General features: G+C 43.5%; 11 protein-coding genes, 2 long non-coding RNA genes and 1 pseudogene across 29 annotated transcripts; 6 read left to right on the forward strand and 8 right to left on the reverse strand.

Annotated features, from left to right (window-relative positions):
• The first annotated feature begins 9613 nt into the window (after positions 1–9613).
• LOC110539668 (olfactory receptor 10S1) lies at positions 9614–10573 on the forward strand. Its single transcript, XM_021626505.1, has one exon. The coding sequence runs from the start codon at positions 9620–9622 to the stop codon at positions 10571–10573; it is 954 nt and encodes a 317-aa protein (XP_021482180.1). The 5' UTR covers positions 9614–9619.
• A 2721-nt stretch (positions 10574–13294) lies between these two features.
• On the reverse strand, positions 13295–14157 carry LOC110539664 (large ribosomal subunit protein uL30-like). The gene has a single exon (XM_060371890.1). It carries the CDS (start codon positions 14128–14130, stop codon positions 13384–13386), a length of 747 nt encoding a protein of 248 aa, XP_060227873.1. The 5' UTR covers positions 14131–14157; the 3' UTR covers positions 13295–13383.
• A 7970-nt stretch (positions 14158–22127) lies between these two features.
• On the reverse strand, positions 22128–23075 carry LOC110539660 (olfactory receptor 8B8-like). Its single transcript, XM_021626499.1, has one exon. The coding sequence runs from the start codon at positions 23073–23075 to the stop codon at positions 22128–22130; it is 948 nt and encodes a 315-aa protein (XP_021482174.1).
• Positions 23076–35179: 12104 nt separating this feature from the next.
• On the reverse strand, positions 35180–36124 carry LOC110539665 (olfactory receptor 4D5). The gene has a single exon (XM_021626502.1). The coding sequence runs from the start codon at positions 36122–36124 to the stop codon at positions 35180–35182; it is 945 nt and encodes a 314-aa protein (XP_021482177.1).
• A 25128-nt stretch (positions 36125–61252) lies between these two features.
• On the reverse strand, positions 61253–62366 carry LOC110539661 (olfactory receptor 8D4). The gene has a single exon (XM_021626500.2). It carries the CDS (start codon positions 62281–62283, stop codon positions 61348–61350), a length of 936 nt encoding a protein of 311 aa, XP_021482175.1. The 5' UTR covers positions 62284–62366; the 3' UTR covers positions 61253–61347.
• A 23851-nt stretch (positions 62367–86217) lies between these two features.
• On the forward strand, positions 86218–88618 carry Tmem225 (transmembrane protein 225). 2 transcript variants are annotated; one of them, XM_021626498.1, is made up of 4 exons: positions 86218–86398; positions 87142–87288; positions 87540–87674; positions 88389–88618. In XM_021626498.1, the coding sequence occupies exons 1-4, from the start codon at positions 86218–86220 to the stop codon at positions 88616–88618; spliced, it is 693 nt and encodes a 230-aa protein (XP_021482173.1). The 2 variants fall into 2 exon arrangements, with proteins under 2 accessions (XP_021482173.1, XP_060233480.1); XM_060377497.1 differs by lacking the exon at positions 87540–87674.
• A 36111-nt stretch (positions 88619–124729) lies between these two features.
• Positions 124730–125733, forward strand: LOC110558074 (olfactory receptor 6X1). Its single transcript, XM_021652809.2, has one exon. It carries the CDS (start codon positions 124768–124770, stop codon positions 125704–125706), a length of 939 nt encoding a protein of 312 aa, XP_021508484.1. The 5' UTR covers positions 124730–124767; the 3' UTR covers positions 125707–125733.
• A 2961-nt stretch (positions 125734–128694) lies between these two features.
• On the forward strand, positions 128695–153951 carry Znf202 (zinc finger protein 202). 2 transcript variants are annotated; one of them, XM_021652817.2, is made up of 8 exons: positions 128695–128860; positions 137132–137227; positions 143120–143615; positions 144228–144438; positions 144812–144900; positions 145688–145817; positions 146378–146494; positions 146866–153951. In XM_021652817.2, the coding sequence occupies exons 3-8, from the start codon at positions 143214–143216 to the stop codon at positions 147822–147824; spliced, it is 1908 nt and encodes a 635-aa protein (XP_021508492.1). In that variant the 5' UTR covers positions 128695–128860; positions 137132–137227; positions 143120–143213; the 3' UTR covers positions 147825–153951. The 2 variants fall into 2 exon arrangements, with proteins under 2 accessions (XP_021508492.1, XP_060227880.1); XM_060371897.1 differs by lacking the exon at positions 137132–137227 and having other exon boundaries at positions 128734–128860.
• A 2903-nt stretch (positions 153952–156854) lies between these two features.
• Positions 156855–157323, reverse strand: LOC110558073 (large ribosomal subunit protein uL15-like). The gene has a single exon (XM_060377509.1). It carries the CDS (start codon positions 157321–157323, stop codon positions 156880–156882), a length of 444 nt encoding a protein of 147 aa, XP_060233492.1. The 3' UTR covers positions 156855–156879.
• Positions 157324–211666: 54343 nt separating this feature from the next.
• Scn3b (sodium voltage-gated channel beta subunit 3) lies at positions 211667–233991 on the forward strand. Its single transcript, XM_021652816.2, has 7 exons — positions 211667–212069; positions 212438–212509; positions 219743–219906; positions 222075–222300; positions 226020–226158; positions 229137–229216; positions 229551–233991. Exons 2-6 carry the CDS (start codon positions 212455–212457, stop codon positions 229198–229200), a joined length of 648 nt encoding a protein of 215 aa, XP_021508491.1. The 5' UTR covers positions 211667–212069; positions 212438–212454; the 3' UTR covers positions 229201–229216; positions 229551–233991.
• Positions 233992–234797: 806 nt separating this feature from the next.
• On the reverse strand, positions 234798–463118 carry Gramd1b (GRAM domain containing 1B). 15 transcript variants are annotated; one of them, XM_060371900.1, is made up of 22 exons: positions 462625–463118; positions 393239–394102; positions 352468–352557; positions 274390–274600; positions 273436–273456; positions 268557–268577; positions 258357–258441; positions 257691–257794; positions 256490–256585; positions 255766–255846; positions 252665–252780; positions 251247–251403; positions 250017–250206; positions 249573–249716; positions 248491–248609; positions 248090–248232; positions 246695–246798; positions 245931–246134; positions 245067–245157; positions 241191–241298; positions 240785–240902; positions 234798–239676 (listed from the first exon to the last, which is right to left on the reverse strand). In XM_060371900.1, exons 2-22 carry the CDS (start codon positions 393613–393615, stop codon positions 239587–239589), a joined length of 2670 nt encoding a protein of 889 aa, XP_060227883.1. In that variant the 5' UTR covers positions 393616–394102; positions 462625–463118; the 3' UTR covers positions 234798–239586. The 15 variants fall into 15 exon arrangements, with proteins under 15 accessions (XP_060227883.1, XP_060227890.1, XP_060227887.1 ...); XM_060371907.1 differs by lacking the exon at positions 462625–463118 and having other exon boundaries at positions 234798–235979; positions 239583–239676; positions 393239–394144; XM_060371904.1 differs by lacking the exon at positions 462625–463118 and having other exon boundaries at positions 234798–235979; positions 239543–239676; positions 393239–394143.
• Positions 332504–342567, reverse strand: LOC132649053 (large ribosomal subunit protein uL10-like; annotated as a pseudogene).
• Positions 463119–498721: 35603 nt separating the features above from the next.
• LOC132652354 (uncharacterized) lies at positions 498722–509376 on the reverse strand. The gene is made up of 3 exons (XR_009589862.1): positions 509239–509376; positions 500934–500992; positions 498722–498817 (listed from the first exon to the last, which is right to left on the reverse strand). It is a non-coding gene; the product is annotated as an uncharacterized LOC132652354 (long non-coding RNA).
• On the forward strand, positions 503468–505716 carry LOC132652353 (uncharacterized). Its single transcript, XR_009589861.1, has 2 exons — positions 503468–503640; positions 505589–505716. It is a non-coding gene; the product is annotated as an uncharacterized LOC132652353 (long non-coding RNA).
• Positions 509377–576716: the final 67340 nt, after the last annotated feature.

Consider the following 576716-nt stretch of genomic DNA (forward strand, 5'->3'; position numbering starts at 1 on the left):
TTTGGCTAAGGGTTTGTTTATCTTTTTGTTTTTCTTAAAGAACCAGCTTTTAGTTTTGTTGATTCTTTGTGTTATTCTCTTTGAGTCTAAGTTATTGATAATTTTAATAATTATTGATTAATTAATTAATAAGTTATTGATAAGTTTAATAATTTTCTGCTGTCTACTCCTCTTGGGTGTGTTTTCTCCTTTATGTTCTAGAGCTTTCAGATGTGCTGTCAAGTTGTTAGTATGCCATCACTTCAATTTTTTTTATGAAGCACTTAGTGCTACATACATTCCTCTTAGCACTGCTTTCATTGTGTCCCATAAGTTTGGGTATGCTGTGCTTTCATTTTTCATTAAATTCTAGAACGTCTTTAATTTCTTTCATTATTTCTTTCCTGACCCAGTGGTCATTGAGTAGAGAGTTGATCAGTTTCCATTAGTTTGTAGGCTTTCTGATGTTTCTGTTGTTGATGAGTTTCAGCTTTAGTCCAGGAGGTCTGATAAAATACAAAGGCTTATTTCAATCTTTTTGTGTCTGTTGAGACTTGCTTTGTGACTGAGTATATGGTCAATTTTGGAGAAGGCTCCATGTGATTCTGGGAAGAAGGTATATTTTTTTGTGTTTGGGTGAAATGTTCTGTAGATATCTGTTAGGTCCATTTGATTCATAACATCCGTTAGGTTGATCATTTCTCTGTATAGTTTTTGTCTTGTTGACCTGTCCATTGATGATAGTGGTGTATTGAAGTCTTCCACTATTAATGTGTGAGGTTCAATATGTGGTTTAACTTTTAGTAATGTTTCTTTTACAAATGTGGAAGTTCTTGCATTTGGAGCAGAGATTTTTCAGAATTGAGATGTCATCTTGGTGAATTCTTCCTTTGATGAGTATGAAGTATTCTTCCCCATCTCTTTTCATTACTTTTGCTTGAAAGTCTATTTTATTAGATATTAGGACAGCTACTCTTATTTATTTCTTGGGTCCATTTGCTTGGAAAACCTTTTTCAAACCCTTTACCCTGAGGTAATGTCTATCTTTGTTGTATTTCTTATATGCAGCAGAATGATAGGTCCTGTTTTTACATCCACTCTGTCAGCCTGTATCTTTTTACTGGGGAATTGATTCCATTGATGTTGAGAGATATTAATGACCAATGATTGTTTATTCCTTTAATTTTGATATTGGTGGTAGTATTATGACTGTGTGTGCTTCCCTTCTTTTGTTTTTGTTGGTGTGAAATTACTTATTTCCTCTGTTTTCTTGGGCATCGTTACCCTTCTTGTATTGAAACTTTCCTTCTAGTATCCTCTGTAGGGCTGGGATAGTGGAAAGGTAGTGTTTAAATTTGGTTTTGTCGTGGGATATCTTGTTTTCTCCACCTATGGTGATTGAAAATTTTGCTGTGTATAGTAGTCTGGGCTGGCCTCTGTGGTCTCTTAGGGTCTGCAAGACATCTGCATAACCCCTTCTGGCTTTTAAATTCTCTGTCTAGATATCTAGTGTAATTCTCATTTGTCTTCCTTTTTATCTTACTTGGCTCTTATCCTTGTAGTTTTTAATATTCTTTCTTTGTTCTATCCATTTAATGTTTTGATGATTATGTGGCAAGTGGATTTTCCTTTTTGGTCCAATCTATTTTATGCTGTGTAGGCTTCTTCTATGTTTACATGCCTCTCTTTTTTTAGGTTGGAGATATTTCCTCCTATAATTTTGTTGAAGATATTTTCTGGACCTTTGAAGTGGGAATCCTCTTCTTCTATTCCCATTATTCTTAGGTTTAGTCTTTCCATGGTGTCCTAAATTTCCTGAACTTTTTGTGTTATCTTCTATACCTAAGATTCTCTCTTTCATTTCTTGTAGTCTGTTTGTGATGCTTGCATCCTTAGTTTCTGTTCTCTTTCCTAGGTTTTCCATCTCCAGCATGGCTTCAGTTTATTATTATTATTATTGCTTTTATTTCCCTTTTCACATCGTGAACAGTTTTATTCATTTTCTTCTCCTTTTTTTTTTTTTTGTTTGTTTGTATTCTTCTGTATTTCTTTAAGGGAATTATTCATTTTCTTCACCTGTTTGATTGTATTTTCCTGTATTTCTTTGAAAGATTTATTTATTTTCTGTTTGAAGGCCCCTATCATCTTCATAAGCTTACATTTAAAGTCATTTTCCTATGCCTCAGGTGTGTTGAGATATCCAGGGCTTGCTGTGGTATAATAGCTGGGTTCTGGCAGTGTCTTATTGCCCTGGGTTTTGTTGAGTGTGTTCTTATGTTGTCCTTTAGCTATCTAGTTGTCCCTGGTGTTGACAGGCTTGGAGGTCCCCGTAGCCCCTGATGGCTGCCTGCTCTGGAATTGCAGGTAAAGTTGGAGCATGGGAAATAGTGCACAGAGGGCACAGAGCAAACCTCACTACTGCTGGCACTCCTTGTTGTCTGCTGCCTTTGGTAGTTCCTAATGAATGCAGCCTCTGCAATTGCCGACAGAGCTGAGACCTTGGATCTGGCTGGCAGAGGGTGTGGGGCAAACCTTTCCACTGTGGATAGTCCCCAGTGGCTGCTGTCTCTGGGCAAAATATAGATTTTTTTTTAAGCTAAAAAGGAAGTCTGTATTGATGGTCAGTGTCTACATGGGGAACTTGTCTAACTCATGCAGCCCCAATCCTCATAGTTCTTTATCTTTCATACTGAAAACAGCATCCATTTGCTTCAGTTACCAAAAAGCAGAACTACAAAGCCTAAAAATCAAGTTTAGCATATTTAGGGACTTTCCTAGAACCTGGAATAATGGACCCAGTTCTTTGTTAGATTGGGTCTTTGTTCTTGTTTTCGGCAGGTTGTGGCCTCTGTGCTGGATTTTAAGTTTAGAATGGTGCCTCTAACATGATGTCAGTTGTGCTAAAGTCTGTGGACATGTTACCATGGAAACACCCAGAAAGCTGCAGGGAGGCTCAGGGATAATTTTCCAATATCAGAGACCCCAGTACTCCAAAATTGATTATTAACAGTCAAGTGACTATATATAATAATAGATCAGGCAGTGTTTTCTTCACACGTATTAAATTATTTAAGTTAATAAACTTAGAATAATAATTTAACATTAATTTAATCATCTAAAGATAAGAACATGGAAGTGAGAAAAAATACTACATTAGTAAATGACAAAACAGAATTTAACCCTATAAATCCTAGGCAGAGTCCTCACTCTTCACTACTGCACTGTGAGAACAGGAAGAGGTTAGGGATGGGAGGTGTAACTAAAACAGAGGAGCAGCAGTTGAGCCAGTCAGGAATATGGTAGGTGCACAGGTTTGAAAATCACAGGACTGCAGAAATTAAGTTGGAAGGTACCCAGAGGGAAATATGGCAATCTTCAGGTTGTCAAAGCCACAAAATATATAAGGAATTCAAGAAACCAGATATTTAAAAAAAATAATAATAATCCATTTAAATAATGGGGTGCAGATCTAAACAGAAAATTCTCCATAGAGGAAACTAAAATGGCTGAGAAACAATTAAAGGATATTCAATAATCTTAGCCATCAGGAAAATGCAAATGAAAACTACTTTGAGGTTTCATTTTACACCTATCAGAATGGCTAAGATCAACAAAACAAATGACAGCTCATACTGGCAAGGATGTGGAATAAGAGAAACATTTATATGTTGTTGGTGGGCATACAAACTTGTGAAGCCACTATGGATATCAGTGTGACAGTTCGTCAGGAAGATAAAAATCAATCTACCTTAAGATCCATATATACCACTCTTGGGCATATATCCAAAGGGTGTTTTATCTTCCCAAAGAGACACTCTCTCAGACACATTCATTGCTGCTCTTTTTCTAATAGTCAGAAATTGGAAAAGACATAGATGTCCCTCAGCAATAAAACAGATAAAGAAAACATGGTGCATTTACACAACAGAGTATTAGCCATTAACATCTATATTTTATTGGCTATATACAAGAATAAAATAATAAACTGAAACTGAACTAAATACATAAATATAAAACTTAAGACTATTCAAGTACCAAAAGAAAACAAGGTATCATTCTTCTATTGTGTAATTTTATGATTCAAAACACATAAGAGACTTAAGAAAATATTTGAATGTGTGAATAAATATTTACCTAATAAAAGCTGTTTGCTGTGGTTAGTGCTCTGTCAGCTTGATACAAGCTGAGGTTATTTGAGAAGAAGGAACCTGAATTGAGGAAATCCCTCCATCAAATTAGACCATGGTCGAGACTATGGGGAACTTCCTTGACTGCAGTTTTATGTTAGAGATCCCAGCCTACTGTGAGCAGTGCTGTCGCTATTGGAGGTGACTCCCAGAGCACATAAGAAGGCACTGAGCTTCCATGGGCTACATCTGTGCAGGGGTTCTAGGTGATCTCCATGAATGGTCCTTGGCTGGAGTATCAGTCTCAGAAAACACCCCTATGTCCGGATATTTTGGTTCTGTTGCTCTCCTTGTGGAGCTCCTGTCCCCTCCAGGTATTTCTATCTCCCCCTTCTTTCATAAGAATCCCTGCACTCAAAGTTTGGCTATGAGTCTCAGCCTCTGCTTTGATACCCTGCCAGGTAGTCTTTCAGGGACCCTCTGTGATAGGCTCCTGTCCTGTTCCCTGTTTTCTCCCTCTTCTGATGTCCATCCTCTTTGCCTTTCGGAACAAGGATTGAGCATCTTACCCAGAGTCCTCCTTCTTGATTTGCTTCTTCAGGTGCACAGATTTTAATATGTTTATCCTATATTATATAGCTAATATCCACTTATAAGTGAGTATATACCATGCGTGTCTTTCTGATTCTAGGTTAGCTCACTCAGGATGATCTTTTCTAGTTCCCACCATTTGCCTGAAAATTTCATGATTTCCTTGTTTTTAATTGCTGAGTAATATTCCTTTGTGTAAATGTACTACAATTTCTGTATCCATTCCTCTGTTGAGGGACAACTGGGTTGTTTCCAGGTTCTGGCTATTACAAATAAAGCTGCTACAAACATAGTTGAGCAAATGCCCTTGTTGTATATACTTGAGCATAGTTTGGATATATGTCTAGGAGTTGTATAGATGGATCTTGACGTAGCACTATTCCTAATATTCTGAGAAAGCATCAGATTGATTTCCAAAGCGGTTGTACAGTTTCCTTAGTAATGGGAACAGAGACTGTCTCTGACATGAACTGATTGGCCTGCTCTTTGATCACCTCCCCCTGATGGGGAAGCAACCGTACCAGACCACAGAAGACAATGCACTCACCCTGTTGAGACTGATAGACTAGGATCAGATGGAAGGGGAGGAGGACCTGTCAGTGGACTAGGGGCGTGGATGAAGAAGAGGGAGGGAGGGAGGGGTTGGGAGGGAATGATGAAGGGAGCTATAGGTGGAATACAAAGTGAATAAACTATAACTAATAAAAATAAAAATAAACTTATCAGTGGACTTGGAAAAGGGCAGGGAGATGAGGAAGGAAGGGTGGGATTAGGAGGGACTGAGGGAGGGGGCTATGGCTGGGATACAAAGTAAATAACCTGTGATTAAAATAAAAAAATAAAAATTATAAATAAAAAAAATATTAAAAAAAAAAAGAAAGAAAGCTGACCAAGCCATGGAGAACAGCCAGTAAATAGAGTTCCTACATGGTATCTACTTCATGTTCTTGCCTTGAACTCTGGCTTTGACTTCCTTTGAGAATGGACTGTAATATGGAAGTGTAAGATGAAATAAGCCCTTTCTTCTCCAAGTTACTCATGGTCATGGTATTTTTATCTCAACAATAAAAACCCTAGGACAAGAGCCACATGTCTTCATATTGAATAAGCAAACAGACGTTATTGAATTAGGTGTGGAAGTACAAGCATAAATGCACAGACTTTTATCATATATACTGATAGATACAGAAATAAAAATAAATAAGAACATTTCGATGGCTTGTTATTTATACATGTATTTCCTGTTTTCACAGAGAAAATACTTAGGAATACAAGCTCCTAGTAACAAGTAGAGTACACCTAGAATTTTTACCTTTGTTTTATGATAGTGTTTTCACTTGAAAGAGCTTTTTATTGAAAATTGATTCTTCTTTCATATAATGTATCCCAACCACAGTTTTCCCCCCTCCACTCATCCCACATCCTACCTCTCCTCTTCCCCATATCCACTCCCACTCCACTTTCCTTCAGAAAAGAGCACGCCTCCAACAGACAACAACCAAACTTGAGAAAGCAAGATACAATTAAGACAAAGCAAAAACCCTCATGTGAGAGTTGGTGATATACCTGTAATCTCCGCACTCAGCACTCAGGAGGTAGAGGCAGGCAGACTGCTGAGAGTTCGAGGCCAGCCTGGTCTATAAAGTGAATCTAGAATAGCCAAGCTATGCAGACAAACCCTGTCTCAAAAAAAAAAAAAAAAAAAAAAAAAAAACTTAGATCTGAAGCAGTTACAAACAATCAAACAATTACTGAGCACTTTCCATGTGCTTGCTAGCCATTGAGACTAGAGATTAACCACTGGACTAACGATGGACTGAAGGAAGTTTCAGGGCTTTAGGGGTAAGAAGAGAGACAATTAAAAACAAAAAACAAAATAAACACAACAATAATGAAATCACAACCTGCTTGAAAAGAGGTAAGCTTGGAACTTAAAATAGTAGAAGTAATGAGTAGGCTTTCAAAGAAAAAGTACAAATTGGGTAAGTCATACTTTTTTTCTTCATTTATCTGAGTTCTGTTTTATGCCCCTAAGCATCTTCTAAAGAGCTGCTTAAACTATTCTTTTTTAATTTTTTTACTTTATTTTTATTTTTTATTAATTACACTGTATTCACTTTGTATCCCCCATAAGCTCCTTCCTCCCTCCCAATCCCACCCTCCCTCCCCTTTCTTCATTCATGCCCCTCCCCAAGTCCACTGATAGGGGAGGTCCTCCTCTCCTTCCTTCTGATCTTAGTCTATCAGATCACATCAGGAGTGGCTGCATTGTCATCTTCTGTGGCCTGGTAAGGCTGCTCCCCCTCAGGAGGAGGTCATCAAAGAGCAGGTCAATCAGATTATGTCAGAGGCAGTCCCTCTTCCCATTACTATGCAACCCACTTTATATCTAATAAAACCCCTCTGCTTACAAGGTAAAATTGACATGCTATCTACTTATTGCCACAATTACATTTTAGAACATTTCTATCACTTGAAAAAAACATTTACGGCCATTTTTACTGCTATCCTCGTTTCAGGCATCTACTACTGTGTGGTTTTTCATTGTTGTTCTAAACTGATTATTTCGGCATATTTCATAAACATGGAAAATGCAAATAGGATTTGCATTTCTGGCTCAATAATTTTCTGTTGCTAATACTTAGTTACGATATGTGCTGTGTTTATTTGTTCACTATTTGATGTGCGCGACAAACTTATTTCTAGGATTTGGCTATATCAAATAACTGCCATGAACATTTTTCTGCAGGGAAAAAAGTGTTTGCAGAGACATACGTTTTATTGCACAGATTCCTGGGTTTAAAAAAATATCTGTGTTAAGTAGAGTTGGTTTACTTTTAACCAAGAAAGAGCCAGGCCATTTTATACATCTGGCTGTCCCAATCCCAGTGTGTGTGTGTGTGTTTCAGTTTCTCCATATCTTAAACGCTTGTTACTCCTTAACTGATTTTTAAATTTTATTACATTCATTTATTTACTTGCTTTGTGTATAAGTATGGAAGGAGTGCATGTGTGCCATGGTACCTGTGTGGAGGTCAGAGGACAACTTGAACAAGAGTTGGTCTTACTTTCTACCATAGGTTCTAGCACTCAAACCCCAGTTGCCAGATTCGCCAGCAGGCATCTTGACTTTGGGGCCATCTTGCTGGCCCTTTATCTTGTTTTTAATCATACTCATTCGAGTGATTGTTGAACAAGGAAATCAAAATTTCATTGGTTAAAACACAAAACATGTAAATAAAACCGAATTCCAGGATACCCAACACTGGACTTGGAACTCTCCTGATACAGAGATCGCTTTCCTCAGCTTAGCCACGCAGAGGGGTTTTAGCTCTTTATCAAAAACATCAGGGCAATTACCAATGCATTCGATATGAAGAACTTAAGATCCTATGCTACATGCTTCACTCAGTTGTAAAAATTAAGTAGTCACTGGGAATATCCATATTTTTAACACAAGGAAAGAAAAATAAACACAGCAGAGAGATCTATTGTCACCATCTGTGTCATTCAGATGATAAGTGGTCAACAGGGACTTCAAACTGAAGTTCGTGCAAGTCTTAAAACTGTGTGCTTCCTTATTTCAAACGTTTTGTCTCCAACTATCAGGGAGAAAGTAGACAAGGTATAAGCCTCTTCCCTGTGTTCGCCTTGAGACTAGATGACACTAACACAGATTCATCAAACCACCCAAGGCAGAGCATTTTGGGGAATTCATAGTTTCCACTGGGTTTCAGGAATATCTAAATCAGTATAAAGAAAAATGTGTATAAGTGAATCTCTGGAGAATTAAAGTTTAACATTAGCCCTGCAGAATAGGTGAATATTGAAGGGGTTTTGTTCATTTTCGGAAAGAATGCTGTGATTGTGTCAAAGAGAATTATAGCAGAAAAGAAGATAAGTGGCACATATGGATGGGAGGACTGAAGAAGATGATTTTCTCATCACAACGGAAAGATATATCAGTACTTTGACTGTCACAAAATGATGCAGTCATAGTAAAGGTCACAGTTAAGACGTTTTCGGGAAGCTGAGACGAACAGTGTGTAACCATGGGAACACCAGGAAGTAAGAGATCGTACATGAGATTCCAGTCCAGGAAAATCCTTGAGGCAAGTGTGTGGGAACTGAAAACATTGTAGGTAAAATTCAAGGAGAGAGATTTTCACATAATACAAGAGCTAATGGAGGAGACAGAACTTATCAAAGAGAACTCTGATGCTCCAGTTCTGAACTAGTAGAATGGAGCACCAAGAAAGTCATGGGAAAACAACTCCCAAAAGTGTAAGAAAAAGTAAAATAGGGGGAACCTAAACTGTACTGAAGAAATAGTTTGGGTAATTACATAGTCTGTTCTCAGGGGCTTCATTGTCGTACTCTTGAGGGTTGTGGGTAGCTAACATTCCAAAGAACTCCCTCTGAGTGAGGCAGGGGTGGGAGGTTGTGTTCCTGGCTGATGTAATAGCCCTCTGACTCTAGGCAAGTCCAGGGATGGATGCAATTCCCAGATGGTAAACAGCAATTAAGTGTGTAGCTGGATGCACGTAAAGCACAGCAGAGGAAAGTAGGAGGCAGGAGCATCACTATTTTGAAGCATATGCCAAAATCACTTTCTCAATGACAGCAGGATATATACTCTTTATGTAATTAATTTAGAAACTGCATTTCTGCAGACAATCCTTCAATCTGTTATATACCCAAGACTGCAGATCACACTTCCAAAACTTTATTTTTGCAAGAAAGAGTTATGTGGAAAAGCGAGCATAGAAGGAAGTTGAATTGAACCTGTTCATCTTTTCAGCTTTTGAGACAAGGCCAAAATGGGCTGCATCAAATAATAAATATATTTGAAGAAAGAGGGCAGCTGTTTACTCTCCCATGGTCAGCTTTACTGAACAGGGGGTGCGAAGCTGGCTGAGAAGATGGAGTATCTCAACCAGACTACAGTGAGCCACTTCTTCCTGGAGGGTCTGATGTACACGGCTGAGCACCCTGGCCTCTTCTTCCTCCTCTTTCTCCTCATCTACAGCATCACTGTGACTGGCAATCTCCTCATTCTCTTTACAGTGGGCTCTGATCCTCATCTCCGCTCCCCCATGTACCACTTCCTGGGCCACCTCTCCTTCCTGGATGCATGTCTGTCTACAGTAACAGTGCCCAAGGTCATGGCAGGCCTGCTGACTCTGGATGGGAAAGTGATCTCCTTCCAAGGCTGTGCTATTCAACTATATTGCTTTCACTTCCTAGCCAGCACTGAGTGCTTTCTATATACAGTCATGGCCTATGACCGTTACCTGGCTATCTGTCAGCCCCTGCATTACCCAGTGGCCATGAACAGGAGGGTGTGTGCAGGCATGGCTGGGAGCACTTGGGCCATAGGTGCTGTGCACTCTGCAATTCATACTTCCCTGACCTTCCTCCTGTCCTACTGTGGACCTCACCATATTGCCTACTTCTTCTGTGACATCCCTCCAGTACTGAAGTTAGCCTGTGCAGACACCACCATCAACGAGCTCGTCATGCTCGCAAACATTGGTGTGGTGGCTGCAGGTTGCCTCATCCTCATCATCATCTCCTATGTCTTCATTGTGGCCGCCGTGCTTCGCATACGCTCAGCAGAGGGAAGGCAGCGGGCCTTCTCCACTTGCACAGCACATCTCACAGTGGTGCTCCTGTATTACATGCCCCCGGTCTGCATCTACCTACAGCCAAGCTCCCCCGGCGCAGGGGCGGGAGCTCCAGCGGTTTTCTACACCATAGTCACTCCAATGCTCAATCCTTTCATTTACACACTGAGGAACAAGGAAGTCAAGCGGGCTCTGCGAAGGCTGGTATGTAGCTCGCCAGAGTCTCCAGCAGGCAGCCCAGCTCCCTAACCTGAGCCTGCAGCTGTGTTCTATGCCTGCCAGGAAGACAACCACTCAAGTCCTACTCTAAGGAGGAAAGTGATGAGTGTCAACTGGGTCGCATGTTCTTCTCTTTGGCCTTCAACAGCAATTCCATTACAAACTCTTCATCAATAAAATGCAGAATACAGAGGTGTCTTTTTCTAGTATTTTCAAGACTTAAGCTTAAGGGTATTTTAAAATATTATTCAAATGCTTATTGTTTTGTGTACTTTTTGTAAAGTAATTGTATTGACTCTATATCCATTATGAATTCTTAAAGCAAAAGTACAAGGTCCAAATTACTGTGGTTTACCTCCTGGTTTAAGAGAAGAGAGTAGGTTTTATCATGATAAACATAAAACCCCAGCAAGAACTGTGGCTTGCCCAGCATCACTTAGAAAGTCATGACCTTATCTCTTCCAATTCCAGGTTCTGATACCTAAAACCATACTCACGGTAAGACAACCAACTTGGAGTTGAGACATACCCATGTCCCAAACGCTGAATCTTCTAGTCAAAATAGATAGAAAATTTTGTAAAATCGTATAGTTGTAACTTCAGTTTAAGAAAAAAGTTAAAAATAATTCTCATGTAGAATTGTATTAGGTTTAAATGAGATAATTGACAAGGTTTTGGTATTTCCATTGGTGAACAACCACAAGAACAAAATTTTCGATAATGAGGTGACAAATCCATCATGATTCTATTTAAAGTAATTTGCGATAGGGTGGAGGGAAGGAACTCTGATGCCTTTCACGACAAGTGACTGATCCTAACCTTTGGATAAATGTGCTTTCACTGCAGAGCTAAACACATTATATCCACAGCACTTTTTCACTTTAATTGTACTGTTCTTCTGTAGGAATAGCCACAGCTAAACAAATTACTCCTTATGCTATGTCCTATAGCAAACGAAAACAACTTATAGAATGATCAGTTCATAAACTAATACAATACAATAAACATAAAAGGATGGAATTTGTATTAATGGACACAGGTCTTAGAAATTCAAAGATGTTGTTACAGGTTTATTTATGAAAGAAAATAATTGAATGTGTATTAGAATTAGAATAGCAACTGTAATGGATAATCGTGGTCATCAACTTAACTGGGTCTGGAGAAAACTAAACCAAACAATGACAGGCACACCTTTGAGGGATTTTATTGATCATATTATATGAAGTGGAAGGCTTCACTCTTGAGCAGCATTTTTGGTGGTAACCCAGATGAAAGAACACAGAAACGGGGAGCCTGCTTGGCTTCACACTTGCTAACAAGCTCGTCACCTCTGTAGTTACAAATGCTACCTGCCTTAGCTGATATCAGAACTAGACTCTTCGGGATTCCAAAGGAGACTGAAGATCAGCATCTCTCTAAGAAACTTCCAGACCTACAGAGACAGACTGGGATTGCTGAGACCTCCAGCCTCATGAACTGAGCATCTACAGAGTTCTTTACCTTCCCAAGTTTGAGTCAGCCATTGTTGAACTTCAGAAAATATACCGTGGGAGCTAATCTAATAAACCCATTTTAATATGCATTCATTCTATCTGTTCTCTTTCTTCCAGAAAACCCTGAATAATACAGTAATTGTAACCCACCATCAAATGCATTTCCTCAAGGCAGTGTGATGATTGCATTACCTATATTATTGCTCATCAGCAATATTTTTTTCCCTTTTTGCTGCTTTCCCAAGACAGGGTTTCTCTCTGTAGCCTTTGTTGTCCTGAACTCGCTTTGTACACCAGGCTAGCCTCGAACTCACAGAGATCTGCCTGCTTCTGCCTCCCTATGTACTGGGATTAAAGGCGTGCACCACCATGCCCATAAGGAGTATATTTCAATAGACATTTTTATTTTCCTTTCTACCTGCAGATGGGGAAATCATGACCTACAGAGGCAAAGAAGCTTTCTCAGGACCGTGCAATTTTAATAGCTGAAGCTAGAACTTCAGTTCTAATTTGCAGGAAAGGTTTTCCTGTAAGAGTGACTAAAGATTCTTCACATGAGCTATCCAAAGCCATGAAAAGAAGTTAAATAACACTGATTGAAAGAAAGATTGATTGATATCCTGCCTCGTGTTCAATAGCTCATATTCACAATTTTACAATACTCTGGAAGGCAGAGCATGTGAAAAAAATCATGATTGTAGTAATTGAGTAGCAGCAATTACCCCAATGATGAAAATGCCAATGGTCATTGTTTTCAAGCCATTCTTAAAATAATATGCTCTGTGTTCCTGCTCTTAACTTGCTTCACTGTGAATAAATAAAGTACCATTTCTTTGAAAAATATTCTTTTACATAGAATTTTGGGTCAAGTTTACATTAGTTTGCTTTTATGTCAGTTCTGATTCAGGTACTCATGCAGATGCTAGCCTATACATACACATGGATATATGTAACAGCTGAGAGTGTAGGCGTGGCATAATATTTTTATTTATTGTTTATTAAATTTTATTCACTTTGTATCCTGGCTGTAGCCCCCTCCCTCATTTCCTCCCAGTCCCACCCACCCTTCCTCTTTTTCCCCTATGCCCCTCCCTTAGTCCACTGATGAAAGGGGAGGTCCTCCTCCCCTACAGAAATTGTGGTACATTTACACAATGGAATACTACTCAGCAATTAAAATTTGTTTATATTCTTGTTCTTGCATCCTTGTTTTGTTCATTCTAAAGACAAAGAGATGTTCTGACGAGCTGCATAAGTCTTTTTTTTTTTTTTCTTGCCAAGCTGTGACGGTTTTATTAACTGACCAGATTACAAAAAAAATGTCATAGATAACTCCTGGGCAGCACCTTAGTTCATCCGTCTAATAAGCCTGTTTATCTGGTCTTCCCTGTTGCCAGCATCTCCACCTTCCACAAAGTGAGTTGTCTTTTTCTTCATTCCACCTCGTGGAGAAGACAGTTTGAAGGGCCACAGGAAGTTATTTGCTTCCTTGAAGTGTTTTCCAACTGTATATAACTCATGAATTAGATCCTCCATGCAGATGATGCCGAATTTACCAAGAGATCGAGCAATCAAGGAATTTTCTGTCAAGGCAATTCGCTTCTTATTGATCTTGCCATAGCCACGCTTGTAGATGAGCTCATTCACAGACTTCAGGTTGGGGTACCCCCATGCAATGTACGGCTCCACACTCCTCAGCATGTTAATCGAAGCCTTGTTGAGCTTGACAAAGGTGCCATTGAAGATCTGCCGAAGGCGAAGAAGCTGCAACACCTTGCGAACCTTTGGGCTTACACCATTGATACCTCGGATTCTGATGACAAACGCCAGTTTTGGTTCTGCAGGGACGTAAACATTTCCAGCTTTCCTTGCCATCCTGGCCATGCGAATCTCTGTCCGGTACATCTGCCTGTACTCCTTGTGATAGCGCTTGGCCTTCTCATAGATGAGCTTCCTCCTTGCCTTTCGCAGCGTCTTCAGGGCAAATTTCTTCCGCAGGAGCTTCACCTTCAACTCTGTGAAATTCCTTCGCTTCTTCTGAAGAGTTTCTGGCACGGCAGGAACCTTCTTTTTCTTCTCTGGTACAGCCTCCATGGTGGCAACCAGTAAAAAAAAAAAAAAAAAAAAAAAAAAAAAAAAAAAAAAAGGAGCTGCATAAGTCTTAATCCTCTGTTTACTTTTGATTTATATTTGAGGTCTGTTGCTGTTTTCATTTTTTAAAAATATTGTCCTTTATTTGCCTTTGAATTCAGCATTCATTTACTGTGTTATATCAATAACGTCTAAACCTATTCAAGAACTTTTAAATTTCATTTGTTTTAAATTCTAGGTATATAAATTTTTATTAGTTTTCTACAAATAAAATTTAAAAATAAAATTTAAAAAAATCTTTTTGTTTTTAAAGTTTTAAGGTTAGTTAAAAACATGAGATTTGCAGGCAAATGGATAGAACTAGAAAAGCTCATCCTGAGTGAGGTAACCCAGAAACAGAAAGACACTCATGGAATATATTCACTTACAAATGAATAATAGCTATGTAATATAGAATATATTTTTACTTTTAATTTATTTATTTTCTTTAAATCAAGTCCACTCCAATTGTTTATTCATCTTTGCTACACCCACGCCAGTGTCACCATAGTAGCATAAGCTACAGGGCAGGAGATATGATTTCTCCAGAAATAAGCCCCCTGGAAGGTCCCTGGCAAACTCATCCCACTTAGAAAAGAGGCATGTTCTGAGATTTCTACACTTCTTCAGTTGTGGCTCTGGGGCTGGAATAATGAATTCTTTGATCTTTCTCTGTGACACCTGAAACAGCACAACTAACTTTATAAAGAAATTTATTATTAGTAGATTGTTAAAGGCTTTAATAAAAATAATAAGTTTAAGGAAAGTAATGAATTAGATTTAGTATTAATAGGCATTAAGAATAGTAAAATAATAATAGACTCCTTCTTAAGAAATAATAGCATGAGAGGTGCAGCTGACAGGAGTTTCCCCCTCCCTTCAGTGCCTTGTTCCTAGAGATCATAAATCTTGGGCAGGACATATGGGAGGAGGGTTAACAAAGGTGTAGTTAGATTTTGATATAGAGAGGGACTTTGGCAGGTATCTGACTTAGCTCCTGACTTTCCTCTTCACTGGTTAGCAATAATGAAACTATATTTGAGGTTTCTTTTCCTTTGTTTGCTCTGATCAAAAAGTTTTTAGGTCAAGATTACTTGTGGGTACTGCTTTATGTTTGACTGCATTTTGAGTTAAAATGTAAACTTTGTGTTCTTGGTAAAAGTCTGAATGTTCTGGGAAGTATGCCAATTTTAAGGTGCCTTTTGTGAAATCATTATAAAAATACTAGTTTGATTTCAGTAAAGTTGCAGCAGAGTCAAAACCATCAAGGTGTCTCTGTCTATCAATTCTTCACCGAAACCATGTCTGCCTGTCCAAAGCCTTGTTCTCCCACGGACGACGGGAGCCTGACTGGGCCGGTCCATGGCACATCTTCCCATCACTGACCTCCCATATTTCATGTTTTCTTTTTTTCTTCATTTAATATATTCAGCACATCTAATATGTATATGCATTACAGAGACATCAGTGAAATGTGGATAGTCTCTCAGGAGCAAAATTCTTGAATAAAGCTGTCTTCCCTCGAGAGCCATCAATTGTCAATAGCTCTTCAGCTAGGGTAGAACTTCATGTTCCTCCCCCCAAAAAAATTGTCCATGCTAGGATATTTCTGGCTTATAAGTCCTGTGCATTTTGACATGACCAATATCAGGTCATGAGTGCAGCAGCCCTGCTGTGTCCTAAAAACACTGGTTGACTGTACTCATCCATTACCTCTGGCTTTTACGATATCTCTATTCACTCTTCCATGATGATCCCTAAGACTTGGGGGGGCGGGAGTATGATGTAGAAGAACCATTTAGAGTTGAGTACTCTGCAGTTTCCAAATATCTATATGCTGGTCAATTATCAGTTTCTGTGTTCATCCCTAGTGCTAAAAAAAGCATTGATGATGAGGTTTGAAGATTGAACTAACATATGAGTATAATAATAATTCATTAAAAGTCAGTTTAATACTGTGTACATTTGGCAAAGTTGTAGTAATATCATCCTCCACAGTGGAAGACTTAGCCAGCCACAGGTTCTTAGCTCTGAAAACAGTGTCAAGCACAAGGCCCTTCTTGTGGAAAAGGCCCTAATCAATCGGGAAATGACTGGTTTCTCCTATAATACTCATGCCACTATTGCACCATTACTATAGTTCACAGTGTATAGTTGGGTAGTACTGATGACGAACTTTCTCCTCCAATACTATGTGTAGTACCTTCCAGCATTATAAAAACTAACCAGTGGAGACAAAGCTCCCAGCTCTGAACCATCCTGATTTCTCCATGTTTAATGTTTTAAGTATGTGGTGTCTTCAGCAATAGGGTCTGTCATCAGATTCTAGACAGTAGCCAAGAGCAATGGCAGTAGAGTGAAATATTTGGTGTTCTACAGTATATGTGGTGCTCCACAACACCAGTATACCGGCAACCCCAAAAGAGGTAGTCCATTCCAGCACTGTGCTATTCCACAGCCTATAATGATGAAGAGGAGCATTGGTTTCCAATTAGAGAGTTACTTAAATTATTTTTGTATATGTGCGAAATGGTATAGCTACATTATTTTTACATATGTGTGTAATGGTATATGATAGATTGATACTGATTGCTCTCGTATCTGCATGACTTTTCACTCCCTCGATGACTGTGTGTTCCTTTTCTTCTCACATCCACATCACCATTTGTTGTCATTGCTTTTGTTTCTCATGTTAGACATTCTGACTGAGGTAATGTAAAATCCCAAAGTAGTTTTAGTTTACATTTTAATGACAGATTTTGAAATGCTGATCATTTAAAAAAATATTTCTCAGCCATTTTATTTCATATTTTGCTTTGTTTCATTACTTTTTCTAATTTTAACTGATTGTTTTTGTATTAGTTACTTTTCAGTCACTGAGAAGGGGCACCATGACCAAGGCAAGTGTTAGAGGAAAGTTTTCATTGGGGATTTATAGTTTCCGAGGATGCGACCATGACCACCATGGTGGGGAACATTGCAGTAGTCAGGCAAGCATGGTACTGAGGTAGTGGGTGTGAGCTCACATCTTGATCCACAAAACAGAGCCTTTAGAGCCTCAAAGCTCACCCCAGCAGCACCCCTCATCCAACAAGACTATACCTCCTAATCCTCCCCAAGTAGTTCTACCAACTAGAGACCAAGCAATCAAATATATGAACCTATGGAGACAATTCTTATTCTAATCACCAAAGTACTTTTGACCTCTAGATTTTAATATCTTTTTATATCCAAGATGTAGTATGTTTTTTGGGTATATTTTGTTCCCATTTGGTAAACAGCCTCTTCACTCAAGTGATTACGTCCTGTTCTATACGGAAGCTTTTTCGTTTCATGAATACTGTTTATTAACCAATGTTAATAAACTCTGTACTACTAGAGTCCTGATCAGTACAGAAAGCTCTTTCTGGAGCTTACAAGCTCCAGTATCTTCCTAACTTTCTCCCCTGTCAGATTCAGGGTATCAGGTCTTAAGTTGAGATCCTTGATCCATTTGGAGCTGAGTTTTGTGGCAGATGGGAGACAAAGATCTGTTTGAATATTTGTTGATGATTATAGTAATAATTATTTTGGTGGGAATTTGCTATGCCCTCCTTTGCTTATAAATAACTATTAATGGTTTCTACCCTATTTAAGACCATTTAGTTCCTGAATAAAAGACACAAAGATCTTTTAGCTGCATAATAAGCCTTAAAGCATTAGAGCTGGACAGATATCAACCCTCTAAGCTATTTTGCTGTTTTCCAGTTTTGTACCCCAATATTACTTGCCATAATTGTTCCTGCCTGGGCTACTTCTATTCCTTCAGGCCAGCCCTTGTGGCCATGTGATCATGGACTGTTTGCCCCATGATGACTTTCTTCTTCGTAGGCTTCCTCTCTTGCTTCTCTCTCTCTCTCTCTCTCTCTCTCTCTCTCTCTCTCTCTCTCTTCTCTCTCTCTCCTCCCAGACTCATGGTTCCTACCTCAGACCCCAAGCCCAAGAACCAAAACTTTACCTACCTCTCTTCTGCCCAGTTACAGGCTGTCAGCAACTTTATTTAACCTATAGAGATATCTGGAGAGCAAGTTTACACAACATCATTTGGGGTACATGAGAATGCCCTCATCCAGCCTACAACAGATCTTGGTGACTAGAAATTAGCATTTGAATATACAGCACCAAACCAATCCCCAACAGATGGTAGGTTTATTTTTTCCTCCAACATGTGTTGTTACCTTCTCTCTCAACAAATGGGGTAGTTGCCGATAGGTGAACTTATGCATGGTCCTCAGTTCTATTACATTTATTAACATGTCTGTTCTGTTTTTATGCCAATGACATGCTGGTTTTTGTTCTGTACCTCTGTGGAATACCTTGGAATCAGGTAGCATAATGCTTCCAACACTGTTTTTATTATTCAGAGTTACTTTGGCCATTCTGTGTCTTTGTGTTTCCATATAAAATTTAAGATTAGTTTATTTCTAATTTTGAAAGGGATTGCACTGAATTGTAGATTTCTTGAGTAGGATGGCCATTTTCACAATATTAATTGTAACAAATCATAAACATGCATGGGCTTTCCATTTCCTAGAATCTTCATCACTTTCTTCAGTGTCTTAACATTTCCTTGCACAAGTATTTGTCTTCTTTGGTTGGATTTATTACAAGATATTTCTAAGGCTGTTGTGTATGAGATTATTATCCTGATTTCTTTCTACGTATGTTTGTTGTTAGACTATAGAAAGGCTACTTATTTTATGTTAAATTTATATCCTGCTATTTTGTTCAATGTATTTATCAGCTGTAAGTGGTTTTTGATTGAGTCTTTAGTTTTTAGTCTCTTATGCGTGAGATAATTTCATCTACAAATACAAATTTTTTGATTACTTGTTTTCTATTTGTCTCTCTTTGTTCTTCTGCAACTGTCTTATTGCTCTAGCTAAGACTTCAAGTACTGTATTGAGCAGGGTTAGAGAGTGTGTATATATTTATCTTGTTTATGGTTCTCCTGGAAATGCTTTTGAGTTGTTCTTTTCATGTGTACTATGTACATATAGACTATAATGCCAAGTTTCTCATAGGTTTAGCAGGTTCAAACTCAGGTCTTCACACCTGTCCAGCAATCCCTTACTCATGGAGCCATGTCTCCAGACCCCGTTTTCTATCCTTAAAAGAACAGCAGTCAGTTTAAATCAGGACCCAGGCTAAAGACCTCACATTATCTTATCACCTGCATAGAGGCCTATCTCTAAACACTCTCCTATGAAGAAAGGCTTAGTCAACCCAAGTCCTAGACCAGAGTTGTGATTCTGGACACTCAGTATGACTGGTCTAGTTGGTCACCGCACGAAAGCAAGTGAAACCAACCATTAAAAGGCAGGGAAATAGGTCAATTAGAATGAATGTTTGGAAAAATGGAAATTAGGTATTTCGGCCTTCTTTGAGATAGCGACATGAAGTTAGGTTTAGCTAGAGAAAGAAAATGTTCAAAAGTGAATTTGCATAATTAAGCAATGCTGGGTCAAAATGTGGACTAACCAATCATGACCTTAGCTCTGGTTCTGAAAGATAGACCTGGAAGTTTTCTTAGCACCTTCAGGAGTAATGTAATTCCCATGATCACCTCTAGTTGGAGGTGACCTCATCATGGAGGATGTGTCTGTTAATCCCAAAATCCATTGTTACTATAAATTTAGGGCCAAATGACTAAAGATATGTTTTGGAAGTCTGGAATGGGACACTGAAAGTTGGCAGAAAGATACTTCAGTTATTCTTATCTCTGGGCCTTCAGCCTTGAAGGGAGTTAAGACAGATTAAGTAAAGAAAATTACTAGGAGGGCAGGAACAAACAACCAAATAATTAATATGCCTACATGCAGAGGAAATCAGGAAGTAAACTCAAAGAAAAGGAGACAGAAACAAATGAAGGCAGATGTCTATACTTTTATTCTGCTTTTAATTACTTTGTGAACCCATGGAAGAAAATGGTACTTTTCAAAAAGAAAAAAAAAAAAAAAAAAAAAAGGCTTCCTGAATACCTGTCCACTGTGGGATTACAGGTTTTCCCTGTGTACAGTTTCATGAAAGCAACTACTGTTAGTTTAATATGAAAATGTCAATACTAAGAGAACACCAATAATAAAACTTGCAAGACCTTGGCTCAAAACCAGACCACGTGGGTCCAAATCCAGCAGTTTCTCCAAGTGTAGACTCTTATATAGAGAAAGCAAAAAGCACCAGATTAAAACTATTTCCACCTATCTTGTTCTCCAGTTTAGCTGACACTCATCTTCTCTCATGCAGAACTAGCCAAAGAAACATCACCCCTCCTGTGGGCCATGGCAATTCCATGTTCCTTACAGTATGTTGCTTCATGGCTTAAAAACAAGCTGCTCCTGAAATGCCCTGGATTGTTTATAAATAAACACTCACGCACAGTGTTTCTGCACAGAGGAGGGAGATTTCATTCTGGCCACTTAGGGGGTTGATACACTAGAGTTGCTTAAGCTCAGTAGTTCAAGGCCATCCTGAGCAATAGATAAGCCTGAGCCAAAAAATAAATAAAATCAAAGCAAATAAGAGCTGATTCCTTTGTGTGACTAGTAGCACCTGGATTTTTACTACTTTTAAATGTCAGGGTTTCAGAATGTAGTAAGACATTGTTTAGCATTTGAAAGCATTTCAGATCAATCCTTAGCACTTCCATGAATAAATGAAAATAAACAAATGAAGATTTTTCCCTTCGAAGCCCAAATACATGAACCATATCCCTTAATTATTTTCCTCTACACCACATACTTCTGTGCTTACCTCTCTTCTACTAATCAGACTCACAATCATCTGTTTCTCATGCCTCAAAAGCATTAAAATCATTCCTGCATCTGGGAGAATTCCAGTTTTCAGTCTTCCTGTAATGCTCTACTGACTGGCTTGTCTGAAAACTCTGATTGCACACACACTCCTCAGAACAGCCTGTCCTGACCAGGCAACAGGAAGTAAACACATTGTAAGTGTCTGTACCTTCTCTATTAAGGAAGGGTGTCCACAGTACTCCTCAAGTATATTCAGATATATCTTTGTCTAATAATTCTTTATCTGCTGCATCTTCTCACTCACCTGGATCTGGTGTCCACCTTAGTGTAATCAATTAGATTTTGGAGACCACAGATAATTAGTATCTTCCTCACCAACTCATTTTTATTTTTAAAATTATCCTAGCAGGATAATCAGGATAAATATTCTGATTATATTCCTTGATTAATAAATCATCATTATCACCACTTAAAAATTCTGAGGCAGAGAAAGAATAAAACTTAATAATGAAGGAAAAATGCAGAGTACTAATGAATTAGATCGACCACAATTCCTCTAGAGGTAACTGACAAACAGTTGTGGTTCAACTTTTTCCCAACAAAGACCTCATTTGAGCTCACATTCATGTTTGTGTGCTTACTTCTACGATAAAAAAAAAAAAAAAAACCTGGAAAAATCCTTGGCCTTCCTTAAGAATAAAGTAAGAAGAGACCAGAAAGATAGATGAGAAGATCATGCTACATGTTTCTGCCCTTTTCAAAACCAGAAAATCAGCCCCTAAACCATCTCCATTACTTAACAGAAATAGATTCAATGAATATGTAAGTGGTTGGCTGAAAGTCAGTTATCTCCATGACAGCTACACAAGAATTCTAGAAAAATTCAACTCTAGAATTTGACCAGCTTGACTTTTCTGGGGTATTACCTCCTTTTCTTCCTTGAATTCATGTAATTTCTGCAAATAACATAGCGAATAAACTTCTTCCCTTCTCTCTCTTACTTGCTTTAACTGTACTTAATTTTACTTACTTTCATATGTACTTACTTTCATTTTCTCTATCATTTGATTATTTGCATTTTATTACAATGGTGGAGTCTTTCCTCCATACCTTTATGTATCATGTATGTTCCCATCTAAGGATTCATCATGTATATCAATTCATTTTCTATTTAAATGAACACCTTTTCTTCAAAGTCTTACTCAATGCAATTTTAACATCTTTATTCCTCAAACTGTAGATGAAGGGGTTCATCATGGGAACCACAACAGTATAAAACACTGTAGATATCTTATCTTGATCCACTGATCCAACAGGAGAAGACTTAAAGTATATGAATGACGATGATCCGAAGAAGAGAGAGACAGCAATCATGTGGGAGCTGCAGGTGCTGAGGGCCTTGGACCTGCCCTTTGAAGAATGGATGCGGAGAATGTTGGAGAGGATCAAGGTATAAGAAATAAAGATGGTGAGACTCGGAACCATCACACTGACACCCACTACGATGAAAACAACCAGCTCATTGATGGCAGTGCTTGTGCAGGAGAGTGTCAGCAGAGGGGGTATGTCACACATATAGTGATTGATGATGTTTCCATCGCAGAAGGTGAGTCTCAGCATACATACTGTATGGGCCAGGGCACCCACAAACCCCATTGTATACCCACCCACCATCAATACAAAGCAGACCTCATGGGACATGGTCACCTTATAAAGCAGGGGCTTACAGATGGCAGCGTATCTGTCATAGGCCATCGCTGTCAAAATACAACATTCATCAATAACAAAGAAGGCAAAGAAAAAGAGCTGAGTCATGCACTCAGCATGAGAGATGATGTTCTGCTTCACAAAACTCACCAGCATTTTGGGGGTTATGACAGAGGAGTAGCAGAGATCTGTGAAGGAAAGATTGAACAGGAAGTAGTACATGGGGGTGTGCAGGTGAGGATTCAAAACAATCAGAACAATCAAGCCCAGGTTCCCCACCATGGAGACCACATAGATTCCCAAGAAGAGGAAGAAGAGAGGCAGCTGGAGCTCTGGCTGCTGTGTCAGGCCCAGCAAGATAAACTCCTTCACAGAAGAATTATTTTCTGAGGCCATTTCTCGAGTCATAGCTATGAGAATGGGAAAAGGAGGGGCATTAAGATAATATCCAGGCTTTTACAAGTAAACCCATATGATGAGACTGAAAGCCAGAATGGAGAGATGAATGCTAGCCCTACATTTTTTGGCCCTTCTGTTTGTCTAAATTTCATGTAATTGAGAGCACATAATTATACAGCATGAATATGAAAGCTCAGAAGTCAATTTTATTCAGCGTGCTAATGACCACTCTCTTGATTTTCAGAATGTCTGTTCCACTCTCCCTGCCCCATTCATGCCTTGCCAGTCTAACTCCCCTCTGAGCTCAGTGAGATCTCAAGGAGACAGGAGAGGAAGCCCATGAAAGCCCCTCTGGCTGTCTTAGATGAGGTTTCTAAAAGCAAAGTACCTTACATACAATTGAAGATTAACCATTTTACATCCCCTTCAAGAAAGAAAAAGGTAACTCTTCTGCCCTATTCTCATGCAGGGCAAATAGCTTCAACTAATTTTAGGAAGTGACCATGCAGGGCAAAAAACAGGTCTGTTCAATTGTTGTTTTTCCTACTCCAGCCCTATTCCTTCAAGCTCTGAAAAACTATGAGCTGCAGATTGTGGATTCAAGGGTGGCTTTGCCCAGAGTGTCTTCACCAACCCTACTAAAATCAAAAGAGCCACATGATAATATGGCCCAAGGGGCTTAATGAGCTGGATAATCCTTGGGACCTGATTAAAAGTTGGAAGGCCTGTGATTCCCCAAGGTTTTCTCTGAAGATCAGGCTTTGAAATTAAGCAAAATTCGGTACCCTGCATGTACAGCCTCGTCAATAATGACAACGCCTTACTAGAATGGCACAATTTTATGTATATTTGGGCATATCACAAGTCATAAAAAAAGTCAAGATGACTGTTTCTTTATATTCACTATCTTCTATAAAATCTCTTCAGTACTATAAAATGTTTTGTTTGTTGGCATTATTTTTGCTCATCCCTGATTCTTTTTTTAATTTATCAAAGCCCAACATGTTGTAATATAGAGATGTTGGTGGAAATTTAAGCTTTATATTATTCTATATCATCATAGAATGATGAAAAAGAAAATTGTGTTTAGCAGGATGGATCTTGTTTGTTTTCCAAAAACAATTTTTTCTAACTTTTTTTGAGATGATAATAAAATTATATTTCTTCCTTCTTTTTCCTTCCTCCCAACCCTCCCATACATCCTTCCCTGTTCTCCTTCAAATTCATACATCTTTTTTTACTAAAAATTTTTATTGTATGCATAGATGTATGTTGTATATATACATATATATTTCAAAATATAACCTGCTCTATTTGAATAATGTTATTTATATGTGTGTTTTCAGTGCTAACTAATCTGCAACAAATGCCTAGAAAATTTACAACTATAAAAATATACATATATATATACACACACATACATATATACATACAGACATACATACATATGTGGGAGCTGCTGACCAGTTCTCAGTGGCTGGCTGGGCACTCCAGTCTTCAGTAGGACACTGTTAGATAGGTAGAGAGGGCACCTGTACACCCTCAGACCAGTCTGCCACCTCTGCTGAAGAGTGGTGAACTCAGGAGCTGGCACAGTCCATTCGCCCTGGAACTCCTCCTTGGTCACGGCCTTCTCAGCAGCAGCCTGCCCCTCTTTTTCAGTCTCCTCTGGGTCTCTGTAGAAGTAAGGATCAGGGATAACCTCTCATGGGTGCTCACGGGAGATAGTGCCACGCATGCGGAGTACTTCCCGGGCCAGCATCCACCACATCAGACCCACTGAGTGAGCTCCCTTGTTGTTGCATGGGATGGCAATGTCCACATAGCACAGAGAAGAATCTGTGTTGCACAGAGCAATGGTGGGAAGGCTGACATAAGAGGCCTCTGTGAGGGGATGCTGGTCAGCCCTGGGATCAGTCACCACACGGCTCCGTGAAGGCTGCTTGGATCCGGTTAGTGAAGGTCCCAGGCGTCAAGCAGCCAGCCACTGATTGGCTCCAGTGGCAGCAGCAAACTTCAGTACAGCTCGCTGGCCAGTGTTCCTGGAGGAGATGACGCTGACATCAGCAGGGTACTCAACGGCAACAACAGCCCAAGCTCCAAGAAACAGCTTCTCCCAGGTCCTCTTCAGATTTATGATGTAGATTCCATCACTCTTCCTTTTGTAGATGTATTATTGCTCTATCTGAAAGTCAAAATTGGTGCCACCTAAGTGAATTCCTGTGGCAAGGAATTTGAGGACATCCTCCTCCTTCATCTGCAGGACATCAAGGGCTCCAGACATTTAAGTTATATATACCAGGAATCAAGAACAACAGCATTTGGACCATCCCCGGGGAAGCATGGAAAGCTGTGGCACACAACTTTAATCCCAGCACTCAGGAAGGTAGAGGCACGCAGAGGCATGCAGATCACTGTGAGTTCAAGGCCAGCCTGGTCTACAAAGCAAGTCCAGGACAGCCCGAGAAGCCCTGCCTCTAAAAACCCAAGTATAAATATTAATTTAAATATGCAAGACAAGTATATTAAAAATAAATAAACAATAAATTGTGTTTTAACTAAATTAAAATGTTAAATTATGCAAATGAATACTACCAAGTGTTTATTAAAAAACGGATGATTAATGTTTATTCAAGCCCCCGAACATTTCCATAATCACAGCAGTACCTTATGCTGCATTCAATAATAATGCCTTTGTTGCTTCTGTCCCTACTCCTCCCTTGCCACAGGTAACCACTAATGTGCTCTCCATTTCTATAGACAGTCGCTCAGGAAAGTTACACAAATGGAGGCACGATGTGAACTGTTCTATGGATGTTACCTCTTAGGACTGTTTAACTTATTTCTACGCTGTGCTGTTTGTGTTCCATAAGGCAATGCCCGAAGTTGTCGGTGTTGCGTGTCTTCTCCCAAACCAAAATTGTCACTCTTATTGCTATAGGTGCCACCTAGGTGAGCACGTATGTGTAGGCTTTGCACATCCATACATATGACTATGAACGGGCATGGAATTGCAAGTCACAAGGATGCTCACTCGCTAGCTTGGAGAAAGCATAGGCAAGGTGAATCTATGGTGCCCTCCTGGTGTCCATGGATGAGCCAGCAAGACTGTGTCATCCTGTTGAGTTCTCTGCTCTGGTGTCTGTGAGCCTCTGCTTTCTCCCTCTTTCCTAGCTACTACAGGACTGTTGGTCTCCTCAGTGGCACTTACTACTGGCACTTTTGGTCTCCTTAGTGTTCTGGTAGGAATGAGATTAAAGTGGTCCCCCTGGGAATCATCCTGGAAGGTTAGAGGAGCAAGAAGCTCAATTTGATGTGACGTGCTCACGTGGGGAAATCCAGAAACAGAGCACTGGGGAAGGTGTGATACTGATAAAGTGAACCTCTCTCTTCTCTATATTCATCCTTGTATGTTTTACTCCAGGATTCCCACGCAGTGATTCACGTCTACAAGTTTTCTAGAATCAGTCATTCTAAGAGGGATGAGGATTTTCTCTCTGGTATCATTGTCTTTGTTATTCAAGTTTACAGCTGCTTAAATCATCAATCTGATCTCGCCAGCCTTTGACATGCTCTCTTACTTATGTTTTAGATGTTAGTGTTTGTGTGCTTGCTGTAGCACACATATATCTGTTCGTGTATCTTACTGAAACAAACAATAAAGATAAATCTGGGTACCAGAGGGAAAGAAAAGCAAGAATAGAGGAAGCAGAGTTCACTTGCAGTGTCCACTTAACACTCTGGGGGCGTGCTTCCTTGAATTCCTGAAAACTGGAGAAAGCCTGGCTCATCACTAACTCCCTTTCCCACTGTTAGCAGAGAGCTATTCTGGCGTTCATCATTCAAGTTTATTGAAGCGGCAATGTTTAGAGATCCAAGAATGTTTAAAAAATAAAAATGATTGGCTACAAATACAAGTTACAGTATACACACTGGCATGATTTATGTTTTCTGACTCAAGGTTAGTCGTTCTAGCTTCATTCATTGTTGGATCTTGTCAATAGCCTTTTCCTCATCTTTAGAGGTCATCATATAAGTTCTGAACTTGCATCATCTATTAACAAAATATATTACATTTATTGAGTTGTGTATGTTAACCCATCCTTGCATTTCTGGAGTGAACATGGTAAATAAAATACATGATAGATCTTCTCCTAAACTCTGATTATCTTGTCTTACTTGTCACTTCTATTGATATAGCTCTTCACTGAGATTTTATTTGACTTTATGAGCTTTTTATTCGACAATTTTAATTTTTCCTTATTTATGTCTTAAAAATATATATTTCATTACTTTTAGTGTATTTTAATTAGTTCTTTGATAATTTCACACATGTATACAATGTATCTTGATAATATTCAGTCAGTCATCCCCTAAGGGCCATCCAAACACCCCCTCCTAATTTTCAGGGTTTTTTTATTTTCATGGCGCACCAGGTCTGATTTGTGATGCCCATAGACTCATGAATATGGGGCCATCTACTAGACCATGGTGCAACTACCAGGAGCCACACCCTTAAAGAAAATTTACTCTTTTCCCAAAAAGCCATCAACTCTCAGTTGCTCTTAAGTTAGGAAAGAGAACCTGTGTTCCCCTCCAACACCCATGTTATTACATTGACTGGTTTGGACCTTTCTCAGATCAAACCACAGCTACTGAGAGTTAACAGGCATAGCTGTCCTGCCATGTCAAGAAGGCACTGCTTTGCCCCAGTCCTCTCCAACCTCTGGTTATCATCCTCTTTCTACTCCCTCTTCCTACATCGTCCCTGAGTGTTTGGGAGAAGGTGTATGTCTGAGCACTACACAGAAACCTGTTCTCTACGTTTTGATGAGTTGTAAGTTTCTGTAGTAAATGCTTCCCATTGTAAAATTAAACTTCTCCAGTGAAGTCTAAGAATATATTTAGAAGGCAGTTTGCTACTATGTCCATGTAGGAGAATAGTATTCATAGATTCTTCTCTAGGGTTTGTACCATTCCCAGCCATGGGTTTTGGGAGAGGTGTATAGTACCAGGCATTTGCCTTAAATCCAATCAGAAAAACAATTGTTTGCCCCCATAGCACCCATGCCACTATTACACCAACAAGCATATATTGACCCGTCAGTCATTGTTGAAGTTCACATTGTTCCCAGCTGGGTAAGAGTGTAAATGACTTTTCCCCCAGAAGCTGCATACCATCTTTCAGTACCATGAAAAGCCAGGAGGAATGAAGTATCCTGTTCAGTTCCAAATTCATTCCTCCATGTCCTGTAACCAGTATATGTGGCATGTGTAATAATTCTGGTGGTCAACAAAAAGCAATTACAAAAGTTTACTTTGACAGTCTCCAGGACACTTTTTACAAAAACTTAAGGAAAATATACCACCTCTGGCACTGAGGTAGCAATTTATGGCCTCTAGGATGAGCAATATTTCCTCTGTAGAATAACTCTAATGCACATACATATATGGATATGCATAAATAGAAATAAATATATTATATACGTGTAGCTAAAAAAAAAAAAAAAAACAGTAAGTTCCACAGGGGGTTCTCAAACAATCTTAAGTATAATAGGGCCCATGACCTATCTAGAGTCAGGGTCTTGATCTCATTGACAGTGTCAGATACAGGCTCCATCTCATGGAGCAGGCCTTAAATTCATCTTTAAATTTTGATAGATTGCATGCATGCCACTCTTGTACAAGCATCTTTCAGGCATCTCCTTACTGTGGATCACTGGATTAATACTTGGGAGAACAGATGATTACTTTTTTCCTCGGAAAAAGTGTATAACATCTTTAGGAACTGTGAACGCTAGCCAGTGGGCACGAAGCTCCCAGTTCAGTGCCAACAAGATCTCTCCGTGTTCTATGTAACATAAATATGCCACACCTTCAGCAAAGACATCTTACCCTCAAGTTGTGGAGAACAACCACTAACTAGCAACACCATTGTCCTTGGGATGAATAACTAAAGAGGATGTAACCCATTTCTAGTACTAGAAACTTTGTTTGGTAGTATAAGATATCTAGTTGGGATATATCCCATTACATGGTAGCTCCATTTAAACCCATTTTCTATATACAGCCATAAGCTCCTACGTGGCTATTTCAAAAGGCCTTCAGTTTCAGTTGTCTCTCTCCGTATCCCCTTTTCTACCCTGCCTTCCCATAGCCCTCCCATTTAATCTTTCACCTCTAGTTTTCCTTTTATCTCTTCATAACACTATATTCTATTTTCCCTTCCTTGAAAGACCTCCTCCTCACCACCTCTGGTCCCATACTAATTTCCCAACATCTGTAGGTATTCTAAATTAAACACACATGTCTAAATCACAAATGCTAACATCTATTTAGAAGAGAAAATGCACAGTGTTTGTCTTTATGAGTTTTGGTTACTTTGCTCAGGATAATTGTTTCTGGCTCCATCCATTTGCAAACAGATCTCAATTTTAATAAGAGATGAATAATATTCCAGTATGTGAATGTATCAGATTTTTAATAACAATTTGTCAGTTTATGAACATCTAGACTCTTTCCAATTTGTTGCTGTTATGAAGAAAGAAGCAACGAACTTGGGTGAACAAGTATCTCTGCCATAAGATGTAGAGTTGTGTTTTTTTTTGGGGGGGGGGGGTTTATACCCAAGAATGGTATAGCTAGATCTTGTGGTAAATCGGTATTTGGCTTTTTAAGAGCTTTCACACTGATGTCCAAGGTGGATGTACCAGTTTGTACTCCCAGAAGCAATGAATAAGTGTTACCCTTTCCATTCATCCTTGTCAACATGTTATTAATCTCAGCCAATGCTTGAAATAAGTCTCAAGGGTCATTAACATCAGTTATTTCTTTTTCTCTCCCTTCTCTACTGACTTCCTTATTCCACTAGCTGTTCTGTGTTCTTCTTGATTTTATTTCTGAGTTTAATCATGTTACTCTAATAATTATTTTGACTTTGGGGTTGGATTTTCATCTTTTTCACTCTCACTGGTGTCCGTTACTGCAGAATTAGTAGTTTTGGGCGACATCATCTTGCCTTACATATTTATGGTTGTATTTCTGAATTTGGATTTGCACAAATGGAACTAAGTTGTTGGTTGGTATTTTTTAATCAACCATAGTATATCAACGAAAACATTTATAATGTGTAAGTGATACTAGCTCATAGTAGGGTTGAAGTGTTTTTTTCTTCCCACTGAATGGACGACATAGATAAGCAGTTAACATTTCAAATCGCATCCTCAGGGCGATTCAACTTCTCTCTTCAACTTTGCTCTGAAGAGTATAATATTAAATGCGGAAGCAGCCACAATCAATATACATATTCTCTATGAAAATACAGTAATAACCAGTATATTTTTGCCCTTTTGACTCCAATATTTTTGGAAGTAAACCAAGAGGGATAGCAGCAGGTTATTAGTTACTAGGAATAAAGAGGAAATAAGCAGAGCAAGACCAGTGGAGTAGTATTGACACTCTGAACTGACAATGTGAAGGCCCTGATGTACAATTATGTTTGCTTCCATCTGATTCTAGCCTCTTAACCAGCTGCGTTTGTCTGGGTTCTTTGTTCTGCCATTATCTTGGTCACTCTACCTCATTTGTGACCTCAATAGTGTTGATTACTTTGGGCTAGAGAGAAGGTTCAGAAGTCAGAGCACTGGTTGCTCTTCCAGAGGACCTGGGTTTAATTCTTAGCACCCACAGGGCACCTCATAACCTTCTGTAACTCCAGTTGCAGAGAATAAAATGCCCTCCTTTGGTCTCCATTGCTACCAGGTACACATGTAGACAAAATACTCATACACATGAAATAAAATTTAAAAATAAAACTTGAGAAAATTATTGACTACATTATGTTTTAAATGGCCCTTGCTGAGTCTCTTTTGCTGGACCATCTACCAGTAGAGCCGATGAATATTGTGCTATTGGTGTCACTTGTCCTCTGGCCTTGACCTCACTATCCTGCGTCTGCCTGCATCCTGGTCTCAAGTCCTCACAATGGCTGAACAAAGAAAAGCATTCTCCATTCGTGCCTCGGAACATTCAGTGGTGTTCATGGTCTATGGTCAACCTTTTTTATTTTACATCTATATATCAAAGGGTCATCTCTTGCTTCTCAACAGAGATGTCTCTGCCCTTAATTATATCATCACACCTCTCCTGAACCGCTCACCTTCAAGCTCTATGGAAGAAAAAGTGATTTAAGCTCACTGCTGTGAAGAAATAATGTATGTCACAAATCAAAGCAAGTACTCTCATGAGACTGTTATACTGAATGTTTTTGGAATTTGTTTAAATGTGTTAGAAGTGTGGAGTATTAGAATAATGCCCTGAACTAGAAGAGATAAGTCTTTATATATCTAACATGCATGTTAGATTATCCTCCCCTCCCCATGTTTCAGTCTTCTCACTGTCTCTAAATGTGTCAGGATACATTTTTCTCTGAAGTACAGTTGTGGGTTTGAAAGCATGAATGCATATGTGGCCTGCTTCCTTGTGATTCTGAGAAAAATTTATCTCATTAGTGCATTGAGCACATTCAGGACTATGAAAACCTATAAGGCAAAGCAAGGTAGATTTTTGGGTGAAAAGGTAGGCAAGAGCCAGTTAATGACCCTCGGTTGTTCATTGTATTATCATTTAGTGAGAATGGTAAAACTGTTTTATCGTCCTTGAACATAAGCCAATTTTTTTTTAATTTTGTAAGTTTCCTTATGTTTAAAACAGATTGAGGGTATGAAGATAGTCCAACAGCAGGTAAAGGTGCTTGCTCCCAACCTGAAGACCTTGAGTTTGATCCGCAGGCCATACACAGAACACACAGTATTAGGATAGAACCAATTGTTCTAAATTGTTCTCTGACTTCCCTAGACATGCCAGCATGCATGTCCCCCAGCATGTACACACGCACACACACACACACACACACACACACACATACGTGCATGCATGGTGTGGAAAGAGAGAAAGAGAAATGTAAAACAAGATTGAGTTGAGTGGCTTTTAATATTGGGGATAAGTTTATATCTCTTTGTAAATGTCATAGAATGCAATAACACCTTTGTTCAAATTTTGTAACATATGGCACCAATTTCACAAAGGAATCCAGGTTATTTACAGAGCACACAATCCTTAAAGCACATGATAGTGAGTCTTTCTATTCTTTTTTAAATTGTTGTTTGCTGCTATTTGTATAGCTTATTTATTATTTTTATTTTTAAAATCAGAATACAACATTGTTTTGTTTTGTTTGCAAGAGAGTCATCTATGTAGCCCAGTCTGACCTTGAACTCTCAGTCTTCATTGAACCTCATGAGTTCTGAGATGACAAGTATACACCATCATACTTGGCTAGTTAACAAAAATGATTTGGAGCTCTAGCAATGATAGATTCCAAAAGACATATAAACTATACCTAGGTCTGATCAAAATACTTCTCTAATAGATGATCATAGCAAGTACCATCACTGAAATTATTGCAGGAGTAAAATAGGTGGTAGTTATACATAGCAGAGAGAGAGAGATGATAGATAGATAGATAGATAGATAGATAGATAGATAGATAGATAGATAGATTGAGAGAGACATAGAAGCAGATAGTAGGGCACAACAGTATGTACATTAAGCTTCCATATTTCAGAAACAGCAGCTAGGCTGCTTTATATTGTAAGCAAGCCAAATAACTTTTATCCTGCCTCATGAAAGTCATTTTCAAAAACAAGAAAACAGTCTATACGTAGACGGTCCCTAAGTCGCACATGCCAAATGGCAATGAACAATCATCATACTGTTATTAACTCCAACCACTCACAATATACGCTGGGGTACTTAATCCGTATTGATCTAATTTTTTTTAATGGTAGCAATGATTTCAATAGGAAAAAATCGAAAGAAGGCATCAGTATTTTGGCAATTGTTTTATCATTTTGCCGTGTCAATTAAAACACATTAAATTTCTGAATAAACTGCATTGAAAAAAAAACACATTAAAATAGATTTCCTACCTAGAATAAAAAAATAAACGTTTGATTAGTAATTTACTCTGAATTGAAAAATTCCATCTTGGAATTTTAATGAGCTTCAAATAAGGGAAGCTCATTAAAACTCAGAAATCTGTGAAGGTAGACCCATTAAGACTTAGAAGTGAAAAATTCACTAGTCTCAGGAAATTCCTGAAACTTAAAAGATTAACAAGGTTGATCTCTCCTGGAAGTTAGATAGCAATGAAAATTGCTAAGTAGAGGAAATTCTTCAACTTGTCAAGCTGCGTGCAAGTCATGCAGAGAGTTCTGGGTTCCCAGCTTTCTTCAATCATCGCTCATGTTTGAAAAGGCCTTTGAGTTGTCCACACTTCTGTAAGGAATCCAATAAATGCCACATAAATTGGACATCAATGGTATCATTGCTTTGGCCTGTCATAAGTTCCTCCCTGAGGAAAGTAAGTGTTCATTTACATCTCCCCAGGAAAACTGTCACACAATATAACACCATTCTGCCAAGCAATCGTAAAACCTTACAATGTCTAAGATTGTAAGTCTGTTTAGATTCCTCAGCCTCATAAATTTTATTTTAGATTTGTAGCTGAATTAAGTTAAAAAAAAAAAGTCATTTAATTCCAATCATCTGTGTTACACCAGTCTACTCAAATACATTAGTTTTATAGTCTACAGGAATTAATTTGTAGTTCACAGGGCAAATACTCTGAGAACAATAAATTGAAATGTTTAAATAGCCTTCTCAAAACATGCACCTATTGTGCCTTCTACTTTAAATATTTATTGTGGGGTTGAGAAAGGCAGGCACAAATGATATTTACCAATCTAAGTCTTGTAATCATTATATCAAGGTGATATTATGAGCCAGGTGTACACATTTACAGTCTCAAAATTTAGCGGGCTGAGGCAGAGACACCACAAGTTTAAGAACAACCTGGACCATAGAGAAAGGCTTTGTCTCAGAAATAATGTCATGAAAGTTCATTGTACTATTCCCAAGTAGATGACATACATATACATATGTACATACATATACATACATACATACACATACAGGCAACACTGATTGGACTCAGCAGGTTACAAAAACAAAATAGAGATTGGGAGGGAGAAATGTTTGGTGGATCTCAAGACAATTTGCAGGGTCTGGTCTATGATTATGATACATTGTGTAACTGTGTGAAATTGTTCAAGGAAATGGTTTATAGCTAGTTTACAAACCGAAGTATCTGTTCTTCTCTTTCATGTATCAGTGTCTTGGCCCAAGTAAGTCAGGAGAGCACAGCAAAGAAAACCCAAAGCTTCTGAAGTTGAAGTGCAGCTCCTAATAACATATATGGATCTTCTTTTCAAGAACCAGAGAATGAAGCATCATTGCAGCAGTCAGTCTCAGCTCTGGACAGCCTGACAGACAGCTGAATTTGAAAGACTGAAGTATTCAGGGTGTGTGCGGTGCGGAAGAAAAGTATCCATATATACTAGTTGCCTTAATTAATTTTCTATTGCTGTGACGAAACACCACTGCCAAGGCCACTTAAAAAAGAAAGCATTTAATTGGGGGTGTACAGTTCTAGATGGCCAATGATCATCATGGCAGGGACCATGACAGCAAGGAACAAGCATGACTTTGGAGGGTATTGATGACAGTAGCAATGGTGATAATGACAACAACTATAAGGGTGAAGCTAACCTTCCCAAAATAATTAGCTTTCTTCACAAATGGTCATTCAGCCTCCTGAAGTACCCATGGGATAGTACATTTATTTACTCACCAGACCCCATCTGCCTCCATGAAATTGAAAAAAAAAATCTATCATTTGTGTTCAAAAAGAATCAGGAAAGGGTCACCAGCTTCATCACTTGTGGGTACATTACAGATCAAACTGGAACATTCTTAGCATGGTCAGCACCACACTCATTCTGGAATGTGCTCTCTAAACTACATAACAGTTTGCTAGAAGGTGCCTAGCAGATCTGGAATATTCTACCCATGTTCTCGACACCAGAAGTTAACTATGATTAAAAACGATTTTAAGGCATAAGAAACAACTGTAACAGGCATGGAGTTTTATCTGCTCTGTGGGTCTTCTGAATCATTTCTCAGGTTTTCAGATCCTGTCTTCTGCTACGTAGTCAATGCTGTGAGGGACCAAGAAAATCCTTCTGCCTCCTCCACAGCTTCTTCATGGCTGCAATCACTTCTTTGTTTCTTAGGGTATAAATGGCAGGATTCAGCATGGGGGTGACCATTGTGTACAACACAGAAACTGCCTTGTCCATGGGGAATGTCCTAAAAGGCCTTGCATAGATGTAGATGCAAGGAACAAAAATTATAGTCACCACAGCAATGTGGGAGGCACAGGTAGACAGGGCCTTGCTGCGACCCTCCCTCGAGTGGCTTCGGAGCATCACGAGCAGGGCTGTGTAGGAGCCCAGCAGCACCAGAAAACACATGAGGGTGACCAAGCCATTGTTAGACACCATCAGAAGCTCTAAAACAAAGGTATCCGTGCAGGCCAGTTTGATCAGCTGTGGCACGTCACAATAGAAATTGTCCAGCCTGTCAGGACCACAAAATGGTAGATGGATAGTCAGTCCAATTTGTACAATGGAGTGGATAAAACCCCCAACCCATGAGGCTGCCATGAAGAGCCCACAGACTGTCTGATTCATAATCAGCGTGAAGCGTAGGGGCTGGGAAATAGCAATGTAACGGTCGTATGCCATGACAGTCAGCAGGAAGATCTTGATACCTCCAATAAAGTGGAAAAAGAACAGCTGAGTCAGACAAGCACCAAAAGAAATAGTGGGACTATGCGAGAGCAAGTCAACCAGCATCCTGGGGGCAGTGATGGAGGAATAGCAGAAGTCCAAGAATGAAAGGTTGCCTAAGAGAAAATACATAGTTGTGTGCAAACGTGGGTCAGAGGTCACTATGGCCACAATAAGAAGATTGCCAGTAACAGTCAGAAGATACACTGCTGAGAAGACAGTGAAGAATAAGAACCGAAGCTCCCATACCTGGGAGAGCCCCAGGAGGACGAATGCTGCCACCTGGGAATGGTTTGATGGATTCATCTGCCTGGTCTGACCTGGTAAATGAGCCTGCCAAGGAAAATGGACAGATTCATTAAAAGAGCTACAAATTTCTCCGAAATAATTTTCTTTGCCCCTTCTGTACAAACGTCTACTATTTTATCTAACATAGAATATTATAAACTTAGTCATGAAGATACTTCCCACCAATCATGATGACTTGAGTTCAGTTTCCAAAATTCACATAGTGGGGGTGGGGAGAGGACTTCCGGAAATTGCCCACATGTGCACAGTGGAATGTGGGCACCCCCACTCATATGCAAACATCCCTAACATACACACACAATCATCCAATATACGTTTAAATTTAAGAAAATAGTATTAGAATTGGTTCACTAGAACACCAAGCACACCATCATTATACATCTCTGTTCAAACTCCAAGGGATTAAATTCAGGACAGCACTGACAAGCTTCCTAGCTTTGTAGAACTGAAAATAGCATAGTTTTGATTTGGAAAACCTGGTGAATCCTCATGTGTTAATCAATGTCTATGGCATGACACAGCCATCATTTGTATTCACAAACAACAACAACAAAAACTAAAGTTGCCACCATGGCCAGAAATAAACATTTGGTTGCCTTCTATGTATTTATGTTTAGTTCAGACACCTTACCACAGAAAAGCATAATAGGAAACCATTTCCTGACTTGAATGTTCCTCTTTAAATGTGATTTTTTTTTCTTTTCAATTATTTAAAATATATAGGCTTTTTTTATCTTAAAGATGATGTAGCTTGAAATCTGGATGAAAGGCAATAAGTCTAAGAACAATGAAATCATTCATGACTAAAACATTTAAGACACCCATCTTGGAAACCTCAGTCTTTTGTTTGAAACATTTAATTATACAAAAAGTTCCACAGGACATGGGGCTAGAGAGATGGCTTTGGCTTAAGAATGTTGATTTTCATGCAGAAGATGCAGGTTTGATTCCTAGCACCAATATGGCAGCTTACAACCCTCCCTAACTCCAGTTCCAGGGGAATCAACACCCTCTTCTGATTTCCTCAGGAATCAGGTTTATATGTGGTGCATAGGCACACATGCAGGAAAAAAAATTGATATGAATAAAATAAAATAAATAAATATAAATTTTAAGTTCTACAAGTCCAAACACTTAGAGGAAAATGAATATTTGGTCCAAAGGGAGGAAATAATTAATATTTAAAGGATTTTATTTTCTATTTTGCAATTTTATAAGCATGAGAAAAGCATAAAAAGCAGAATTTTAATGTGAAAGCATCTTTGCTATAATCATTTGTTTTATCGGCGTTGTTAGGTTAGTGTGTGTTCAGAGTCCATCTTGAACACCTTTCCTCAAATAGCTTCTATTTTTATCATGAACTCTTATTAATCAACTGTAGGTTTTTAAAATAAACTCTTGCAACTTAATGGAAAAACATAAGATAAAATAAAAGAATGCTAAAGTTTTCAGTAATGTAACAAGATAGAAAACAACACTCTTCCACTTCATAAAGTCAGCAAAGAACTACTGTTTTCTCTATAATTAGATTTTTCTTTTAAGTGTGAAAGAAGAAAGTTTCTTATCTTATGGCTCTGGAAAGCCCAGAGAAATTACAGGCCTTGGGAAAATACAAGGAAATGTTACTAGAATATTAAATCCACTCCAAGAAGTTTGAGAATGCATGTTAATTTCAAGGCTATTACTTAAGGAGTAACTTTCACTCATATAAAATACAGGAAGAGAAGATTGTAATTGTAACTTTAGAATCATCATCTAAATGCCAAACTACCCCAACATTTGGAAACTTTTAAAACAGTAGGAGTGTTCCTGTATACTTAAGTATTTTTAAAGGAACTAGGATGTCGAACATTTAAATTACATTCGGATTTAATTTCCTTATATCACTTAACAGAAACATGAAGTGTCATTTCAGCCTAATTTTAATTGTAAATGTAACTTTTCGGCGATGTATTTCCTTATGCTTTATTCATTTATTTGTATATATTAAGTACCTTCTACTTATGAAACTTTGTACTAAATGCTAAGAATTTAGAAACAAAAAGAATCAAATGGCTTGCTAATCTGGGTGTCTTAGTCACTGTTCTATTGCTGTGAAGAGACAGCATGCATGTCCAGGCAACTTATTTCTAAAAAGCATTTAATAGGAGGCTTGCTTACAGTTTCCGAGGTTAGTCCATTATCATCATGGCAGGCATATATAGCACTGGAGCAATAACTAAGAGCTACATCTTTATCTGCCAGCAGTAGGCAGAGAACAAGGCTCCCAGCATGAGCATGGGCTTTTGAAACCTCAAAGCCCACTCCCAGAGACACACCTCCTCCCACAAGGCCACGCCTCCTGATCCTTCTAAACCAGTCCACTCCCTGGTGACTCAGCACACCAACCTTCTTGAGCTCGCAGAACTTGACACATTCTATCCTAGATTTGTTTCCTGTTTTTTTTTATTAAACTATGCATCTTTGGTTTAACTTGATGGAATGCTTTATGTATACAAATAATTTGGGATTTCTAATATAAGACTTGACACTCTAGGAGCTTGAAAGTCAACGTTCTATTCAAGAAAAAATTTGGTAAACTGAAAGTCAGTAATCAGTCAAAAATTGAGGCTGTAGGGCAAACAACCCACCAAATATTTGGAGAGAAATTTAACAAGTATGCATAATATCTATGTGAGGAAAACTACAAGTTCATAATTTTCTTTAAATTCAAAAAAATAAATGAATAAAGTCTATAGAATTCTGCATTCATAATAAACCTTGACATTATCAAAACTTCAGTTCTTCCCAATTTGATCTGTAGGTTCGATGCAATCCCAATCAATATCCCAACATGCTGTTATATAGACATCAACAAACTGATCCTATGATTTCTATGGAGAAGCAAGTCATGCTGAATATCTGACAATTTGTAAGGAGAACAAAACCAGAAGACAAACACTGCCCCACGTTAGGTCGCACCATGAAGCCGTGGTGTTCAGAATGCAGTCACACTGACAAAGAAGGACGGGTAAGTCAATAGACCAGGAACGATAGAACAACATGACGCATATTCTCCTCCCGCTGACCGCAAATGTTCTCTAAGCTGGACCATGTTCAATTAACAAGTCTAGAAGCAGAGAAGCAGCTCTGTGTGGTTTTACGCTACAATGAATTAATGAATTAACCTACAATGAATTAATAAATTAATCTAGAATGAATTAATCTACAATGAATTAATCTTATCTAATTAAGTCAATCATGAAAAAAAATCCTATTCCCAAATATTTAAAAGCTAAACGATATTTCTCAGTGACACATGCTTTAAAGAAGACACAAAAGAATTCTAATTTTAAGAAGCATATCTTTGAAGATAAATATAATTTGTCAAAATGTGTTCATTTAAGGCAATGTTCAGAAATAAATTGAAGCATTAAATAAATAGATGAGAAAATAAGAAAATTTCAGGTCAATAAGCTAAATTTCCAACTCGATTTAAAAATAAAGGGTTGAAATGTAAGCCTAAATAAACAGGTGAAATAAATATTATGTATTTAATATAAATCAGTGTAATTAAAATGTAAAAACCAGCAAGAGAAAATAAGTGAAATTCAAACTGGTTCTTTGAAAAGACAAATCACTGATTTAAAAAAAAAAAAAAAGAAAATAAATAAATAAATACCATTGAAATTACCAGTTTTTACTTACTAGATAAAGCAATTATAAGCCAAAACACACCAAAAAACGAGTAATTGTTCCACCGGACCTCAAACTAACCCTCCAGCGCTGAGTCAGCACCAGTATGGTGAGGTGCTGGCATGCTGAGCGGGACAGAGAAGACTAGAAGGAAGCCCACACGTGGAAACTCGAGTGCCTCTCACAGCAGCACCCTGGGGCCTTGGATAAAGACGGTCCTTCTGAAGGAAAAAGGGAGCACGCCAAGCTTTGACATTAATTAAATACAGTTGACAAACTTCCTTGGGAAATAGTAATTTACATAGGAATTAGAACAAGAAGTAGAAGTTGGAGTTTCTGTGCTGCATGGTTAAGATCCCACTGTTAAGCTGAGGACTCTGGGTCTGTGAGCCTGGCTTCCTCTGTTTTGAAAAGCAGGTCTGCCAGTGACCACCGCTGCGTAGAGGAGAGTTCTGTTTGCCTGACGGTGAAAGTGCTCTAACTGGAAACCTGCAATTGCAGCTTCTGTGGAATTTGCTTAGTTCCGGAGAAAACCTCTTTCAAAGCAGCTGAAAGGCTTGGAGCCTGGCATGGTGGCACACGCCTTTCATCCCAGCCGTCAGGAAGGCAGAGGCAGGAGGGTCTCTGCGAGTTTGCGGCCACAATACCACCTGTGATATGTCAACCACACCAGGTTTCTACTAACGAGCGAACCTCCGAGAGCAGAAGCCTGATTTTCTGCCCTCATTACAGAGCTTTTCCTCTTATTCCGAGTGCCGTTTTAGTTTTTGTTGGGGAAGAGTTAAAACCCTTAACTCTTAACCCAAAACCCTTCACATTTTTACTAAATTGTCACAGGAAACTCCACATGCAGAATAACAGCAGCTCCTTGTCTCTTCCCAGTTAAAAATATCAAATCAAAACAGACTAAAGACTAACACATAGGACTTGAAACTCTAAACCTACTACAGGAAAACACCACAAAACAATGAGCTAGGCAACGACTTTGTGTGGAAATGATGCCAAAACCGCGAGACAAATGAGATTACACCGAACGAAGAGCTTCCCGGCAATGGAATGGAAACAAGAAACAGTCTCAGACATAGGGGAATACAACTGACAAGCAAGGGTTTACTGTGTAGACTATACAAGGAATTCTGAAATCTAGTGATGAAAATAAATAATAACCTAAATAAAAACAAACAATGGCAGGGCATGGAGAGTCGCATCTCTAACCGACTACTTCAGAGAATAGTGCAGGGGAATTACTGTCGTTCAAAGCCCAATTGAATTACATAGTGAGTCCCGGGGTAGCCTGGACAGAGTGAGTCACGAACATAAGTAAACAGACAGTCCTCGAAAGAAGACACAACTATGCAGAGAAATGCATGGGAAATACTCAATATCATTAATTATCAGGAAAATGCAAACCAAAACCTCAATGAGATACCAACCTCAGACCAGTAAGAATAAGGGAGGAACAGGAGTAAACAGGACATCATATATGATATATGAGTGAAAAGTCATATGAAAAGCCATCATTTTGTACCATTAATATACTTCAATAAAATACATTTAAAATAAAAATGGATGCTTACTATCTGAGAAGTTAACGCATCATAAAACTGAGGCCTCAAATTTACTGTCAAAAATTTATAAACTCTTTAAAAAAGGTTTCTAGCAAATCTATTTTTAAGGAAAAAGTCACATGAAAAGTAAATTTCAATTGGATTAAATGTTTTAGTTTAAATGATATATAAAATAAATGTTCTAGAAGGAAGTGGAGGACTCAGTAAGGCATTGAAGTATGAAGGGATTTCTAAGCAACACATAAAAGTCAAAAGTCAGGTGAAATGACAGAAAATGTTTTGTCCAGTTCAGAATTTACAAAGTCATACATTATGAGGAGCAAGACATCAATAGAAGCTACAAACATGTGAGAAAAGACCTCCTCAGGGTACTGAGTCATTTAAAAAAAAAAATGGGATTAAAACCAATAAAAACCAAAGCACGAAGGAGAACACGCATGTAAAGATAACTTACAGAGTCTCCAGTAAACACGAAGCCCGTTCAACTCCAAAAGTAGCCCAGTATATCTAGAATTTGAAACAATGAGGAGCTTTTATTTTTTAAGGTTAGTGATTGTTAAAAGAAATGCAGAGGTGGGGAAGGGGGGACACAAGGATGAATGACATACTACTTAAATGTAAACCACTGTCACCTCTCAGAAAGTAGTTGACCAGCTTTTCCTCAAGACTCAAGTGAGCATACACTTTGAATTTGAATACATTTGGAATTCACAACTCCACTTCTTGGTGTTTAACATACAGAAGGCTTAAGAAGTTTGGAGAGCCAAGTTGAGCGATTTGCCATAGGGTATCAATTTGCTCCTGCAAGAGGTCAATCCTCTGATTGAACACCATCAAGTCTCCTTTTAGTTGAGCATTAATTCCTTTTTGTACCTCTAAAGCATGAGCTACATTGGCTAAAAGATTATTTAGGGTCTGAGCAGTCTGCATAGTATGACTCATGGCTAATGCCGTGGTGGTAGCTCCAACAGCCACCAATGAGATGGCAGTAACAATGGTGGCTGTAATTCCAAGATCCCTTTTCTGTCTGAAGAGAGTCATAGCGTGAGGGGCATCAACGGGCACAGGCACCCAGCAAGGCATGCGAGTAACCAGGGCATACCTAAAATCACTAGCATTCCGGCATTGGGCAAAAAAGCGAGTATCATTACCACAATTACTTGGCTCTATCTGGCTAACAATGAATAAAAATGGGGGTTATAAACAAACAGGTGTGGACTTATAGGAAATATTATGAGAAGATGGAGCTGGTTTCTGCCTTCCACCTTCCCGATGGTGAGTGCTCTCTGTCACAAACAACTCCATATTTGGCTAAGGCTGAGGATCTGGCTTGCTTCCATGTATGTGGACCTATCTGCATTGCCCACGAGGCACACTGGGGTTGGCTACCGAGAGGCTATTTTAAGCTGTGGGCTGGCTTTCCCCAGGGTCAGAAGATTGTTCAAGGTTCCTGAATAAACTGCATTGAGAAGAACAAAAAAAAAAAAGATCAGAAAGAAGGAGAGGAGGACCTCCCCTATCAGTGGACCTGGGGAGGGGCATGCATGCAGAAAGGGGGGGAGAGTGGGAGCAGGAAGGGAGGAGGGAGGGGCTTATGGGGGGATACAAAAGGAATAAAGTGTAATTAATAAAAGTTAAATAAAAAATTAAAAAAAAAGCATTAGGTAAAAAAAAAAGTTTGGAGAGAAATCAAGATACTAGGAGAAGTACAACCTTGTTAGCAGAAAAGTAGGAATAACTAAGCTCTTGTAAAGACACTTTTAAATAAGTTAGAAGAAGGTTGAGGACAGTATACAAAAATGAAGTGCATAATGGGGTCTCCTTTCCAGTTACTGAAAGCTTTGGGCTTTTGAAGTTAGAATAGAACGCAAATGCACGCAATTATTGTGAAGCATTCAGAATGGATAACCTTCATTAGCTCTACACAGGAGCTAATGACATTCGAAAGATGATGAAGCAGGCAATGTCTACATTTTCATTCCATCACGTGAGCTTGTTTTGATTCTGCATAATTGGATTCACTTACTGCTTGTGTAATTAAAAGCCCAGAGTATAATTAATCAAACAAGGCCTTCCCATCCCCTTCCCTGTGACCCCATACCTTATGCAGTGTAACTCTCCTCCGTCGTCTTCTGGCTAAGTGAGAAATGCAATCACACTGGCTTCGTGTAGACTCGCTAGTTAGTGGGGATCTAACAACCCAAAAGAAACTAAGAGCATCTGCCATTGGGGCTGTTTTAAAAATATATGAGTTTCCAAGTCCAGCATTTTAGTGAGCTAAGTATGCATCACTTTGCCACATTATACCTGAAAATGGGTTTCTACCGTGAATGCTCTGACAATACATTGCCAAGTGTGTCCAGTATAGAGGGTAGAAGAGCATACATTTTTCTGTACCACATTTTACCGCTTGCCTCTTTCTGGGGTGAAATGATCTGCTAATCTCTCTAGGAGTTTCCTTTCCCTCTGCTCACACTCTTCTGTGCCACATTGAGATCTAATCTCCTCAGTTTGCTGCCGATGCCCATCTCACGTTCCCACGCAATGAGTCCTCCATTCCTAAACACTTATGCTAATGAAGGTCTTCTCTGCCTTGGGCTAGGCGAACTACAGACCTTTCTAGTATGACTTTTTCTGACGCCGAGAAATTGCTTTTCTTGGCTAAATATGTCACTCTTAAAATCGGGGAATTAAGTACAGTCAGCATACATAAAACGTCAAGAAATAACATTGTATTTCATTTACTGCATATACTTAACCAACGACAAAATTCATAGCAGTTGGATTTCAAGCTGATGGACAAATGGTGTCACTTAATGCATAATGTAAGTTTTAAGAAATCCATAGTCTCAAATATCATCAAACCCTGAATGTTTGCATCCCACCAGCCTACAACATCTTAAGTGCAGACTGTTATTTTCAAAACAGAAGAACCTACATGACACATAAAAAGACATCAAAAGTGTTAACTGAAGGAATGGGTTTGTGGTAGAATGCTCAGCATTGATGGCTAGCAAGTAGGTTCTCTTCCTGTGACCCCCTAGGATCATGTCATCCTTCACACAGTGTGTCTCATGTCATCACTTTGGAGATGAATCACCAAAGTACAAACGGTGACCAAAACTAATGTGTATTTACAGTTGTATCTTATACTAATAAACTGTTAAATGAAATTCATCCTTGCTCACTTGAAAACGCCTGCATGCCCAGAAGAGCAGATTTGACTTTGGAAGCTTTGGCTACATAGATGTCTGTTCTGGAATTGTTACAAGATGAAAAGGTAAAATTGTCACCTGCTTGGTTTCTCTTCAACCCCAGCTCTGCTCTTCAATAAAGGGCTTCCATTTTATCAATGTGCACTTCCATTTGTATCCTGGGCCTTTTTGTTCTGCACTAGCATCCTGAAAACAGCAGTTTCTGCTGTGTTATATCTTAGGCACAAAAGGACACATACTATGCCACCTTTCAGCCTTGGAAACAAAGCCCTGAAAAAATTCCTGGGAGTAGCATCAGGGACACTAGAAGACCCCTTAGCTGGAGGATATACAAGTGAACTTTGAGGACATGTTGTGAAACCTTGTCTCAGGAGCAGAGAAGGTTAGAGAAGTACCCTGAGTAGAGCTCTGAGTAGCATACAACACCAGGGACATAAGTGCCTCCCTTATGTAAAACTGTGTGGTTGTTATTATATTTCCAGTGCAAGTAGTCTACCACTCTACCAGAGGAAATATTTAAAGGAATATTAAAAGAATAAAGAATAATAAAATGACAGAAGAATGCAGTCGAATGGTAATTAAAAATCTCGGACAACTACTTGTGAATGACAATGAGGATGTACTGAGGTTCTTTCTGTGCAACAGAACAGCCCTTAGCCACATATCAGAATACACAGTGGTAAAAAATGCACTCTCTTCAATAAAAGGTAATAGAAAAATTAGATACTGAGAAGCACAAAATGAAAGCCAATTGTGTCATTGGTAAGTAATTTTCTTAAAGAAAATAACTATGTTATTTAAAACTAGAATATCATCAAATATGATGAAACTACTTTAAGAAAGTGAAATTATGCATGGCATTGGTCTGACCAATGAATTTTTGCATTTGACCACAAAAGTTAAAGAAACAAAAGTGAAAGCATAGGAATAAAATCTTATCAAACTAACAAGCCCCTTCACAGCAAAGGAAACAATGAGCCAAGCAAAAAGACAGCCAGCAAAATGAGAGAAAATACCCATAAGCCATCATTTGGTAAGGGATTGCCATTAAAAATATGTAAGAATTTGATTACTTGTATATTATGTTACAACATTATGTTACATTGATTGAATCTCTCAATAGCAATAAAATAATAACCTTTTTAAAAAACTGGCAAAAGACTACCATAAAGATTTCTCAAAACAGATGCTGAGACGCACAGACAAACATTGGGTGATGCCTAAGGAGTCTTGTGGGAAAGTAGGAGGAAACAGAAAAGGACCTGGAGGTGACAGGAGCTCCACAAGAAGACCAACAGAGCCAACCAGCCAGAGCCCAGAGGGGCTTGCTGAGACTGAAGCATCAACCAAGGACCATGCATGAACTGGACATAGGCCCCCTACAAAGATGTAGCAGATAGTCGGCTTTGGTCTCATGTGGGTCCTCTAGTAAGAAAAGCTGGAACTGCATTGGACATGGACTCACTTGCTAGCTTTTTTATCACTTCCCTCTGGCAGGACTGCCTGACCAGGCCACAGGGAAAAAGGGCATGCTCAGTCTTGATGCAACTTGATGAGCTGGGGTAGATGAGAAGGGGTGCTCCCCTTTTCAGAGGAATAGGTGAGGGGGGAGGGAGAGGGAAAAGGGGAAGGGTGAGACTGGGAGGAGAGGAGAGATGAGGCTACAACCAGGATGTAAAGTGAATAAAAAATAAATTAATAAATAAAACTCTCAAAAGAAGACATGCAGCTTGCCACTAGACACATGAATAAAATGCTGACATCATTAATCATTAAAGAATGGCAAATTCCTGTGACAGTGAGATATTGCCTCACACAGGTAGGTCAGAATGGCTATTATCCAAAATAAAAACAAATGTCAGCAAGAATGTAAAGAAAAGAAGTTATTGTATGCTTTTGGAAGAAATCTACATTAGTAAATCTATTATGGAAAAACTGTGTTGCTTTCATCAAATAGAAAGAAACAAACAAACAAACAAAGAAATAAAAGAGAGAAACAAAGAATTAGAACAAAAATGCTAGTCGAAGAATAAGCTCATATCCTGTAAAGAAACAACATGTCAGATTGCCTGGCAGGAAAGAATGGAGTCTACAATGATGTGTCAAAAATGATGGGCAGGAGAACTCCATGGCTAGAACTGCTTAGCTGTGCATAACTCTGGTTCTCTTCTTAAACCTGATCCTCATGCCAGAGCCTAGAGATTGGCTTGTGGGGTCACAGAACTTCCTCTTCCCAGTGTGACCATGTTGAATAAATACACATTTTCTGCTTTTCATGGTGTGAAAAGATAGACTCACCATAATAACTAGCAGTTGGACATCTAGATAGTGATCCAGAGGACTCAAAATTAGTTTGTTGAAGAGATGCCTGCATTCCTGTATTCACTGCAGCAATATCTGGGAGAGCCAAGTTACAGAAACAGCATCTACCAGTAGGTCATGAATAAGAAAAATGTGGCACATACTCACAAAGAAACACTAAAAAACCTCCAAAACAAAGAAATGCTGTCATTTACTCCAACATGCATTAATCTAAAGGAAGATATTATATAATACAGAGTAAACCTAACATAGACAAACACAAAGTGCCTTCACTTCTATATGGAATCAATAGCCATTGAACACATAGATAGTGGAAAGATGGTAACGAGAAATCAGAGTGTGGAGGACTGAAGAGAGATGGTCATAGTTTACAAAGTTTCGTTTGACAGGAAGAATAAATTTGTGAGATCCACTGCACAGCATTACAGCTATCCTGAACTAGTATCACAGCGTAACTATTACCCCACATATAATCGTGTTCATACTTTGTCAGTTTACATAAAAGCATTCACTAAATAAAATTTGAAATGGGTTTTCTTAACATTGTTCCAGCCATATTTCAAGAGTCTCAATGGACTCGCAAGGCTAGGGCACAATTGTGCTAATCAGTGCAAATATGAGACATCTCCATCATGACAGGAAGTGCTTCTGAAGTGAACACACGGCGCATTCTCACACTCTACCACCACCACAGTCTTCCAGGTCAGTCGGGTCACAGTGGTGGCACATCACACTTATTCCTCATCACTCTCTTGTTCACACTGAACAAAAAACATAGGCAAGAGCTGTGGGTGACTTTGTGCCTGATGAGAGACATTTGTGAAATCAGCCACAAAGCCTTGCAAACAAGTCACGGGACAAGATTGTCTGGGGTACCAGAGAAGGCACATTCACAATCAACAGCCTCTGCTTATGGAAACCCTATCACAAAACCTGAAATCTAGTTCTGCCCTTGCACCAAAATGTTTGTGTCCCCAGAAAATTTACTTCATCTCTGTCTCTTTTATCTTTCCTGTATGTGAAATAATAACCATGGCAAATTATTCAGTTTGCCTCACCGAGATGTTTTAAGTATGAAATAATGCCAAATATGTAAAATGTAAAGATACTGTGTTTTTCTAACCTCTGCCTACCAGGAGTATTTAACCTTTGAAAACTGTGGCATGATATGATGGTTGACAAATAACAAATATAAATATGCTGAGCTACACTTATAGCTGTCCCAGACACGGTAAAAACATAAATTTATATTTACATAAACATACAGTCTGAGGGATGAACAGCCTGAAAAGAAAAAATGCAGCAAAGCAACTCACTGTTACATTTAAGACTAAAATAAGACAGGAAGAACATACTGTTTCATTGTGCCTGAATCCTTCCCTGGACTCGATAGAACTTCACTGTCTTATTTTTAGAAACGTGAATGTATACTTTGGGTTTGAACTGACTTGTCTTTAGCATATGTTTCTATGTGGAATCCTGTACACACATGTGTGAATTATCTTTCAGTTCCGTGAGCATTCCCTTCTCTCAATACTTTGTGTAAAGAGTACTAGCCATCAAAGGAGTAATGCACACCTGTCACCCATCAAGAGCAAGCCTGAGATGCGGGGGCAAAGGGGGGGTCGGGGGGAAGTGTCTCAAGATCCCTCAAGGCTGTCCACTAACCTTAACATACCCTGTATTAAAGTAATAATAATAATTCCTCCACATTCTTTCCCTTCTTAGATGATACTTCAGGTAAAAAGGTAAGGAGGTGCAATCGCTTTTGTAAATAAGTTTAAAATTGAGAACAAATGTAATAATTAATAAATATCTGCACAAGGTTATAAATACAGCGTTACCAGGGAAGAAGTGACCTGTACCTGATCACAAGAGACTTCATGTTTCCTTTACCTCAGGTCCTCCATACCTGTCAGCCTTGGATTCTGAAGAACAGTAACGGGGCATTGGCTAACGCCTAAAGGTAGGTTTCACAGACGCAATCACACCACCTTGCAGACTCTGCAACGTGTGGACACTGAAGTCCACCCACAGTTTTCAAAACCGTAAAGTGAAAATAGCATTTGTTCTGCAGGGGTTAGTCAGGAAATTAAGCACTATGGAAAAAGCATTTAACCTGTGGCCTAGAAGAAGGTGAGCCACCGATATCTTGAATATAAGCATTTGCATGGTTAAACCTTGTAATGTGGCGAGGCTAGTTAGTTGTCAAAAGCAGGACAGGGCAGGGCTGGTGAGTTTCAATTTCAAAGAGAGGAGAGATTAAGAAAATATGTCACCGTGGAGAATATGCATGAGTACAGCCGAAACATCTGACTCGCCATGGAAAGCGGGACAAGAGACTGTGGAGATAAGCAGATGAAGGGCAGATTGAGTTCCAGCTGACCGTTAGGTTCAGGAGTCCCTAAGACTAGAGACCAGAGAAGCACAATGACCTACTCTTCAAGGTCACTTAGTAGCCCAGCCTGAACTGAATGCAGCACTGTGCTACTCCAGTGGATAATCACGGGTTCAAACCCTCCAAGTGAGGAAATCCCTGACGCCGCTGTGATCCCCTTACCTGCGGCTTCCCATATGAAATCACTGTAGAAAACGGTGATGCATAAATCTGATCAAAAGATTGCGGAAGGCCCTCAAGGGGGCTTCAGGACTTGAAGGTCTATTGTGAAGGGATTATTGGCAAAGCAGAGGTAAATGCCAGCTGTGGGGCGTGAAAACCTCCCGTGCTATCTTCGGTAAGGGTCACTAGGGACCAGGAACAAGGGCAGAGAAGAGCAGTGACCCACATGAACCATCCCTAAAGAATAAATTAGCTACTCTCCATCATCTCCATATCTCAGCTCCATAATTCAAAGACCAAAATTTACATTTTTTTTTTCCAAAATTCTCTACTTCATTTCTCTCATGTTTGATTTTTAACCCCACCAGCTAACCGGTTTGATACAAACAAATAAATAAAAAGAAAGGAAAGAAAAAAAGAAATCTACTTTCCTACTACAAATATACCTAAATCTGTCTTTATCTCCTGCTTGCTGTGGGTGAAGCCATGTCCTCACACATGGTCAGCAGGTGTTCTACCGTTAAACTCCACTCTAAATTCTGTACCATTTTTTTGCACCATTATTCCTGCTGAAGATTTTAAAAATCATCTAGATAACTGGTTGAACTTGGTACATGAATTCTCTTCTGCAGGAAACAAACAAGCATGTTGATGTCTTAAAAACATCTCTCAGAAATAGACGAAATCAGTAGCATGCTTGTTAAATATTGAGTGACACTGCATTTTATCATAAGTTATCAATTTTACATGGTTTTTAGTTGCTTTCTAAAGTTCTACTTTTAATATGCACTTTAATTGTTGTTAAAGATAAAAGTTCCTTTTGACTTTGATTTTTTTCAATGACTTTCAGGTTGCTATTGTGTTATTCATTAATATGTGGGTGATATATTATATCTGATATTCTGAAAGCCAGGCACAGTGATACACAGCTGTAATCCCAACACTTAGATGCAGAGGCAGAAGTTAAAATCCACTCCAGGTTGCATATGTTGAGAGCCAGGTCAGCCATGTTTACATACCAAAACTCTTTCCCAAAATGTCAATAAAAGAAAGAAAATTTAAAAACAGTAATGCTGGCTACATATAAATAAGCACACTATTGCTTGTACTATCATGGTTTGAATATGACATGGCCCCCACAGGCTCATTTTGAGTGCTTGGTCCCAGACTGATGATGGTAATGGAGATTACTTGAAGACGTTATAGAAATTTTAGGTCAGACTTACCTAGAAGAAGTAGATAATTGAGGCATGGTTTTTGTGGACTTTATCTTGTCCTGGCCTCATCTCTTCTTCTCCTCCCTCTCTCCTCCTTCGGTTTTTCTCTGCCCACCACTGATGTGAAGAACATCTTCTATCATATTCTTCAGCTCACGTGATGTTTTTCCCAAGCCCTCCTGAGCCAAAAATAAATAACTTCTCCTTGTAAATTGTTTCTTCCTAAGTATTTTACTTATAGCTAGGCAAAGGTAACACATTCACTTAAACATACTCTTATATATACAGATCTATGTATACATAAGTAGTATGTATATTTATAACTTACACAAATTTTTATTCTAAGTTTGTCTTTGTGTTTAGAAAAGTCTCCCTAGGTGGTGGTGGTACATGCCTTTAATCTCAGCACCCAGAAGGCAGAGACAGGCAGATCTCTGAATTCGAGGCCAGCCTGGTCTACAAAGTGAGTTTCAGGGCTACACAGAGAAACGTTGTCTTAAAAAAATGAAGAAGAAGAAGAAGAAGAAGAAGAAAAAGAAGAAGAAGAAGAAGAAGAAGAAGAAGAAGAAGAAGAAGAAGAAGAAGAAGAAGAAGAAGAAGAAGAAGAAGAAGAATTCTCAGCCATTCCAACAGTCATTTATAACCTAACTTTTCCTGGATGGGATGTCTTCTTTAAAATATTTTTTCCTAATAATTTTAAATATGTGCATAATGCATTTTGATCATATTCAACTCTCACCCAGTTCTCTGGTACCCTTCTACTTCCCAAGTCCCTCTTGTACTTTCATGTGCCCTTTTTGACCCACTGGGCTTAATTAGGTTGGTTGTCTGGGTACAGGTATGGAGTTCTTCACAGAGTGCAGGCAGCTTGCCAGTGGCTACCCAACTAAAGAAAAACTTAATTCCCCACCTCCAACAGCCATAAACTGTTCTTGAGCTAGGGGTAAGATCTCATGAGTCATTCCCCATTTATGTTGGAATGTCGTCTGGCTTAGTCTTAGGCCCCAGCTGCTGTGAGTTGCTGAGTTTAATGGCCATGTTATATATCAAGAAGAGAGCATTTCTTAACACTCTTTCCCAACGTTTGGATCTTACATTTTTTTTCTGCACACTTTTCCATCCTGTTTCCTAAGCCTTAGTGGGGGGCAATAGATTTCCCATTTAATGAGGAACTCTCAACAATCTTATTCTCAACACTTTAGCCTGTTTTGAGTCTCTACGTTCATGACTGCCCACTGAAAAACAAGTTTCTCTTACCAAGATTGGAAGCAATACTAACCCACTGGTTGTTGTGGATATAAACATGTTTTTGTTTTAATCCAAGGGGTGGGATGTGGGACTGATTCAGATGGTCCACAGCAGCAGGCTATTTGCCTCATGAGGGCTCTGAGAAGAGCTCCTTGCCAGATGCAGATAGTTTAAATCTGAGGACTCTGGAGAGAGAATAAATGCCAGGGTCCAGAAAGTGTTGGGGAGCTCCAAGAAAGGGCTAGGCTGCTGCTTTCCCACTGCAGCACCTGGTTGCTATTGATGCAGTGAGGCAAGAAGTTGGAGATCTGCTGAAAAGAGGATTGGACTGGCTCCAAGGAGCCCAATGACCCTAACCAGCAGGAAGCAGCTAAGAGAGCTGTGCCCCCTCTCACACGAACCCTTTTCTCTTCCTACCTGGTGTTGGGGTGTTGGAAGGGATTGGGGTGGAGTGGGGAGAAAGAGATATAAAAACTGTAAATAAAGGTTTTTGAAAGTATGCTAACAACTACTATGAACATACATCTTTAGAAGGCAGTTTGACAACATGTCCGTGTAGTAAAACAACAGCAGTGGTTTCCCTGCTTGGGACCTGTGAGCTCCTGACCTATATAGGCGTTTGGCCAAGTTTACTAAACCCTGGATGAATTTCCTTTTTGGAAGCAAACTACAAATCAAATATGAAAGCTGTTGGTTATTCCCAAAGAGTCATGCCACGACTGCATAAGTGGGTACATCCCGCCTCAAAGATCAGGATTGTAGCGTGCAGGGTCCAGGGCTGGAGAAGACTGCTGATGACTTTTCTTCCCCAGCAGCTTACTGGCACCTCCCAGAACTATGAAAATTAAACATTAGAGAAGAATTTCCAGTTCTGACCAACTTTGTCTTGTAGGTGTTTATTTCCCAGTTAAATCTAACAAGAGTTGAGTTGTTGGGTTGTTTTTTTTTTAACTTAAAAAGCTAAATATTCTTCTTTAAAAAAAAATTTAATTTTTTTGAAACTAAATTTCCAAACTTTTTTTTTCAGTCTCAGCACTTTGAGTTTATCTTATTGTATCTATAATAGTGATTTGATTGCATTAAAGATTTATTACAATTTATTCAATTTGTATCCCAGCTGTGGCCCCCTCCCTTGTCTCTCCCCAATCCCACCCTTTCTCCCTCTTTTCCCCCATGTCCCTCCCCTAGTCCACTGATAGGGGAGGTCCTCCTCCCATTCTGTTTGACCCTAGCCTATCAGGTTTCATCAGGAATGGTTGCATTGTCTTCCCCTGTGGACTGGCAAGGCTGCTCCCCTGAGGGGGAGGTGATCAGAGAGCCTGTCACTGAGTTCATGCCAGAGACCTGCTCCTCTACTAGGGACCACACTTGGAGACTGAGTCTATGGGCTACATCTGAGCTGGGGTTTTAGGTCGTCTTCATGTATTATCCTTGGATGGGGTATCATTCTCCTCAGGGCCCCCAGGACTCTTTTTTTTGGCTCAGGTGGTCTCCTTTTGGCACTCCTGTCTCCTCAAGGTCTTTCTATTCCCCCTTCTTTCATAAGATTCCCTGTACTCTGCCCAAAGTTTGGCTATGAGTCTCAGCCTCTGCTTCGATACTTCGACCAGTAGAGTCTTTCAGAGGCAATCTGTGGTAGGCTCCTGTCCTGTTCCCTGTTTTCTTCTGCTTCTGATGTCTATCACATTTGTCCTTCTGAATAAGGATTAAGCATCTTCCCTAGGGTCTTCCTTGTTGTTTAGTTTCTTTAGGAGTAGAGATGTTAGTATGATTATCCTGTATTATATGTCTAATATCCACTTATGAGTGAGGATATACCATGTGTGTCTCTCTGCTTCTGGGATACCTCACTCAAGATGCTCTTTTCTAGTTCCTACTGTTCTTTGCCTGCAAATTTCATGATTTCCTTGTTTTTAATAGCTGAATAGTATTCCATTGTATAAATTACCGTAATTTCTCTATCCATTCCTCCATTGAGGGACATCTAAGTTGTTTCCAACTTCTGGCTATTACAAATAGAGCTGCAAGGAACATGGTTGAGCAAATGTCCTTGTATACTTGAGCATATTTTGGATATATGCCTAGGAGTGGTATAGATGGGTCTTGAGGTAGCACTCTTCCTAATTGTCTGAGAAAGCGCCAGATTGATTTCCAAAGTGGTTGTACAAGTTTACATTCCCATCAGCAATGGAGCAGGGTTTTCCTTTCTCCACATCCTCACCAGCATGTGTTGTGACTTGAGTTTTTTTTTTTTATCTTAGTCATTCTAATGGGTATAAGGTGAAATCTCAGAGTTGTTTTGATTTGCATCACCCTGATGACTAAGGACAGTGAGCATTTCTTTAAGTGTTTCTCTGCCATTCGATATTCCTCTATCGGGAATTCTCTGTTAAGCTCTGTACCCCATTTTTTAATTGGATTCCTTGGTTTGTTGGTGTTTAACTCCTTAAGTTCTTTATATTTTATTCTGATATTCACTATTAGTTTGATTTTATTGCAGTTGGAAAATACACTTTAAATTAATTTGAATTAATTTTATTAAGATTTGTTTGTGACTTAGCATATGGTCTATCCTGGAGAACCGTCTATGTGTACTTGAGAAAAAATATATTCTCTGTGGTAGGGGTGTTGTTTAGAGATGACATATTGTCTACCATGTTTAAGTTGTTTTATCCATTATTTAAATTGTGGCGTATAGTCTTCAGATACTATTACAAAACTCTGCCGCTCTTAATTTGTATATGCTGGGACTCTGTTGTTTGGTATGTGTCTGTCTATAGTTCTTGTAGGTGCTTGACAAGTTTCACCTTTGGTCAACATATGATAGCCTTCCGTATCTCCTGAAACAGTTTGGATTCAAGGTCTATGTTGTCTCACATAACTGTAGCCACTCTTGCTATCTCTTGGTTTTTATTTTTAATAAGTTACTTTTCTAGTCTTTGTCTTCCAACCTATTTGTCAGATCAACCTTGTGGAAACTATATAGTTAGACTATGGTCTTTCTTCATCCACTATACTGGCACTGCTTCTTCATTTGGCAATTCAACTTACATTTAAAATGATTACTAATGTGAAAGGTCTTCTGGGATTCTTCTGTTTTATTTCAGTAAGTTTTGGAGTTTTTATGCCTCTTGTTCCTGTGATTGGTGCTTCTTTGTGCGTTTAGTTGATTAAATGCAGTACTACCGTGTAAACTAAACAAAAGTACCATTTTTAAAGGCTTGGCTTCTGGTATTGAGCAGCACTGCAATATCTGTTGGGTGGAATCAAGCAGAAAGAAGGCAAATCATTAGAGGAGATGCCTTAATGGAATGTTGGGACCTCAGCCCCTTCCTCCACCTTTGCTTCTTGGTAAGCATGATTTAGCAGCTTTTCTTCACTGCACTGTCCAACCCTGGTGTACTGCCACATCATAATCCCAAGAACAATGCAGAAGCTAAGCATGGGCTGCAACCTCAGAGATCAGGAGCCAAAATGAACCCTTCCCCATAAGCTGTCTGCAGGGCTTTATCCTGACAAAGGAAAGTTAACACAGGTGCTCCTCGTGTTCTTTCCTCATTTCCTTTTACATAAAAATGTTGTATATTCACCTAATGATTACCATGAGATGATAAATAATATCCCAAATGCACAACATATTGGCTAAAGGAACATAAATTGCACTGTCAGAAACATGAAAACTATATTCCTATATAATTAGATCTTTTCCTTTTAAACAAAGCTTTCACAAATTATATCCTTTTATCTTCTGTGCCCAGTAGGGTATATTTATACTCCTTTTAAGGCATGTCTTTAAATCTTTTACGTAATAAAAGGTGTGTTTATAAAATACTACAAAACTGTACTTTGTAGTTACCTAGAGAGCTACCTCCCTGGAAATCTGTGCTCATCACTGAGCTTTGAGTTAACATCTAATCTCTTTTTGTGTCATACTACCCTTTCTCAGGGGGTAGGTGAGTCTTGGCAGCAAAATCCTCAGCTCTTGATTGTCTGGAAATGCTCAAATCAATTTGGTTGCTTGGTTTTCAGCTTCTATTTTGCTGAAGGTTTCCTTGACTGCATAGAAGCAAAGAGAGAGAGAGAGAGAGAGAGAGAGAGAGAGACTAAAAATGAAGAGAGAGGGGAGGAGGTGGTGGTAGAGAAGAAGTTGGAGGACGGGTGAGAGGAAAGAAAACATGGTTTCTAAAACAGCAGAAATCTCCATCCTTGCAGACTGATTCTGCCCCAGGCACTGACATTCTCTCTCAGGCACACTTCCTGCTGGCACTGATCCTAGAGACCAGTAAGAGATGAAAAGCAGAGTCTTCTTTTGTCTTCTCTTGCCTTTGAATGGCTCTCAAAGTCCCTGCTACTGGACTAAGAGATGGCTCAGCGATTAGGAGCTCTTGTTCTCACAGAATGCATGTGTTCAGTTCCCAGCACCCACACACTGGCTCACAGCCATCCACTACTCCAGTTCCAGAACATTCCCTTTCCTGATCTCAAGAATCAGGTACACTCATGCTGCACCAACATACATGCACATAAAATTAATGGATTTCTGATATATACATACTACTTATGAATATTTTAATTTCCCAAGAGATTTTTCTTTTCAGATTTAACTGCTAGGCTTCCAGTGTCCTGGCATTTGCCACACTATTTTAGTGTGTGTGTGTGTGTGTGTGTGTGTGTGTGTGTATGTATGTACATGTGTGTACAAACATGTGATGCCTATACAGGTGTATGTCAGTTTAGCACTCACACTATGACACACCTCTAAAGATCAAAGAATAATCTACCTGGGCCAGGCAAAAAATTACGTATACAAATCTCAAATTTTATCTTACCTTGTATAGTGAAATTTGTTACTTTTAGCAAAGAGGAAGAAAACATTGTATCCACTGTTATCCACCTTCAGGAGGCTTCCAGAGAGGAGGTCACACAAGCACAATTCTTTTAAGTGAAAATTGAATCTGCTCCTTCCATCCATGTCAGAGGACTAGGAGCCCACAGTGGGACCACAGACTTATGCCTCTGCATCTATCAGAAAGCCTGGGGAATGCTGGCAAGGAAGCCTGGGGCTTAGCATGTGTGAGGCAAGTGCCGAACTGCCAAGCTACTGCCACATCTGCCTACCACGTACGTGGCCACTACAGATCAAATTCTAGCACAGCTGAGCCTGACAGTGTGGAGGACTCTTCAGTGGTCGTGTGGAGGGATGGGTCCTTGTACGCTGGGTCAGCTGACATCACTCCTTTTTTTACATGTGTAACGCTGTTTATTTTATCCTCTGCAAATTTGTTTTTTTAATCTTGTATTATTTTTATCATAGCCATTTAAAGGCTTTTCTCTTCACTCCATCACTTCTGTGGCTTCTGTTTGCTTTCTATTAACTCACTCTCACTTAGGAGACAAGATCTGCTGCTCCTCGCATGCAAGGGCATCCTAATCTCTCCACAAATTGCTAACATCACACAGGCGCATATTCAGACTTTCTCGTCTTACTGTATTATTGTGTGCTACATTTATTTCAAATCCATGTTAGTAACTTCAACACTCTGAGGTGGAGGCTGGAGCATCTCTAGTTCTAGGCCAGCTTAAGCTACATAGCATGACCCTAGAGAAAGAGAGGGCATAGACTTCAGCTTCCTTTCTTTTTTGGCTGTTATTTATTATTAAGGTGAGCCATTGGGAGCTTTAAATACATTTTTTTTTCCCCACAGGTCTACTCTGGCATTAGTTCAGAGGAAATTTAGCTGTACCATTATAATGTTTCTGATTTCTGGTTATGCTCATTGTTCAAATTAACCTCTGTCCTATTCCTTGGATGGATGGATCTGGCACAGCTAGCAGATCATTGCAGAAGATCTCCCACCCCCTCCGAGTTTCCCAGCAGTTACTGGTCTCATAGTCTGTGGAGTTTTGCCCTGCTCACTCGTATTTGGTCACACCTTGGGAAGGGGGATGAAGCTCTTTCTCTGTTTAATCTTTCTCCTCTCTAATGTTATGCACCAAATATTGAAAGAGCCTTCACTTTCTCAACCTCTGAAATCTGCTTCCTCAAAGCAACTAAACTACTACTCTGTTCTTGGGCTTTTCTTCTCTGAGTTGTATTCTGGAAGATGTGTATAAGTAGAAAGCCAGGATACTTTTAAGTCTCACCTTATTTGTTTGGAATAAGAAAAAAAAAATATTGGGGCCATCTTAACTCATCAGTAACAGGAGGGGGTATCCCTTGAGAGAGAAACATGCCAAAAAAGAATAAATACTAGCTAAATGATAGACAAACACACAAATAGGTGATATAGATACATAGATAGATAGATAGAAAGATTGATAGATAGATTGATTGTAGGTAGATAGATAGACAGATGATAGATCTATAGATAGATGATAGGTAAATAAATAGATGATAGAGATAGATAGACAAACAGACAGAAACAGACAGACAGAGACTAAGAGGTGGCTGCACACATATTCTGATATATTCAGACGTACCTGTATGAATGTGTAGACTTATTTTTCTCTCTTACCAAAAGCTCTATCTGCTAACATGTTTTAGGAAGCACCATATAAATTTATTTGTTTTCATCCATTTGTGGCAGAGGGAAAGAGTTAGAGATAGTTATTACCCCCTGCTAAAGAGCTGTTGTCAACTGATTTCTACTTAGCTGAGGACAGTTTTCCTTAAGGGTGTCACCCTCAGGTGCGTCAACTACACTTCATCGGAAAGCCACACATCCAAGAGTAGAGGGGAAGCATACACTGTAACTGTTGGTTTTTAAAAGTTGGGTGGATAAGGAAGAAGGTAGATCTGGAAGGAGGTTACAGATGGGGTGAATATGATCAAAATACAGTGGACACAGTTCTTGTCTCAAAGAATTAATTTTTAAAGATCTTAAAAAGACTAAAAATTGTGTGAAAAAAACACTTTGTTTACTATAAATAATTGGAACACTTTGTCATAATTATGAGTATTCTATAGAATCATTACAGGTCCTTTGTCTTCTTGAAGGATGAATTCAGTCGAGACATTGAAGAGCATGTTTACTTGGCACAGCAGCAGAAACAAAGATAAGCACAGTGAGCTGTCCCGAGATCAAAGTGGGCTCAAGAAGCACAGCCTTATGGGAAAACTAGGACGGGAGCCAGAGATTGAAGTGAGCTGCCCCGGGGCAAGAAGCACAGCCTTGTGGGTAGACTACGCAAATCCAGCAGCTCATGGAGTGGATGGAGTTATCTGCTGCAAGCAGCAGGAGTGGCTTCTGTGTGTGGATTTTAAAGAAGTATTTAATGAATTTTTTTGAGGAAAGAAGCATTCAAGGGATGAGTTGACACATTTCATGTCACAAATCTTATTGGCCCAGATGATAGTTTTATAGCATTTTCCATGAGCTCCACAAAAGGGTAATTGTGTCAAAAACAAAATGTCGCATGTTCTTGAAGTTTAAAACCCTTCGTTAGTGCACACGTGTGTGTGGGAATGTCCTATTGTTCTAAACATTGTTCTGAAACAACCCAACTGCAGCTTCAAGGATTTCTATCCACGGAGGGGAGTTTTGTCCCTCAGCAGGCACGGCCACCAAGACATAACTGTGGTTTTTCTTGGTTCCATCATTATTTTCCTGTTTGCCCGGTCCACTCCCTGGACTAGGAGGAGACCTTTTTAGGTGGAAACCATTCTTACCATTTTCATTTAGTCCGTTGCAGATAGGTATAGTAGAATGCGTGGGAGACAGCAGCGCGCATGTGTTCCTCTGTTGGAAGCACTCTTCCGAGCCTGGAAGTCTGCCAAGACCAGCTTTATTGTCTTCCCTCTGATCTGGCCAGTGTGACTGTCTCACACTCATCAAGCCCTCTCATTTACTTTCCTCAGTATTCCCAACCCCACCATTATAACCCTAACATTTTTTAATTGAAAATAGTATATTTTTTAATGCAATACATTCTAACCTCGGCTTCCTCTCCTCCCATATCCTCTCCTCCCTACCCAAATCCACACACGTTCTTTCTCTTGACTGATCATGAGTTTAAAGACATGAAAAAAGAGGGGTCTGCAAACCCCAGATGAGCCTTAGAGATGTGGTTTTCAGAGAGCAGCCATGCGCTCCTGGATTTCGAACTTTCAGGGTCAGGTTAATTTTAACCTCTAAACTCAGCTCTTTGCAGACACACTGACGCTGTTAAAGTAATAAATAACTTGGAGAATGTTTTGCTTAGCTTATCACAATTCTTACCTGGAATGCATGACATCAATGAATGACCTCTAGAAAGAATCTGGTGCTCTTTTTCACAGCCAACACAGTTGCAACCATCTCTTTGCAGCGACCCTTTTGGGATTTTTTTCTTTTCTTTCGCCATTTCAGTGCGCTTAACCCTGGGCCAGCCTCACTTTGGCTCAGATGAGCTCTGTTTACATTCAGTCTGCCTCATTTCGCTTTTCACATCGACAAGCACATACTTGATATTGCTTAATATAACTTTTTGTCCAAATCATACTGTAAGCTGAAAATTAAAGATACTTAAAGCATAGAGGGGAAAAAAAAAAGTCGATGGAGCCAGCCTTGATGAGACCTGATAAGCCAGGATCAGATAGAAGGGGAGGGGATTCTCCCCTATGAGGGCACTAGGGAAAGAGCATAGGGGGAGAAGAGAGAGGTAGGGTGGAACTGGGAGGAGATGAGGGAGGGGGCTACAGTTGGGATACAAAGTGAATAAATAGTTATATATATATTTATTATATATAATAAATAAATATATAAATAAAAATTTAAAAAAAAAAGAAAAAAGTCATCTCACAGGAACCGAACAGATAATAGTAAGTAAAGCACTGCACACATATTGGTCAAGACGGAGAGGGGAAAAAAAGACATTTTAAATATTTCCTAATATGGATATGCTATGTCTTCTGCTTAGATGGCCAGATGCCAAGCATTCTCGCTGAGGTCGGATTAGCTTGATTCTTTGTTTAACCTTCATCTTAGAATTGCCCTCAAATAGAGGAGTAGATTTTAATGAGCACTTTAGAATAAACATGTAAAAAAAATTCCTCCAAATTTGCTATAAAATTTTGTTGTCATGAATTCTGTCACATTATGTGTTATTGTTTGGTTTTATTGTCCTTAAATGATTATGCAGTACACTGGAGTTGGTTGTTTTGTTTTGTTTTCTCTTGGGACTAGATTTAGAAAAAAAAAAAACATAAAATTCTGGTAGTGATACAAAACTTTAAATTTAAAAATATATGCTACTGCTTGCTTTCATACTTATGATGTTAAGAATAGGTGTATATAATCGGTAATCTGAACAAGTACAATATAGTTACATTGATGATCTCAGCTCGGCTCAGATTGCTTCGAAGGAGTCGGGGTATAAACACACACATAAACATGATTAGCAGCACAGAAATGGGTCTCAGTAAAAAGCATGTTTATTAGGAAGGTATTTTTCTTCTTACAAGCTTCGCCAGTGCGTTTTTTACTTCTTTGTTCCTCAGACTGTATATCAGTGGGTTTAACATGGGGATCACTGTGGTATAAAACACTGAGGTCACTTTTTCGTGGATGAGCGAGCCATTAGAAGTGGGTTTCAGATACATGGACATGAGAGACCCGTAAAATATAAGAACAGCTGTCAGGTGGGAGCTGCAGGTGCTAAAGGCTTTGGACCTGCCCTCTTTAGAGTGAATGCGGAGAATGCTAGTTAGGATAAACCCATATGAAACGATAATTGTCAGGCTGGTGGCTACCATGTTAAATCCACCAATGACAAAAATCAAAATTTCATCAATGTAAGTGCTGGAGCAGGAGAGTTGAATAAGAGGGACAATGTCACAGAAATAATGTTTAATGATGTTGGATTTGCAGAAAGATAACCTTAATACACAGCCCCCATGAATCACAGCATCAGTAAAGCCCACTGAGAAGACAGCAGCCACCAGTAGAGAACAGACCCGAGGGGACATGATGACAGCATAGAGCAGTGGTCTGCAGATGGCCACATAACGATCATAGGCCATGGCTGCCAACATGTAGCATTCAGAAATGACAAAAACACAGAAGAAGAATAGCTGAGCCATACAATCGGAATAAGAGATGGTTTTATCCCTGCTTACAAACTCTACCAGCATTTCGGGGGTAACAACAGAAGAGTAGCAGAAATCTAAAAAGGAGAGACTGCTGAGGAAATAGTACATGGGGGTGTGAAGTTGAGAATTCAGTGTGATGACTGCAATCATGCCAAGATTCCCCACCACAGTGACTATGTAAATCCCCAAGAAGAGGCAGAAAAGGGGCAGCTGAAGAGCTGGTTCCTCTGTTAACCCCAACAGGAGAAACTCAGTCACTGCAGAGTCATTTCTTATGCTCATTCTCTTCTGAGAAATTTGCGGGTGACGAAAAAAAAATTTTGTCAAATGAGAGAGAATCCAGTTGGTATCAGGTCTTCCAGAGCCTGGGTATTTCTAGCTGTGAAAGCAAAGACTTTGTGTCATAACATTCAAAAGGTAAGCATATACATTGGGAAGTCCATACACATCTCCCTAACATTAATTTTATGAATCACTCATACACTCCCCATCTCCTCATGTGCCTCCTCCTGGTAAAGGAAAAAACATTCCAACCCCAAAATTTGGGACAGGAGTGATACTGGGGAATGTGAAGTAGTTCTACAGAAGCAAGTCAGCTGAAGTGCAGAACCAAGAGCCTGGGGCCAAGACACATCTGAAACACATATGTGCCTGTGCCTCACTCTGCTTATCTCACACAGAAGTTGCTCTTGCCACTATCAAGTTAGGTTGGGTTTTTTTGTTTGTTTGGTTGGTTGGTTGGTTGGTTGTTGCTTTGGTTTGGTTTGGTTTGGTTCTTAGCGTTGCTAGCAGAATACTAACTAGGTGAAAGCATTAAGAAGCAGGGCATGAAATAAGTGCTGAAGCATCAGCTATCAGATACCTGCTGGCTTACACAGATGGTTCCTCAGTTCTGTGGTCTATGTAGCATAAAATATTCCCAATGATAAGCCACTTGGAAACTTTTATATATTTGTACATACTTTACAGCAACAGTGTGACTCAGGAAACAAGATTTCACGTGTGTATTTGCAGTATTTTAAAGCTGACTTGAAACGGTTACCCAGGGTAGAAACTTTATTCTCCTCGTGCTACATGGATGGTGATAGAATACTGACCTCGCAGAGCCCTTGCAGCTTTCTTGATCTCAGCTACTGTCTGGGTTAAGAATTCCTTTGTAAGCGGTAATGACTCCTTCTGCTACTGGAACATCAACAACACAGAGAGCAGCATCTCTGCCTGGAGGCTTTCAAACGGCACTTCTTCTCTATTCCTGTGCTCTCCTGAAGAGCTAAGATGGAACCATTCTGGAATGGCCTGCCCTCAGGCCAAGCAAGGCCTGGTCTCTGAGGTCTGACTACTTTTTCCTTGGTTTTGTGCTAATCACAGAGCTCTGTGTGGACTCTCACTCCATGTGGGGTCCCTCTCAGGCTTGTGTCTATCACCTTCTCAGCCTGTGCTTTTCCGGGTCTGCCGCTCTCCATGGCTCTTCAAGAAACAATTCTCTTTTGGTTTCCAATCATTTACTAATAATAAGGACATGACACTTTATTTGGCCAACTGAACTTCCAAAGATGCAAGAAAGTCTTATTTCCCAGAAGCCTCTCTCTAAAGGGACCTTAATGATAGTCAACCAGTGCTCTCTTAGTGGGGCTAAACTCTATGAAGCACGCATCTTCTGTATCGTGAGGAAATATGTGTACCCAGTTGCCCTTGGCCTGTTCCTTTTCCATCATCCTTTACCAGTTAGGACATGTGTGTGCAGAGTACGCATAGTGACTGTGTAGAAAGACAAGTGAAAGGACTGTTTAACAAGATTCACATTCTTGGGTTTTATTTTTGCCTTTAATTTCATGGATGTTTCCAAGCCTGTTTTAACCTGTCTTGAGTATCGCAAACACACCATTTTCAAAACAAATCTAATATGTCCACACAAACCCCTAGTCTTACTGGTCTTTCTATGAAAGTACAATGTCTTCCATATTACCTGTTTCTTCTTTTGGTCTAGTGTCTTGCATATTTCTGCCTTCTGTTCAAGCCAGTTAATTCTCTTTATTTTTCCTAATTCCCATGAAAATTCTAGGTTTATATTCTTTCTATTCAAAATGGTCCATTGCCCATCAACCTTATCACTTGGGAATCTACTAGGGAAAATCTTGAAAAACATAGTATATTTCATACTTTCAGGCCATATCAAATCAAAGTGCTCAGTAGCCACTTATAGATAGAGGCTATCATGTTGTAAATACATTTTTTTTCCTAAATCTGAAGTCTCATTATGAATGCAGAGTAATAGAAAGCACACTCTTAGAGTTCTGACCACATATCTAAGAGTTACAGGGAAGCCACTGACTCGCAATGTAGTCTTTGTGAACTTTCTATCTGTAAAACTTAGAAATATTGCAAAGCACATGAGGAGATGGTGAGTGTTTAGCTAAATAAGACCAAGACCATGAACAGATTCTAACATTACGGGGTCTGCAAAGTGAGTTTTGAAGCTCAATATAACAGCATCTTCTCTCTACTGACTCATTGGGACACAAATATGCCAAGACTTTAGAGATCATTGGGACAATCACAAGTGGATTTTGGAGCATGTTATACTCAGATAATATGAGCACCATAGTCCCGAAACTCACCTTCTTCCTCCTGGCTGTTTTAGGTGAGAATCTCTTCTCTTTTCCTTCTTCTCTAAGAAGTAAAGATGGATTAATTAAGCCTTCTTCCTTAACTGTTTAAAGAGCAACAGAAGACAAGATGCTAAGAGTTTTACTCTTCGTTCAATAGTGTTTTAAATATAGAAATATAAAGACAGGTCATCCCTGGGGTCTCTGTCTCCTGGGGTTCAGCACCCTGTGTGTTTGTAAGGACTGGTCCCAAGCTGCACTCTGCAGAATTTCATGAATCCTTCATAGATTAAGCACACCGAGCAAGGCTTCCAGACCCTCCCTTAGAGCTTTTGCAACCCACTGGATTTGACAGGCTGCCCAAAACATACCCTACTGGGACACACTGTTGAATAATGAAACATCCTAGGAAGCACTTATGTGTTCCTGGGTGTCGTTTGGCCTCAGAAATGGAAAACCTCATTACTGTAGAGTATAGTAGATTACAAATTATACCTTTAAAAGTACGGTGAATTTACTTAAGCTGAAGGGATGCAATATAATAATTGGGATCTAGATAAGGATATGAACAAGGAAACTAAGACACAGAAAACATAAGAATGTGTAAAGGGCATAAGGAAATTTTAGTTCTTCCTGGATAAGGAACTGGTTCCGTGTTTCCCCATCTGATAATCATGAAAACAACTTGTCCCAAGGGGACAGTCATGGCCTTCGGTTTCCAGTCATGGTTCGCTGGGATGTCTGATAGAATGTTTCATGACCTTTGAGTAAGCCTTTTCTTTTGGTGACCTTAAAAAGGTACATGTAGTACTTGAAACTTGTGAAATTTCAGGGAAAAACAAGTAGATCTGGCTTTGTGAACATTTATGACATAATTAGTTGCAAAGTGTCTGCTGCATAAAAACAAGAATCTCTAGGATGTGAAGAAAAAAAATAAATACACTGTGGCCCTTCTTTATATATTTCTATATTTCTATATCTTTATATTTGACGTTAAACTGTGCCCTGAAATCAACCTACATTCTTCGGAAACATGCCTTTGGGGTCATCCATATCCCTTTAACTATCTATGTTTACTCTTTGAGGTGCGTTCATTGTAGAACTTCTTCCAATACACACACACACATGCCCACACACACACATCTAGATTCCACGTATGAAAGAAAACATGCACTGTTTAGCCTTCTGAGTCTGGCTCATTTTGCTTAACAATAACTTCCGTTGTATCAGTTTTCCTACAAATACCATTTCATTTTTCCACAGCTGAGAAAGCATTGCATTTTTTCTGTACCTTATTCTCTTCATCCACTTATCTCTTGATGGCCACCTAGGCTGGTTCTTGATCTTAACTATTATAAAGAGTGCTGCAATAAACAGTAGTGTACATGTTCTTTGTATTGTGTCAAATACACCCAGCAGTAATACAGCTGAGTCATTTGGTATTCCAGTTTTTGTTCCCTTGGGAACCTCCACACTAACGTTCATCGTGACCACAACAGTTCATACTCCTCCGAGAAGTCCATAACTGTTTCTCTCATCCCAAATGCTTGTCAGCATTTTCCATTGGCTTTCCTACTAATAGCCATTAAAATGGGGAAATGGTCTCTAAACTCAGTTTTAACCTGTGTTTTCCTGGGTGACTAAAGATGCTCATCACCTCTTCAAATGCTTGTGTGCTATTTGTATTTCTTCATTTGAAAACCGTCTATTCCCTGATCGTCATTTAGAGCTGTCAGTTTGTTACTTGTTGACTGGAGGATACAGGGATTTTTAGTGTTTAGTTTTTGCAGTTCTTTATATGTTCTGAATCTCTTACCTAACATGTAACTGGAAACATTTTTTTTTTCCTATTCTGTAGGCTGTCATTCACTCTGGTGATGTTTGTTTTTTTGGGGTTTTTTTGTTTTTGTTTTTTGCTATACAGAAGTGTTTGTTTGTTTTAACTTATTTGTCAATTTTTGTGATCCCATAAATTCTGGGATTATTTCCTGAGCAACTGATGTACTTTTCAGAAAGTTCTTGGCTCTGTGTGTGTCTGAAAATGCTTTCCTCTAGCAGTTTTGGTGTTTCTGGTTTTATAGTGAGGTCTTTGTCCCACTTTGAATTGATTTTTAAATGAAGAGAATAACATTAGGTTAGATTTATTCTTCTTCATTGAATATACCTAGTTTTCCCAGCCCATTTGTTGAGGAAGCTCTTTATTTCCAAGGTCTTTTATGATTTCACAAAAAAACAGCTGTTTGTGGCTATGAGAATTTATTCCTGGGTTCTCTTCTCTACTCCATTGGTCTACATGTGTGTTTTTGTATTCTTCACTATGGCACTGTGTGTGGTATAAGGTGAGATCAGATATTATGATACTTCTAGAATTGTGGTTTCTGCTTAGGGTTACTTTAGTTGTTCAAGGTCCATATGAATTTTAAGACTTTTATTCTAGTTCTGTGAATAAGGTCAAAGGAATTTTGATGAGAATTGTATTGAGTCAGTAGAATGTTTTCAGTAATACAGCCATTTGTATAGCATTAAACTATCCATAAGGAAGGATAGTCTTCAATGTCTTCTTCAATTTCTGTCTCTGTCTCTGTCTCTCTCTCTCTCTCTCTCTGTCTCTCTCTGCTTGTCAGGTTTATGCGTAGGTGTCTTTCAAACTCCAGTAAATGAGATCTTTTTCTTGATTTCTTTTTCAGTAAGTCCTGATTGGCATATTCTCTTGCTTTTCATTTGATTTTGCATCCTCCTAGCTTAATGAGAGTATTATCAGGTCTGAGAGTCTTTTGGTCATGTCTTTCGGGTCTTCTAAGTAAAGATATATAAAAAGAGTAATCTTTTGACTTCTTTCTTATTTGTATTCTCTTTACTCTTTCTCTTCTCTCACTGCTCAGGCTAAGACAAGCACTGATGGGACAAGAGCAGAAAGAATGAGCACCATGTTTCCCTTCTTATTTTACAAGAAGGTGATGGCAATAAGCTTATCAAATAAACACCTTGTGTTAAAATCTGCTATATTTTCAAGTTCTCTTTTTAATTTCCTAATGACTTTCTACAGTTCCTAAGTTGATATTTTTGATGGCCCTTTCTAAGATCACAGTGGACCACTTAGGTCATTCACTGCTATCATGGCCTTAGTGTTTGTTTTATGAAATTTGAAACTCTAACATTTGGAGTCTATGTATTTGCAGTTCTTATAAATTCTTGAGGAATTGCTTTCTCTGCTATGATGTAGTAGTGGCTTTTGTATCTTCTAGATTTAGTTAGAAGACTACCTTATCAGATATCATGACAGCTTTGCTTTTTGCCACCAGCTCCCATTGCCAATAGATTCACATTGGCCTTAGACATTTTTCTCCACTTTTATTTATGTGTATCTATGTGAGCCTGTGTGAGTTTGTGTGTACCACCTAAGTACAGATGTCAGAAAACTGAAAGCCACCTCATGTGAGTGCTGGAAACCAAACTCAGGTCCTCTGCAAAAGCAGTAAATGTTCTTAACTGCTGAGCCATCCCTTCAATATCCAGCCCCTGACTCTTAATCTACAGGTGACTTTGTGAGGTATCTTCTTGGAGACAACAGACAGTTGGTATTGTTTTTTTAATCCAGTCAGTCTGCATTTCTTTATTGATTAGGTGAAGCCATTTTATTTAAACATATTATTGAGACATGTTATTAATTTTTTAATTCTGTTTTTTTCTTATTGTTTGAATAATTGTTCTTTTCTTTCTTTTCTATTAATGAAAAAGAAAATAAAATTAAATAATAAAAGAAAAATGATTGAGGCAAATTTTGTGGTGTGAAAAAGAGTGAGACATTATAAGAAAAGGTCAAAAAATGGAGAAAAATAAAAATAATAATAATTTGTCAATAATGAAATTGGATAAAGATAAGAGATGCCTTACAAAATAAAACAAACTTTTTTCAAAATAATCAAAATGTTAGACTCAAAATGTCACTAAAAGCATAACAGAAAGGAGAGACATGGAGCAAAAAGAAAAATGAGAAAAACGTGATGAAAACAGAGTACCAAATATTGAACAAAATACTGAGCAGTGTGTGAACAAAATCAAATGAGTATGTGAAGGAGAATGAAAAATAGACATACGCAACAAAGGAAAACTGCCATATGGTGTGGCGAAAAGAGAAATGAAAGTCACAGGAGCGGGGAAAAAAGAAAGGAAGGAAGGAAAAATGTGTTGGTGTAGTCTCCTCTTGGGTCTTTGGAACTCGGAGAGTGACACCAAATTACATGCATGGGTGAGGGGAGGGTATCAGTTGAACTTGGAAATCCCTGCTGTTTTTATGGCTTCTGCCGCATCTGTGCCTTCATTGGACAACTGTCTGATGTTCTCCAGAGCTGTGACCGCGTTAGTCACCTCCTTTCCTTGCGCACCAGGACTTTGGACGGCCATAATTGGCTCTGCAGTCTGTGTGCTGGGCAGGTTCTGCCACACACCAGCCAGTTTCCCCAGGCCAGACTACCTGGAGTCAGTCAGAACCTAGCAGGAAAGCATCTTCCAGTGGGAACATGGGGAGCAGCCAGAGCACTGAGTCTGTACTTGTGGAGCATCTTTCCTCGTATCGTCAAGCATCCTGAGGTGATGAGGCATTAATCACCCTGCTGGAGCAGTGTGTTTCAGTGGTCCTGGGCTCTCTGTCGCGACTGGCTACTAACAATATCATTCCCAGCCAATGAGAACAGCTCCGGGCCGCTGAAGGCAGAATTGTGCACTTCAGTGCCTGGACTGAGCCCCTTGGAGTCCGCATGCTTCATCATGTCGGTGTCCGGCTCTCCTGCTCTCCTCAGCTGCCTCCTAGGGCTGTCTCTCACCCGGGAACTGTACATCTTAAATTCTAGCTTCCTGGCTTGTGTCTGTTCCTTGTTCCAAGGCCCCCAGGGATCTTAGTTTTAACAAAAGATTCCATCATCTCGTAATGTGCTCTGACTCACAGGGTGACATCCTGGAATTGCTCTCCACTGACTTGCCATCTGAAGGAAGCACTGTTTAATCGACTTGGTTTGAGGTTTGTGAGCTTCTTCCATACCGAAGACTGCCAGACTCTCTTCACCAGGACACCTGGCTGTTTGCCTGAGGCTTCTGCATCCCTTCCCTGACCGTGGAGCTGCACAACTTAGCTTCCTTCTTTCTGATGAGTCTTTCATCTTCTTCTCAGCCATTACAGTTTTGTGGCACTGCTTTTGTAAATCTCTGGAAGCTCTTCCTCTATCTTCCTTTGGAACAGTTTTTTTGTTTCTTATACTACTGTTCTCATTAATTGGATACAAGAAGAAACTTCTAGTCTTGTTACCATTTATTTAAAATTTTTCCATACAACATGTTATTAGTCAGTATTCTCTAGGAGAGAATATGTATATATATATATATATATTAGAACATTTATTAGAATATTCATATATGTACTTATATTATATGCAATATAATATATGTATATTAGAATTGCTTACAGGCTATGGCCCAACTAATCTGACAATTGCTCTCCACCAATGGAAAACCGATAATCCAATAATAGTTTGGTTCACAAGGCTGGATTTCTCAGGTGGTCTTCAGTATACACTGGAATCCTGAAGAAATGGGCTCTAACGCCAATGAAGGAATGACTTTGCTAGTGAGAACAAGAGCAAGCAAGCAAAAAGAGCGAGTTGCAAGCTTCCTTCTTCCATGTCCTTTATGTAGACTGCCAGCAGAAGATCTGACCCAGATTAAGGGTGGCTCTTCCTACCTCAAAAAAGATCTGGATTAAAAGTGATCTCTCAACTTCAAATTATTTAATTAAGAAAAAAATAAATAAAAAGCCCTCACAGGTGTACCCAGCCACTAGGTTTTAGTTAATTCCAGATTTAGTCAAGTTGGCAAAAAAGAGTAGCTACCATATAGCTTCCCTCCCCCTAACTCACAGATTGATTCTACTTCCCTATCCACCCAACTGCATGTCTCTCTCTCTCTCTCCATCTCCCTCTCCTCCTTACCTCTCCCTCTCCTTATTTCTCCCTCTTCAAAAACAGTGAAAATTGAAATAAAACATTATGAAACATTATAAGACAAAAAAAAAAGTGCAAAAAATCTTGGAGTCCATTTTCTGTGGCCAACTCCTCCTAGGCATGAAGCCACCATGGAGTGTGGTTTATATACCCCAGTGACACTCCATTAGAATAAAGTAGTTTTCCCTTTCCCAGCAGGTGTCAACTGCAAATAGCTTCTTGGTTAGGGCTGGGACCTCGTGTCCATGTCCCCTTCCCCTTTCCCACTGGGATTTTTGTCTGGTCTTTGAGAACCTGTGCTGGTCTTGTGCATACTCACAGCTTCTCTGCGACTTCATTCATGAACCAGTCCTGTTGTTTCTGGGAGACATTGTTTCTTCAGAGTTGTCCTGCACCTCTCACTCTCGCACCAGCATGAGATGTCATTTGTTTTCTTGATATTGGCCATTCTGACTGGGAGAGAATGAGACCTCAAAGAAGTTTTAATTTGCATTCCCCTTATAGCTATGGATGTTGAATGTGTTTAAGTGTTTTCTGTCATTTATGTTTCATCTCTTGAGAACTCTCTGCTAAATCTTGTACTGAATTGGGTTGTTTGTTTTCTTTATATTCACCATTTTGGTTGTGGCGGGGGCATTGGCTTTGTTTGTTTGTTTGTTTGGGGGTTTTGGCTTTGTGTTTTGTTTTTTGTGTTTTATGGGGGTGTTGTTTGTTTTTTGTTGTTTTTTTCCCATTCAGTGGGCTACTGCAATGGCTTAATGATGGTATCCTTTGCTGTACAGAAGGTTTTTTTTAGTTTCATATGGTCTCATTTATAAATTTTTGGTGTTCATGTCACTGTTATTGGTATCCTGTTCAGAAAGTTCTTTCCTGTGTCAAAGAAGATTTCACAAAATCAAGTTTGTTAATGTAAACAAACTGATGGCTTATTGGCATATTTAAAATACAGTCAGGAGTATGTTGAGTTATTCGATTTTGAAAAAAGTATCAAATAAAACCTCAGACTCATAGTTGTGTATAATGTTCAGCTAAATATGGAAGCTTCCTCCTCCTGGTCATCTCTACTACCTCCAAAAGCTAGCTACCAGGTGATCCAAGTAAAAGCAAAACTTGTGCTGTAAATTGTCTAATCCCACATCAAGATAACCAAAGCTCTAGCTCCAGCAGTCATGTTCTCATATGAACTTCTTCTAGAGAATAGCTAGGACTCAGAAGAGGAACAAATAATCCAGTCATGTGAGAATGCAAGGAAAAGTTATCTAAAGAGAAATAGAGTTCCTCAATGGCTGGCTCTTTGACCTCCCCCTACCCCCAAGGGAGGAGCAGTCCTGCTAGGCCTCAGAGGAGGACATAGCAGCCAGCCCTGAAGAGACCTGATAAGCTAGGGTCAGATAGAAGGGGAGGAGGTTCTCCCCTATCAGTGGACTTGGAGAGGGGCAGGGGGGAGAAAAGGGGGGGGTGGGATTGGGAGGGAATGAGGGAGGGGGCTACAGCAGGGATACAAAATAAACTGTAACTAATAGAAAAAATAAAATAAAAGAGTAATAGAGTTCCTAAGGAATTCAAAGAATGATTAAACATACTTTGTTAGTCCATGGACTCAAATAGGAAACAGCAATGCTGAGAAACAGCAGAGAAAAAAATCCATATCTGTACTTAAAATAAAATCAGATAGGAATGATAAGGTTTATTGTAGAGGACAAAAAGGCTTTGGCACACAGATAAGCACTGAAGAAGCCAAGAAAGCCAAACACACATTTTTACCTCTTCAATGGAATGAGGTTCCAAGAATGCTGCTCTTCCTGGAATGCCAGGAATGTTTTATGACATGATGTTCCTTCACTCTCTGATGAGACAGATTCTGTCAGTATCTCCCAGACCCTTTCCCCCTAAATCTTGAGCACAGCTTCTAGACCAAAAAAAGCCCCATTCTTATAAGTAATATCATTTGTGCTTTGCAACAGCGTAAGTGACCTCTGTGTTATCTTAGGGCCAGGCCGATGCCGACACCCGCAGGCATTATGTTTACCTCAGTCAAGCTCCCTAGACCCTACGTCTGGGGCACTATCTGTGAGTCAACAGTATCCATTCTTGTGAAAGAAACCAAATGTGCTTTGTAAAGAATCTCAACGTAAACATATCTAAAATTGTTGTGCATTTGAGACTGTTAATTGTTCTGACTACTTTTTCGCAAAATTGTGCTGTGCTTAAATATGGCTAAGAAAAAATGATGTGGGCCAGACTCTAGACGTCCTGGTCTAGCATAGGTTACAATAAAATCAGGCTGAGCTGAGTGTCTTTCATACCTGATCGTTTTGTTTGTTTGTTTGTTTGTTTGTTTCCCTGCCTGCTGTAAAGCCTGCAGAGGAATCACCACAGTTTATGGTATGAGAATGGGACAGTGTTATGGCCAGATAATATTGATCTTTAAAATGAAATACCTTAAGTAATCACCTATTCCACTTCCATTTGTCCCTCGGCACATTGCACAGAGATTGTTCTAGATTTTTAGCCAAGGAATTCTACATGCTATAAATAATGTTCAATAAAAGAATTTTCATCTAAACCTATCATGATTATACACACATGTTCTTTCATTATGCAAGAAGTTGATTTGTGAGATAAAAAAATTATTTGTGAGTTGCTGTACAATGTCATATAGAAGGTAGCTAATTTGGAAGAATAAGCCAAATCAAAGGCATAAATATTCACTGAATTACAGAATCAGGAAATCTTACAGCATAGCAAAGTCCATCACCAATTCTGCACATGAGGAAGTCCTAGTATAAAGGACCTTTTTCCCATCTCAGGAACATTCTTCAATAGACAAGAATTCAGAGACCAAGCAGTATAAAATGTGTCTGATTGCAAGTGTGTACATGCTCCATAAACACGTGCAGCGTGGATACTATTCACTCATTAACACTTTCTTCACTTAGACCCAGCAGGCAGAGGAGAAGGTCCTTCATGTAAGTCCCCCATGACTCATGTTGAATCTTTGTGACTTTTTTTTTCATATATCAGAATTTTCAGCTACAGGAAATCTCGCAAAAATCACCTTGGATACATACTCTTCAAGCAGGAGTCAGACTATCCAGGCATCAGGTAGAGAAGAGTACTGCTTTAGGACTTCTTGTTACCAGGCCAAAATGCATTTATCATTGAGCTAATGAAGACAGACAACACCCTTCCACTTTAAGGTGAAAGAAAAGAATACCTGAACGAGAATCCCACAAACAATCTTGTAGGTAAAAACTCACCTACAAGATCCCAGAGTTACAAAAGTCCAGTAGTTTATTGTAACTTACTAGGCCTTAAGATCTTAGCAATTAGCACTGGATTACAGGGGCATCTACACAGCTCAGTAAGAACAGAGATACTAATTTAGATTAGTAATCATTTCATTTTTCGTATGGTCTCTAGAGCTAGTGTTATTTGGAAAGTCTTAATTGTCTCAGTGGGAACATATCCAATTATTTGAAGGTGAATCCTACAATCATTAATGTCATGCTAATATCACTTCTTTTTTCTGAGATTACTGTGGGATGAAAACACTTTGGTGTGTGGGTATAATTAGAAATGGATTCTCATTTTAAAACCTAACCTCCAACCTTTCGTGGGTTTCTTAGAGGTTTTTTTTGTTTTTGTTTTTGTTTGTTTGTTTGTTTGTTTTCTGTGACAAAATACCATGTTTGAAAGCAACTTGGAGAAAAAAATAATTTATTTTATCTTATCCTTCCAGGTAACCCATCACTGAGCTAAGCCAGGACAGAAATTTAGAGACAAGAAATAAAGCAGCCAGCCCCTTGCTGGCTACAGCACTCAAGAAAGCTGGCCCTGCTCCTCACCTGGGCAATGAGGGAGAGCCAGCTCTGGTAGCATGGGCTCAGGGGAGTTAGCAGACTGACCAATTCAGACTGACCACCCAAACCCAGATCCAGGACTTTGAGCAGGCGCAGCCTAACATCTACCCCGTCTGTAAGCTTCTGGTGCATGTGATGGGCTAGTCCTGCAGAACAAAAGCTGCAATATCGCTATGACTCAAAGCAACAGCAGGATATCCAAGGGGAGACTCTCGGTGAGGGCCCAGTGTTGACGGTGTAGCAGAAGCTGGAAGCAGACCAATGACTCCTCTCAATGAACATTTGCAAGTAAAGCTATTCAGGCAAAAGGGTATGCTATGTGGCATTCTGTGACACACAGCAGCTTCCATGGAGAGATTCATGTCTGTCTGTTTGTTGTTTTTATTTGTATTTTATTTTCATTTCCTTCTGCAGGGGAGGTTACAAGGGTGGAGGGTAGATATGGAAGGAATGAGAAATGAGTGGGATGGGTTGCAAGATATGAAAGTCACAAAGAATCAATAAAATTTTTTGTTTAAAAAAATGAAGTGAAATGAAGCAGAAGCCATGGGGGAACATTGCTTATTGACTACACATGGCTTGCTCAGTCTTCTTCCTTCCAGGACCATCAGCCCAGGGTGGCATAACCCCCAAAAGGCTGGGCCCTCCAAAATCTATCACTAATTAAGAAATAGGCTTATTTCCTAATAAGCCTATTAATAAGCTTATTTCTTAGTAGCCAGCCAGGTCTTACCGAGACATTTTCTTAACTGAGATTCTCTTCGCTCAGACAACTCTAGCTTGTGTCATAAACTGATAATAAACTAGCCAGCATGGTGGATTTTGATCATAAGGATATGATTCTATTATTCATGGAGTGTTTCTCTTATGAACCTTAATAATCTTGACATCTAAATAACTGGAAAAAGAACATTGAGAGAGGAGAGAAGCATGGAAGAACGGGATAGAGAGAAATGACAGAGAATACATGTGCAGACATTTTCATGATTTTTCACTTCTCAATATCTTGAGCTCTGCGTTTTTTCAGTAAAAATGGGTTTTTGTGAGCATTCTTGCCCACTAGAGTTTAATTTATTGTTTGAGGATTTCATAAGTCAGTAGTGTACTTAACATTAATTTTTACTGCTCCCTCCCCACTCCAATTTATCTTACTCCCCCTTCCTCTCAAATTCATGACCTCTTCTTCTAGAATTACTGTTATCTCTCATCTCTCTCACATACACACTCACATAAATATATAGATACATATTCAACCTAATGAGGCCATTTGATATTGCTCATATGTGTATGTGTTGAGAGCTGACAATTTAAGATTAGATACTTATCTGAGGGTTCATGCCTGGAGAAGGTTGTTAAGCCTCTCTCAGCAGCCATTGTTTGCCTGTAGCTCTTCATCTACAGCAGTGGTCCTCAAACCTCTATCTCTAAAAATATTTATATTATGATTCATAACAGTAGCAAAATTACAATTATGAAGCATCAACATAAATAGTTTTGTGGCTGGGGTCACCACAACATGAGGAACTGTATTAAAGAGTCACAGCATTAAGAAGGTTGAGAACCACTGATCTAGCAACAGGGCCTTGTAAGGTTTGCCCCATCCACACTGCTATGTCATTATGAAAGTCTTGTGTTTAGGTAATCATATTGCTGAGAGCCCATGGGTACAGCTTCTCTGTCATACATAGAAGACACTGTCTCACAGCAGACTTTTTGGTCCTCTAGCTCATATGAGCTTCCTGTCACATTTTCCATGATGTTCCCTGAGCCTTAGGTGTAGTGGTTGGTTTTGTTGTAGATGTATCAACTTGGGTTGAGCATTTTATGATCAGTTGTTCTCTGCATTTTGGTCAGTTGTAATTTCTGTAATGGTCTCCATCTGCTAAATAAAATAAAATCAACAAGCTTCTTTGATGAGGGATAAAAACTACATGGATCCTTGAGCATAAGAATAAATATTTAGAATATTGTTACACATGCACTGGTTAGAAAAGTGTCAGTACTAGGTTCTCTTTACAGACCCTGACCTCACCAAACACAGGAAGTGAGCTAGTTTTATAGTATCATCCATGAATTTCTTCCTATCGAGTGGACTTTTAAGTTCAATTAGACAGTTGTTACCCTCAGGTAGACGTGCCACCATTTTATGTTGGAGAATATATTGCCATGTTGCTCATTGTTGTTGTCCACAGATTTTATAGTGAAGTAGGACTGATGATTGCTTTACTCTCTTGTCCATTTGAATAATACCTTCAGACACTATGAGGGCTAGTTCTCGAGATAGAAGCTTCCATAATATTTTTTAATGAAATGTCATTGTAAGCTGTGATCAAAAATTATTTTATCTACTGAGTTTTATCCTATATTTCTTCTGGTACAATAGCCTAGAAAATAATGTTGTCATTAAAACCAAGAATAAAGTAGAGGACCACACTAAAAGAATGAAGAAGAAAGTAAAATAATGAGTAATAAAAATGAAAATATTCAAAGTGTAAACAGCCAATAAATAATGAAAAATAATTCAATAAAATGTTTGACATTCTTAGCCATGAAGGAAGTCAAATCAAAACTACACAGAGGTTTCATTTCACCACCATCAGAATGGCTATCCAGTAAACAATAAACACTGGCAAGAGCACAGGGAAGAAGTGTGGAAAGATGACTCAGCATTTAAGATAGCTCAGGGACCTAGAGTAAAACCAAATACTCCTGTTTTAAAATTGGGGGAGGTGGAGTGCTCCTGATGACATTCTGTTGTACTCATAGATCAATGCCTTCCATCATTAGAGAAGCTGTCTCCTGCAACAGAGGAGAACAAATACAGACACCCACAGCCAGATAATGTGCAGAGAGTGAGAGACATTGAAGCACTCAGCCCTAATTGAGATACCTCTATCTAATCTCTCCCCTCAGGTCTCAGGAACCCCTACAGAAGAGAACGTGAAAAGCGTGTAGGAGCCTGCAGGAATAAAGGACACCAAGGAAATAAGACCTAAATGAATGGTTCCAGGCACGTATGAACTCACAGAGGCAGCATGCACAGGGCCTTCACAGGTCTGCAGCAGATGGGATCCTACAGTTGAAAGGAGAATAAGACGCACGCTCCATCCCTACCCCAGGAGCAATCGCCAATCAATAACCACTTGCAAATGAAAATTTAGTTTCCTCCAAGGGAGTCTCACTGGGGAAACAAACTACTCTTAAGGGTAGACTTCATGCCCAGCAGTAGATACAGTCAACAGAAGATGAACTCAGAGGTATCCCTGGAGGTTACTTGTCTCATAATGTCATGTCAGGAACTTCCCTTTTTTAAATTTAATTATATAAATTAAATTTATAAATCTCTCTTATTATAAATATATAAATGTATAAATTTATATATTTATAAATTTATAAATATATAAATCTCTCTTTTTACCCTACAGGTCCTTTGCATATGAATTATGACTTCAGTTCAGAGTTTTTACGGGATTCCAGAATACGGGAAGAAGTAAGTCTCTGAGTCTGTATCTGTTTCTTGTACCTTTTCTTGGGCTCTTTTTCTTCTGTTTGCTTGTTTTGTCCTATTCCAGTGTATTCATTTTTATTTATTTTATTTTATTTTATTTTAATTATCCGTTAGAAGCCTGTCTGTTTTCTAATGAAAGAAAGAAAGGGGGTAGATCTGGATGGGAGGGGAGATAGGGAGAAAATGGGAATAATGGAGGGGAAACCATAATCAGGATATATTGTGTGAGAAAAAAAGTCTATTTTCAATAAAAGAGAGGGAGAGGAAAGAAAAAGTATTACAGAGCATTAAAAAAAATAGTTGTTGCTTGTTGCTTTTACAAAAGACCTGGGTTGATGGCAACTCACAAGCCTCTAACTTCAGTTCCAGAGAATCTGATGTCCTGTTCTCGAGTCTGTGAACACTCCCCACATAGTATACAATATGAAAACAAAACTACTCATATACATAAAATTAAAATAGATATATAAATCATTCTTAAAATAATTCAGAAGTATTCTTATTCAATGACGACAGTAACTCAAGCACTGTAAATCACTGTAAAGGCTCCTACTTATGACCCAGTCATCCCCGCACAGGTTATATGCCTAAAACAACAGGTACCTACTACAGAGTCCCTGCACTCCTGTTTACTATGGCACTGTGCACAATTGCCAAACTATATAATCAGCTTAGGAGTCCATCAACAGTAAATGGATAAAGGAAATGTAAAATATCTACATTTTACTCAGCCATGGAAAAGAATAAACTTGTGTCATCTGTAGGAAATGAATGGCTGGAAATGGAGATTACCATATTAAAGTGAAATAGTCCAAATTCAAAAATATCACATTTTCTCTGATATGTGGAAGCTAGAGAGAAAAAAAACAACAACATGAAACTGGGAGGGTAGAAACTAGGAAATGGAAAGACGTACAGGAAAGTAGGGATAGTGGTAATAAAGAATAATAAAAGAAGCGAATATGATCAAAGTAATCAAACACATAAGATGTTGCATAAGAAAACCCCTTACTCGTTTAAACTAATATATATTATTCCAAAAAATAAGCACAGAAGAGTTGAAATTAAGAAAATATTACAGTTATTACTGCTATTAATTTAAAAGTACTGGCTGACTGAATTAAGAAAACTGAGAAAGGTGGATGAATAGCGAGGTACCAAAGTCAAAATTAGAGCAAAGTAAATTTACCTGTCTAAGAAATCTCCAGCGTGTGGCAAATTGTCTCTGGTACTAAAACTACAACTATCCGGGAGAGACACTTTCAGTGAGTTTGTGGCCTAAACTCACCACAACTACAAAGTAAAGATTTTAACATTCGCAACGACTTCAAAGGCACAAATGAATAAATCTCAGCAAAGGAAGTGAAACAACATTCTAAACTTAAGTCTCTCATTGTAAATTTTAAATGCTTGCTATAATCTTTTGCCTTAAACCTCAATGATAAATAACCCCTTCTTGAGTATGTATACATTATTTTCAAAAGGTGGCTATCACTGTTTATTAAAATTAAAGATAATTTCAATATTTCTAAACAGCAGACACAGTTCTCTTATCTACAGTGCAATTACCATCAACATCCTCAAAGACTATTAAGTAAGAAAAATATCTCTTAAATGAACAATTTGTAACTTTAAAAAACTTACTTGCACATACTTACATAATTATCCTACTCCGGGATCAGCTGCAATTAACTTCTTGCTGTTCTTAATTCACAAATTAAACTTCAAGATCTGTATGCATAGGAAGAAAACAGGGAGTATCCTCACACCTGGTCACAATCACACAGTCTTCCACACACACAAAAAGGAAGGAAGGAAAGAAGAGCCTGGGAGAAGGAGGGACAGAGGGCCAGGGGATCTCGGTCTCCTGAAGCAACCTCCAACTTTCAATGACACATGTTAGAGACGCACTACGCTTGAGGGTAATTTCAGAGTAATTCAGGATGAATGGGGTTTTTTTTCTTCCTTTTTTTTTTTCAATTGAAAATACAATACACCCTATCCACCACTCCTCCCAGATCCCTCTCTCCTCCCCTCTCCCCTGGATCCACTTCTTCTCTCTCTTTCTTCAGAAAAGTGCAGACATCAAGAGATCACAACCAAACACAACAAAACAAATTACAACAAGACAAGGCAAAAACCTTCACATGTAAACTGGACAAGGAAACCCCACAGGAGGAAAAGAGTCCCAGAAAAAGGCAAAAAAAGAAGAAGAAAAGAAATTAAAAACAAAGTCACTCCCACTGTTAGGATTCCCACTACCAGCCACAACGTACACAGAAGGCCTGGTACAGACCCCTGCTGGCCCATGCTTGCCACTTTGGTCTCCATGAACCCATATGTGCCCTGCTTAGTTGATTCTGTGGACCATGTTCTCCTATTGTCTTCCCTCCCTTATGGCTACTAGAATCCTTCAGCCCCTCTTCCCCACCCCCATCTCCAAAGGGAAAGACCCAATAGAGACCTCCAATTTAGACTCTCTCTCTGTGTATCATGTCTGCCTGTGGATCTCTGCATCTACTCATGTCTGCTATCTGAGGAAGCCTCTCTGATGATAACAAACAAGTGGCACTGGTCTGTGTGTATGGCAGAATATCATTAGGAATCATTTTCTTGTTTTATTGTTCTGTTTTGTTTTGTTTGGCCAGTGGTATTAGGCTCTACCCTAGGCTCTAGGCTACTCAATCTCTGGTTCCTGGCCATCTAGGCAATATGGGACATGGGTTTCCTCTAGGGAAGTAGGCCTCAAGTTAAATCAGACATTGGTTGGCCACTCCCACAAGTTCTGTGCCACCATTGACACAGCACATCTTGCAGACAGGACAGATTGAAGGTCAAAGGATTTGTGGCTGGGTTGGTGTCTGAGTTTCTCTTCTAATATCCTGTAAAGTGCATTCCTTCACCAAAGAGAACAGAATGCAGATTTGAAGACTCCTTGAAGGCACCAGCTCAACATCTCTACATTCAATAAGCTGTGCATGTGTTGTCCTTGGCAATGGCCCTCAACCTCTGCCCACTGTCAGTTTGTGGAGGGAAACCCTTTGTCATAGCATCAGGCTGGGTTATTTAGGGAATCTCCACAGGAGCCCCTCCACCAACAATCCAACTGAATGCAACCTGATCCCACCACTGGAAGCTTGCCTGACTATAAGAGATAGACAGTTCTTATCTGAGTTCTATCCCTTTTATCAAAATTAGTCTTCCTTTTACCTCCCCATCTCCCAGGGGAGGAGCAGCCTAGCTAGGCCACAGAGGAGGACATTGCAGCCAGTGCTGGTGAGACCTGATAAGCTAGGGTCAGATGGAAGGGGAGGAGGACCACCCCTATCAGTAGACTTAGAGACGGCAGGGAGGAGATAAGGGAGGGTGGGATTCGGAGGGAATGAGGAAAGGGGATACAGCTGGGATACAAAGTAAATAAACTGTAATTAATATAACAAAAATAAAAATTTAATTTAAAAAAGTTAGTCTTCCCTCACAGTTTCCTTTTTTTTTCTTTATGACTATTTATTGTATACGGTGCTTGTTTAAACAAAAAGTGCCTCAACTTAGACCTCCATTTTCTCCATAATTCTACTTAAAATGCTGTCAAAAATCATCACTGACATTTCAATTACTAAATTCAGTGATCTGCATTCAGCTTTTACTTCATATGGTCATTTTCCTGTGACAATTTAAAATACTGCTTAATCCCTGTAGCTTCACAAAATAAAAAGAAGAGTGGAGTCCAAAGATTCCCAGCATGAAGAAGTAATGAAACTGAAAAGCCAAGCATCTCAGCTGGATATTACACATTGCATGCATATGGCAAATTATGACTCAGTTCTGCTGTAAATATCTGTAATTGTATAGCAATTAAAATCTAAAAAAAAATAGATTAAACTGTAGCCTCTTTTTAATTCCTCAACAATATATTATCTCTTTATACATCTTTGGCCATTCTCTCTAGTCAGTTTTTCATTAATGCTGTGCTACTGGTCACATTCTTTATATTATTGTGTATGACACACACTCATCAGTTTTAAAAGGTATCCAGAGGCTGAACTGATTCTTCTTGTCAATCATTTGCCTATAGGCACTGTATTAGTTACTTTTCACTGTTGTGACCAAATGCAACTTATGGAAGAAAGAGTTTAATTTTAAGTTGTGGTACCAGAGGGAGAGATCGTAATAGCGGACATGGCATGGCAGCATGTAGCAAGATCTAGAAGCCGAGAGACCACGTCTCTAACCACACAGAGAAAGTAGAGAGACAACCAGAAGTGAGGCAAGGCTGTCAACTCTCAAATCTGAGCCTCCTAAAATATCCCTTAACCTCCCAATGTGGGGCAGGTGAGCCACACAACTGGAGGAGCTGGCCCAGAGCAAGAGTGAGGTTGAGTTGTGTCCAAACCCCAAAACCTCATCTTGAGACCTGCAGGAGCAAGAACTGCTCCCTCCCTCTTCTGGGCCTGCATGCCCCAGTGCATGGGGCCTTGTAACCCCCACCTCTGCCATCATGTAGCCTGGCAGCCAGGTTTCAGGTTAAAACGTCCTATTTCCTTATAAGTACACATCCAGATAGCTCCTGGAATTCCTCTTCATGCAAATTAAGCATTCCCAGCACCTCAGCCCCAGCCAATTATGTACACTCATCCCAAAAAACAAACAAACAAACAAACAACAACAACAACAAAACCAACAAACTACCCGCTTCCCCAAGAGGGTATAGCCCTTAGGGCCCCCAATAAAGGAGAGCTGTTTCACTGAAAACCATCTCTGTGAAGGAAGGCTGTTTCTCCCACACTCAATGACAGATGAGACCCTGCTAACCCACCCATCCATCTAAGCTTCATTCCTTCCAGGCTAGCCTGGTGCAACGGTGTCTGGATACCCCAGCCTGGACCAACATCCCTAACAGCACAACAACCTGGGGACCTACTGTTTAAATACATGTGCCAATGGGAATATTTTTTCATTCAAACGACCACATCCCACTCCCTGGTGCCCAAAGGCGGATGGCCACTCCATGATGCCAAATGCATGTAGCCCAACTCTACCAATGATTTTTAACAGTTCCATCGCTGTTTAAAAATCCAAAGTCTCTTTTGAGACTCAAGGCAGTTTCTTAACTGAGACTCTTCTACCAATATCTTTTTAATTATATACTTCCAACATAAAAGGTTACAGAATGAGAATTCCTATTCCGAAATAGATGAATGACGGTATTGTGAGGAAATATTGGACCAAAGCAAAACTGAAACCCAGGATAACAAACAAAATGACCTGTTGCTCCATGTCCAGGGTCTAGCACATTGGTTTTATAGGTTGGATGGCCCCATTTCTCCAGCTTTGCTGCCTGCAAATTTGCTGCCTCCATTTATCTTGGGCTCCCTGTACGCAGCTCTCCCTAGCAGATATCTCATACCTCCTGAATCTCCTGTGCCTTGGGGTCTCTACCACAGACAGGCTTCACTTTCACAGTTTCAAGCAGTGGCCTTCCAGGACCTTCTGGCAGTGATTCCAGAACTGAAGCATATTGCCTGGCCTCCGTAGCCCTGAAACCATGGAGGAAGAACCCGTGTCTTCTTCACTCTTGAATCTTCCATGCTTTAAAAGGCAATACATAAATGATGCTGCCAAGTTCAGCTGCCAACTGTAAACGGGCCCTCACCCACTTGGCTCACATTAGCAGCTATTTTGTATGTAGTTGCTTTCTGGGAAGAGAAAGATCCTTAGTTAGGCGATCCTTCACACGTTGCAAGCTCAGCTAGATGAGGATCTTGACCTAAGGACACTCTTTCTATTATTCTGGTATAGAACAAGAGGCCTCTCCTTAATGGCTCAAATAATTTTAACAATAGATACTCTTTCAGCACTCTCCTTGTCTGTAACATTAAATTTCTTTAATTCTCTTTTTCTCTCCAAACTGTACATTTTATAGTCTTCTGTGCCCTACATGTTGTTTTTCATTATGACCTGCCTGCTCTTTGATCTCTTACCAGGCCACAGAAGAAGAGGATCCAGGCAGTCCTGATGAGACTTGATAAGCTAAAGGCAGATGGCAAAGGAGAACTCCCCCTTTCAGTGGATTAGGGGAAGGGGATGGAGGGAAAAGGAAGGGAGGGTGAGATGGGGAGGAGTTGAGGAAGGGAACTACAATAAGGATATAAAATGAATAAATTGTGAAAAAATAAAAATTAAAAGAAAAAAGAATTATAAATAATAAACATCCCACATATTCAAAATTACACAGTGTTAAAATGTCTTTCACCAAAGAAATTAGTGTATTGATTTTTAATTTAGACTAAGGTAAATTCTCAGGACACAGGCATAAGGTTTCCAGGTTCTAAGCCAAAATATTACCTCTAGCCCAGTTGCTAATAAATGTTATTCCTCACTGAAGTCTCTTGTACCAGGCCTCCATAATCTAGATTACTCTAAGCACGGTCTTAGAACAGAAAGGCAAATTAAATTGTGTTTACAGAATTCCTGGAGCCCTAAGTTTCTTCCATTGCAATGGCATTTCCATCTATTTCTACTCAGACCCACTACCCTTACCCATCAACATAGGCAGTTCCCTGATGTACTTCCCAGTAAACTGCCTTCATGAAGATTTACCCAGAATTCCTGTCTGAAAGACCCAAGGGAACGTAGTGGCAATCGCTCAGATGCCAGTTACCATTTGCCACAGAAGAGGAGGCTCCAGGCAGTCTTTCCTCCAGTGCTCTACATCTGAAGTCTTTGCTGATGTAGAGCGGTTTTTACACAATCCCCATGTCATAAAAAGCATTACCACTAAGACTGCATCATTACTGAGTGGTAGGGCCGAGATTTAAACTTAAGATGCTAAGTCTGTTCTCTTAACCATAAAGCCTTACTTTTAAGATTAACTCTAATCTTGAGCATTGTCTTCTCAAAATTAGAAGTATAAGAGAAATACATTAGTATCAAATAATACAGACAGTTCTGGGGTGAAGAGAATGTATTTGAGGCAAACAGAGAAGCCCTTTCAGATTTGAGGAAAGCATCCTATGGTAAAAATCAAAAAAACGTAGAAGGAAAGTTGTGTGGGTTGACCTACACGGTCTACACCAGGTCCTCTGTGTATATGACTCAGCTATTGACTTTGTGTTTTTATGGGCCTCCTTACTGTGAAGATGAGTGCATCTCTTTCTCCTGTGTCTTCTCTTAGTACTATTTTTCTCCTGATGGGTTGCCATTTTCTAACTTCGATATGAACATTTTTGCTTCATCTTATTAGCTTTTATTTCGTCGTGTTTGGTCATTATCTCTTTTAAAAGACTGTTCTTTTCTAATGAGAGACAGAAAGAGAGTGGATTCTGGGTGGAGGGAGGTGGAGAGGAACTGGGAGGAGTAGGAAAGGGAAAACTATAATCAGGATGTTGTTTATGAGAAAAGAGTATTTGCAATAAAAGGAAAAAATTTTAAAAATAGAAGGAAAGAAGAATTTGAAGATAGTTTTCTGAGCTCAGCAAAAAGCATTTAAGGAGTTTTAGAATATCCCTCTGGATACAACCTAGTAAATACCATGGTTCTCTCTTCAAGGACTCCATAAAATGTTTCTCTACCAAGAAAGATACAAAGGCAATTCTGACAAAAAAAAAAAAAAATTCTTATGCTTCAAAGGAGTTTCAGAGCTTGAGTTTCTTTAAAAATCTAATTAAATAGGCTTCTGTGAGAAACCACATTGAAGACCTAAGGTCCTACAACAAATCCAAAATTTCTAATGGGCATTCTCTTCTATGGTTCCAACTAACTGAGCACTTGTCCAAAAGACCTTAGGATTCTCCTCTTCACAGACTTTACCCAGTGTCAACTAACCCCAGCACCAGCATTCTGACTACTATATGGGACTTCTTTAGTTATGCCTGTCAAAAGTCTTTGAAGCCTGTTTCTGATATCTCTGCGATATCAGACCTCACCACATTATAGCTCTCTCAAAGAACCTTTGCGAAGTTTGGGTGTTCCAATGCCTCAGGTTCCAAGGTCAAGGGTCAAACCAACAAACAGAGGATTCCATGGCAGTTTGTTGCTTTGACAACAGTCTGCCCTTTATATAAAAATGGTAAAGGGAGGATGTTATCTTTTCTGCTCTACAGGTTACTTCAGCTTCTGCCACTACTGATGTCTCTGCCAACTCCTCTGCAGTCAGTGAACATCCAGATTTCGTCCATCTTCTGACTGACCAAATCAAAGACTTGAGAAACATTGGTGGTAGTCTCTGACAGAAATTTTTATCTACAATGGTACACAGCTCAAACAGAAGTATCCAGGCTGCCAACATATTCTTCTCCTCTGGGGCCATAGTTCTCTTGGTAGTAGGACTCACCATGGAAAACTGGGTGGAATTAGTTCCCAAAGTGAAAAAGGATAAGATGAACCACAGTCCATGGATGGGATGCTGTCCTCCTTTCTGGCCTGAAGGTCAGAACTATACTATGGAAAGGAGTGGGTGGAAGGGAAGTTTTCAGGGTTTCTTGACTTTAATCATCTGAACAACTTATCCATTATTTCTGGGAGCAACATTCTCAGTTAAGTATAAGCCATTTACTCTAAAATTTCACCAATTTAGCTATTTGAGAGAAAAGATTAGAGTCTCACTGGTTTAAGCACTGAATGTTGTTTGTTTTGTTCTGTTCTGTTTTGTTTTGTTTTGTTTTTTCCATCTTTTTGAGACAGGGTTTTTCTGGGTAGCTGTAGCTCTGGCTGTCTTGCAATTCATTCTGTAGACCAGTTTGGCCTCCAACACACAGAGACCCGATTGTTTCTGCCTCCCAAGTGCTAGGACTAAAGGTGTGTGCCACCACCACCCAGCTTATGCACTGAACTTTTGATAAACCTGGACAGTAGCAGTATGGTAGCCAGCACAAATAGACATGAGGGGTATGAAGAAAATGACTGGTCAAAGGAAAATGGATTTTAGCACCCTAGGAGTGGATGGGGTGGATTGAGGTACTTATCAAGCTGTGAGTTATAAAGAAGCTTATAAAGACACTGAGCTTCTGGGACAGTTGTCTCAAATACACTGCCTCTTTATTCTTTACTCCTTTTTTCTCCTCTGTATTCTGATTTTGTTAAGACCCTCATGAAAGTTTGACATAGACAATTGTGGAAAAGAGTCTGGAGGAAATATCTGTCCTCTCAATACAGCTTCTGTTTCCCAACAGATGACCTGATTATGATCCAACGCTTGATGAGGGTGACTCTCAACATGTCCATCTATATAAACTTGATCATAGGTCTGCAGTTCACCTTTATGATTCCTCAAAATAAGTGTATACACCTCTTTGTTGGCTTCCTGAGTTTCTTCACAGGTAACTTCCTAGCTCCACTGATAGAGTTGGAAGTCACAATGAGCTTACGGGTTTCCAGCCTGCAATCTTTAAATAGCTAGCCTTTTCAATTCTCTGATTCAGGGGTACATTCTGCTTTTGAATTAGATCTATCACTAACAGGATCACTCTATTGGTGACTATTGGTGCTGGTGAAAGGGGGGTGAAGACTTGAATAATGGGTTTAAACTTCCTGAGGGAGGAAAAACTTTTCTCTTCCTTTTGAACACTAGGTTGCATTTTGTTCTATGCAGTCACTATATATCATCACAAGCTTAGAAAAGGTCAACATGTGTACTTCACTAATTACAAGATCAAATGGATGACTTTCACTGTCTACTTAACCATTGCCCTGTTTCTTTCCTGTGGTGAGTATCTCCCGGGCCCTTGAAAAAAGGCAGTTAATCCTCCCCCCACCCCCCAAAGAGAGGAGTCTGCAATAATGAAAATAGAGAGTCGAAGAGAAGATACCGAAGCTCATACTTTAAAAGGTGAAAAATCACCTGAACTATCTAAATGCAGTTCTTAGAAGCAGAAAGCTGAAATTTGACGTGCTAGGTTATGTCTACCTCTGAGAGCATTCCTCATCTCCTTTTCAGTATTTTTAGTACCTTTCCAACTTTAAGGCAGAGATAAGCCATGAAAGTCACCACTAAGAACAATGGCTAAGAACAGTGTTCAATTATGTTAGAGGACCAGCGATCCATGGAGAACAGTTTTCAGGTACAAAATAGCCAGCAGCAGTAGCTGATACCAGAAGGACCCACCAAGACAAGAGGTTCCCTTCTTCTCTTGGGAAATCTCAGAACTGCATTAGAATTGCACGCACACACACCCAAAGAACCCAGACAGAAGCACATCTTCATTCAGAATGAGCCCTCCTCAGGGAGCTGAGAATCATGGAAGTTACTTGGCTAAAATTCTACCTCCTCTAACTAAATCATTCTTCTCCTGGATGATTCCAGATATCTGGGAAGTGTTCACAAAGCTCAGTGGTCAGAGTCTTCTAAGTGTTTATAAGGAAGTGGTCCTACACCTCCGCATGTTACACTAATCCTGCTTCCTTGCTTCTCTGCCCCTAGGTATCTTCTGTTTCATCCAGTGCACAAATAGTTGTGCCTGCTTAAAATTCTGCATACACCCAGAAGGAAGTAATGGCAAAAAACTGTCTGGAAGTTCAATCCAAGTTATTTCACTTCCAGAGCGCACCGTAATGCCTCGGAGCATCGTCCATGTGCACTCTGTGACCTCAAAGGATGGTAACATAGTAAAACCACATGTCCAAGGACGTCGTGTAACCTGGGCTCTATGACTTGACAATACGTACCTTTCAGTCCTACCTGCCCATTGCTATGGAATTAGGTGTGTGTGTGTGTGTGTGTGTGTGTGTGTGCGCATGTGTGCGTGTGTGTCTGTATGTGTGTATGCCATCATTTCATCTGTGTTTAGCATTATGAATATTTATGAATGCATTGAGATCAATGAAAAGATTCAGAAAATGTCACTTTTTAAATCTTAGTCTGATAAACAATTTTCTGTATATTTGTTATTAATACAAAAACTTTAAATACATAGTATTTGCTGCACTGTTTTCTCTGTAACAGTATAGAATATGTTTTTATTTTACTGTACAATATTTTGAACATATTAATGGGAAGACAAAGCAATATGGTAAATACCTGTAACTATCACTCCACTTTCTCAAGTTTTAAATTTATGTCCTTTCTTATTATTTACACTATTTCTATTGGAAGATTTTTAATTAAAATCAAAAATCTAATGTTAATATTAATTAAAATTAAACTGATATTCCTCTAGACATTTTCCTAATCTCATCTTTGTTTCCCATAATAAAACATTTTTCAGGATAGCTTGCCGATAATTTTACATCATGTTCTCATTTCTACTTTAATACCTCTGCATAAATGATGTCTAACTTTCAAAAAAATGGCATAAAACACAGTGGCAAACATAAGCTAGGATGGGACCATAAGGGAAAACTCGAGAAAGTTTATCACCTCTGTGAAACAAGTGTTTCTATTCAGCTTTCCTATGCGGCAAGATCAGACAATAAATTAGTAATGCAGCATTTCCTGTTAGAGTAGACATGTAAACACAAACTAAACTTTAGAAAAGTTTAGAAAGATTCTTCATTTGTATTAAAGGCAGGCTTTATCCAGATAACTAGAGCACCACGTTATGTTTGTGGAGATGCATGATGTTTTAAGATAAGTGTTAAACTATTTGGGGCTATTTTACACTCTGTTAATCACTGTTTACATCAGGGTTTGTATCAAGCCTAACCTTTTTCTGAGACCTCAAGACAGATCTCACACAATGAATTCACTAAGTTGCTTATAGAACAAACATGTCCATGATATACAATGCATAACTTGAATGGTCTATCATATTATGTGTGTGTATATATATAACAAGTTTATATGTTTAAATATATACACGTACATACATGTATATAATACATACATGAACATTTTTTAACTCTTGAGCACTCTTGCAGGGGAGGCACTGGTGCTCTGTGGCATTCCATCTGTGGCAGCAATCAATTGGCTAAACACCCCCACCCTGTTACCCAACTGGCTCATTCAGGGTCTCACAAAGAAATCCCATACTTTCTACTCTCTCTAGCCATTCAAAAGGCAGGCTTTCCGCGGTGGGAGTGGATGCTGACAGGCACATTTGAAACAAGTTGCTTTAACCTCTAAACATTGCTCGTTGTTGTTTGTTGTGTTCTACTGTGTAGCTACATATCGTGGTGCATTGCTTTCTGGCTGTTCTTTGCTGCATTGTTTTATGGCTGGTCTTTTACTACTTAAGATGACCAATTTGTGAAACTTGACCTAAGGATATTTTTGTGTTCAAGTCTACCCAGTCCCTCTTTAAGGTCATTTTCCACAGGCTTGTTATCTAGGAAGTAGATTTTTCAGCAGCAGTTTTCATTAGTATTTAATATAATCACTATTTTAAGTATCAACTATATAGTTTAAGTGTATGTTAGACATCATACCGAGCTTTAGGTGTTAGAGCTACATCATTGAAAAACCAAATGTACCCTGCTCTGCAGAAGTCCATAGGCTGCTCAGTTTCCAAGAGGGTTCTCTAGTAGTGGGAACAGAGACTAGACTGTCTCTGATGTGAACTCAGTGGCCAGCTCTTTGATCACCTCCCCCTGAGGGGTGCAGCCTTACCAGGCCTCAGAGACAGATGATGCAGCCAGCCCTGATGAGACCTGATAAGCTAGGGTCAGATAGAAGGGGAAGAGGTCCTTCCCTATCAGGGGACTAGGGAAAGGGCATAGGGGGAGAAGAGGGAGGGAGGATGGGCCTGGGAGGAGATGAGGAGGGGCTACAGCATGGATACAAAGTGAATAAATTGTACTTAATTAATTAATTGAAAAAGAAAAAACAAATGTAACAAAATAATAGTTGCCAGCCTGGTGAGAACAGGATATAATCAATTGGTACAATTTACTTTCAGGGCCAAGAAAGACTGCACAGACAAAAAGGAAAGGTTATCTTAAATATTAAGGATGATTTGAAATTAACAAGTTTGTGGATGAAACAATGGGACAGATAACAGGCAACTATATGAATACATTACTTGGCCTCTCTGGTTTTAGTGTTACTGGTCAAGGAAGAAGAAGGAAATAAATGTGAATTCTAAAGCAGTTGTCCCATCTATAATGTAGAGTATCTGTTTGTGCAGAGTAAGTCATTTGGAAATTTATTATTTGGGCATGAAAACATTGGAAGGGGAGACAATATTCAAATATTTGTGATGAACAAATTTTATTAGCACCTAAACCTTATTTCAATAGTTAGGGCCCTTTGGGTTTTCTGATAACTTAAAATTCTGAACCCTCCACTTTCTAACACACTTGAAGATTACTATAAATAAATGGGAAAATGTATCATATGACTGCAAATTCCTCAATCGTCCTAGACTTTCTCCTCCTCATTACTATACCACTTGTTTTTACATGGTCAAATTGCTGAAATCTAAAACTGGCAGGCAAATTTAAACATAATCAAGGAAACATAATGAAATACATGATTTCTCTTCAGAAATCCTAGAGATCAAAAACTGAATGAGTTTTTGAATGAGATGACATGAGAGTATTTCAAGGTTAGGAGACCGTTTTCCTGGTAGGGCACATCTTAATGCCTACTGAGATCGGTCCTGGCAGGAAAAAAAAGCCAGCACTTGCTGATGAAGCAAAGGCTCCAGACACCAAGCTGGAAAGCACCACAGAACATGGTGTAAAGAGAAGCGGGTGACTAGTGGAAGGTGTTAGTGGGGTGGTGGTTCAGGTCCTCATCTACCCACAGTCCCCAAAAGCTGTATGTCTCTAACTTTGCCCACTGCACTGGGGGAACAGAGATTAAACTCATGTAAAATCAGAACAGAAGAAACAGAAGACTTGGGAATACCATACACAGTGAGGACTTGTGAAGCTTAAAAGGGAAGCTCATTTAAAATATTTTGTCTCCTCTTACATACAGCATGAACAGGCAACAACACACCCCCATATTCATAACCTCCACTGGACTGAAAAAAACAAAACAAAACAAAAAAAACACAACTGACCAGTGAAATAGCAGAACTGAAATTAAGAGATTTTCTACAAACTGAATAAAACTAGAAATAATTAGGTGAACTATAAATAAGGTACCACATTATCACTCATATATGGGATCTAAAAAAGTCAGTTTCATAGAACTTGAGTCTAGAATGCTGGTTACCAGAGGCCAGATAAGAAGGCATCATGGCCAGGAGATAGCAGAACAATGGATACTAGCTTACAGTTAGAAGTTCAGTCAGATAAAATGAATAAATTCAAGAAATGTGTTGTATCACATAATGAATATAAATAATATATTTACTATACTCTGAAAAAATATTAAAGTAATAAAAGTATTCTGACTCTCCTTTGCCAGAAAAAAACCAAGGTGTCTGTGAGTTAGTGCATATGTTCATTAGCTGGACTTAGTAATTTTCCAATGTGTATATGCACATATATGTCAAAATAATATATTGTACATATATGATAAATACAATTTATGTCAAATTTTAAACTTTTTGTAAGAAATATTTGGAATTAGCTTATTTTGGTGCTTCTGATGTAAAAAAAAAAAATAAAGTAATTGGAATTTAAGAAGGCTAGGAAAAAGACTCGGGAAATAAAGGCACTGTCCACAAAGCTTGATGAGCCCTGAGTTCAGTTCCCAGCATTCACGTGGCATGAGATGAGAACGGACTCCCACAGGCTTCTCAGCCTCTCCATATATGCTGGAGTATCCAACAGGGGTGGGGGGAGAGGGAAAAAGAGAGGGACAAGGAGAGAGAGAGGAAGAGAAAGAGAATAAATAGTTAAATGTTTTAAAAGTCTTTTTAACAGCTGGACTATCAGAGAAATATAACCAAAACCTCAATGGTAGAAGGTCCTTATTATAGGCTAGAGGCTCTTGATTTGGGGTGTAAATGCTCTCTTTCCTGGCGAAGCACCCCCTTTGCTTCTTTATGCCATCAGAATAGTAAGATTTCAAGGAGCCATGAAACAAATATGACTCCAAGTTGCCTCCAGTCACGGAAGTACTTCCCCTAACATGCTCCACAGGACTCAGATTATCCAACTCATCACAGAATGACACTGAGGTCAGACTTCAAGTTCAATAATAAGCAATATTGTTTCTCTGTCCACGTCTTTCGTAGATTCAAGAGACAGACTACACCTGCTGTAGACAGCTGGTCACAGAATGAAGAATTGAGCTTCACGGTTCCCAGCCACCCTCTCTTGGTTTCTGCCTTAGGGACAAAATTCAAAAATTTGAGAGAAATGTGTTGTACATAAATAAGTAGTTCTACTTTTATTATTTATAGGTTATTTTCTTGATGAAATAAATTCATTGAGGACTTTTGAAAGAAGCTGCCATTTGCAAACTTTAAGAACTAAGGAGCTATTTATTTGCCAACTTTTAAACTGGAAAGTCATCACTTGTGAGCAGATTCAAGTTCACACAACAGAAGGCCAAAATTTCATGTAGCAAAGAACAGCTTTCCATAAAATGGGGGCAAAGAAATCCCCTTGGTGTGGAAACAGTGAATGAATGACACAGTTCTCTAAGTCATATACAAGTATTCTTGTATCCATAAATATTAAGATGGCATAAATGATATAAATTTGTAATTAACATCTAAGTTCTGTGGCATGCTGAAGGAATGTGTTATTGGACTCATTATTCCTCATGCATGGAAACATACTACAAGCACACAAAGCCAGAAGACTCTGGCAGGGGGAGCACACAGCTGTTTCCTAGATAGTAGTCACATAACCATTGACAGAAACAAGAGCAGCTGATGAAAACAGCTGTGGATAATGCAAATTGCTACAGATTAAAGAAGTAAAATCTAGACAAAGACTCTTTCTGGGAAACCTGGGCATCAGGGGATTTGATTTGGGTGAGACCTAGTTTTTGCATAGAATCATATACTTTGGATTGCCATCATGCTCCACTTTGTTATTAAATTCAGGGGTCACAACTTGTGCACTAAGTCAGGTCCAACCACCAGTGCAATATTAAAAAATCCAAATTAAAAAATATTCAAGTGGAGAGCATAAAATGAAGATTTAGTCGTGTCCACATTGGTAAGATGGATTCCAAGGAATATTCTCCAACTCTTGCTTCACCCCTTCCACTTTTACCCCTGCCCACCTTTGACCCCACTGTGTGGGCTTTGGTCTCCTCCTGTGACATGATCTGACAACTTGGTAGAACTGTGTGAAATCTTTATCTGGGAGACGAATTCCCCCTCTGGTCAGTGTTTTTGCCTTTTCCCAGCATGAATTTCCTGGGGGGAAATTTCCATTTCTTTGAGGCCCGCTGTTTCAATAGTCTGATAGTCAGATGGAGAGACTCAAGTGTCTCTTTAGAATATCTCCATTTCTCCCAGCCGTGTTCCACCGCAAACTACAGCAGACTCTAGCAAGGCAATTTATTTCGAATTTGTCATTTGTCTAAATTATATAAAATAAGGTGACTGTGTTGCTGGGTGAGAGGACAGGAAGACTTGAGGTAGTAGGTGCAGTGAGTCCACAGAGACTTCAGTTGTCAAGTGAGTGTAAATACTTAAGAAAAAACACTTACCTCAGCCCAGAGAATCCTGAACAGCCTGATGAACGCAACACCCTTGAAATCACCCATGTTGATGACGAAGCTCTAGGTTCCCCTTTTCTCTTTTCTTCCCTTCTTTCTCCCCACATCTCAACAGGAAGAGATAATCGTGAAAGTTGTCTGAGTCAAATGCAGTCACATGTGTCAAACTCTACAAACGTGTGTGCAGGTGGACAGCTGGAAGCCATGAAGGAAGCATGCCTTTGTGCACCCATGAATATATGAAGGATTACAATGCCCTTCTGGAGGACTTTTACAAGCAGACACCCATAACAACAACTTTCCCTAAGAGGCTTGCCCATGAGTCAGGGAATAACTATCCAGACATACAAAAATACTTATCTAACACACTGTAAATGTTCTATTCATGAGTGGATGATGAACTCCTGCTATAGGACATTGTCTCCAGCCCTGTCTTATTTAAAAAAAAAAAAAAAATTTAACTCCTCTCTCTCTCTCTGTCTCTTGCATTTTAAATGTTTCCCCTTGTCTCAGCCTCCCTAGATATGGTTATCGAGGTATACAAATCTTACATTGTAATGTTTCTTATTGTTTTGGAGGAAACTCTCTTTATCTCTCTTCCCACATTGTTATATAGATTAACAAAATAAAATATCAGTATCTACTCCCTAATGCCTTGCCCTGCCTCCTCTGGAAGGCAGCCCTCACTTACATCATGAGGTCTTATAGCATGTACATTGTTGTTTATCGCTCGCTGAAGACAGCCTTAACTTTCTAATCAACTCAACAGAACTTTGAACAAACATAGCAGTGATCCAGAGCAGCAGCACGGTTACTGAGGAGGCAATATTCTTGGAAGCAGAATAGAAAGACAGATAGATAGGCAAAGTTAAGAGAATCTGTGAGGGAAAGAGACCCTTAACCCAAGAGTCTAGTTAAAGTCTCTCAACAGATGACAGTAGAACACCTTGTCACAACTAACAAAGCCCACTGTGGAGATTTCCTACATAAAAATGTTTCTTTTCATATGGAGATATTTTCAAATTAGTATGTTAAAATAACAGTGGGGACTGGGGAGATGGTTCATAAAGTGAGTCTCCTGTAAAAATATGATTGATTAGAGTTCAAATAATTTAGAAAGTATAGTAAGTTATAGGGTTATTGTGGACAAAGAAGCAGTGGATGGCGAATCACACCAAAGGCTCCTCACAAGTTTATGGGAAAAAAATTACAGCAGAGTGTGGCAGAATGGAAAGGCAGGAAAAAATTAAGAGGACACAGAAAGGGAGAGAAGCCTTTCACCCAGGGACTGAAGTCCAGGATTGCCTGCAGAGATAATGCTTGTATTTCTAAAGCTATTTCAGTGAAGATGTTCAAAACCAGGGGATCATGTTTGCTTACAGCTAGAATGTTTGTAATGCTGAGTTCAGCCTATCAGCATTCCTATCTCAGCCCTAAATCTAAACAATACACCACATAAAACTGTCCTATAATTTCATTTACAAAAGAAAATTGTGGTAAATAAGTAAACCAACTCATAAATCTACTTAATTTTTAAAAATTAAACTTTGGTTAATTTGAAGGTATATTGTAAAACTATATACTTTGAGCAAAGTAACTTACAAAGCCATAGATACACATATTCACACACACACACACACACACACACACACACACATGAGTGTTAAATATTCAGCCAAAAGTGAATTCTTTATGTCTAAATAAAAGTGCATCCACCCCAATAGGCACATTTGTTTTTCATCATCACTGCATCATAAAATTATATGTACACCAAAGAATTGTTTTAAACTGAGTTTAGCTGTACTTAGCTGTCCTGCACCCATTTTGTTATATTTTTCATTCAGTTCCAAGTGTTTCCTAATAGCATCTGTTATGATTTTTATTTTATCCAAAAAAGATGTTTGTGTTTTTTTTTAAATTTCTAAGAAGAAAGGTATGCCTACTTACATGTTGTTTCTTTTAGCCATTTCTGTCTTGTTTAATTTTATTGATAGTCTTAGAACCCACAGTATCCTGGTTGCATATTACTCCTTGCTGTGGTCCGCATGAATACAGTTGATGAACAGGTGTTCTTATTTGAAGGCGAAGGGCTTTGTTCATGTCTACTAGATCTGTGCTTTTTAAACACCACAAGTCCTTTTTCTCCTGGAAATTTGTATGTGACTCTGGAATACAAGCATAAAAAAAATGGGTATAACTCTCAAACATCTATGCTACTACATCATTAAAAAAAACAGTATAAAACAATTCTTTAGTTTACATATAAGTTTACAACTCAGTGATGATGAAAACAGATGTGCATAGTAAGGTGCTTTTATTTAGACATGAAGAAGTCAGTCTCTGCTGAATATTAGACACTGCAGAATATAAAAACTTCACATGTTTTCCGTAGTTGATCAAGGTTTTAATTTCATAGTCACCAGTGCTGAGAATGCTGCTCTGCATAAGTAGACACAGTAAAAACAGAAATGATATGTTTAGTGCCCTGTTAAAAATTGTTGGAAATGCTTTTCTAATCCCAAACTAAGATTTAAATAACAACTACTAGCTATGAGACTCAAGTCAGCAACTCAAACAGCAAGTTTTAAAGTCAAACATCCTAAGAAATGGTCAGTAAAAGCCCTTGTTTTCTGTAAGTAAATGACTATGCTTCAATAAAGCAGGGAACTTTGTATACATAGAAAAGCATTCATCAGAGCCTCGGTCTGAGTAAGGTGGTTCAAGCAGCATGTTTTGGTGCTGCCTTGTGTGTCGATACATGCACTGCAAAGCATGCCTTTTGCATGTTCAGAACCAAGGCAAAGTAAAGGTAGAGTGATGCTGGGATGGGGAGATGGCTCAAGGGGCAAAGCCTTTACCAGACACGCACACAGTGCTGAGTTCAAATTCCCAGAACCCAGGTAAAACTGGGCATGGTAGCACATGCCTGAAGTCTTCTGCAGCAAGGTTGGCAGCAAAGACAGAAGAATTGCTGGAAACTCAAAAAGTTTAACCTGGCACCTGCAGATGTGAAACGTCCTGTTTCAGACAAGATGGAAAGGAAAGACAAACAACCGTGGTTGTCCAGTGACCTCCACATATACACACATCAACACACACATGTGAACACACCACACCACACGTACACCCAAAAAGCTTGTGCTACAACTAGACAAGAGCTGCCCCAAACACCATGGATACATTAAATGTTTGATTCTAGATTGTGGAAACCTTTATTGTTGTTAAGCCTCTTGGAACCCTTATATTGGGCAACAACCACAGTTTAAATGAGCAACTTAGTACACTGTTATTTTGTACCTATTTGGGACCTACAAAATATTGAGAGAGACCTGTTCAAGGTCCACACAAGCATGATTAGCTTGTCGATATCTCTCTGCACTTTTTCAACTTTGTTTACATAGTTTGGAGCTTGAAAGACAGTTGATCCCAACGAGCGGGCTTCTGGTGAATTCAACACAACATTATCACACAGTGCCGCTCTTCATCAAGAGTAATACATTTTGCTATAAATTTCATCTTATCTGATACTGTCACCGGAGTCCACAAAGTCTGTTTTGCATGTCCTTGGCCTCCTAGATAAAGAATTTTTTTTAATGGACCCAGCAAGGAATTCAAAGAACATTTACTAGGCTCAGGGAGTGAAAGAGCGCCCAGAATATCAAGGCAGATAATCATGAAGTCTCTGCAGATACCCAGAGAAGGGAGGTATTTAAAAAGGAGGCCAAGGCTGCCTTAATGTGGGGACTTCTTATTGATTCATCCCATTTTGCATATAATAAAGGAATAGGTCTATTATTGTGCAACAAAAAAAGAGGCCAAGGAGAGTTATGCTCTCTGAGCCAGAAGTTGGAAGCTGGAAGCTACCGTCTGGCAGGCTGAGCCTGAAAACTCACGTGTGCTAGCTCACTAAAGGTCTGCAGATGTGCCAGATGTCTTTAAACGTTTTGGTTCAGGTAGGTCTTTGTCAGGTTGTAACTTCATTTCTAATATGATAGGGATTTTTGCTCCAAAGAGGGTCCTGTCTCATCTGGACATGGAAGCGCCTGGTAATTACATGTAAAAGGGTGTTACCAACCATAAAACATGCCGTTTGTGCCAGAAGATACCCCTGTGTTGATATACACGTGTTCCATGTGGTGCCCAAGAAGCAGCTGGCAGCCAAGAGCTGCCTCAGTAAAAATGGCGCTATGCCTGCTCTCCTTGGGTTCACCTCAGTTAATGTTTTCACTTTTATATATATAGGTGTGCCTCCCGGAAGTGGCAGATAGTATGAATGTCTGTTTTCCAGACACCCTCTGGCTTTCAATCTCTACACTGAACAAATCCACCCATTTCCATTTCTTCAACCTACTAACAGGTTTCTTTTCTTTTTTAACATCTTTTAGTTTCCCTTTGTTCCCTTGTTTGCTTTTATTTTTTCTTTTCTTTCTTTGCTGAGTTCTGAATTTTTACTCAGTTTGCAAGTTGCTATCCCTGATATCTATTTCTTTACAGGGGTTCCTGAAGTTTTGAGAAGCTGAATTTAAAATGTTCAGACAACCCCTTTCCCCTCACCGTAACAATGACACAGAATCCCTGGAATGCTTTGTCTTTAGCAACTCCTAGTTCAGGGGCCATTGTTGTCCCAATAGCTTTAGCATCTTTTTTTCAATTTTTTTATATTAATTACAGTTTATTTACCTTGTATTCCAGCTGTAGCCCCTTTCTTCATTCCCTCCCTCCCTCAATCTCCTCCCTCCCTCATCTCTTCCCTCCCTCATCTCCTCCCTCCCTCATCTCCTCCCTCCCTCATCTCCTCCCTCCCTCATCTCCTCCCTCCCTCATCTCCTCCCTCCCTCATCTCCTCCCTCCCTGTCTCCAAGTCCACTGATAGGGGAGGTCCTCCTCCGCCTCCACCTGACCCTAGCTTATCAGGTCTCACCAGGACTGGCTTCAGTGTCCTCCTCTGAGGCCCAGCAAGGCTGCCACTCCCTCGGGGGGGAGGGGAGGCATCTTTAAGACATTGGTTTGATCTCGTTGGTTTTCAGGCTCTCCTTTAATGGTACCCTGTGGCTAGAAACACGGTCAGTTTCTGTTCCTTTGAAAATACATTCAATTTTTTTCAAAGTTTTCTAGCTGTGAACCTCTAGAATGACAGTACTTTCTCTTCTGCTCTCTGGCCTCCTTTGTGCAGTGCATAGTCAGGGTAGCTGTTGCTCCTTCATGTATAACGTGTCATCTGGCTCATGCTTTGCTTCTATGTCATTGCTGCTCTACCACCTAAATTTGAATCATTGATTTCTTTTTGTGTATTCCACTTGGGATTCACCACAATTTCTGAATCTCTGAATCACTGTCCTCTCAAACTTATTTCTTTTTTTTTTTTTCCTTTGTCTCTGCATTGTGACTAATTCCCTCCTGTCGTCCAAGTCACTAATCTATTCAGGCTGCATAAAACCCTCTCATTTAAATAAACCATTACATTAAATTTGTAAATTTTAACATAGTTTCATTTTTCAAAGTCTCATAAATGTCTTTTTCAAATTTACTTGCCTATTTTTCACATATGGTTTTTGGCTCTTTACTTATTTTAATGCTTTTTATTTTTGTAATTATTTTTCTATTTTTGAGATTATAATATGATTACATCATTCATCCCTTTCCTTTCCTCCTTCCAATCCTTCCTAGGTACCCTGCCTGATATCTTTCAAACTCAAGCCCTTTTTTTTTTCATTAATTGTTGTTACATGAATATATATACATATCTTTCTTACATATATATACATACAATATACATATTATACATGTAACACATACATGTATGTATGTAATACATGTAACATATATGTGCATCCATATATATGTGTTACATGTACATGTGTTACATTTATATATTCCTAAATAAAACCTGCTTAGTCCGTATAATGCTATTTATATGTACATATGACCATTTGATATTGGATAACCAACTGGTGTGCTTGTCACGTCGAGCATTCCTTACTGGTTTCTAATTTTTATGGACATAGAGGCCCCATGGGTTTTCCCCATCCCCACTTTAGCATTTGTATTACTGTTTTTCATTTTTTTAGTGAATTAAGCACATGATACAGTAAAACTCAGTCATAATACCTGGCTCTGGGTCCAAACACCTACCACCATTAATAGAAAATGACACAATAAATATAAAAGTGACAATAATAAATTAACTGATAATTTTAACAACTGCAGAGAGAGAAAGTGTCAATCTATTCCTGCCGAATGCAGCTTACCAGAGTAGAGATGTACAGATGAAACTAAGACCAAGATAGGTCTGGAAGACCTCTGCATGGGGTGTACTTGATGTGCGCACATGAGGAGCAAGTTCAGTCCTCCAGACCTGCACGAAAATCCACACGTCCGTGCATACTTTCAGTCACAGTGGTGTTGAGGGAAAACGCAGTCCTTGCTCTAAAGAACAAAGAAATAGCTTCTTCTGAATCGAATAGGAGTGACTCCGGCATAGAAGGACAGACTGCAGATGCCCTTAAGGACATCTCCCAATATGGAAGTGATTACAGGAGTCACAGGAAAACAAAAAAGACTGTCATGAAGCAATGCATTTGTAAGTACTTCCGTGGAGACAACAGGTAAAAAGGGGAAAAATATAGATTTTACATGCTATGTACAAAAAAAATGCTATTTTGAGGTTGCTGGAAGAAAGTGATCTCCTAAGGTAATACATATCAAAAGTTTTACCTAATGGTCAGGGGGATGCTGCATCTGAAGCAGGCATGTATGATAAAATCGCTCTTCAGGGGATAAATGTAACCTGTGGCAACTTGAATGAGAAACGGCCCCTCAGGTCTGTGTATTTAAACGCTTTATCCCCAGTTGTTGGTACTGTTTATGGAAGTTCTGACATCTTTCGGGGATATAGGTTTGCTGGAGGAAGGACATCACGGAAGGCAGACTTGGAGGGTTTATAAATTGCCCTGACTTCCTTGTCACTCTCTCTGCTGACACTAAGGCAGCAGTTCTCAACCTCTGAGTCATAGTCAAGGGGTTACATATCTGATAACCTGCATGTCAGATATTTATATTATATAATTCATAACAGTAGCATTATCACAGCTATGAAGTAGCAACAAAATAATTTTATGGCTGGGGGGGTCACCACAACATGAGGAGCTATGTTAAAAGGTTGCAGCATTAGAAAGGTTGACAACCGCTGCTCTATATGGGTGGGAAGATGTAATTAACCTGCTTCCTGCCCCTGCTGCCAGCCATGTCATTCCTCCCCTTATAAACTCCAGGCGTCTTGGATTGCTCTCCTAACTAAACTCTTTTTCCTTAAGTTGCTTTTGGTCATGGTATTTTATCAGAGCGACAGAAAGTAACTAGTATAGGACACCATGTAATTTTGGCTCTGGTCCTGCAGCACTGTGACCTCCCCACAGCGGTCAAGATCCAGCGACCCTGCGGAATCTTCAACACGGGTGTGGCTTTTCCAGGGAACCTCTGCTCACAACAGATCGTACAAAGGATTGATCTTTATCATCAAACTATTTCGTAGCAGAGAAATTAGAGATCAGCCTGTTTGAGGATATTTTATTTTATGTGATCAGTTGTCTCTGTTTTTAATGTTTGCAAGGCATGTGTCCTTCTGAGCTGATGTTATTTAAAAACTAACACTTGTTCTCAGGAGACATATGACAAAGTTGGAAGACCGTGAAATTTTGGAAACATGGACTTTGGGGGGTTTGATTAGGATTTGTGTATGCCTGCACCCACGGTTTTTCTTCCTGTTTTCATAGAGGGGTTAAGGACTAATGAGCACAGGGTTGCAGACAGAGCCCGGTATAACTTGTCACAGATTACCATAAAAATGGATTCAAGGGTTGACCAGATTGCAAATTCCATAAGAACTATAGTTTTAAAACTGATTTCTATTTTCTTCACTCCAAATTGCCCATTTATGTGAACAAAGCCCGTCACACAGGTATGAAGTAATCTTTACAGAATAACTGAACATTTTAACCGTGTGACTCTAATAAATATGGTGTTTCAACTCTACAAGCTAAGTGGATACTTTAATAAACAAGCCTGGAACGGCTGCACACTCTGCCCAATGTACACACTAAAGACGACATTCAAGATACAGAGATAAAGTAAAACTAGAAAAATACTTCTAAATGTTGATAAGAAAAATGTCAGCCATCATAACAGTGGAAAGAACACAAGTTAAAATTGTTGGAAGGAAGACCAGTTAGTAGTAGAATCATTCGTGTAAAATATTCTGAGATTATCTACTAAAAACACCCATTAAGGCACAACAAGCTTTTAAATCTGATCGTTAAAAACCAAAGATAATTAAGATAATAAATATAGCAATAATTTAATAACCATAGAAAAAATAGCACTAAGCAAATATCGGGTAAATACACACTGCTCCATCCCACATATTGGAATGTAAAGCCAGGGAGATTTTAGAATAACAAGCTGCACTGTGAATGGGCTACACTGTGAATGGGTTTCAAAAGGGCAGAGAGATTTGGTAAAGTCAAATATATTATTTCTTATTAATTACAGCTTATTCACTTTGTATCTTTTATATTAATTAAAGTTTATTCATTTCGTATCCCAGCTGTAGCCCCCTCCCTCATTCCCTCCCAATCCCACCTTTGCTCTCTCATCTCCTCCCATGCCCCTCCTGCAGTCCACTGATAGGGGAGGTCCTCCTCCCCCTCCTTCTGACCCTAGCTTATCAGGTCTCATCAGGACTGGCTGCATTGTCCTCCTCTGTAGCCTGTTAAGGCTGTTCCCCTCTGAGGGGGAGGTGATCAAAGAGCCAGCCACTGAGTTCATGTCAGAGACAGTCCTTGTTCTTCTTACTAAAGAACCCACTTGGAGACTGAGCTGCCATGCGCTATATCTGTGCGTGGGTTCTAGGTTTTCTGCATGCATGCTCCTTGGTTGGAGTATCAGTCTCAGGAAAGATCCCTGGGCCCAGATTTCTTGATTCTGTCACTCTCCTTGTGGAGCTACTGTCCCCTCCAGGTCTTTCTATCTCCCACCTAATTTCATAAGATTCTCTGCATTCTGCCCAAAGTTTAGCTATGAGTTTCAGTATCTGCTTTGATACACTGCTGGGTATCAAAGTCTTTCAGAGGCCCTCTGTGTTAGGCTCCTGTCCTGTTCCTGGGTTTCTCCCTCTTCCAATGTCTGACCTGCTTGTCTTTCTGAATGAGGATTGATCATCTTACCCAGGGTCCTCCTTCTTGATTAGCTTCCTTAGGGGTACATATTTTGGTGTGTTTATCCTATATTGTATGTCTAGTATCCACTTATAAGTGAGTGTATACCATGTGTGTCTGTCTGTTTCTGGGATACCTCACTCAGGATGATCTTTTCAAGTCCCCACCATTTGCCTGCAAATTTCATGATTTCCTTGTTTTTAATTGCTGAGTAGTATTACATTGTGTAAATGTACCACAATTTCAGTATCCATTCCTCAGTTGAGGGACATCTGGGTTGTTTCCAAGTTCTGGCTATTACGAATAAAGCTGCTACAAACATGGTTGAACAAATGTCCTTGTTGTGTACTTGAGTGTATTTTGGATATGTGCCTAGGAGGGTATAGCTGGATCTTGAGGTAGCACTATTCCTAATTGCCTGAGAAAGCTCCAGATTGATTTCCAAAGTGGTTGTACAATTTTACATTACCATCAGCAATGGAATATCAGCATCTCCACATCCTCTCCAGCATGTATTGTCACTTGAGTTTTTTATCTTGGCCATTCTCATGGGTGTAAGGTGAAATCTCAGAGTTGTTTTGATTTGCATTTCCTGATGACTAAGGATGTTGAGCATTTCTTTAAGTGTTTCTCTGCCATTCGATATTCCTCTACAGAGAATTCTCTATTTAGCTCTTTACCCCATTATTTAATTGGATTATTTGTTTTGTTGCTTTTTAATTTCTTTAGTTCTTTATTTATTCTGGATATTAGCCCTCTGTCAGATATAGAGTTGGTGAAGATCCTTTCCCAATCTGTAGGCTATCGTTTTGCTCTGATGACAGTGTCCTTTGCTTTACAGAAGCTTTTCAGTTTCATGAGGTCCCATTTATTGATTGTTAATCTTTGAGCCTGTGCTGTTGGTGTTCTGTTCATGAAGTTATCTTCTGTGCCAAGGAGATCAAGGCTCTTCCCCACTTTTTCTTCTAACAGATTTAGTGTGTCTGATTTTATGTTGAGGACTTTGGTCCACTTGGACTCCATTTTGTGCAGGGTGATAAATATGGATCTATTCGCATTTTTCTGCATGTAGACATCCAGTTAAAACAGCACCATTTGTTGAAGATGCTATCTTTTTTCCATTGTGTGGTTTTGGCTTCTTTGTCAAAAATCAAGTATGCATGGGTGTGTGGTTTTATTTCTGGGTCTTCTATTCGATTCCATTGATCCACCATTTTTTTCTATGCCAGTACCATGCAGTTTTTATTACTATTGCTCTGTACTACAGCTTGAAATCAGGGATGGAGATACTTTCAGATGATCTGTTGTTATACAGGATAATTTTAGCAATTGTGGGTTTTTTGTTTTTCCATATGAAGTTGAGAATTGTTCTTTCAAGGTCTGTAAAGATTTGTGTTGGTATTTTGATAGGAATTGCATTGAAACTGTAGATTGTTTTTGGCAGGATGGCCATTTTCATTATGTTAATCATACCGGTCCATGAGCACAGGAGATCTTTCCATCTTCTGATATCTTCTTCAATTTCGTTCTTCAGAGACTTGAAGTTTTTTTTCAAACAGGTCTTTCACTTGCTTGGTTAGAGTCTCACCAAGGTACTTTGTTATTAGTGGCTATTTTGAAGGCTGTGGTTTCACTAATTTCTTCCTCAGTCCTTTTATCTTTTGTATATAAGAGGGATATTGATTTTTTTTTTTTGAGTTAATTTTGTATTCAGCCACTTTTCTGAAGGTGTTTATCAGCTGAAGGAGTTCTCTGGTTGAATTTTTGGATCACTCATGTATACTATCATATCATCTGCAAATAGTGATACTTTGACTTCTTCCTTTCTGATTTGTATCCTCTTGATCTCCTTTAGTTGTCTTATTGCTCTAGAAAGGACTTCAAGTACTATGTTAAAGAGATATGGAGAGAGTAGGTAGCCTTGCCTTGTCCCTGATTTCAGTGGGATTGATTTAAGTTTCTCTCCATTTAGTTTGATGTTGGCTATAGGCTTACTGTATATTTTCTTTACTATGTTTAGGTATGTGCCTTGTATCCCTGATATCTCCAAGACTTTAAACATGAATGGGTGTTGAATTTTGTCAAATGCTTTTTTGGCATCTAAGGAGATAATTGTGTGTTTTTTCTCCTTCAGTTTGTTTATGTGGTAGATTATATTGATGGATTTCCATATATTGAACCACCCCTGCATACCTGGGATGAAGCCTATTTGGTCATGGTGGATGATATCTTTTATATGTTCTTGGATTCAGTTTGCGAGTATTTTATTGAGTATTTTTGCATCAATGTTCATAAGAGAGATAGATCTAAAGTTCTCTTTTTCTGGTTGGGTTTTTGTGTGGTTTAGGTATCAAGGTGACTGTAGCTTTATAGAATGAGTTTGGTAATGTTCCTTCTGTTTCTATTTTGCTGAATAGTTTGAAGAGAATTGGAGTTAGCTCTTCCTTGAAGGTCTGGTAGAATTCTGTGCTGAAACCATCTGGCGCTGGGCTTTTTTTGGAAGGGAAACTTTTGATGACTGCTTCTATTTCTTTGAGGGATACAGGACTATTCAATCTATTTACCTGATCTTGATTTATCTTTGGTAGATGGAATCTATCAAGAAAATTGTCCACTTCATTTAGATTTTCAAATTTTGCGGCGTATAGGCTTTTGTAGTAAAACCTAATGATTGTTTGCATTTCCTCAGTATCTGTTATTATGTCCCTCTTTTTGTTTCTGATTTTGCTGGTTTGAGTAGTTTTTCTCTGCCTTTTAGTTAATTTGGCTAAGAGTTTGTCTATCTTGTTGATTTTCTCAAAGAACCAGCTCTTGGTTTCACTGATTCTTTGAATTGTTTTATTTGTTTCTAATTTTTTTTTATTACAGCCCTGAGTTTGATTATTTCCAGCCATCTGCTCCTCTTGGGTGTGTCTGCTTCTTTTTTTTCTTGGGTTTTTAGGTGAGCCATTAAATTGCTTGAATGAGATGTTTCAATTTCTTCTTGAAGGCACTTAGTGCTATGAACTTTCCTCTTAGTACTGCTTTTACTGTGTCCCATAAGTTTGGGTAAGTTGTACCTTCATTTTCATTGAATTCTAGGAAATCTTTAATTTCTTTCTTTATTTCTTCCCTGACCCAGCTGTCATTGAGTAGTGGGTTGTTCAGTTTCCATGTGTGTGTAAGCTTTTTGCTATTTCTGTTGTTGTTAAGGTCCAGCTATAATCTATTGTGGTCAGATAGGATACAAGAGATTATTTCATTCTTCTTGTATCTGTTGAGGTTTGCTTTGTGGCCAAATATATGATCTATTTTGGAGAAGGTTCCATGAGGTGCTGAAAAGAAGGTATGCTCTTTTGGGTTTGGATGAAAAGTTCTATAGATATCTATTAGGTTCATTTGATTTAAGACCTCTGTAAGTGCCATTATTTCCCTATTTACCTTCTGTCTGGATGATCTGTCCCTTAGTGAGAGTGGAGTGTTGAAGTCTCCCACTATTAAGGTGTTGGGATTGATGTGTAATTTAAGCTTTAATAATGTTTCATTTACAAATGTAGGTGCTCTTGTATTTGGGGCATAGATGTTCAAAATTGTGATGTCCTCCTGGTGGATTTTTCTTTTAATGAGAATGTAGTGCTCCTCTTCATCTGTTTTAATTAATTTTGGTTGAAAGTCTATTTTATTAGATATTAGGATAGCTGCCCCAGCTTGTTTTCTGGGTCTATTTGCTTGAAAAACATTTTTCCAGTCCCTTACTCTGAGTTAGTGTTTATCTTTGTTGCAGAGTTGTGTTTCTTGGATGCAGCAGAATGTTGGATCCTATTTCTGCAACCACTCTGTTAGTGGTTTTTATTGGAGAGTTGAGTCCATTGATGTTGATAAATAAGAGTGACCAATGAATGTTAATTCCTTTTATTGTGGAGTTGGTGGTGTTACTGTGTTTCAGTGTTTGTTTTCTTTTGTTGTATAATATAATACAATGTAAAAGTGTAAAGTATAAAAATATCAGTGATATTTTCTTCCAAATTTTGTAAGTGAATTATGTATAACCAAATCTTAGAACTTACTTTGGACCAGAGAAAAACTGGATAAGAAAATAAAACAGACAACTTTTCTATACGTTTATATGACTATTTGAATAGCAATAGAAATCAATTGCTGAAAAGAGAAATTATATGAGTTTTAGATAAAAGGATGTATTTCTAATCAGTTTGAGGAATCTCAGAGATTTACAGAAAATGTTTGATAAACTTGACATGCTTATACTAATGGTTGTTGATTGGAAAGGATCTAAAATTACCTTAGAAAGAAACTTCTAGGAACAATAGTGAGAGGTTTTCCTAGGTTATATTAACTGAACTAAGAAGACCCAGTATGTTAGAGTAAACAAAAAGATAAGAATAGCATTCACCCCTTCTCTTTCTCTTTCTCTTTCTCTTTCTCTTTCTCTTTCTCTTTCTCTTTCTCTTTCTCTTTCTCTTTCTCTTTCTCTGCGTGTGTGTGCTTGTGTGTGTGGGCATGTGTGTGTGTGTGTGTGTGTGTGTGTGTGTGTGTGTGTTTTGGGGAACTGAACTGAAGTCACATACTAAACAAATTCTCTACCCCTTTGCTTCAGCTCCACTACCTGCTTCATTTTCCTTTCTTTTGTTTTTTTCATTTTTGTGATTAAAATATAATTACATTTCTCTGTTGCCTTTCCTCCCTCCAAATGCTCCCATATACCCCTTCCCTCTCTCCTTCAAATTTGTGACCTTTTTTTCACAAATTGTTATTGCACGCATAGATGCATAGAACCTGTTCAATCTGTATAATGTTACCTGTATGTATGTTTTCTGGGCTGACCAATGGACACTAGACAGTCATCCGGTATGCTCTTCCCTGGGAATACAACTTCTCCTGCTCTCAGTTTTCCTCAGTTGACTATAGTTCCTTGCATAGGCTGAGGCCTCTTAGGCTTTCCCTACCCAGTTTGGCATGGCCATTGGTGTCATCCTTATTCACCTCACATTTAGGCAGCCATGTTGCTGCGACTTTATGGTGTAGCTTCTGATACAACTAAAAAACAAAACCTCACAGCAAACGCCTTGATCCTTTGGCTCTTACAATCTTTCTGTCCCATCTTCAGACAAATTTCCTAAGCTTTCAGCACAGAAGTGGTTAATAGGTGTATCCATTGAAACTGGTTCCCACAACTCTGCATTTTGATGGATTGTGGGTTTCTGTCCCTCTCTCTGTTTCTTCATTGCAGACACAGTGCGACCAGTATCCTCAAGCCCCCGACATCATGGCTTCCCACCCTGACCCAAAATAAACCTTTCCTTCCTTAAGGTTTTTGTTGGGGAGGAGGTGGGGGTGGGGAGGGTTGTTGTTTGGTTTGGATCAGGTGTTTTGGTATTCTTAGTATCATAACAATATAAAACTTCTTATCATCATAAAAATACAAAAGTTCCATATAGTAAAAGACATAAAAATATGAACTAGTTCCCACAGGGGGATCCAGAGCTGAAATGTTACAAATCAAAAGACAAGTTATCACAGGTTGACATTAGCTCCATATACACACACACACACACACACACACACACACACACATACACATATCCTTATATGGTGTCTGACCTAACATCTCTGCAACTACTGGCAATTTTTTTTTATTCTGTGCCCATTAACTTCCACTAATACAATCCATAAAAATGTAGTTAGACAGTTCACATAGAATATAACCACCCTTCCTGATATTCCACCAATGTATTTGAAAAATGTTCTGATTTATGGCTTTCATTTATTTGGCAAATATAAAGACTTCATGAAGCCATTTACACACTAGAATGTGGTATTTGGGTGATCCATATGTGTTCCCAAATCATGGTCACTAATATTTGATTCAAGAATAAACTGTGTCTTGTTTCCTTTAAAGTGGAAGCTATGTTTTATAACAATGAGAATCAAAGTCAAAATACAAGCTAAAAAGAAAGGAAAGTATTTCCAGCATTCCTTTAAAAGTTTTAAAGCATTTACATATCAACTCAAAGATAAAGATAATTTAGTAGAAAATACAGCAGGTGTATAAACCTGCAAGTTTCAGAAGAGAATCTGGAAACAACCAACAGAGATATGCAAAGATAAACATATCTATTATTAATCAGAGAAAGATCAACTTGAGCAATGTCTTTGCACATCTAATTGACAACATTTCAAAAGATAGATGAACACTCAGGACTAAAATTGATGTGGGAAAATTACACACCACTCACAAAAAAATCTAGCAGTAACACCTGGCACCATCCCCAAATCTTTATGTGAGTTGCCCAAAGTTGGCATCTGACTTCTGATCTGTGCGTGCAGGTGCAAGGCAAGGAGCCCAGCAGAAGGAATACCTAAAAGGGGAGTGTCTTAATTAGGGTTCTACTGCTGGGAAGAGATGCCATAACCGTGGCAACTCATTTAACTGGGGCTGGCTTACATTTTTAGAGGTTTAATCCATTATCATCATGGCAGGATATGGCAGTTTGCAGGCAGACTGGTGCTGAAGAAGGAGCTGACAGTTTTACATCTTGATCCACTGGCAGCAGCAGAAGACTGTGTGCCACACTGGGCATAGCTTGAGCATATGAGTCCCCAAAGCCCACCCCCATAGTGACACATTTCCTCCAATATACAATATGCATGACAGCACATGCAGAACTCACCAAGTACATGCATAATATGGCAGTAACAGGAACACTAGTGATGAAAATTAACTCAGGAAGATGATATTAGCAACAACTTTAAAATAGACATTATGTACATAGCAAACATGCAACTTTAACACAATAAAAAGTGCATATGGTCTTGGTGAATGAAAGGATGAGGCAATTGCTTATGAAAACAAATATTAAGAAATACAAAAATGTCTTGAATGAGCCTGGAACCCTAGCCAGTACTGTAATCATGCTTAATGACACTCATGTTTTATGACAGGGATTAAAAAAAAAAACCCTACAGAGACAATCATGTAAAAACATTCCTAATTTTATTTGAACACCAGTATAAATGAACACTAATTACAAAAGGTCAAACTATTTTTAGTCATGAGATGTTGTTTAGACAATTACACTACTAATTATGTCTTTTGTTATAAGAACTAAGAAATATATTTCCAAAGAGAATGTCACATTGTTACCACAAATAAGTTTATGTAAATATGCATGTATACATGAGTGTATGTATATTTTTCCTACAGTAATAAGAAAACTGCCTACAAGCTTAGCTCCCCTTTCATTTGTTCCTTCTTTTGGGCTGTTAAACAAATGCCTGACTGATTTTTATGGTTCACATAAATGAATATAAATTCAGTAAATCAGTTTGGTTCAAAATGAGGAAGTGTTTACAGTGGGCCAAGGGAGCCATGGAGGAGTTGAAGCTAACGCCTACCTAAGAGCTAACCAATGCCCTCATTGACAACCCACCAAAAAAGTCCTTTCTTCCATCCCACTCTACTTTTTTTTCTCCCCTTTAATACCTTTCCTCTGGAATGTCCTAGAGCTCTCTCTGTAAACACAACACACACATACATGGGAGATGGGGGAGACAGAGAGGGAGGGAGGGAGGAAAAGGGAGAGGAAGAGATAGAGAAAGAATCAAAAGCAAATAGAAGAGATCCTCGGTAAAAGCATGTAATTAGTCATAATACGTTATGTCCTCTGGTGTCTCATGCTTCTCCAGCAAATGTTGTGGAATTCCCTTTCTCCCAGCCCCTGAAGAACCTTCTTCCACCTTTACTGAGTTGTCTATGCTGTTCTTTGGATACAATATTTACATTCTATATCTTAACAGGCTCTTCTGAGGAATGTAATTATTTACTCTTACTTCCTAGGGAATGCTAATCAAGAACATTTTGTTTCTCAAGGCAAAATCTGAAGCTACTCTAAGATTTAGATTTGAAAAAAAAAATGGACACAAAACAGCTCCAGGAACATCATTACACACAATGTGCAGGAAGAGAAGCCAGTTGGCTAAGTAAGGCATGTCTGCCTGCAGCTGTAGGATGGCCATTTCCAGTAGTTTCTAGCATTGGAGCATTGTCCTGCCAAGTTTTTAGGATGTGATTCCTGCCAAAACAGAAATATTCTCAAAACACCCTCTCTCACTGATTTCACTCATGACCACTTTCCTGAAATTTCACCCATGACCTACCCTTTTTGAATTTTCTAAATTCCTCTCTTTTAATGGTTAACCAAGTTTCTTTTCTTTTTAATTTGTTTCTTCTTCTGCTACCAGCTTTTTTTCTAAGTGAAAAACTAATGTAAAGTTTTTATAAAGTAACTGCAAAATAAAAAATATGTATTTATAAACACTTATCCCCTTTTGCCAAAATACACGATTTTAATATTTTGCTAAATGATTCATTTTGGTTTCATATCTACTAGAAAACATAGTATTCATAATTACATAAATATATTTAATAGGTCAGTGTCCTAGTTTGCTTTCCTCTTGCTTTGATACAACACAAACCAAAAGCAACTTGAGGGAGGAAAGGGTTTGTCTGGCTTACACTTCTGAATTACAGTCCATCTTTGAGGGAAGTCGGGACAAGAACCCCAGCAGAAACATAAAGAGAAGCCATGGAGGAATGCTGCTTATTGGCTTGCTTGCCATTGCTTGCTCAGCCTGCTTTTTTATACACCCCAGGACCACCTGTCCAGGGTAACAATATCCACAAGGACTGGGCCTTTTCACATCAATCAAGAAAATGTATCAGAGACTTGGCCGACAGGCCATTCAGAAACGGGGAATTTCCCACCTTAGTTTTCTGTTGTTCCGGAGCTGAGTCTGCTTCTTCCCTTGGGGCGTCCAGACATTGATGCATACAAGCTCTGGGCTCAAAGGAATGAAGCTTAGCTTGTGTTTGCAGGATCCCAGTTCACTTGGAGGAGGAGTTACCATCACTGCGGCCGCTCTTTCAGAGCTCTTTCGGTGATAAAGCCCTTTTAGTGGCACTGCTCTTCCAATGATACAGCTCTCTTTATGGGGGCGGGAGGAGGGGAGAAGTAAAGGCTATATAAACCTTGGGAAAATGGGTACGGTTTTTCTGGTGAGCGAACATCACTGGCCCGGGCTGAGGTGCTGGGAATGCTTCCTTTCCGTGGGGAGGAATTCCAGGTACTAGGCTACATCATTACCTCAAGAATTGCGAAGATGGGCCTCCCAAGTCTACCTGCGTGCGTGCGTGCGTGTGTGCATGCATGTGTGCGTGCACTGGGGCATGCTGGCACAGAACAGGGAGGGGGTGACCCTTACTCCTGATGGTCTCACGACTAAGGTTTTCAGGGTTTGGACACATCTCAAGCTCACTCTAGCTCCAGGCCAACTTCCTGAGTCGCATAGTCCCTGTTTTATTCTTCCAAGATGTTGCTAATTTTTGTCAAGTCCACAAAAGGTGGCCAGCACAACCAACAACAAAGACTTTGTACCCTGTGTGCAAAGACCTGTGCTAAATATTAATGAAAGGAATAGGGGATGATAATGCTTGCCCTCACGTCTATGCCTGAAAACCACCAGTGCATTCCTGAAGCTGTGGTGAGGACCAAAGCATATGGTGTCCCCAGGCATGTACAATGGACAATGTTGAATTATAAATTAGGCATAGTAAGAGGTTAACAATAGCTCACCATAGACGCTAGCAACCTTTACATATAATTGCTTTCCACTTTTCTTCCTAAGTCAAGAATTTTCATGTTTTTATTTATTTTCATGTTTTATTTATTTCATGTTTTATTTGGAGGAAATGCTGTTCAGACTCTCTTTGGTATCTTTGAATTTCAGCACCGTGGCTCTTTTACCATGGAGCTATTATTAATAAAAATAGGATTACTTGAACATAATCACTGAGATACCACAACTGTGGATTTGATAAACAAGATGCAAACAGGTACCATACACAATTTGGATAAGATACATCAAGGATACTCCTAACCCAAGAACACTAAGCTTAGTGACATAATACTTCATCATGACAATCAGAATAATGTACAATTTCAAGTTGTTCAACTATTTATTGTTGTAATTTTCCATTCAATACACTCAGATCACTGTTGGCCATGGGTAACTAAACCACTGAAGTCAAAACTGGAGATAAAGCGCTGGGGAGACCTCAAGGAGACTTAATATTTTTGTTTAAGTTGGAAAGGCATGTTGGCCTTCCTGTAATCCAGCATTTGGGAGACAGGGGATACCCATGGCAGGCTGGCTAGATAGACTACAAGAATCATTGATCTCCATGTTCAGAAGACCCCCAAATCAATAGATAAAATAGAGAGCAATTGGGAAAACACCCACACTTAACTTTAAGCCTTGTATACAGGCACACACATGCATACATATCTATACGCACATATAGCTAGATGCATGCAAACATGAACACACACACAATCCATGTGAAGAGGAGATACTGCTTTTAGAAAAAAACTCTGGAAGGCTCTAAGAAACCAGGTTTTGTCTATATGTACCACTACCTCATTGCTTGACATTGACTAAACCACCCTCTCTTCCAGAAACCACTTTCCTTATCTACATAACAGAGGTTTGGAACTGGTCAACTTTAGATTTATGACTACCCTGCATTTTTATTTATTCTATTTTTGCTAAATCTCCATATGCACTTGAATTTATTCCGCTTGTGTTTTATTGCGATCATTTGTTTGAATTTGCAACGCACTATTATTGTAGTACATTAATCTTACATTTTGCGTGTGCCCAACTGCATTACACAGCAATTACTATGAGCATCAAAAAAAGAAGAGATGAAAAAAAGACATTTATGATTATTTGGGATGATTTTTATTTTGTTGAAGAAAGGTCCTACAGGGTTTGGGACATAAAATGGATACACTTGAAAACACAATAGGCATTTCAAGGAAAAAGTGGCCAATATTACGATTTTAACAGTTAATCTCTTCATAGTAGTAAATGAGCAACTTTCTTAATGAATTGTTATGTCTATCGAAGTGGTCACATATCTTAACACAGGGGCAAAGTGGTTTTGTTTTTCAGACTTAGGAATTTATTTTAAAATTGCTCTAAATTTCACTTATTTTAGGCATAGGAAATAGACAGGTCACTCAATTGTCTACTTGCCTATTATATGCAATGTCAAAGCTTCAATCAAGCACTACAAGAGATGGTTATTCTATGGAATGATATAAAATTCTGTCCCAATGGGAAGAGCATGAGGAGAGCTAGTCATGCATGTGGAAGCTACAGAATACTCCTGCCAAGGGAAACGCTGTTCCTTGTGCTTTCAAGCATGCACATCTTCATACTTCTAGGCTGTTCTGGCAGACTTCATCTTTATTTTATTATTTTATATTGTTGAAACAACTCTGAGTACTCAGGCTGAACTCATTTTGGCCACTCTATAAAAATGAAGTTTTTCTTTCATACCTTGAAGCCAAGAATGGTGGTACAACACATTTGTTGTTCTAAAAACTGCTTCAAAGGATTTGGAGGAATGCTCAAGTGCCTGTGGAGCAGATGTTCCCCGAAACAAACAGTGCTTTCTTCTTAAAACCATTACTGTAACTCTTGTTTTTTAAGGACTGCAATCAGTTAGAGTGCTTGACTTAAAATGCCTGTTTATTCAGTCATGAAGGATAATGTACAGAGGCTTCAGCCTGGAAATGTTTGTGAAGAAAATGATCATTGAATCTTCAAGTTAGAAAACACAGCAAACTAGAACCACATACGTCATGATAAAACAGATATCTCCAGTAGGATATGCTTATCAAGTACCAGAGGAAGGGAAAGTGCAAAAATAAACCTTACATATGTAGTGAGATTGATAGTAATAATATTTCAATCTTGAGTCTGGAAAGAGAAAAGATATTTACCTGCTTGGGTCTTGACTCTCTAGTAGACATGCAGTACCCAAAACAGAGTAACCAGTAATTGTTGCCAAATTTTTTGCTTCAAATTATTTTTAAGAACTACCTATTTCCTTTCATTTTCAGCACCCACTTCATTCTCCTGGTTCATTCTTTACCAATTCCACTTACCTATATTTATTAGCAAATTGTTAATATCCACATTAATATGGTTGCTAAGAATGATGCTTAGTGTCACCCTAGCATTTACATGTTTGTATTTCAAAGAACTATTGAAGACTCAGAAGAATTCAAGACCAAAAGAATGTATTCTCCAATGATGGTCTTTAAGGTACATAATCCTGGTAGAAACGAGATGAGTTGGGACATGTGGCCATCTTGTTACCCTGGTGACGGTCTCTGGTCTGCATTTACATGATAGATTCCCTCGGTTTTGCTACCCAGCAAAGACTAGTGATGATCCTAAGCTTTGGCCATTAAGCTTCTTAAATACAAATTTTCGTAGAATCCAAAAATTTTTGAGTATCCACATATCATGGGTAGAAATTTCCATGCCTGACTCATGTCAAAATGCAGATACACTGAAAATGTTACTCAAAATTACTTTCAGCCTATCCATATAAAGTATAACTGAAACATAAGTGAACCGTTGTGTGGGCTCTCATCCCCAGGATATCTCAATATATATAATATCATTATATATATATATATGTGTGTGTGTGTGTGTGTGTGTGTGTGTGTATGAATACCCCCAACTCTGAAGCAAAATCTAAAATCCACTCCTCTGTTGCTACATTTTCATCATTTGTAGGATTATAGATCTGGACACTTTCCATTTACCTTACAGTTGACAATGATCACTGCACCCATGCCCAAAGCAGTTAAACAATGAGAACTGATGACTCAGTACAAAGGTCCCCTGTGTGTCACACTTATATATCATAGCATTACAATTACTTTTGGACATACTCACTTGGACCATGTGTATCTGATGTCATCACAAAATGAACCAGGGTTATGTAATTCAGAAAGCAAAAAAATGAAAATCAGTATACAAGCAAGAACACTCTGGAGTTTGTATGCATGTGGTAACACTAGGCTATTTTACTAGAGCGTGTTCTTCATACGCCTCTGCCAAACTGCAAATAGCAGATACAGTTGGTGGCTATTTACTGGAGAAAGACAGACTAGGAGGAACATGAAGTTGTCAGTAAACATAACTGCAATGGACTAAATACTTACATTCTCCCCCAAATTCATATGTTGGCATCCTAACCTTGAAGGTGGTGGTAGCAAAAGCTAGGAACTTGGTGAGATTATTGGGCCCTCAAGGCTCTACCTTCACTGGGATTACAGAAGCCCCAGGCAGCTAGCTTCTCTCTTCCCATGTGAAGATTAAAAAAAAAAAAATAGCAGTCATCAATAAACTGAGAAGTGGGTTCTCACTAACTTAGCATCTACAATCACCTTCTCTTGGACTGTCCAGCCACTAGAACTGAAAAAAAAAATGTATTTGTGTTTTTTACAAGCTAGCCTACTTATAATAGTTTGTTAGAGTACGCCAAACAGATGAAAATAATATCCTCTGATGTTGATGGAACAAAATGAAACTGCAATGGAGCCCAACAGGCATGACAGAGAATTGGAGCCACATGATAATCAGGAGCCAGGACAGATGGGCAATAGGCATCTAGGAAGGAAACCAACCAACAGGGAAGACCCTGCCCACCCTGTAGAATAGAAGATGGATCCCTAAGAGAGAATATTGGAGAAGCCCATGTGTTACAGCTCTTGCCTGAACTACATTATTTAGGAAGTTGAATATTTTTTTGCTGCAAGTCAGGTATGGCTATGGAAAGGAGATGAAGAAATTTTCCTCTAAAAATGTAATGGTTTTAAAAATTTTTCTCACTTTGATTTTTCTTAAAAATATGACTATCATTTGGGATAAAAAATAATAAAAGTTTGGTATAAAATGTATATTAAGTTGGGTGCGATGGCTCATGCCTTCAATCCCAGCAGATTGGGGATCTGGGAGGCAGAGACAGGCACATCTCTGTGAGTTTGAGGCCAACCTGGTTTACAAAGTGAGTCCAGGACAGCCACGGTTACACTGAGAAATCCTGTCTCACAAAAAAACAAACAAACCAAAAAATATATTAAAAATATAGTAGTAAAAAGAAAGAAAATTGTAATGTACATGATAAAGGAGAAATCCAAGAGTTTTGTAAGATATCAAGAATTTAGATCTGTTATGATGAAATATGATATTATGACATATCCTATGTAAAATAAACATTATACTAACTAGTTACAAAAGAAAGAAATACTAAAAATTGAATGCATATGAGATATTCAGCTAATATGAAAGGAACAAATCTTATATTTTAAAAGGTGTATTTTACTTTATGCAAATTGGATTTAATAGTTATTTTTATATATTTTGTTGACAATAATTTTTCACATAATATATTCTGATTATGGTTCCCCTTCCCCGGTTCCTCCAAGATCCTACCCACCACCCTATGTACAATTCTATACCTTCTTTCCCTCTCTTTAGAAATAAGCAAACAAACAAAACAAACCAAAAAGAAAGCAAGAAAGGAAGGAAGGAAAGAAGAAAACACAAAAAACATACAGAGAGACACAGTCACATAAAAACAAAATCCATAAAACACAAAATTGGAAACCAATACAAGCGAAAGACCAGTAAGACAAAAATTTTTTGCCTAAGCAAAGCAATATGAGACAAAAAGTCTATAAAAAGTTTCATTGCGTTCATCTTGCGTTGGCTATCTACTCCTGGGGATGAAGTCCTAAAGTATGCTTAATATACCCAATGAGGCTCCATTGGAGAAAACTAATTGTTCCTTTGCAAGCAGGTGTCAACCGGAGATAGTTTCTTGGCTAGGGCTAGCAGCAACTTACAATTCCAAACCAATCTTCCTATTTCACAGAAAGCCTTCTCCAAGATGAGTTATTTATGTTCCCTCTATTAGCTCTCTAAATAGCCTTAAAGATGTCAGTCTTTGATTTTTTCATTAGTTACTTTGAGACAGTTCATACAAAACCCAAATACAACTCTGTTCCATTCGCTCTCAAATTCCCATGTACTTGACTAGTTGTTCTATCATTAATAGTTTCCTACCCATGATTCATATGGAGTTCCTTACTTAACCACTCAGATGCCATTAACTTCCACTCTTAGTGAAACTGAGAAATTGAACATTCAGTAAGTTAAAGTGTGAGTTCTCAGATGTAGATTAATTAATTACCTTAAGAATACCAGGATGAGAGATACCAATTAGGACTCAGAAACTGAGTTCTGAAGCTTTGACTTATGAATAAACTTTTAGTGAGAACTTCCTTTTCTCCCAGGACTAGCTGAAGCTCATCCATGGGGACTGGTGTCTCAGAGGAAACTAGGAAAGTGTCCCACTGACAAATCATTATTGTCAGAGAAGAAAACGCGGACTGGCATGAACTTGTCCACTAATCACAGGCAATGCAATTCTTCTAAACACTGAGGAATTTTCTGGTTTCTTAATATTTATGAAGAGAATTCAATGATGCAGAAAGGCATCTTAGAACCTTCAGTTCTAAGAAAGGGTTCATTTTCCTTTTCAGGAGGTAGAAGAAGCATTTTGTTTGGATGATACTGTCTGTCTAACAAGACCCCTTTTCTCCTAGTAGAACCGTGAGCAGAGGCACACTTCTGAACCAGAACTGCTTTCCTGGGCATCCTCTGTGCTGTGAGTATCTCTTGGCTTCAGAGAGGAAAAGATTATTGCTTAAGATAAGGTTTTGTTTTTCTCTAGAATGAATAAATAAGATAGTTTCGATGCATAGATATCTTTAAGCAGATTCTAACAAATGAATTTTAATCTCACACAGAAAAATCTCAACAATGCCCTCAACTTCCTTCAGGGTAAATGACATTTATCTCAGGCACCTTACCAGAATGCTTAGTCTTTGAATGTATTTTCAAACTGGCTGTTTATTCAAATTCTACTGTAGTAACACCCTCAAGTAGTGATTCTTGTCAGTTTCCCCTTAGGGAATGTATGCTACATAGTGTCTGTGCTTTAACACTCTATCATGTTGAGAATTTTCAAACTGACTCCATGACCAAAATCTGCAAAACTTGAATTTGTGTCAACGATTAAATAATTAAAATAAACACACTTAGGACACTTTTAAATTCAGCTCAAATCCAAAAATAAAAAAAAAATTAAAAATACATCAATTCTCCTCCTCTTCTTCTTCTTCTTCTTCTTCTTCTTCTTCTTCTTCTTCTTTTTCTTCTTCTTCTTCTCTGATTATGAAGAATATTAAAAGGGCAAAGTCCTTTATTGTAACAAAAGAGCCTAAAAAAACAAAATAACACAATCTAAAGATAGCATTAAGTGACTATCATTAAGTGAGGTAAGAAAGAAATGTGTACTCAGGCAATCTGGAAATGCTGGAAGAAAAACAGAACACAAAACCAGCATCTCCTGTTTAGGGGACGGTAGAGCAGGGAGATTCACGAGCCGCGAAACCTGAATAAGGAGAATCCAGGAGCAACAGCAGACTTGGAAGACAGATTATGTAGAACAGTGTCCCCGTTACGATGTAACCCAGGTGTCTAAAATACAAGTGCACACCGCATATAAACGCGTGCATCGATCAGTCTACATCAACATCCGTATGACTGGGGGCATACTGCCAACAAGCTGTGCATTTAGCTAATCATCTAGGAACGGCCGTTCGAGGGTTTGCTTCACTCCGTTCTATGCACAGGTACTGCGGACACTAACGAACTCTCCCAAGAGCTTAGCATCTATGGATAAAGCCAAAAAAGATAATTCAGTCTTTAAGTGTTCAGATATAGAAATGCCCAGGGCTTGTTGGAAAGATGCAGATACAGCTCCTTAGCTGGCCTGAATGCAGAAAGTTGGGGAAGAACTCCTAAGCTGAGATCTAGAAGTCTAGGAGTACTTAAGTCTAAAGGGAAGACAGCGGGGAAGGGCATTGAACTGAGGCAAGCCCGTCGTGCAATAATTGAAAAGCTAAGGGAAGAATGGCTCTCTTGGGGAACTAGAACAGGGTGAGCAAATTGTGTCTGCAAAGGGCCAGATAAGGAATGTTTTAGGCACACTGGTCTCTGTTGCAACTGCTCACGTCTACCATTTAGCACAAAAGCAGGCAGGCAATACCAAAGCAATTGGGTATAGCCGTGCTACACCCAATTTTGGTAACAAAATCCTAACAAAAATTTTTGCTAACAAAATTGAGCAAAAAAGTTTTGGTAAACTTTATTTACCAAAACAGGGCAGTGATTTGCCAGACTTGCACACTCATGAGAGTTTAAAAACATGGACTCAAAACGCCAATATGTGATACAACAAAGGGGACACAGTGGAGAATAGGGAGCTAACTAATTGATCTCTGGAAAAGCAGAGGACTGTCTCTACACTTCACAGCACTTCTAACGCAGAATTAAAACGTCTATAGAATATTACACCAAATTTTGATAAGCATATAGATCCAAGTTTTTAATCCAGTCTTTTAACTCTGAAGCCTTAGCTTCCTAAAGTTATTTTTTGTTGTTTGTTTGATTGATTGACTGATTTTGTTTGAGTGTTGTTGTCACTTGTGTGTATGAGATAGCCAGCTTCCTTCAGAAATATCACTGAAGAGCTGGGCGCAGTGGCACACGCCTGTGATCCCAGCACTCAGGTAGGCAGAGGCAAGCAGATTTCTGTGAGCTGGAGGCCAGCCTGGTCTACAAAGTGAGTCTAGAACAGCCAAGGCTACACAGAAAAAAAAAAAAAAAACCTGTCTTGAAAAATGAAAAGAAAAATAAAGAAAAAGAGAGAGAGAGAGAGAAAAGAAAGAAAGAAAGAAAGAAAGAAAGAAAGAAAGAAAGAAAGAAAGAAAGAAAGAAAAGAGAAAGAAAGAAAAAAGGAAGGAAGGAAATATCGCAGACATTCACAGGGTGCTCTAAATCTTTTCGGTACAGCTGTCTGGGGAGCTGCCACTTATTTCCTGATGCTTCTATCAGCTCCACAGTCTTTCTGTTGGGCACAGCTGCACCTGCAATTCCTGTTAAGGCTACTCCTCTCAGCAGGTTCCGTTCCTCCATTAGCATCTTTTCTACTGCCTCTCCAAGATCCTCATTACGCCTGTGCCAAGCCAGAGCCTTCACAGGAGGAGGGATGAAATGACTCTCTCTTGTCTGCACCCTGTGTTGTTACCCGGATACCATGGTGCTGCTAAGGAACAGGCTCTCAAAAGAACTCATGCAGGTACCCCCTATAGACTACTCCATACAACTCAACCCCGCTTGCGCACGTGTTAGGGTTGAAGGCTGGCGCACACTGCCTACCTGTACATCTCTCCATATGAGGAAGGCTTAATACCCTCCCCTACAAAAGCCTTATGACTCTATCTTCGGGAAAAGCCTGACTCCCAGCTCCAACTCAGATGGAATTCAATGTTCTGGCTGCGGTTCACAAGCATTGGATCTTTGCCCCCTTCCTGTACTCATCTTCTCAACCCTAAGACAGTTTAGGCTTCATTTTCTCTGAGCAACCTTTATTCTTCGCCCATGAGGCTTTGGACAAAGTATCCCCAAAGAAAACTGTGTGTGACTCTACTACGTGATTTTTCACCCACTGGATCATGTTGTAGTTATCATTCAGGGAATGTATGTATCCCGGTTACGCGACAAGCTCCTCAGTAACCTACAGAACTTAAAACATAATAAGCTTTTGACAAGTGCTTGTGGAATTCATCTAATTCTCCAAATGCTGGAGTATTTAGCTCTAAGAGATTTTATATTAAGCTGGAGGGGCTGCCACTCCCCTCTACATAGGGGATAAAGTTGATTCCATGTCCACCCTAGATAAAAAGCCCAGGCAGTGTCCTCCTTTGTGGCCTAGCAAGTCTGCTCCTCCCAGACCTGATGAAACCTGATAAACTAGGGTCAGATGGAAGGGGAGGAGGGCCTCCCCTATCAGTGGACTTAGAGAAGGGCAGGGAGGAGATGAGGGAGGAAGGGTAGGATTGGGAGGGAGTGAAGGAGGGGGCTACAGGAGGATAAAAAGTAAATAACTTGTAATTAACATAAAAAAATAAAAACTTTAAAAAAGGCAGAACCTCGAAACAAAAGAAAAAAAAAAAAAGAGCCGAAGCAGAAAAAAAAAAAAAAGACAGTTACATAGGCCATTAATGCAAAGTCAAAAGTTCCTCCCTTTCTCCTTACCATTTCATGAAAAGTACTAAAGCTTAGGATATTACAGAAAATAACTTTGTCTTGGTCTAGAAAATAGATGATAGGAAAGAGGAATTTTTCTCCCTTAACCACTCAGTGTTCGTTCACTTTAGGAAGAAATTAAGCAACCTAACAATAAGGTAAAATCTTCCTCTTCACTCAGTTTTTGGTGTACTTGAAAACTGTCCAGTTCATCTCACAGGAATTTATCTCTTACACAGTTCAAAGGAAAATTATGAACGATATTCTCATTAACACAGTGCCATTTTACTGTTTCCTAGTGAACTTTAGTAGAACCAAAGGAAAAATTCTGTCTTTGAATTTGCACATGCAAATGGGCATGCTTTATTTACCAATGAAAAGTAATTAATTAGTCACAATAGAAAGTTTTTATAGAAATGAGCTTTTCCAGGAGTTTCAGTTTGGTATCAGCAATTGCTTATCTTTTTTATCACTTTATTTTTTGGTTTAATGTTTACAGTTCTTTATCCAATATGCATGCACTATGTTTCCACATACCAAGCAACCTAGATATTTTAAGGACATTTTTCTACTTCCTCAAGAGTCTTGTTTATTCAATTTATATCATTTTATTTAGTCCCCTTAAAAAGAAAGGACCTTACTTAGAATGTGGACTCATTAATAAACATGTGTTCTAAAACTAAGCATATAGTACATAATTATAAACATTCAGGAGACAGAGGCAAGAGGATGTGAAAAGTACCATTTTCAAGTTAACATAATACTTTCAAACTGTATTAAGAGCTGGTTTGGGGCCAGCCTGGGAAAAATAGTGACATCCAAGCTAGCCAAGGCTAAGAAATTTGTTTTTCAATCACTTTCCCCCCAACAACAAAAGAAGAAGAAAGAATAAGAAAAGTAGAAAAAAAAATTAAAGCATAAGGCATCTCTTCTAATTTGTATCCCACCCACCTGTCTAACAGCAGTAATTTTTAGTTACTCTTATAAACACATGTAACATGGGCTTCCTTCACTGTGTCTGTACTAGTATGTAGGGTCTGGGTACATAGCACAGCGGTAGAGCACCTGTCTAAAAATATACCAGGCCCTAGGTTCAAACCTCAGCACAGAAAAAGACTTTTTTTTTTTTTTCAGAATATAATATGGGTATAAGAATTAATTTTAACTCACAGTTATGTTATGTGCTTTATCATATGCATTATGCACAATTCACTTTAAGTTATTATATGGCTTGTTGACAGACAAGCTATTACATTTTAAATTATTATTTCGTAAGTATATAAAGGCAAAAAAAAAGTACCACTTTCAAGTTTACATAATACTTTCAAATTCTATTAAGAGTTGGTTTAAGGCCAGCAAGGTGGTTTAGCAAGTAGAGGTGCTCTGCCAAACCTGACAGCCTGAGTTCAAGCTGCAGAATCCACACGAAAGGAGAAAACCAATTCCACAAGCTGTCCTCTAACTTTTGCATGTGTGCCATGACACACGTGTGCATGTGCTCATACATAAATAAATGGAATTTTAAGAATTTAAAGTTGGTTTAGGTGCCCAAAGTGCTGGCCAAATCATCAAGCAGTAAGGAAGTCGTGCCTACTGACATGTATATGTGGAGGAGGAGGAGGGACATGGAACACAGCCATGTCCCGAAGGATCATAGATACAATCTCTTGCCATTGTTAGTCTAACCCTCCTCTACTGCACTCTCAAATTCTAGGGAGCAGGCTGGAACCATGGCTCCATGGTTTGTCTAGCATCCATAAAGCCCTGGATTATATTACCAGCACTTCTGAATGAAGAAACAAATGAAAAAAAATAGCAGTAAATAGCAAACTATTTTTACAACCCATTTTTTTGTTTTCATAAGAGAGGCATCTGAAATATAAGGTAGAAAGGTAAACAGTAAACAACCAATCTCTTTACTAAAATTTATTACTGTTGTTGTTGTTACATAATTCTAAGAACTCCATCCTTACTGTCTTCCTAGGAGATCGAAGGACATGAGAAATGGCACTGCAATCACAGAGTTCATCCTCCTAGGCTTCCCTGGCATCCAAGGCTTACAAGCCCTTCTCTTCACAGTGATCTTTCTTATCTACATATTAACCCTTTCAGGCAATGGGCTCATTATTGTCATTGTCTGGGTTGAGCCCAGGCTTCAAACTCCAATGTACTTCTTTCTTTGCAATTTAGCCTTCCTGGAGATCTGGTATACCACCACCGTTATCCCCAAATTGCTAGAAACCTTTGTGGTATCAAAAACAGTCATCTGCACTGCCTGCTGCCTGCTGCAGGCTTTCTTCCACTTCTTCCTGGGTACCACTGAGTTCTTGATTTTGGGCACCATGTCTTTTGACCGGTACCTGGCCATCTGTAAGCCCCTCCGTTACCCCACCATTATGACCAGCAGTCTCTGTCTACAGCTGGCCCTCAGCTCCTGGCTAGCAGGCTTCACCATTGTCTTCTGTCAAACAATGTTGCTTGTCCAGTTGCCCTTCTGTGGCAACAATGTTATAAACCATTTCTATTGTGATGTGGGTCCCATCTTGAAAGCCGCCTGTGCAGACACCAGCATTTTGGAACTGCTCGGTCTCCTGGCAACCATCCTTGTGATCCCAGGATCACTTCTCTTTACCGTCATTTCTTACATCTACATCTTATCCACCATCTTACGGATTCCTTCAGCCACTGGCCGCCAAAAGGCTTTTTCTACTTGTGCCTCTCACCTGACAGTAGTCTCTCTGCTCTATGGAGCTGTCTTATTCATGTATCTGAGACCCACAGCACACGCCTCCTTTAAGCTGAATAAGGTGGTGTCCATGCTAAACACTATCCTTACACCCCTTCTTAATCCCTTTATTTATACCATTAGAAACAAGGAGGTGAAGGGGGCCCTTAAAAAGGCCATTGCTTGTGCAAGCAGTCGTCATGTAAAGTAAAGCCTTCAAAATGAGCCTAATGCAGATATTAATATAAGAACTGATAGTAAACAAACTTGAAGAAAAGTTTGACAAAACTATCCCCCTAAATATCAGAAATTCTAGACAGAGATACAAAAAAAAAAAAAAACCAACCTATGGTGACTAGGGTCTCCATTAAATTATATAAAATGAACTTACGTTTGTTATACATAAATAAACTGGCATTTCTCCTTAAAGGAGTAAAGTCTTCTAAATTTTCACCCCAAACGTCTTAGGATTCCCTAAGACGCATGAGGCAGAACTCAGGAGTTTCTTAATTACAAGCGAAAAAAGCAAAGTCAGACACAAATGTCAATGAGTTTAAAAGTGTGTGAAGAATCCTGTTTCCCTCTCTTACTGATAACTGTTAGATTTCTGAGGGAGCAGAAAGAGACAGAAGGCAGAAAAGAGACAGGAAGTCTGACCCTCAGTAGACAAGGCTGTGTTTATTAACACACACAGTGAGGGGCAGCCTCTCTCCCCAGGGAAACTGAGGAGTCTGTGAAGGAAAAAAAAGCTGGCTTTGACCCTTTATACAGGCAGGGTAAAGAGCTTAGGAATGAAGAAATTGTTGTAGCCATAGGGGGCTACATGCTTCTCCTTCAAGGAGTTCAAGGGAGATAAACTACATTGGGAGACTGTCTCTACAGACATTCCTTTCTGTACTGAGCCCTAAAAAGATTCATTCCGAAGGAGCACAAAATCTTTGAGGAAATCTTGTGAAAAGTTCCAACTTTTATCTTGTGGATTATTTCAGTTTGTAGGATTTAGTCTCAGTAAAAACAGACACAAACAAGAGATGTCTCAGAGCTACCATCACCAAGGGCTTTGTGAAGTTCATGACTTTGAAGGCTCATTTGCAGATTTAGCATTCAGAGTCCCTAGAAGCAAGCACACACTTGGGCAAGATATCTGTCAATATTCTAATAATGATACAGAGAGTCAGTTTGTGGTAATGAGTACTACATATGCCCTTTTCCTAACAATGAAGACTATCATTTAAAACCCATTAAAACTTATATTTGTACATCCCTTCTGGTATAAATTGAACACCCAAAACAAGGTGTGATGAGATTAAGGTATTATCTCAATCGCTACACCTTATTTTCTCCAACAAAACCAGCCACAGTGGAATTGACCAGGGCAAATGGTCATCTGAAGGTAAAGTGAGAGCTTAATCTCATGCCATCTAGAAAAGAGTTGAAATTGCCTGGAATAAGAAAGTTGAGTCATATCAAACAGTCTCCAAAGAATAAAGGAACAGTGAAGAAAGGAAGAGAAGAAAGAAGCAAACATGATAGAGGAAAAATCTATGTCTATGTCACCAGGCCAGGGGATGCTCAAAAAACTGGACAAAATCTGTGTGCCCTTTCACCCACTTGCCATGTGTGTGAGTGTGAAAGTTCTTAGCACTTGAATCTGTGGGTCCCAGGCAATCCACTGAGGGCCAAAGAGAAGAAAAGGGCAAGGGAGAGCAAAACAGTTTCTTTTGAGCCAAGACATCCATTCCTTCCTGATGCATCAAGCAACTATTCTACCTGCTGATGCCAGGGTTCACAGCAGCACCCTGTCTTCATCTTTCTGTGCTCAGGCCGAATTATAGCACCATTTTCTCAGTTCTCCATGCTGCAGTCCACACACAGCCTGCACGATCTCAGCCTCCATATTGCAAGAGCAAATTCTCTTACTAAATCTCCATTAGTTGCTCCCCTTCCCAGGGTACTTAGCCTCATTAAAAACAGAACTTAAGAACAAACTAAGAAGAAAGCTCAAAGACAGTTTTATTAGACTATAAACCTGCGTCCACCCCCAAGCAGGCAAACTGTACATTTCAGCACCTGCCTCGAGAAAAGGCCCAAAGTAACAGGAAAAAGTATACTTTGGCTCTGGCCAGTGTCCTAAGAAAAAGATAAAAAAAAGAAGGGGAAAAATTAAACCTGAGTCAGGACTCAGAAGGCAGACAAACCTGCAGAGCTAGCATTGACTCTGCCTGAACTGAACGGATTCCGGTGTCTGAAAAAAGCACATTATCTCATTAAAGGAATACCATGGTATTAATTGAAGGTACATTCTGGAGGGGTGATCTCCTAGTCAGGTGATTGGCTGATCATAACCGGATTAACTCTCATCTAAGCCTGGAATGTTAGGTCTCCACCCTGGCCAGAGGTATTTACACTCCTTTGACTGTGGGGACCTCAGCAGAGCCCTGAACAAGGGTACTGCGATGTTATCAATTTCCTCCTCTGCAGAACCCTAACCGCCTCTCTAGCAAAAGAAATTGACAACTACAGTTCAGAGTATGTTAAGCAGTCTCCAGCAGTGTGTCCCAGGGACGGAAATGGTTTTCAAGACATGGCTGAAAAGTGAGGGTTTGCGCATGTCACCACGTGACATTTGGGGCAAAACTGACTAGACAAATGTCAGTGACAAAGACAAAAATGAGCAACTCAGACCAGGGAAGACAGTCGTAAAGCAAAGAGCACCAAAACAGCACGCAAAGGGCTGATAGAGAACACCACCATTTTCTTACTGAGCTTCCAGCTACATTCCAGCTTTTAGTTCTAAGACCAACAGTTTGCCTTTTTGACAAGATGGACAGAGTTGACAGGCAGCTGTTCTGGCGGCCCCGCAACAGCTGACTGTGCATGCAAAAGCCAGCATTCAAACACAAAGCTTCCTTTTCTATTCTCCCATGCTTGGAGGAAAAGAAAGCTGCTAGGGAAGGACGGGTGCTCTCATGGAAGTGCACATAGCAAAATCGACGTGAAAGATGAAAACAAAACCCGGTGGGAGGTAGGCATTGGATCCCAAGCTCAGGGGGTTGATTGATTGGCCGCAAAGGGGGCTGGCCTTAGAGGGCAGGTCCAGGAGAAGCTTCTCCAGCGTGGGTCTTACAGAAGACCCTGGCCTCAACCCACAAAAACACAACGAGTGGACCAAACCTCCCACAGCCTAGACAGGCTCCAGCTCGGCCTGGAGGCGGGGCGAGCGGTCGCTTCCGGTTCCGGGCGCAGAGGCCCCACGTGTTCCGACCCGCTGGGCCCCGCGCGACTCGGATCCCGCTCCGCTCTTTCGGCCGGGAGTGGGTGGGGGAGCACCGGGCAGGGGAGGAGCCGCTGGAGCCGCGGGAGACGTGAGTGTCGGGGGCCCGGCCGGCGAGCGGGCAGCGCAGCGGGCGGGTAGGGAGGCCGGGCGGGGCGGGAGTGTGGGGAGGGGCCGCAGACCCCGCCCCCCCGGCGCCGGGGGACAGCGCCTGCCGGGGAAGGGGTGGCGGCGGAGTCCCCGCGGCTTGGGCGTTGTAGCTCTGTCACCTCTCCGCGGCCGGAGCCGGGACGTCCGGAGACAGGGGTGGCGCTCTGGGCTTCTTCTCTGCCCAGCCACCTCTTTCCGCCCCCTCCCGGGGCCTGCGGACACGCACTGTGCCCCTCGGATTGCGTCCATGCCAACTGCTCCCGGAGCCCTAGAAGCCAGTGGGGAGTGGTCTAGGCCCCTTAACACCCACCTTCCCTCTTCACCGGACTTTTCACTCAGCGTATCACCTTGCTCGAGAACGCTCCCAGCGGGCTTTCCCTTCTCTGCTTCCCAGTCAACCCCGCCCCCTTCGCAGGCGATCCTTATCACCTGTGATCTTTGCCAGGCTTGGAAGCTGTCTAGCGTGTGGCTCTCACCTGCTTTAGTGACAGTACTCAGAACTTCCCTTTAGCTCTAGAGGCTACTCTCTGCACTTGCAACTTCCCTCTTGCTACCCCTAATAGCCAGTTCAGGGACGACTTCTCCACCTCACTGCACTGCCTCTGGACTTGTCATAGTCCACTGAAAGTTTGCTAGTTTCTATTCCATGGCTGTGCTGGTCCTCTCACACACTCCGTTACCCCTGAGCCGTGGCTGTCTTGTATCTTACACGTGGATTGTTAAGTTCTCTGTACTGAACTCCCCAAAGGGATGCATAAAGGCCTAGCTGATCTTGAACTGCTTGATCCAGGACAGGCTGGGTCAAGCTGACAGGCTACCCTTAGCAATGGAACTTGTTCCCTGTCCACACTCCGCAGGTAAAAGCCAGGAAAGTTACACCGAGGTCACAAAGCATCTCTCTTTGCAGCTTTTTTTTTTTTTTCAAGCAGCCTCAGAGATCTTGATCCAGAAAACTATTTCAAAGAAATGTCATGATGGCCCTGGGAGGTTTATTGAGAAAAGCAAGTGACAGTGCAGTAGTTAGTTTGTGCCATCGGTCTTGAGTAACTTTCTTCCATTACTGCCTAACGTAAAAGTCTGGACAGGGTTGGGGGAAGTGGAACATTTTCTTTCCTAGGAACCAAACAATGATCTTTCCTAGTCTCTCCTAGATACATACCCTTTTGCACTCTGTATTCTTGCAGGGGACAGTCATTTTAAGGCCACTGCAAGATTTGTATCACTATGAGAGACTCTTGTCATGTCAGAATATATAGGTGACTGTACTATTTGATACAGACATGAAATGGCTCTAGACTTTTTGCTTCTATTGTCCTCGTCTAGCCTGAATGTGGACATCATTGGATAAAGCTTGTTCCTTTCTGCATGAAACCACAAATTTACTTCCTTTGCCTAAGTAGTGGGTATCAAGTTTAATACCCAAGAAATGCTTGTTAAACACAGAATGCTGGGCCTTCATCCCCCTGAATCTGCATGTAAGGCTGAAGGGGGGCTGTGTGTTCTGGATTGATCGCTTTGAGAACCAGTGTCTTTGGCCAGACACCATGGCACCTACCTTACAGAGGCTTGAGGCCAAAGACTTGCAAATGCCAGTAGTGTTGATTTTTGATGGGCGAGTTTACCGTTCAAACCTGAGTTACTTGTGAGATTAAATGCCTTGAAGACAGCCAAATGCTTCAGCGTCTTTTATGGCAAGTTAAGATGAGATACTGAAGAGGGTTTTTTTTTTTTTTTTTGGCTTGGTTTGGTTTTTCTGTTGTTTTCTTTCTTTTCTTCTTCTTTTTTTTTTTTTTTTTTTTTTGAGACAAAGTCTCCCTATGTAGCCCTGGCTATCCTGGAACTCACTATATAGACTACTCTAGCCTAGAACTCACAGAGGCCCACCTGTCTCTGCCTCTTAGTGCCGAGAGTAAAGACATGTACCCAGCTCCCCTGATTTTCTTGATAAAGAGTTTCCCACTCTGATGACACAGATCACACCTATAGCCTAGGTTTTTGCTGTGGATTATTAGTATTGCAAAGGTCCCTGTTATTTCCTGATTGGCTGTTAAGTTCTTCAAGGTCGGAGCCCTTGGTTTCCTCCCGTTTCTGCTCAGCACCTAGAATATTATGAGATATAAAATTGATGTTTAGTTTATGAACTCTGTACTTTTCCCCTCCATTGATATGAAAGCAGTCTTTCTCTCTTGAACAGTAAAACAGGATAGACTAGTGATGAACCACCTGACTCCGTGAAGAGCTTGACATGCTTAATATCAAATTCCTAGAGCTGTCCCCATGAAGGGCTTATTGGCAGGAAGCAATAAGGATCTCTAAATCCAAGTTGTGGCATGTATTTATCAAGTTCCTTTTCTACAAACTGCCTGGGAGAAGGGTAGGCCCAGGAGCATATCCTTGCTTAGGGGACCCAGCTTACCAAGGAAAACAGACACTGCCCACACCAAGAATGACTGCTGGGATTCCTTCTCAGATTCTTCTTGGTCAAACCACAGCGATCCCAACCTTTGTCATCACATCTATTTCAGAAAGCCTCAGACTAAGCCAGAAGGTTGTCACCTAGCATGGAGTTGAATTAATTGTACAGGCGTAGAAAGTAACGTGTCCTACATCCACCCCTGGGATCCCGCTACATTCCTGTTTCCATTAAGTGATAGTTTCTCTGTTGTGAGATTGTTGTTGAACGTATTTGTTGTGAGAATTTCAATGCATCTGCTTAACTTTGGCTGCCAAATAATAAACGCTTTTTCTTCCGGATGGGTGTCAAGTGTGACGTCCTTTACTTTTTCAGCTTCAGGTTAATTTGTGACATTTTATGTTAAATTTGTATGTAAAGACTGACCCTCATTATTTAAGTCACTAACATATTTGGTACTATCCATTAAATGTAGGAAGAGTCTCTTCCTGTTGGAGGTTAACGAACTGGGTCATAATGGACAGATAAGCAGTTCTGCTCTCTTAAAATATGTATTTAAATCCAGCCTGTCTCAGTTCTTGAATAAACCTTTTCATCGCTCACTGATCCATTGTAAACCAAACAATGAACAAAGCACTTGTCTTTGTTCCTCTTTATCATCCTAAAATCTGGAAAGCTCAAAGGATGATCCACTCTTCTTTGCTTTTAGATTTAAAAAAAAAAAAAAAATCCTATCTTTCAAAATGAGTTGCTAAAAGCGGTCCAGGATGCCACACCTTTGCAAGGTAGAGCAGGTTGTAGAGTGTCAGTCTTCTGTCTCTATTGCTATCTGTGTGTATGAGAAACATTTTATTAGAAGTGGAATTGCTGTGGCTTTTGTATTTTCAATTTACCATACTCTTAATGACATCTTCATCCACCTTAAACCTTAGTGCTGATTACAAAGGCAGTCAGATTTCAAAGCGATAGCTAATTAAGCTTCTGCTCACACTGACCATCCTGTTCCAGCCACTCCATATTTTGCCTCTCCTATTTCTTCCTTTCTTCTGCTTTTCCATTCCTCGTTCTGTTTCATAAAATCTATTGTAATAATCTTTGAGCCATTCTTGCTACTCAAATATGACTTTTATGAAGGAAAAAGTGGGAACAAAAGTTCCCAAGGTGCAGGTGTAGCTTATTGGCAGATCATGTGCCTTAATATGCAGAGTTCTGGATTCCATCCCAACACTTCCAAATAAAACCAGTTTTTCAGCATGGCATAAGGCACACTGATCATAACATGTTTGAAGGCCAAAAGGGAATGCGTTGCTTTCACTTTCTTTGCCTTCTGGGTTGAGCTTTCATTGGACTTGGGCTATCCACACTAGATATGAATCCCATTGCCTCCTGCCAACTGCAGAAAGAGAAGGGTCTTTGCTTTTGGTAAGTAGAAGCTTTGCTGATTCCATCTTTAATTAAAGATCTTATCATCAAGGTTCTATCGTATCTTCATTCAACAACTTATTTAATTTAGTTTATGGTGCCTCTAAAGCAAGGACTGTTTGCTTTTTGGGTTGAGTTTAGCACTTCACTTGTGGTAAGACAGTAAACAGACCAATCTTTTCCCTGTGTATTCTAATTATTTTTGTAATTTTAAAGAAATGAAACGGACTGTTTGCTTATTATTTAAATCTTGATCTCTCCAAAGAAGTTAAAAGAGCTTGAAGCAGAAAATAGTGTACCGTATTAGGTATCTACCCGATGCCAGATTCTATGCCAAGAAATTCCTTATAAATTAATTCACTTCTTCCATAAAATAAGCTGTGAGATAGGCATGGTAAGCACATTTCAAGGATAAGGCTGAGAGTTAGAGACTTATGAGAGCAGAGATACATACCCAAGATTCCAGAGCCATGTTACCATTAGATGGGAAGCTGGAAGGTGCATATGTATACAGAACAGTTGAAATAAGGGTGAGAATTTGGCTAGTGGAAGGACCATATTGTTACATTCTTTAATTTTGTGGAGAGGCAGGATTGGAAGAGAACAGTGAAAAGTCTAGGTTGTTTTTTGTTGTTGTTTTGTTTGGTTGGTTTTTTTTGTTGTTGTTGTTGTGTTGTTTGTTTGGTTGTTGTTGTTGTTTTAACTCTAGAACAGCCTGAAGGCCTTACTGAGCCCCAGTAAGCAGTTTTATTCACAGTCCCCAATTATGGGGCTACATTTGTCATTTGTGTTCTGTGGCTTTAACTGGAGAGTTGTGAACAGATACCCACCAGATAAGACCTAAATGACAGATCAAAGAAACTCTTTTACTCATGGCTTGATAAGCCATTGAGTTCATTAGTAACCACTTGATTAAGGGGTTACTCATAGGCACGAGGTGCTTGCAACACCGAAAAGTTCACCCCAACATGGACAACTCTGGTAGCTGCGTGCCCTTAGCTCCCTGATCAATGTGAAGGTGGCTCCACCAGAGTCTTCCACCAGCTGCTTCTTGTTTGTATCATCTTGGAGGGGGAAGGAGCCTCCTCAAGAATCTTGTAACTAAATGAGCTTCCTGGGCCTGTTTCAGTAGCTTCATAAGGCTTATGAACCATATGCCACTGCCTCTCCAAAATGGGATGTTTTATTTGCGAGGAAATGGCTTCATGGCATTTACTCCTCCCCGGGACTCTTTCGTTCTTTACACTCTTTATCTTCCAAGATGTTCCTGAGCCTTGAAAGAGGCGAAAAAGAGGCCGATTATTTTCTTTCATTTCTGGCTGAGCATAGGGGCCATAGTGCCATAGGAACAGTCACTTATTCTCACAGCTTGACAGATTGTTTCAGTCTCTGCAGTACCCACTTTTTTGGGAGGGAAAGCTTCCTTTTCTTTTACATTAGAGGCTTCTGACAGCAGTAATCTTTGAGTATAAACAACTGTTTTAAAGCAGTTAGATATATCACGTTTATGTACTAAAAAACAGTACTTTCTTCACCCCTGGCCCTCCTGATCTCCCTAGCCAAAAGCATTTGCTTTTGCTTAACAAAAAAAGTAGGTATCAGTCCCTCCTGTAGAACAGCCATTGAATCTAAGAAGAAAGAATTGGTTGCACATGTAACAGTTGTGCCATTATTGCAACAACTGGCATATTATTTCTAGCATGTTCATAGTGTAGTACATAGAATTTATATCTGAGTAGGACTATTGGTGACATTTCTGCCACAGTAGACTGCATACCTTCTTCTGGCACTGTGAAAACCATCCAGCAGGTAAGAAGCTTTCAGCTCATTTCCAGATTGATTTCTCATGTCCCATAGTCTATGTGAAACCAACAGCAGAGGCACTAGTTTATATGAAACAGGTAGGAGGTGAGCAGGGAACTCAGGTCTCCTTGGTCCATACGTAACCAACACCTAATACTGGGATTTTCATTCAACAACCTTATGATTCCTGGGAGTGCCCACTCACATAAGGTGACTTCTTGCTGACACTTTATTTAATTGCTGTTTTTACTGTCCTTGCAGATTTTTTTCTAAGTATGCAAGACATTCAACGGGTTAACATTATAGGATGGTAACTTTTTACAATGAAGGTAGGATCTCTGAAGGCCTACCATCAATTTCAAAATTTCAAGTAAATACAAATGGATCTTAGGCAACAAAGAGGGGAAAAAACTGTTATTAAGGCCAAATACTGCATGAAAAGATCCTATCATTTGAATCAGTTGGCTTTATCAAAATAAATAAATAAAGCTAGGAACAGTTATTTTAGATGATAGGCACTCCCTTATTTTGCAGTCTCTAATCAGTCATTCTCCCTAGCCCTCCACTCCATGCTAAAAACCTACTCTTATTTGGCTAGTGGAAGGACCATATTGTTACATTCTTTAATTTTGTGGAGAGGCAGGCTCCCTCCACAAATGCAGCTCCCCATTCCCTCCTTGGGTTCTGTGGGAACTACCTTGCACTGATGGGCTAGATCGGCTGAGGGTAAGCGGGGTCCTTATCTTCCATACTGCACTTGCCAGTAGAGCTAGCTCTGAGTCTAACAAGCTGCATATCATTGCCATCCCTCTCCACCACACATGGCTGCTAAAAGGGCCCTGGTCTAAGTGACCGCAGTATACCTTCCACGTTGGAGGCTGACGGCGGCAGTAGTCTATGGGCGTAAGCGTCAGTATTCCTTGCAGAGAAACATTTACAGCATACTCTGGAGGACAGCAGCCTGCTCCTAGGAAAACCAGTCTTTTCACTTACAATGCTTTGTCATTCCTGATCTGTTTCACCAGTTTATGGAACTGGTCAGGCTTTAAAGCTTTTGAGAATCTCAAAAACACACATTTGGCCTTTATCAACCCCTCTCCCAACAACTCCAGCTCACCCTAAGTCTTGTCACATTTACTTTCGAGTGACCCAGAAAGACTCCTAAATACACTTTTCTGATCTCATTTTTGATTGCTTTTAGTAGCATTCTAAAAGTCCAACATACATGCTGTTCTGAGTATTCAGATCCACCAGCACCTCTTCTACTCAATAAAGATCATGCCCTACCATGGGCTCAGGAAAGTTACTAAAGCCCTATACCAGTCCCAAAGTCCCTATTGAGTTACCCTTTTAAATTTTCTGGGGTAACCTTATCTAGTCCAGTCTAGTGGGGGCTGTCAACCACCACTTATCACGTGTCCAGTTTCTTCAGTAATGCTTCCTCTCTTGTTTTCCAGTTCCTGATAATCATGAAAAAAATCTGCACCAATGATAGCCAAGTATTCCTAATGGCTTATATGAGTTATACTTCAGAGACTATTTTTCCTCATATTGTTTCAGGTTATAGGAAATCTGTCCCAAAAAGGGGTGAATATGATTCTGTTTTTCCAATTTGATACTTGGACTGATCCCATCTGCACTCATGTCTCATAGCCTCATGAACCAGTCTATGAGGGCTTCTCATTTTTTTTAACACCTGTTCAGTTAAAACTTTTCATGTGTAGAACATTCACTTTGTTGTTTTGGGCCAATAGTCACTCTCTACCTCCTGCTGTATCACTAATTTTCCCATCGTATTAAAGGAATTGGAATTTAGGGGTATCTTCTTTTACTTCTGCCTCACTTTTGCCCTCTTCACTGACTTGTTTGCTTATGGGATCTCTTTTTAATAGGTGTTGGGGTGGAGTGCTTTTTAGCAGGGATCTAGTTTGTACTGCCTCCCTTGTACTTGCCAAATGCAGGAAATGACAACCCAACAGCCCCATCTCATCTTACTGGTTTTTGCACCTTCTGCCAAGTCAAAGGGTAGCATTCACATATCTTTTTCACATCAGAATTTCTCTCTTACACAGGCAGGTTTTTTTTTTCTGGACAGACATCTGACCTCAGTTGTATGACTTTTTACTGACCACAATGGCCATAATTGCTGCTGTAGACCATACGTTTTACTTTCAGGGTTTGTATATATTCTCAAGTTTATCAGCTTTGTTTGGAAATGTTCCAAAGGTACATGGTAGGCCCAATTCAGTAGGGAAGCATGGCACCTCATACCACGTAAGATGGTGAACTTGATGTTCCCTCAAAGGGCACTCTATTCTCATGACTTCACCTTGATGGCATGTCTTATCACCCATCACAGGAAACATAAAGTTGCCACTACAGAAAGGAAGCATCTATCTCTTACCACATGCAGGCAGGTAGTCACCTTGGAATTGTGTCTGTGGATGTTCTGGTCTGAGATCATTCTTAGTTGCATGCCTTAATCTGTCACAGTGACCTTGCTGCTGCTCCCCCCAACTCATCTTTGTTTCTTCAAACATTGATTACTTGCCTGTTGTGCTGCCTGTCTTTTAGGGAAAGATATGAACAAATGGCTCTTCACCCCCAAGTAAAGTATTGATGACAAACCAAAAAGGAAATAATTCCACCCGAATGGAGTTCGGTGATCTGGTGAGTTTATTAGGGTTACAAGAGCATGGGTGAATCAAAGGCACTGGCATCACAGAAAAGGTTCATCCCAGTATGAGTGACAAATAAGAACAATGAGCCAGGATCTCCCTACTTAAAGGCAGTGCCACCAAGGTGTTTGCCTTCCACAGCACTCGCTTATTGCATATATAACCTTAGAGAGTGGACATCCTAAGCCTTATTTTATTAGCTCCCTAAGCTTTTTGAGTTTCACTCTTCCCTCAGGAATGTTTCAGTTTGAAGGAAATGGCTATACACAGGATATCTCGATCTATCTATTAAATATAATCATTTAAGTCCAAAGACTAGTTAATTGTCTGAAGACTATTTTCTAGTAAAAAGGCTGGTCACCCTTTTTGCTATAACTAGAAAAGATGTCTTTTAGAGTAGAAAATTGAGTATTCCTTTATGTCCTATGGTTCTGTGCTCAAGACAGCTGAGTTAGAGCTACTTCTGTCATGTGACACCTTCAGATAAGGGACAATGAAAGCTGAGCCAAGAATGGTAGAATGGTTTAGTTTCCCCATGCTACCTTCCTAGTCCTTCCAGTAGCAATGCAGACTGAAGAGGCCACGTCACAAGGCTGCCCCATCTTATGAAGTATCTTTGCAGACATGTGTCTTAGTGACTCTTCAAAACAAATCATTTACTATTCCTGACCTAGTTATGGACTTCCACATGAGGTGCCCAAGAGCCACGGCCCACTTCAGGATGGCTGCTATGGGGGCTCAAGTGATAGGGAGTGAGCATTGGGTAAAGGGCCAAAGAGCCCAGATCCCAGAAATTTGCTGCAGAGCCACCAGGTTTGGTGCCAGGATTTTATCTTGCTGTGGAACTCTTCCAAGGACACCCAAGAAAGTTAATGGAATTGGAAGGCCAACAAATTGTAACACATTATGCATGTAACCCTGCACATCCAATGAACTATAGAGGGGGTTGAAAACCATGTCTTCCCTGCTGTCTCCATCATTGCTTGACATTTGCACAGCATATATTAACTCATGGCACTCTGCTGCCTTACAGTAGTTACCTGCAGAGGACTTCACCTTTTACAGGGGCTCTGTTGTGTGTGACTCTAAAGCTGGAGCATGCTTCTTTGGGTGCCTGAGCTATAGCTTTACCCAACTGCCATGCCTATGCCATCCCCATTTCCAACCAGTGCAAGGGTTCCTTCCCCTTTTCATTTCTACTATTTGCTGACCTCTTTCCCTCTGTCTTATTTTTTGAGACTGCTAAAGTAAATACAAAGCAATCAGGAGGAGTATTAACTGTGGAGCATTTAGAAACCCTGGTAGGTTTCATGTGGAATCTCTATGGCTGTTTTTTTGTTATTGTTGTTTTGTGAGTAAAGCTACTCAAAGCAAAATCCCTTTTGTCAGTACATACAGTGTATGCAATCTTTTGGACCTGATATTCCTTGTAGACCAAGGGAATTTCTAGATTACTTAGCTGATCATTGGTTCTCAGGCCTTTAAAGTAATAGAGATCTTTTTATTAAATTAGGTCACCTTGAATAGCAGCTCTGTTTATCTGACTTACAGGAGTGACTGTTAGGGATAAAGGACTATATATTGGAAAGCTTTAGCTTCGTAAATAATGAATAATGATATTACATTAAATTACTTAATGTCTGGTTCTTGCTTACTAAAGGTGATTGAAAGCCCAAAAAATTAATTTTTTTAAATTTTATGTTTTATGTAATGTACATTTGGATTATCCCCAGTGTGAAGATTACTTACGGCTTTATCACACTTGAAACCACCAAGAATGTCTTGTGTATACACAATGCAAACTATAAATTTTTCTTTATTCACTTGTCCAACACACATTTTGCTGGACTAAGTAATCACTAATATGCCACAATAGCTGTCCTTCCCAGAGACAGAAACTCAGTAAATGTTCTCTGTCCTCATCAATTATGAAGCAAGTACCTACTGTTCGCCAGAATTTGGGCAGGGTACAGCATGTCCCTCACTTTAGACCCTTATAGTGTCATGAGTTAGCCTGCCACCAGAGGAACAATTTTTATAACACAATATATACCGTAATGTGGAGTGATCCAAGTTCTTATTATTCATCATCAGGGAAGGGAAACTCAGAAAATAGATTGGAAGGAAGAGTGGAATTTCGCAAGTATAGGCTTAAGAAAGGTATTTCAGGAAGAAGCTCAGAAAATCTTGGTAAAGAGAAACAAGAAATGCAAAAATGTAATTTGAGCAATGGCTCTCATGGAAGTACCACTCATGGTAGAAAAGTGAGGCCCCAAGAGATCTGGTCTTGAACTTTTGAGTATCAAAGGGATTTTCTCGGGGGACTGGAGAGGCAGTTCAGTGGATATGGGCTCTTATTTCTCTCAGAGGACTGCAGTTCTACACCCACATGGCAGCTCACAACTGTCTGTAACTCCAGTTCCAGAGCATCTGACACCCTCACACAGACATACATTCAGGCAGAACACCAATGTACATAAAATAATAATAAAAAAAAAAGTAGAGAAACAGCACAAGATGACATAGGAATAGTCAAACTAGGCAAGGTGATTTAACCGGCAAAGGTGCTTACTGCTAAGTTTAATGACCTGATTCATAGAACCCAATTGATAGACAGAACCAGCTTGTTCAAGTTGTCCTCTGACCTCCAGTGTGTATACCCTGGCATGCCCACATCCACACACAATTTTTAAAATTAACTGTAGAACTATTTCAAAAAATGGAAGCTGTATTGCAAATGATTGAGGACAATAAAATGAAATAACTTGGCTGAAGAGAAATTTGGGAACTATGTGATCATTGGTGATGGGTCAAATAAAGTGCAGCAGCAGTCAAAGGACAGCTAGTGAGAGTCAAACGGTAACCTCGAGGGTAGATTGCAAGGAACTGCAGTGCACAACAAAATGACTGACAAGGAAGGGATGGATATCATTCTTGCCTGGAGGAGGACAGAGCCAAGAGCAGTTGTAAAACTTGACCTAGGTCACTCAGCACATAGTGCCTGACACAGGTCCTTGCTTTTCCAGGTTAAGACTGTAGTCATTCAGATACAGTAGGCTGTAGTAGCAACTAGGGAACTTTATGCCTGCCGGCGAAGACATGATGAATTTGAATGGCATTCGTTAGACAGAAATAACAAGACAATGAACTACCAATGTATGAGGATAGATAGGGAAAGATGGGCTTTGACTACTAAGATAGGAAGATATGAGAGTGAAGAATCATAGATTTCAAATGTATTTGTTGTGTTCTTTGTAATAGGTTTTAGAGAGTAAAAATCACAGTTGCTAACATCAAGAAGTTTCACAAAGAAAATAAGCCATGGCTGTGTAGTAAGACATAGATAATGACAGAGGTGGACCCAGGTTTTGACTCACTTTGGTGATTTCTAGTGGTGTGTAAGGATAGAGAAAACAGAATTGAAGAAAATACCTTAGAAGACACAAAGCATAAGCTGTCTTAAAAGATAAGCAAAGCCTTACCAAAAGGTCATGGGCAGAAAGAGTAGTATATGATTTTCCTCCAAACCAGCCAGCTGCCATCTTGGAGCATTCAGCTGTGCCCCCTTGCAAAAGATCCCAGCTGTGCTTGTTTATAGTTCCCAGCCAACCCAGGTATCCAGCTGCTCCCTACCAACTGGCAACCCTGCACATTCCCTGCAGGAGGGCCCAGAATACACAGAGACCATCAGAGAAGACTAGAGCAGGGCCTCTTCCTATGCAGCTATGGGGAAGCCTTCCATCCCTACTGGGTAAAGCTTCCTAGGTGTGTCTCTGCAGGAGGAGCAAGCTCACCTCTGTAAGTAACTCCTCACCTATGCCCAAGAAACTCTTTCATTTACCAGAGTGAAGTTTGGTGGAGTCATGCCTTTGTTTACTGGGAACTTGGTACAAAGGGTAGATATTGCTTGGGTTTCCTCTGGGAAGAAATTTTAACCACCCCTATTCAAAAGCTAAAGTCCATGGGATACTGTATACACTCAGTTCAGGAATGGGGCTATCGTTGTAAAGGATAGCAGAGGGAATAACAAAATTAAGACCAATTAGTGTGTGATATACTGTGTAAGAGACAAAAGTGTCTGAGAACGTTATTCACTTAGGAGAAAAGCTGGAATGACTGAATAATCTTCACTAGGAGAAGAACATCACCAGATTTACTGGGACAGCTAACACTGGTAACGCTATAAATCAGAATGTCCAAATTTTTGAAGTTGCAAAATAATGTTGTCTACAAATGTGTTGGACTGTATCCATAGCTATCCTGAGAAATGTGTGGCCCACAGGCTGCAGGTAGACATAAAGGACGGGCACTTGAAGAGAGCAGCTCCAGAGGCAGCTGTGCTTCTGTAGATGAGAACTGGTTAGAACATCAGCAGAGCAAGGAAGTGAGAAAGGGAAAACTGCTAGGAAATAGCCACAGAGCTTGTAGCCATAGGAAGGGGACAGAGTAGAGAATGTGTGCAACAGGCCCATTCCTCAGAAGGCGGGAGGCCGAAGAAGCCATGCTGCTGGCTCTCAGCGCGGCCACTGTAGCGGCTGGAACAGAGCGTGGGTAAGATGGGCTGCAAAGCCCTTTGCGTGCTCTGCACTGGATTTGAAACGACCTTACATTTAAAACAGTACTTTATAATACTGAGTAAAGTCATTGGAAGAATACCTTAGAAAGTTAGTGGTTAATATTGAAGTTCCATCTCCCTCCTGAACATAGCAAACAGTGAGACATTTCGTCTCAAATTTACACTAAGAATGTTATCATCTCTATTCTCTTGGTGAGAAAAGTCATTTACAGAGAAAACTTCCCATTGGGCCACACTCCTGTCCCATACCTACTAAATGATAGCAGGCAAATGTAAGCACTCTTAACCCCTCTTACTTCCCAACTTACTTTCCCTTACTTCCCAGTTCATTAGAATGACAAGTAGCATTTCTAAAGTTGCAACTGTCTAGACATACTGAATCAGAATGCTTTTTGGAGAAAATCGCACAGCCAAAGCTTCACAACTGGTTTATTATATTTTACTCATGGTTGAGTACTGCATGGAAGACAAACAGGAAATCATAGCTTGAGTTCAGGCAAGGTGGTGAGGACCACACTGAAGCAGCAAGGAGTAAGAGGAGTAAAATGTAGAAGTTTAAAAGGTAGGGTTGGTTTAATAAAATTTAAATAGTGAGAAAGGATCATAAAATTGAATCTATGAATTACTAAACTGAGTGTTTTCTTAACATTGGTCCAAATGTCCAATGTTCTTTGGACATTTTGGGGTTGGTAAGTCATCCAGTTAAAGATGTTTTAGGAAGATAAAGGCAGCCTTTTGGAGCACTACCCACTGTTAGTATCTGTCTTCACTGTTATTTCCTGGAGTTTTCAAATCTCCAGCAGTTCTCATTTTACAGAGGTTCATACATGTAATGCAGCCTGCACCCACCCTGTTGGTGTCTCAGGATATACATATTATGTGCCTGTGAGGCAAACCAGGGCCACTGGGGTATTTGTTAGTAGGGATTATGAACATCATTTCTGCCAGCCATATAAGTACTATGGGGAGCTCAGAATGTGCTAGCTGTAGTCCAGACAGAAAATGATGGAGCCCAACTAAAGAAGTCAGCAGGAGGGAAGTAGAAGAACATTAGGAGGTAGAACTCCAGTATTACAGATCTAGCAGGGTACAGCTTTCCTCTGGGCTAGGAACCGTGTAGGAAGTTGGAGGACCTTGTGAGGTCATGGATATCCTATGCCAACTGGATTTCATTGCAACATATATTTATGGAGACTGGGGGAAACGGGAAGTCAGTTAAGGAGTGGGCAGAGGATTACAAAGTCAGAACTGTTGTTTTTACATAACTTCAGGCTTCTGTTCTCTTTCATCTTTACTTCTCTGCCCTAGGTCCCATAGGAGGAACCCCTTGAGGTACCCAGTCTGAAATACGTTAATGCCAGTGTGAGGGCTAAATGGTGTGATAACACCCAAGAGCCAGGAAATGGCAACAACCTTGGAGCCAGAGGACCAAGATCTTTGGGCAGAAGAAGGAGTCCTGACGGTGAAACTGGAGGATGATTTCACCTGCGGGCCAGAGTCTGCCTTGCAGGGGGATGACCCTGTGCTGGAGACCTCTCACCAGAACTTCCGACGGTTTCGCTACCAGGAAGCATCCAGCCCTCGAGAAGCCCTCAGCAGACTTCGAGAGCTTTGCCATCAGTGGCTGCGGCCAGAGAGGAGAACAAAGGAGCAGATCCTTGAGCTGCTCGTGCTGGAACAGTTCCTCACCGTCCTGCCTGGAGAACTGCAGAGCTGGGTTCGAGGCCAACGGCCAGAGAGTGGCGAGGAGGCAGTAACACTGGTGGAGGGTTTGCAGAAACAACCCAGGAGACCAAGGCGGTGGGTGAGGAGGGGGAGTCCTGATCTGTGTGATGTGGAGGGGGCCTGTTTCCTGAAAGACTGGATGTGGGGAGAACATGAGGGTCCCGTGAATTATCCTTTACATTTTACTGGTTCTGCTTTTGGGTTACATTTAGATACATTAGCCCCAGTGGGGCAGGGATGTATGTGTGTATGAGTGTGGTGTTCTAAGGTTTAAATCACCTACCTGTGCTGCCTGAAGACTGGATTTTTTAATTTCTTTGGATGTTGAACCTTTCTGAGGGATCTTCAGAAAGCAACTATTATGACCTCCTCAAAGTTCGCCCAGACCCTTAATCCCAAGAGCCCTTTCCTAGGATGGTAATCTGGGAAAGCAAACAGTAAGAAGACTTAAAGGAAGGATGGAAACTCAGGGCCCCAAGTGACTGGAGTAAATTCTGAGAGAAGTAGAAAAGTAGGACAGTTCTAGTGCCTTGTCTTTGTAAAGATAACCGGTTTGTCATGTGCCTTTGCAACTTGAATTTCCCCTTCTCATCTGATTCCCTCTGTGAGTGTTCCTCCTAAAGTAACCCCTGATGACAACCAGAAGCTTCCTTCTGACTCCATGGTGACTGGAAGTTAAAATTATTCCCAGGTAACCGTCCACGTTCAGGGCCAGGAAGTCCTGTCAGAGGAGACATTACACCTAGGGGTGGAGCCGGAGTCCTCCAGTGAGCAACAAGATCCAACACTGATCTTGACCCCTGAGCAGCCCCACGAGGAAGCCCTCCACAGCACAGATCTGGGGACACCGGAACAGGAGAGCTTGCAGCTTGAAGGGGAGCACCAGCTTCTGCAGGAGAGTGGTAGGAAAAAGCCTCATCAGCAGCAGAGATTGTGGCAAAGTGAAGTCAGAATGGGGGGTTATGCTATACCACACGGGCTGGACAAGTTCTAATAGAAAGCAAGCACCAGATCTTGATATTGAGATCAGAAAGAACCAACTATAACCTGCCTCCAAATGGGGCCAAGTTTAAATAATGATATTCATAAGTGCTCCCAGCGTTCCAGTTGGGTTACAGACATTGGTAGTTAGGATTATTCTGTTCTCCTTAGACAAGTTTCTTGAGTCTCTTAGCAGAGAATTTAAGTCCACTTTTTGTTCATTCTAATTCTCTCTCTCTTATCTATCTATCTCTATCTATTGATCTATCTCCTTCTCTCTCCTTTTTTTCTTAGAGGTTCCAGTGTCCCAGGACCTAGACCTTCCTACAGAACAAGGGTCTGGACACTCAGATATGGTTGCTCTTCTCACTGCTCTGTCTCAGGTAAATCCTAATTCAAAATACATATTTTGTTGGGTATTAGCCATATGCTGAACAATTAGAGATATAAGTATGCACGGTTAGAGTATAAGTTTTCAGTTCTGCGGATATGTGGCACAGGGAAGAAACTGTAAAATTTAACAGCTGTTTTTAGCTCCAGGCTTCATAGTTTCTTTATTTGGCAGGGGTACTAACTAAAGGCACTAAGTGGGATTATTTTGCAGTATTCAGTACAACTTTGAAGTTGTTAAGTGAGTAGGGTGTGGGGTTTTTTATCATTTGTAAGAATGCCTGGCAAAACTGCTGTTATGTTTATGACCTGTCCCTCTTGATCTGAAATTATGTGGCTGAGGAAGGGGGGTAGAATTCACTCATGGTTTGGAGTTGTAGTCTAGCTGCAGGAAAAAATATCTTCCTTGTTCTGGCTGTAGATGGTAGTAAATGGAGTCATTTGGGAACAATTCATAGAAAAGATAGTTTTCACTGAGACCTCCCCTTAAAACACCAAATAAAGAGTTGAATGATTTAAGGTGTGTCTTGGGTTTTAAACAATATTTTGAGGAAGAATATAGTGTGACCTGAAGAAACACAGTGGATGGGAGGAGCAGAAGCAGTGCCAGTGCTTTCCTCAAGTGCCGAAGGTTCAGAAGCAGCACCTTTGGGAAGCAGGCTTCCCAGAGGAAATCCTTCAGCCTGTTCGCATTCCTGCTGTCTTTGGATGGACCCTACCCCAAAACACAATAGGCTACCAGAAGCATCACATCCTGATTGGATCCTTGTGTCATTGCAGGGACTGGTCACATTCAAGGATGTGGCTCTGTGCTTCTCCCAGGATCAGTGGAGCGATCTGGATCCAACACAGAAAGAGTTCTATGGAGAATATGTCTTGGAAGAGGACTGTGGAATTGTGGTGTCTCTGTGTAAGGAGTTGCATGTATCAACCAGGGCAGTCTAGCCACAAACATCTTTTTCCTATTGGAATATAGGAATCAAAGACCATGGACTACATGTACTAAACTTTCCCTAATGCATGCCTACCCCACAATGAGATTAAAGATCAGTTAGCTGAAGAAGATGATACCCTTCTAACTGAAAGGAAGAAAAAAAAAGATGCTTGGAAACAAATGAATGGAAAACATTAACGAGAGAAGTAACAAGTTATAAGTTTTTAAGTTTAATATTTAACTTTTGAAGTAAGCATGTGAGTTTTGAAGCAGTCAAAACAAAGATAATCTGATTTCTTCAACAAGAGGGGAAGGAGCAAGGATCACAGTAAGTAGTCTAGTTACTGGATCTCAGGTGAAGGCACAAGAAATGCACAAGATGGACAGCAGTTAGAGATGCCAAGCTAAAGAGTAGCAATAGCTGACCAGTTAACGTTCACATTTGCTCTGCTGCCTACCAGTCCATAAAGTTCTGCTCTTAACTCGGAGAAGTATTGAGCCAGTCATGATGTCCTTTCTTCCCCTCTCTTGAGCAGCATTTCCAATTCCCAGACTAGATGATACCTCCCAGATTAGAGAAGAGCCTCAGGTCCCAGATGTCCATGAGTCTCAAGAGCCTGCAGAACCAGAAATCCTGAGTTTTACCTATACAGGTAAGGAGTATCAGTCAAGCCTGATCTCTGCAATTGCGGGATTCCCTCTAGTCAGTGCACTTCTTTCCTCCCAGGACCTTCCTCATTGGTTCTTTTTCATCATTTTGTCTTTTACTTTTTGTCATTTTGTAGTCCAAGGCTTGAACTCAAAATCTTGCCTCAGCCACTGACATGGCCAAACCCCATACCCCAACTCACTGACTCTTCTAATTTGCCATCCATCGCTAGTAACTTCTAAAAGCCAGACCCGCCTGCCAGTACCGTCTCCTACACCTTTCCTATCATTTGTTAGAAAAATGTTTCAAATCCTCTCATTGTATAAATGGTATTACTGTTAGTATAACTTATATCTGTTCTTGCCCTTTCTGTAGGAGATATGAGTGAAGATAAGGAAGAAAGTGTTGAACATGAAAATACACATAAGTCTATTTTGGCAGACCCAGAAGTTCACCAGACTCCAGATTGGGAAATAGTTTTTGAGGATGATACAAGTAGACCTACTGAAAGATTTGGTACAAATGTTCCTCAAGTTAATAGTGTCACAAATATTAAGGAAACTATGCCTGTCCACTCCCTGGTAGCGAGGCAGCATCACTGCCCTCTATGTGGAAAAAGCTTTACATGTAATTCTCACCTTATTAGACACTTGAGAACTCACACAGGAGAAAAACCCTATAAGTGTATGGAGTGTGGGAAAAGTTACACACGGAGCTCACATCTTGCCAGGCACCAGAAAGTCCATAAGATGAACACTCCTCATAAAGATCCTCCAAACCGGAAGACTGTGGATGTCCAGTCTGAGGTCGCTACCCGAGTGGAAAAACCATATAGCTGTGATGATTGTGGAAAACATTTCCGTTGGACTTCAGACCTGGTCAGGCATCAGCGGACACATACAGGAGAAAAACCTTTTTTCTGTACTATTTGTGGCAAAAGCTTCAGCCAGAAATCTGTGTTAACAACACACCAAAGAATCCATGCTGGAGGCAAGCCCTACTCATGTAGGGACTGTGGCGAGGACTTCAGTGACCACAGACAATATCTGATACACCGGAAGACACACGTGTCTGATGAGCTCTATCTCTGCAGTGAATGTGGGCGCTCCTTCAGCCACAGTGCAGCATTTGCCAAGCACCTAAAAGGCCATGCTTCAGTGAGGAACTGCCGGTGCGATGAATGTGGTAAAAGCTTTAGCAGGAGGGATCACCTCGTCAGACATCAACGGACACACACTGGGGAAAAGCCTTTTACCTGCACTACCTGTGGGAAAAGCTTCAGCAGAGGGTATCATTTAATCAGGCATCAGAGAACCCACACAGTAAAGACCTAGCTAGGGGCCATGTGTGGAGAGCTTAACTCAGCCATCAACTGGGATGGGATGGGTTCTGTGGTCAACCTGAGAAGACCTTTTCTGAGGTATCTCTTTGATCTGCCCATACCTTATGTCACCTCTTCCAACTACCAAACAAAAGCCCCATCCAGAACTTCTCATCTTTTCTCAGTTGAGGCTTCTACTTCACTGGCACGGTTCTGCCTGTACCTCATGGGTGTGAAGTAAGAGATTTGGGACTTTAAGAAATTTGGGTTGTTACATTTTGAGAAACCTAGGCTGTTCTAGATCTTGAAGACTACTTACCAGCCTCAACTTCAGTGTGGTCAAGGATAAGTCCTTAGATCTGATAAGAGACCAACCTAAAGGGGTCTGTCCTTACTGGGCTCAAACCTTAAAGCACACAGCCCTACACGCAAAAGGTTTGTGTCCTGACAGATATGCCACACTCTGATGGAATACCTACAGCTTCCTCACTAACTCGCCTCTGCACTGTACACTTTCTTTTGATGCTGGAGACAAAGGGGAAGAGTGTTAAAGGACAAATCCTTAAAGCTGCTTCACAAGGATTTTGGCAGGCTGCCCCCTTCCCAATTGTCAGAATGATACCAAGTGCCACACACTGCTACAAAAACGGGCTTAAGAAAAAGCCTCTTGGGGTGCACCACCCCTGTCTAAATACTCCTGTCTTTAGCTTTTCTACTATTCAGCCACTATCAGTTTGTCCCTTACATGCCTACTGAAAGAGAGATGTAGTCCTAGAGGGCTGAAGAATTCAGTAAAGCAAAATTAAGTCATGGTGAAATCCATTACATTCCCACATGAGGCTTAAGCCTGTCCTTCATTTGGCTTGTGAGAGGGACTCTGAAGCTTTGTCAATGTAGAAAGGCACTGTAGCCAGTGCAGAATCGAAATTGACTGGGTCACTTCATTTACATGAGGGGAACTAGAGAAGATATAAAACCACTTCGGAAGAATATGAAACAGCTGTTGCCACTGGCTAAGACTATTAGGATTATTCTGACATCTAGTCCTTTGTATCCCTGCCTGGAACCGTAGTACTTGGAACTCTGAGAGGTCATCAGAAGTAAATGGATTTTTATGTGTCTGTGTTATTTGGTTTTTCATACGTAATTTCATTGTCATATAACTGTGAACTAAAAAGTATCTCCTGGTGACCCAAGGGTCCTTAACCTGTTTGAGGTTCCCAGGAGGCTGAAAATTTACAAACCTCACATGTCTGATCATCTGGAAAGGACTGGGGACAGATACTCCGTAAGCAGAGCACAGGATGTGGGATTAAAGCATGCGAAGGCAGACAGACATCTGTGCCTGGTCTCTTCTGCTTTTTCACAATCGCAGAGGAATATGGTGGATTAGCAGCGCATCTTCCCAGCCCTAGCCTCCCATAGGAAAATTCTCTCCTGATGGACTAGTTGAGTTTTAATGCCAGTCAGTCATTGTCATGAAGTTATATAAGAAGTAAATAAAGTGATAATGTGTAGCCAAGTGCCCCAATTTACATTTTGCCCATTTACTTTCTAGAACTTCGGGTTTCTAATTCCTCTGAACGATATTCCTGCTATAACTAAATAGATTGGAAGAACAAAGTTTTTTCCACAAGAGTGAAGGCTTGGAGTGGTTGGCATAGCTCTGGGTAGAATGTATCCACAAATGGCCAGGCCTGGAATTTGTACAAGAGACTAATTCTAGCATTTTTCAGCCATGTATTTAAAGTGTAAGCAGAATTTGTCCTGTGAGAAAGCTAGTCTAGCTCATACTAATCTCTTGAGCATAGAATACTCTAGAAAAGGAATTGGCTTTTCTCTAATTTGTTTGCTTGATTTGGAAGTGAAAATCTGTCAAGACAATTCTCCAGAAGAAAACTTTGAAACTGATGTAGTTAGGTGAAATGGCATTTCTATTGCTATTCCTGCAGTTTTCTATGCTGACAATCTGCCACTGGTCCCTTTTGTAAATTACTGTGTTTTCTAAGAATCCTACAAAGATGCCCAAGCTCCCAAGTCTGAACACAGGTGGAGCATCAGGGCTAGTTATGGTACCTCAGATGAGGAAACAGCATTTCCACTGACCCTAGGACCAAGCATAGAGTGTTTATTCCCCAAGGCCTGCTTCTACGAATAGTGAAGTCCTGGTGTCCTTTGTAAGGATAAAATGCATGTTTTTAACATGTGGAGGGTGCTCTAGTCTACTAAACTAAACAATGTGCAAATTGTTGGAGAATATGTGTAGATTAGAAATAATCAAGAATCATTCAACTTTGCCACCAGAAAGTACCAAGAGTGCAAATAAAGTATGCTCCAAATTAGAAGCTCAGGAATTCATATGAATTCCATGGAAATTTTTGAAAATTGTGTTAGCATCAAGTTAGTAGAGCCAAAACCTACATTAAAGAGTTGCTGCCTCCAGACACCAAGTCAGGTGGTAGATTTAATAAAATGTGTTTTATTTCCACTAAGTGAAAAAACACAGCATGTTCCAACCATGTCTGACATGGCAGACATCGGTTGCAGGCCTTTCTGCTGGGCCTCTAGATTACCCCACTGCAAGAGAAAGTGGGATATTTATTAGATGTATTTTAGAGAATATTTTCATTAACCAGGCTTCCAGAAATGACAATCCACATGAAAGTAAATAGAGGCCCATGATGGCTTTGTGGAACAAAAGCAAGGCAGAAATAGCGACTGGTGGCCTGCTTTGCAGATTAGTTAATTCTGCAGCCTTCCACACCAGTGTTTTATTAGCACATAAACATACTGAACCGTTCACTATGACATCATTTGCGTAGATGATGTATTTTGATCACAATGATGTTCTGTCCCACTCCTGCTAAACCCTGTCTTTTCTCAGCCCCCATCTCACTTTCATGACTGGGAGTGGGGCATCCCCAATGAATTTGATCAGAGTGGTTTTAGGAACATGCATACCTTAGCAGTGTCTCTGCTCCATCACCCACTAAATATAGATTTTTACTTAGGAAGCAGCAGAAGCCCAAAAGTCCCTCTCCATTCCGTGACAGAGTATTGGCAGGCCAAGCTTGTGCAAGTAATCACATGCTGTGAGTTTAAGAGTGCAACAGGCACTCATTCCAGTAGGTCAGTTGGCCAAACTACTACCACCAGTCCTTGGCACATACATTTATTCTGCCTCTTTTGTGATGTGCTGAGTCGTGGAAGCAAGGTGTAGCTGAATCATTTATGCATGGCATTCAACAGTTATTGAATTTTCCATACTTTTGATCAAGTATGAGTTGGTAAAGCTCTGAAAAAAAAAACTTGAAAGTAGCACTAACATATGAACATAAGCTTTATTAGAAGGCAATTTGGCAGGCACATCATATACTTTTAGAAAACAAAACAAAAACAGCGAACGCTTCCCCAATAGGGCCTATGACCTCATCAGACACTTTTGATTGAGTATCTAATACCAGACTTGAATTCTTTGAATTCTTTCCTGTGGAATAGGCATCAAGTCCACTCAAAAAGTGTTCAGGTACTATGCTCCAGTAGGTTCATCCTACCCAGTGAATATTATTGTACCAGGTCCATGGATGAGTAAGACTGTTAATGACAGTTCGCCCCCAGTAGCTTGTGTGACATCCGGTGCTATAAGGAGAGCCAGCAGAAAGGACGTTTTCAGCCTGGTGGGCAACCAACAGCAGTGTATTGTTTTGAGGGAGCTACAGGGACCTTCGCAACAACACATAGAAAGACACTTTATACCTCACAGATTTTCATATAATCTATGGCTTGTGTCTGGAGAGATGGCCTTGCCTTTGAGAGCACTGGTTGCTCTTCCAGAGAACCTGGCCTTGTGTTCCAAACCTATTGCTCCAGTTCCAGGGGATCTGATGCTCTCTTCTGGCCTCTGTGGGCACATGCAGTACACAGCCATACCTGCAGGCAAAACACTCCTACACAAAAATCTATGGCTTTTAGGAACAACTTTACCTTCAAATTCCTTTGGATTTTTATATTTTCGTTTAACTATCAGGTTCTCAGATTTCCTCGTGACTTTTTCATACATGGTTAGTTTTTACCTAGTTTCCCTACTCACCTTCTCCCCCTACCTTCCCTATGTCAACCTTTCCTGTCCAGCCCCACTCTCTCTCACTTTAAAAAGTCTTTTCTGCTCTTTCTACTTTCCTGGTTTCTACACACTTTTATTTTCATATAAAAAATATACACACAAAAGAAAAAATGCAGTATTTATCTTTCTAAGCATGTATTATCTCAATATTTTAGAATTCTATTTTCTGCAAATATCACTTTTTCTTACAACAATAGAATTCCTTATGTCAATGTATGATTTTTCACTTTCTATTCATCATTTGATTGGCATCTAGAATGGCTCCATGCCTTTGTTATTTTGACTAGAGCAAGCAATGAGCTGCTGCTGGGCATGTATTGTTTAGTAGGATATCAAGTCCTTTGGGCATATGCTCAGGAGTGGTAGGTAGAGCTGGATCATGTAAAAGTTGTACATTTTTACAGCTTTTTTCATTTTTGAGAAACCTCAACAATGATTTCCATAGAAGCTGTTCCAGTTTACACTCCACCAACAGTGTACACATCCCGAGTGTACACACCCTTTCTTCATATCCTCACTGACATCTGTCATTTGTTTTCTAGGTGATAACCATTTTGACTGGGATGAGACAGAATTTCAAAGTAGTTCACTTAAGACGTGTGTGTGTGTGTGTGTGTGTGTGTGTGTGTGTGTGAAGTGCCTGCAGTGACCTAAAGAGGGCATTTGATCCCCTAGGTCTGGTGTTCATGGGGGGTTGTAGGCTGGGTGACATAGGTTCTGGGAACCAAACTGAAGTTCTGCAAGAGTAGCAAGTACTCTGAACCACAGAGCCATCTCTCCAGGCCCCCTCAATATAGTTTAATTTGCATTTCCCTGATAGCTAAAGACAACAAGCACATTTTAAGACATTTATTAGCCATTTGTATTGAGAACCCTGTTCGGTTCCTTAGCCCATTCTGGTTAGCTGATTTTCTTCCTGTTTCATATTTTGCATTATTTGTATGTTCTGTGTATTAATACTCTGTCAGAAGTAAAAGATTTCCTCCCATTCTGTAGGACATCTGTCCAGTGAACAGTCTTGATTGCTGTATAGAAGCTTGTGGTTAAATAATTGTCAATGCATTTCAGTCGTTGGCTGTATTTCCTGAGCGATTACAGCCCTATTCTGAAAGTTTCTACCTGTCTATGTCTTGAAGTGGTCTCATTACTCATTGCTCTAGCAGTTTTTAGAGTATCAGTTGTCTTCTATTACCATTGTTAATAAACTTGGGGTTTATTTTTTTAAGGGTGAGAGCTGAGAATCCATTTTTATTCTTCTACATGTAGATGTCAGTTTTCCCAGCACCATTTGTTTAAGGTGCTGGCTTTTCTCACATGCATATTTATGGTCAAAAAAAAATCAGGCAGCTGAAGCTGCCCAGCCTTACACTTGGGACCTCTACTCTATTCCACTGATCTACATACCTGTTTTAGTGTTAGTATCATGCTGTTTTTATTACTATTGCACTGTAGAATGGCATTAAATGGTGCATGGTGATACAATATTCCTTTTGTTCGGGTTTTTTCCTATTCTTGGTTTTGTTGTTGTTTGTCTTTTGGTTTTGGGGTGTGTGTGTGTGTGTGTGTGTTTGTGATTACCGTGTGAATTTTAAGGTTATTTTTCTGTTTCTGTAAACATTGGGTATTTGATGGGAATTTCACAGAATCTGTAGACCAGTTTTTCTAAGATCTTTCCGAGTAATTATTCCAACCCACGAGCATGGGAGGTCTTTCCATCTTCTGGTGTCTTTATCAGTTTCCTTCCTTAGTATCTTAAAGTTGTCAATATAGAAGTCTTTAACTTCCTTGCTTAGGTTTATTCCAAGGTACTTTTTGAGGCTACTGTGAATGAGATTGTTTTCCCTGATTTCCTTTTCAAGTGTATTTCTGGGCAAACAGGAAAACTACAGATTTTTGTGTGCTCTTTTTATAGCCTGCCACACTGATGAAAATATTTACTAGCTCTAAGAATTTAACTAGTGCTGTTTTAGGAAGTGTTGTGTATAAAGTCATATCATATAGAAATAAAGATATTATGTTTTGTCCTATTTGTATCCCTTTTATTTCTGTCTCTTGCTTTATTGTTCTAGCTAAGACTTCAAGCCCTATATTGAATAGAAGCAGAGAGAATGCATGCACTTGTCTTATTCCCTATGTAATGAAAATGCTCTCAGTTTTTCTCTACTTAGCATGATACCGACTATAGGCTTGTCATATATAACCTTTATTATGTTTAGATACATGCCCTTCATTCATAACATTTCAGAATTTGTATCATGAAGACATGTTGGATTCTGTTAAAGCCTTTTCAACATCTATTTAATTTCAGTCCTTGAGTCTTATTTGTGTGATGTATGTAGTAACTTGCCTATGTTAAACCATTCCTAAAGATACAGAATGAAACCAGCCTGATCATGAATAATGATGTTTTGACATGTTTGCAAGATATTGAGATTTTTAAAAAAATGTTTATCAGTTAGAGGATTTCATACAATGTATTTTATTAAATTCAAACTCCTCCCAGACCCATTCTTACCTTTTTTACACATAAAAATTTGTTATTTTTTCTTTAAGTTTAACAAGTCCAATTTGTAGAGTACCCACATGCTTGGATGTGTGGCCAGAGACTTAAATGGCATTGAACTCCCAGGGCCATGTCCTTAAAGACTCTCTCCCAGACACTATCAGTGCCAGTAACTCCTCAGCTGGGGACATCATGCCCACCTTCCCTCTCTACACAGGGTCTTTGTCTGGCTAGAGCTGTTGCAAGTCCTGTGCATGCCGTCTGAAAGATTCAAAGCTAACATTCAACATTTTCTTTCATATGTCGGTTCATATGTGAAAATTGCCTGCTGAGTCTAGGAAACACTGTTTTCTTGTTGTCCATTTCTTCCAGATTTCATACTATTTCCATGCCCTCTTCTGCAAGGATCCCTGACACCTGGGAAGAGAGTTGTCATAAAGATGTTCCATGCTCCCTAATTCCACATGTTGACCAACTATAATTATATGTGCTAATAACCATCTACAGCAAAAAAGAAGCTTCTCTGGCCAGGGTCGAGCAATATACTAATCTGGGGGATATAAGTCATAAGGAGTTAGTTTAATACTATGTGCATTTAGCAGAATAATAGTGAGTTCTCCCCTAGGGCCTGTGACCTGTCCAGCTTCAAGTTCTTGATCCCAATAAAGATGGAGGCAAAAATGGGTTTCATCTTGTAGAGCTGGGCTCACTTCAAATCAGAAAGTTCTTAATTACCCCTGTGATGTCCAAACTATTACACCAGTAGGCATGTCTTTCCATGCCATTTATTATTGTAACTCTCAGGGTTCAAAGCAGGGTAAGACTGGTGATATTTTTTTTCTGTAGGATGCATATAATCTTCTAGCACTATGAAAACTAGCCAGTAGAGATGAAGTTTCCACATTAGTACTAAACCGATTTCTCCTTGTTCTTTGATTCAAGTATATTGTGTCTTCAGCATTCATGTCTACTGTTAAGTTCAGCAGGGAAACCAAGAGCATTGAAAATAATCTGTAAGACTTAAGGTCTACAGGACCCCACTGGCCAACAACTACAAAGGAGGTAACCTATTCCTAGCACTGGACTCACCTGTAGTAAAACCAGTATGACCCATTATAGAGTGACCCCTTTAAACTATTTCTAAATATGTGTGTGTACATATTTTAGGAAGCATTTATAGAAGCAGTTTTTAATATGACTTTTTTTGGAAAAGCTTTTTTAGTATTATTCATGTCTCCCAGTTTCCCTCTTGAACACTGTTCTCACATCCACCACCCCACTGAATCCCCCCTCATTCATCCCCCCTAACCCCTGGATACACCCCACTGAATCCCCCCCCTCATTCATCCCCCCTAACCCCTGGATACTACCATGCCCTATCCCCACCTTTACTTAAAAGTCTCATTGTTCCTCATTAGAGCCTTGCTAATTTTTTTACTTCTATGGGTACACAAAATGAAATGTACATCTCTGAAGATTCAAAGCCGACATTCACAAATGAAAGAAAATACGTTTATTTTTCTGGGTCTAGACTTTCTCACTCAGAATGGTTGTTTTCAGCTCCATCCATTTACCTATGTTCTTTGGGAGAAGAAAATGTAAAAGTAAAGGGTAAGGGTACAGAGCCAGCAAGTTGATTCAGTGGTTAAAAGCACCCACCACCAAGCCTGATGACCTGAGTTCAATTCCCAAGGCCTGTATGATGAAAGGAGAAAACTGACTTCTACAAGTTTTCTCCTGACCTTAGTCACCCAGAGAAAAGAATACGATCTACCATAACAACAACACTAAGTCAAGCCAGATATAGAAATATAATAAAGATCAGTTAAAGACACTCACTGTAGCACCCACAGAAGAAAAGTAAAAAAGTGTAGTGTAGGCTCTGAGGTTAAAAAATCTTCCTATCATAATAGTAATGATAATAACTGAAGTAAATGAATTAATGATAAAAGAAAAAGGATTAAATAAAAATACAAAGACAGAAAAAATGTAAAAGAAAAAAGCAAGATGTCAAATGTGATTCTTCAATAAAGAAAAATATGAACGTAAAGTAGATAAAGATAAGAATAATAAAAATAAATTAATCAATACTAAAAATACAGTAAGTAGGGGGAAATAGGGTAAAATAGTCAAAAAAAGTGACAAAGAAATGAAGGAAACCAGGCCATGCCACACTTGGTGCTTTCAGATCCCACCAAACACTCAGCCGTCCCTAAACAAAGAGATTTTTAAAATCGGGGATGTCATGGACCTGCAATCAGTCCCTAGTTCTTCTCCCCTGGCTGCATTAGGGAGGCAGGCCCAGAGGCCAGACCACGTGCTGGTCATGCAGGCATTAATAATTTCACTACCTCATTATTTCCCTTTTATTAACTTGCCACTTGTACTTTTTTTTTTTTTTCGTGGAAACTGTTAGCATTTAATTAACCTCCCTGGCTGGCTTTATGCCACCAGGACACAGGCACCTCCCACACCCTTAATCTTCTCTTCATCTCTTGCGCTGAAGAATTTGGCCTTCACGATGATAGGCTGCTTAGAGAGCTTGCCCTTCCCCAGAACTCTGTAGTAGCCCGATTGCACATCGATGATGGGAGCAGCCCCAGTCTTGTTTTTTGCAGCATTGACCCGTGTCTGCTCACTGTCCAGTGTCCACAGTTTATACAGGTTGACGGTTGGGCAGAAGCTCTGATTCCTCTTTAAGTGGTAATGCCTCATACCAACTTTCCCAAAGTAACCTGGATGATACTTGTCGAAGCTGATCCTGTGGTGATGCATGCCTCCAGCATTCCCGAGGCCTTCTGGGTGTTTGTGGTGCTTACCGATGCAGCCATGACCCTGGCTTACCTGGCCCCGGAGTTTCCGCGTCTTCCTCAATCTGGACCGCATGGCGGCAGCAGAAAGGAAAGAGGGAGGAACGCGCAAATTCTCGCGAGGTAGCAGGCCACCAGTCCTTTTAAAGCACTCTTTTCATGGTTATCCTGCACATCACAATATTCACCCCTGATTCCTATTCCCCAAAACCAGAATAGTCCTTACTACTTCTTCAATAATGCCTAAGCTGCAAGCACTGAACTCCATCTACTCTATCCATCTCAAGTGTTATGGCTGCCACGTGTTTTCATGACACATTATCTTTGCTTTGTAGAATCAATGCTGATGTAATTATCAATATGTTTACCTGTTCTGTGGCCCGGTGCTCACCGTGGTTCACATTGTGGTCAGTATTAACAGATGGTTTAGTAATCCTTTCAAAGAACCAACTGTTTTGGTTTGTTAACATGCTTTCTTTTTGTCATCACTTTTTATATTTAGTTTATTGTTATTTAAATTTATTGAGCCAACATTTTGGCTCATCAAATAGGTAAGTTTTTTCCCTACTCTCTAAGCTCCCTCAGCACTGTCTTCAGTGCTACAAATTCTCATAGGTGGCATTTACATCTCACTGCAGTTGTAGTACCAAAATTTTATTACTATTGCTTTTTAATGCAAGGATTATTTACAAGGGAATTAAAAAATCTCCAAACATATGACAATGTCTTTTTTTATTTCCACATAAAATGTTAAAGGCCATATTATACTCATCCTTTGATACCTCAAGACTTTCTTGCTCCATAGAGTAGCCACAATTTTAAATGATCTCCTTTTCCCTGTCACTTTGAACGTGGTCTGAAATTCACTTTGTAACCAAGGCTGACCTCAAACTCACAGCAATTCTACTGCCTCTGCTTCATGAGGGCTGGGCTGTATGCTTGCACTACTGTGCTTGGCTTATCTTAACTGTTCCATGTCTGTATGGGAGTGGTTCATATTATAGAATCCAAAGAAATGGATGTTTATTTCCATAAGTTATTACATTTTGTTATGTAACTATTCGCCTTCTTTACTTTTCATTTGATCTGTCAAAAATGGTACATTTAAATTGCTTGCTGAAATAATAGGGACACTATTAGTTTCCCTATATGGTTTTATTGTGATTTCTGGTTATGCAGTTTATAGCAGGTAAGAATTAATAGGAACATCAAAGAACAGGAGACATTTGGAACTTAATTGATATACTCATAGGAGAACTTCACCACATTACATTATGGTTGAAGTGCCAAGACACTTGCCAAGACAGTAGAACAAAGAGACCATATGAAAAGTTGTAGGAGGAAAATGTCAACTTGTGTGCAAAGGCCAAACCATCAGAATAATTTCAAACAACCTGGGCAAAAGTAACAGCTAGGAAAATAGGGAGTAGTATACTTCAAGCCTTGGGAGTAAACAGTTATTAGCCAAAATTAATATAATCAGCAAAGTTATCTTTTAAAGTTGGTGAGGAAATAACATTTGCAAGATAAGTACAAACTTAGCAATTTATGCATACTAAATTATAAGCACGGCAGGCAATGCCTGAAGGAATTCTAGACAAAGAAAAAGAGTCACAAACACAAGAGGTCAGGTGTTAGGAAATGTGCAAATGTGAGGGTTACATGCGGGTCCACGTGGGAGGTTTATTAGGGGAAGGGGGTTACAGAGAGGGAGATAGAGGGAGGGAGAGAGAGAGAGACAGAGAGAGGGACAGAGCCAGAGAGAGGAAGAGGAAGAAGAGAGAGAGAGAGAAAGGGGAGGGCCCCAGTTCTCTTATAGGGTGACCCAGGGACATGCGCAGGTGGCTTTAGGTGTCTTCACAACTGCCTGATAACCGGTCTATCAGGTCCCTTGGGGCTGGCCATAGAAGTGCCTGCTTACTGATCCCAACATCAGGAAAGAAGTTGAGAGACAGAAAGAGAAAATAAGAACTAGGAAAAAATCAGACATGTCCAATTCAGTGACCTAGTAAATCGAGAAGTTGAAAAAGTTTTTTAAAAGAGAAGAGATTTCTCAATATTTAAACAAACCAGAAAAATAATTCCTAAAGTTATACCAATCAGCAAAATTTTCAGTTAATGGCTATAGAATAAAAAAGGTTTCCTCTGACGCCCATGCTCCAGTGAGTGGCACTGCGCCCATGTGCACACAGGAAGGACAAATTGCATTCGGTGGGTTAGAAAAAGAGGACGTTGAAAGACATGGTGGAGCAATTGGGAAGGAGTTTAAGGGGATCAGTGAGAAATGGATCGGATCAGACTACAGTGTACACATGTATGAAATGTCAAAAGAAGATGTAAAAAGGCTTTTAAAAAAGAATTAACTTCCAGAATGTCATAGCATACCAAATACAGGTTTGCGCTAGGACATCTTCATTCATGCGTACCACTGTACTTTCTCATATTCACCCCAATCTGAGACCCCCACAACTACTTCCAGTGGTCACTCCCTGCCTCTGAGTAGCTCTCTTCTGCTTGATTCTGCATGTAATAAAAAGCGTGTAACATTTGTCTCTCTCCCCACTACTACCCGCTATCACCTCTGGATCCCTCACCATCCCCCTCCCTTTATGATCTTGCCTTCTGTCTGTGAAGTGTCATTTTTAATCTAGGTCATGCATTTGAAAGAAGACATAGGATGTTTGTCTTCCTGAGCCTGACCTGTTTTTATTTAACATGTCTCCCAGATCCATTTCCATGAAAATGACATGAAATTCCATTATTTTTATGTCTGAATGAAAAGAGAGAAATCATGAATTTGAGAGAGAGCCAAGGTGTACCTGGAAGGAAAGGGCTGGAAGGAGGACAGGGAAGAGGAAAATAATAATGTTGGTAGATTAAGTGCAGAGCGATCACCCAGTGAAGACAGAGAGCCACTACAAGATGAATTCAGTCTTCTTAGCAACAGGGCAGAAAGCCTCTGTGGGAGTGAGCCCTGACAACCTTCTAAAAGCTCTATTTATTGTTATACAAAATCAAAAGGCACTTTTAGCAAGTATACTAAAACTTCTTATCTGACCTAGGGGCTATCTTCAAAGACCCATCACTTAAGCAATTCTTAGCCTTGGGAGACTTCCTGGTCTGTCTCCAGGCTAAAATGGAGGAAGACTGTGAGACCCCTTCAAAGGAACAACCTCATAAAATCCCAGATAACAATCACTGACACGCTTCTCTGTCTAGAGGATGTCCTCTTCAGTATGAGGAGTCTCAGCTAGAGTCACCCCCTTTTCCTCCCAGGAGCCCACCCTGTTGTAGGTCTCCAGCTTGTCTTTGAGAAGCACCCCCTCCCCATGGCTTCTCTTCTCTAGGTCCTCCTGCCCCTGCTCTCCCCACATCTGATCTCCACCCTCATTTCTCTCTGCATTCCCTCCGCTACCCTGTTCCCTCTCTTCAACTGCTTCTGCTGCCTATTCTGTTTGCTCTCCTAAGTGAGATTTAAGCATCTGAAAGCCTAACATAGCTGTCCTCTGAGAGGCTCCACCCAGCAGCAGATTGAAACAGACTCACAGCCAAACCTTAGGCAGAGCTCAGGAAGTCTTGTGGAGGAGTAGGGGAAAGGGTAGAAGGACAGGGAAGGATAGAAGGACTGGGAGGGGACAGGAGCTCCACAAGAACAGCAACAAAGCCAACTATTTTGGCTGGGGCGGAGGTGGGGGGGTACAGGGTAGGGAGAGGGCTTGCGGACACTGAAGCACCAATCAAGGACCATGCATGGAGTGGACCATCGGCCCCCTACACATATGTAGCCAGTGGGCAGCTTGGGCTTCACGTGGGTTTCCCTAGTGAGAGGTGCAAGGGCTGTTTCTGACAGGGACTCTGTTTTCTGCTTTTCAATCACTTCCCCCTGGTGGGGCTGCCTTGCCCAGCCTCAGTGAAAAGGAACATGTTCACTCCTGATGAGACTTGACATGCTGGGTGGGTGGATGGTGGGGTGCTCCCCTTTTCTGAGGAGTAGGCAAGGGGGGATAGAGGAAAGAGGAAGGGAGAGTGGGACCTGGAGGACAGGAGGGAGGGAGCTATGATCAGGATGTAAAGAGAATAAATTAAAAAGATAATAATTTAAAAAATTTCACTGTGTATTAAAACCTATATAAATATACCAATAACTAAGTCATGTAACCAGTAAATAATGTATAGTGGAAACCCCTGGATGGAAGATGGAGAAGCTAAAACAAAGGCTAAATGCCAAGCTCTACCACAGCAGAAGGAAACAACCTAACGTCCTCCAACTGACAGGTGGATAATGAAGTGTGGTACATACACACTACCGAGTACTATTAGACTGTAAAAAAAAAAATGAAATCGTGAAATCTTCAGATAAATGAGTGTAACTAGAAAAGATTATACTGAGTGAGGTAACCCAGACCTAGAAAGACAAACGTTGCATCTTCTTTCTCATCTGTGCTTCCTAGCTCCAAGTCCTCAAGTGTAAAGATAAAACCTGGAGTAAGACAAAAGGCAGGAAAGTGAAAAGAGACCATGAAGTGTGGGAGTGGCTAGAGAGGAAAACAGCAAGATGGAACTGATATTAAGAGGGAAATGGAAAAGAAGGAGGAGGAGGCAAGTTTTAATTGGGAAGGGAAGATAATACCAAATGGAAGGGATGGAGGAGGAATTAAATAACACTAAAGAAGTTTGAAAATGTTTTAAGGAAAATTTTTATACCTAAAATTATATATAATACATGTAAATAATATATATATATATCTTTAATGATGTTATACTATTTAGGCTGACAATTCTCTTCCTCAAGAGCCTCAGGCTATCTAATAAAAAACCCAGCACTAAGCACGAGAAACCTCCTTTCAAGTTGTTGGTCAAAAAATCCAAGAGACTTCCCCCAAAATATAGGCTATTTCTGCTTCCCTTAGATACCTCTGGAGGTTGAAGGTCAGTCCCTATTGCTGAAGACACCATTTACTTTGGCCACGGGATTAGGAAGATTAATCTGGATCTGACCTGAAAGCCTTTGCTCTAGACTAGACTTCATAGCATCAGAAGGTATTATATAAGCATCCAATTAAGGGAAGCAATCAATAGTCTCACCCAGCTGTGATGGCTATGAAACACAACAATGACTAGCCCTGCGTGATTCTTCCAAAGGTGCAATAGTGGCACTCATATCTTGGTGCCACTAAGTTGGAGTTAACTCCTGCACCACAGTAGAGGAAAGATGCTTCTTACTGAAAACATAACCAAGTACTTGGGCTAAGGAGGTCATGGCTCTTAAAGGAGAACCTACCAGTGGGGAGGCAGGGCAAGATGGCGGTGCCGGGAGGACTCTCATTCTGATCAGCAGCACAGCAGGATCGGCACAGTGACCAGCAATCAGAACTCTCGGCCATAAAACACAAGTGATTGTGTTTCCCAGGTGAAAGGATACCCCACGGTGGGGGATTCAATCAGCTTTAACTCACCCGGCTAAACTGAGGAAGAGATCCCGGTTCCGCCAGGCTCTTGGCTGCCAGCCCAGAGCCACAGGCCAGTGTGATCTGGTCACTGTCCCAGACTGAACCACAATATCAGAGACTGGAATTTTCAGTTGAGAGATGACCCCACGGAGCAGAAAACGATTGGGACCGACCTTAGGTCACCCAGACATTCCCTGGAAAAGACTCTGGTTCCGAGGGTGCCCCAGGAGCCAGCCCAGAGCCAGAGCTGGGGACCCAGGCTCCAGCACAGAGCCCTGCCTGCACGCCTGATTCACCGCCTCAGATAGAACTGTGGCCCCAGGGCACCACTGTTGGGTGCAAACCCACAGGGAGGGAAACTGCTGGTCTAATCTCAGAGCACTCAGCTGATACCACCACCCTGAAAAAGTCTCAGGAAAATTACCCAGTTTAGGCAGACACCCAGGCTCCCAAAGGCCGGAAAGACAGACACAGGTAGTTTCTACGCGCCAGCCAGCTGGTGGAGACTGAGCGGTGCGCCCTAGGGCAAAAAAGAGACTGGGAGTCCCTGTCTCCAGAGAATCCACAGAGAAGGAAGGAAACTGTATGGACTTAAATCACCCAGTCCTTCCCTGGAAAAAGTCTCGTAGACCGGCGGGGACCGAGCCGCCATCAGTGAGGTGTGCTCCAGACACAGGCACAAACAGTTGCTGCTCGCCAAATGTCCAACTGTGTCACAGCAGCTGATCCTTAAATTTACAGCAAGAAACCCAAAAACAGGGCAGCTGTCTTCAGGACTTCCCTGGGTGAGAGGAGAACCTTCTCGACTAACAAAGACCACAGTTACCACTCAGGTCTATATCCCTGAGGTGAACAGCAGCAACTCCTGAAAAAACGCCAGCCATCCAGGAACTATACCCAAAAAGCTGAGAAGACATCCTTCAGGAAAAACCAGCTTTCTGCCAAAAAGATTCTCTCCACCACAGGATCCCCAGAAACCACCAGAAAATAACCCCAAACACCTAAGATAGCCCAATAGGTAGAGACCAGCGTAAAAGCTCAAGCAACAAAAGACAGAGCAATATGGCATCTCCAGAACCCAGTTACCCAGGGGCAAGTAGCCCTGGACACCCCAGCATAACTGAAATCCAAGAAGATGACCTAACAAGTATGCTCATGAAGATGATAACAGAGGAAACAAATAAGATATGTAAAGACATAGAGGAAGATAAACTCAAACAGAATATTGCCATCCATAAAGAAATAGAGGAAGTTGCAGCCAAACAGTTTGTGGCCTTTAGAAAGGAAATGCTTAAAGCACTGAATGAAATAAAAGAAACAGAGGTTGGTTCAAACAAACAGCTGAAAGAAGTGATGGAAAAACAGGAAACTACAGTCAGACAGGTGAAGGAAATCAACAAAATGGCTCAAGATCTGAAGATAGAATTGGAAAAATTAAAGAAAACACAAATGGAGGAAATTGCAGAGAGAAAGAACTTAGGGAAGAAAACAGGACTACAAGAGATGGAAGAAAGAATCTCAGGTATAGAAGATACAATGAAAGAAATCAATGTATCTGTCAAAGAAAATGTTAAATCCAAAAAATTCTTGACACAGACCGTCCAAGAAATCCAAAACAATATGAAAAGACAAAACCTAAGAATAATAGGTATAGAGGAAAAAGAAGACTCCCTTCATCAAGGCCCAGAAAATATTTTCAACAAAATCATTGAAGAAAATTTCCCCAAGTTAAAGGAGAGGCCAATAAGAATACATGAGGCCTACAGAACACCCAACAAATTTGACCAGAAAAGAAAATCCTCCCGCCACAAAATAATCAAAACAGTAAGTATACAGAACAAAGAAAAATACTAAAAGCTGCAAGGGAAAAAGGCCAAGTAACATATAATGGCAAACCCATTAGAATCACACCTGACTTCTCAACAGAGACTATGAAAGCCAGAAGTGCCTGGACGGTTATCATGCAGACCCTAAGAGAGCACAGATGTCAGCCCAGGCTACTATACCCTGCAAAACTCTCAGTCCTCATAGATGGAGAAAACAAGATATTCAATGACAAAAACAAATTTCAACAATACCTACACACAAATCCAGCATTACAGAAGACACTGGAAGGGAAAATACAACCCAAAAGAAAATTAGCTTCTTTCAAGAAAACACAGGAAATAATTAACCTTACTACAGTAAAACAAAAAGCAACCAAGTACACAACCTTATGACCACAGCCAACATCAAAATCAAAGAATCTAACAGCCACTGGTCATTAATCTCTCTCAACATCAATGGACTCAATTCTCCAATAAAAAGACACAGATTAACAGAATGGATATGTAAACAAAACCCAGAAATCTGTTGCATACAAGAAACACACTTAAGGAACAAAGTTAGACATTACCTGAGAGTAAAGAGTTGGAAGACGGCTTTCCAAGCAAATGGACCCAAGAAGCAAGCAGGAGTAGCTGTTCTAATATCTGATAAAATAGACTTTTAACCAAAATTAATAAAAAGAGATAGGGAAGGACACTTCATACTCATCAAAGAAAAATTCCACCAGGAAGACATCGCAATCCTGAACATCTATGCCCCAAATACAAGAGCACTCACATTTGTTAAAGAAACATTGATAAAATTTAAACCACATATAGATCCCCACACATAAACAGTGGGAGACTTCAACACCCCACCCTCAACAAAGGACAGGTCAACAAAACAGAAATTAAACAAAGAAACAATGTCTCTAACAGAGGTCATGAATCAAATGGACCTAACAGACATTTACAGAACTTTACACCCAAACACAAAAGAATTTACCTTCTTCTCAGCACCTCATGGAACCTTCTCCAAAATAAACCATATAGTTGGTCACAAGCCTCAACAGATACAAGAAGATTGAAATAATCCCTTGTATCTTGTCTGATCACCATGGAATAAAGCTGGACCTCAACAACAACGGAAATAGCAAAAAGCCTACACACACATGGAAACTGAACAACTTGTTACTAAATGACAGCTGGGTCAGGGAAGAAATAAAGAAAGAAATTAAAGTCTTCCTAGAACTCAATGAAAATGAAGACACAACATACTCAAACTTGTGGGACACAATGAAAGCAGTGCTGAGAGGAAAGTTCATAGCACTAATAGCCTTCAAGAAGAAATTCGAGACAGCGCATTCAAGCAACTTAATGGCTCACTTAAAAACCCTAGAAAAAGAAGAAGCAGACACACCAAAAAGGAGTAGACGGCTGGAAATAATCAAACTCAAGGCTGAAATCACTCAATTAGAAACAAATAAAACAATTCAAAGAATCAATGAAACCAAGAGCTGGTTCTTTGAGAAAATCAACAAGATAGACAAACTCTTAGCCAAGCTAACTAAAAGGCAGAGAGAAACAACCCAAATCAACAAAATCAGAAATGAAAAGGGGGATATAACTACAGACACTGAGGAAATCCAAACAATCATTAGGACTTACTTCAAAAGTCTATATGCCACAAAATTTGAAAATCTAAATGAAATGGACAATTTTCTTGAGCGATTTTACTTACCAAAGCTGAATAAGGACCAGGTAAATCAACTAAATAGTCCTACATCCCCCAAAGAAATAGAAGCAGTCATCAAAAGTCTCCCATCCAAAAAAAGCCCAGAACCACATGGCTTCAGCTCAGAATTCTACCAGACCTTCAAAGAAGAGCTAACTCCAATTCTCTTCAAACTATTCCACAAAATAGAAAGAGAAGGAACATTACCAAACTCATTCTATGAAGCCACAGTCACCTTGGTACCTAAACCTCACAAAGACTCAACAAAGAAAGAGAATTTCAGGCCAATCTCCCTTATGAACATTGATGCAAAAATACTTAACAAAATACTTGCAAACCAAATCCAAGAACATATCAAAGATATTATCTACTATGACCAATTAGGCTTCATCCCAGGTATGCAGGGGTGATTCAATGTAATCCACCAATGTAAATCCATCAATGTAATCCACCATATTAACAAACTGAAAGAAAAAAACCACATGATAATCTCCCTAGATGCTGAAAAAGCATTTGACAAAATCCAACATCCATTCATGTTTAAAGTATTGGAGAGATCAGAGATACAAGACACATATCTAAACATAATAAAGGCTATATACAGCAAGCCTATAGCCAACATCAAACTGAACAGAGAGAAACTTAAAGCAATCCCACTGAAATCAGGGACAAGACAAGGCTGCCCACTCTCTCCATATCTCTTCAACATAGTGCTGGAAGTCCTTGCTAGAGCAATAAGACAGTAGAAGGAGTTCAAGGGGATACATATTGGAAAGGAAGAAGTCAAACTATCACTATTTGCAGATGATATGATAGTATATATGACTGACCCCAAAAACTCTACCAGGGAACTCCTACAGCTGATAAACACCTTCAGCAAAGTGGCCGGATACAAAATTAACTAAAAAAAAAAAAAAAAAAAATCAGTAGCACTCCTGTATACAAAAGACAAAAGGGCTGAGAAAGAAATTAGGGAAACAACACCCTTCACAATAGCCACAAATGACATAAAGTACCTTGGTGTAACCCTAACCAAGCAAGTCAAAGACTTGTATGAAAAAAATTTCAAGTCTCTGAAGAAAGAATTAGAAGAAGATATGAGAAGATGGAAAGATCTCCCATGCTCATGGCTTGGCAGGATTAACATAATAAAAATGGCCATCTTACCAAAAGCAATCTACAGATTTAATGCAATTCCCATCAAATTGCCAACACAATTCTTTACAGACCTGGAAAGAAAAATTCTCAACTTCATATGGAATAACAAGAAACCCAGAATTGCTAAAACAATCCTCTACAATAAAAAATCTTCTGGAGGTATCTCCATCCCTGATCTCAAGCTGTACTATAGAGCAACAGTTATAAAAACTGCATGGTACTGGCATAGAAACAGAATGGTGGATCAATGGAACTGAACAGAAGACCCAGAAATAAACTCACACACTTATGGACACCTGATCTTTGACAAAAATGCCAAAACCATACAATGGAAAAAAGATAGCATCTTCAACAAATGGTGCTGGTCCAACTGGATGTCTACATGTAGAAAAATGAAAATAGATCCGTACCTATCACCCTGCACAAAACTGAAGTCCAAATGAATCAAAGACCTCAACATAAAACCAGACACATTAAATCTGCTAGAAAAAAAGTGTGGAATACCCTAGAACTCATTGGTACAGGAGAAAACTTCCTGAACAGAACACCAACAGCACAGGCTCTAAGAGCAACAATCAATAAATGGGACCTCATGAAACTGAAAAGCTCCTGTAAAGCAAAACAAAGCGACTGCCTACAGATTGGGAAAGAATCTTCACCAACCCTTTATCTGACAGAGGACTCATATCCAGTATATATAAAGAACTAAAGAAGCTGAAAAGCAGCAAACCAAGTAATCCACTTAAAAAATGGGGAACAGAGCTAAACAGAGAACTCTCTGTAGAGGAATATCGAATGGCAGAGAAGCATTTAAAGAAATGCTCAACCTCATTAGTCATTAGGGAAATGCAAATTAAAACAACCCTGAGATTTCACCTTACACCCATGAGAATGGCCAAGATCAAAAACTCAATTGACAACACATGCTAGAGAGGTTGTGGAGAAAGGGGAACCTTCCTCCACTACTGGTGGGAATGTAAACTTGTACAACCACTCTGGAAATCAATCTGGCACTTTCTCAGACAACTAGGAATAGTGCTTCCTCAAGATCCAGCCATACCACTCCTAGGCATATATCCAAAAGAGGCTCAAGTACACAAAAAGGACATTTCCTCAGCCATGTTTGTAGCAGCTTTATTTGTAATAGCCAGAAGCTGGAAACAGCCCAGATGCCCCTCAACTGAAGAATGGATGCAGAAATTGCGGTACATCTATACAATGGAGTATTACTCAGCAATGAAAAATAAGGAAATCATGAAATTTGCAGGTAAATGGTGGGACCTGGAAAGGATCATCCTGAGTGAGTTGTCCCAGAAGCAAAAAGACACACACGGTATATACTCACTCATATAAACATACAACATAGGATAAACCCGCTAAAATCTGTACATCTAAACAAACTAAGCAAAAGAGAGGACCCTAACTAAAATGCTCAATCCCCATCCTGAAAGGCAAAGTGGATGGACATCAGAAGAAGGAGAAAACAGGAAACAAACTAGGAACCTGCCAAAGAGGGCCTCTGAAAGCCTCTGCCCTGCAGACTATCAAAGCAGATGCTTATCCTGATGGCCAACTGTCGGGCAGAGTGAATGGAATTTTAGGTAAGAAGTGGGAAATAGCAAGAGCTGGAGAGGACAGGAACTCCACAAGGAGAGCAACAGAACAAGAAAATTTGAACACAGGGAACTTCCCAGAGACTCATACTCCAACCAAGGACTATTCATGGAGATAACCTAGAACCCCTGCACAGATGTAGCCCATGGCAGTTCAGTGTCCAAGTGGGTTACATAGTAATGGGAAGAGGGACTGCCTCTGGCATAAGCTGATTGACCTGCTCTTTGATCACCTCCCCCTGAGGGGGGAGCAGCCTTACCAGGCCACAGAAGATGGCAATGCAGCCACTTCTGATGAGAACAGATAGACTAAGATCAGAAAAAAGGAGAGGAATTGCTCCCCTATCAGTGGACTTGGGGAGGGGCATGCATGCAGAAAGGGGAGGGAGGGTAGGATCAGGATGGGAGGAGGGAGGGGCTTATGGCGGAATACAAAATGAATGAAGTGTAATTAATAAAAGTTAGATAAAAATTTTTAAAAAATATATAAGGTTGAGGAGAGCAACAGAACAAGAAAATTTGAACACAGGTAACTTCCCAGAGACTCATACTCCAACCAAGGACTATTCATGGAGATAACCTAGAACCCTGACAATGCAGCCACTTCTGATGAGAACTGATAGACTAAGATCAGAAAGAAGGAGAGGAGGACCTCCCCTATCAGTGTACTTGGGGAGGGGCATGCATGCAGAAAGGGGGGGAGGGTGGGACCGGGAGGAGAGGAGGGGGGACTTATGGGGGGATACAAAATGAATAAAGTGTAAATAATAAAAGTTAAATAAAAAATTTTTAACAAAAGGAGAACCTACTACCATCTTTTATCTAGACCAGCATAATTCCAAACTGTGTTGTAAATATTGATCCTCCCACCCATGGATAAGTGAAGTCCTCACCCCACATCAAAGAAGCTTCTCCTTGCAACAGGCAGAGATTTAAAAACAAACAAACAAACAAAAATACAAATGGTCAAAATTCAGAGAACAACTGATCTCATGGGGTGTCCAGCCCCAGTGGACACCTCTTCAAAACAGCTCCTGCATCTAAAGCTTAGAGGACATCATGGAAGAGAAGACAGATAGATTTTAAGAGTCAGATGTCTAGAAAGTCAACTGTGGGATTGTCTCCTAGAAATGACATGGAAGGAACACCCATGGAAACGCAACAATACAGCTAAACAAGTCCTGAACAATGACAGTATTAATAGAAATACCAATGTGGAAGGAGGAACTCTGATGGGGCCTTACCCCTAGACAAAGAACTATAGGCAACTAAGGACTGCAACACTAAACAGACCCAGTGGGCTAAGTTACACAGAAAAGAGCTTGTCAGCTTTTCCTGGAGAGATTTGGTTCACAAGACAGGCAGATAAAGCCATGTATGGTGGCACACGCCTTTAATCCCAGCACTAAGGAGGCAGGGGCTGGTGAATCTCTGTGAGTTCAAGGCCAGCCTGATCTACAAAATGAGTCCAGGACAGCCAAGGCTACACAGAGAAATCCTGTCTTGAAAAAATAAAACAAAAGGTATAAGTTAATCTGCTCTCAAATAAATACAATTGGGGTATTAATAACACCTTACAAAGCCAACAAGTTTTAATGAGCTCTGACCAGGGACTGAACTCTGAGCATCCTTTCTCCTAGAAAGTGAGAGCTCACCTGCTCCCTTGCAGTTCTAGTTGCAATTTGCAATGCTACCACTAGAGGGCAGCTTCCAAAGCAGAAGGTTTACTCAGCCATCAGAGACTCCAGATCAGCAAAATCTTGCTTTAGGATTAGGAAAAAGTCTGGGAACCTAAATATTCGAAAAGGTCCTACTGCCATCTCAGAGTTTCAAGAGACACACATCCAAAGTCTGGCTGCTTATGACCAACTAGATCTCTAGACCCAAACCCCTCATATGCAACTAAGCTGTTAGGTATCATCTTTCTGTGTGGCATTCCTACCTGACAAAAATCTAAATAGGTGAGTCAAGGTGGTCGGAGTGCTGCAGGACTCCAGCAGGTAGCACAGCAGCACACCCAACACAGGAACTCCTTCTGTCCTCCTTAGGAGCACCAAGAAATTAGAAGGACTGCATCCTCCCTGAGCCCCCAGTCTGTTCCTGAGCATTTCTAGCTGCCATCTTCCTAAGGCAAGGCTATGACAGCTCCTTCTTCCCCCCCCCCATCTATGAGTATCTGTCCATGGTCCTAATTTTGAAATATTCATGAAGACCCACACCTATGCCGGTCTCCCCGCTCGTCGCCACCATGTGAATGGTCACAAAGGTATTTCAACAGCCTTGCCTGCGCCCAGAGGAACCACGTTATAACTCACTCATTACGTGATTGTTAAATACTGAACTGTGTCCTATTACTTTTCAGGATACAAGTGCTCAGTGGCTCTGCAGCGTGCTTGGGATGGGATATGGATACCTTGCCTTTGCTCGCAGGATCTTCCCTAGGGCAGCATCGTTGTCTATCCCCTGCTCTTACCCACATTTGCTTGCCAGTTCCTTTCTATTTTTAATATTCAGTTCCTTCCTCACTTCCCCCAAGAAGCAATCCTTCACATTCCCTTCAAGTACTTCCTTTATACATCATAACCATCTGTTACCTTTTCTCATAGAGAGAAAGCAACTGTCGTTCATTTTTCCAGTAGAATTTTATTTCATATTTTTAAAAAAGCATTCATGTTTGTTAAATAGTAATTTTATGTCTAAAAATTTCCAGGATTCTGTATGATTATCATTTGATGGCGACAGGCACTATTTGTAAGATGTTATAATGGAAGATAGGAATAAGACACTCCTTACTCTTCAGTTGAATGAAGTATTTGGGAGAAGACAGGAAATATTTCCTCTGAACTCATCACACATGAGCTGGGGGTGGGGGCTGGAAACTTGGATTGGTGGTGAAGGGTGCTTGATGCTCGTCCAGTGTACCTGGGTTTGTTTGGTTCCCAGTACACACATCAGGTGGCTCACAACTCCAGCTCCAAGGAATCTGATGCCATCTGGACCCACAGGTACTTGCATGAACTTGGTGCACACGACTTCATACACACACACACACACATACACATTTTTTAAACAAATTTTTGAGAGAAAGTAAAACAGTTGAGACATTGGCCCAGCACTGACGACAGAACTTGGTCTAGATTACCACAACATGCTGCTCTGATTCTCCCACCCAAATCTAAGGCCAAGCTCTTACCACTCTGCTGTGGAAGACTCAGAATACACATGCTCCTGACAGCTACAAGAGATGTGATTGGTTATACAGCCCAGTACTCAGATCATAGCAGATATAAGGCCTCTGCCAGTGTTCTTTGACTATGTCCACACCCATGTGACCATTCACATGGTCGAAGGCTCACATGATCTCCAAACCTGATCAGTCCAGTGTTGCCTTTCATCCTGATGGTGTGTTGATGAGTGAGTAGGAGGGAGAAAGAATTGAGAGCATTGGTGAAGTTTGTCACTTCCCTTCCACCTTCACTTCCTGGGGGAGAATTTTTGTCGATGACCATCTGGTTCTTTCTATCTGAAACTGGAGGTGAATCTGGGCCTCCCATGGCAAGGGAGCGTGGCGTTTCCTTCCAGTTACAACATTCCTTTCAAATTGAAACATTTGCCCCAGGAATGATGAGGAGGCTCATGACACTCAGGAAATAAATGGGAGGTGGAAACAGGAATTTGACTCTTGGGGACCTCTCAGCAATAAATAAATAAATAAATAAATAAATAAATAAATAAATAGAAGAAACTTGCTGAGTATGGAGACTCTGAGCTGCCAAACTGAGGAAGGAGATCCTGGGCTGGTGAATGCAGTTTTCATGTCTGGTGGGCCTTCTGGTGAAGCGGCTGCTTTTGAGTTATTCCTGCTTCTTCTAGTACATTTAAATCCAGTATAAGTCAAACACCAGGTCAATGCACGTGACAAAAAATGTATTGTAATCAAACCGCTACTGATTGATCCGAGCCTCAGAACAGACTCGGGAGCTGAACTGCTTTGCTGAAGGGACACTGTGCAGCATATTGAAAAGATGAAACAAGAAATCAGGGGGAGCAGGGTGGGCTGCAGAGCTGCCTGACCGTATTTTGACATAAGGGGTTGAGCAAGGGGGTTTCCATCAATCAGGACAGGAGTAGGTTCCTGGGCCTGGGAACACGAACTCATCTGACCCTGCCAGCAAGATGGAGAAGCTGCCTTTGAAATGGCTGGACTCAGACAATTGCCTCCTTACAACTTGTCCCTGAGATGTCTGGACTCAGACAACTGTCTCCTTACAATAGAAGCTGTTCAGGGAGGTCCCCAGCTCCCCTAGGACTTGGACCTTGAACTTAATTTCTCCCTATAATAAAATGGAGCCTGAAAACGAAATGGTTGTTCCCAACAAATGTTCACCAAATTGGACATCTGTGCAATTGTTACTTTGCTCCATTGTGGACTCCCTTTCTGGTATGAGTAGACTCATGTGTTGTGTTTCCCCAGGGGAAAGCCTGTCACACATCAGGATCACACTGCTGGAATTCAAAGTCAGGCAAAATTCCACCTCAGGCCTATATTTAGGGCAAACAAATTTATTGTTAAGGTAGGTTTCCTTGGAGCAGCCAGGGTTTAGAGTACACACTTCTGGAGTTTAAACACATCTTGTAGTGTCTGGCACATAGCAAATGCTCAACAGTGTAGGTTGAATCATGGACTGATAAATTAGTTAGTAAACACGGGTTTTTGGCATTTTTGCTATAATGGTTTGTCCTAATTTTTGAATGACTCTGCTTTTTAGCATCTGAGAATAGACCTCAGAGTGTATCCAGCATCGGTGACACGGTTAGAATACAATGAACACCGATTGGCTGCTTCACCTAAGAACGAAACCGTCAACTTCTAAAAAATGTTAACAACGGCTCAAATAGTGAAAGTCACACAGACTTAAACTTCAAATGGATTCGACAAAATGAAAATGAGTGTAAAATTTTAAAGAAAACAGTAAGTGAGACTTTTTCTCAAAACACACATACACTCACTCACACACACACACACACACACACACACACGCAGAAAGGAGTTTAAGGAATAAGCCAATTTACTGTGCATCCTCCTGCCTCACTCACCCTAAACACCACCAGGTGGCGACATTTTATCATCATGGACTAGGTCCCAGACATCCGTTATTTTTAAGTCAATAAACATACAGTGGGAGGCATGGATATCCACGAGGAAACCATAAATGAATAGTGCATAGAACTTTGGGATAAAGAGCTTATGGTCTTCGAGGTTGGAGAACTATGCCAGTAAGTACAATGACACAAAAGCATACATAGCATCTTCTGGGAACAAAGATCCAAACAGACAGGTTGCATGTGAGGATGTGCAAATGGGCACAAAGCAGAAGGAAAGAGGTGCTCCTGCTGACAGTTAGCAGGAAAATTTTAAACTTTCAGGCCAGGGAGATGCTACTACTCCCCAGCAGACGAACTACAGTGAGAAGAACTCAGAACCTCAGAGACAGTGCATCTGGGGACCTGCTGGACTCTCTCCCACTCCTGGGAATGGGGACTGATGCAACCACTTGGGGATTCTTTGTAGTGGCTGTTAAAAGCAAATTACTAATACTTGTACCAGGAAAGAACCCAGGAGTTCTTTTCTGCTTGGTTATCAGTAGAAATAATGTTCCTATGCATCAGAAACCCGCTTAAACATGTCTATGGGAAATCATACATAAAGCAAAATATTGGGAGCACTTAACTATTTATCAATAATGCAGTGTGTGGAAAAAAAATTAGAGCCATAATCTGTAGCCCAGGCTAGCTTCAAACTCATCATTCTTCCGTGTGCCTCAGTTCTCTGAGTGTGGGGGATTATAGGTATGTGCTATCACTCCAGGTTAGGCTCCTTTTTCTTAAAGAAACAGAAACCACAATGAGATTATAGGAAGTTCAGGAAAATAGCTATTTTAAGATCAGAGAACACTGCTGTTTGAATAGGGTAAGTGGCTATGCAAAGAGTAAGTGAAGATCATTACAAACAAGGAGGCTTGTACCCTCAGCCGCAGGCTGTAACAACACAGGGAAGAAGGATGAGGTGGGATGAGGTGAATGGGCAGGGGAGGCAGCCAGGGGGACTGACATTCACCACATTGAATCAGCCCAAATGAGAACAAATTGGGTAGCTAATTGGGAATTGACAGTCAATAAAAGTCAACCTTTTTTGAACAGGAAAAAAACAAAACAAAACAAACAAAAGCCCCAAACCAAAAACCAGCATTGGAAACCCGCCTAATTTAAACCAAGAGATCGTTTCAGGGCTTTGGAATTTGACGTGGAAAAAGAAAAGCATGGTTTCAGCAAAGTCCAATTAAAGCATGAAAAATTCAATTTGTATCGAATTGGTAGGCCTGTCTCAGCACTGGGGTAAAAGGCTTATCTGGTCCAGGCGCCATCTCCCAGAGACATCTAACTCCGCCTATCTGCCTCTCCTTCTTCCCCAGTAGATATAGATAAACCTCCTAGGCTCTCCTGCAACCTGTGCTGTCCTAGTCCACTTGTCAATTTTCCGTTCCATCTGTCAGTTGTCTAATGTGCTGATTCTTTTTATCATGACACCTGCCCTGGTTCCATCTTGCCTTGTATTTGTATGAGTTATTACAGCAGCTGCAATAACTTTCAGGAATCTGAGGGCTTTAAACATCCGAAATTTCCTTTCTAGTAGTTCTGGAGACTCAGTGCTCCAAAATGGTTTCACTGAAGTCCAGGGGTTGGTATGGCAACACTTCCTCTAGGAAACTGGAAACAAACAAACAAACTATTCCTAGCACCTTCCAGGTTGGGGATTGCTTGCCCGCTCTCAGTCAGGCTATTACAAGTTCCCCTGCCTCCTTACAATTGATGTGGTTGGGGAGATCATTTAAACACCATTCTCATTCGGTCACCTCACTTCCCAAGCATGCAATGGCTTTTCTTCACATTTAAGACGAGTAAGACAAACGTGATGGATGTTTGTTTCTGTGACTTCCTTATCCTTCCAGGCTTGTTCCCGGCCCTCCAGGAATGCTGGGTTCCCACTGCTCACTCAGTTCCTGTCTCCCAACCTGGCACCATCTCTTCTCTCTCCTGGCCTCACTTCTCCAGAAGTTTTCTTAGATTGTCCTTCAACCTTCTGAAAGTGCCAGTATGACAGTCACTTAATCAGAGAGACTTCTTCCTGACACATCACTTAAAATAGTCTTTTTTGTCACTCTCTAAAGACATTAATACCCAACACTGGGTTGTGTATTATATGTCAAAATGACATTTCTGAGTAATTCTCCCCACTATACTATTCATTTTCCGAGAACAGGAGCAGTGCCTTTTTGCTCAGCCCATGCCTAACACAGAACAGGAACATGTTACATATTTTTGAATGGATAAATGAATGAAGAGTGAGTGACAGATCCCAGGTGTGGGTGGTGAGGATTTAAAAGAAAAACTCTTGGGGGGGGGGGGCTTTCTCTATTCTCCCAATCACAATCCCAAATAAAAATAGCTGTACTTTCTTTCTCAGCTTGAACACTCCCACCTGCTCTAACCCAATGTTAGATCTGCAGAGGCAGGGACGCAGCCACCCCCACCTCAGCTTTCTGATCAGCCCCCAGGGGGTGTGGGCAGGGTGGCCACCAAGCAGAGAACTCTAAGAGAGCAGAGCCAGCAACTGGGGGATGGGGGCGCATCATTCTGTCATGCAATGTTAGACATTAAATTGAAAAAAACAACTGTTCTCAGTTAGGAGTCTCTGGAAGTTTTTAGCAGAAAGGCTGCATTTGATAGGCACCTGGAGCAGCTGACCTTCCACAGAGTACAAGCTCAGATGGCATCTTCCACTTTAGACACTTCACCACCCTCCAAAGAGATCAGCATTTGCTCTGTGGTCAGTTAAAAAAAAAAAACATATGCAGAAATGGTGTAATATGAATAAGCAACTGGAATTTCAGAGAAAATGTCAACTTATATTTCAAATGAATATTTCTATCTTCTTCGTTGGTCACTTTTCCTTGCTCTGACATAATGCCGGAGAAAAACCAAATTAAAGGAAGAAAGGGTTATTTTGGTTCATGGTTTCAAAGGTTTCAATCCATAGCTGCTGGCTCCCCTGCTAATGGGCTTGCGGTGAGGCAGCGCATGGGTGATGGGAGGATGTGACAAAGGAGGTTGCTCACCTCACACCAGATAGGAACCTGAGAGAGCAACAGAACAGGCAGGGGACCAGGTACAATCTTCAAAGTCATGTCCTTAGTGACCTCTCAGGCCCCACCTCCTAGTTTCTACCATGTCCAAGAAAGCCATCAAATTATGAATCCATCAATCACAAATTCATTGATTACATCAGAGCCCTCACTACTCATTTCCCCAACCCTTCTTTTGGATCATTGTATTAAGGACTAAGACTTCAAGACATGGAGTTTTGAGGGGGCATTTCATGCCTAAACTGTAACAGTCAGCTACTGGGTATCCATTTTCTTCTCCACAGAATCAGAAGAGACTAAGCTAGATGGCACATGCCTGTAGCCCTGCCACCCAAGAAGTGGAAGGACCATGAGGTCAAGGCCAAATGACGGAAGTCTGTGTCAACAAGACAAAAGGAGAATGAGTGCTATAGCTCAGTAGTACAGTGCTTTCCTAGTGTGGGGGAACACTCCACTCAATCCCTAGTTGTGGCTACAGAAATAGATAGACAGTGAGTATATCCTAGGGATGCAATAAGAATTAATGTTCTAGCCCACCGCAGGACAGTTCTAGTATAATGTCCTTAGTCGACCTACATAATGAAATGGGGAGGGCAGGCAAGAGGGCATTCTCCAGCAGGACAGGCACTGCAGGGTGACCAATTTGTTTTAGAAGGTTCTGAGTGAGGTAACAACAGCAGCAGCAGGTTGCACTCCACGGGGAAAGAAACTGAGCCTAAAAGAGGTGAGCTGATTCAACCAGCATCACAGTTTGTCTGTGGCGGAACCAGAGCTGGAAACCAGATCCCGGACTTCTGGGCTTGTACTCTTACTGCACAGCTGATTCGGGGTGACTCTGGAGGCCTGGTTGCCTTGCAAGGCCTCCCCACTTCTTCCACAGCTCCTGGCAAGCCAGAAAACTACAATCCTGTAGACAGAAGCTCCCAGAGCACAGAGCAGACCTGTTAACTCTCTAAGCTTCACTCTTCTCCTTGGTCAAATGGATTTAACCACAGGTACCATTGCTGGAAGGATTAATCTAAGCACCATCGCACAGTGGTGATCTTATTCCTTGATGGCTTTGGGGGGGGGGGTATAGTGGTTAGAGTTACTGAAAGAAATTATTGATTTTTACTAAGCAAAAGCTTCAGTACAGCTGGATGGTGGTGGCGCACGCCTTTGCTCCCAGCACTTGGGAGGCAGAGGCAGGCAGATCTCTGTGTGTTCAAGGCCTGGTGTACAGAGCAAGCTCTAAGAAGGCAACAAAACAAAACAAAAAAGGTTCAAATACCAGCAATTTCATATAATAGCTCAGCCTTAGTAACAGTGATTTTGTGAAAAGCAAGAATAATAGCTAGTATTCGTTGAATGCCTCTCTACATGCTAGCAACATAGATTCATTAACTATTTCATGTAATAGTCACACCCCTATGTGTGTCAGCCTCCTCCTCATCTTTACCCAGCAAGTGAAGAAAACAAAGCCTCTGGAAGTTTGGTAGATATTCACAGGTAGCACAGAAAATAATGGGATACAAAAACCTAGGCATTTCATTCCAGAACCCCCCACATACACCTAACACACCCCTCCTCAGAGGCTTTCAGAATCCAAATCCCTGATACAGATTCCAGCCTTCAGTCCTTAGGGCTCCTGTTGTGAGGGCAGACATGTCCAATTCTGTGTTTTCTCTGCTTCAGTCCTTACTATGACTTACTGGGGTGTCTCCATTGCTGTGTGATACCTGCCTAAGGAAGGCCTACCTCTTGTTTTTTATTGGAGTTCCTCACTGAAAAGTGAATTAGTACATAGCTGTCCATAGAATGTGCTGTCTTGTTATGCATACGCCACTCTTTTAAAAGTTTTTGTTTGTTTGTTTTTTGAAACAGGGTTTCTCTGTGTAGCCTTGCCTGTCCTGGACTTGCTTAGTAGACCAGGCTGACCTCAAACTCATGAGACCTACCTGCCTCTGCCTCCCCGAGTGCTGGGATTACAGGCCTGTGCCATCACACCCAGACCATACACCACTTTCTACTTCAGTTAATCTGATCCCTCAGTCCCCCACCCCCCACCCCGCAGTTCTACAGGGAATCTCAGGCTGCACTCTTGCCTATATTTTCTGTCCTCTTCTGCTCTTGTGCAGCCCACACCTAGCCTTGCCAAGTACAGCTGACATTTGTGAGGAGAGCGTGGGAGAGGCAGAGAGCACAAGACCAGGTACCTGGATGCAAAAAAGGTCACAACCTGATTGGTGAATAGAACATAGAAAAAGGGATACAAGGAAGTGCATTTGCAGCAATGACAGAGTTGCATCATTTATTACACAATAAAAGCCAGCCACGTGGCCTGGCACTGATGAGAAAACAAAGAGTAATAACCAGCATATAATCTAAACAGTTTCTACTTATCATCTGCTTCAAGGCCGATATCCCAGTGCTAAAGGGAGCCCTGCAAAGAGACAAATTGACCTCATCAATTGCAAGCCCCGGTGCACCCCACAAGGTCAAAGGAGCTCCATCCTGTTTCTGCCACTCCCTACACAGCACCCAAAGCCATTTACCACAAATCAGGAGTCAAGTGACAAGAGTTAAAGTTCTCTCCCGTGTCTGGGTCACAGTAAATTGCATCCCTAAGAGCCACATATTTTTATTTTCCTTAGACTCAGACAGATAGTGCATCTTCAGGTAATTCTTTTTCAGCCTCCCTTCTACAAGCTAAGCCTCATGTATTTGCGGCCATTAAGCCTGTGCATAGGCACATGAGGCATGACCAGGAAATCAATATAAGCCAGTGAAACACGATATTTCCTCCCTCCCTTTGCTCATCTAAATGGGGAAAGTTTCCAGGGGTGAACAGAGAACAGGGCGCTTCATAGCGCCATTTCTCCCTCCACACGCACGAAGCAAAGGGATTGTTTTCCTCTAAGAATGTAGGCAATGCTGCTTATGATAAAGCCTCCCTCAAATCTCCTGCAGGTCTTAAAGTCATTTACAGAATCTGTTCCTGGTGGGCGGGAAGAAGAGCTAAGAAACTGGGTGAAATCCCCAGTTTTCTCATTCCAGAGAGGATGGTTTGGTAATCACTCACATTAAGCTGCAAGTGTTCTCAGGAACGTCTCTCCTCCAGCCCCAGTCCTAACACTCATCGCTGCCTCCTGCTCTACTTAGTCCTGCTTTTATTCATCTAAAATCATTTATTATTGATGGCGGCCTTTTATCCTGGTCCTCTGCTGCTCAGACTTAGAACCTGGCAGGTTTGTGACTAAGTGGCAGGTGCCATGTGTCATCCCCTTGGTAGATGAAGGCACTGGACAAGTTTGAGGGAGAAAGTCCTGGTGAAGTCACGGGCCTTGGCTAATCATAAAATAGTAACAAATTAAGTGTCTGGTAAAACCTGGAGTGTGTTCTCTTGCTGTTTTTGAATCTAGAAACACAAAATTGAGGTGCCAATATGGCTGGCTTCTGGTAAGAGCTTTTTTTTTTGGGGGGGGGGTCATGTGGTCGCCCTCGTGGTGTGCTCATATGATGTGTGTATGTGTGTGTGCACACGTGTGCACGCAGAGAGTGCAATCTCCTACCTGTCTCTTTTTACAAAGCCACTAAATCCATTGTGAGTCTCTCAACTTAGTTATCTCCCAGCTTCCCCAGCAACGATATCACGTGGGGAGTTACAGCTTCAACATACAGATGGGGGGACCCACCTCAGGCCTCAGCAGTATTTTGCAATGACTGCTCTCTGTGTCTGTGTGAATATATTGTGATAGAAACGGGTGGCTCCCTTGGGCAAGGCGGCTCATGCTTGTGCTGTGGCTTCTCTGTGTTTTTTTTGCCAGAGCAGTGGCTGGTAAAATACAGTATGGTACCTGTGTTGTCATACCCAGAGCTGCTGTCAGAAGAGGAAGACTTCAAATGTCACTCACTGCCTGCTGGAATGACTATGAGCAAAGACCACAACAACAACAGGAGGGTAAGGAGAAGTTGAGCCCTTTCCCTCTGCAGATAGGAAGGTAGACTGAGGCTGGTCTAGTGGAAAGAGTACAGTAATTTCTTAAAAGGTATTCGCGAGGCACGGTGGTGCATGCCTATAATCCTAGCACTTTGGAGGCTGGTCCAGGAGGATTCTGAGTCCAAGGCAACCTGAGCTACATAGTGCATCCCGTGCCAGCCTGTGCTATAGAGTGAGACCCTGTCTCAAAAACAGAAAAATTAGCTATGACTACACTTCTGGTTACAGATCTGAGAGGATTGAAATTGAACCCCAAGGGAGTGGTTTTGGTTGTATTGTTTGTAACATTCTACACAATTATCAGAAAGTGGTAACAACCCAAATACTCATTAGCTGATTTAAGAGTGAATAAGATGTGGCAATATGTACAATGCAATAGTATTTGGCCTTTAAAAAAATAGAAAATCCTGGGTTCGTGAGATGGCTCAGTCTGTAAAAGCACTTGCCCCACAAACCCAAAGATCTGAGTTTGATCTCAAGAAATCCATGTAAAGGTGGAAGGGAGGAACCAACTACCCAAAGTGGTTCTCCGACCACACACATGTGGGCTAGTGTGCTCTCTCACCCACTCCCTCACTCTCACATACACCACACACACACACACTCGAGTGTAACTCCACTCACACGAACTCTTCAACACAGTCAAATTTATAAAAACAAGAAGGAGAATGTGTGCATCGGGATGAGGAGAAGGGAAAGCTGAGGAGTTTGTCTAATGGGTGTGGAGTTTCGGTTTTATAAGAGCATAGAAATCTGTTGTGTGCTACACAAACACACTTAATTCTAGAACTGGTTAGGGTGCTAAATTTTATGTTTCTTTAACAACAACAATAATAATAATACAGAAGCATGATTGCCAGGTCCAGCCTTGCACAATTGTAAATGATAAGAGTGTTAGGCAAGCTGTCTCAATTTTGCCTTAACTTGTAAGATAGAGGGCAGCAACCTTTGTATCTCAAGAGCTGTGTGATCCGGGGCTGGGAACATGGCTCAAAACTGCCTGACCAGTACACAGAAAGCCTGGGCTTCTGCCTCCAACAGCACTTAGAAATCAGGTGAGCTCGCACAGGCAGGTGGTCACATTTATTGGGAATTGAAGGCAAGAGGATCAAAAGTTCAAGATCATCCTCGGATGCGTGGTGAATTTTAAGCCAGCCTGGGCTACAAAAAACCCAGTCTCGCAACAACAACAGAAGTTGTAGTGAAATCTAGGTGAGATAAAATATAGCACAGGAAAGAACCTTCATCAGTCTTGGCCATTGCTTTATTCCCCACAAGTGATGCTTTCTAATGAGCAAGTGATATTTCTAAATAAGGACTCATACAAGCTTACACTGCTGATCAGAGCAGAGCTCACCAGCTTCTTGTGTGTGGCCGTTTGAAGGCAGCATCCCCCATGTTTGCAGATACGTGAAGCTTTAGTCTCCAGTTGGTGGCTATTTGGGTAGGCTTAGGGGGTGTAGCCTCCTTAGGAAGTATGGAGGGGTATGAAGTTTCGAGTATATATTTTAAGTGTACTTTCTCTGCTTCCGGCTTGTGGAATTGTGATGTGATGTGTCAGCTGCTCTTCCCAGTGTCATGCCTGCCTGCCGCCATGCTCCCCAACATCAAGGTGACGCACTCTTATCCCTCTGGAACCTGAAGCCCAAATCCAGCCTTCTCTGAGTTGCCTTCTTTTTTAAAAAAAAAATTTTTTTATTAATTACACTTTATTTACTTTGTATCCCCCTGTAATTCTCTCCGTCCTCCCCTCCCAATCCTTTCCTTCCTCCTCCTTCTCCATGCATGCTCCTCCCCAAGTCCACTGGTAGGGGAGGTCTTCTTTTCCTTCCTTCTGATCCTAGTCTGTTAGGTCTCATCGGGAGTGTCCACATTGTCTTCCTCTGTGGCCTGGTAATGCTGCTCCCCCCTCAGGGGGAGGGGAGCAAAGAGCAGGCCAATCAGTTCATGTCAGAGGCAGTCCCTGTTCCCATTGCTATGGAACCCACTTGGAGACTGAACTGCCATGGGCTACATCTGTGCAGGGGTTCTGGGTTATCTCCATGCATGGTCCTTGGTTGGAGTATCAGTCTCTGAAAAGACCCCGGTGCTCAGATTTTTTGGTTCTGTAGCTCTCCTTGTGGAGCTCCTGTCTTCTCCAGATCTTACTGTTTCCCACTTCTTACATAAGATTCCATGCAATCTGCCTAAAGGTTGGCCATAAGTCTCAGCATCTGCTTTGATAGTCTGCAGGGCAGAGTCTTTCAGAGGCCTTTCTTAATGGTGCTTTATCACAGCAACAGAGAACTAACTAAAGTTAGTTAGGGAAACACATGGACCTATTGGTACTAAAAATGATTAATTTTATAGAGATTGTGTCTAAAAGTTACACGGTCCATCAGAGTGTCACATCCAGACCACTAAGAATACAGTGGATTTAGGGAAACTATAAAAGCAACTATCAGAGCTTTGCTCTCATCAGCTGTGTAAGTTTGTATGAGTCCTTATTTAGAAATATCACTTGCTCAATAAAAAGCATCACTTGTGGGGAATAAAGCAATGGCCAAGACTGATGAAGGTTCTTTACTGTGTTATATTAATAAATATATCAATAAATGTAATCACCTGCCTGTGCGGCCTCACCTGAAACTGTTAAAGCAAAAGTATTAATATGATACTTTGAACACCAGAAAAACATCAAAAATCTTAAAAAGCAACCATCTTATTGTTATAGTAAAGCAAAGATTGAGATTTAAAAAAAAAAAAAGAAACGGTTATGTATGGAAAGTAAAAGGACCTCTAGATAGGTATCCCACAGACAAGCTGGACATGTAATAGGGAAAACATGGACCCTGCGGGGACAAGGTCAGCATTTGCCCCCGACAGACAGATAGCAGACACACTACTGTCCCTTCATATAGTCTTGCCATTTGCAGCTGCAGGAGAATTGTAAGAGTGGATGACTTCTAAAAACCTCCAGTGATTTCAGGGAAGAAATACCACACTGCCCTACGAAAAGGAATTAGATGTGAGGTAACCAACAAAGACTACAACTCCATTGCAGTAGCTTTGATAAGAGTTTGTTCCATGGCAAAAATTACAACCTGATCATGTAAGCATGAGAGAGAGAGAGAGAGAGAGAAAGAGAGAGAGAGTCTAATGAACAATTAGCCAATCCTGCCAAGGTCAAGACCCACAGCACTTGGGAGGACCACATGACTAGCAATGGTGACCTGGGATAACAGCCAGTAGATGGTCAAGGTTATCCGTTAACCAAGAAGTGAGACATAGACAAAATGGAGCTTCAACCACCTCACAACCGGGTAAACAGCCTGTGATCATCTCTCCCTGGATGGCCTAGAATAACAGTATGCACAGAGCATGGGCCCTCTAATTAGCCAACTAGTAAAATTACTTCATCTTTCTTCAGTTTTTGCCATAAGTTCTGTAAAAAGATCCTAAACTTGCAACTCGGTGGCAAATATACTTTTGAGGCCCTTCAAAAAGGGGAGGCCCGGGAAATGCCTCTTTCTTCCACCTTCCATCACCCCAAATGGGAGCTCTGGTTGCTGACTTCCTAATCAATATGAATCCTTCTTAAGCTTGCCCTCTATGGTCAAACCTCCTGTGTCTGTGAAATTCACTATTCAGTTTTGAGATAGAAAAGCCCAGAACCAATAACTCTTGAGTTATATAAACCTGGGAGGAGAAACTGTTCTCTTCACTAAGAATCCCCTATGTAATCATGATGGTAGATATCCTATCACAAGGTCATAGGGCACAACTAAACTGAGGCTTACTACTTTCTTTCTTAGACTGTTTTAAGAGACTGTGCCATAGTGAGCTTGGTGGCTTAGATATTAATTTTTAACCTTGTAAGTCTACAAATTACATTGTTAGATTTTGTTTAGCATATTCAAGCGCCAAAACAAAAAACTTTTCAGATCATCTTTATACGTACTGTATCTTTATTTGTATCTATGCAAACATCGGTAAAGATGAAAGTCCTAAAGTCTGAAAAGCCTGAGAAATCATAAAATTAATAATTTCCTTTTACCTCCACAACTTGCCCTCTATTTCTCATGTCCACTCCCTGAGATCTCTTTTTTAGTAGGACTAACAAGTGGAGACAAAGTAGAACTGAAATAATGTCATGGGTAACTGAAATTAGGATTCTGAGTATGTTCTCCCCTGGTGATTTAAAGTCCTTGTGGTGATTCTGATTAAAACAGACAAACAAATAAACAGATTAGAAAAATGAATAAAAGTTGGAGCAAATAGCAACAGTTTCCAGAACATCATTACCTGAATCTAGGTATGGACGTTTTGCAGACACACCAATGAGAATGTGGCTGCATGCATAATGTTATAAGAGTCACCAATCTTTGAAGTTAATTACTCAGAGTTATTAACATAAGCACACAGACACACCCTGCTCTGATTTGAATGGTTTGGATCTCCAAAATTCAGGAGCTTCCAATGTCTTAATATAAGAAGTGGAATCTTTAAGCGGTGAATAGGTCAAAGGCTTCTCCCTTAGTACTCAAGTAAAAGAGCTTTACACAACATCTGGCTTGCTTGGCCTTCACCTGTCTCTCCAAAAGAACACTGCTCTCCTCTGGAGGATGCAGCTCAGGATATAGTCTTGGAAACAGACCAGCTTTCACCAAACAATGAAACACCTTGACCTTGTACTTCCCAGCTTCCAGAGCTGTGAGAAATAGATGTGCACTCTTCATAAATTGCCCTACTCTTGTAGCACAAATGAACTAAGGCACCACCACACTATTGATCTGCAATCCTGGCCACACATCAAAAGCACCTGTCACTTGCTGTGACCACTCAAGAGACTCTGGCTATCAGAGCAGCGGTAGAGAGCAGGCACAGAGTGTTTCAGAGCTACTAAAATGGTTTTTATATCGTGAGAACTGAGAACCACTGGGTTTCCACGGATGAAGCTCTTTCATCTTGAGCATTGACAGCAACTTATAAGTGTCATTTTAAGGACTTTGAGTTAAATGTAGTGAATTAAAAGTGAGTTCATCTACATTCCCTATAAAAATGGGGGACGAAACGATAACTTCATGAGGACAAATAGGGCAGACAGGAAGGAGCAGCAGGCCAGACTGTATCTGGAAGAAGAGAAAGCACTTCCCATTATATTTTATGAGTCATGTGCACCTAAATATGAAACTAGGCAAGCATTATCAAAATTAAAACTGGATACCGGTATTTTTCATAAACTTAAAAGCGGAAGTTCTAACAGGGTGGTGCTAGACAATCAAATTCAGAGACACCTGAGGAATTATCTATCATACCTAGGGGCATAAAAGTAGGAACGAAGCAAGGGGCCATTCAGCATTTGATGTGAATCAACAAAAAAGTGGTTTACCTAACTTCAACATTCATAAAGAGAGAGAGCCTTTTACAGACTCAGAAATACAGTGAAACATTTTCAACTTCCTGAAGAACATGTATAAAAATCTGTAACTGGGTCTGTGGGATGATCCTCAGAACCTGAAAGTTGTCTTCTGACCTCCATGTGCATTCTATATATAGCACACACAATGACCATAATAAATATGATGCAGAATTTAAATCTAGAGCTGGCATCATGGTTAACTGTTGCTGAAAGCTCCCCTCCTAAGTTTAGAAACTTTACAAGGACGCCCATTCTCAGAACTCTTATTTCACAGAGTAAAGGAAGTCCCAACCAGAGCAAGCAAGCAAGAAAACTTTAGGAAAGGAAAGGACACATTGTTTGAGTTTAGTAATGACACTATCTTCATAAGAAACTCCAACAGAAAGGTTCACAGAACCAGTTAATAAGACACAATACCAGCACACAAAAATCAATGCATACCATATACTAGCAACAATGGAAACATGTAGAAAACAAAGTTATAAATGATGCCATTTGCAATTACACTTCCACAGTGAAGTACCTAGTTGTAAGTCTAACAAAACATACAGAGCCAATATTCACAAACATACAAACTTGACGGTGGAGATGTCAAGATCCAAGCACAGAGAAAAGTATGAAAAGCTCATGATTGCAAGATTCAATAAAGCAAAGGTATCAAAAAACCCATTACAAAACTTATATGAACAGGTGGAGGAGGGGCTGGAGAGATGGCTCAGGTAGTAAAAGGTTTGCTATACAAGCATGAGGACCTGAGTTCACATTCTCAGTACCATGTAAACATGCAGGTATGTGCCTGTAATTAAAACACTGGAAAAGCAGAAACAGGAGGATTCCGGGAGCTGGCCTAGCCAGCCAGTCTAACCAACTAGTGAGCTCCAGGGTCAGTGAGAGAATTTACCTCAAAAAAACAAGTTGGAAAGTGATTGAGAAAGACACCGCAAAGCTGGCCTTTGGCATTTTCACATACATGCATGGACAAGTGCACGATGCACACACACACACACACACACACACATAGAGAGAGAGAGAGAGAGAACACTTATGAAATCTGCAGAAGAGATTATCAGGCACTCTATCAAGAAGGACGTTTAGATGGAAGAACACGCCATTAGCCATTAGCAAATTAAGCCACGGCAAAGTTTCACCACGTGTTCTTCAGAGCAGCCAAAATGAAAGACGGTACCAACACCAAAAGCTGAGAAGAGAAGGGAGCTAACTCTGTCTGCTAGCTATAAAAATCGAACAGCGCTCCTGAAAACGGTGTGGGTGTGACAGTTTCTCATGAAAGTTAATGTGTAATTACCATCCGCCCCACCTGTTTCACTCGTGGATATTTACCGCAGAGAAGAAATAGTGTACGTTGTTCTCACAACAACAGATAGTCAGATGCTCACAGCATCTTTGTTCTTACCAGCAAGGCACTGGGAAGCCTTCCCACAAAACCTTCTTTGCATGAACAGTTGAATGTGGTCCTGGACATCCACACAATAGAGCACTACTCATCAATCAACAAGGAACAACCTGTTGATACAGGCTACAGCTTGAGGGGACATGAAGGGCATTGTTCTTGATGAACATGGCTATCTCATGAGGCTGTGTAATGCCATCAATAGGCCAGACTATAAATAATAAAATTACAGAGCAGGAGCACAGATAGTTACAAGAGAACAAGAGTAGACAGGGCGGGGAGGTATAGCTGAGTAGGTGTAAGCACACCTACAGGATGTGACATGGAGCGGTTCTGTTGTGCTGATGAGTGTTCTGGGCCTTAATGTCTGGGATGGTTACACAAATCCATCCATGTGACAAAGCTGCACAGAGCCGTGCTGAAATGCATAATGGACTCAGCTTGGGGCTGAAGAGGGATCTATCCCAGTGTACACTGCTTGTCTAACATGGCCGAGCACCTAGGTTCATTTCTCAGCAGCGGAAGAAGAAATGAAGAAAAGTTAATGAGGTCTGAAGTGCAGTTCACACCGGTACCAAGGGCAATCTTCTCAGTCTGCAAGATGATCATGCCGGGAGTCAGGTGAAGACAGACTCAATATTCTTATAAAGTCCTGTGAACTTATGATTGTTTTTAAAAGTTAGGGAAATTAAATGCCAAATTAAGAGAGATTTAAATCATCGTCATTATTATTATTGTGTGTGAATGGTGTGTGTGTATGAACATCACAGTGTGTGTGGAAGTCAGAGGACAACTTTTAAGAGCTATATACTCACTTGTAAGTGGATATTAGACATATAATATAGGATAAACATACTAAGACCTGTATACCTAAAGAAGCTAAGCAAGAAGGAGGACCCTGGGTAAGATGATCAATCCTCACTCAGAAAGACAAACAGGATGGACAACGGAAGAAGGAGAAAACAGGGAACAGGACAGGAGCCAACCACAGAGGGCCCCTGAAAGACTCTACCCAGCAAGGTATCAAAGCAGATGCTAAGACTCATAGACAAACTTTGGGCAGAGTGCAGGGAATCTTAGAAAGAAGGGGGAGATAGTAACACCTGGAGGGCACAGGAGCTCCACAAGGAGAGCAACAGAAACAAAAACAAAAACAAAAACAAAAAAGACCCAGGGGTCTTTTCTGAGACTGTATCTCCAACCAAGGACCATGCATGGATATAACCTAGAACCCCTGCTCAGATGTAGCCCATGGCAGCTCAATATCCAAGTGTGTTTCCTAGTAAAGGGAACAGGGACTATCTCTGACAGGAACTCAGTGGCTGGCTCTTTGATCACCTCCCCCTGAGGGAGGAGACGCCTTGCCAGGCCACAGAGGATGACATTGCAGTCAGTCCTGATGAGACCTGATAAGCTAGGGTCAGATGGAAGGGAAGGAGGACCTCCCCTATCAGTGGACTTGGACAAGGGCATGGGAGGAGCTGAAGGAAGGAGTGTAGAATTGGGAGGAAATGAGGAGGGGGCTACAGCTGGGATACAAAGTGAACAAACTGTAATTAAGATAAAAAAAATTTAAAAAGTTGATTTTCAGCCAGGTGCAGTGGCGCAAGCCAGTTATCCCAGCACTCAGGGAGTCAGAAGCAGCCTTATCTCTGTGAATTCAAGGCCAACCTGGTCTACAAAGTGAGTCCAGGACAGCCAAGGCTACACAGAGAAACCCTGTCGCGAAAAACAAACAAACAAGAGAAAGTATTGATTTTCTCCTTCCATCACAGGCTACTGGGACTGAACTCGGGTGGTCAGGCTTTCCCTGCAAGCTTTTGCCTGCCGAACCATCTCTCCAGATAAAAAATTTAAACTAAGGTGTCCCCAAGATATTAAGACTTCTTAGTGAGGGTTAGTGACGGTCAAGGGCCTTTGTAGTGTCCTGAGGTTGGTTGAGTGAGAGCAAGGAATACATGCCCCATAAAAGCAGCCGCTATAGCAGCAGCGGGAAGCTGAGCACAACCCGGACCCTGCAGTGGGAAAGTAACAATGCCTCAGAAAGAAAGGAAACCTCAGAGCTAAGGAGCAACGAAGTGATGTCCTTGCAGGTGCACAGGCTCAGCACCAGGCCGCAGCAGCAGCAGCGAGGCTGGGGCAGATCTGAGCCTGCCAAGTGGGAAGTAGGGAACGCATCTGTGAGGGTGGGTGGAGCGAAGAGGAAAATTATGCTGGATTGCAGGCAGAAAGAGTCTGCACTTCCGGTGGTGGTGCGGGTAGGAGTTCTGCCTTGTGAACACCGCTGGTTTGGGAGCCATCCCTTTCCTGATGGAGAACGGCAGCCCCTCCCACCCGGAAGAGCCCTGCTGCCTGTTCCCATGCATCCTCCCTTAGCTGGCTCAAGGCACATTAATCATAGTCATCATCGCAGCGTTCATTTGCGCAGAAGTTTCTCCACCCCCCCACACAAAAATGTTCCATATTTATAACCTCGTTTAAGCCTCGCTGTTCACTTGTTAGTTCATCAGGGAAGGTAGATTTTTTAAGTTAAAATATATAGAGAGAACTGTGAAGGTGTTGTGAAGTGAGTGGCTAAATGTTAATTTCAGCTTGTGAGGGTATGCCAGTCGTCTCTGAACTACCAATTGTATTCCATGTTTTCCGATCCAGCCATGGTGGCTCTCAAGCCATAGGATCTTTTACAATATGAAGGGCAGGGGCAAGATCTTCAGAGAGAAAAGTTAACAGCAAAATCCAGCCTCGCTTCTCAGAAGCTGGGTTGAAGGCGGCACCAGCCCTTTCACTGGTGGCTGTGTGTCTCCTGAGAAAAGCAAGAAAATATCAGAATTCACCCTGGCTGGTTCGACTTTTTTCAGGTAATTCCTATCTTAGCCATACATGGGTCCTGGATTAATGAGACTATATTTTTATCCCTCAACCTTTGAGCTGAAGCTTGGAGAGCTGTTCTTTGCCTGCTGGGTGAGGTTGCCATGGAAACTCTTTCAGGAGAAGTCCCAGCCCCCCTTGCAATGTTGTGACTACAAGCAGGGACTAAAACAGACCGGCCACCCCATGATGAGAATGGGGGTGAGGTGCACAGACCAAACGAAGCGTCACCTCTCCCCTCTTCCAAGGTTTCCTGTACCCCACAAATACGAAGTGTTTCCCCAAACAGATTTATGTCCGAATACACAAAATGAGATCTCTTTTGACGCCCAAATCCTGATCTTCACGGACGCTTCTTTGGGCCTGGCCTGGAAGCTCAGTTATAGCTTAGCGGCAACAATGTGTGATGTGTCCGAGCTGGCTTGAACTGCTTCATGAGAACAGTATGTGCATTTCTTCCCAAGTCCGCGTTTAGAGATGGCATACTGTGCATTGCCCCCGTGGCACGCCTGGGTTGGCTACCCAGAGGCTATTTAAGCTGTGGGCTGGCTTTCCCCAGGGTCCGAGGATTGTTCAAGGTTCCTGAATAAGCTGCATTGAAAAAAAAAAAAAAAAAAGAAAAGGAGCCCTGCTGGGAACATTTTCACCAAACACACACACACACACACACACACACACAGATGATTGGTAGGTAGATAGACAGATATATCCTACAGATTAAAGCTTTGGGGGGAGCAGGTCACTTTTGAGATAATTTCTTTTTCTCCGGAATTCATGATCTGATTTGGAATACGTTGTCTTTCAGATATTCTTAGGTTGTACACATCTTTAAATACAAAGGAAATGGAAGAACTCAGATTTACAATCGAGACTCAAACACAGGAGCGTTTGTAACCTGTACAGCACCTGTAATGTTTACATCCTTAAGACTGTGAAGGATTTGGAGCATGCATAACACCCTCATTAGGGTGTGTCTCAGATCAGCCTGGCCCTCTCCTAGCCTAACCTCGATGAAGAGCTACAGGCAACTAATGGCTGCTGAGACAGAGAAAAAATTACTCTTCTTCAGGGACAAGACTCCTGATAGGTTATCCAGTCCCACATGGCCATCTCTAAACACACACATGCACACCACCAAATAGATTCAGCAGGATTTTTTAAATAAAATATATATGTGATATAAATATACTAACAATTAAAAAGAAGAGGTCTTGGGGGTGATATGGCAGTAGTTGGAGGGGGAGAGGATAGAGGGGAAATGACAGAAATACAGTACTCATGCATGAAATTCGCAAAAACTAATAATAATAAACATTCTCTTCAGAAAAGAATATGTTCAGAAAAATAGAGCTTAGAGTGCGCGTGAGCAAGAGTGCATGCTCAGTGTGTGTGTAGCCTTGAATTCAATTCTTGAGAGAGTGAAGGGGGAAGGAGAAAGAGGGAAAGTAAAGAGCAGGAGGAAAGGAGAAAGGGAGAGAAGGAACGGGGGGAGACAGGAAAGTCACTTGAATAGTGTCATACAGAGCTAGGCACTGGGGTAAATGAGAAGATGATCCGAAGGGTCCAGACTTTCTCTATGAAATGAATAGGTCCTGAAGATCTAATACACAAATCCAATATATTGATGATAGAAGTCATGTCCATTTGATTATGCTGATCATCAGATCCATGAATTGAGCTAGCTTAATAGATAATACTTTAAAAGATAAAACCTAGGAGGTCAGAAGGTAGTTTAAAAATTAAAAGGGAAAAAGGGCCACTAAAGAGGGGAGCTAGCCCAGGGGGTCAACATGCTAGCAAAGGAGAACAAAGCTTGCAGGGAATTCTGGGAAACAATTGTGTCCAGATGAAAGCAGAGCCCCAGGAGAGACTTATGAAGTGGTACTGCAACAGCTACTGCAGGGGGCTGCTGCTGTTAAACAGAACCAGTAGTCTAAAAATAGACTGGAAACAGGTCAGTCAGAGGTGAGGAAGAACCAGTTGAGATCCCAAGGCACCTTCCTTTTCACCTAGCTAACATTTCTGTGATGCTTTTCTTAGTGCAACGGCTGTTCCTTCACTTGATCTCCTGCATTTTATACACGTGCTTTTGGACAAACCTAATTCCCACACAGGGTAGGGAATGCTGGAAAATAGAGTTCCCAGACTAAGCACTGTCTAACATATCTTCTAGCTGTGAATGTTACATTCAAACCCACAGAAGAGCGTGGAGCTACAGAGAGGACCAGAAGACCTGCTCAGAGACAAGGAAATAAACAAAACCTGACATGTCATTTGTACTGTGATCAGCTGTGGCCTGATGCTGAGGGATGTGTAAAACTAGGAACTGAGGAAAAGAGAGCCATCACTTTCTTGCCTTTTTATTTTCACAAACTATTAGTCAAGCTGTTTCCCTGCACTGTGTTTTAGATATTTATTCATCAAAAAATAAGGAAAATAAAAAGTCATGATTCAGCTGATCGCCGAAGAACCTTCTCCCATATAATTATTAACTTCATCAGTCTTTGTCATCTGTGAAAACTCATGGATGTTTTTACTGCAAAGTCATTTAATATTAAAACATTTTTAGTTAAAGTGTTTTCTTAGCTCTGCCTTTCTGGGTTTTTGAGTAGCTCTTCCTAAAATGATAGCATCGGGGAGATGAAATTGTCGCTGTCCCTTCCATGTCTTACTCTATGATGTCACTCGAGGCATGGAGCATCTTCACTGCTGTTTCTTCATGCGGTGCGGGCTGGGTGTTTCTTCCTACAGATTTATGCAGGGTGATTTTACGAGATACCCTCAAAACAATCGTAATATTTGCTTCTGTAAAGGATTTTGAAGTTTATAAAGCACGTTCAGATGGGCTTTCATACTTGAGTCTTAAGCAAAGCAGATGTCATTATTACTATGTTCGTGGAGGCAGGAATGTAGTCTCTGGGGTTTATAACAGTGCGATGTCCCCAGGGATCTTCCAGCTCATCAAGTATGACGTAACAGAAAAATATGCAGCCCACTGTAGCTTCTGGGTCAGAGGCTGACTTTCCCAGAACTCACGACAGCTTGCTACACCTTATCCAGACTTTATTACCTGGCAGTTTCTGTGAGCAGGACACACATCTTGAGGTACTGTTAAAAAGAGGATCTATTTTAGAAAAGTAAGAGTTGGATTTGAGGAAGCCTTCCTCTATAACTCTGCGGCTACAGGAACCATATTTAATCTATCTAAAATTTATAGTGCTCCCAATTTTTTAAAAGTAGAACCATTTTTGCAAGATTTCAAGGTTGCAGACATTGCATTATGCAGTGCACATCCCTAGAATGCCTGGAGGGAAGCCAGGTAAATAACAAGCGCTCACTGGATGGCTTGTTTCATCTATAAATCCTATTTCTCATGGCTGGAGACAGTTCCACATAAATCCTTCCCTAACCTCTCTTTCTCCCCCCCTTTTTTTTCTAGTCTTACTCCAACAAAATCTACCCAGAGGCCAATACACTGTTCTCAAATGGTTTCATATTTCAGTCTTTTTCATTCAATTCCCTATATACTTAGTAACTAAAAACTGTGTTTTATGTACTACACTACACATCCTATGAAAAATTATGAGCCGTTGCATTCCTTATCTCCTAGAGCTCACAGTCATGTAGGCAGTAGACCACATGTTCTGAAACACAGAGACAGTTGCAGAGTTATAAATGATAGTACGTGCCAAGAATGCAAAGCCAGGATGCGATGTGGAAGACAGAGTCTCAGTGGGGTAGTGAAAGATAATCTCTTTGGAGTGACATTTAAGCATGAGCATGCAAGAGAAGAAAGTGCTAATCCTATGCAGAAGAAAAAAATAGCTCTCACAGAGAACAACAGGACTAGAGCCTAATGAGCAAGAGGAGCATGGTGTGATTTGAAGTTGGGGAGCTTGGCACTATCTAGACACTATGGGCCATGTGATGTGCTTTGGGTTTCCCCCCAAACAAATCCTGTAACCAGTTTGAGCACCCATAATTTATATAGATATAGTGGAGTAAATGAAGCCAATAGGGTGTATGTTGAACAGGTCACCTCTAGGGTACTTGCTTCTCAATCTCCATGGAGACTCTGGTACATAATACAAATAGAGCAGGCACCCAGGAGACTAGGAAGCCAGGCTCCTCATTATTAACTCCCTTCGCTCTCAGTAATTGTCCAGAACTTCCAGATTGCCCCGTGCAGGATCACCGCACTCATGGATAGAAGAACAAGGTGAGAGGCTGTGGAGATCATTCAGTCAGTGATGGACTTGCCTCGCAAAGCAGGGTGGCCTGAGTTTGATACTCAGAACCCCACAGCTTAAAGAAACGAGCATGATCTCTCAGGCAGGCAGAGATAGGCAAATCTTTGGCCTGCTGGTCAGTCTGACTATCCTACTTGGCAAGTCTCAGGACAGTGCCTATTTCAAACATACACACACACACACACAAGAAAGAATGAGGGAGTGGAGATAGATTAATCATAATGAGGGTGTATGAAACAAAGCCTTATGCAAACCTATTGCTTTTTAAGCTAACTTAAAAATATAACTAAACAGAAAGATAAAGACGTAGCAGTAGTATTTTGAATGGAGGTGCCTTCATGACTAGACAGTACTTCTCCAGGCAGACATGGACAGTTAAATAAAAATCTCAGTTCCAGGAGTATGCTACCTCCTTATGAGTTGTCGGTCAGAGACGCCCAGAGGGCTGCAAAACAATAAGAGCTATTTCCATTGCCCTTGGCTGCCCAGAATAGTTAAACAGTAAGGCCCTACTGCTGAAGACACAACACGCTTTGGTTTCAGGAAATAGAAAAATCAAACTAAACTAATCTGCTGAACCTCCTCCCTGCTGGCTAGCTTCCAAAGTGCTGGAAGGTGCTCTCCAGTGGCTCTCTGCCTTCCTAACACTGCAACCCTTTAATACAGTTCCTCATGTTGTGGTGACCACAACCATAAAATTATTTTTATGAATCGTAATGAATTGTACCCTGATATGCAGGTTATCTAATATGTGACCCCCTGAAGGGGTCATGACCCATAGGTTGAGAACTGCTGTCCATACAGTCTGCTAGGGACATATGAAAATTTTGAATCAGATGAGCAAAGTCATCAGTTTCCAACAGCATGAAGGTAGAAGCAGCATTTCAAAAGCTCTTCCTATGTCTGTAGTAGACTGCAGACTGGCTTGACCTTATTCAGGTCTTGTGCATATCACCATAGCTGCTGTTAGGTCATGAATGCAATGGTACCACCCCTAGCTTAAGGGGTCATTTTCACTCAGGCATGTCTTGCTGGTAGGCTACTTGTGTTCCCACAACCATGTGCATTCAGGCATCACTAATAGGATTTAAGGGGTCATAAAATTTTTGAAACCAGAAGAGGGCATGAAGGTGGGAGGTGAGAATGTTCAAGACTTATTGAATGCATATATGAAGTTGTCAATGAATAAATTAGAAATCGTCTTTTAAAAGTTTATATAACTCTTTCACTAGCCATGGTAACAGCCAGTCCTGTTTATATCCTGACAACTGAATCAATGTGGTTAGTGACTGTCACAAAGCTGGGCAGTGGTGGCACACACCTTGAATCTCAGCACTCAGGAGGCAGAGGCAGGTGGATCTCTGAGTTCAAGGCCAGCCTGGTCTACCGAGCAAGTTCCAGGACAGCCTAGGGCTACACAGAGAAACCCTGTCTCAAAAAAACAAAAATAAAAATTGAGTCATAAAAGATTGATGTAAAATTTTTATCTGTGAAATGTTCACTTTTGCTTTGTATTAACTCATTGAATTGGCCTAATGGTGCATGGCTGCTTATTCAGAACTTTAACTCAAAACTATATATAGGAATATTTTTTGAAAACAATGCAACCATCTAAGGAAGTGTCAAGCATCCTTTATTCCTGAGGAGAATAAATATCACAGGAAGTAATGAAGAGATTGAAAGCATGGGCTGTAAAAATCCACATTCATCAGGCAGGGACTTGGCTTTGGGTCTTAGTAACTGTGAGACAAGGAACAATGTATACAAGCCTATAAGTCCTCAGCTTCTTCATCTGAAAAATGGGCACATCAGTGACCTCAGAAGACTCATATAAAAGTTAAATAAGGTCATTATCACTGGCCAGAACATAATTAGCATTTGGTAAATGTTACTATAATGCTTAATATTGTGATTTTTATTCTGATTGTCTGGAATACATAAAAAGATTTTTTTTTTCTTAAGTTTAGTCTAGATATACCACAGGAGGACCTTATTGTCCTTGTCTCTTCAAGCTTACGCTTCACAGGGACTAAAAGCTTCTTTCCCCAACACACAGTTCTGACATGGACTTCCCCAGGAACTTGAAGAGTGAAGAGAAATGTGCAGGATGTCACAGCATGGTGCCATACCTTCTGTGACAGTTAACACCAATTGCCAACTTGACAGAATGTAGGGTCACTAAGGAGACAAACCTGTAGGCCTGTCTGTGAAAGATTTTTCAAGACTGGATTAATGAGAAAAGGGGCACCATCCCACTAAAACTAGAAAATAGAGCTGAAGAGATGGCTCATCAGGTAAGAACCTTTACTGTGCTTGCAAAGGAACTGAGTTCTGTTCCTATGAACAGTGTTAACTGGTTCATAAATGCTTGTAACTTTACCTCCAAAGGATCTGATGCCCTCTGCTGGCCCCTTCAGGCACTCACACACATGTAGCATACACTGACACAGATACACATGCATACAAAACACATAATAAATAAATAAATAAAAATTTTTAAGAGAGAGTGTGTCTTAGTTAGGGTTTTATTGCTGTAAAGAGACAACATGACCATGGCAACTCTTATGAAGAAAAACTTTTAATTGGAGCTGGCTTACAGTTTTGGAGGTCTAATTCATTATCAATGGCAGCAGGCAGACAGGTGCTGGAAAAGGAGCCAAGTATCCTACATCTGGGTCCTCAGGCAGCAGAAGAATAATGTGTGCTATGCTGGCTGTAGCTTGAGCATAGATGACTTCAAGGGCTGCCCCCACAGTGACATACTTCCTCCAACAAAAACACACCTACTCTGACGAGGCCACACCTCCTAACAGTGCCACTCCCTGCAGACCAAGCATTCAAATCCATGAGTCTAAGGGGGCTGTAACTATTCAAAACACCAGAGGGGAAGAAGAAGAGGGGGGAGAAGAGAGAGACATTGAAAGACAGAGAGAGAGAATGCTAGCTGAGCATGCGCACTCATCTCTCTGCTTCCTGGCTGTGGATGCTTCGTAACCAGTTGCCTCATTCCCATGCCTTCCCCACCAAGATGAAGTACATCCTTGAACTGTGAGCTGAAATAAGCTCTTCTTTCCTTAAGGTTTTTTTTTTTTTTTTGTCATATATTTTTCACAGAAAAGAGGAAATTAATTAACATACATTTTCTTCCTCCTCAGCTCTTTGATCTTATCACACCTGCTGCCTGGAGAGCTGAAGCTTAGTTCTTCAGCACATTTAGAGTGTAACTTGTCAGGCTGCCGAGAGCTTGGGTGCTCCTTAATTTTCTCTGCCGACATATATATTTTTTTCTAATTTCATGATATATGCTTTCTTTGTATGGAAAAAAAATGTGTTTTCATTTCAATTTTTAAAAAATCGGGAAGACAAAACTTCTTGAACCTTGCCCTATAGGATCTTGGTTTCATTCACTCAAGATGCATTAAGCTGAACTTTGGAAAATTCTCTCAGTCCCAAATGCTTCCCCATTGCATCTGACCCGAAAACTTGCTTACAGTCTGCCATCCATTTCCTCTTTTGCTTTGATGCATATAAAAGCAAAACTTTGGTGGTCAACTGTCCTGCCTCTGAATGTAACAGTTACCTTCCACCCTTGACTCTTTCACATCCCAGATGCTGGAAAGAGGTGCCTCCCAGTATGGCTGTTAACACAGACAATGCCCAGCTCAGGATCAAGATGGCATCATGGAGGAGGATGTTATGGAACATATGAACCTAGAGATGATGGAAATCAAACAGCAGGTGTCCAGGTCTGGTGAGGTGTTGTCAAGAGCCACCTAGGGAGCATTCACGCTGGAGGCTGGGATGCTGGGGTCTTGTCACTAGAGTTACAGGTTGGGAAAAAAAAAGGTAGCTTCAATCGCTGGCTCTGGTTCCAAATCTCAAGCAGAATATGCCAGCCTGGAGCCCTGTCTTGTTAACACAAGACAGGTCATATGAATTGAAAGCAGAGAGAGAGACAACCTAAATAAATCCCTCCAACTTGGCAGTTGCTCATCTTACCTCACTGCACTGGAATGAGCGTCAGGCTGCCCTGACAGGAAACTCCAGAAAAGCTGTGGGTTTCCAGGCAGCTAAGCTAGGCTGTGGAGAAGTGGAAGCCAGGGCTTATCACCAACAGGCCTCAAGGCAGGATAAATAGATTACATCACTTGGAATAGATTTCTAGCTGTTTTTCTACCTCCTTTCTGTCAGCAAGGAAGAAGGAGGAGTAGGAGGAAGGGGAGGAGCCAAAGAAGAGAGTGAGGGAGGGAGAGAAAAGGAGGGAGGAAAAGAGGACAGAAAGGAAGAAAAGAGAAGATCAAATGCCACACAGAAAGAGTTCTCTCTATACATGCTGTAACTGTAATGTAATTTATTAAGAGCAAACACTTAGACGTATCTTTGCACCTGGCCCGGTAATAGAACTTTTGTTTTTAGATGTGTTTCTCTTGTATTTATTTGACATTCAGGCAGTCTTGGCCGTGGTATCTGTGTGGAGGACAGAGGATAGCTTGTAGGAGTCAGTGCTCTCCTTCCACTATGGAGATCCCAAGGAGTGAACTCAAGTTAACTGCCTAGGTAGCAAGCGCCTTTGCCCACTAAGCCACCTCCCAGCCTTGTAATAGAACTTTTAAGTCCAGAGGAAGAATTAATCTTTAGTCATATTCTCGTTTGCTTGAGACAGAGCCTTCTGTAACCCAGGCTGGCTTTGAACCTTGCCATGTATCCAGGGATGCCCTTGGCTTTGTAGCTTTCTTACTTGCATCTCCTCGCACTGAGATCACAGATGTGCACCACCGCACCCTTTAGTTGCCTTTTTAAAACCGCTCTGTCTTTATATTTGTGCATCCACAGTTTTCATGTCTGTGTATACACAGGTTAGTGTACACACAGTTTGGTTTGGTTTTAGTCACCTCCTAATCATGGGAAGTAGAACTGAAAGGGATCTGAGATCTAGGGTCCGCTTACTTAAAGCATCCTGCCAGTGGTAGGAACACTGTGTCATGTTCTTGTTTCCAACAGCTCACAGCCTACAGTGGAGCGGAGCTGCTGGCCTCCATGCTGCCTTCCTTCTGGTTTCCATGTTGGCTGCTCAAGCAGGGTTCAGGTCTGCCTCTTTTCTCCTCCATGTTTATTTGGGTAATACATACCATAAATGCCAGTTGCTGTCTTGATGCTGGTAGCATTCAGCCTTGTCCTACAAATAAACTCCCCCAATTTTAACATTTCTGTCTTTTGTTTCTCTGCGCTAAATCTCTGTTCTAGCTCCTTTTTTAAATGCTTTATTTATTTTATTTTATGTATGGGTATTTTGCATGCATGAATTCATATATGCTCTGACTAGAGTTACAGTTATGAGCTGTCACGTGGGTGCTAGAAATTGGGTTCTCTAGAGGAGCAGCCAGTGCTCCCAACCGACGAGCCATCTCTCCAGCCCCCTTTGGCCCAGTTCTGAACAACACCAAACTCCTCTTAATGCTCTGAACTGAAGCTGTAGGCTCTGCTTCCTCATTCTCCCTAAGAAGGCAAGCACCATTGCCCACTGCCATGTTCTGACCATGTGTCCACATGACAGGGCTTGCTCTGCCCTACAGAATTCACACGTTTGTCACTGTTTCAGCATCTTCTCCAAAGCTCCCTAGCAGTTTCCTTACATCCTCCTGTCTTTTCTCCTGCCTGTCTCTACATCCCCACTGTCAGCCACAGAAACTCTATCGGAGATAATCTGACCTCCTCGTCTCCCCAGCTGATTCTGAGACCTGCCAGAAACCCATCAGCTTCCTCTGTACTCCAGCAAAGCATGCACTGAGCCCCTCGAACAACTGTTGACTAACTGGAAATATGAGACTCATCTCTCTCTTTTGACCTTTCAAATACCACAGCTTTTTTTTTATTTTGTTCTTGTATTGTTTTGTTCTTTTTTTTTAATTTTGGTTGTTTATTTGTTTGGTTGGTTTGGTTTTCTTGTGACAAGGTCTTGCTCTGTGGCCCAGGCTGGTTTTGTAGTTCACTGTAGAGCACAAGCTCACGTCTATACATATGCATCTGTACAAGTGTGCATGTGTGTGAGTGTGCATTGTGTAGATGTACATTGTACAAGCACGCGTGTGTGTAAATGTTCGTGATCGTGAACGTGCATGTGATCGGGTGTACATGTGTGTCCATATTTGTCTATGAATGTGTGAGTGTGCATGTGAGTGAGCATTATGTGTGCAAGTGTGCATGTGTAGGAGTGTGAGTTTGTGTAAGTGTCATGTGTGTGCCTATAAGTGCTCAAGGAGGTCAGAGAATAAACAGCCTCAGATATTAGGCCCCAGGAGCTTTTTTTTATAGATAATATTTCATTGGTCTGGAACTTGCCTAGGAGGCTAGGCTGGCTCGCCAGCAACCTCAAGATTCTGCCTGTCTCTGCCCATCACTGACTGAGCTTTCTCCCCAGCCTGGAAATGTGTTGATTTTTGGTATCCAACACTAAAATGGACAGCCCTGAAAACATACATTCGAGTAACCTTGTACAGATGGAGCAGGTGGCATTCCTGTGTTTAGGAATACGTGGGGGGAGGGCAATAAACATGAGCATACTCACACATGCACATGTAACAACCATTACTGAGAAAACTAGGCTATACATTTGAAATAGAGTAAGGATGGATATATGGGAAGGTTTGGAGGGAGGAAAGGGAAGGGAGAGATGATGTAGTTATGTTATAATTTCCAGAAACAGAAAAATAAAAATAAAAATTCAGATTCCCCAAGGCTCATTGGCCAGCTAATCTAGCCAAAATGGTGAACTCTGAGTTCAGTGAGAGACTCTATGTCAAAAAGTGAGGCAGAGAAGTGACTGAGAGAGACACCCCGCTTGGACCTGTGGCCTCTGCGTGCACTTGCATTGGTGAGCAAGTTCACTGTGGACATACAGGTTCCTTATGGAAGCTTTGCTGTCCTTGCTCCACATATTTGCTTACATAACTGCGAGAGAGGGAGGTGTCTTCTTCCATCTATTACTCTCCACTGTCAAGTCCGGAAATCTCTGAAGGAGGACCTCAGACTCAGGGAATATGCAGACGCAAGGATTATTTCTTCAGCAGAAAATTTCCAGCATGCAGGGGCCACCGTTCCGTAGAATGGCGAACACGAGCTGAGCACGCAAGCTCAATGTAAAGGCAGTTAGGAGGGGTTTCCAGAAGGAGTGAGGTCACCTCTCATTTGATTGGTTAGTGGTGACTCAGGAGGCATGGGGAGGGAGATTTAGGATTGGATAAGCATTTAGAAACTTTGCGGAGTTGCTAAGGACTTTTCCTCAGGTTTGCTGAATCATTATGCTTAGCTCAAACCCATGTGTTAACCTTTAAGCTGATTGGCTACGTGCGAATTATGGTTTTTCCAGGAATTGTTTTTCCTGTGTTCTGAGAGACAGAAACTCAGGCCTAGTCAGGCAAAGTTGAAAATGAAGCCAATCATGGAGTCAGATTAGCCAAACATATTGGGACCTTCTGGGGGGGTCTCTCAGGAACTTTGGAGTTGTTAGACCTTTCACCACTTTACCATCATCGTTATCATCATCATCATCGTCATCAATCATTTATTTTGAAGCAGAATCTCTCACTGAATCTGGAGTCCGCCAGCTTGCAAAAATGCCTAGCCAGTGAGCCACCGAGATCCCTCTGCCCACTCCTCCCACTGCTAGGGTTGCAGGCATGAGTCACCACATCCAGGTTCCCATGTAGATGTTGGGGTCTGGACTCAGGCCCTCATGACGGCACAGTAAGTGCTTGACGCACCGAGCCATGTAATAAACCCTTCTCTACCATCTCTGTGGAGCTGGATACCATGAGTTACTTCACAAATATAGTTTCTAAAACCCTGGGTGATGTCAACACTTTGAAGGCCTCCAGGGGGTGGAGCCTGAGTGTTGGTGATAAACCCCTGGAGCCATTTGTCTAGATTAATCAAAAGCCCATTTTTTGCTGAGTCTGCTGATACTCATATCTGCCTTCATTTGCCTCTAGTCAATTTATCTTCCTACCTCCCTGAGATGTTCCCATCTTATTCTCATTCTCCTCAAGTTCTGCCCTGCTTCCCACTCTTGACAGATGATTTTATTAGCTGTTCCACTGATGTATTTTCTCTGTCATTTGAGCAACTTCAGGCTCTTCTTTTCCCACGTTGGTATATTATTCTTCTTCCTCCTGACTCTCCTTCACCCCTAATTCTGAGCCTGACCCCCTATTTTGCACTCTTGATTCTAGTCCCTTTCTCGGTACTATGCCCCTCTAACAACTCTCCTTGAATCTTCCATCTCTCCCTCTCTGTCTCAGTTTTTCCCCCATACTTTTTCCCCTCTACTTTTCCTGAAATCTAATCAGCTCCTTGTCCTTTTTTTCATTCTCACTGACAAATGTTTTGAACACGGAGCCGTTTGTACCCACTAGCTCTGTCCCAGCACTTCTTATTTAACTTCTATTGTGTGCCTCTTTCCTGCTGCTCCTACTCAGCTTTTCCTAGGGTCACAGCCAACTTGTTTACAAATTGCCACTTGCTACAGTACTTTCTACGGACAGGGAACCTCCCCTGAATTTACTCCTTGATGCCATACTGCTTTGATCTCCAATCACTTTAATCAATCTAATATCTGCTCCATCTCTTCTTCTACCCCACTAAATTTAGATCTGCTCTAATTGTTTCTCTTTCATAAATGCTACTTCAATTAACTCAGTTATCACAGGGTCAGCATCTCAAACCTAAACCATGTCAAAAAATACCCAAAACCTATTGTATTTCTCCATAAACCTCGCTCCAGCTATTATCTTGATACGGCCCAAGTATATGATGGAATGATGTCCTCTGTGGTCAGTATAGAAAGTTTTCCGCACTTAGCATAATGAGAGAGATTCTTCCTTCTTTACTGCACATCTTGTCAATGATCTTATTCAAAGAATGATAGCCTCACAATCCCTCCAAAATCAAATTTCTTCAGCTTCCTGTACCCTCCACCAGCCCCCAACTTCCCACTCACTATTGCTACTGCAATCATTTCCACTTTTCCTGTTATGCTTTTCCTATTTCTCCAGATTAGCTCTATACTTAACCATATCATCCTACTATCCCCAGCTATTCATTGAGCATGCTCCAAACTCCTTAAAATGGGCATTGATGGCCAGTTACTTTACCAACACCACCAACCTTTATTTCACTCATTGTATACAGTGTGTACAGTGTTAAGATAAATCCCTCACTCTCTCCATCTCAGACCCAATGTCCCTGCCATGCAATTCTTATGCTATTTTTCTGCATGCAGCATTACATGCACTTCCTGTTGAAATCCTGCCTTTGTTTTAGGATCTGTTTTGAATGTAACTCTTTATGCATCTTTTCCTGTTTGGGGTGTAACCTGTCTGTTCCCTGACCCCATGTATCTTCTGTTTAATCTCTTTGGCTTCCCAATTGTTGATGAATATTACATCTGCTCCCAGTTGATGTCTTATCCTCAGTGTAGACTATGAGCATCTTTAATTCTTCTTTTCCCACGTATTTTACTAAGATCTACAGATTAAAAGATGAATAAGCCAGGCTCAGGGGATCCCAGCACTCAGGGAGGCAGAGGCAAGTGGATCTCTGTGAGTTGGAGGCCAGCCTGGGCTACAAACTGAGTCCGGGACAGCCAAGGCTACACAGAGAAACCCAGTCTCAAAAAAACAAAAAAGAATGAAAATTGTCTCCCCCCCCCCCCTTTTTTTTGGTTGGTTTTTGTTTTTCAGTGCTTCCTCGTCCAGACAAAAACAGTAGTTAAATTACGCACTGCTGTTCTCTTGTGCAGTTCCCACCCCTAACTGAGGAGCCGTTGGTAACTGAGGAGCTAGTGGGGAAGGGAGGGACAGCTTTATTGGAGGATGAAGTTCCTGAGAATCTGCACCTGTGCACATATGGGTAGCACCTAGTAGACACAGTGGGATTTTTTCTTTTTTAAGAGTATGTGAAGACGGGAATTCTTGAGCCCATCCCCAATCAATACTAAAAGTTTGGCAGCCTTGATCTTGGGCAGGCCTTCTGCATGGGATCACATTGTCACACTGTGCGTTCATGTATCCAGCAGCCCTGTCTTGTCCAGAAAATACTGTTCTGTTACAGACATTTGCTACCTTTGTCTCTTACAATCTTTTCTCCCTGTTCTGCAATGACCCCTTGCTCATAGGGTCGGAGAATGTGATAATGGCTTTCCCATCTAGAGATGAGCTCTCCCCAGGGTCTGCACACTGACCAGATGTGGGTCTCTGTATTGATCAACATTTGCTGTTTAGAAAATGTCTCTGTAATAAGGGTTGAGAGATGCACTACTCTGTGGGCTTAAAGACCAGAACTTAGGGGCTGTTTGTTACTGTGCCCATTTAGCAGAATAATAGTATTAGCTTCTCCCTAGGAGAAGATTATAGGGACTATGATTTTTTTTTTTGAGGTAGACTCTCTCAGTAGGACCCAGGACTTGCTGATTCAGCTAGACTTATGGCCAGAAAGTCCAGAAATCCTTCTGTCTCCATTTCCTCAGCGCTGGGAATGCAGCTCCGTGGCACGATGGCCAGGTCTCACATGGATGCTATAGACCTAATTTAGGTCCTTCTGCTTTCATGACAAGAACTTTACTGACTCAACTATTTCCTCAGCCCCTCAGAGCTATTCTAACTCTTAGAGGGCATCTTCCAAAGACCCCTGCCTCCATCCCCACACGCCAGCCAAGTCAACCAGGCCAGACTGCCTATGTAAGCAGTACCATTAGCTGGGGAGCCAATGTCCAGATATGTGAAGAACAGTTCAGATTCACAGCATAGTGGTCATTCTCTGCAAAGTTCTTTGAGTTAAGAACCACAAGAATGGTAACTGTACCCACAGGTCACCGATCTGACATTCTTTGTCTGGGAAATTCTATTACTTCTGTTTTCATGTATCACCTTTTTCAGGACATTTCTCAAAACTTTTTCTCCATGGCTCCATTTTCTAACACTGACCACATTATCTCAGCGTCTGTGAAAGACAGTGGAACAGAAACTGAAGAAAGTTTCACGAGTGATGAATAAGGTGTAGCGCAAGAATCCATTAACCACCCAGACACCCGGGTTTTTTTTTTCCATATTTAAACTAGTATCTCATATCTTATGGGTACATTGTGGAGCTCGTGAAATAACATTATACATCTTAAACTAATGCTAATTCATTAGATCAGTCCAAGCAGATGTTCCTCTCATGAAAAAAAAAAAGATCAGTGGGAGAAAAATATATTAGTCAGACTTTGTCTTTGAATGAAGTTCAATGCATTTCAACAGGCATGCTTGGTGCCATCTTATCCATCAGGCTCTGAGCCACGTGCAAATCCGGGAAGGCACTGAGTGTTCTAATCATAAGCCACTGCTTCCTGCTCTAATCCCACACTTCCTTGGCTGATGACAATTCTCCACAGCTGGCTAGCAGGATGAGGGAATGATTTGGGAGCCTGGTATCTCCAAGTCTCATGTGTGCTCTGCGACCACAGTTTAAAATAAACATGCTTCTTCCTTCTCTTTGTCCCAGAGGGTCTATTTCAAATTTTACTTAGAATAGCAGAAACAGGTTACTTGGCTTCCCTAGAACGGACTGATTCCTGTATCAAAACTCTTAGTCAGGTACATTCTGATCATAAATGGTTCTCCTAGCATCCTCTTATGTTTGGAGGCAGGGCAGGAATTCAGACCATCTCCCCAAGCATGTGTTTTCCTGTGCCTCTCCACCACTATATTCTAGGGATCGTTTAGAGTCCTGTTTTCCCCAAATCAATATGTGAGTCTTAATGTCCCATTTTTTTTTCTATTACTGGTATACTGCTATCTCTAACCAACACACCCACCCCTGGGAACCTTGGTGAAAAGATAAATAAGAAGACTCACTTCTCCCTGTATATCACATGGGCCATTCCCTCTTTAATAGCACCCATTTGTCTCCATTGTCCAAAGAACCTCCAGGTCCTTGCAAACCTCTTCCTTGATCTCTGTGTCCCTACCTTTGGCCATCAAGGCACTGCACCTCACTGGATCTTCTCCTGTTTTTCTTGACGAGTCTTTTCCCGTTCCCAGTATTGCTTCTGGCTTCATCCATTCCCCTTCCGTGCTACTTTTAATCTCTCATCAATTCATTATTTTTGTTTGTTTGAGTCCTCTATGTAGAGGACCAGTGTCTGCCTGACCAGTCTATCCCAGGAGCACAGCAAGGAACAGAACAAAGAAAGCTGCTCTTATGGAGAAGCATCCCGGTGGGAGGAGTCAGAACATAAGCAAGTACATCAACTGAAATCAAGTAATTTGGTTGAGTGAGGGAAGAAATGGAAATGAAGTAGAGAATCTTCAAGCAAAGGAGGTGGGCAGGAGCTGGATTAGAAGAGGGACCAGGGAATGCCACTCTAAAGTGAGTGCATTTGATGCAATTCTGAAATGATAAGAAACCATCCACAAAATGGGAAACACTTCAGGATGAGGGCATGTTATGTTGGGTATGAGAGTTGTAATTAATAATAATAATATAATAATAATAACAACAATAGGGATGCTTGGTGAGTTTGGAGGTCATTTTTTTCTAATTATGTATAGCTGAAACATTGTGGACAAGGCTGAGAGTTGTCAACATCTACGAGAAGACAGCCAAGGCTTAGGGACAACTAGAACGGACTGATTCCTGTATCACAATCCTTAGTTCAGGTACATTCTGATCATAAATCCACCACGGGGAGGATCCTAGACTGTGTTTAAGAACAGTAAGATGATATGAGAAGGCTTTTTTAAAATATTTTTTTATTTTTAAATAATTTTATACATTCGCTTGTATCCCAGCTATAGCCCTCTCCCTCTTTCCCTCCCAATCCTTCCCTCCCTCCTTCATCTCCTCCCTGCCCCCTTCCGAGTCCACTGAGAGGGGGTGTCCTCCTCTCCTTCCACCTGGCCCTAGCTTATCAGGTATATTCAGGATGGTTGCAAAGTCCTTATCTGTAGCCTAGCAAGGCTGCTCCTCCCTCCGGGGGAAGGGGAAGCTCATGAGATCATGTCAGAAACAATTCCTGTCCCCCTTACTAGGGAACCCACTTGGATACTGAGCTACCATGGGCTATGTCTGAACAGGGGTTGTAGGTTATATCCATGCATCATGGTCCTTGGTTGGATAAACAGTCTCATAAAAGACCCCTGTGCTCAGATATATTTGGACCTTGTGGGGCTCCCTGTCCCCTCTAGGATATACTAATTTCTCCTTCCTTCATATGATTTCCTATACTCTGCCGAAGGTTTGGTTATGGGTCTCAGCATCTGCTTTGATACACTGCTAGGTAGAGTCTTTCAGGTGCCTTCTGTGGTAGGCTACTGTCCTGTTACTTGTTTTCTTCTATTTCCAATGTCCATCCCCTTTGTCTTTCTAGATGAGAAATTGATCATCTTACCCCTGGACCTCTTTCTTGTTTATCTTCTTTAGGTGTACAGATTTTAGTAAGTGAGGATATACCATGTGTGTCTTTCTGTTTTTGGGATACCTCACTCAGGATGATTTTTTTTCTAGATCCCACCATTTGCCTGCAAAATTCATGATTCCTTTGTTTTTAATTGCTGGGTAGTATTCCATTGTGTTAAAAGTACCACAATTTCTGTTTCCATTCCTCCGTTGATGGACATTGGGGTTGTTTCCAGGTTCTGGCTATTACGAATAAAGCTGCTACAAACATGGTTGAGCAAATGTCCTTGTTGTGTACTTGAACATCTTTTGGATATATGCCTAGGAGTGGTATAGTTGGATCTTGAGGTAGCACTATTCCTAATTGTCTGAGAAAGCACCAGATTGATTTCCAAAATGGTTGTTCAAGTTTACATTCCCACCAGCAATGGAGGAGGGTTCCCCTTTCTCCACAGCCTCTCCAGCATGTGTTATCTCTTGAGTTTTTGATCTTACCATTCTGGTGGGTGCAAGGTGAAATCTCTGGGTCGTTTTGATTTGCATCTCTCTGATGGCTAGGGATGTTGAACATCTCCTTATGTGTTTCTCTGCCATTCTATATTCTTCTACAGAGAATTCTCTGTTTAGCTCCATACCTCATTTTTTAATTGGGTTACTTGAATTATTGCCTTTTAACTCTTTTAGTTCTTTATATATTCCAGATATCAGCCCTCTGTCAGATGTTGGGTTGGCGAAGATCCTTTCCCAATCTGTAGGCTGTCGTTTTGTTCTAACGACAGTGTCTTTTGCTTTACAGAAGCTTTTCAGTTTCATGAGATCCCATTTATTGATTGTTGCTCTTAGGGCCTGTGCTGATGGTGTTCTGTTCAGGAAGATATGGGAAAGCTTTAAGTGAGCAAACTGTAATCATGTATCTATAGGCTCTAAATGAATGGATTCCTCCAGACACAGGTGGAACATATTCAGGAAAAAACTGTGTATTTAATGAAATGTACTGTTTCTTTTATTTTAGTTACTTTATTCACTACTTACTTGCTTAAAATGTTGCTGGTGAATCCTCAGAATAGGGCTGGTGAGATGCTTGTGGAGTAAAGGTCCTTCCAAGCCTGATGACCTGAGTTCCATGCACAGGATCGACACGATGAAAGGAGAGAACCAACTTCCACAAATTGTCTTCTAACCTCCATACACATGCTAGGACACACATCCTGCCCCCCCCCTCCAAAAACAAGTAAATAAATTATAATCACATTTTAATAGGAAGCATTGATTCTGCATTATGTATTTAATTACTTTCATTATCTGCCTTTCATTCTAACTTTTCAAAACTATATATGTTATATATGTGCAGGTAGGAAAATGTGTTTGGTCTCTATGACTGAGCTACTTTACTTTTTAAAGATCCATTTAAGCTTGAGTGAGGCCTTAGGAGTATGTCAGTAGACCTGCTCTTTGTTTTGTTTTTATCTGTTCATTTATTAAAAACTCTGTGTGTAGATTAACTGATTTTCATGCTTACAAATGAAATCAAACCTAAGCAGAAAGATATAGTCCATGACTGAACTGAAATTCAATAAAACTATTAACAGAATATGATGCTTGGAACTAATAACAGTGAGTGCAAAGTTCCAAAATTCTATGCACACATACAAAATGGCTCCACAACAAGTAGTGTAAAAATACTTCATATTTTAACTGAATACAAGCCCCCTATGAAGGACATAATGTTCATATGTGTTTGAACACAATCTCCCTCCTAAGCAATTGTGTTCTAATTCCACCAGATTTGTTCTGCTCAGACCACACAGAAAGCACTAGCTCCTATCCATGATGTCAGAGAATCATGCTGATAAATTAAAAATCCTACTGAGAAAGTAACGAGGATGGCCTAAGGTTGGAATTGACTAGAAAATTTTGTACACTAAGGAAGCTTAGTCCCAAGCAAAAAGGTCCCTTTCTTGTGATGGGGCTTGAAGGAAATAACTTCCTCATTAGGAAAAATTATCAAGAGCATTTAGCACAGTTTGGAGAGGAAGAAGAACAGGATTCAAATGAGTACAAAGGATTTCCTTAAACATCAGAAGGGGTTAAGTTGTGAAGCAAGGGTCAACTGTCACAACAGGAGTCCACACACACTCATCAGGAACGCTCCTCACTGAGTTGGAAAAGATGTTGTTGAAGTCACACAAGATGGCGTTTACGACCTTCTGTGACTCTGTGTGTGACATGTTTGCAGGGAGCATTTCCTGTGTACAGTTCATTTACAGTCAGCTGTTACTCTCCGCATTCCCTTTAGGAATATCAGCTCCCCTCTTTCAGCTAGAGAGCAGGAGAAGAGGGTCGGGGCTGGAGCCAGGCTTTTGAACCAGCCTTTCACCATTAAGCCTTCCCTTCCATTCCAGGCATGCCGAATCCGTTAGGTCAACTCGACTTTATATCTGAGTGTAAAGGTTCAGGTTTCCCTTCCAGAAATAGGGCGGGGATGCTCAGCAGCTGCTAGGACTAGGCAGTGGCTAAGAGTTGGAAAACGCCTCAACACTATCTATCTACCTTTTACAAATGGTTATTATGGAAGGGGACCTCGAAAAACTTGCGAAGCGAAAAAGCTTATCCTAAGGCTGCATTTGGATCTGGACTGAGGGATGAGGTGGGGACAGGTGTGCCACACCCTAACCCACTTGCCGTATTCAGAAACTGTATTGCCGCGTCCCGTTCCTTGTGTTGGGAACCCATTAATCAAGGCGAGACAAAGGCTAGGCACGCAAGACCGGAGGGTATGTGGTGGAAGGCAGAAGCCAGCCAGGAGCCAGTCCAGTGCTGTGAACATTACAGATGACATCATTGCTTCAAAAGAGATGTGTCCTTCCCTTCTCTAGAGCTGTAGACAAGCATATTGGGAGGCAGCAGGAGTGTGTGTGGAAGCTGCGTGTCCATAACCCAGAGAGAAGCCCAGACAGTAGAAAACCCGGGGTGACAGCCAGCTAGCCAGACGAGAAGCCACCTCGGCTGGAGGTGTTTGCGACTCGCTGGGCTCCTCCCCCTCTTCTCAGGGCCAGCCCTGGGAGGGGCACGCTGGTTTAGGGGTGGGGAATGTGTCTAAGGGGGAGGGTCCATAGCGATGGAAACCGCGGAAAGCTGCCTGCGCATGTCAAGACTAGCAACACACTCAGCCAGGGGGCGGCCCTGGAGAGGGGCGGCTCGATCACCCAATCACCTAGCGTCGAGGCTCCGCAGGCTCCAGGGGCGCGCTCCACGGAAGGGGTTCCCTCCCTCTGCACACCCTCCACCTCTGAGATAGCCGGCCCTACCGGAGCTCCCGCCTCTTTTCCTACCCCTTGAGGACCTCCCCTGGCACCGGGGCCCCTGTGTACAAGACTGAAGTGGAACGAATTCTGTAGCCTAGACGACGGCTGAAGTCGGGGCACGCCCAGCTGTAGAAGCCTGCCCCGCCGAAGGAGACTGAGCTCCTAAGTCTCGGGAGATTGAAATCGGAGTGTCGCCGTCCCTAGGAGAGGTGAGAAGTGAATCAACACTTCGACAGCCCAGCATCCCCTCTCCCGGCTGCGCGCCTCCCTTCCCTGCCCACTTTGCTTTGGCTGCAAACGCAAGAAGCAGGGCAGAGATTGGAATTCCAAGTTGAGGGTGGGCGGGAAGGCTACTGTCCGTGGTGCTGAGCCGAGCCCGGAGACCCGCTCCTGCGAGAGGTGGCCTGAGCTGACACCCTCGCTGGGCTCCAGATCCCGCAGACCCCCGAGGCAGGGAGCTTGACCTTTTCTTCTTCCTCCCACTCAGAAGGTCGCTTCCTAGGGGGCAATTGATCCCTGAGGGTTTCCTCGAAAGAATCAGAGTGCTCAGTCCTTGAGCGAGATTCTCTCTGTTTAGCTTCAGAAACCGGAAAGATGCCTGCCTTCAACAGATTGCTTCCCCTTGCTTCTCTCGTGCTCATCTACTGGGGTAAGTGCAAGCACCCTGCCCTGCGATGTGCAAATATCAAGCATCGTGGCTATAACAACACTTCAGTGATGTCGCTGGTGACAAAAAGGAGCTCTCTTGGCTCTCTTCTGTGCATGTCTGCCAGACATGGAGATCCACATGCGCTCCCAGAGATCCGGATTTGGAGGTTTTCAAAGGCACCTCCCCGCTCCCTGTGGCTTGATATCCCCCCCCCCCCCTTAGCCTTCTTTAGGGCTTCTCCCAGCCTCCCTCATTTCCTAATTATTTCTTTTTTCCCCTTTGCTGAAAAGAAATGAATCTCGTCGGTTATTTTAAAATCTTGCTCGCACTTGCATTTGCATTGCTCAGTGAAGAGTCGGTTCTGAACATCTCAATGGTTGGCGGAGGGGGGGGGCTCATTTCTCTCTATGTTAAAAATTTTTTAAAAAAGCACAAAAGCTGGATTCGTGGATTTTGAGAGGAAAAAAAAAACTATAGTTCATCATTCTGTTCAATTTTTACAAGGGATGGATGGATTAGCAGCTCCAGCCATTTGCTGGTGTGCCTTGGTGGACAGAGGGGTAGTGCATGTAGTTTTCAGGAACCTTTGGAGCTGAGGGGCTTTGGTATTTGGTGAGCTGAGTTGTGTTTTTTTTGTTTGTTTGTTTGTTTGTTTTGTTTTTTGTTTGTTTTTTTGTTTTTTTCTGGCTTTGTTTGCTTGTTGGTTGGTTGGTTTGTTTGTTTCTCTTGGTTGTCAGTGGTGAGAGATTGAGATGACATTGCCCCCCCAAATAAGGACTTGTGACAATAGTGCTGGGCTAAACAGCTTACAACAGGATACCTGACTGTGTGCTGAGTGAATTGGGCATCTCAGTGCTAATATGCGAGTGTGTGATACGGTATTTTACTGTTTGTTAACATACGTCTTGGTTCATGAGTATGTGTGCTAGCATGCATCAGAGCATGTTAGTATGAGTATCTGAATGAACTAGTGAGACTCAGCAATGTGTGTGTGTGCGTTTCTGACATTCTTGCATTCATGTCTCTGACTCAGCCCTTGGAACAGGTACAGGTGCTCTTTAGTTGATAAATCAGTTTATGTGGGCTTAGCTACCTTCCTCCAAACTCAAGTCAACAAGAACATAATGGATTGTGCCCACCCTTACAGAATGTAGGCTCATGGGATTATGTTCCTGTTCTGGGCTTGGTTCCCATTCTGCCTGTGCAGTGGCAGCCATGCCTCTTTGTTTTAGTATGACTTTGTCAAGCCTTGGATACTAACTATAGCTGCGCGTATTATTTGGATTTTGCATGTGACCAGAGGAAGAGCCCAGTTTCCTGTTGCACAAAATGCCTAATGAAACAAGAAAAGGAAGAAAATAAAGCCAACCCCAAGGGCAGACTCACTGCAACCCATTCCCTGTAGCCTAAAGCAGACTTGGCCATGAAGCTGGCCTAATGGGCTGTCGGTGAGCTCACCTGTCTTGAAGATCAAGGCTGGTATTTGCTCCAGGGAAAAGCTAGGGCTGTGGTGCTTAGGAGAGGTTAGTCTGGCAGAAGAAGAGAAGGTGCTTAGGAGAGGTTAGTCTGGCAGAAGAAGAGACGGTTTTAGATGAAGCTCAAGTTGTAGAGAAGGGCTGAATGACAACTGCAGAGTTTTTTCAAAACTGAATTCTTATGGTTCCTTCCTGAATTCCAGTGGAGGGGGAGAACAGTCTCAACATTTTTTCGCTAGGACCCACAAAGCTCTGGTTTGTGTCTCAGTACTATCTCAGTTCTACCACTTCATTTTGATTAGGTAACATCCTCCAAATGTCTGATAAATGTGTTTGGAAGTTGTCACAGATCATGTGTTAAGACCCCTTTCAGCTGACAACTCAACCGTAAGGAAATATTTAGAGAATATTACTAGAATATGCAGAAGGCACATCTGCCTTACTGCCTCAAAAATCTTTAAGGCAAGTAACTATACACAGGTCACATCTATCCTTGCTCGTTCCAAGATTTTGTAACCCAAACATTGGTTCACCCAAAGTGTTTCAGAATGCCTGGCTGTTTGTGTAGGGGAAAGAGCCTCACTCACAAGTGCAATTTTATTTTATTTTATTTGCATGTAATTCCAATATTTGTTACTTCTTTTGGTCAGCATGCCTGGTAGAGCGACATGAGAGTTACTTCCACTTTAGGCGTGAGAATGTGAATTTATAAAGAGCACAGGGCCTGCTAGGGAGCTGCTACGTACCCAGTCTTGGTCTTCCAGCATCTGCTGTAGACACATGTAATGATGTGTGCAATTGTCAGGTGGACATTAGTCCTGGAATTTCCCATCTGAGCTTTCCTCTCATCCCCCAACACCACCACTTTTTCTAGGGCTTCATCCATTTCTTAGTTCCCAGTGCTTTCTCTACTTTGGCTCTCCAAGGATCCCTTATACATATGGGGGGGGGGGGATTGTCTTCTTCCCTTGGCTGCCCTTCCTGGATTTCATTCCTCCAAGGCCCTGCTAATCTGATAGACCAAATTGTTTCAGGATGTTAACATCTAAAAATAACTGTATTCATGATCCCCCCCCACACACACACATTGTTTACATTCTAATTAAAGCCCTCATTATCTTACTGTAGAGGAAGCGTTCTAAGGAGAGCTCAGGAAGGACAAAAAGGAAAGAGCTGGAAAAAAAAAGCCAGAGGAGTTGGTTCTTTGATTAGTCTGTCATCCTTAATTCATCTCTTCTTTTTCCCATGATTGTCTTCATTGCTACTATAGGAACAAAGGGGCATTCCAAGGTCAGCTATGTAGCTTACATCATCCCAGGAGACTGTGGTTTTGAGCCGGTGATGTGGGTTGACCTCTTTCGTGTGTACCACCTTTCGTGGGTCCTGAGATGTCACAGACAGAAAGGCAATTGCGTGATGGAGAAACCGACTTCTCTGTTGATGGAAGGAGCAGGAGGCCCTATTGTAGAGTGCAAGCAAATGAGGTTGGAGAACATTTTGGCCATTTTGCAATGGGCTATCCAGGGCTGCAGGAACAGGATTCTCTTGCCTGGACATTGGACTTTGGCCAGAAGAAAGTTCACAGTAGGCATGTTCTCCAATGAGGGCAACTCTTTACACTACCACCCAAATCCACCACCCTGACTCCTTCACTACAAATGAATGATGGTGCTCTTCCTCTACATCCCAGTTCACGAGAGCATGGCCACCTACCTCCTCCACATTGTTAAGCCAGCACTGCTATCACCTAGTCAAAAGAACCTCTCAATCTCACCAATGTACAGCTTTAAATGATTATTTATTATTATTATTATTATTATTATTATATGTGTGGTGAGTGTGTATATCTTGTGTAGAGGTATGTACATGTGTGGGGGTACCCCAGAAGCTAGATGTGGTTGTCAGATCCCCTGGAGCTGAGTTGCAGATGGTTGTGAGGTACCTGACATGGGTGCTGAGAACCAAATTCAGGTCTTAAGCAGGTACAGAAAACCGCTGAGGTATCTCTTCAGCTGCCTGAAAAAGAATTCTACTGCATTTGTTTTTTTCTGGGAGAAGGGGAAAGTACGTGCCACTGTGGACATGTAGAGGTCAGAAGACAACCTGTGTGGGCCAGTTCTTCCTTTCTGTCATGCAGGCCCCACAGGACCGGATTCAGGTTCTTCAACTCGGCTGCAAGCGGCCTGATCTGCTGCCATCTTGCTGCCCCCTGTGCCAGTCTCTCAATCCTTCTTCTGCTCTCACCTTCCAGTCTGCTTCACCTACCAATTTTTTCTCCCCTTGGCATGCTGACCATGTAACATAGCAGGAATCAGATCATTCAACTCAGAGCTCTCCAAGGTTCCCTAATTAGTGCTGTGTAGAACTCAAACTGTGGATATAGGACCTGCCATGATAGGGCCCTGACCTCCCTCACCTCTCATCTCTCTGTTCTCTATGTTTGCTGGTTTCCCACACTGGACTTTGTCGTTCCTGGACTATGGCAGCGCATTTATTTGAACCCTGGAGTGGCTATTTTCTCTTGCTTGTTCTGACTTCATACAAACGTGCCTGTGGCTTCTTCTCTTTTTATTCTTTCATTAGCTTCCCAGTGTCAGAGCTCCCTTCTTCATGAAGCCCAGTCCTTGTTCCCACTCCTTTCTTCTCCTTTCCCCTCCCTTCCTCTCCTCCTCTCTACCCTCCTCTCTTCTCCTCTACTCCTCTCATCCCTTCTCCTCTCCTGTTTCCCTGCCTCCTCTCTGCTCCACCTAGTCTCCTCTTTCCCTCCCCTCTCCCCTCCTCTCCTCTCTCTTGTCTTTTCTTCTCTTCCTTCCCTTTTCCCTCCTCTGCTGTTTTATTTTGCTCTGTAATCTACTTGTACCACCACCCCCTATTGGAATTCAGACTCCAAGAGGATTGGGATGATTGTTTGATTTTTTTCTTTTTTTATTATTATTTATTATAATTTATTCACTTTGTATCCAGTCCCCCATCTCCTTCCAGCCCCCCCATCTCCTTCCAGTCCCACCCTCCCTCCTTATTCTTCCTCTATTCCCCTCCCCTAGTCCACTCCCTTTCTATTTGACCCTAGCCTGTCAGGTCTCATCAGGACTGGCTGCATCATCTTCCTCTGTGGCCTGGCAAGGCTGTACCCTCCAGGGAGAGGTGATCAAAGAGCTGACCCCTTAGTTCATATAAGAGACAGCCCCTGACCCCCTTACTAGGGAACCCACTTGGAAACTGAGCAGCCATGGGCTCCCTCTGATTCTTGGTACCTAGAACAGTACTGACTTCACAGTGGGTACTCAATACATCTGCCAAATAAATGGAAGATAAATAACATTATTAATAACATTTATCCAAAGTACAATCATGTAAATTAATCCATAGGATTCTTATGACCTATGTGGGTATTTTATTTAAAAAAAAAAAAACATTTTGTTGAATAAACTGAGTCTCAAGAGAACTTAGGTAGTTAGTCAAATACTGTCCTTAAGTTTCCAAATCCCACCCTACCTTATGGCTGTGACTGCACATTCCTTGGGACTTTTCCTTCCAAACCTGTGAGGCCAGCCATCTTCAACTGGTTTTTCTTTGTTACCTCTCATTAAAAATGGACACCAAGGAGGATCTATGTTACATGGAGTTTCTCCTGCACAAACCATTACACAGCAATATGACGTTGACTGTTTTGCTTTGAAAGTAGACTGAATGTGGACCCTTCTTCACTAAAATGATGAAACAAATCTTCAGTAGACAGTAGACTGCTGGCCCACTTCCCTTCAGGGAAGCTCATTAATTTTTTTTTTCATTTAGAACTTTAAAAAACTTTATAATGCTTACAGGCTCTAAATTCGAAAGTAAAAATGAAAGTGAAATAAGTTGACTTCTAGTTAAATCAAACATAGTGTTAACTTTTGACCCAAAGCTGCGACATGGCCGTCTCCCCTCTTCTCAGATAGGCAAGCTGACCGTATGTAGTTAGATTTTAAATATCAGTGTGGGTTGTTTCACCTCGGAGCATCTGCGTTTATCATTCATTCATGAACAGAGGTGTCAGATGAGCCTTCAAAGTTCCTACACAAGGACCATTAGTGGTTGTTCTTCCCTTGAAGCTTCCAAATAATTAGGTATAAAATTTCTTACCAAATAGCTTTTTTGTATCTATGAACTGCTGCAGCATCTGAAATATATTTTTAAGTTGTTAATTGTTTTGAGACAGAGTCTCATAGAACTTAGGCTAGCCTCAAAGGCAAGGAAGATCCTGAACTTCTGACCTTCCTGCCTCAGTTTCCTGGGGGCTGGAACTGCAGATATGTACCATCATTTATCCAATGTTGGAGCTTCACGCATGTTAGGCAAGCACTCTACCAACTGAGCTACATCCCTAAACCAATATTTGTTATTAATTTGTTCCTGGTATACAGAACTGTACTCAATAGCCCCAACTGTCTTCAAACTTGCAGCGCTCCTGGCTAAGAAAGATTTTCTAAAGTCAGTTTTGTGACACAAGCCTGTAATCCCACCTCTGGGAGACGGAGGCGGGATTGTAGGTTCAAGGTAAACTTGGGCACCACAGCAAGACCCTGTCTCAAAACACTGAAAGAAAAAAACAAATTAACTGCACTAAACTGCTTTTTATAACGTTTAAAGTTGAGCATAATTGACTTCCCTTTCCATCTGCCAGGCTGAAATGTTTTAAGACAAGCCTGTTCTGTGTCCATTCAGCACCCCATGTTCCCCCATTTGCTCCTTGCCAGACTTGAGGACGGGCCTTCTTGACCACTTTGGAAAGCATCCTTTTGTTAAATGTGGTAGCTGAGTTGATTTGTACCATCCACATTAGCTCTGAACAATTGCAGACTTACCTACCCCTCCCTCCCTCCCTCTGCACAGCTTACAGCTGTTACTGCATCCCACATTTGTTCTCACTTTGTTGGCGTCTGTGTCCTGCTTTTGATTCATTGTAAATTTGCCATCTGATATAGTCACCTTTTTTTTTTTTAATTTTTTGACTTGGAGTTTCTAGAGGGCATGAACCAAACGTCCAAACCTCCATGCGGTGTACAAGGTGTCCGATCATCTGACCTCTCCAGAACTTGAATTTTGTCTCTCTGCTCTACACAGAGCTCATTCTAGCATAAGTGATCAGTTCACCATAGTCCCACTGAGGCAGCGCCATCCTCCACAGGTCCCCAAATACAGATCTGATTCCCTCTCCCCTTCAGAGCATTGGAGCATTAGAGCACTCAGCACATTACACCACAGAACACATGCAGGCCTTTCCAACATGGGTCTCACTTGCCTTTCTATCTCCTGTCCCAGCAGCCCTCTCTTCCTTTCTCTCCAGCCCAAGCACAAGTTACTAAGTGCACCTCCATGGGAACTGGGGACATTGCTAACATGATCCTTTGTATGTTCTGGTTGAATCACCACCAGAAATGTATTGTCTGCTGGGTGAATGTTTCTGTGAGTGGACAGTTGATGGATGGGAGCATGGTGTGTCTCCCACTAGACTCCAAGGCTCTGGGGTCAGGCTCAAGTCTATTCTGTGCTGCATCTCTATGATTTCCAAAAACTTCCAGTCAAGGTTGCGCTTCTGCTCCATCTCGCTCTGGAGCCATTCTGGTCATGCGTACTCAAAGAGCCCCAGGGGCACACGTGGATCTCATTCTTTTCAACTGTGTCTCATGATTCTTTCTTCTTCTGTCCTCCCTCCCTCCTCATTCCCCAATTCCCACTCTGGCTGCCCCCTTCTCGTCACCCAACCTCTCTCCAGTCAGAGTCTGCTTCCCTGTGTGTGTGGAAGTACCCTCGGAGACAGAAGCCGTGCAGGGCAATTCCATGAAGCTGCGATGCATCTCCTGCATGAAGAGGGAAGAGGTGGAGGCCACCACTGTGGTGGAGTGGTTCTACAGGCCTGAGGGCGGTAAAGATTTCCTTGTATGTCAGACTGCTGCCTCTGGCCTTTCTTTTGCTGGCCTGTGCTGTTGTATGCCTGGTCCCTAACAGTCTGGGAGATGATGTCCTGACACGCATTCACTTCTCTCCTGAGCACTGACATCTTCTCAACAGATAACTGACAGCCCTATATTAACCCGGGGTTCTTGCAAGGTAGGCCACTTGGCCAGCTGTGAGTAGCCCTGGTTACAAGAAGAAGGTTAAAAGTGGTAAACATATTGAGAGAGCCTTGTGGGGTAGGCACCCTGGTAGACCTCTTACAGGTGTGTTCCTCTTCCACACAGGACTATGAAATGGATTTTATGACTCAGAGAGAACACAGGGTATCTTTCTGTAAAGTAGCACAGGTGAGCTCTTCCAACTTGAACAGTCCCAGTTCAGTAGGAGCAGCTGGCATGACCAAAGCTTGTATCACCTGAGATACCCAGGACAGCTACCTCTGTGGGTAAACTGTTTAGCTAGTTCTTGTCCTACTCTATATCCCAAGTTGCCATGTCCCCAGAAGCATCCCTAAACCTCTCCCTCCCAATGATCTAGATACCAAGGGATTTACCCCTGACAGGACAAGAAGCCTTCCAGATTCTGTGCCAGGGTCAGCATCAGTATCAGTTCTGGTTGGTGTGAGACAGTTGCTCATGGGGTTGTAATGCATTTAAATCACTGTCAATACTTTCACTGACTCTGGAGCCACGTCACCTGCGTTCCATTCTTTTCTCCACCCCATTTAGCTACATGCCCTTAGAATATTCAACCTCTCGATGCTTCCAATTATTTTTTTTTCCTTTTAAGTGGGAATAAGAACAAAAACTTCCTTATGGGGTTGTTACCAAGACTCATGAGCTCTGATTTTTAATGCATTTAAAGTAGTCCTTGAAATATGGTGTTTAGAAAATTGAAGCTCAAGAGAGACATAAGTTATCAAACAAGTTTAGATTTAAATGCACACGCGTGCGTGTGCACACACACACACACACACACACACACACACACACGAGTTTAGATTTGCACACGGTGGAGTGACAGCAGATCCATGGCTCTTTATACAGCTCTACCTTGCTCTCTTGGGTCTCTTTCCACAAGACTTAATGTAGACAACAACATGGTGGAATTGACTTTCACTTGTTCGTTCTTTCCCAAAAGGTGGGTTCATTTCTGATAGTAGGTTCTATGTAGTGTTTGGATCTAGGTTTGCTCCAGTCTGGTGCCAAGGCAAGGACCAGCGACACTTTCTTAAGAGCCTAACTTAAGCCTGAGTCACACACAAGGAAGGTACCACTCAGATCAGTGGCCTACTTCTAGGAAGCCAAGGGTCGTGGCCAGATTTAGCCCACAGGCTTCATGGCTGCCCATCTGCTAATTGCATTTAGTGCTGCAAGCCTGTCCCAAACCAGGTGTTACAACTGAGGGACTAAATTGCAGTTCATGTGTAAGAGGAATATGTGTTTGAACTTCAGTCACTGCCATGGCTAATGAAGACTAGATTAAAAAAAAAAAAAGTCTGTCAGAGAGTATTTGGGAAAGAAGTTGAAAACACCTGACTCTTGTTCTAATCCATCCCAAAGCAAAAGCTCCACGTACATCTATCTGCTGTAAGTTCTCTGTTCACTTCAGCAGTATGGATTCCTGCCTGTGGCCTGGCCAGGCTTCACCACAACCGCAGGAATAGGTGCCAACTCAGAAAGTCAGGCTTTATGCTGAGGGCTGTCAGGTATCTTCCCTGCTAACACAGCTGCCTTGTTGGTCTCTCTGTATCCTGCTCCCTCACTGGCTGCCTCCTACTCACTGTCGTTCTTTGCCCTCTTTCTGCTTCTAACCTTTTGTTTTCTTGTTCCTAGTCTCTTTTTTTGTATCAGCCACCCCCCTTCTCTGCCCTGCTCCTCTTTTATCCTCCAGGGACCTTTTCTGATTATTCTATGATGCTTCTTCCCTCTCCATGTCCACATGTCCAGACATGTTTGCCTCTACCTGCTTCGCTCTGTCTTCACCCTCTCCCATGGCTTCCTCTGTGCCTTTTATCCCGCCCCCATGCTCTGGGTCCTTCGATAACATTGTCCCTTAGTTTTGCCATGCACGGAAACTCCTGCTCTTCCTTCCACCCTGTCCTTACCTGGCTCTCTTGCCACCATCTGCTTCTGCTCCTATCTCTGCAGATCTATGAGTATCGAAATGGCCATCAGGAGGTGGAGAGCCCCTTCCAAGGTCGTCTTCAGTGGAATGGGAGCAAAGACCTGCAGGATGTGTCCATCACTGTGCTCAATGTCACTCTGAATGACTCTGGCCTCTACACATGCAACGTGTCCAGGGAATTTGAATTTGAGGCACACAGGCCTTTTGTGAAGACCACGAGACTAATACCCCTGCGGGTCACTGAAGAGGGTAAGCCTGAGGCCTGTGGTCTCTTTGGGGATGGGGTGAAGGACGCTGGCTTTCCACACGTGTGATCCTTAGAGAACGCGCAGGCCCATGCATGTAGGCTCTGCCTTCCTTGCATGACCCACTCCCTACAACCTTCCTTACCAGAATCCCTCGCTGTGTCTTCCCTCAAAGCAAACAGGCTAAAACAGCCTTTGGGGATGACTTTCCTGGTTCCCTAGAGAAAAAGGGCATCCTCCACAAGGCCTACAGCTAATGACTCAGGCATGCCTTTCTCTCTAACCAGTTCTGAATCCCTAATCTATACCTAGAAGGCATCTCTTCTGCTGTTTCAAGCCACATACATCTCCAAAGAGGTTGCTTTCAAGTTTTAGTGGGACACAAGTCTCCTCAAAGTTTAAATTTTTTTTTTTAAATTACACTGTTTGTGTGTGTGTGTGTCTGCATGAACACACATATATCATGGACATGTATGGTATTCAGAGGACAACTTGTAGGAGTTGGTTCTCCTTCTCCTGTGGGGGTAACAGGATGGAACTCAGTTCATCATGCTTGGCGGCAGGCTCCTTAACTGATGCTCCATCTTGCTGGCCCTTCCCCACCTTTAGGATCTCTACATGTTGTCTGTCCTCATCCAGGAGTGGGAACAAGTTGATAGCTCTCTAGTCATTAATATCTTCAGACTCTGTCAGTTCATTGTTAGCAAGCGGGAAAGACTGTCAAAAACCTAACGTGTATTTCCCCCCTGGTCCAAGTCTAGAGCATGAGGGGACTTCACAAACTGCTTGTGTGCTGCCGTCAGGAAACAAACAACTGTGGTTGGTTCATGGTCCTGGCAAATACTTCCTCCCAGGTCAGAGTGTGAACTCTGCACTTCCTTTTAGGTTTCCTTCCCAGGGCCAAATCACCATGCCACCCTCATCCCCCTCAGCTGGTTACATTTTCAGTAGATTCTTATTGCTGCCCTAATGTACACGCTGGTGAGCAGGCAGTGGAAAGAGAAGTCCCTAAGGAAGGGAGGAAGCGAGGAAAGGTAACCTTTAGGACACTGGCTCATTAAAAACAAAACAAAACAAACAAACAAAAAAAAAACATAATTGTTACAAAATCTAGAAAGTAACAGTTTCTGGGTCTTGAGAGTGAATGATGCTGAGACACTAGCTCAAGTGGACTTCTGAAAGGCTCAGGCCACCTGAAGGAAAACTTGTTGATCCAATTCCATTCTCAGAGTCTGTGTCCCCCTGGTGGGGAAGCAGAGGGGTTGAACAGGAAGCTCTCTGAGGTATAAATCCTTTCCATTACCCTCGTTTATTTATGCATTCTCTCGTCCCTGGGGAAGGGAGTCTGGTGCCATCTCGTGTTTACCACCAGAAATTGTTGGCTGCTGCCTGCTGCCCGACCACAGGCAGGTGCCTTTATGTCTTGGTCCCCTGCTCTCTAGGGCTTTAGCCTCCAGAGATGCTGGGGACAAGGTCAGTGGGAAAGAGTGGCATCACCGAGCTAGCTTGCCTGCTTGGCACCAGAGCAATCCTCAGGAAAGAAGAGAGGGGAAAACAAGCTCACAGCGAGAACAGAGCCGCATAGGTGATGGGGCTGGGCAGGAGTCTAGATAATATTCTATCCATCTGCCCCCACAGCGCCCTTACAGGTTGTGACCTCAGTAGCTTAAGGTCTGGTGTGTGTTCATGACACCCCTCAGACACATGGAGGATGTTCTGAGGAGCGAAGGGCCTGCCTAAAAGCGTGAAGTGGCGTGAGAACTGGGTCCAGCATCCAGATCTCTCCATTATCACGTTATCCCTCTCCACTGCATCTTTGCCTTCTACCACCATCCCCACCCTGAGATGCTTTTCCTTTGCTTTTAGTTTTTGCCTCTGTAACCCCTTGGCAGCCAGCCCACCTGCCTCCCCAACCCCCATATCACTTATAGGTACACATGACAGATATTTGTGTGCTCCACTCCTGGGCCCCCAGGCAATCTGCCTGTTTCTCCTGATCAGCTTTTTCCAGGCTTAGTCTCTCTATCCTCATTCTAAGACAGGAAGCTGTGGCCCCTTCTCCTACAGGTGACAGAAATATGCAATGTCCTTCCTATTAGTACCCGGAGCTATTGTACCAAAATTGAGAAACCATGCTTTAAGCAAGCCTATCACAATTTGCCTGGCCATATCAAGCCCAGAAGAAGACATGTGAGGGATATTTTCATGTTCATATGTTTCCAGCTTCACCCATGACCTTCAGCTCCAGCAGGAGGAGAAAGAAAGCTGAATGTCTAAGTATCTAAAAATTAGTTAGTAAGCCCATACTTTAAAATATATATTCTCTTATAGTCAGTAGAAAAGCAGCATAGCACAATTCTACCTGGAAGTGATTTACTGGCTGGATAAAACAATGCTACATGAGATTCTAAGAGAAGTTTTCCCTGGAAGGGCTTTCAGCAGCATCTAGGGTGATTCTCAGGAGGCTGAAAAGCAGGGCAGGGTTCCAGGACAGAGGCAGCTGTGGGAGGCACATACAGTGAAAGAAGTGTGAGAAGATGCAAGGGAATCGAGAACACCAGTACATGAGAGGTTACAGCTAGCCAAACAGAAAGGAAGGAGAAAGGATGGAGTGAAAATGGCCGAACATATCATGTCACCAGAGATGGCTTTATCCTGGAGTGGAGGGAACACTGAAAGATTTTTAAAGAGGGAAATGGCAGGATCCATATGTGTTTCAGAAGTAGAACTGAGGAAGTCCCTGTAAGTTTACTGAACCCTCCAGGACTCATTCCTGCTGAGGTTTGGCACAACCTGGAAGGCCCTCATTTCCCCTTCCAGATGCATGGAAAACATGCTTCTACCACTGGATGGGCTAATGGTATTCCTAAATGGTCCTTCTCTCTGGGGAACCGCCTCTACTATCTACAGCTCAGAGGTGGCTCAACTAAGGCATGTTCCTTAGATCTGTGTGGAGTTTCACACCTGGTCAGGCAGTGGGACTGTTTTGATGCTGTGTTTACCTGTTGTGTAGTGCTGGAAGTGTAATCCAGGTGCCTTGTAAGTGTGCTATCCCTAAGTTCACCACGGCTAACGTAATGATACCCTCAAGTACACTGAGTAATGTTACATTCACAACAGTCCAGGGTAGTTTGAATTATTGCCCTCATTTTACAAATTAAGAAACTGAGACTCAAAAGAAATGAGAATTTACACAGTAGGCAGCAAAACTCAGATGCAATTGATGTATATGTGTGTGTGTGTGTGTGTGTGTGTGTGTGTGTGTACTCATACATGTATTCTGGGTCCAGCATTCCTTCTTACACTTGTCATTCCCCTCCTCCTTATGTCCAGAAAAAGTTGAAAAGTCAAATGAGAAAGCTGACAGGGAGCCAGGCTGTGTAGATTCCTTTGATATCCTCACAAGTTCCTCCAGACTCAGTGCTTATTTGAGCTATATGTAAAAACAGGCTTTGGTCTGAAGAGATGGCTCAGCAGTTAGGAACACTGGCTGTTCTTCCAGAGGTCATGAGTTCAATTCCCAGCAACCACACAGTGGCTCACAACCACGTATACTGAGATCTGATGGCCCTCTTCTATCATGCAGGCGCATAGGCAAATGGAGCACTCATATACATAAATAAATCTTTAAAATAATAAGCTGGTTTCACATATCTATGAGCCGAGTGACATCTCTGGGTCTGTGGGACACGTGGACTCTGAATGTCATTCTCCTCCTCGCAGAGGGAGAAGACTTCACCTCCGTGGTCTCGGAAATCATGATGTATATCCTCCTGGTCTTCCTCACCTTGTGGCTGTTCATCGAGATGATCTACTGCTACCGAAAGGTCTCCAAGGCCGAAGAGGCAGCCCAGGAAAATGCGTAAGTCCACTGATGTGTAAGTAATAGCAGCTCACACACTCAGCATGTGTGTGCTCCCAGGGGCAAGGTGTTAAGCAAGTCATATACCTTGTCCGCTTAACAATCTATAAAGGACACATATTACAGGTGAAATAAAAAGTCATCCTGGAAGAGTTTCTGTAAAGCTGTTGTTAGCAGCAGACAGTCTTAGTTACTATTGCTATGGAGGAAAAATTTTTAAAAAAAGCAATTGGGGGCAAGAGATCATCTGTTTTGAGGTGCTGCTGGGTAGCGCCTCTCAGAGGACATAGAGGAACTTCTTGCTGGCTTGCTCCTCATGGCTTACTCAGGACTGCCTACCCAGGGACCCACATTGAGCTGGACCAGCCCATGTCAATCATCAGTCAAGAAAATACCCCACAGACTTGCCCACAAGTCAGTCTGGTGGGGGCATTTTTCTCAGTTGAGGTTCCATTTCCTAGTTTGTGTTAAATTGACAAAATAGCCAGCACAGAGACAAATTAAGATTTGAATTTAGGCCAGCTGTCTCTCGGCCTGCATCTTAAACCACTGTGGAACAGACCAGAGGCTGCCAAAGCAACCCCATGAAGTTATATATTATCATAACAAGTTCATAGATGTTGCGTTGAGGCTGGCTCACAGCAGACAAGTAGCCACACTGCTGAGTAGAATAGAGAAGCTGGGAATTGAACCCAGGCCTTCTGTTTTTAACACCTGTCCTCTTTGTGACATATTTGACTGTTCTCTGTCCGCATCCTGGAGCATATCTACCTTGTCAGTGTCTGTTATTAGCTAAAGAGCACCACAAAACATGCTCTTTCTTTTAAAGCTTCGTAGCAATCAAATACCTCAAAGCATTTAATCCCAGCACCCAGGGAGGCAGAGGCAGGTGCTCTGTGAGTTCCAGGCCAGCTTGGTTTGCAAAGTGAGTGCAGGACAGCCAAGGCTACCCAGAGAAACCTTGCCTTGCAATAAATAAATAGATAGATAGATAGATAGATAGATAGATAGATAGATAGATAGATAAAGAACAAACCAATAAACCTCTCAACCAGGGGATCTAATCCCCTAGTATTTGGCCTCTACCTCCCCCACTTTCCTATCACTCAAGATTGAGTACATGTGGGAAGTTCTAGAGTCTGTAAGGACAAAGGGGCTGAAAAACCTAATGGCCTGTTTTTTGGAAAAAGAAAAAAAGAGGCTATGTGAAAAAAATGCACAGATGTCCAGTGACACGGCTCAGGCAATACTTAGGAGGCCTAAGCCATTATTGCCTAGAATTTTTGGATAAAATTTAAAAATAACTCATGATCTCGGAGAAATAAAAATTACAACCAATTATGTTTAAAGGCAGTACTCAGTGAACACTGAGGCCTGGACATGCTGTGGCTCCAGCTGGGCCACAATGGGAACTAAGACCTCCAGAAGAGCCAGGATCCCCAGAGGTCAACAAAAGGTAGACAAGACAACAACCAGCTCTGAGAAAAGCCAAGGAACTCATCTACACTGGCCTGACTCCAACAAGAATCAGAAAAGAGTCTTAGAAATCAGTAACCACAAGCTTCCTGTTCGGGATTTCAATGGATATTATCCATATGATAAAGGAAACTTAAGATGAGAAATTCTACTCAAAGCTACAGAAATAAGAAAAAAAAATTCCAAAGGGACTCTCTCTCTCTCTGTCAAGGCCTCACAAGATTCTTCCAGCCTAACTGCAGCTAGGTCTGCATTCATAATCTCATCCCAACCTAGAACTAGCCAGAAGAAAGCATTCTAGCACAGCAAGAGATGTTAAACACAGCAGGGTTAAGTCCCAGGAGACTGACTCAAAAAGTATAAAAGCAAAGTATAGACAATAAGCTTGTTTAAAATAGTTAAAACAGGGCTAGGATGTGGCTCTGGAGGAGGGCTTATATCTCACCTCTGAGAGGCCTTGGGGTCAATTCCCAGCACCAGATAAAAATAAACAAAATAAAATACTTGGGGTGTGTGTAGGGGAAACAGGGCCAAAGAGCAAAGCAAATTGCTAAGAAAGGACAATCAGAGTTTATAGAAAACAAAACAAAACAAAAAAAATTCTGGAAAAATTCAACTGCTCAATGGATTAGTTCAATAGAAGATTAGGTATTGCTGACCAGAAGATATATTTGAAAAAGTTGCATAAAATATGGGACAGGAAAAAGAAAGGTGAAATGCAGTAAAGAAACAGGAAAGGGGAAATGAGATGATCCATTTTGGAGGACGGAGAGACAGGGAGAGTGAATTAACTGCACTCAGGAGTAGGGGGTGGACAGAAAGAAAAAACTTCCCTAAAGGAGCATAATGTTCGTGGTCCTCTGTTTAGGATCACTCATCCTAAGAGGTTTTTTGTTGTTGTTGTTGTTTCACTTTATAACATGAAAGCAATATGTGTTCAGTGGTTATTACTTCAGAGGTTGGATTGTTGATGTCCTCCCAGAATAGAAATACAGTTTGTTCTCTTCTGATGCTGATCAAAAAAGTATAAATCAAAGATGAAAAAAAAAAAAGATAATTTTTGCCACACTATACGTAAAACATCATTTGTTCATCATAAAAAGCTATAGAAAAACTTATTAACAATAGATTGGAACAAATTTCCCAAATATGAAATGGTAAAAAAAAAAATCAAATTTTTCAGAAGAAAGAAAAACAAGAAAATAAGTCATGAGATTATAGAAGTAGGAAACAAGATAGCTTAGAAACATGGAAATGCTCAACTTCACCGGTAGCTGGGCAGAAGGGTCAGACACTGCTGGTGGAGGTGTTCGTATGCAAGTACGGGAGGGGTATTACTCCACCCGCTGAGAGGCTAGTTGTAGATTTGTCTTTGGAATCCCAACCAGGAGATACAGAGCTGTTCTACGCGCGGCCTTGTCCCTAGGTCACATGCCTTCTTGTTTCCTACCCACTCAGCAATGACTACTGCTGCCTCTTTCCCCCTCCCATGCCCACTGCAGGTCTGACTACCTTGCTATCCCTTCAGAGAACAAGGAGAACTCTGTGGTACCCGTGGAGGAATAATGTGATGTGATTTGAGGTGACGTACAGGGATTTGGGAGGGTGAGGTGAATGTGGATGGCATGTCATACAGTGCTGTTTGGCAGCCACAGTTGAAGTGACTTTTAAATTTGGTCTTCTCTACTCTTCATAGCAGTCCCACCCTCCGGGTACTTTAAGTTAATGGTCAAGTCACAATGCCTTCCATTATGTCAAACCTTTCAGAAGCTGAATTACTTTGATCTGAATGTTGGGCAGCCCAATCCTATTGCTCATAACAAAGGCATACTAATTCTATCCTTCCCTCTTTGGTCTGTATGTATTTGGGAAGGGCTGTGCTGGACATTCTCAGTGAGTTCTTCTGTTGTTGGTAGGTGATCTGAGCACTGAGAGACTGGATATCCTCAGTTCAGTGATGTCAGCTGCATCAGGAAGTGCCCCAGGAGTCCCAAAGCACCCATCTTTCTGTTCGTCTTTCACCCAACCAACTGTGAGATTTCTACCTGACTTCCCAACTCTGTCAGAACTCTACACATCTTGACCTTGCCTGAACTGAAGAGCCAACATCTCTACAAGGACTAAACCTCATCCTGTCCTTGCTTTCAACCAAGCAGCTCCCAGTTTAACTACAGTTGTCCCCTTACGCTCCAAATAACTTTAAATACTGGAGAGTAATATTCCCTCTGCCCTAACTGTCTGCAATTGGGTTGTTCTTCACTGCTTTAACAGGATAGCTGTATACCAGAAGGAAGCCCTGGTTAGTTGGTGTGAAAGCCAAAGCATGCCGTGCACTTTGATTCATTGAAGTCAAGTTTTTGTAAGTCCATGGACCTGCTTCTCAGAGCACCAGAAAGCAGCATGCCCCTAGAGTTTCCGTGTGCACTTGGGATGCTTTCTGGAGCTCATTGTTTTGGGGCTACATCTCCATAATCCCAAAGGCCTGGAGCAAACCCAAACTTCCAATAAGTCAAGGAATGATCCAGGACAATTTTAGTACATCTTGAAATGGATACAACATACTCCTGATATTGAAAACATGGATGACTGTCCTTTCTGGATTGAAATTCCTCCGTTCTTCTTTTTTCAATGTCTATGGATCAGTATTATTCCTCATTTTACAGGAGGCAGCTGAGACTCACACAGGACTGAATGGGACATGTAGGGGATTAAACTGGACTAGAGATGAGATTGCCATGCTGCCAACCTCACGATCTCTGTGATGAAAGATGTTTTTGAAGACTCTGATATTCAGTTTGGCTACAGCCATGCCACTTGCCCAGCAGAGGCTAACTATGATAGACTCCAGGAACTGGAAACCAGGCAAGAAAACACAGATGGCATGAGATAGACCTGCAGAATTTCACATAAAGATTTGTGAATTTGAAGCATCCTCCAGAAGAGACAGAACCTGAGAGCAACATCTATATGAAAAAAAAAATGGTTTTAGTCTGAGATGGATGATGAACGAAGTGACAGAAATGGGTGTGTAGCTTCTAATTACCTCACCTGTATATCTGTAATGTTTGGGTATCTGGTGTTTGAAGAGCCCCACTCCCACCTCCAGGAAACATAGGAACAGTGAGAACATGTTTAGTCAATATCTCATTTTAATGATTGTTCTAAGTGCAATATTCTTTAGCCCCTATAGACAGCAAGGGCAAAAGGCCTTATGGTGTATAAAAAGATGAAAGTGAGATTCAATAAGAGAAATGTCCACAGATCTGGGAGATCTGTAAAAGAGACCATTCTCTGCTCCCACTGGGCTTTGTAGGACAAGCTCACTTTTCACCCCTCCCATCACTGGGGCATACTTGAAACAAGACCCTCAACATATATGAAAGAGTCTAATTTTGTTGCAGAAAATTTTGCAATAAATTCAAGACCCTTCTTCTCATCAGTTAATTTTCCACCCCATACTTCTGAAATAAAAGAGCTAACAGACTTTTTTTTTTTTTTACAACTAGGAAAATAGACTTGAATTAATGCCACAGGCTAGTTGTTGGCAGCAAACCTTTCTGTGAAAGGCAGTCATTTGAAAGGCAGTCATTTCCTCCATCATACTTTCTGCTTGACCATGCATCTAATTCGTGACTAGGTAGTACGTGTAACTGCCTTTCCTGTTCCTAAAAAGAATTTCAACCTGTATACCAGAATTCTGAGTGTTTATAATGAAGCTGAATGATCCCAATCATGTGTCCCTTACAAGACAGTTCCTCTTCTCTGTTCCCTTTTTCTAAAATCTCAGTTCTTCTCGTTCTTGGTTCCTTCATTACACCTATAGAGCTTGAAAGGCATTTTGACTCTGATTCTTTCGTCTCTCCTCTACAAGTGCTCCAGTGATATGAATGCTATTAATATTCAGTGTTACAATGAAGAAACGGGGGTCCTCTGACATAAAAAAGCTTTACCAAATCACCAGGTCACAGAGCCTGCTGTACTCAGAGAGCTAGAATCCTGGTCTTCCCACTCCATCTCACTTCGCTTCCCAGTTTTACCACTTAACCAGCTTTCTTCCCTCGCCCTCCACGCCTCATCTTTTTTCCCCTTGCTCCTGTCCAGCTCTTTTCTTCACTGTCCCCTAAGCTTCTTATTCTTCAGCTTCTTTACCCTTTCCTTCTTTGTGGATGCTAGACACATGCTTTGGGAGTCCATCCCACTCTATTTTTGTCTAGTTTGTAAGTACGTGGTTTATCCAGAATCACAATTGAACTTCCTTATGGAAGATCATGGTCATAGCCTACAAGGTGCGGCACTCACCAGCTTACTTAAAATGTTCACCATTTCCATTTCTTCCCATATTTTGACTTAGAGTCCCAGACTAGACGTGTGCAGCTCTGGAGCATTTTCTGGTGTGCTATTCCTGACTAAAGGGCTTAGAAGAGTTCTCAAGGGCTATAATCATTTAGAAACCCCATCGTTTGTCTTGGTGCTGGGTATTTCCCATGGCTGATCCTCAATAATTTACCGAAGGTCAAACTAGGCTAAGTCTGGTTTTCCCTTTCTTACTGCTTAACAGCTGTGACCTTGGTTACTCAACTCAGTTGGTCAAGAACGCATCTTGCCCTGTTGACTTTTCCTGTCAGCTAGGTCTTGTATCAAGCCCTAATCCCTAAGTGGAAATACTCAGTGCTTGTTTCTATCTCAAGCTTCACCTTCAGTCTGTTTATGCATTGCTCTTTGGTTTCCCCACCCTCAAATAGCTGCACATACAAGCATTCTTTTGAGTTCCTTGGTACACTCTAGACATCAAACTAGAGTTACAAGTAAAAATGGAAGTTTTCAGAGCAAGATTATGCTAAGCAAGACAGCAGTGAGGTGAAGAAAAGGAGACAGGGCTCAGGCAATAGCTCAGTGGGTCAAGTGCTTGCCACACAAACATGAGAGCCTGAGTGTGATCTCCAGAATCCACAGGGGCAGCCAGGCATTGCAACACACACTGGTAATCCCAGGGTGAGGAGGCAGAGACAGGAAGATCTGTGGGCCTCGGGGCTTCACTAACCAGGTCACCTGGCCTAGATGTCTTGGCAAGCTCCAGGTGAGTGTGAGACCCCATCTCAACAAACAAAATCCCAACAAGGTGGATGGTGCCTTAGGAATGACACCTAAGGTTGACTTCTGGCACACAAGATCAATATGCATACTACATAAACGTGAACACACAGAGAGACAGAGAGAGAATCCTTCTTCCTCTCATGTCTGTCTTATAAGAAACCCCTAGTTGTGTGGATTCAGTGGCTGAAAATGTATCTAACTGTGACCTCGGTGTGCTTGCTTACCGGGCTCATCATCTACCCACTACACTGTTCAGCACTCTCTCTGTGTCAAGTACCAGATTGGTACCAGGCTCTAAATAGACCCCATGATCTTAGGTCTATACAAGTCTGCATGCGTGTGTGTCTGTGTGTGCATACACTCGGGCACAGGCACGTGATTCCAATAAAAATCTCTGTTCATGTCATGTCTCCGAAGACCACTTGCTCTCGGTTTGCTCTGCTTACAGCTTGTGGCTGCTGCCCACCCTGGCTCCTGCTAGCACACAGTCTGCCCGACTTCTGGCACCCAAGAAACTAACCTCAGAGAATAAACAGTACTCAAAAGTCTAAAACGAAACATGCTAGATGTGGGATCCAGCCTTTCAGTCTTTCCTTTTTCTCCTCTACACAAATACAAAAGAATGCAAGAGAAGCGCTTTCTTGCTCAGCATCACACATTTCCTAACCAGGTGGGGAGATGCTAACTGAAGGGAAGATCTAACGTAATGAAGGCCCAGGTGGCTTCACTGTAGAGAGCATAAGGGCAAAGCTGTCTTTCAGTTATCTAGCCTCCTAAAGGGGCCAAGAGCCTCTAAAGGGGAAAGCATAGCAAGAAACAAGTGAGGATTCAGTACACCACAGTTGTTGTGTATTGGGGGGAGGGGTTGGAGACCCCTGAACCCCTGGTTTTCCCCTGTAACCATGGCTGCCCTGGAACTTGATCTGTACACCAGGCTAACCTCAGAACTCAGAGATCCCCCTGCCTCTCAAGGGCTGGGTGTAACAGCGTGCACCACCACACCTGGCTCTACCGAACTCTTACAACAATGCTGATTAAGACTGAAAATGGGGCTAGAGAGATGGCTTAGTGGTTAAGGGTGTTTGTGGCTCTTCCAGAAGACCCCAGTTTAACTCCCAGTACCCATGTCACTTGGCTCCCAATCACCTGTAACTCCAGCTCCTGCGGATCTGATACCCTTTTAGGCCAATGAAGGCACCTGTACTTACAAGCACACAAACCTGGACATAATACACACAATTAAAAATAAATCTTTTAAAAATATTTACAGATCAAAATTATTGTAGTACAATCTCACTGTAAGAGAGATATTTGCACTTCTTCTCTATAAAAGACATATCCCCGAACACTGATTGAAATGACAAATGTTATTATTGTGTGCTCAGGTGTGACAGTTAAGCCCTCCCCGTCCAGTGTTCTTGAAACATTGAAGAAGGAATAGTTAGACTGGGATCCAGTGGGATCCAGAGGCTGGGGCTGAGTGCTGTGAAATGCTGTCTGGCCCTGATCATGATCATACAGCCATCTATTTGTGACCTGAAGAAGACTGGGCCTTTCATCCCATCATGGATGGTTGAGGCTCATAAGGCCCCTGAGGATCTATTCGGGGGAGAGAGGCATTTTCTTTACGGGTGTAGCCATGAGTAAGCGGCTCATGCTTCAGTAAGCAGCCTCCCCTACCTGTGCTCATACAAGCAACCTAACTAAATCCAGTGAGTTACAAAAAGCAATGAAGGTAGGAGGGACAACAAGCAAAGGTAGAAAGGGGATAAGAGACAGTAATGGGGGTGGGTCTGGTTATGATACAGCGTATACCTGTATGAACTTGTCAAAAATAGGAAATAATGAACAGGAATTAAATAAAAAATAAAAATTCAAATCCCAAGTAAAAAAAAAGTAGCTGTTCCATTTAATTAGGCTGCTTCCCTTCCCAAGATGGAGGCCCACGCGTGGCAAACACGCTGGTATGCACCTGCCCTCAACTTGCTGTGAGCATATCTAGGGATACCAGAAACACTGGCGATGAAGAATGCCGATGGACCAAGCAATAAACACACACACACACACCATTTATTAATTGTAACTCAATACTTTTTTTTTCCTTTAATTCATACTGGACTTCCATGGCTCTAGCTACTTTACATTAAGATTTGGCTGGGTAGCCTTGTGGGTTTCTAGGTACTAGCAATAAGTTTTCAGACCTTGCGCACAGCGCCAGGCGAAGTACAGTTATAGATCCAAGTACAGACGGCCAGACAACTCAACTGCAGCCAACCTGTGTTCTTTCCCGATTGTGGCCCAGTGCAGATGTTGGGTGCTGCTCCCTCTGCCTCACCCGACTCCACCCCATGTCAGGATTATCCAGGGGGCCACTATGGCCTCTGATCCATCCCTCCCCACCTCAGAGTCTAGGTTGAGGGAGGGGGGAGAAAGCACCATGGGTTTGGGAAGATGGTGTGGTCCATGCAGAGAGTGGTCTGGCCCTAGAGTGCAAGGTAGGGAGATGTGGGGTGCCACACATTCTTGTTGGCAAAAGTGACTGTTTTACTGTGCGGTGTCTGCACACAACACAGAAGCCCAGGGCCAACTCCCCAAGACAGCCTGGTGTCCCGCTTGGAGCAAGGGCTGCCATTTTGCTTCTGAGGTGTCGTATTGTATTGAGAGAAGCAAGGAGGACCAGAGGGCAGAGATGACAATGTCCATTAAGCATTCACATGCTGGGAAGATCGTCTGGCATCAGCAAATCTTGGCAGGTAAGTACTTCTCATCGGCAGCCAAGGCTCCAATCCGGGCTCCCAGGCCTGCTGAGGACCTCTCCAAGTCACAAGACCCCTGAGCTGTTGTACGGCACATCAGAACAGGGAGCTGGCTGAGCCCATCACAATGGCTGGAGCAGGAGTGAGGTAACGAGGCTGGGCAGAGAGGTGGGAGAGGGCTCTCTCTACACCATGTGCAAATCCCTGCTTCATACCAGGAATGCAAGGATGCTGAAAGATTGCCTTCCAGAAAACACTCCTCTGAGACCCAAATGCATCTTCTGGAAGAAGACTTGGAGATAGAAGGGAGTGGGACCAGCCTGCTGGAGGATACCGGGGTGGGATGGATGAGGGTCGAGGATGGCAAAGGAAAAATGGGAATGATTGCCCCATAGCTTAGAGATGGGGATGGGGGTTGGGGTGAGGGAGAGAGTCCTGGAGTGGGCAGGCAGAGTCCAGGTGTGTAGGAAGGGCCATCACACACAGCCCTGCCACCTGGGGGAAGAGAGAAGATTGCTATTTCTCCTTGGCCATAGAGAGAAGGGCTGGCTTTGGCTGCCCTGCAGAGCTAAGGAAGTGGGATGGGATGGCACAGAAAAGGACCCTTCTGGGAGCACAAACAGTCCAGAAAGAGTCCCCTTGCCAGTCATTTCCCCAACACCTCATCCGACAGGTACTCTCTGTGATAACAACAGGCCATTCCCAGCATAGGTGAGGGGCTGTGGACGAGCAGAGAAGCCACTTGAGGCAAACTCCTCTTGAGGTTCCCTGATGCTCCCCACTCCTTGATGCCAGTGCCCTAAGGCCAGCCAAGGATTTTAGCAAAAGTTTCATAATTTATCGAAACTGCAACAGGGTTTTGGCCAAGCAAAACAGAAGTTCTAGAACTGGGAATGGCTTCTTCCCATTGTCTCCTCCATCAGTGAGGAGTATGGACAGTAGAAAGGATTCACAGTGCCTGGAGATGGAAGATGAGCTCAGTCCAAAGTGATACTCTTGTCATTAGCCTCTAAGTGGAAACTAATTCCAAACTAAAACTAGGCCAAAAAAGGAAGGAACATTCTGTTGTGCTAACGCTGAAGAAGGCTATCCCTGCCACTGGAAGCCCCTAGCCCTCCTAGCCAAGAACAAAGCAACCTGCCCTGGTAGGACATCTTCCAAGACCGGGAAGTCCTCATCTTGCTAGTCTCTGGCCTAACCTCCAAATCAAGGTCAAATCTAGAGCCCACATTAGAGGTCATTTACTCAGCCCTCTCCCATTAACACTCAGATCCTGAAGCAAGCTCAGTGATGGGGACTTCTCCAAGGCCACAAGACTTTTCAATAACACAGTAGGGACTCAAGCCCAGATCTCTCGACTCGTAGTCCAGTAAAAGCACTCAAATGTCTTGCCACACAAATCCTTACAGAAAGATCGAAGTTTGCTTACATCTACAATAAGTGAATGAAACCTGCCAGCTAGGAGAAGTAACCGCTGCCTGCCAGCTTCCATGGCCTCCTGCAGGCAGCGAACTGCTTGCCAGGCTACTGTCCAGGGAACTTAATTTGGCTGCAAGGGTGAGCTCCCTCCTCTTTCACAGAGTATTAACTAAAGGGAGGAAAGATTTTGTTTGGGGATGAACTGATTTGTTGGTTTCTTCCTGGTTTAAAAGCGTAAGCTAATGCCAAGGACAGAAGGACCTCACAAGAAAGCCATGATTCTTGGAGGCTAGTCTTTACATAGACATATCATCTTGGTTCACCAGAAAGCAGAAGGCCTTCTTGGACAACCTAGGTACTCTCTTCCCCTAAAGGATGCTGAAGGCCAAAGAAAAGCAGCTGTCTGCGGTCAGGGCTGCTTCTGTTACTTTACCTTGTCCCCTCACCCCCAGTGAACACCGTGGACATCATTCCAAAGGATCCATAACTACTTTAACAATTAAACTTAAGTAACTACATACGCAATAAATCTGAGAATTTCCAGTTTTGCTTTCAAAAAATTTCTGGGAATACTTTTGGCTTCTGGCTATTCCAAAGGGAAACTGCCCAACACCCTGTACCAGCTTCCCTTCTTTGACTCGGGGCTCAAGGGCCTTGACTATCACCAGCACCTCTCTCAAAATCCTAGACAACAACCAAATGACAACCAAGCGGTCTTCAGCCCTCGTCCATTCCAGGGAACAAATGAATCCATTTACTCACCCCTGCCTTTCCAGGAGAGTGCTAGCAATGTTAGTTAAGCACTGGAGCCTTCTCCCTCCATCAGAGGATAATCCAGGGATAAATCCCATTTTCTGGTTCTGCCCTTCAAGAAATACTAAGACCTGTTTCTTCCAGGGCACTGCAATATCCATGCCTTGATTTTACTGCCAAAATGGAATGTTCAGGCAACTCTAAGAGGAGAAAGTAACTTTCTCTCTGGAGTAGGTAATCAGCGCCATCTTGCTTCCTTTATACTGATACTGTGGGTAATCCAGGGTTCCTTCTTCACATCAACTGGAAAAGCCCAGGAGAAGCAGCGAGCTTAAAGAAGCTTTCATGCCAACCTGGCAGCAATTCTTTACTACAGTGGGTCTCAAAGAGCTCTGCCTGGGGCTGGCAGGATTCCTTGAGTCATCAGATGGAAGAGCAGTAGATACTGTAAGGGAGGGTGATGAATCTATTGAGAAGGACCCCTTGAGATACAAAACCTGAGTCCTGATGGGCCAACATTTAGAAGGCCCTGGGCTGGTTCAAGTTCCTAATGCCTAATATAGCATCTTCCTTTTATTTCTTGGGGGCGTTTTATCTCACTGGGGCCAGAAACACACACCTGTCAGAACCCCCACTCCCAAACCTGAGAAACTTAAAACTGAGATGACCTTGGCAGAGTCAGGTTCTACTTTGCCTTTTCCTGACCAAATGCATACACCTGTGCCAAATCCTCCCTCCAGTGGCTCATACATTTTCCCTACACATAGTGGCACAGAACTTCCTCTAATGCTAATGCTGATTCCTTACCAAGCGTTAATAATATTAGCCCTCTGAATGGCTTGGCTGCTATCCTCACTACTCACAGAGGATTCTGAGCAAGTCCCGCAATCCATAGATCATTCTCTGTCTCCCAAAGCCTCGATGGACTAGGATACCCTGTCTTATCCTGGACAGCAAACTCACAGCTCAAAGGGAAAAAATTAGAGCCACAGACCTGACTTGTTTATAACCACTAAAAGAGGTTTTTTGTTTTTTGTTTTTTTGTTTTTTAAACAAGGTCAAAAAGGCTCTACCCTGGCTAAGAAACAATGTGCTCTTAGGGCACACAGAAACAATAGAACTTTAGGCACTAAAAAGTGACACTCCCCCCAGATCCAGCCTGGGAGAAGACCAGAGAGAAAAGGAGTGGGGGAGTTAGAAATTCCCAGCCCTTGTGGGGTCCACAACCTACTCAGGTCACAAAAAGGTGTGGGACTGGCTGAGGAGAGTTCCCTTCAGATGCCAGGGCTCAGGAGCCTGTGGCCCCACAGCCCAGACCCACAAACACAGCCTCTGTCACAGTCCTCGCCACCTAGCTTTCAGTGTGGTCCTAACCAATGGCCTCCAGGGGGACTTGGATGGGGCTCCTGCCCTCTCCATCCTTCCTGTTCCCAAGAGAAGGCCTGGGGAAGCACTGGGTGGGGGTGTGGGAAGAACAGGTTATCATTTCTTCTAGAGACAAATCAAAAGGGGGTTAGGGAATGAAGCACCTTAAGCAATGCCCTCTTGAAACGTCTTTGAAGACACAAGGGTCTTCACAGGCATAAACTTTGGCTCAGCCACATTTCCCTTCTAAGGGCCAAGAATGGCCAGCAAGGGAAGGGGTGAGGAACAGAAGATGGGAGGAGGAGGATCAGGGGAGGTTGGTGCTGAGAGGTGGTCCCTGCCCTCCTCAGTTCCTCCACAGTGGAGGGAAAACGCTGCTCTGGCCGGCACAGGGGGCGGGAGTTCCCGCTCCTTCTCCCTGGTACATAGGCATTATCTCTTTTTTAAAATCTGTATATAATATATATTTATATTCTGTATATATATATATATATTTATATATATTTATAAGGTCTATGTACATGTATTGCACAGGCCTCTTGTAGCCACCCCTGGTCCTGCCTTGTCAATGATAGCGGTTCCTCTTCTCGTCGCTTTCAGATGTGTAGTCTCGGGACCTGATACCATTCTGAAGGTTGATAAGCGAGTCCTTCATCTGTAAGACAGTGCTCTCAGTGAGTCTCCGCAAAGCTGCTGCCACCACACCCATCTGTGGCCCGTCCCTAACCATGTCACAGAGCCAACAGAAGCTACAAGAGTTCCCAGGGGCCTCAGTCTAAGGCAAAAAGGGGTCAGCCAGTCCAGCCTTGGGAAATCCCTTGGGCTTGGTTATTTCTGACTCCTTATATCAGCAAATTACAAGCATCTAGTCACTCTAAGGAGCCACCCTGAACTACCATTTACTTGGCCTTCAACTCTAATCCTATATATATATATATATATATATATATGCCTATCTTTCTCCTAACTTGGGATGCTTTTTCCAAATTTTACCCAGTTGGAAAGTCCAGAAACAACACAAACTTTCTAAAGTCACAATCACCCTTTCCTTCAGTGCCAAGCAGATGGAAGGCGGGCTCTTCCATCTGGAAATTAATATTTGGGGGTCATGGGATGAGGTCCAAAAGCAGAGGCTCCACCCAGAGAATCTTCAAATGGTCCATCATATAACAGCTGCTTAAATACTGTCTGAGTAAGCTACCCTGTTATAATGACAGGTGGCATCTCCATCCCTAGGCACTGAGAACTCCTGGTCTCTCTCTTTCTGCCTCATCTTCTCATTTGATTTCTGTTTCTTCTAAACCTACTCATCAGGTAGGAAAAGGGGCCATTTCTGTGCATGTGTAGGTCAGAAGAAAACTTACAGAAGTCTCTCCCTCTATGCAGAAATAAAACTTGGGTTGCCAGGTTTGGTGGCAAGCAACTTTATAAAGAGCCAAACCATCTTACTTGCTCCTCAAAGAATTTTTAACATACTTGTCTTCCCGGAAGACAAGTCATTAATTCAGGATTTCTCTGTGAAAGAGTCTGTCTTTTATCCCTCTGTCTATTAATCTATTTCTTAATTTGTTATTATTTGGGGGAATTACTGTGTTTCTAATACTCCACCGAGGAACAACTTTAAAAAACAAATCACGGGATGGGCCAGAATAATAATAAAAAGTAGGAGAATGTCAGAATGTGGTGAGGAAGACTGTGGCATTTCTCAGTACAGAAGGGAAGGGGCTCAGTCTCCCGAAGATGAGGGACTGTGGGCATCTCACCTGGTCAAGGAGCATCACTGAGGATTTGATGATTTCCCTCCACTTCTGGAGCTCGGTATCATGGTACTTTTGTTGGGATTCTAGTAGCTGGGCCCATTCTGTCTGAGACTGGGGTAACCTGTGGGGTAGAAGAAGGGGTACACAGCAGCTTAAAGTTATGCTTGGTGGCTGTTCTGGGCTCCCAGTCCCCAAAGGACAGAGAGTCACATCAGAGTTCCCTTTTTTCTGCTCAATGTCCCGGGGTCCACACTTTCCTAAAACTTAGGCTGGAAACTCTAAGGACAGATTGGTAGAGATGGCCTGTAGGCTCATCTCAAAGGGGTATCCTTGAGCACAGACAATGGAGCAGTCCCAGACAACTGGGTGGGGGTTAAAGTGGGGACAAAGAGATCAGGCCCCACATTACCTTTCCTGCAGCCTGAGACCCTGCCAGGCAGTGAGGGTCTGTGTGGTGTATTCCAGCATCCACAGCTTGTAAAAGAGCATCATGTTAAGGATGACCAACAGCACCAGACTAGGAGAGAGACAGGAAAAGGCAAGGGCAGTGAGATGGACTCTGGACCAGGGATCTCCCCCACTTACCCATGAGGCCTGCCTGCTGGACCAACCCAAGCATTACAGAGAGGGGTGAGGAAGTTGAAGGGGTATAGTAACTGTTGGAGAAAGAGAAGCAACCTAGTCTACCATGTCAGTGACAGAGCAGGAGAGCCATGGAGAGGGGCAGAAGCAAAGGTATTGAAGGCACTGGAAGGGAAGCCACAGGTACCTGAATCTAGGTGCCTAAGGGAAGGAAGATGGCGTAGGTGGAGGGGGGGAAGCCATGAGGTAAAAGGGAGCAATCATAGAGCTGGTACCTGAAACAGATCCTAATGGGAGCAGGGAAGAAAAATGGGGAGGAGGCAGAGGTTAGAAACAAGAGTGCGGGAAAGGGGGAAATGCACTTCAATGGAGACAGAGAGCAAGTGAACATCTACGAGGAAAAAAAAAAATCATGAGAAGACACAACAGACGAGGCCAGGCAAAGAAGGATGGAGGGAAAGCAGCTGTGGACTCTCAGCTTTCCACAGGTGCTAAATCAAGAGATTTCCCTATCAACCCAAAGTCATGCAACACCTAAAGGGCCAGACTAAAGGAGGACCTGATATGCCTCTAGGTACTAGAACTTCCCTGATGGTACAATGTCTTCTCCTTGCACTCACCACTACCAGAAGTGATCAGAGGTGGAGAGGAGCAAGGATGACAGGGAGCTTAAAGGATGCCAGGAAGTGGAGAGCCAGGGGGCTGGGGAAATTTTCTTCTCTCTGCCTCAGTGGCTGTATAGGCCATTCTGTGACAGAAGCCCATGGGATAGAGGGACAGGCAGGATGGAGAAGACCCAGAGATGGGAAGAACTGGGACCAAGTCGTACTGCAGCACTTAAAATCTTTTTTAGCTTCTTAAGTTTCCCGTCGATCCTGAAACTGTTTTCTCATGAGGGACATTGCACCTACCCTACTGGGATTGTTCTATGGATTGAAAGGAACATAACTATTAGCAGTAGGCCCACCTCAAGAGCTGGTTCTTAACATGAAAGGATTTTGGAAGGACAGGTGCACACAGGAAGAGAGAAGATGGCCATATTGGGAAGGCAAATTATAGTTCAAAAGGGGCCAACAAAGGAAAGAGATCATATGTGATTTAGACTGTGTCTCAGACTGTTCAAAGTCAGTGTGTAAGAGTAATGTCAGAGGTCTTACTTGTTTCTCCAGCACTATGGGTGGAAGTGTCCCTTCATCTGTCAGCTGCAGGTCCCCGGGGCTATTCTAAGTTCTCCATGGAGACATTCAGCTTTTGTGTTGGGTTTCAACGCTATCATCTAACTGTATCCGCACACGCTGAATCATTTGAATGCCCGCCTCTTCAGGGTGTGCGGCATACCACCAAACATTTGGGTTTGTGTTTATAATCCTGGACATAAAAGTAAAGGTCATGTGCTGTCTGAGGAAAGACTCCCTGGTGTGCCAAACTGAGACAAAGAGTTGGGAGGTTGAGTCACCACACTGAGGGAGGATGATAGCAAGAGCCTGCCAGACACACATCAGTTGTGCTGTGTCAGTGTGTTCTAAATGCAGGCTATCGGAACCCCAGCCTGGTCTGCATTGTGTCGAGTCAGAAGGCGTGGCTATCCAAAACTTACAAAGCCACAGAGTTAGCTGATCCCTATGGGCCTTCTCTATTTAGGTAAAACTGAAATGCAGAGAGCACATAAATATGGAACTAACCGAGGTTATAGTCTCTTATTGACCAGTATCCAATACTGCTGTGGTTTTAACAGACACAAATCACATTACACTGGCCTTTTAAGGGAGAGTTTTATAGTTGTCTCTGTTCCTACTGTTGTAATACCATGGTTTCTTGTGCTATCATTTGTTTTCATGATATGCCCTCAAGAAGCAGCAAGAACACTTTTTATGTTTTCCACAGGCTTTTCTCCTGTAAGGAGTCACCAGGGTTGTCTCTGGCTTCTCTTCTGGCATTCTCTGCGTGGGTGGTCTCATTTATACCCATGGCTTCATTCTGTCTTCTAAGGGCCAGGACCATGCCAGCAAAGGCATGTCCTCCTCAGCTAGATAACCTACTGCAACTCAGACCCTTGGATTTCGGCATGTCTTCTCTGACAGATTTCAACTAGACTCTATATTTCTCTTGACACAAGCACCTGTAGTCCCTGAAGGTAACTGGACTTCCTTTGAGACATAACTAAAGGGGTATTGAGCCCTTCTATCTGTGATCTCTCACCACCCTCACCCCCAGTCCTCTCAGATTTCCCTATCAACCCAAAGTCATGCAACACCTAAAGGGCCAGACTAAAGGAGGACCTGATATGCCTCTAGGTACTAGAACTTCCCTGATGGTACAATGTCTTCTCCTTGCACTCACCACTACCAGAAATGATCAGAGGTGGAGAGGAGCAAGGATGACAGGGAGCTTAAAGGATGCCAGGAAGTGGAGAGCCAGGGGGCTGGGGAAATTTTCTTCTCTCTGCCTCAGTGGCTGTATAGGCCATTCTGTGACAGAAGCCCATGGGATAGAGAGAAAGGCAGGATGGAGAAGACCCAGAGATGGGAAGAACTGGGACCAAGTCGTACTGCAGCACTTAAAATCTTTTTTAGCTTCTCAAGTTTCCCGTCGATCCTGAAACTGTTTTCTCATGAGGGACACTGCACCTACCCTACTGGGATTGTTCTATGGATTGAAAGGAACATAACTATTAGCTGGCCCGTCTGATGCAGATCACTCTAAGCACCCACACTGCTATCAGCCGCAATGCTGGTCTGACTGTGCCACTCTAGCTTCTCCTAGAGCATCCTGAGACTGAGGATGTGTCCTCACCACATCTCTCTGAGGTTGCTGCAGGAGGAAGCGTGGAAGGTTGCAGAAGCAAAACTGACCTAGAGGTGGTCTGGTGCCCGGTGCCCAGAAGGTAGAGCCACTTCCACACATGAGGGAATTGGCTGAGCCACTCAACCACCTATGCCATCTACAACTCTCGCAGTTCAACCCCAGCTAAAGGAGTAGGGTGCCAGGCTGCAGGCTAAACCAAGCAGAAAAGCTGTCCTCAGCTGCTCTAAATGCCTCCAGTTCAAACAGAATAGTGTGTCCTGGGCACTGGTGCCAAGGAACACGCACCAGTCAGCTGTGTTCTCCTTAAGCCTTCTTTCCTTTGGCTTCTCATCTCCCTGGCTCAACCTACCGTGTAAGCTATTGAACCTATGGTTTTCTAATGCCGTGCTAATTATAAGTCATCTGGATTGAAAGAAGCATCTGCCCTCCCTGGACTGGAAACATTGATTTTGTCTGGCTACCCTGCCAATGACGACTCTGTGTATGACTCTCATGCTGGGCAGAGAGCAGACACTCAGGAGGGCCTCTTATAAATTAATGGACTCTTACAATGTCCTGAAGCATCTCTATGTCAGTCAGCATTTATCTTGAGGAGGGTTCTGAGCACTCTGCCTGTCTCACCCTGGCACTGAGCTCCTTAAAGCTATAGACACTGCATATACTACCCGCTCCCAAGACTAACATACAGGAAGTGCTGAGTAAGAGATAAACAAACAGAAAACATAGCAAATGATTGAGCAACTAACCCAGCCAAGACTAGAAGACAAAGGAACAAAGAGAAGGGAAGGGTAAAATTAAGGGGGAAAATATGCTTGGGAGATGAGGATGATTCTCCTGAACCAGGCAAGACAAGGAAGGGGTTGGAGCCAGGGATGGAGAAGAACCTGGAGTCTCTTACACACAGCTGATAACCAGCAGCAGCTTGGACACGCTTTGTAGGTGAAACCCATTGGGAGTGTCCTCGGGGATATGCCGTGTCTGCGTGGAACCTGTGGAAGAATAAGCAGGGAGTCATCCTGTTCAAGCCCACGAGTCCACGCACTGCTGACAGGATACTAGCCAACCAAGAGCACCAGGGAACTCTGCATCAAGCTAACAGCGATCACATAATTGCATCGCCATCCTTCCAACATGAGGAGGTAAAGTCTGCAAGGTCACGATTTGGGTCAGATAATTACTGAACAAATGAGAATATGGAGCTAGGTACATAGGATATAAAGATGTGATTGGCTGGTGAAGACAGGCTAGAGGCAGCGGGCTCCCACCCAGCCCTGGCTTTCTAATCAGCTTCATGATGTCAGGCCAGGACATGTAATTCCTCAGTCTACTTAAATGTGACATTAATCACAAATGTTATAGCTAAAACACATAACAATGGAGCGCTCTAGTCGAGGCTGGAGTGGGGAATGCATGGGAAATCGTGGTCTTCTCCAGTACCCACACAACTCTGATGAACTCACATGCATGTGAGTTGCATGGCTTGTAAAACACTGGAACCATCAGTTTCTAGGTCCCTTAGAGAGTCCTAGGGGTCCATGACTGAGAATATACATGAGGACTCAAAGGGAGTGATGAGAAGAGGAAGAAATACAAAAGGAGCCCACAGCCTAGACCGGCAGGCCCTTGGTGGGTCTGTGAGGGACAAGTGCCAAATTCATCTGGATGTGAATCGGGTGCGCATATATGTGCCATGACAGAGCCACGCAGTTCCATCCCATGGTCTCAATCTACATCTACACAACCATTCCCACCTGGAACATACCTGCCACGTGCTTGATCCTGTGGCCCACATCTTCATCAGTGGGTGTGGTGACCGGGCTCATCACCTCTTCCAGGTGAGGTACCCGCAGGTGTGCATGGGGACGCTTCCTTCTCCGTACCGCTGAAGACTTATTGGCCTTCTCCTTGGGGGATTGTCTGTGCATCTCAGCCAGGTAGGTGCTCTCTGTTTTGGTTAGCTCAGTCTCTGTCAGACACAAAAGGGCCATGTCAGAGGCCTGTAACTTCAACTCAGCATGCCATCCACTAGAAGCAGCTTTCTACAAGTGCCATCTTCCCACTATTCCTTCCCTGGGAAGCTGGCCCAGTGGAAAGATGATCCTCAGAGATGCCCAGTGCTAGGTACTTTCAAGGCCAAATATTGCTTAGAGGACCATGATCACAACCTCTGCCCCTCAGAGTATATAATTTATGGCATATATCACACACTTCCTAAACAGATACCCTCAGAGGTTTCTTATAATAAGATGACACAGTGCCAGTATCACCATATCTGAAGTTCGAGAGTAGGCGAAGTCACAGTCCCTCCTTAATGAATTCAAAGCTTACAGACACAGTCTCTTGAGAGACATACACCACAGACACAGGCAGAATTAGGAACCCTATGAAACCAATTTACAGTCTCAGAGAACCCCTTATTCTGCATGTTTTTCAGCTCCTCTCCCCAATGAAAAATGGTAGCCAACAGCTGCACAGGCCAGCAAGGAAAGGTTCCTGGTTAGATGACAAGAGGACTGTGGCACCCACCTAAATGGCGGAAGTAGTCCTCCAGTCCACTCCAGAAGTTCTTCTCGATGAAAGTTTTCACAAACCCCCAGGGCTGTTTTCGATAGCGGAGCTCTGTGGAGACCCTGAGGAACAGGCCATTAAAGACAAGGTCAGCCATCCTTACTGAGAAAAAAGGTTTGGAAGCATAGATAAGAAGTTAGCAGTATGTTGGCATGTTTCTTCTGTCTGGAGTGTATGTGTGGAGTGAGGGTGGGGGTGGGGGAACAGGACATCGGTATATGCTCTGTGGCCTCCCAGCCAATCAAGAGAAAGTTTAGAAACTAAATTCAAACCCCTTTAAATCCAAGTAGGAAGTCTAGAGCCTCATCACTTACAACCTCGAGTGTTACCTCACCCGCCCGGCCTGCACGCTATACCCAAGACTTCATGAAAACTTTGTAAGTGCTCTCTCTCTCCCAATCACTGCCCATTGCTCTTGGAGTGCTATCACACCCTGCACCCCCTCCCATCCCCCACCCGCCAAATGAAACCCATGTCCTCTACCCTCTTCCTTGGTTGGATAAGCATCTATTAATATATTTTTCCCAATGTAATCCCCCCCACACACATCAAGGCAGTGTGTCCTGAGTTTCCACCTTACCAGGGGTGCTACCTTTCTTCCCCGGGGCCTAGTGGGAACATGACCATGCTTGAAGCCTTCTCACACCCCCACCCAACATGTGCTTTCAAGCATAGAGAACAGACTAGCACCTCCTGCGAAGGGTCAGCTGCCATCAGCCATGATGATTTTCAAATGGGTGTGTGTGTGCCGATTTTAAAATTAGGCTACATCCTGCTTTTGATGCCATGGTCTATATTTCTCCCTTCCTCTGAGTGGACACCATCATATCCAGAACTAACTAGTCATCTGACTGTGGGTAGGCTGAGTGCGGAAAGCTGGCTGTATTAGGCCAAGAGTCCTGTTCTCTAGGAGCTCACTGGCCAATGGGAGCAATAGAAAACCCTACCAGGTAGAACGTGGAACCAAGGGCACAGGGCCCTGTTGCTAAAGGCTAAGCTTCTGTATGTACTGGGGCAGTTGTTCTTCTGATAAATGAGGATAACTCCATCTCCTCAGCTTATTCTAAAAAAGCACAACAGATTGTAGTTTAAGTACCTACATGGTTCCATATAAACCATATAAAACCAACCGTAGGAATGGTAAAGACCTTTCAAAGAAGACACAGAGTGTTCAAAGGGGCACAAGGTGGAGAAGAATGGAGTCAGGATGAGAAGGCAAGGAGTCTCCAGAAGGCTCCAGCAAGGACATAAAAGGGACAGTATTCCAGCCCCTTCTCCCAAGGAGCAAATGGGCACTGTGCAGTTTGCATGCCTCTCCCCACTGGCACCCACACAAGCCCTCATGCAGCACACCTGAGTCTACTCTTGTTCCGGGCCACTCGGGTGAGTGTGTAGCGGTTGATGGTGTAGAAGTAGTCATGGTATGGCACATCGTGGGTGAGGACTTCAGCGTCTATCACGTAGCATTCACTCTCCTGACTTGCTTTGTACATGGTCTGTGGGTGGGAAAGCACCATTGATCAAAACTGAGGAGAAGTCAGGTAAAAACAGTGCCTCTCCCAGTGTCCCTGCCCCTGGACCCCTACATGGAGGATGGAAAATGTGACATCACTTGAACTGGCAGCATCTGAGCCAGTTGGCTGCTGCTGCCTCCGGACTAAACCAAGCCTAGATCCCAAGCCCAGCTTTCATCCTTCATGATGTGACAGGATTTCCAAGCACACTCTCACTGTTTCTTCCCTCTCCCCACTCACCTGTGTCTCCCTGACAGTGGCTGTTTTGGGAGCCAGAGGGTTAGTAAGGGTGATAGTATAGAGAATCACTCTGCTCTGGTTCCCATTTTCCTCCTTTTTCCATGGGTGGAAGATGATATCTGAGGGTAGAGAAGAGGTCTAGAATGAGGAGGGGCCAGCACAACTCCACTTGTCTGAATCTCCCTTCCAATGAACTCCTTGCTCCATGCTGACTACTGACAGCTAACCGTCCCCAGGAAGCCAATAGTTTGAAAGCTTGGGGGAGGTGGTGAAGAGGAGGTGGAGTTGGAGCAGAAAGAGGCCCATTGTGTCACTGCCGAAATTCTACAGAGAGCTCCAGAATGCCCATTGTTCCAAGGCTGGGCCAGGAGGTCTTGGGGCCACCTCGCGGGCGTGCAGGCAACATTGGAGTTACTGTGGTAAGAGCACCGGGTCCCCAGGGAGTGTGAGCACTCCGTGGCCTCAAGGTGCCTCTCTTTTCAGAGGGTGCCTACAGCTTTTGCCCCAAGGGGATGATTGGCGTCTCTGCCTGGAAATGTTACATCTGGGCTGTGGGAAAAACTAGAGGAACATAGTGATAATAGAGGTATGAGCCCCGGGGGTGGTGGATAAAAATCCTCACTTGGCCCTTCTGGGCTACTTTATACAGGCAGATGGATAACAGTCTGGGGTTCATATTCCGAACAAGTTCGTGCCAGGAACCCCAAGGCCTAAACATGGCACAGCTGAGTACTCAGGGAGCCAGTGCAGCACACTCAGTGCAGCGGGTACCTCCCAAACAGCTGCCCTGTAGTAGACACAGAGCCCTACAGGGACAAAGAGCTGACAGGGCCTTCTCATTGGGAAGTCTTTGGAGCCTGGTAGACAGCAGGCAGATGAAAACCTGCAGTACTAGGGTCAGAGTAACTGCGAGGATCTCTGCCACCATATAAGGCCAGAAAGAGGAGCCTGTGACCCTGAGGAAAGAATGGAATATGGAAAGAGGTAGGCAGAAAGGAGGAGAAGGAAGAGGTGGAGGAGGAAGAGGAGGAGGAGGAAGGGATGGAGAAAGGGATGGACAGGGGCCGGCCCACAGATCAGACCAGAGAAACGCCGCTGCTCCATGAAGTCCCGAAGGAAGGGTGAGTTGGTGAACAGCAGGTCGTAGAGTTTGTCCACGCTGAAGTTGAAGACTTCGTTCACATATTGTCTTCCACTTAGGTCCTCATAGAAGGCCTGGACCTCTCCTGTATGGAAGAGAAGATGAAGCAGACAGTGTCAGAGGACGACAGGGGGCTGTGGTAGCGTCCCCAGGGCGCCGATAGCTCTGTGGCTAAGGTAGGTGCTACCACCAAGGGAAGGATGGCTGGGCTCATGGGCTCACTGTTAGTGCTTTTGCCCGCATCTCTTCTCTGAGACCTTAGCTGCTTGTTCTGGGAGCCGCTCTGAGGTCCAGAACTTAGATTCTGACTCAGGACAGGAACTTCCTTTCATGCTGCAAAATGGAGCGATGAAGGGATGCTCTGGGCCCACAGTCAGAGGCTCACCTTCATCGTGGGTGTCTGAAGAATCACTGAGCTCGGTAGGGATGTCCTCATTGTCATTGAAGTCCAGCGAAGGGGAGGTCACGGGTGCAATGATCTCAATCTTCTCCCCTATGATGTTGTCAATGGCAAGCTCCTTCTCTAGGGACCCGTCACCCTCCATCACCTCTTCCTCCAGCGGCAAGCCATCAAACTGCAGTGGAGATCGAGAATAACCTACCAAGGTTCCCCACTGTGGGTCAACTCTCTGAAGGAGACTAGCAACCTGGCCTTAAATGTCATCCCATTCTCAGCACAGCTTCTGGGGAGCCGGGCTAAGGTTGGGGACTGGGACTGGGTCTGGGCTGAGGGTAGCAGAAGAGGGAATCCAGAACCAATACTCACTGCCCTTTCTGTGCCATTCAAAGGGCAGACTGGTCTACGGGTGGCACTCCCATTCTAGGTCTTTCATGGAGCTACACTCCCACCACACTGCTATAATGCCAGCCTGCTTATAAACAATGCCCTTTTTCCTAAGCAGCTCCGAGGGCTTCACGGGCATGTTTGGGGCTTCAATCTCCCATTGGCAACAAAAGAGAATCAATTCTCTTCGAAAGCTAATCTCAGAAATAAAAATGAAGGCTAGCATTCAGTGTTTTCATTCTAAGGCTGGTTAGCCTGGCCAAGCGTGAAATAAAAGGTTCCCTTTTTCTAAGAGTCCTTTCCCAAGGAAGCCAGCCCCTTCTTGCTGACATGTGCCCTAACCCCCTTCCTTCAGCAAAATTCTGAATTCTCTGCAACAGTGTTCAGGAAGAGAAAGGTTTTTAAGGACATTTTCATAGCCTCCATAAATTCTAGCACAGTGGGAAAATAAATAGCAAAGGAACTCAACAAATATTCATGACATAGGTGAATAAGCAAGTAACTGTCCTTGTTCCATGTTCATTAATGGTTCCATGTTCATGTGTGATTCAGATTTTAGGCTACACTTTGAGAACACTCAGAACACTTTTCATCTTCTCAACTGTTAAAACAAATCATGCAACTCAGGTGCTGCGAATCTTCCTCTGGACCACTGGGCTACACTGAGAGAGCATGGGTTCCAGGATGTTCCTTAAGTTATGGTGATCACAATGGGACCCCTTCCCACTTCCCTGCTCCCAGTGGGGTTCCTGTGGGGTTAATAAAGCTCAGAGACAATGGTCACTGACGGGGGGCAGAGATTTGTCCAGAGTTCACTGCCCATGCCCATACCGAGACAGGGGCTTCACTGCTTCCTGTAGAGGTCAGCGTGCTGTTGGTGATAGACTTCTTGGGCAGCTGTGGGCTGGCATCCGGCTTGGTCTCTATGCTGCTCTTGGATGAGCTGTCATTCACTTCGTTCTCTTCTACAGGGATCTCCTCACAGTAGCTGGAGAAGACACCATTGCAGGCTAAGTTAGTCTCTAAGGTGGAGAACACCAGCTAACCTAAGAACTCAGGCTTGTCTGTCAACCTGAAACCATGGGCTTGCCTGCCTCTTTTCTTTGTTTATGATCGTACACCAACCAAAAAGCTCCCTCTCCCCGTTGCTTTCCTAGAGCTTCATTCCCATCTTTTTCCACCCCTCCCTATCCAGAAACTTCTACCTGAAAATGTACCTTTTCTAGACAACCCCTTTAGATGTATGTCTACCTAAGCATAACCGTATCTCTTTTTACTCTTTTCTGTTGGATCCCATAACATTCTGATGATCTGAATCTAGCATCTGGGCTTTGAGCAAATATTTCCTTTGTCAGACATCAACCAAGACTGGACTCTGAATACAGTATTCCCTCAGTAATATTGCCCAAATTACAGATCATAGCTGACAAACTTCACTGTACATCCTAAATGAAGGCAGGTGTTGTTCTAGAGACACTTCAGGAGTATCACTGTAGCAATCATCATCCTTACAGTCCTTGCTGGCATTAACATCTGACTTGTACATTTCGTAGCATCTGTATGTATTACAGCTCATGGGAAATCATTATGTTCATCTTAGACATCAGCAAATAGAGTTTGACAGAGCTAATATGACACAAATATTAATGTTGTACCACGTCAAGGTCTAAGAACTGCAACTTCAGTGCTCTTTCCTTGCTTTTATTTCATTAGATTCTCACAGTAACATCTAGTCTCTACACACCTAGCTACTGTCAGTCAACTCCATCTTCCCATCTTTCTAACCCTCCTGCAGCAGTCCAGTGAGAGCCCTCATCCTTCACTTCTTGCTCTTAGATTCTAGCGTACGAGACCCTCCTGCCTTGTTGGATGTCCTTTCAAGATCTTTCTCTGCTTCCCCTTCTTGCTGAGTGCTTTTATGTTTAGCCACTTGGAGGACTGAGGTAACCCCACAGCTATCCACAAGTCACTCAAGTTTATAGCACTAGCCCATACTTCCCCATGAACCCCTAAAGCCATCCTCAGAATCTTACATCATCTCTCCACTTAGAGAGTCCCTGCTCCCTTGACACGGCTTCTCTGACTTCTTCTATAGCCACAGAGCCCTGCTACTGTTCCTTCTACCTAAACCATTGGTTCCCTCCAGTGCTTCCTGCAGGGTGATACTTAAATACCACTTTCCAAATGATGTCCTCTTTGCCATTCTGATCCCCATGTCCTCTGGGAAGCTCACCCAAGGCCACACTCACCCCATCGTGTTGAAGTCATCATCTGGAGGCACATAGTCCTCATCATCACTGGTTAGACCCAGCTCATTCCCGTAGCACTGGTGGACAAAGTGCCAGAGCTCCTTGGGGCATAGGGGCTGCAGGAGATAAGAGCGATATCTCTGATTCTTCCTCCCTCAGGCCCTGTTGTCCCACACAGAAGCACTACGCCAGGCTGGCCCCGATATCGGGAAAGAAGCCCAAGGGCTCTCTTCCCAGATGAATAGAAAGGATGTCTCTAGACAACACCATCCACCTCACAGATCCCAGACAGATGCCAATCCCCTGCCTGAAAATGTAGATTCCAACAGAGCAAAGGACAAGGACCTTCCACACCTGTGCCTTCAACAGAGCTTTGCAGAATGGGATTAACTGGTCCTTTGAGGATGGGAAATACCCTATCTCCTGCTCCTCCTACTGATGCGATCCAGCATTAAGTGAAAGAAACTCATGTTAACCTAGGGCCACAGTTATCTCAACACCCACAGGTACCCTGACTCAGTCTTGCAACACCACAGAAATTAAAGGTCATTCTCCCCAACCCTTTCCTGACAATCTGAATACTTCCTTCTTTGTTCTGAGCGGCAATCAGTTTGTGCACAGTCCTACGTACAGTTTCCAGTGTTTGCTTATGGAGTCATGTCTATCTGTCCTATTTAAAAATACTGTCCTAAAAAAAAAGCTAATTTTCATAGGGTACAACTTCCAGAAAGAAGCAAAGGAATGTCAAAGAAACTAAGACCATGGTGGAGACCAGGAGTGAGTTAGACTGGAAAGAACTGACACCTGTGTATGTGAAAAGAGGATAAAAGTGTAAGCAAAATTGATGCAACTAATAACTAAGAAAAAAATAAAAATTCAAGAATCTTTACAGTAATAGACTCCCTAAATAGTGTGAGAGGTCTGAAAACACACAGTTGAAAGAATGGTTACAGCATTAGGATGGATATTTTGTGTCAGTTTTCCAGTTTCCTCTCTTAGTAGAACAATCTTGAATGATGATTGGGTCCTGGCTCTGGACCAGCAAGTGTTGAGTGACCAGCAAGTGCAAGCTTTCAGTGATGGCTAAGAGAATAATCCCTTCATCTTTTATCTAGACACCCCCTCCTACCTCTAGCATTTGTGGACACCTTTCTTCCTGCCTGGGACACACGTGCTTTCTGTCAAATGCTTATCCTAGACTGATTCACCATTCACTGTCCTTTCCTTGTATTGCTTTCCCTGACCAGTTCTTCCTGGCTCAGCTAGAGTCGACAAAGTCAGGACAAGCATAGTTAGCAGACCCTCACTAGGCAAAATTAATAAGAGCTATTTTGGAAGACACCTAGATGCCAAATGCATGGCTCTGTATCTTATTCAAATATGACAACAGATGTAAACTTAAAAAAAATCAAACTTGGGGCTAAAAATTCAGACCACTATCTCTTACCATTATTAATGTCTAATAAGGGCAGGAGATCTCAGCTTAAAAAGCTACCAAGATTCATAAACAGGGCTCCAGAAGCTCAAATTAGAAGAAACTTCAGAATAAGCATTAATTTATTAGATTTTCTTCAAATAGTAATTAGCCTACCCTAAAGTCAAGGTAAATACATACATTTAATATACTCATGTCAATCACATGGTAACCTAGTTGGAGGCACATATTTTCACACATACACACAGAGATTTTTTTTTCCTTATTTTTTTTTCTAGCCTGGAGAGTCCCCAACATCTGACAGCTTTGAAGTGGGGACACTCTCTGTACCTGGGTTACACTATTCCTTCTGTGTCTCCTTCCAGCCTAACTCAGACACGCCAGCTGTCAGTTGGTGGCTGTCTTAACTGAGTTCTCTTATTTTCTTCATTGGTTATTCTCTGGGACCTCGTGTTTTGTTAACCAAAGCGGAACCTCCCAGGATTAGCAGGTTCTTAGACTCATTTGTGATTGCAGAAATCCTCCAGTTACCTCTGTCAGAGCCAGGTACCCTAAAACTGGATGTTGGGCAATTAGGGATAGTCTATAGACCCAGAAATTGCTACCCATGGCTAATCCTATCCCTGCATCATCTTGGCCTCCCTAGCTGATCCCAGGAGGCCACAGTAAAGGCTCTTGCCCACCCTTCCGCCCCATTTGCCTCCTGACCAGCCCCACTGCTTCTCCATGTGGTCTGACATGACTGGCATGACCGGCATGACCGGCCACGGCGTGCTTCATTTCAGGAGAATGTGTAGCTAGGAGACCTGTTTTCTTCACAACAGTCATTTCCATGGCCTCCTGCTGCATTCCACTTGACCAACCCAATCCCTAGAGAAGTACAAACCTGCAGGACTAACATGCAGGAAGTCACAGGTGCCTTACTCCTGATAGCACTAGGACATGTTCACAAGGGAGCTGGCTCTGCTCAGGACTCGGGTCAAGATTACTAGAGGAAGACTTCCAGAGCCAGGGGCTCCTCTAGAGCTGGCCAATTCCACAATAAAAGCACACTTCCCAACTGGGGCAATATCCAAGTGAGAAGGACATTGTGGGTGAAAGGCCTCCCCAGGCTAAAGGACAGAGCCAATCCCCTCTACCTATCATCTTTTTATCTGTCTTGTCTGTCTGTCTGTCTCTCTATCTGTCCATCCACTAATCTTTTTACTGGAATTAAAGTTTTATTTATATTTTTTCATATATTTTGACCATATCCTTTCTCCCCTCTAACTCTTTCTAGATTCTTCCTATCTCCTTACCTACCTAATTTCATGCACTCCTTTTGTTCTTTCTCTCAAAAATAAAATACCAAAACCAAAACAAACTATATAGACACACACATATACATGTATATACATATACATACATATGCATACACACACATCTATATATAAAAGAATAAAATCAGTAAGACAAAAATATATCAAAACAAAGTCAGAAGCACACACCAATGAATGAGTTTATTTTGTGTTGGCCAGCTACACGTGGGCATGAAGACTGACCTAAAGACTAGTGATGGACCTAGTGACACCCCATTTGAGAAAACTGATTTTCTCTTTCTCAGTTGAAAATAGCTTCGTGGCTAGAGGTGGCTAGAGGAGGCACCTACTTCCCCTTCGGGACTTACCTTTTCCAGGAGAGCATTCTGCCAGAGCCGGAACATCATCATGTATGTTCTATCCCGGGCCCCAAATGAAGTAAAAAAGTGCTAGAGTGGAGCAGAAGGTGCAGAGAAACGTCTGTGAAAGCTTACAACATAGACAACAGAAGCACAATCCTCCTTTTTCTAGTTCAAGATACGCAGTCTCAAATGGTACCGACTGGCAGTTATCCAAAACTATCAGCACACTAAGGCCCTCTATGACCAAGTCTTTCAATATTTTGCCAACTTTCTTCTGCGGTTTTTTTTTTTTTCTTTTTTTAAGTTCTAAATTGTGTCCCCACCAAAATATAAATGTTCTCTACTCACCAACCGGAACTGGACAAGGGGTGAGCTGGGATACAACATAAACAGAAGGAAACAAACCTACTGACTCCGCAACCTTCAGCTAAATCTATACATGCCTATGAAGGCTATCCAATCTAGTCTACAGTCACTGGACTCAAAGTCAGGTATTCTAGCTCGAAGTTCAAAGTTCTAATATGCTAGCCTAACCCCTGCTTAGCCTTCAACCCCTCTTCTCAGCCAGGGAGTACTTTCTAGAACTTGCACCCTGCTTACCGCCTACCACTTCAAACCCATTAGTCTAAAGATTTAGGGTGACTTAAGAGCGGGAATACAGATGTGGGGAGATGGGGAGTGAGAGGTGGGCAGTGCAGAGGCAGAAAGGGCAGAACTTGACACCACTCACCTTTTCTGAATCAGTGCAGACTTGGATGGCATTGGGAATGAGGCGAGCTGTTTTCTCTTTAGTCATGGAGCAGATGTCTTTCAAACGGACTGTCAGCTGGCATCCCCATGGTGACAGAGGATGAGTAACAAGCAAAAGAGGGCATTAGTACAATCAGGCAAGGAGTGTTCGAGTGGCACTAGTAGTTGCCAGACAAGATCAAATCACGATTCTCATACCTCTGGCTCTGGGAGGAACCAATTTAGAGACCACACAGTTTACAACCTACATCACAGAGGTCGTACACTAAGAAACAATCGGGCCTATTTTCCAGCCATGGGCAATTAGACTGTACAATCTGCTACACGGGCAAGGGCCTGACATTTTTGCTACTTAAAAAAACCACAAAATATTGGTGCTGGATGGTCCTATAACATCACCTAAGTAACCTTTCTCCATCTTATTTTAAAAGATGAGGAAACAAAGGCAAAATGAGGAAGAAGACCCCCACTAACTTAAAACTACAATTAATAAAGTGAACCAGAAGAACCCAGGAGTCTGAGTCAGTTCTTCTGAATCCTATAGCCCATGTCCTTTCCACCTTACTGTGCCTCTCTCTGCTGTAACTCATATCAGATAGCTATCTGAATTTGCCAAAGAAAAATAGTTTTTTAAATTGTCCTCCACACCCAAGAGATGGGAAAGAAATACATGATGGAAGAGATGCCATTACTGGGAGTATCCTGCAGTGTTCAGGCATGGCTTTGTGTTAATAGCATAAGGGCAGAGACAGGTGGGGTGGCACATGCCATTAATCCCAGCACTCAGGAGGAAGAGGCAGGCAGATCTCTGAATTTGAAGCCAGCCTGGTCTCTACAAAGCAAGTTCCAGGACATCTAAGGTTACACAAGGATAAAAAAAACAACTCTCCTCTTACCCCCGACCCCCAAATCAAAACAAAACAAAACCAAAAAAACAAAAATACTACAGTATATAAATTCTTGGGGAAAATACAAAGTCAGTAAATGAAGAAAATGAAGGCAACTCGCTCAGTCATGGACAAGATGATGGCCAAAAGGAACAAGTCTGGGCCTTCTTGGTCTCATTAGGGAGACCAAACGCAGGGAAGAAGCCTTGCACGTGCTAGGAAAGCATACTGCCACTGAGCTGTGACACCTGCATCCCACACAATCCCCCACCAAGCCAAGTCCAAGCTCTTTACCAGAGTTTCCCAGCGGAAGATGTTGCTGTAGAAGCAGATCCAATTTTCTGAGAGGTAGAGTCGGCCCTGAAGAAGGATGTCTCTTTGGAGTGCACATGAGTAATCTGTGTAGGAAGCAGGATATGGAAGCTCAGAGGCAGGAGACATTTTCAGCCAACCAGTGAGCATGCCATCCGTTGCCTGTCCAGCACTGGGGGAGTCCAGCCATCTGCTGCTGACTAAGCGTGCAGCCAAGGAAATCTCTGACATCTCATGGTCAGAACACAGAGGAGATCAAGTACAGTACTGCCTGGAGTCGGGATAATGAATGAGTATGACAGCCAATGACTGGCAGGGTTTAAAAAAAAAAAAATTTAAAAGGCCAGGGCTGTTCAATTAATATCCATCTCCTACTGCCATGGTAGCAATTGGTTCTATGGAGCGGCCGTTTGCAGAGGTTAAATATGCCTCTGAACCATTCCTGGGTAGGCTCTCAAGGATGCCACAGGCATGGTGCTGGATCCTAGGATCTGGGACTTAAGACGTCTGAGTTACTCATGTTTATTTGCCCTGTGGCCAGCTCAACCAGCTTGCTTGTGTTGGCTCTCAGCCCCTGGTTAGAAGCAGCCTAAGTGCTCTCTCTCTGCCAGATTTCCTGGTTGGCCCCCTCCCAGGTCACTAGCTCACCAACAATGAGGCGCTCCGTGTCTGGAAGTTGCTTAAAGAGCTTTCTGAAGTCTTCATTTCTCTGCTTGTACGTGGGGCTTAACACCTGCATGACAAGAGATTAGCATGATGTACCCACATACTGTAGGATTAGTGAAGGTGGGTGCAGGGGTTGGGGAGGGAGACATTTGTGTGTTAGAAAGATAAAGAGATGAAGCTCTCTTCCCATAGTCCCTGGCAGGGGCTTTGGCATGAAGAAATAGCATAGAGGATCTGGTCCTGAAAAGCCCTCCATACAGCACTGGCCAGTGAGAAATATGAAGCCGGGGTCCACACATATCCTAAGAAGAGAAAGCTAAGAAGGAAGCCTTCAAGGGTCTTCCAGGGGCCTATGGTGACAGCTATCACTGCCCAGCTTCCTACCAGCTCTACCTCAGCAATTGGAAAGGCCCTGAGGGCAAAGCTAGCTTTCAGCAGAACTTGGAAGAGGATTGAACACTGTGTATCTCTCAAAGTCTGTTATGACTAATACAGTGAGCTAAAGACAGGATTTTTTATTTAAGTCATAAAACATGCCACTAGGAAAAAAAAAAAGTTTCCAAGTGAAAAGTACATCTGGCACACAGGTATGGCACTTCCCTCCCTAACTTATTAAATGATCTACCAAACCAACATACAGTGAGGAAACTGAGGCAAGAGAAAAGTCCCAAGCCCAAGGGCACCCAACTGCTATTGAGTGGCAGACCCCAAGATGAGAACATAGAACAGGGACTTGGGCAGAATAAAGAAACAGATCCCAAAAAAATGTTGTGTATCCCTTGCAGGCTCATTCCCATAGACTAACATAACAAAGCTTCCTCGGACATGCCACCAGCCAGTGAAATAGTTGGGAATTCTATCCTTTCAGAACATACAGTCTTAAAAGCTTTAAAAAAGGGCTGGAGAGATGGCTCAGCAGTTAAGAACACTGGCTGCTCTCTAGAGGACCCAAGTTCAATCCCCAGCGCCCACATGGCAACTTACAACTGTCTGTAACTCCAGTTCAAAAGGATCTGGCACCCTCACACGGACAAACATGCAAGTAAAACATCAACATCAATGCACATAAAAATTTTTTAAAAACTTTTAAAAAATGAATGGAAATTTAAAAACATTAGTTGATCCAGGTGCCTTGAATCCCAGCACTCGGGAGGCAGAGGTAGGCAGATCTCTATGAGTTTGAGGCCATCCCTGCCTCCAAAACCAAACCAAAAAAAAAAAAAAAAAAAAAAAGGGTGGCCGTAGATGAATGACACTCAAAGAGTGCACAACCAGCCAGGCAGTGGTGGTGCACAGCTGGGCTACACAGAGAAACCCTGTCTCGAAAAAACAAAAAACCAAAAACAGCAACAAACCTCCCTCCCCCCCAAAAAAAGCATATACAATCTAGATAGAGCCACACATGAGGACACAGGCATATCTGCATTCCGCCCAGACATGTGCTGACCTACTTACACACACACTAGGCTGCTGACCTCTGCTAGGGACGCATGCCTGAGGGACAGATTGTCCTGCTGGCAGTGACATGTGGTTCCTGGCCTCTTACCCTCTCACCCACTTCCCTGGGAATCCACGGGCATACAGCTGGTGAGGGACCGACCCTTCAACTGTTCATATTTCAACTTTCTATGAAGCTAAGTGACCCACATAGAGACAAAGTCTGGAGACTGATCACGTCTGAACCAAATGCTGCCAGCCTGAGCTACCGCCTGACATTCTGACGAAAGGACAGGAAACATGGAGAAAATCTGAGACAGCAAAAGGTGTGTAAGTTCAGTTTGGATCACTGCTCTAAAAGGGAGAAACTGGAGAAGAGCTGGAAAAAAAAAGAAAAAGAAAAAGAAAAAGAAAAGGAACTTCTCATCAATACCTATAATTTGAATTTCAAGCTTTTGTTTTTGACTTACACTCGTAATATGAGAGGCCCAGCTACCTCCCCCCAAAGTGCCCCATGTTATCAGACAATTTCAAACTTCCCAAATCACCTATGTGTGCTTGAGCCAGGTTCCCAGGCCATCTGGAAGCTAATGTATCCCACGATCTCTTCAGCTAGGAAAGACCTGATACAACAGTCCTCTAAGAATCACCAAATGCTATGCAGATGCACCTCACGCCCCAGCCTCTTACAACAGAATCTGTACCTGGGGAAACCCCTGCTTGGCAACCTTGCTTACTGCTCAAATTCTAATTATCTCTAACTCACCTTCTAGACTGCTGCAGAATGAGTAAGCATCCGAGAGCAAGCACAAGGCCATCACATACACCACCGCACGGGTGGATTTTATTATCCCACTTCATACTTGCACAAAGGGAGGCAGAGGTTAAGCCACTTGCCTGAGGAATGCAGAGATGCAATGGGAATGGAGTGAAAAAGAACTGCCAAAAAGAAACAAATGAAGCTTCCCAAAAGCATCACACTCGTGGGAGGAGACATTCACCTGCTTTGGGGTTCCCACTAGCCTTTCACATCCCTGGATGAGTCTTTACAAAGTTCCTGCATGAGGAGCAGCCTACCAAGTGGCCCCCAATTCTCTTCAGGGGAAACCGGGTACCGGGCATACAGTTACATGATACCAAGTTCCAATTTACATCCATAGCATCCCCTTCCCTGGGCTTCTATCATATTCAATGAGAATTCCAGGACCCACTGAGATGGAGGCATAGAAGTCTAGGTACGATCTTCCAAAAGAGAGCAGGAGTTGATCTTGTGTGCTTAAAGCAGTGGGGAGAAACAGGGGAAGTCTCATTACTCACACTTCTACCTACCTGCCCTTACTCTACTGCCTGCTGCTGTAGACGGTAGGCCGCCCTCTCTTTGTATTAAAAGTACAAAGACAAATTAAGACGGACATGCTAGGCTAGGCTTACAGTCTCACATCTCTTTCGATGCTAAGGAACCTAGGCCTCTACGCTCACTATGTACTCTTCAAACACTCTCTTCCAAAGGTGAAGCATAGCTCACCTCTATAAAACGGTCAAAGAATTCTGGCTCAAGCGTTGTCAAATCTGAGGCTCTCAGCAGGGCCAAGAGGGGCATGAGAGAGTGCATAGAATAGTGACAGGGACACAGAGAATTTGGGTCACACACTCACAGCCGGGATTTTCTCAGATCCGTGCCAGCAGTAGCATTCTGCACCAACAGGTGCATCAGCAAGCCTCTTCAAGTACCACAGCAGAGACTGGCTGTCCAGTTCCAGAAGGAGGCTCCAAAGGACCCCAGATTCTGTCAGAGATTCCATCACCCCCAACAAATGTCCCAGGCCAGGGGCCTCAGGTCCTTAGGCTGATTCTCGGGTTCTCTCAGAATCAAAACAGTGAGTCTTGCCTGATGATCTCTGAACAGAGGGTCTATATAAACCTGGCTGATACCCTTTCCTCTCTCGGAGCTGTGCTCCCAGTTCAAGCTCTCACAAACGAAAAGATGTAAGAGGCATGGTTCTCAGAGGAGCAAGCTGGCTGGCCAGTCTCCCACAGCTGGACTCTGCTTCATACTTCCCTTGTCTTCAGTCTGGGGGGAGTCCAGAGGGGGTGTGGCCAGGCAATACTCCCTGGCTGGTGCAGTCACTCAAGAGTCCGGGAAAAACCAGAAGACACAGATACAGCAGGTACACAACACAGGCTGAGAGTTGCGGAACTTCGGCCCCACGTGAACAGGCGAACTCTGCAGAGCACTGTGACCCACAGCTGGGTCCAGAGGTCTATTCCCACTGGTTACTCACACTCAGAGTGACTCACAAGTGGTTCGGAAGCTCCAGAGAGGCCCATAACAGCCCAGATCCTTAGTCCAGATCTGCCTTCAAAGATTGGCCTGTTCAGTCAATGTACTTTTTATCCACCAGCTAGGCCTGGGCCGCGCTCTGACTCATATCTCTCACCCAAGCAGAGCGGGCCACCACTTCGCTCCAACACAGGGCCTGCTCTCATCCCCACCCCTGCACACACCCCTTTTTCCTCCAGACCGTGCTCCTTTCAGCTGGCCAGCAAATGACTTCTTTGTTAAGAGTCACTGGGGACTGAGGGAGGGAGGCAGGGCTGGTGGGCGGGCAAGGCCAGAGCCCCGCACATGCTTCAAGTTACAGGATCTGGGTGACGGGCCTGGCCAATGTCCTGCAGTAACCCCGGGCCTAGCCTGGCCTCACCAGCAGATGTTTCCTGAAATGGAAAGTTGCTGGCCAGGGCTCTCAGTGGACGAAGAGAAGGGGAGGTGCCAAGGACATCATAGCTCTGGTGAAATATGAAACCTGAGACTGAATAGACCAGGGATTTCTTAAGGGACAGCTCTCCTCGAAGGAACCCATGAATTCGGCAACTTCTCTGATGGCAACAGCAGCAAACATGGGAATCTGCCATGTGCTGGTCACAGAGAAGATAGACAGGTGGGCTTGAAGAAGATGGGGTCTGTCTAAGGTGCTTTTCCCAAAGACTGTGCCCCAGCTTCCATGTAAGGACACACAGGACCAAAGCCAAGTATATTTGCAAGCAGCTGATCAGACCTTGAGGACAAAATAGCAAGAGCAGACCTTCTGGGCCCTGGTTAGAAGGAAGGAGACAAGAGAAAGAGAAAGCCACCCAACCATCAAGGCAGAAAGGGTTCTAGACCAGTGGTTCTAACCTGTGGGTCATGACTCCTTTGGAAGCCGAATGACCCTTTCAAAGGGGTCATGTATCAGATAACTTGCATATCAGATATGTACGTTACATATCATAACAGTGGCAAAATTCTAGCTATGTATGAAACAGCAACAAAAATAATTTTATGGTTGGGGGTCACCACAACTCGGGGAACTGTATTAAAGGGCCACAGCATTAAGAAGGTTGAGAAACAGTGATGTAGGCAGAGAGATAGAAAAAGGATGCACAGCATTGGGACTGGAAGGGTGTGGACTCCAAGATCCTTGAAAGAATTGAGGTAGCTCCCTTGTGTTACCTAGACCGCCTACTCTATGAGGAAGGTCTTAGGGTGGTGCATCATGGGTAATGGTGCTTTGTCTTATAAGCCATAGTAATTTCCTAGGCTTAAACTTTGGCATAATGCAGATTCTTGGGTCTCAGGCTCAGAGACCCCAATAACCATGAACATGACAGCCATTGGTGGGGTGAATAGAGGGGAAAGAATCTTTGATCAAGGTGTCTTCTAACACCCTTCCCATCTTGAAGGACACCTGCCTTCATCCTTCCCAAAGTAGACCCCACTCCATTGGATGCCATCTGCCCTAGGAGCAATCCATCCTTTAGTTTAATCTTCCCTGGCACTTAGTATTTCATTATGTTGTGTAAAAATTATTTACCACATGTATTCCCTATCTTCCTATACCATCATATCACACATACATACTCAAGAGCACATACACACATGCACATACAACACACCACACCACACACACACACACACACACACACACACGCACATGTACACGCACGCGCACACACACGCACACACGCACATGTACACGCCCACACACACATGCACATACATCTCCCTACTTTTGAAAGGCTGGCTTCTTGGAGCCTAGTCCCGGTCCTGACTCTATCATAAGATCAAGTCCTCTTTGTTGAGTGTCTCAGCAGTCCTCAAATTTTGTGATGGGTGGATGCAATAATTCTGTTTCCAGGGCAATCACAATAATACCTCTTTTCAGGTCCATGCCACACCCAAGATATAGGCAGTATAGATAGTTAGTTAGTATAGATAGTTAAGTGCCAGGAGGCTCCAGGCACTTAACAGGAATTCCCTGGAAACATTGATATCTAGGCCATAGACACAGGACAGTTGGGATGGTGACTATCTGGACAAGACAGGGACAGTCTACACCCAGCTAGATAATGCCATAGAAGATGAGTCTCAGTCTGCATTAGCCTCTGTCTCCTCCACCCCCTCACCAAGGGCAAGTCAGGGCAGGGCAGGGCCAGAACCCCAGGAGCCGGAATTGGCTCTTTGCTAAACATTAACTCTATAGCAAACACTGGGCGCTGGGACCAACTGGTACCCTTTCCAGGTTCAGCAGGAAGGAGGAGGTGAAAGAACCCAGGGTGGGGGAAATGGATTCTGGTTCAGCATTGACCTCACCTAAGAAGAAACCAGTTAAAATCCACAAAGGAAATCCTGGTGCTCCAGCCAAATCCGGTAGGCAGAAGCCAGATGTGGGTGGGACGGGGAGATGAGGGAAAGCGACTAAACATGAGGTGGACATGGGTGCAAGCAGACTAGTGGGGAAAGGGTAGGGTAGGGGGCAGGAGTCTCAGGGTATCATCTGGAAGAGAGACTACTGGAAAGAGTGAAATTTGGGGTTGATTGCCATGAGATAGCAGTCAGGAAGATTCCTCAAAGTCACAGATAAAAATCATAGTTGGGAGACAGACGGACATAGAGGAAGAGACAGTCCTTGCAGGAAACACCAGGTACTGGGTGTGTAATCTCTTCTGCCTCAGCACCTGCCATTCTATTCCCACAAAGCTTTGTCTTACTGTTCTCAAACTGATGCCAGGTAGACTCGCCCTGGATTGGCACCCATCCTCCTTGCCTTCCTTAAAGCCAGCCTTCCTAACAGCGGACAACATCAGACAATGTGAGTGCTGTCTCTCGCAGCTGCCCTATTCTAGGCTCTGTCCCTAAGTCGTTAGGGAAACACTAACAAACCCAGAATGAGGCATAAGTCAGGAGGGTCTATCTGCCCACCTGGAGCTCAGCAAGACCTATGCCTGCTGGGACCATGAAGGGTCACATTTAAAAGGTAGATGGCATCCTTCAAGATTTAATCTGACCATCTTTATCTCTGCCTACAGATCCAAAGCCCTGTCCCCTGACCCCTTAACCTCCTGATCACTGTAGCTGCACCTTTGTACTCCCAGCCTAGAGGCCCTGCTGAATAAAATGAGCTGGTCAGCTATGGGGATGAAGGGCAAGAAGGGCCCCAGGACAGCTGCACAAGACAGAGTCTTCATACTCCACCCTGACACTGATGCTGACCCTCAACAGGCTTTCCCTGAGTCAGTGGGGCCACTTCCCTTCTCATGACTCACTCCTCAGGTCAGGTTCATCTTTTATTTTGCAGACAATTTCCCCTTAGCTAGTCATCAGACAGTGAGTTGCTTTTCTCCTACAGACCGGTGGTGATGGTTGAAGCTAGCTTCCTGTTAAATTACACCCAGACCCCTTCAACAAGTCTCGGGTACTCCTATAGTCATCAGCACTCTACAGAGCTCTGACTCTAGCCTGCCCCCAGTGTAAGGGATTATAAAGTTTGCATCTATCTAAAGGTTTCCTAGTGCTAAGTATAGAACCTGAGGCATCATAGCTGATGAGCTGACTCTAGCAGGGGGAAAGAGATCAGAAAGAGGGCTGTCCACAGCTGCAGGAACGGGATACCAGAATCCTCTGTGAAGTTCAGATTCCAGCCAGTCAGCAGAGAGCAATGGAGATGAAAGGCAGGTTGAAGCAAAAGCAGGTCAAAACAACAAGGGTAGACGGAAAGCTTCCCAAAGGACGTTGTATGGACTTCGAGGGGGGTAGTGCTGAGGGAAGGATCAATTGAGGTTTCCCTGATGGTATACCTGAATACAAGTTCATAAGACATAGACACAGCACTCAGAGAAGGTACTTAGAGAGCCAGCGTCCAGCAGGTGCTACAAAACCCTACCCAACAGGTGGCTCTTGGAGAACCAAGTCATAGATTTCAGTTCCAGCCAACGCAATGGGGCCGATGTCCAGGGTAAATGCACTGGCAGAGTCAGAGGGAACCCAAGGGAAATTTCTGTGGTGTCAAACTGACAGCAACTGGATAACAACACTGATATCAGGCTCTTGAAAACCGAATGAGGACATCTCTCTCAACAGAAAAGGTAGGAGGATCCCATTCAAACAGCCTGCTTGGGTACTATAGCCACATTGCCTTTCCACTACAGCAGTTACTGATCAACTTCTCCAGGAGCTAACCTTTGTGTGAGATATACAGGAAGAAGTGAAACCATTGGCTATTGACTATACGACTCCCATGCACACCTCTTAGCACCTGCAGCTATGGCAACTGGAAACTGTTTCTGGTTTCTCCTATGTCTACCTGCCATTTCTATTTCCTCCTCTACTTTCGTTCCTTTTTGCTTCCTGCACCAACGTTGAGTCTAGACTCTACTGTGCACATATAGCAGGACCAGTAAGAGGGCAGGCAGCAGCCAGAGCAGGCAGAAAGGAATGTACTGGTGGTCATCCTGGAGGACTTATAAAGGTCTGTCAAGTTCAACAGCAGACAGATGCCTCCTCCCATCCCCCAGCCAGGAGGCCATACCCGTCATCATACTGAGTACTCAGATGTTGGAGTACTCAGTTTCAGAGTCAGGCTGAGTGAGATGGAAGAGGTGGAGGGGCGGGGAGTCTTAAACCATGTAGCAATCAGGAAGGAGGAGAAAGCCAGCCAGGTGACTGGAAACCAGAGAATAGGGAAGAGCATGAACGGGGAAGAGGAGAAAGGTGGGTGAGGGACAGAGAGCAGGGAGCAGAGAACAGCACGAGGAATGGGAAAGCAAGGCGAACAGAAGCAGGCCTACTAAAAGCCTTTCAAGAAGAGAGAGGGGGGACAATAAGAGCAATAGTCACCGCAGAGACAGGATTTACATGTTCACGTTTTTATGCTTTAATTGCCCAAAAGCACTGTGGCCATGTGTTCTCTGTTTCCCTCGAGTGACACTAATTCGTGCAATGTGACTCAAAAGGAGGTTGGAGGATGCTGGGGTGTTTGCAACAGTTGGGCCAGGACAGCTCCCAGGGAGACAGAAAGCTCCTCCCTCCAAGATCTGAGCTGCCATCAGCCTGAGGCCAGAAGAATCTTCGTCTGAGTCAAGAAGGAACAGGCAAGAGGAGGAGGTAGAGTTCAGCTTCTCTCCCACCCACTGTCATCTCAATCCTCAATGTCCTCATGTCAACACAGGCCACTTGGGGTGTGGTCAGTGGGGCTGTGGGTAATAGATTGACAAAAAGCACCTGGAATGGGTAGGCACAGAGTGGCTTGTGTGGAAGCCAGAGTGTTAGCTGACGTGTGTCTAACTTGAAGGATCTACTTAATACCACATTGGAACACATTAGCCCAGAGGGATGATTTGGGCCCACAGGCCCACATTAAATACAAGTTTCAGCTGGGTGTGGTAGCACACGCCTTTAATCCCAGCACTCAGGTAGACAGAGGCAGGCGGATTGCTGGATTAATGGTCTACAAAGGGAATCCATTACAGGCAAGACTACACAGAGAAACCCTGTCTGGAAAAATTGAAAGAAAGAAAGAGAAAGAAAGACAGACAGATAAACAAGCCTAGCCTTGAGCCATTCCTCTGCTTTCTCCAACCCTGTCATCCCACCATCCTGATAGCTTCTCCAAGCCCCAGCTCCCACTGAAGCAGAACTAGGCACAAGAGGGGGAGAGCGGGGATGGGGAGGGGTGGAGGAGTGGTATTCTCAACACATACAGGCATTTAGCAGGAGACACAAGGGTATGAAGGCAGGCCACAGTGTACATCAGCTCTTCCACTGAGCAGTCCCCCTGAAGGTGCAGAACATGTGGCCAGGGCAGGCTGAAGGATTTTAGCAGGCTGCTCTTCCAGGGAAGAGGTCAAGGTCTCGTGACCTTGTCTACGTGACAAGGAGAATAGAGCCTTTGCACCCACTGCTTACTCCACAAGCATTTTCAGGGTCCAGAGCTGGATGAATGGCCGCTAAGGGTGACCTAAGAAAAGACTTGTGGCTTTCGGACAAGAAGGCGGCCAAGCCTTTGCTAGGAGCATGCTCTGGAGGACACTGGATGCCTGTGACACATTCCACACACAGCACAGTCTCTCTCCGCTCCAGTTCCCCAAGATGTCTTGGTTAGTGATGCCACCTTTAGCCCTAAGTACACCCCGTGGCTCCCCCAGCCTCAGAATTGTGCCTGGCCTTGAAACAGTCACTCCTCTCTGGCTGCAACCTGACCTCATATAGGACACTAGATGAGATGCATCATTTCTTCCAATCCCCAAATCAAATCCTCCTCCACAGGACTTCTCCATCCTGCCTTAGAGGAGAACTGCCATATCTGTGCTGGGGCAAGAAGAGGCTGACAGAGGCAAAAAATCAGAGGACCCAAACTGTACTTGACACTTCTCCCCCCCAACACACCCATTTTACTATTACCCAACAAGAAAGGAAACGGAAATACTTACGTTGTACCAACTCTGGCTTTTCTGAAAAGACAAAATAAAAGAGAGAATAAAATTAGTTGGGGAAGAGAGGTTGGAAGTGGCCAGAGCATTCCTTCCCCCCTGGGGTGAAGGTAACACAGACAGCAGAGGATGGGCAGGGGGAAGGAACCCAAATGCAGCTGAATGCTTCCCATGTTGATGCTCAGAAGGATCCTCCTTTCACAAGACAGCTCCAGAAAGGAGGCCCGGGAGCAGTCCATGCTGGAAGCCCCACCACAGCTGGGGCGGTTGGAGATGCAGGCAGTGGCAACACCAGCTAGCGCTCAACCAGAAGGGAGTCAGAGCCCCATCGCCAGGACCTACTGATGGGGCTGTGGGATGTGCGCTAGGCATCCAAAGCCTAGTCCCCAAGTGGGTTTTGACTAGAAGCAAAGTATTGATGAAGCCCAGCGCAGCCTCCTGCTCCAGGTCAGCTTCCCTGGCAAAGGCAGGGCACCATATTTTGATGGAAGTAGAAGAACAGACTATCTAAAGTCACACTGTGCTAGCAGGTGAGTAAATTTCCTTCTCTCACAACTGCCTGACCTCCTAACAGCTAACAAACGGTTGGGGTTCGGCAGGGGAACAGAGCTGAATCGTGTCATTTCTAAAGGCTTCTTCCGACCCATGGTGTTATATATAACTCGGTATTCAGAAGACCACCTTCTGTGCCAGCTCTACAGGGGAGGAATTCTCATTCTGATCTCCCCACAGGGTCTGAAACTTTCTAATAAAAGAAGGGGAAAAGCTAGATTGCATCTTGTCTGTTTACAACCTCTATTTATGAGCATTCTGTCAAACTTTACCAACAAGTCAAAGCTTCAATGAGATACCAGAGGTATGGAGCCTATATATAGTCAGCAACCTAGAGCTTGTGTTAAAGGGCCAACTCATAAATGCAGAATTGGGTAGCCATTGTGTCAGGTGGTAAGCTCTGTGTGTGTATGTCAGGGTGGAGGTGACTATGAGCCAGGATTCTATAAATGACCACAATGATGACCTGATGGTCATGTGATCTCCTGCCCCTCACCAAGTTTTTTCTTTCGGCCAGAAGTCAGCCCGACACCTTGACCCTCTGTTCTGACACAGTCATCAGGGTGTCCAGAGATAGGTAGTGGAAGGGGCAGAGGCATGGATATGCATTTCCCTCACACACATTTCACTAGCCAGCCTGCTGCCAGAGCATCAGGTAGCAAGGCAGTCACTCGGGTCCCCTCTGCTAGGAACTCTCTGTGCTCATTCCTCAAAACGCTGTCACTGTGGACTCATCTAGAAAGCATATATATATATTTTTTTTTTTTTTTCAATCCAGAAGTTGAAGGGCAAGCCCACATACCTAAGGCTATTTCATCACTGCCACCTTGTAGGAGAGAATTCTAGACCCGAACATCCCCATCTAAGAAGTTCAGCTAAGGTTATGTAACCCTGGAAGAGGATGGGTGGAGCAAGAAAGTTACACCTAACTGGATTGTCATTTCTATAGATCTTTTTGGGTGTTTTACAGTGACAACTAACTGTAGGACTTCAAGGAACTGGGCTATGGAGATGCTATCCACAGTTTTCCTGTGCTGCTTTAACCCTGTCCCAGGCTAGTCACCTGCTTCAAAGCTGAAGAATCTCTCTCAACTTCACCCAAGACCTTCATTTTTTGGAACTTTTGTATCCAACCCCAGGAGGAAAGGGTTTGTGATCCTCAGACATGGCACCTGCCCTTGCCTCACATACCCAGAAGCAGACCCTCCCTTCCTACACACTGGCATCAAGATGCTAGTCCCTTAAGAAGCTACTTGAAACAAACAGCTTCAGGGTCCCAAGAGCTTCAGGTAGGAACGTCTGTCCCATCTCTGATAGCCCTGTGATGCTTTTATGTCTACATTTGTTATCTTAAAAGTGAGGGTAGAGCTGAGTTCAATGGGACACACCTGTAATCCCAGCACTCTGGGAGGCAGAGGCAGGTGGGTCTCTGTGGGTTGGAGGCCAGACTACAAAGTGAGTCCAGGGACAGCCAAGGCTACACAGAGAAACCCTGTCTCGAAAAACAAAAGCAAGCAAACAAACAAAAAAAGCAAGAGTATAAGAAGTGATATCTAAGAATTAAAATAAATGAGAAACGCACCCTCTAGAGTAAGGACTTTGGAGGGTCTGCCCTACACAGCCCTACACAGTTCCTTCTCTGACAGCGCCGAGGATGCCTAAGGGACACATGCTCACATCTCCAGTGAGATCCACATTAACCCTCAAGACTACCCAGCAGGAAGGCCTTCCTAACCTTTGACCTGCCTCTTGGAGAAGAATCACATCCTCAAGACTCCACATTCCTGGCCTGAAGGAAGGCTAGATGGCAAGAAGGGGCAGAACTAGGGAGGCCAAGTTCTAAGAGCAAAGGCAGAGCTCAGGGAGGCGGGACTGGAACTCAAGGTGGAGGACATGGAGAACTTGTTTTGGGTTTCTTTGGCTTTTTCTACAAGGAATCAGACAAACAAGGGCTACATGGAATGCAAAGCTCCCAGAAACATACCCAAACTACCTTATAGCAGTTTCCTGCCCTCGTGTCTAACTAAAAGGATCCCCCAGAACAAAGGCTCCAGGAGTCTGGAAGGCGGGCTGAGGTTGGGGGTGAGCGGAGAATGGGGCCAGGAGCTCTACATTAAGCACAAATTGGAGGAGGGCAAAAAACAATGTCTTACTTTGATCAGATTAAGTCTGTCATACTGAAAAGAAAACCACAAAAAAAAATTAGAATTCAAACAAACCAACTAACAAACAAAAAGGTGAAAGGTCACAGGAGCACCAGTGTCACAGCACCGGGCATTGCCAAGCACCAACGAGGAGCTAAGCAGCAAGGCAGATGCCAAGGACTGGGTGGCCATGTCTACTCAGCAGGCCTACAAAGGGCAGAGAGTGCCGCTCTAGAGCTGGTAGGAGCAAGAAAGCATGCCCTGGCTCCCTCTAGTGGTCACAGGCCTAAGTATAGCCGGACTGTGACCCAAACCCAGGGGTTTCTGGGAGTCAAAGTCAGTCCAGAGGTCCTGTAGCTCCCTGCTCTGAGCAGAAGCAAGAATCAACTTCAACGACTGAGAATATGATGGGAAAGGTGAAGCCTTGATGATTTCCTGTCCTAATCCTCTATCTAACAAATGAAGAAATGGAGGCCAGAAAGGCAGAGAGAGACACTGTGAAGAGGAGATATCTTGCTGCCTGCTTGAAGAACAGACAAGGTGGCCTCTTAGCAGGAGGTGGTCAGGGGTGGCCCAGCTCTGATTGCAGCAAGGATGGCTCTAGCTAACAAATCCTTTGTATAGCTACATCTGGCCATCTTGAAAGGATGCTCCCTGGGGAAGCAGCTTTAAAAGCTTTGGCCCTACCCCTGAGTGTCTTGTAGTCTAAGAGCTGGACCTGCATTGACCCCTCTTCCCATGGCAGCTTTGGTGGTCATCTTCTGCAGTCAGTGTATTTTGCATATGCACGCTGCAGCTGACCGCTGTTGCTTCCCAAGGCACTTGTGCAATGTGGCCCTTCTCACGTAAGCCGTCAGTAAGCATTGCTCCCTGAATGAATACCTTGCTAGGCTTGGAGGAAAGAGCTGCACACCTCACCTCAGGACTGGAAAGACTAAAGACTCGGAGCAGATGTGGAGAGAAGGAATAACCCGCTGGATGCCCACATCCAGCTGGATCCTTCCTCTCCCAGATGAGTCTCAAGCCATCTGGTAGCACACATTCCAACTAAGGCAGAAGAGGGGTGAGCACTCTGGCACAGTGACAAAAGGTCTTATACAACTCCCGTCCCCAGATATCAGGCGTGCCTGAACCTGCCCAGCCTCCTCTGCCCACAGAGCACTCCCGCTGGCTTCCTTGCTCCGGGCTGTCCCCCAGTGGCGATAGCCACTTAAAACCCTGAGAGCCACATGACTTTGCGTCTGAAGGGCATGGTAGCCAGGCTCGGCAGCGGGGCTCCGTGTTCTCCCATCAGGAATGAACAGTGCTCAGCCTTCCTCTCTGAGGGCATCCACAGACACTGTTGGAAGTTGTCTCTCGGGGCTTCCAACCCACACTCCTTCCCCACAATTGATTTCCTGGGCCCTACTGCCTTAGGACCAATTGTTGACCACTTATTCACTCCCACTTCCCCTCAGACCTCAGAGATTCCAGGGCCCTGGCTAGAAGTACATTTCCCTCCTGCCATCATCTCTCCTGAGGCTGGTGGGTATTGTCACCTTCATCAGCCTCCAGGTGCTGGCACTACACCCTCTTTGATCAAAACCCAGAGTTCTAAGCATACCACAAATGAGTACCAGTGTGGTGCAAGCAAGTAGTAAAGGGCGCCCTGGCAAAGTAGCTCTCGGGGGTGGGGTGGAGGGAAAGACAAATGAGGCAGACCTCCCCTTCTCCTGCCGGGCTCTCATCACTTCTGCCAGGGCAGCCGAAGTTTCCCCTTCCAGGGGCCACAGTTAACAACGGTGTGACTGAGTGGAGGCCCCACACCCACCTGAGTGGAAGTGCCCACTGCAGGACTCTGCTTTTAGAAAGTGCCACACAAGGAGGGAAACACATTCCCACTACTGGTGGTGTCTGAGAAGCAGGCAGACATGGGGTGGGGCGGGGGGGGCCGCGGTGCGGGGGTAGGGAGCAGAGTCTGTTCTCTGACATCGGGTGCGGTGGGAGTGGTCCCTCAGTGACTTCCAAGCCAGCCTGCCAAGGGATGGGGGTGGTGGGGAACGGTGGGGTCGGCCCTTCTGGGAAAGGGACCAAGCAGGACATATGGGCAGAACTGGCAGGGGTTTAGGGAGGGATGCTGAGCACCACAGACAATCCATTACTAGAGGGGGGAGATTAAAAGACAGAGACAAAAGATGGCTTACTTTTGAGAGGCGCTTGTGAGACTAAGACCATGCATGCAAAGAAGGTGTTTGGGAAACAGTGGGGAGAAGAGGAAGAACAAGAAATCAAAAGACAAATTAAAGTGGGAAACCAGCTCCCAAGCCTCCCTGGGGTGGGTGGGTGGGGATCCCCTTTCTCAAGCCCCATGAGTCTGGTGGTTTGGGAGCAACTGAGTAGAGATGGCTCTTGATTGCCAGGGACCTGGGGATGGGAGGAGAACTCTCGGGAACCATAACCATGTGAGGCCTCTGTGCTAATCCCTGGACCAGGAGCCTGGGTGCCCAGGTGCACAGGTGCAGTGAGGACAGGCTTGAGAGGGGTGGGAAAGCCCTGTGACTAGCCTCTCTGCGAGATGAGTAGGAAACAGGTTGGTACAAAGGTAAAGCAGGATGATGGCCAAGGAGCTTAAAAATAGCTTGCTTCCATGTATGTGGACCTATCTGCATTGCCCCCGTGGCACGCTGGTATTGGCTACCCAGAGGCTATTTAAGCTGTGGGCTGGCTTTCCCCGGGGTCCGAGGATTGTTCAATATTCCTGAATAAACTGCATTGAAAAAAAAAAAAAAAAAAAAAATAGCCCTCCAGAAGGTTCCCTGAAGCCTCTCTTCCTGGCTATACAGTTGCCCCAAATAATGTTCCTTTACTGGTTCAAGGGGCCAAATTTAATGTAGGATTAAAAACGTGACCCCTCCTGATCCCCCAAAGCTCCTGGATCCTACAGAGGGATGGGTTGTGGGGTGGAGAAGGGGCGTGTGACTCGGGACCCTACCTGACTGCTTAGACGGGAATCTATTCAACTAGGGTTTCCCCTGCCAGCCCTGACCTGACCTGACCACACCACAGAGACACGGAGCTTTTCAGTTCCATGAATAACCCCGTTCCTTTCTCCAGCTAGCTAAGGAGGGCTGCGGGGGTCTCCAGCATGCTCTGCTCACCTTGGAATTTTTACCACCACTCCGACCAGACTGTGAGGAGCAACTGCGCTGCACACCCTGCTCCGGGGTGGAGGGGGACTTGTCCGAGGAGTGATCTGAGCCCTTCTCCACCATGGCGTCTCCGTCCTGGTTCTGTGGCGTTGGCGAGCGGGACCGCTTCCGGAGGATGGGGGAGCAGGCCGGCGTGCTGCGGTTGGAGTTACTGGCAGTGCTGCAGGGGCAGATGGAGAGGGGGAATGAGGTGGAGAGGGAGGAGGAAGGAAGGAAGGCTGTCAGTGATGGCAGGCCAGAGACCCATGCAAAGGAGCCAACTCAGGCAACAGGCTGAGTAAGAAGAAAACCCAGCTAGGGACTTGCTGCACTGTAATGCTGCTGCTGGCCAGCTGGGAGCAGTAGTGCCAGTGTAAAAAGGGAAATAGGAGCAAGCAGTTAAGTATTTAAATATTCACCCACCCATCCAAGAATCAACCCATCCAATCCTGTTTGAGCTTTTACTGTATGCAGAAAGTTATTAGGGGAAATAATTTAGACCCTGAAAGAAATCATTTGGCAATCAGTCAATGCCACCAGTTCATTTCACACATACACTACATTGCGTTTCAACACTTTTGTTCGTAATGATAATCCAACTTTTCAAAGCATTCACATTATTTCATGGAAACATCTTCTAAAATATATCACGTTATGTTATTTTGCACATGTGTGTGGGGGCATGCATTCGCCATGGGCGTGCCTGTGGAGGTCAGAAGGCAACTTGACAGAGTCTGTTCCCTCCTTCCACAATGTGAGTCCTTGGAGTAAGCTCTTTTGTCTACTGAGCCATCTCACTAGTCCACACACCATGTGTCTTAAGACATTCAGCCAAGCAAGTAATGCCAAGTGCCACTATCCTAGGGTTTAAAAATGAAGACAAATGCCTGGCAGAGAGAAGTAGTGATCAAAGGCAAGACTCAGGATTTGCTTCAGAAGTACCAATCATACCACCCTAGTAAGTGACACTGCTGTACCACTGGAAGCAAAGGCTTATTCTCATCCCCTCTCCCACCCAAATTCATCTCTAAAAATCTCCTTGAACTTTGTACAGCACCAAATCCAATTACACCTAGGCATGTGATCTGTTAGTACAGTAAGAACTGAAACTTAGCTTGTGTTTTCAATAGAGTAGAAGAGGTGAAGAGAATAAAGAAGAGGAAAAAGTGAATTCATTCTATTATGTTTTGAGAAAACAGGGGAAGAAAACAGATGGGCAGAAGGAAAGAATACTCAGGAAGAAGCAGGGGAAATGGGAAGGAAAAGCCTGTGAGATTACAAAGCCACACAGCAAGGTGACAGGAGGGGGCAGGGCCTGCCTACCTGCTCAGTAGCCAGACTGGCTAACCCAGGAAAGTATCTTGGGTAAACTACATGCTGGTCTTGCCTCAGGAAGTAGAGGGCAGGATGGAGGACACTGACATTTGCATGAAGATCTAGCTGTAACCTCAGATGGTCCGCTGGTGACATTTGCAACGATTACGCCCTAACACCTGGCCAAACTCAGTAGAGAGGAGAGAGTTCACAGGCCCATCCGCCATCATTGTAGAGAGGAGGAAGTGGAGCACGGAACAGTATGGAACCCTCCCAGAGAAACACGAATGTAGCCAGAAGGCACAAGATTTTGTTCCATCTGAAAATATATGAGTTGACTTAAAATCTTGTCTGCCAATGACTTGAAGAAGCCCAAAAGCTCTCTCTCAGAAGAGGATGTCCAGCCCCTCCCTCCGTGTAACAACATCCTTTTTTTCCTCTGACTTTTAAACCACACTATAAACCTTAGGGAGCAAAAGCTATATTTCTTTTCTTCGACTCAAGAGGCTGAGCCAAGGCTGATGGAAGCAGACACCCCAGTCCTCTGGGAGAGCTTGGGGATGGGAGGACGCTCACCTATCCAAGGGAAGCCTCCTTTTCCTTGAGACAGTTCCAGCCTGTGACCAAGTATTCAAGAGCAATCTTCCTACCCACTCATCCCCAATTTAAAAAAAAAAGAACATCTGTCCATCACAAACACAAAATGACCTTTCCCACCTTCCTGAAATAAAGGCCATTTTCATACAGTCTAATTCTAGAGTGTCTAGACTTAGGAGTGTAAGTGGAGGATAATTCAAGTCAAGAGCAGGCAAAACAAACAAGCAAATCAGAAGGTATAAGATACAATACATAAAGCAACACGAGTAGAGTGAGTGAGATGGCACAGTTCTTTCTACCAAGATAGTGCAGGGCCCACACGGTAGAAGGAGAGAACTGCACTCCCTACTGTATTCTGACCTCCACATATGACCGCTACTACATGTGTGTGCACATGCCATAGCACACATGTAAAGATTAGAGAACAGCTTTCCAGAGTTAGTTCTCTTTTTCCACCATGTGGATCCCAGGGATCAAGCTGAAATCTTTAAGCTTGGTGGCAGGCACCTTTACCTACTGAATCATCTGTCTGCTCCATTGGATCTTCTCAGGTTACCCAAACTAGAATTTAGTTCTTTTCCAAATGTGATCTTCACCACTGTGGCCACTACTGATTCTTTGACTTCAGCTTGTCATTGGCAAGTCTCCTCTGCCACAGGATCCACACTTGCTAATCTGGCCTAACAATACTGTGCCAAGTAAATATTTCTTCCAGATAAATGTCCCCTGAGAGCCTCAGCTCCCAAACATCTAGCCATCTTTCTCCCAGACCTCTGCCCATTCCTTGCCTTTCTCCAAAGGCACCATCATTGCTCAGAAGTGGTATCCCTTCTGTGCCACCCACCGCATCCTATGCATTCTGTTTTTCTAAGGCTCTATCCCATTCTTCCCTTCCTGTCCTATCCCAGGTTCTCAAGGTGTCTTGCCTGGACTTTTCCAATAGTCTTAGCTATGATTTGAGTGGTTTCTTAAAAACAAAAACAACAAACAAGCAAAAACACCCAGAATACTAAGAGGTCATTGACCTCTTCTATGCTTGGCCTCCACGCCAATCTTGTGTACAAGAAGAAATCTCTACAACCAAAGCTCTGCCTTGGCAGAGTCATTTCTAGCCTTTCTGCATTCCTAAACCTATTAAAAGATCAGCCATTGTCCTGTAGATTTGGACATGCTGCTAAGTAAATAAAGCCAGTTTCTATGCATTTTGTAGAGCAGCTTACCTTTCAAACTCTGTTGTGTGCCCTTAACCTGATCCTACCAGCAGTATTCATAGAATTACAGTTAACTAGTTACATTTGGGGGTGGGAGTCAAAGGAACCTTACATGCCCAGTATGTAGGAGACAATAGACAAGATCCTTGACCTGAATTCAGGAAGGGTCCTTGGCCTGTGAGAAACAGGAGACCAAGTACCTGACCACCAAGGTGATGTGACTCTGTATGTGGTACTATCATTCCAGAAGTATTTATTGGCCACCTGGTACAATGTCAAACATTCACGTTAACATAGGTGAATAAAAAACGATCCTTGTGCTTAGTACATTTATAATGAGGCAGAGCTAGACATGACCTCTAATTAGAATGAAAGCTGGTGTGATCTAAGAAAGTAGAATGAAGAGGGAAAAGGAAGAGAGGAGGGAGAGAGAGAGTGAGATGGAGAGAGAAAGAGAGAAAGCTTTCCTCAAAGAATTAGGTTCAGAAAAATGTGTTTAGCCAAGCAAAAACCATGAAGTCAAAGAAGCCAAGGGAGGACAGAAAGAAAAAAAGGAGAAAGAAAAAAGCAGCAGGAATAAAATGAAGGTCTTAAACAGCATGGAACATGCAGAGAGTGACAAGAAGCTGCTCCAGAGAGTCCTATAATCATCCCATCTCCCTAATAATAGGTCCACTAAGACCCCTGCTGACCAGGAAGATACCCACTCATCCCTACCTCTCCTATGTGTAAGACCGGCAACAAAGACTATTTCACTCCTGTCCCAGTAACCTCGCTGACAAAAAAACATGTCCTTAAGCCCGACCACAGTATCTCACGCTAGGTGTGGTCATAGCCTACTTCCTGGACTCGGGTTAGGCTGATGTCCTTGAGCAATAGGGAAATGCAGCAGGAGGACAAAGGTTTTCTTTCTATAAAGTGACTGTCTTCGCGAGCTCCCCAACCTGCACCTCACGTACCCTGGCAACTGCACCACTTTTCTTGGCTTTCCTTCCCCATCCTTATTCCTAGTGAGGTCCTGCAGGCACAGGCAGACCTTGTCCGAGTGCCAGCTCCCTGGTCAGCCACCCGTGCATTTCTCAGAACCCTGAGCAGAACACAATGGTCAGCTGGTGTTCCTTCTTCAAGTTTATTTGTTTGTCATTATGAAAGATTGTTTCCGCCCCAGATACTGCAAAATACGTACCTGCCGCTCTGGATGCCCTGTGCCTCCACCTGCTTGGACTGCAGCCTCTGTCTCTGCAATCCTGTGGTCCCACAAGCACCACCGCTCTAGCTCATTTTCGATGAGATTCCCAAAGCCAGCCCTGAAGTGCCCTTAACGAACAAGTGCATAGCTACAACCCTCTCTGTGCCAAGGGGCACTGGGAACTTTTAAAAAGTGACTCCCTGGTCTATTCCAGGGCATTGCCATCTGGAGAGCACTGCATCTGAAGTCTGGCCATTGTATGTACCTCAAAGCAGTAGGCAGGGTAAACTGCCAACCTGTCACGTGAGCAGTTCCAGCTTAGCCTTTTGCTTTCTGTTACCTTGGTTCCTGAGTTTCATTTTTTTCCTCATTTAAAGATATTTAGGATAATAACGGATGCATAACTAGTCCCCATAAACAGCTGAGCCATCAAAATGGATTCTAAACTCCCTTGGCCTCTTTTCTCAACCTCCTGGGCTTGTTGGGGGCCTGTTGGGTTGCTGGACATTACTCATGGAGGATGGGGGATTGGGGAGGGGGGCGTCGGCAACACAAAGCGTGATTCCTAAAACTACAGGACCCAAGTGTTGCCCACATACCATCTCCAGCTGATTTCCAGCTGATCATTTTCAGAATCTGCATCCTACATGAGAACCACTCCAAAGCTGCAGAACCACTGTATGTCCAAAGAGAAACCTTTGAAGGATCAATAAATAAATGATATACCTAAATGTCCTTGGCCTCAGAGCCTTCTTAATAATGCCACAGGTAGGCAGAGGCCCTGGAATGGTAAAAAATTACTCTCAACTCATTATGTGACCTGCTAGTATAGAGAGCTGGAGCAGAATGGATGGAGCCCAGAAAGGAGAACCACTGGAGGACAGTGGGGGATCCAGGAAGCTTTTGGCCCCCTGCTAATTATCACTGGCACTCACAGGCCCCTCCCCCTTCCCTGTCACTCACAGCATCTAGCAAAAGCTGGTTCCTGTAACTGATCTCCGTATGATCCACCTCAGTGCCAGTTCTGAAGCCTCATCAATAATCCTCCCTCGTTCTCCAGAACTCCACTGCAAATATTCATGTGAATTAGCCACTCTCCTTTGAGTTTCCTCATGGCCCTATGTCCGTGTGTCTGAGATAAGAAGGCTACAGGTGTGTGTAGGTAACGCTTTGCAAAGAATTTACATGCTGCTTGCAAATGTCTCCATCAGTAAGCCTGCCTGCCTGCCTGCCTGCCTGCCTGCCTGCCCTGGTTTCAAATTCAGAGTTCTCGTGCTTCCTTGCCCATTAAAAAGGTTTCTGAATTTAATGTCTGCACCCACCAAAAGCCACAGCACAGTGGGTGGGAAGGGGAGACCCACTAGGCTTCTAGATGGTGCAAATGTCCTAAATCACAAATCCCAGCTGGGTCCCTGATTCCTGTGGCATCTCCTTCCTAGAGAGGAACTGATCAGTACATTTAAAAATCAGTAAACACCAAGACACATCTCAGAAACTTTGCACCAACGTACACTTTAGGATGCTGGACGAGGTGGAAACTGAAAGGATGGAAAATGTACTGTTATCTTCATGCAAAGAGCTCCCTGTGGTCATGGATGGAACCTGTTCTCTACCCATAATCTAAAGTCTAATCCTGGCAGAATTCTACCCTGGAGCCAGTTTCTTCTAGGAAAGAACATATAGTTACATCTTGTGTGGCAACTGGGATGACCTGGGACAGGTGGGCAATGAGACAGACAGCCCTGAGAAGGTATATATTTGTCCCTTTGGGACACTGAGGCTGTCACCTCCTGACAGCTTATAATGGGCCTCTCTAACTGCTTCAAGAATGAGAGAGAGACTGAGAGACTCATTCAGCTCCCTCTACCCTTTCAGAATGACTTGGTGACCCCTCTGCAGGTTCAGTGTCTATAACCCAGGCTACTTCCAGTGTTCATTTGGCTTCACTTACTGATTCCTATTCTCCAGTCTTTAGAAGCCAAGGAACATGGGTTCCCTTTGGTAAAATGCTCACCACACAACCATGAGGACCCTGAGTTCCATCTCTAGCATCCACAAGCTCCATATAGCTACATGCTCCTGTAATTCAAGCCCTGGGAAGGCAGAGAGAAGGCCCCTTGGGCTGGCTGGTCAGCTAGTCTAGCCAAGTTAGAGCATTCCCAGTTCAGTGAGAGATCTTATCTCAAAATAATAATAATAATATAATATATGGAAAATGATCAAGGAAAACATCTGATATTGACCTCCGGACTCCATGTGTATCTGTACCTATGCACACAAACAGGTCCATGCACACAACCATATAATAAAATGGAAAAAGAACAATACAGGGAATGTTTTAAAATTGTTTCTCAAAAAAAAAAAATCTTATGAAGTAATTGAAAGGTGACACAGCCCATTAAACACTTGCTGCCTTGTGACTGTCAGACCATCTAACCTTATTCCCACTGGGTACATACTTGCTGGAGAAGTCTTAGCAGTGACTTCGGTTGTTGATGAATTAACTGAACAATTGACACAAGGGCACGGTCCATGTAAAGTCTTGGGCCAAAGAGAGAAAAGCAGAACATCAGTTACCCCGACACTGGCATTCATGGTCCAGAGAAGTGATGAGGAAAGAGAGGGCTGGTCAGGGCAAAGGCCTTTTCATGCTCAAGCCAAGGAGAATGGCCCTTCTTCACAATGGCTGGAGCCTCCATCTACCCCACTCCCCACAGCCTGGCCTTCCTGCAGCTTGTTGAGCCCAGAGTTTGGAATTCAAACCAGGAACAGGCATGACAAACACTATTTTTCATTTCCATGGAGACCAGAGCCTGCAGTGGAACTGGGGCTCCATGCTTGAAATGCCAAAAGAGCCTGACCCACTTTTCCCCTCTTCCTAAAAAAAAAAAAAAAGTTCGTTTGGGTCCTTCCAGAGTACGGGAGAAGCCAGGACTGCTGCTATCTTTGTGGATAGTTCCAAGAGAAACAAATTGTAGTCACTATGGACAACACCAAGTATGCTACAGAGCCAGTCCGAAGTCAGACAGCCGGTCATAGTCACAGATTACACCCAATCACACTGCTTCCTTTTCCCACTTCCTGGAGAGAAAAATTCATCTCCTCCAAGGCATTTACTTAATGACCAACTTCCTAGAACGCATCGTGCTGTTTTCCCTATTTGACCTTGTATCTCTCTATCCCTGTTTTCCCAGCCTCCCTGGGCCATTCTCTTGTTCATACCGAAGTTCACCTCTGCCTGAGAGTTCCCACTTTCTGTTCTGTTTTCTTCTAAAATTTCACACATTGGTTCCTTTCTGAGTGTTACATCAAAAATTCAAGTGTTGCCTCTCTGCAGCACTTTTCTGAAGGACCGACCACTCATTCAAAGCGGCCTTGCTCCCTCCCAGAGTCATCACTCCATCACTCCTTTCTCTTTTCTAATCTTACAGGAGCTAAATGGCCATGCTTCCGTGGTTTCGCTTTTTATTACTATAATAGACACTGTTGGAGGTGGGGTCTTGTCTCTAGAGAAGCTCCCCAGTGCCTCTCTGAGAACATCTGCCACATGCTGGGGTCACAGGCATGCACTGAAGGATTACAGAGCTATCCATTCTATCAGGTCCAGGCACTCTCTTAGACATACCTTTGTGAAATTGGCCAAGTCTGTCTTCCTTATAACTCCAGCTCTTGGTCTTTATTCTGACTTCTGAGTTGATAAAAACTGAAACATGACATCACTTCCAAACTCTTGGCTGGCCTTGTCATTTTGTCTAGACATCAGAGTATCTGGGTTTAAAATTATGAGCTCTTTGGTGGACTCGACAAATCTCTCTGTGAACATGTGTTCCTTGTCTGTGTTCCTTGTCTGCCTTACCTGAATAAGAGGTACAAGGGAGAGTACGGTTCTATACTGACTACTACTTTCACCAGGCAGAGAGTCTTAAATTTTGAGGCAGAAGGACACTGAAATCACAGGCAGAACCTGCTGGTGTGCCACAATCTCATCCCCCTGAAAGGGGTCTCAACAGAGCAAGTACTTAAGGACTGGTGTCCAGTTCTGCTGGGCTGACTGTGTGATCTCTAACAGCCTAGTTTGGAAGAAGTCTTAGTGGTCACACTTTTACTCAATTTTGGGAACTTGGCCTTCAAAAGTGGGAACCACAGCCTGGGGACCTCTGCATGGGAATTTCAACAACAGGCCAATGCAGGCAAGTACAAATGTCTCTTAAAAGGACTTCATCAATAGTAATTTTTTTCTCTCTCTCTCCCTCCCCACCTCCCACTGCTCTGAATTTGTCTTTAAAAATAAAACTAATCTCAGTTAACATCACCAAGCAAGTACTCTCTAAGCACTTCTAACTGTACAAAATAAATTCACTCTCAGGGCCCCACTGGGCAATGGCTAGGTCATGGGTCTCTGTATCCATATACATTGAACATGACAGTGGGCACAGAGTAGGGACTTAACAATTTTAAATGTGGCTCTAGGGGGCCTCTGCCAAATCTAAGTTCAACTCTACCCCAAACATTTCAAAATCTACAAGGCTCAGGATTACGGGACCTTGTCAAAGCAGATGCTAAGCTATCTCAGGAAGCCCCTTGGAAAAGATTTTCAGTCCACTGGGAGACCACCAGCTAGTCAAATAAGGCAAAGAGGAGTTCAACTGAATAGAATTTCCAGTGCCCCTCCCCCAGCCTCAGCAAAATCAGTGTAGCCTGGGCTTGGTGAAGCAAGGGTAGCTTAGGTTGGTAAAGTGCTCACAAGCATGAGAACCCGGTTGTGATTTTGCTTCTGGGGAGGCAGAAGCAGGAGGATTTCTAGAGCTACATGGCTAGCTAAGCCTAATGGGTGAGTTTGAGGCCCATGGAAGACCTTGGCTCATGGAGATAGTTGGCATCCTTGAGGATGAAACCAAAGAGGTTGCCTTCTGGACTCTACATGCACTCAAATGTACACATATTCAACCCATCCCATCCTATGCCATCCATCAGTTGAAACATGGTCCATGTCTTGACCATGTCCACATCATGTCTTGACATGAAGAATTCCATCTCTGACTAAATTTCCAATCTGAAGGATGAGACCAATGTGCAAATAACTAATGCCATGTTACAGGAACTACTTGGATTTAGTGGGAACACCTCTCATCACCACAGGTCAAGGCAGCTAAGCTGAAGAACCATAGACCTGCACGGCAGAAATTAGGTGGCCCTTCTGACTCAGCCCCTTCCCTGTGTATAATTTCAAGGCAACACCCCCCACCCCAACTCTGAGCTTCAGCCTTAATTATTAGAGAAAAATGAAGGTATATTCTCTTCACCCCCACAAGAATGTGAGAGGAGGGTGGGAAAGAACACACTGTAAAGCGCCAAGAGCCTCAACATCTCTGGGACAGAAGGACTCAGATCTAAATTAGGCGAAGCGTGCAGAAACAAGATGCAGGCAGCCTGAGCCCACAATCAGCTCAGCATTGCTGCCTTGTCTGTGCTCAGGCTCACGTCCACACAGGTAGGAGAGATTACCCCAGGATGACGGCAGATGAAAGACCCTATACGGGTGGGCAGCTGCACCAGCAGGTGGATGGGCACAGAAAAGCAGCATCCCGTGGCATTTGCCTTACAGCTTTCAACTCACTGGTATAGCCACCTGCTACCTTTGTTAACCTCTCAGGTTCAAACCTAGCTCCCATTTTTTTTTTCTATCCCTTGCTGTGAAAGTAAGAAGATCTGAGTTCAAATATATAGAATCCACTTAAAAGGCCAGATGTAGATTGATGCACAAATGCCTGTAAGCCCCTTCCCCGCCCCTGCACTGGAGGCTGGACACAGAGTGAGCCCAGGAGATGGCCAGTCTAGCTCAACTGACCTAGCTTGAAACACTTCTGGTTCAGTGAGAGACCATGTCCCAAAAACATGAATAAATAAAATAAGAAAAATTTTAAAAAGTAAAATTTAAAAAAAAATTAGGTGGTAGATGATAGAGGAAGACTCCCAAAATCTTCCTCTGGTCTCCCATGTATAATGTGCACCCTCCCACACACATACACATACACAGGCACATATAGACTTTCTAATAAAACCATTATGTTAAAGCCATGGGCATTCAGAATAATGAGGACTGTTAGAGTAAAGAGTTCATCTGCCCAATTTAAAATACATTTAAGGTGTGGGGGGAAACCCCAGAGCTTTCTTGTTTGTTTGGCCATTTGTTTGTGTGTTTGAGACAGGGCCTCACTATGTAGCCTTGGCTACTCACTGTGTAGACAGGGCCAGCCTCAAAGTCGTACAGATCTGCCTGCCTTTGCTTCCCAAGTGCTAGGATTAAAGGTGCTTGCCACCACACCCAGGATTCTTAAAATCACATTACAATTAATACCATTTTCCTCCTTCACAGCTTTGGAAAACATGAGGTCACATCCTGGGCTGTAACTTCTTCACTCCCTACCTCCTTTATTGTAGGGAAATTTATTTCCTCAGACCTGCCCTCAGAAGTTAAAAAACAGTTAAAAAAAATCTCTCTCTCTCTCCCTAACAATATTCTACATGAATTTTGTTTATGTGTCGCCTTGTATTTTGTAATGCTGAGGATCAAATTCAGAACCCAGCCCATTGGAGGCAGGCACTTTCCCACAGCTGCTTCCCCAGGCTCCAGTCCCTGTTCAGGTGGCCCCTATGAGTCAAGTGATGGAAGCCATTATTTGGCATGCAAATCATTTCTCCTTTGAATAACTCGGATAAAGCTCAAACTATTTCCTGTAGCTTCCCACCAAAGTTCTTCCCCCAACCCAAGGAGCCATAACACAAATCTGATTTCTTTTCTGAGCGGTATTTTCATACAGCTCCTATGCCTCTCTACACACGCTGACCCCTCACAATAACAGGACAGTGGACTCCTCAGCCACTGGCTGGGCCACTTGTCCTCCGAATTGGAAAGCAATTGATCACAGCCCCAATACACTGGTGAGCCCAGACGTGGCTGTCATACCAAAGAAGTGGTCCCACAGGCTCAGATTAGAGCAGAATGATCACCTCCCTCCCCGCCCCCAATATGCTTTAGAAATCAGAGCGCAAACCTATTTTTGGAGCCCTTCTGAATCAGGGAAATCTAGAATTAGTCATTTTCTCTTTTGGGCCTCTGGGTACTTGCTTTTACCTCATCGTTGCTAAGGGTTGGGGTGTCTACACGTGTTACATACTGATGTACCTCCCTACAGGGAGCACACCCACTCACCACTTCCCCTCACTAGCAGGCCCTGAGTTCCGGTGCCACAATGATGAAGTCACCCACTCTTTTTTTTTTTTTTTTTTGGTTTTTCAAGACAGGTTTTCTCTGTGTATCCTTGGCTGCCCTGTAGACCAGGCTGGCTTCGAACTCACAGCAATGGCCTGCCTCTGTCTCCCTGAGTGCTGGGATAAAGGTGCATGGTGTCACCCAGTCCTAATTCTCCCTTGCTGATAGGGTTATATCTCTAAGCTAGATGCAAAACCATGAACCTTAAATTCTTACCTGGATGAATTCATAGATTTTATATTTTTAAATAGGTTGGGTTTTTTTGTTTGTTTGTTTGTTTTCTTAACAAATCAAAACATTTTAGTGGCGTGTTAAACTTTCAGGGGGTTCAGAGAAATGTGTCATTGTGGACACACCCATGCTCACCTCCCCAGAGGGATTCCCACTGTCTGAGACAGACCTGGGTACCTAACAGAGACCACGGGGCCCACGAAGCCTAAATATTTACGGAAAGAGTTTATCAGCTCCAACTCTGCACAACTTAAAAAGATTTTTTTTCTGAGAGTCCGGTTTTTTTTTCTCCCATGTCGGCAGACAAGGGACGTGGACTTGACAGGAATACTGCATAATACTGGAAGAGCCGTATGTTTGCTCTCTGTGGCAGCAGAAATTCTGAGGGCCAGTCGGGTGGGGAAGCGGAGAGGATGACAAAGTCCCTAAGGTTCCTTCTGTCCTCACCTGATACCATGTTTCAACTCACTCACAGTCTACCAAGTCAAGCACCCCAGTAGGTCCTGTACTCATCACCCACCAGCAAGCTCTTCAGGGGCTACTTCCTATTCGTGGCCTCTACACGGGACACCGGCACTCTCCTGCCCCAGGAAGCACAGAACACTCCCATTTCTCTGTCTCCTCTTCCAAGGCTGGCTTTTCTCATGCTGCTCCCAGACTTCTCTAAGCTGGGTAGTGCTACCCCACCCCCATCCAAGGTTAGCTGTCAGGAGAGTCAAGACCAGGCAAGGGCCAGAACAGTTTGTTAGCAGAGATCGCTTTCCCATCCCTGGCTAAACTCTTGGCTGAGGCCAGAGGGAGATGAGTGAGTCCCTCGACCCCCTTTCACCACTTGTCTGCATCAAGTAAATAATTCATAATACTGGGAGGTGTGGGGGAGTGAGACCCCGGCCACTGGGTGTCTATTTTCTGAAAACATATGGCAGGTTTCTGATCCAAGTGCCAGCTAAGTCACAGGAAAAAAAGCAAGCTCCTTTATTTCCGAATCCCAAGCTGCCTGCATCCACTCTCGCCCTTTCCTTCTGTTGGCCAGATCCATATGCTGCTTGGCCCTCTCTCCCTTTGGGTTGAGCATTATCTGCCCCTATCTTCCTGGTCACTGCTCTTGTCACCTCCTACCCACAGGAAGTCAGTGTGTGGGGAACAGGAGCACATGGCCTGTCCGGCCTCCCCCAGCAGCCCCCAGCCGCCTCTATGACGCACCAGTAATTCCATCTCCTGACCACCTAACTCAAGTCAGACGGCTTCTACTAAAACTTGCTGGTAAAGGGGACCCCATCAGTCATGTTCCATTTTACCCCAGGGCCACCCCTCACGGCTGGACCACTGAACTCAGCCCAGGTGGTGCTCCTAGTCAGAGGAGGGAAGGATGGAGGAGAGGAGAAAAGGCCAGGAGGGGAAAGAATGTGGCATCTCTGCAGCATGATGTCACACTGGCTGCTTTCTTGATTCCCCGAAAAGAGAACAGAAGCAATCAACATGGACTCCAGATTTACTCTGCCTCAGAAGGTCTGTGTTCTTGGCAGCCCTGAGCAGCCAGCGTCCCACTTGATGAAAAGCACACAACCAGACAGACAGACCGGTCCATGCTCCAGGCCCCCGGGGCCCCCACCCTACTCCAGGACATAACGGCCCACTTCCCAAAATTCCCACAAGGAAACAAAGATAGACTGACATACAACACACACAAGCGTCAGCACGAGGTAGCACTAACCTGGAAGCCATTAGGAACGTAGCAGAGTGCAGTGCAGAAAACTCATTCATTCATGCATTGGGCAGTGGGGGCGGGGACGGGGAGCAGGGGCCCTGAGGAGGTTGGAGGGCACTCACCTCCATGCCCATCCAAAAGCCCTGTGTCTACTGGGGAGGGGACTGGGAACACAGCTTACATAGGCTGGGGGTGCTCTCCTGTTCTGCTGTTTCGCACTGCTCTGGAATTTCAAGCATGGCACCCTTTTATTTTCTTTTCCCCCCACCTCCCTCTGTGGCTGTTATTTGGTGTGGCCATGCAGCGGTACAGAAGTCCCTTTGCGTTTCTCTCTCTCTCTCCTCTCTCCTTCCCTCCCTCCCTCTGCGACTCCCTCACAGACAGCTGTTCTAAGCTCAGGCACGCAGGCGCACAGGCGGCAGACACACACCCTCTTGAGCAGGAACACACACACACACACACACACACACACACACACACAGCCTGCCGGTTTACATAATGCAACTCTTTGGTGCAGTCAGCTTGCCAGCTCTCAATTATTCATGCCAGCTCGGAGGGCAGAGCTACTGGGGCTGCAGGCATTATTTCCTCTTCATCCCCAAATCTGACAAAACACAAGCTGATGCTCCTGGGAACCTCTGTTCCCTTTGCTGTCACCGATTACTTCCCAGGTGTTGCCTATTAGGTCAGCATGTATCAAGGAGGTGACGAGAAATAAAAACACAGGTGCTGAGCTCCAAATAGAAGCTTGCATCCTTCATAGGATGACAGCTGCTCTCCCTGCCTGAGCCCCGGGAATAGGCAGAAGGAAGACAGCCCTGGAGACTAAAATGTGCACAAGAAAATGGCTGAGGACCTGTTCAGGACAGCACCTCGCTGCTTATGAGGCAACAGAAAAAGCAATGCTAGCTTCCAGAGCAGGTCCAACTCTCACCAACCAAAGAGGAAAACCCACATTAAGCCCTTGCCTTCATGACAAGGTGGGGTCATCTGAGTTTTCAAATTCTAACATCTGTCTGCTGTCCTCTTCCATCACTGTGCTAACAAGTACCTTTCAACCCATTCACCACTTTCAAAGCACATATTCATACGAAGTCATTCAGATCTCCATACAGCCACCTGACTAGGCTTATGTAGCCCATGTAACAGATGCCGAGTCCTAGAAAAGGGGAAGGTACTATGGCAAGGAAGTTGCTGTTTAAGTGGGAAGTGTCCCTCAAAGGCTCATGTGTTTGAATACTTGATTCCCAGCTGTTGGCTGTTTTGGAAGAACAGAGAACCTTCTCGGCATGGGGCCTAGCTGGCAGACATAGGGCCACAGGGTTAAAAGTTATAGGCAGGCTCCAGTTTCGGCTTGAGATCTTTGCTTCCTGAGTCGAGAAAAAATATGAACAGGCTATCATGTGCACTCACTGCCACGGAGCTGCCCACCTCCATCTTGCCCGGCCACAGTGCACTGTCTGTCCCCTTCCAACTTTGGGCCGGAGTGAATCCTTCCTCCCTAAAGTTGCTTCATGTCACAGTTTCTGCCACAGTACAAGAAAGTACGTGATGCAGAGGCTGAATTGGCGAGCCAGGTCACCTGATTCTGGCCTCACAACCATCAGCAACTCAGGTTAGTGTCCCATTTCTGCAACAAAATACCCGAAGTGGGCAACTTAAGAGAAGAGAGATTTTCTCTAGCTCTGTTTCTGAGGTTTTAATTTATGGTCGATGGTCCTATCTTGGCGCAACAGGACCAAAGTGTGAAGAGTAAGAAACCTGTTCACTCATGGACGTCAGGATGCAAAGACAAAGGAAGTGGCTGGGACCCTGAAGTTGCCTTCCATGATCATACTTTCTCAACAAGGCCCCACCCCCCAAAACCTCCCCGCCTACCCCAAAGTACCACAGGTTGGTCATTCCTCCATTGTGGGGGCCTTGGGGAGAGGCATTTCAGATCCGATAGCACTCCAATAGCACTATCCAAAGCCCTAGGTGTGCTTGTAAAATTTGGAGAACTATAGTCTATAGAGGGATGTAGAAAGGAAAATCCAACTCCGGGTTAAAGCACGACTGTTCATGACTACATTCCAAACTTTAATCCCTTGAGATTCTGACTTAGTGGCTCCATGGGAATACTGCATCTGTTTTTCTAATGCCTGTGCTTTGTCCCTTAGAACCTCAGTCGGTGCCAGTGGGCTGGCAGATAGAATAGGCTGGGTCTTCCTATGAGGAGACGGCACTTGTCTGTCTGCTCTCCGTGTATAGAACATGCTGAAAGTGAATAATTGCTATGACCCACTCAGTGCCACCTTATCCTGCTCATCAAATCCAGGCTGAGCACTAATACTTCTTGAGCTTCCGGTGGGAACAACAAAACCCCTCATTCTTTAGGTTGCTGGCCCTGCAGCCTCATCATGACAGGTCTCTTCAAGACTGCTTCCTTCTACACCCTGTTGACAGAGCAGGCTTGTGAGATCAAAGAAGCAGATGTGTTGAGACTGTCTGGTCTCACTTTGGTTGCTTAGAGTCTCAGTTCCAAAGAAAGGCAAACCCGAGGAAACTGCACACTGTCTCAACTCATTCTTCCTTCTCTGTCGTGAACTCTGTCTCCTACCTGCTTCTTTTATGCCACAGAATGGCCTTGTCTTACCAGCACACAGGAGTAGGGGGTGATTGGCCAGTATCTTCACACTGGGTAAATCTCCATCAGGATAGTAAGCAAGATGTTGGCGGTCAGATAACCAAGTCCTTCCTTGCCCTCTCTTCCCCAGTTCCTCACTACAAGACTCTGAACACACTGAGCTGACTTCTCAGAGACTCTCCATGTTGATTATAAATTACAGATTCATCTTTCTCTTGTCTGGACCCAACTGTTAGCATGTTCGTGGTTTATACTAGTAACGATAGCAAAAAGATCAGGGATAAGACAAGCATAATTTCAAATGCAGGTTCAGTACCAACTTTATGTTTTATATGAAGACTTAACTATACAAAGCTTCAGATTTGGGAGTCTTTAATATAGTCACAAAAAAAAACCCCAAAAGATTACCAACATGTTCTTTGACTGCTATGTCCAACATAGATTTCATTCAGAAAGTTATATATCAAATAATTTAGACTTTGCTCTACTTTGTTATGGAACGTAAGTTTTCTTTTCTTTATGGGAGCTCCTCATTTGAGGTTAAGTTTAATATAATTTGCTAAGCAGATGATTCCATGTAATCCTACCAACAATATCAAAGATGGATGCTCTTAGTCTCCATTTTTCAGATGATGAATTTTTACCTTTTACATAGGGTCCTATGGCTTTGCTGTAGTTAACGATAGCTGAACAGCAGAGCATGGATCTGAATGCATCCAACCTGCCTTCCCTGGGCTTCTCATCACACTACAGGAAAAGCAGCAGCTTCTGAGATGTCTCAAGGCCTAAGTCACTTACTAGCAGCACCTGTCAATCACAGAGTTACCACATGGCTGACTAGACTTCCACAGATGAGTGCTGGCTTCTGACTCAATCTGCACATGTCAGCAGCTAAGCTATCGGTACCTAAATGCCCAAACTGCACTTCTGTAAATTAATTTAGGAAACTGAGGCAAAAGTTGGTAGCCTTTCCTGAATTAAACCTTTCCCTGAGAAAGAGCAAACACCAGCTATGTTCTCAGTGGAAATGAGGTTTCTCAGAGTCCTGTGCAGTACTAAAGCCACATTCCAGGCAATGCTCTGGAGAAATAAAAAAAAGTGTGTCTGCAAATCCTCTTGACCCAAATAGTCGCACTGAACTCAGCAATATTCAAGTGTTTTATGTAAAGAAGGTTGCTGTCCACACAGTATACTGTTCACCACAAATGCTTAATTGTTGTTGACAAGAATGGGAAGCTGTGATCACAGGATAAGTCTTATTATATCTATGAATCTTATTTGCATCACAATGAAGACTTATCCAGAGGAAGCACTCAAGCATTCTAATTGGACCTGATTTTGTGGAATGATATAGAATGATAGGCAAAAAAATGAATCTGATTGTCTTATCCTGCCATCCCAATCATGAGAGCTTTTCTAAAGTACAGACAGACATCTAGAGTATTCCTGAAGTATGTGCAATATGTCAAAGGAGGAAGGAGGAGGATCTGATATTTACAAAAAATCTTTCGACTGCTAGAGACAAGGATAAGAATTTCACAAAATTTCCTATACATCATGTAACTTTTATTTCAAACTGTTTAAAAAGTAGAGTAGCGGAAGCCTGGCTTCAGACTAAATCAGCTTTCTCACCATTCTTTGCTTCTTCCATAAATACCTACTCAAGTAAAAGGCATTTGGTAATGGAATTTGCTGTTGTATTCTGCAGCATGAAACACCTTAGAAGATTTATCTCATTGTTCCTTCTTTGGCCAGTTATCAGGATACTTTTGCCCCTTGGCTCTAAATTCACCCTTCTTTGCCCTCCCTTGTAATGGTGGGAGCTGTTCCCTGATGTATTTCTTCTTTGAAAGCAGACACAGCATTAGGTCTTGCCAGTAGAGGGCACTAGAGAGATGATACAAGTAAAAAGAATGTCCCTTACAGGTACCCAATAAAAAGTTGCCAAACAAAATAAATACCTTGCAGCATCTTAAGAACCTTCTACATACATTGAGCCTGAACACACACAGACTCTTGGAAGAACTCTGAGTGTAAGCCTTGGACTTCAGCCCTCTTACAAGGTCAATTCTTTAGCTAGTTTTCTGCTTCTAGCTATAGGGAGTAAGTGCTCCTACTGTGACTTTTTTTTTTTCCTCTGTGCCTTTAAAATATACTTGTTAGCAAGGCCTGGTGATACACACCTGTGATCCTAGCACTCTGGAAGGCAGAAGCAGATGTCTGTGTCTGAGTACAGGACAGCCAAGGCTACACAGAGAAACCCTGTGGGGGCGGGGGGGAAGTAACAATTCTTAATACTAATTTCACTGTTCAACTTATTGGCACTGTTTCTGTCTGCTGATTTGGACTCCACTGATCGCAAGTTTTATTTATTTATTTATTTATTTATTTATTTATTTATTTATTTATTAGTGTAAAAGCATTGGCTGCTCTGGTCTTCTGGTACTCTATTCAGAATATTCCAGGTTTTATAACTACTAACGCAGAAAAACTAATGTCCCTTAAGTCTCCACTATGCCTTTCTTGAGATCAACACAGACTCTACTCCACAAGACCAGAACTAGAGGTATCCAAATGAGAACACTGATGAATTCTGACCTAGCTGTAAGCCAGAGGCCCTTGTTAATACTACATCCTTCACATCAGGGTGTCTACATAATAAAAACCCAAAACAAGATATGTCTCAAAGGACGGAGAAGATGCTGATGCTAGAGACCCATGTGCTTACATTTCAGTGCTCAATCTACTGACACTAAGTCAAGAATCCATCTGTAACTTCATCATGCACTTGGTGACGTTGGGGGAATTCTAGCTTTCCCTAGGACCAGATATAACAAAATAGGGCCTAATCTTAGCTCCCTACGGACAGAGATTGCACAGTAGAGCCTTCTATGTATCAGTTAAATCCTGATTCACCACGAACACATACACTCACCACAATTTTTAGAGCCTTATCCAAACAAAATCAATGCTGTCTGTATGACTGCTTTACTTTTTCTAGATATTCATAAGCATTAATTCTAGGTTTTTCGTTTTCAGCCAGGATCAACACCAAATCCACTGCAGGTGTAGACCTGTACTTCACATTTGCTGCATCAGAATCAGCTCAGGTTTGAGCCACTCCACTGCCTGGGTCTTCTCCCACTCCAGTTAAGTCAGAACGCTGGAGGAGGGGAAACAGATATCAGTACTCACCAAGGTCACCAAAAGGATCACAGTGTGACACAGTTCAGGAATCAATTCTAGGCTAATCTGCTAGTAACATATAAAATTTCTTCAAATCTGTATTTTGAAATGAAAAAAAATTTAAACCTATGACATTTTTCTATCTTTATGACTAAGACATATGATGGAATAAGACATACCATGAGAAGGTGACGGGCTAGCCCTTGTCTGAGAACTTAATGAAGGGAACACTGGGTTATATCTCATTTAATCTTATTATTTCAGTTTCACAGCAGAGGAAATTGAGTCAGCAGGATCCAGAGCACGTCTGTGTGTGTATTAAGTACACTGAGATGCCACTCACCCAGGTCTACAGACTTGAATTCAAAATGGTCAAATCCTAGTGTTACCATTCTCTGGCCTTCAGATTTTTTTTTTTTTTTTTTTACTTCATTCCAACTCTACTTGCTCCTTTTGGCTTTAAATTTTGCTGTGGCTGAGTTTAGTGATGTTCAGAAGTGCTTTGGAAAAGATTAGGAAGCATCTTTTCTCCTGTATCTAAACTGGCCATTTGGTGACACCAAGGAAGAATCTATATACAGTGACAGGCACTGAAAGTGCTCTGATCCCATGAGAAAGCAGAGGGTCCCATCTGTGTTCACAACATCTTGTCTGCTATAACCAGGGAAGGCATTAGGTCATTCCTAGAGAGAAAGGCATCGGGGTCATACCTGGAGAGAGAAAAAGAAAATAAGACCGGAGGAAACACAGATGAAGGACCTTGTGGTCATGATTCTCTAGGAAGCTCATGACGGCATACTTCTTTGTGGAGTCCAGGAGCTTCGGAACAACTTTGAGAGTTGATATGAAAAGTATGGAGTAGGAGCAGTGGTGGGCGGGGTTGGGGAGCTCAAGAGCAGGGCTCAGCTTCACTTAACAGAGAGCATCCTAAAACAGGCTGTTTTCTGTACAGGTCATTGTGATTGTCCAAGAACCAAGAACCTAAGAACCTGCTAGCAGGGTGGCTTCAAACAGGGCTGAAGAGCTCTAACACCTGGACAGATCACTAACCCATTATTTTTTGTTTTGCTTAGTTTGTTTGTTGTTTTTCAAGACAGGGTTTCTCTGTGTAGCCATGGCTATCCTGGAATTCACTTTGTAGACCAGACTGGCCTACAACTCAGAGAGATGTGAAAGCCTCTGCCTCCCAAGTGGTGGGATTAAAGGTGTGTACCACCACCACCACCCAGCTCACTAACCCATTCTTCATGACGCAAACTAAAGTCAACGAATTTGCCCACATCTGAGGGTTGGGATGGAAAGGGTTTAAACAATAACAACATAAACAACTTAATTGAATGCTCTTTACGGCACTCCTGGAGACATCGTTGTGGATAGTCTGCTATGTTACCAACATCCACTTTCCACATGGGGCTCTATCTCAGTAGACCCAGCCACGCCACCATCAAAGAAAGATCACTTTGCTCTCTGAGTGCCTGAGTCCCTAAATAATGTGGGAACACAATAGCATGGAGGTTACCTGGGCAGGCTGCTGTTTTCCTAATACCTCAGCCACTCCCACACCTACCAGAGCAGCAGCTGCAGATGGCTAACACACAGCTGAATTCCTCTCTGAGAACTTCCCTTCACCGTAGGTAGCAGACTCACCCTTCCCCAAGGACAGACTGCATCTACCTGTCTCAATACAAGAACTACCTTTGTCTAGGTTAGAGATGGCTCTCAGTTCAGGAGCTTTCACAGCACTAGCTAAAGTCTATTCCAGGTACAAGAAAGTTCAACCTCCCTCTCCCCTACCCCAATCCTGACTCTTTCATATCCTTCCAACCAGGAAAGCTATGGAGCTGGAGAACAGCTTTGCTTCCAAAAATATTTCCCAATAAGCCCCCAGCAGGCTCTCCTCTGAGTTTTCTAAAGGCTCTCTTCCTATCATAAAGCATCTACTAATTACCACAGAGGAATGTGTGTGAACAAAGACTATATAAGGTACACAGCTAAAGCTGAAGGACAGGGTCAAATCCAAAGGCTTTTTGTTCCACTTTCCAATGTCTAAAGTACCAGCTCCTTGCAATAGGCAGATGACCATGCTATGGCTCCCACTGCTCTGCCCTCTTCAGGACGGTAGGGCATATTAAGCCCCTTTCCAAATCACCTCTCTGCAGAGGTGACTGACCTCCTCTTAATACCAGATTAAGGTCTTAAACAGGGAAGCCTGCTTGCTGGCTGTCCCAGTTAAGATGCTGACATGTGCCTAAGAACAGTCTCTGCTGCTGCTGGCCCAAAGCTTAAGCAATAGGTCTGTTCCTTCCATCTTCCTCTACCCAAATTTCACTGCTTCTTTAAACTAAAGAACCTCTCTTATCTTCGGTAGCTAATAGAGCTCACACCGTGAAAACAACACTGGTAGGCTGTAGGTCCAGGATGACTTAGGAAGAAATCCTGGCCAATGAGATAAGCCAGTCCCCAGCTAGGGGCTTCTGTGTACCATCTGACATGTCTTAAAAGGTTGGTTGATGAGTCAGCAAGCACAAAAGCCAGATGGCAAGCAAAGCCCCAGCAACCATTTGCTAAGTATCCTTACCCAGCTCCCATTTGGTCTAGTACAGTCTCGGGAGAGTGCCCGAGAAGGCTGTCCTGTCGCAATAAATACAGAGAGAGTTCTCTAGATTCACTGCACAGAGGTTGGGAGGTTCTGCCATGTGCTTGATGTCCATGTGCTTGCCAGGCTGGGTTGGCCACCAGTGTAGAGGGTCCCTTTCTACAGATCCCTTCTCTTGGTGTGGACCTTCCTTTCGCATGTGTGTACCTATAGCTGCTAGTCTGCTAAGTCATTCTTCCTAAAGGTGGTACCTGGGATGCTCAGATTATTGTCCCAAGGCAGGCTTCCCAGTGAGGAACAGAATATGTACTTGTCTCTCATGGGGATGATTCGGGCTGGGGGGAGTAGTTCTGTGCCACAACCCAACATTTACCTTGTAAGACAACTTCTATCCTTGTAGAATATGAATATAAAGGTGGTATAACCTACCTTTACTCTGGGCCTCAGTTTTATCTATTACAGGAGAGGACTAAAGGGACTAAAGGAGCTGACCCCCGGGTCATTTTGTTTTCTCTAAAATTCCATATTCACTCTTTACTTTTCTAATTTTTCAAATAAAAAGACACAGTTTAAAATGAGATATTAGCCGGGCATGGTGGTGGCACACACCTATAATCCCAGCACTTGGGGAGGCAAAGGCAGGCAGATTTCTATGAGTTTGAGGCAAGCCTGGTCTACAAAGTGAGTCCAGGACAGCCAAGGCCACACAGAGAAATCCTGTCTCAAAAAAACAAAAGGCGGGGGGGGGGGGGGCATTGGAGTATGAAATGTGAGGCAAAAGGCAGCCATGCTGACTTGACAAAAACCCAGCCAGTGTTACTGAACCCTGCTCTCCCTACTTCCTCTCTTCTGAACACATCATCTCTACCTGTCTCTCCAGGGAAAACCAACAAAATGACATTGTGATGGCTGTGTTGGGCAGCTGGGAAGCACTGCACCTCTAAATGCTTGACTCTTCTAGTCCAACCTAACAGAGAATGGAAAAAAAAATTAGGTATAGAAGAGACCTAAGTAAAAAGATCGGCAATAAAGTAGTGAACCTGCCTGGCACAAGGATTACCACAGAATAAGCCTGGACCTGCATTAACACATTTCTTCTATGATGTTGAAAAGAATGTGAAAGTCTAATTTCCATGGAGAAGATCCTATTGGTCCACATAGACCAGGAGCATTGCATGTGACAATAGCTCACCATGTGTGCCTCATCACCTTAAGCAAGTGAGGGAATAATCTTACCAATTGCCAGGAGTCTGCCTAGAAGATAACAGACTGCTCCAAGAAGATGGGCAGATAGCATGGATTTGGAAACTACACAAAAAAACAGCAAAATACATATTTTTAGTGTAATAGGATGCCTTAAGGGAAACCAGCTTTCAAGTGTGTGAGCGGAAGCAGAGAGAACACCTAAGAAAGAAGAGTCTGGCTTCTTTGAGCCTTCAAAGTAAATGTTAAGAAATGGCATGTCAAGGTTGGGTGCCTTTAATCCCAGCACTCAGGCAGCAGAGGCAGGTGGATCTTTGTGAGTTTAAGGCCAGCCTAGTCTACAGAGTGAGTTCCAGGACAGCCAAAACTGTTACACAGTGAAACCCTGTCTCAAAAACCAAACAAACAAGCAGAAAAAAGAAAAAAAAAAAAAAAAAAAAAAAAAAACAAAGAAAGAAGGAAAGAAATGGCATGTTGGGATTGGAGCAATGGGAGTGCCATAAGAGTTTAAGCAGCCAAACACTGCAGGAAGAGGGGGCAATAGAAGCTCCGAGTTCACAAGCAGGCTTCAAGTCCTCATTTTGGTCCAAAGGACTTCCACAAAACCTCCTACCATCACATGTAGCTGGACAGTACCCAGCAGCTCAAGACACCTAATGAGGCTGCAGAATAGCAATGGGCACAGAAACTTCCAACTCTTGTATTGAAAACGACTAACTGTCTCTACGTGTTTTTATTCTGTAGATGTTTCTGCTCTAGACAGAGACTTGGAGTATCCCTGGCATTGTCAGGAGCCAGAAGCACATCCACAAATCTCCGTCATGAAAAAGCTTTTTGATCTTTCAATACAATTCCTACCCAAAACAGTTACCTTCTGCGAAGCTTCCTCCAAAAAAGGAGCTAACAGAAGGCACAAAAGGAACAAAAAATAATGCTGTCTTTTCTATTAATCTCCAAAGGACCGAATATTCTCAACAGATGGGAGGAACAGGGACAACAGCTCTCTCCCAAAGCAGGTGGACATACTGTATCAATCAACGATGCTCTAGCCATCCCTGTGGGTCTTGGAGCAAATCAGAGGTATCTAAACCCCCACCAGGAACAGAAATGGCCCTGTGCAGCTTCCTGGAAGTCTTATAAAATATGCTCAAGTGGGAGGGAGGAGCTGCTACCCAAACTCGGCCCGCTGCCGGGCCCCTGCATGCTGACATTTGTAGTCAAGATGGAAACCAGCCACGAGACAAGCTCTGGAGAACTGGCTTGTTTTCTTCTGAATAATTTTGCATTTGACTCACCAAACCCCTGATATCAAGATCTATAAACTGCAGTTTAAGTGTGTCTCATACAAAATGTTTGAAGGCTGTTGCTGTGCCTTGGAGCACTTGACTCACGCACGAGGTCCTGGGTGAAAACCCCAGTCCTGACCAAAAAAAAGAAAAAAGAAAAAAAAAATACTTGGGAGCAGAAGCAGTTTTCCTTTCATATTTTTGCACATTTTGAAATGTTTTTGTGAGTGGGTATGTTGATGGTAGGACCCAAATCTAAATACACAGTTCATTGTTGTTTCCTTTAAATGCATGTATGTAGCTTAAATTTAACCTGGTATAGTTTTGTTGTTGTTGTTTTGGTACACCTGTATTTTTAATGTAATCCATCACATAAACTCAGATGTGCTCATTTTCACCAGTGTTCCCATGTCAACCCCCAAAGTTTTGGACTGTTGGGTTTCAGATGATGGATTCTCACTCCACACTATGGATGACACAAATAGCTTTAGATTTCTCTCTCTGGCCAACAACCTTGTCTGATTCCTGAGTATTTCCTCCAGAATACCTTGGTAGAAGAAAACACAAAGCAAAACCAAACAAGTCTAGGCTAAGCATGTCTCTCCAAACTCCTCCCTCAGCATGCATGTCCGTAAGCGTCTGCACAGATGTAACTACTGAGTAATTGATGTAAAATAAAATTATAGAGAACAGGATAAAAAAGAAGTCTTGAGCTAGGTGCCAAGTGTGGGGGAAATCTGACAGGCTTGTGTTCAGAAGAGTAATGGTTGAGCAAAACCAAGAGGCTGTAGCAGAAATAGCTCTAATGGGAACATGCTGAGAGAAAAGCACCATTTTGGATCTACGGTGGCCTGTGGAGTGATGCCTCACACGTAGCCTTGGGTACTAGCTGCTTCCCCTAGGACATCCCCACTCCTCCTCTCAGGCCCCCCTGCTTCTCTGGGGTTAGAAGACTGTGCCAAGCGTCAAACTTAACCCTGGGGACTGAGCTGGATGTGCATAGTAATTATGATACCTTGTATTTATGTCTAGCTATTTCTGGCCGGCAGCTTGTTTTCTCTTCCTTCAGCTCCCTCTGAAGAGGTCAGGAAGCATTATAGATGTGGTTTTCAGGACCTTCCTGTGACACCCCTTCCAATGCCGCTTACATTGCCCAGAGGTGGATATCCAGGAGGCATTTCTCTCTTTACTTTGTCTGGAGGACAAATGGTAGGCCCACCTCCATGGAACAAGCCACACCCACTGATTGGGTTTTGACAGGCTCAGCATGAGAATTACCAAGGCAAGGAAGGCATCCCCCTCTAAAGCTTTCTGAACCACAGGGTTGTTCAAAAGGCGATCTCCTCAAGATGCATGCAATGCTCTCTACCCAAGTACTAACCTGGAAGAAAGTCAAACTCCATCTCCATTTTACAGTTGGAAAAACAGAGACACAGACTGAATGAGAAACTTTCTGAAGAACTCAGAAACTCAGGTTGGGTCAGGGGTCAAACCCTGTAGACTATGTCCATAGTACCCATTCATAATCACTAATAAGAGGCTATAGTGGTGGTGGTGGTGCACACCTTTAGTCCCAGTGCTCAGGAGTCAGAGGCAGACAGTTCTCTGAGTTAGAGGCTAGCCGGGTCCACATGGTGAGTTCCAGGATAGCCAGAGTTACACAAAGAGACCCTATCTTGAAAAACAAACAAACAAATAAAAAAGCTACCTGGCTGAAATTTAGAAGCCTGATTCCTCAGGTCTCTGCATGATTCTGATGCTTAGGTCAGTCACTAGCCAACTCTGGGCTGACTAGTGGTACTCAGTTTAACAAGCATCTCAGGTGTACAACCAGGTGGTCCTGGCGAGGCACCTGGAGAAAGGCCACTTGCGTCCTTTGCTCCCACTATTGGGACAAGTAAACAAACAGCACACGGGGGACAAGCTGGGGTCTATGGAGACTTTTCCTTCCCTCACAGGAACAACCACTCTGGGGGAGGGAAGCTGGTGGCCCAGTGTAGGCTATGCTGAAGACAAGGCCGTCTTCAGGAGACGAAAACAGGAGAGAGTGTGTGACCCAAGGCAGCTCACCGTCCTTTCACGCTTGACATGCTGCACAGCAGAGGGGGAACATGCAGATGAAAAAGGGAAAAGAAAAAGAGACTAGGCAGCCCGGGCCCTTCTCTCAGCACCAGAACAATAGCCTCTTCAAACCCCTGGCATCTGAACTGGCAGTCAGCCACCAAGAAAGAAAAGAGTCTGCTGTCCCTTTAAGAACGCCCTCTCTCCACAAAGGTCAGAGAAGCCTGTTCAGGCTGCCCAGGAGATGCCTCCCTGGCCACTCTGGGCCCTATATTCTGCTCCCCCTCCTAGCTGATTATGGTGTAATAGTTATCTCAGAAGAAGGCAGAGAGAGACCAGCTGGGTGGCAGCTTCTACCCAGGCAAGGAGCAGTGATAGAACAAGAGCCCAGGAGCTCATGTACTGCTCAAAATTCCCCTCCACAAAGGACTGGGGTTGGAAGAGGAAAAAAAAAAAAGATGTTGGGAGGAGGATGTAATGGCTTAAAAGAAAACTGGCCCAAACATGGAGGCTCCAAAAGAAACAAAATGCCCACCAAATGAGCAAAAGGGCAGCTGATGATGGGTCCAGAAATCACAGAAGGGAGGGAGGAAGAGCGAAAAAGAAGTCAAATCATTGAGTGAAGAGTGGATAGAGGGCTCTGCCCAGCATGCAGAGGAAGCTTTAGGACAAGGTCTTTTATCCTGCAGACAGTTCAAGTCCTGTCAGGTTATATGACCTTAGATGCCTTTCTTGATTCCCCACAAGTCTCAGGTTCTCTATAATTAATACTGGCACACAGCGAGCAGTAAGAAAACATCAGAAACTAATATTATTCTGGTATTAATATTGTTAGGGTAGTTCAGGTGGTCAGAGTGTGTCTTCAAGAAGCCCATCCCCACACTGTGATCCCAGAAATAAGTTCCAAGAGAAAGGGGCCTTCACTAAGAAAACTTCATTGTTATAGGAGCAGGGGTGGCAAGCCATAAGAAACACCTAAGTGAAAGATGTGACCATGTCACAGTATAAATATATTAAGCAGACATCAAGCTGAAGATGTCTGACCCCTGAAAGAAAGGATGACGTTGATGGAGGAAATGATGGGAGATAGGACAAAAGATATGAAAGCCAATGCCGATTTATTTTTCTTCTACCTTGGAACTATAAGTATTTTAATTGCATTCCAACTGGTTGATGGTCAAGACAAGTTACCAATCATTTACAATGACTTTTTTTCTGAGACCTTGTCTTACTATGCAACCAGACTGGTCTTGAACTTCTGATTGTCCTGCTTCTGCCACCAAACATGAGAGGTGGGTACTATGGCTTCAATGACTTCTCTCTCCTGATTTCTTCAGCAATTATGTTCAGAATTTGTGCACAAATTCTCTCTGTCACAACTACCCCCCAATCCATCCTTCCATCTATCTACCTATCTCATTCTCTCTACCTCTTGTCATTGCCCTTTTGTGACAGTGGAGGTTTTCAGAAAGCAGAGACTTCTCCTTCAGCTGAGTTAATGGTTGAAGGATCACTTCTCAAGATGTCTGCCTCACCATTCTTCATGGTAGACTACCCATCTCATACCTAGATGCCCACATGGCAACAGATTGGACTTAGCCAGTCTATTCTTCATCAGCTTCTGGAGCAGCTAAAATATAGTAGAGAATTCATGCATATTGGAAATTCGTTGAGTCATTCTAGTAGAGCGGCCTGCAATGCTCAAGTTAAATCTTAGAAAATAACCATTTCACCTCTGCCATGAGTGGGACTGGAAGGTCAGCAGAGAGGCAGTAGTGAGTGGAACCATTTCCTTTGCCTCTCTCACAGTTATTATTTCTAGTTCCCAAGTGTTTTTCCACCTGGAAGCTCAGGCACTGAAAATGACTTTCTCGACTGTACAAACAACTTCTGTATCTAAAGCAAATGAGACAGAAAGAGAAGTGGGGGAAAAAATTTGCAAAAATTTAAAAACTCGCTCATATCAATCATGCTTTGTTATTCAGATGACCATACCATGAATCTACCTTATCCCTCATGTCTCAGCTCACCTTCAAAGATCTGCTTCTAATTCCTCTTGCCTAAAGAGAATTCCTTGCTAACTCTCCAGCGTCCTTAGGAATTCTCCAGTATATTTCACCCCTGCTATATACTTCATGCACAGTCTAGGAGCACCTACTGGCTGGAGCCTGCTGCATGCTCACAACCCCAAGCTGCATTTTGCTTCTTCAATTCTCCTTAGGATTCTAAGAGAGGTGAGCACTCTCTGTAGGCTTTGACATGAACAGAATACCGCTCAGATAGAAGAGCTGCTGCTATCTTCCAGTATCTGACCTCCCGGCACTGTTCCTGCCACCGCTCATTAGCTTACCCATTCACCCAAACCTGTATGGAATTTGTGTGCGCTACATTCGCTTACTGAGACAGGCGTTATTAGACAGCTCATCCACGGGAAGAGGACTTCAAAAAGGATAATGGAGAGTAGGCTGTGAGCAGCTGACAGAAAGAGGTGAACCTTAACACTTTGTTCATACCAAGAAGATAGCCTACGTTAGAGAAAAACGCATGACTGCCCCCAGCCCCTTCTCACCACACAACTGACTGTTTCTGTATAGACTGTAGGATTCCAAGTGTCAGCTGACTTCTATGATAGTAGGCATCCTATCAGAACAGAATGAAGGTGAGTGTGAAAGCCCATGTGTGTCATTCTTATACTTGGGAATGATGAAGGCAGGAGATCAAGGTCATTGAGTCCATGCAGCAAGTTTGAAGCCAGACCCTATATTAAAACATCACCATGCCCTTCCTCTGCAAAAGGCCAGTGTGATAACTTATTTTTAACTGCATATATGTATCTGTGTGTATGTGTGTGTGTTAGCACATGTCAAAACACACATGTGGAGGTCAAAGAACAACCTACAGCAAGGACCTTTACCCATTTAGCCATGCCATAGGCCCTCATGTCTTAATTTAAATGTGAAATCACAATTGGCATCAGAGGCAGCGTAGGTGAACACGGTCAAGGTTGAGGAAGAACTTTCTGTGAATACTTCCAAACATAGAAACCACAAGGAGAAGCTTGGTTGGTGTGGTCACATTAAAACAAACTTCAGCATACCAAAATCTACCTGCAGTTTAAGCACAGAAGAAACTCTGCAAAAATCCTCGAAACGTGTCTGATTAAGCATTAATGTCTACAACAGTGAGGAGCACTTATCGATAAAAAGGCAAACCCATCAACAGAAAAGTCGAAAAAGGATAAAACAGGTAGTTCACAGAAGAAATATAAATCAGAAAAAGGGAAACTAAAAACATGTAACTGATGATCGAGGAAACGCAAATCCATGCAACTCTGAGACACCATTTTTTTTTTGAAAACCAGATTGGCAAAGGCTGTGGAAATTGCTACTACTAAGCGGGTACTCTATTAACCTGCCAATAGAAAAGTGTATTGATTGAAACTACCTCTCAGTAGTAATGTGGATTATGAATCAAAGCCGTTGATGCAGAAATCTGGCTTCTAGATTTTTATCTGAAGAATATTAGACATAACATTATTTTAAAGCTGAAAATCAAAAAATAACCTAAATGTTAAATACAAATGAACTAGACAGTGAGTGACATGTACTTGCAACGCTATTAATACAAGTAACTGTTACCAGGTCTGGAAGCCCATGCTTATATCTCTCAACACTAGGAAGACTAAGGCAAGAGGATTTCAAGGTTCATGCTAGCCTTAGTGACAGAGAGTAACCCTGTCTTAGACATTCATAACACTCAAATATTTTTTTTCTTTTTTGTTTTTTTGAGACAGAGTTTCTCTGTGTAGCCTTAGCTGTCCTGGACTCGCTTCGTAAACCAGGCTGGCCTCGAACTCACAGTGATCCACCTGCCTCTGCCTGAGTGCTGGGATTAAAGGTGGTCAACACCATGCCCAGCTCAATACTCGACTATTTAATTAATTTTAAAAATTGTGAGGGGCTGGAGAGATGGTTCAACAGGTAAGAACACTTGTACGCAAGTTTGAGGACCTGAGTTCAAATCCCCTGAATTCATGTAAAAGCCAAGAGTTGCTGCATACACTTGTAATTCCAGAGTTCTGGAATGGGGGTATGATGAGATCAGAGACTGGTGTGTGGGGGGGGGAAGGTGTAGAGGAAGTTGGGGAGGAATCTCTGGGGCTTGCTAGCCACCAGTGGAGCTACAGGTTCCGTGAGAGATCCTGTCTCTCCATCTCAAAGAAGCAAGGTAGAGAGTGATAGAATAAGCTACCAGACGTCTTCCTCTGCCTCTGTATGCATCGTACATGTACATACATACAAGCACACAGACACACACACACATCAATACTTAGTATTTAGGAAAAGAATAGACAGCTAATTATATTGACAGAGGTATAAATATACCCGTTTTGCTAGAATATATATACCATAGTTTAAAGAATACTAGCCCAAATCCTAAGTGATTACTTCTGATGAATGAAATTATGATTGATAGCTCTTTCTTTCAACTTTTTATATTTTCTGGTGTTTCAAAAAAAAAAAAAGAAAAAAGAAAATGTCTAAGTACTGATACATTTTCTTCAAGCATTCATTTAATTCTGGTTTTCAAAAACAACTATAAAAAGAAAGTAAAGGAGATAGAATGATGACAACAAAAATGGGATTCCCAGCAGTGTGCTCAGAAAATGAAAGGTCAACTCTAACTTGAGAAACTGAGATGATATTTTTTTGAGCATGCACTAATGAAGCTATGTCTGAATGACAAGGATGATCTGCAGAGGCAAGGAACAAAATCAAAGATTTCCATGATTGGAGAAAAAGAAAAATGGTATCCAGCATACTGTGGGAAGATGGTGTGCCCAGTTGAGATAGAAGGCTTATGGCAGGTTGGAATGAGTGATTCAGGACAGAGCCAGGCTGTGGACATACTGCAAGGTGTCTCTGTGTTTTCTAGGGAATCAACATAAAATCCTACATGATTCCATTCATGTGCAAGTTAAGTCCAACAGGGAAGCTACAGAGATAGAATGGGTCACCCATAGTGGGCTAGGGAAGGATGTAGAGATGCTGGCCGAGGGTACCAGTTTCTTCTGGAGACAAGGAAGTGTTCTAAAGTTGGCTGTGGTAAAGGCTACACATATCAGTGACCACTGAAAGGTACTGGCTAGTGCATCTCAATGAATTGTATAGCCAGTGAATCACATCACAGTAAAAAGACATCAGGTGGCTCTTATGGCACACCAAGTGAAATGCTAAGGAGATTATACAATAAAAAAGCGATGGGGCTGGTGACAAGGGGAAGAAATGCTTACTGTGCATGTACATGGCCTAGGTTCTATACCTAGTACTAACTGCTAGTACTATACCTAGTACTAACTGCTCTCAAAAACTAGACTTGAAACTGTAAAAAAAAAAAAAAAAAAAAAAAGACTATGACAAAGATCATGAAAATAGGTAGAATGGCAGAATGGATCAAGAAATGTTACAGAGATAACTAACTAACCATATGGGGAGTGAGAAAGGATAAATAAAAACTTGTAAAGAAGTTTCCAGTATAAATGACTGGAAGGAACCAACTGTGGTGCCTAATAATCCCAGCACTCAGGAGCCTAAGGCGAGACAATTACCGTGACTTCAAGATAAACCCAGACTATAGACACAGACCCTGTCACAAAACAACAACGGAAATGACTGAGAGAGGATGTGAAAGGTTTGGGAAGGAGGCTTACATTCATTTTCCACGCAGTGAATTCAAGAAGGAACAGAAAGCAGTGTGCGATTTTAATTTAGAATCCTTTTCCTGACAACGACGGCTATGAGTGTCTAGTGACTGGTGCCAAAAACAGTTATTCACTGCATTTGGTGCTACTGATCGGCCCCAAAGCGGTTCTAACTTATCCTAGGAATATACTGGGGACAATTAGTCAGAAGAAGACAGTAGCAAGTCAAGAAAAGCCAACCACCCCCCTCCAGCTGCACACTCCACTCAACATTTAACAGAGCTTAAGCTTAATCACTCCAAGTATACATTTGTCAAAAAAGGGCACTACCATCGCCATTATAGGCAGAATCCTCACTATCTACGGGGCTGTGGTCGGCTCCTATTACCAATGGGCCTCACCAGAATATTATTTTGTTTATTTATATCAAAGAAGGCAAGAACAAGAAATAGGAACCCTCCAGAAGTAAATTTGGAAGTCTAAAAGGAGTCTTTTGGGTATGCCAGAGTTAATAGATGTAAAATAAATGCAGAAGCGGGGAGGGGGGGGGGAAGGCATGTGCTCTGCAAAGCAAATCACCTTCAAAAGCCAAATGGTCACATCCCAAATTTGCATATTCCATGTCTGTCAAATTAAGACTATGAGGAACAAAGGAGTTTTGCATACCATGTCCTAATGCCCTCTCCACCCCCATGTAAAAACTATGAGCATCAGGAAGGATAAAAGTTGAGGTCGCTGCAGGGAGGCTATTATGAAACAAAGAGGCTCCCAGTCTCCTGAGAAAGGGTCCAAAAAAGATCTGAGCTGAAAGATTAATCTATTTTCACCACAGCAGGGAAAGCATCCAATCCCCTTCTGTAGGCTGCCACTTGAACCAGGGGCTCCTCCACTCCAACAAGCACCCCCCAACCCCTACCCAGGGCAAAGACTGCTTCTTACTAATGTTTATTCCTACAGCTTAACTCAATGGTGGGTGCTCAAGAATTCATAGCTGAGTGAAGGAACATAGTGGAAATTTGGAAAGAACTGAAGGAGAATTGCATTCTGAGGTTCATTAGCCCAATGTGGGGGGGGGAGGGGGGAGAAGGGTCCAAAAGAGATTAACTCTGCAGGTGTGATCTCGCCTATCACCTTAGAGATGAGGGGAGTGTGCTACTAAGGTTACAGGCTTTCTTGTGATTAAAAGCCAGAGCAAGTTCCACCTCCAGTGACGTGGACATGTGACTATGCCCTTGTGTGACAAGATGAAAAAGTTCCAGCAATGAGGCCAAAACAGAACTTGAAAGGTGGCTCACTTGACAGAGGGGTAGAGCTGACTGTGACTCTGCAAAGACAGAAGAGATAGCAATCAGTATTCTTCAGCTTCATCTAGAATGGGGCAAACAGTCTTGAGTGGGTGGAAGGCAAGGACTGTGACCATGTTCTTCATACAATGCCAAACATAAAACAATATTCTGAGAGCATCTAACATTCACTGTTAGTGGCTGTGAGTGCCCGGCCCCTTCCTCTGTGGTACATGAACTGTCTCATTTAAAACACACCATCCTGCCAGGGTGGCAGTGGCAGCCCATGCCTTTAATCCCAGCAGAGGCAGGTGAATCTCTGAGTTCGAGGCTAGCCTGGTCTACAGAGTGAGTTCCAGGATGTCCAGAGACACACAAAAAAGCCATGTCTCCAAAACAACCAACCAACCAACCAACCAACCAACCAACCAACCAACCAACCAACCACAGAAACAAAGAAACAGCAATAGAGACAGACCACCAACAACGATAGTATCAATAAAAACAGACCATCCTCCCAGCAGCAACAATAATAATAATAGTAAAAACAGACCATTCACACAACAGCCCCCTGAGGCAGGTATGGCTGTTGGGTTTGTTTGTTTGTTTAAACATTAGGGAATCAAGAGTAGGGGACAAGAAGGAATTTTTCATAATCCTACAACTGGTGAAGCACAGAACCATTGGCATTATGTCCCCAGAGGTCCAGGGTCGAGCTTATGAAGGGAGCCCTACCTCATGAGGTCATCACATAGGCCAAAGTACAACTAAGTACAAGTTGAAACATCACCCACCTCCTACAGACAGGAGGCAAGAGTATGTTCTGGAGCCCCGTGAGTTCACAGTTCTGAAAATATTTGCACTCTCTGAGGCCTGCACTCAGGGGCCTTTGAATACTGTCATCGGTCTTAAAGAATGGCTTCACACATAATATTCTAAGGCTCAACTATATCTAAATAACAAAGAAATAAGATGTTCTTTATTAAGCTGTGTGGATATGGTAGCTACAATTCTTCTGTTTGAGATATTTCATCTTTAAAAAAAAATTTGTCGTGTGTGTGTGTGTGTGTGTGTGTGTGTGTGTGTGTGTGTACATGAAACGGTTTACATTTGAAAGTCAGAGAACAATTTGTGGAAGTTGAGAGATCAAACTCAAGACTCCATGCTAGGCAGTAAGCATTTGTATAGGCTGAGCCATCTCACCAGCCCTCTGTTTTAAATTCCTCCTAATCTAGCCTTGCAGGGACAGCTACGAAGTCAGGTGTGAGTAGGACCCTGGTTCCATGTGGGGCTCTGCACAGAGCTACACCCATTGCACCCCTGGATGAAGAAAACCCCAACACTGAGGACAGCATGGCCCTGGCAGAGTTCCTGTAACTTAAGGTAATGTTGAAAGCTCTATATTCAGCCAGATCCATTCTGGCAAAAAGGAGCCGCTGAGAGCTCACACCCTTGAGCTCAGCTTCTCTAACCTTCTCTCTACTCTGTCATTCACCATTTGTTTTGTCACCTATGAAAAGGGGCAAATTAAATACCACCCTTCTAGCAGAGCTGCGGAAGGTGTGTGTGTGTGTGTGTGTGTGTGTGTGTGTGTGTGTGTGTGTGTGTGTGTTGGTTCTGAGAAATAAAAGCAGGTCCTCCTGAACTGACCGCACACACATACAAACGCACACACCCTCTCCCAGCCCTGTTACTTTTTCAAAGGTCTTTTTCACAAATGCTACCGGATTACAAACATCAAACTCCTCGCCTCAAGCATTGTACCCACTGATATGGAAAGTGCATCTCTGTGCTTCTTGGTCATCCTGGGCCCGAGGGTTCCCCTGCTGAGTGTAGCAGGCCCCAGGGCTCTGCAGATCTTCTAAGATATTTCTTCCTGGACCTTGTTTTGTCACTTAAACTTCTACCCGGAGATGCCTACGTGCATCTGTTCTGCTAGGCTTCTCAGCTCTCTCTCTTCCGGGGGGGTCTTTGTTCTGTTTTCCAGAGCTGCTCTTGTTTTTATCTCAAAGGCTTGATGATCTCTTGAAACGCCTGTGGCCTCCATCCAAGAGTCAGTCCATGCCTCCTCCGCCCTATGCACCCCTTCTCAAGTTTGACTGTTGCTATTACCCCTTTCTGCTCTATCACATCTTAGGTAACTAATTCACATCATCAAATGCTGTCCTCATAAATCATTACTCAGCATTTCTCAGTTTTTTGGGTTTTTTTTTTGTCCTCAGAGGAAAAGTCCTGTCTTCCAATTGCTTTGTAACCGTAGTAACTAAATGCAGGGACTCAGGCCAGGTGAGGTAGCACTCAGGAAGTTGAGGCAAGAGGATCATGAGTTCTAAGCCAGCTTGGTATTTACGTATATGTATATATGTATATATATATATATATATGTGTGTGTGCATATAAATACATATACACATATGTATGTATGTACATATGCACATATATGTGTGTATATACATACACAAATGTGTGTATGTGTGTATATATATATATATATATATATATATATACTGATAGGTATGACCCTATCAGTTAAAACAAAACAAAATAAGAGAAAAAGAAACAAGTATGCACTCTGGGTCAGACTGCCACCTCAGGGATTTTTAGACTCTATGATCTCGGGCAGAGGATTAGGAGTTCAAGGCAAGGTTGAGAGTTCAAAGCTAGCAACATAGAAAGACCTGAAAGATATTGCAAGGCCCTATCTCAAAATATAAAACAAAACAAACCTGCCATGCAACAAATTTTTCACATAAGCATAACCTATCTTTATTATTGCCTTTCTCATCATTGTTATGAGTATAAAGCCCCTGGAATAATGCTGCTAGCTAAAAAGAATCCAGCAAAAACATAGCACTGTGCAGCTCCAGAAAACCATATTTACCTATCTTGGTGCAGTGACTGTTTTGTGAGGGGCCAGGTTGGCAGGACAGGGGTCTCTGTCAACACTGTTTCAACTCTGTGTTGTAGTATATAAGTAGCCATGAATAGTCTGTGAACAAATGTTTGTGTTGTGGCCTCATAAAAGTAGATGGAATGTCATCTGATCATTTCAGGTTTTTGGTTTTTTTTTTTTTTTTTTTTTTTTTTTTTTTAACGATTTATCTATTTGTATAGATGATTGTGAGCCAGTATGTGATTGCTGGGAAGTGAACTCAGGACCTCTGGAAGAGCAGCCAGTGCTCTTAACTGCTGAGCCATCTCTCTAGTCCCTGATTGATTTAACCTAATCTTTTGTTTTTATTTATTGGTGTATTTTATGTACATGAGTGCTCTGTCTTCATGCACATCAGAATGGGGAATCAGATCCCATCATAGATGGTTGTGAGCCACCATGTGGTTGCTGGGAATTGAACTCAGGGCCTCTGGAAAAATAGCCAGTGCTCTGAGCCATCTCTTCTGTCCTGCTCAGATTTCTTTAATCATTTTTAAATACACAGAAAGTTGGGCCTGGTAGGGAAGGAATATAATCCCAACTACTCGGGAGGCTGAGGCAGGAAAATTGTAATTTCAAACCCAGCCTGGGATACTGAACAAATTCAAAGCCCATTCTTACAGGCAACTTATAGAACTTCGAATATTTTTTTTTTTAATTAACAAGAAAGCTGTGGACATCACTTGGTGGTCCAGTGCTTGGCTAGCATTTGTGAGGCCCTGGATCCCTAGCATTATAAAGCAACAAAGTGAAAAATGTACTAGAGTATGAACTTGTCAAAGAATAAATATTGTTTAAATAAAAATCAAATGCACAGGACAATCTTGGCTTGCAAACTATTAAAAAAAAAAAAAGGAGGATGCAAACTTATCATAGCCTAGGTAGATCATGTCTAGGATCATATGAGCTCTTCCTCAATGTCTCCATGTACAGCCCTCATTCCCAGTGAAAGCAGTTGCCACAGGCACTGTGTGTGCTGCCTTAGGGGTAAGCTGGGGCTTACCATTCAGACGTCCCTAAGCCTGTATTCCCCAGGTGTCCTGCAGTCAGCCAGGCTCCTGTGCCTGGCTCTGGCCATTGTGTAACAGATACAGGGGAGAGTACAAGACCCAAGCTGTCCTTCCTGTCCTGGTGACTAGTAAAGGAGACATCGTGAGATTCAACAGCCTATACTGGTGAACCACTGCATAGGGCAGTTCCCTGGAAGAGTTGTACAGAATGTGATGGGACTTGGAGTGATCATAAAATGAACTTATGAGCAGCGAAGTAACTGGGGATGGTTGTCTTGGCCTAACCTGCTCTCCACAGTTAAACACAATGTCTCTCTGCAAGCAAACACCAATAAATAGTATTAACATTGGCTACCCAGGACTTGGAGTTGGTCGGTGGGTACTTGCTGTACAAGCATGAGGGCCCGATCTCTACTAGCTGCCAATGATCCCAGCTCCAAGATGGCAGACACAGGTAGATCCTGGGGGCTGCTGGCCAGCCAGTCCAGCTCAGTGAGCTTCAGTTTCCGTGAGAGACCCTTTGTCACACGGAAGACAAGCTATTGAGGAAAAACCCGATGTTGACCTCTGGCCTCCATGTGTGCCTAAACGGGTGAGCTCACCAGCATACAAATCAAATGTGTAACCCACACACACATATATCATACCACATGATTGATAGATAGATAGACAGACAGACAGACAGACAGACAGACAGATAGATAGATAGATAGGTAGATAGATAGATAGGTAGGTAGGTAGGTAGGTAGATAGATAAAAAGAATAGCTGGAAGGATAGCTCAGCAATTAGAGGAGCTTGCAGGTCTAGCCTGACTTAAATCCCCAGAATCCACACAGTGAAAGGAGAAAACTGAGGCCGTTCAGCTGCAAGTTGAACTCTGATCTCTGCATGATGCACACACATAAATAAATTAATATGATAAGACAGAAATTCTAAATGACTGTAAAGTCAGCAAGCACTAGCCAGTTTATTATATCCCCTCATTTACAAAGTCACTTAAGAAAAACATCCCAGCCTTATGGACAAGTCGGCAAGGTCAGAGGTATTTTGTCTTTAAGTTCTTTAACCAGAAACACAAATTTCCTGTTCTAGAAATAACCAGGAGGAAAGGGTTCAAGCTTTGACAACCTGGGCACCCACGGTCTGATATGTAAGAAAATAAATGTTTTCTTCTAAAAATAATGATGGTGGCCACAACAGCACAGTACTGTTTATGGCCGGCCCATTGCAGAAGGCTGTGAGAAAAGTCTATCAACTTAAGCAATCCGTCGCATCAGATTCACTCACCACCCTGGGCTGACTGGCTCTCTGAGAGATTTAAATCTTAGATGCCCAGAGCTCAAGGCCCTGAACATGAGGAAATTTAACTCACATCGAATGATAAAATAAATCTCAGTGTTCATGGGAGGGCATGCCTGTGGCTCAATGTTTATAAATGAATATTTAATATCCTCAAATGAAAGTCTGGGGTTTTTTTTTGGGGGGGGGGGTTGTTTGTTTGTTTGTTTTTCAACACCCCCTGCTGACTAAAGAAGTACTTCAACAGCCTACAGCACAAGCTACTGCTTTGTAAGGACTGTGGCCTTTTCCTAGACCATTAGTTAAAAAAAAAAAAAAGGAAGCTGGGATATAACTAGTGTACCCAGCACTGGCATTTAATCCTGCTTTCAAAAAATATCACCACCCAAGGTAAACAGAAGTCCCCTACCCAGGCCCACAGCAGGCCAAAAAGGTAGTGGCAAGATTTCCATTTGTGAGTCTCTTTCAAGGCACTGAGAGACCCCAGCCTTCTCTCCTTTCTGGAGAGCTTCTCAAAGGCTGTGAGGTCAGGCTCTACAGGAGGTATATGGAGGCCTCACTGGGCTCCCTCATCTTTCACAGCACTTCTCCCTGGAAGAACCTCTAAAGACGGGTATGTGGTCTAGACAAGAGAATGGGAAGAAACAGGGAATCATTCATTAACAGATCTAAAAAGAGAGAGAACAATGGACAATTGACTTTTGGTGTCAATAAAACATGGTTGGAAAATGAGGACAAAAGCCAGTCAGTTGACTCTCCAGTCACCTGGGAAGAAAGCAAGAGAGCCAGTGGGGGTGATGAGGGGGTGGGTTAGAGCACTGTCATTCCTAAATCAGGGATGAGAATGCACCATGGAAGTTCACTGGTCCTCACACTGGTTAAATTGGTACCTCGGGGTAGACATTTGTCCCAGGTTTGAGGCCTAACATCTGCCAATTTAACAAGACCCACAGAGAGTGGAGTTCTTACCCATGGAAGTGCTTCCCTGCTGTGTCAGACTATGCTTTTGTAACTTGGATTTTTTGGGGTTTGGTTTCACAAAATCTGCTTCTCCCCTACAGTGACTTTGCTGAAGGCCTATGCCAGCCTCGGGGCTCTGTGATGCCTGAACCACCAAACCCAGCAGATGTGAAGAGCAGGAACAGGAGCAGGGGGAACCCAGCAGATGTTGCACAGTCTGCCAGGGCCTGTGTGGGGACAGAAATGTGGAGGGAGTGGCCTCACAGAACTGAACTCTGTTCTGAAGCTCTGAGGGAATTAGAGATAACTTTCCATCACAAGAAGAATGAGTGGGGGAGAGCAGTCATGTGGAGACAAAGGAACACTGGCTTCCAAAGTAAATATGTGATACTTTCCTCCCCAACTTGGCCATAGCCATAGCCTTATTCATGACACCTCCTTTCAGCTCCTTCCATTGCAAGCCTTACCTTACTCACCAAATTACCAGCAGATGGGCCAGGCCAACTGAAGCAACTTTTGAGGAAGACTTAATTAAGCTTCTCCCTGATAAAGGAGAAATAAGGTGGGGGATTTCTCTCATGATGAAACCAGAAATGTGTCAGTAACACACATCTATCGTGAAAACCCATAACCTAAGGCATCACCTGTCTGGAACTCGGTGAGTTATGGCCACGGTTGCTGTGTAAAAAAAGACTTTATTTCCCTAACAATAGAACATGCTCTGTTGCACCACCAGCTGAAATCAGTTTCTAGAGCTGTTGATGGCACTTATATGGCCTTTAGCATTGAATGGCTCGTACCATGTGTTCAGGCAAGAGGGGCTCATTCTACCTGTGAGAGGACTGGTTTCTAGAAGCCTAAGGTAACGAATGACTATTTACACATTTTAAACTCCTACCTCCTAGACAATGGGTTACCAATGATGAAACTTGATCAACATTTGTAAAATGAAGGGATGAATGCATATATGGACTTACAGACCTTGAACCTTCTATGTGGAAATGTTGGTGCGACAGAGATATGTCTTGCCATTATTACAGTTGTCCTGTGTTTATGAAGGGGCTGAGGAAATGGTTCAGTGGATAAAGTGCTTACCATAAAGGCGCAAGGACCTGAGTCGGTTCCCTAGCACCAATGTCAAAAGTTGGGAGTGGTCCAACGCAGCAGGGCAAAGACAGAATTCCCCCAGAGCCCACTGGCCAGCCACTGATCTCAAAGAATAAGACAGAAAGCAATTGAGGAAGATGCACAGATGCTGACCTTTGGCCTCCACAGGCACACACAGAGCAAGCATACCTATACACAGACCCATGCTTGCACACATATAATGGTGAAGTAAATACAGCTTGCCCCTTTCCTGAACTAGTTACATACATCGATCCTAAACAGTTTATGGTCTCTAGGCCTCAGTTTGTCAACACTGAGCACATACGTCAAGTGAGATAATCTTCCTAATGAGACATCGGAGCAGGGAAAGAGTATAGAATGTGGTCTTACATACAGGGAAAGTGAGATGCAAGAGTAACCAAGAACAGGTAGATTGCTGCAACATGACCCTGCAGCAAACCCTGATACACACAAAGCCTGATTTCTCTGTATATGCCTTCAACTCTGCCTCAGCTTCCCAGTCTGTAAAATGAGGGGTCATAATTGGAGTGCTGCATGGCCCATGCTAATACATGCAAAGTACTTAATGTAGCTTGACACAAAGTAAATTTCAATAAGTGGTAAAAAACTACTTACTTCTATGAACATAAGTACCACCATTTTTATGTCACCTATACATAGGAGGAATCCTAGAAGTGTTCCTAGAGATGATTTCAAACATTAGAAAGCTTGCTAAGCCCAACCTCTTCCATGTCCAGTTAGACAGTATTACCCAGGACAAGATGCTCAGCATCACCTTGCTTCCTAGAAGCAGGGTACACCTAACATGGAATGCCAAAGGGAGCCAGCCACTTCTTTCCCAAAACAGCCACAACAACAACTGCAAAGCGGGGACACAGTGGACTGATATGTCTATCGTTCATGCGACAGCATCCAGACTGGCATAAAAGACAGAAATATCCCTGAATCTCTTCACCTGAAGAAGACAAGGTTGGCCAATTACGGCTCCCAGCTGAGCACTGCTCTCCTTGTTGAAATGCATCAAGAGATACTCACGACAGATTTCAAAGGCAAACATCTCTGCATGTCCCTGAGGGACCCAGCCGGGCTCAGCCAAGAGGCATCCCTGTTAAAAGTGATGTCTCATCTGAATGACAGTCGGTCTACCTAGGTCCCAAGCTGGGTATGCTGACAACAGGGGAAGGGTGCTGAGTGATTCTGATGGAGAATCCAGGGTCTCTGTGCTGCCGGAAGCACCTGCGCTTTGCTAGGATGCCTGGGTCTGCTCTACTGAGGAATGAAAACAGCTCTGGCCACCCCTGTGGGCCTGGAATTACTGATGGCAAGAGACACGGGTTGACAGTTTGCAACACAGTAGGACAGGCAAGCCTCCAAGAGAGCAAGGGCAGAGATAACTGCAGGGCCTGTACTTCCTTGTCCCAAACTCAAAGGAGAGGCTTCAGCCCAAGGACTCAGCACCCCAGCACCCCACGGAGCGAACCCTTGTCTGGAGGAGAAGCAGCTTGAGGCTAAGCGGTCACCAGCTCTCCCCAAGCTTGGGAGATTGCAGTTATGATGGGCTAATCTTACAGAACTCAGCTTCACTCTTTGCCCTTCTCAGGGCCCCCTAAAGAATGTTCATGCTTATGGCAGGAGAGCTAGACTATGCCATGGGGTAGCACAGTCTACCCCGTGAGGTTGATTTGGATAGGAGCTTCTAGAAAACAAGAAGTGACCTGCAGCCAGGCTAAGATGCCTTGCTTAAAGTGCTTGATCTCATCCCCAATTCTAAAAATCAACCTGCCACCCACAGGAATGCCCTTCCCAGCCCCAGCCAGCTTGGACAGCAGGTCCACAAAAAAGGTAGGCCCCATCCCTGCAGAGAGCTTCGCCAAGCTATTCTCCTCCTACCTTCACCCTCTTCCGGAGTTAAAATGCCCCCCCCCCCAACCAGGGGCTTTTCTCCTCCTAGGCAGCTGCACAGGAGTACCAGATTCCTAGGAGGGCAAAGTTTTCCAAGCAAAATCTGCAGTTTCTCTCAGGCAGACCAAAAAAAAAAAAAAAAACAGTTCCCCCACCCATCTGGTCCTCAGTGGATCAAAGGAGAAGAGGGAACAGTAAGGGTTTTATTTTTAAAGCAGAAGGTAAAAATACTCTGCCTACGGCTGCAGCTAGAATACAACTATCCCCACATACTCCAAGCCAGAAGTTCTTTTCATGCCCCAATATTAAGCCCAGCAAGAGTCAAACACTTGCAAAGCTCTAAGGCACATGCCCACTCTCCCTTGGAGGGGGCCCGGTCCCTATCACTCCTTAGGGAGAAACCTCCTAGAGAAGCTAGAGGCTGCCTCAGCTGTGGCTAACCCTAAATGATGATAAGAAAAAGGCCCCCCAGGGAGACAGTCAAGGTCCCCCAGCCCAGAACAAGTACAAGACACAGGAAAGAATATCTCTGCATAAAGCTCCCCCTCTGCCTACAGCCACCCGAAGCCCTCAAAGCTGGAGGCTCTTTTCAGTTTCTATTAGGCTTTCTCCACAGCCTCCCAACTTCTACAAACCCCTGACCACAGAGAACATGCCGGGAGAAAATACCACAGCACTGTGGGTGCTAGCTGAGCCGGGGGAGAGTACTTGTTCAACTTTAAGGTTTGCCATCCCTATCTTGACACCTTGATGCCCACCCAGTGAGACAGGCCTGTCTCAAGGAGACCTCTGAAGGGTGCTGGCGGAACATACAGGTGAAGAAGGATGGGAGAGAATGCACCTTATCCGTCCTCCACTTACCAGGAGAGCTTGAATCCTTTCATTAGTACAGTCACGAGCATCCACTGACCGTGTCCTGAGCATCCCTGTCACAGCTCCGGAGGTCCCAGGACATAGTGGAAAAGATGACGAAGTCCCAAAAGAGCAGAATCCCATATAATGTGTGACTTGAACACAGAGAAAGAAGTAGAGAGAGGGAGGGAGGGATAGAAAAGGAGAAAGAGAGAGAGAAAGAGAGAGAGAAAGAGAGCTGCTGCTTCTCTGCTCCTGTTCCCACTGCCCTCTCCCAGCTCTCAGCTGGGCTCAGAGGCCAAGGGCAGCTTGGGCAAATCCAGCCCCAGGCTGGAGCCGGCTGCCCCGGCTGTTGCCGCCACTGCCAGTCTCTGATGAGGATGGGTACTCTGGCAAGCCTGAGCTGAGCGAGCCCTGGAGTTGCATCCACTGTCAGGCTGGCCGCCAGCCACCCTTCCTCCCTCACCTCCTACCGGCCATGAGCTGCCTCAGGGAGGAAAGGCAAGGAGGGCCGGGAGGATCAGAGCACCGACCTAGCAGAACCTGCACTCTCCTCCCCCAGGCGGCAGCTCCATGTAATCTCCTAATCAATGCAGTACCCAAGCAAAGCACCGCCAGCCACTTCCGCCCATTTAAAGACACAGCACATGTTTTGTCCCAGAATGGGACAGATCACCAGGGATGACAGGGATCAATGTGTTGCATCGAGGAAAGTGGTACCAGGAAGGAAGAGGGAAGAGGCAGAAAGGTCTGAGGAGCAATATAGTCAGTCACAGGCCCCCAACAACACTAACCAGATCGGTTAATAGGTCACACCCTTGGCAGAGAAGGGGTCCAGGACAACCACAGGATTCCCCAACTGAGCAGACCTGAAAAATCCTAACCAGTATATTGCCCCAAGGCAGGCAGCTAAAGACCACCTTAAGGAAACTGTCCGTTCCCAGTGAAGCAAGCTAGAGCAGACAGCAGGCTCTAAGCTCCCAAGCAGTTAGTTCTTAGCACAGAGAACTCATAGTTCTCTTCCCCTGCTGGGGACATTTCCCACATTACCAGGGCGTGTGGTGAGTGGCTCTGAGCAGCAAAGCAGCCTTTGAGCCACCTGAAGCCAGGAAGCCTGTCAAGGTGGCCTGGCTTCGGACTTAATCAACACATCATCACCAACACAAGCCGCAAGCAGCCTCAGGCCAGGCCAGGCATAACACTAAGGAGAAAACTGTGGACTCTGAACTCCTTGAAGTGGGTGAAATGCCCCTGGCTCCCCAAATCAACTTGGGTTGGAGGTTACCACACCAACAGCTTCCCTGGCTGTAGCACTCACTCCTCTCTGGCCTTCCCCATATTATCCATTATCTGGGTCAGTAATGCGGACGGGTGAAAAAGAACAAAGAGGAGATTAATTATGAAATAGCAACCTTCAGCTGAACCATAATAAGCCTTTCCACTAAAACTGGCCTGAAACACGCTACAGCCATGCCTGGGCTAAACACATATCACCCAAGCTTAACTTTCTAAGGTGATGTTCTTAATGAACATGGACATGCAGATCCCATTGGGAACAGACTTGGGATACACTGCTTATCACCTGCCTCCCTCTTTTTATTAGGTATCAGCAGGAAGGCAGGGAATGGGCATCTTCTCCCACTCAGTGTAATGTCACCCTGAATAGGAGGCCTTTTGGTCCTGTTACTAAGTGCTTCCTTGATATGACTTTAACAACCCAATCATTGCTGTCTCCCTCCAGCATTTGACTAGTACAGGAGAAACACTCTCTAGGACCCTGACTTTTCAGGGATATGATATCCAAATGGCCATGACTGGTGGAATTCCTCTCCATCCATGGCCCCATGCAAGGTACTGTTCAAATGCCTCTAGGACTTCTAAAAACATCCTCAGTTGTATTTTTATGGGCCTATATGCAGGTCTTACAGTCACCACAGAAGTTGATAAGGTACACCAGATTCCCAAAGCACACCAAATTGCTCTCCATGCCTGGGTAATGTGATACCAAATTCCATGATCCAGCCTCTAAGCTAGTGTCATGTCACTGATAGTCTTCTAAATCGATGTCAATCTCCTCACTGGTCCCATTGCTCTCATTATGGGGGACACTTCAACATTAGACCAGAAGATCCCAAACATTACTCTAAAAACATGTTTCTGGAAAAGTTAAATTCTTTGACCTTTGGCCATCAGCTCCTTCAGGAAACTCCATAGAAAGCCTTTTTTTGTTTTTGTTTGTTTGTTTAGTTGGTTGGTTGTTTTTTGTTTGTTTGTTTTGCAACTACTGACAAGAGTGCATGCAGGGCCTGTGGTGCCAGCTGTTGAACTAGGTGTGATAGGTACACACTTGTGATCCAGAATGCATAGGCTGAGATATTTGCCAGGGTTGTGTCTCAGACAGTACAGCTGAGCAGTAGCAAGGGTAGTGTCTTGATATACCTAATGCAAAACAGCAAGTCTAAGACATGAAAGTGGTCACGTCAAACTCTAACCCCATGGGTGTTTATTAAAAAAAAAAAAAGTCTCAGGGCAAAGACATGGCTCTGTAGATAAAGAACCTTCTGCCCAAGCAGAAAGACCAGTAGGCACAGAGGTTCACAGTGGAATATTGGGGTGTGGGGTACATACACTAGCAGATCCCTGGGTTTGTTGGCCAGAAAATCAATCAGTGAAGCTCCAGCTCCAATGACAGGCTGCCTCAAAAACTGAAGTAGAAAATGACAGAGGAAGACATTAAACATCAACCTTTGGTTTCACATATGAATATACAGATAAGCATGAAAGAACACACATGCACACACAAATACACACCTTTTCTCTTAGACATGCTGGCTTAAAGAGCTCATTTATGCTAAAAGGAGTCCAATGTGTGTGATGCGGAACCCTGGTGGGGTGGGTGAAAATCACCCCACAGACCCCCTTTGACTATGGATCAAGGAAACCAATGGCAGTGCTCTGCGAACCAATGCCATGCTTTTCAGTTCATAAAGAATCCAAACATGGCTGATGAGACATGCAGAACACTGCATGTCTCTAATATAAGTCAATGATGGAGACCATGAGAGACAGACAACTGCTCATCTTGTGGACTTTCTCTGCCTTTCCTTCTCGTGGACAGCACCCTGTACACCCAGAGCAGTTGCCTCCCTAGGAAATGGAGCACACTCGCAGAAGTTCTAAGAATTGAGTGTGTGCCTCCTCTGGATGCCACCTGCCTCTCTACAGGCTGGTTGCTCCATAATATTCATGATTCAGGAAGGGCATAAGTTGTTTTAGAGACAACAAGACCCTGAAAACTTCCTTATCTGGCAAGATGACCACACAGACTAGAAAACAGAAAGCCACAAGGAAATGATTTTAAAATGCCTGATGTACTGACAAACCCCCAAATTTAGGAATACATAAAGTTCAAGCATTTAGTGATGGCAGAAACAAATGAGCTTGGGCTTCAGTTTCCATGGTCTCAAAGCACAAAGAGAAACTCTAAAAGCCCACTAGAGGTGAAGTTTCAAGGGAGACTTGGTAATAACATTGCCTTGCCCAGCTGGGCTGCTGCTTGGCTGTACCTCACCTTCCTGGTATAGCAGGTGCTCCCAGGGTCCTGTTTGGCTATATATCATTCTAATGATGAACTAGAAAGGATTCAGGTCAGTCTCAAACCTTGCCATGCAACAAAGGAAAAAAAAAAAAAAAAAGAAGTCCTCAAACTAATCTTATCAACTCATGATTATAGTCTAAGAGTTTCCAAAGCAAATCTCTCTCTCTCTTTTTCTCTCTTTCTCTGTGAGACACACACCCTGGAAAAGAAAAGATTTGATTGTTCATTTGTTTTGTTTTGTTTTGTTTTGAGACAGGGTTTCTCTGTGTAGCCTTGGCTGTCCTGAACTCACTTTGTAGACCAGGCTGGCCTCCAACTCACAGAGATCCACCTGCCTCTGCTGGGATCACAGGCGTGCACCACCATTCCTGGATGAAAAGAAGAATAAATTTAAAATGACCAAAATCCAGTCATTCAAAGGAAAGTTGGGGGGAGGAAGGCACAAATGTTTTGCTGGGAGGAAATACAAGAAACGTATTTTGAGAAAAAGACTGTTTGGGTGTTTGTTAAAAACATCCTCAAATCTGTGAGAAATAAACACAGTGAAGACAGGCAAACAGTTAGAATAAAGGTCTTTCAGAAAAGGAGATGATAAATATATGAACAGGCCCTCACCTTCACAAGGACTCAGGAAAGTACAAATTCAGAACACTTACATGATGCCACTTCAGGCCTATCTGGTTAACCAACATTTATATTTCCTACCTATTTATTTATTTATTTATTTATTTACTTACTTACTTACTTACTTATTTTGAGTTAGGGTCTTACTATGTATCTCTGGTTGGCCTGAAACTCACTGTGTAGATCAGGCTGGCCTCAAGCTCACAGTGATTCACTTACCTCTGCCTCCGGAGTGCTGGGATTAAAGACATGTGCCACTGGGCCTGGCTGGCCAAAATTCTTAAATCAAACAATATCGAAAATTGAGAAAGAGCTAGTGGAAGGGTGTATTGACTCAAACTACTGAATTATGGAATAGGGTTGAACAAGTATATCCTTATCACATCAATACTATGGACCATTCCACTACACTGATGAACGTAAATTACATGAGTGTAAACACACAAGAAATTCAATAGAATATACCAAGTAATAATGAGGACTTCTATAAAAAAAAAGGTATTTATAGTATTTTCAAGTAGAATGTCATACAGCATTGAAAATTCACAATACCATTATACAGCAGAGTGGATAAATCTCAGAAACATAACACTGAACATAGAAAGAAGTCAATGAAGACTTTTATGTTCTTCTGTAAACATACAAAGAATAAATAAAACTTATACATATATTCTATATCCATACCAAAAAAAATCTAATCTTAAACTTTGACATTGAATAAAGGAGCAAGCAAGAAAGAGAATGACAAGTCCTTCAGAAAGCTGGTTAAGATAAGGATATTAGCAGAGGAGTTTTACTCTTCTTTATACTTTATGCCTAATTTGCATTTTGCCCTTTTTTTCTCCCCAAATCAGAATAAGACAATGAGAAGTATTTTCCTGTCCCTACATTTGTCATTAGATATTTTATGTCTCTTGTAAATATCCTTCTGCATCTGCTCAATGCTCATGAAAACCTGTTTAGGATAAAAGTAATCAGAGACCACTTCCACATCTTTGATATGGGTAGAGGTCTGACCATGACGGTGTCTTAGATTATTCATGTTTCAGAACTTGTTGGGGACTGTGCTTGTGCTCGGAGATACCCATTTGATCAACATCCAGCTGGTTTGAGTTATTCTAAGAATATTGGGGTGATTCTTCTAAACTTTACTGAGTTCAAGGTAGAAAAAAACTGCTTTATTTCACCTGCCTTGACTTTTTTTTTCTTTTTTGTCTTGGCCTCCTTGAAAGCCTTAAGGTTTCCGACACCCCAATGCTGTGTCCTCTCTTACCCAACAAAAACAATGACTGGAGTTTCTTGTCTTATCCACAGATAGGGCCTGGAAAGGTAACAGAGGTCACCATTCGACTGGAACAGGCCACCTCTCCACACACAAGACTTTTGGCCAAAACACATCAAGAAAATCAAGAGTCAGGGTCCATGGAAGGATTTGGCCAACTACAAGAACTCAAGGGAAAATTTAGGACTTCTGACTTCACCTCCCTGTGGGGGTTCTTCCCCAACAGAAGCCGCTTGGGCCTCTTCCTGACCTTGCTAAGTCACTCCAAGCAAATAGCTCTGTATCTGGAGCAGAAAATGGATGGCCAGATCCCTGAGGCTCTCCTTGTATCTCGAGTTCTCAGACTCTGGCCACAGTCCCTCTGCCTGTTCCTTCTCCAGGGCAGCAGAACTAGCTGCAGTAGCATCACAGTTGCTGGCAAAACTGGGGCAGAGTGGTGCTGCAGTCACACGCTGGGGAATCAAAGCTCCAAGCTCAGGCAGGAGAGTCATCAGACGCTGAGAGTGTTATATTTAAGGAGCATTTTGGAGGTCAGGAAGCAAGCAAGAGAAGAGCAGTGGGGGGAGGGCACGCCTCCCAAACACTCCATTTCAACAACAAGCCTCCTCATCATCCCCTAGCCAGAGTACTCTTCCAAACTCCAAATTGCAGTCAATAGAGGCTGTGTGAGGAGCCGGCAGATGGCCAGGGCTGCACTGATCAGGTGCTCCCTACCACTTCCCTGTCCCTCCCCCTCCCTCCTCCTCCCTGCCTTTGCACTCACCACTCCTCACCCTCTGCCACTATTAGTCACAAGCTCTGGGGTGACAGTGTGGGCTGTAGGCATTGGCCTTGCCTTCTGGTCTGTTCATCTGTGTCAGTGCCCAGCCTGGAGCCTCCCAAGCACCCCCTTGTCCTTAGTACCCTTGGTACACACCCAGCCCTCTAGCCCCACCCCCAAGAGAGCCAGTGCTGTACCCGGAGGCTCAGGTTGATAGACCTATGGGCAAAGTAAGCAAGGCTTTTTGTGCCTAGAATATTCCCTTCCACCTCTGTGACCCCAAGGATTCACTTAAGGTCATGACGTTGAAATAAAAAATAAATAAAATAAAATAAAATAAAATAAAATAAAATAAAATAAAATAAAATAAAATAAAATAAAATAAAATAAACCCGAAAAGGACAAAATCACAAAATCGCTTCCTTCTCTACTCCCCCCTTCTCAATCTGTTAATCCAGAATGCTCCTTCAGGCAACAACAGCAGAGCAAACCCAAAACCAGACTCCAATCAACTCATTTCCATCCTTCCCCCAGGAGAGGGAGAAACAGGACCGGGGTTGCCAAGGACAGGCGACATACCACTCCAGAATGTTAAGTGGGATCACATACGTGATATCTTGTGAACCTCACAGTGAACCAGGAAAAAAGTTTTAAACATTAAACGGTTAAATAGGGAAGTGTGGACATTTGTTAAAAGAAGAAACTGGGGTCTGGTGATATCCACTTCTTTTCACAACACTATCAGCTACCACTAACTCCTAGGTGAGTGGTGCAGCAAGCTCTCTGCCTCCGTGGGTCCTGCATTCAGAATGCTACTGACCTTGGCAAATAGAACATATTCCCAGAAAAAGCTGCATGTTTATAGAACATGCTCACACTTCATTTTTCATGATCCCTCAAAAAATGCAATGTAACAACTCTTTACATAGTGTTCCCTTTGCATTCGGTACTATGAGTAGCCTAAATATGATGTGATATGGATACATATTATATACAAACATGCCACTGTACATAAGAGACTTGGACTCTGGTAGATTTGAAAAGCAGGGCATCATGGGACCAATACCATGAACAAGTTTAAGAAACACTGTTGTGAAGGTTTGAATGAAAATGACCCCTACAGGCTCATATATTGGAATACTTGGTACCTAGTTGGTAGGACTGTTTGGGAAGGATTAGGAGGTGTGGCCTTGTTATAAGAGGTGTGTTATTGGGGGTGGAGTTTGAAGTTTCAAAAGCCTATACCATTCCCAGGTAGCTCTGTTTCTCTGCCCCTTTTTGTGCCTCAGACTCATGGATCAGATGTAAAAGATCTCAGTTGCTGTTCCAGCGCCATGTTTGCCTTCCTGCCTGCTACCATGCTCCCTTCTGTGATGGTCATAGACTCTAACCCTTTAAAATGTAAGAAAGCCCCCAATAAGCTATTTGTCAGTTGTTTTCAGTATCTCTTCACAGCAGGAGAAAAATAACTAAGACAATAGTCATTGACAAAAATGGGAAAAGATTAAAGATATGGGATACGTAGAACCCAGCTAAACTTCTTTTTTCCCTGCTCTTGACATACCTTCTTTTTTTAAAGACATGAAAGGTGTTACTCTGTAGTTAGGCTGGCCTTGAACTCAAGGTGGTCTTCCTACCTCTGCCTCCTGAGTACTAAGATTAAAAGGGTAAGCCATGACACTTAGTTTGGCATTCCCCTTTTACGGAAGCTGGCTTGATATCCTCGGTTCTGTTAAAGAAACTCTCAAAGAGGACCCTCATGCCTTTATCCCACATTCTCATCCCTTCAAAAACCACTCCCACTTCCCAAAGGCCTTCCTGCTTGCCTCAGGATAGGTTTATCTGCATGCCAAACATATCCCCAAACTTGGCTCATAATACCTCTTCTGCCCACTGACAAAACTGCAGCTCCAAGGAGGCCAGAGCCTGACCATCAGACTAGACACAGACACCCTACCCCACCACCAGAGAAAGGAGACACTGGCTTCCCTTCAGTGTTCTAACCACATACCAAAGAGCAGAGACACACACATCCCATGCCAGAAGGAGGGAACTGGCAGGTTTCTAAAGGCCTGCTGCACGTCTAGGCTCAGGAGAACCTCCAGGTGAGGCAGTGGGAGAAATCAGGCAAGGCCTCCCAGACTCTGATTCCCCGGGAGGGAACACCTATCCACCACAGGCAGCTGCTGCCTGCTCTTCTACCCATGTGAGGATTTCTCCTTTTTAACTAAGGTATGTGAGAACTGCCATGGGCGGCAGGAAGAGAATGACAGATGAACTTAGTGTCACTCATTTTCAACTTAGTGTTACTCCTGGCCAAGGAGACAGCAAAAGAATCTCTTGTTGATCAAGAAGTGGCTTGTTCCTAAAATGACTCTAGCTCGCCTCTGACTCCAGATTCACATTAGTCCAGGAGAGTATATTATGGTTTAGCACCCAGATTCTAGAATCAGACAGACTTCAGTTCAAATCCATACCTCATAGCCATGTGGCCTTAAGAAAGTTTACTTATTTCTCTTAAGCTTCAGCTCCATCACCTACTCAAAAAGGCAATGATGGCAGCTCCACCAAATTGTGAGGAGTTCATAACATACAGAGAGCAAGTAAGTGATGAATGCATTCTAACCTCCTCCTGGTTTGTTTGGAATTTTTTGTTTTGTTTTGTTCGTTTTTTGAGACAGGGTTTCTCTGTGTAGCCTTGGCTATCCTGCACTTACTTTGTAGACCAGGCTGGCCTTGAACTCACAATGTTCCCTTGCCTCTGCCTCCCTGACTGCCAGGATTACAAGTGTCCACAGATCTACCACCATACTCTAGAACAAACCAACTGTTCCCCTGCTATACTTCCTAGCATATGTTTTCTCTACCTTTTCCTTATGCTATTGATAGGGATCTGTACTCCCTAAACAATACAACAGAACAACTATTTACATAGCATTTCCACAGAACTAAGCATACAGCTTGCTAGGTGGTGGTGGTGCACACCTTTAATCCCAGCATTCAGCAGGCAAAAGTAGGCAGATCACTGTGAGTTCAAGGCTAACCTGGCCTATAGAGTGAGTCCCAGTACAGCCAGAGCTACACAGAGGAACCCTGTCTCAATAACCTAAAACAAACCAACAAACACCATAAAGCTCAGTCCTCAAGGAGTTCCTGGTCTAATGCAGAAAGACCAACATGTAAAAAAAACTAAAATAAAGTCAGCTAGATGTGATGGTTCATGCCTATAATCCTAGCAATGGGTAGACTAAGGCAGAGAGAATATTTTGAATTTAAGGATAGTCTGAACTACAATAGTGAGTTTCAGGATAGCCTGGGCTATTCTATGAAATCCTAGCTCAAAGGAGCAGTCCATTCATAAGTAAATATCAAAGCTGAAGCAAAATAAGAAAACTATCATACTAGTCTACCAGGGTGTGGTAAGGTCTTCCTCCTAAGCAGGTCTGATGATAGCTCAGAGTCCTTATCCCCAGTATTTCGGCTATCTTGGTACCTTATAAGGCTTCCAGAACATTTTTCAATATGAGGCCCAAGCGCGACATATCATGTTTGTATTTTTCTTTCATCTTTGTCTTTGTCCTCTACTATTTCTCTCTCTCCCTCTCTCTCTCTCTCTCTCTCTCTCGTTTTTTCAAGACAGGGTTTTTCTGTGTGGTCTGGACTCACTTTGTAGACCAGGCTGGACCTGAGATCCACCTGCCTCTGACTCCGAGTGCTGGGATTAAAGGTGTGTGCTACCACACTTGGCTGCTTCTACTCTTTCTCAATTCATCTTCGGCCTTGCCTTCTACACACAAGCTAACACCCAACCATGGAGACACCCGCTTGCTGTCTCCCTCTGCTGTCTAGAAGGCCTTCCCATGAGCAGCTGCCATTGGTGAACATCCATCCATTAGTTGCCTAGCACTGCCCTTGAATCTACACGGTGGCTCTACAGTGAGAATGTCATTATTCACAGAGAGACAGACCAGTGAAGGCCAATGTAACTCACTCGGGCTCACAGCAATAGAGGAAGGACATGCTAGAATCTGAACTCAGAGTCATTCAACTCCAATGACAGCTATTCCATGTCCTTCTATGACCTACCCCAGAACTACTTTCTTGACCACCTCCATCCGAGGCTGGTCAATTCCGATAAGCAATACTTCCGTGCTTCCCCCTGTGACAGTCATTTCTCTCCTGACCCTCATAACTTTGTTTTTCTGTTTTGTTTTCGTTGTTTCAGTTTCTTGAGACAGAGTTTCTCTGTTATGCAGCCTGGGCTGTTCTGGAATTTTCTGTGTAGAGCAGACCAGCCTCAAACTCACGGAGATCCACCTGCCTCTGCTTTCTGAAGTACTGGGATTAAAAGCGTGGGCCATCGTGCCCAGCAGACCATCATTATTTTATTGCTGCCATAATTTGTTCACCTACCTGCCTCCCCCTAAAACTAGTTAAGCACCCTCTCACATAACCATATGCAATTCTCTGAAACCCTCACACCTGACTCCACTGCCACAAAAGTGCCACTTGCTACACCTTCACCGAATGAAGGATTCACAAATGCTGCCAGAATCTTTTCTCAAGAGATTAAAAACTGCCTGAATGTAATTTATCCTTTACCTATCGTAACAGATGAGATAGCTCAATCTTAGGCTGAAACCCTAAAGAAACAAAATAGGCAGTGCCATGAGAAGGCAGCCTCAGAATTCAGACTCCCGGAAGTAAAGTCACACCTCCAAGACCTCCTCCAGGAAATGAATGAAATCAAATAAGGATGCTGTCATCAGGACTGGCCACACCTCCATCATAAAGCTATTTTGTTCTGTAGTGACTTAGCCTAGTGTGTTACAACTGGGAGAAATTCTGAAAGCAGCAACTCAGAAATACAACAGTGAAGGCTAAGGTAAGAGGATGCATTTACATGAATTTAGACCCATGAGTTACAATAAGAATTTTAACTCAGCTATTTGCGGGCTTTTATACATTCTCATGGGTCCAGGGCATCCAGCCATAAGAGTCTCTGTGTATCTGGGCTTCGGGCTTGCTGCCTGGCCTACACAACCATGCTCCTTGTGAAAGCATCTTGGATCAGATCAAGATTCTTCAGCTTTGAGTTATAAGCTTTCTGTAGAACTGATGGAAACCATGGGTGATGTCTTCATGAAACCACACAGGTTAGATTGTGTCAAGTTCTGCCTAAGAGCGCAGGAGGCTCATGGCCCGCTGCTCTAAACCCCATTCATGGCCTGATGGTTCACAAGCCAAGATGGAAGATGCCTGAAATAACTGCCCCAAAGAGCTTGGACCACAGAGGGTTAAAGAACTCCGCCAGATCGAACAGTCTCAGTTCCAGCAACTGTGTGGTGCAAAACCCGAGGGCAAAAATGCTAACCTCAGAAATGACCCAGCTGAGTTCTGGTTCTACCACAGACAAGCTGAGATCTAGACCAAGGTAGAGAAAGACCTAAGAAAAACAGGGCTGTCTATGCTTCTGCACACACACACCCCCGCCCATGCAAACATAGGCACGGCACTACCACATATCTCCAAACTCGGAGAACTCCCCAGTGCCCACAAGGCCACACCCTGCCCAGGCTGATGACAAACTGCTTACAGCTCTAAGAGCATCAGACATCAGGGACAGCAGCATGTCATCCAAACAGCAAACTGTTTGCATCCGAACATAATAGATTCCTGCTCACACAACAGCCAATGCACACTGCCAAGGGGGACGGGGCCCCAGTCCCTTACACCGCCCCATGTATGGGGTTATTTAAGTATTTGTGAACATAGAGAAGGAGAGAAGCAATCCTGGGAGACCTGTTCTTATTATAGTTCTTTGCCTAGCTCCTCTTCAAGTAGTGATAGGTCTCATCTGATGTAAACAACAGATGAATGTCATTTTCGTCTTGATATGGGCCCAACGATGAAAGCCCAGAGAGGTTAAGTGACTTGGTTCCAATCATACATAGGAATGGAAGAATCACTCAAGTCGATGATTCCAAGAAACCTGTCTAGACAGTTCTGATTACAGCACCCTGGCTGCTTAAGCCTCCTTTCTCACACTCTCTTCCATACACATCACAGGGGACCCAACCTGCTCCAGAAGTCTGAGCCTCTTCGAGTCTTCCACCTCTGTGAGAATGGAGACCCTGCCATCTGGCGAAACAGCAAGGTCCCCCTGCAAAGACCAAAATACAGGTGTCTGCTTGCACATGGAGGTTGGGGAGAGGCCGATGAGACTTGCCTCCTCCAATGCCCCATCCAACCAACAACGGCTCAGGCTCCTTGTTTGGAAAAATACACAGAAAAACAAATTTCCAATTGCCAGAAGCATCCAGGAGAATAAGAACACTACTCAACAACGCCCTCTAGCGTGTCCAGGACCACAGGCACGGCTCCCAGCCACTGTTCTTCAGAGGCTCAGACCAGCCTGACACTGGGACCCCCAGGAACCTAGGAAGGGGACAGCACAGCACCTGCCACTCGGGCACCAAGGCCTCACCAATCCCAAGACCAATGTCTACTGCAGGATGAGGTTGTCTCTGCTCCTAAGGCACCCCACCCAGCCCTTACTCAACAGCCAGGGAAGAAGGAACACAGAAGTTGAGAGCCAGTGTCAGCATGAGCCCCAGAAGCAAGAGTCAGGAAGAGGCAGAGGACAGGGAAGCCCAAATGAGAAGACAGATAAACAGAACATTGAGGAATAGCTAAAGAAAAAGGCAGACACAGAAAGTGAGTCCAGGCAAATGCCCGGGGCGTGACCACCCTCCTAACCTCCTCCATCCACAGGCTCTGATGTGTGGATGTAGGAGGTGGCTGGTGTACTGTGCAGCCCAAGGCACACCCTCCCTTCTCCTGAGGTCATTTCCCTCTGCTGACACAGCCCTGACTGCTCCTGAGTGCTGGGCTGAGGGAGAGGAGGGGAAAGAAAGTGAACCAAAGGCGGAACTCGCAGAGCGAAACCACTTACGCACAGTGCGGCCGGCAGCATTTCCATCCTACCTTTGCAGTCGCCATGTCGGCCGGATCCATGATCCCGGCTTGGCCTAGGGGGCAGCAGCACCATCCAGGGAGAAAAGGCAGAGTCACAAATGTCCACCCAGAAAGAGAACACCACCCCTCTGGAAGGAAGGCCAGGAGAAGGAGACCTACTTCCACTCTCCAGGGGACCCCTTGGTACCTCCTCTGTCGGTAATGAAGGAAAGAATTCTGGGGTTCCCAGGCAGTTGGGGAAGCAGACAATCTGTATCCCCCACATAGCCACAAGGCCCTGTTAGTTCATTTCCCCTCCCCTGGTGCTTGGTCTCAGAAGGGCAGTGTGGGTCTCTCCAGGCTCCCCCTGCTGGGGGGAGAGGATGCAGAGTGGAAGCCCTGTCTCCCCCCCTTCTTCCTCCCCCCCATCACTGCCAGCTGGTACCCACAGATCAGGACAAGGAGCACATGTGGGCAGAGGCTGCTGGAAGGTGCTGAACCAGTGCTGGGGTAGAAGGAAGGGTGAAGGCTTGGCTTGGCAGGGACAGGTGTGAAGGTGCAGGCACTCAGATGGAAGCAGGGGGAAGGTGCTGTGCAGGGAGGAGCTGGAGGCACAGAGCTGAGTGGCACAGCAAAGTGGAGAAGGCAAAGGGAAAGGAACTCCCCTGGTGAAGCCACTCACCTTGCAATAACATTCAGACTGACTGAGGCCTACACAGAAGTCAGGGGCGGGCGGTTCACACACCCCCAACTCCACTCCCAGAGACTCACAGCCTCTGTCTAAAGGTACATGAGAGCAGCAGGCAGCCGGGCTGGATCTGCAGAGGCCCCTAGCTCCGTTGGAGCAATCTGATTGGCGGAGCAGGATGACTTCATCCAGCCCCATTCATCACTCTAGGTTTTCTGCCCGGCAGAGACAGTCAGCTCAGCTTGCAGCAGCAGCTATAGCTTCCTCTCTGGCCATTAAAGCAGGCAGCCTGGGATAGGCTCTACCTGCCAGGATGCCACCAGGCAAAGGGAACTAACCGGAGGACTCCCCAGCCTCAGGGAAGAGTGAAACAAACTGCTCACAATGCTAAGAAAGGACAGGCTCAAAGCGGCATGCCAGCATTCACAGTACGCATCCTGTCGGCTGGAGCCAGCACAGGTGGAAGAGAGGAACGCTCTTAAGGGAACACTCCGTTGGAGGCACTGACCTTCTTGCAGCGGCTGTAAGCTGTACTTCAGACCCAAGCAAGCCCTCAAGCAAGGCTCAGTACCTCTCTGTGATCATTTTCTCCTCATGAGCAAGGCTCACTTAGCCTGGCCCTAAGGACATGGATTCCTTTTGTCCAACATTTCAAGTCCATAGAGAGCGACCAAAAGAATGGAAGCTTACAGAGCCATTGACAACTTATGGATACAGGTCCCCAAAATCAAGATGAATGCAAGGATGTCAGTTTCTGGGGGTCATTTCCACATAGGCTTTTACTATGTAAATCTGCTATTGGGCCAGGGAGGTGGCTCAGTGGCGAAGGCATTTGTTGCCGAACCTGAAGAACTGGGATCAGCCCCCAGGACACACATTATGGATCAAACTTCTGAAAGTTGTTCTCTGACCTATTCAATGAGTGCTGTGCCATGTGTTAGCAAGCTCATACACAAACAAATGTAATTTTAAACATATAATTATGCCATAAAAGCTACAGTTCTTGGAGAAATTATCTGTCTTTTTTCCCAAACTCTTCCCTTCTTTCCTAGAGCAGCCCTCTGACCATAAAAAAACCCAGGCAGGTAAAGGATCAGAGATTCACCTTGAACAAGAATGAAGCCATGGGCTGAATCAGATCACTTGTCCACTCCCTCCCCTACTTTTCTTCATTCTTTTTTAATAACCTTCCTTAATTCAAGCCCAACTTCATAGCCATGAGTTCAACGGACTAACATACAGAGCTGACAAAACCATCAACAGCCAAGACAAACACGGCTGGCTACAGATAGACATGACCCCCTCTACCTCAAGCGTGTTCATGCCTCGCCACTATTACTGGATGATCAGGAAGATCATGTCTATACCCTAGGGAAAATCTGACCCTATGAAACAGCAGGCTCACTTCTGCCAAGGGTTCATATCCCAGCAACTGCATCCTGGCCTGCAGGTCCCGTGGTGTCTCCTCTGCTGTCCCCTCTCCTGAGGAAGACTCAGTAACATATCTGAAGACTCACAGCATATCTGTTTGTGAGTCCTGAGCAAAGTAAGGCAATGTATGAGTCATGAAGTCCTCTTAACTCCACACCCCATGCTTTTGAAATCTAATCTCAGCACTGCCTTTGGTCGTGGTTGTTTGAATCAATCATGGCAGGCATATCCTCTAAAGGGAACAATTCTTCTTATAATGTTTTGAATTGTTGCCACTTCATTAAAGATAAAATGATTTTATTTTGTTCCTCAAAACATCTACACACACACACACACACACACACACACACACTATTACCAGTAAGTGTCAATGATCCTGAGTCTGTCTTAACGACCAGAGCAATAAAACTGTCCACTCTCCATTTTTCACAGGACTCCATAATTGAAGCTGTGTCTCCAAGTCTGTCATCTCTTCGAATGTCCCATAGATACATGATACAAAGTTGGTTAACCTGAGATTTGTAGCTGTGAAGTGACTTGTCTAAGTCACACAGTGAGCAACTGAAAATGACTCAACCTTACATGAACTGAGTGCACTACCTCTTCCGCAAACTCCCTAACCCCAATTTCACTCCACCTCTCTGTACCTCCTCAGTCTGCTCCCAGTTCATGAAGACTTAGAGAACAGAAGGTATCAGTTAAAGCCAAGTGAGAGGCAGGGGACTGTAGCTCAGGTGGCAGAGTGCTTGCTTCTCACGCATGACGCCCTGGGTTCCATCTCTATCAACTCATGAACAGGATCTAGCAATACATGTGACAATCCCAGCACTTAGGAGCTGGAGACGAGGATCAAAAGTTTAAGGTTATCCTCAGCTACATAGCAAGTCTGAGGCCAGCTTAAGCTGCATAACCCTGCCTCACCCAAATAACAATAAACTAATTCTAATTTAAAGCCAGAAGGCTGATTCACGCCTTTAATCCCAGGATATAAGAGGCTGAAGTGACAGATAGATAGAGAGACAGATTTAAAGAAGTCTCCTGAGCCTGGTGTGGTGGCTAATTCCCGCACTCAGAAATTTGAATCTAGACTGGGAAGAATTTCCAGTGAAGACTGCTTTTTAGATTAAAAAAAAAAGAATCAGTGATTTACTCATGCTCATGTGAGGCAGAAAAAGAGACCAAGGTGCCTTGCCAGAGTTCAATTCAACAATCCAAGTTAAAATTGAGGCAGGGGAGAGATACATGTCTTAGAACCCAGAGACCCATTTTCCTCCCATCACAAACACATAATACATACGTTCTAAGGGACGAAACTGCATGTGTGTCTTCCTTACCTGAAATGCTGGGGATCAGAAATGTTACATGTCTGGAAAGTGTGTCAGATTTAGAGATATTTGCATATGCTTTCTTAGATGAAGCCTTCTAATTCAAAATATCTAAAATGCTCCAAAATCCAAAATCCTCACCTTGTAGTAGAATTCGGGTCAATGAATATTTTTCTGTAACTCTGCTTACTGTCTTTACATGTCCTGCTCTGTAATAATGGTTGGAATCTACTGGTGGGGGGCAGCAAGGAGAGGCCTTTTTCCTACTCAGTGAGGGGTAGCTCTACTAGACTCCTTTAAAAATCCAACAGCATGGGGGCTATGCCACTCCACAGACACCACATTGTCCTCTCTACTAGGAAGCCTGACAAGTTCCCTCTGGCTATCATGTGTCCTTCAATGCTCTCTCTGTGCCTGGGCTGACAATCAAATGTGCAGATGGAGAGCAGAAAGCCGGTACCTACAAAGGAGGACATTCTGTTTCGTCAAAACCACACAGACACCAGTTCTGTGCTAACTGGAGTCTGCCTAGGCTCTCCACTGACCCAAGCCATCTACCTACTCAGTCCTCAAGGAAGCACACCTTTAATCCCAGTATTCATGAGGCAGGAAGAACCGCACGAGCTTGAGCCCAGCTGCTCTACATAGTGAGTTCCAGGCTAACCAGGGCTACTTAGCAAGCTCTGCCTCACTAAAGCAAACAACCAAATCCTGCCATGCATCCCCAGAAGGTGAACATGTGCCTACAATGTTGAGAAAACACCAGTAGAAGCATCTGTATGCATTCCACATGGCAGCTCAGGCCTTGAACCCCAGTTCAGGGAGAATGTTATTTGGTACAGAACAGACAACCTGTAAGACATGGCAGCATGAAGAGGAGGAGATAATATTAGGCGTCAGTGGTGGGGAAGTATCTATTTCAGAGTACAAAGAAAATTCTGAGAAAAAAAGGAAGAACTGTAACTGGTATCTATCTGTCTATCTATCTATCTATCTATCTATCTATCTATCTATCTATGAGAAGTAAGCCTTTGTTTCCATGTTTCTCAAGGTAAGCTGGCTGAATTGGCTGTTTTGAGAGGTGATTAGTCAAAGAGACCCAATCCCACATCTGATTCCTCCGCCTCTTCCTTAGCTTTAGCCTTGGCTGGGGCCGCAGCAGCCGTAGCAGCAGGAGCAGCAGTGTCAGCTGCAGCCGCAGGGCAGCAGTCACAAATGCAGATGGATCAGCCAACAAGGCCTTGACCTTCTCAGTAAGTGGGAAGGTGTAGCCAGTCTCCACAGACAAAGCCGGGACCTGCTTGTATCTACTGATGACAGAGTATGGCACTGAGGCGACAGTCGGGTAACCAATTGGCAGAAAAACTGGCCACATTTCAGACACCCTCTAGGAAGCCAGTGTGCAGAGTCTGCTCTGTAATGGCAAGCACTCCCAGCGCTTCCGGGTTATCGATGCTGCTCCTGCTGGATGACCGGCCCGAAGGAGAAAAGGGAAACATTCAGCATGTTCAACAGCATGGCTTCACTGGCTCCTAGTTTGTCTCCAGTTTTTATCAGCTGCACATCACTCAGAATTTCAGTGGTACCTCTGGAGATTTTAGTGGTGGTGCCCAAAGCCTGGAAAAGTCGAGGCTTCTAAGTCAGCCCCAGACCAGTGTTCTAAGCTGGAACAGTGACCTCACATGGGGCAATGGTACCAGCATGGCCAGCAGCCGGCACCTTATTGGCTAGCAGCATGTCCCTAATCTCAGTGAGGGCCTCCTTGGTGAACGCCAAGTCCACATTCCCCGAATGTGAGGCAGCAGTTCCTCCAGAGCCAGGTTGTTTTCCAGATGCTCCCTGATGACCTTGGGAATCATGCCGTTCTTGCCTGTCAGCACCACGGCCTTCCCTCAAAGTGACATGTAGATCTGCTGCATCTGCGTGGAGCCCACATTGTCTCCTCCCACAGTGAAGCAAAAGTTGGATGATCGTAATGAAATAGTTGGACTTCCAGGTTGCCCAGTCTTCCCTGGGCATCAGGTGGTGCATCAGGGATTGCCACATGGGGTTTAAAAATGATGTCACTCTAATAAGGATGCCTGGCAAGAGCTAAAACTGATATTTTAAAAAAGAGAAACCACTGAAGAGACCATTGGATCCACACCTCGACTACTTAGCAGAAACATGTTGATAATTCCTTATGAAATAATCCCTCTAGCCTATGCACTCACTTTTAAAACTAGAAACCTGAATCTCCCTGTTCTCCAATGCATTTCATTTCACCTAATACTTAGTGAAAAGGCAAGAAAGAAATACTCATTTATCACATTCTCTATCTAGGACAATTGTTCACACTAGTCACTCTACCCTAGGTATTACTTTCTTACTGCTTAATCACTGCGCTTAAGACTAAGTTGAGGAGAGGAAATAATAAAGACCTGGAAGCCTTTGGGAAGGCCGGGTTTTGACAACAAAGGAGAAGATGATGTGGGAAGTCCCCAGCTCCCTGAGCACAGATCTGAAGCAGAACACTGCACCTGCTGCTGCTAGATCAGCCTTCATGGTAGCAGCTGCTTGGGAGGTTGGAATACAAGAAAGCCAGTGTGGTTGTTTCAAACCCTAGTCAGATAAACTTTTCTGGCACTGCATTCTGGGAGTTGTAGTTCTGTGTAGCAAGCATTTGGCAGCCATATTTGCAGTGTTTTCACAGTATACAGCTGGATCTTTCTTCCATATACCAAGACTGCAAGCCAGAAATCAGATGCAGTTTCCCAAAAGGTGAATCCCCTTCTCTTAAGAGTTTGAGTGCTGACAGTAAACTGAAAAGTAGGCAACGAGACTGGAAGGGTTCACAGAACTGTAGGGAACTTGAAAAAGTAAAGAGTCTAAGAGTTTTCTTATAGACTTTTTGCTTAACAGAAGAGAGGTTCTTTGGAAGAGAAAACAGGAAGAGAGAAAGGGCAGCGTTGTTCCCTCGCAGGTGTATGTCTTTGTGAGTGACTTTCTCATCCTTTGCTTATTAACCACTAACCTTCAGCAAAGCACCAGGAAGCTCTGAGACTTGGATTCTGACTCAGCCACTCACCTCTATGTAACCTTGGGCAAATTACTTAGCCTGATGGTGTCCCCATTTCCTTATGTATAAGACAAAGATATTAGAAAACTCAAAAGCATTTATGAAATCAGAAATCACTGTAAAGGGCTTGGAATCGTGTCTGACATATAGCAAATACTAAGGCAGAGTTGCCTCTGTGTTTGTTATTCAGTGGTAGACTGCTTGTCTTCCCCTTCTCCATGCAACTCTTTGCCACAAGGTGTACATTTTAAGTCTCTCCCAGAACTGATGGTAAGGACAGATAAGAGAGACCCAGCTGCTGTTTGGGGTTAAACAGAGACATTAAAGCAGCACAGCAAACAAAACAGTCACTAGACTAAGGTCAGGAAGGAGAATTTGGACCAAGGATACTACAGGGCAAAACGAATGGGCACTACACACTAAAAGAGAGTCGAAGTTGGGATCAAACAGAAGGAAGTCACATAAAGGGAACGATGGCACAGGTGTGTAATCCCATCACTCAGGACATGGGACTGCTATGAGTTCAAGGTCAGCCAGGGATGTGGCTCAGTTGGAGTGTGCTTGTCTAGAATGCACAAAGCCTGCATTGGATGCTCAGCTCTGCATAAAACTCTGCATGATGACACTTACTTGTTAATACCAGCACTTGGGAGCTAGAAGCATAAGGATAAGACACTAAAGCATAAGGATAAGGTGTGAGTCTGAGGCCAGCCTGGGCTACGTGAGACCTGTCTCTCTTGAAACAAAACACCATAATCCACAAGATAGTCAGGAAAGTGGATCTGGTTGAGTACGGAGGGAGAAGGAGACTAAGTGATTCGAGTCAGGGTGGCAATGGCCATGAGAGGATAAGAACTGAGCACCAGAGAGCTGTAGATGGAGAAAAGCTGTCCAGCCTGGGGAAAACCAGAGATGTGGGAGCCAGGTACAAACCAGTCTTAGAAAAGTGAGCTTCTCTCTGGATAAGTGAGGGCTTGGAGTTTCTAAGGAAGTTTAGACAAGGAAGGAACAGAGGTAGTGGGAAGGGTAGGTAGGAGGGAACAGAGGTAGGAGAAAGGGAGCTGGCCAAACCTTCGAAACTAGTCACCTGTATCAGTGTACCTGCTGCGTACTGTAGGGGTGAGGGGAGCCAGAGAAAACGTTAGGGATATCTCAGTGCAGGTGCTGCTGGTCAGGAGAAAGCTCATCAGTCTCCCAGAGCACCTTGCTTTGAGAAGCCCCCAGCTTCTCAAAGACTGTGGGCCTGTGCTGCTCAGACCTACCTTAGACCTGAAATCCCTCCGGGAAAGCAGTAAAACTAGCAAAGGAGAGATTTCATCTTCCTTAGCTGCTAGCAATTCCTGAGACCTCAAGGGCAATGAATGAACATTACTGATACTACCTCACCTCAGCCACTAGGACTAAACAGAGATTAGTATAGCAAAGTGCTTAAAATCTAGAGTCCTGGTGCCTGGTTCAAATTCTAGCCCAGTTTTTAATAGCTATGCAATCATATATATAAATTATAAGACTCCTTTACTACACCCAGACAGGTAAGAATGCACCTGTAATTTAGAATGCCCCAAAAAGGAAGCAGGTCAGTTTTATTTCAAGAGTATCAGGAACCAAGCAGGTAAAGTCACTCCCATTGTAGAAGTTCAGCACCTGTCTCATAGAATCTCAAATGTCAACCAATAAACTTGGCGTTTCAGAAGTTCAGTTTGATTCCCATTTACCAGCTCATTCATCACTGTCACATGAAGGATGACACAAGGGAGCTCCGGTGTTTGTGCACTCTCGGGGTGTGGGGAGGAGGTGCACCCAGACATCCTCAGCTCCTCCCACCTCTCTCTTCAGCTCCCCTGAGCATTCTGAAGCAGGGTCACAACGGGTTTCTCTCTTCTCTGAGGAAGACATTGGCCTTCAGACTAATGAGGAATGACAGAGAAAAGGAGGAAGCTGGGCAGTTCACTGTATATGGAACATGTTGCCTGGGGATAGGGCAAAACAAAACCAAACACCAAGTTGCCTAGAAGGTTGGCAATAGGTAAGATGAAATGACTGCTTTCAACACACATCCCGAGACCACCACGTTTCTGTTTGCTGCAAATGGCTAGTGGTTCCTGGGCTATGTATGCACCAGACAGATATTGAGAAAACAGAAGCTGTGTGCCTCGGCGTGTTAGGCACAGTTCTGCTAAACGAATGAAGGCTTCGAGCAGGGTCCTAGGAGGCTTCGAGCTAAGGATAGGTTCCTTGAAGCAAGATCTGAGACAACTAGCATCAAAAGCTCTTGTGATACCCATTACCTGGAAAATTCCTGAGCCTGCCCAGGTATACCTAAAGTTAAGACTAAAGTCTAGGAAACTGTATTGCTCTTCTTATAAGTCTCAAACACACACAGGGCTGAGAACCACAGCCTTGGAGATGAACTGATCACTCATTACCCAGAGGGAATGGACACTAACCCATTCATGTACAGGAAACATTCAAACTTGGATTTGTAAGTATATTATTTCATACTTAAAATCTCTACATCATCATATATACTCACTACACACTACAGAGGTTTCGGTCACTCCCATTATAGAAATACATTGTGCACACCAACAATGCAGTGATAAAACTGAAGATGGCTTGGCAACCATGCTGATGGTATCACCCCCAGTACAATAACTGCAGGGCTTAGATGGGTGAGCTGCAGAGGGCTGCTCTGAGCTTCCATTGTAACTTAGACATTGAGAAGGATTCTGGCCTTCAATTCCTAGTCTCAGCCTCAGTGTAAAAAGGAAGAAAAGACTAAAGCACAGAGTAGGCCAAGCCTGATGTTGGACTCTTTGCCATGCACCCAAACTGTCTCCCACTCACATTCCTTCTTTATTGTTACTGGTAGGAGGATGAGATTTCTCCTAGCAAGAAGTAGGAAAGCTGGGGAATGAAACTTACCATCCACCCTGCCAGTTGTCCAAAGCTAAATCCCAATTACGGTGTCAGCAGAGAGAGGGTACTCTCTGAGCTATAATTAACAACCCCCTTTCTCAGGCAGAGAAGTGCTAGGGTAGGAAAAACACAGAGCAGGTGATGGTTACACCTGCAGGCAGTTCTGCTGACAGCTACAAAAGCATCCAGGGCTGCCAGCGAGAGCAGGGCAGCGGTGAGCTGGAAAGGCTGGGAGGGGCGGCAGGGCCAGCAGCGAGCTTCCCTGCTCCACTACCCACAGTCCATAGGTGCTGTCCTCCACAAGACCAAGTGCTCGCCCAAAGCGTGAGGAGCAGAGGAAGGGGGACACATGGTGGGTAGTCACAGACCAGACCATTTTCACAAAAAGTCCAAAGATTAATAGCACCCTTCCATTTGGGACAACTTCACTGAATCCTGTGATCATAAAACACTGGAAGTTATAGCAGAAAACCTTGTCTCAACTTAAAAAACAAACAAACAACAACAAAACCCTTAGTCCATTCACTGGTTCAGATTCACTCAACAGATATTTCTGAGTACCTTTCAGGTGTTGGGGGCTGAACTAAGCATTGACAATACAATAAATCAAAGAGAACCAATGTCTACTCTCATGAAGTATAAGGACTAATGGAGAAGAGAGCGACTAAAGCATCAAACACACACAACTGTGACTTGAGGTTAGTGCTAAGCTTGAAAATAAGGCCAGTCGTGGTGTCATTGGCTTGTTATTCCAGCAGTTGGGAGGTTGAGGCAGAGGATCACTTTGAATTATACATTAGCCTGGGCTACAAAGCAACACCTTGTCATAAACAAAAGAGAAGAAAGTACCGAGGATAAACTCACTAAAGGAAGAATTCTCTTTGGCCACTAGCATGGATATAGTCTGTGGGACACCTACTGTGTGCATGGCATAGCCTGTGCTAAGGAGAGAGACTCAGCAACCACCAAAGCTCAGGCCAGGGGAGACCTTGGGCAGGGAACTATCAGTACTTGGCTACATGGGGATCACAAAAATGCATGCCTGTGCCTTCTGTGTATTTCTAGGAGGGATTGGGGGTGGGGAGATGACACAGACAGACAAGAGACAGAGACACGGAGCATCAAGACCAAGTGAAAAATCAACCTCTGGTCCCTACCTACTTTGAAACCCATTTAGCCTCTTACTACCTTCATTTTGCCCCTTTTCTCTCCTCACATTTTTTTTTGTTCCATTTTTCCTTTCTCTGATGCTAACCATTGTTTTCACATCAAAGACAAAAAGTGTGCCCGCCTGCCTGTAATTTGCACAAGTCTGTATGCCCCTTGAGCAAAGGCTTTGAATTGAACTGGGGTTCAGCATTCAAATCTCTTTCCTCCAGCCAGCCTCCTCCTCTCCACTTGTCACAGAGCTTAAGATACAGCATGGTCTGCAAGGGGCCGCTGCAGCACAGGTCTGCCAGATTAGGAGCCTGCCTTAAGACAAGTGTCCCTCATCTGAATTGTACTCACATCATCGTGTCAACCTGCGCAGGCAGGCATAGCATCAACGCACAGTCCTGAAGCTAAGGGGCATAATAGGTGACCACATGAGTTCAATATCTCCACACACTTCAAGCTATCCATCAAAAACAATTCTCAGCGCTCACAAAGACCAGGCACACAGAGTACAGCACCTTTCTCTCCAGCCCTCCAAATTCCTTACTGACTGATGTTGCATCAAAGAAACAAAAGCTGCCATCTAGCTGACTACTTAAGAAGAACACAGAAAGGCAGGTCACCTCTTAGGAATCACACAGTGGGGCACAGACTCAATCTCCCACTCCACACCCCATCAGCTGCCCACTTTAGCTCTTGCCTTCAGCCCCCTGCAACACTTCCATCTCTCTCTAACGTCCCTGTCACTCAGCAGAGAGCAATCGTGGAAGCCAAGCTATCCCAATCTGAACCTGCCACTGCCACTTACTTGGCTCTCAGGAAGGCCAGCTTCTTCCTCAGACAGGAGACACGGAAGTAGCAAGTCCGCTTGACAGCTGTGCTGCACGAGACAGTCTGGGTTCGCAGATTCTGCACCATGCCGGGCTCAGAGGAGGGCTGGCCACATGGCAGCCACGACCTCGAGGGCGGCAGGCTCACTCTGCGAGCATTCGGACGCAGCGCAGCTGCCCCAGAGACAGACAGTGAGCTTCTACACATGCTCTCTCCATGCTCTGTGGTCCCATTCAAAGCACGGGAAGGTGAAGGGCCCAGTGTGAGAGAGTCTGGTGTTCTGGGCTGTCATAGCCTCCCCTGCCCTCTGTTTGAGCCATGGTTCCATGCAGAGCTCTGGCCCATGCGTCCACATCTGGCAGGGCTCAGGGTATTTGGCAAGCTCCTGCTCCCTCTGTACCTGCATGTGATGTCAGCTGCTGGCGCTGGAGGGAAAGGAGGGGCAGCGGGCACTGCTCCCAGAGGGATTGCTACTTGGCTCCTTCCTTAAGGTAAAGATCACCTGAGTAAACCGGGGCCATGGAGAATGCAGTGGCAGGTAGATGGAGCTAGAGTGCTGCAGAAATCTGCTACAGAGGACAAGTTCCAGGTCAGGATCAGCAGAACTGAAGACACCTCTCCTATCCGACATGGTGGCTGTCAGTTGGCTTTCTGTCGCTGTGATAAAACACCATGACCAAAAAGCAACATGGAGTGGAAAGGGGTCGTTATACCTTAAGGTTAGGGTCCATCATTGAGGGAAGCAGTGCCAAAACAGGAACTCAAGGGAGACACTGATGTGGGTGTCTGTTTGTGTGTGCATGTGCACGACGCACACGGAGGCGAGAGGTTGGTGTTGGGGTCTTTCTTGTTCTCTCTTTACTTTTTCCTTGAAGCAAAGTCTCACTGAACCTGAAAGTGACTCAACTAGTCCAGCTACCTAGCCTGGTAGCTAGGTACCTATCCCCACACAGCTTTTATGCAGAGGCTGAGAACACAAACTCCAGTCCCCACACTTGGAAGGCAAGCACTTTGGCCACGAAGCTCTCTCCAGCCTCCCAATGGGTGACGTTTGTTTGTTTGTTGGTTTGTTTTTTGAGACAGGGTTTCTCTGTGTTTTCCTTGTCTGTCCTGAAGCTCTCTCTGTAGACCAAGCTTGCTGAGAACACGGAGATCTGCCTGCTTCCGCCTCCCAGTGCGGGGATTAAAGGTGTGCACCACCACTGCCCAGCTTTTTAAAAAACAAACAAACAAACACCTAAATTAAGAGGGCAGCTCTTGCTAATCAAACCTAGAGAGCCGAATTAAAACCCTGAAACCAGAGAGAGATAAGAGAACAAACTCCACGAAGCTGTTCTCTGGCCCCACACACGTGCTGTGGTATTCGTGCAGAGGCACACACACAGGAATAATATATCTATAAACCTGCATCAGTCAAAGGTCCTTGCCTTCAAGACGGAGAACCTAAGTTGCATCCCTGAAACCCACATGGAAGGAAAGAAGTGACTCCAGCAAGTTGGTGTGGTCTCGGGTTGCTGCGGCCTTGATATACACGCCCCCCCTCTATACACACACGGTGGTGGGGGAGATACAATTTTAAAGTTTAAATTTAATAATAATGTAAAACTAATGGAATCCAACCTCTAGACTGTTCACATCCCACCTTAGAGACGATCTCACTCCTTACTATTGCAAAGAAGATACCCTGAAGTTACCGTCTTTCCTCCCTCCTCCATCACCTATGACTCCATCTGTACCACTTGCATACATCCATTCTTCTCATTACTTGCCTAGGAGTGTTCCTTTTCCTACCCTCTGGGTCTCTCCTCCTTGACACCTGGCCTCCTTACGTTTCAATAGGAGCACAGCCAAGCAGAGCAGGCCGGGATCCCGACTCAGCTCTGAGGACCCTCCCTCCTTCCACACACATATGCTGTACATCCAATTCCTTTACGGCCTAAACCAGATCTTTGAATGTTTGTTCGAAGTGCTGGTGATGGGATCTGAGTCCTCCAGCACACTAGGGCAAGTGCTCCTTCGCGAAGTTACCTCCGACCCCCACAGCTCCAAACAAGTACTTTTGAAGATGAGCCATCCAAACTTCCCAGCCCAGCCCCTGCAGAGTCTGCCTCTCCATTTGCATGTACCATGAGTAGTACATGCTGTATATGCCAAAACTGAAACCCAGTAATCGTGGCTATGCTTCGTATTCCTCAATCATACACAGTGTACTAACAAAGTGTAATGAAAACATAAAAAACACTAGCCATGCATGGGCCAGGCATATCCTTATTATAAAGCATCGCATGCAATGGTTTCAATTTCACGATCCTATGAGGCATGGTCATGACACGAATTTTACAAAGGAGAAGGATGAGGCACATTGATTTCCTCCAATATCACATGACACGTGCTGGAGCAGTGGTTCTCAACCTGTGGGTCAGGACACCTTTGAGGATCAAAGGCCCCTTTCACAGGGGTTTCATATCAGATATCCTGCATAGCGTTATGGATCATGACAGTAACAAAGGCATAGGTATGAAGTAGTAAGGAAAATAATTTTATGCTTGGGGGGGTCACCACAACATGAGGAACTGTCTTGACGGGTCGCAGCGTCAGGAAGTTTGAGAGCTGCTGTGCTGGAGCCATGATCACAGTGCAGGAGGCACTCAGCTTCTAGACTCTGCCGCCTTCCCCTGCTGCACTAGCCAGGAAACTCACGTTCATCCTGGACAGCCTCCTGGATGTCATTTCTGTCAGCTCTACTTCTCACATTTTTAATTGGTTCCTCTCTTTGTGTCCTCACCACCACCATTCAGAAATGTTCCATCTGGTCTTGCTCTCAGTGTTGCCATGGCAGTCACCCCTCCCTGCCCACCTCAGTCCTTGCTGAATTTACCACCCTCTTTCCTCTTCTCCGGAGCATTTCTTACTACTCGGTAGCTTCTTTGTTTAGCGCCTGTTCCCTCTCGCTGGCCAGCAAGCATCAGAGCGGCTGACTTGATCATAGCTGTGTAGGACGTCTAGAGTGGACAGCGCATAGCGCGCATTCAATGAATGGTTAGGAGACTGGATAGCTGGATTAGGATCTGTTCCCACCGGTTGTCTTCTGACCTCCACATTCATGTGTGCATGCACAAGGTGATAAATGTGTTTTTAAAGGTCCTTTAAACAAGAACAGATGTAGTGACGTGGTGCTATAGGCTGAACGAGCCTTGCCATACTCCCATTCACACTGAAATTCTAGCTTCCAGTGTAACAGACTTCAGAGGCCTATGAAGACAATGGGCTGCAAGCTGGACATCTTGGCACACATCTGCAACCCCATCGTTTGGGAAGCTGAGACGGGAGAATTTTTGGATGGGAGGCCAGCCTGCACCACACAGTGGACCACTGATGGTGTTCGTTTGCTTGCCTGCTTGTTTTTTAAGAAGGCCTGGAGATAGCCGAGGTGAAGTGCTTAGCATAAGACTGGCAGCCAAAATAGAGAGCTCCGGCAGGGCGGAGCATTTGTAATCCCAGTGCCTGGGAAGGAAAATCTGACAACCTTGCTCAGTTAGCAAACCTCAGAACCTAGTGGGAAACCGCCTCAAAATAGACTTCACCTCAACAAGGACACCCAAAGTTGATCTCTGGCCCCCACAAGCACACTTTTGTGTACCCATTCACAGGGACACAAATATATAAGGACAACAGACTGTTAGGCCCCACCTTTCCCTGAGGATTCATACCCAGTTACCAGCTGCTGGGGAGGAGGGAAAGGCATTTCTTCAGAGATACAGTCACCAATAAGTGGCTCATACAACAGTAAGTAAACCCTCAACGATCCTGTAAACAACTCAAATTAAACTCAATGGGGCATTTTTTTTAAAGGTAATTTTTGTTAGTCTAAATCTTTTCTACCTTTAATAAGAAGAAAGATGAAGAAAGGCAGAAAAGCAAAAGCAGACTTCATTAAACACTAACTCTGCAAGTACATTAATCTTGGGCTTCTCAGCCTCCAGAAACTTCATAAAGAAACGCCTGTAATTTAACATGTGGAGGCATGAAGATCCAGGCAGTCTAGGCTACAAGGCAGGTTCAAGGCCAGCCTGAGCAACTTGCGACTCTGCCTCAAAAAGCTGCTGTTTATAAGGTTGCACAGGAAGATGCGGAGCACTCTAGCTCTCGTGATTCCTTCAAGGTTTCCTGTTAACGAAGAGCACTCCTTACATGGCATCAAGAAACCTGTCTACCTGATCAAATAATCTTTTCTGGCCATTTCCTAAAAGCCCACTCTTAGGACAAGATGCTGCAGCAGACTAGTACTTGTGGTTCCTGAGCTCTTCTCGCTTTCTCCCGCTCTCTCACACCCACGGGCCTGCGCACATCCTGTTCCCTCCCCAGGAATGCTGTCAGCGTGACACTCCTACTCAGCCTGAAGCTCTCAGCTGAAACATCACCCTCCAGAGGCTTTATGGGTGCACCCCTAGCCTTCACCCCACAACAGTAAGCGCTCCTGGGTAGGTATTTAACTACATTGGGCCTCAAGTTTCCTGAATTCTGAGGGAAAACAAAACAGTATCCACTTGATAGGGCCACAGAAAGAGGGCTGTGTTAAGAAACTACGTAGAGGGGATAGAGAGGTGGCTCAGTGGCTAAAAGCACTGGCTGCTCTTCCAAAGGACCGGAGTTCAATTCCCAGCACTCACATGGCAGTTCACAACTGTCTGTAACCCCATTTCCAGAGGATCTGATGCCTTTGCACAGACATACATGCCAGCAAAACACAAATGTAAAGAAAATATGTAGAGGATTCACTGCACAGCTTAGAACTTAACAAGGATTTTGTTTTATTACTGAATGCTTAATGCCAAGTGCAAAATGATATCGTACACTCATTTGCATGTATGTCTCACCATTAACAAGACTCTTGAGAGGTGACGTCACACCGTAGTCTGTTTACCCACCAGTGTCTGTGCTTGGCATTTGCAGGTGTTCTGAATTCCACCCACATTTTCTGTCTGGGTGACCTCTTAGATATATAATTTTTTTTAACTTATCTTTTAGAATTTCATATATGCAAATCATGTATTTTGAGCATTTCTACCACTCACTCCTCCACAAACCCTCCTTTCCACATCCCCCTCCCAACTTCATGCCTACTCTGTGTTGTTGTTATTTTATACCCCACCGACTCCAAACTAGTGCTCCCTCAGGCACAAGGTGTGTTGCCACCCACTGGAGCACGGGCAGTTCTCCCTCCCCTTGGAGCTGTCAGCTGCCAATTGTTCTCAGCTGGGTGAGGCCTCATGCACCCCCTTCCCTGTCCTTGGTACCATGGGTCAGGAGAGCTTAGCTCTGCTCAAGAAGAGTCAAGTCTCACTGGGTGCCAAAATGAGAGTGCAATGCCCACCATTTATTTAACACCTACTAAGTGCATACATGGGCACACGCACACACAAACTCCAGGAAGTGCTCTCTTTTCCTTTTTGCTGGAAACCCAGCAGGAGCTCACAAGTGTCCTACTTCTGAGACAGCCCTCCCTCCGACTCCTTCCCCATTTCCCAGCAAATGGATTCTTTACATAGAACTGACTTCTTTCTGACATCATAGCTGCCCTGGAAATCACTGTTACCCCATTTGACCAGATAAAGACGCTTCGTTTACAATTGTTCAGACAGTCACAGGACACATGAGTACACTTCAGTCAACAATGGAGCTAGTCCAGTAAGATTAGATTCCTAGAGATGCTTACAGCCGACTCGATTTAGGTGAGGATCCCGTGATGTCCGCACGGTGAGGCAGTCACATGGTGATTAGATTGTCAAGTGGTACAAGGTTAGAGCTAGGCGGTCACTGTCTCTAAATAGTATATCCTGAACTTTGTGCAGCATGAAAGAATCAATGTTTTATTAAACCAACTAAAAGAGCATCTTATTAAAAAAAAAAACAACCTATAATTTTAAAGAATTTTAAGATTAAAAAAAAATCAATCTTAATTTTCCCCTGATCTATGAAGCAAACTTTCATGATCTGGGGTATTAGAAGCAGCCACTGACCACCCCATTCTTGGTCCCTCTCAGTCTATGATAGTCCCTGCGGCATTTGCCTCCCCCCCACCCCCCCAGAGGAATGTCACAGAGCAAATGGGAAGATTAGAGGAAAGACGCATAGCACAGGAAATGTGGCCATTAATGAGATAGTGCACAGTCATCCAAACGCCCGGATTGAAGGGCTGGGAACATAGCTCAGTCAGTAAAATGCTTGCTGACATAAGCAGAGGTTTCATCTCCAGGAGCCCTGAGCTTACAGCCACAGCCAGCAAAGGGGAACCAAAGACAGATGGATCCCTGGGTCTCACTGGGAGTTTAATCAATGAGTTCCAGGCCAATGAGAGGCCTTGCCTCTCCCTCACTTGAAAGAAAGAGAAGGTGGGGAGACAGAGAGACACAGAGACAGAGGAACAGAGGGACTGAAAGAGCTATCCTGAGATCAAACTGATTAAATATCTGGACTAATTAGTCTTTTTTTGTGGGGGGAGAGGCACTACCTCTCCACAGTCACTTCATGTAGACTGAATTGAAACACTTGTTTGGACTAAAAATGGGCATAAATCAGAGAAATGGGACAAAATTTAAAAGACTTTATAATGCAAACATAATATTTAGAGAGCCCTTGGCACTCTGATCCAGAACAGAGTCCCTTTTGACACAGTCCCTGGCTTTGGCTCGATTTCTCCTGTGAAAGGGGAGTTCATTACTTTATGGGGCCTGTTTTCATCGTACAAACCCACATTCTAACGTGGACTGAATCCTTCTCACTTATAACTTACCCTCCTCCAATTCAATTTCAGTTTTATTTTGTAGGATTTTGTATATAGAACTGGGAATGGCAGCCCATGACTATACCCAGCAATCTGGACCAGCCGGAGCCAAAAGTGTGAGTGCTATTCTACTCACCAGAAACATTCTTTCTAGTCTAACTTCCTGTCTGTCAAACAGGTCTTCATTTTATTTGTTTGTTTGTGAGACAGGGTTTCCCCTTGTAGCCTGGCTGTCCTGGAATTTGCTCTAAGAACAGGTGAGCTAAGAACACAGAGATCTACTTGTTTCTGCCTCTGGAGTACTGTCATTAACAGTCTCACGACCGCACACCTTTCAGCCAGTTCTTAAAATGACAGAGCCTCACGACGAGGACCCTAGAGAAGAGGCTTCATCTTCATTCAGAAGGGCAGGCAGGAAAGACATCAGAAGTTGGAGAAGACAGGGAACAGGACAGGAGCCATCTCCATAGGAGTCCTCTGAAAGACTATCCATCAGGGTATTGAAAGAGATGCTGAGACTCATAGCCAAACTTTGGGCTGAGTGCAGGGAATCTTATGAAAGAAGAGGGAGCTAGAAAAATCTAGAGGGGACAGGAACTCCACAGGGAGACAAACAGCCAAAAAATACAGCCTCAGAGGGTCCTGCAGAGACTGATGAATCAACCAAGGACTATGCATGGAAAGGACCTAGATCCCCTGGTCAGATGTAGCCCATGGGAAACTCAGTCTCCATGTGGGTTCCCTAGTAATAGGAGCAGGGTATGTCTCAGACATGGACTCAGTGGCCTTTGGTCACTCTTTGAGCACCTCTCCCTGGTGAGGTGACCTAAGTAGGCCACAGAGAACAAGGATCCAGACAGACCTGATGAGACCTGATAGGCTAGGGTCAGATAGTAGGGGAGGAGGACCTCCCCTATCAGGACTAGGAGAGGGACATGGCAGGGAAAAGGGAGGGAGGATGGGACCAGGAGGAGATAAAAAAGGGGGCTACAGCGGGGATACAAAGTGAATAAATGATAATGAATAATAATAATAATAGAGAAAAAATTTAAAATAAAATAGCCTCAGAACCATTTTCTTGACTCTAAAATCCATCTTGAAAAAAAATGGATCATAATACACCAGATCTGCTCAAATTCATACAGATCAAAATTATGCACACCCCCTTCAAAGACCATCTGAAGAGAGGTGTAAGGGTATAATCCTAGCATGTAAGACTGCGGTAGAAGGGTCAGTTATTAGCCTTTAGGTGGCTGGTAAGTAAAATTCTCCTGTTCTTTTTCATAGGAAATCATTTCAAGTTAGTCAATATTAGACTTACAAATGACTTTGTTTGTTTGTTTGTTTGTTTGTTTGTTTTTAATGCTGGGTCTCCATATGTAGCCTGGGCAGGCCTGCAGCTATATAGACCAGGCTGGCTTTACACTTCCAGGGAATCTACCTTCCTGCCTCTGACTCCAGAGTGCTGGGTTATAGGCATAAACTGCCAAGCCCAAGAGAAATGTATCCCGAGTAGACAAGATGGCTTGGCGGGTAGTGGAGCTTGGCATCAAACCTGAAGAGCCAAGTTCATTCCTCAGGACCCACAGGGTGAAAGGACAGAAGAGTCTCCTGAAAATGGTCTTCTAATATCCACAGATGTCCAAACACACACACACACATACACAATGTAATTTTTAAAAGTCTGTAAGTAAATGCCCTTTTCTAATATACAGTTGATTTCCTCCTCATATGTATGATTTCCTCCTCATATGTATGATTTCCTCCTCATATGTATGATTTCCTCCTCATATGTCCATATATGAGGACACATATCTCAAGTCATGTCCAGGGGCATACGCCTAGAGGAAACCCAGTCAGGAGGACCTCAAGTTCAGGCCAGCCTAAGCTACACAGCAAGAGGCTGTCCCAATTTTTTTCTTTTTTTTTTTTTTTTTACTTTTTATTTAAGATTTACTTATTCTATGTATGAGTGCTCTATCTGCAAGTAAGCCTGCATGCCAGAAAAGGGCATCAGACCCCCGTATAGATGGTTGTGAGCCACCATATGGGTACTAGGAGTTAAACTTAGGACCTCTGGAGGAGCAGACAGTGCTTTTAACTGCTGAACCATCTCTCCAGCCTCCAGGCTGTCCCAAAATTATCAAATCCCAGAGCCCCCCAGTAGGTCTACACAGTCTTTCTTTTAGTTCCCCATCCACTGCCCTGCTCTCTCCAGCAATGAATTCAGAATGTGTGCCCAGCATACTAGAGGCTCTGGGCTCAGGATCAAATCACCTTTCTCTGATTTACATAAAGACAAACTTAATTTAATACCAGAAACCACTCCGTATACTCAAAACACTAATGAAACAGATCCGGGTCAGCGCTAGTCCTCACAACCCTAATGCAGAACCAGCTCTCAAATCCTCAACCCAGCATTTCCACACCTCCACATTCTCCTTGTAGCATCCATATCAATTTTGTTATTGAACCTCTTCCCCAATAACCCCCACCGCAAGCACACAATCTGCTCCATTCCAAAGGATGCAGCCTTCAGGGACCACAAGTGCCCACCATCTTAGGACATTACAAATTCCTCAGGTACAAAACACGTTACCCAGAACAAAAACAAAACAAAATTTCTTTTCACTACACAAACCATGCTACCGTCAACCTTTAAAGTATGATGCTCGCATTTAATCCCAGCACTTGGAAGACAGAGGCAGGCAGATCTCTGGGAGTTCAAGGCCAGCTTGGTCTCCAAAGCCAGCTCCAGGACAGTCAGGGCTACAGAGAAACCCTGTCTTAAAACAAAACAAAGGCATGACTCAAATCCTAAACCCAAAGTCTGCCCAGAGCCTTTGGTCTGCCCTTGGCTTCCTCCCTCAAAGAGCCAGCCCCATGCCTTCAGCAACTGCAGTAGTGTTGCTCCCTCTGGTTTCTTGAACAACCGTTGTCTTTCCAATCATTCTCCAAGGACAAAGGCCAGATGCCCCCCTTCTGCTTCTCAACATGCTCACACACAGCAGAAGCAGCAGATGCATGGCCATCCCATCAGACACTTTTCGCCATTACTCCCCAACACTCCAGCTTCTTCAAACGTACCTTTCTTCTCGCACTCGAGGGCTCAGGAACCTGCTGGAATCATCCTCATGGCTGCTCTGCTGGCTGCTCTGCTGGCTGCTTTGCTGGCTGCTGAGGAAAGACACAGGATGCGAACTGTTAAAACTTCTCTTGCTTCCTCAGGCAGACCTCAACTACACAAAGAAATGGGAATACAAAACCAATCAAAAGCCGTGGAAACAGGCGTGCTGAGATGGAAAAGTCACTAACCAGCCAAAAGCCACTCTCATGACACAGAGAAGGACTCACTTACTGACTATCTGGATCTCCAGGTATGCCTAGGTAGGCAAGCACTGACAGCTTCCAACTTGTCGTTTTTAAGCTTTCTGAAGGGGCAGAAATCCTTCTTCAACCCACCCTAGTACCCATGTAGCTGCTGCAGTAGGAGGGGGAGGGCTTGGGTAGTCTGAGGGAGGGAGAGTTCAGAAAGCAGCTGTGATTGGATCTGCACCACCTAACAGGTCCACTGCCCTGCCCTGAGGGAGAGAGAGGGAGGAAGGGAAAAGGCAAAATTTCTGATCTTCCTACTCTGGATGAAAACAGAGCTCAGTTCAAAAGTAGAGTTCTGAAGCTGGGCATGGTGGCTCATGCCTTGAGGCAGGCGGATCTCTATGAGTTCAAGGTCAGCCTGATCTACAAAGCTAGTTCCAGGATAGCCAGGACTACATAGAGACACTCTGTCAAAAAACAAACAAACCAAACAACAATAAAAGCAGAATTCTTAAGGATTCTATACAGCATCGTAATATACATTTACAACTTCTTGTAACAGAACATTGCTCCAGTGTTACTGATCCATGTGATTTTATATTGCGGATTCACCTGTTTGACTTTTATCAATCACCATGGGGATGGGAGCTGGAGAAGAAATTCCAAATCACAAAGCCTCAAGAGGGGTGTTGCAGTGTACACCATGGAAAGAACTTGGCAAGAGAAGCAGAAGAGGGGTGTCTAAAGTTCAGAGTTTTTCTAACATTATAATAATCAATGGGTTCAACTAACCTGAAAGACCATGATGAGCATTTCGGCCTCTCTGAGGAACAGGCTGGCCTTGATCTATATTGGAAATAATAGGCTGGTACTTCCTGTTCACCTTACCCTTCCTCTAGCAACCAAAACTTTAAAAATTAAGCTAATTAAAAGAGATCCCACGCCCGGGCGCTTGCCTTTGATCCCACCACATACTTGGGAGGCAAAGGCAGGCGGATCTTGATGACTTCAAGGCCACCCTGGTATACAGATTTCCAGAACAGCCAGGGCTGGGAGGAAGAGAGGGAGGGAGGGAGGGAGACAGGGAGGGAGAGAGAGACACACACACAGAGAAAGAGAGGGAGAGAGAATTTTCCTGGTATTAGCAAGTTGGTCCACTAGATGGCACTGTTGTTTACCAAATCACAACCAACCCAGCGCCTCCGTCACCAGAATGAGTCAATTTTGTGGTGCCCCCTTCTGGTCTTCCCATGAGTTGGAAAGTACTAGGAAGTAAAAACAATTGGTCACCTTAAAGATGTGTATTGGTTCCAAGTAACTAATAAATACCAACTGGGGCCAACAACATGTCTCAGTGGGTAAAGACGCTTGACTTCAGGCCCTGAGACCTGCAACCCAAGTTCCATCCCCTGAACTCATACTGTGGAAGGAAAGAGCCACCTCTGGGGGAGACACACACATACAAATACTAAAAAAAGGGGAAAAAATCAGAGAGGCGGAGACGGGTGGATCACTGTGAGTTCAAGGAGAGCCTGGTCTACAAAGCAAGTCCAGGGAACCAAGGCTACACAGAGAAAACAAAAACAAACAAAAAACAAGCCTGCGCACACTCAACTATGCCAACAGGGGGCAGTATCATGCGCTGGCTGAGCATGGAACACGAAACCTCGGCTGCATAGCATGGTCCCGTAGGGAGGGGACACATGTACAGCGTGGCGATGCTCCGCTGTGGGTTAAATTCACACTTCACTTTTTTTCCCATGAGCACAGTTTTCCCTCCCTCCTCTCCTCCTGGGCAGGCCTCCCAGGGATCACAGGTCACTTCCTGCTTGTATGACTCCAAGTGATTTATTATTTTCTTTTCCTCGCTGATACTACGCAGTACCGAAAGCTCTCACCTCACAAAGCAATAGTAAGATTTATGAGAACATATACATATGTGGAACGCGGATATCAGCGTTTGTGGTACACACATATCAACTGCTTTGTAATGCACACCGTGGGAAAAGCATCATTTTGTAGGGGTCAACACAAAAGCAGAACACGGGAATCAGGCATGCGCCCTGTTTTCAAGAGTAAAGAATGATGACTCTCACAAAACATGAGATGCTTTGAGATCAGAAGACAAAAGGTCATCTCTTTCGGGGGGGGGAGGCGCAGTAAAAGAAAAGTGTCTCAACAACAAGCTTTTTGCACTGAAACTTAAAATTGGTGGGAGTCAAGCATGACAGGACATCCATATCAACTCAGCACTCTGGACACAGAGGTAGGTCAGTTCAAAGCCAGCTGAGTCTGATAACCAGAACCCACATGGAAAAAGCCAGTTGTGTTGGCTCAGGCTTGTAATTCCAGTACTGGGAAAGCAGAAACAGGCAGATCTCTGGGGCTTGCTGGCCAGCTTAGCCTAGAGGACTCGGCCAGTGAGAGACCCTATCTCAAAAACAAGGTGGACAGTCCCTGAGGAATGACTCCTGAGGCTGGCATGTAGCGTCCAATACATACACACACACACACACACACACACACACACACACACACACTTCTTGAAAACATCAGAGGATTCCCCGTTTTGTTCCTCGTGTGCCTACTACTGCAGAGCTTGATCCTAGATGATCCTATTGACACTCACAACACTGGTGAAGGCTCGAGGAAAACACACGGTAATTCATGAAGCATGCTCCAGAAGGCAGGCCGTGGTGGGGAAATTCTGAGGTGCGTCCTGGACAAATTCCCTTATTTCACCTAATTGCTATCCTCCTCCCGAACCCAAGGAACAGACACACATGTAGAAAGTACAGGCTAACCTCACAAGCCACAAGAAGATGCCCTTTTGCCCACTGATGGAGACAGAACCTGCTCTCTTTTTGATATGTTATTTAGTTTAGTGTCTTATGTTTGCAGTACTGCAGATGGAGCCCAGGCCTTTCATGTGTCGGACAAGTACATCACCACTGAGGCTTTCTTTTATTCTCAGACCCAGAACGTCTCCTGGGCTGACCTTGAACTCACTAAGGAGCCCCAGGCTTGAACTTTCAGTGCTCCTGCCTCAGTTTCCCCAGCAGTTCAGACTCCAGGCAAGGACCACCACATGTGCCCCGCCCCCTTCCTGAGTAGCTTTAGCTCTTCAGGGAGTTTTGAGATCTGAGCTGCCAGGAGGCTTGGAGGATGAAATTCAGTATTATCCCACATTTGACGGAAGGCACCACACCAAGGCCTCCGAGACTAAAGTGCCCATTTCCCTGCTCTTGGCAGTAATCTGCACACTGCTGCAATAGCAACAATTTTCTCATGCTAATTGGGAGTTTCACAACACTGCAAGTGACAGTCACAGCTGTCTTTGATTAATAAACAAGGAGAAAGAAATTCTCTTCAAACCGTGGCCATAGAAGAAGCAGACAAGCCTGAGTTTTCCCTGGCTTTGCTTCTTATTGGCCTTATAACCCTGGCCAGGCTCACTTAATCCTCTCTTAGCCTAATTCCTCAAGAAATGGAGACTTAGGGTGTTTAGTCACTACCTAATCCTCAATTTATAGAGCTGGGGATTAAATTTCTAGGAATCCGATCATCATGCCCTGAGTCACGAAGACTCAAGTTCTAGTCTTGACTCTGCCACTTTAGCAGGAGAGAGGGGATTTACTTTTTCTAAAGGTCAGATGAGCTTACCAACACATGCATAAAAGAGCGCAATTCGGTTTAGAAACGGTAGAGACCCGTGACAGGTGTTGAATACCAATTGAACTGAATGCCCACGGTTAGCTTTGCCTGACAGATACTTTGAAATTCTTTGCCAAGAATCCTCAGGGCAGCAAAGGAGATTCTTAATTTACTAGTGTCTCTGCAGCATTAGGAGTTAAACCTAGGGCCTCAAGCATGCCAGGCAAGCAAACCTACTGTTAAGGAATAATACCCATGCAGAGTAAGTTCATACAGAGGAAATCCTTTCTTATTTTCTTCTGGATGGGAGTATATACACATGTCACAGCCTGTGTGTAGAAGCCAAAGAGCAGCTTGTAGGAATCAGTTCTCTCTTTTCCACCATGTGGGTTCCAAGAATTGAACTCGGGTCCTCGGGATTGGTGGGAGGCAACTCTGTTTGCCCATTGAGTCATCTCACTCAGGGTCAAGAGAGAAGCTCAGTGAGAAAAATGTTAAGGGCCCCTGGCCCTGGAAAATAGAGCCACACCATCACAACTGAAAGAGAACGCTGCATTTCCAGGCTGAATTATTTCCACATAGAGAAATGACTCAAAAGTTTACCATTTCGGTTTAAGTAGAAAAAGCGTACTCGGGGAGAGAAAGGAGGAAACAGAGAAGTGGAGAATAAAGAAAATCAGTTTCTCTTTGTCACCTGGCAAGCAAGTATGGGAAAGTCTAATAATAGAAGTAAGTACACAGATGTGACTGGGACATTGTGAGAGGCTGCCAGGTTCTTACACAACATACCTAATAGTCTCAAATAGTACTTAGAAAATCACAGGCTAGGAGCAAACTGCCAATCTGCCTACCGGGTTTGGAGACTCACTTCTGTTTAACGGCTCCCGTGGGAACCTGCAGCAAGAGGCAGCTGGACAAAGAGTTATCATAGGTTCAGAATGCAGCTCACTCTTTTCCTCACCCACAAAACACCTTTCTGTTTGTACACCTCTTTCTCCCCTAAACATGCCCATGTCTGGGTTTCATTTGGTTTGGGTTTGCTTTGCTCTGAGGCAGGGTATTGTTCTGTAGTCCAGGCTGTCTGGAATTTAACTGTGCAGTCCAGGCTGGCCTCAAAGGTGCAAGGGTCCTCTTGTCTCTTACCTCCCCAACACTGGGATAACAGGTATGAGCCATCACGCCCAGCTCTGTTTCGTTTTGTTTAAACAGAATCTCACTGTGTAGCCCAGCATGGCCTCAAACCCCAGGTCCTTCTTTCTGTCTCAGCCTCTTCAGCAGCTGAAATTATAGGTGGTACTGTGCTCAGTTCCCAGGTTTGTTTTTTTAAAAGGGTGAGGGAGGGGTCTCCTTCAACTCTTTTTGGTTTTTTGTTTACTTCACTACTCCGGCGGCTGTCAAAGCTTTGTCAAAACATAATAAACTGGGTGCCTTATCATGCAGCCTATCTAAACTAGAGCCAGAAGCTCTTGATCTGGTTATTTGTGGGCATCCAACCCAGGGCCCCCCACACAAGGCAAGTACTCTACTGCTAAGCTGTTTGGCCAGAAATTATGAGTATTTTTGAAAACATTCCTAATGCAGTGGGGGTCAGGATAGAGGACTCCCCCACACACATCCTCATTTGTGAGTTAATCGGTTGCAATCTGGAGCCCACACCCACCACTCTGGTTTTATTCCCAGGGAAAGTGGTTAAACTGTCTCTTTTGCTTTTAAGCTGGAAGTGGTGACATACACCTGTGGCCTCAGCACTTGGGGAGGCTGAGGCAGGAAGATCCGAGTTCCAGGCCAGCCTGGGCTACAGAGTGAGACCCTACCTCAAAAACCAAAGCAGACAAACAAGAATCGTAATCCTACTGGACTGCCCAAGCAGGTTTGACACGGGGAGTGATTCCAGGGTTTGGAAGAGCCTCCTTCCGGACTTCTGTGAGTCCTAGAGTTTCCCTCTGTGGTACTTCTGTTCTCTTGTCTTTCTTGGGAGTTTCATAAGTTCTTCTGGTTGATCCTGAAGTGTTACCCGGGACTCTTGCAGCCACTCCTCCAATAAACTATCAAGGGTCAACTATGCACGAAACATTATTCTAGAATCCAGACACGTTAAACAAAACACCGGAGGTCTCTGCACTCAAGGAAGTAACATACTAGCAGGGTGCTTCTTCATGCTTCAAACTGGGGAACCTTGCCCGTCAGGGACCTCGGACATGTCACAGCTATCTTGTGCAATAGCAGCGTACATTCCCTCGAGAGGTGATGACTCTCATCAGATGCTCATATAAGCAGGAGACCAGTGTGGAGTGAAAATAACCTGCAACAAGCCCAGTGCGGTACCTTCTAGCTGTAACCCCTGGTCCTGGGGAGCTGAGGCGGAAGGACAGAGGTGTATTTCAGGGCAGCCTGGCCTTGACGGTGAAGCCTTGACCAGGGCTGGAGAGACGCTGTTAAGAGCTCTTCCAGGGGAGCCAGGTTCAGTTCCCAGCACGGACTTGGTGCTCACAACCAACTGTAACTCAAGTTTCAGGAAATCTGATATCCTCTTCCGGCCTCTGCAGGCCTGAGGCACCCAGGCAGATTAGAGGAGCATGTGCAGACAACACATCCAAACACATTTGAAAAAATAGATAAATATTTACCTTTTGTGTTTCGTTTACTAGTTACAGCATCTTAAAAAAAGGGGGAGATCCGACCCTCCCCCCCAAAAAAAACCTAAATAAGTACATTAATAAATATAATTTAAATGTTTAAAAAAAAACTAGAAAATTCATTGTGATTCATCTGGGGTGGGGGTAACCGTCACCTACTATGACAGATAATACAGACAATTCCCAAAGAGAGCAGAGAGCTGAGCTGACCCACACAGTGGCCACGAGTCACGTACGGTACAATTTTCAACTAAGTAGAACCACAGATCTTAGCTGCCCTTTAGGTACTCAATATCCATACGACCAGAGGCTTCAGCAGTGACCGGTCCAGAGCATTTGCCTTCCTCTAGAGAACCTTACTGGATGGCACTTGCAAGAGAAGTTTCCAGATCAAACCAAGGACTGAAATTCCAGCTCTGACACTTGTGTTCTGAGCAACTCAGAGAAGCAAACCTAAGTCCTCTCTATTCCCATCGCCATGTCTGATCAGAGGTAAGTAAACAGACTCCTTACAAAGACTGAGTGACCCGATTAAAATAAGCTTTTAACAAAAGGATTGGCAGTGAGTAAATGAACATCCAACAAATGGCCAAACCCTTGTGTTTGTTGTCATATCCTACCGAGCTCTCTGAACGTCCAGCAGGACTCTTGTGGGACGCAGGCCCATGTCTGACTTCAGTGTCTTTTCCCCTCTCTCTGTACTTCACTATGAGAGTCACGTAAACTGGAAGAACACCTACACACCGCTCTACAGCAACGCTGGCAGACTCCACTTCCTGCTGTCTCCCAAAGCCCCATTGTCCACTTGTCACTCACCCAGCTGCTCAGATCCCTCTCTGAGCACTCTACACCCAGATCACTTTGATAGGCTCCCAGCTGCTTTTCCTGTTGCCAGTATGGGCCCCTTTCCAGCCCACCCTCCACAATGACACAGTGATATCCCTGTTTAAAACCCCGAAGGTAGCCAGGGACGTTGTTCAGTAGTTACACAGCTTGCCTAGCGTGCCCAGGGCTCTGGGTTTGATTCCACAAACCCCAGGAAGAGTGTGCATATGCGTGTACATCGCATGGGGGCAGGTGTGTGCACGCACATAAACGCACATCCTTGGGGCTTCACACAATTTTAGAGCAAAGTTCACAATCTAATCTTAACAGTCAAAGCCTCCTAGCCTGACTGCTGTGTCACTTCCCAGCTCCCTCCTGTCATGCTTCTGGTCTCTGTCTCTGCCTTTACTCCTTCTCTGGCCTGTCACCTTCACTCTCGACTTCTTTCTTTTACCCAGTAAACCCAATAATCCCTGCCCTGAGGCAGTAATGGCCTAAGGATTGAGCTTCAGGCTCTAGTGTTTGACAGCCTGTGTTCAGATCTTAACTCCGTGGAAGACCACTCAGGCTGCTCAGTTTCAACCTCTGTAAGACAGTCAGCGTTAGGAAATAGCTTCTACGTTATTGGAAGGTCTTAGGAGTTAAACTGAAACTCACGAGGTAGGCTTGAACTGAGTAGTCACACTATGTATGTCCAAACTGGAATCTTCAGGAAGGAAGTCTTCCTGATGTCTATCGTCTACACTCTTCCATGAATCATCCTGAAATGGCCTTTTTCATATTTGTCATACTTAGATGGAGCCTAATGAATAATTAGCTTCACAGCCCAGCATGGTGTCACATATCTGTAATTCCAGCACTTGGGGGGCAGAGGAAGGAGGAGCTCCAGTTCGAGGACAACCAGGGTTACAGAGCAAAACCTTGTCTCAGAAATACACAGGATAATACTTTCACTCTATCTTCTACTAGAACTAATAATTATTTGAAAAGTCTTATTTTTATTGGAATTTCTTTCCATTCTAATGGCCTGACACTGCTGGGTGGTCAAGGGGCATGCTTATCCCTGTAGCCAATTCAAAACACTACTTTTTGAGCATTCTCAAATCAACACAGACTGTGTACTTGCCTCCTTGTTCCTCAATATTTTCCAAATGCCAGTGCTGAAAGGACCACGCTCAACATCCCAGGACACAAAAGGGGTCATCCATGACCTTTGCTTCCAGAGCAGAAGCACTGATGCTGAGATCCGGAGATGCCGACTGGAATGAGACGGAGGGGCGTGGCCTCCCAAACAAAGAGACCATCACAACAGAACCACTGGCTACCTCCTAATGCCAATCCTCCTCTATCTGACCCACATGCCAAAGACACGATCTTCCTCTCAGTCATTAAGGGTCAGCAGCTGTGCCTCGGGCTTGACAGAACCTTTATCAGAAGGTGGGCAGGAAAGAGTGACTCTCTTCACACACACACCATGAGCAAAAGTTGGCAGTAGGCTGAGGCCTCCTGCTGTCTCGCTTCTCCTACTGAATATTATGGGTTTCAAATCTCCATGCTAATCTCAGGCTGTCACAAATACAGATAATCACACTATGGCTGGGGAAACAATAAATATTCTATGCAATGCCTTATTCTATGTTATTTTTTTTTTTCACAAGAAGTAATGAACTCTTCTGCCACAGTAAAATTCTAGACCTCTGCCTTCACAGAGTTAAAAGAATTCTACTTACCCCATTACATTTCTGGAATGGGATCTGAAAAAGGGGCAAGTGAGTTTGTCTCCGCTCCAAGTCCCTTCAGCTGCTCTTAGCTGAAGTAGCACATGGCTTTTCCCCTAGTTTCCACAGTCCTAGTAGCAGCTTTGGCCTCAGTCACTACTCAGCTTCACAGTGAATCTATGTACTCTCTCGGAAATGTAAATGCAAATTAACCAGGTCACTCAAGGAGGTAAATCTTTCACTCAGGAAGTAATGCAGTCAACCGAGTCCCTCCTCAGAACTTGACGTCTGTGAGGACTCTAGACAGCAGGCCTCATAAGCCTTGCCCCCACAAATATCTTTCCCCTTCCTGTTCTTCACATCCTGTGCCCCCTCATGGGCCCTTGCTCTCCTCAACCAGGCACTCACGCCCGGGAAGGAAGACAATGCAGAAAAACTGCAGGAATGGCTCAAAACCAAAGCGAGCAGAAGCCGCAATATGCAGACCCATCACAACCTTCATTGGAGACAGACATTCTCCAATGAAGAATTCTCCCCTGGTTTCCTAATCTAAGAAAGGGGGTTCGAGTTGCTCTTCCCTCCAGTTCCTCTCAGAGGAGTAGGACACAACACACAAACACTACATTTCTGTTTCCTACAACACCCGGGGTTCTTCCCATCAAAAATCCTTAAGCTGTATCCCCAGCTGCAATGTCTGGAAGACACACATAACCAAACATTATTTAGGTCTAATTAGTTTACATACACGCTGTGGTTCCAGTCAAAGACACCGAACTATGATTCAGAACTTCAAGACAGCATCACATGACACTTCTCAACCACAAGGTTAAGAAAAGTCAAAGAAACGAAACATGGGTTGTCCTGTGGTTTACGCATGAAATGTTTCCTGAGGCCCACGTTTTGAACACTTGGTTCCTGGCCATTATTAGCACTGTTTGGGGAGGAGGCTGTGTGTACTTTTTAGGACAGGAGATTTAGGTAGAGAAAGTAGGTTTCTAGTGGCAGGTGCCTGGAGGCTAAGCTCTTCCTGTTGTTTTTCTACTGCCGGGCTACCATAATGTGGACGGTGTCTGCCACAAATAGTACTGCCAAGGTATTCAGCCTTACTCTTAGGTCAGAAATACAGTCAACTTACTACGCACCAAACCCTCTGGAACCACAAATTTAAATAAATCTTTCACTTGTTGAGTTTTTTATTTTATTTTATTATCGTGTGTGGCATATTTACATATGTATCAGGGGCATGCAAGCCATGTGGCAAATGTATGATATATAGGAGAGCACGCATGCGTGACATGTGTGTGAAGACCAAGCGACAACTGTGGGGTGGATTCTCTCCTTCCATCTTTACACAGATCCCAGCAATCAAATTCAAATTTTGATCCTCCTGCCTCTGCCTCTCAAGTGTCAGGATTACAGATATGTGCTATCATACTTGACCCAATGTTAATTTAAAAAAAAATTAAAGAAATTATATGTTGGTCTCCATTTAAAGAAGAAATAGACTTCAGGGGATGTAGGATGTGTCTAAGATTAATCTGCTGTAAGCTAGAAAACAAGGGCTTCAGCACAAGGCCTCTACCTCTGGATTCTCTGTCCTTTTGCCTTGAGTCTACTGCGGTACTGGGCCCCAGTGTTCACATGGAACCTCAAGAACTGGGCCTCAGAAATGAGCTCACTGGTTAAACTCGGGACAGATCTGACCTCAGCTTAAGGGCAGGGGACTCTGAGGGACCTGGACATTCTTCCTGCTGATGTGTTGACCGAGGCAGCAGGAGCAAGAACACCTAGAAGTCAAACACAGCAGAAGCCTTGACACAAAAAGTAACAAGACCCTTCAGGGACCAACGTGAGACAGTTCTCCGTGTGATATCACCACTGAGGTCCTTTGACCACATGTGAAAAAAAATTCTTACACTTAAGAACAGATGTATCTCAACAACCCCAGCAGGGCGGGGTGGGGTGGGAGGCGCTACAAACAAGCCAAGTAAGGAAGAACAATGAGTCAGGGGCCGGAGCAGGAGCAGGGCTTGCTCCAGATCCAGGGCTTCAGTGACTTCTAGGAGGCCAGTGAAGGGCTGGCCTATAGCCTAAAAAGAGGTCTGGAGACTGCAAAGGCCAGTATCATTCCAGTGAGGCCTGAGGGCAAGACTCACAGGACCCAGGCCAGCTGCAGGGTTTCTTGTGCCCTGCTGGCTGGCCTCTTCACACAGACAAGCTTAGGAAATGGTCCCTGCCGAATGCCAACATAACGTCATTCCACCATGAGCCACACTCAGGGCCGTGACTTAGGAGTCAACCTGAAGAACACTGACAGCTGATTCTTCCAGAGCAACACTAAAGCAACTGCAAGAACGTTTGAGGAGGAACGGGAGCCCCCTGTGTACCCTCAACTGACTGAAGGCCTCATTCTATTAACAAGGCCTCACTCTGTTGTCAAGACTTGGCAACATTAACTCTGCTGCCTATTACAGGTGGCCCCCTGGCTTAACCTCTGAAAAGGTTTAAAATATGGGGCTGGGGAGATGATTCAGTCAGTCAAGAGCTATAGGGCAAGTGTGAGGGCCTGAGTCCAGGTCCCCATCATTCACATAAAAGCTAGGTAATCTCACACCCAGGAGGCAGAGACATGAGGATCCCTAGCGCTTGCTACCAGCCAGTCTGGTCAACTCAATGAATTTCAGGTTCAATGACAGACTATCTGAAGAAGAAGAAAAAAAAAAGGTAAAGTGTCATGGGGAAAGACATCTGACATTAGCCTGTGGCCTCCACAGGCACACACGTGCACCAGCATTTGCACACAGGAACCATATGTACACAAAGAACACATACACACACACACACACAAGGCTCAATATATATGAATCATGAACGTTCAAAGAGTTTTACATTTTCTGAATTCTGTCATAAAAACCCAAGAACAGAGGAACCCAAAAGAGGCCCTGCTGACATGCACCTACAAAGAAGGATCAGTTCTTGGGGCCTAGTAGAGGAAAAGGAGGTAAAAGAGTGACACATAAAATTTGTCACATACTAATTGCTCCAGGCACCTCTGGCCTCAAGGACAAGCTTTTCTAAATTCCAGAGAGAAGATCCTCAGTTCCCTGTTTCCCCTTCTCTGACTTACTCTGCCCAACTTCACTTGCCCTTAGCACCAGCAAAAACAAACAAACAAACAAACAAACAAAAAGCGAACCATGGACTGGACCTGAACACAGGATGAATAGTCATGACTGACCTGTCCCCATATATTCTCTGTGAAGCATTTAGGAGTTGTTGGTAGTGAGTGTGGTAGTTTATTGAGACAGAGTCTCAATTTGCAGCCCTGGCTGGTCTGGAACTCATGAGCCCCATGCCTCAGACTCTCAGTGTAGGACAGTCTTTCCCCACTGTATCCTGCTTCAGTCAAGCATTTTGACAACTTTTGTTGTGATTTGTTTTGCTTTGTCCTGAAACAGAGTCTCTATATGTATCACAGGCTGGACTTGAACTCACGATATAGACCATACTGTCTCTGAGTTCTTGATCTTCCTGCCTCCTAAGTGTTAGGATTACAGGTATGTATCACCACACCACTTTGAAAATTCTCTCTCTCAAAAACTCTCTCTCTTGAAAACTCTCAATCAATTAATGAATATAAAAGAAACTTTTTACATTTTCATCCATCTTGATGTCCCCACTTTGACAGCTTTCAAATAAGCCATTTATATTATACATGCTACCAGCATGGTGGGTGGCAGGTATTAAGTAATTCGGAATATTCAGCAAAAGCAAACAAGTTCAAACACGCACAAGTCATTCATTTAGGGTTTGAAAACTTTAGTGTGAAGATGTACAACATCACACTCCTACCACCCATCCGGCCATCCCTTTTCTCTTCCTTCATACTTTTGAGACTGCTCTCACTCGTAGCTCAGGCCCTGGAACCCACTTGATAAACTAGGCTGGTTTTAAATGCCTGCAGTCCTGCCTCTGTCCCCGGTTTTTGTGGCTATCCTTTCACTGCGCACCCCCCCCCCCAAACAAACAAACAACAAAGGAAAGTCAGTTTTTGCATGGTGGCTGTATACAGAAGAAAGATGAGACACAAGCATTTGGATGGGCCAGAGGTTGAGCAAAAGTTAAAGACGCAGTCTGAAGAGCCTGATCTCCAGGTCTAAATCTGAACATTCAAGACTGGCTGCAATGGCTCAGACTTGCAAACTTGCTCAAACCTTCTCAGCAGGGAAGGAGAGGCAAGAGGACCACCGTGAAATTAGGCCAGGCCAGGCAACAAGTGGGACTGTTTTAAACAAACAAATAAACAACCTAGAAGTCCCTGTCCCACCGGAAGGAGGAAAAAAGTACCACATATTTTGTACCTACTATAAACATTTTTCACACAGAATTTCATTGAAAAGTCAGGGGTTTTCCAGGGGTGGCTGATTGGTTTTGTTGTTGTTGTTGTTGTTTTGGTTTTTGGGACAGTTTCATGTTGTCTAAGCTGGCCTCAAACTCACTAGCCCTGAACTCCTGACCCTCCTGCTTACACCTCCCAACATTGAAATTCCAGGCTTATGCCACCATACCAGGCAAAAAGTCGGTACTTGAGGGCAATAATATTCTTTTATTCAAATTCAGATTCTATTCTCTTTTGTTTGATTTCTTTGTATTAAGAAGCCAGTAACCAAATACATCAGTCTTCCTTAATGCAAATGATTTTTGATGGCTGTAACCTACCCAACTTCCCCTTCCAGCACCTCCTCCTCAGGCTTTTTCACATCCATGACTAGTAAGGCCATCGAAAGATGACGCTTAAGCCCATCCTGCAGTACTGACAAAATACTCTAAGTTGAGTCTGCCAGGCTAAGAACACAGAGATGTTCCTTTCCAGGCATCACTGACTGAGGAGTTCTGACTCACCGTTAAAGGAAAATTCCAGGAGAATAAAGGTCAAGTCTCAGAAAACTATCCACCCCAGACACCATTTCCTAACCAGAAGTATCTCCGTTCAGCGTAGAATACGCCACCTCTGCAGATGTGTCCACAGGTAAAAACGAGGCATGTCCCTATCATTCAAAATGTCAAAACGTTCCCTCTCTTCTATCTCGGCTGCTGGTCACTCAGCTGGGGAGTGTGACAAGTCTCAGAAAAACCCAGAATTTCTCACTGCATACCTAGGATAGTGTTCATCCTGCAGATAAAAAAAAAAAAAAGTGATCTGCTTCCAGCGCATTCTCCTTCTTTAAGATGAATCTTGCTATGTAGCCTTTTGCTGGATTTGAACTTTCCATTTTCCTTGCTCAGACATATACATCACATCTTCCTCCAAACCCTCAAATTGCCTCTAGAGTTTTGGCAGTGCCAGGACCTGAAGGCCTGCAATCTAGGGAAGTGTTCTCCACCAGCAATAAATACCCTCATCCTTGCCTGTGTATTTTCTTCTCGTGATGGCCACAGTTAGAAGGTCATGAGCGCCTGTGCAATGGACAGTAGCTGTTCCTGACCAGCTGAAGGAGACTCTCGCTTGCATGGGACATGCTGGATTCAGCGGTGAGCCGGTGCTTTTGGAGTGTGAATATGTAAGCAGTGGGCTCAAGAGTTTTTCCATCTCACCATCCTTCAGTCATGGAAGTCATCACCTTTTCCATCTTTCTTTTATGCCCTTGTTCCTGTGAGTGGTGATTCCACACAGCTGTGTCTGTTTCCTCTCTGCTTCTTCCTTCCCTGCCTGCAATCAAGTCATCACTTCTATATTGCTTGACACACGCTAATCTCATCGAAGATGAGTGCCTAACTAATGGCCTCTTATCCCAATTCTTGCTGATACTTCTCTAGTCCTTAAAATGGCCCTTCCCTTGAGAGGAACAAGCGTTTTACCTTAAGTGTAATGTCCGTGGAACCTAATGAATTCTCATCACTCATTCAGTGACCACATATGCTTGTCCTACTGTGCCATAAGAGAACATAAAGATTTAAAGAGAGGTTGGGTATAATGATTCCTGCCTCCAATTCCAGTACGCAGGAGACTGACAGGAGCACATTGCCCAGAGAGTTCAAGGCCAGTTGTGATTCAGAGTAAGACTTTGATTCAAAAAGTTGAAAAGAGAGAGAGAACATTTAAATAGAGAGTCTAGGCTAGGGATGTAGATAAGCAGCAGAATGCTTAATTAAAATACATAAGGCTGGTTTGATACTCACCAGCAAACACACGCACATACACTCACACATACACGCACACACACGCACACACACACACACACGCACACACACACACACACTCATACACACCTACACTGTACAAAAAGAATGAAACACACATTCTTTCCGTAAGGAGTTTTCTCTCTGATGAGGAAAGCCATTGGCTGATGCAGGAAGTGCCCATACCGCTGCATGCAGGGTGGGACTGGGAAGCAAATCAGCAAGGCTCAACACATGTATGAGGGAAAGGATGCCTAAGGGCCACAGGAGGAAACAGATGAGCTTCACAAAGGAGGAAACATTTGACTGACATTTCAAAGTCGACTGCATTTTTACCAAACTGCATTCCAAACAGGGGGACTGGCACTTGGCCACGGTGGAAGCTTGAAGGAGGTACAGGCTCAGTCAAGTACCACAGTTCCACATGGTGGGAGATGGAGGGTGGCTGAGGTAGGAATGCTGCAAGGAGTCTGTGGCAAAGATTGTAGGATCTGGAGAATGAAGAGGAGTGCTACAGAGTGCTAACTTCTGGCTATGGAGTGGCCATTGCAACCACAAATGTGTGAACATGCGTGCCCCCCACATACATACACACAAGGGGGGGCGGTCAGTTGGGAAAAAGGGGGAGTCAAAAGGAGTGAAAGAGAGATAAGAAAGGGTAATAGGGATGAATATAACCACACTACAGTGCTATATATGTACACAATTGTGAACATTTAATTCAAAGAAAGAAATACAAGCTGCCCTACTTCCTCTGCTTTTGAGCTCCTGGAACACTGCTATCTTCTCTCCTTATGCCACGTGAGCACAATACAAAACAAATGCAGTCAGGCAAGCAATCAATACCTAAGGACTGGCTAATTCCCACCGTCTTCATCAATTAACAGGAAAGCCTCCAGCAAGTCCCCAGCGAACACTGTACCTTGGAATGAGAGCAAGAAGGAATGCTAAAATGGATCAAGGAGAGATCCCAGGGACTTCTAACCAGCTTCTACGTAGCAAGCACAAGCACAAGTCTGGAGCCTCACATACAGCGACACTCATTTACTAAAACAAAATGTATGAACAACAGTAAAGCATAAGGGACCAACAGTAGCAGGGCCAGGCTCAGAGCTGAGCCCAGGCCAGACTCTGTCATCCAGTCTGTGAAACATAAAGCAAGCACACCCCCAATTCTGAACCTCAGCTGACCCATCTGTAAAATGATGATCCTGAGAGGCCCATCTAGCCTTAAAAGAGCAGTGAAGCTAAGTGAAGAAATCCTGAAGGAAATTTTCTAAATCCAAATGTAAGACACACAGATAGGCAGAGTCAGGAAGAGCAGTCATCTCATCTCGAGAAGTATGAAGAAAGTAAGAAGGGAGGTAGGCAATGGACAGTGAAGAGAAGAGCAGAGCAGCTGGAGAACAAATGTGGTTCAGAGACCAGTGGGGCAACACACAGGCCCACAGACAGAGACTTGTGGCTTTCTGGATGACTTCCTGCATTCTCCTTCTGATTCTTGTTTCCTTTAACTGTTGTTCTCTTTCCACTTGTCATTTTATAGCAATCTATACTTCAGTTAATACAGCCATGGACCACACTCATCAGTGGGAAGGAGCATAAAAAAAAAGAACTGGATTTTATTTATTTAGAAATTGAGTTTCATTATTTTTTATTGTGTATAGGTGTGTGTGTGTGTGTGTGTGTGTGTGTGTGTGTGTGTGTGTGTGTCTGCATGGGTGTATACCACATGCATACAGTTTCTGTGGAGGTCAGAAGAGGGCATCTGATGCCCTAGAGCTGGAGTTATGGACTGTGTGGGCTGCCAAGAGGGTGCTGGTTGTCAGACCCAGATCCCCTGAAAGACCAGCAAGTGTTCTTAACCACTCATCCAGGCCCCTCTAATTTCTTCTATTTGGGAACAGGAAACCTGTCTTAGTTAGGGTTTTATTGCTGTGAAGAAAACCATGACCATGGCAACTCTTTTTTTGTTTGTTTGTTTGTTTGTTTGTTTCTAGACAAGATTTCTTGTGATAGCCTTGGCTGTCACAGAATTGCTTTGTAGACGAGGCTGCCCTTGAACTCACAGAAATCTGCCTGCCTCTGCCTCCCTGAGAGATGGGATTATAGGTATGTGCCACCATGGAAGGCCCATGGCAACTCTTACAAAGAAAACCATTTAATTCAGGCTGGATTATGGTGGGAAGCATGGCAGCGTGCAGACAGATGCGGTGCTGGAGAGGTAGCTGAGAGGTCTACAACCTCATCGGCAGGCAGCAGGAAGCGGCCCCAGCCCTCAGTGACACACTCGCTCCAACAAGGCTACACCTACTCCAACAAGGCTACACTCCCTAGTAGTGCCATTTCCTGAGTCTATGGGAGCCATTTTCATGCAAACCACCACAAAACCAGTGACCAGAAAAGTTTGAGAGACAGCTATAAGGCCACACGGACATTTGACAACACTACAAAGACTAAAACTCAAGTCTGGGAGTCTCAGAACTCCTCCCATGCGGAGTCTCAGTACAAAAAAAGTAAATGACCAGACAGTAGTGAATGTCTCTAGAGCTTTTCCTCCTAACCCTTGAATGTCCATAACCTGGCTAACTACTAACAAAATGGGTGTGTCCTGTGCTATGACTGAGGGTTCTCAGTGTGCACACAGGAATATCCAGAACTGACCTTGCCCCCAAGGGTCTCGAATTCTTGTGGGTTTATGGAAGAAGCGAAGAGCTGAGAGACAGAATATCACCACAGTGACAAAGAAAAGAAAGCATACTAAGGTCGCCCTGGTAATGAGCCTGGACTTGTATCTGTGCAGATCTGGAGCTGGCATCTTTGGCAACCGCCTTGTGTTGAGTGACAAGCACAGCAGTTTGCATAGCAAACACAGAAGGAGTGATTGATCTAATGTGAATGCATATGGGCAGAAGGGATCCGGTGCATTTTTCATTTGGAAGGGAAATCAAAAGCAGACTCCAGTGAAGTCTGTGCTGATTTTAGCTCATCATAATGAGTCTGTAACTTGTCGTGGTGGAAGCACATAATGGAATCAAACATTTTTCCGATCATTCTACACCCAATGGGAGAAAAACAAAGGATTTCTTCCCATTATCTTGAGATTTGACCTCATATACCCTAGGCTAGCCTGGCCTTCCCTATGTAGCCAGGATGACCTTGAACGTCTTCCTGTCTCCAACTCCTGAGTTTATACAGTGCTAAGGATCGAACCCAGAGCTTTGTGCATGCAAGGCACACACTCTGTTAACTGAGCTACATCCTCAATACAATTGGGAGAAAAACAGACTTAAACATTTTCTCCATGTATACTTATACACTGTATATAGTCTAACAATATTTACTGTTGAAGTTAATGAAAATAAAACAGATCACATAATTAACTAAAGCATAAGACCACTCTAAGACCCCATTCAGATACGAGAAACGGGAAGATTCCTCAACACCTAACAGTGTCGTGTACATAGCCTCAAAAATACTGTCTTATGGAAGGTGGCAAAGACATTTCCAGGGACACGTAAAACCTCCAACCCATTCCAACCTCATAAACACATGGTCTGCACATGTTTTCAGAGAACGTCTTTAATCCTTACCTTGGCTCTTCATCCCAGCTTCTCATTTTCCTAAATGCTCCCCCAATTCGTCTTCTCCCAGGGACCAAGAACATCTTCTTTCCTATCATGCCCCACATTACAGAATGTCACTTAACTTAAACTCAGAGTTCTGGCCCCCATTCATCCACGCCCCTTATGCTGACACCAAACACGAAGCCATGTTACAGGAATTCAAAGTCCAGGCTTGACATGTATGACATCACCATGGCTGGTCACTTGCCATCACCCCAGTAAGGAAGGGGGATCAGGTTCCAGAAGTAAACCAGGAAATGCCACCACAACATAGGCTGCCCCAGCTGAGCACACACACGGCACAAGCCACTCTAGACCACTGTTTGTTCCAGCTTGGCCAACCTCAAATGGCTCAAGAAAGAAGCCTGGCAATGACAAAGGACCACAGACTCCAGAGCCTGGCCTTCAGATCAGACAGGCTTGGCACTAAATGACACCAACATGAAAACCCATCCTCCCATGAAACTTCAAGTGTGTGTGTGTTTGTGGGGGAGAAGTAATCAGAATGTGGGCACCTACCAGGGACCAGGATACTTGAAGAATCACTTCCCTCTACTTTTTTCATCTTCCAACCTGTCTACAAGGGAAGGAATGACCATAATCACCTACTTATGTAGGAGGAAACTGGTGATGCAAAGCAGCCTGAGGGAAGAAAATCTGTCCTGGGGTGGAATTTTACTCTAAGGAAGCAGGCTAGAAATTGCTTCCAGAATAAAAGTCAACTACAGGGAGGCATCAGTATGGCGTAGTGAGGAACAGTGTCGGCAGGGGCTCTTACTAAGTACAGAGTGCATTCTATCTCTCTCTCCAGTGTGCTCACACACGCTTGCACAGTAAGTAGTGTCCCCGAGACCCCAGATGCTCTGGGATGTACAAGGGTCTGTGTTGTTCTCCTCTATAATAAGACAGTGAAGTCCAAAACTCTCTGTGAAGTAGATGGATGTGAAACCAAATGCTGACATCAAGACAAGTATCGGGCAAATTAAATTTTTTAAAAAAGGTATATACATATATGTGCATAAGTTTATATTCACAAATCAATATACCTATGATATATGTTAAACACACAAATATTTCTCTTTGTAGTTTTACACAGGCACATGAGTGTGATTTGTACTGGATGATCTAACCTGGATAGGTGAGCATGCTGATACTTACCCAGTACTCACAGTTCTTATTAGCTCTCAAAGGGGCTTTGAATTAGTGGCCTATCAGTGTGAAGATGCTCTGGGGCTCTAGGCGCTCCACAGATGTGAAGAGCAAGATCAGAAATAGGCACACAATCCAAAAATATCTAACTTTTGAGTCTCTGTATTAATGGCGCGTCAAACACAAAAGAGAACTCTTATCTCCCTTTCCTATTCACTGCTGAAGAAACTAAAGGGAAGTTTGATAGCCTTGCAAATATTAAAAAAAAAAAAAAGAAGGAGGCTGGAAGCAAAAGTGTTGGTCATTCATTACTGATGGACAGGACTCCTCAGTCGGTAAGGCGCCACCATCGTCACCTCTTCTGAAAAGTGAACGAGGGTGCGGGCAAACTCTTCCTGCTTTCCCAAGACAATACCTCCATCCGAGACACCCTTCCATTCACTAAGGAACAGCTTGTCCTACAGGATTTCCTTTACAGGATCAGGCCATCAGGATTACCTGACACAGCTGTCTTCTCCCTAGGGGCACATGACTATTAGGATTTAACTCTGAAACATTCCCCCAGAAGCTCCTATGTTAAAGGTGACAGGCTCTTAGGGCTTGGGGGAAATGACTGAATCATGAGGGGTCTGACTTATCAATGGATTAATCTGTTCAAAGAGTCAAAGTCTTAATGTATTATTGGGAAGGAATAGAATGAGGAGCTGGGGCCTACATGGAGGAAGTAAACTTCTGGGAAACATGTCTGAAGGATACTTGGGGCTATCAGTCTCTTTTCATCTCTTCTCTGCTTCTTGATTGCCATGAGGCAAACAGTTGTATTTTGCCACATCCTGCGGACTCTGTGTTCAGCATCACCATGGACCTAAAAGGTTGGAACTGGCAATCCTGGATGGAAATCTAGGAAACCAAGAGCCAAAACACATCTCTCTGCCCCTTTGTCATCTGTGCTGGAGATTTTGTCATGGTGATTGGTGACTAGTTGCATGTCTCAAACTTTTAGGCTTGTTTGTAACATTTTTAAAATGAATGCCATGTAAATAATCAATGAAAACCTGTGATTGTACAAAGGAACAAATGAACAATAAACAAACTAGCCTGTATCCTTGAACAGTGGAACCCTGCCAACACTCAAACACGTGCAAGCGGCCAAGCAACTCTGCTGGACACCCCCAGTGCCTGGAATCTCAGACATTTAATGTGTCTCTGCAAATGGGAATGGAAACTGGAGAGAGGCGAAACCCAGTCAAAGCTTCCCGCCAGCACTTCAGCTTTGAAAGGAAAGGGGCACGCCAGAACCATGGGCATGCCCCTTTCTGAGCGGTGTGTGTGTGTAATATGTTGGACATACATGCCCTGAACAATATAGGAATGAGTGAAATGTGATGTGCCAGGGCTAGAGAGCAATTAGGAAAACTCACTGCTCTTGGACCGGACCCAGGTTCAGTCCCCAGCACTCACATTGTGTCACACAAGTATTTACACCTGTTCCAGGGTATCCAATGTCCCCTTCTGACCTTAAGCACCAGGCACGCACATACAAACAGTCAAAACACACACATACATTAAATAAATAAACAAATAAATCAAAAAGGAGAGATTTGAATGAGACATGCCACCACCTCTTTTTGGAATCTGTTTTCTATCATTACTTAGTTGCACGTAGAAAGGACTGTTGGAGAGTTTCAATTCCTTGGGGATTAAGTGGGAGTACTCATTATCTCTTCCCCATAGGACGTGGGAGCCGTGATGTAATACATTATCATGTCATACTCTTGTCATGAGGAGGCCTGTTATGCCAGACACTGAGGTAAATGTGGGGGCGGACATCAGAAATCACTGTAATCTGTCCTTGCCCTTCCTGGTAAAGAATTTTGAAAGGATAAAGTACTGCTCAGATTAAGAGATTATAATGAGCCGCTACTGTCCACACTGCTTTCACCTGTGTCCATGTGGAGGCATTATCTCCCCCCTCTGAATGGAGGCCCCCAACAGCACCTGCCAGAGCTTCCTCCTTCCTGTTTTGTTTTGTTTTGTTTTTCTCCCTTGCACCAAGTTCCAGGTTTCTCACTCCTCAGAGGCGCAAGAAATCCATCCACCACCATCCCCAACCCTGTTACTGCACAAGGTAACAAAGGGCAATTTTTTTTGGCAACCCTTTGGCTCTTGGCTCCTCTTAGACGGCAAAGAGGCTCCAACACCAGCACAACAAGTGTTCTGGCACCTGACAGCTGCAGGGACAGATTCTGCCTAATCCCATCATCTCCCAAGGTCAAGGCCGCAAATGTGCCTGCATTCCAAATGCGCACACCAAATTAAGTTCATGAGATGAACTCCTGCCATCGACGGAGAGAGAAGTCGGCTTCCCACAGTCAGTTGCCAGCTCCTCCCCTGATCTACATCTTTCTTTGTGGTTGACTCTAATTCTTAAAGCTCTTAAGTGCTGAATTAAAAAACAAAAAAGAAAAGAAAAGAAAAAGAAACTAATCCTCTCAGGTAATGTTCCTGAATAGCTTGCTTTTAAACAAATAGGCAGAAACAGGTGTGGTGGCCTGTGCCTGCGACCTCAACATCGGAGAGTTAAAACAAAAGGATAATGCATTTGAAATCAGGAACAGAGCCAGACTCTGTCTCAGATGTCTGAGAAACAAACAGATGAATGAATAGCAACTAGCACTGTTCTGTTCATTTGCTACGTTTCTATCCCCTAGGATGCCAAATCTACTGGAGGACAAAGGAGGTAGCACTCTCAAGTGTCTGATGTCAAGAACACTAACCAGCACATAGTATGTGTTTAATAAACACTGGCTGAACCAACTGTGAGGCGGGCAATGGTGGAAGAAAACATTTATTCCAAAATCCTTCTTTTCAAGAGGAGCAACTGATGTCCTGACCTGGAAGCAGAAGTGTTGTTACCATAGCAACCACAGCTCCAAAAATAAATACCCTTCAAAGTTCCCACCAGCTTGGGGGATGTGGGAGCGAAGTGGGGACGGGGAGTGGGCTAACAGATATTTGTAGATTGTACACAGGGCCTCAGGTCAAACAGCAGACAAAATATTGCCCCTAGTATTATCCTACTTGCTAGGCAATTCGCCGTCTGACTATACTGAACCTGGTTTCTCTGAATAACGCCCACCTATAAAAGAACTGTAATCCCTGTCTCTCGAGGACGCAGACCAAACAAAGGAAAAACAAAGGAAACTAACAGACAAGCAAACCAATATAACAGTTCACATTTACATAAGTGTCATATGGGGGTAACTATTCTGATTCAAGAGGAGGCTTTGTCTAGAGAATGATTTATATTCGAATTCCATGAAAATCAAATTTCCTGCTTGCTTTTATCATTTCATTATTCGTTTATTCCTGACATACATATTCACCAAGCTCCTGCTCTGTTCCATGCAAAAGGCTTCTTTGGTGAATGAAGTAAACTGCCTTATGCAGCTCAGATTCTGGGAAAGGACATAGTGAGAACAGGTGACCCCAGCCCAACAGGGAGCACCGGAGTAAGGAAATATGCCCAGGAGGAAGGGTGAACTATGCCAAAGGAGAAGGCCATGGTGGGTGAAATAGGACTGCAGAGAGGAGGATAAAGGGAAGGGCTGGAATGGAGACCAGCCATGAAAATGGATACCAAAAGTGAAGACAGCAGTGGATGAAGGTGAGAATTCAGATCTAAGGAACCTTCTCTGTCATAGGGAACCTCCTGATGGTGAAGGGTGGCAATCCCTAGTCTAAGCATGGAGAATTGGTTTGGAGAGAATAATGACAGGTTCAGAGATGAACAGGTTAGCTGAGAAGATCCTACAGGAAACATGGGTTAGCCAGTGTGAGTATAAGCCAAAATGCCCATAAAATAGAGGGAGTTAGAGATAAAGAGAAGAAACTCATGGCTATAGTTTAAATGTCTGTTGCCTTCAAAATCTGTGGTGTGTGTGTGTGTGTGTGTGTGTGTGTGTGTGTGTGTGTGTGTGTGTATGATGGTGGCAGTATTAGGAGGTGAGGCCTTTGGAAAGAGAGAGGACCATGACTGTTCGCCCTTCTGGGTAAGGTTAATGCCATCATAACAGGGCCCTGTTGGTCCCCTCTTTACCTCCCTCTACCTTCTAACATGTGTGGAGATAGCATTCCTCTAGAGGACAAAGTTCAGAAGGCTTGACCATGGACTTCTTAGCCTCCAGAATTATGGGAAAACAAACATCTCTCTTTGTAAGTTACTCAACCTTGGAGATTCTGTTATGGCCCTATAAAATGAAATAAGGTTGTCATCCTAGAAAGAAATCGTTAAAGCAAGAGTTAATAAACTGTATCAAAGTTAGTAGGCATGCTTGAGAAGGAGAAGTGTGAGACAGAAGAAGAGAAAAGAAGAAGTGGAAATAAGAAGCCAGAGCCTCACATGGGCCATCATTGCAGTGACAGATGGATAGCAGTCTCTGCATTCTAAAAATGAGGTTGACATGTAGTTTTTCCAGATCTTACTGACAGATCGAAAATGGCAGCTCATAAATAATCAAAGCAACAGTAAACTACTGTTTCAGCGCACATTAACCAGAGCAGAAGACTCTGAGGCCCACAGACCGCCACAAATACCTCTGTTTCATTAACTTTGTCTTTTAAAAAATAAAAAGATACATATACTGTCTGTTTTAATCTCTTTTAAGATTTAGCATTTATATAGTACACACGTGTGTGTTTATGGGGGGAAAGGCACATGCACTCATGTGCCCATGTGCTATACATACATATGGAGGTCAGAGGCTAACAAATAGTCAATTCTCTTCTATTACGGGGAGTCTGGGGGTAGAACTCAGGTCATTGGGCTTGGTGGAATGTGATGGACAGGCAAGCTGAGAAGTTCCCACAGGAAACATGAGTTCCCACTACGTCATCTCAGCAGACGCCTTTCACAGTCTCACTGAGACTGGGGGGCATTAAACAACCTGCCCAGGACCACAGAGAGAACCAACCAATCAACAGAACCAGAGTCTCCACTCCATATTGCCCCTGTTGGCCTCTAAGACTGTGGACTCATAATAGGAAAATAGCATCTTCCTGCCCTGAAAGTCAAGAGAGATTGCCTGAACATCATGGTCTGTGGGATAGACTATATGATTCCATCCAGGCAACAGAGGTGGTGAAAGAGAAATGTCTCCCACAGTCTTATGTATTTGAGAACACGTGGTCACCAAATGGCGGTGCTGTTTAGGGGCTTATGAAACCGTTGGGAGTAGAGCCTCGCTAAAGGAGTATATTATTGTGTGAATGGAGGGAGGAAGTTAGGAGTCTATAGCCTCACTCTACTTCCCTCACTCTTTCCTTTCTCTGTGTGAATGGGACTGTGATCAGCAAGCCCCTGCTTCCCTGCCTGGCGCTGTGCCTTCTCAGCCATGATGGAGGCTGTACCTCCAGAATCCTCAGGTAAAATAAACTTTCTTAAATTACTTTTTAGTCATGATATTTTATCATAGCAACAGAAAAGTAATTAATGCAAATGGGATCCTTAGAAATTGAGAGCAACACACTTGGATGGCATGAGATCTGTATTGTATCCATCTCAGCCGCTGACCAGCTGGCTGCGTGGCTTTGGATCTCTCAGTTTCTTCACAGTTGAAATGAACACCTCATCGACCTATCTAACATAAAACCTAAATATTCACTCTCTGTCTCTCTCTTCTTTTCTTTGAGACAGAGTCTCACATAGCCCAGGCTGGCCTCCAACTTCTTCTGTAGCCAAGAATGAAGGCCCTCCTGCCTCCACCCTCAGAGCGCTGGGACGACACAACACCTGGTTTATATGATCTTGTGGACTCAACCCCAGCCTTCATGTATGCTAGGTGTGGGAGGGGGGCATCAAGGCACTGTAATCCCCCCTTCCTCTCTCTCTTGCCCACCAGATTCCTTCCTTGGACCCATTTTGTTTTCTTGTTTTAGTCCAAATACAATAATCTACTGCAATTATCTCTTATAGACTGTGAACTTCTCCATGGAGAAACCTTTGGTATCTCAGTCCATGCACAGAGCACAAGAGCAAGTCCTGCCAACGTCCCATGAGTGCTTGTTGAACTGTAAGAGTCACCTCTCTTGAGTTATCTAGTCTACACCTTAAAGCAAATCTCTCTGACAGTAAAACAAAAGATCTGACAACAACGGTATTTAGGAAGTGACAGAAGATGAAGACTCTTGAGAAAAAGGACTCTTGGTGTTTTATTAATTCTCACGAATGGGCAGGTCACTTCCCCATGGATAGCTGAAAATTTTTTCAAAAGGTCTGCCAGAGTCCAAAGAAAAAAAGTCCCTAGAAAAAACAAATTCATTAACTGGCAGAACAAAGCCAGGACTTCCCTCATACTCTTGAAGAAATGGCCCTAGTCACTAATAATGAGTCTCCAAAGGAATATAAAGGGTGATGGACAGCTAGTGCCCCTATGTCCCCACTGAGGGAGCTCAAGAGAAAAATAGTAAAACGTACCATGGGAGCTTTTCCTAGGTCTTTGGTAGAATTCTCTCAAAAGTACAGCTCAAAACATAGAAAGAAGCAACCAAATGAGGTAATGTAACCTGCTTTCCTTTTTGCTTTTGGGGGAGCAGTTTTCCCATGTCGGGGAGACATGGTTCACTATGGGCCCAGGTGTCGAGTGTGTCAGTCCTTGAGCTAAGGGCTGTTTTCTGGAGAAGTTCCACCTGCTCAGAATAACCTTTATCACTGCCATGCTATCCAGCCTGAGACTCAATAAAAAGGTCAAAAAGAACCTCAGAGTGTAATGACCCAGCCTAAAACAATGTTTGCTAGACCAAGAAGATTGCTTGGAGGTCAGCCTGGCACTAGCTGACGTGCTTGGGGGCCAGAGACCACAACAGAAGCTAAATGACATACCCACTTGGCAGGATTCCTTGGTCTGCTTTGGTAAGGCTCATCATCCGCTGGCTTCTCCAGGCATTGAGCTGCAGAGGACTTCCGTCCTTTTTTTCACCGGCTGTCTGTCCTATAATCTTAAAGGCCTTGAGTCTTTATTTGTGTTCCCTCCTTAAAACCCCTGGACTCAGGTAGGGTGTGGTGGCACATGCCTTTAATCCCAGCACTCAGGAGGCAGAAGCAGTTGGATCTCTGTGAGTTTGAGGCCAGCCTGGTCTACAAAGCGAGTCCAGGACAGCCAGGGCTATACCGAGAAACCTTGCTTCTTGAAAAAAAAAAAACAAAACAACCTTGGGTTTTCTATAGAAATAGGCCTTTTCTTATTAATGAGTTCTCTAGAGAAGCCTGAAATTGATGCTAATGAGCATAGCCTCAGAATTGGCCCATTCTTTCATAAACCTGAGTGATTAAGAACCAGAGCAATGCAGAGTGGTTGTTTAGCATGAAGAAGCTCTGGATTTGAGCTCCAGGACCACATAAACTAGACACGGTTTCTGTAATCCTAGAATTCTGGAGTTGGAGGCAAGAGAATCAGAATTTCAATCTCATCCTCAGCCACGTGTTTGAGGACAGCCTTGACTTCATGAGAACTTGTCTCAAGGAAGGAAGAAAGGGAGGAAGGAAGGAAGGGAGGGAGGGAGGAAGGGAGGGAGGGAGGGAGAGAGGGAGGGAGGGAGGGAGGGAGGGAGGGAGGGAGGGAAGAGCCTTCAAGGAAAAAGATACAAGAAGTAGAATTTTAGTTCACTACTAATTTTCAGAAAAGAAGTAGCAGGTGAGAGGAGATCAAAGACTATAACATCACTTAGACAACACAACTTCCTGAACTTCTTGGTCAGGTTACTAAACTCTTGGAAGTTCTCCCCCCACCCCTAATATATGAAAGACCTCCACCCACTCCTCACCTCATATGTTCCCTCATCTTACTCTATATACTCTATAGAACTCTTTATCTACATCATAAAATAAATACAATAAAATTCATAAGTTAGGTATTTCTTTGGGGGATGGGAACCAGCTTACAGCTGTTGGGGCAGAAGAGGTAGCAGAAGAGTTAGTTTCAGAAGTAGAAGTAAGAGTGAAACAAAGAAGAAAAAGAGAGGGAAGAGCCCCAGGAGTTGTTTCAACTGGATGTAAATCTTTACATGAATGCTAGAAAAAGGAATGAATAAAATAGGCATTAATGAGATTGAAGGAAAGGTAAATATAGAACTACAAAGACTGAGCTCTTCTTTGTCTCCTGTTTCAGCTGAACATTTTTAAAGTTTGGAGAAAATTTAAAACTTTGATCTGAGATTTCCTTGGGTATAACAGCATTACTGAGAGCCATCTAGACTGGGACAGGGGTTGAGCTAATGGCCCTTCCATTAGCATAGTCTGGACAGAAATGGAGATGGAAGGAGGCCACCCAAAAGGAAAAAAAAACAAATGTTACATAATAAAGTTGTCTAATATTACATCAACACCTCAAATGAGGCTTAGAAGAACAGGCAGGCATGTTAATGACGGAACAAAGATGACCAGGGTCCCTTAGCCAAACCCCTTAGAAGCCTTAAGCTTTTGACCCAGAAGCCCCATGCCCTGTAGCATCAACCTGGTGAAACTTCAATGAGATCTATTAGAATGAGAGAACATCAGCCTGTAAGGGTTAATAAAATTTTAAAGGCTGGAATGCATAAAGAGGTTTCATAAAGAGAAAAAAAAATGGTGTGTCTTTTTTACCTGAATTTTTTAAAGGGAGAAAAATTCTGTCTGTCTGGGAAATATCTGCCCTGCTGAGAACTATAAAACCCAAACCTGTTGTTAAAATTCCGGTGGCAGTTCTAGTTGGTAAGCACAGATTAATGGTATTAAGATGAAAACCCACAGGAGAATTGGTATGTTCCAGGCAGGCTTTAAGGGAAATAGTTGAGCTGCTCTCCCTGATTATGTTATAAGCATGGACCTCATGAAGACCGGATAACACTTTTCACACCTCAATGCTATAAAGCAAAAGGCATGGGACTCTGTCCTCTAAGCAATATGAATCGGATCCAGACTCTCCAAGCTCACACAACATGGGAAGTGTTAGTATGGACAAATACCCTCCAGGGTAGCTCTGAGCTGATCCTACACTACACTTATGCATTGCCTGTGAGAAGGAAGTAACAACTCCTGAGACATGAGGTTACACAACTCAAATGGTTTATTCAAGATCAGGCTGCCTGGAGACTCCAGGAGAAGACATGAACAGGAGTCTTTAGAACTACTTCTCCCAGGAGACTGTAGAACCGCATGAAAGACTACTAGATCCATCACCACTTAGATAGTGCCCTATAAATGGCTCCCAATCCATCAGTGAACACCCATTGCCTCTGTGCATGGCAGTTCCAAGAAGAACAAAAACCATCCTGTTTGGAAGGATGCTACTCTAAGGGGGAAGAAGGAAAAGAAGATCAGCTGCATTCTATGGGCTGAATTATACACTGGTTTTCAGCAGTAGTCCAAGTGGTGTTTCTCCAGTGCTTGGGTCTGTAATCACGGCAGGGTAGTGGCCATTGGCCTGGCCAATGGAAGTTTTGGGTTGTTTTTTTCTATGTTATATAAATATGCTTTTGTTTTAATCCCAAGTGTGAGACTTTAGTTGGGCTATAGTGTGCTCACACCTGTTGTCATGTGGGGGGCGTGATCTTTGCCAGTTGGTAATGGCCTTTCACGTGCTGCACAGAGAGGGGCATGGTCTAGGACTCTGAGAGTTTAAATATAAGAGTGAGAAGGAGTTGGGGGGGGGGGCGTTCTGTGTGGCGTTCGGTGTTGACATGTGGCATGTAGCAGTTTGGAGAGAGCAGAGACAGTGTGGCACTTTGGGGCACAGCCACATGGAACAGACTGCTAACTGTATCTTTGGTTGATAGAGAGATTGGTATAGAGCCCTAAAGGAACGCCTTGACCCCAAATAACTAGAAGAAGAAAAGGGGTCTGGGCCCCCTCTAACCATTAACCTTTCTCTCTTTTATTTAAGGTTGAGGGGTTGGTGAAAGGGAGGTAGAGGCTTAAATACCCCAAATAAAGTAGAGTTTTAAAAAAGTCTGCTACAGCTGGATTTCCGTTATAGGCCTGGTCCCTGGTCACACAGAAAGGCAACAGAACTTAACCTGATAAAAAGATGGAAGGTGATATAGGTCACAAACCCATGGAAATCACTATGGGAATCTGCAAGGTTTATTAAAGTAGACTACTCCGAAGGCATTAGAAGAACCCCATCCAGGTTCAGACGGTGTATAGACTAAACAAGCAATGAGTGGGCTCATCAATGGCTGCCACCTGGATCCATGGACTAAGTAGACATGGTGCTACCTACCGCAGCAATGCAGAGATGGGCTGAGTCTATTCTGAGGCCCAGAATGTGAACAACAGAGACAGAGGCTGCAGATGGTTAGGTAGCAGGCTCCTCTGTAGAAAGAGCATGTAGATGGCGAGGCTGATTGATGCTGACAGCCTTTGGGGGCTACGAATGGGTCTCCACAGGACTAGGCACTGCCTTTGACTCTGGAGTACATAACTGCTGGAAGGTGCAAATATCCAGAATGCCACGGAAGAACTGAAACAGAAGACCCTGTACCAATTTGGAAGTTCAACCATCATTTCTTCAAAAGAGGGAACACATCTAACAGTTAGAAGGGGAAGATTATCTTCAGAGCAGTAGTTTGGTAGAGAAATGGATCATGAATCTGTGCTTGCAATCAACAAAACAGGAATGAAGGTAATGTTCCCACTAGGTAGATTATGTTTTTTTTATGGCAGACCTTGGAAAGAAAGACAGGGAGGAAATGCTGGCTTGATAATTTGCTTTCTAGTGCCAAAACAGAATACACAAGCCTGGGTAATTATGAAGACTAGAGGATGATTTGGGTCTTGGCTACAGAGGCATCATGTCAGCACAAGCTGCTGAGGGCCTTATTTATGCTTCCTTTTAGGTGGGAGGGGCCCCACAACGTGAGACAGCAAGCAGCCCAGCTCTGGCATCTCCTCCTCGTTTTATAAAGCCATCAGTGGCATTGTGGGTGCCCCACCCTTGTGACATCTTTGTTTCCTAATTGCCTTCTATGGGCTGGAACACCCAATAACATTGGCAAATGAATTTGGGGATTGAGTTCAACACATAAATTCTTGATGTGCACAGTCAGACCTTAGCAGATGTCTTTGGAGCTGGAAGTTAAACCCAGGCCAGGTTTAACTACAGCCCCGAGTTAAGTGCTCATAGCTCTACTTTTTTTTTTTTTTTTAATCTTTCTTCTTTTCTCCTTATACAGTCTCAACTTCCCTTTCTCTTCCTGAAGCAGAAGTCACACGGAGCCGTGCTTGGTGGCACACACCTTTCATCCTAGCGCTTGAGAGGCAGAGGCAGGTAGATCTCTGTGACTTTATGACCAACCTAACCTACTTAGTGAGTTCCAAGCTAATCCTAGAGTTATATAAAAGAGAGACCCCATCACAAAGAGGAAGGAAGAGCAGGTAAAGCTGTAGTCACATGAGCAGGAATCAACTACAGTGTTGGAAGCATGGCTAGTTCCAAAGCAAGAAACTGACTGTACTTTAGAACCATTGTCAGAATTCCTACAGACCCCTCAGGGCAGGTTATGTACCCTTATCTAGCACTACTGAGGTTAAGATTCAATGCATCTGAGGCTTGACTCAGTGGCAAAGATAGTTTGCTGCTCTTGCAAAGGACCAGAATTTGGTTCCCAGCACCTACATAAGACAGCTCTTGTAACTCCAGTTCCAAAGCCCTCTTCAGGCTTCTTCAGGCATCCAAACACATGTTCATACATGTGCATGCGCACACTCAAGCACACACACACACACACACACACACACACACACACACGGGAGGGGGAGTTAAATTCAGCCACAGCTGAGGATGTAGTTTAGTAGTCTCCAATCCAGGTGGTCCTGGGCTCTAATCTTAGCACCATGAGAATATGGGACATAGTGGCACATGCACTGGGGAGACTAAGACTAGAGGATCCGAAGTTCAAGGTAAATCTCAGCTACATATTGAGCTCAAAGCCAGGATACACGAGACTCTGGCTCAAACAATAATAAATGCAGCTGTATTGCCTATTGTTCAAGATAGCCCCCTAATCACCCTAACCTCCTACAAATGGAGGACACTGGGAGAACCTCTTAACTGGCACTACAGCCGGAAGTCTGGACCAACATGGTGACTTAAGCCAATGCTCCTTCTACATGTTAAAGCCTCAGGGCACAGGAGAAGAAGAAGGAGGAGAAGGACCATTTCAGAGACTGAAAATGAATGATGGAGCTATATGTTGATGTAAATTCAATACTGCACCAGCAACCTAACAAAGGCTCAGAAACAGAGGTGGCACCCATGCCAAAGTCTCCCAGTTGAGAAATTGAACAACAACAACAAAAACAAAACAAAACAAACAAACAAACAAACAAACAAAAACCCAGCAAATACAACATTCAGGGTCAAGATTATAAGCTATTTTCCTCTTTCCTACTACTCTATATTTTACAATTAGCTAATTAGTTTATTAGACTGGCTATGATTGTGACTTTAAATGGTATTAAAAATTACTTCTTCTAAAACAACAAGCTTGAAGACCCTTAGAGAGCTTTTAAAAATGTGTCACTAAGCTCGGCATAGTAATAAACACATGTAGTATAGCACTTTCTAGGCTGAGGTGGGAGGTCTGAGGGTGTGAGAACAGTCTGAATTGGGTAGTCTGGACCATCAGGGGCTACAAAACAAGATGCTATCTAATATATATATATATATATATATATATATATATATATATAGAGAGAGAGAGAGAGAGAGAGAGAGAGAGAGAGAGAGAAATTAAGAGCTAGGCATGATGGTACATTCTGTTATCTCAGCACTCAGGAAGTGAATACAGGCATATCAGGAGTCCATAGTCATCCTCAGCTATGTAGCATTTTCAAGGCTAGCCTCGGCTACAAGAGACCCTCCTATCTGAAACAAAAAGTGTCACTAGACTAACCATCCGTCATCTTTTTGCATTTTTCTCATTATTGGGAAAAATACTGTTATGGTCACTATTTTACTCACTTTTCCATCACTGTCACAAACTATTTGCAGCAGGCTAGCATTATTTTTTTAAGTCTATTTAGTTCACATTTTTAAAGACTTATTTATTTGTTTATTTATCTATTTATTACAGTATTTTGCCTGCATGTACACTTACACACCAGAAGAGGGCATTAGATCTTATTACAGATGGTCTTGAGCCACCCTGTGGTTGCTGGGAATTGAACTCAGGACGTTTGGAAGAACAGCCAGTGCTCTTAACCTCTGAATCATCTCTCCAGCCACTGGTTCACATTTCTTAAGGTTCAAGGGTTAACATCCAAAGGTAACAAAGAATCACACAGCAGTCAGCAGAGACCTTGTGTGTGTTTTGTGCCTCTCCTTCTAACAAAGCTACCAGGATTCAATCATGGGGGCTGTACGGTAATGGCCTTATCCAGTCCTATGTACCCCACCAGACTATACCCAAACCGGCCCTCAGACAAATTCTTTACCATAGTTGAAAGACAGAGGTGAGGAAAGACGTTATCTTTCTCACTGCTTCCCTTGGCCTCACCATCTCACCAACCAGCTACAGCAAGACAGCAAACGGATGTGGTCAGACCTCAAGGCAGAGGAGAAGCTCCAAGGCCAGGGAAAGGATTGACCCCGGCAACGTGCTATCAGGGAGAGGCCCTAAAAAGGACCTGATGCTCTAGAGATGACAGAGTCAGTTAGGGACTGGTCACAGGTCTGAGTCTAAGTTAGTAAGCCACCCTGGCTTGCTTGGTCACCTCATTTTTTTTTCTTAAATTTCATCTTCAGATCGTGTCTGAACAGCCTGAGTCTAGGTCCAGTCAGAGGACACACAGGAAGCAGAGAAGGTGTCATACCATTTGACTAAGAACAAAAACTCTTTTGGGGTCTCTAGGGAAACACTGCAAGGTCTTTTTATCACTGTCTTCTATCAACAGCTTTAGCTCTGCATAGACATATTTTTCTAGTACTTTTAAACCTGGTAACTTAGCTCAAAAATCCAGAAACACAATTGAAAACAGGAATATCTGAAATCAATATTACCTCACTATTTACTGTTGTTTGTTTATGTATGTATGCATGTATTTATTGTTGAGGTACAAGGTATTGAACCTATGACCTCATGTCTGCCAGGCAGGCCCTCTACCACTGAACCACACCCCCCAACTCAATACTGCCTCTAGAGGTCACCTATGGCTTCCACTGGGGTGACTGACCCTTGTCTGGCATCTCTTTTCTGCATCACAAAGCATCTGTATCCTGTCTCCTTTCTCCTGGGGTTGACTTTCCTTCTATATTCCTGAGAGAAGTTGTAACCCTCTCCCCTGGGAGAAGGAAATTTCCATCCCTAAAGTTGTTGGGTCCCCAAGATAATAAAAAACTGTGCCCTCCTTCACACCAGGTGCTTAGCTCTTTGGTAGGTCACACACATCTTTGGGCTACGGGGTGGGGAGAAGATCCCAAGAAGGCAAGAACACTGAAGAAACCCCTCAGTCTTCCTAAAGCTCATGTACACACAGCAGCCCGGCAGCCACATCCGGCTTCTAAACACCTGCGCCCCAGCTGGAAGGTCACTCACGAAGGTCAGGAAAAAAATTCCCACTGGCAACATAGCCATTCAGGTGCCTCAGTGCGACCTGAGCACACCTGAAGCCATCTTCAGTGACGGGCATAGCAAGCGGGGGATACACAGTGTCTGCGAGGAACTAACCAAGAAGGGTGGAGTTGTTCACACCTTACTCTGCTCCACACTCACCCTGGTCTCCTGTCATTGGCTGAGTGTGTAACCACAAGGAAACGAGAAATACCAACTCCCATAGAGGAGCCCGGCCAGCGTGAATCAGCCCACAGGGCTCCATCTCCACATCTCAGTTTCCACAAACTATTTTAATCTGGGAACCACATCTATAGACAAAAGCAGGCTGCCTCTCCCGGGGGAGACCACCTAAACCATTACCTACGCACAGCTGCGCTCCCCGCACATCCCGGCCCCCACCCAGGCCTCCGCCCAAACTCGACCAGCAGCTTCCCCTGTCTCCTGAATTCCGTCTTGCCTCACAGGCAACTCCTCCACCTACATCTTCTCAGGCACGCAAGGCCAGCAGCACAGCACTGTAACGAACTCGGCGTAGGAACGAGTACGCGGTTCACGTCCTAGCCTTCCTCCCGGTAGACCAGGAACAAGTTAATCTCCCATAGCACAGCTTTGTCCCCTGTGAAGCCTACCTCAGGGGTTTGTCCTGAGGATTAAGAGTGCTCATGTATTTGAGACACTTAGCGGGAAACTTGGCACAAAACAAGACTCACTCCCCACCTCAAGGAATTATGGGACTGGCAGAAGCCTTTGTCCCTTAACCCTATCCCTATCCCGTGCTTACTGCTTCGATTGTATGTTAACCATTCACAGCCCCCTTTGCATGGATTTGTTGCTTTGCGTTAAGACCGATGTGAGTTTCTTTTTCTCCATCACACAGAGCATGGCACACACTGACAAGCCGACTAACTAGATGACTTATAAATAATAACTGAGCAGAGTCTGGTCACATAGAAGGATAGATGCACAATTGTACCCTGCTCCCTCCAAACTGCTCGAAGTATGAAGAAAATCTTCCTCCAACTGTCAGAGGAAGCGATGGAGAAGCAAGATAAACATATCAATGATATATACCTGCAAACTACCAACCAACTAACCTAGCACCTCAGATGTAGCCTAGCACACCAGGCTGGGCAAAGCTGGTGGGAAGCGTTATCAAATATCAGATGTAGAGCAGAACAAAGACGTTACTCTCCAGCAGCTAGTGTGCTAGAGTGTGAACAGCTGCTACAGGGTAGGAATGTCCCATAGGAAGGGGTGCAGGATGGCTGAGAGAGAGGTGGTGAAAAGGTCACAGTTAGGAATGTGCCCGAGGAAGAAAAGCAAAGGAATTCTTGTGTGTCCTCCAGAAAGACAGGTCTCAGTTGGCCACTGCCCAATTCAACTGTCCCCTGTCAGCTTTCCTTTTACTTTCAGAACATACCCCCTGGCAGACATGGCTTTGTCTGATTTCTGATTTTCTCTCAGAATTCAGGAGGCCATAGAAAGACACAATTTGAACAATTACCACAACCAGTTCTGACCAAGAGATCTGGGAACACATGAAGGTATTAATTCCTTTTGTTATATCCTATCGTTGTTGTTTATCTGTGAAGTGCTAATTCTACAAGTTTGCCCCATCGTGTTATTCATTATTCAGAAACTGCTCTAGCTCTCCACTGATTTGATTCCACTTTTTATATGAAGAAACTAAAACCAGATGTGATACACACTTGTAATCTCAACATTTGGGAGTAGAGGCAGGAAGAGTTCAAGGCCAAGCTTAGACACATGAGACCTTGTCTCAATAAATAAATAAGCAAATGAATGAATAAATAAGATTATCTAGTCTCAAGGGTTTTGTTATAGCAACAGAAAGCAGTAGATAGTCACCCACTTCCATCTTCAATAGACATTTGATCTTTTAAAATTCAGCTGTCTATAAAAAGCAAATTAGTTGGTGTCTAAAGCTAGAGGAATAGGGGGCTTGTGGATGCTAGCTAAAAGGCATGGCTGTGTGAGTGTGAGGAGGGTGCATGCATGCATGAATGCATGACTGTGTATGTGTGTTGACAAAAGGTGTTTCAAAGTTAACTGTGGAGATGTGTGCACACATCTATCAATATAAAATTTGTATTAAATACTTTTGTCCCATCCTGATATTAAAGGATTTTCCCCACAGGGTCCTATGCATGGTCTGCACATATTCAACTACTGAGCTACACTCTGAGCTTGAAATCCAGTATGACTGGAAGATTAATTGTGTGGTATCTAAATCATAGTCCCACAAATATGTTTTAAAACAAACAAACAAAAAACCCTCAGCTCTGGACTCATCTTCCCCCTTGAAAATTTCTCAGACTTGTGAATAAAGAGAAATTTACTTCAGAGAGAGGAAAGAGACTTACTCATTAGTGATATATCATCAATGAACATCTGTGGGTCACCACAAGAGGGCAGGTACTGGGCAGTGAAAACACAGGACAGATCAGCATGGACAAGTATTCCGTGGCTGGGTTGTTTTGTTTGAGTTTGGCTCTGATCTTGTATTGGTTTGTTTGTGTGTTTAGGGTACAGCATCATTTAGCTCAGGCTGGCCTCAGATTCACTATATAGACATGGATGACCTATATTCCCAGCCCAGTCCACCTTTTCCTATATATACAGTTGGCCTTCTGTGCCTCCAAGCTCTGTATCTATGGACCCAACCAATTATAGATAGAAAGAATTCAGAAAAATTTATACTGAACATGTGAAGACTGTATTTTAGGCTGGATCTCACCATACAGTCCAGACTGGCCTTGGTTTCAGCCCCCCTAGTGCATCCTTGGATTACATGTACACACAAAGCAGACTTTGTTTCCTTATCCTCATTCTCTAAATAACATAGGATAACAATTCTTTAGATAGCATTTACATTGTTCTAGGTATTAGAGAGGATTTAAAAGTGTGTGAGAAAATAGGCCATCAAGATGGATCAGCAGGAAAAGACACTTGCTCCTAAGCCTGAAGACCTGAGTGTGATTCCAGGAATCTGCATGGTATGAGGAGAGAACTAGTTCCTGAAGGTTCTGCTCTGATCTCCACATGTGCATGCATACATCACACACACACACACACACACACACACACACACACACACACACGGGAAAATACCCATGGGTTATAAGCAAACACTATGCCACTTTCTCTTAGGAACTTGGTGACTACACAATGAAACCAAGCTCCATGGATACCAGAGGATGAGAAGATGCACATTTTCTTCCAACCCAATAAACCCAGAACATAAAAGAACTGTCTTAAGTTATACCTAGAGGGTAAAATAAGCTTCCTGTTTTTAAGACTATCCTCCCTGCTTCAACAACAAAAAATAATATTCTTCTATAACCTAAAGTAACTCTCAAAATCAGAACCATTTTTCTCACATTTCCTCAGCTCCCCCTGCCTACACTAACCAACAATACAAGTTTACATTTCTTGTCTTCAGTATGTGTGGCAGAATGTCGATGCCTCTTTTAGGATCTTTCTTCGCAGTTGAGGAAAAAGTGCTCGAGTCATGACAAATTGGTCTGGCTTGAGATTAGAACCCATTACTCCTCACTTCCCTCTGCTCTGTGGAAAATTAAACAGGATGCAGTATCAGAAAAGACCTGTCCCCCTCACGGTCCATAACTGAGAGAACCTGTTGTTAGGTCTGGGAATCGCTGAAAGACTTCAGACTCAGGTAGTGTGCAAAAGCAAGGAGTGTTTATTCTGCAGAAATTTCCGACATGCTGGGGCCACCATTTACCCTGAAGTGAGCAAGCAGGCTCAGTCTAAAGGCAGTTCGGGGATTTTTCTAGCGTGATTAGGTAGTCTTTTTATTGATTAGTTGGTGTTTATCTGGGGAATACAGGGGACTTATGATTGGTTCTGCAGTTGGGGGACTTCATGAAGTGTCCAGGTAACAAAGCATGCTCAGGTAACAAAGTATTATTTTGAAGAGCTAGACGAAGCTGTTTTTTTTAACTGACCTTTAATTTGATTGGTCAAGTGCTTGGGGACTTACCTAAGTTATTGTTTCTGGTTTTCAAGGAGGTTATTGAGTTATTGTATCTGGTTTCCATGGACTATAGTTTCGGAGAAATAAAAACTCGGGCCTGTTTAGTCTGAGGCCCACTTTTGAAACCTGTCATGGAGTCAGACTGGCTTACTAAAAATCATTTCCCTCACTGTACAGTCATTGCAAACAAGAGAGAGATTCTATACTGAGCCAAGGGGAGAAGCCACGAAGATTCAGGAGGGCCAGATCTTGCCTAACTCAGCCCTCAGCACCCCACAAAGACACAGCTCACGCTAGTTTCTTTTGACTTGGGCCACATTGTTCTCTTAGTCCATCTTATGCACCTGACCCTCATACATGTCTTGCTGTTTTTTTTTTTCCTATCTGCATTTGTCATAATTTGAGCTTCTCCCTCCCAAGCCTTCTCCTACGTCCCCAAGCTTCTCTTTTCTAGTATAATCACTACAGATAACATAGCATAAATCTTCCAATGGCTCCATCCCTTCATTGTGATTGAAAAATGCATATCTCAACTCCTTTTTGTTAAACAGTTGGTTGGTCTGGATTTTATTTAGTTTCATTTAGGTTTGGGTTTTTTGAGATGTCATCCTTCCCATGTAAGCCATGCATATCTCAAACACCAAGGATCCTTCTGCGCCCAACTCCCAAGTTCTAGGATTACAAGCAGGGCCCACACAGCTTTATTTATTTTATTTTGGAAGTGCTGGAGGCACCTATATGTTAGGTAAACTTTTTTTTAAAGATATATTTATTTATTTTACATGTGAGCACTCTATCTGCATGTACACCAGCATGCCAGAAGAGGGCATCAGTTCCCAGTATAGATGGTTGGGAGCCCCCGTGTAGTTGCTGGGAATCAAACTCAGGACTTCTGGAAGAGCAGAAGTCATCTGGAGAGATGAGCCATCTCTTCAGCCCCTAGGTAAACTTTTTTTTTTTGCACCCGTGTCCTATCATGTTCAGCTTCCACACCCCTTCAATGGAGACCCTTCTCAACCCACCACTACTAGCTGCTGCCACACTTGAGCTCTTGAGACTCACTCAATAAACGCTTCCTAAATAAAAATGAGCAAAACCTGGGAGCTGTGGCGCTTAACAGTAATCCCAGCACTCAGGGAGGCAGAGGCAGAGGCAGGTGGATCTCTACGAGCTCAAGGCCAGCCTGGTCTATAAAGGGAGTCCAGGACAGTCAAGGCTACACAGAGAAACCCTGTCTTGAAAAAAAAAAATTTAAAATGAATGAAAGTGAATAGGGTGAATGAATTCTCATTAAAGGGATTAATGACTAAATTACCACCACTAACAACAACGCCCCTCCCCCAGTAATACAAACATCTGCTAACGGTCATAGCTCACAAATCCAAGAGCAAATGGGAGAGGGGCACGGTCTTCCTGAGTAGTGGGGACTTCATGCCACAACGGGCAGCTTCCTGAAGCAGCACCCAGACCCCATCCCCAAGGCATGTGTAATTACCCTGTGAGATTCACACCAGTTCTTGGACGTGGACAGCAAACATCTACCCAGCAAAACCAGAACTGGCATAGTGAGTGGTCAAGAGAGATTGGTCAAGACGTGGCAGGAAATGTGGTGAATATTTCACCTCTATGTAGGCAATGTGGACCTGTACCGGCATCTTAGAGAAGAAGAAGAAAAAAAAAATGACAAAAAGTGAACTGGAATTCGGGAACCCACGTGGAGGCGCCACTTAAACTCTCAGGTGTCTCCACGCGTACAGTGGACTCACAGTACTATCTGTCTACCCAGGTTTCTCTGAGGATGGGATTTGGAGACAGGGTGAAGCACTCACCACAGACAGTAGCCTGCACACAGTAAGGGCTCAACAAATACAGCTGGTATCATTTGATTGGTCATTTTGAGGATCAAGAGATGAACCGCAGCGCGAATCTATGTCAACACATCAAGTAATACGAAGTGTCTAGTTCCGGGCTGTGGAGACGAATCCACTAGCCTCGGTGTCCTGGCAGCGCCTGAAGACGCCGAGGTGACGCGATAAGCTCCAGCTTTGGTCCCGGAAGTTTCCACCAGAATACCCTGGGGCCCCGAATGGCCCCGGGGAGGGGCCGGAGGTGCTGGGGGACGACTGCCAGAGAGAAACGGGGACCTACCTGCTCTCACTGCACTCCTTCCGCTCCCTCACCCGCAGCCACTTGCGGAGCAGGAAGCGCTTTCGGCGCGGGGACGCGCTGGGTGTGGAGCAATTGGACCACGGGGTGTCCTCGTCGCTGGAGGGCGTAATCTCAATGGACGGCAGCTGCAAGAACTCCTTGCCCGGGGCCAGGACGCCGGGTAGGTCCGGGGCTACCAGTCCGGCCTCCAGGCTCTGCTCCTGCACGTTCTTCATCCGGCGCATCTTAAAGCGCCGGCGGCGGAGCGTGGGGGTGGACGAGCTGGACCACACCGCGCTGCCCTCGGGCGCACCCTGCGACTCCGGCACCTGCAGGGCGGGCAGCTGCAGGTTCTCCATCATGTTGGCCGCCGGCATCGGGGTCCCTGGCCTCTGCCTCGTGCCCTCCGCCTGCAGCCCGGCTCGAGGCTCCCTCTCGCGGATCCCCACCCCGGGGCCCGTGGCACTCTCCCCTCTCACGTTCAGCGAGCAGCTCGAGCCTGCCAGTAGATCAAGTTCCTTTTTTTTTTTTTTTCTGGAGCGCCGCGAGGAGGGGACTGGTGGGGACGCCGCCTCCTGCGGTCTAGAACTTTTCTTCTGAGCGCGCTTCCTCGCGCTGTTCGCTGCGGGAGAGGCAACGCGGGACGCAGTGACACTCGCCAGCAAAGCCTTGCCACCTGGCTGCCCTCCTGGGGCTCCTCTTCGTGCGCCTGAGTGTTTGTCTTCCGCTGCGTGTGCCGGTGGCTCTGCCTTAGCGGGACTCGGCGGCCCCGGGCCCCAGGGGGGCTGCGCAGCAAACTCTCAGCGGTTTGCGTTCAGCAGATTGCGTTGGGGAGCCGGCTTGGAGCTGCAGGAGAGTGGAGGGCTGGAAAAAGAGGCGGTGGCGGGAGGGAGAGAGAGAGAAAGAGAGAGAGAGCAAGGGAGACACTAGATAAAAAAAAAAAAAAAAAAAAAAGGTGGAGGGGGTGGAGCTGAGGGGGCTGAGGAGGGAGTGGGTTGCTCGCCTGAAAGGACACGCACTGGCAGCGACAGCCGTGAAACTGTACACGGAATCTCTTGGGGAGGGACTATACCTCCGAGTCAAGGCTGCTCCAATCAGCCTAATGAAATAGGAGCACCATCCAAACTTTCTCAGGGCAACGATTGGCCAAGCAGCTCTGGCTAGCGAACTCCCTGCTTTTTTTCCTGGGGGATGGGAATCAATGGATTTAGCTCTCACACTCAGACCACCCAAGATTCAGGGTTGAGGGGAAACTAGGTGACTTTTCAGCCAAATCTCTCTCTCTCTCTTCTCCTAAGAAATGTGTATTCTCTGAGTTGTTTGGACCGGGAAGACAGACAGGGCACAGTCAGAAGGAGAAAGGAAAGTTCTTGGAGGCTGCTTCCAAAATGGCCTGCTGGGAAGAAAAGACAGTTCTGTGGAGAGAGCTGAGGACACTAGACATGGCACAAAGGAGAGAAAGACGACAGGCAGGATGGACAGACATGGGACACACGGGACCGGTAAAGAGACTGTGTACATGGTGTGTGACCCTGCCGAAACCATAGTCCCTTTCTAAGAGTGAAAGGAAAGGAAGGTGAGAGAGCAAGAGGTGCTCCTTCAGAGACCCAGGGAGCCAAGTGCATCCCTGGACTTTCCTGAGGCTGATTGAGGCTGCTTCAGCCTGCTGGGGCATGGGCTGGGTCACAAAGTCCACTGTGGCCCTAGGTCCCTGAACTGAGAAATATGAAATAGTTCTGCTGGGTATACCAGTGTGCCCCACCCCCACCCTAGAGGCAGGGGTACCCTGAAAGGTGGGAGGTAGAAGTGACCTGCTTTGGGAAGATTTTTGTTGTTGTTGTTGGGGTACAGGCTTAACACTCAACAACCCCACCCCTAAGCAAAGCATTTGCCTCTTCAGGGGCAGACCATAAGGAACAGCAAAGACCCACCATTTGACTCATTCTCTTTGCTGCCATTTGTTAGTTCAGTTTCCCTTTGGAGGAATAAAAATCACATCCCTAAAGGCCGTAAGAATCCACTTCAAGCCAGGTGGTGCTGGCGCACGGCCTTAGTCCTAGCACTGTGGAGGCAGAGGCAGGCAGACTTCTGAGTTTGAGGCCCCCCCCCCTGGTCTACAGAGAGAGAGAGTTCTAGGTCAGCTAGGGTTAGACAGAGAAATTTGTCTCACTTTTTATTTGGTTGGGTTTTGTTTTTGTTTTTGCCTCAGAGGGGAAAATCCACTTTAAAATAACATATATCCCTATAGGTCAATAAGACATCTGAGGTAACAGCTGTCCATCATGTCCTGCAATGACACTTGGGGGAGCTTAACATATCCTGACATTACACAACATACTTGAGGTTGTGGGGGGAAAAAAAGGAAGTACATCTGTTTGAGGGGCCAAGGCTGGGTTCACCCCTACGTGATGCCAGAGTATTGGTCCCTTTTCTGACCCTTCACATCCGGCTGCTGGCTTGCACAGGCATGATTTGGTATCACTCTATTTTAACTCCTAGTCTCAGAGAAAGGAGACACCCCTTCCCAAGAGGTGTCAGGCCTGGCTAAGAACAGGAGAGCTCTTCCGGCTTTGAGCAGGAGGCTGGGCTATGACTCCTAACTTCAGAATCAGCAGAGTTTGTTCACCGCCTTGGATCTTCTCCATGGAGAAACACTTTGCAGGAGGTTCTGACAGCTTCGCAATCCAAAGAACTGGGAACAGCCTGTTAGATCGGCTGTTGATAAAAGAGACGGGGGACCCCCATAATTAAGGAAAGCAGGGCACTAGCAGTCATTTGAAGGCCAAAAAACCCTGACAAATAATTTGAAGAAAGGATACACTAAACACACATACACACCCCACTCACACACAAGTGTGCGCCTTCACGCACGCACACATGCTTACCATAGGCTTTCTAATTTTAAATGCATAGTTCCCAAAATGAAGAAGAGCCACCAACTTCTCCCTCCTATATACTTCAGCCAGGTGTCCCACCCATGAGAGTCTGGACCTAAAATCCTCAAATATTTAATTTAAGCTTTAGGCACAGAAGTGGTTGGGAATGATTTTTTTTTTTTTTTTTTTTTTTTTTTTTTTTACATTTCACCAGGCCTGGGGGAGGGGGGGGAATCTCAGCCAGACCAAATCTAAAATGATCTCACCAGCAAAGAAGCAGATACTCAAAGCATTCCTTGTCCAGGGCCTTGTTTTTCGCTCACTTTGACCTGCAGCCCCCTTTTTTCCTTAAAGCTTTAACCTTTTCACCCATCAAATCCTCAATCAAAATCAGGAGCTCAAGTTCATCCTCACTCACAAAGCAAGTCTGAAGCCAGCCTGAGCTAGCTTCTGTCACTCTCTCTCCCTCCCCCCCCCTCTCTCTCTCACACACAGCAAAACAAATGCAAACAAAACAAACAAATACAAACAAACAAAGCCTCACACCCCTCGCCACTGCAGCTGTTTCTGTTTACTTTGGAGCACAGAGAGTGGCAACTGCCAGCACATGTACCCTCTAAATTCCCCGAGAAAGAACCAAATGTTTCTTCCTTTGAACCCCTCCAGTATGCGTTTTATTGGTATGTGACCTTTGGATTTTGTAAATAGGTTTTCATACATCACACTGCATCTTCCTCCTGACCTTAGGACTAAGGTACGAGAAGTCACTACCCTCATCTTGCAGTCATGTAAGTGGGGCAGAGCTACAGAAACTTATCCGAGGACTCCCATGAATGACAGTGACTAACAAGGCCAGAGTCAGACCTTCAGAAACCAAGGTAAAGGCCAGCAAAATCAGATAATATATATTAACTCAAGAAAATAGTTCCCTGGTAGTTCAAGACTACAGCTGTTCAGTTATAATAGCTGTTTAACAAGAAGGTAAAAAACACAATTTGTGTGTGTGTGGTAGGGGGAGTTTCTCAAAGCAGCTGATGGAGGGCGTCACAGCCAAAGAGTATCTACAACTCCCTTTTAGACTTGTGCCCTCCCCTCCCCACATTTCCTTTCTCTCCTGTTGGCTCTAAAAAGCGCCTCAGTTCTCTGGGAAACTGACCTAGTGTGTGTGTGTGTGTGTGTGTGTGTGTGTGTGTGTGTGTGTGTGCACGTGTGTGTGTGTGTGTGTGTGTGTGTGTTGGGGAGGGTGGGTTGCAGACAGGTGGTATCCAGAATGCCCCAACCTCCAACCCTACATCTAAGCCTCCAACTTTAAATGACTGGATCTCCTATTACCACGCAACTGTTGCTTATTCTCAGCTGTACAGGCTCACCTTTCCTAGCGACACAAGACACCCAACACCTGTCTACCACTTCTGGAGACCAGAAATGACGTAGTCTATTATGCAGGAAACCTAACAGCTTTAGAGCTAGATATCACTTAGATGGGTATGCTGTGAAAATGTGCTATCGTCCACTAACCCAATAGGCAGAGACTGTATCCCACACAGCATTTGCTGGAGTGCTTGGGCAAGAGCAGACTAGGAATACATGAATGGAATTTGTGGCTTGCAGGGAAGCTGGAGATGTGGACAGAAATGTAGCGGATGCAGTGACAGCAATGGGCAGACATTCCCCTCTCATCTCTTTTTATCACCAAGTACTTTGTACAAAAGGCAGTATGGGGAACTCATGTTCAGTGGCAAACCTTCACCCAAGGTCAAGACTAGTTAAGAGAGGCTTTCTCCTTATACCTTTAAAGGGTAACTAGAGCTTAGTTAGAGGCAGTAGGAGAAAAAAAAAAGAGTATCTTTAAAGGCCCATAGCCATCCTACCAGAGTATCTAAGGCTCAGGTTTTCCACTTTAAAACAAAAGCAGTTTGGCAGGCACTTGGCTCATTCCTGTAATCCCAGCACTGGGGGTGCTAAGACAGGAGAATTCATAGTTCAGGTCCAGCCTGACCTATATAGCAAGCTCCTATCTCAAAAATTAATTAACTGAAATGATTGGGTCATGACCCAAACAAAACTTGGTCTGAAATGACTCTTCTTGGCTGTAGGCATTTTGATCACTCACTTTCCTGAGGTCCACAAACGGCTTCAGCACCTAGCTCAGTGAACTAGAAACACAGAGACCAATCACCAGGGTAGCAGTGAGGCAGGGAACACAGTGTAAAGAGCCTGGGGATAAGACAACAAAGAGAATCAGTTGGATCTGTTTTCACATGTGTCTTCTATTTTCTGGATTCTCCCTTCACCTCTCAGCCCCTGGAGGACCTAACCACTTAGCATAAGAAGAGGGCTGAGATGGTTCAGTGTGTAATGTTGCTTGCCAGCAACCCTGACCCCCAAGTTCTTCAGTTCTGTCTCCAGGACCTACATGTTAGAAGGAAAGAACTTACTCCTGCAAATTGTCTCCCTGACATCCATGTGCTTGATAAACATGCCAGCACAAACACACACATAAATAAACAATTTCTGGTGTTTTTGTGTTTGTTCTGTTTTTGAGTCACAAAGTCACATGCTAACTGTCCGTGGCTGGGACAGAAGGTAGACTGGGAAGTCAACTCTTACTAAACACAATTTAAATAAACCACAGCTGACCAACCACCACATCCAGCTCCTCCTGAGGAAAAGGAGAAAGTGCTCCAAGGTCTTCATGGAGATTCTCCCATCTGGGGTGTGCTCTCAGCCTTGGGGAATGCACAAATTTGGCAGAGGCTTGCTTCCACCAGCCTTCACAGGAGCCAGGGCGATCTCTCCAGTCACCTGGTTTTCCTGGGAGAAGGGCAGCCACCAGATAAGCCCTCTGGTCTCATAGCTCTTCAGAGAACGTTTTTGCATAACATTTGGCTGCCCTTGCCTGTGACGCTGTAATATCAAAGCACAGACAAATGCCATCCCCTCATGCTTCTTACGTCTTGCAAGGAAAATCTTTGTGCAAACCAGGGCTGGCAATAACTCCCTAAGGTCACCCCATCTACCCTTGGCTGGTCATGCCATGCCCAACGTCACCTAGCTGCATTCCTCAGAAGCAGCACAGAACATCCCCTCTGGAGCACTGAGTACAGGCATGCTAGTGGAGACTTGGGTCTTTCCATCACTTGCTATCAGATTGGAAGCTGCCATTTTCCACCTGTGTATGGAGGAATCTGAGTAGCCGCTTTTTCCTGATGTGCTTGTGAATTCTAGGACCACAGCAACCACACGTAGTAAGCACTCTGTGACCCTGGCCTTTGTGTGTCTGATTGATATTTGTCATCCCCTTGCTAGGAAATAGGGCTATTTGTGTTGATCTTCCACTCAGTTTAATTTTATAAGTAACTGTTAAGTGTGAGCAATGCATAGGCTCCTTGTTGAGTGCTGGAAACAGAGTGAGAGAAATCTGATGGGGTTTATGCACTGGGGCATACTGTCCAGTGAGTCGGGAGGTGAGTCATATACAAATGAGATGGGAGTGAAGAGATGGGAATATTTTAACTAATGTGAAATAGGTAGTCCAGACAGGTCCCATGGAGGAAACGGTATTTCAGACTCGAGGAGTAGGGCATGGAGATGAACCCCTGTGATTGTAGCACATCACAATCAATTGTGAAGAAGAATTGCTGAGTTGAAAGCCAACATGAGCTGGTGGCTACAGAGTGACACTTTGTCTTAATTAAAAAAAAAAAAAACTCAGGAATAAAATAATTAGAGAAAAATAAGACAGTAAGAGTTTGAATAGCAAAGCCATGGAGCAGTAAAAATGGTGTTTTATAAAGTAAGGGGATAGGGTAGAACAGACAGAATGATGTCTTAAGAAATGAAGGGAGACTGATTGTGGTAAGTTTTGGACTTCATTCTTTAAATGAGAAGATACAATTTAAATAGATTTTGTTGTTTTTCCTGATTTTTTTCTTATTTGATGATTATTTTTTGTGCTTGTTTTTGATGGAGAAAATTACATTATTGACCTGTATTTTGGAGAATATTAACTCTGATAACACTTCAAAATACATATCAGACAAGCAAAGGTAGGATGCTCTGGACTGATTAGGAAGCAATCAGCTAGTCAATGTTTTGGGGTATTGAACTTCTAAATGGCAAGCAGTTCAGGTAAAAATATGAGTGAAAATCTGAAACAGGAGGAAAATAGATGGAATGAGAAGAGCTGAGGGAGAAAACTGGGACACGTGCAAGACTCACTCAGAAGCACAGAACGGAAGATATCCAAGAATGAGCCATGACTTGGAAGTCAAGTGAAGTAAGGAATGGACATTGCTTGCCTGGCTACAAGCAACCCAGACACCATGACAAGCGTTTCATGCTCAAAGCCCTGTGTGATGCTCCCAACAACCCTGGAAAACTTTTCTTAAAAGCCCCATATTAGAACATTGAAAGGATTATACAGTGTTACTTTCCCAAGTTCTTATGACTTGTAAGTAAGAAATGGAAATAAATTCAAGTTGGGGTTTCTCTATAGCTCATGCTTTTTATTTTCAAGAGGCTGAGACAATATCTATACATTTGATAATTAGGTCTCATAAGCTCTGAGGCAACAGCCTCGGTGGAGTGACAAGAGAAGAAATGATATTGCTATGGGCTAGGGAGATAAATGGCTAGACTGCACAACTAAATTGTTCTTTCCAGAAATGGGTGATAAACATTCATTCATTTTCAAATCATTCTTCTTAGTCAGTGTTTGTTTGTTTAAGAGAAGATCTTGCTGTGTAGTGGCCTTGAATTCACACCCTCCCGCTTTAACCTCTTCTAGGGTCTGGAGTTTTGGGAGGTATATTGTAAGAAATCATGTGTGCTGGCGTGGGGGCCAGTATTGGTTTCTGTTTTGCTGTTGCTTCCCTTTTAATTTCTGTGTGTGCTTTATTGCTGAGAGATGTTATGTTTCAAAGGAACAAAATGTGACTGCATGATTATGCCATTTAAAAATGGAGTTCTGCTTAAACCTGCTAAGAAAATTGAAGCTTGGTGGTGTACCTGGTAATATAACAAATCAATCAAAAAAGGATTTAATATTCCCAGACTCTTGGAACATCTAATAGTGGGTACTATAAAGAGTTTTCAAAAGTTTGTGCAGAAAATTACTCATTTCTTCCTAAAAATATTTCTTTTGAATGCTCATTACAGATAACTCTGGCTTCAGGTTCTTCAAATCTGGACCGGGGGCTGGGAGGTGGAAAAAAAAGTCAGTCTCAAAAGTCCAATTGGAAAGGAATATCTACTTGGATAGAAATATATGTGCCAAATGTTGTGTGGACACACGACCGAAAGATCCCAATTCAAAAACCAGAAATGGCAGTATGTAGTTCAGGGCTGCAGGTGAGCGGAGGGAACTTCCAGATAAACAGAGGGATGTGCTTCCAGGAAAAACACAAGGCAGACAAAAGAACTGGGCATGCCTTCGATCCGCTAAAAGAACACTTTCTGAGGGGTATGATAATATTCCAGCTTGATGAGGGCTAAGGGTGAGCCGCATCTTCCATAATCTTAATCCCCCTATCTATTTTCATGGTATTGAAGAAGCTCAGTGGTGATTCTGGGCTCTTCAAACATCCTTATCACAGAATCCTCAGTGTTCTAGGTCAGCCACCACCTCATCATCCTTAGTCATTTTGTTCAGTAGAAAACCAAGGCACCAAGAGATGATATTGTTTTACTAAAACATATGAACAAGGCTAAGTTTTTTATGTAGAGGGTTTTGCACCCGGGGCGGGGGGTGTTCCCCAACTGCTTCAAAGTGGAGAAATAGGTCATTTCAGGCACCTGAGCACCGACCATTTTTTTTTTTATGAGCATACAAACAGGAACCACTATTCACAGGTATTTAAGCCAAGACCTGGCTCCACTTCCATCTGTAATGGAAGTTTTGGCTTCTTTGTAAACACAGTTATGTTACGTAAATATGTTTTTGTTTTAATCCCAAGCGAGGGATTTTGAATTGGGCCATAGTTTGTCCACAACTGTTTACTGTTATTTGGGAGCACGGTCTTTGCCAGCTGGAAACGGCCTTCCACGTGCCGTTCAGAGAGAGGCGTGGTCTAGGACTCTGGGAGTATAACTATGAGGAAGTGAAGGAGAGGTACTTGTGGTGTCATTCGGTGTTGGCGTGTGGTGTGGAGCAGTTTGGAGAGACCAGAGACGGTGTGGTGGTTTGGAGCAGACAGACGGAGAGAAACATTTAAGGCTGCAGAGGTGTGGAGGAGACTGCTAGCTGTGTCTGCGGTTGACAAGATTGGTATAGAGCCCTAAAAGAACCCCTTGACCCTAAATAGCCATGAAAAGTAAAGGGGTCTGATCTCCCTCTCCCCACCAACCTTTTCTCACTCCTACTTAATGTTGTGGGGTTGGTGGAAGGGAGGTAGAGGCCTAAACACCCCAAATAAAGTAGAGTTTTTTAAAAGACTGCTGCAGGTGGGCTTTCCGCTACAGGCATCATGCTCCAACCACTTGTAGAGCTGAACAGAATTACCAGCGCTCTATCCTGAGATACTCACTGAAATCAGACAAGTAAATCTAGAGACCAGTGCCTGACTTGCTCTGCTGGCATGTGAGGCTACATTTGTCAAGCTCCAGGGACATTAGTCTTTACATACTAAGACCATGCCAAAAATTGAAGTCACTTTGTTACAACACAGGAAGAAGATGAAGAGTGCTGGGCTCAACAAATGATTTTCATCATCGGCTTTCATAACCCAACCCTGGACTCAATTTCCACAACACTGTGAGTCATTTCTCTTTCTGCAAGCCGTGCAGCTAGAGGAAGTATCTGTAAATAATTCATTCCTATGCAGGTTTGCATTGGCTGTGGCCTTCTGCCTCTCATCTGTTTCTCCTTTTCAGGAATACTCCATATGCACACACTTTGGCTGCTCTCTACCCCAGAGCTGTCCCAAAGGTAAGCATCATGGTCGCCTCCCCACTCCTCTCTGGGCAGTTAAGATTGAACCTCTGCATTCACACTTTGCCTCAGAGCTGGTGACTACCCAAGATTTTACATAGTCTGAAACTGACACTTGGAAAGGTGAATGCTATGGTTTCTGCCGTAGCTCTCGGAGTCTCAGCAACAGTAGTGTACAACGCAGATTTAAGTCAGGTGCAGCCCCAGAGGATTGCCTCAGTGTAGGGATTTGAAGCCAGTCTGCGCAACAGAAAAAAATAAAATAAAAGGAGAAGGTTTGAGCATCTTACCCAGGGTTCTCCTTGCTTAGCTTCTAAAGGCAAATGGGATAGACATTGGAAGAAGGTGAAAACAAGGAACAAGACAGGAGTCTACCACAGAGGGCCTCTGAAAGACAATATACAGCAGGGTATTAAAGCAGATGCTGAGACTCATAGTCAAACTTTGGGCAGAGTGCAGGGACTCTTATGAAAGAAGGGGGAGATAGGAAGACCTGGAAGGGTCTGGAGCTCCACAAGGAGAAAAGCAGAACCATACAATTTGGGCCCAGGGGTCTTTTCTGAGACTGATACTCCAACCAAGAACCATTCATGGAGATAACTTAGAACCCCAGCACAGATGTAGCCTGTAGCAGCTCAGTCTCCAAATGGGCTCCCTAATAAGGGGAACAGGGGCTGTCTTTGACATGAACTCATGGCTGGCTCTTTGATCACCTCCCCCTGAGGGGGAGCAGACTTACCAGGCCACAGAGGAAGAATATGACAGACAGTCCTGATGAGATTTGATAGGCTAGGGAAGAGGAGGAGGTCCTCCCCTATCAGTGGACTGGGAAAGGGGCATGGGAGGAGAAGAAGAGGGAGGAGAGGATTGAGAGGAGATGAGGGTAGGGCTACAGCTGGGATACAAAGTGAATACATTGTAATAAATAAAAAATTATAAAAAAAGAATTATATGAAAAAAGGAGAAGGAAGAGGAGGAGGAGGGGGAAGCAAGATAGATCTAAAAACATAATCCTTGCTTCAGTGGGAATTGCTTGTCAGATGTGTACAAGGCAGCTCTGGGTTCAATTCCTGCTACCACAAAAGCAGGAATTAAAATATATGTTTTAAATACAAAACAAATACTGTTTTACAAAAAGACTTTCTAAAATTGTTCATTTGGATAGGTGAAATTTTCAGTTAGCTACTTGAATAAGACACAGGTCTTATGAAGACCTCTATTGAACAATACAGGCTCCCCCCACACTTAAAGAAACTACATCACTGAACTCATACTGTACTTGTGAGTATGTATCCAAGATAAAGGAAGCCTCACATCTTATTCCTTTAGCCCCTCCCTGAACAAACCAGGTACCTTTGGGAGACATTAATTCTGTTGCACTTCTTTTTCTTTGTTTTGTACTTGAGACATGGTTTACCATGAAGCCCTGGCTGGACTAGGTAGAATTTGCTATGTAGACCAAGCTGGTCTGGAACTCACAGACATCTGCCTGCTCCTGCCACCTGAGTGCTGGTATTAAAACTCAGTGCTGCCACACCCAGCACAGCTGGACACTTTTATGAATTGACTTTCCTTAGGTGGTAGAATTCTAGGCCTAGAAGGAACATTAGATATTTACTACAATGCTCACTCTCCCTCCACCCTGTCTCACAGATCCCTGATGAGAAATGCAGGCGCTGGCGAGGGTAAATGTTGGACACAGAGGTCACAAAGCCGAGGCTGGCAACTTCTGCTTGCAGAGCAAACATCTTTGGCTCAGGCTCTACCTTAGTAACTTCCAGTACTGTTTTCTAAAGTAGTATTTTGACTTCAAAAATAATTTCAAAGCAAATTGCCCAGAAGAGCCCGTAGCAGTCATGCTGTCTTCATACACACGCATCTACTTCCCCCCATGAACCCACACAGAGCAAGGAGTGAACCAGACACAAGCGCTGTGGGAGAGCTAATCCCCACGTATGGATGTTTCATTCTGCACAAATGATCTAACAGGACGGCTCTCTGCTTTTGGAAAGGCTCTTTCTTCGCATGATTAGAACACCTTTAAATAGGAAATTCCCCTAATGCTTTTTTTTTTTTAAACTTTGTGTTAGACAGGGTGGAGGGCAGGGAGGGGGGTTGGGGATGGATGCAGGGGGCTGTGCACACACCACAACATGCATTAGGAAGTCAAAGGTCAGAGAATCAGTTTTCTCTTTCTACCATGTGAGTTCAGGGAACTGAAGTCAGTTCTTCAGGTTTGGCAGCATGTGCCTATAGCCACCGAGCCACCTCCCTGTCCCCACTAACGCAGTTTAAATATTAGTTGATTTTATATTATCAGTATACTTATGTTAAATAGTACACAACTATGCAGGAACAATACTACTTCATAGAAGCCATCAGTCAGTTACTATCTTACATGCTCTATCCTGTGAGTTTAAAGTAAATGTAGGACAGTTAGGTCTTAAAACAAATTAAAGTCTGCCAGATGTAGCTTAGAGATATTTCAATGTCCTAAAAATACTTAGATTCACCTGTTTCTTGAGCCAAGCACTGTATATTGTCATTCAACCATACAACGATTCTATAAGTTAAATCTCTCTCTCTCTCACTCACTCATATACACACACATTTTTAAGATAAGGAAACTGAAGCCTAGGAAAATTAAGATCTTTAGGCATCAAGATATAATTCAAATCTAAGTATTCTCAATCCAAGCCAGTGTTTTTTTTTTTTCTCACTGCATTGTCAAGCTATTTCAATGTTATAAAATCTGTATTCCTAGCTTCTATTCTACTTCTCCCTGCCATTTATTTTTGTCACTATTTTTACCTGATTTCCAACTCAGTAAACAAATGAATATTTAGAGTTGTAATTCCACAAATGGATAGCCACTGTTCTCCCTTTTAATTCAGGCAGTGTCTATTAGTTTCGTCAATAAAAATAGACCACAAAGTTAATACTAATTTCTCGGGGCATTTGTATTGAATTCTGAATATTAAAAAAAAAATTACAGCCCAAATATTCAGCAGCACTCCCAACAGAACTTCCTAGCAGCAAGAAGTAGTTTTTAGGCCATATTCAGACCACATAAACAACTTTGTTTATCATAATAATGTAAATGTATGCCAGGCGTGGTGCCACATGCCTGTAATCCCAGAGCTCACGGAGAGAAAGGCACATGGGTCTATGTGAGTTTGAAGCCATTCTGGTCTACAAAGCGATTCCAGGACAGCCAAGGCTACACAGAAAAACTCTGTCTTGAAAAACTGAAAATAATAATAATAATAATAATAATAATAATGTAGCCTTAATTGTGTCTCTAATTCCTCTTACCTGTTATGAAGTCTACCCATAAGTCTGCAATAAGACAGCAGGGCTGGGTGAGTCTTCAAGGCCTCTGCTATTGAAAGGCTTGCCGACTGGACACGCCACAAAGGGACTCCAAATGCAGAAGGCAGAAATCTTTGCCTTAAATTAAGCTTGCTGTCTTCTGATGAAACAGCTCAGCAAACACTAGAAGACCTTTAAACTTAGCTTCTCCGTGATCCTAGCTCTCATTTGGCCTCCAAGGATAGATAACCTCTTTCCGGGACAAAGTCAGGCAGTGTCTTAAATCTTGACAGAGCAAAGTCTCCTTTCTTGAAAGCTTGCTCACGTGATCCTAAGTGTGCTCTCTCTGCAGCCTGGACATTGGACCTTGGACCCTGGAACCTGGACATTAGTTTCCAATCCCCATGGTAAGCAAATCTCCCCAGTTTGACTCCAAGAGCTTAGCACTTACCGGTCCTGTAGGGGTGTCAGGCTCAGTAGGATACTGACTACCCAAGCTCCTCCCACCCTGCCTTCCATCCAGATGGAGAAACTTACCTCCTTCAAGAACCAGAGAGCTTAAATGAAAAAGTAGTGCAAGCCCATCTACAGAGATGTGGAGTGCAGAGGGAGCATGCTGGGAACTGTCTCACTGTAGGGTTGTACTGGATGACTTTTCAGGTCTAAGGTTCTGCAGCATTCCATAGGTCAGGAGCTTCTGTCACAATTCCATACCTGCCACTGTTTCTCCAGCCATCCTTCTGCAGGGTCTCATCTTTTCTGCTTTGAGAACATCCCTCTGCCACTATTGGAATCAATCACTGCACTCAAAGATGTTCCTCCAACTCACAGGAGAGTTCTGCTGTGTATTCCCCACTTTCCTTTCCACTATACCTGGCATGCAAGCAAAATTTAGATCCCATTTGTTTCTTCATTTCTGTGACCAGTGAGCTCACTGCTTCATCCTAAGAATTATGAAGAAATGATAGCAGTGTCGGCCAGGGGGATGGGAAGCAAAGTTGGGAGGATTAAAGAAATGCCCAGAGTTGTTTCCACGATTCAAACCCCATAGATATGGTTATTTTACTGCAAGCTCCTTTTGGAGAGATGAAAATTGAATATATTGCCAGCCAGGGCCCTGCAGTCCTCCAGGAGCAGCTCTGACTATGGTCACAGTCTCTCTGGACTGCAGAGCCTACCTCAGCTTCCACCATGTAGGAGGTCTCAAGAGGAGAAACCTTGGCCCGTCATGCTTTTTGCCCAGAACGCTCATTTCTGATTAACTAAAAGCACAAGTTTCTCAGGTAAGGGTGTTTGGACTATGGATCTTTGGGGAACAGTTAAAGGAAGGAATGGAATGTGCTTCAAAGCAGCTGCCTGTTTCTCAACTCTTCGGGAAACTTCCTGAACTGATGTTCTGCTTTGCTTTCTCTTATCGATAAGGGCCTGGGCTTATCATTTCTGAGGTATTTCAGCCTAGTGTCTCCCAAATGTCTCCAGATAAGCAATTATCCCAACTCCCCCCACCTAGGAAGTCAAGATGTGGCACTGGCCAGCCTCCCTGAGGCCATCATGCTCTATCCCATTTTCTGACGCAAAGGAGGCCTCCCAGCACAGACCGTAAGGCATACATAACTGGAATTTTCCCAAGTGTCTGTTTGCTCCACTTCAGTTTCCAAACAAACAGCAGTGTGCCTTCAAAGAGCCCCGTGTCCACAGGTTATAGGTAAGGCAGGCCTCTGGGTGCTGACTCCAAGGCTGGCTTCATTACTCCATTGCTACTTCATGCAAAGATGGGGTTCATCTAGTGATGGTCAAGCTCTGCCCTAAAACAAAGTACCACGCACCTTCCAGAACATACATAAGCCTCATTTTAAACACGGCTCTCAATCTACAGAAGTTATGTGCTTTTAAGAGTCAAACTGCTTCACTCTTCCTGCTGGTGTTTTACTGGCAGAGTGCCGTCATTTCCTAAGGCAGGACCACAGTCATTATCAAAGCCACTGGCTTTCCATTTCATTCAAACTAAGCACCTTAAGCGGTTTGGTGTCTGGTGCAGATTTGGGAAACAATTTGCTTGTTTTCTGAGAATAATGTCACAAAGAAGAACATGAGTACACAGTGAGGTTGCAGAGACAATTTATTTAGAATAGCACAGATCAGCAGGACCTGAAAGTACAAGGGAGACCATCAGAAGGGACAAAGATCTAAAGGGAGGAGAGGAGGAAACAAGAGTGTGTGACAATACAAATGGCATGGAAGCAGAAAGAGGGGCTACTGGGGGGAGAAGGGGGCTAGCAAGTGTGTGTGGAGGGGTGAACAGTGGTGGTGGCAGGGAGACAAAGACGAACTGTGATGATATATATGCATGAAAACACCACCAGTGAAACCCATTACTTTGGGCTAGGGGAGACAGCTCAGTGAATAAGTACTTCCCTGTGCAAGTATGAAGAACTGAGTCTGAATCACCAGAACTCATGTAGAGCTGGATACTTCCTACAACAAGAGGGAAGTCAGAGACAAGAGACATATTGAACTCCCATAATCCAGCTGCTGTGTGTTTGGCTAAGACTAACACCAAAGGTGCTCCTTTGACCTTTACTCACATGCTGTGGCACACACACTTGTACTCACACAAACAAATGTGTACACACACATCATACACATACATGTACCCCCCAACACACACACATCTTTAAAATAAACCCATGCCTTTTTGTTTCCAGGTAGCTCACTAGGTAGTCTGGCCGGCTTGGAACTGACTATGAAGACAAAGCTGTCCTTTAACTCACAGAGATCTTGGCTGCCTCTGCCTTGTGACTAAAGGCATGCCACCACACCTGGCCTGAAACCCATTATGTTACATCCTAATACATAAAAATAAAAAAGCAAAAAATAAAAATAAAAAATAAAAACCACAGCTAAACTAGCTAAACGAGCATTATCTCAGTTCATGCTAAAATTGTCCAAGGTTCCATTATTAGTGATTCTTCCTGTTTCCTTTTTTTCTTTTTGGTTTTTGTTGTTATTGTTGCTGCTACAGTTAGTTTAGTCTGCTGTTTTGTTGTTGGTTGGTTAGTTGGTTAGTTTTCTGAGACAGGGTTTCTCTGTGTAGCCCTGGCTGTCCTGGGACTCACTCTGTAGAACAGGCTGGCCTCAAACTCAAACTCTGCCTGCATCTACCTCCCAAGTGCTGGGATTAAAGGTGTGCTCCACCATCCCCAGAGGTTCTTCTATTTTCAAATGAAAAAAGTGAGGCTTGAATGGTAATCTAAAGATATGCAGTCACTCAGCAGCTGGGCTGGGGTTCAGTCCATATAATCTGACTCCTGAGTTTTGGCTTGCCCCATGCCCAACTGGCCTCCAGCTTGGGGTCACATTGATCTTTTACGTTAATCTCTCAGTTCTAGGATGTGACAAGTTACTGTTGCTGTACAATGGGAGTGCTTTTGTTCAGTCATTAACGACTTCATCACATTTAGTGGGAGTTAAAGGCATCTAGGTGCTCCTTCGATGCTCCTGCGCAGCACAATTATTGTGCATACCTGTATAGGATACCAGATGAGTTTTTAGTATTCATCAGCATGGCGTGCTTGAGATAAATGTAAATTTGGCACGTGAAGACATCTATCCCAGACACCTGCATTTCTGAGATTGGCAGATGTTGGTGCATATTCTTCACACAGCCACTTTCCAAGCAGAGTAAGTTCGTAATATTCATTTATTTCCTCACTGACAGGAGACAAGATATATATGCTTACACAGGACCCATAAAACACACATCATAGAGCCCTTCCCCATACAAAGATCCCCCTTCCCCATACACAGTGCCATGCAGGCTGCTCAGTGGAGATTCATTGTTGGCAGCTCTGCACTCACAAAGTCACATACAAAAGATGGTCGAGTCAGCAGCTTCAAACATGGGTTAATTTATCTCGAGGCGAAGTGGAGAAAGGAGGAGGTGGCAAGTGGCAACAGCTGGCAGAAATATGATCATCTTGGTTACCATTCTTACCATCAGAAGCTGGAACCGAGCTCTTGGGCTTGTCAGCTTCTCAGATTCCTCCGCTTGCCTTCCCTAAAAGGACTAGAGGACGCTCCATTGCTCCCTTCCAATGGCAGTGCTTTTGCCATTCAATTATCGCCTCCATCCCCTCAATGGGAATTAAAAGATGGCATTCTGCTCTTCTATTCAAGTGGGTGATCTTTCTGTGCCTTTCGTTACAGGAGAAGCAACCAGTAAAGCTAAAGCAGTGTACTGTAACTAACGCCCTGGAAATGCCCACATCACAGCAACCCTAATCCATTTGGAAGACTCACTGTATTCGGCATTCTAAGTTTCATAGGAAGCTATACCTTACAGTAAAAGCAGCTCCAGGGGAAAAGTCTCTTTAAACCATAACTGAGCTATTTTTATTTATTTCTAGGATGTACAAGAACTTGGTGCAACAGGGCAAACAAACCTCTATAGAAAGACACCCAATTTATCCCTTGGCTGAGTACAGTAATAGCAGATGAGTGGGTTTACACGAAGGCTAAGGATGTGTGCATAACGTCCTGATCTCCCATGATTCATATGGGGCCAAAAAGTAGCATCACTATTACAGTAGGATGCACTGAAAGCATGCCTCAAGGCACTGTTTTGCCAATGAAACACAACAAAAAATTAGTCTGTGAAGCAGCCGCTAACAGGAACACCATTAATAAATCCTTTTTCTAACCATGCATGTTCAGTTCCATTTGTGTGCCATTTCAAATCCTATAAAAATCCAAAAGCTTTTTATATGTTACATTTTCTTAACTTTGTAACATGTACTTGAGTTTTGTACTTCCAATTGATAATCGTGGCATTATCATCATCATCATCATCATTATTATTACAAAATATGCATTAGAAACTGTTTCTTACTGGTAGGCCTTGGTCTGCACATTTGGGGAGCATATCTCAATCCCTCTCCTGGGCAAAGACTGCTCATTTGTGCACTTTCAGAGAATCTGGCTTTTTGACCTCTTACAGCTATCCCAGGGACTTGGGAGAGACTGCCTTAGGTTACCCATTCTCCTATATGGCCAAAGTATGTTTCTTCTGGGTCTGCCATGAGCAGTTTCACAAGCCCTTCTTCCTTCACCCTGGCAGAAGAGGGGACACCTCTATAGACACAGGTTCACGTATACTTCTTACGCTTGAGGATATGCTGGAGTGAGAACCAACTCTCTACATATCTGTGTGTGTGTGTGTGTGTGTGTGTGTGTGTGTGTATGATGGTGGAGTAGAAACTAAATCCAGGCTTCGGATGTGCTTCATAAATGCTTTAGTGTTGAGTGCAACCCTTCATCCCATTAAAATATTTTTAAATATTTTTAAATGATGGGAGTGCACCCCACATAATAAAATCTATAGCTGCTCCTGAAGCATACAGCTAATACATAGCTTCATCCCCAAACCAAGTAGGCCCCAGATCACTGACTGAGAAGACACAGAGTCAGCCATGGGAACTGAGCAAGCCTTAGGAATTTCAGCCAAATGGGCCCGATGTCATAGAAGATGCTCCTGCACACAGATTCATTTTGCTCTTCTTGCTGTCTTGTTTGAGGATGTCTGTATTAGCAGGGAGCAAAGTTATCCAAGGAGCTTTGCATCCAAATGTGCTTCCATAAGACCAGGGCAGTCTGGACTTAAACCTGCTATGATCCTCCTGCCTCAGCTTTCTAAATGATGTGATGACAAACGTGAACCACCATACCCAGCTTGTTTTGTTTATGGAGACAGAATAGTGCAGACTGGCCTAGACTCATAACCCTCTTGCTTCAGCACTGGATGAATTTCAGCAATGGAATACCTTTGAGAGGGTGTGCAGATAGGAGAGAAAACATATGAAAGAGTAGCAGTTTCGCACACTTTTGTTTTGTCTTGTTTTAGTGTGTATATGCATGGGGAATGGTGTATGTGCATGGATATGCAGGTGTGAGTGTTCAAGTGCACACGTGTGGAGACGAGAGGAGGACACTGAATGTCTCATGTCTTCCATCATCACGCTCTGCTTTATTTCTTCAAGGCCAGGTCTTTCACTATGCTGGAAGCTCATGGTTGGGCTAGGCTAGCTGTCCAGGGGCTCCTAGAATCTACCTGCCTCTGCTCAGTAATGCACAGCCATGCTCACATTTTTATGTGGATGGTTGGGATCCTAACTCAGGTCTCCATGCTCGCACAGCCAGTGCTCTTACCCACTGAGCCATCTCATCAATTCTATTTTGCAGTATTCTAAACATCAAGACTCTGGAATGGAGAAGAGTCTCAGCCCTACTCCTTTACTCACTTATAACGTGATTTTAAGAGAGGTGTTCATTATCTCCATCTTCATTTGTTGTTCTACCCATTTATCATTCAAGTAACTACTGTAAGCCTGACACACCAAAACCTTTCTCCTCAAAGAGTGAACATTCAAGTTAGGAGCTGGGGGAAGGTTAAGGAATAAATGTAATAATTAAGTAAATGAGAAAGTATGTTTGAAGTGGCAGGACCATGAAGAGACACAAAAGGTGAGAAGTAACCAGCAGCCTCAGAAAGTTACACTTGAACATGACGTTGCAAGAATCCAGAAAGTTAGAATCTATCCATAAATGCATAATCATTCTGTTATTATCTCAAAAAAAAAATGTTGGGAGAGTTAAATGAAGTACGCTGTGGAGTGTCCTTACCATTGTGCCTAGAACACAGTAAGACCTAAATAAGTGCAAGTGTAATTATACTGATGATGACCATGACATGATGATGACAAATTCCCATGACCCCTGATACTTTCTTCCATGCTTCTCTAAATTCATCCATTGCGCTGATAACAGTCATTTGTTTTTATTGGATGACCTTGACTTTGAGCGATACTGACTTGAGAGTACTATCTTCTCAGAGCAATTGCTGTCCTCACACATAGTCCACGGACACAGGCCTATCTGCAAACTCATCATCCATGGTCAAGTGACCAAAAAGGCTACAAAATACGTCAATGAAAAGTGTGCGTCATCCGCTGATGCCTGCTCTGTGCAGTCCCTCTTCTTAGAAGCCATGACAAGAGTGGCCTGGGGGCCACGGATGGTCTTTGAAAGTTCATTTCTTTAGGGAAGAAATGCTCTTCAGGGAATTGAAGAATCCAAAGGACCCTCACTCATCCTGTGTGCTTCAAAGGACTTCAGAGGGAAACAAAGCTAAGGTAGACCTTGTTTGTCACTTTTATCTCTACCCACACACACAACAAGAAACTAAAATCAGTCCTTAATTTCAGGAGAAAGGGAAAATGAAATGGGTCAGTTGAAGGTCCCTGAGTTGCTAAGGAAATGTCCCAGTGTCTCTCTCTTTACTATAATTATGTCTCCAGACACTTGCTGATCAGCATTATTATTTGAGACACATTATCTGGCACTGCCATTAATATAATGGGGGACACACAGGATGTTCAAAGACTACAAGGGACTCCTATTATCTGGATAGAAAATGCTTTCCAACATTTCTCAGAGAAATGGAGGGAATGATGGGAGGAGGGAGAAAAATTCCTTCCTTTGATGCTTTGGCACATGTGCCCCAGTTGCCAACAAAGGTGAGAGACCTGGACTAGGTAATCTCAAGCAAGACTGTGATATTGTCCAGTCACCATTCCAGGAAGACAGTGCTAAAGGGCAGGACGGCTTTACTTCTGAAAACAGCACTTAAAATTTAATAAAAACTCCACGTGGATCCCTGGAGGTTCATGGCTTTAAAAATGAAATCAGACAAAGTTTTGGAGAAAATATTTTGTTCCCGAGTTAGGTTTTATGTAACAGCACAAAGCTTTGGACAGCAACTTGGAAAGTGCAGTTTCAGCTTTGAAGATGTAATTAATACCTTTGAGTCTTATAAACCAGTTCCTAAGAGCTGTGTCTTTTGGAGGAGCAAGGAATAAGCAGTTAGGCCCACCTGTATACAAACCTTATCTCAATATTTATGGCTGTGGCTTGGCCAAAGTATTTCCTTCCCTAGGTTCAGTGTATAACTCACAAAAAAACAAAACAAAACAAAACAAAAAACCAGCATTTCATGTGTGTCTTAGTTAGGGTCTTAGTGCTGCAAAGAGACACCACAACCATAGTAACTCTTACAAAGGGAAACATTTAAGTACTGGCTTACAGTTTCAGAGGTTTGGTCATGGTGGGAAGCATGGTAGCATCCAGGCTGACATGTGCTGGAGAAAGAACTGAGAGTTTTACATCTTGATCCACAGGCAGCAGAAGGGGACTTGTGCCACACTGGGTGTAGCTTGAGCATAGGAGACCTCAAAGCCCACCTCCATAGTGACACAGTTCCTCCAACAAGGCCACACCTACTCTGACAAGGTAATAACACCCCCTAATAATGCCATTCCTTACGGGCCAACCATTCAAAGGCATGAGTCTATTCCTATTCAAACCACCACATGTGTCATGAAAATTAACCACTCCGTGGCTGTTAAAATGTCACATGTAGTGTCTTACACACTCAAAAAAATATCCTAGCTCTTTTTTAGTAATGATTACTAAGTAAAAGACAATGTTTATTTAACAACGAAAAGTTGGCAGCAACTATTTTAAGCAACAAAACAGTAAAATAAATCATGAAGACAGAGGAGATGGCTCAATGAGCAATAGTAATCACTGCATAAGCCTGACCACCCTGGTCAGATGTGGTCATCTGACCATTACAGATGTGCATCTGTAATCCTAGCACTCCAGATGTAGATGGAGGCAACAACAGGAGAATCACCCAGAAGCTTACAGTCCAGTGAGCCTGGAGCATACACTGCAGCGGCACAAATAAGAGAGACCTTGATTCAAAACGGTGCAAGGTGAGCTGCCTCCTAAAATGTGCCCTCTGACTTCCACAGGTGTTGCATGTCATTCACACATCTCCGTGAGTTTGGGCGCGTGTGCACATGTGTTAATTCTTATTAATTTAAGAAATATGTTTATTTGACACTCTTACATCTGGTATTATTTAAACAGTTAATAGTTACTTTTGAATATATGTATTGAAAATACACACACACACACACACACACACTTACAACATTGGATATCTATGTAACTATGGCATGCATATATATGTGTAAAACACAAAAACATGTACATGTTCCTGACAACAAAATAAATAATTTTATGGTGCAATAAGTAGTATTGTTAGCTTCATTTCTTTATAATAACTGTTCTTACTATAACAGAATACTCATCCTAAAAATATAAAACTCAAACTCATTTCTTATCTGAAAATGATAAATTAGGGATGAGTACATGGGCCCTGAGTATGTCTGAGTCTCTGGAGGAATACAAACTAAGTAAGGAACAGCAAACTCACAACTGCCACCACAAACGTAGACAATAAATCCACACACTGAAGGCTATCGTCTTCCTCATAGGTTTAATTATTATATATTGACTGCAGATGTTTATTATAACTGCTACATGATACATACCAGGCTTGGTGCTGGGCCTTCAATGAGCACATAAGAGAGATAGGCTATACAAGTTCATTTAAATACTAAACGGTGAGATGGCCAGAACAGGTACAATAGGCATTAGAGGAGCTCCATTAATTTTTTTTTTCAATAAACCGTAAGGTGGACATGAAGACTGGGATGAACGGGGATAAATCTTACAGGTAGGAAAGTTAAACCATGCCTGAAAGCCACTCAGTAACTAAAAAGCAGAACGAGGACCTGAGTTAACGGCCTCTGAGAACACGTTCTCTATTCTTGTTCTGCCATCTCACTGTTATTTTTCTTCACCAGCATCTTCTCCTAGGTCCTCTTTGCCCTTCCTCAAGTCCAAGTAAGCATGAGTGTTCTGGCTTTGAAGAAGAGGAGTGGCAGCTACTCTGTAGGCTGTAGCTGCACGACCAAATGCAACAGGCAAGGGCAACAGGCTGGCCTTGGGCCTGGTGTTCACCTGGTCCTGGGATTCTCCTGATATCATTCCCACGTAGAACATTGGTGGGAAATCTGGGCACAGCTGATTTTGATTCTGCAGTGTCTCTCTGGGTGGCTGGACCACCCCCTCCTCCTCCTCTTCCTTTCTCGTCCTCTTCTCCCTCCTCCTTTTCTTCTTCTTTTTCTTCTTTCTTCTATCCTCCCCTAATGTGGTTACTCCTCCATTTTACCTTCATTTCTTTCTCCTCACTTCTACTCAGAAAGAAAGATTTCCCACCACACCCACAACCTTCTTCTGTTTCTATAAGGCCCCCTTTCCTTATCCTCAAGCCTTCTGGCTCCCCAGGCTCTGGTCTCTGACTTCATAATCCTAGGTACCACCTCTCAGAGATGCTTAGGATCAGACAAATCTGGCAGGGTCCAGAAGGAAGGCTATGGGTGCTGAGGATGAACCCTTTCTGAATTGTATCTTGCCACAAAGATTCTTAGTTATTTAAATGTATGAAAACCACTGAACACATTTGGAGGAGAACACTGGAGATTCTTTAAGGACCCTTGCTTGGGGCTTGTTGCTATGTCTGTCTGTCTGTCTGTCTGTCTGTTTTTATTGTGAGAGGAATTGAACCCAAGACCTTTCCTGTGCTATAAGAGCCAAATACTGCCTCGCTGAACCATGGCCTTGACCGCTCTGTTTTGTTAAAGGGCGTTTTCAGGTACCCACGACTAGTCTGGGAAGGCTTATCCCTACTCCTTACAGTTATGGGCTCAGAATCTGAGGGTCTCAATGCTCGCTGCTGGCGAATGTCCCAGAGATTCCTGAGATCCTGTATTTACCAGCCTGTAATTAGTTTGTGTTCTGGTAGCTGGAAACTTAGGGGCCCAGACAATGAGCTTCTTTTAAAAACTGAAGACAAATAAACAAATGACAAACATGATCTCATTCTCAGAAACCCCTGTCTGGGTGTGAGGGTGAGATATGGCAGGCAACATAAATGATGTCAGAAGAAGAGCATCTGCAGAGAAATACAGGTACTGGGGGGCAAGAATGGGACATGTTAGAATCAGATGAGCCCTCTGAGACACAGCTACTGAAATAAAAATACATGTCTATCTGTGTCTGTATGTATGTATGCATGCATGTATGTATGTATGCATGTATGTATGTATGTATCTATCTATCTATCTATCCATCCATCTGTCTATCTATAATATTCATCCATCTGTAGCTCCCCATCCCTTTGGAACTAAAATAGTAATAGAGACATTACTGCTGTCATTTGTTCATTCTTTCTGTCAGTAAAGTAGGAGACTTGTGATATTTAGATTATAGTCATGAAAACACATCAGAGAAATCATGTAGCTTGTAGTGGTCCCATAGCAAGAGGAAAGGCAAGATTCCTAGGCAGGTGTGTGTTTCTGAAATCACCACAATTACCCAAGGCACTGAACAGCAGTTATGAACCAAAATAATGATGAGTTGGGAATCCAGTCCCATCCAGTTCTAAGGAGTTTATTGCTTTAAAAGTGCCTAAGAACCAAGTTAGTTAATCACATTTTTTTTTTCTTCTGGTGCTTGGTAATGATGACACCAATCAATAGAGCCCATGGGCAAACACCAGCAAAATCAAAGACCAGCTACACAGACCTGTGCAGGGCTTACCACATTACCTCTGTTTTCTGTAACAATAAATATTGCACTTTATCTGGAGGGCAGGAATTTCTACTGCCAGTAGCTACCAGGCTTTGGTCTCAGGGGTCTGACTTGAGAAAACACAAAAACCTAAAGGTTGACAGCTTGGGTCCATAATAGTGTTAAGAGGGAAATCAATACAAGGCAAAGATCTTCAGCATCATTGTTGCAGAGTCCTTTGTGTCCTGAAGGACCTCAGTTTTATTTCCCAGTTGCTCAACACAACCTTCAGTGTTGGAACGCGTAGGTGGTCTCAGCAAACACACTCTGTATTACAAGGACGCCCCTCTGGGCTCCAGAAGTGCAGTTCCACAGGCTGCCCTTTCCTCAGAAAGCAGGGAGATGCATGACATTCTTGTACACCCTCAACTACTTCACATTAGTGTTAGAAAAAAAAAAAGAACTCTGTCTCTTGGTTGGAAATCATTCATGTCAAGGATCCAGCATTCTCTTCCTTTAATAGTGAAAAATGGATATTAAGAATTAGTCAGCTGGATTCATTTCAGAAGCTCCTAATTTTATTATCAAATCTGCAGCATCATAGCGAGGAGCCCGAGGAACACAAGCCTTCTTTTCCCCTTCGGGCTTGACCAGGTCATTGACTTTAGAGACAACAGAGCCTTAGAACTTTTTGCAGTATTGTTTGTTGGCTTTGCTCTTCAGAATAAACACAGTATGCTATTGTCTTCTCTCTTCTGCATGACACACATAATGGCCAGGGATTCAAGGCCAACAGCATAGCCAGGTTTGTTTCTTCTGATGCACTCTTCCAAGGGTTTTGGGCTTCTCCTGGTGCCCCCTGTCTCTCTGGATTGCAGAGGATAGTGTAGTAGGGAAGATTTTGTTATGTCTGCTGCTGCCTTTCAGCACAGCTTTCTTAGCTATCAAAGCTTTGGCCTTGGCTTTGGAGGGGCAGGAGGGTCCTTGTTCAGCTTTGGTGCCATCTTGTTGAAAGGGTACAATACTGTTTTTAGCATAACCTAGAACTCAGTCTATAAAAATAATAACAGTTGGTCCATACAAACAGATAATTATCTATAAACACACACACACACACACTCACACTCACAGTGCCAGCAAAACACCAATTTTTCTGTACTGTTTTAATACCTCCACTTTATTAGTCCCCCACATTATTATTAGTCCTTTCCATTTCACCTGGTGATCTGGGAGACACAGTCTCAGTATCAAAGAGCCACTGGGAAAACTTGGGTTTACAATGGCAGACCCTTTCCTCTAAGCTGATCCTATAGAGCAGCTCCTCCTGGCTCAGCATTCTCCCAGGAGGCTATGGTATTAGTCCTTGCTGCTTTCCCAAAGCCTGACTATATTAGAAATAAATTTAGGGTCCCAAAGGGATCACCATTCCAACTGCAGTGTCTGGACAAGCTAAATTTTACTCTTGATCAAGAAAGTGTGCTCCTGAAGAGCAAACCCCGACCACCCAGGACAGGAGGCACACTTGGTCTTTAATTCTAAGGAAGGGGGGTGACTGAGTCTTTCTCCCGTTGGTTGGAGCCTGAACTCACAATCATATTTGATTGGCTAATATAAGGAGAATTAGCAAATGGGAAATGGAGGGAAGGAAAATTACTCCCTGCTCCAAGGAGAAAGATTTCCAGCCATCAAATTCCTAGAACAAACTAGTGGGCTTTCACTGGGTGGGGAGGATTAAAACATTTTCAGGCCTTAGAAGGCGAAGGAGACAAAGGGGTTTTAATTCTTTGTCCTCAACACAAGTCTTAGGAGTATTCGATAGGAAAAACTCGTGTTTGCTATTTCTTACAGCTTTGACACCAAAGGCTACCTCCTGAATTCCATTCACACAGCTTCACAGGATATCAACATCAGGATAACAATCCTAGCCCCCAGAGCTTCCGCCTCAGGAAACACCCTCATCGTTCAGGACCACGTGGAGCCACATTAGGAGACAACAAACCATTTGTCTGTTGTCTGTGGAAGAATCCAGACTCTGAGTCTCCAGAAAGCGAAGGAAGGTTCTCCCTTCTGGAAGGCTCTGTTCACAGAGTCCAATCAAGACCTGGTGTACCGGTTAAATGAAACATCCATTAAATGAAACAATACACCTGAGTGTCTAGTTTCAAAATAAGGAAGAGGAGCTCCTTTCAATTTATTTATTTCCCTGTTATTTTGGGAGCTCTGATTGAACCCAACATGTGTGGAAAAGATTGTACGCCAGTCATGCTGACAACTGCCCGCTATGACTGGGCACACGTAGTGGTGTGGAAAACAGGTTCTTACTGCCCTCTGCTGGCCAGGATGACTCCGGAGGCTTCTGCACCCATGGTTCTTCCGGAGTTTGCTTTGAGCACCTCAGAGCCAAATGCATCATGGGCCATCCTCTCTTCCAGACAATACACCCGGGTCTTCAGGCCAGGAAGATGTCACCCTGTTCCAAAAGTCCTCGGAGGATGTTTCTCACCCCCTTTCCTGAGAGTAGATTACTATGTCATAGAGCTAAAAATAACACTTTTCAAGTGAATGTGGCTTGCTTTCCAGGGACACGTGTGTGCTTTCAAGAGTTCCTGGGGATGGAGACAGAGACTATTTAAAGAAAATAATAATTCGTAGTTTGGGATGTTTATATGCCCAGTGATTTGGGATTTTCAAAAAAGGTCATTTTCTGAGTGCAAAAGACCCCTTTAAGCCCCACACAGTTGGTGCTCTATGGATATATCACTACTGCATGGAGCTGGAAACTGAGGACACAAACCAATGGTTAAAAAAAAAAGACAACTCTCCTTTTGTGTCAGTAGGGCTATTTCTTGACATGTTGGGGGACAGAGGAGCATTACAGCAGAAGGCTGCAAGGTAGACAACTCCCAGGTCTTATCCCACAGTTGACTCCCTAGCACCAGGACCGGCGTCTGCCATTTCACTTGATGAATCAATGAGTTCAGCCTTAAGGAAAACACACTTTTTAAGGGAGATGTGTGTGTGTTGGTGTGAGCATAATCATATATGATCATTGCTTCCATTTAAAACACTTTGAAAGATGTTGAGTTCTCTCTCATCTTAAACATCACAGGACCAAGGACCTAGAAGGACCTTATCGTTCTGATCTCATCTGATCCCATTCATTCATGCCACAGACAAGTGAGGTGAGGCTCGGTCAGAGAGCAACACACCACAGCTCTCAGTTACATAACCGCACAGACCACATGATGTCTAAGTCTTCTACAGCTTTGTTTTTATCGCATTTATTTATGCATGTGTGTGTTTATTGTGTATGTAGGTCAGACTGAACTCATGTGCTCAGATTTGCCGGCAAGCCCTTGCCTGCTGAACCATCTCATCATCTGTACCCCTAAGACCTTCTACAGAGCAATTGGTCAGCTATGAACCTCAGTCTGAAACACGATGCAACCAGTATGCAGCCTGATGCTGCTGTATGTGAACGCGCGCGCGCGCGCGCGCGCGCGCGCGCACACACACACACACACACACACACACACACAAAGAACTCAGTGAAACACTCACTTTCTCATGTAACCCATCCTGACCTGTTGTGTATTCTGTTAATTTTTTTCCTGATATTCTGGTCGTAATTTGTTTTGGTAAATCACTTTAATCATCATAAATTAAAAAACAAAAACCCTACACTATAGTTTCAAAAGAGTCTGTACAAAAGAGTACAAAAGAGTCTAGAAGGAAAAGTGTGATCGGCCTCTTGAGTTCTCTTAGCTCAAAGATGGTGCCTTTTTGACCTGCTACAAACAATTCCACTACTATAGAGTTTCATTTCGCTCCAAAGAGTCCTGTCCAAGCAACCACCCTTTTCCCTCCAGGGTAACCACAACAGTGTGCGTCAAACACAGACCAGAGTCACCGTAGCAGCCTTGTCCCTGTCCTTGGGGCGCTTAATCAAGCTGGTTGGGCTTTTCATCCCTATACAAAATAACGTGTTCTTATCTCCCGCTGGCCTTTCTCCCTCTGGTCAAAAAACCTGTCGGAAGGGAGAGCAGGGACAGCTAAAAGACAAGCAGAGAAGGGACAGGAAAAGAAGGAGGTGGGTCTGAGGTTATCAGTCATGTGAGTGAAGAAGTACAAACAGATGGACTGTGGGAGGGTCTAGAGATGGCAGTCTCCTCTTCTCCCTCCACCTCCGCGGACACACACACACACACACACACACACACACACACACACGAGAATGAGCATTTAGAAGGCTAGAGGACCCGAGTTCAGTGTTCAGAATACACATCGGGCAATTCAAATCACCTGTAATTCCAGCTCCAAGGAAATCTGACATCCTGCTCTGGCTTCCACAAGCACCAGTACATACACACACACACAAATAAATAATAATTTTTTACAAAGGGAAAGGAAGACAAGCAGACAACACTTCTCTGAAATATTTCAAATGTGCAGGTTGAGATGAAACTTGGAGATCATCAATGCTATTCTCACCTATTTCTTCTTCAATTAGCTTTGACATGTTTGCAATAGTTCCCAGAAATATTTCTAAAAATAAATTGAATTGTTATATCTTTGAAAAAAAAAAAAAGAAGGCTCCATTTCCCTCTTTTCTTATACTTTGCCATTTCCTCTCTTATCTATTACCCCATTTCTTCTGTTAAAACTCTGCCCCTCCCAAGTTAACACGGTGGAGAGTGGTTTCTTGGCTAGCTCTCAATCAGCTGAGAGGTTGGCACTTTCTACTCTGAGCCGAGTTCCTACTTTCCTGCTGAGAGCCGGACAGAGCTTGGCAGGAGGGTGCATTGTGGTGGCCAGAGCCTGTCCACACAGCAGCAGACATGCCTTCCTCCGCGTCACCACCTTGGAGCAGTGCAGACGCTGCAGGATGGCCACCCCCTACCAATGACTCTAGCCAGGCTGCAAGGCAGAGAAGCAGAGACAGAGAGCCAGGACGGGGGAGGATGAACAATGCTTCAGAGACTGGCTGCTCTTTTTCTCATGAACAGCTTTTTGGTTCCAAAGCCAGAGTTTGCTCCCTAAAGAGTCAAGTGAATGTGGAAGATAGGAGAGCACCCAGCTAACTCTAGCCCTGCCGCCAATGTTCCCTGTGATCATGGATTAGTGAATTCACCTCTGTGACTCTCAGTGTTGTGGGTCTGTTGCTTAACCTCTTTGGGACTCAGTTACTGCCCTTTAGAATGGGATGTGAGACTAGCACATAAGAAGCTGAGAAGGACTGCTGAGAGTCTGAGGTCAGCATGGGCTATAGGGAAAAACTATTGAAAATGAAACAAAAAGGTTTTTTTTTTAATCAATCAATTAAAAAATCGGTTGCTTTCTTGTGTGCACTTAGTCCATAGTAGTTGAGGAAAAGCAGCTCTTTTGAAAGGTGTGCTAACAAAGTAACTATGGACCATTTTGCAACATTCAGTAAGCTGACAAGTCAAGACACTGAGTTCCAAAGACCACTCACAACACAAAACAGAGAGACAGGCAGACAGCCTGTGCTTCCTGACGAGAGAACACAGCACGCTCCACAGGCCGGCTGAGAAGAGCCCACCTTCTGCTCCCGGAAATCAATTTGCGGGAGACTAAGAGGACAGAGAACATGTCGAAAGTGTGACCTGCAGAGTCGGCACTGTGAGACGCTGCACAGAATGTGCTCCCATGTTTGTGTAACTCAAAGCTGCAAGATGAACCAGAGTGCATACAAGAGGCTGGTGAGATGTGTCGATTTTCTATTTTGGGAGGAAGACTACATAAGAATGTCAACGGTCACAGTGGGTGATAAAAATGAGGAGATCTTTACTTGGTAGAGAGTCCTTTTGTGGCGGGTGGAAGCTGTGGATAGAGGAGGATCAGGGGACTTCTGACATGGCTAGCAACTCTGCTCCTCATGTGTCATTTCCTGTGTCTACATTTTATCTTATAATAGGAAGGCTTAAAAAAGTATCTGAGGAGGACTGGGGGTGTAACTTAATGGTTGAGCATTTGCTTAGCAGGTGTGAGGGTATGGAATTGGTCCCTGAACACACACACACACACACACATGCACGCACACACATACTCACGCACTCAAAGGTTGTATGCTTTAAATACATTCAGTAAAAGAGCTGGAATAGAAAAGGCACCCTGCTTTGCTTCTTCAAAGAGCTGTATTCTGAAATTCAGAATTTGGAAAACTCCAGCCATTGTAATTGTAGGATTAGTGGGAAGACAGATAGATAGTGGGTGGGTTGAAGCAGGGAGCAGAAAAGCTAGGATTGCTCCGGAGGGCAGAGCCAGGCTACACAGGACAGTGAGTCCCTATCTTGCCACCTCCCTGCTGTGACGTTAGGAAAGCCAGCTCCTCCAATCTCAGTTGTCTCATCTACCAAGTGGAGATGATCCTGGTTCCCGTCTAGTGGTGACAATTAAACAAGACACATACTGCTCTGCTCTCAGAGCAGACTGGCTCCCTACACGTTGGTTATTCTTATTACTATGACTATATTCGTTACCATTATTTACCTAGTTCCAATGTTTTTCTCTATGCATTTCTAAAATTTTATTGTTTAATTATGTGTTTCAGCAAAGAAAAGAAAAACACTTTTAATAGAGAACCCTTTCTTATATGGAAATCAATACTATTTTTACAGAAAATTTCCCAGAATCCACTTGATGTCATTAAGCTAAACTTTCCTAAGGATTTACACCGTTTGGTGGTACATGGGACTCTCGTTAGGTGGGTGTGACATGGTCCTATTTTCAAAAGATCATAAGCTTCTAGAGAGAGGTGTATGATCTAAATGTTTTTCCTTCTAAAATTCATGTTGAAACTTAATTGCCGTAGTAATAGCAGTAAGAAGGACACTTTCAGAAAGGATTAGACCACAAAGGCTCCACCCACGGGTGGCATGTGTGCCAGTATTAAAAGGAAACTTCAGAAAGATTTCAACTTTCCCCTTCTGGTTCTTCCACCCAATTGCCATGTGACAGCAAAGCTTTTCCTCTCTGGTAGTCAGTGTTCATATTTCTGAGGTCAAGGTTGCAGCTAAATTCACTTATTTTTTTTTAACACTCATTTATTTGTGTGTGCATGTGCATATGTCACAGCAGAAGCATAAGGTCACAGAACAGCTTGTGGGGGTTGTTTCTCTCCTACTGTGTGAATTCCCAGAATCAGACTCAGATCATCAGGCTTGGTGGCAAGAGCCTTTGTACGCTGAGCCATGTCACCCCCTCAGTTTTAATTACAGTGTTCCAAGCAGCCAGTCAGGTTATACTTGGGAAGAATTCCTGATTAGCAACTTGTGCTAATTCCATCAGATACTCACCACCTATTTAGTTTCCAATCTATGTGTTCGTCATTAGACCAGTGATTCTCAAACTCCCTAATGCTGTAACACCTAAATTCAGTTCCTCATGTTGTGGTGACCCTCAACCATAATTTTTTTTTTTTTGCCGCTGCTTCATAACTGTAATTTTACTACTGCTATGAACATTACTGTAAATATATGATATGCAGAATATCTGATATGCAACACCTGTGAAAGGGTCATTTAGTCCCCAAAAGGGTCATGGCCCACAGGTTGAGAAATGCTGCATTAGACTGATAGGGCTTTTTGGCTACCACAAAGAGCACACACAAATACCATTGCTTTGCTGAGGTGACATGGCTTAGTGATAGAACACTTGCCTGGCATATGTAAGGCTCTGGGTTTGAGCTTCAGAAACCCAAGTCCTTTGCTAAATGAATAGTGAGCAATGAGGACATTTAAATGGGTACATTTATTTGTCACTATTAAATATAAATCCTCAAATACTACAATCCAGTTTTAAAGCCCTCAAATTTAAACAGGAAAATATGCCAAGGCACTGATTTGGCTTGAACTGAATCATTTTTACAAATTGCAGCTCTGAGGCATTTTATTATATAACATTGATACGCAACTATATAAACTAACACGAACTTAAAATTTATCATGCATTTCCTTTGTTTTCTAGCTTGGCCTTTTGGTAAATCTTTAGTATTCTTGGTTTTGGCTGCCACAGAAGGAGGCCCTGCTTCATCAGAATGATTTAAGAGTCCAATTCCCTGATGAGTATCTCTTATTTTTCTTTTATGGCAAACAGACTTACATCGAACACAAACTCACTGTGTCAATGTGGGTTCAAACATCTGCAACAGCCACTATTGAAGATAGACTTTGAATTGCTTTGTTTGAGGCTTCACATGCTTCATGGCTATAAAACACTATTATGGCTCTGAGTGGGCTTCTGTCTCGTGAGAATCACGGCCCATCTCACCCCAAAGGCCACAGTTACCAATTAATTATATGCTTTTCCAGAAAACAATAAAGCCAGGACACCATCTTAACAAGAAAAACAGAGCCCTATCAGGCATAAAACCTGTGGGCACCTTGATATCAATCTTCTTAGCCTCCAGAACCATAAGAAATGTTTCCATTTTGTGTAATTATTCCCAATGAATTAAACTACTCCTTCCTGAAAGGACAAGAAAGACCCATGAGACTCAGGAAACTAAGGAAACTCATAAGGATCAGAAAGCTCATAAAACTTACAGGACTCAGGAAACTCAGAAATGTACAAGGATTTCCCCCTAAGTTGTATAAGCAGTAAACAATTGCTATAGGAGAGGAGGGTTTTTTGGTGGAGCTGTCTATAAGTCAGGGAACTTTCATGAGCTGTTACTTATGCAGCAGTGGGATTTTTGGGGATGCAGCCATACAGAGCACAAGCTGTGGAGTGAAGAAACTATTCCATCTGGAAAAAACAGCAACAACAACAACGAAAACCAGACTATGCAAAGCCAAAAAACAGATGAAAGTTTGGCCATATTTAGGAAACACAACATGGTGACAATGTATTAAACAGAAAAACTATCAAACTTGATAGTAGGACAGAATATTATAAACAAGAAAATGCTTGTCAGCATTTAAAATACCAAAATATAGAAAAATGTACTAATTTTTAACTGATAGCCAGAAAGAAGATAATAATTCCTGGTTTCCTTGAGACAGTGTTAATTTACATCTCTGATTTATATGTGATTGCTAAAAAGTAGCTCACTTCATTCTTGGCCTTGTTCTTGTTTGTGCTGTAAATTTAAAATAATCTTAACAAGAAACCTGGCCTCTCTATAAAACACCAGAGGGCAAAATAATAAGGATGAACTCATCAGAGCTGTGCTTTCCCAGGATGCTTCAGGCACTCACATGGAATTAGTACTGGAAAAAGAAGGAACTAGATGAAGATAGGAAGTATTCAGAGGTTATGTAGATCTACCCTAAGCAAAGGCAGAAGGAGTCTTGGCTGTGGTGCTGGTCCAATGTGTTAGGCCACTAGAGAGACAGTCCCAGAGGCCCCATCCTCCTGATATTCAACTCCTGTGTGGTCCTCCCCTACAACAAATGGAGCTGACCTCTGCAATCAACAAGATGCAATGGAAATAGGACAGTGTAACCTCTAATGTAAGGCTCCAAGACCCTCCCCCAACACACACACACACATACATACATACACACACACTTCTGGATAAGACATCTGTCATGTTATTAGGGTCTCAGGCAGCCTTATGGGAAGGCATTTGTGGTATAGATTGAGGCCTGTCCTATGTATCAGCCATGTGAGCCTATAACTGGATAGCTCTGGTCAGCTACTCTAGCCTCAGATGACAGCTGCCACTGAAGCATAGCTTCATGAAAGACCCTGACCCAAGAACTCCTGCCCTCTTCTCTCCTGAATTTCTGTGAGACCTGCAGGTACATGTGGAGGTCAGAGTTTGATGTCAGTATATGCCCTCACCTATTGATATCCACATTGTTTTTGAGACAGGGTTTCTCAGTGACCCTGGTATTCTCTATTTCAGCGAGACTGGCTATCCAGTGAGCTCCCAGAATGTACTTGACTTGGCCCAAGAGCACCAGTGTTAGAGGGACATACCACCTCATTGAGCTTTTACGTGTGTGTTTGGGAATGCAAACTCTGGTCCTGTGATTACCTAAGTACTTTAATCACCATCTCCCCAGTCCTCTGTTTACACATACTTTAACATTCTAAGATTTGATGGGGCATTTTTGTTTATCAACAAATAATAAATCATAGAAATAAAAAGAAGAGGACAGAGATAAATTTCATAGGTCAACCTAGAGTAACTGGCAGGTGGGTTAACTTCACAACTGCGACAGAGAAATGACCTAATGTACCCGTGTCTTTCCATCTGTAAACCCCTCCTGCCTATGATCTTCTGTGTCCTTCTAGCATCCAGATTAAATGATTCCATTATACTAAGAGTGTACTTATTAGTCACAGACCACGGTTTTGAAATTATCAAATTATTTGGAGGGCTGTGCGTGCCTCTGGCCTCATTCTCTTCGGCAATTTTCTCAGCTACAAAGGACTTGCTTCTCATAAATCCAAGACAGTGAGAAGCCCTGGAGGAAAACCACTAGGGCGGCTGACGAGGATGCCTGAAAACCTTGAAATTGTAGGACAGTGAGCAAATAATCAAGATGAGATGTAGCAGAGACTTCTTGACAGCCCGTGGAGTTCTAACTCTTTACATAGCCACCCGAATCCTGCTAACCCTGAGGATGATCCCAGTGACCCACACACCGACTCGGGCTGCAGTTAGAGAACAAGAACGATAGAACCTACATTAGGAAGCACAGAATGCCATTTCGTGTTTGCTTGGTCAGATCCTGGATAAATGTGTGGCCACGGCTTGGGTTTGAAGAGAGTTGACAGGGTAGCTATGGAACTGAAAATAGAATCAATTAACCTTTATTGAGTGGCTTCTCTGTACCCTGCAAGGGAACAGAGGAAAAAGAGAGTAGCTTAGGCCAGAATCTCACCAAACACCAATGTACAAAGGACAAGCAGAAAAGAATATGCGGAAGTGAGTGATGGAAGCAGCAGAGAAGGAGGAGAAAACCCAGAGATCAAGCCTGGAAACTTCTCAGTATTTCACATCCGTCCCAGGACAGTTTAAATGTGTATATGTCCCCTCACTACCCACCCCCACCCCCACAGCACCGACTCTACCTAATTTTCTGTGTTTTGTCTATACTGTACCATGTGGTACAGTGGCACACGTTAAATGTTTAACTAAGTAAAAATTCAAATAAAAGTATTTGATGAAGGAGTTAAGTAAATGAGTTATTAAAGAGGCCTTGGTAATTTTGACAAGTGTGACTTCATGCTTTCTGTGGCTTGTATTCTGTGCCTTGGTTGCAGATGCCTTTTTGTAACTTTCATCATCTTTGACACATGCTCAGGTTCTCAGACTGCCTCCTCATAAATCAGGGTCACGCCCATGAGTTTGGAAAATCGCTGGACTGGGCAGTATTGTCTGTGAGACTTTGGGATCACAGGGCTTAGAGGAAACAACAGAAGTCAGCTTTATTCCCTCTGAAGGTAATTATTTTTATTGTTGTGTTCTGTATCTTGTATATTCATTGAGATAACACTTTTTATTCCTTTGCTTGAAGTTTAAGTTTTAAACTTGGTAATAAAAAACAGAGTAATTGCAGGGAGAAAGTCAGATATGCGAGTGAAAATACACTAAACCAGGTCTGACAAAGCAGGAGAGCACAACACTTTGAACACTCCTGGTGTGAGCAGAGGAGAACTCTGTGTGTGTGTGTGTGTGTGTGTGTGTGTGTGTGTGTGTGTGTGTGTGTGCGTGTGTGTGTGTGTGTGTGGTGGGGTATCTCCAATTCTTTTGCCTGCTCTTGGGACCCTTTTCTTCCTACTAAGTTGCCTTGTCCAGTCTCGACATGAAGGTTTGTGTCTAGTCTACTGTACCTTGTTATGCTGTGTTCAGTTGGTAACCCTGGAAGGTCTGCTCTTTTCTGACGGGAATGGAGGAGAGGGGGTGTGGTGGAGGGGGGAGATGTATGGGTGGGACTGGGAAAGATGAAGGGAGGGAAAACTGTGCTCAGGATGCATTGTATGAAAGAAAAATTTAAACACACACACACATTTTTAGTGATGCCCTAATCTCCATGCTCCTGAGACAACTTTCAGCAGCACCTGGCAGCCTAGGAAACAAAGAAGGTTAGTATCATGGGCCTGAGATTGGGCTCCACATGTCCAGTAAAGAGCCAGTGGCATACAAGTTGGCAGGAAGAAGAAACTAGAAACATAGAGCCTCATGGGATGGGGAAACAAAGGTTGTTATGGGGAAGCATATAGTCACCACACTGGTCCAGGGTCAGCAGAACAGAGGCATGATCTTTATTATAGGAACAAAGAATACTTATCCTGTCCAGGAGGTAAGCAACAGAGATGGCTCAGAGGAAAAAGTACCCACCTTTTAAAAAAGTAAAAGAATAACCATAAAAAAAAAAACAACTGTACAGACTTTTGGCTATTAAGTAAACATTGTAAGCCAGGTGTGGTGGTGCGCACCTGTAATCCCAGCACTTGGGAAGGCAGAGGCAGGCTGATCTCTGTGAGACCAGCCTCGTCTACAAAGTGAGTCCAGGACAGCCAAGGCTGTCTCCAAAAACAAAAACAAAACAAAAGAAAGAAGGGAAGGAAGGAAGGAGGGAAGAAAGGAAGGAAGGAAGGAAGGAAGGAAGGAAGGAAGGAAGGAAGGAAGGAAGGAAGGAAAGAAGGAAGGAAGGAAGGAAAGCATTGTAAATATTGTGGATTCAATGCTATACAAAAAGAATGTTAAAATCATGGTAGTAGTCAGGATTCAGAAGAACATCAAAAGCTGTCTTTAGAAAAGGAAATACTCACTTCCTGAGATACCCAGGCCATGCTGAGATGTTATGAGGGTTGGAGGAGTATTCCTCAGAGGAACCTGGAGGCAGACAGGAGGCAGAGGACAAGGGAGACAGAAGGCACAGGGGCACCACCTCTTACCAGCCAGAGGAGTCTGTGCTTACTCAATACGATTAGACTTCTGGTTAATATTTTGATACTATTTTGTTTAAAGCTATAAATATCAGAAATCACTACAACAGGTGATCTTAAGAGCATTTGCAAGTGAGCAGGTCTCTATCTTTTCTTTCTGAGGGACTGATTTGAGCACATGGCAGCTATTGTCTAGGTAATTTATTTTAGAACAGTTTTTGATTAGTGGAAATGTACAGAGTAACTTGTGCAGTGCTCTCATGTACGGCATGCCCGCTTTACCTTATTATCAACATATCCTGTTAGTAGGTTACATGCATCACAGCTGAAGCTGGGCATGATGGTGAACTCCTGTAGGACAAGTACTTGGGAGGTAGAGCCAGAAGGATCAGGAGCCGAAGGTCATCCTTGGCCACATATTGAGCTCAAGGCCAGCTTCGGCTACATGAGACTCTGTCTCGAGCAAACAAACAAGACAGTCACCACAGTTATTGAACCAGCATTTTTTTTTTGCAATATTATTAACTAAAGCACATATAAAATTCAGTTTTGCTTGTATTCTCTATTATTATTATTATTATTATGGTTTTTCTTTTTTAAAGTTTATTTATTTCTTTATTCATATATTACTTCCCTATCACAGTTTTATAATTAGGTTGGGATTAAGGTTTGCTGGAGGAAAGTCTCGTAGCCAAAGTGTTGTTCTCAACCTAGCATACCCTGAAAACATACTGGCCTTTCTGATTTAGCTTGTTTGTTTGTTGTTCTTGCCATGACCTAGGACCGAATGCAGGACCTTATGCCTGCTAGTCAAGTGCTCTGCCCAGGAGCCACCCCAAATCATATGACTTATGGTTGACATTGACTTTGATAACTTGGTGAAAGATGCTATCACAACAGACACCGAAGTAGATAGCATTTATTTTATTTTAATTTAAAACTTTTGGATACAGTTTTATTTGCGTTTATGTGTGGGTGTGCACGTGTGTGTGTGTGAGCATGAGCGTGTACACCTGCTTCAGTACTTTTATGAAGACAGCCCTGTGGGAGTTGGTTCTCTCTTTCCAGAATGAGTCCTAAGGATTGAACTCAGGTCATCAGACTTGGAGGCAGGTGCCTTCCCCTGCTGAGCATCTATCTCCCCAGCTGGATAGCTTGTGAAAAACTGAAAAACTGCTCACAGCTTCACAGGCTAGAACGCCACGCTCAGGGTCCCAGCATGATCAGACTCTTGTCCAGCTGTGTCTGCACAAGACAGAGAGGATCCAGTTATTTAAAGGAAAAACGTTTCCAAATCAAATATGGTGGTTAAAAGTTCTGAGTGAGTTTAACGCTTGGTTGTATGTATGGTGAGAAGCAGAAAACACCACTTCAGGCCCTCTGGGAAAACCAACGTCTACTCCCAAGAGGTGAAGGCATGCACCACATCTCTTGCTTTATGGGAAGGTGAGCACAGAACAGAGGTGGGAAATGGCTGCTGCCCTTTGAGAAGCCTTAGAATCCACTCTCCTGGCACAAAAGGTCTTGCTCCCTGGAGTGCCCAACTTTCATCTGCCACCCAACGAACACTGCTTCAGTGACTGTGCGGAGGTTTTTTTCACTTCCAACGTTGCTTCTAAATACAGTCTGTCAGTGATGGTAAACACTGGGCCTCGTGTGCATGTGTGTAGGCCCGTGTGTCAGCAAACACGCTGCCTCTCTGGAGTACATGGCCATCTCCTGCAAGCCATGACTCTAAGGAGGACTGTGCCAAAACCGGTCCTTTCCAGGGATACTCCATACCCAGAAGAGTTACTCATGGAGCCAGATGATTCTCCAAATGCCAGCAACTCAGTCTCCAACAGCTTTGCCTGCCCAGCCTGGGTAGCTCAGTGACTTCCTCTGGCCCCTTCTACTCTTCCTGTCAGGAACCCTGACACAAAACACCTGTTCAAAGCTCTGTGAGTGCCTCATGCAAAGCTGGAGTCGAAGCCCAACAGGCACTCAAGAAACACAGCTAGTCTTCCTTCCTCTCCCTCAGGCAAACTCCAGACCAAGGGTGATTCCACCTCCCTCTCTTTAAGGCCAAGTCTGGAAGGACCTAGGATCTGCTGAACACCTCAGAGTCAGTCCCGGGGAACTAAAAACTTTCTTCTCTTTAAGACAGTAAGTTTGCAAGCCACAATTAAGTAAAAATGCAGGAACTGATAGGAGTGTGTTTCTTTTTAAAGACTGAGAAAAGAAAATCTAGGGGCACTAGTCCCTGAATTCTACCCCAGAGCCTCTTTGAAGAATGCTGGAAGCCATCCCTACAAATCAGCCCCCAGATCTTTGACATTAGTAAAAAACAATACAAAATAAATGAACAAACAACAACAAAAACCCCCAAAATATATATGGCAGAAAAAGGCAGTCAGGGGAAAAAAATTATGTATGTAAATTTAAATTTAATCTTCTTGATTGTCCTGTAAGGTAGATATTAGTGTCCTATTTTATAGGGCGGCCTGGGTGTGAAGGAGTTTAATATTGTATAGTCAGGTCAAAACCTAGAATTCCAAATCAAATCTATCACAAAGCATAATTCTGAAGGCTAGGAAGAGCACCATGAGACAGACACAATTACACTCATTAGTATGAACACAAACATACACAGAGATAAGGTCAAAGACTCTGGTCTCCCCATCCAATGTCACTCATCTCACAGTCCCAGCAAGGGCTTCTCTAGTTAAAGATGCAACTCAAATCCACAAAACATATCTAGAAGATAAATTTATATGTATGGGGATGATCAGGCTATGGCCGTGCCATGAACAAGCCTAGCAATAAAGAAAGTGGGTAGCTATAGGCTGCAACACTCCCAAGCAGATGGGAGTGTCCATCATGATGTGTGACTCACTCTGGCCCAGGAGACCTTTAGAAATAGAGAAGCTGATCTGGACTTTACCCCAGAAAATTCTTCATGAGAACTGAAGACTGACTTGTAGATCATATTACGTGACATGAGCCAGCTTCACCAAGAAAAGTTATACTTGGGTATGGTGGCACATGCATTTAATGTCAGGACACAGGAAGAAAAGGCAGGGGAATTCTGTGAGTTCAAGATCACAGGTCACTTTGGGCTACATATTGAGTTCCAAGCCAGCCAGGGCTCCATAGTGAGACCCTGTCTTTAAAGGAAAAAGGAAAGGAAGGAAGGAAAGAAAGATAGGAAGGAATCCATAGAAGTGTGTGTGTGTGTGTGTGTGTGTGTGTGTGTGTGTGTGTGTTTTAAGAGGCTGGAAGAACCCCAAGAAGGAAAGAATCACTAGAGAGCAAGATACTAAAGATTTAGGAGAAGAAGAATTAAGTCAAGAGGTAAGGTAGTTGCCGTACTGATTCTAGGTAAAAAAAAAAAAAAAAAGACTTATTTGAAAAATAGCGCTTATTGAACTCTTCTAAGTGAGCTTACCTTGAAACTAGGAAAAATAATGCTCTCACAGATATACAGAGAAAGATAGTCTCTAATTCTCAGCCATGAAAAGAGTTTAACATCACCTACATTTCACAGATGAGGAAGCTGGAACTTTGGGAATTAGTAACATGCCCAAGGCCCACACTGAATAGCAGTAGGCCTGGGGATTCTTGTTAATATTATTTAGCTTGAGAGCACAGGTGTCACACTTCAGAAATATAGTGAGCTAGAGGGAAGAAAAGTAAAACTGGTAAGAAGAAAAAGATGGTCATAGGAAATACTTCTTAAATCCAAGTGAGCCCAGGCTGACACCTGCCATTCCGAGCACATTCTCACTGTGCCTGTGAGAGCTGTCTCTTGCCACATGCCCCCATCTTGCTCTGTGATCCTTGGGGGTGACTCTCAAAAGCAACAGATCTAGCTCTTTTGCCCTCTGGCTTCTGTCTAGGTCCTGCCAGGGGAGGTGCTGGTTAGAGACAGGAGGACAGAAGGGGACTGGAAACAGAGATTCAGCCTTCATCTTCTCTCACCATCTCTCGCTCTCCTCTCTCTCTCTCTCTCTCTCTCTCTCTCTCTCTCTCTCTCTCTCTCTCTGCTTTGACTGTGTCTTTGTACCAGAGGTAGCAGCTTGAGTCAGGCAAACTTCTACAGCAGCAGGTGTGAATGCTTGCTGTATCCCAGAATGTCTCTTTGCTTCAGGTACACCTTTAAAAGGAATCCTAGTAATTCTTTTACCCTAAGTAAGCCATCTCTGTCCTAACATGACACATGGTCACATTGTCCCGGTAGTCTTTCAATAATCTATCTCACATTCTCGACCTTCCCGCACTTTTCTAACTGCAAAATCTTTAGCACACAAACACCAAGCTGAAGCTTGGACTCCTACATCACTTTAAAGCTCATAACCAAAATAATTTTTGAACCAATGTTGCCTAATCACGGAACTTAGTATTCTTAGCTTTTTCTCAAATTCCCTAAAGAAACACATCCGGAGTTTGACTAACCTTGGTCCTAGCAACATCTGAAGTTACAATTAGGTTCAAGTTCAAAGCTCTTCCCAGTTTGGGTCTTAAAAGGGAGACTAGCCAATCTTTCTGCTATGATTCAAACACTGAGATAGGAACCTAATTTAAAATATTAATTTGCTTTTCAAAAGGACAGCGGAGGAAACAAACACCCTTTGAACCATTGCCTCCTGGTCTCCCTCCCTTCCCTCCTATTCCCTACTTTCCCACACACCCGGTTTTTCCACCAATGCCATTCACTTAACATTCAGAAGGTGAAACCACCTAAGTTTTACTTGTAACCTGTAGTTTCTTCCTCACACTCTGAGCTAGCAGCTCAAGACAGTGGGCAGAAGAAGGATCCTCTGCCCCAGGACACATTCTCCCACCATGTGGACACAGTGCAATGGCAGCTGGTGCCAATATTCATCTCCCGCAAAAGCCTCCAGTCCCCTCTGAGTGTCTTCATCCCGGTGGCTACTTAGTCTGTCTTTTGTTTTTTTTAAAGACAGGATTTCACTGTGCAGTCCTAGCACTCATTCTATAGACCAGGCTGGCCTCAAACTCACATAGATCCACCTGCCTCTGCCTCCGGAGCACACCGCCACAGCCTAGCTTTATTTTTTTCCCTTTTATCTGGACCTCATTCATTTCATTTTTAACACAACAAATACACAAAAATGCAGCAGTTTCTTTGTTTTTCTAGTAGAGGGGTTTTTATTTGTTGTTGTTTGATCACAAACACACACAGAGAAAGACACACACACACACATAGAAGGAGAGAGAGAGAGAGAATATCCTAAGCTATGGTGGCTCTTTTGGTGTGTCTGGTACATGGGTAGTGCTCCATGTATTTTAGTGTCTTTGCTGTGACATCACAGCCCCATGGGGCCCCTTGGCCCACATGTTAAAACCTCTAGACTACAAGTTACATTCCAACACACTGACCTTTTAAAAAAAATTAATATGCATGCATGGAGCCTGTCAACCATATAAAGACCCAACATTCAAGAATCTGAGTTTTGGCCCTGTCCCCTTGTGTTAGCCCAGAGCTTGACAAAGAACCGCTTGAAATCTCGGGAATGTGAGTCTTTATTTAGAGACAGATCAAATCTGCTCCAGAATCAGAGGTCATTTCCCCCACCTTGGACCTTAGATCTAGTCAGAGTTTTTTGTCCTGGGTTTCTGGGTCAGTAAGAAAATTTAGATGAAACACTGCATTTATTTTCTAGGTAAGGGCTGTTGAGGGGACCCACTCCCTCCATCACAATCCTCATTTGTAAACCCATTCCCAGATTTACCCTAGGCTTGGAAGGTCTGTGAACACTAAAACAACTTTCCCAAATGGCCTGCACTCAAAATATAGTGCATTTCCAACAGGAAAAAAAAAAGACTATAATATTGGACTTTGATTGTTAACCCTGACTGTCATCTCAACTAGACTTGGACACATGTGGGAACACACCAGTTGTGTCCATGAGTGTTTACAGAAATGTTTACCTGAAGAAGGAAGAATGTGGGATACCAGGTCTGGGGTCCTAGACTGAGTGAAAAAGAGAAAGCAAGTTGAGCACCAACAATCATCTTTTGATTCCACTCTGTGAACACAGTGTGGTCAGCTGCTTCACACTCTTGGCACAAAGCTGTCCTCCACAGTGATGAACTGTACCTCTCATACTGTGACCACAACTAAGCTCTTCCTCCCTCCCTCCCCTCCTTCTTTCTTTCTTTCTTTCTTTCTTTCTTTCTTTCTTCCTTCCTTCCTTCCTTCCTTCCTTTCTTTCTTTCTTTCTTTCTTTCATGTTTTCTCTTGTCAGGTATTTGGTCACAGCAGTGAGAAAAGTAAAAGTAACTAATACAGGGACTCAGTCCCTATCACAGTTCAAGGTATGATGAATCCAGGCTAATCTGCAAAGCTCCACATGTCTCTTAAAAGTTTTGAGACTGGTTTTATGCAATAGCCCAGCACAGGAGAAAGGCATCTGGAGTGATGAAAGCATTGGCTTAAATTCAGTTCCGCTAAGAGGCAGAGTGCAGTTGTGATGGCTTCCAAGGACTTGCCATCTCAGTCCAGAAAGATAAAGGTCATGAAGGTGATTGAGGGTATGGCTCTTCCAGGCAGAACCTGCCTTGGAACCAAAGGGGAAACATGGCCGGGCCCTGAGAACTGCCCCTTTCCTAGGAAGCACACCAGATTAGAGGTTTCATGAAGCTCCAGACATCTACCCAGTAGCAGCATCCTTGTAAAGCTTCGGCTCTTAGGGACATTGTCATTACCATCTGTTCAGTTCCAAAACACAAGATTCTGGGCCTCTAGAAGCTGATCTAAGAACTACCATGGGAAGGGCTGAAGAGAGAGTCGGGAGAAGAGTGAACAAGACACTCTTGGAGTCCCACAGAATGAGCAAAGCTTGCTCATCTCACCTCTGCTCAAGAATCCCTTACCTTTTGGACCAGGGGTTCCCATGGAAACCTCAGAAGTTCTATCTATAGGAAGAGGAAAAAATAAAAAAATAGAAAGCATCTTGAAGTATGTGTGAATTTGCCTTAAGGAAGGCAGAGGGAGAATGCAGAGAACAAGAGCCCATCTTTACTGTGCTACCTTAAAAGGCCATGTAGAAACCACACTGATTTTAGGCAATGAGCCAGAAGAGAGGTGGGGCAGGCAGGCAGGCAGGCAGGTGAGAGGCACCAGAAAGCACCAGCACACATAGGCAGTTAAGAGAGCAATTGATGATCAAGATTCGCCTCCTAAAAGGATCTCAGATCAAAAGACCAGGGAAAGAAGGGCAAAGAGTGAGTGAAGAGCTGGTGGTTGGGTACAAGTAGGAATTCTATAACACCTTAAGCCAAGCACACACAACTGATAAGTCTACCACCCATTTCCAAATTCAAGCTCTTCAAAAAACCAGGCTGCAAACAAATGATAAAGTCCCTGGTGATGCCTAAGGCACCTTTGTCTTATAAAATTGCAACTCTTTGGGTCAACATGAAAGTACTTTACTAGACTCTCGTTCCTAATCTTGTTTAAGACAACAGGAACAACAAAATAAAATAAAATAATAACAACAAAAAGAACAACCCGAGACGTACACAATAAATAGACAAAACCACTTAAAACGTACAGAAGATCTTAAAAGATATTCCTCTAAAGAAGATGGATGGCCAGGACAGCACATAGAAAGATAGTGAACATTGGTAGCCATTGGGAGATAGAATCAAAACCACAGTGAGATGCACACTGCACAGCCTGTAGGACAATTATAATAATAATAAAAAAGCAGGTGATCCCAGTGGTGGTTAATCTTCACGGTCAATTTGATCAGATTTTAGAGTTACCTTGGAGACATATCTCTGGGTGTCTCTATTTGAGAGCTTTATGTGAGGAGGGAAGATTCATTATAACCCCACAGACTGGGGCTAGAGGACAAAGCAGGCTTGGTGCTAGCACACACCCTTCTCTGCTTCCTGGTAGAGGAAGCCCCATGACCAGCTGCCTTAGGCTCCTGCTGCCCCCCACCCTTAACCATAGACTCTATCCCTTCTTAAACCATGAGCCAAAACAAACCTTTCTTTATTTAAGTTACTTAAAAAAAAAAAAAAGATTTCTTTATTCATTTTGTGTAGAAGTGCGCTCTATCTGCATATGTGCCTGCAGATCAGAAGAGGGCACTAGATCACATTATACATGGTTGTGAACCACCATGTGGTTGCTGGGAATTGAGCTCAGGATCTTTGGAAGAGCAGCCAGTGCTCTTAACCTCTGAGCCGTCTCTCCAGCCCCTTAAGTTGCTTCTTAAGTAAAGGCAAAAGAAACTAATACAAAAACAGAGTTGATGAAGATGGAGAGAATCTGGAATTCCTATATATAAATACGATAGTTACTTTGAAAGACAGTCTAAGACATATACAAAGACTTAACACTGCTATCTGCTATGACCAGAAATTCCCATACCCAGTTATTTCCCAAGAGAAATGAGAGCTTATATCCACAGAAAAACATTGTATACATGCTGGTATTATTCACAATGGACAAAATAAAGAAAGAACCCCAAAGTGCCCCAACTGATAACTAGATGAGGTAAATGTGCTCCATATACACAGGGGTATCAATTAATCCTGAAGAGAATAAGGTGCTGCTTCATATGCTTAAATATAGGTGAGCTTTAAAAATGTTGTGCTAAGTAAACACTCAAAAAGCTCATATTACGTGCTTTCATTCCTAAAAGATAGTTGGGACAAAGCAAATCCATCAAGACATGATGCAGACTGATGACTGCCCAAGGCTGGCAAGATGGGGGAATATGGATAAACTGTTAACATGCACAGGACTTATTTTGGGGTGTGAAATAGTCTGGAAATGATTGTGGTGGTGATTGTACAACCCTGTGAATATGAAATAGAAATAGAAATCACTGGATTGTGCACCTAAAACCAGCAAATTGCAACTTGTGAAATAGAGAGAAACAGACCACACAGAACCCCAGAATACTGACACTGAATCCATAGAACCTTGTGACACTTGTGTCATAGCTTCTGTGTTGTTTAGGCACATATTGCTTGTGCAAGTGCACACACATGTACACATCCACACATCCCCACACACACACATACACTGTTCAGAGTGTGGGACATCTCTTTACAGTTTTCATCTGGAGTAAGTGCCTCCCTTGGATCCTCCCAGTCCTGGCCCTGAAGCATCGTTACTCACTGCTATCGTTTAGATCTGGACTGTTCCCCAAAAGGACCAAGGGTGAAAGGATTTGTTTTTCCCTGTGTGCTTTTGGGAGGTGATGGAAACTTCTTGAGGCACAGCCTAGTGTCAAGTCTTTTAGCTGTTGGTAGAATGCCCTTGAAGAGGATGGTAGGAAGCTATCTGCTTCCTGTTCCTCTTATTTACCTCCCAGATATGACGTGAACAGTTTTATTCTGCCACACAGTCCTGCCGTGGTGTCTTGCCTCGATACAGGCTCAAAATCAACATGGAGAGTTGACTGCAGATTGAAGGCTTTAGCACCACGAGCCAAAAGTAAGCTGTGTGTCTTCTTAGCAACCAGATTATCTCAGGTATATTAAAAAAAAAAATAGACATGATGAGGATAGTCATGACAAACTAAATAGCTGACCCCAAGGCAGAGGAGGATGGTAGCACTTCCTTCTCTTCCTCAAGTTTGCCCCCTCTTTTCTTACCTCAGAGGTCAGTCACATGGCTTACTATGAGCCCTCCTTACACAATGTTCCTTCTCCTTCATGCACATTTTCCCACTGGCTTTGAGAATGTGTGTGTCTGTGTGTGTGTTGTGATTATAATAATAAAGGAGATTATGTAAAACTTAAAAGTGTGCAACTATCTCATTTTTTTAAATAAGAATAAATTAAAGTATATTCTACAAATTTAAGACCAGCGAGTATGAAATGGATCCTTAGGAAAACTGTATAATTTCACAACATGGTATTATAAAGCACTTCAAAAGCAAAGCTGTTACCAATAACAGCCAGTAAGGTTGTACAGAGCCCAGGGAAAGCTAAATGAATCTTATTGCTGTTTGTTTGTGTTTTTTTTGTTTTTTTTTTTTTTGACACAGTTATTAGACTACGATAAGAGACCAGAGAATTGTCAGGCATGTATTTCAGCACGGCATCCAGCAGTTTCTGTCATTATAAACATAAAATGTCAGCAAAAAGGCTTTTCTATAAGGAAAATCCATAGCAATTTGATTGATGGTGCACAGGCGTAGCACAGCATATGCTTCACAGAAGAGCTGCAACAAGCTCTCAGTTGCTCTTGGGCTCCAAACACACCCAACTATCTGAGACAGGTCTGCTCCGTAGGTCAGCTGGGACCACCATCAGGTCTTGAGAGTTCTACTTTACGGGGACACCAGGTAAACAGAATCCTCCCAGAGGACACTCAGGAGAGACGTCTGCCATCATAGATCATAAAACATTCTTATTTTGTGAGACAAAGTCTCACTCTCTATCCCACACTGACCTGAAACTCACTTAGGTAGCCCAGGCTCACCTCAAACTCATGTTGACCTCTGCCTTGCTGGAGCCTGGGATTATAGACATGAGTTACCACACCCTTTAAAAACAGTTATTCTGAGGGGGGGAAAGCATTCTCTTGCCCAGAAAGCTTAAGAAACTAAGCTCAAACAAATCTCTGGCGCTCAGGCTGTGGCAAGGTTCACATGTAATTCCAGCCAGAAAGGCAGAAACAGGAAGATCCCTGGGGCTTGCTGGCCAACTAATATAACTAATATAACTCAATCAATAAACTCCAAGTTCTGTGAGAGACCTTGTCTCAAAAAAAAAAAAAAAAAAAGAAAAGAAAAGAAAAGAAAGTGGAGGGCAATGGAGAAAGACACTCAGTGCTGACCTCCTGCCTCCACAAAGACGGTCACACACAAGTATAGGTTCTCCCACAACAAATTGGCAGGGTCTTCAGGGTGAATGTGAGTCCGTGTAAGAAGCATAGTGATCACTTTTAAATATTTGAAAGAATCGAAAGGGACCGGTGTTAAGTAAGCTACATATAAGGGCAGAACTAAAGCCAGACAGAAGACATTATTTGAAACACAAATAACACCAAATCAGCAAGTAAAGTGTCCCCTCCCCCAACACCCACAGTCCACACTGTCCCACGGTCCAATGGCCTGCTTTGTGAGGCTAGGAGAGGTTACAGATGGGATTTAGACCGTTAGAGGAAGCTGGGCCACCTGTCTTCCTGGATTCTTTCCAATTCAGAGATCCTAGGAATGTGTGTTTGTTTTCTTCTTTTCCTTCCGGCCTTCCACACAGTGTGCTACAGGAGATGTGCGTTTGGAAGGAGTTCTTAACCTATCACCAGGTGCTTTTGCCTCAGCCCATCCCTTTAGCTTTAACCCTGCTGGGGATTCCTCCCTCCCTCCCTCCTTCCCTGCCACGCATTCCCTTTGTTCTTCTTGAGGGCAACATAGGAGAGGTTCTCACAGCTTTCCACCAGCCCTCTGAAAGGGAGAAGTTCAAGAAGCCTTTAAATGGTCAGAGGGATGAAAATAAAATAAAATAAATAAAAAGGCTGAAGTCAGATGACACACCATGTTTTCTATGTTTTGTTATCATGTCTCTGTTGCTTGATTGTTCTGCAGCATATGCCAAACTGAACTGGGCTCGCATGAGTTATCTCCCCAAACGCCCACATGTGCTTTCTGCTTACTGGTAAGTTGCAACACAGTAAGGACACAGAGCTTTGGTCGCTTCAAGAACATTCTTAAGGAAAAGTAATTAAGTAGAGAAATGAGAGAGATAATCTCTCTTACATTTTCCCCATACACCCCGGGCTGATTGAGATTGTCCTCATGAGTGTCCTGTTTAAGATTAAGGACTGGGCCTTGCAGAAAACCCGAGAGCTCATGGAGACGTCCAAAAACCAGCCCCCTCCATCTGACAGAGTAACAGATGGAGAGCCAGGGAGACCAAATGTATCAGCTAAAGAGATGGCAAAGCTGAGGTTCAAAACTAGTGACTGACAAATGCAATCTGATGACCCTGGGTTCCACTGCAGGTCTTTGTCTCAGAAATGCTGTGACACTGTCAAGTTGGCCAGCATCTTCAGTCTTCAGCATCTTTGGAAGTCAATAGAAAAGATGATATCTTCAAACATGTTCCTGGCCTAGAGGAAATAGTCCATCAACAGTAATCCTAATGGCTATCACCTAATAGCCCAGTGCCCTGATTGGTCTTTGGTCTTGTGCCTTATAGGAAAAGAAATATATTTGTTTTTGGTGTTCTCAGAGTAAAACATTGGGGAGTTACACAAAAAATGCCAGAAACACTGTCATTCACATTCCTTACTTGCCTAGATTAAAGAGTATATGGCCAGGAAAGGCCATCCACCTCACTCAGATTCAGTATCCTTTCACAAGACCATTCTTTAGATACCTAAGTTTTCCCTTTAAGCCATTTTATATAGTAAATAATAAGCATAGAACCACTGGAACTTCTAAATGTCTGCTATAGTCCAGTTTTCGATGGTTCTTGAAAGCAGGGGGCAAGGAGCATGTCCAGGGCAGGAACTGGTCCTTGTGCATGCTTAATAGAAACCAGAAGCAGATAAACAAATTGTAATAATTAGTGCAGAGAGCTTGAAGGCTGGTGAGGGTGAGCCAAACCAGACCAATCTCTCCATCCAACAGAGCAGTCAATGGTGGCAGGGGTGAGGAAATGTTCAACCTCCACACGCAGACACACTCATGTAGCCTACAATAAAGTGCACACGTGCAATATTATGGAATGCTACTAGACTTTGTAGAAGCAAATCACTCTTTCCTTTTCTCATTGTTAAGATGAATTGTTTCCAAAATTCTATAGAGATGGAGGCAGTGAAGGTTTTGAGGTGTGTTGCTAACGATACATTTCCTCTTCCCCAGTGGCTCACTTCCTCATCTCCCCATCTGCTGCTTTAGGTGTGCCCCACACCTGGTCCTAGCTTCCTGGCTGATGTGATTTACTTGTCTCCTTGCCGTTATGCTCTAGATAATTTGACTTCAGCCCTCCAAAGAACATTTCTTTCCCCCTTAACCTAGCACACACCCCTCCCGCTTTGTTCTAACGCCTTGTCTGCTCAGAGCATCCAACCAGACTTGAAACATCTCATCAAGCTGGAAGCTTATCATTCAGTTTAGTTCATATTTGCAGGGTAAATCCCAGGATTAACTCGACGGCCAATGTTTCCAGACATTTATATGTGGTTTTCTGCAGCAGATATCATTCTAGGGTGGGGTGTACAAACAAGACAGAGGGATAAGACAGCCCAAGAAAAAAAAAGCAGTATTTCTGTCTTTTTGGGCTAAGTATCGGTTTGTTAGGAAATTTCAGAAATTGAGCTCTGGAATGTCTGAAGAAAGGTGTTGTTTGTTTGTCAAAGTAGACACCCCCCCCATGATTTATTCATTATATATCCCAATTGAAGCCTCTTCCCCTAACTCCTCCCATTCCCACCCTCCCTCCTTCTTGCTCACTATCCCCTTCTCCCAGTCCACTGAAAGGGGGAGTTCTCCTCCTTTGTCATCAAGTCTCATCAGGACTACATGGATCCTCTTCCTCTGTGGCCTGGTAAAGCTGCATCACCAGGGGCAAGTGATCAAAGAGCAGGCAACCAAGTTCATGACAGAGGCAGCTTCTGCTCCCCTTACTCAGGAATCCACACGGAGCCTGCGCTGCTTATCTGCTACATCTGAGCAGGGGGTCTAGGTCCTCTCCATGCATGGTCCTTGGCTGGTGCATCAGTTTCTGCAGGACCCCCTGGGCTCAGATATTTTTTTTTTAGCTTTGTTGGTCTCCTTGTGGGGCTCCTGTCCCCACTGTGTCCTTTTATCTCCCACCTCCTTCCATAAAACTCCCTGCCAATGTAGATGCTCTTTTTCTTTCAGGATAGCTCCTTAGAATAATTCAAGAAGGTAGAAATGAGTGGGAAGGAGAAAGATAAGGCAAGCTAATGTAGGTGGAAATCTGCGAACTTCTTAACGTCTAAGACTCGTAAAACTTAACTATAAAGCTATTTCCATGTATGTTACTTAGTCACCTAGCAGTTACTGAGTGTTCAGACTCCCATGGTAATTCTCAAACAGAGTAGCTACTTGGATCACAGAGTGAGCAGAGTTCAGCCCCGTGGAAGAAAGAGCCCAAGCTCTAAGGACTCAATCCAAGTTCCCTCAAGTCCTTTTGACCAAGCCAGTCTCTGTTTCTTGACCAAGGCAGACAAGAGGGAAATAGCTGGGGAAAATTCAGAATCATGACTTAAAACCTTCACTGCCTCTGTGTCCAGAGGGTGAGAGGGTGTTAGACTCAGTTTATACTAACAATAGGAAAGGGGCAGGGCACTTTGCTACTGATGCAGTTACTATGTAGTAATTCTTATGTACTCAACATACTGTGCATGTGGGTACACATGCTTGGGGGTGCAAGTGTGCATATATACATGTACACGTGTGTCGATGCTGGAGATCCTCCTCTATCACCCCCTACCTTATTTATGAGAAGCAGCCTCTCACTAAGCCCACCTATTTTGCAAGACTAGCAGGCCAGCAAGTCTGGGATTCTCTGGTCTCTGCCTCCCCTGTTCTGAGATCATAGGCATGCACGGCCACACCCAGCTTTTTAAAGCATAGCTGGAGATATGGGTTCAACTCCTTATTTTAGCACAACAAGCATTTTACAGACTGAAGCATCTCCCAGACCAACTCAGCATGTTTCAAGAGCTCTAACTCTGTACATAAAGGGGAGATGCAAAGTTGTATATGTCATCTGGTAAGAAGTTTGCTGGAGGGAGGGGGTGTAGTACCATTTCCATGTTAAAATCTAGAACAGGTTGCGCCTTAGCTACATCAGAGAGCTGAAAATCTCAGGAATTGTCCATATTTTTGAAATATTCCTAGAACCCTACTTAATTGCCTTGGTTTTTTTTTTTTTAAGTTAGAAATAAGTAGGGCTGATCCCCCAGAGCTACTGTCATTTCTTCTGACAGTTTGGCCAGAGGGGAGAGGATGAAGACACGGCACACTCCAGCAGGTATGTCTACCTGGGAAGGTTACAGAGGGCCTGATGGATGAACATAGATCCCCCCACAGGTCTACATGAGCCAGAGAGCCAGATGCCCCTGCAAAACAGTGCAGAGAGAGGAACAGTGGTGAGATCTAACCTTGATCTACTAAAAGCGAACTCATGGGGTAGTGGTGTGAGTCCGTAGTAGACACCTGCCTAGCACGTGTACGGCCCTGGGTGGGAAACACACTACTGCAAAAGATTTCAAAAAGTGAGCAAACAAATAAGCAAGTGGATAAATAGAACCCGACTCATACAGGATTTGTGACCCATGGCTAGTTTGATGATCCTAACATTTCTATCTTTTCTTACACTATTTTTCAATTGCAGTCTATAAACCATACTCTTTGTGTGGACTAGCATGGCTCTGACCCTCCTAATTTTACCTCCTTAACTCCATCCTGTTTATTTTCCACTAGTGCCCAGCATGACTGTGGTTCTGGAATTAGTTATAACAAAAGCCTAGCAAGCATATAAAAGGTAAAAAGAGAACTCATTTCTTAGGCAGGAAGCAGAATATTGTCTGTTTTCAACCATTAGCCTGAATGCATCAAAGGTCTACAGGTTCTTCAGAAAGACAGTTTTTATGATTTCAGACCACACCATGAGCTAATGGTACCCAAACTCTACTACCCTTCCTCCCATGGCCTTGTCGCATCCAAGTAAGAAATGTGCTCACTGTTGTGCTTTGTGCCAAGTCCCACCTCTGCTGCCTAGTACAAAATGCTATTCATTAGAAAGAAGTGCAATCTCCAGATCTCTGATATGGAGCAATCTCTGTGGCACATACCATTGGATGACTCTCTATACGTTCATTTCAAACCCTCCTCTTCCTTGCTTTCCTTTATTGTGGAAACTGGGAAGAGTCTTTTGTTAGAGCTGACTTGGCAAATGAGGTGGTTCTTTCAGAGTCTGGATAATGAGATATGAAAAGAGTGTGCCATGAAGCTCTGGGAGAACCTGGGCTTCCTTCAGAAAAGATAACACTGGCCTCTTTCCTCTCAACTCCTCCAATGATCCAACAGCCTTCAAGAAACCATTAAGTAACACCATGAGGATCAAAAGCAAAAGGAAAAACCCCGATTGCACTGTTGGGTTTCCAGACTAGTGTAGGAACCTCCTTTCTCTGGACATAGTGTGTGAAAAATGTCAGCCTTCTTTCACTTGAGCTTCTATTAGTTGGGTGTTCAGTAAATCAAAGTCAAAGGCATTGCTGACTCACTCTTTTTCTCTTTTGGGATCATTTATTTATAAGCAGCATACATCTGCATGCACATATGACATAATGCAGTTTAAATTCCTCAATAGTTCCCCATTTCCCTGCGCACAGTTTGAAGGATCTTGGTTCCTGATACCCGCATGACTCATCTTTAGTGCAAAGCAACAATGTTTTCTGTAAGAATGGGACTCTGTTTTTGTGCCTGTGATTTGCCTGTATTGTTTTCTCTGCTTAAGATTCTCTTCCCAGTTTTCCTTGCCTGCTTTTGCTTGTCCTGCAAACAGAACCATGGAGGATCATCTCCTCTGGTCAGCCTTTCTCTTACTTGCAGGTGAGGCTGAGAGCCTCATTTCTCTATTACCGTAACACTTAGGGATATTTCTACCTTTTCACTGATCAAGCTGAAGTACACTGTGACACTGACTAGCCCCTCCCCCCGCAAAGGTGAATTTCTCTCACCATGTGAGGCCAGTATCTTTACTCATCTTTGCAACCCTGACTCTTAAGATAACTATTCAGTGACAGATGGGTATAAGGAGGCTCTGAACATTCTGGTGTGGAGTCAAGGGACTGAGTGGGGTCATGATGAGTGTGTACTGTTCAACACAGCCATCATCATTGAGAAGCTGTACCCATCTAGTTATCATCAGAATGTCAAGGTATAGAATCTTTGTGGACAGGCAAAATTCTCTCTTAGTTTTCATTATTTATTTTTTTAATGTTATTTATTTATTTATTGGGTTCTTTTTTTTTTTTTTTTTTTTTTTTGAGACAGTCTCTCTGCGTAGCTCTGGCTGTCCTGAAACTCTCTCTGTAGACCAGACTGGCCTTGAACTCAGAAATCCACCTGACTCTGCTTCCTCAGTTCTGGAATTAAAGGCGTGCACCACCACTGCCCAGTTTCATCATTTTTTCTTAAGACAGGGTAGTCTCATGTGGTCCAGGATGAACTCTGTTTAGTTGTGGATGGATGAGCTACCGAGAGTCCTACCTTTTCTCCCCTGGGGCTAGGATTATAAAAATGCACACCGTCCCCAGTTCTCATGTAAGCTGGGACTAATCTGTACATGGTGAGGAACTGCCAGCTGAACTACATCCCCTGTTTCTAATTGTTCCAGTTTCTTGAGTGACTCCTCCATTGTTGGGTGATATCAGCTTTGTCCATTTTGAGAAAGAAAACATTTGTTTATTTCTGTGTTCATGCCACTGCTTATTATCATCCCCCCCCTTCCTACTGAGCTGGTTAAATGAGCAGGCTGCACCACATGACCCATTGTCATCTGTTATTTACTGCTGAATAATCTCCAGCAGGACTGCTGACATATCCCACCCCCACCCACACACACAGATACTAGAAAGGAAACGTGCTCTTCAGGATCACCGACGGAACAATATCCCAGTCCCAACTCTCTTGATCCATAATCGTCTTGCCTTCTCATTGCCACAGGTGCCAACCTCTGCCACCCTTGACTTTACACTTCTTCTAAACTCTGTTTTCAGTTCTTATGACACGACAGTAGCCTAGTTCCTCACTATGATCTTCTTTGATGTTTTCACACTTTTTCTTCCCGTTCTGCCACTACCATTGACCAAACACGGGCATGGGTAAGTGGTTGGTTAGTCAGAGATGATGTGTCCTATTGTGAAATCCAGAAGAACTTGAGGATGGAGAACATGATAGACAACCGATTTGGTGAGTTTCCAGAGAAGGCTTTGAATCCGTTTTAGAAGTTCCAGAGTACCACTGTGGGAGCTTCCGGTCTCCAAGACAAAGTTCCATATTCTGAACTTGGTCATCGATGGGGCTCACCTTCATCTTTCTGCCTTTTTCTGGGGAACACCTCCACAAAGCGGGCATTGGGTAGGAATCTGCTAGCCAAACAGGCCATAATATGTACACTCCCTTCCCAAATAGCTCAGTCTGAACCGCTGGACTTTAAATGCCTTCTCACCTTCACCCCTTCTCACCTTCAGGTTGTGTTTCTCGCCCCTCCTCTGCATGAAATGCTTTCCCTATTTGTTTTCAGTCTGTGTAAATCTTGCCTAGTCTTCAAAGCCCATTGTCAATCTCACCTCTTCCGTGATTTCTTTTTTTGATAAGCGTAATATATTCCGCACACGGAGCATTTGCACTGTTAATTAGGGGATTGTTGGTTTTGGTTTGTTTTGTTTCTGATAAAGAGTCTTACTACATAGCCCAGTCTGGTTTCAAACTCCCAAACACTCTGTCTTAGCTTCCAGAGCGTTTTAACTACAGGCTCCTGCCGCCATCGCTTCCTTCTTAGTGATTTTTTTTTAAATAATACATTTACTTATTTAGTTTGTATGAGTGCATGCTTGTGAGAGTGAAGGCATGCATGTGCCACAACTCACGTGTGAAGATAATTTGCAGGAGTTGGTTCTCTCCTCCTGATACGTGTGTTCTGGGAATGGAATCCGTGCCATCTTTTCTGGTGGGAAGGACCTTTCCCTACTAAGCCATCTTTCCAGCAACTTTTAGTTGCTTTTAAATAACTTCTTGAGTAACAATTTTTAAGTTGTTAGGAAATTGGTGACTTATGTTACTTTTAACCTTCACCCCATAAATCTGCTATCATACCTTAGAAAGAAGAGCTGTCTGGTAATTTCTGGTTGCTTTGTTTCATGTGACATAACCCTGTTGGAAACTCAAGCCCTCAAATCAGACCCAAATTTGGATCTTAAATATATGCGCTAACACTGTAACCCCAAAGAAGTTTTTTAGCTTCCCAACTTTTGCAAAGTTGAGAAATGAATGATACTGACTAATTTCAGTGAAGGGAAGTAAGTGAGATCATGAATGTATTATGGTTAACTATGCTTAGCCCTGGATAAATTTTCCAGTAAAACACTGCTATTGATATCCCTGATAACGATGAATGTGATTCTTCAGACACAGATTAGACCTTTCTCAATGCCAAGGTCAAATAAATATTTCACTGAAACTCTTTGACTACTTTGTCCCATGTGACACTGGGAAAGACGGATGCCAGTGATAGCAACTCAACAACAGAGCTTCAAATAATGTTCTAACATAGCTCATTCCAAGGATGACTTCCCCTCCATCTATCATCTCATCAGCCAAGCACTCAGCCAGAGTGAGAGTCCATTAGCCTTACGCTGGGGTGATCTAGAAATAAAAGCAGAGGGCTGTGGCATATTGCCTTGCAATCATTTAACCAAGCACAAACAAGTACATTTTGAGGCTTTTTATCAAAATAAAACTGAAAGGCTGTAAAGCTCACAGGTCAGTGATCTCAAGGATGTCAAGCTGTTTTTAACTTGCTCTTCCTGCATTAGAGAAGTGATCTAATCTGTTCTCAGGCTTTTAATCCAAAGATAGTAAATCTGTGGTTGGAAATTTCTGGACCTTAATGATATTCGTGTTTGAGAGAAGACTCCTTGAAACCCTGGACTGCGGTTTCAGCTGAAGCCTGCATGGAGACAAAGACTTACTACAAAAGAGGGAGGGTTTCTACATGGGAGAGTAATAACTGCTGTGAGTACCATTTTCTGCCTGCAAGACTCAGCAGCAAAATAGCCTGTCTTGGAGAGCTAGGCTATGTTTGGCTGTGGGAGAGGAGGAGTGGACAGACAAAACACCACAGTATTCAATGAGTTATTTAAAAAACACACAGAAACACTAACACAGATAACAAAGAAACAGTCCAGACGACGAACACATCATTTTTAACATTTTGGAAGCAGTTCATAGCATTTGAACAGACCAGGAAAATAACGGAAGCATAGATACCAGTGATACGCTCTCAGCACGTGACACTCTTCTCGTCGACATCACTAGCAAGTCTGAGTACCTGTGCAATAAAGCTATTAACATGGATGTCTCCATGGCTGTTAACTCATAGTTGGTCCATATGAGACTCTCGCTGGAGAAGGAAATATCAGGGAACAAAATAATCTGCAGGTGCAGAACCGAAATTTCCAAAACAACTGAACAATCTCCAAACTAAGCTTTCAAGGACATGTTTTGGTAAAAGAGGATGATCTGAGTTCTTCAAGGAATCCATAGCATGTTCTGTGTGTTTTTAAGGAGGCAAAGATGAAACTCTTCACAGAATTTAATTTTTCTTTTACTTTAGATTTACTTATCTTGTGTGTGTGTGTGTGTGTGTGTGTGTGTGTGTTGCCTACATGTGTGTATGTTTATCACTTGCGAACCTGTTGCATGCAAGGATCAGAAGAGGGTACTGGATCCCCTAGAGTTTGAGTGACAGATGGTTGGAGGTCTATGTGTGGGTGCTGGGAAATGAACCCAAGTCTTCTGTAAGAGCAGCAAGTGCTCTCAAAACAATCAAGCCATCTCTCCAGCAGAGGACGTCTTTTTCTTATGGGCGTTTTACCTGATTCCCAAGCATGTTCTTGTCCATCATCAAAGTATCTTCTCCCACCTACGTGTGTAAGAGAACCACTTGGGGATTTCCTTCTAAGTGTTCTTTAGGCTTTCCCATTATTCCTGTGAGGTGACCAAAAAAAAAAAAAAAAAATCCCAGCACTAGAGACATTTTCTTAGTGTCTGTTTCTATAGCTAACATGATAAACCATGTCTGTGCCATCTAAAAATCATCTACATCCCAAAACCATCCTGCTAGAAGACCAGACAGATGCTATAGACAGACCTGCATGGTTCCATGAACTCAGATCCTTGTACAGCAAGCACCTACCCGTTGCACCATCTTTCCAGCCCTTTAAAATACCAGTTTCTAATCTATTGCTAGCATGTGCAAGCTTTCAGACTGCAATGGCGGTAAAAACAAAACTTATTTGCTCAAATTGCTCGTCCTTAGGCACACAGCCACCAGATAATGAGGGGAGGAGAAGAAAGATTAGGATTCCAAGGATACAGGATGGAAAGTCGTAGAATGATCTGCACTCTGGACAAACTGAGGACAAGAATACTGTGGTAACCTACAACTGGTCACCTAAACGGCTACAGCACTCCACACTGCCTCAAATTACCCTTCTCCAGGAATTGGAGGGTGAAGAGCTTCTGCAGAGATCTGAGAGCACACCTCCTGATGCAGCTTAGGAGATGGAAGGGGAGCCTGTCCCACATCCATTACTAGCAGATGCATGAACGTGATTAAGTGGCTCTTCCATGAACCTTATTCCCTTCATGTGTAAAAGGTCACATGAAGTGACTCTGGGCTGCTAACTAGCAAAGAGTATGCAATGAGAATGCCACGAAAGACCGCCAAGACCTTAACTTTTAGGATTTCGAGAATTTGCCATCAAGCCAGGCCGTGACTCTCGAAAAGGACATGCTCTACAGGATTGTTTCTTGTGTAATTGTGTCTGACGTGTAAATTGAAGCCCTGGTTAACTGCATTTAGTTTTCTCCTTTAGTACCAGGGCATGAAATCAGAACCACCTGTATGAAAGGGTGACAGAAGGACACAGAAAGCGTATCCTAAAACCTTGCTTAATGCTCTGTGAACAAAATAAACAGGCAGATAAAACAGAGCTGAGATTTTTTTTAACCCTTTCCGATTTTATAAAGCTCCTTTTGAATGCTGTCAATTGTTCACATACACAGAAGACCTGTTTCCTTTTTCTATTTCTATGTGGAATAGACCTGCAACTTCACCAAGATGCAGATGGCATAAACACCAAGATGCTGAGATGACTGGAGATTGAGTGAGAATGGACAAACCACAGAGAACCCTAATAGACTGAGTCTGACAGGCAATTCTCCCACCTGCCAGTGCCGTTTCCCAATGGCAGGAAGAGGCTTTGTCTGCCTCAGCAGGTCTGGGTGTCAAGACTTTCAGAAAGCAGATGACTATAGGGTGGTGAATCAATGCCACAGAATATGGAAACCATTATACCATTTGGCTAGAGTGGAAGTGTGGGGAATGGCCTAGAATTTTTGGGAAATGAGAACTAGGGACTGTGATCTCGGGACCAATGTAATCTAAAGCAGCCTGACATAAAATGAAAATAGTGCAGTCCATGGAAGAAAGAACCCCGCGGACCAGGCCTGCCAAAGTCTAAAGTGAAAAAAAAGTTTGCAATGTTTTAGAGACTTTTCAGAATAGCTAATTGGGCTCTGTAGGGCTGAGTCACCACGGAGAGCCGCTACAGTGTGAGCACCAGGTAGAGCTGCTCTCACTTGACGTCATGCAACAGTTTTGACTCCTCAGAACGTTCCCGTTCTTCTGGAACTCTCCATGTCACTTCCTGTCCTGCCCTCAGAACATTACAATCCTGTTTCACAGAGGAAAGAGAAGTTCTCTCCCGGTGGTCCTGGACACACTCCTAAAAGAAGGGCTCACTCTTGGAAATGTTCCCACTTTCTTAAAAAAAAAAAAAAAAAGGCAATTGTTTCTTTTGTTATAACTGTTTTAGTAAAAATTGAGTCAAAAATAAAAAATGTTTACTATACTCCACAGGCCATAAATATTGGCCCCCTTCATTCTTCCCTCTATATAGTAGTCTTTCTGATTTCACCCTGTTCACTAGCTCTTATGAGTTCACGGGGACCTTACTCTCTCTTTCCTGTACCTTCAACCATTTCCCTTCAATGTGGTTTTTCTCTACTATAAACAGATTCCAAACAATTCTCTCTCTCTCATTTCACTATGTAGACCAGCCTCACTCACAGAGATTCACCTGCCTTTGCCTTCCAAATGCTGGGATTAAAAGTGTGTACCACCACACCTGGCCACAATTCTCTCTTTTGAAACATTTTTCATTCTCTTATTCTCATGTGATTTGTCACTTCATCTTTTCCTCTCTTCCAAATGTTAACAACAGTAGACTCGATGTCTCTACTTGAGCTGTTCCTAAACTCTGAGCAACTCTACTCTCTTGTTCTTTCCATATTTATGCACAACTTTATTAAAACAGGTTTGTTGGGTTTTGTTTTTTTGGTTTTTTTTTTGGCAGCTTTACAAATGAGCTACCACATCTCTATTCTAAAGCCCCCTTTTTCATCCTTGCCTTGTCAAACTCTTACGTCGTCACCTTACTTTCCAACTCCGTATCATTCTGAGTGTCCTACCTTGAGTCATGGTCACTGATGTAGCACAGACCATGAGCTAGGACATTTGTGCATCTACAACTCCCTCTACCTTCCCTCAGATCCCACTGTTCATCCAACAACAAACTTTGATGACTTTTCTTTTAAACTCACTCTCATATCTTTATCATAGGAAGTCTCACCTGGACACCCCAGCCTCTCTGAATATGGATCCTGACCCTAACTTTGGACCTCCTCTTGTTTGGACTTAACTTCCACAGTGTGAAGTACATTCCTTCCTCCCTTCAGAAAAGGAATTTATTTTTAGTCTCTCACTGAAAAATATCTGGAGCTTCTGTCTAATGCAAATTGTAAGCTTGGGCCTTTGAAGTCCCGTTCCAGACTGGCTGAGCCATCGCTGTCACCTCTCACAGCACACCTGACTCACAGGCCACAAATACAGGAAGCACTTCGCCACTCCATGTGTTTGCCCACATGGCCCCCTCTGCCTGAAAGATGACTTCATGTTTTTCCGTCTACAGCACACCTACTCACCTTTTAAAACTCAGATCAAATATTATCGCTTCTGAAAAAGCCTTCCTAGGTTCACCCAGGCTATTTTGCTCAGTGTGTGGGTTTGGTGTCCCTATGACACTGTATCCTCACTTCCTTGAAATCACTACCATGGTATCTTTCATTCTTTTTAAAAATAGTTTATTCATTCTATCTTATGTGCATTGGTGTTTTGACTGCATGGATGTCTGTGTGAGGGTGTCAGATCCCCTGAGACAGGAGTTACAGACAATTGTGAGCTGCCCTGTAGGTGCAGGGAATTGAACCGAGGTCCTTTGGCAGAGCAGGAAGCACTCTTAACCATGTGCTGTCTCTCCAGCCCCATATTTTACTCTGGTACACTGCCTTCCTTACTAGATTAAGGGCTCTCTGAAGAAAAAAATTGCATCTTCTTCAGTTTTGTATCTTCATTACCTACCTTGTTTCTCAATTAAGAAATGCTTGTCAGAGGAATATGAATGGAGGATGTGGTTTTGAAAATATGACAGAAATAAGCAAGAACAGAATAAAACTCGGGAAAGGCAACATTCTGTCCTATCCACTGTTCCTAGAGATAAGCACTCAAGTAGATAAGAAGAGAAAATAAGGGCACTTCCTAGATACTCATAAAACCCTAGGTTCTCACTCTTTTAACTCATTTCTCTATCACTCACGAAGGAAGAAAAGCCATAGAGAATGGGAAGATCTTTATTCTTTGTCTCTCATTTCATACTGCTTTGGTGCCAGTTTTTAATCCTCTTTTAAGACCAGGAGACCAAGTTCAATCATGCATTTGTCATTTTACTACAGGTATACAAAGTACCCTGAAAGCTTGGTGCCCAAATGAAATTTGAGTGTTGTTAAGAGATACCAGGATTCACACAGAAGAGTCAAACCTAGCCTTGGCATAATGTACTTACATCTTTAGCATATGAGTGTCTTGAGAAGCATCATATTTGGGAAGAAGGAACAAGAATAGATAAAATTATTATAGCCCCATTTTGTGCTCCTCTACTTTCATAACCGTGAGGCATACATTCTAGGAGAACAGCCCTGATGATTCTGCTAAATGTTCCTGCTTTTTGACAAGCCAAAATATATTATTCAGCTTGGGTTGGTCTAACTGCTAAATAAAGCCACCAGCATAGCCGTATTCACCTGGGCTTGTACTTTTCTTAGACAAATAGCAGGAAGCTCGTGCATGCAAAAGACCAGCCAAGACCAGAAATTAACATTCTCTACTGTCTGTTGCCAACTGCATTCAAACGGAAGCATTGGGCCCAGCCAAGATGAAGTGAGACTTTAAAGAACCCGTTTATTAAAAAAACTTTGACTCCTAAGGGACTTGCCTCAGCTCTCTTGTGGAAATCAGTCACCCCCAAATCTACTACAACCTCTTTGCCTTACAGAAATCTATGTAAGGGTTTTAGCAGGAACAGCCATGGCCCAGAAGTTCCCTTTAAAGCTAGTCTACAAGAAAGGGAGGCAGAACAGTTATACGGTATAGAGCCAGCTTTTATCCAGTATTTTCTATGATTTAAATGTCAAGGCAACTTGGCAATGATGAGTATGCCAAAACTGGAAGAAAAAGAGAAAAAAAAATCAAAGAGAAACAGTCTCAAGAACACTGATGTTATTTATTTACCTTCCCTCGTCAGTTCCAAATCTCTTTAACTCTGTTCATGCAGGCATGTGTATTTTAGGGGCTGTTTTGATTGGTACAGCTACAAGCATTTGCACGTGTATCCCTGTCTACTGACGATGGGCACTAATTAATGGTAGATGACACGAAAGGGATGATCTGAAAATTTAAAACAAAATCTGAAGAGAAAGCACCCATGCAGAAAAATCACAGTACTGGCTCAAGTCCCAGCTGTAATTACTATCTACACATCTTGGATTCTTTTTTTTCCTTTCTGTTTTTTTTTATAAGTTTTTGCTGTGTATCCTGTGACAACCCAGGCCTTCTTCAAACTCACAATAGTCCTTTTGCCCTAGCCTCCTAAATGCTGAGGTTATAGGCATGTACCACCATGCTTGAAATACATCTCATCTTTATGTCTTAGCTTATACAGCTGTAAACTCTGTAAACTGCTCTTCCTAATCATTTACTCTGCACAAAAGCTCCAGAAGGGATAAACTGTGATGAAAATGACATCTCATTACAGGAGGAGCATCCCTCATTTGAAAACTCAAAACTTGAAATGGTCACTATCTAAAACTTTTTTTAATATTAAAATTATGCCACAAGTGGAAAAGTCCATACCTGACATCATGTGATAGGTCACAGCCCAAACACAGATGCACTCAAAATATTGTATAATTCATCACCATGCTGTGTGTACAAAGGGTATGTATGAGAAAAATTTCCTATTTTGATGTGAGCCCCACCCCCAAAATATCTTCTTACCTCTTTGCATATAGCCCAAGACCAAACCCAAACAAAACAAGCAACAAGAAGAACAATTCAATGTATTTTCATAGGAAACTCTGAAACTATGATAAAAATGATAAAAATGAATAAATATGAATGATAAATGATAAAAATGAAGAGCTCAGAGGTGCTTTGCTGGCCATATCCTGGAAAGGTCTGGGTAAGCCAGACTCATCAGGAAAGGGGAAGATTAGGGGCAAAGACTTTGCATATACTCTCTCTACTTCCAAACAGGTTAAGAAAATATTTTTTGCAGACTTGAGCATAAAAAGACTCAGACCCAAATGTAGAAGTCTGAGAAAATGGTTTGACAAGAAAACATGGAACAGCCATGCTCTGCTCCAGCAGCCTGTGGGCCTAACCCTTAGAATCTTGTCTTGTCTCTAAGTGCCAAGAGACCTGTGATGTGGGGCTCCACACGTGGGAAGTCAGACTCTGAAGCTGTTCTTAATAAAGGAAATGCTGACTTCCCCCCCACACACACAAAAATTATAGAACACCCATGTTCCCAAAGCCATGCCAGACACACTGCGAGAAGCAGATAGCCAAGAAGACAGAATGCCATGAACAGAAAAAGCGCATTGATGCCTGATTAAAGTGGGGAGGAGTTGGTTTCTGCTTTCCCCTTAATGGACTGTCAATTCTTCATAGGGTCTTTGAACACACATCCGTATGGCTCCTGCCAGGGCTCTCATTGTCTCAGTGAGTCACACATGGAGATACCTTTTTATAGTCACCTTGGGGAATATTCTCTGGCTAGTCAGCCTACGGGCTTCTGAAGGGAAAGAACAGGAAGAAGCATTCCTTTCTGAGTCAAACTATCCTATCCATGGCTCCCTTTGAAGTCCAAACACATTCAATAGCAGCCTTTACCACTATCTGGTCTAGATACTGGCCTTGTCAAACAGTATTTAAAGGTGGAAGAGGAGGAATTGGATACCCTTCAATGCATAAGGAAAAAGAGCCCACAAACACCCTATTAAACATAAGCATGTCCTTGTCAGTGACACGTTTTCAAACAGTTCTCTAATGGTAAGTCTGTCCAACCACACTGGCCTTATCGATTGGCATGTTAACCTGTATTTCTGGCTATGTGCAAAGAAGTGTGTGTTTAGCTGCTACTAGATCTTCTATGGATTAAGGCGTAAACTCATGTCCAAACCATAAAAACATTATCTGTTCTGCTTCATGCCAGGAATGAGATGTATGGCAGCAGCCTCATCATGATTACTGCCTAAGCGTTGTTGGCCCAGCAGAGAAGCGTTTCCTGGCCAACAAATAGGGTGAGTGAGTGGGTGAGTGAGTGAATGAGTAAGGAGTAAGGAGTGAGTGAGTGAGTGAGTGAGTGAGTGAGTGAGTGAGTGCCTAGATTCAAAGCAGGGCTTTTTCTACTCAGGGTGGCTTCAGCCAAAGAGAGCCAGCAACCCCTCCTCCAGCCCCCAATTAGATCTCCAAATCCAATAGTCTCACAAAGACATGGATCTAATCCAGGGAGGGGAAATGCTGAGCTCTAAAGTGATTCCAGCCAACCTAGAGAACAAGGTTCCTTTCTAGTTCAACTCATTGTCATCAAAGCAGGTCTTTCTTATCAAAGCTCAGGCTTTGAGCCTGCCACCCTCTGGAGGATGCCTTATTATCTGATTAGATAGAATATAATGCTAAATATTCAGCCACCCAGCACTGGCTGTGTGGGTGTTCAGGGATAAAATCTTCATGAACACGCCTTCACAGGGTCATTTGTTTAATTTCAATTCTGCAAAATGTAAAAATAGAACGAGCTGCCGTGAGGGGTTGAGGCTTGTCAGCTTCAGTGCCCAGCCTCCCAATCACAAAAGCCATGCTGTTCTGCTGGCTTCTCCGCCAGGAGAAAAAGTGGAGGGTGAAGGGCCTGACAGCAAAGTGCCACTTCCGTTTATCTCTGCTCTTTTCACTTCTTTGGCCTTTTCTTGCCCATTCTTTCTGCATCTTCCTCTTGTCCCATCTGTTTCCTCTCCTTTCTTTCAGTTGACTGGCTTCTCTCCTGCACCCCTTCTTCCCTCACTCTTTTCATGATTTCGATATGTCATTATTCTTCCCCTTCTCCTCCCATGCCTCCAGCACCCTCATCTGGGCTGCTCTGGACTTCTGGGGCAGCCTCTCTCCAGACGTGCTGGTTTTCACAAACTCCTCTCAGAATTGCTCTCCCTAACCTCTACCCTTAACCCTTCCTCCAAGCCCAGACTCTCAAGATGCCTAGAAAGATGACACTTCCAAGATCAATGAGATCGAATGGCAGATGAGCTGTCGGAGCTCTCTCTTCTTGCTTCCCCCTCTAGCTAAATACGCTCAGTATGCAATGAATGTAACAGGGCATGGTGGGGAGCAGGCAGGTGGTGCATCATTGGTCTTGTGTTCCGAACAAATTGATTTTTCTGAAGGCTTTTAACAAGCTAAAGGCTCAACTTGCACTCTCCGATTCTGAGCCCACCACCATCTTCAAATAAATCCTGTTCTTATACTGGATCAAAAAAGAGAGACTCTTCCTTCACCAGAAGCCCCAGAGCTATAGCCAAGCCCCCACAAGGGTGTGAGAGGAGAGATGCTTCCTGTTCTGTGCCTTTGGGGTCTCAGGCAAGTCCTGCCATCTGACCAAACTAAGGGAATCGCGTTGTTCAAGTCTGCTGCTATCTGTAGCTGGTAAGATGAACTTGTCTTGTGGCTTCTTCAGCATGCCTAGAATAAGGTCTTTGGTGGTGATGCCTTTACTGGTGAGTAACGGGAGCTATTCTTCTCTCCTAATGTCGGTCCCTGGGGACTTCCCTGAAAACAAAACTTCACTGCTGATTTACAGAAGATTTAAGAGAAAAGGTGCCTAGCAGATCATTAGCTCTTCGGCTCAACAAAGCCAACTCACTAGGACTTAAATTCTTGGCATTTGGGGCTCTCTCACAGATCCCATGCAGCAACCTCCTGCCAGGTGTTTCCTCCATCTAGTAAATTCTATTTTCACACATGTGCAACTAAGGGAGTTATCGGCACATTAAGATGCCCCTCCTTAAAAGCATGTGCTTCTCCAGGGTCTCATTTCCCAAGATGCACCTCTTCCCATCCTGGCTGTGACACTGCTTTCCTATCTCTCACCTCTTCGGCAACATCTATTCATTGTGGTTTTTCAGGGCTCACTCGATGATGACAAAGAAGACGGTCTCCTGGGTCATGCTTTAGATTCCAGAGTCTTACACACCAGAATAAAGGGTGTGTGGAATGTAGCAGTCAAAAGATAAATGTGTTGTCTCTGCTTTGTGTATGTTGGGGTGTTAGATCAAACAGAGGATCTATTGATTTTCATTATCATTTCAAAAATGACTACAATTGCAGTGAATGTGGTTCCTGATATGCCAACCCACAAATGTAAAAGGGAGAAGGGGGATAAAGAGAAAAAGAAATATTCTAATCAAGCAGAAAGATGCTTGGAAACTAAACAAGACGAATATTAACTGCAGCAGATCCCAAAAGTAAGTAACCCCTTCACCAGGGTATGTGCAGCAGGTGATCATTTGTAGCAGAATTGTGGACAGTACCCCGAAGCCCACAAGCAGCTGACAACTACATACCATCCGTTCAAAAGCAAAGTAAATGGGAACGGAGACCTGCAGCTGCAGACCAGCTGCTGCCCCGGGGGCTGATGATGCCAGCTTTAAGTCTACAGGCTGCAGATGTGCCAGCCGGGAGTCAACAAACACCAAGCTGATCTCTGAGGACGAGACATGATGGCTGCAGTCCAAGAGCAAAGGTTGGAAGATGGTTGCAGGGAATGACGGTATCTGCTCAAGAAGACGTGATTTCATTCAAGATCTGTGGTCCGTGAGGACAACTGAGCAAGCAGCCATTATTTGGCAAGCACATGGGGTGCCAATGTCAAACTGAGATGCCACATTTTGATGAGTTGCTCCTACTTTCATTTCAACAGTAATTCCAGAGTCCAGCCTCAACTCTACAGATGATACAACTTTCTAATACAGAGAGCAAGTAAACCAGAACTTTCACAAGCCTTTTGAGACCCTGAATCACTTTGATTCTAGCAGAATCATCCACCCAAACTGCAGGTAAGGGAAGAGTTTCAGAGAAGGTCACTAATTGAGGCTTGAGAAGACTCAGTGATGACCTCGTATACACTAGCAAAGTCAACTAACAAAAAAGTCTGTGAGGCAAGCCTGGGTAGGATATTAGGTTAGCATAAGAGACACGATCTTCAAGTCAGGAACACAGGTGGGTGGCACAGTTGGAAAAAGGGAATAAGTGTTCCCCTCAACCAGAGAATAAGACTAGATTGCTCAGTAAGAATCCAGAGGCCTGTGCTTGCCATCCAATCTTATAAATGCTGGGTGGGAGGTATTTTTGTACTCTGATGCTTCTTCCCAATGAGATTCTGTATCAGATTAGAGCCAAAGAGGGCCCTGGAGAAGGGAAAAACATATCGTTTTAAATTTTCCTCCAATATTCAGTGTCTGAAATTTACATGGAGAGGGCTCCAGCTAGGATCTGCTCCCCTCCCCTGTGCAAAAAAAAAAAAAAAAAAAAAAAAAAAAAAAGCCCCAATGCAGGAATGTGGCCATGTAGGTGCTGACAAAAGAGATAGCTCAGCCCCCTGCTCAACTTCTTTGTTTTTGCCTGACGTGGTGGGAGTTTTGCATCTGCTGCTGTCATGAAAACATTTGATTTTATTTTTCACAAGCCTTTAGAAAATTATTTCCTTGGAGGAAAAAAAAAATCTAGGGAATCTTCCAAGCATATGTGATAAGTACACTGCTGGGGTTGGGCTGTCCATCACAAATGCATCCCAGATCACCATCTGAGCGCATGCAATCAGCTGTTTGGCCCTACATTCCCTGGAAGGCACGAGACAGCCTCTCAAGGAGCTGCGTGGAGGGGCCGGTTGATGGGTTCAAAGAAGTCTGGGCCCTGACAACTTCATTCTATTGACCACACCTTCTCACCTCTCCACTTGCACACACCAGCCATACTTTTCCTGGAAGGAGTAAGAACTCCGTGAATCCCTGGGTCTAAATCAAGGGACCCTCCAGTTGTTAAGCCTTCCACCTCCACCCCAAGAAGGAATTAGAAAAGCTGAAGGCTCCCCCTTTGGTGGGTACTTTGTCTTTCTGTCAAGTCTTAAATTTTGGGGCGCTGCTGGTTTAATGAGTGTGAGATGGAGGGGACAATCAGGCGGAGTGGGATCTGCCTAGAACAAGAAACGCCAGCGTCCCCAAGTTCAAAACTTTGCTGGAAGGGATGAAGAAGCAAACACAACGTCCACACCCTACTCTCCCTCTCTCCACTTGCTCTGTGCACATCTCCAACACTGCAAGGAGAAAGAAGCCAGCCAGCGGGCCACCTCCGGAAATTGATAGAGGCGACCTCTCTCAGTGATTTCCTAGGGACACCAACTCTGGGTGTTTGGCTATCACAGCCGGGGGCCACAATCCATGTTAATAGCTTTACCATGCCCTCTGGCAACTTTGACGCTGTGCTAAGAAAGCTGGGAATCGAACAATTCCCCACCCCCACCTCGCCCCCGCCCCCAATATTTCTACAGGTCTATATTTCTCACCCTCTTCCTGGCTCCCAGGTGTGTGCCTGCTGGTCGGTCACGAAGTTCTTACCTAGGTCTGCAGGGAAAGCTGTTCATGTGGACCCCAGGTCTAGGCACTTAGCGGTCAGCGGCGTCTGGGACACACCAGCTGCTGGCTACTGCTCAGCACATCTCCCCGCGGGCCTGGCTTTGCAAACAGGAGAGCCAATCCCATCTGGAGCAGGGGAGGAAGGGCGCGCAGTCTTTGGCCCCGCCGACCCGTGCGTTCGGTCTAGTCAGAGACACCTCCGGCAGGTGAGCGCGGTGGCGGGCTCAAGGTCCCTTCGCGCCCTAGGACAGCCCCGGGAGCACTCGGGGCGGGGACGAGCGGCGCGAGCTAGTGGAACTCCCTTGCCGGCGCGCTCTCGGCTCCCGCCGTCTGGGTGGCTAGGTGCTACCGCAGCGAGATCCTCTTTCTATATATATCCACGGCCCCCTCCCTACGCGCAGCGCGGTGGTTGCTCGGTGTCGTCCCCGGCTGCACCTGGGTGGTTTCCGCTCGCGTCTCCCGCCTCTGTCCCTCTCCGCTTTTCTCCCGCTCTCTCCCCTCTCCTCCCCCTTGCTCCCCCTCTCTGGGAGAAGTCTGGGTTCTCCCGATTTTGCCTCGCTCCCGGCACTTGGCACTGCAGTGGAACTCGGCACACCAGGCGGTTCCTTTAAAACCAACTGCTCCGTTCAAATCAGAGCATCAAGTTAGTGCGGAAACCGACACCAGAAGCGCCACTGCCCTGTGCTTAGGAGGAGAGAGCAGTCTCTCTTGGAAACGGGCGACAGTATTGACAGTATTTCGTGGGAAGCTGGGGGAAAGGGTGCTGCGAAGAGGCACGTCAGAAGCCCACAGGTGTAGGATCTTCAGTACAGTGTAGCATCCTGACGGGCTAAGCACTAAAATCAGGGTATTAAAGCGAAGGAGTTGCTAGGTTCAAAGCTCTCAATTAACACCAAGAGAACAGAAGCTCAGAGAGAGTCCTTGACCGCCAGGAACACACTGCTGGCTAGAAAAATCCAACCTGAGTTCTACCATTGTTGGAGGCGTCCAAATTCCCACACCTGAGAAATAATGTGCTTATCTGGCGCTGAGTGTGAATGTATCCCCGGAGGGCCCTATGCTAGCCCAGCCTCTGGGAGCTGTCTGAACCTGAATGGAAGGGACCATCGGAGACTGACAGTTAACACAGCCTCTCCACCCCTTCTTCCGGGACAGGCACCCAAGGTAAAGCTACTTGAAAGAATGAAGGAGTGAACCGGCAAACCCCTTTCCATTCCAGGCCCCCAGACACCCAGCTAACAAGACCTGCTTCAGAAAAACCTCCATTTCCCACTCATTATTTTCCATCCTCCCCTCCACCTCTCAAGTCATCCTGGCCGTCCTCTGATACACAGGTATTTTCATATTACCCACGAAAGAGAGTGCACCCGGTTTGCTTCCGGGAAACTACACTAAGCCCATCCATCAAAGGTCTTTCTCATTGGAACCTCTAGTGAATGCGGCAGCATTAGCTTCTCTCTTTTGGAAGATGCTTCTATCTCTAGGAAACCTCTTGCTCACAAACATACCTCTTCCACATGCATCTGGACTCCCCCAGAAATGCTCGTCTGGTCTGTGTTATCTGGGCCCCGGAACATGGATTCTGATGGCGTGCAAACACTCATCAGGTTGATTTCTTTGGAGAAGGTTTGATACCTGTTCAACCATTATGGACACCTCCATAACTCATAGAATATGGAAACCTCCCCCTGAAGTTACACTATACACCAAGAGCCATGCCTTTGTCACATAGGGCCTTTGAGGTGCAGGGCACAGAATAGGAGACTGGACTCTGAGCTTCAAATGGAACGGCTGATCTACAGGGTCCCCTACCTCCTTGCTCAAGTAGTTTATGGCTGTGGTTGTGTCTTTGGATCACGAGAGGAGATCAAGACACAGGAGGACATATTTGTCAGTTCTGGGAATTTAAAATGAAACCCTTGGGTATAATATATTACTTTTAACCTCTTTACCACAGGTCACACGATGTGCTACCCTGTGCAAGCTCCTTAATGCTGACAAATCTCACAGGACTTGGAAGGTTAACATAGCAACTTGTAGAGTCATCTGACACATGGTAAATGGAGAATACACTTATTTATTTATTTGTTGAGACAGAGTTTCTCTGGGTAGCCCTGTCCTGGACTTACCTTGTAGACCAGGCTGACCTTGAACTCACAGAGATCTGCCTGTCTCTGCCTCCCAAGTGCTGGGATTACAGGTGTACGCCACCACTGCCCGGCCCTGGAAAATACATTTTAATTTCCTTTCTTCTTTTTTAAAACTGCTCAAAAAGCTCTCTCCTGAATAGGCATCCCTGCCTCAGCCTAATCACCTATGGTCTCTTTCATCTTCTACTTAAGATCTTGCTATACCACTTTGCTTAATTTAAATGGATTTGCGTATTTTACACATTCCTTTTCTCCTTTAGCAAAAATGAACTAGTCACCTGGGTTTTTTTGTTTGTTTGTTTTGTTGTTGTTGTTTTATGGTGCTGGGGATTAGAGTCACACAAGCTAGGTGAGTACTCTGGCACTGAGCTGTATTTCTAGCCCTTACTCTGCACATTCCAGGCAAGCACGGCACTCTTATTCTAATACACTTGCACTTATATTTAATCTAATTTTGAATTCCCTAAGTCTAGGCTTGTGTTTTTCATGTTTTGGTCTCCCATCCCATCCCATAGATGCGGCCATAGGCCTAGATTTGTTGAGCTAGAAGGAGGTCTGGAGATGACAGAAGTCAGCCCAGAGCAAACTTTGCACACATTGGTAAAGCTGGGGTAGCAGCTGTCCCTTGTTTCTTTATTTTTGCACGGGGTAAAATACTTCTTGACATCTGTTCCATCTAGTTCTTTGCAGTATTAATAACCAGCACTCAAACAAAGGGTGCTACGCTGAATTTGGGAAATCATGAGTTAAGCACACTTGGCTTTGGGCTGTGTAGGATTGTGGTTAGGAGCAAGGCCTGTAGGGTTAGCCCTCACTAAGTATGATCTCATCTCCACTTCTCAGTAGCTGCAGGATATTAGACAAGCTGCTTAGCCTCTTAAGCTTCCGTCCTTTCATTTGTAAAATCAACATAATTACACTGGATAGAAATATTATTTGTCTCAAATCCCTAATACTGAGTAAACACTTCAGAACTCTAGTAGTCATAGGGCTGGAGAGATGGCCCAGCAGTCAAGAGCACTCAGTGGCCCTGCAAGGGACTCAGGCTGGGTTCCAAGAACCCGGATGACCACTCACAACTGTTACTCCAGTTCCAGGATATCTAACGCCCTCTGCTGGCCCCCATAAGCACTGTACACAGATGGCACACATGTACTTGCAGGCCAAACCTTCATGTACACACAAATAAATAAAACTGAAACCTCTAGCAGTCTTAAGAAGACTGATAATAGAGACGTGGAATAACTGTGCACCTTAGCTAAAAAAATCCCAGTGGTGATGCCGAGTTTTATGATCCCAAAGCTCCTAGCACTTGGAATGCAGAAAATTCTTCCTTTTTTTTCTCTCTCCCCATGCTGGAGGAAGCCTGTCTTGGACTACCAACGACTGCTGTGCTCCCAACGCATAAAGAAAATGAGTAACAGTTTGAGTAAGCTCAGAAGTATCCCTGTAGTGCATATTTCTGCACACATTCAAAAAATGAGCAAGAAGAATGTTAATCGTTTATATACTAGAACGTTTCTTTAGTTGAACAGCTACAAAATGCCAGACATTGTTCTAAGTGATTCGTGTTCGTTGTCTATTAACATTTGGATCTTTCTCCATTCTTTAATTTTTTTTTTTTTTTAGTTTTAGGAGTGTGTGTGTGTGAGTGTGTGTGTGTGTGTGGTGTATGTGTAATTGGCTGCATGTGTGGATGCCCAGGTCCATGGATCCCTGAGGCTGGGGAAGATATCAGCCATCTTCCTCTATGACTCTGCCTTATTCCCTTGAGACAGGGTCTCTCACTGAGCTAAATGCTTGCTGTTTAGGCAAGGCTGGCTGGTCACCAAACTCCCAGGATTTGTTGTTCCCTGCCTTCTAACTCTGAGACTGGGGCATGTGCAGCCATGCCTAGCTTTTCATGTGGGCTCAGAGGATTCTGAGGACTTACTCACTGAAGCATCTCCCCAGCTTCCTTTCTCCTTACCAGTACTTACAGAAGAAGGTATCTGCACCCTTGTTATCAAAATTTCAAAAAAAAGTTCAGAAAATTTGTGAACTGAGAGGCCAAATCAATCCAGGGACACAATCGGCAATTGCCAGTGTCACCGTGGTCATTTCAGTGTGAGGAAAGAATGGGTAGGTCACACACTACAGCCTGCTCTAGAGGACATGGTGGCGCCTGGAAACAGTGCTGTCTTACTAAGGTCATTTGGGTCAGATGTTAATCAATCTCCAATTAAGTAAGAAGTGGAGGCAAGAAAATTATTTTCTCAATTGTCTCCCACCAAGGTCCCACTGACTAGATCCAGTCTGTCACCTAGCAATCCCATTGACCCATGAACAAGAAACATAGCCTCTATCCAAAGACAGAAAAGGTTGTTTTGGGTTTTGTTTTGTTTTGTAGAATTAACCTCAGGACCTCACATACACTAGATGAACATCTTAGCATCGAGATATACATCTAGTAGAAAATATCTTTTCTAGAGAGACAGAAATAAAGGCATAATTTTCTTTCTGCTTCTAGCTAGGTACATAGAGTGTGAACAGTGAGTTCACGCTCCTACTTTCACCCAAAACATCCTTCTAGATCCCTCCTCATTTTCTTCCTTCCAGCATGTGGTAAAGATTCAGCTCCAGAAAAGAGATGCTTCTCTGTGATTAATGGCAGTCTATTCATCCTTTGTCCTTTCCCTGTGGCCTCTGGTATCCACCGGATAAGAATAGGGCTGGCTGCAGGAGGCCAGAACCCTAAAGGCAGCCACAGACACCTCCAACTCCGGGCACAAAACCCAAACAAGCTATTTTCTTTTCCTATGGGACTTGGAAAGAAACCAAGTTAATAAGGAAAAAGGCAAGAAGAAGAAGAGAAAGAGAGACTAAAGCTCTGTTATTTCCCCAGGCAAGATATAACAAAGAACTTGTGCCATAAAAAATGACACCTGAGTAGCTGAGATTGAAGACTGGGCAAAACTACTCAAATGTGCACCTCCTGTGTCTGGAAGAGTGTCTGGGGCTCTTACTCAGAAACACCTGTATTGTGGATTCAGTTGCAGATGTTTATCTTATGGGGGCTGGAGTAGAGGTGGGTAAAACATCAACTTTTTATTATATTTTTCATTGCATGTATTTGTTAAAGGGAGGCATGTGTGTGTGTGTGTGTGTGTGTGTGTGTGTGTGTGTGTTACCCTGCCCTCAAGCTGCACAAACATGGCTGCCTGTGCCTCAAACCTCAGAGTTAGTAGGCAGAAATGGACAGGTCCTGGGAGCTTGCTTGGTTCAGTCAGAGACCTTATCTCAAGGGAATAAGGCAGAGGGTCACATAGTAAGACACCCCTCGTGTCTTTCTCAGTCTCTGGGGAGTTGTCTGTGGCTGACTTGAGGGTTCTGACCTCCTGCAGCCAGCCCTGGTCTTAGCCAGTAGAATCAAGAGGCCACAGGGAAAGGGAAAGGGATGAATAGACTGGAGGCAAGAGGTCAGCTTCTCTTTTTCTACCAAGTGGGTCTCAGACATTCATCTCACTGGGGAACCAGATCTGTAACGTGACAATGCTCCCGAAGACCCTGCCGTTTTGCATGTAGCATATCAAACATCAACAAACAGTCTTGGAAATCGAGCAGACACTTTTGACTTTTACATGGCAAAACTGAGGCACAAGCAAGCTTGATGCAATCTCTTAGAAAATAACAGTTGTGCCTTGGATCCTGTGTTTATTGTGTCAGTCCATCGGTAGCAAACAGGCACCTTTTAGATTGTGGACTCATGACACTCTCAAGAGCCAGAAGAGTCACTCTTTGGGGGATGCCCCTGGAAAATCACCAGGCTAAGCCAATCACCTGAAATGTCAGCACCCCATAAGGACCTGAGGAACTCATGGGATTTCCAACCACCAGGCGGGATTTCCAAAAACTCCATTCCTCTCAAACCTTTGCTCAAGGGTTCCCTATTCCCTGTACAGAAAAACACAGTAAGGTTAAAATAATGACAGTGACAATGGCTTAATTCAACATTTATGAACTCAAACGCCTTTGGAAGCGCTTTGTGACTAATTTACTTACTTAAGCATGAATCTCACTAGGATGTTATCACCTGCATTTTGTCTGTGAGGAAATGAGGCTCAGAGAGGTGAAGTCTTTTGTCCATTGTGACAACGCTGATGAGGACGGAGCTGGGGATTAAACCCAGGGATTCTGGCTCCAGAAACTCAGCTCAAGACTGGCCAGGCTATCAGTAGCCAAGCTCTGATAAGGAAGGTCCTTGGAGCACCTCCCAGAATTGAACATGGAGGCCCTGGATTAGTGCCAATATCTGACAGAGGACTGCCCTAGGACCATTCCCACTCGGAAACTGGACCTTGGGCACTTGGCTCTTTCCCTCTGCCCACCTCTCTGCCAGCATCACCAGCTGCCCCTTGTCAGCCTGGGACAAAGGGAGGCCAGATTGGCTGGGGGAGGGGCAGCAGGGGCTGCTCTTTTCCTCTTGCCAAGTAGGGAACTTCTCTTCCCTTCCCCCTCCTCCCAGGAGCGCCCATCTGGCCTGTATCACCAGCTTTTTGTGCTTTGCAAAGCCTGCTTTCAAGTGAGGGAGTCAGTCATGAACCAACCATGCCTGCTAATCCAATTGGGAGCAGTTTTTCTGATTCTGAACAGAGAATACTGTGCTTCCACGGAAACCCCTGTCAGAGGCCCAGCCAGAGAAAAACACATCTCCTCAGGCGGTTGGGTATGGCTTCTTTCCACCTCTTTTCCCACTGTGTGTTGTGGCCCATTGTTGGAATTACAGAGACAAAGTAGGTGTTGGGAAAACATGCAGCCTGAGGCAGCGGATAAATCCAGGTCTGGAGTATGGCAGGCCCAAGGTCCTATCCACTTTGAGGCTACCTCCCTCATCAAGGCCTGTTGGTATAACGTTTTTTTTAATGTATACACCTTACCCTTGTTCATTTAAATACTGATTTCTCCCCCACCCCACCCCCAATTCTCTGGTTTCAATCTGGATATTGCATTGTGATACTCATTCTAAGCATCCTGTCTCAACTCTTGCGTAAACAGGAACAAAATAAAGCAACTAGACACAATGTTGAGCAGGGAGGAGCCAAGGACAGAAAAGAGGGGAGGAGCCAGAACGCGGGAGAGGAGTGGGAGGAGAAGGAGGAGAAGGGGCAAGAGGAGAGCTAGGAGAGCAGAGCTGGAGGAGAGATCTTGGAGGACGTGGAGCACGAACCAGACCTAAGATTTCACAAAAAGCAAGTATAATGTGGGAAATCTAAATGTTAGGAAACTGAGGGCTTGGAGGTTTAGGAGGGAGTAAATATTGCCCAGCATTGTGTTCTAGGTTAACTAAAAACCCAGTCTCTGTGTGGTGATTTGGTTATACAGCTATTTAAGATTAACAGCAAGCTTTACTAGAAGATAAACCAATAGTAAATATTAATAACTTCTTACAACAAAGGCCCCATGTTCTGACTGCTAACATGGGAGAGTGGGGTTGAATGGAGCCTGTGGGGTCCCTTCCACGTTGTTTAAGACAGAAAGACTCCTCACTGGAGAGAATTAAGAAAGAACCTTAAGTGGCGATTCAAGCCTCTGCTCCTCGAAGTCCCTTTCAGAAAGCCTCTCTGACATTGCGGGCCGCTTCCAGAGGTTTCTGTGTGAAATTCTCTGGTCCTGGGGACTCCACTGCAACCTTTTCACTCAACATGGCGAGTTCTTAGATTCGGGGTTCTACAAAGTACACTATCCTGGAGTCACTGTCAATCAGATGAGCTCTAATTTGCTTCAAGCCTTAGGGTTAGGCCTTCGTGGGCAGCTCTGTACCTCAATCCATGGGGGAGGCGGGTCTTCCTTTACCTTCTGACTTGGCTTTCATCTTTTGAACAGAACAAAGCAAGAAGACTATATACATCAGAAAATCATGAAATTGTGTAGGGTGTCAGGCAATTTAGCTCAACTAAGCTTTGCCCTGTGAAGTATGTCCCAGAGCAAAGGCATCAGACCCCAGCCCGTGTCTGGCTCCAGGTCCACTAGGCAGTGGCTGCTGAGAATAGCAGCTTGCTTAAAAGCTATTTGCCTTGAAGCTTGTTTGTAGAAAGCCTTTGCTCGGCTCTAATTTTCTCCAGCCTAAAAGAAATAAAACAAAGTTTAAAAGACACTAGGTTGGGGCTGGAAAGATGGCTTCATCAGCTTGGTCCCCAGAAACTACATTTAAAAAAACCAAAAGTCACACATGGTTGTACCTCTCAGGAGATGGAGACAGGTATTCCACATTTAAATGTTTTTAATGAGCCAAGAGTTCTCTGGTGCTGTATTCTCCAAGTGTAGTCTAGCTTTTTGTCTTTGGCCAGTTTCCTGAGTAATGCCATACATCTTATTCAGGGGCTATGGTTGCCTTGGTTCATGCAGGCTGCCGTAAAAAGATGGGCAGCTTTATGAATGATGGGGATTTGTTTCTCACAGCTTTAAGCTGGGGGAAGCGCCAACAGACTCAGTGTCTGGAGAAGGCCCACTTTTCGGTTCACAGATGGAGGCTTCTAGCCGTGGCTTTGCATGGTGGAAGAGCTAGGCAGTTCTCTGGGGCCTCTTCCATAGGACACTAATCTTGTTCACAGTGTCTAAACCCGTGGCCTAATTACTGCCTAACAACAATTACCTCTGGGTTAGTCTTTCAACATATTAATCGTGGCAAAACAGACATAAGCATTCAGACTCTCCTGGTATGATATCTCTCCTTGTAGCTATCCCAAGAAGAGAATCAGACTGAATCTGGCTCCCATGGCTGTGAACTGCCTATTCAAGCAGCTCTGATGGAAAACAAAGCAATGATTTCTAAGCAGATCTGGCCAGCATGGTGGTGGTGGTGGGGGGTCATATAAACAGCACATCAGCCATCACCTATGTATCAGAGAGACTGCAGTGTGAGGGAAGGCCTCAGGAGTCTCTGGCTATATCATAATGCTTACAGTCTTAGTGGGGTTTTTTTGGTCATTCCCTAAAGCCTCTGAGCCACAGCTTTGTTCAGCCTATTTCGTCCAAGATTGTTCTATCTGTGCACATATTTTTTCCTACTACCTACTAAAGCTGGAGAGATGCATATGGGTCATTTATTAACTGGGCACAGAAAATTTGGCTATCATTAGTCCCATACAGAGTAGAGTCATTCACTGCAGGAAGATAAAAAAAAAAAACAAAAAAAAAAACAGGAGTTTCTTAGAGGATACTGAAGTGTACCTTTTTCTTTTAATATTCAAAATAATTTTTGAAATCCCAAGAGTATAGAAATTTCTAGGGTTACACTAAGAGATTAATTTCTAATTTCATTAGAGCATTGATGACTGGGCTCCGCACTGAGGCCCTGGTTTTTTTCTGTTGTTGTTGTTGAGGATCTGGCATATTTTGTGCTCCCAACAGGCTCATTTTGCTCTGGAGACATAAACTCATGGAAGATAATAATTCCAGCAGACAAATGGGAAGGAACCGCAATAATAAATGTCTCTGCTAAAAGAGCCAAAAGGAAGTAAAAGCTTGGGGCATCTCTGGAACACCAGCTGCTTCATAATAAAGGTGATGATAATGGAACTCCTTGGCCAGGCTGCAAAGGCATCCTTTAGTTACAGGTGTCAAAGTCTGAGTGGCCCTTCTTTATGGCCACCGTTTAGTATGCTGCAGATGTCTGTTCCCAGTGCAGACACAATGCCTTCTCTCTCTGCATTCCCCAAGTCTCCCTGTCCCAAAGCCTATTGCCTTCTCAATTTTCTCTTAACCCAACACTGCCTATTCCCCGTGCTTCAGGGGAAAAGTGGTCCTGCTTTCTAGGAAGGTCTAAATAATTGTATTTGTGCTCACTGAAGCCTGCCCTGTTCTGTATGAGGGATGTGATTATAAAAACAAGGATTAAAAAAAAGGGAACTATTTTCTTTTTCATTCAGTTGTACTTGCTGACAACATGCTTTGAGATTTTCTGGGATACTGAGACTCCTGAAGGAATCTGTAGTCTGGTGATACTGAGGGTAGTACAGGATTATAGAAGGATGAAATAAATTGAATAAATTTAAGGACTGCAGAGATTTGCAAACCATCTGATTGAGGAGAAGAACAAGATCATGGATATCGCTGGAGTGTCAATGTGTTCCCCTCTGCATTCACATGCTGGAAACTCAATGTCTAAACAATAATTATATTTCGAGGTCAGCCTTTGGGAGATAAGCATGATTAGATGAGGCCACAACAGTGGCAAACTCATGATGGCATTAGATGCTTTATAAGAGGAGAATGAAGAACTCCAAGCTGTCCTCCTTACTCAGTCGCCATGTTATGTCACCTTTCACCTTGTTATGGCACAGAAAGAAGGCCCTCATGAGGTGCCAGCCCCTTCATATTAGACTTGTAGCTTCCAGAGCCATGAATTAAATGAACCTTTTCCCTTCATATAAATTACCCAGTCTGTTTGGAGTTCTGTTATGGAAAAGTAAAATATGACAATAGATGCCTCCATGAAAAATGAATCCTATATACTTTAATAAAAAGTGTGTATGGGCGGGCTGTTTACATAGGTTCTACACAGGGACACACTCACCCAGGTGAAGAAGAAGAGACCTGGATGATGCTATTGACTTGAATGTGTTTCCCACCATCCATGTGCTGGAAACTCAGTGCTCAAATGTGTGTGCTACGATACTCAGACTTGGGGGTGAGGTAGGAAGCGGTAGCAGAAGTCTGGCAGAATGTGTTTAACCTACAGACACTGCACAAGTAAGATTGCCTGGGAGCTCTTGGGCCCGTGGCATGAAGCATCCATGTGTGACAGAAAAGAAAGAAGGAAAAAAAAGGAAGGAAGGAAGCTAGGAAGGAAGAAAGGGAGGGAGGAAGAAAAGAAGAAAGGGAGAGAGGGAAGGAGGACAGAAGAGGAGAGGGGGAGGGAAGGAAATAGATGTTATTCAAAAAAGTATCAAAACCAGAAAAAAATCTGTCTGTTGAGACAGCACGTAAGTGAGAAATTCTGGTCAGTAAGAATGTTGAAAGAAAAAAAGGAAGCCTCATTAGAATTTTAAGAGGTATGTTAATTTCTAAGAATAATTAAAAGCAACAAGGATTAGAGTTACATCTTCAAGGGGAGGGAGTTGGCAAGCGCTAGGTATGGTGAGAACCCTTCTCAGGAAGAGAGGCTTTGAGGACTATCTGGGTGTTTTGCAAAGTCCCAGGCAGACTGCGAACACATAAGGTCCATGACCAGCACCCAGTGCAAAGCCATTATGAAGTCTAGAGCAACATGAAGTCCAAAAAGCTCAGAGGTATATCTGAGGTAGCATTCAGCCAACCACCATACACTGGCCTCTGTTAGAAATACTCCTTAACCCAAGTCTTGCCAGATGGAAGGCCGGCTATTGATATTTTTTTCCTGTCAGGAGGCCTGGTACCTGCACTGAGGCCTATATCCCTGTGGACAGTGGCCTGAATGTATGGATCTAGAGGCCAGAAAACCCAATGAAAAGGGACAAGGAAAACTTGTGGCCAAGGGGAGGGTGTGCTCCAACACATTCCTGCTAAAAGCAGCAAAGCCTGGTGAGAAACATCATTTCAGAGATCAGCAGACCCACAGGAGAAGTGATAAGAAAAAGCAGGATGTGACAGCACAAACTTACAATCCCACCTCTTGGAAGGGAGAAGCAGGAGAAGGGGGAAATTATGTAAATGACCTATAGAGGATCCACTGTCTTGTAGCCCAACACCTTTGAGCTTCTAAACCTCCTGGTTCCATTTCCTGCTCAGAAATGCTCTCTTAGCAAATCACCTCTATTCCTACCATTAACTGTGTGCCCTTGGTCCAGGACACAGGCACCTGGAAATCCTGGTGGAGGCCTTCCGATTACTACCTGCCTATGAGAAGAGCTCACCGTGCCAGCACCTTGGTCTCAGGTGTTTAGCCTCCGGAACTACAAGAAATATATTTCTGTTATTTAACTATTCAGTATCTGGTGCTTTGTTATGGCCGCCTGAGGAGATTAGAATGATGGATAGAAGATAGGTAGGTAGGTAGATAGATAGATAGATAGATAGATAGATAGATAGATAGATAGATAAATAGATAGATATAGATGATTGATAAATGATAGATCTTTATTAAGTCCTTTACCAGATTTATGCTTTGCAAATATATTCTCCCAATCTAAGAACTGGCATTCTGCTTTCTTTTTTGTTTGTTTGTTTCTTGTTTTGGGTATTTTGAGATAGGGTCTCTCTATATAACCATAACTATTATGAAACTCACTACATAGACCAGGCTGGCCTCCAACTCACAGAGGTCAACCTGCCTCTGCCTGCCTAATGTTGGAACTAAAGTCATGCACCACCACTGCACAGCAGCCCATTTTCTTAACCATATCCTTATAAGACCACATTTTTTCACTTTTGTTGAAGTTCTGTTTACCAATTCCTCACTTTATGGATTATGCTTTTAATATCATAAATATGAAGTTTGATTAATCTAAGATCACTACTATTTTATCATATTTTTCTTCAGGTACTTTATAGTTTTATGTTTTATACTTAGGTCTGTTTTACTTTGAGGTTTTTTTCTTAATGTGAATGTGAGATAAAGTATAGATTGAAGTACTTTTTTTGCATATGGAATCTAATTGCTGTCTTAATTAACATAGCTGTGAATAAGCCTTGAAGCTATGTAATGTTAGTCTTCCACATTTGTTTCTTTTTCTTCCAAAGCCTTGTTCTGGTTCTTTTGTATTTCTAAATAAAATTTTGGATCCCCTTTTGAGTTTCTGTAAGGCAATTCTGCTCTGGTTTTTATTGGGGTCACATTGATGTATCCATCAAAGGGAGGCTTAATAGCTCAAAAACACTTTGCCCTCTGAGCCTTGGACACAGCACATCTCTGTGTCTAGGTATTATTCACCACATTCTTTCACAAATGTTTTATAGTTTTCAAAGTACAGGGTCTTGCATGTTTTAGGGTCATGTTTATCTTTGTTTCATTTTAAAATGTGATTATAAATGAAACATTTTATTATTTCAACTTCCAAATGTTGATTATTAGTAAATACAAATCCAGCTGCTGATTATTAGTAAATACAAATCCAGCTGCTGGTTATACATTAGCATCCTGCCAACCTTTCTTGCCTTACTACCCAATGGTAATGGGTTTGTTTTGTGCCTTGGGATTTTATTTTTTGTAAATCCCATCAGATTTTTTATATGTGTAATAATATCAACTAAGAATAAAAGTTTTATTTCTTCCAAACACTTTTAGAAACTGGATATGAGGACTCAAGTCTAGAATTCCAGCACTCAGAAGGCAGATCACAAATCAGCTGGGTTACATAGTTCGGACCGGTCTCAAAACCCAAGCACTCTTCAATCCAATTTAGCAGAAATCATACTTTTGAAGATTCCTTGGAAATTCAGAAAGGTGATATTGCAAGTCTCTTCTGTTAAGGATCTGAAAGATCAAAGCTGAGGTGCTAACAATGCTGGCTGAAGTTCATGAATAGACATTTCGTTTGTATTTAACTTTTTGGCAAAAACTCTGTTCATAGTTCTACAAAAATTAAAAGGATGAATTTCTTATTAAAATACTATTTTAGCAGGTGATATGTAAGTGCCAGATACATCAGTCCTGGGCTACTGTGTTAATCACCCAGGGTTGTTATATAGTGTGTGACGACCCAGAAACCTCAATAACAAACAGCATTAACTATGTCTGTCTACAGCTCATGGGCTTGTGGGGTTGACCTTGCCTGACTTTAGCTGTCAGCAGTGAGCTGGTTGACTAAGACACTCTTATCTAAGCTAAGCTTAACTCTTGCATGCTGTCAGCTAGGTGGTGGCTGATCTATGGCACAGTTGAAGTCCTAAACAAACTCTGGTCTAATGTCTGCTACCCTCTAGCCAGGTCAACATCCCCTCACGATAGTATCAGAAGGAAAGAGAAGGAAGAGGGTGCACAGTTGCACACCAAAGGGTACGGGTGCGAGAGCCATGATGGTTGGCACGTCAGTACAATCACTAGTGGTTAGAGCTAAAGGACTAATTAGTACAGACAACCAGGGAAAGGAACACCATATGCTCAGCACCTTCTCCCACACGCAATCACACTTGCGTTTCAGCTCCTACAGCAGAATGATTAGTGAAGTGTGCTAATCATTCTCTGCTTTGGTAAGATTTAAGAAGTTTATGAGGAGACTCTGTGGACAAATAGGTAATATTTAATTTTTAGGAATTCTTCAAAGGCAGAGGCGACTGGGAATCTGCTGTACAAATGGATTCCAGTGTATGAAATATTAGGTATTAACTGGAACATTTGGTGATGAAAACGATAGAAATACAAGTGGCAACTGACATCATTCATTGTCCCACTTTTTTTTTCCCCTCCTAAATTTGAATCTGTTCCTTAATCCACTGGACGGACAACACTAATTGGCCAGCCTGGTCTTGACTTTACAATGTAAGCACTCTATGTACCAAAACCACCTACCATCCGTTTATTTAAGCACACTTGTGCAAAGGGCAGCGATGGAAAACACCTTTAATCCCAGCCCTCCGAAGGCAGAGGCAGGCGGACTTCTGAGCTCAAGGCCAGCCTGGTCTACAGAATGAGTTTCAGAATAGCCAGGGCTACACAGAGAAACCCTGTCTCGGGGGCAGAGGAAAAACGCTTCTGGCACTTGGGAATCAGTGTTCCTAACTGCATAGCATATATGCTCTGTACCTCACCATCCATGCCTAGTAACAATGTCAGAAGGGCTCCTTGACACAAAAGGCTAATTCCATCTCAGCCCTATGTCTTCTGGGTGCCCTGCCCCCGACACTGGAGATAGATAATACTTTGGACTGAGCAGATTTTAGGGGCAGAAACACTAAACTAAGAGAACTGGCACTTGGCTAACTGTACATATCTTTTGTATTTTTATTATTGTGTAATATCCTTTCTCAGATGGAATGATCCTACGGTATGGGTGTTAAAAGCCCCTCCTCCCCACCCCAAGTTATAGGAAGAGAGCAAATGGTCTCAGGCCCTCCTCTTCCGTCTTTGTTTCCAGGCTACCATGAGGTGACTAGTTTGTTCTGAGACGTGACTCCATGTTATCCTGCCTCACCAGAAGACCAAAGCAACAGGTCCAACCAGTCATGCACTGAAACCTACAACAGGTTACCCTCCCTCTGTTTAAGTCGATTTTTCAAGGTATTTTGTTATAGTAATAGAAAGCTAACGAGTGCTGTAGATTTTAGCCTAGTGAAATATTTTCCAGTAACACTAATTGCTCATTTCTCTTGTGTGTGTGTGTGTGTATGTGTGTACGTGTGTGTGTGTGTGTGTACGTGTGTGTGTGTGTGTGTGTGTGTGTACTTGTTCCTGTGTGTGCGTATGGGCATGTAGGTTCACATGCATCTGTGAGCAAGAGGAAAGAGGCCAGCAACAAGGATCTTCCTCCACCCTCCTCCTCATTATCTTTGGAGACAGGCTCTCCCACTGAACCTGAGTTCATGGACTAGGTTGGAGCAGCGGGCCAGCAAGGCTCATGCCCCTTCTGCCTCTCCAGCACTAGGGTTCCAGGTGCGGGCTTCGGGGCTTCAGGAGGGTGCTGCTCAGGTACTTGTGTCCCCAGGTTTGTGCTGTAGGCACTTTACGACTGAGGCATCTCTCCAGCCCTAATTACCCATTTTATTTCCCTGATATTTCACTTTATGATTCCACAGATATGCCTATATTAGCTTCATAATTACAAATTCGAGGCTAGAGCTAGGAAATAATTTACAATGATAAATAATTCATATCACCCTCACATGTTTATATATGCTTATGGATATATATAAATGTACCGTGGTTAAAATGAAATCTTGATTCCCTTTCTCCTCTTCTCTCTTCTCCTCCCCCCCTCGCCGTGTGTCTTTTTCTCTCTCTCTTTCTTTTCTTTCTTTTTCTCTCTCTCTTTCTTTCAGAAGGCCTAATGTATCCTGAGCTAGCCTCAAAATTGTTATGTAGCTGGGGATGACTGCAAACTCAAGATCCTCCTGCCTCTATTTCCCAAATTCTGAGATTACAGGCATGTACCGTTACTCTCAGACTCTGTGGTGGTGTGGATCAAGGCCGGAGCGTTGAGCATGCCAGGAAAACCACTCTGCCAATCAAGCTCACGCTGACTGCATCCCAAGCATCATCCCGACCTATGAGGCCACATGATCACTGAACACTTAAGTCGTAAACATTTCCTTTTTTTTTTTTGTTAAAAAAATGCTAATAAGCTTTTTGTGTATTTCCAAACATGCTGAAATAACTTCAGTTCAAAATTGGAATTTATGGTTGGTGTGTTGATTCTAACATCCTTATGAGCATTTTAGAGGAAAAATGAACATTTCTGAAAAACTGAATAAAAGAATCTTGCATATCATATGTACTATTTATATTTTATGAATATGCATTCAAGATTTATACGTTCTTTTATCACAATCAAATTTTATTTTATTCCTTTGGATGAGAGTCATCAAGCTATGCAAACTGCAGCCTACAGCTGGCTGCCTGTTTGCTTAATAAGATGCAAAAACAGGCACACAACCTCACTCATATATTTATATATTCTATAAAATTGCTTTCTTAGGGCAAGAGTAAAGTAAAGCAATTGGGACAGAGATTATATGACAGGATACAGTAGTTCTATCTTGTCCTTTAAGAATAAAATTTGCTAATTTCTGCTTTAGATAATCACCAATAAAATATAAATTACATGAAAATATTCACTATAACAATTTTGATCATGCTAGAATAAAAAATAAATACATTTCAGTAGATCAAATAGTGATTTATAAGATACACATTTTACTGGCTATTGTAGGTTCTTCAACATAAGTATGTAAATTCAGTTGTATTGGATATTTGGCCAACTTTGATGATACAAGAACGTGGCTTTGCACATGTTTTCCATTTATGGCATTCAGAAAGTAATGACAAGTTTTGTGACGTATTGTATATAGTTGTTTGTTTGCTCAATCTATCATTTCTTAATATGGAGGTAGATAGTATGGAAGCCTCCATTTTGACTCTCTTATCATTTGTTCATGATCTGAGAATTCGGGTCTGCAAATAACTCCAACCCATGATTAGAGACAAGGCAAAAGGAAGCCCAGACAAGCTATAAACAGCAGGTGTCGGTTAGAGTCATAGGCTTGCTGATGGGAGCTGTTTGGCTCTTGCAAATTCCAAACCTGACGGTAATGAAAAGCGGGGAGGCAACTATGGGGCCATGGAAATCAGGTAGGAGCTTCACAATATCCATTGTCAGTACTTGATCAGAAGCTCAGTGGTCATTCAAGGGCCCATGGCAGGGAAGTTGGCATCAGGAAGGAGGTTCAACTTGGTCATCTGGATCAGCAAAACTTTGTTGGGACCTTTTTTGCTCCAAGATCTGCATGACGTTGCAGGACTTTAGCACCTTTTTTATTTGAATGACCAGCTGAAAACTCTGGAGTGATTAGACCGGTCCTCACTGTCCAAATGTACATGGTTCAGAAACAGTCTGGCAGGCAGACTAGAGAGCCTGCTATTAAGAAAGCCCTTGGTCTATTTATACATCCGAGACACACAAACTCCAGCTCTGCCGCAGCAGGAGGTAATCTGAAGTTACTGGAGGACAGACAGCCATGGCCTCGAGAGTTCTACAGAAAGAGGATTAAGACGTCTCCTAAAAACAGAGCCTCCAGATGTAATTTAATTTTATCCAATCAGTCCAGCAAAGGCAAAAGGTGAAATCCTAACAAATGAAATTAAAATGCAATAGAGGGTACACTGGAAAGCAGATTTCAAAGCCGACTTTTCTCCAGTTTCCTCTTTGAACCTGGGGGTGGAGGAAGCGTGCGTCCACTTTGACTGGTGTTACCAAGTCAATTTCTTCCTTTTTTGCTAAAGGAAATCATGGAAGAGAAGAGTCACCATGTTTTACTCCATAATTAAGAGAAAGGGAATTTATTCCATCTCCTGCAAAGCTCTTGAGCCAGGTTTAGGCAGACAGCAATTCTCCCCATATGATGAGAAATTTTTGCTGCCCTCCTTTCCTGTTGTTTCTTCCATTCCCAAAACCACACCTGTGATCTTCTGTCCCTCTCATCCCAAAGCTACAGAAGAGTGTTGTAACAGAAACACGTATTGCTTCCTTAAATCGCTGATCTCAGGGCTGCCTCTAGTTAAAGAGTTTTAAAACATTGTTCTTGGTTGGGGTATCATTCTCTTCAGGGCCCCCAGTGTTCAGTAATTACAGTTCTGGTGGTCCCCTTTTGGAGCTCCTGTCCCCTCCAGGTCTTTCTCTCTCCCCCTTCTTTCATAAGATTCCCTGAACTCTGCCCAAAGTTTGGCTATGAGTCTCAGCCTCTGCTTCGATACCTTGATCAGTAGAGTCTTTCAGAGGCGTCTGTGGTAGGCTCCTGTCCTGTTCCCTGTCTTCTCCTGCTTCCGGTATCTACTGCGATTGTCCTTCTGAATGAGGATTGAGCATCTTCCCTAGGGTCCTCCTTCTTGCTTAGCTTCTTTAGGACTATAGATTTTAGTATGTTTATCCTATATTATACGGCTAATATTCACTTATGAGTGAGTATAAACCATGTGTATCCTTTTGCTTCTGGATTACCTCACTCAAGATGATCTTTTCTAGTTCCCACCATTTGCCTGAAATTTCATGATTTCCTTGTTTTAAATAGCTGAGTAGTATTCCATTGTATAAATGTACCACAATTTCTGTATCCAGTCCTCCCTTGAGGGACATCTAGGTTGTTTCTAGGTTCTAGCTATTATGAATACGGTTGCTACAAACATGGTTGAGCGAATGTCCTTGGAGAGGACCTAAAACTCCAGCACAGATGTAGCCCATAGGCTCAGTCTCCAACTGGGGTCCCCAGTAAGGGTAGCAGGGACTTTCTCTAGCATGAGCTCAGTGGCAGGCTCTCTGGTCACCTCCCCCTGGGTGGTGCAGCCTTGCCTGGCCATAGAGGAAGACAAGGGAGCCAGTCCTGATGAGATATGACAGGCCTAGGGTCAAATAGAAGGGGAAGAGGACCTCCCCTTATCAGTGGACTTAAAGGAAGGGCACAGGGGGGGAAAGAGGAAGGGAGGGTGGGATTGGGAGGAGACCAGGGAGGGGGCCACAGCCAGGATACAAATTGAATTAATTGTAATAAATGATAATAATAAAAAAGTAAAAAGAAAAAATGAGTTTTAAAGCAGGAAGGAACCTTGGAAGCCTCCTTGAAAAGTCCTTCAGGCCCCAGGAAAGGTAAATAAATGTCCTAATCACTTTACATATTTCAGAGCAGATAAGAGTCTACAAGACAGATACATGATTTTTTTAATCTGAGCACTCTTAACTGTGCCACTCAGTGAGCTTGTAATATAGAGGCCATAGAGGCCTGCAGATGGTTTCTAGACAACCCTTCCAAGCTCCATTATCTCTGGAATATTGTTGTATCAAAATACTGTGTTCTGACTCTGGCATTTCCTTTTTTTTTTTTAACTATTCAATCATTTTTCTGAGGCTTCCTGATTGTTGACCCCTTTGAACCCATCCATCTAATCATCTGCACGATAGAGGCCATCACAGACCAGCTTTGCAGGTTTTTTTTTTTTTTTACTTTATTTTTTTTTATCAGTTACATTTTATTAACTCTGTATCCCAGCCGTGTCCCGATCCCTCATTCCCTCCCAGTCCCTCCCTCCCTCCCTCATCTCCACCATGCCCCTTTCCAAGTCCACTGATAGGGGGGACCTCCTCCCCATTCATCTGATCCTGTTTTATCAGGTATCTTCAGGACTGGCTGCAAAGCCCTCCTCTGTGGCCTAACAGGACTGCTCCTCCCTTCGGGGGTGGGGAGACCAAAGAGCCAGTCATTGAGTTCCTGTTAGAAATAGTCTGCAGGGTTGTTCTAAGGATATGTGAGATAAAATATGCAAGATTCTTCACAAATTAAGAAAACAGTTCAAAAACTTCAGGAGTTTTTATGTTGTTAGACAGGTTTGGTTTTTTTGTTTTGTTTTTTTTTTCCTCATGGACATCAAGCCCCTACCTTCAAGTTCCTGCTCTGTTTTAGTTCCTGTCCTAACTCCCTTTCATGATGAGCAGTGATGCGGAAGCTCAAACCAAATAAACCCTCTCCTCCCTCCCTGAAAAAAAATCCTCATGGATAAAGTCTACATTCTATAAGCTGTGATTTCTTTTCTTACTTACTTAACATTTATCAACATTTATTAAATCTTTGTGTGGTGTGGTGTGGTGTGGTGTGGTGTGGTGTGTGTGTGTGTATGTGTGTGTGCTTCTACGGATGGAACCCAGAAACTTGCTCATGCTGGACAACTGTTTCACCACTGAGCTAGATAACCCCTCACCCTCAGGCATCTCTTAGACATCAGGGCCATTATTTGTAAATAATAGAGCTTATCATTATATGTAAATAATAGATGAATGAGGCCTTTTAAGGCAGTCCATCTGGATTTGTAGTAAATGTATCCATAATTACAATATAGGATGCTTTTGTAGATATAAACATTGTGGGAGTCATAAATAGAAGAGACGCCCAGGAGGACAACCTCTTTCTGATAACCTAATGATCATTAAGGGTTGAGGAAGAGAGTATCATCTTCTTTAATGGTGTGGACAATGGGGGACTAGGTGGGAGAGGGGGAGTTGAGAGGAAAAGAAAGAGGGATGCTGGAGGGTGATGGGAGTGAATGTAATCACCACACGCTGTATGCATGTCTGAAACACTCAAGTGGACAGGGGAAGCACACTGGGACAGTTCTAAGAGGGCTGCCTAATAGGAATGACTCCAAGCAGGAGAGATTAATAGCAGAGAAAGGCGGAAACTTGGCTAGCTAAAACCTGTTAACAGATTTGTGCTCCTCTACCATGCAAGTTTCCTAGCAGTGGTGGCTACACAGCTGTAGCAATGGCATGGGAGTTGTCCTTGACAATGTACTCCAGCCCCCACACTTTCACCCTTCCTTATCATCTACACAATGGTCCATTAAGGTCTATAGAATCACTTAATACTGGTAGGAAAGAAAACTTGCAAAAGATCGTATGCTTGGTAAAGATGAAAATCAAGTTTTCCATTTAAATCTTTGTATCTCCAAACTATGGCTTAATCTAATGTACCATGAATTTCTCTAGAGCTAGAAAATGCCAGACCATGGAACTTAGACTGCCAGTGGAGTTGTTTTATTTGATATATTGTGAGGGCTTCTGGAGGATTTTTAGAAAAATCAGCCAGTGGGGGGGGAGCAGTGTGAAGAATGGAAAGAACAGCTGGGCATGGTGGCGCACGCCTTTAATCCCAGCACTCAGGGAGGCAGAAGTTAGTAGGATCGATGTGAGTTTGAGGTCAGCCTGATCTACAAAGGGAGTCCAGCACAACCAAGGCTACACAAAGAAATGCTGTATGAAAGAAAGAAAGAAAGAAAGAAAGAAAGAAACAAAGAAACAAAGAAACAAAGAAACAAAGAAAGAAAGAAACAAAGAAACAAAGAAACAAAGAAAGAGAAAGAGAGAAAAAGAGAAAGAGAGAGAAAGAAAGAATGAAAGAAAGAAAGAAAGAAAATGAAAGAACAAAAGAAAAGAGAAGAAAGCATAGGTAGAACAAGGAAACGTTTAGAAAAGTGAAAATCGGAAGGACTTCTGAAACTCCATGTTCATTCTCCCTGTGTGGCCACAGATGACCATAAAATAAGACATTTAGTTGCACATACGGCAGAAAGCCCAGAGGTAGAGCAGGGCTGATGGTAGGCAGCACCATCAGTGGTGGATCAAGACTTGGCCTCTTTCCTTCTCTCTACTCCTCAGTCTGCATTGTCTGCATTACTATAATTAGTAAAGATCTAATCCCTTGTAACCCAGCAAGAAGGTGTACATTCTTAGAGTTAGCTGGAACCTGCAGAATCATCAACTCAGATCCTAAATTCAATCATAAACTGGTGGCATTCCACCCAGGCTGCTTGCAGAGTAGCATGCTAGTTGTCCCTGGGCAAACCAAAGTACTGATTCTTCCCTAGAATGGATTTCCAGGAATAAAGGTGAGATAGAAAAAAGGAAAGAGAGAGGAAGGGAGGGAGAGAGAGAGAGAGAGAGAGAGAGAGAGAGAGAGAGAGAGAGAGAGAAACTGAGACAAAGCCTGCAAACGTTTTAGGACATAATCTGAAAGAAACATGATTGGAATTGGAAAGGCATTCTCAGAAATCCAAAGGCTGAGATTGACAGCAAACATCAGTGCATGTGGCTGCCATTTTACTCAGTAGTAGAGTGCTTGTCCACGATGCATGCGGGCCTGGGTTCTGTTCCTAGTACTGGAAAAGAAAAATGTTGACTAGGAATATGGTGAGTATTTCAAAAATAGAAAATGGACCCATAGATGACGTACCCCGAGTCCTAAAAAGGATGGGGATCAGATAATTCAGTCTTGAGCAGAGAGACAGAAATAATAAGGGTGAAGCCTGGTATTACAGTCAAGGTATTTGGGGTATATTTTGTTATACTGTTGATATCATGTTATATTCTTAGCAATATGAAATATTTAAAAACTTGAGAGCTTGGATTGATATATGTGGTGGTTTGAATAAGAATGGCCTCTAAAAGCTCATATGTTTGAACACTGGTCCCCAGCTGGTGTAATTGTTTGGGAAGGATTAGTACATGTAGCCTTGTCAGAGGAGGACTTCAAAAGACTGATGCCATTTCAAGAAAGCTCTTTCTGTTTCCTGTTTATGGATCAAGATGTAAGCTTCCAGTTGCTCCCCTAGCACCATTCCTGCCTAATTCCCACCATGATGCTAATGAACTCTATAAGCCCCAAATAAACTCTTCCTTCTATAAGTTGCTTTGGTCGTGGTGCTTTATCAAAGAAATAGAAAAGAAACTAAGACAATATATGGAGAAGCTATTACTATTTCAGGACTAGTAAACTGGCCATAACAAGCAATTTTAAACCTTGAAACAGAGGAAGAATTTGTCTTCATTTAATTATCTTTCTAGGGAGAATGTCTTTTGGAAGAATAATTGTGATTCCAGCCTGTGGAAATAAGTGTTGGAGTACAGCAATAACAAACAGTAGAAAAGATTTTAAAAGGAAAAAAAAGGCATTTAGAGAAAAATCTGTAGAACTAGGACAATAGCTGGAGGGTCAAGTGAGTCCAAAGTGGATTTAAATCTCTAAGTATAAGAGAAATAAGGAAGTCAGAAACAGGAGACAAGTGATTTTTCTCCCGGCTGGAAGGTAATTACAAGAGTGCAGCTTTCTGACAAGTGAACTTATTAAAGGTGATTAAATCGATGTTAGAAATCTGTAGGTTGCAAAGATCCAGGTTGAAATGAGCAGCGAGAACTAGAGATCTGAAAAACACATAAATTAGTGCCGTACACATGAGCACGGGAGGTCATCACATCTTTTAGCTCCAACCATATATATGACATGTGTTTGGGTGTAAAAGTTGCAGAAATAAATAAATCAGATGCTCTTTTTTTCCAGAGGATCATCTACACGGAGGTTCTAGTTAAAGTTGTACATGGTGAATGAGATTTTTTTTTAAAAAGTGGACTGAGAACAGAGAATCATAGTGGAAACTAATCTTTATAATGCACAGAGAAGAGGAGTCATTGGGGAAGTAAAAGGATAATCAAAAGAATGGAGTGCTTTCATAGTGCTAGAAGTTGCTATGCAGGCAGCTAGGAGAGAAAGGACATCAGTGGTACCCCTGCAGCCAACTCAGAATGGTACAATACTGATCTGCCAAGCAAGGTATATCCACTGGCAATAGTGGCAAGAAGGTCAGAGAGATAGCCATTTGTTTGGGGGTTGGGCTTAAGGTCTGTTCTGTGGGAAGGAATTCTGGTACTGTAAACCTGGTTGAAAGCTCAAGACTTGGCCATAGGGAGGAATATACCTATTGTTTTGCTAAATGATGCTGTCAAAGTGCCTTCTAATTACTTATAGCCATAGATTACTATTGCCCTCAACCTGGCCAACGAAGCTTCTTTTTGCAATCCTCAGCAGTTAATACAGAGAATCATAGCTGGTCAAAGTGCTGAGAATTGCGTCAATTGAGTACTCGGGTCTAAATGATACATCTATATCCACCCACACCCTGAAAACTCAGGGAACATCATAGAAGAGAAATAGAAAGAATGTAAGAGTCGGAGGATGAGGAAGAGTGCTGTGAAATGCTGTCTTTCAGATATGGTATCTTTGTTACTTTTCTATTACTGTGAAGAGATACCATGCCCAAGGCAACTTATAAAGGAACAAATTTATTGGGGTTTACGGTTCCACAGGGTGAGTCCATGACCATCATGTCAAAAAGCATGGGAGCATGCGGGGAGGAAGGCTCTGAAGATTTAAGCTGAGGGCTTACATCTTGATCCACAAGCATGAGGCAGAGAACTAACTGGGAATGACACAAAGCTTTTGAAACCTCCAAGCCCAGCCCCAGTGACCACCTCTTCCAACAGTGTCACACGTCTAATCCTTCCCAAATAGTTCTACTAACTGGGGAACAAGCATTCAAACACACAAGCCTGTGGGACCATTCTCATTCAAACCATCACACATGGCGTGGATACGCCCGTGAAATCACTATAGCTATGTTTATGTATAAGGTCACCTCCACAAGTTTAGTCAGCATTCTGGTAGGCATCACTAATTGGATTCAGTGGGTTACTAACAACATTTTGTTGTTACAACAACAACAACAAAATGACATGAAGTAGGGAGAAGGGTATATTGGGATGCCTGAGGGAGGGGAAGGGAGAAGTCAGGGGTCTGGAAGCAGTAAAAGGGTATAGTGTCCATATGATCAAAATGTGTCGGAAGAATGGAGGTCCTTGTAGTCACAGATAAGCATGGGAGAGCCTGGAATGTTAGCACATGGGGTCTTGCAAGGGAAGGAACACATAATCTTTTGTCTGCCCAGAAAGGTGGAAGTGGACATGCCTTTGAGCTTAGTGACCTTTGTTATGCTGGCAAGAAACAACGCTGGATTCCCTTTCAGACCCTTTTCATAAGCTTGTTTTCCTCAGTTAATCTATTGAACCCATCTTTATGGAAGGTGCCACAGGTACCTTACAGAGAGTTCTGATGTGGTCACGTCTAGGCTTTATTTAGCTTACTTTGTTCCTCAAGGAGATATACGTATGCTTTACTGTCGGAATGGGATTGAGTTAACTACCATCAGGAAAGTTTTCATCAAAATGTGCTGTGCTTAAATATTCTTTAAAAAAATTTTACTCACGGTCAAACTCCCAAAGTTTGAACCAACACAGGTTACTAAGTCATGCTGAAACCTACTGCTTTCTTGCTGCCCAAGGACAATAACTCTGCTGACTATGATCTTCATGGAGAGCCCTGTAAAAACGCATTGCTTACATTTATGAAATTGTCAAAGAATAAGAAAAAGATGTTGTACAAAAAAACAAATGCGGAGGAGGAGGATTAGTAATCCAAAAGCCAAATTAAAAACCATAAAATTTCAACAAAATAGTGATGTGGAATGTTCTAGATGGAGAGAAAAAAATGGCACAGAAAGAAAAATCACTAGATTTAGTGATTAAAGCATGCGTGACAGCCTTTGAGGATGAAATTTAAGTTCAACTGTGGAGGATTAAGAAACAAAGGGATGATGAGAGAATATGAACTGCCCACCAGCTAGGCGTTTAGAAGACTCTTCTGCCCTGTGTGAGTCCCTTGCTGCACTTATGTAAAAGCTGACGTGTAAATAGAACGGCTGCGTGGGGAGAGCACACGTTTGGTGAATTGAGCTCCCAAGAATTTAATGGCTGAAAATGAGGAGTGCTTTGCAAATCATAGTCACGTTACCATTATGGACTCGGTAATAACCCGAGTTCCCCGTAATAATAGTACTTATCGCCCCACTCAAGGCAAAGAGGAGACTTTAAATCTCAGATACACTTTGTAATTATTAGTTAAGCAAGGCTTCTTTCTGTGTGTACGCCTTTTTAAATGATCCGATTAAGCTTTTATCATCCCCCCCAGGAGAGCTAATCAAATATGTGATAAAACCACTTAGAACCACATTATAAATTTCCTTTCTTCTTGTCTTCTCTTGTGCATTCCCCTTCGGTGATTAAAAAAAAAAAATGTGGCATCTGTTCAAAAGCAAAACAAAATGGACAAAACACACTTTATTAACCAGTCTTTGTTTTTCATGTTGATGTCTGGGCTCAACACATCCACCCTGGGGGTTGGGCCAGCACCCTGTATTTTGGAGGCACACAGTGATAGAGAGGCAGAGATCACCTTCCAGACACAAATTAGGTCTCAGATCAACACAGTGGGTCCCAGATCAAGACTTGTGTGAAACAGTGGAGATCAGCACCTGACACGGTTCGCCCTACATCAGTTGTTTGGGAACATAAAGTGAGAAATCCATGTTTGAGAAGTCTCAAACTGTAGTGGGCCAGCTGGTATTTGTGTCATTTTCACACTTATGCCGGGTGATAGACAATTCACTGTAGCCTGAAGATGGTTCTGACCCATAGCGAGCCAACATGGGTCTTCTGGAATGGTTGATATCAGTTCTACCAAGTCAGAGCCAACCTAAGCCTTCCAACTCCTACAGATGCTTGGTTTTGTTCCTCAATTCCTGAGTCCTTCATCTTTTACTTATTTAGTTCGATTTAACCCCTCCTGCCTCAGCTGCTCTCTCTGAGTGCACTAGATCTTTGTCTTCCTAAAGTCTCACCCCATCATAGAAGGTGATCCAACCCTTGGGCTACCCTGAGAAGGGTAATGGAGAAGGCTACAACCATCCCCTATATTTGAGATCCAACACGGTACTACTCTGAACACAGTCCACCTGTCTGTGCTCCCAACACGTGCTCTCAGTATCTTCCTCCTTGTTACAGAAGCACATCTTTTCCTCGTCTTCTCCTAATAAACTTGTTCATCTTTCATTCCACTCAAACGCATACCCATCTCTTGCACTGCCTGATTTTAGCTGTATTTCTCATACATACTCTGTCCTTTCACTCTCAACTCTGTGTACATTATCACGCCCTCCCTCTTGAAAAGATCCTTTTATTTTTTGCCTCTCCTTTTCCTCTTCTTCCTCTCCTCTTTCTCCTTCTGTGTGTGTGCATACATGCGAGAGTTGTGTGTGTGTGTGTGTGTGTATGTGTGTGTTTGTGTGTGTGTTCAAGGGGGGGAGATCAGAGGAGTTTGTCAGTAATCTTCCCCCTTTGCTCTCCATTTTATTGTCTTGAGACAGAGTTTCTTACTGAACTGGAAATGTACCATTTTGGCTACACTGAGCTCTTGGAATACACATGTTTCTGCCTCTCATTACTGGGATGACAGGTACATGCAGCCGTGCCCAGCTCTTTATATGGCTGCTGAGAATTTGAATTCAGTTCTTCATGCTTATACAGCAAGCACTTTGCCCACTGAGCCATTTTTTCAGTTGAGCGCTAAATCATCTTTATCTTCTAAACCTAACTTAAATATGTCTTCCTTAATGGCACCTCCTATGTTACTGAAGACTGAAACTATCTATTTTCCTGAACATTTTCAGTTCTGACATAGCATCCTTTCATTTTCCAAACATCACCCCGGACATATTGATCATTTTTCCTGTGCTGTTCATTATAATATATGTGAGTGCGGGTATTCTGCTCCTAGGAAAACACATATCATAATTGAAAAGCCACACCTGTACAATACAAGTGTGTCTGGCTCATAGTAGACACTTCAAAAAATAGTTCTTGAATGAATAATGAAAGTGCTTATGAAAAATTGGTTGGTTGATCGAGTGGCCTGGGGTCGGAATAGATGGGTGATGAAACAGAGTAGAGATCAAATAGAAAAAAGTGAAGATGTCATTCTTAAAAATCAAACAGTACCCTAGATCCTTGGGTGTGATCTAGATTTGTGGAAGGAGAGAGAGGAGGTGGAGGAAGAGGTGGGCTGTCGGCAGAGAATGTGTCCAAGTCCTCAGGGGAATTAGATTATGCAGGGAGCTCTGACTCATTTTGGGAAATCATCAGCAATCCTTCATCACCCCTTGAAAGCAGCCACCCCTGATAAAGCTTTGAGGCAGTTTTGGGTTCTCTCTTGTCTTCCTGCTTCGAGGGGAGGGAGCTCATTTTGCAAGGACTTGTTTGGCACCTGCAGTGCTGGAGTTTCTCTGGATTCAGGGCCTGTTGGAGTGCATTCTGCAGATCCAGCAACCTTCGTATTCATCTTTCTTCTGAGCCGGGGAAACTGCTGACTGCAGGAGAAGTGGAACTCTAAAGATGGACTCAGTGACTATCATAAAGTCCCCTTATCCTAAGCACCCCAAGTCTTACCCCTTGTTCTCTAATCTGTGGCACACCTTCTCAGCCTATGACACTATCCTTGGGTCTTTTCCAGCATCAGAAAACCACTGAGTCCTGCCTCTTCTCCTCTACAGTGTCTCCCAGATCTGACTTCTTTGTAATCTGTGTACCCTTGTCGTTTTGAAACTCTTACACTTCCCCACCCAAATTATTAAAATAGCTTCCTAGTCTTGCCTCAAAACAATCCCCATATTAAGGGCACATTTCCACGGTCACCAGTAAAATCACAAAAGATCAGAGTTTATGATGTCATTCTTCCATGTGAACTAACAATGGCTTCCCTGAATAGGCAGTAGATCAAGAGCCTAAAACTCTTGATTAAGCATTCATAACCTTCTATACAAAATCACTGCTTATGTTTTCCTGCCAGTCCACATAACATGACAATTCTGCCTCATTCTGAACATTCTACAGCTAGGCTTTCTCTTTTAATTTGTCTTTCAAAAACTAACTGGGAATTCACCTTCCCTGGAAATCTTTTGTTTTAATGAACAACAACAACAACAAAGCCCCAGTGGCATCAGAAATCACTCATTCGAATAACTCTTCAGGCAAAAGTGGACTTGGAGAATACAGCTACGGTCGGTTACTATGTGCTCATGGTCAAGTGTTAAACTAATAGCTCTAGGGATACAGAGAAGAGAAAAACCACATTCGCTAGCTGGCACATCTAAGACATGGGGCCTAGCATTATTGAAGCCAACAAAGTGTAGCTTCTATGAAGAGTGAAAGAGCATCAGCAACCTTGGAGGATAGGTCATACTGCTATTGTTTTACTAGATGAAGACACTCAGGCTTAGAGGTTTCAGAGTGTCAGTGTCAATAAATGAGTCAAACATCACTGGCATACAAACACATGCCTGCCTGGCTTGAGGCTCGGTGCTCCTTATCCCCATCCATACAGAATCCACAGAGATGTGAGGGAAAGAATTAGAACCAGAGTAGCAAGTAGGTACAAGGGCAGGAACAAACAAAGAAACCAAGATAAGAACAAATGAGTCTTTTCCACTCAGTGTGAGGGTGGGACCTTGCTTCTAGCAAACAGAATTCCTTCTATGATATTTAATAAAGGGAAGTCTTTGAAGATTGTGTGACCCATGGTTCCCACATCTACCCTTCTTACTCATCCTCAATCATCCTCTCCTCCAAGGGCTCTGAGTCTTGTCTTTGGAAACACCATATGCTCACTTACAAGGCCTAGTGATAATAAATGACGCAAACCGTGGTGATTTAAAACAAAAGCATACATTTTTAGGGACCCAAGATTCAGCAATTCAGGCAGGCATCTGCAGGGACAGTTTGTTTCTGGTTCTCGTGGTGGTGATAGAGGCAATTTATCTCGAACAAGCGAACCTAAAATTATCTGTTTGTATCTTATGCCCCAACTGAAATGGTTGGACTAGCCTGAGTTTGGCTAAGTCTCCCAAACAGGCTATTTGTCTATGTTGTCTATATTGTCTAAGAGAGAAGAAAAATAATAACTGGAAGATATCTTATTGGGAGGCTGTAGTGAAATGTTTTTAGTTCATCCTCAATTGAAAAGAAGCTCTCAAGAGGGCATGTGATCTTGGTCAGCTGAAAACAGTATGTGAGAGAGTACGTGATGTTTTGCTGGAAGCTGTCCCTGCAAGGGGAGTGAGTGGCTTTTGCCAACTGGAAAACAGCCTTGTGTGGACTCTGATAAATAGAAGCCCACAGACAGGCAGACAATGCTTTTTTTTTTTTTTCTTTTTTTTTTTTCAGCGCTACTCTTTGTAAGATGCACGTCACTTTGCTGGTCTTCGTTTTTCTACACTTCACTTCTCATATAGAAACCCTCCAGAGCAGAGAACTTCTGATGGCAACCTGATTGAGTCTTGCGGCTTTTAACGACCTGTTTCAATTCTGTGAAGTCTTGCTGTGTCTGCTGATTCGTGTTGCTTGGTGTTGGATTTTGGACTGGACTGCTGGTATCCAGACAATGAAGAGTGGACCCGCCCCAAAGAACTAAGTCTAAAAAGGTCCACACCCCCTTCTCTAACAACTTTCTTTCTCCCCTACTTCTGGTCAGTGGGTTGAAAGGGAGGTAGAAGCATTTAAGGACCCTAAATAAAGTAGGTTTGTGAAAAATCGAAGCCTAAAGAGGCGGTGGCAGAAAAACCAAGATTTCAAGGCTTTTCTCGGCTTTAATGCATAGGGAGTTCAAGGGCACCCTTGACTACATGAGCCCCTGCCCTTAAAGGAAACAAAATGACAACAGACTTCTTAAAGAGCCAGACCCAAAAGTCACATGATGTCACCTCTACTGCAATCTGTTGACCAAAGCAAACCACAAGACAAACCTGGAGTCCAGGAAAAGGGAAACCCTGCCTCCCTGGATCAAATGTCACGACCACATCTCAAAGAGTACGTTGGATCTCTTGGGAAACAATTGGCCATGGTGATTTTTAAATATCTGTTTTTCCTGTAGACTATCTCCCCAAGGCCAAGCGCCTTATTTGTGTTCATTTTTCACTTCTCATACTGCCTAGCACAACACCCAAAGAGTGGAAAATGCACAGTAAATCTACCACCTGAAAAGGAGGTGGCTGCTGCCCTGACTCGCTCTCTTCCTCATACTGTTTTCCCCACTCTGTGGTGAGAGCCTGGGCTTTAGAATGGGAATGTCTAGGCTGGCATTGAGATTCTGTCACAAACAAATTGGGTGGAGTTCAGGAAGAAATTTAATCTTTCTATAAATATTTCTGTACTGTGAAATCGGGGTAAGGTTTTTATATTTCAGAATTGTGAGAACTGAAGGAAATAATATGTATAAGAAAATTAGCATGGTGCCAAGAATATGGTAATTTTTCAAAATATGATAATTATATTAAAATGTTGCCATTTCTATTTTCCCTACTCCCTACAAAATCGCTACCCATATAAGCATTAGACTTTCCTCAAGGCCATTTCTTAGTTCCATCACCCAGCTGGAAATGAATTTTCCATCCTCAAGTAATACTTTTGCCTTACTTTGCTCTGTCTTCTGAAGGTGGTTTGGTTTTGAGGTAGTCTAACTGTGTAGCCCAGACTAGCCCTGAACTTGCTATCATCTGCCTCATTTTCCCTAGAGCTAGGATTACAGGCAAATGCACCCTTGTCCAGTGCTCAAAATCTTAACATTCTAGGCCATAAAATTATGGTGCTGGTGTAAAATTAGTAGACCAGCTAGTTCCTCATCCCTCATTTACGGAGGTGGAGAAATGCCCTCATGACTGAAGCAGGTTGGCCAAATCTGCACAGCTGAGGCTGGATCCAAGCTCACTCATCCTGGAGCGACTACAGCCTTCCAGTTTCAGTATGAAGACGTGTTATAGAGGAGTAAATCAGATCAGAGGGGACCAACAAGACCTCCGGGCTCAAATTCTTAGGAGAAGGAGCCAGAAATCCAAGGACTCCCACTGGAGGATGAACTCACAGGGAGAAAATGGACAGTCTGTGCAATTTCCTTGGTTCACACGGTAGTTTTATATTTGGTTTGTTAGTTTAGTTGTAAATTTTGAAGCAGTTTCCAACACTAAAAAGAATTCATGGGCCAATAAGTTGTAGATAAAGGGGCCTGCCACCAAACCTAACAACTTGAATTTGAGCCCCAAGACCTACATGGTGTAAGGAGGGAACTGAGTCATGCAAGTTGTCCTTTGACCTCCATGTGGGTGCATAGATATTCACAATCAATCAGTCAATCAATCAACCAATAAGGAATTCCCAAAGCATTTTTTTTAAGAAGTGGGAAGAGATTTATATAAAACTTCAGATTACCAGTTTCTAACTGGAAGCATCTGGACCATCTTCCGAGGAGGCCAACAATTCACTGCAGAATGTAGCTGCTATCCTTGCTGAGTAATGCTGTGAACTCCTTGGATATGAGTGAGCTCTGTCTGCTTCCTCACCTGTGCGAGCCTCCTCAGCAAGTCAGGCATGCGAGTTCACCACTCCTACCATTTGGGAAGCCGCACTCAACAGCTGCTGTGTCGAAGAAGTTGTGGAACCCATGCGTTCCCTAGCCTTCCTTTGGATTTTGTCATTAGGTAAAGAAGCAGGGTCAGAGAAGATGTGATGTAACTTCCCAAAGATTGAACAGCTACAGTGTATGGAGCTGGGTCTTGAGGGTTTCTGCTCTTCTGGGCTTCCCAGCCCACATATTCTTTCTTCTGGATACAGGGATTTCGTTCTCTTCCTGGAAACGATCCCCTTTCTTTCTGTGTAGTTTGGGTGAAGCTGATCCAGTGGGAATGTGACTCAGACCTGTTCAAATGAGAGTTCTGCTTGTCTGGTGGACCTCAAGGATTAGCTTGAGATGTGGGCTGCTAGAACTTTATTCTTGGGTTAAGTTGACCCTGGAGAAGGCCAGCCTCTGCATTTTTTCAGGCTTCTCTTGATTTAAAAAAAAAAAAGAGTGGGAAGAGCTACTTACATCTACGGAAGACCATCCTACCCTGGCATCCCTCCGAATTCTGCCTACTTCTAGAAAGACGCTGTCATCTTTCCAGCACTGACAGACCTGCCACCACCACACACTTAGAGACCACATGCCTACCTCATTGTATCTATCATGCTGCTTACATCTGTCTCCTAGAAAGCACAGGGCTCCCAAGGGACCTCACATTCCCCAGATGCTCATCTCAGCACTGCTCTATTGTTACGATGTAAACCCACCAGAGAGCACACACGGACACTCTTAAAGTGCTAGCTGATGGCTGCATAGGGATCTTGACCAAATCATATAGCCCCAGGCCTCACAGTTCTTTGTCTTTTATGCACAAAAACTGCATCCTGGTTGACACAATTCAGTTAGCAAGAAGCAGAACTACAGAAGCAAAAAAAAAAAAAAAAAAGGTTCATTTAGGGATTTTCTTGGATCCTGGAACTATGGGCCAGGTCTTTGATGGATTAGGTCCATGTTCTTGTTTTGGCAAGTGTTGGGGCCTACGTGCTGAGTCAGAATGGTCCTTCTAACAGAGCATCACTTATGCTAAGGTCTTGGAACTTGTTATCCTATGGGTAATAAGAAAAACTCCCTTCCCCACTCCCCACACTTTCAGGCCCCACACCCTTTCCGAACGTCTTTACTCTCCATAAAACCTTTGGCCTAAGTGTACACAGCTACTGATGTTAAATGAGAATTTTAGAAGGCCATTGTTTCAGAGTAAGCTTTTATAAAGTCCCAAATGTGATGGCCAAAACCCAAAATGGAGTCAGCCATTCTAGCACTACATGTCATCAAACTTAATCTAAGTTCTTCTCTGAGTTCCTGAGAAATCAAGAGAGAAAGAGAGATCAGCTAAAACTTCCAAGGCAGCCAGCGTCCATTGCCATGCAACAAGACCTCGTTGGCTTTAATTTTATCCTTTAATCCTTACAAAAGCTAATTGCTCCGTGTTTTTTTTTTTCTTATTGTTTTGTCTTCCCCATTCCTGCTTTACATGGAAAGTAACTTTGAAATGATTAATCTGTTTTCTGTTCTGTTTTGGCTTTTTTCAGATCTTCTCTGTCTCTGAGGCTGAGCTCTCATGCTCAGCCAATCAGAACACTCCCCTGAAGTGTTGCCAGACACCGGAATTGTGAAATACAGCCAATGCAAACACTTAAGCTGAATCATGGCAGTGTAAACTAGTTTGACTTCTGCCATGTCGTGAATCCATAGATCTCCCCCAAAATCAACAGAGTGAAATCTAACCTCTAGCATAAAGCCTTGGGGGAAGGAGGTGTTGGTTTGCTGTTCATTGTTTTAATAAAGTGCTGATATTGAGGCATATAGTTGAAAATAGAGTACTTAGTTCAGAGTCATGGAGGCTCAAGTAGAACCTGTAGCAGTGTTGCGTCAGCTCTGCTAAGTCCTCATGGCGAATTGTGTCAAGATGCCAGCCTCTTCTCCTTCTAGTCCCTAACAGCCTCCCTGCAGAGGGCTCCAGGTTGAGCTGAGTTAACAGCCCCTCCTGTTCTGGAGCTTCTGTCTTCTTGGGCTAAAGCAGATACTGGTTTTCTCTACTCTCCCTACCAAAGATGGCCATTATGAGACTCTCCAGGCTCTGGCCATGTGAACCAGTTTAAGAAATTGCTTTTTACGATTACATGCATTATGTTGTTCATTTCCCTCTAGAGAATGCTTACTGACACACCCACTCAATCAAGAGAACAAATTCTGGGTCTCATGAGGACTGCTTCATCTCTTCCAACATCGGCAAGACCCACCTCTTAAAAGGTTCCGCCACCTCTTCACATTGTCACATGAAGGACCAAGCTTTTAACGTATGAACCCTTGGAAGGTGCATTCAAGTCATATCCAGATCAGAGCGACAAAATATGATAAAGTGATAAAATATGAGGCAAAGGGCTTCCAAAGTGATTTACACTCTAATAAAAATAAAAAATAAAAAAGCCTAGAAAGCTCCCTTACCATCTGTACCATCTGAGGACATGAGTAACCATCTATAAACTAGACAGTAAGCTCTTACTAGACAAGAAATCTGACCAGATGCCCTAACCTCTGACACCATGAGATGTATATTTCTATTGTTTGAAAACTGCAATATTGTTATTGCAGCCTGAACAGACTAAGATACTTTGTGTGGTTGCACTTAAAGGCAATACAAACCACTCAACAACCGCCGGTCAAGAAAAACAGGCTCATAACAAATATACACATGAAAAGATGTTGTCTCTAGTATTTAGGAAAATGCAAATCAGATCCACAGTGAGGTACAGCTGTATACATACTGCATAGCTGTTATCAGAAAACAAAATATGCCAGTATTTGAGAGGGGGAAAAAAAAACCCAAAACAGGAGTATAAGGTGTTCAAAGCCATCCTTGTGATTATAGGGTTTGAGGCCACCTTGGGTTACATAAGACCCTGTCTTAACTACAAGACTCACCCCTAAAAAGAACCTATAAAATAACGTGTTGTTTTTAAACAAAATCCCAATGTTTGATTTTACCAATAAAGACTCAGGAGTAAAAACCTGATAGCTCAGAGAGCCAGAGAAAGCACCCAGCTGATCTTCCTACTTAGCCTTTGTCCCAGAAGGAAAAACGCCCCTTCTCCTCCTCCATACTTAATACCCTTCTTAACACTCTACCTCTTAAATACCCTTCAACTCAGTGTCCCTCCTTTTTCTTTCCTGTTAGTCTCTCTATCTGTCCTCTAGATTTCCTCTCTCTTTCTATGGTTTCTTTTTCCTATATTCACTTCCAGTCAACGGTTTGGTTGCTTCACCTCTTGACCAAGGGTTAACTTTATTTAATCCTGTTTACAGAAAGCTCTTGGATAAAAGGTGTGTTCTAGGGCTGAGCCACACCACAACGAGAACTAGGTTTTTCGAGTACACATGTCAAGGTTCACAGTGTGGTCAACTATCCTTCAACAAACATGTGTTAGCAAGGATATGGAAAAACTAGAAACTTGTATGTTGATAGCAGGAATGTGAAATGCTATGGCCACTGTGTCAAACTGGTCATTCCTCAAGATGTTAGTGTATGGTCCTGCAATTCTACTTCTAACTAACAGAGTCCTAATTTGCTTTTCATTACTGTCATAAACATCTTGACCAAATGCAACTTGGGAAGGAAGGGTTTATTTAGCTTACACTTCCATGGCACAATCCACCATTGAAGGAAGTCAAAGCGGGAACTCAAGGCAGGAACCTAGAGACAGAGACTGAAACAGAGAATACAAAGAGAGATGTTTGGCTTATTCTCACAGCCGAACCAACCTTCTTTCTTATTCTACCCAGAACCTCCTTCTCAAAGATAGCAACACCCACAGTTTCTGAATCCTTCCACATCAATCAATAATCAAGAAAATGTTCCCACAAATTCGCCTAAAGGCTAATCTGATGGAGGCATTTTCTTGATTGAGGTTCTTCTTCTCAGATGGCTCTAACCTGTGTCAATTTTACAAAGAGAAAGAAAGAAAGAAAGAAAGAAAGAAAGAAAGAAAGAAAGAAAGAAAGAAAGAAAGGAGGGAGGGAGGGAGGGAGGGAGGGAGGGAGGGAGGGAGGGAGGAAGGAAGAAAGAAAGAAAGAAAGAAAGAAAGAAAGAAAGAAAGAAAGAAAGAAAGAAAGAAAACCAAACCAAGATGGCCATGAGAATGAAAACAGAAACTCAAACCACCTGTCCATTTACAGATGAATGAAAAAATATAATTTAGTGTACAGTATACATATATACACTCACAGTGGATTTCTATTAGCCTTAATAAGGAAGGAAAGTGTGACACATGCAACAGCAGAGGTAAACCTTGAGGGCATCCCTAAAGCAAAGTTAATCTGTTACAAAGGCACAAATATGATGTGATCCCCCTACATGAGGTTGCTAGAACAGCTGTATTCATATAATCAGGGAGAGGAATGGGCAGTTGCCAAGAGCCAGAGGAAGGGGAAAGTTGGAGACATGGAAATGCTGTGATGATAGATAGTGATGACGGTCACACAGGAATGTGGTTGTGCTCGATGCTTCAAAATGGCACTCCCTGAAAGGTTAAATCTGCATCTCTTTTTTTTTTTTATTTTTAACCATAATTTTTTGAGACCAGGTCTCATGTAGCATAGGTTAGCCTCATACTTGATATATGGCTGAGAACGGCTGTGAATTTCTGATCCTCTTGCCTCTTAAGTGATGGGATTACAGAAACCCTGCCCGGTTTCTGAGGTGTAGACATCAAGCCCAGGGCTCTTTGAATGCTGCGTAAGCACTATACCATCTGAGTGACGTCCCCAACCTACATTTTACTATAATTTTAAAAAGAAGTCTATACAAGGAGAGCAACAGAACCAAAAAATCTGGGTCTTTTCTGAGACTCATACTCCAACCAAGAACCATTAATGGAGATAACCTAGAACCCCTGCACAGATGTAGTCCAGAGCAGCTCACTGTCCAAGTGGGTTCCCTAGTAATGGGAACAGGGACTGTCTCTGCCATGAGCTCAGTGGCTGGCTCCCCTTGAGGTGGGGAGCGATCTTACCAGGCCATAGAGGACGACAATGCAGCCAGAAAGAAAGAAAGAAATCATGAGACCTGATAGGCTAGGGTCAGATGGAGGGGAGGAGGACCTCCCCTATCAGTGGACTGGGGGAGGGGCATGGGAGGAGATGCGGGAGGGAGGGTGCGATTGGGGGGGAATGAAGGAGGGAGCTACAGCTGGGATACAAAGTGAATAAACTGTAATTAACAAAGAAATAAATAACTTTAACAGAAAAGAAATCTATATAATACGCTGGATATCAAACACACTCTTTTAGACTTCAACTATGGCTCTAGCCTTTTACCCCAATACCCAATTCATCACTTACTTTGTCTAACACAGACACCCCGATTATCATTTTTACTTGACAAAAAGCTGACTAGGTGAATGACCACACTAGTAAAAATAAACCTTAATATTTACTTTCAGTTAAAACAAGGGCTTCTTATCTCCCAGCCAACAGAAATCGTATTATTAATTGGCCATGCCTATCCATCTGGAGGGTGTATGAAAGTTCAGCTTCAGGAATCCCGGAGATTCCGTGGGCCCCATCCAGACTTAACTCACCTACTATCTGTGCCAGCACCTGAGAGCTGGCTTTGCCTTAGGTAGATAAATTTCAAATGTACCTTATGAGTGGAGACACAGCAAGCTGAGACACTTTTTCCCTTGTGTCCTTAACCGAAACTAGCTCAGAGACGGTATACGCCCAGCTGCCATTCCAGAAGCCTGTAGTGGTAGCTGGGGGGGAGGGGGAGTTTGAGAAGAAATCATTTTTAAATGATACATAAGTTTTAATACAGTCTCTCACCTAGTCTGCTTGGTTTTTTTGCATTCAAGTTTTCTTCAACCATCTCCATCTTCATCGTCCTGTAACAAGGGATGATGATAGGTTTTATCATTGCTTAGTACTTGACTACAGCCCAGCCTGCCAACTGCTATCTTCCTTCCTTCCTTCCTTTAGTTTTCTCTGCAGCAGCCAGGCTAGCACCCGAGACCACGTGTCTGATTATGTTATATCCTGATTCAGCACTTTGAATGACCTCGCACTGTGGAAAGATAAAGACCATTGGCCTACTAGATCCTTGCCCAGTCTGGCTCCTGCACAAACATTTAAGTCTTAGATGAAACTACTTTTTCATCTTCTCTGGCCTGTAGCCAGATACTAGGGGACTCATTCCCTGGAATGTACAAGTGTCCCCTCAGAGTCATGGTGAGTGCCAGCACATCTTTCCACTGCTGCCCCTATTGTCTGCTTAATTTGTACTCCTCCTTCCACTCTTAATATTGCTCACTTAAACTAAATTTGGCCTAAGGCTACCTGTGCCCTTGAGTACTTCAGAGCTAATTGCAGCCTAAATTAGTATATAAGCTTGACAGCCTAACTTGGGAAAATAATTTGTGACCAATCGGTGGCTAATAAAATGTATGAGTGGCTCAAACCATTCCCGGATGAGGCAAGCACCAAGCTCACCATGTATCCGCGCACAGTGCGCTGCTGAGCTCTGAACCTTTGCAGGCCCTGAGGGAGTGCCCCACTCATGGTAGTTTGACATAATAACTGAAATTCGATAGATTTCTGGGGTTCATGTTAATTTAAAGACTTGGTCAGTCGGGAGGTGGTGGCTTTAATCCCAGCACCTGGCAGGCAGAGGCAGGTGGATCTCTGCGTTTGGGGCCAGCCTGGTCTACATAGTGAGTTCCAGGACAGCCAGGGATACACAGAGAAACCCGATGCTAAAAAACAAAAACAGAAACAAACAAAAAGACCTGGTCAAATTGCCAAAGATCTCTAACTTGAGGTCTCTTCAACTTGTTTTAGCATTTCAGGGCCCCGCTAAGAATGGTGACTGTTTTAAGAATGGAAGGAATGCCTACTGAAGAGAGACACAGCCAAGGCTCCAGGAGTACTTGTACTCAGAGTAAGAAGCCTACGATCAACATGCTGGGTGCAGTGTGTGTGAGGGGTGGTGAGCGACTGAGCACACAGACATAAAAAAGATAATTCATGACACCAAGTAACTACATCCCACAAACATCAGAAAGGCACCGAGCTACAGCTGCTTTAGAAATAAAGACAAAATGTGACTGCAGAGCACAGGGAAAGAGTTCACTCCAACTCAGGCAGGAAGGGAAAGGTTTTGGAGGGAGCTGGAAAACTGAACAGAGTGTGTGTGTGTGTGTGTGTGTGTGTGTGTGTGTGTGTGTGTGTGTGAGAGGGGTGGCCACATGGACCTTTTTCAAGAAAGATGATAACATCTAGATCAGTACGAAGTTCTCTAACGACATTATAAAAGCCTTTTATAAAGCTCAAACATTGCAGCAGATAACGGCAATGTGTTCAAACATCAGCAACAGTGCTTGGCTGTCCAAGCTGAATTTACCTAGCCTTTTCTTCACTACCCAAAAAGATCTTGATTGACCAAAATAATCTGTTAATGAGAGAAATTATGCCAACAAAAGACAAGATCGTCTGGGGAGGTATTGTTTCATGTACAGAAGTAACTGGTGGCCTGGTTTGTAGTTCTATCCTTAGGGAGTAAGTAGCCAATGGCTGGAACTGTCTCTCTCACTATCAACTGAATTTGACCTCTGGAGGGACACAAACAAGATCAGGTCTGCCTAGGACACGATATGGGGGAAGAGGAGGAGCTAGGCAGATCTGGCATGAACCACATTTGAAGGGGAATGTTCAGCCTCTGGCTGCAGAAGAACACACTGCTAATAATAGTATCCTCTTGTGGGGTTCTGCATGCTTTCTATACGCTGACTCACATGGCCTTCACGACGAAGCAGGAGGAATTTTTATTCTCTGCACTTTGTAGAGGGGGAGCTGAGACACAAAGGGATTAAGGCACTTGTCCAAAATCGCCTGGTAGGATTTGAACTCAGATAATATTGTTGCGTAGTCCATGCACTCAGCCGCTATGGGGAATCACATGGGAATCACATTTGGTTAGTTAAAAATATGTCCAGAGCCCAGCATGTCCCTGGAACTGTTTTGGGGGCTAGAGATATAGCATCAGTAAGGGAGGAACTGTATCTTTAGGGATCTAGCATTCCAGCAGGACAAGTGCCATGATGGCAGGTAAATTAAGAAAGAAAGAGTTCTAGGAGCTGGAACTGTCTTGATAAAATGAAACTGGGTAACCTAAAAATGAGTAGAGCAAGAAGGTTGCCAGTCAACGTGGTCAGGAAAATCTTCTCTGAAGACCAACTGAAAATGGGGAAGCATGTTCCACCCAAAACGGACTCAGTCACATGAACGTGACACATGAACAGCTCAAAGAGGCTGCAGGACTGAAAGAAAAAGTGAAAGGGGGTAGGAAGCAAGCGGCAGGAGCTCCCAGCAAATCGTAGACATGGAGAAGAAAGGTCAGGACCAAATGAGCTCTGTAAAGCACTGGGGAAAGTGCTGGGGACAGCTACGAGGAAGTGGAACTGACAGTGAGGCCCTGGAGAAGGACGACTGTGAAACTGGGACAACCCCCGAGTGTGATATTTGGCAAGAATTCCAGGTACTAACTGTTCTCCGTAGCTGGCAGGAGTCGAAGAAAGCCTCACGTCAGAGCTCCAGTGTGGAATTGCTCATTCCATGAACCTTCCCCCTCACTCTAAGTCCTGCCCTCCTCCAGATTCTTTTATTTCTGAGACCTGATCCAGCACAGCTTCTGGGGGTGTGTGGAATCTCTCTGTTGAAAGTATGTATCCATCCGTGTGTGTGTGTGTGTGTGTGTGTGTGTGTGTGTGTGTGTGCTCCAAAGGGAGGGAGGGAGAAGCTTGGATGTTCCTAGTCTCTGGGGAATCTTCTAGATAGGGCTAGCAGGGTAAACACTTGTCCTATGGTGCTTTGATGCCAAACAGACATTAAGAGGTCTTTGCAGACACCCCTCCGTACAGTCTAGAGCTATCCTGAATGGAGCAACTCATCAGCTAAGGAGAACCCCCAAGGCGCAGAAGGACAAGGTACTAGTTGAGGTCGACGGCTTTGAGTTGGGCCTCAGCACTCGCTAGCCATCTGGTTCACTGAATGCTCTATGGTCAGTCTCCCATCTGTGGTATACAGAGAATGACCACATCCCAGGTGCAGTAAGTATAGTGCACATTCAGAGCTGAGCAGGGAGATGGGCCCGGGGAAAGTCCTCAGAAAGTGTCACTCCTCATTCGCTGTTACAGAGCAACTGCCAGTACCGCACGATTTAAGACCCTCCACCCACAAAGGATCATGGGGCTTTGAAAAGGAAGTTAAAAGGTCAAAGGCCCCAGAGTGAACAGTGGTGGGAAAAATACTAAGAACATAAAGATTTGAAGACAAGGCTGGGTGAGGATAGATAACAACTTTACTTAGAAGGTTGTTATTAATACAATTTCAAGAACATAGGTTGGGGGATGGCTACAGATGGAAATAGCCACAGAAGTAGTGTGGCTGTCAGCATCCTCTGCAAAATATCAACTCAAGCTCACACACATGTCACCAATGCCCTTAATCTCTGATATGGGTCTCCAAAATCTGTATTTCCCACTTTATAGATAAGAAGAGACTAAGGAACCAAAGGCAAACAGTAAAGATTTTGGCTCCAATATCAATGGTCTTTTCACCATAACCTGTCAATAAAACCCCAAGGAAACCTTTCTTATTATTATAGAAGTAATGGCACTACAGGTCCATATGTGTGCCCCACCTCCCAGCTAACTACATACATCAGTTCTCACAGAGAAACTACTCTGGTCCTCTGTGACTGACATAGGAGTGTGTAACTGTCAGTGCTAAATGATGAGGTCTCTTTATGTAGCATGAGGAACGCTAGGGGAGAGCAGAGAGGGGCAATTTCTTCCATCTGTACTGAGGAGTCATCAGACAAATCAACGGGAAGGCTCTTTACGGGAGAGGAGAGTGTGAGGTGAGGTGCCAGGGAGCTGTCTAGAGGAAAGGCTAAGCATGGAATGGATTTAGTCGGGCATGAGGGGGTGCGCGCCTGTAATCCCAGCACTCAGAGAGGCAGCTCTCTGTTACTTTGAGGCCAGTCTGATCTGCACAGGAAGTCTAGGACAGCCAAGGCTACACAGAAAAACCCTGTCTCAGCACACACACAACAACAACAAAAACAAAGAATGGAATGTGTGTTCACTGTAGAGCAAATGAAGCCGAGTTATGGAGATGCCAGTCCTATTCAGAATACTTAAGCTACACACAGGGGCCTGCAACAGGGTGCAAAGGGCATCCAGCGTACAAAAGCAGGCTGCCATGCCTCCCATGATATGGTCTGGAGGGGGTTTGTCCCCACCAAAGCTCCTTTTGAAATCAAATTTCCATCGTGGTAGTACTGAGAAGGAACTTCAAGAAGTAGCTGGGTCTCTAAGATATTGATACAGTTCTCCTGGGACTAGATTAGAACAAGCCGTTACAAACCTAGGCTGTAATCTCCTTCACGGGAGATTAACCTGGTGCCTTAATCTCCTTCACAGGGCCCTGCATTCTCCCCTGTTTTCTGTCAAGTACTGATGTAGTCTGAGCCCTTTACCAGACGCAGCTGCCTCATTTGGACTTTCAACTACTAGAATTCTGAGCTAAATAAACTTCCATTTATAAACTGTTCAATCTCAGGTATTCTATTTGTAGACAGACTATAGTATCACATATAGTATCAGAAAACAGACTGAGGGGGGAAAAAAGGCTCAGCACTAAGAGGCGCTAAGGGCTTTGCAGCAGTGAGGAGCTTGATGGTGTCTGTATTTTAACGCTCTCTGTCTGCTGCCTGGGCTCAGGGATGGAACACAGTGATAGAACATTTGCCTGATATGCGGGGAGTTGGTGCAACCTCCAGGCCTGAATGGAAAAAATAAGACGATCCTTAGCCCAGTGCTTGGAACACAGAGGCAGGAGGATCAGGAGCTGAAGGAGAACCATGGTTCTGTGAGACCCTGTCTCAAAATGAACAAATACAAAAAGAAAGGAGGAAATGATCATTAGATCCAATGATTGCATGGATGACACAGCAGAGAGAGACACACGAAGTCATGCTTGTGAAGTCGTAGCTGTCTTTGTAGAAGAATTCGAGCCTTCAGAGTCTGTGGAGCCCTTCTGTTGGCAGTGAAAGGGACATTTCAAGGAAGCTGGTGGGTTTGGTCCATCAAAGAGCTCACAGTAGTTCCCATCTCTCTTGATGTTCTCTCAAATTCCTGATGAGGGAGCCTGCTGGGGAACAGCAGGGCCTTCGTTTCTACAGCACCGGAAGGCAGGGGAGGGGGAAGCTCTTATTAGGAGAACAAGTGCTTTAGGAGACAGACTTTGAAGGGCAGACAGAAGTCATTGTCTCTAGTACTTGAGAAGTCCTCAGCAGACAGCAATAGTGGAAGGCTGAAAGAACAGGATGGTCTGATGTAAAGGACAAGGCTCTGCTAGCTGCCAATCACGTTTGCATTTATAACTGCTCACTGGGTGTCTTGTGTTGGGCACCAGGCATGCAGGGCTCAAGGGTAGGGGTGGGGAATGACAATAAGGAAACATCCCTTCTTCCCAGGAGGTCTCAGGTTAGAGTGGAGGATAGAAAAGTAAAGAAAACCTGTAACAAAATAGGAAAGTCACGGGGGCTGGAGAGATGGCTCAGTGGTTAAGAGCTCTGGTTGCTCTTCCAGAGGACCTGAGTTCAATTCCCAGCACCCATGTGGCAGCTCATAGCTGTTTGTAACTCCAGTTTAAGAGGATCCAACACCCTCATAAAGACATATATGTAAGCAAAACACCAAAGCACATGCAATAAAAATAAATAAATTTAAGAGCAATTAGGAAAGTCATAATAGTAGAGACTCCAAGGGCCCTTTAGAAGGAGAAACTATTTGAAACTATTGAAGTAGAATAAATGTCACATGCATCGTATTGAAAACATGTTCTGAGCATGTATCAAGGAGCAATGCTCTGGGCTGGACATCAGCTGCATCTTGAAGGAGGTAATTAGATAAATAACAAAGAGGCAATGGATTCGGGAAGGGGAAAGTGTGTGTGGAAAGAGTAAGAGCACAAGATGCTGTGGACACTACAAGTAGTTTAATTTATGTCATGATAGGATGAGGGGGATAATGTTGTGTGGTGTCCACCACAGAAGACTACCTGGACACGGGTCCAAGGCAACAGAAAGTCTTTCTTAGCTGGCTGGAGACTATACCAGCTGTTCAGAACCCCAGAGCAGTCCCAAGTCTTTCTTAGGGTGAGCTTTTAAAACAAAAAACCACACCTCAGCCAACAAGATCGGTTACTCGAGAGGCAGAACTGCAGAGGCCAAAAGGCAAAGTTTGTTGACTTTGATTTTTTTCTTTTAACAAACCTACTTGATTTAGGGTTATTAAACACTTCTACCTGCCTTCCAACCCACCAACACTGGGGAGGAGGGAAAGAAAGGTAGTGGGGACAGGTGGCAGAGATCTCTCTTCTGCTTCCTATTGGGTAGGGTGGCAGGATTCTTTGGGGGAGGGGGGATACCAATATCAGTCATCCAGAAATCCTGAAGTCCAGGTAACTGGCAAATCGGCAAACAAGCAAATGCAGCAGCAGGACAAACCAGCAGCCAGCAGTCCTCCTCCAAGTGGCTGCGCGTCCTCATCTGGGCTATCATATGTATGCCCCTCAAAGTCCTCCGAATTCAACTAATTCCAGCTGGCAAAGACCATGCTCCGCACGAGACACTTAATGGGCGTGGCAAACTAAAATCCCCAACTTGGAATTTTAACAAAAACATGCTTACATATCATAAACCAAAATGTCCACAACAAAGGTGAGTACATTTAGAGACTTTCCCAGAACTATGGACTTTGATAGATTAGGTCTTTGTTCTTGTGTTGGCAGGTGTAGCTGTCTGTGTGCTGAGTTCCCAAGTCTAAATGGTACTCCTATCATGGTATCAGTTGTACTGAACTCTGGGGGGGGGGGGGGTTCAGTACAAAAAGTACTGGGGGGGGCGCTGTTACAATAAAGTTCAGGACAGAATAAAGAAAACGGGATCTGGGGAGGCAGACAGGGGTCCACCACAGTGGGGTTTATGTGTTACACGAAAGAGTTCAGAGACTCAGTAAAATATTGTAAGTACAAAAGTGACAGACATTATTATATTCATAATTTTAGAACCATCACTCTGGCTGAAAAGATATGATGAGCATAGCTAGTTCCCAAACTTCAGACAGTAAGATTAATTAAGTGGAATTAATATACTTGAAAAATACTGAGACCTTGAACTCAATATTTAGGGTATAACAGGAAAAAAAGGATCCATTTTGGACTTTTCACTGTGTCAACAAATTATTTAAAAAACAAAACAAACAATCAAGGTAAAGATTTGCTTGGGCTCAGGATTTAGAGATTTTAGTTAGTGGTGAGTTAGTCTCATTGTTCTGGGGTCGGTGAGGCTGAACAATCATGGCAGGGAACACGGCTGAGCAGGGCTTCTCATTTCTGCAGCCAGGAAGCAGAGAGAACAGAGAGGAAGGCTTAGAAAAATAGGCAGTCCTCAAGAACACGTGCCTTGTGACCAAGTTCCTCTAATGAGGTCCTAGTTCTAAAAGATTTCACCACTTCCTAATAATGATATACATCTATTAATCCATTAAAGAACTGATCCACTGGTTGTATCACAGCCCCTACAATGAAATTACTTCCCCAGAGCCCATAGATTGGCAAATGCGCCTTTAACACAGAGGCAGTATGTGGGAACAGCCTCAGCGACAGCCAGAGATCTTGTTCCTCTCAGAGGTAAGTAGAGCTGAAGGGGTTAGGGAAGTGGACGGGCATGGCATTGGTCAGAAGGCAGATACCACAGTTTCTGGAAGTTCTCAGAAACAAAACATCTTCAAGAGACGACCAAAACCTGTGGTCATGAGTGTGAATGAATGCAGTGGGCTGGAAGTGACCGCCACGCTGAAACTCACTCATCACACCATTCCGATACAGGGAAAAGTCAGAACCATGCAGGTCCTGGGGTGGAGAGAACATGAGGTACCAATAAAGTCTTCCTCCGAAAAGGCAGATGGAATCTATAAAATGATGATGATGATGATGATGATGTCTTCTAAGAGGAGCAGTGTTTGCATAAGTGTTTACAAGCACAGTCTGGAGTTGGCACTTGTACCTGGGATGTGAGAGAACAGCATGTTCCGGAGGACACCGCCTGGGTACGGGCAGAGTTCAGTCCAGACCCTGTGGGCAGGATTCCAAGAAGAGATGAGGACCTCGAGGGCATCTGCATTGGAGCACACTGTTCCAGGTTTCCCAACTGGAAGGAGAGTGAGTTAGGGAGAGCTCAAGCAGTATGAAGACAAGAACACGGGTCACGCATGAGATGTCCGTCGCCGTCATCTATCTTCACGCTCAGCCTTCAGAGGTCTCACTGTCTCCACTGTCACACCCGATAGGCAGACAAGGCCTGTTGCTTTTGGTCTGTAAAACAGCACTTTAGAATCTCCACCACATACAGCTTTCATGGTTTCTAGTGTGACTTCTTCACTGGCCTGCCATGCACCTTTTGTGTCTCTTGCCTCAGCTACCCTTGGCCACCCCTGAGTACTCGCTCCATTCTTTCTTTAATCCACGTAGTTAACCCTGTTGCTCTACCATTCAGCATCCCTCGATGATCCCTCCACCATTTCAGCTACAGTCTGTCCCATTAACATGGCTTCCAGAGTCATTCCTGAGGGGGAGCCTGCTGCTGCCCTCCTCCTTTAGAACCTTCTCCTCTAGTAACACCTCTTATTTACAGCTCTCAGAACGTGCTACTGCATCCTCCCGCTTCTAGCTTTTGCATACTTCTTTTCACCTGCCCACAGATTTTTTTTTTCCCCACTTACAACACCACACCCCTGAAAGAGCACATTTCAGAATCCAGACCTAACTCTTCTCTGAGGTCAGCTTCCACTTTTCTGAACTGTTTTTTTTTTTTTTTGGGGGGGGGAAGCATTCTCTTCTGCTCTTTTTCTATTCTGTACAGCATGCCCTGATAGCAGTTATTCACCACACAGTATCATGTCTTTAATCTCCCCACCCAAAAGTATTTTGAGAGAGAGAAACACTTGCAGTGCTGACATCCAACACCTATAGAATTAGGTGCTATATAGTCTGTGTAATCTACTTTGCAGACTTAAAAGATGTGTGTTTAAGCCAGTCACCCAAAGCATGGTACAAACAACCAGGTTCTAATTCCAAGAAAAACCTCTGTAATGAGGCGTTTGGAAGTAATAGTGCTCCTACTGCAGGCTCCATCCCAGGCCACCTCTCCCAACATGCTGGCTTTTTTTAATTAAAAAAATAATTTTTCATAAAATATATTTTGATCATGTCTCAACCTCTCTACTCACTCAATTGTACGCTCTTTCTCTTTCCAAAATTATTTTTAAAAAAAAACACAAACAATTCGAACACGCAAAAGGCCAGTAAAACTGAAAAGAAAAAAAAAATGCAGAACAAAACAGACACACACACAAAAAAAAATCATGGAGTTCATTTTGTATTAGCCAACTACTCTTGTGCATGAGGCTTGACCAGGATGTAGTTGATATATCCAGTGACTCTCCCTTGGAGAAAACTGATTTTCCTTTGCCCACCAAGTATCAACCTTCTTGGTTAGGGCTGGGACCGCTTATCCACTTCCCCCTCTCAGCACTGGGATCTTGTCTAGGTTGAGCCTGTGCAGCAATTGTGCATACTGCCATAGTCTCTATGAGTTATTTTTTTTTAATTATTTACTTTTTTGTATGGATACTTTGCTGTTTTGCTTGCATGTATGTCTATGAACCATGTATGTGCCAGGTGGCCAAGGAGGTTCCGCTGGTACTGGAGTTACAGGAGGTTATGAGCCAACATGTGGGTGCTAGGAATAGAAGCTGTCTACTCTAGAGGAGCAGCCAGAACTCTTAGTTGCTGAGCCTCCTCTCAGGTCCCCAATATAGAAGTGGAGAAGCAATATAGTCCCTGCCTACAAACAGTATGTGTGATCCAGACACTATTTCTAAGCAACCATGCTTTTCCTTTCCTCCACTCCCTCAGTGACCCTGAGAGGTTCTAGCACTCAGATCATTCATTTACTCAGAAGCCAAACTGTCACGAGTCAGGCACTGTGCTCTCTTTTGTAATCAGAAATGTCTGGAAGGGCAGGAATGTGGTTAGCGTGGGTTGTACTGTATTACGTAAGCAGGGCATTTATAGGAGTGAGACCCTTCTCTCAAACATCAGACATCCAAGACCCCTGGGATCCAGGGACCTTTTCCTAGGAGGGCCTGACAAACTATTCCAGCTCCGCAGGCCTCCTCCACTCCGAATCCTGTTGTACTCGAGGCAGAACCAGACGGCCTGGCATTAATTGCTCTCTAATTGTTTCAAGTGTGCTATTTTTATCCTGTCCAGGACACCGTACTGCACAGGAGCCCAGTCGTTTGCTCTCACATCACTCTGTGCTCCCAGCGTTCAGCAGAGGCTTGCTGATTGATTTCTCTATGAGCTGTAATTATTTTCAAGGCTGTTCTAGGATACGGGTCTCCCTGTCATGATGTCTCTGCTTCGCTCCCTGCACTCCCCCTCCTCACTCCCAGCAGCTCCCACTCACTCTTTTGTTGATGTCTGGCTTGTTCTCATCCAAACACCTCTCCCCTCTCCTTCTCTCCAGAAGAACAAACCGTATTTCACCTACCATCAACACCACTGAATTTCTCTCTGGCAAGAAACATTATCCTTGTCAGCCACCTCGAAGTTTTTACTTCTCTCTCCACCAAACTTAGTAAAATACTTGTAGGACCTACTCAGATGAATCAAGTCTTTGCTTTAATTCAGTGTCTGTGCTTTCAGTTTTATTAGCTCACTATACAGTTAAAGGTAGGGAGAGCAGACTGGATCTCAGAGCTGATAGATCTGGTGACAGGGGATGAGTTGGTCCAGCATCCTCTTGTATGTCTCTCTTGCTCTCACTGACCAACTGTGGGGATTGGGGACAAATTCATGAGGAGGGGAGAGAAGGGAAGTACTGGTAATTACTTTTCAAATCAACTCTTGCCTAGAAAAGTGGTTGCAAAGCATCAATGATAAGCTGAACTCAGCTACATGTTCATCCACATGAGCCATAACCACAGCATTTTATGTGTACCATACCCTCTGAATGTCAACTTTGCCATGGCTAAATGGATGCAATTAGACCTACCTCCTGGGATTACCACGAGGACCATGTGAGGCATACCTGGTTCTGAGCTAACAGCACTCATAATCTTTGACCCACAGTGTCACCATCCCAGATGGAATCATTCTTCATTATCATGACCCCCACCAAAATGTTCCGTCAACTCCTTTCAGGACTCAGTACAAAAGAATCCAGCTACTAAGCGAATTTGTGGATTCGTGTTTGTTCAGTGGCATAGGGGACAGTTTGAGAAGGAGACACCATATGATCTTAGTCTTTGCAGTGCTGTTAGGTGCAGCGAGATTAGACCTGGACTTTCCCGGTGGCTTAGTCCAATCCTACTCCTTCCTTCTTGTCAACCAACATAGTGATCAGCTCATTTACAGTTTATAGGTATAACGAGTACACAAGTTGACTGTAGAAATCCGAGAACTCAAATAGTGTCCGGCACCCCATTGTATGCACCTATAAGCTAGTTATTTGACCTTTCTTGCAGAGTTTTGAAGTTTTCTTCTGAAGATAGGTTAAGAAATGGCTTCGGTAGAGAAGCTGTGGTTGCTCAAAGAGCTCATGTTTGAAATATGCTCAGAACAGTGCCTGGCATATAGTAACTGTTCAATAAATCATGGTGTAACTGAAGAGACTAAAAAATCAGTATGGCTCTCTCTCCAGAATAGCTTTACAAGTCTCTGGTTCTCAGCTATTCGCACCATGCAAAATGCAGTTCATGCCAACACAGACTGCAACTGAAGTAAACTGTGTACCTCTTTTTTGTTGTTGTTTTTTTGTGCTTGTTTTGTTTTGAGATAGGGTTTCTCTGTGTAGCCCTGAAACTTGCTATGTAGACCAGGCTGGCCTCAAACTCCGTGATCCACGTGCCTCTGCCTCCTAAGTGCCGGGATTAAAGGTGCGTGCCACCAGGGTCCAATTAATCTGTGAGGCCTCTTAATCGGTGTGTTTCATCAGAAAAGCTGAGTCGCCAAGTCCTCCCCATCCTGACAGAGTCCCCACCTCGCTGGCCTGCCACAGTGAGAAAGCAAGAGTGCCAGCCGTTCCTCAAATGGCTACAGACGCCACTTTTGGAGATGGAGCAGCACAGACTCCATACACTCAGGAGGGTTCCTGGTGGATGTCAAATGATCACTGCCTTTCATAAGTGTGCTACTGTATGTCCAACTGATTAGCTGCTGTGAACAGTCCAGGTTGAAAGTGAGACCTGGGTGAGCACAAAAGCCTGTGGTTAAGGGCTCCCAAGATTCGATTGTGTTGAGAGAACTCTTGCCCACATGGGTTTTCCCTTTCACAGAGACATTGTTGGAGACCTTCTAACTCTTACTATCGTCACAACTGGGACAGTCATGATGAGCCTATAAAAAAGTAATCCAGTCGGGAGAAAGTCTGTAGAATGGCACACTATAACTGCTCTTTCCCCTTGCTAGAGCTGGCAGGATGGTCATTCTTAGACAAAAGTGATCTGTGTGTGTACGTATGTGTGCGTGTGTCTGTACAAGCATGCTCACAATGACAGCGAGTGGACACAAACGGTTTCTAAATCATGAGCTTCAGACACAGTGTTTTGTGACCCACACAAGCATCGGGAACTGTGGGGAAAATAAACCTCCTTCGAGTGGGCCACACTCATATTGCAGAGTCACAGTTAAAATCCATTTTTTAAAAATTGAGGGAAAAAAACCCCCTTGAGGGACTTTGAAAGTGGCTCCGTGATTAAGCCATTTCCTTCAAAAGCGTGAGAACTCACCTAAATGGCAAGTGGGCGTGGCGACCCACCTGTAATCCCAGCCTGGAAAAAGGCAGAGATGGGCTCCCCTAAGCAAATTGGCTAGGGACACCAGCCGTATTGGTGAGCTCTGGATTTGCCTGAGAGACCCTGAAAAATAAACAAATAAATTGGGGAGTAACTAAATAAATTAAACAAATGAATCCAAATGATCTGATTTTCCAAATTCTGGATCCACCATTTTCTCTCTCCCACACAGAGGTACTCTGTGGCTTGTCTGGCCAAGGTTGTCTCCCCAACCTTATCACCCTTTTTGTCTTTCTGGTTCCTTCCCAGCCCTCCCCCTGCCATATCCTTCAGCTTCCCACCACTTTTAACACGACTTCTTCTCCTCCACATCTCCCCAGGACCCGAGGCTGCCCTTCCTAGACTCGAAACATTTGCTTCAGTGAACCAGTGAAATATTTCTTGCCAATTTCCACACTAGATTTGCCATTCTCTTTTCTCCCCTCATCTTCAGTCCTCCCAAGGTAATACAATTATTTTAATAGGAGCTTTCTGGAAAGAAGCTACTTTCAGATCATGCCAGAGATAACCTGTTTGCTCCACCTCTGCTGGGAGTTGCCGCAGCAACCGCTCCGATGGGAGCTTGGATGATCACGTGGAGAAGGCCGGGAGGTAAGGAGATTAATATAGAATAGGGTTAAAAGGTGAGGGAAGCAGTAAGGAGCAGCTGGGAGATGGTGTGGGCATAGGCGAGATCAAGTGTGTTACCGTGTTGGAGTTGGAGAGCTGGCCTCGCTTAGGAAGGGCAGGGGGACCAACAGACATCTCTGTTGTCAAAAAACCTGCATAGTCTCCCATCCTCCCCACTCCCACCCCCTTTTATTTTTTAAATCCACAGCCTTCCAGGTGAGTCACAGGTGGCTGCTGCTAAGCAGTAAATTTTGATTTACTTCTAGTTTCCAGGCAGGAAAGGGGCAGCTGACACTACCCCGTTTGAATGTTTGCTGTGGAATCAATCGCAGAAGGATGTTTATTCCACATTTATGACAGTCGGGAGTCGTCTTCCAAGATGCACAGTAGATAATGACTGTGAGGCTCTGTTTTTAGCATATGAATCATGCCTGTCACGTGAGCTGTACCTTCCTTTGCTTGCACACACACACACACACACACACACACACACACACACACACGAGAAATTGGGAGCAGGGGGACAGAGGGTCCTTGTTTCTAGACATCAGAGAGAGAGAGAGCCACAAAGGCCCAGGAAGAAATAACGTGACGCCTTACGATTTAACAAGAAACCTAGGCCCCCTCTTCCTACCTGCCTGGTAGTCACATCTGGAGCCCCCTAGCCCATCCCTCACCCAGATGTCTGGTGTTCAGTCTTCCCACATGGCTCGTGGGTGGCGCTATTTGGGGTTCAGAAGCAGAGGTTAGAAAACTGCTCTGAACAAGTAGCCCTGATATTCAAGCCCCCCCCCCGACATGACTTGGTTTGCCTTCAAGATTTACTTACAATTGCTTCTGAGTCCCCCCCACCCCACTCCACCTCCCGTCCTCGCCCTGTAAAGTCATCCATCCTGCCAGCACCGGAGACCCCTCGGCTGGTACAGATTTTCCATGTGATCCATGTCGCTCCGGAGCAGCGGTTCTCAACCCGTGGGTCACGGCCCTTTTCGTGGGTCCTACGACCCTTCACAGGAGTCGCACATTAGATATCCTGCACATCGGATATTTACTTTGCAACTCCTAACAGTGACAAAATTACCATTAGAGGTAGGAACGGAATCATTTTATGGTGTGTGTGGGGGGAGAGTTCACCCCAACATAAGGAACTGTATCAAAGGGTTGCAGCATTAGGAAGGTTGAGAGCCACTACTCCAGAGCGTGCTGTCACCTTACCTACCAGGGACGCATGTGCGAGCACACACACACACACACACACACACACACCTGCCGGACAACCCCAGACCCTATCTTTTCTTCTTTCTCCCATGGCTGCCACCCCCAGGTTCTGTGTTCTACACTGACACTCAGTAGAGAGAACGGCTTCAGAGCATTAGGCAGCCAGTTCAAAGAGCCCCCTTGAAGGCCAGAAGTACCTGACGCTCAGTAGGTGCTTGCCGCTGAGCCTGGCAACCAGAGTCCTACACTCGGGAATCAGGTAGTAAGAGAGAACGGACCTCAGCAAGTTGTCCCCTGACCTCCACATATATATGCACCATGCATGCACATGCATGTTCACACAAACACGTTAAATAAATAAATGTAAGTTTAAAAATCGCTGTTGATATCATAATTAACGTTACATTAATATAATCTATTACAGTTACACTATAATTACATCATTTCTCCCTTCCCTTTCCTCCCTCCAAATACTCTCACGTACTCTACCTTACTCTCTTTTAAATCCACAGCCTCTTTTTTCATTGATTGTTGTTACATGCATGCATGTATGTATGCATATACATATATATTCCTAAGCATAACGTGCTTAGTCTGTGTGATGTTACTTGTATGTATGTTTTCAGGGCTGGCATTTGATGTGGGCTGCCGTGCTTCTCCCCGGGGAAGACAATTTCTCCTACTCAGCAATCATCAGTTGCCTGTAGTTCCTTGTGGATGATGAGCCTCTCCCCACCCCCAGGCTTTTCTCTGTCTGCTTTGATTGTGTCTATTGTTGTTGCCCTTGTTCAGCTCACATTTGGCCAGTCATGTCGGTAAGAGTTTATGGGTGTAGCCTCTGACGTTACTACAGACATGGCTTCACAGCGAACTCTCTGGGCCGTGAGTCTGCAGCGCCTGGTGTCTTCAGAAACCGGAATTTACCTTTCACCTCTGGGGGCTCAGCCAAAGGTGCTAGCAATAGTCTGTAAGTGTTGGGACAACGCCAACCAAAAGTTCAAAGAAGGGCTTCTCATGCCTAGTGTTGGAGTTTTGGCTCCTGGGGCTCATTGTAGGCACAAAGGATGACATTTTTTTAAACTATATATATATATATATATATATATATATATATATATATATATATTTATACACAGACTTCTGTGTGTGTTATTAGGTAGGTGTTTTAGGTGAACAACTAATATTATGACTCCTTATGTTTTTTTCAGACATCCTTACTGTTATTTTAACTTTCTTTTTCTATATTTATCCCCCTCCCCCTCCCTAATTAGAGCCCCCTTCACACTTCCCTGCTCAGATAATTTATATCCTGCTATTCCTCTCTACTGTTCCCCAACCCCCTAAATTTAAATAATTTTAAATCCCCTTGAGCCCTTTCTGCCACCAGAGTAGTTTCACTGAGAGTTCTCCCCAATTTCTTAGTCACCTCCTGTGATGTTTTGAATGAAAATGGCTGATAGGAAGTGGCACTATTAGGAGGTGTGGCCTCACTGGTGTAGATGTGGCCTTGTTGGCAAAAGTGTGTCAGTGGAAATTTCAGATGCTCAAGCCAGGCCCAGTGGCTGCCTACCTATCCAGATGTAGAACTCCCTGCTACCTCTCTAGAACCACGTCTGCCTGCGTGCCACCATGACAACAATGGAGACCTCTGAACTGTAAGCAGGCCCCGATTCAATGCTTTCCCTTATCAGAGCTGCTGTAGTCATGGTGTCACTTCACATCCATAAAGCCCTAACTAAGACACTTCTCCTCTGCAGTATCTTTAGTCTCTTTCTTCTCAGCCTCTCCTGCTCTCTTTCGTAGTTAGAATAGCCATCTCCCATACATTATTGCTCGGTACAACTTAAGGGCCCATTGTCCCCTCCCTAACACACCCTAAGAACCAGAAGACATGCTTCACAGGCCTGAAAACCACAGAAGTATTCTGCTAACATGGTACTTGAAAATACTTTAATGAAGTAATTAAAAATCAAAGTTTTAGAGACCTGGGGAGATAGTTCAGTCAGCAAAGTGTTTAAGGATTGTGTTTTCTTTCTTTATTTGAGTTTGTTTTTATAATTACATTAAACAGTAATATGGTTCCAAAGTCAGCAAACAAAAGCGGATTCTGTGGAGCTTTTGAATGTATTCACGAATTCTCTAATGCACCTTTAAAGTAGGGCCAGGCAGGGGAGATGGCACCGCAGGAAAGGGGCCTGAATGTAAGCATAAAGACCCGATTTTTTTTAGGAGTTTTAAAAAGCAGGGCTTGGCTTAAAATCCCGTGGCCAAAGAGGCGAAGACGGGAAGATCCCTAGAGTTCACTAGCCACCTAGGCCAGCATAGCGCGTTCCATGAGCTCTAAGCTAGTAAGGAACGCTGTTTGAAAAAAGGCAGGGGGCAGGTGTGGAGGGGGAGCAACAGGGAGGGGAACAGGACAAACAGGATAGCATACAAAGAATGACAACAGTGGCCTACACCTGTACCTGAACGTATGCGCACGCACACACATCCACAGCTCCCAAGTTTTAAGTTCATTTCTTTAAAATTGCTAGCTCATTTTATTGCTCAACAGCCACCTGCGGCCTCTGACCAGTGTCCAGGACAGTGCAGACAGCAGAACCCGTGACACCTTCTCCTCCCTCGTTCTTAATAGCTACTGGGCCCTGCGAGGCTCTTTCCAAAGGTTTCATTCTGTTTCATTCTGGCAGCTCCTCTCAGCAGGGAGCCTCACGTTCAGATCAGATCTCGGAGCAGGGGTTCCGGTCCTTTCAGGAAAATAATGGCTAACGATGGTGGAAGGACCCAGAGAAGGTATGTAGAGGCATCAGTCATGCTAAGACTAAAGAAGATGGCTTTGTCGCCACCTATCATATTTCCATCAAACTTTAAGAGCGAGGATTCTTTTACTTGGGCTCAGTCCCTAAGTGGAACGATTCCACTTGGGTTCAGTCCTCAAGAGGAATCACTGAAAAGGAACCTTCAGGAATGTTTTCCAAGGGGTAAGAATGATGCTCCACTGTGATCAGCGTTGTTTTTGCTTCTGCTGGCAGGGTACAAGCGCTGCCGGAAAGCGGGGTGCAGTCTCCTCTGTGGGCACCCGTGGTGCAAAGACACGCGCGGTGAAAGAGCTTTGATGACTGCCTGGCACCAGCTGCTCCCTCGCTCCGCTCCTTTCCTCGGATGCTCCAGTCAGGTTCTGCTTGGGAAAAACCAGTGTTTCTGTTGGCAGAACCCCAAGCTGACCCATTTCCCTAAGCTCCCGGGGGAGGCCTAGGTTCAATGATGGCGCCATCTGCTGCCAGGTCCTCGTGCTGCAGCCCTAGGCCTCTGCCTTGCGTCCTGAGAACTTGTTGGAAGATGCTGGTACTCTGGCACCACTCCGAACTTGATTAGCCAGAAGCTGAAGGTGGAAGATCCCGACCCCTGCATCTCCAAAAGCAGTTCAGATAATCCCAGTGCTCGAAAAAGCTTGGGGATCACAGACCTAGCGGATCGGATTCTACCATTTATCCGATCGAGTCAAGAATTAATAATAAACATCTATGCACCAATACAAAGGAGAGTAAAATAGACACAACCTCACAGACACATAGGTGCACACACGTGAGTGCACACACACGAGTACACATAGACTATACAATGGCTTGTTTCACACGTGTCTAAGCAATAAGGGCAGGACTTTCTTATTTTAGACTGGAAACAGCGGAGACACCCTCCCCAGGATCAAAGTTCAAACTACCTAAGACTGCCGGCAACATCTGTTTTCTGCAGTGTAACTAAGTGCTTGGATGAATCATCTTAAGGAGAAAAGCTTTATTTTGAGTCCAGCTTTTAGAGGTCTCGGTACGGGGTCACTTGGCTCCTTTGCTTGGGCCCCTGTGATGAAGCAGAACAAAATGGAAGGAAATGTGTGATGAACCAAAATGGTGTATCTGATGGGGGACAGGAAGAAAATAAAGAAAGGAAGGGACCAGCTAGCTACTTCCTCCAACTAGGCCCCTCCTCCTGAAGCTTCTGCCCACCTCCCAGATATGCCATCAAATATGAACCACTGCAGGATAATCCATCCATGAGTTAGTGCAGAGAAAGAATGCTGCTACTGGCTGGATAGGACTGCCTGCCCAGGGGTGGCACTTCCCGCAGTGGGCTCTCCCACATCAATCATTACCAAGAAGACGCCCCCACAGGTGTCCAGAGGCAGGTGTCCAACGACATTCCCTTCTCCCAGATAACTGTAGCTTAGGCCACATTGACAAAACAAACAAACAAAAAAAAACCTAACTTGCACGTGTCTTGGGTTAAATGTTTGCAGACACGAAATTAAAAACTTTCCAGTAAGAATTGGGAGGTAGAAAAAAAGAGAACAGCACTTCCCTCCAGCAGCCAGGCACGACTGAATACTGTTGTCATCATCTCTGAGGCAGGTGGTACCTTGTGGGTCACTAAGATTCCCAGTCCCAACCTTGGTACCAGGTACATCCCTTGTGCTCCTTACACCAGCGGTTCTGGCTGCTGAGTCACTCCTGAGAAGGCCTCAGAAGGCCTCGTAGCCATTGTTACTCAATTCAGCCTGCCTCCAGCTGACTGCTATTTGCAAAACCTGGTTGCAACCAGCCTAGTGTTTCAGATCCCGAATGGATTTGAAAGGTCTGCTTGGTTGTAATGCACAGCTGCCTCCAGCCACTTCTAAGCCGCAGCAAGTGCCCTGCAGGGAAGACGGAAATTATAAGTAGGTAAAGCTGCACTGGGGTCATCTTCACGTCTTGCCCAAGTCACACGAGCTACTGTGAATGTTGAGAAGGCTGTGGCTGAGTCTCCATGGACGAACCCGAGGCCCAGGCACCTGAATGGCAGTCGGCTTCCACCCTCTGTCCTGGCCCTGCAGTGTCTCGGGGATGCAACTCTCACTCCTGCACATGAATCCTCAAGTTCATTCAGAAACCAACAGGTATTCTTTGTGCTCAGTGTTCTTTAGGCCATGACGCCAGGCTCAAGAGAATGTTTCTTCCCTCTCTTCTGTACATGGTGTCATCCAAAGCTGGTGACTGCCTCTCCCAGAATCCTCTGTGTCAGCAAGGCCTACCTCCCCTGACTCCACCACACATGAGCTGGGGAGGGAAGGGCAGCAGCCTCCTTTGGAAAATTCCCTGTCTGATCTTGAGCCTTGTAATTCTGGGAACTGGAGTGGGTTGGTTCCCTCTCAGCTTATCTGATTCATGTTCATCGGGTTCAGAAGAAAATTAATTAAGCAGAATATACTTTGTAATTTTACAGTCAAATCTATTGCTCCTGCGTGGTTGCCAGTCATATTTGTGAATCAACACATTGTCTTTCCTTATGCGACAGGAAGAATGACCTTGGACCACTTGGTGAGGTGAAGTCAGAGCAAATGCAATGCATGATGCGATCAGAGGGTGTTAAAGTGTTTGACTGTTCTCATTTTTAGTTCAGGAAACACACCTAGGATGGATCAGAACACTGGCAGGGACGGCCCATAGGAAAAGCTTGTGGCTTCGTCTACCAGGGTCAGGGATGGGGCACAGGTTTAAGTGCCCTTCTGCTTCACAGGCCCTTGAGTGCAGGCAGCCAGGGCCTGGTGCTGATTAACTAATTCTCAATGTCTTTTGTCTCCTTTGTTAGAGTCGTCCTGCTCCGGTTAGGATTATAGTCACAGGTTTCTCTCAAGGCAATTCCATGAGTTCAAGTCCCTCTCATATAGTCTGTGCCGATTCTGAAGTTACTAGGTCAAAGGCCTTTTCCTGACCGTATCACCCACTGCCAAAGCTGTCCTATGAGTTCCTCAGGGAGTCTGCTCTCCACCCTCTCAGCTTCCTATAATTCCTTCCATGCTTTCCTGACCTTTGCCTGACACTGAGAGGGAACCTTCCAGCCTGTTTACTTCTTTGCCTCTCCCGAGAGCTGTGTCTTTCTCATCCATCTTTGTCCCAGAGGATAGCATCATTCCTAGGGATCATTACACATTAAATCAATAAAATGCCTGTTAGATGCGTGGAAAGTTCTGGTCTTTTCAGTTCAATGCATTTGCAGTATTTAAAAGGCTCAGCATCATCACTTTCCTAATTTTGAGACCCTTGACTCAACACGTGATCACTTCGCTTTCCATCTTACTGGAAATTAAGTTCACCAGTCATTGTAAAGAGAGTCCTTCCTTCCTCCCTTCTTGATCCAAAAGGACCTCATGAAGTACTTGATCGCTGCTGGGGCTTGGTGTCTGTCTGTCCGTCAGTTGACCAGGCAAATTGTATGGCATTGTGCCTCATCTTTTCTCCACCCTAAGCAAGGAAATAAAACATAAAAGCTTCAAGGCATTTTAAAAAATGACTTTCCGGTTCCATCATGTCAATATTTTTGTGATTCAAAACAGAGGAGGAAGCATCTTGCCCGGAAATGACTTTCCAGAGTGGCTGGTGGCTGATTTGCTTCAGTGCTTTGGTCAGTGGTTTACAGAGGAGGCATTTTAACTATACGTTCATTTATGGTAAGGGGGAGGAAGGGGCACAGTCGACAGCTTGGGCGTGGAGGTCAGAAGACAGGCTTCAGGAATCAGTTCTTTTCTCCACCATGTGTATTCCAGGAACTGAACTCAAGTTTACAAGCTCAGCAGCAAGGACTTGTACCCACTGAGCCATTTCTCTGGCCCCCATTTTTAAATTAAAAAAATACATATATAGTCAAAGAACCAAATAAAGATCTTTGCTAAATTGATAACTAGACTATAAATAATAATTATTACTTTGGAGTCACCATTACCTCGACTATTTTGACCTCTAAAACATAAATCCATAAAAAGTATCATCAGATTACAATTTTTTAACATTTGTTATTTTATTTTACACATATGGGTGTTTGCCTGCATGTATATCTGTGTATCACTTCCATGCCTGGTGCCTAAGGAGCTAGAAGAGGATGTCATCTCCCCTGGAACTAGAGTTACAGATGGTTGTGGTCCACCATGTGGGTATCAGGGACCAAACTCTGGTCCTCTGTAAGAGCAGCAAGTGCTCTTAACCACTTAGCTGTCTCTCCAGCCCCTAGATTACAGATTTTAAAAAGCAGTACTGTTAAATGCTGAGCTTCCCAGTTTAGCGACTTATTTTTCCACCACTTAAATAAACTCTAAGTCCTTGCTATTGTGTGTGTGTGTGTGTGTGTGTGTGTGTATGTGTGTGTCTGTATGAACAAGTTCTCTTTCTTAAAGTTCAGACTCTCTGAAATACAGAAATAGAGACTGAAAATGAGTAAGAAAGTGAAATAGTTATTTTTCTTCTGAAACTTCCTGCTGCATATAATTCTTAGTCAAAAAAGCCCTGACATTCAAGGAGCCTATGATTCTCTACTGAACCAAGTGACAGCTCCTGGGGCCAGGCTACCTGCTCAGAGATCTGGAAACCAGGGCCTCTGGGCTTTTTCCCTGGGACTATGGCTTCTATGGAGAGTAGGCTGAGGCTAGCAGTATATCAGCCAGAAGATGGCCTTGGCTCCTCTGTGCTCTCACTTAAGGCTCTACACTACCTTTTGGGCAGTCACACTGCACGCTTTCTTCTTCACCCTAGGTATCTGACTCCTGAGAAGAACAGCACAATCAGCTCTCCAGATTTTCAAAGGACAGGAATAATAGGTAAAAATTCATTTTGAAGCCTGGGGCACAAGTGAATAGCAATAATGAAAAGGGGACAGTGTATAATTACTGGTCCTCTTCTCAGAATTTTTTTATGCTTCTCCCAATATTCTCTTTTAAGCCTTTCTCCCGGCCTTGTTTCTCCTGCCCTGTCCATCCCCACTCCCACTCCCCACACCTATGCCTTTCTTGGCTAAAATACATAATTGAAATAAGGCTTTGTGTTAATGGTTTTTTTTAAGTATTTATTCATTTTTATTTAAGGTGTTTTTCCTGCATGTATGTCTGTGCATCATGCTCACACCTGATGCCCACAGGGGCTTTGGTCCCCAGGGACTGGAATTATTAATGGTTGTAAAAGGCCGTGTGAAGTGTTGGGAATTACACCTGAGCCCTTGAGAAGATTAACCAGTGCTCTTAACAGTTGAGTCCCGTGTTGATAAAAATTGTAGGTATAATTCTCTAATCTCATTTTTCTTATCCAGTTAGTTAATTTTGTTTTGTGGGGGTTGGGTTTTGGGTTTCGGTTTTTCAAGACAGGGTTTCTCTGTGTAACAGAGCCCCGGCTATCCTGGAGTTACTTTGTAGACCAGGTTGGCCTTGAACTCACAGAGATCTACCTGCTTCTGCCTCTTGAGTGCTGGAATTAAAGGTAGTGCGCCAACACCACGCAGCTTCTTCTTTTTTTTTTTTTTTAATTTTTAAAAGCAGAGAAATTGAGCATTTCAAATTAGCTAAAAGAAAAAGAAGTTGTCTTCTATGTCTGTGTAGAAGGGGTAACTTTATGGTTACTTTATGTCTGCAGCCTCATATCTGGAGCATCCCAACAGCCACCAGGCAGATGTCCTTATAGCTGCAGTCATGGCAGTGCAAGGTTGTGTGTGGGTGGCCTTATCTCCAACCCCCAGGATGACGTTCCCAGGCATCTTTGCATGTGATATATGTACACACATGTGATTGTCAGGTCAAAATGACCCAACAGTGTTTCAGCTCTCTGATGGCGAAGCAGCCATACCCCGGTAGAAACCCTGCAAAATTTTGAATTCTCATCTTTGCTGAGACTGGGGGTGAGCTTATTATCTCCTTTTTAAATTTAATAATTTTATTTTTTGAGCACCCCATATTCTCTGTATCCACATCACTCCTGCCTCTTCCCCTTCAACACCCCCCCACATCACCCTCTCAAATTCATGAACTCTTCTTTAATTATTATTTTACTGTATATTGAGTCTGTATGTGTCTGTGCAAATGAATGCATATGAACGCAGGCAAACGTACCCTACTGAATTCGCTTAGGTTTGCTCACGTGTGCACATGTCCAGGGCTGACATGTGGAACTGGACAACCTATGTGAACCTGGTCCTCCCTCTCTCAGCAGGCATTGACCACCTATAAATTTTCCATCTAGGGTACCATATGGCATGTCTCCTGTCTACCCTGGCATGCCAACTCATTATGCTGATTTTGTTCCAGCGACCATACTGTTGAGAATTCATGGGTATATTTTCCCTGTTGTCTATAGAAGACACTGTCTCGCAGCAAGCATCCCTGCCTACTGGCTTCTGTAACCTTTCTACCCCCTCTTCTGAGGTTATTATTTCATGGGCCCATGATCTCTTGATGCTGGGCAGTAATGATGAATCACAGCTCTGAGTCACACAATTACGAAGGTAAGAATGGATGCTCTGCCAGGTACAGTGATGTTAAACTAAGAGTCAGGCTGGTGGGTGTATCAAATAATTTCACCCTACGATAGCTGCCACTTCTTTTGAGTAATTTTTGAAAACTCAAGGTTCACATTGTTTTCTCTGCAATGTGACGTCTTTGTGAGTTAGATGTTCAAGAAGCTGACCGTAACAGTTCTGCGCAACCTCTCATATGTTCTGTTGGGCTGAGTTCCTGGCTGGGCTGCTCTTTGGAATTTTCCTTCATCCTCTGTATTTCCCATAATCTCGTAGTTGAGACCTGAGGATAGATTAGAGTCAAGTCTGATGTGTGATAGGAAGGAACTGTGGGATGCTTGAATACTCCCAGCTGCATCACAGGAAGAGGCATAAGGCATGCGACGTCTCCAAGCATTCATCTATAGATTGCATATGTGCCTGGTGAAGCCAGTGCTCCAGGCATGCCCATAACCACCTCTCCTGGTGCTTGCCACAGCCATGGGTGCATTTCACAGCCAAGGGTCTTGCACTGTGTCAAGTGGCTCTGGACTGTGTTTCCCAGAATTCCTTTTTCCTGTATGTTTCTATCCAGGACAGGCCCTGGTGTCCTGGTGGTGGTGGTTAGGGAGGGAGTGGTCCTTGGGAGATCTGAAGGCTGGAAGAAAAGCTCACCAACTGGGGACTCATTGTATTGGCTTGAGGCAGCAGCTGACCTCCAGCAAATCCCTTCCCCTCTCCTCCTCCCCATATGCTCCTTCAGCTCTGCCCAATAAGCTAAGCGTATGCTTAGATCCATATCAAAGGCTTCTTTGGGACACCATGCTCCCTGCATACAAGCACTATCATGGCTTCCGGTCTATCTTCATGAATTCCTATTTGTTTCTGCCTTTTCACAGCTACATCCATCTCCCCTCTTACTATCCACCCTGAGAACTTCAGGCTCCAGTTTCCTCAAGTAGCTGTTATAAAATAGCTAAAGCATTACAGAGCTACAATCCAAATGAAAAACCTAGATGAGTATTCTTTTTTTCCCTTCAGTTTTCTCCACCAGGTCTCATAACAATGAACGATTTCCTTAGTATCATCCATGGGTGTTCATTTAGTTTTATTTATGTGTGTGTGTGTGTGTGTGTGATTAGGAACTCATATATTGTATTTTATCTGATAGGTCAACAGGCAGTTGTCATGATTATTGCTGTATCAGGGTTGGGCATTCAAGTGGGCTCCTGAATGTTCTTTATAAACATTTTCATACAAGAGAAGGTTCCAAGCTTCCCTTTACATTTCTTGTCCCAGCCTTAAGCTAGAATTTCTTGAAGGAGGCCTGCCTCTTCTTAGTTAAAATTCCTATACACACTAAATATTAGGTGAAAGAATTCTCATTATTTTGGAGATATCCATGGCTTTTAGGGCTTCATGGTGAATAGAAAAAAAAAACCTGTGTTCTTTTATGAATACACATATGTGTGTACATATGTGTGTGTGTGTGTTCAAATGGAGGCCTAAGGTCAATCTGAGTGTTATCCTCAGGTATTGTCCACCTTGATAAGATCTCTTCTTTGGCCTCAAGTTGCCAACTAGGTTATGACAGCTGGTTAGAGATGTCTCCCGGCGCTGGGATTACAAACACATGCCACCACTTTCAGCTTTTTTACATACTTGGATTCTAGAGACCAAACTCAGGTCCTTAAGCTTACGGGGTCAATACTTTACTGACTGAACTCTCTCCCCAACTTTTAGCTAGTTTTTCCCCCTTGGGGTAAAAGCATTCTACCACAGACTAACCTCAAACTTGCAATCCTCCTGCCTCAGCCTCCTGAGTTCTGGAATTGTTAAAGATGCACACCACCACTCTCAAGTAGCATGTTTATTTAAAGAGAAAATATGAGATTAATTTGTATTAATTTTTCATATCATATTTAAGATTATAGAATTTTCTATTTGACTCATTCAATTTATGTTTTTAGCTCTCTTCTGCTTAAAGATTCAAGTGCTTAATATAGTAACAAAAATATTTATTTGTGATATTTACGCACATATATAATTAGTTTCAAAATAAAACTTACATATGTACCTAGTAATTTTTTATAGTGTGTCTTAGCTACACTTACTTACTGTTGCTTGTGATGAAATAGCATGACCAAAAGCAACTTGTGGAAGAAAGGGTTTATGTTAGTCATCGTTCCATATAACAGTTAATCACCAAAAGCAAAAAGGGCAGGAACTCAAGCAGGGCAGGAACCTAGAGGCAGGAGCTGATGCAGAGGCCATGGAGAGGCTGCTTTACTGGCTTGCTTCTCCTGGCTTGCTCAGCCTGCTTTCTTATAGAACCCAGGACCACCAGCCCAGAGGTGGAACCACCACAATGGGCTGGTCGCTAATTCAGAAAATGCCCTACATGCTTGCTACAATGTGATTTGGTTGGTTGGTTGGTTGGTTGGTTGGTTGATTGGTTTTTGAGACAAGGTTTCTCTGTGTAGCCCTGGCTGGCCAGGAACTTATTCTGTAGACCAGGCTGGCCTCAGACTCACAGTGATCGGCCTGCCTCTGCCTCTGCCTCCCAAGAGCTGGGATTATGGGAATGCTCCACAATCACCCAGCTACAACATGATTTTATAGAGGCTTTTTCTCAACTAAGAATCCTTTCTCTCTTCTGACTCTAGCTTGTATCAAGTTGGTATAAAACTAGCCATTAAGTGTATAGGATTTACTATATAGAAAATTTTTTAAGATTTATTTATTTATTATGTATACAATGTTCTGTCTGCATGTACATCTGCATGCCAGAAGAGGGCACCAGATCTTATTATAGATGGCTGCCAGCCACCATGTGGTTGCTGGGTATTGAACTCAGGACCTCTGGAAGAACAGCCAGTGCTGAGCCATCTCTTCAGCCCTAGAGAATATTTTTTATTTACTAGTTTTAGGATAATAATACTAAATATTTTAATTATTGAAAAAAAATTGAGATTTCTTTACAATTATCTTTATCCTCTGGACAGACACTTCTAGACTATACAACCAAATTACTCCATTTTAAAGTAATTGACCTGTCAGGATGGCCACTATAGGGGAAAAAAAAAAAGACAAATGTTGGTGAGAGGAGAACCTTTCAAATATTGGTGAAGATGAAAATAGCACTGTCAGTCAGGAACATAGCTGAGATGGTTCTGAAGAGTAAAACTAGAACTGGCTTCTGACACGGCAATCCTGCTTTGGAGTATTCATCCAGAAAAAGTCAGACTCAGAACTGTGAGGAGACATTAGGACTCCTGTGTTGACCATAAAACTATTGACAATAATCAAGATATAAAAACAACTGAGTGCCCCTCAACAGTTAAACGGACAAAGAAGAAGCACTCTACAGCACAAAGCACTCTACAGTCACATGAAGTACCTCAAATAATCAAGTTCATACAATTAAAAGGTAGAAATGGCAGTTGCCATGGCTAAGGGAGAGAGTAGAGAGTTACTAGTAGATGAACTTAGCAGGAAAGTCTGACAGGATGAGAATGCTCAGGAGACCTGCCAAACAACTCTGCACCTATGGTCAAGAATCACGACTATGTGTTAAAACTATGTCGAGTATAGATGTCACGTCAACTGTTCGCAAACAACAAAAGTCAGGAAAAATAAATCTGATCTGTTTAAACCATCAACTTGATGTGTGCATAGATCAATCTGTTTGGGTCTGGGGAGCTGGCTCATAGGTTAAGAGCACAGAGCACATACTGCTTGTGCAGAGGACTTGTGTTTGGGCCCCAGCACCCACATCGGGCGGCTCACAACCACCTGTGATATCAACCCCTTGGGAATACAACTCATAAGGCCTCTGCAGGGACCTGCACTCATGCACCTGTGCTCCCCTACCCCATACATGCCTTTGATCCCAGCACTTGGGAAGCAGCGGCAGGCAGATCTCTATGAGTTTGAGGCAAGCTTGGTCTACAGAGTGAGTTCCAGGACAGCCAAGGAAACCCTGTCTCAAAAAAACAATAACACACACACATACATACATATATGCAAATATTTCTCTCATCTACTTAGCCCATTATACACATTCTTCTGGACCTTGATGTTTTCAATTAAAATATTCATTGGAAATTATTCCAAAGCAAAGAGTATGGTTTTCACTCTTTTAAAGTTACTTGGTATTTAGTTCTATAGATGAACCACAGAGTAGTCAACAAACACACTACTGGCAAGCTGTTGCCAGTCTCTAGCGCTGCACATGGTGCCACAATGCCTAAGTCTTTGCAGACCTTTACTGGTGTTCTCTTTTGATAGGCAAGTGTGTCTTTTCCTTTTGGAGTGTTTTGTCCAGGCAATTCTCTGGTCGCTCCTCTCCTAGCGCAGAGCATTCCATCAGTTTAGTGCTTCTGTTATCATGTATCGTTCTGGGTTTCTCCTGTGCGTTGGTTTTGTGCTAAGGAGATTGAACCGTGGTAGCCTGCTTAAAGCACCTAAGCTCTGACCTGCTGCTCTCAGGATACTGGGTTTAAATGCTGAGCTTGTGGGATTAAAGATCTAACCTAGAAAGGGAGTGAGTGGGTGGGGAGCAGCAGGGATTATAGAAGACTCGAACTGGAAAATCATTCTCAGTAGGAATCAGATGTGAAGCAAAGCTTCCCAGCACTAATAAGGATTCTCAAGTCACCCTGCGAAGGGGGAAGAGAAACATAGCTCTCCCATCTCTAGAGTGATGACAAGGAAGGTGATGTTGATGTCAATCAAGACCTAAGACATGAAAGCAAGGGTCATCAGGTCCGAGTAAGTACCCCCATTTGAGGTAACCATCACAACAGGCATCAAACTCCTTGCCACACACAGTGGTTGGAAGCAAAACCTCACAGAGCCAGGCTGCATTAATGCAGGGCTGCAGTAAGGTTATTTTATCTGCAGCGGATGCCAGAGAATACTGACAAGCACAGGCTACAAGAGAGCCTCAGCAAACCCATGATTTCCGACTGGGTACCACGGGCCAATCTTCATCAGTTGCGTTCCTTTCCTTGTCTTTTGCCTTCTCTTTATGTGACTTAAATATCGATGCATACAAACCATTAACTATACAATAGACAAGATCCTTTTTACGTTGCCTATAGGCCCAGAGACTTACCTCAGCCATTAAGAGTACGTATGACTCTTGCAAAGGATCCAGGTTGCATGAAAAGAATCACCCTAAGGCTTTCTGTTGAAGTTCGATTCTCTGTGTCCCTGCCTGAAATCCAGAGTCTGGAGGAGCAACGTGGAGGCTGAAGGGTGTGATGGTGGCAAGAGGAGGAAAGTCAGGGATGTTTTTGGCAGGCAGCATGGTGTTGAATTAAGAAAGAATGATACTCCATGTTCATATTAGCTGGAGTGAAAACTGGGCTTGGAAGAGCTTATCTCATCTGAACTGGGGTGTTTTCAGCTGGATGGGAAGAGCGTGAAACATGGAGGAAGATGAATTGGCAGCAGTAGGATAGAGTAGAGGGAGGGTTTGGAAGCAGGCAAGCTGATTCAGTGTCTCTAAATAGAATCGTATTTTCACACTTAAGACTGGGAGCCCAATGACAACTGATCATTTCAAAAGAGTTACATCTTCATTTCCAATTAAATTTTAATACTAGTTCAGCCCCAAGTGTCCATCATCACTCAGCTTTGGTAGCTACATATAAACACTGACATACAGTAAAACCTTCTGTTCTTTTTTAATGCTTCAGAAAAGTGAGAACAGCCTTGTAAGAAGGATAGTGGCTGGTTAATTGGTCTCTGGTAAATTCTAGTCTTACATTCTGGGACTGATAGAACTGGGGCATGCCTGTTTTTTTTTTTTTTTTTCACATCCATAAAATATATTCAGACCCATGAAACTAGACAAAAATGGAAGCTGCAGTGAGCCTCTATGATCAGAGAGAACTCAAAAGACACTGCCAAAGAGAGTTTGCCTGTGTCCTAGGTGTCTATCTTCCTTTGTTGCTTTGTTTGTTTCAGGATGTGGGAAAAAAGGCCTGGCAGGAGAAAGAACTGCATATTTTTTCATTAGTATTTGGATTTACAGAGAAGAAATGACCCTCGGAGAGCAGGTTGGGGGCAGGGGACTTGAGCTTCACAGCATGCGAAACCACAGGATGAGATTAAGAATGCACAAGGTTCTGATGGAAGATTAAGATTACCCTAGCAAGGTCTGGTTATACAGACACACTTCAATGGGACTCTCTGTCTCAGTTACTTTTGCATTGCTGTGATAAGATACTATTACCAAAGCAACTTACCAGACGAAAGAGTATTTAACCTGGCAGGTGGAGGGGGAGGGTTGCAGAGCATTAGAATCCATGACCACCATGTCAGGGAGCATGGCAGTAGGCAGACAGGAATGGCACCGAAACAGTACCTAAGAGCTTACATCTTGATCCACAAGCAAGACACTGAGAATGGCTTGGGCAGCCAGCTCCCAACAACACACCTTCTCCAATATGGCCACACCTCCTAACCCTTTTCCAAACAGTTCCACCAACTTGGCACCAAGAGTTCAAACATATGAACCTATGGAGGCCATTCTCATCCAAACAACCACATTTTCTATTTCTAGAAATGAGTCATTCTCTTTTCAGTGACATAAGAGAGTGGTACTTTCATTGTGAAGATTCATCCCCACCTATACAAGGGGAAATTTATGCTCTGCTCCAAGATGAACAAAAGGTCGATGAGAATTATTCCTGCACTTGTTCGTTCTTGATTGCCTTCAGCACAAAATAATCCATGTATCAAAGTAGCATTTTTGGAATAATATGTGTTGATCTCCTTTGAAAATTAACACATATAAATCATTAAGCTTTTTAAATATTTTATTTATATATTTCTTTTTTAGATAGGGTCTCACCATGTTGTCCCTGGCTGGCCTGGAACTCACCATGTAGATCAAGTCATCCTTGTTCTCACAGAGATCCTCCTGCCTTTGCCACCCAAGGTCTGAAATTAAAGATGTCCACCACTTGTATCTAATGTCTGCTAAGGTCCTAGTTCTTGGTTCACAGGGTTTTGTTTTTGTATTTCCTCACATGACACAGTAGGTTTTGAGATTTTCTTTTATAAAAAAAAACACTAGTTGCATTCATGCAGGCTCCACTGTCAGGTCCTAATCATTTCCCAAGTCGCCACCTCTACACAGTGTCTTACAGAAAATTAGGTTGCAACAGATGAATTCTAGGACACAAAAAATCTATAGCAATGCCTGTGGCAAGTGTCACATGGTAAATATACTGTAATCTGCAAAAACTGGGCCCTAAGTTTTCTTTAAGGAAATTTGTATGCTGTAGTTCTCCTCCTGCCACCAGCCCACAAAGTCAGGAAGGACACAAGGCAGGAATCGTGCCTGGAATGGCCAGCAAGCACAGTACAGAGATCACATACACACTGGGAACCACTTCAGGGAGCTAGTTAAACTTTAATTTCGAAGAACAAAGGCTATATACCCCTTGGGGAGTGGGTGGGGGTCTCCAAGGATAGGTGTGCATAATTGGTTAAGACTAGGCACTTCAAGGATGCTTGATTTGTATTAAACACCATGCTCCTATCATATGAATGGAAACGTCGTGCCTAATCATCATATAGGCATGGGCAGGGGAGAGGTAGTAGGAAGTGTGTCAAAGGCCATATATCAAATGTGGTTAGGGGTATCTGTGTCTAAAGACACTCTCCAGATGAAGAGAGTTAGACAGAGAGCAAGAGGCCCTGCTGAGGAGAGGGAGTCCTGCACTTTAACACTGAGCTCAGAATGGCTCTCCCAACTGGGAGGACTTCAACCTTAAACAGCAGGGTAACTCCAACAGTATATAATATTACATATTATAGTAGTGTTTTAAATTATTTTAGTTAATTACATAGTTATGTATGTATATCCATGTGATCTAGGCAAGCTATTTAAACTCAGTGAATCTAAAATACTTCTGCATTTGGCCCTTATGGTTAAAAAACATAGGGTTTGTTGGAGTGCCTTGCTGTGATGTTGGAATGGAGTGATTGGTTTTAAACTGGCCCTCAGCAGTTCCCCCCTTTTGTTTTTCACGCCTTCATTAGAGTCTCACCACTCTAACGGAGGACGGGCTAATAACTCATGAGTCACAAATAAGAGTCAAGCGGCACACACATAGTAGATTACAAAAAAGACAGTGTCTTCCCTCTTACACTCTATCTCATGGTTTACTCTGGGAGAGGCCAGCTGCCCAGGAGACCGGACTGGAAGTAAAATATTGTGATAATGTGATCTTGTTGCCAATTTGACCGCCCTGAGAAGAGGGAGCCTCAAATGAAGAATTGCCTCCATCAGGTTGGCCCATAGTCATGTCTGTGGGGCGTTTTTGTCATTTCTAACTGATGTAGAAAGGCCCAGCCCACTGTGGGAAATGCATCCCCCAGGCCCCTGGGCTACGAAGAGAGAGGTAGCTGAAAATAAGCCAACAGCAAGCCAGTAAGCAGTGTCCCTCTGTGGCTGCTGCTGCAAGCTCCTGACTTCAGTTTCTGCCTTGGCTGCCCTAGATGATGGGCTGTAACATGTAAGATGACATAAACACTTTCCTCCCAACCTTGGTCTAGGCTATGATAAACATAATCACAGCATTACAAAGAAAATGTAGAACATGCTTCAGCTTAATGCATATGGCTGTGAATTTTCCTCGCCATCTTGACAAAGTAAAGCTGAAAAACCATTTGAGAACTCTATCCTCTAACCATACAGAGGACCCCAGGGGCCAAGCCCATGGGTATTAAGGTGAAGGGCACTGTCCCATGAGGAAAGCAAGAAGGCAAACACACCACTCTGGGGGAAAACTCTGGCCTCCGACAAGTGTTAGATGAGATACTGATTTTTGCCCACGGAGACAATTGTTTCTAAATGTACGGAACTAGAATGCTGCTCTCCTCCCGGGCTATCAGAAAGCTTACAGATACTGTCCAACCTGATATTCTGATCAACATGGAACGTGAACACAGACGGAGGATTGGGGATCAACATGGATGCTAATCTCAGCATTCCCTCTGCTAGCACAAACGGCTGTCGGAAGGCCACTGCCTGTACTTTGCTGTGATTTAGCAAGGAAGACTGAAATGATGGCACAGTTCTCATCTTCAACGTTTCCTCCCCCACACAACTGTCAGGAAGCATAATAACCTTGCGATGATCAGAGTGTCTTCTCCTGCAAGAATGGCTCCACTCTTTCTCTCCAGTGCCTCAGGCTTGGTCATTATGGAGATGGAGAGAGAGAGAAACAGAGGCCAGAATTCAACACTCACCATTTCCCAGCTCTCATAAAACCGGCTGGTTTGTAAATATAAAACCATAAATGGAGTGTGGGGAGGTGTGTGGCTTTTTATGGACCCATTATCCATAACCACTTGTCAAGGCTGGCCTGCTTCGTGCACTTATTAAAAAGAGGAAGAGGAGGAAGCGCTGGGAGAAGGAGGGTTGGGATAGAATACCTTGCCTTTTTCTCTCCATTAAACTTGTATCTGAAAATTTGCCTCAGGGGGAAAAAAGTTGCAGCTGAAGTAAAATATGGCCCAAAGCCCTTAACAAAAGTTTTCAGCCTGGAACTGGAGGTACAGCTCAGTTGGGTAGAGTGCTTGCCTGCCATATGTGATGTCTGCATGCAGCACCAACTACGTGGTAGGTACAGTTGTCGGCATGGCTAATCCCAGCACTCCGCAGGTTGAAGTAATGAATTTCAAGCCATCCTAGGCTCCTTGACAGTCTGTCTCAAGACAGTGTTTCAACTTTGAAGAAGCTGGATCCAGACGTAAGGCTAGACTATGACCGGGCGCCTAAGGAAGTAGATGAAGCACTGGCCACACAGCTGGAGGACTGGGGTTCAGATCCCCCTAAAAGCCCATAAGGTGTAGCATCTGCCTGTATTCCCAGCTTCCAGACCAGCCAAAACTGGTGAGCTTCAGGGGGAGAGCCTACCTCAAAAAAGACAGTGTGGTCAAGGAAGACACTGGATGTTAACCTCAGGGCGCCACATTCATGTGACCGTGCACCTGCACACACGTGAGCATGCTTACACATATGCTCTCCACACACACACACTCACGCGCACACACCGTAATGAAGAGAAAAACACTGTACAGCTGGACACAAACTAGAGTCACCTGAGGTGACCTCAGTGGAGGGAACACCTCTGTCAGAACGGCCTGTAGGTGTTCTGTATGTGTGGTGTTCGCTTACAGTGGTGGATGATGTGAGAGGGTCCAGGTCACTGTGGATGGTGCCGCCCCAGGGCAGGCAGTCCTGGGAATATAAAGAAGATAGCTGAACGTGAACCAAGGTGTGCAAGCCAGTAATGTCATTGTCTCTGCTTCAGTCCAGCCCTCCAGGTTCCTGCTTCGGCTTCCGTCATCTGGAAATAGAAGACAAATAAACGCTTTATTTCCCAAGATGCTTTGGGCAGTGTTTTATTGCAGCAACAAACCAGACTAGGACACACACCTTAGTTTTGTCTGAGGTACTTGTTTCTTGTCCCACTGTACCACGGCTTTGCCCAAACTTACTGAGCCCACAGCTCAGAAAATCTGTTTCTGGGATACCAAAGGCAGCCACCAAAGGCAGGTGTCAATAGATGGGATAAAGAGGAGCAGACAAATTCAGAATTGCATAAAGTGCAGTTTGTTGGTGTCTTGTGGACAGAAGTGGCACTTGGCAAAGTCCTGCACCTAGCAGCAGGAGGTGAGGCAGCCAACCAGAATGTACCTATTAACCTGTCACATGTCAGTTAAGAGACAGTCTGGGCATGATGCAGAAATGCTCTCCTGACAATCTTAATGACTTTGTTTATCCTGTAGGACTTGGAATGTGTGCCTGTGTCACTTGGTAAAAGAGACCCTTACAATCAAGATGGCGTTAGTCGAGTCAAGCTAGAGCCCTACAATTGCACAGCACTTTAAGGGCAGGGTGTGTGTGTGTGTGTGTGTGTGTGTGCCGGAAATGAAATCAGAGATATTATCTATTCAAGGAAAACATCAACCTCTGGTCCCAACACTAGGACAGGTTCTGTAGGAAATGAATTCTGAAAGGGGGAAATTTGAATACTGGGGGATCTTTGGGGCAATTTTGAGAAACCTTCACGAGAGAAAGATATAGGTGTGGGAGAAGCCTAGCTGTCACACAGTGTCACTGGAAGCTAACGGGGACTTTGCAGTTGGGAGAGAGTTCAGAGCTATCCTATATTGGGATGAGGGCTTGGGCATCTGTGGCACTCTATAGACCATATCATATCCCTGCATGTTGGCAGCCCCCAGTGGGGAACTTGTCATGGTGAGCCAGCCATTTCCCTGAAGCCGAGGGTGTTCCAGAAAAAGAATGTAAGGTGGACATTATAGATAATAAGTTTCCTGGTCCAGATGAAGAAGCTGGTAGCTTGTGTAATTCAGTCCTGGGAGCTACATTTTTTCCTTCTCAAAACAATACAGAGTGACGAAGGCAAACATCTGGTTTGCTTGTTCCCTGCTGGTACCCTAGTGCCTGCAGAAGGGCTCAGTGCACAACAGCTGCTCACTCCGCCATGCTGCATAATATTGAAGTCATTACGGTTCTTTATTCTATATATTTGGGGTTTTTTAACACAGAGAGGAAAATATTCGTGTAACACATTTTCTCCATGAATATTTGAACGAATACCTCCTAAGATTGAAAGGCACTCCCTCCCCTATACAATTCTGTTAAGCTATCCAGACTTTTGCATCATGTAGGTCAGTACTCCCCTGGGAGAAGGAAATCATCACCGGGGCTGATGGTTTCAGAGGCTCCATGGTAAGGCGGCCCTAATCTTTGAGCCTGTGGTGAAACAGAACTTCACTGCAAAGACAGTGTAGTGGAACAAAGATACTCACTTCAAGATGGTGAGGGAGCAAAAATAGAGAAGGGACCAAAGTCTCAGCATTCCCTCAAGCACATGCTCTGTGACTTAACCATCTCTCTCTTTCTTTCTCTCTCCATCTTTCCCTCTCCCTCCCTCTCTTACTCTTTCTCTCTGAGACATGGCCAGGGCTCTTAAAAGTCCTATCACTTCACACCAACTCCACAAGCTAGTGACCAAGCCTTTAAGATGCAAACTGCTGCATATTTAAAAAAAAAAAAACATTTATCTTTCAGTGCAATCTGTTAGTGAATGCTATACCGTGAGTGTGAAGGTCAAAGGACAACTTGTGGGTTGCCCCCAGCTCTCTCCTTCTACCATGTGGGTTCCCATTGACAGGAGCTCAGGCCCATGGGCTTGGCAGCAGGTGCCTTTACCTGCTGAGCCATCTTGTCAGCCCCAGCACACAGTGTTAAAAGGAAGGCTACATGGGCCATATTGTGCTTCCTTGGACTGCTCCAGGAGGCAGATTACAAGTAACCTGACCCATTATCAAGCTCACTGTTACCAAGAATGGGACAACCCATTTCTTAAGCATCCTTCTCTTTGTCCCAATAACTGATCTTTGATGGGCTACCTGGAGACTGTATGAACAGCTGACCCCTGAAATCATCCTTCCCACAACATTAACAGGCACTAATGATCTTACCTAAATTAGGTATTTCTGTAATGGTTACTAATTACATTTGGAAACAAAAGTACTTGGTGTGGTTGGCAAACAATAGCACTGACGTCTCTGTGATTAGAAACTCTGTTTATTTTGGGCCATTGTGATGTTGTTAGGTACCATGGAATGGCTTGATATTAGTGCAACTCTGGCTTAGAAATACTTCGATAAACCAGACAAGCTGTAATATCAGATGGCACTGTGGATAAGAGCGTTTGCCGTACAAGCCTGAGGACCTGAGTACAAATCCCCAGCACCCGTGTGAAAAGCCAGGCGTGGTTGGGTTTGTGCATAACCCCAGCATTGGAGGCAGACTGGCTGATCCCAAGAGCTCACTGGCTCGGCAGCCTAGCCAAAGTGTGGAACTTCTGCTCCAGGGCAGATCCTATCTCAGAGCAATAAGGAGAGAGAGAGAGCAACAGGAAGACAGCTGAGGTCCTGCTCTGTGCTGAGTATGCACAGATTTGCACACTTGGACACTTTTGTGTGCAACACACACAGTTAGGCAGGCAGTAATAAGTTTAAGATAATCTACTCTTATTAGAGGTTAGGAAAAATAACTGACAAAGCTGCATTCATTAGGGCAATTTTGGTATGATTTTCAACACCGCTTTTCCTCCGTATGTCTCCCGTAAACTTCATCTTTCCCCTCCCACATTGATTCTTTCCTTTTTTTTAAAATAACTTATTTAATTTTATTTTATGTGCATTGGCATGAGGATGTCAGACCACCTAGAACTGCTTACAGACAGTTGTGAGCTGCCATGTGGCCACTGAGAGTTGAACCTGGGTCCCTTGGAAGAGCAGACAGGGCTCTTAACCACTGAGCCATCTCTCTAGCCCCCAGGTTGATTCTTAAAACCTCAGAGGCCAACTCTTCCCTCTGACAAAACCCTTTGCTGCAATCATTTAAACTGCAGAGGAACTGACGTTTGGACATGAATATCTACTAAGATTTAATGACTCCAAAGAATTTTGAGGTGAGAAACAGAAGCTTGGGTATTTTCAGTCTAACGAGAATGAGGCTCTAGGAAAAATAAGATAGTGAAAGACTTGCTGAGTCTGGAAAAGGGCAGCAAATGTGAAGAGTTTGAGAAGACATGTAGGTTTTCTCAAGCCACGCAATCTCCTGTGAAATGGTCCCTGGGCACAGTGGATGTGGTCCTGTGGTAGAGTGTCTGCCGAGCACACAGAAGGCTGAGTTCTCGGCCCCGGGCTGCATGAAAGCCCCAGTTAGCTGGCGTGCAGGTGAGGAGGCAGATGAGTACCTGGCCTAGATCCTCTTTTCTCATTTAAGCCGTGTATTTTCTCTGATCGTGACGCTAACTACAGTGGTCCAGACAACCCAGACGCTCAGCTGCAGAAGGCGTGCCTGGAGGACCACCAGCTGAACTCCTCACCGTGAAGAGCCTGAAGGCCGTGGGTTTAAAGAGACCTGTTTCTTATGTGTTTCTAATCATCTACCCATCAATCCCTCTACATACATGTAACATAATATGTATATCCATATTAAATGGCTATACCACCTTCGTGTAGATGCTTAACTACGGACAACTGATTTATGAAATAGTGTGAAAATGCACAAAGGCTTTTGCTACATTGTTTAATTATGTTTTGGGATACTTCAACTGAATTTTTTTAAGTATGTGTATGAAGTATTAATATTTATAGCTAAAAACGAAAACTTCTCTACAAGGCTTGTGAACAGCCGCTCCCAAAGGTACCATCTCAGATTGTTTCATCCATTTGGTTTCCTTAGTTTCTTTTATTGATTTATTTTAGATTTTTATTTATGTGAGGGTGTGTGCACGCCCTGACACACATGTGTGGGTCAAAGGACAACCGGCATGAAGCAGTTCAGTCTGTCCGACGGGTGGGTCCAGGGATCAGACTCAGATGGTTCGGCTTCTTGGCAGCACCTTCACCCACTGAGCCATCCCACCAGCCTGATTTTCTTAGTTCTTCACGTTTTCAGTAATTATGTGCCGACAGGCGTGGTGGTGCACACCTTTAATCTCAGCATGCAGGAGGTCTGGGTAGATGGATTTCTAAGTCTCAGGCAAGCTTCGTTACAGAATGAGTCCCAAGACAGCCAGAGAAACCCTGTAAGAAAGAAAGAAAGAAAGAAAGAAAGAAGGGAGGGAGGGAGGGAGGGAGGGAGGGAGGGAGGGAGGGAGGGAAAATAATTATGTGTAGGTGTGTGTGGAGTGTAGGTATTGTATAAGAGTTAACGTGCCCTTGAACTCCAGAGACACTGGCTGCCTTGTGAGGCATCTCATGTGGGTGTTGGGAACGGGACTTGAGTCCTCTGGAAGAGCAGCAAGCGCTCTCAACAGCTGAACTACCTCTCCAGCCCCTCCTTAGTTAACTTGCTTGTTTTTTTATTGGTGTTCAGCCTCAAGTGTTTTCCATTTGACTCCTGCTGTAAAAACAACAACAACAACAAAAAGCATAAAACAAAGAGCCTTTGCTTCCCAGCACCCCTGCCAACCCACGCATATGCGTTCCGACACCTCTTTTCTCTCTGGTCAGTAGCTAAACAGAACACAGACTGCAGCATCATGTTCACACCAGAAAGGCCCTAATCACTGTTCACATAGTTGCCACTCCATCCTTTCCATGCTCTAGTCATCATCAGGATGTTCTTTCTTCCTTTGTGTGGTTTTGGACTTCTTTTTACTAATTGAGCTAACAGTGCTCAATTTCCTGCCCCAACCACGTGGTGTGTGTGTGTGTGTGTGTGTGTGTGTTTGTATGTTTGTGTGTGGAATGTCCGTGTATGTGTATGGTATGTGTGTATATGTATGTGTGTGTGGTGTGTGTGTCTATGTACTAGTGTACTTGCTTGTGTGTTCACACATGGAGACCAAAGGAGTATGTTCAGTATCTTTCCGTTACTCTCCACCTTATTTTTTAAGCAAGGGTTGCTCCCTGAACCTAAAGCTGATCTTGTCGGTGAGACTGGCTGGCCAGCAACCTCCAAGGAGCCCCTTATCTTTGCCTCCCAGTGCTGGGATTGCACACAATAATAGTCATGCTTTCATTTTCTGGGGTACTGGGGATTCGAACCCAGATCTTCTTGCTTTCAGATCTAGCATTATTAGCCACTGAGCCAGCCCTAAATCTCTTTCCATGATACATGTTTACAATACAAACTCCAACTGTGTAAACTAACCTACAATTCCTGGAACAGCCATCTTTGCCCCTAAGCTTGGTGGGAACTCTCCTCCTTTATTTTTGTATTTTTGTTAGTGTAGCAGTTTGTTCATCGGCTTCCTCTTTGTGGACACTTGGATTCTTCTCAGTCCTTTGTTACTAAAAGAACAATGACTACAATGGCAGCTGACTTCGAACACTAGGAGGGCTGTGAAGGATGGGCCTGACACACGTCATCGCCAGATGCATGCTCTAAGTCTCACTGTGCTCTGAGGCGTGTGGGGATCAGCAGGTACCTGGGCTCCAGTGCAGGCCCAGTGCCCTGGGAACTGGTGCAGCCCACTGTTCCCTTAAGCCAAGGCTTGGAACATCATCAGCCCTTTCATTCGTGTTGCCGACAACATGCCAGGTCATTAGACGGAGCACTGGACTGGCTCCAAGAGTGTGCTCCAAGCAGTCAGAAGCAAAGCCGCCGATGAGCGAGGGTCTGCTCTGCAGGGCTTTCAGATCCTTTGTGGGAAAGGCCTGGCACTGAGCAGAGGCCTCTCCTCCCCTTTCCTTTGAAGCTGAGTGTGAAGAGAAGGTCGCATGTCAGCTTTGTGTCCTCTGACCATGGCAAGCACCAGTGAACATCCTCCCTACATGGAATAAACAGGAAGGAGACCACGAGCGGGAGCTACCGGAGTTCTGACAGAATCAGAATCACCCACATCCGGGGTAGGGTGATACTGGGGTCGTGCGGGGGGGGGGGGGAGGTTGGGATTCTTTCTTCCTCCCTTTCCCAGCAGTACAAATGTCTCGTGGCATTTGATGAGCGTTCAAAGCCATCCCTGCCTGGCCTGAGGCCGCCAGTGCCCACTTGACACCTGTGTCTAATCCTCAACTCACCCACCGTTTGGAAAAGAAAGCACACTGGAGTTAGACCGTGTGTACCTGTGCTTCAAATAGTTGAGGCAGAAAAGAAGCCCAAAGCCAAAGGCAGGGGCAAAGCTTTCTGTTCTCTTTTCTTTTGGCAGTGTTTTTTTTTTTTTTTTTTTTTCACCCCTAGGGTCACCAGATGTCAGGTAGATTTAAAATCCAATAAACCGGAAACAAAACCACAAAGACTGAACAGTGAACCAAGCACCTAACATTTTTGTCTCAGTGTTTTGAGTAATTCTGCTTGGCTCTTCCTAATTCCATCAAAGAGAATTACATCCCTTGTGCAAGAAAGAAAGAAAGAAAGAAAGAAAGAAAGAAAGAAAGAAAGAAAGAAAGAAAGGAGGGAGGGAGGGAGGGAGGGAGGGAGGGAGGGAGGGAGGGAGGGAGGGAGGGAGGGAGGGAGGGAGGGAGGAAGGAAAGAAAGAAAGAAAGAAAGAAAGAAAGAAAGAAAGAAAGAACCAAAGAAAGAATCAAAGAAAGAAAGAAAAAGAAAATCATTGAGGTAGCTGTAGTATAAAAAATGGGAGCTGGAGAAATGGCTTCATGGTTTTGCAAAGGATTCTGGGTTAGGTTCCCAGCACCCACATGGTGTCTTACCATCTTCTGTAACTCCAGTTCCAGGGGATCCTACACCTTCCTTCTACCTCCACTACAGGCCTATGTCTACACACATACATGCAGGCAAAACAACCGCACCCGCAAAACCAAACAAATAAAGAATAAATTTCCAGGAACAGTGTGTAAGATCAGTCAGACATTGTGATGGATGCATTTGCTTTGTGCAGTTTATCCCATCGGGATCTTCACAACTTCTTGTGGCGGGTGCTGCCCTTATTTTATAGGTGAGAAGCAGAAGTCCTAAGAAGTTGAAAGCACTATGCAAAGGCACAAGCTAGTATGTCACAGGCTTTAAGCACAGCATCCTGACCACGAAGCCCAATCGGCGGACCACAACACCTGCCTTCACTGTTGCCTACACTTCCATCCAGGTTTTCCCCAGTGCAGGGCTGGACTTACAGTTATACTGAAGCATACAAAGCAAACAGACTCTGCTCCCCCGACTCTCCTCACTCGTCCCATCAAACGTGTCTCCGTGTTTCTCCCCAGACACTTAATAATAATTTGCATTTTAATAGGTTCATTGAATCCTCATAGCGTCATCTACAATTTCCTTCCGCTGGCATTTTGTGCCCTCACTATTTCCAGTTAGCATGAATAACACTTAAAACGAACTTCTTGAGGCCTCCATCTGCGGCTTTTAAAAAGAGGCATTTGCCTAGGATAAATTCCTGGGAGTGGGATTTGCCACATCCTTTATTGCTTTTTAGAATATTGTATGGATATATAGCACTACCAGAAGCTAATTTGTAGGCTAATTTCATTGGTTGCTCATTGAGCCCTTTCAGATGCAAATGCAGAATAAATGGAGCGCTGTTATGGTTATGATTATGGTGAAATTGAAATCGCTCCCGGCATCACGTTGTCCGTGGAGTGCAACCACCCCGGGCTCCTTTGTTCCCTTCCTACCTGCTTCATTGTCTCGTGGCATCACGGGCTGATTTTGTGTGTTACAGGCCACATCATGTAAATACAACCTGGAAAAGGTACATTATTCAGATACTGACTGCTGACACTAAAATCACCCTTTCTATTGCCTTTTCAACTTCAGCACCCTTCTCACTTAACAGATTCCTATGGAATTTTGACCCCTTCCCACCGACACTGCCACAGCATTGACCTCCACTTCAACAAGTCTTCCTTCCAGACCCTGTGCCCCACGGCCGCTTTCCTTTTCTTAACTGAAACCTTTTTCTCATACGGTACATCTTAATCATGTTTTTCCCTCTGCTAACTCTTCCCAGACTCTTTCCATCTCACTACTCACCCAACTTTGTGTTTCTCTCTTTCAAAAGTACAAAAAAAAAAAATTAAAACAAGAAAACAAAGAAACAAAAACCAAAACAAACAAGCAAAAGACAAGACAAGAAAGGGGACAAAACAAAGCAAAATGAAATGAAAGTCCACAAAAATACCATCAGTTTGGTTTTGTGCTGGTCAGTGGCTCCTGAGCATGGGGCCTGTCCTAAAGTGTGGTTGATACACCCTGTGAGACTCCGCTGGTGAAGACCGATTTTCCCTTTGCCAGCACACACCAGTTGCAGATTGCTTCTCTGTTAGAAATGGAACCCTGTGCCCACTTCCCACTCTTAGTGCTGGGACCCCCTCTACCTTGAGCCAGTTCAGGTCCTGTGCGTGCTGTCACAGGGCTCTGTGAGCTCATCTGAGCATCAGTTCTGTTGTGTCAGGAAGACTCTGTCTCCTTGGAGTCATTCACCACCTCTGGTTCTTATAATCTTTCCCACTCCTCTTCCACATAGAGTACTGAGCTGTGAGGGGAGGAGCTTGGTGAAGACATCCCATTTAGGGCTGAAGTGCCCCAAAGTCTCTCACTCCCTGCACGTTGTCCGATTTCCCTCCCATGCCCACTTTTAAAGCCAATATGCTGATTCAGACCGTTGTTATCACTTGCCAGTTTGCTAGATTGTCTGCAGGGCTCCTGCTGTGCCTTGACATAAAATGTTCCCATGAAGAGTACCCCTCCATGGCCTCTGCGTCAGCTCCCTCCTTCCTGGCTTCCTTTAGTGATGGATTACAATGGGGAAATGTGTGCCTGGGGACTTGCAACCACGATAATGTCAGATGCTGTCAAGTTGACAACACTAGCGACCAGAGAACACCTGGAGATGTAGTAAATGCATTCTTCATCATGAAACTGAGGCCAACAGCATAAGGTTATGCTATCAGCGGGTGTCACTGTTTTGTGAGGTTGTAGAACCTTGGGGACGTAGTGCCTGTACGAAATTGGTAGCCCACAAAGGGGCAGGCCTTGAAGGTCATACTGTATCTGATCCTGGCTGGAGCTCACTGTATCATGTCCATCAAGATACAATTATGCCACAAACTCCCACTTCCATGTTGAGCTGTGTCAGCTCTAATGTCTTCTGAGACGTGAAAACCGCATGCCAAAATAAAGTTCTCATCCCTTACATCACATCTGGCAGCAACTGTCACAGCAACAAAAAATTAACCAATACAGTTTAGATAAGAAAAGATCTCTCAGCGGTTAAGGGCACTGGCTGCCCTTCCAGAGAACCCAGGCTCAGTTCCCAGCACCCACATGGCAGCTCACAACTGTCTGTAACTCTAAGATCTGACTATCTCACACAGACATACATGCAGGCAATACACCAAGGCACACAAAATAAATAAGTTATTTTTTAAAAAATATGTTCCCACAGGGTCAAATATTTCTTGGTCCCCAGCTGATGGGGCTATATCAGAAGGTCACATAACCTTCAGGAAGTAGAGTCTCATTGGAGGAAAATCATTGTAGGGGTGCCTTGAGGTTTCGCATCTGCTCCGTGACCACCTGTCTGATGCTCCTGCCATGATACCTTGCTGGCCTCAACGGATGGTGTCTTCTCAAACTATAAGCCAAAATAAGCCCTTTCTTTCTTATGTTTCTTGTCAGATGTTTGTCATAGCAACAAGAAAAGTAACTGACATAACTCCCTTCCTACTCTGCCTCCTACACACAACTGCCAGATTAGGCTTCCTAACCCACAGCCTCACATTATGTCATTCCTCAGCCTCCAAACGGACACCAGTTTTCAGTAGCCTAAGGAATGCCCCCATACACACACACACACACACACACACACACACACACACCAGGCTATGGCACACTCTAAACTGTGAGCCACACCCCGCCCCCAGCCATGCTGCCCTACCATTGGTCCTTCCCATCCTGGCCCCCTTGATACTTCCACTCTCCTCGCTCCAGTCATCTAAGGTCAAACCCCGTGTCTCTGCTCGATGGGATGTTCTGAGAATAAGCTCGGGCCAAGCTTTATTCATTTTGCACCCACGCTTTGAATCACCGTTTGGCTCGGGAAACCGTGGAACATCTCTTACACATTTTTAGAGCCACCAGCTAGTGTTGCGGCACAGGCCTGCGGCCACTTTCCTGCCTCAGATCCTGCCAACTCTGTCACACAACGGCTAGTGTGAGCTGTGTGTGCTGCAGATGGTTGCTGTCCCTGCCAGCTTCCAGGGGTCTCTGTCGGGTGTCATCCCAGGGCCTGTAGGAGCCAGTCCCTCCCTCCCCCTGAAAGTGTATCACCTTAGTGCTCTATCTCAGTGATCCTAGGTGCCTGGCTTTATACACTTCCCACCCCTAGGCTCCTAAACACAAATGTTCTCAGGCACCTTTGAGCCACCCAACATGCATTAACATGTCTGGGTGGTCACTCAGATGTTATATACTCCCCCAAGCTGCCTCCTGAGACCTTTCCAGGGGGCACTAAGCACCAATGATTGATTGCATGATGAAAGTATTCAGGCTTAGGCTTTGTTCATGATCTGTTGCCACTAGATACAGCCTGCTCTAGGGCAGAGATCATGATTGATCAGCTTGGCTTGCCGAATGCCTGGTTTCGTCTTTGTCTTCTGTGGTTACTTCTGGGTAGATGTAAACAAAAGTTGTTCCTCCTCCCTAGGAAAGCGCTGAAAAGTTTCCTGGGGGACCTCTTGGATCTGCGTAGAAAACCAAGAGAAAGGAGGAGATGAAAATCTCCCCACGATCCTCACTGTAGAAGGAGAGGTTTGATGCTTTTCTCCAGATTAATGTGTTTTAGGATTTAGGTTAAAAGCAGGAACAAGAGGTCTATGGGAAACTACCAAAACCTGGAGTTATTGGTCCAGCAGGATGTCTCAGCATAAAGGCACTTACCTCCATGCCCAGGGACCTCAGTTCAAGTCTCAGGACCCACACAGTGGGAGGCCAGAACCTGCTCCCATAAGTTATCCTCTGGCTTCTACATGTATCCTGTGACACATGCACATGAGGTACACATGCAAGCTCACGCGTACCCATGGACACAAGATAAAAGGATGCCATGTCTAAAACACGTGCAGTTTTTGACTGCTGCCTGCTTTCAAAGGGTAAAACCCTCCAAAATATTTAATGAGCGGTATCACCTGCTCGTTCGCATAAAAATACAGGAGCAAAAGGGAAAGCAGGGCCTGCGTAGCCAGAGGCTGGGTCTGGGGAGCGTAGAGTCCAGCTTCCTCAGGATGACGGTATGTTCACACCGCAAGCGCATCTTGCAGAGGCACCTGGAGTCCGGCGGAGGGAGTGTGGGAGATACTGGAACCACCTGCTGCTGCTGGGGAAAGAATCGCCGTGGCAGCAACACGGACGAAAATAACAAGCGACAAGAAGGGGAAGACTCTTAACTCGCTCCTCTCGGCTTCCAACGTCCCCGTGACAAAGAGAAAATGAGCCCCAGGCTCAAGATCACAAAGCAGAGCATAGAACGGTGTATGCAGACAGCAGCGGCTAACCAGCATTCTTCCTTCGTTCACAGAGCCTCGCTTTCATTCCGGCACACAGTGGCTTAACCATGATCTGGAAATCCTGGCACCCCCACCCAGACTGAGGGGTGAAGTCTGGTTGGCATGCTTTTTTATAGGTCCGCAGAGTATAAGAATTCACTAAAGATACTGATCCGACTTTTGAAACATCAGGAAAGAAGTATGTGTAACAGTATTCTTGCTTTATAGTAGGAGTAAATTTATAAGCCCAAATTTATTCATATTTCTGCATATTAAAAAGTCTTATATCAGCAGTTGGTTAGCTAAAGTGAAAGGACTTTTGACTAGGTAGAATCGCCTAGGAGACAAATCTCTAGGCGTGTCTACCAGGGTTAGTGGACTTGGGGAAACCAGCCTAAGCGTGGGCATGAGCCCAGGCTGCGTGCGGAAAGAGGAAAGAGTGAGCTGAACACCAGCATTCAGCTCCTGTCCCGGAAACGCTCCCGCGTGACAGAGCGTACCTTCCATCTGTGAGCCCAAAGAACCCCACCCCCACCCGTACCCCTGGCTTTAAGTTCTAGCGCCAATCTTGCAGAGTCTCCTCCAAACTCGGAAGCCACCAGCACCTTCTTCTGAACACTGCCACTCTCCTCGGAGGGCTGGGCCACGCTGGGGAGCACTAATTCTGGGCCTCATAGTTTTCCAGCCTACCTTCATTTCTTCCCTCAACTTTCCTTATTACTGCCTTCTGCTTTCTCTTCTCCAAATCTCTGTTGATATCACTTTCATGGACTGGGGCGGGGGGGGAGGGGGAAGAGGGGGGATGGCTCAGTAGTAAGAGCAGTTGTGTTACAAACCTGAGGGCCTGAGTTCAAATCCCCAGCACCCACATAGAAAACTAGACATGGCTACACATGCTTGCAGACTTAGCATTGGGGGCAGAGATAAGAAGATCCTGAGAGCTGGCTGGCCAGCCAGTCTAGACAAAATTGTGAGTTCCTGACCAGGCCCAACTCAAATCAATAAGGCCAAGAGCTATAGAGGAAGACCCCTTATGTCCTGCCCTGGGCCCAAATGCACACGTGTGAGCATGCACACCCAGACACCCAGGTCCATTCATACATACCACAGACATACACAAACCTAACTGGCACTGTTTCTGGTTTCCTGACTTGAGCCCAAACAATACTGTTGGGAGGCTCTTCGATTTGGCTAAACGCTGAGCAAGCCTTTAGGTACTCTTCATGCTGGAGACTTGATCTCCGGGCAATGAGGTTAAAGGGTGGTGGGTCTTTTTAAAAGGTGGGGCCTGGTAGTCTAAATTGTGGGGCAACGCCCTCCAAGGGATTAAGGTAGTCTTGCAGTCTTTTGAGATTTCCATGAGAAATCTATTATAAACGAGCAAGACTGGCCCCTTTCTACGCTCTTGCTTCTGTCTCGCCTAGTGACTTCTCTTCCTTTTTTACCTCTCTGCCATGCTGTGACACAGCCAGCCGTGTGGGGAGAGCGGTGGAGGCTTTCCACATGTGAGCACGATGCTCTCTGTACACCATCTGCCAGAATCCTGAGCCAACCAAACTCCCTTCCTCACACATTACACAGCCTCAGGTTTTACAGCAACACAAAGTGGGACCAGGGAGCTTCCACGGGGGTCGGGTTTCTTTATGAGGCATCTCTTATCATCGTGTACTATGATGATGATGGTGGTTACCGCTTACTGGGTATCCGTGTACACCTCACACCCGGTGACTAGCTCTGCGCGCATCCTAAAAGTCTTATCACACGAACAGGCAACGGCCAGATGATGTGTGACAACCCGGAAGCCCTGCCGCACCAGCCCGGATGAGGTAGAGGTGAAGTTACAGTTTCTGCAGGAATCCTCCCGGATCGCTCACTGTCCCCGACAGCTTCCGTATCTTTTCACTGCACTGTCCTATTCGGAACGAATCAATGAAATCCAAACACGTTTCCCAAACCAAACACATAAGATGCTGCCTCTGGCCTGGCCCTCCTCCAGCTCCCAGTGCCAGCAACATCCAAAAAGGGTAGTCTTGCAGGCCCTCGCGACTTGCCTGATTGTATAAGACGACCTTTAGAACGCATGCAAAGCTAGTCACCGGGTGTGAGATATGAGCCGCTCATTTTCCTTCTGGACTGTGGTGTCAGCTGAGGACACTGTCTTGGGAAGATGTGGGATCAGGGTGGCGTGTGTGCATTGATGGGTTCCCCAGGAATCAGGGAGGCGAGGGACCAAAAAGAAGCAGGAGATACGGCATTCTGGGGCTACACTAAAATGATCCAAGGCCCCAAATCTACCATCGCAGGTACTGAAAACATTGCATTAATTTGCAGCAAATGACTGCCTCATTCTTCTCCTGTCACACAAGTAACTCCAATGCCTTTGTAAAAAAAAAAAAAAAAAAAAAAAAAAAAAAAAAAAAAAAAAAAAAAAAACCACCAGTTGGAGTGACTGAGGAAGGCGGAGTACCAGAGCCTTAGAAATATGAAGGACCCGCAGGCTCCAGACATGGCCACTAGGTGGCGGTAGTGCGGTGCTAATTCAGAGGTCAGATCTCCGCATCCATTCTTCCAAAAACCGTCTCCGGGATCAACCTAGGCGGGTAACAGCGAGGTACGCTGGGAGATGGGGCTTGAATCCGGCTGCATTTATAATCCCACAGCGAGCCTTTTATGCGATTGCGGCGTTTCTCATTGATAGCGCACTTGCTCTGCGTCAGGGGCCTGAATTAGCAGAGGTTTAATAACGGAAAGCAGCCTAATGTTTACACTGAGCTAGGCAAGGTCACCCGGGTATTCAGAGAAATGACCCGAACAGTCTCCCAGCAGGATTAATGTAAATGGAGCCTTTCTTTGATTAGCTTTGTTCGGCTGCCCCGCGCTTTCGAAATGACAGGTTTCAGGGGATCGCAGTTTAATTACATAATCATACAAAATAATATTTAATAAAGCCCAAAGCAAACAAACACAATGGCAACATTTTCTGGCAGCGAGATACAGGCTTTAATCCTTCACTCTTGCAGAGCCCAGGTAAGGGAAAGATCCGGAACACAGTCCAGACGACGGTAAGGTTTAAATAGTACGTAGAATCCAAGTGTTGATAGGAAGTGTGCAATACAAAGAAAACCCCTTCCCTGATCATCAGTGACGGGGTTCCACATCAATAATTAAAATGGGCGTCTGCCCTGCTCCTGCATAAACTCCGTGCAGAGGGTTTCATTCCTCCGATCATTTCCCATCCACTCCTTTTCACCTAGGAAATGGGATGGGGGAGGGGATGTTTAAAATGCAGATTTAAGGATAAATGCGAACTGCTACTGGCTGAGCTGGCCCCGCCCACCTGGCTCACTTTCAGGAACCCTACAGGACTAGCTCTCTGCTAAGGCACACTGGGTCAGCACTTCCGGCTGCCAGCATTCTTCCTGCTGTGGCTTCATTGCCCCTACCCTAGCCTGGTGGGGTGTGTGTGTGTGTGTGTGTGTGTGTTTAGATTTATTTATTTATTTATTTATTACTCATACAGTATTCTGCCTGCATGTGTGATTTTGGGCCGGAAGAGAGCAGCAGGTCTCATTATAGATGGTTGGGAGCCACCATGGTGTGGTTGCTGGGACTTGAACTCAGGACCTTTGGAAGAACAGCCAGCGTTCTTAACCTCTGAGCCATCTCTCCAGCACCATGTCTGGTTTTAAGTGGGCAGAACCGGAAAGGCAGGGTGAGGTTTTGAAAACGCAGGAAACCTCTCTCTAGCTCCAGGAGGTCAGGATGGATCTTGAGTTCTTGCTTTAATTCATAGTCTAAAATCCAGGTGAGAGGTGGCTTCTCTGGAATGGAGTTTGTGGCAAAGGAAAATAGTTGGCGTGGAATTTGCAGACAGGGAAGCTGCACGGCTCTGCTATTGTCCTTGTCTGCTCTTTGTTCCACGTTTCTAAAAGGAAGCATCTAAAACCCTTGTAATTTTTCAAGTGCTAGGAGCCCCTGACCTCACCTGAGTTTATGAAAGTGGGCTGGCTCCGGGTAGCAGCTTGTTCCCAGAGAGCCCTACCGTGTGGGTAGTTGGAGGCTTCATTTACCAATTGTGCCTGCATAACAAAAGCTCCGTAAAAAGCCTGCATGCTGCAGTTCGTTGAGCTTATTAGTTGGCGAATGCATCCACGCAAAGGACTGATGGGCTATGAGAAAGGACGGTGCTGGATACTTTCAGACTCTGTGCTACGTCTCTTCCTTCGGATGGCCCTGATTTGTATCCTTTAGAACAGAACTCCTAGCTACAGAACTTTCCTTGAGTTCCGTGAGATATTCTGACGAGTTTATCACAACTGAGGAGGATCCTGGGAATAGTTTCCTCTCCGATTTGTGGTCATTCTGTCAGCATCTGAGTGACCTACAGATCCCACCAACACCTGCTAACTAACCGGGGACACTATCTTTAAATTGTAAGCTAAGTCCTAATTCCAGGCAGTTAGTCCAGAATGGATTGTAGGCTGAATAGGTATTTACAACTGTCCGGCCTCTGGCAAGCCACTGAGATTTATCCTGCACTTATAAAATGAAGCTGGCCACGATGGCTACTACAGCCACTGACAATGAGATAGTACCAGCAAAAGCGTTAGGGAAACTGTCCATCGCTGTAAAGAATTTGTCCTAGGCATGCTTATTTGCCTGGGGATCATTAATCCCAAAGATGGGAGGAGAAAGACCATCAGCCCAAATCATCATGGCCAAATTAATTAAAGCAACTAATTAATTAAACCAAGCTTTTTTCACTGGTGCACACAGGCTGCCTTCCCTTAAGGTGGGGTTTGAGAGATCAGCATTGATGTGAGGAAGACATGGCTTTTATAGCTCAGGGGCAGGGGGTTTCCAAATGGGGGAAAATAGATGGGGTTTCAGGAGCAGGTCATACAGGTGGTCAAAACAAGGTAATCACAACAGGTAATATAAAAAAGTAGCCAGAGGTGGTCATGTAACCTTTTGAAGCAAAGGTAAGGTTGCAAGATGGTTCCAACAACTTTTTGACACAAACACATGATTGTCATTCCTGGAACAGGCAGTACTGAACCATCGGCAGTTAAGGTTACAGGTGGGGCAAACCTTGGGAAATGGAGGTTTAACCATAAACAGGAATGAACCTAGCTTGTCTTTACTAAAACATGGTTTTTAAGGCTAAGATGGAGGCAGGCTGGTTCTGCAGGATCTCAGATGAGTCCAGCCTTCCTATCACTAACCCGTGGCCTTTTGTTCCTGTTCCTCAGAGAATTTTAATGAGGATTAGCTGAGGCCATCAGTGTGAAAATGTTATAAGAAATCCACCAGAGCTAGTGAGATGGCTCAACAGTTAAGAGCACTTGGTCTTCCAGAGGACCTGGGTTCAATTCCCAGCACCCATATGATGGCTCACAACCATTTATAACTTCAGTTTCAGGGGATCTAATGCCCTCTTCCAGCCTCCACAGATGAGCCATGCACATGAGACACAGACATATGCATAAAATAAAAATAAATCTTTTTTTTTCTTAATGAAAAGAGAGCCGGGCAGTGGTGGCATACACCTTGGATCCCAGCACTTGAGAAGCAGAGGCCAGCACACCTCTGTGAGTTCAAGGCCAGACTGGTCTACAGAGTGAGTTCCAGGCCAGCCAAGGCTACACAAAGAAACCTTGTCTCAATGAATAAATAAATAAATATATATATATAAATAAATAAATAGAGAAAAAATACAATATATTGTTTTAATTGTTTACCTTTTGTTCTAATTTTCAAATGCATCATACAAAGAGGATTCAATATAGTCAGACCTGGGCATAGAAAGATGACTCAATGCTTAAGAACACTTGCTGCTCTTCCAGAGAACCCAAGTTCAAATCCCAGCACCTACATGGCAGCTCCTATGTAACTCTAATTTCAGAGGATCTAATGCCCTCTTCTGACCTCAGGCATCAGGCATGAACACTATACATATAAACATAAACAGGCAAAACACTTTTACACACAAATAAAAAATAAATACAAATGTTTTAAGTTTAAATATATATGTGTGTGTGTGTGTGTGTGTGTGTGTGTGTGTGTGTGTGTGCTTTTAAGAGTTAAAAGGCCAAAGAGTGATCAAAGAAATTTGTTCCATCTAGGTCCACACGGGCCTGAGACTGTGGGTAACTTCCACATGTGTTCCGGAAGCTGGGGTGGTGACAGGGGTAGATAAAAATGGCAGTTTGTGGTGAAAGAGATCTCCATGACCGTAGGTATTCAGGAAAGCAAAAACTACCAATATCCCCGTTTCCTTGCCGAACATAGTTTCATAAAGCATATATCTGTGGTGGATTCTTACCAGACTCTCCCATTTTATAACCGTGAAAGGAGCCTGTTCCACTCAGAAGTTTGTAACCTTTGCTCTACGCTGTGATTTGCCTGGCCCCCCACTTGGTGTTCTCGGGAGTTAGTGAACCTTTAAGAGGTGAGGCCTACTTGTGGTGGTGCCTTTAATCCCATCACTATGGAGTCAGAGACAAATGGTTCTCTGTAAGTTCAAGGCCAGTCTGATCTACAATAGAGTGTTCCAGGCCAGCCAAGTGAGACCCTGTCTGAATAAAAACATTACTCATGTCTTTGGGTAAATGAGGGCATGTCTTTGAAGGAGATGATGGGACCCCAGCTTCTTCTCTTTCTCTTCTTTGCTGCTGACTGTAATGTAAGCAATTTCACTCCTGTGTGCACACCCAGCACAGGCCTGAATGCACAAAGGTCCACTAATGAGACTGGAACTCTTAAATCTAGAAGAAAACAACTCCTCAGAGTTTATGAGTCACATCAGGTGTTTGCTTTGATAACAGAGGGCTTACTGATATATATCTTATCATCTCTATCTCTGTTGGGAAGATTGTCTCAACTCCTGGGTCTCTTTCCTGAGACTATCAGAGAACAGATTTGGACATTCTGAGTGATGGACTGGATGGTATGAGTGGTGGGGCTAGAGGAGAATGAAAGAGATGAAAGCAACACATCAGACCTGCTGTTGTTGCCATGGTGACTGCATGAGATTCATTCTCACCTGTTTGAAATTTCTGGACACTTGGAACAAAAAGCAGTTAATTTAACTGGTTGATTCTTACATCTTTGCAATTGTGGTGATTATCTGAGCAAGCGATTTGCTGGGAAGTCAGAATGGGGTCTCTAAGGAGCTTAGGTCTAAGGCATATTCTCCACATATATAGTCTCAGTCATGAATTCAAGTGAAACACTAAAAATAGATCAGATGAGAATGCTTTGGAAAACACTGAAAGATGAATGGACATAACCAATATGGCAGACAAAGAGGACAGGTCACTGATCACTGGACCAAGCTCTGCTTGACCCTGAGCATGGGGACATTCATTTGTGCATTCAATTGTCTCACAAACGTCTTGAGAATTTCACAGGCTCTTTTCCTCATAATGAGGCACTAGTTTCACAAAACCAAGTGAATTAATATCTGATCTCAAAATATTGTTTAGAAGAGAACATAGGAAAAGTAGGTGTGGATCTAGGGGAGGAGCAGGAGCCATCACCAGTGGGATGCTGCTGGGGAAATGGAAGGTGGAAGCAGGAGAATGCTGAGTCCCAGGTAAGCCAGATGACATAGTGAGACTCTGTCACAAAAGCCAAAAGCTGGGGATACAGCTCTGTGGTAGAATGCTTTCTAGAATGCCCAAGATCCTTGATTGAATCCTTAGCACTGGGGAGGAAAAGTTGGGGAGAGTTCTTACATTTGGGGCCAGTACCATTGCTTCAGACTCTTCCTCCCTGGTTATTCATTCAGTCTTCATAACAACTAAGCAAAATAGCTATCATATCTGTTTTACAGATAGAATTACTAATGGAGAGAGGTTGATAAAAGTTAGGGTTGGGATCCAAACCCAGATCATTGTTCCCGTCATTATATCACCCTGCCTTCAACATCTTGAAATGTCCCTGCCCAAGTTGATCCTGATTGTCAGGAAAGCTCTGCCACACCCTGTTGTCTTCATCTTTAGGCTCCAGGCACAGGCAAGCCCATCTAATGCAGATGTATTGATCAGAGAGAGGTCAAAGCCGTTCTCCAAATAAGTGGATTTTTGTTGTTTGTTTGCTTTGCCGTAAGGATGGGAACAGAGATATACCCAAGATGTACACAATAAAAAAGCAAAATGGTTGAAGAATAAGTCACCCTTAGTCTGGTAGGTGAGCCTTCATCCAGAAGGAAAACCCTATTGTCCAGGGAACTCTTTCCCAAGGGGTATATAAACAAATGTCGAAGCAATGGCAAACCGACGTATAATTCCACCGAAACTCAACTTGGGGAACCAATGAGTTTATCGGACCTACTTACAGAGCAAGTGAGAGTGGGTTCCATATTGGAGTGTGTGTGTGACCCCAAAGTGGCTGCACGGCTGAAAATTCTCAGCAATGATAAGGACTTCCCACAGCAGCATAGATGATGTCTGCAGGACTTGGGGTACTCCAGAACTTCCCAAGAGTGTGTGCTATCAGGGCAGAGTTACTTATGATTGGCTGGAGATGCAAGAGGTAGCTAGAGTCTCTCAACAACTCTCCCCAGCCTCTCCTTCTGTGAGGGAATATCACCAATCCCCAGGCTTGATCCCTGGGGCCTCTTACAAGTAGTCACAGCTTCTCTGATGAAGATGATGACTGTTAGGCTTAGAGGGTAGCTCTGCATAACACCTGTGTCTGAAATATGAGCTCCTTACTATTACCTGAATACTGTCAGTGTCTCTTGGCAACCCATTAAGTCAGGAAAGAGATTTAGATGGTATGAAAGAGAAGGGAGAAGAAAGAGGGGAGTGAGGGGGTAGAGAAAGAGAGAAGAGAGGGGAAGGGGAAGAGAAGAAAGGTAAAGAGAAATGGAGGGAAGGAGAAAGGACGTGGAAAGGGGGAAGAAGAGAGGAAAAAAGAATAGAGAGCAGAGGCGGGGAGAGGAGGGAAGGAAGGGAATGAAAGGGAGGGGGTGGAAGGGGAGGGGGGGAGACTGGACTTAATCCATTTGGGCTGATATAACAAAACACCTGACAAATGGGCAGCTTATAAATAATAGGGATTTAGTGGTCACAGCATCTTGCATGACCAAGTCCTAGAAACCCGACTGGGATGATTCCAGAATGAGAAACAGACACACATGCAGAAAAACTGAGATTCAGTGGGCTGTGCCCACTATGATAGAGGGCACCTACTGACTACCAACAACCCGAAAACTCAGCGCTAGGAGAGGCTGGTCTTTGCGGGAGGTCTCAGGTTTCAGTCATCCTAGCTGTGGTTTCTAGTTTTGGCACACACTGTCAGCACCAGTGCATGGACCAAAGGAAGTCACTGCCAATTCCCTAAGCCTAGCCAGAGGACGGCTTTGCCAGTTCCCATGGTTTTAGGACACTGTGTCCTTGATATCACTGGGGCCCATGTCAGTAATACCCATTCACTCAGTATTTCATCCACTCCCCACAATTTGAGACTTTCTGGAGGCTGATTCAGTGCTTTTGGTCAAATCCCTCAGCAAGATTCTTTCCCTGGTATGCAGACAACTGTTGTCCTGTGTCCTCACAGGTTGGCAGAGGGCACTCTGGTCTCTCTCTTCCTCTTTCTTTAGGGATAGCAATCTGTCGTGGGGCCCCCTCCCAGGACTTTGTGTAAAATTAATCACTGTTTCAAAGCCTCCAAGTCATATCACCTTCGGGGTTAGGTGTTTTCAGCATCTGACTCCTGAGTGGCACGATTATCCAGTTCATAATCAAAGGAGAGAGAAAGTGATAGAAGCAGAAATAATTATTTTAAGGCCTAAAATAAGGAAATGAATAGCTGCCTCCATTATTCTGTGCCACCCAATTTCCTGTCGTGGTTTGTGAAGAGAGGGCAATGCCACATGTCAGATTAATCTTCCCATTATGTGTTTGGGGACAACGAACTAACACCTTCTCAAGTGCCTCAGGACAAGTTATTTCTGCCTTGATTTTTTTTTTTTTTTTTTTTTTGCTTTAGACAAAGCACACGGACTGAGGGGATGACCAATTGGCAAGGGTGCTTACTATGAAAATGCAAGGACCTGAGCACAAAGCCCAAGAGCCAATGTGTAAAACTCCCACCTGTAGCCCAGCACTATAGGGGCAAACAAGAGGCAAGAGGGTCAGGTGGGCCTCGCTGACTGCCAGCCTGGTTCCAGATTCGGTAAGAAACTGTCCAGGGAGAGAAAGAACAGCACAACTTGAAGGTACTCTAGCCATCCCGAGCACTACAAACACGGCTCTGGCAGGCCTTGCCCTTCTCCCCGATTCCCCTCTGCCTTGCTGAAAACCGTTAGATTACACTCCTGAAGCTAAGGTCTATTTCCTTATTTGCCCACTTCCTTCCTCCAAGGCTGAGTGCCAGCGTTCACCTGTCAAAGCATAGAAGCCCACCAATCAAAAGTCCCTTTTGGCTCACCTAACGAACATTAAAATTAAAATTGAACACCTCATCCTAACGTGGGGTTTCCCCTTTTACTTCTATAAAATGCCATTTGCCTATGGGCCATGTCTGTCTCCTCTTTATCCACATGAAGTCTTTTGTCCTTCTCTGGGGCAAAGATTCCTCCCCTCCCCCTTCTTTGTTTCCTTCTCCCCTTCTCCCTCATCCTCTGTCTCCTGTTTTCTTCTCTTATTTCCTGCCCTTTGTCCCTCTGGGACAAGTAAATCTGCTTTGTGCTGAGAACTTGGTCTTGGAGTATCTTGAGATGGTCCTTTCACGCCTGGTGTCTTTTTCTTGCTTCTACACACACATACACACACACACACACACACACACACACACACACACGGATGTGAGCATCCAGATACACCACACATCATCCTCACCCACACACGTGGACATACTGTGTCACACACGTACATACAAAATTTAAGCGTAAGCAGGCACAGTTCCCACAGCATTGCTCTGATTTCTAAAGTACCCTCCCAAATTCATATTGTTCTCACAACTGCGTTTTTATGGTATAGGCACAACTAACCTTAAGACACACTGAAAAATAAGTCTTGTTCTTCCAACAGGGAGAAAAGCAAGAGTGTGGCTATCTGCCTAACCCAGTGAAGCCCCACTGTGGACAGAACCAGAGTTCCAGGATGAAGAGCTGGCCCAGACTCTGCCCTTGGGGGCTTCCAGGGTCCACAAGGAGAGTTAGACACCCCCCACACTTGCAAGCAAGCAGAAGAGGAGTCCTTCGTTGAGAAGGATGCAGGGGAGGCCACAGGCCTGGGGAGGCAGGAGATGCTGAGTATAAAGACTGCACTGTGGTGTTCATTACATGAAACAGAGACATCCAGAGACCTGGGGCTGTAGCGAAAAACTTGACTGAAGGTGAGTGCCTCGACTGTGGCATGAGAGCTAAAGCCAGCCTGGGGCACCGCTTATCTTTATGTGAATGGATGACCGGATGTGTGGATAGGAGTGCCGTGAGCTAAAATACTCAATTCCAGGAGCCTGGGTATCAACACTTCGGATTCTAGGCGGCCCTCCGAGCCTGGAGATCACAGTTGACATCTTGTCAAGTTTACTTCTCCGGAGAGAATACAATGAACCACATGAAGGATGACCAACCAGAGTGGAAGCTAACCTTTCCTGGCCAATTCAGATGCTTTAATCTGTTGATGCAGCTTGAACTTAGGTTATGCTTCCTGGTATTTTGTCAAAGGTTACACTGGCTTTTCTAACTATTTCCATGTCCAGAGCAACAAAGTGGCACACACTGATTGTCATCATTCCTCATGGTTCTAGAAGCCAACAGTCCAAACGTCCTGGAAGGGGCACATACTCTCTCTGAACTGGAAAACAGAAAACCCTGCCTTGTGTGTCTGAGCTTTGGGTGGTGGCCAGCAGTGTTTGGCAGTCCTTAGACAGTCCTGTCATCTCGCAACGTTCTCCCCATGAGTCTGTGTCCTAATTATCTGTCTTATAAAAATACCGGTCACATTGAGATGGCCTCTGAGGTGATATGAGCAGGTGATGGAGAGGGTGCCTCGTGGGAAAACTGGGACTCCAAAGGGGCTTTTGGAATCACAGCCTTTTCCTGTCCCTCTCTGCTTCCTTCCTCTACCACGTGTTCCTCCGTGATGTACTTGGTGCATTATTGCCACCACAAACCCAAAGTAACAGGGTCAGGTGACCATAGACTGAAACCACTGAAGATGTGTGTGCCAAAATCAATCCTTCCTCTTCCTAAAATTATCTCAGTTCACCAACACCGGCACTATTGAAAAGCTGATGAGTGCGGTTGACCTCCCCACGTTACACTGTTACAACATCTTCTATAGTGCATTGCTGCAATCCCAGAATTCAGGAAGTGGAGGCAGCAGGATCACTGAGTTCAAAGCCTGTCTAGACTTCACAGCAGGATTTCCCAAACAAGAACACAGAGGTGAAATCTTTATTCTTGACGGACTGTACCACCTTCTCTGTACCCTTACAACCCATTTGACCAACAGCAGCCAGAATGACCTTTGAGTTATGCGGGATCTTGCTAGTGGAGTCCCTCTATTCATAGCTAGGATAAGGACTCAGGCTGGATGTAGTTCAGTGGTGGAACGCTTTTCTAATTCAATCCTCAGCCCCACAAAAGAGGGAGGGGAAGAGAGAGGGAGCCTGGGTGAACTGGGTTGACCAGGCCCCCTGCCTCTCCAAGCCCATCCTCCCTCTGTCCCCCTTGCAGTGACCTCAGCAGCCCCTAGGCAGCTCCTGCAGAGGTTGATCGCCGCCCCAGGACGCGTGTGCTTGCTAACCCCGCTGCCCAGAGGCTCTGCCCTGCGTTGACATGCTGCTGGTTCCTCCTCATTATTTAGCTTCCACACGAAAGGTCAGCTATTCAGAACAGCCTTTTCCTACAGAGTCAACAAAGCTATCAACCTCCCTATCACCTTGCTGTCCTGTTTCAAAGCTCATGGGAAAATCTAAAGCTAATTGCAATCACGTTCCCCTTCCCTCCTCAATTAAGTCCTTTCCGTCTCTATATAAGCCTTGAACCCTCTAGAGCCATAAACAGAACCTTTGTGGATACATTTTAAGTGATGAATGATAGCTGAATGGATGACTGAAAGTGTGACTAGAATGCTGAATGCATAGAAAAAAAAATATTTAATTTCAGTGGCAGATGCAGGGTTAATAATTCTCATATGGACAAGCTTTATTGATCATCGAGTAAAATATAATCCAAAATGCTGAACTACGGACACCCAGCCAAGAGCCAAGAAAACATATTCTTAGCCCAGACAATAATAGACACTGGGGTTTCTTATTCTTCTTTTTCTTTTTCTTCCATGGAAAGTAAAGAAGGATTTTATAAGCAAAAGGAGAGGATGTTAGAGCCTGAACTGAAAGGTAAAGACGCAAAAATAAGCGTGGAGGGAGACCATAGGTCAGGTGGCATTTCCATGACCCCGTTGAACCATGAAGGAGATGGGTCGTGTTGCCAAGGACAACAGCAAGAAGCCTCAACAGAACTTACCACACCCAAGACTAAATCATTAGAGTTCAGGGTCGGACACTATTTCTCTCCCTCAACCCCCTCCCTTTGCTTTCCTCTTCTTACTGTCCTTCTTTCCTTCTTCTTATTCTTTTGAGACAGGGTCTCACTGTGTATCCCTGGCTGGACTGGAACTCACTCTGTCCACCAGGCTGGCCTCGAACTCGCAGAGATCCATCTGCCTCTGTCTCTCAAGTGCCAGGATTCAAGATGTGTACCGTCATACCCCAGCACCGTCTTTATCCCTTTCTTGAGATCGTGGGCAGAATTAAAGCAAAAATAGGAAAGAGTACCAAAATAGAAATTCTAAGAGAAATGGCCCACAAAATGACATATAAATAGCAAATTATTTGCTTGGTAAGTGACAGGGTTTCAGGTGCCATTTGTTGGTTTTTCTAAAATTAACTTATTACCTGAATAATTTTGAACAATAAAGATAAAAGGCAATGATGAGACTTGCTTTGTGTATTAGCAGAATCCTACTGTTGTGTTAAATGCTATACACCCCTGGTCCACTCAGCTACAAGTCAGTAAAGATTGTGAGATTCTCGGTAAAGGGCTAGGAAAGGAGAAAAACAGGGAAGCAAGCTATAACCGTTTGATCAACAACCCCAAGGACTTCCATGCTAAGCCTGCCGCAGGCCTCTCTGCTCCCATAAGGAGCTGGCGACACTAGCTCTCCACAAGGGGGCGGTATCTAACCAATCCCCAGCCCCGGGAGCTGAAGGAAGCTACATAGCAGAGGTCAGGATCCAAGGTCAGCCTGGGCTTCAGGAGATCCTGACCCTTAACAAATAGCCAACCAAACAAAAATAAACAGTGTGGTAAGAATTCTCTAAACAAGAAAATCCTCTGACGCACAGGCCTGTGGCCATACTTCCTGCTCAGCCTTTCCAGATCACACCTAAAGACAGAAAAGCTTACCCCCTGGCAAGGACCCTTCAGGGAAGGACACCAAAGCTGTTACTTCTGAGGCTAAGATTCAGGACAACTTCAATTCTCAGATGTGAGCAAATCATAGGAAGGGGTCCCTATTTGGTCCTAAATCCCGGCTTCCAAATCATCAGCTTAACCAGGGAAGAGAACAAATGATGTGACCGAATCCCAAGGCTTCTGAAATAAGGATTATCACTCCAACATCAGGAAAACATACACACGCATGCACACCCTTTTCCTGGTTGTAACTGGCACCTGCGGAGAGACATGCACTGTCCTTACGTGTTTATAGAACTGGGGTTCTGAATCTGAGACTTTGGGAACTACCAGCAGGGGGCGGGTCTTATGTGCTACCCCCATGCAGCCTGCTGTAGTAGGGTTGGGACCAAGCCTGAGACTTGGTTCTTCTAATGTGCTCTGGGAAGTGTTGATGCTGTTTGTTGGAAGGTAGGGTTATGTTAACAATGGTCTAGGGCTTGTATGTCTAATCCCTTCTTTATCCTTAGCTCTGGCATATTCAGAAACAAGCCTGCACTGAGAGGGAAGAAGATGAACAGACTCCGTACGGAGGATAATTCCTGATGTCCGTACTTAATCCTTATAACTCCCAGCAAGTAAGTATCCTTACATCCATTTTCCAATAAGAAAGCGAGGTCTCCGAGAGGCTATCGGAGCTGGTGAATCTTGGAGCTTGGATTTGATCATGTTCTTGCTGGTCATTCTAGCTCCGGGGTGAAGAAGTTGGTCGAGTGAAATAAGGAGGGAGAAGGTGCAAATGTAAGCATTTTGGGTTGTTTTTTCCAAAGAAAGTTAAAAGGCAAGCACTGTAGGAAAGCTTGGTAATCACAATCGGGATCAGAGGCTCGTGGAGGCTGCCCTGGCGTGATGGGAAATGCGGAGCTCCTGAAGAGACCTCCGCATCAAGCAGAGCCCAGCAGGCTTTTGAGAAGAAGTAACTGCCTGAGTTCTGACCTGCTGCACAGAATAGATCACTATGCATTATTTAGACCAGAACGCGCCCTTTCTATTTTTGTATTCTGAAGAGAGGAGTATTCATGGCAAAGGCTGAATTGTTGTGTTTTTTTTTAAAGCTTTTAACAGCTCAGAATTTCCCAAGCTCTGTCTCCTTTAAATGATGAATCTAAAAAGTAGAAAAAAAAAAATGTTTAAGTGCCCAAGAAACTGATTAACACATTTCACGGCGTTTAGGTTTCTGCCTCTAAATGAAACCATTACCTTTCTGTTAGTCAGACAGTAGGCACTTGGGTTCTGAGATTTGCAGTTGGTGTGTGTGGGCAGGAGAGGGTTCTATAAAATGCAGGGCATTACCAAGAAAGATAGCTTTTGTGTAAAATAATCTCGATATACAAAATAGATATGTAGCAGTCGTGTCTTGGGGAATAAACAGACCTTTCTTGTTGGCAAGAGTCAACAAGAAAAAAATTCAAATTTCAATACATTATGTTACGCATGATAAATTCAATCTACAAAGCTGTCTCTATAGAATTCAGGCCTCACCTTCAAGAGACTTGTAATTTAAGCTGGGCCGGGTGGCAAACCTCCAGTCTTGTCACTTGAGAGGAAGAGAGAGAAGGTCAGTAAGTTAGAGGCTCACCTGGGTGACAAAGCAAAACCCTGTCAAAGGAGAAAAGGAAGAAAGGAGAGAATGAGGGAGGGAGGAAATGAATCTGCAAAGCAAGGCAGATAGACTGGCAATTATAGCAGCCACGACCCAGCCAAGGGGACTAAGAACTACTTCCTGCCTCCTAGCCCCTCTTACCTGTTTGGTGTTCCCAATCTGCCACTTAACTCCTCCAGCTCGCCAAGCGAATGTGCTGGCCCTCCTCAACCCTGACCTGTCCAACACACTGCTACCAGGCTCATCTTCCTAACTCAGAGGTACACTGGATACCCAAGTCTGTTCCTGGTATCCGTGTCCTCCACAGTTCAGCTAGAAACCACGCATCAACATGATTATCACAACTCCTCAGTCCAGCTCCCGTCCAACTGGCATACGATTGCCTCATGCCAGTACTCTCACTCTGCTTCTCCAGCAGGGTTTAAGCTATGATACCCTGAGCTAGTACAGACCTTATTTTATCTACCCCACTGTGATTCCTTAAGACTAGAGACTGTGTGCTGGTCGCCTTCAAGCACTTTAGTGAGTGACGGTAGCTGGGTACATAACAGACCCTCAATTAGTCAGGCTCACTCTGACCAGGTTTTCATTAAAAATATTAATCTTTATTGACAATACTCCAAAACTGAGTCCCTCCACGTAGACTTGAGTGCTCAGAAGTATTCTTCTTTATCCCCCCCGAGACAGGGTTTCTCTTTGTAACCTTGGCTGTCCTGAACTCACTTCGTAGACCAGGCTGGCCTTGAACTCACAGAGATGCTCCTGCCTCTGCCTTCCTGAGTGCTGGGATTACAGGCGTTATTGGAGTGACTTGAAATGTAAGAGTTCCGTGGATTCGTCTGTTCCCCGATAGAGTATTTTCCCAGTCTTTCAAAACGAGCATGTCACAGAAGAATATCCTAACGGGAGAAGCATCCTTTCTCCTTCCTTCTAGTGATCTCTTGGGTTCAAAAGCCTTCCTTGCCTTCTCCGAAGGGGACCAAGCTGGGAATCACAGTCTGCTTGGCAGTAGGGAGATTTGAAACAGCTTTAACCAGCTGGTTTGCAGAACCTCTGACAGCTCTGCCAGACTCTCTGGCCTAATTAACAGTTCTAACACAGACTTCAAGACACATCTCTCCACTGTCAAGCTTTTTCCTCTTTCGCCTCTTGATCTGTCATCCTACTTGAATCTATATATGTGTGTGTATGTTAATACGTGTGTGTGTGTGTGTGTGTGTGTGTTTATAAGTTGAAAGACAGTCACACAGTCACTCTGCTCTGATCTACAAACATGTTTTTAAATATTCTTTGGGATTGATTATAGATTAAAATAGCAGAATATATGAAATTTGTAAGATGTGTCTCTCATTCCTCCCTCTTACCAAAATAGCTCATTAGCCATTTCAGTATGTTCAGGGAAGTGGTGTTATTTAATTAAGAACACCATTGGCTCACTCACCAATCTCTCCCACCAGCTATCCCATAACAGCTGTACATAGAAAAGATTTTATTATATTTTTTTAATCTCTTGCAAAGACAATGAAAATCAGTATTTTTGTAGTATTTAGTAGGAGCTAATTAGCCACATAAAGCCTGTCAGTCAGTATGTCTGCAGAGTCAGAGTGGTTTCTGACTTAGGCATGCCAGTGCTGGGATTCTGGACAGAGAGCAGTCGAAAGACTCCATGCAGCTCAGAACTGCTGGCCCCGGACAGCATGGTAGAGCCAAGTCCTCACGGATCTTCAGTACCATCAATTTTAGATTTTTGATTCACTACAGTATCTTCAGGATTTCCTGATTCAGGAGTCAGGAAGTCTTACTTTTTCTTTTTCTTTTTTTTTTTTTTTTTTTTTTTTTTTTTTTTTTTTTTTTAATGTAAGTACTTCTCAAATAGTTGGAGGCAAAATCTCAGTGGGTGCAATTAGTAGAGCTGAGACTTGGCTTGCCACCCCCTCCCTCTCCTGCCACTCACACCTTCCGGTGCCTCAGCCCGCGTGCTCTTTAAATCAGAAACTCTTGGTAGATGCTGAAGCTTCATTAATGCCGTTAGCGCCGCAGCCTGCGCTGAAGCTGAGTGGGTACGGCCCGGATCCTCAGGCTGGTGGTGAGCCCGCCGATGGGCACACAGACCGGCATGGCCCCCCCCCCCCGTCCCACCACTATTCCACGTGTTACCAGCCATCCTATCTCCTGCCTGTGCCGTCGTGTTCCTTACTTTTGAGAGTTTCTGTGTGGCCAAGAACTAGTGATCATCTACTGTGCACCAGGCCCCACCTCAGGCATATTCTGATCATTCACTCTTTGTGGCAACGCCACAGGTACACCTCCAGTCAGGGAGGAGATCCAGAAGCCTGGGATATCGTGGTGTCAGATTCTAAGGGACTCTGAAGCTTTACGTCTTCCCACTCCTCCTCATCCCCTGCTCACCATGTGTCTTCTCTGCCCCATTTCACCTTTAGCTCAAGACCCAGAACAACTCTCATTGTGCTGGAAACAAACAAAAACCTTTTTCCACTCTTTAGAGACAACTCCTTACTTTGAATTTGTAGCACTAGTGACATTTATGTACCATGCGTCGTGCCTTGAATTATTTAAACATTGGTGTGAGTGCAGGATTTCTTCAGCAGATGAAAGTTCCTTAGAGCCTAACGTCACGAGCTAAAACTGCTGTGACTCAGTTCACCACACAGAGCAGATGCTAATGATCATCTGTTAAGGAATACAGCTCTCCCAGGCATGTCTAATGCCATCCTTGCTGCAGCCTGTCTCCTGCAATGAAATTAAATTCTGATAAACATCTCACTATCTCAAAAGACTGCAGACAGATGCTTCACAGCAAAGAGTGGGTTTTGCAGTGGCTAAAGAGCTGTATAGTCAAGGTTTAGAGGTCTCTTGGAGGTTGCACTGTCTCTAATGAGTATTATAAAAGATGAAGAATAAAAAGAGATTCGTGGAGACAGGAACGACAGCTCAGTGGTTAGGGATGTGGTTCCCAACATCCATGTGGTGGCTCACAACCATCTATAACTCTAGTCCAAGGGTCTCTGAACCTTCTTCCAGCCTCTGCAAGTACTAGTGCAAAACACCTATGCATATAAAATTCTTTTAACATTTAAGAGATCCTGTTATAATCGAGGGACAAATGCAGATTTGTGCAAGGGTAAGATGTCCATGACAATGACCTCCTTCTCTCGTGAATGTGTCCCTGATCACTTAGTGTCAATCTTACTGATCTACAAATACACATTTCTTCTACACTGGATATACATATGTAGCATCTACTCTGTATATAAGCAGTGGGCTTACAAAATGCTTTTGCAAGCATCTGCTTAAAAAGCAGGTGTGTAACCTATGTGATGGTTTATACTATTAACTTGACAAGATCTGAGGTCATCTCAGAGACGAGCCTCCAGGAACACCTGAAAAGGATTATGTAGATAGGTTATCTTCTGGACATGCCTGAGGGAGATAGTCTCGAGCAGGCTCACTGAGATGGGAGTGCCAAGGTCCTCTGCTGCATAAAAAGGAGGAAGCTATGAACAGCAGCATTCCTTGCTCTCTGTGCTTCTTGGCAATAGCAGATGCATTGTGACCAGCTGCAGCCTCGTGATGGACTCTATCCATGGACTGAGAGCCAAAATAAACCCCTTCACCCATAAGTTGCTTTTGTGAGCTATTTTGTTTCAGTTACAACTTGATCAGAGAAGAGAAATAACTGCAGAAATGAGAAGAGAGCCGTGAATCTGCTAGCCAGGAATGCACAGTGATGGCAGGTGCTGGTGTGCAGAGGAAGGGAAATTCTTGTGAGTACGTTGGGGAGTTTTCAAAGAGATGGTAGAAGCAAACTCACACCTCCAAACGTGAGTAGGGGATAAGTAGAGAACAGGTAATGGGAAGAAAACTTTAAGCAAGCGAGCTTCAAGCACTGGGGGGCGTCCACATTCCCAGGAAAGGCACACAAGCTTATGCAGTGAGCAGGGATATAGTATCATGCTGGCTCAGCTGCATACATCAGGACCCATCCTTACATCTGCCTCTCACAGGCACTGAGGCACGACAGTACTGAACACTAAGCCAGCCAAGCCAGGTGAGTTTGGGGATATGGATGATGATAGATAGGAACTGAGCCAGACGAAATGAGCTGGGTGCTGGGAATTTGGAGAAGACAAGATAAGTTCAAGATAAAATCTTTGTACTCAAAAGCTAAACGTCTCTTCTACTAAATGTCTAATGCATACGGAAATTTGAATATAATTGCTGCTATAGTCAATGCTAAGTTACTTTCTTTTGACTGTGTATCACAAAAGTATTCAAGAGGGTTAAAAATCAGCATAGGCACAGATGTTTCATAGCGGTACCATGACAGAAAATGCCATGAGATGGTACATGAAAATGCCAATCTACCCCTCTATGCATCCCGAATTAAACTCGCTGAGCTACCACAGAAGGAAGAGAGAAAAAGGGGGAAAGGACATTAAAGTAGAAAAGAAGATAGTTAAGAAGGAGAGGGCCAGCTCCAGGAGGAAGCTTAATTGGGACGTGGGGTGGTTTGAACGAGAAATGTCTCCCGTAGGCTCAGGCATCTGAACACTTGCATCCTGGTTTTTGCACTGTTTGTGGGAGCTTAGAAGATGTGGCATGCTGAGGAAGTACATCTCTGGAGATGAGCTTTAATAGTTTAAAAGCTTCGCCTGCTTCCTGCTCCCTCTCTGCTTCGCTCTCGCTATTAATGGTGTGAACCCTCAGCTTTGTTGCCACCACACCCGCCATGATGGACTCTTATTTCTCTGGAACCGTAAACCAAAACCAACTCTTCTGTAAGTTTCCTGGATTGTGGAGTTTTACTGCAGAAACATAGTTTACCATAGCGACAGAAAAGTAACTAATGCAGGCCAAAAAAAAAAAAAAAAAGCAGCAAAATACAGTATACACATGTATGAAATATCAGACTAAAACTCATTACTATGTATTATCTATGCTGATGAGTAAGTGCAAACCCATCTTCAACTTGGCTTTGCCCAAGTTTCTCCTTTCATGACACAGCTTCTACCACACATGGAAAACTCTCTGGTGTTCGAAACAGTTTGGGTTCTAACTTGAAACCTAAGAACTCTGAGACCAATTTCTAGACCAGGTAGGAGGACTCTATGCTGGATAGTTTTATGCCAGTTTGGTTGGCTTTGGTCATTCACAAGGCACAGACATTGGAGAAGAGGGAACCTCAATTAATAAAATGCTTCCACTAGATTGTCCTATGGGGTGGGGTAGGTTAGTTTTGTTTTTGTTTTATTGATGGTTGATGTGGCAGGGCGCAAGTTAGTGTGGGCGATGTCACCTCTAGGCAGAAGGTCCTGAATTCTCTAAGAAAGCTGAGTAAGCCAGAAGGAGCAGCCAGTAAGCAGCACTCATCCATGACCTCTGCAGGTGTCTGCCTTGAGTTCCTGTGCTGACTTCCCTGGGTGATGGATTAAGCAAAGGTAATGGTGCACATCTTTAGTCCAGGACTTGGTAGGCAGATCTTTGTGAGTTTAGGGACAGCCTGGTCTACCGAGCAAGTTCCAGGACAGCCAGGACATAGACCCTGCCTTAACACTGCCCCCTCCCCCCTGTACACACACACACACACACACCTTTCATCAAACTGCTTTTGGTCATGGTGTTCATCACGGCAATAGAAACCTTAGCTAAGGCCGACTCTGACCTGGCAGCTGGGTTGCAGTGGGGAAACCACACTCTTATCAGGTTCCAATTGTGCTGAGACCTACTATGTGAAAGATGCGCTGTGGATTTTCAGGATGTTAAGAGCAATAGACATAGTCACCCTGTGAGGGCTGTCGAGACTCTCAGAGCTGAGTCATGGTGTTACTCATGAGACAGCTTCTCATTTCTCCCCCATTAGAAAACCCACAAGAGCCGTTCTGCCACAGCAGCAGATGTCTAATGCCACCCCTTAAAAGTCTGTCTGAAGTCATGCAGGCATCTTATTTTAACAATTCCGAAAATGTTACAGTGACATCAAATTTGTCTCTTGAACTTACTAAGAGCTCCCTTCCACAAAGCCCTCTTCAATACTGCTGATGCACAGGACCTCGACAGCCCACCCTGATCCCTGGATGAACTACCACGGAGGTCAAGGCTGCCTACGGGCTTCTCTGTCCAGGGAGCAGGAGACTCCCAGGTGTGATGTTGAGTCATCACCACAAGGAAGGAATCACTTCACTTCGTGAATAACCAAATTCAGCTCTTACAGCAACTGGCCATTTCCATGTCTCAGCCCTCCCCCAGCTTCATCAGTCCAAGCCCACTCGATGCTTCCAGAAGGCAAAAGGCAGTGAATCAGTATTTCGTGACCTCTGCATCCAAGTTCTAGCCAGGCCAGACCATGCTCAGCTTCTGAGACTGGATGAGATTGGTGTATTCAGGGATGAAGATCCACTTACCTGCTGACCCATGGGCATACATAATCTGGAATTGGTATCCTTTGAGATCTTTAAAAAAAAAATTGTTTGTCTTCTGGTTTTTGTTTTGTTTTGTTTAGACAGGGTCTCTCTATATAGTCCTCACTGTCCTGGAACTTGCTATGCAAACCAGGATGGCCTTGAACTCATAGAGATTTGCTTGCTTCTGCCTCCTGAGTCCTGGAATTAAAGGCATGTGCCACCATGCCTGACTTTTGGGCTTAAAAAAGAAAATATTTTTTGTTATTTTTCTTGTCTACAGGAAAAGCGAATAGGTTCAATTACAAATGATGCACAGTCCACAGATAGGAAAAATAAAGTGAACATTGCTTAAAGAAAAAAATAGGAAGGACAAATCAAGGCTGAAGTTATTTGAGTTATAAATTTGAGCTCTGTTCTGATTCATTTGGTTTCCCAGGGGAACTGTGCTCAGCCATGCAGCTAAGGAGTGCTCAGAGAGCAAAAGGTGAGGTCATATGTTTTCAATGACTTTACCACGGTTAACTACTCGTCAGTGAGACCCGGGTGTTATATTTCCTGCAGGGGTTGTGAGCACATGAGTGTGCTGGTGTGGAAAACAGAGAGGGTTTTAAGGGTCCAAGCTAGCTTTTCAATTTGGTTGGCTTTGGTCATTCACAGCATAGGTAAATGTTGAATATGTATGGCAAGTTCTTTATGAGTTTCAATAAATATAATTCTTTTGTCAGAACAAGAAATGGAAGGATGTTTTTACCAGGGGGCAGCAAAGAATGTTCCAGAATGCGCTGTTCCAGCTGCAAGGCTGGGGGAAGCAATCCCAACCTATGCCTGGACGCTGCAGTTCCATGTACGTCCACCAGGTGGTGGTCATAACAGCTTGGCACCCTGCCAGGTCCACTCCACAGGCTCTGTGTGTTAAACTTAGCAGAAGGCAAAGATGAGGTCCTTACTCCCAAGATGCTCACGCTCAAACACATACTGCCTTGCCTCCAAGAGGTACATCGGGAGAAAAAGCAAGCGACAACACCCGCATATTCTGTGCCTTGTAAAATTCACAGTACCCTGTTATAAGTTACCCTAATGGTCAATTAAACAGAACGTGGTAGTGTGTGTGCCTGTAAGGCCAGCAGTAGGTGGCAGAAACAGAGGATTCCATGCAACCGGAAGCCAGCTTGACCTGGATTCTGTGTCAAGCAAAACAAAACAAAAAACTGGGGAGGAAGGTAAGACTAAAATTTGAAATTTTTCATTGAGAAACTAAGGTAGTAAAAGACCAACCTAGCCCACGACCCCAGGACAAAGACGCTGAGGAGCCTGAACTAGAACCATTTTTCCTAACTGAAACTTCAGCCCATAGCTGCTTCCCAGGGCACACCTGGAACGTTCCAGAATATTCTCTGAGGACGGTGTTTCCCTGCCCCCAGCTGCTTGCATTAATGCGATGTTGTGCCACTCTTATTCCTCAACTAGCCTTTGGGTACAAGAGTATATGGCCCTCCCTTTCTACCGGGAAGTCTGGGACAGCTGAGGTATCAGGGCCCCTGTTTTTGGTAATAATACGAAGCCTTGATCCTTTCCTTTTTAACCTCCTCTGTTTCTTCAGGCAGTGATGGGTATGCGGTTAATAATAGTGATTAGTGTTACAAATACTGTTAGAATCATCATCAGGGGCAAGATGGCTGCGGGGGTGGGTTGTGTTGGAGGGCCCCTGCCCAGGTATGGGGAACCTGATCCATCTTAAAAACAAAACAAAACAAAAACAAAAACAAAAACAAAAAAAACAAAAACACTGTAGCTTTCTTTATGTTATTTTATGAGTGTGGGGGTTTTGCCTGTGTGGATGTATGTGGACCATGTGTCTGCCTCGTGCCTATGATGGCCCAAGCAGGATGTCAGAGTCTCTGGAACTGAGATTACAGATGGATGTGAGTTGCCATGTAGGTGCTGGGAATCAAACTAGGGTCCTCTAGAAGAGCAGCACATGCTCTTAACCACCGAGCCATCTCTCCAGTCTCCAGGGATATATATTTTTTTAAATGTCAGCACACTGGCCCATGCTCCTAAATGCTAGCACCCATCAGAGGTGGTATGGGCCCAGCCATGTACATGGAAGTACATGAACCAAGACCTGTGGGGTGGTAAGTGTCTCACCATGTTCCCGATGAGGCTAACAGAATTTAAGGAGCGAACTGCTCCAAGGCCTCATGTCTGGTGAATGAAAAGCCCCCTCACACCCTGACTAAAATGCTCAATCCCCATCCCGAAAGGCAAAGAGGAAGGACAACAGAAGAAGAAGAAAACAGGAAACAAGCTAGGAACCTGCCACAGAGGGGCTCTGAAAGGCTCTGCCCTGCAGACTATCAAAGCAGACGCTGAGACTTATGGCCAACTGTTGGACAGAGTGCATGGAATCTTATGTAAGAAGTGGGAAATAGTAAGATCTGGAGAGGACAGGAGCTCCACAAGGAGAGCAACAGAACCAGAAAATTTGAACACGGGGGTCTTCCCAGAGACTCATGCTCCAACCAAGTACCAGGCATGGAGATAACCTAGAACCCCTGCACAGATGTAGCCCATGGCAGTTCAGTGTCCAAGTGGGTTACATAGTAATGGGAAGAGGGACTGTCTCTGACATAATCTGATTGGCCTGCTCTTTGATCACCTCCCCCTGAGGGAAGCAGCCTTACCAGGCCACAGAAGATGACAATGCAGCCACTCCTGATGAGATCTGATAGACTAAGATCAGAAGAAAGGAGAGGAGGACCTCCCCTATCAGGGGACTTGGGGAGGGGCATGCGTAAAGAAGGGGGAGGGAGGGTGGGATCGGGAGGGGAGGAGGGAGGGGTTATGGGGGAGGATACAAAGTGAATAAAGTGTAATTAAAAAAAAGAAAAAAGAAAAAAAATACAAAAAAAAAAGCCCCCTCACACAGAATCCCAGGAAGGTAGCTAGACTCTGAGGCTGCCTTCCGAAGGCTGGCTGTGGGAGCTCACCTCTCACCTGCAATGATGCCTTAGGCAAAGCGCAGTTATTAATGGGCTTCAGAAATTTGATTTAGTAAGACAACCCCAAGATAAGCACCAGAAGCACAAAGGAAAAGAAAACAGGATTGGGGATGCCACTCGGTTGGTAAGGCACCTGCTATGTGGGCATGAGCGCTCAGCTTGGTCCCTAGCGCTTACTTAAGAGCTGGGCATGGTGACAGGCTCCTGTGGTCTCAGTGCTGGGGAGTTAGAGACAGGTAAAGGCCTGCAGCTTGTTATAGCCTCTGGTCCCAGTGAGAGACCTGCTTTATAAAACGGTGTGTGTCTCCTGATGAGCAGGACTAGAGGATAACCTCTGGCCTCCTTGTGAATGTGTGTTCACACACACACACACACACACAGAAAAAAATAATAACAGCAACAACGAAAAATCACTGAAATTCTCTCTGCTTGGAGAGCTGGCCCAAGCTCCTCAGTGGTGAGGTTTCTATAGATGGTCACAGCTTGTCACTATTTCCCCAGAGAACTAGAGACACAAAAAACAGTGCCATTTTTAAATATAATAAGGAAATATTATTTAAAAAGAAAAACACAAACAAACAAACCCTGAAAGACCATCAAAAAGCAGAACAAAGACAGGTCTTCATGATCCTGGGAGAGCTGATCATCAGAATCCCAACCCCCTCCCAGAATCCATCCTTTCCCTCCCCCTCCCCATAATTAAATCATCTTCCTCCTCTGTTGTTGTCTGAGCAGCAGCTGAGTCACGTGACTGTCACTTTACAATCTGCTTATGGCGCTGCTTGTGATTCTCACTGCAAGGCACAGTGACAGCTCATTTAGAATCAATCAAACATTTATCAGTAGAGGGGGAGCCGGGGCCACAGTCTCCAGTGCAGTTCTCTAGTTCTGTGCCACAGGGGAGGGCAGAAGCTGGATACCTCGCTGTGGGGGTGGGGAGGCAGATGGGGGAGGGGATACCTCCACCTTGCCGAACGAAGTCTGTGGGCTCAGGGTCGAGGCCTGCCTGACTCCCTGCTCCCTCCAGGCTATGGATTTCAGGCCAGTCTGATTGCCTCAATTCCCTTGGGGCTTAGAGACAATGAAAGTGAAAGATTTCATTCCGGGGAGGACTAGAGAGCTACAACAGCAGATGAGCTGTAAAGACAGGTCTTAGCCAGCCAGGGCGGCTGTAGGGAGACCCTTAAACTGGGTGGCTCAAATGACAGACCTTTATTTCTCTTAGTAGGGGGAGGGGTGGGGTTGGAAGTTCAGTGTGAAGGTGTGGCAGGGCTAGGGTCTGGTGAGGTTCCACTCCTTAGCTGTAGAGGGCAATCTTTGTATCTTCATTAGTCAGAGAAGGGGTACACTTTTACAAGGATAATAACCACCTAAGGACACCCCCCACCCCCTAATACCATCACATTGGGATGAGAGTTTCAACGTGGGGACACACAGACCACCGGAACTGGAATGAAATATATTTGGAAGTCATAGTTGAAATCTGACTACTGAAGAAATAGGGTTTATTTCCCCTAAATTACTTCCAAGCGTAAGTGCTTTAAAGCCCAGAGGATATGAGCTACTGTGCAAAATATATAGAATGGCAGAGAGCGATGGGGCGGTTCTCACACGAATGGACTTTGCTTTGGGGACTTTAAGAAAAGAAGAAAGAAAAAAACAAAAACCAACCAAACAACAACAACAAAAAAACCTAGATGTGGAACTAGGAGCTGTTTCACCACACCTAGCTGTTTTTGTTTTGTTTGTGGTGTGTGTATATGGTGCGTGTATCTGTTTATGAGTGTGTGTGTGTGTGTGTGTGTGTGTGTACACATATTCATGCAAAAGCTGGAGGTTGACACGGGATGCTTTCCTCAGTTGCTCTCTGAACCCCGAGCTGGCCTTGCCTCAGGGACCCACCCAACACTGGAGTTACAGCTGCACACCCCTGCGCCTGTCTTTCACTTGGATGCAGGGGATCAAATCCAAGGTCCTGGAGCGTGCAGAGTAGCTGCAGAACTGACTCCGTTATCCCTCTCAGGCATGCGGTCTCATCTTCAAGGCATAGGAGGTCTCGTGACAAGTCCAACAGCACCCTTCTGACGCCTCATATATACCAAGCCCTGTGACATAGTTGAGAGAATGAATGAATGAGAAGTAAAATGTTCAATGGACCCGATAAGATCCTGAGAACACTTGGGTCAAACTAATGCTCAGTTTCTTCCCTCAATGCCCTAGTTTCTTACATTGCAATGTAGTAAATATTGTTCCTGGCAAAGGCATCTGGGAAAGAAGAAAAAAAAAAAAAAAAAAAAAAAAAGCTGGAGTGTCCAGATGGATCTGATACAGATGACACTCCCCAGAAATGAAAAAGCTCCAAGATTGATGAGTACATCTCCCCCCATCCACATGGAGCCAGTAGAGTCTCATCCAACATGCTCCCATCTGAATTTTTCACAGCTGAAATGATGGGGTCCACTAGTCTTTGGGTCCTGCATTCCAAGCCACCTGAAGTGACTGAATTAGGCCAAGCCGGGCGCCTTGGTGCTGCTTAGGGGACAAAGAACACAAAGCATCTTTATGGCCAGCCTCCCTTTCCTTGCTTTCCCCCAGCTACTCCTCTTATTTCTCCCTCTTCTTCCCATTTCTCCTTACCTTCTTGGCCTTGTGATTATTGTTTGACATTGTTCTTATTTAGCGCTCCAGAATGTGCTGCCGTTTGCTGACATAAATGTTGCCTTGAAGAGTGAGACAGCTCAGCAGGTACGGTAGCTGCCTAGTAAGAGCAAAGCCCTGAGCTCCAGTTCCAATACCGCATGCATGAGGCATGTAGCATGTGCATTTAATACACGCGCTTAGATGCCAGGGACAAGAGGATCAGACATTCAAGGCTGAGCTGAAGAGATGGCTCAGTAATTAAGAACATTGGCTGTTTTTCCAGAGGACCTGGTTTCAATTCCCAGTACCCACAACCATCCCACAATTCTAATTCAGGGATCTGACATCCTCTTCTGGCCTCTGTGGGCACCAGGCATGCACGGTACACAGACATACATGTGGGGAAACATTCATACACATACAATATAAATAAATTAAAATTGTAAGAAGGAATTTCAGGCTGGAGGGATGGCTCTGGGGCTCAGAGCCCTTGCTGCTCTTGCAGAAGGTGCAGGTTCCCAGCACCCACATGGTGGGCAACCATTGGCAATTCCAATTCCACAAGCTCAGATGCCTTCTTCTGATTTCTGTGGGCACAAGGCAGACATGAGAAGCACATGCATACATGCAAGCAAAACACCCACATGTATTAAATAAAACAAATTGTTAAATTTTTAAATAGAAAGAAGTTCAAGGCCATTTTAAGCTCTATAGGAGACTTGAGGCAGGTATATATATATATATATATATATATATATATATATATATATGTGTGTGTGTGTGTGTGTGTGTGTGTATGTATGTATATATGTGTGTGTGTATGTATGTATATATATATATGTGTGTGTGTGTATGTGTATATGTGTATGTATGTATGTATATATATATATGTGTGTGTGTGTGTGTGTGTGTGCGCACATACACATGTATATGTATTTGTGTATATATATCCTTGCTACCCTTGGTCCCTGAAGACTACTGCAGTAGACCCACATTCAGGATTCCATATGACTAATCCAGTTAAACCTCACTACAGTGGGATCCTTGATCTCTATCTGTTCTCTCTCTCAAAAAAAAAAATTAACCTTGCACAATTCACCTTGCCCTGCCCCAGCCTACCCAGCATGACCCCAGTCACTCACTCTCTTGCAAGACCTTTACCGTAGTCTTCGTGTTGCACAGCACTTTGGCTAATGCCCCTGGGCTTCTGTTGAGAACTATGTCAGTAAAACCTGTCTCAAAGTGTGCTCTAGCGTGTGTACCTGTCTTTTTGCTGAGTGGCAGTCATGTGAATCCCCCCTCCCCCCCATCATTTAAGTTTGTCGCTTCTGCTCAG

Source organism: Meriones unguiculatus, chromosome 1, assembly GCF_030254825.1.
Source record: "Meriones unguiculatus strain TT.TT164.6M chromosome 1, Bangor_MerUng_6.1, whole genome shotgun sequence".
NCBI classification, from domain to species: domain Eukaryota; kingdom Metazoa; phylum Chordata; class Mammalia; order Rodentia; family Muridae; genus Meriones; species Meriones unguiculatus.

Excerpts from the sequence above, each read along its gene's own strand:
- LOC110539668 (XM_021626505.1), top strand. The coding sequence starts at position 9,620 with ATGGAGTATCTCAACCAGACTACAGTGAGCCACTTCTTCCTGGAGGGT.
- LOC110539664 (XM_060371890.1), bottom strand. The coding sequence starts at position 14,130 with ATGGAGGCTGTACCAGAGAAGAAAAAGAAGGTTCCTGCCGTGCCAGAA.
- LOC110539660 (XM_021626499.1), bottom strand. The coding sequence starts at position 23,075 with ATGACTCGAGAAATGGCCTCAGAAAATAATTCTTCTGTGAAGGAGTTT.
- LOC110539665 (XM_021626502.1), bottom strand. The coding sequence starts at position 36,124 with ATGAATCCATCAAACCATTCCCAGGTGGCAGCATTCGTCCTCCTGGGG.
- LOC110539661 (XM_021626500.2), bottom strand. The coding sequence starts at position 62,283 with ATGAGCATAAGAAATGACTCTGCAGTGACTGAGTTTCTCCTGTTGGGG.
- Tmem225 (XM_021626498.1), top strand. The coding sequence starts at position 86,218 with ATGGTACACAGCTCAAACAGAAGTATCCAGGCTGCCAACATATTCTTC. Across the intron at positions 86,399-87,141 it reads TCCTCCTTTCTGGCCTGAAG|ATGACCTGATTATGATCCAA; the intron begins GTCAGAACTATA and ends GTTTCCCAACAG. Across the intron at positions 87,675-88,388 it reads TGCCCTGTTTCTTTCCTGTG|GTATCTTCTGTTTCATCCAG; the intron begins GTGAGTATCTCC and ends CTCTGCCCCTAG.
- LOC110558074 (XM_021652809.2), top strand. The coding sequence starts at position 124,768 with ATGAGAAATGGCACTGCAATCACAGAGTTCATCCTCCTAGGCTTCCCT.
- Znf202 (XM_021652817.2), top strand. The coding sequence starts at position 143,214 with ATGGCAACAACCTTGGAGCCAGAGGACCAAGATCTTTGGGCAGAAGAA. Across the intron at positions 143,616-144,227 it reads CCAGGAGACCAAGGCGGTGG|GTAACCGTCCACGTTCAGGG; the intron begins GTGAGGAGGGGG and ends AATTATTCCCAG. Across the intron at positions 144,439-144,811 it reads CCAGCTTCTGCAGGAGAGTG|AGGTTCCAGTGTCCCAGGAC; the intron begins GTAGGAAAAAGC and ends TTTTTTTCTTAG.
- LOC110558073 (XM_060377509.1), bottom strand. The coding sequence starts at position 157,323 with ATGCGGTCCAGATTGAGGAAGACGCGGAAACTCCGGGGCCAGGTAAGC.
- Scn3b (XM_021652816.2), top strand. The coding sequence starts at position 212,455 with ATGCCTGCCTTCAACAGATTGCTTCCCCTTGCTTCTCTCGTGCTCATC. Across the intron at positions 212,510-219,742 it reads TCTCGTGCTCATCTACTGGG|TCAGAGTCTGCTTCCCTGTG; the intron begins GTAAGTGCAAGC and ends ACCTCTCTCCAG. Across the intron at positions 222,301-226,019 it reads CCTGCGGGTCACTGAAGAGG|AGGGAGAAGACTTCACCTCC; the intron begins GTAAGCCTGAGG and ends TCCTCCTCGCAG.
- Gramd1b (XM_060371900.1), bottom strand. The coding sequence starts at position 393,615 with ATGCCGGCGGCCAACATGATGGAGAACCTGCAGCTGCCCGCCCTGCAG. Across the intron at positions 255,847-256,489 it reads TCTGCACTGATTCAGAAAAG|CACTTTTTTACTTCATTTGG; the intron begins GTGAGTGGTGTC and ends GCTCCACTCTAG. Across the intron at positions 240,903-241,190 it reads GGTCTCAGGCTGCAGGAAAG|GTTACCCCAGTCTCAGACAG; the intron begins GTAATGTGGGGC and ends TCTACCCCACAG.